General features: G+C 43.7%; 1 protein-coding gene, 1 long non-coding RNA gene, 2 other non-coding genes and 2 pseudogenes across 7 annotated transcripts; 3 read left to right on the top strand and 3 right to left on the bottom strand.

Moving 5' to 3' along the window:
- Positions 1-108,436: 108,436 nt before the first annotated feature.
- Positions 108,437-108,542, bottom strand: LOC118603279. The gene has a single exon (XR_004951158.1). It is a non-coding gene; the product is annotated as a U6 spliceosomal RNA (small nuclear RNA).
- A 63,838-nt stretch (positions 108,543-172,380) lies between these two features.
- On the bottom strand, positions 172,381-172,494 carry LOC118603745 (annotated as a pseudogene).
- A 4,497-nt stretch (positions 172,495-176,991) lies between these two features.
- On the top strand, positions 176,992-485,988 carry GALNT18 (polypeptide N-acetylgalactosaminyltransferase 18). 3 transcript variants are annotated; one of them, XM_016135450.2, is made up of 11 exons: positions 176,994-177,699; positions 331,767-331,959; positions 348,102-348,268; positions 397,200-397,383; positions 398,859-399,056; positions 403,210-403,324; positions 431,472-431,657; positions 441,608-441,745; positions 446,801-446,896; positions 473,702-473,866; positions 485,565-485,988. In XM_016135450.2, the coding sequence occupies exons 1-11, from the start codon at positions 177,465-177,467 to the stop codon at positions 485,709-485,711; spliced, it is 1,824 nt and encodes a 607-aa protein (XP_015990936.1). In that variant the 5' UTR covers positions 176,994-177,464; the 3' UTR covers positions 485,712-485,988. The 3 variants fall into 3 exon arrangements, with proteins under 3 accessions (XP_015990935.1, XP_015990937.1, XP_015990936.1); XM_016135449.2 differs by lacking the exon at positions 485,565-485,988 and having other exon boundaries at positions 176,992-177,699; positions 473,702-481,192; XM_016135451.2 differs by lacking the exons at positions 473,702-473,866; positions 485,565-485,988 and adding an exon at positions 447,430-455,860 and having other exon boundaries at positions 176,993-177,699.
- LOC118603332 lies at positions 268,527-268,645 on the top strand. The gene has a single exon (XR_004951201.1). It is a non-coding gene; the product is annotated as a 5S ribosomal RNA (ribosomal RNA).
- On the top strand, positions 466,425-466,542 carry LOC118603532 (annotated as a pseudogene).
- Positions 485,953-493,353, bottom strand: LOC107505350. 2 transcript variants are annotated; one of them, XR_001595693.2, is made up of 5 exons: positions 492,971-493,353; positions 492,014-492,072; positions 489,950-490,034; positions 487,866-488,078; positions 485,953-487,066 (listed from the first exon to the last, which is right to left on the bottom strand). It is a non-coding gene; the product is annotated as an uncharacterized LOC107505350 (long non-coding RNA). The 2 variants fall into 2 exon arrangements; XR_001595694.2 differs by having other exon boundaries at positions 487,889-488,078.
- Positions 493,354-529,756: the final 36,403 nt, after the last annotated feature.

The raw sequence follows: 529,756 nt of genomic DNA, 5'->3' as shown, positions 1-529,756 counted from the left end.
AGTAACCACAATAAACAATTAGGAGTGTAAGTTTCTGGACCTTTGTAGAAAGTTGTTTTTAGTGATCTTTTAAATTCTAGGGCAGTGGTCTCCAAAGTTTTTTGACCTGGTACTTATTTAATAAAGCACTAATATATGTTGATTCAGTTATTTATAAATTTAATACATGTCCTACTAATATTGGCTAATATCCCAAGACATAATAACGGAAGGCAAAGTCATCATTAGGAATAGTGAACGCAAATCCATATTTCAAATACTTTCTTGACAGTTTCATAAAAATCTGTTTTACTGTCACACTGGTCAGACTTTAAGCTTTTAAAGATGTCTGACTGAAGTGTTAAATCAAGAGGAGGAAAAGTGTTCACTTCGCCATTTTCTTGTTTTCTTGAATTTATAAGAAGTATAATATTGCGGTTAAGGGTACTGACTAGAGACCGACTGTCAGAGGTGAATTGGGCCTCTGCCATTGACTAGCAACGTACTTAAGCTCTCCATATCCTAGTTTCCTCATGTTTAAAATGAGAATAAAACAGTATCATCCTTTTTATGAAGGTTAAATGAAAAACAAGAGAGGAAACACTTAGGACAGTGCCTGGTGTGTAGTAAACGCTATGTAAGCATTTGATATTGTTAACATTATATTTGTACTGTAGTTTTTTTGTTTTGTTTTGTTTTGTTTTGTTTTGCAGGAATCTTTTAAAGCTACTTTTCTATTTAGTGAGGGCAAGTTAGTTAAATCCAGATAACGTAATCTGTAAATCTACCTTGCTGAACCCTCAGTGACCCCTTTTGCTGTGAAAGCTCCCCTTCCCTTCAAGTGACCTTAGTAAAGTATTGGCCTAGAGGCCAACAGACATGCATGCTGATGTCAACCCTCACATAAAATGTTAGTAAATCTTATTTTTTTGATAAAAAGTAAATAAATGTGTGTGTGTGTGTGTGTACTCCAGTATTTTCTTCTCACACTTCAGTGGGTTTGCATTCTAATATTTTTCTCTTACACCTCAGTGGATTTCTAGGGTAGTCCCTGTGATGTATTCACCCACCCTGGAGTCCCCTGAGCTAGGAGGTGCACCACTGAGAATAGATCTGCAGTTTTGGAGCGCTGACAGCTAAGGTAGCAAGACCTGAGCTAGGCTGAGCCTTGGGATGAGAAAACAAACACAGGGGCAGGAAAGGACAGGCAGAGAAAAGAAAGCCTGGCAAGAACCCATGAGTGGAATTTAAGCTCTAGGCATAATCCCGCTCTGAAAGCAAACCAGTGAGGCTACAGAATTTTGGATGCAATGTATTCCTGCAGCTGATATCTGTGTAGCAATTGTACACCAAGCACCTATTGGCACCCAGCACTGTGCCACAGGCCTGAGGGTAAGTGTTCACACTGGTACCAGGAGTTTATAGTCTGATTGAGATGACTAACACCAACATAGAACTTCAATAAGAATTATTTATTCATATCTATTAATATGTAAATACACATACACTTTATGAATAAATTGCATAGCATGAAATGCCATAATTTACAGAAGAACAACTTAGTCCTACTTGAATCTTCAGGGAAATGGCATCCTGGAGAAGGAGATGGTGCTTGGGATAAGTATTGAAAGAACAAACTTCCCTTCATTAATGTTAAAAAATTAACAATGAAAAACTTCTTTTAACTATTTATTAAAGATGCTATTCTTAATGGCCTTGGATTTGTATGGAGAATGGAATATAAATTCCATGAGGAAGTTTGTCTGTTTTTGTTCACTGTTGTGAGCCTGTTGCCTATAATAATACTTGGCACATAGTGAGTTCTCATTTGTCAAATAAATTAATGTACGATTAGAGAAATTGTGTTTGCAAAGGAGGCTTCAAGGTCTCTCTTTGAATCATAGAATGAGTATGGGGACTACAGACCAAATTTAGTCCAAACTCTACAACTAAAATACTAAGGCCCACATTGTTTAAGCAATCTACTCAAGGCAATCCAGGAAGCCAGGTCTAGAACCAGAGTTAGAACTCCTATTTCCTAATTCCTAGCCTAGTGCTTTCTTCACTGCCCGGTGGCACCTCCCCAGAAGTACCAGATGGCCAAAACTCATCTTTCACTGTTCAGACCTTCTCAAGAGCCAGAAAAAAAATCTGATTCCAGAAGGTTGATTGAAATGAAGATAGTTAGAGATTTTCCTCTCCAGCTGCTGTGCCTTTTTCTGGCTCCCCTGGAAACCAATGGTTTCGGTTGCTATAGGTCCTTCTTCTTAGGAATGAGAAAGAAGAAACAAAGTAGAATTAAATCTACAGGTATGATTTAAGTTACATAATATAAACACATTCTCTAACTACTTTCATTATTTCCCAAGCAAACTAACCACGCTAAGAAGATCAATCTGTGTAGTCGAGTGTTCAACAGAAATATGACCTGAAAATCTCAGAGTCCTTTATTGTTCTTTAAGGCACATTTTGAATACACATTTATTCATAAACATAATAAGCACATGTGTTCATATTATATATGACTATATATGAAATGCATAATCTATAAACTATTGCCTTTTATATAAAACAAAATTATAACTCTCTCAAATGATCCAGAATTTTAGGTTTTAGGCATAAAATCTGGCCTTTACATAACACTCTTTAGTCTCCGTATAAACGTTACTGTCTCAGAGTAAACTCTAGTACCCTTCCTAAATAGAGACTTCCTAAACCTTACTAAGTATTGTCCCTTTTAAAACTTAAATTCATATCTAATAGTTTAAATTTTCAGGTGTTAGTTGTCAGTTCTACTTTCTAAATATATCTCGAAACTGCCCAATTTTCTCCAACTCAACTACCACAAATTAGGCCAACAACTATTATCTCTCAAACTAATGAAATAGCTTCTTAATTCTGTTCCCTCCCTCCAATACCTTTCCTACACGGCAGGTAGTATAATCTTTTTAAGAAAGAATCATGTAATGTTTCTAACATTTTTAAAATTAAATTTATCGAGTGACATTGGTTAATAAAATTATATAGATTTCAAGTCTACAATTCAATAATGTCATATGTATATTGCATTGTGTGCTCACCACCCAAAGTTAATTTCCTTCTGTCACCATAAATTTGACCCCTTCCCTCTGGTAACCACTAAACAAACTCTTGTCTGTGTCCATGAGTCTCTTTATCTTGTTCGTTTGTTGCTTTCAGTTTTATATTCCACATATGAGATAAATCATATTGTTCTCAGCTTTTTCTGTCAGACTTGTTTCACTTAGCATGACAATCTCAAGATCCATCCATGTTATTGCAAATGGCAGTATTTCATCTTTTTTATTGGTTGAGTAGTATTCCATTGTATATATGTACCACAACTCCTTTATCCAATCGTCCATTGAAGGGCACTTTAGTTTTTTCCATGTAAAAAGAATCATGTAATTATTTTTGGTTACAATCTTTCTATACTTCCCATAGCTCATGAGGCAAAGACCAGAAACTCTAATTTGGCCAACAGCCCCTCATGATCTGGCCCCTACCTGCTCACCAGCTTCCTCTTGGACACTCTCCTCCTAGATCTTTGCATTTCAGCCACTTTCTTTCAGCTCCTGAGAGGAGTCAGCTCTTCCCTTTCCTAGAGTCTTTGTAGATGCTTCGACTTCGTGGAATGCTCTCTGACATGGCACTTGCACCACCCTGCACACCTCCTTCACCCAGTTATTTCCTACTTACTCCTCACAGTTCAATCAGCATATCCTGAAAGGAAGCCTTTGTCTCTCTTTGGACAAAGTCAGGTGCCTTGTCATTATCTTTTCTAAGTAATTCATTTTCCTTTTAAGAACTTAACATAACTATAATTAAATAATTGTTATTTGTTGTTCAATACTTGTCTACTCCCATAGAATATAAGTTCTATAAGAACAATCTTATTCATCACAGTCACAACATTGGCAGAAATAAATATCTCTTAAGTAAATAAATAAAATGAGAATAATTCTCAAAAATCGAAGATATGTGCTGCAAAAGAAAAAAATTCAACTATGAAAGGTTCACATTTTTAAGTAAACATAATATAAACATATACTCAGTAACAAGACTAGACATTGCTCTAAATTAAAATACACACACACACACACACACTTACACCCACATTCTGTACCTCTTGAAAAAAAAAAGATAAAGGGAAAAAATTTACATCTCCAATGAGATATCTTGCTAGAGCAAGAAGGAAGAAAAACATGTCCTAGATCAGATGACTGGGTAGTTGAGGGCTTGGTCACCAATTGAGGGAGACATGGTCTCACTCTAGCCAGGTACACTGGGGCTCAACTCCTCTGGAGAGACCTGCATGCTCTTTCTTAAGGAGAGGAAGACAAGGACTGTGAACGTGGCTGACACCAGAGAGGAAGAGAGGCAGATAAATTTTCCTAGGATACACCAAGCTTTTGGGAACAGGGACAGGTAAAAGCCTGAGTTTCTCTCCAGATTAGGTACATAGGTCAGAAAGAGATGCCTTCAAAAGCTGAACTTCAACCAAAGGCCTAGGATTCTGCCCTAGATCAGTGCTGTGCTATAGAGAAGGTGGCCACAGGCTTTAGGCAAAAGTAATGTGTGGGGTCTTTGGTGGTTGTCTACCTAGGAGTAAAGCTAAGGAAGTATATGAACACCCCTTCCTCATCTCCTAGTAGTTGGTCAAGGAGCTGAATGGACTAGAGAGAACCTTTAGACCCAATTTCCTCTTATGCTCTTAGTTTCCTGGTGTTTATAGCATCATACTTAGGCTTGTGAAGACCTACTTTATTCTACTGAATGTATTTCAATAAAGGTTAATTATTAATTCATATCTATATTGTAAGCTATCATTACATATTAATTGTCTTTAGGCCAACAGGGATTAGACAATAGAAAAGTATATGGATAATTATTGACTAGGAATTCATATTAAAGGAAAATACAAGCACCATTTTATATATTTGAAATCATTTTATTGAATCTGTGATAGAAGCGGGGTCATCTGGTTGGATAGGTTTGTGACTTAAATTTGGTTAACAGTGAATACTCATCCTGATTGTGTTAACATCTGCACAACTAGATTGGTTACAGTAAAGTTTCTTGACCAGAAAATAGATATTCATAGAAATATGATATAAAGCTTGAGAACTTATTTTCGAATTAAAAATTTATTAAGGAATGTCCAAAACAACTGATTTATAACAGAACATCCCATGTTTCCCTGTGTGCACCATTTTGTGCATTTCTGTGAATGAGCAGTGGAGCTGGTGGGAACTGAAGAGCCCTCTCTAGTGGTTCAATGCAGGAAGATGAATGAAGAGGGAAATAAGAGGCCCAGTTCTTGGGCGAAACCACAAGATGCCCTTTGGGGACTTGCAAAATGATTGGGAAGAATCTGGGTGAGGCTGGATTTTAGAGAAAGTAGAGGGAGGAAGAGGAAAAAGGATGAACCAAGAAATATATTGCTCTGGAGCATGTAGATTTTTATTTGTTTTGCTTTATTTAATTTATTTTTTGCTTTAAATTGATATTCCCTAGTGAGTATGGGTGGCACGTAGGTGCTTTATGCATGTTTATTGTCTTGAAATGAATAGAACGGCAGAAAAAGTTTTTATCTAGAATGTTTAAAAATATATTTAAAATAATAGTTCCTATTCATTCAACTACATGTTGCACACTATGCTACCTGCTTCATATTTAATCCTCATACTAACTGCAGGTGAATGGTTTTAAGTTCCTGGTACCAAGGCTTAGAATGGTTAAGTCACTTGTCTAAGTCACAACCAGAAAGTGTCAGGGCCAACAGTCAAGCCAAGAAATGCCTGATTCCATAGCCTGTGTTCCACCTTCTCATATGGCTCTGCCTTTCTGAATTACTGAGTCATCAGAACTAAGATAATTTTCCAGAGTGATATCAATCAGATTTCCTGTAGAATTATTACTTATATGTCGATTCTCTGTTAATGTGTAAACTCCCAGGGTAGAGAGAGCTATTTAATTCTTCATTTAGTCCCTACCGCTTAGCACAATGACTGGTACACAATAATAATAGCAGTCACTGAATATTAGGTGCTAAGCAAAGTTCAAAGTGCTTTATATATGTTAGCTTAATCCGCATTATAACTTCATAAGATAGACACTATTATTATCTTTGTTCTACAAATGAAGAAATGGAGCCACAAAGAGGTTAAGTAATTTGGCCAAGATATCATAGAGACTTTTAGTGCTCACCTATCTTGGATCTCCTCTCTTTCTAAGCATGAGGAAGATCATTTTCCTGCCCTCTTGGAGTTAGATGGCCTTGTGACTAGTAATGGTCAATAAGCTATAAAAAGAATTGATACGTGTCACTTGTCTTATGTCACTTCTCTGCTGAAGCATTTAACTGCTGATATGAGACCTTTCAGTGCTCAAAGAGCTGAAGTGCAAATGCAGCTACAAGATACTAGAATGTCCATCACCCTGGATCACTGAGTGATTATATGAGCACAATTCCCTCTCCTTTATGAAGGAAATGTAGCATGAGTGAGAAATAAATTCTTATGTTTTAAGCCAGTTAGCTTTCAGCTTTGATTTCTTACCATATGCTTTAGACTGAATATTTTATTCCCTGAAATTCCTGTATTGAAACCTAATCCCTAATGCGATGGTATTTGGAGGTGGAGCTTTTGGGAGATGATATGGTCATGAATGTGGAGGCCTCAAGAATAGCATTAATGCCCTTTTAAAAGAGACACCGGAGAGCTCTTACCCCTTCTGCCATGTGAGGACACAGCAAGAAGATGGCTGTCTATGAATCAGGAAGCAGACACTCACTGGGCACCAAATCTGCTGGTACCTTGATGTTGGAGCCTCTAGAACTCGGAGAAATAAATGTTAGTTGTTTATAAGCCACCCACTCTATGGTATTTTTATTATAGAAGCCCAAATGGACTGGGATATCATAGCAAACAATTTATGTCGACTACTACACAGAATCAGAACTCTAGTAAGTGATGGAGCGGAGATTTAAACCCAGGCATCTCTGGCTCTGAAGCCCGTGCTTTGAATTACTACCTCGTAAGTAAATGTCAGTTGATTAAATGAATGAATAAATGGTAAGAGGGCTTAGTTATTCGCTTATGAATAGTGATCAGGATCCAGCTTTGGTGGTAGTGGAATGCTTTCCTTTTTCTAAGAATATCATCTCATTTTCATCTTGAAACGCTGGACAATCTTGATATTTATAGTGAGATGAATATATCTAATCAGCACAACATTCATCTTGACCTTATCTTTTGAAGGTATTCAGCTAAATTAGAGTTTTCGGATATCATTAAAATCGAAACATTTGGTTGTTTTGATTTAGTCATTTTTGATTCTGTGTATTTAAAATAACAGTACTAACAGTACTAGCAAGCAAATGAAACTTTAATCACCCTTATGACCTCATTTAACCTTAATTATCTCCTAAAGACCCTACCCAGATACAGCCACATTGGGGATTGGAGCTTCAATGCGTTAATTTTAGTGGAGGACACAATTCAGTTCATAAAAAATGTCACTGAGGAGCCACAGTCTAATGGCCAAAGAGAATGGGACATGATACAAGTTTAACAGGTTTCTAAAATTTAATAGTTTGTTTTCTTGGTGGAATCCGCACATACTTTCTACTTTCTGATGACAATTATGTCAGGTAATCAAGTTTTCCTCTTGGTCTTTCTACCAGGGAGCCCAGACCCCTGGCTCTATCCTAGTAACTAAAGCGGCCCATATGATTAGAATAGTTATAATCCTACCCTTTATTCCTTGATTGTTTCCCCATTACTGTATTTGTCTCTTTTTATCAGCCAATTCACATATTTTCCCAGATTATGTAAAGTAGAAATTAAAGAAATAGACAATGATTCCAATAGCAATGGGTTTAGGTTTCCTTTTTTACACACTAACAGTTTATAGCAGTAATTATATACATATATATATATACACATATATATGTGTATATATATATATATATTTTTTTTTTTTTCTCACTGGAGCATATTGTACTTAGTAACAAAGAAACCACAGCTGAATAATGTTTTCTTCCTACAGGGGCTTAATATTTTTCCCATATACTATACATTACTCTGTGACTGAGGATTTTATCTTTTCTAATATTTGAATAACCATAATAACTGGTTAAGTTTTATCAAACTTAAGACATTCATATCCTTTGAGTGAGAAACCCATAATATGAGTATAATTAATTTGCTGAAAGAGAGTGTTGAACTAAGTTAGTTGCAAGGTCCTGAAAATGCTGGATTATAATGAAAATATCTCCTTAACTATGACCGCAGTGGTTAAAATTTAATGCTGCATTAACGGTGAAGTATGACTCTTCTAATGATCTCTGCTCCTACTTGTGGAAGCTAAGGAAGGATTTATGCTACAAACAGGACTTTGTATTCATGGAAATTGCAGCTTAGTTTTTAAATATCCTTAGCACATAAAAAAGCTGTTTGCTCTGTTTTATGTTTTCATATATTTATTAGTTTGTAATGATAATCATGACCTCCAGAGGCTGGACATTTTCTGGGAGCTAATGATCTGTTGTGGTTAGAGCCACAAAGCTTCATGTTGAGACCGTTAATCAGCCTACCAGTCTTTAGCTCATGGGCAACACCTTCCACCATCAGTCATCATGACTCAGGTCCTGCAAGCCATAGCGTGAGGTTTGGAAAGCTTACCCTATGGGCCAGCTTCGCTGAATATCACAGCACACTGCTAATCATACCCATATAAACCAGTGTCAAAACGTCACACCACAGAGGACGTACTTTTTATGATTGTCACTCTTCTAAGGCCTTGAGCATATATCTCAAAAGATCAGAATATGAGACAGGTCATCATTCATCTCCTTTTTAAGCCATTAGTCAAGCAGTATTAAAAATATTTCAAAATATTTTCATGTAATCGAATACTATTAAATAAGCATTTTTAATAATTTAAAAACTAGGATGGGTTTTATAAACGAGAATATCATAAATGAGCCAATATTCTATTGTTTTGTTTACAACTGTATTATGATTAACTGAACTGTAGGGACAGGTTATTTGTCCTACATCTCTCTCCCTGGAAGATCTCAGAACATTGAAGCTGAGAAAACTAGAGAACTTTTCCTTTGAAGGCTGCTCCCCCTGGTTCTAACTCAACTCCCAGGGGCCTCTTTAGAGCTCTCATCATCCACAACTTCTCTGTGGCATGTTGACCACTTCCTCCTGCTGGGCAGTGCTGTTTATTCATCCAACAAGATTTTTTTCAGCACCTGCAGTGCACCAGGCACTAGTTCCTCTACTTAGCTTCTGTGCCCTCTTTCTTTCTTAGTTCTCACACCTAATTACTCCTCTCCACCTTTCCTGTTTCTACTCTGTCTATCCATCTTTATGTTATCCAGGGTTCTCTTTTGTCCTTATGAATTTTTTTTTTTGCATTTTTTTGAGGTACACTTGACATAACACAAAAACCACCCATTTTAAGTGTGTAGCTTGACGAATTTGGGTAAATGCACACAGTTGTGAAATCAACATTATAAAAAAGTTTTAGAACACTTCCATCACCCTAAAACACTCTTTCCTGCCCCATCTCTGGCTCCAGGCAACCACTGATTTGCTTTCTGATACTATTGCTTTGGCTTTTTAAGTATTTCATATTAATGGAATTATCGAGTATGCTCTCGTTCACTTACCATGTTTTTGAGATTCCTCCCCGTTATTGAGTTTATCTGTACTTCCTTCCTTTTTATTGCTCAGTAGTATTCCATTATATGGATATACCACCTACTGTTTTATAGGTCTTAAAACTTTTTACCCAACCTGTGTCTCAGACTCAGTTAATAAAATGGTCACAATACTGGAAACTTACTTAGAAAAGAAAATGGCATTTATTAGGTTCTCCGTTCCCTCATATTATTTTATTTAATTGTCCACTCATGGGCGGTACAAATGTCTTACCATAAGGGTCTCAAATCAAGACGGTTTTGGGTAGAATATGACTTCCTGTCTGCCAGTGCGCAGGAAAGGTGGCGCGCTCCAAGTCAGTCTTCCCCGGGCCTGGTAGCTGGAGGAGAGGTGGGGGAAACCTGGGTACACATGGGGCAGCGTGGGAGAGGGGATTGCTGCGAGGTAGGAGGAAGGGGTGTAGGGGCAGGAACCAGTGGAAGAGGACAGCAGAGTGAGGAGGAGAATGGCGAGAGCCGGGGATCGAGCTTGGCGTCTGGGCGCGGGGCCTGGAAGAGGGCGTGGCAAGGGGGCGTTTGCGCCCCTGGCGCCCCAGCGTCCCTTCGCCGGCCGAGCGCGGGGACGCTGCCAGGGTCTCCTTCCACCGCGAGACTGAGGGCCAGAGCGGAGGCCGCAGCCTCCTGACACACGCGGCCCGAGTGGAGTCAGACTCCAGAAAATCGTTCGGGAGCCTGGGCTCTCCTTTCTTCCCCAGAGCGGATCCGTGTAGACGGGAGAGAGACGAGTCCCTGGGTGTCCGACCCACCTGTGCCTCTCGGCCCCTTCCTCTGGGATGATCGAGCTGGGGCCTTCGGACGGCTCCAAAGAGCAGAAAATCCAAGTTGTGCGCTGCGATTCCTTGCCCTGCGCGGGAGGAAGGTATGGGAGACATGGGAGACCAACGCGCTGATGTAGTAACTTTTTGATATGCGATTAGCAATGAAGGGAGATATGTTCTATACTAAGTGTGGCAGAAGTTCATTGTCTAGAAAACTTATTTATTAAAATATTAAGAGGAAGAGGGACAGCCGCATCTACTCCTAGGTCACTTCTTTAAATACACAGAAAATATTTGAATTTTAAAAACGTCCTTCGGCGGAAGTGCGACTGAGCCGGGAATCATGATAATCCACACTGTTATCGCTATGGCTCCTCTGTTTCTCTAAGAGTCAGTTAACTTTCTGGGCTTCCCTCATTTTGTCAACTGTAAAATGAATGATCCTCGAGATCATTCAGCACTGTATACTATAAAAGGCAGTCTGGTATAGCCAACAGCCTGGTATAACTGAACGGCTTCAGTTTGTGTATCCTTAATCACACAGATGGCAGCTGCAAACCTTCCTTCCTTTCGGCAGCCAACAGTTGCTACGGCCAAAAGAATTCAAGGTGCTCGGGATACCGTGGTAGATGGACAAACCCTGTGTTCAGGAGTTCCTAGGCAGCAGGTACTGTGAAGCCCACCTTTCCATTCAGAGTCCTCGGAGTCTGGAGAATACTAGATGTGTAGTACCTGGGGATGTGGGCAGAGGAAGGAAAAGGAGGCTGTGTTTGGAGAAGCAGGGAGGGCTGTCAGACTGGGAAGAGGGAGCAGAGTATACAAGAGCGAGGCTGGTATGGCAGGAGTGTCAATGGGACCAGTAATGCGGGAGTGTCAATGGGACCAGTAATGCAAGCATATGAAATACTGCTGTTAACAGAGCACAGACCTGAACAGCTAGCTATTCTGGCACCAGCTCAAGACTCATCTTTCTGAGGGTCCCCTATGCCTAACCAGGTGCTCTAATAACCTTATCAAAAAGCCTATGAAAGGGAGGGGACAAGGCATGGACAAGAGTATGTGGACTCTTTCAGGGATATATTTTATTCATTTGTTTCTCCAGAAGTCCCTCGCTGAGAGCCTTGCACATAGCCGTTTCTCATTTGTGTTTTTTAATTACAGAATCTCACAATGAAAAGCATGGTGAACTCTCCCCTCCCACCTCCTGCCCATGCAAAACAAACAAACAAACAAACAAAAACAAAAAAACAAAAAAACAACCCTCCGATAACAACCATAGAAACCCTTCTCTTGTTCATATGATCCTTGGTGCCTGACGTTCTTTTAAGGGTAGACAACAGCTTTCATTCTGTATTTAGGCCATTCCTGCAATATTGTGTTCCATTCTGGGCTATGCTTTTGAAGAGGGACTTTATTGAACTGCAACATGTCCAAGAGAGGGTGAGCAAGATAGGAGCCTATAAATCATGTCATATGAGGAGCAGTTGGGCGTATTTGAACTGCAGGAACATAGTACTCAGTGGGGAGGTGACAGCTGCCTTCAAACAAAGTGAAAGGCTGACAGGAGGAGAAAGACTCGTTTTATCTTTCTTAAGTGAGGAGAAATTGTGGGGGGCTAATTTTGGCTAACTCAACTGAGAACCTTTTAATAATTAGAATAGTCCAGAAATAGAATGGGCTGCCCCAGGGGGCCTTGATTTACAATCAGAAGAGATGTTGACTTAGAGGCTGCATTCTGTGTGTGAGATTATCTAGGGGAATTGGTACAAAGGGTGAAAATCAGGGGAAAAAGACTTCTAAAGTTACTTACAGATATTTGATTCTGTGTTAAATTCTGTTTAAGAATATCTGACCTCAACAGATTCACTAGAGATCTTTCCTTATTTCAAAGGCCTGGAAGTGGTGGATTGGGGAGTGTGAATGGTTGGGATTCAGGTGGGAAGACTAAAGAATTGTAAATAGGAAGGTAGTAGGCAAGGTGAGAAAGAACCAGGAAAGGGGACACTCTTAAAGGCTACCTTAGCCCACTTCACAGGTTTTCATTTGTTTATTTTTTTTCCTTGGGTCAGTTCTGTTTACCTTTGCATGCAGAGGTGCCATGTGGCTTGGTGAGCATGTTGGTGCATAGCTTTTTCTCTCTCTCCTTTCTACTAGGTCCTTTCTGTAAACCACACTCTATTTGCTTGTCAACTCTGATGAGTCTGAGTAGCAGATTTAAAGATGAAATGACAAGAAGTTTAAATTAACCAGTGGAATATAGACTTAGATTCTATTTTTATTTCTTCCCTGTTATTGTGTAGGTTGGTGGTAGAGGTTTGATTCACATACCCAATGTGCTTCTCTTGCCTTGTCTTTTAGTTAGTTTTGTCAGCCTTATTTGATTTTTTCATTGGAGCCCAGCTTTATAGTCTGGGTTTATCTTCACATAATGCAGTATAACAAAGACAAAGCCGTCCTGCCTGTAGCCACTCCCTAATGGTCCCGATATGTCACTCCTCAATTTAAATCAGAGCTGCAACTGGCATCCCGTATAACACCCTTCTTCATTCATTGATGAGTAGTGAAAACATTTTGAAAGTATAAATTATGATTATGGGTAATATGCAGTTCTTAGGGAGAAATTTACGTAGATATTTACTAGTACCTTATGAGTAGAACATGGCTTGTTGGTTTTATGATATGTTATTAGATGGATACAGCTGATTATTGTAAATTGGGACCTTTTTTTGGTGACTTGACGTGTCTGTAGTTTTAAAATGGCTTTCCTCTTAGATGCATGGTCCCCAGATCCGGTTTTAGAATTGATCCTCTGCTTTCTTTCTCGAAACATCACATACCACTTTGATATGCTTTATCGAATGGAAATATTCTCTTCTTTAAACTTTACTAATTTGGCAAATGACAACAGAAACTTTTTTTCTGCTTAAAAATAAAAATTACAGTCTGCACTTTGTTTGGTGAGCAAGTGCTTAGGAAAGTAACCTAAAGTACATGAAATCGCTACCAGTTACAGCTGAATCATCTTACAGTGTTGCTACACATATCTAGTACTACTTATATTGCAATCAAGTTATTGTGTACTATGTGTAATATTACTAAAAGAATATTACAGATTTACTTTTAGATACAACCATATTTTGTTTGACTACTTATTATGTACTTGTTCCTATAGTGGCTTGTTTTTTTTTTTTTTCTTTTTAATAAAGGCTCTGTATCTTCTCCAACTAACCTCTTTGAGATTTGACCATAGATAACACTTAACATAGGTCTGTGTGCATGTGATAACCACGTAAATGTTTATTATGTGGATGAATGCACCAGTGTAAAAACTCCATTGGCTATAAATGAAAAATTCAGAACGAGTCTCATCAAAGAAAAGATAAGGCTAGAAAATTAAATAGGAAAAATTAAATAAGAAATGAAAGGTTCCCATGAATCATTAAACTATGCTTCAGCTGTGTAAAGAAAATGACTATATTATATTCATAAAATGTGATTTTTTTAAAAAAATATGTTTAAGTTTTCCAATTCCATGACTTGTAATGAGAATAAAACTTCTAAAAACAAATATTCTAAATGTGACAAAAAAGTCTAGGCAATATCAAACCCATCAAAGATTATATTTATTAGAATCAAATCTTCTTTCTTTCATCTTCATTCTTTTCAGTTATTGACAAGAAAGGAAAGAAGAGAAAAATGTATTTAAAAAGTCTTAGCTAAGTTTCATTGTCAAACATAACTTATAAAAAGTCTTAAAGAAACCTCATCTCTCCCCCAGAAAAGTGAAACCAAGATGAGGTCAAAAGAGCTATGTAAATATTTATAAATGTTTGCCTGTCAAGATGAAGACAGTGAACACCAGGGAGCTATACTTCTAGAGTTAATTGCAATGACGATCTTAAAACTGCTTTTAATGTTTTGATGATAGGATCACAGCAAAGTCCAAAAAGCAGAAAAAGGCCCACTGGGAAATCTTTGTTGGCCTTGTATTAGGAGTTGCCATCCCTGAAATAAACAGCTGTTCTCATAACATAGAGCTTCCTTTGTCATCCAGTCCATCTGTGCTGGAATTGAAAACATGTAACTTAGAAGATAAATTTTGGGCAGAGAGCATGAAAGATAAGAGGGCTTCTTAAACCCTGAAAATATGGGCAGCAGTTTTGATCACAGTCAAGAGAGTTTTCTAACCCAGAAGACTTTAAAAAAAATGGGACTTGTCCTCAGTAGTCACAGTGGTCACTATAGTTATTTGTCTTTAGCAATTCTGAACATGTCAAGGATAGGCGTGGGAAAAGGAGTGACCATTTTGTGATTCTGCAGAAATTAGACAAAAATCTTTAAGTGGAGAAACAGTTCAAGAGCACAGCCACCTCAGTCAGGGCAACTTAAAATCCTCTAAGAGAATCTGAAGCCATGTGAACACATAAGTGAAACTCACTCAGACAGATTTCTGTAGTTCTTCAGCCCTGGCTACCTCCTTACTCTTCAGAAGGAGAGAAAGTAGAATAACCTCTGGATTGCGTTTGACTCAAAGAAGCAGGTCACGGCTAAAAGGAGCTGGAAGTATATTTTGTAACATGCTGCACGCTAGTGATGGAGTTCATACAACTCCTAAAAATTTCTGGGACACTGTGGACCTTATAGAAGACAATAATGAAGTCTCAGGTATCATGACTACCTTAGTGATTATAGCCAGACAGAAAAGTGCATTTGCATTAAGTTGCAAAATCAGATGCAAAAAAAAAACAGATAAAATATATTCAGACAAAATTAAATTCATCCTTTTTCTTAAAAAGTGAGCATGATACTAATATTTCTAAAGAGCCTTTAGTGAAAATAATAACCAACCGTTACCTTTGGCATGTAGTTCTTCTAAGGACATTGAAGCTATTTCCTTACTTCGTTTCCTTCATTCACTTGATCTAATTGATCTTTGTCCCCACCATCACCCTGAGATCTTGAGGTCTCTTTTCAAATGCATCAATAGCATCCATCTTGTAAAATTATAACTTGAAAAATTCTTATAACTTGAACTGTTAGCAACATTTAACACAATTAGTCCCTTGTCCTTTCTTGACCATGTTTTTCTCATAGTTTTAGGAAGACCACACTTTTATTGGCTTCTTCCCACTTTTGGCTACTTCATCTCAATCCCCTTCCTCACCTCTTCCTTTTTTTCTGACTTCTTTTCTAAATATTGGAATATCTCCAGGCTTAGTTTTTGATCTCTTCTATGCTTTTTCTTATTCACTAAGACATCTCATTCAGTTCTATGGCTTCGAATACCATCTATGGGCTGATCATTCTCCTTAATTCCAGACTTGTATTTTCCAACTGCCTACTTATAATAGTCCCTGGGATCTAATAGGCATCTTGACCTCAGCATGTTCAAAACAGAGCTCTTGATTTCTCCCTGCCACAGTCTTCCCTATCCTTTTTCCAAGCCAAAAAGTAGTCAACTTTGATTCTTTTTTTCCTCACCTTTCACATTTTATCTGTCACAATGGATCATCAGTCTCTCTAAGGCACTATCATTTCTCAATGGGATAACTACAAGAGTTTCCTTCCTTTCACACTTGCCCTACCTACATTTTTCATATAGAAGCCAGAGTTATTACTTAGTAACTTAAATTAGGTTAGATCACTCCCTTGATTAAATCCTTCCATCAGCTTTCTATGATTTTTAAAATAAAATTATTATTATTATTATTTTTTACATAACTTACAAAGTCCTATGTGATCTGCCCACTGCCTAGCTCTCTGATCTTCTTTTGTTCTCTTTTCTCCTTTGCCCATTCTGTTCCAGCTGCACTGGCCCACTTTGGATTCTTCCAACACAATAAGGCACTTTCTCCTGATTTTCACATGACCTTAGGAAGTCTAAATGGCATCTCCTCAGACAGGATTTCCTGACCACTCTTTCTAAATGAGCCTGAACCCTGTCACATCACCTTAATTTTTCTGCATAACACTTATATCTACTGGACATTTTTCTTGTTTATTTGGTATTGTCTCAACTAGAAAGTAATCAGAACTCTTGCTTTCTTTATTCTCATTTCCCTTGCATAATATTCATGGGCCATCCACAGTACATTGGATATGTGAGTCTGAGACACAATAGAAGAGGTTGAAGATGTTGTCAGCTGAAACCTTATGGAATACTTCCCCAATATCTGCTGAATTTTTCTTCCAAGTATTTTTCTGTTTCACACTTTCCTTTCATCATCAAAGAGATGGAGTAGGCCCAACGTTGTCATTATCCCTCTCCAGTATTCTTCAGTTTCCCAGCTGGTTCCCCTGCCTTCCATCCATCTCCTCTGATCTATTTTGCACCCCATTTTCCAAAACACAAGTCTGATGTGTCATTACCATGTTTAAAACTCTTCAAAAGCTCCCAATAAGCCTCAAGATAAAGTCATTTGCCTAAAACAGCGTATAAGAGGAGCCTTCACGCTCCATGCTCTTCTTCATGCTGTGTTCCCCAGGAATACCCGGCTGCTTGCAGTACCTTGCTTTCCCTCATTTCCATGTCTTTGCTCTTGCTTTCTACTCTGCCTTGGAACATCTGTCACTTTTTTTCTGAACCGTAGTTTCCTAAAAATCATAATTCTTCACAGGAGCAGCATGAAAGTCAAATGATATCATATACAGATAATCAAGTACAATCCTTGGTATATAGCATGTGCTTAACAAATTGTACCTATTTTTATTATCAATGCTAATATTAACAACAACAATAAATAATAATGTCATGGAGCTAGTATAGGAATTCTGGTAAGTTCTTGCCCTGTTTGCCTTGGGTGAATGTAAACAGATCTGCTTAAAAATTCAAACTATCAGCTCCTCTGCCCTGCTTGGAAATCATGTCATTGACATAACTCCCACACCAGGAATCTCAAATCTGCAGGGCCAAGATAAGCACTTGTTTCTCATCAGGCTTTGGTACTCTCCGCCCACCCCTTCCCCCACCAGCTGTACATATAGGTGAATAGTCAGTTGGGATTGCTCTGCATTCCCATGTTTTGGGATTAGAAATCAAGGATTTGAAGTTTTTCTCCAATCTTTGCCATGGACTTGCTAAACAGCTTGGTTTCAGGGACATGCTGGAGCCTCCTAGTGGTGGCCTCTGGGCATGGGATTAGTCATAACAACTAGATGAAAGGGCCCTACCAATGTACTTTGGTCCCAATTATCTTGTTATCACTGCGAAGGGTTTAGGCAGCTATCTAGCATCTTGTAAACTGAGGCAAGAAGAAGGGCAATGACATGTTCTGACCTTCCAGAGTGGGATGGGAATGATAAGAAAGAGTTTTGGTGTGAGTGGGATGGTTTAGCCTGGAGTGCTCCACAGGAACAAAAAGCAGGATTGCTGTGTATAATGACAACCTTTGACTGGATCGGAATGGGACCCAGGTGATCCAGGTCTCCTGGTAATTTTTGTGTTTCGAAGGTTTAGTTGCTCTGAGTTCTGTGAATGTCAAATAGTTATAGGCAGTTTGAGACTTCAAAAATTATAGGCAGTTAGAGACTTCAAAAATTAAGCCAATAAATACCTACTGAGCACCTACCATATGCTACATACTGTATTAAGTGTTGTGGCAAATTCTAAGATGAATTATGGTCCATGCACTCCAGGAACTCATAATCTTCATGGTGGGGCATGTAGACCAATGGAGTAGAAAGTGATAAAGATTTAAGACAAATAAAAATAAAATATAAAACGAGTTCAGAGGAGGGAGAGAGATCCAACAGCCACTGAAAGATCTGGAGTAAATTTTTAGTCTAGAACTGCCAGAAGTTTTGTTTGGTGCACAAATGAGGTTGGAAAGGTAGACTGAAGCTAGATCCTAGGGATGTCCTCATCCTCTGTGTAAGGAGTTTGGACCTTATTCTTTAGGCAATGAGCATTGCAGCAGCAGTGCAACCCGATAGGCTGACAGTTTTAGGAAGAGCTGGCAGTAGATGTAAGATGGACAGGAAGAAGGAGAGGATGAAATATGGAGAGACATTAGGCAATTATTAAGATAATTTAGGCAGGTGGAATAGAGGAGTGGGTGCCGGAGCCAGCCGGCTAAAGTCGATCAGTACCTGAAAGAGGGGGGTGAAGCCTAAGAAAAAAAGAAGATAGGAAAGTGCTTTGGGAGGGCATACAGTCAATGCTGCAGCCCCGAGTTAATTTAGCACCGCCTTTATATAAGTTTTTGGATACAATAGCAAAGCACAGGGTACAATATAGTAAAGCACAGGGAACAATAGTAAGGTACAGAGTACAATAGTAAAGTACAGAGTACAATGGCAAAGCACAATGTACATTTCCATAGGAATGCTGACATTTACATAAGTTCCTATTCTTTTCTGGGCTGTAAAACATTCCACTATCTTAAGAAGATTTCTTTAGGAGTCAAATCTCCCCTCCAGGGTCAGTAATGTTTAACTCCACACCCTGCTTCCTAGAATCTTTGTTTAAGCAGTCTCAGCAGCAGCAGCTGCTTCATGGCTATCAGCTACGTGACTTCTTCAGTGTCTCTTAATGGCTCCCGACAAGTGGGCAACCTAAATAGATGTTTTGTACTAGAATTGACACAACTTGGCAATTGATTATAAAAAGGGGCAAGGAACAGAGATGCATCAAAAATGCTATGGGACGAGGGTAAAAATGGCATAGATGATAGAGGCTTTGTTCATCCCTCTTGCAACCTCATCAATGGGGTGACAAAAAAATGGAGCAAACAGCAAGCAGAGTTGCTTGGAATCTAAATGAACAGAAGCACTACAGCAGGGAAGAGAAATAAGAAATCACCCTGCAATAGTAGAAGGTAGGAGGGGGCGAAGATGTGAGGCTGCCAGTCCAGTCCGAGCAGCCGAGTGGGGCAGAGGCTATGGAAGCAAAAGCTGGCAGCTGCAGATGCCTCTTAAAGGGGAATGTCTGCAAGTGGACTTTTACAGTGATGGACCTGCTCCCTCTGAGCACCAGCTCTGGGTCGACTGCACTGGGGGCACCAGGGACTTACAGGGGGACACTGAATTGTCGGAGTGAGGGCCAGAGGAGAGGCGCTCTCCCTGACAGAAGTGCTGGTAGTATCCATTGCTCCTCTGTTGAGCTCTCCTTGCTCCCAGTGTGTGGACTCAGCACCTCCATAGCTGAGATGTCGTCAAACTGGATAACAGGTTGCTCTGCTCAGAGGATTCCCTGAAATGCTGTCTCCCCCAACTCATGGCCCCACCTGAGCCACATCCAGATATGTCCTCTGTGAGTCTGGTGCTCCTTGCTGAGCAAAGCCAAGATTCACACTAGTGGCAACTGACCTCAGATTCTGGTGTGGCCTCTTGAAGCCACTATAAGCGCAGTATCTTGGATTGCTTGCTGAATCTTAACAGGTGGCTTCAGAGTGGCACAGGCCGGGGCTGAACTTGGCCTGCAGCTGAACCCCTCTTAGGTCTGTGCCAAGCCACGCTAATAAGACTGGGAGACTTAGGAGCTTTGTTTAGTACATAGAAACACACAGAAAGGCAGCCAAAATGGGAAGACAAAGAAACAGAGACCATATGAGAGAACAAAACAGAGATCCAGGAATGATGGAGTCAAACCATCTAACAGATGCAATGTGGAAAACACTGGTTATTAAGATGTTCAATGAACTTAGGGAAAATGTAATTGAATTTAGCGAGAACTTTAACAAAGAGATAAATAATGTAGAAATGGAAATAGAAATTTTAAAAGGGAACCAGTCAGAAATGAGGAACACATTATCTGAGATAAAGAGTATATTAGAGGGAATCAACAGAGTGGATAAAGAAGAAGATCAAACCACTGATACAGAGGACGGGGAAGCCAAGGACACTCAATCAGAATGGCAAGTAAAAAGAAGCCAAGACTATAATAATAATTTAAGGAGCCCATGGGAAACAATTAAATGTAAAAATATTCATGTTATAGGGTTACCTGAAAGAAAACGAGAAATTTAAGAGCTATTCAAAGACATGATGGAAAACTTCCCTAACCTGGTGAAGGAAATAGACAGGCAATCCCAGGAAGCTCAGAGAGTCCCAAAAAAGATGAATCCAAAGAGGCCCACATTAAAACACATCATAATTAAAATGCCAGATGTTAAATACAATGAGAGAATCTCAAAAGCGGCAAGAGAAAAGCAGTTAGTTATCTACAAGAGAGCACCCATAAGACTGGCAGCTGATTTCTCAAAAGAAACTATGCAAGACAGCAGGCACAAAATATTCAATGTGATGAAAACCCAGGATATGCAACCAAGAATACTTTATCCAGCAAAGCTATCATTTACAGTTGAAAGACAGATAAAGAACTTCCCAGACAAAAATAAGCTAAAGAAATTTATCATCATCAAGCCAGTATTACAGGAAATGTTGGAGAGACTTCTTTAAGAAGATAAGAACATGTATCAAAAATATGAATAAAGAATAGCAATAACTACATTCCTATCAACAAGTACTTCAAATGGAAAAGAATTAAGTGCTCCAACCAAATGAGTGGCTGAATGGATAAGAAAACAAGACCTCTACATACACTACCTAAGAGACTCACTTCAGATTAAAAGACACACACAGACTTAAAGGAAGGGGATGGAAAAAGACATTGCCTTGATGGACCTGGAGGGTATTGTGTTGAATGAAATAAGTCAGATAGAGAAAGAGAAATATCGTATGATATCACATGTGGAATCTAAAGAACAAAATAAACAACAACAACAACAAAAATGGTAATAAACTCAGATATAGAGAACATTTTGAGGGCTACTAGATGGTAGGGGGGTTAGGGGAACAGCAAAAAAATGCAAAGGGATTAAGAAGTACAAATGGATAGTTACAAAATAGACATGGAGATATAAAGTATAGCATAAGGAAAATAGTTAATGATGTTGTAATAAATATGTAAGGAGGAAGAGGGGTGCTAGATTTAGTGGGGTAATCACTTTGTGAGTTATGTAGATCTCTAAACACTATGCTGTATAGCCGAAACTAATATATTATTGTATGCCAACTGTAATTGAAAAAAAAGGTCATTGAATTATCTATTATATTTCAACAAAACTGGAAAAAAAATGCTATGAAGCTTCCAAGCATGTGTGGTTGAAGAGATTGTGGAACCAATAGTGGGTACAGTAGGCAAATCATATTTGGAAAGAAATGGGAGTTCAGTTTTGGACAAGAGAAGTTTGAGGTGGAAATTCTGGATTGGAGTATAGGAGGGGAAATGGCTCGGGAAATTTAGAATACAGGATCATTTGCATTGAGGAGAAAACAGAATTCTGTAAGATTTTAGAGAAAGGAGGGTGATCTCTACAAGGAAGGGTGAGAAGCAGTGTGAAAGTGACTGTGCTCTAGAGTCAGACAGACCTGAGTTTGAATCCTTGCTGTGCCACATACTCTGTGTGACCTTGGGAAATTTACGTAACCTTACTAAGCCTCAGTTTCTTCATCTATAAAGTGCAATGGGACATACCATTTTTCTCAGAGGAGATGTGAGGATTAAGTAAATATAAAATACTTAGAATGATCCTTGGCACATGCTTAATTAAAACTAGTTATTTTTTAAAGAAAAAATTATCACCACCAGTAATGGAAATGATTTTGGACAGAAACTTGGGGACACTGACATTTTTGGGGGGTGTTGGAGGAAGAGGACTCAGAGAAGAAGATAGAAAGAAACAATAGAAGAGAATCAACAGACTATAGCTTTGCAGCATCAGGAGAGAGTTTCAGAAGGACTTGGTGGCCACTGTTATTATTTGAAGTGAGAAGTTACTGTGGATGAGAATAGAGAAAATACCATTAAATTTGGAAGGGAACTATATAAGCGAAATATTTGCTAGGGCTTCCATAACGAAGTACTGCAAATTGAGTGGCTTAAACAATAGAAATATATTATCTCACAATTCTGGAGCCTAGAAGATAAGGTGTTGACAACATTGGTTCCTTCTGAGGGTATGAAGAAGAATCTGTTTCATGCCTCTTCCCTAGCTTCTGGTGGTTGGCTGACAGTGTTGGCATTCCTTGGCTTGTAGTCATAGCACCCTAATCTATCTTTGTCATTACGCACATTGTTCTCCCCGTGTGCATATCTATGTCCTGATTTCCTCTTTTTATAAGGTCACAAGTCATATTTTGATTAGGGGCCCACCTAGTTAGTTAATTAAGACTTCATCATAACTAATTATACCTGCAACAACCTTATTTCTAAATAAGATCATTTACTGAGGTACTAGGGGGTAAGACCTCAACATAAGAGTTTGGTAGGGACACAGTTCAACTCGTAACAGAGAAGGTGGCCTTCGGAAGAACAGTTTTAGTAGAAGTCAGATTATGCACAGAACAAGAAGAGTAAGAAAGTAGAACTCTGAGATAGAAGGGAAACAGAAGAGCATGGGAAAAATGGAAGTGTATTAACTACCAGGGCAGAAAAGATGTTTGTATTGAGGACAAAGCAAAATAGATGGCTGAGCAATCATCTGTGTCCATATCTAAGTCTAGAAGGTGGCGTTTTCTACCAGGCCCCACACTCTTTTCTTTTGTTTTTGTCTGAAGTATTTGGAGAATTGGTTTCTCTCTCAAGTTTGCTCATGAAAAAAATTGATAAAAAATTGTCACAGAGAGAAAGAAAGCAAGTACATGCAAGCAATCCTGATTCATATTATATTATAGAAATATTATGAGAGAGGGAAAAAGGGAGTCTGCCTTTGGTTACAACCAGAGCATATGTACTTGTAGAATTTCAGGATTTCTTTTAAAATATATATTTTTTTCCCCAAAGAAGATATATAGCTTAGAATGAAGAAAATTTTCTTTGAGAAAAAGCTCTAAAGATAGTAATAATCTTAATTAAATATTCTTCCATATTCAGAAGGGAACAAAATTATAAATGTACATACAACTTTCTCAACCATATGTTTTTTTTTTTTAATGATATTAGTAAATCTCTAGGGATAATAGTAAATCTTATTCCTAATTAGGTAGTATTTTATTAAACTGAATGAAATCTCATTAGTTGGAATACCATTTTCAAGAATTAAATAGCATTTGTAGTCTCAGATAAAAAGGGTTTGCTTTCTTCCATGGAAATTATTGGTGCTAGTCAAAAACCGGTAGGGTGAAGGAAACAGTGAGTCTGCTTATTAAATAGAGACAATTCAAATTCTCCAAGATTTTTCCAAGCATGAATATAGGATGAGAGTTTATGCCAAGATAGCTATTTTAAGTAAAAATTAGAATAATTTAAACTTTGTAAAAATCTAATTTCTGTAATTGAGTAACCAGTACAAATGATTTACATTTACAGATTCAGCCTTCATTAACCTCTAAGGGTATAGTATGAAACAGTGACATGAGAACTGGGGCTGGGGGCGGAAAGACCAGAACTCAAACCCTAGTTCTATTATTGAGAAAAGAGGGAGAGCAAAAAGTGTGTAAAACTGGAAATGATAGGGAGTAAAATAATAATAAGGAGTCTTACATACCCTCTATGGCAATACGTTTGACAACAGAAATAACCGTTAATTACCCAGAAAATATATAAATCCCCAAAAGGAATAAGCTGAAGTGGAAAATATGAATTTGCCAATTACCATACATGATTTTGACAAAGTGATTAAAAAGCTATAATTAAAGAAGACAGCAGGACTAGACAGATTCACAACACAGGTTTTTTTTCTTCTTATTTTTAAAGACTAGATGGTTCAAGTGTTTAGTTTTGATTTTTTATTTTTCAATTAGAGTTGACATTTCATATTATTTTATATTAGTTTCAGGAGTACAGTATAGTAGTTAGATAATTTGATAGTTCAGATATTTTACAAACAATGATCACATATTACATCATATATTTACATCATATAGATGTAAAATTTCTAAATAAAATATCAGCAAATAGACTCTAGTAATGTATCTAAGAGAAGTAAAACAAATATAATTTATTCCAAGAATGGAAATATAGTTCCATAGTGGAAATTGATCAACATAATTTGTTAATCAACAAATTAAAGGAAAATATAAAAATCAATGTGTCAATTAAAAAGACATTATTAAATTTAGCAACTATTCCTAATAAAAACTCAATAAAAGAAATATTACCAAAAATGTTTATATATTATAAAAATAAACAGGTACAGATGGAAATGTTAACAAGTATTTAATTAATAATAAAGTTATAAAACAGGAAGAAAATTAACAAGAAAGGCAGAGGATTTATATGAAGCAAATAATCCATTAGAATTTTTGTTTTACAGAAGAACATAAAACAAGATATAAACATATAGAAATACCACGTGTTTGGATGGGAAGATTTAATATAAAATTGTAAATTCTTCCAAATAAATAAATAAATTTAATGCAATTTTTATTAGGATTCCGGTGGGTTTAAGGTGGGGAGGATATGATAAAAATGATATTAAAGTTTACATAGACGAATAAATGCTCAAAGATGACCCAGAAAAACATGATAAAAACAAAAACTAGCTAGAAAGGCTTTACAAGATGTTAGAACATACTATAAATTAAATATTATATGGGTATACAAATAGATAACTAGATCAGTGGAACAGAATAAAGACTCTGAAAATAGATCTTGGAATATATAACCCTCTTCTATATTAGAAAGCTGGTAGTTTAGTTTAGTGGGAAAAGGATGTGTTCTATAAAAAATGGTCCTAGCAAAACTGGCTATTCATTTGGGAGAAAAACTTGGACTCCTATCTTATGTATATTCAAAATAAATTAAAGATATATATAAAAACTAAATGTAAAATAATTAAACAATATCTTGCACAATAATGTGGGAAACTATAGTGCTAGGTTTTCTAAGAATTGGGAATGATGAGACACCCTCTTAGCCAGAAATTTAATCATACTTAACTAAAAAAAATTCACACTCCTGTATGACAAAGATATCATAGGCAAAGTCAATAAATAAATGACTGAAAAAATTATGTTAATTCAAGTGACAGGTATAAGATTTGTAAAGAAAATATATCAAGAATTCTTACAAATGGCAAGCAGAAGATAAACTACCCAACCAAAAATGGCCAAGTCATGTAAACAGGTGTTTTGTGGAAGAGAAAATACAGTTTCAACAAACATATGAAAAGGTGCCCAAGTTTATTACAAATTAGATAAATACAAATTAAAGTAATACTGAGCTTATTACCTCTACCAGATAGGTGGAAAGAAGCAATAATGCCAACTGCTGGCGAGATACAGAGAAAGGGTACTTGCATACCTTGCTAAAGGAAATGTGAATTATTTTGGGTTTTTGGAAAGTAATCCGGCAACTTTTTAAAAAATAAAAAAACATTTTCCCGTCAACCTAGTAATCTCTCTTGTGGGCTTTTTTTTTTTTTTTTTTTTTTTTTTTTTTTACAAATAAACCCATTTAGATTTGAAAGGATTTCTGTAAGATATTGTTAAGTAAGTAAGACTAGATGCTTAGAGATTTATATAATATGGTTCGATTTTTATAAAACAAAATGAAAAGCCTCCACCATATGAATTAGTATGTGAGATATATGGAGACATATATGAAAGGATACATGCTAAGTTATCAACATGGGTTTTCTGTGGTCTTGGGAGGAGAAGGGCAGTTAGTAAACTAATATAGTTGCTTCGACAATTTTTTCTACAACATATTTCTTTCGTTTTTCTAATTAAAATTTTTATTTTACCGAAAATTTTTTTTTATTAAGGTCCAATTTTTCCATATACGTTTTTTGACAAACACTCAACTAATTGGCATTTTTTTTCCCTATCTAGCTTGATTGATCATAACTTTATGTATTGTGAGTTTTTCTTCTGGCCATTATTTTTAGCAAGGACAATTCTTCTGGGTCAAACTACCAGAGCAAAATTTTGTGAAGAAGATTCTGCCTTTTTTATATGATACTTTGAATTCAAATTTTGCTGTGTTTAGTATCACCTATAGATATGATTCCTTTCGTCATTTTTAGATCAGTAGTAAATTTTAGTGTTTAAAGCTTTTGTCATTGCAAGTTTTACTTTGTATAGATTATTTATGCAAGTAATATTTATTATGAATTGGATGTCATTGTGATTTTATATCTCTTGGCCCAGGGAACAAAGCAAATATGCAGAAAAAGATGTCAGATGAAAATATCTTTAAGGTCAGAAGTTAGGGTCAAAATGCTCTTATTTGTGCCTGATGCAGACTAAGTGTTTGGTAATTACTAATGATTATTATTTCTTGCTGGTGTTAATATTTTATTTAGCCATCCTACTCTCTGCAAAACTTCGTGTTTGGGATTTAAGGAGACAACAATTTGTGTAGAGCCAGGGTCAGAGGTCAGCAAGGTAACCTTATTAAGCAAGGCAGGCCAAGTGGAAGATTTGATAGAGATTGGTTGTGTCAAACTGGAGAAGGCCTGCCTGCATTAAAGGGACATTTAGTGCTCAGCTCTAGCTAACTGCTGTCCTGAAGAAATGTGGGCCATGTGTTGCTATATCTTCAGATTTTTCAACAATCTGAAAACCCACACTTTCAAGGTGAAATCTGATATTTAAACATTGGTGGGTAATTTGAATTTTTTGAAACATGGTGTGGGCAAACATTTTGTAGTTTCAGCAAAAAACATCTGCAGACTGTGTACTACTTTTTGACCTCTGGCTCAGTTCAGTCCATGGCTGTCCTTATGTTTCCAGTGCTGGAAAATGTCACCTGAGAGGAAAATGCCATCTCCTGTCTGCAAAATTTTTCTTGCCAAGGAAATTCAGCTGTAATTCTAGGATTGAACAAGTCAGGTGTACCCTTGGTTCAAAACTGAAGGAGAGAGATGAACCGAAGTGTGCTGAGTGGTGCGGGGTGGATTTGTCTAGATATATCCCATGTAGTCCTCCATTTATTTTAGTGCATCCCCTTGAAATAGCAGCATGGGATGTTGGCTGTACAGCAGCAGGTGGCAGCATTAGAACAAAGATAGGCTCCGTTAGGGCCTATGATACGCTAAATTCATTCCTTGTTTGTTTTTATGAATAAGAAGGAACAGAATATCCCAGATCAGTTTCAGAGGGAAGAAAATTATTTGCCATATACTTTCAACTTAAACATTATTTCAGCCCCTACTCTGTGCCAGCCACTGTGCTGTGCAGTTTTTCAACACTTTCTGTTTAATCTTCACAACCTGTGATGTAGGCAGCTCTTTCTTTCATTTTAAAGATGAGGAAATTGAGTTTTAGAAGGCTAAAGGAATCTGTCTTAGGTTGAACTGTTTCTAAGAGGCACAATTGGGTCTGGAACTACTAGATCTTTGACTCTTTTCATGGAATCACACCTGTCACTACCAGCCTCGTAGTCGTGTGGCTGTCTCAATTCTGTTAACATTTTGCCTGATTAATGTTCTTGAGAAACTTGGACTATATTCTGGGACAGAGAAAGCCAGCATGTTAGAGGACATTTGCCCCAGATGCTGGCCAGGTCGTTGTGCCCCAGAGCTGATGATTGAGAGAAGATGGATGTAATTAGGGAGAAATACCAGGTTTATGGTCTGTAGAATGGATGTGGATGTTCGATGTTTTTCTTTTATATATATATATATATATATATATATATATATATATATATATATATATATATATAAATTCCTCTGACAAGAACAGATTGGCTTTTTCCTTATTTCTTATTGTTTAAAGATAAGTTATCTGAGAAGTGTAATGCTTCTTGTGATAAATGTGAGGGGCTGGTCATCATTTCAGCCATTTAATAATTAAAACTGCAGGATGTTTGCATGACAGACCTGCCCTTGGCTATTTCATACTGTGTCAGACTGTGTTTGATTACAAATGATTAATCTCATGATTTTGTACAAATGATTTAAATCTGTTAAACAATTTGCTAAAGAAATTAGATCAATCAGCAAAGTTCATAATGTCTTCCAGCTAAGGCAGCGTTGCTTAGAGAGCAGATCCAAGACTATTTTTCTCTTCCTACGTCACCTTGTGTAAGAACTCATTTTTCCTCTGCAAAGCAGGACATGGACTGGATGACATCAGAGGTTCCTTCTTGCTGTCCTAGTCTGTGGTTTTCCGGAGTCCCCATGGATCTATATGTGCAGAGGTGCTCCAGAAGTGAGCACAGAGATTAGATAAGTTCCAGCAACTAATACAGTTATTTTCACTTGAAGTGCCATTTTACTTCCATCTTTCCCCACTCTGAATGCACCTTATATAGTACTAATACAAGAACAAATCTTTTGTTGTGGCTTTATGTTCACTGTCTCGGCTACTCCAAAATGGTCAGCCAGCCTTTGGATGATATTAAAATAGTTCACATTTATTGGTACTTTTAAAATATTTATATGAATTCCATCATATAAATCCTCACAACGCTGAGAAAAATATTATTATTTTCATCATTTTATACATCAGGAAATCGAGGCACAGATATGTTTAGTAATTTACCCCAAGGTCACCCATCTATGAAGGAGTAGAGCTAAGAATGGATGGACTCAGACACTCTGACCCCAGAGTCCTTGCCTTTAATTTTCATAGTGAGCTCTTAATCAACATGAGGAGAAGCCTGAAGATGACCAGGACTGAAAGAAGAATAAATCTGAATGGCTTCCTCTCATTAGTAGGACTCTTGGCAGCAGGACAGAACTGAGAGCTCTGTGTCCTCAGCACTGGCCTCCTACTATCTCTCATCATATCACTGGAACATGCTAGACTCAATTGGGCCCATTGCCTGTAGATCACTGAGCCTGCTACCCTTAGCCATTGGCCGGAGCTATTACTCTCATTTTAGGTCCTAGACCCTTCATCTTTCAGGCTTCTTCAAAGCTACCATTGATGAAATTTTTTGGCCTCTGCCAAAGGATCTGATGTAGAAAATCTCTATGGAGGCGCAGAATGCCATAGTGGTTAAGAGGGCAGGCTCTTGTAGCAGATGCCTGGGTTTGGATACTGATTCTGTTAATTACAGCCTGGGTGAACTTAAGTGATTTATTTAGCCTCATATCCTCACTGATAAAATGGGGATGATGATATTACTTATCTTGTGCAATTATTTTGTTGAGGGTTATTAACACATGCATACTTTTAGACCAACACTTGATGGATACTTAATACATGTTGGGTGCTATTATACAGTGTCAGTGGGGTGGGATAGAGTACTATAATGGTTACTGCCTAGGAGTGTACCTCTTTCAGAAAAAGGACTGAACTAGATCCAGTCTATAGTAATAAATTTATAAAATTTCAATAACTTACCATTGATATTATGATAGAAATATAGAGATCGATGTGTATGTAATTGTAGGAATTTTGCAATTTGATAGAAAACATGCATAACATATAATAAATATTTATTGAATGAATGAATGAAATGTGAGATGAGGCCCTGGCACTGCAGGAGGGAGTGGAGCACAGACTGGTAGAGAAATGCCTGGGCAACTGTGATAAAAGTCAGAGTGGTTAATTGTCCAGTTGTGAATTCTGATCCAGTCCGAGACAACAGGTAGAGAAGTGAGAAGGCAGTGGGCATCTCAAGACTCTCACCATGACCGCTGGTGGTGGAGATGCTGGGGCTAAGGCAGGGCTGAGCTGGAGGAAGCAGGTCTGGGAGCGAAGGCAGAGAAGACCACGGAGAAGGGAGCAGAGCCACTGCCAGTTGGGCTTCATTCTCAGTAAAGAACTGAAGGGAGAGCCAGGGACCAGGACAGAATCCTGCCAGGCAGATGAAAAGACTCTTCTATGGGAATTAGAGATGGCTTCTGGCTTTGTGCTCACCTCGGGAGGTTCCATCACTCATGGGATCTTCAGAGACAGGCCTGTGGGCAGCAGAAGTACTGCAGACCCTGATGGCAGTGTGACCCAAGCTTACTTCCCTACACCTAGGACAGGTCTTCATTGGTGGCAGCTGGGAGGTGCCAGACACCTAAGTTGAGAAAGAGTGCCAAGGACTGGCCTCCAGCTTACATGTTCCAAGGCATGAGAATAACACCCAAGCCTGATGAAAATGGGCACTTTCTTTCTGAACCTGAAACTTGCATCGTGAACCTCCTACCTCTTGTAATTTTAAAGTGGAGTTGATTAATGGCTTCTCAGAAGGAATGAAAAGATTTGTATTACATTTGTTTTGCCATTAAGAAGTTAGATGGTTATAATCTTTTTGAAGGGCAATATTGCAATATTTTCAAAATTTAAAGGATATTAATTGTCATGCTGTTTTTGTGGCAGTAAAAAAGTGAAAATGATCTAAATGCTATCAACAGAGGGCAGGTTAAATAAATAATAGCACTTCTGTACTCTGGAATAAAATGTATCAGTCAAAGGTAATGAAGTAAACACACATTTACAGATAAAGAAAGGTGACCATATTATATTATATGAAAAAAGCTTGTTTTAGGAGAATGAATCAGTATTATCTTGTATGTGTAAAAAATTAAATTCATATAATACATGTGTTTGAGTAACACATGGAACATTTGAAAAGACACAAAGCAAATGAACAAGTGGTTAATTCCAGAAAAAGGGATTAATGGGAGATGAGAAGGAACAGGGAATTTCACTTGATACTTAAATGACTTCTGTACTATTTGCTTGTATTGTTTTGTTTTACAAGTATTTATTGCATGTTATTTTAAAAACAGTGTAAAAAATCTCAAAATAAAAGCTTACTTCCTGGGTATTTGAGATTTTATATTTTCTTGGCTGTCTTCGGGTTTGGAATAAGTTGCTTGTTTTGATAAAATGATATTATGTGACTTTTAAAAGACCTCTAGAGCCTGTGGAGAGGTTGGCAGTGAGATTGGAGTCATCGAAAGGCAAGAGGGGCAGTCCTACAGGAGAGCCTAGGGGTTGTGCATATGAGAGAATCTTCCTAGGTGCATCCCGCTCTGGGATTTGAAGGCCATTCATTGGCCACGCAGGCTATCAGATGGACACTTTTTGGGCACTAGGCATTATACTTAGCACTATGTTGGACCTCTCACTGAGCATAGTTCAGAGCACTTCAAGGGGCATTCTGCTGAGCATGCCACAGAACTTCAGGCTGAGGTCACCTGCAGCTTTGTCCAGGCTGCAGCATATTATACCTTATTGGGCTCAGGGCAGTCACTACATGGAGCCCCTTAATGGGGAAAGCACTAGGTACTGGATAGAGTTCTATGTATGCCACTGCATTGGACACTCCATAGAACTCTTACTAGATTCTACACAGAATGGGACTTTCTGCATCATAGTTGGCCTCATAAAGAATTCTGAGCTGATCCCCAGGAAGCACATCTTATCGGGCACTTCCATGACCCAATAATGGGTATGGATGGACAGCTGATGAGTTTGATTCTTGCATCCCAGGCTCTTTCAGTGGACACCTTCTAGGAACAGAGCCTACACTACAGAGGAAAATGAGTTAGAAGCCTACCAGGGCAACCATGTCCTGTCTGCTAAGGCTCCCTGAGCTGACTGGTGATAAAGAAGATAGACCAGAAACTGGTGAAAAGCAATGAAACAGTGGAGCCCATTTATACTTGCCACCTCCTTCTTACTTCCAGAAAGACTACAAGGGTTTGAAAGGGTCAGTTTGCTCTGGGAAACTGCCAATAAACAGAAGCCACTGTCAGTAGTTACAGATACTTCTGAGAGTGGTATGGAGTGAGGGTAAACATTTCCCAAAGAGCCTGAAAGGAGAATGGAACTCTGAGATAAAGTCTGTGCCCAGATTTACTGCTGCTTAGTGGCACACCCTTGCTTGGGGTTATGTCCTGAGGCCTTGGTAAATCCCCGTTTTCATGTTGCTTATAATTGCCCACATAAAAGACAGTACAACCAAATCAAATACCTCAAGTGACCCCTCGCACCCTTCATTAGAGTTTCTAGACACCCAGTGCTGAAAACAAAGCCCAGCTGGATGGCTGGCTAGGTGCCCTCATTAGCTAAGAGATTATTCTATATTTTTCAGCCACAGAGGTTCAGAGTTGCTCCTAAGCAATAAAAAATAAAAATAAAAAATAAAAAAGACATTTTATGGACCTGTAGAGTAATTTGAGAATGATCAAACAGAATTCTGTGTCTTTTGAATTCAAGGGACTCACAACAGGGGTGGCCTTCACCCCTCATTCATGCTCACGGAGACATTTTGGACCATCTGTGGCATCTCTTTCTATAGTGATTAAGAATATCTGTGCTGGGAATCTCTTACTGTCAACTAAGGAGAGATACACACACCTTTATCCAGATGCACTTGAATCAGGAAGAAATGTTGGCTCATCATGCTGCTTCACTTAACTCAAATACCACTGTCCCCGAAGTTGCTGAAGGAATGCTCCTGAAATTCTCCTCTTCCCCAGACCTTGGCAACCTCCAGGTTTCTGTCTCAATAGATTTACTATTCCGGATATTTCATGTAAATGGAGTCATATGGTATGTAACCTTTTGCATCTGGCTTTTTTCACTTAGCATAAAGTTTTTGAGGTTCATCTGCATTGTCCTCATAGCTTTTTAGGGACACTTTGTGGTAGGAAAAGAATTTGGTGGTGTTTGGTGTCAGATAGATAGATCTGGATTTTAGTTTTGGCTCAGCCACTTAATAGCCATGGGTCTTTGGACAGTTATTTACCCTTCTGGAGTATCAGTCATTCACAAAATGAGAAAAATTCCTACCTCACACATAATTGTGAGGATTAATAGAGAATATATATAAAATCAATCGGTTTAATATCTGGAACATAGTAGGTACTCCCTAGTTGTTAGAGGGGAAAAAATAAGTAACTGTGAGAGTGTGCGATGTACAGCATGCTAATTTCTTTGCCTCCTCTTTCATACCCCTTCTATGCACATAGCAGAAGCCCTTTTCTCTGAATTCCTATAACTTCTCTTCCCCTATCTAAACAATTTACGTTATGGTGAACATACACTTTCTTGTCCCTTTGTCAAGTAGATTCTTTTTTCTATGTGTGTGTCTTATCTCCCCAACTAGACTGCATATTTTCTTGAGGTCAGAATCTATTTTCATCTTCTCGGAAACATATGTTCCAGATTCTCCAGTCCACTTTTAAATACTTTCATGTAGTCCTCATAAACCACTGGGATATCACAGAAAATCCAGTAGTTCGGCATCCACACCACGACTCCCAAACTGCCCTCGCATGCAGAAGTGGCACAAAATTCTTCTTCAGCCTGGGTTTGGACAACATATCCCTTTCAATGTTTGGTGAAAGTGTCAGACACCTATAAATGCCACATCTGTCCCTTACCACTCATGTAGAAATGGAATGGGCAGCAGGCGAGCCCCCATCCTGGTTGTAATCAAAAGGTGCAAGTTGACGTTCTCTGGAAGGTGCTTCTTCAGAAGCATTTGCTGCAGAAGCTGAAGTCCAAATTCAAATTAATTCACCTTCTCATGGAAGCATCCGCTATTAGAGTAGGTTCTGAAAAGCTGTGTGTTACCAGGGAATGAGGTCAGGTATGGGCAGGAAAATGCTTTTCAGAGTTTCAGCATAATTTAGACTCACAGCTGAATTTACACTTTGAGTTTTTCTACAAATATAGTAATAACATTCACAGCACCTATTTAATGTTTTTGACCCTATTTTTTTTTTTTAAATAAGAAGTTTGTACTTAGAGAAGGAATGGAAACAGAAACCAAGAGTCAGAAACATGTATGAAGGTGACAAATTTTTAGACTAGTTGTTCATAACCATTTTTTGAGTCACAGAGCCCTTTGAGGATGTGATAAAAGCTATAGACCCTCTCCAACAAAAAGGTGCACATATGCACAGACACTCAAAATTCTGCATATAATTTTGGGGGGATTTTCAGACCCCTTTGAAGCCCATCTAGGGCCTCTAGGTTAAGACTTCTATAGGAGAGCCACCTGTGTTAGACACTAAGGACACAGAGGTGAACAAGACATGGTTCTCACCCTCAAAGGGCTTGTACTCCAGTGAGGAGAGCAACCACATACCCAGGCAGCGATACCTTGGCTAGTCAGTTGTAGAAACCTACTGATTCTCTCTGAGCTATCTCTCCTTTGGCTTCCTACTGCCCTTATCCTGGTTTTGTCTCTAATTTCCAGGCAGGTAGCAGTAGCTTTCAAGCTGGTGGTCTGTTGTTAATCTCCACATCCTTCGCATGGATGAGCAGTGAGCCTCCTAAAGCTCATTCATCTGAGGAAGGGTTGGATCACTCCTCTCTTGAGAAGCCAGCCATGCTGCTTTTCTGACCCCTCTAGAATAAAGACCCAACTCCTACCACAGCACTCAAGGCCTTATGGTGGGGTGTCATACATTTCAGGTTCATGTCCTAGCCTGCCCCATATGAACCCTGCTCTTTATCAATATTGGATCTCATTGTTTCCTAAATAAAGCTTGCATTAAAATTTTTTTAAAATGTATTTTTCAATTACAAAATCTTACATTTTCAAGCTTTTCTGGCTGTCTCATTCTGTACCCCTCTCCTAGAATGCCATTTCCCTTATTATCCATCTGTTAAGTCCTTCTTATCCTCAAAGAACCAGATCAAATATCTCCTCTGAGAAACTCTCCCTAATTCACCAAGTCAGAATTAATGAAGGTTTTTTTAAACCTGTATTTAGCAGTTGGTCTATCCTGCCTTATAAGAGTGTTGTTGCCCATGTCAAATTCTTTCAATGGATTATGATTTTTTTTTTTTTTTTTTGAGTCACAGCTAGTATCAGACTTATTGCTGGGGTTTGGAGTCCCTTCCAGATGGCCGGCACACTAGAAATTGCGTGTGTGTGTGTGTGTGTGTGTGTGTGTGTGTGTGTGTGTGTGTCTTCTTTAGTGGAGCCAGAAAGCCACCTCTGACTCCCCGAGGCTGCATTCCTTAAAGGGGTGGCAGTGGAATCGTTTGAAGGGTCTGCCTGAGAAAGGCAAAGCCTCTTGGAGTCACTAAAAATACATTTTGTTAAAAGAGAAGGTATGGTGTGATCGAGGAAAAGGGGCATGCATGTGAGGGTTCAAAATAATAAAAAATAAATTAAAATAAAAACCTGCTCAGTTCTTGAAGACAAGTCTCAAGAGGGAAGAGGGTAGGATTCTGGGTCCAAGAATGGGGAACCCCAGAACCAATCCCAGACAAGCTCATTCCTAAGCTGGGCTTCAAACAGACATGCTGCATGAGGACTGAGTTGACATGGGAACAGAGGAACAGAAGACCCACTTCTGCCACCGAGCTCTATTCTGCTTTTCAAGGGAGGGGCACTTTACCAGCATGGATAGCACTTGCCCTTTTGGAGGTTCTCCTCTGCCAAGCCTCCAGTCTCCCCCCATGCCCAGAGGATAGAGCTTTCTTCCATCATGGCTTCCACAGCCATGCAGTGCCAGGAGATGGGAAAAGATTAGCATGAGGGGCCTGCAGGGCCCTTAAAGTTAGCTTCTGGTGGAGAGAGCACATCTTAAAATGCAGAACTGCTACTGGAGCTGAGGACTTGAAGCTGCTTTTGTGGTTTGAAGGCAACTCTTTAACAGGAATTTCTGCCCAACCGGCTCCCCTGAAGTTGGAACAGTGAGGTAAAGCCAAGGTGGTCCGGACTTCTCTTAAACTCTAGGGACTGCTAGGCACTTTATCAGGAGGATATTGTTGTGCAATTTATGTTATTGTTCAACCCCAAACAGGATGGAGGACTCTCTTGCTACATCTGAATATCCAGGCTTGTCCACAGTGGGGCACAATGAACGCTCACAAAATTGAAATCCAACTGCTGCTTAGCTGGCTCTGAATACTGATTCTGCTATGCAAACGTTTCTTCCCATCCTCCGCAATACCAAATGCCACCGTTTTGGTCCCTCTCCAAGGTCTCTGTCTCTAAGCTCTTAATTAGAAAAAGGAAGCAGTAATTATTAAAGTTATTAAAATATGGAATATTGCAGAGGAGCGGATTAGAAGTCTTCATGCTAATCCAAACAAATAGTGCTAATGTTACTTTGATTCTAGCAAACCCAAATCCACAGAGGAAGATAAAAGCTAGGGCTTGTTTTCTAAGTGGAAGTTTTAGCTTATTCACTAAGTCAGGATTCATCAAGCATTCACTAGCATCTATAAAGAAGAAGCAAGAGGAAATGAAAGCAAGAAAGATGTGAACACTATAGAAAAGATGAGGTGGGTAGGGAGAAGACCTGTGCCAAGAGAGTCAACCCAGTAGCTATACCACAAGCTCACATGACAAGCTCCTTTCTCTGCTGAGGACTACGGGATACAAGGAGTGTCTTTTCTACCTTATGACTTCAGCAGCTGCATTCATGAAAATGACTGCTCAAATCCTCTGATCCAAACACGTCTATAGGTCCAATTGACTATTGGACATAGCCACTTACCAGAAAGAAGGATATACACTTCAATCAGCATGGTCCCTGGAGCTCCAACAGAATTACATGTTGGACATGTCTTCATCTGGGAACCTACCTTGGCCCGAAAATTCCCCATGTGCACCTCAGATTTAACACATGCCAGGTTGAGCTGAAACCTTATGCCCCGCACCCCATGTCAGTCAATGGAGTCACCACCCACGAAGTCCTCCAGGTCAAACACCTGAGAGACCTCCTAGGTGCTCCTCCTCATCTCTCTGCCAATGTCTTTTGGTTGCTAAGAACTGATGATGTAACCTTAAAAATGTCTCTTATATTCTTTACTTTCTCTTTACCTTAGCACCGCTGCTCTAGTTCAGATCTTTATCATCTTTTTCTTTGCTGTTTCTCCAATTTCTTCTCCTACCACTTTTCTAACATTCCATGTTTCAGTCAATCCAGACTTTTCACCATTCCTGTCTCCATACCTTTGCGCATATCATTCCTTTCGCTCCCTTGACTACCTATCAAACTCTTCTCCAAGGCCCAGCCTAAAGGTCAACCTTCTCTGGCTGTCCAGTGTTGATTCTTACAGGGTTTTTTTAGGGCCTTGTGCCATCAGATCCCTGGTACATAGTACTGCCGCCGTGGGCACATCTGCCTCCCCAAGGGTTAGGGACTCTGCATTCCATAATTACCTATCCCAGATGCCTTGCAAAGTGCTTGTGTGCATACTGTAGCAAACAGTACATCTTTAGTGACAGAATGCTGGTTCTGGAGAGTGATTAATTCTGTAGGCACATAGGCACATGCTACTGTGAAGGGCAAAACCTCTAGTTTGGAAGCAAGAAGCTTGGGAGATGCCGCAAAGGGCTATTATGTGTGATCTAGTGATCTGATGGATTATAACGTGATGTCTAAGGAGGCAAGACGCATGGGACCGAAGGGAAGGAGAGGATAATGATGAAGTTGCATTTGAGTCTGTCAGTTGTTTAGGACTTTACTGTATTTCATAAAATGATCTTGGTAGTGCTAAAAAATCATTTAGAATAACTACCTCTATTGCACCCTTTATCTGTCTAGATACTATGTTTTGCCTGTTTTATGTTTAAACCTAACAGCTGTACATGTTAAGTGTATTTACTCTTATTTTATAGATGAAGAAACTGAGGCTTAGGCAGGTTAAGTAATTCACTCATGGTCAACTTTTCTTTCATCAGAAATATTACTTTGGTACCAAATACAGACAAGAAAATAGCCCCAAAAGAAGTGGACCAAATGAGGAAAGGAAGAGGAGAAAAATGCCCAAGTGACCCACAAATGACTAACAACATTTCCTTTTGCTCCTTCAATGTGCTTTTCAAACACATTATTTTGTTTACTCCTCATAGCAATACTGGGATATATACTACTACTCCCATTTTCTAGTTGAGGAAACTGAGGCTCAAGAAGCTTTAGGGAGTTTACTAAGTTGGGCTCATAAAAGGCAGAGCCAGAATTGAAACACAAGTGTTTATTTTCCCAAACCCACTTTTCGTTCTACCACACCAGGTGTGCGCATACCTTAGCTCCCAGCACAGCACATGGCAACAAATAATGTTTGAATGTATGAACAGTAATCAGAATGACCAAGTTTTATTGCACTGAGAATGTGACAGGTTCTCTACAAAATGCTCTGAATAAATTATCTCTTAATTCTCATTACAACCCCATGATGCAGGAACTGTTGCTAGTCCCACTTTACAGACAAGGAAACTGAGATATTAAGTTGCTTGCTTAAGTGACAGAGCTAGAATTTAAACCCGGTTCCGATGTCTGCTGAGGCTTTGCTCTTGAAAGTAGATAACACACTGTTCTGTGTCTATTAATCATGGATCATCTTCCATTTATCTCCCCTTTCAGAGAAGGCCAGTGCTGTCTTCCTTTATGGCTAGGCTCAGTTGGGTGCAATCTTACCTGGCAGGCCTCCTCAAAGTCTTTCCTCTGGATTTAGAAAAGAGGTAAAAGCAGCCCCCTTGGAAGACTGAGGAGAAAGGTAGCTGGTGGCTGGCTTTTCGTTAGTCAATATTAATTAATATTACCTCTTGAAAGCCCTGGGGCTAAGTGATGGATATTTCCTTGTATTTCATTTGAATTGTTTGCTGAACAGAATTCTGAGATGAAACTATGCGAGCAGTGATCCATGCAGAAACTGCAGGTATTACTTTCATTCTGTTAATGGGTTTTACTAGCTGAAGATAATCCTTTTAGGGCTTTTATCGCTGTCTTTAGAAAAGGTCCTGGAAAGGAATTTGGAGAGCTGATGCTGAATGTGGTAAGGACTATGTCCCAGACTCCCCAGGTCATGGGACCTCTTGATTTTGATCAACTGCCACCCCACCCCACCTTCATTTTTTAGCTTTTCATGGCCGAACAGGTTCTTGAACTTTCAATCTTCTTGTTTGCCTAGCATTTATTGGTTAGTTTTCTCATCCGCCAAATTGGGCTGGGATGGGGTGATGATGATGATGATGATGATGATGATGATGATAATAGCTGCTCTAATCCTGACATCCGTTGGGTCTCTTACCTTAAGATCAGATTGGCTTCAGCCCCCACTCTGCCTCAGTGGATATCCAACAAACTCTCTGAGATATTAGTGCATTCCCTGGGTGAGGTGGGGGTTCTCAATATTCTGGTCACCTTGTGCTCTAAGCTCCTGTGTTTGCAGAATCAGTTTAGTCTCACACAGGTGTCCCTGCCTGCTTCTGAGAGACAAGTCATTTTACTTAATTCTGCCATGTAGTAGCACTGGCATCTGTCTTTTTAAGTAAGTGTGGCAGCTCAAATAGTCAAATCAGTCAAAAATTGATATGTACCAAATAGTTTATAATCTCACGTTGCCTTTTACCTGCCTGGATTTTGAGCCTGCTGGTCCTCTCTTCAAAATAACAAATTACATCATTTATTGAGGCCTTATGTGTTAAGCACTGGACCAATTGCTTACCTATATTATCACATTTAATCTTCAAAACGGTTTGACAAGATAAGAGTTTTTATTCCTATTTTGCTGATGAGGAAACAGTAACTCAAATCTCATTGCCAAGAAGTATAGGAACTGGGATCGGAAATTGTGTGATTCCAAAGTCTTAACCTTTGCCACCCCTATACTGTTCTGAGGGCTGAAAGTTTGTTGCACCTTGGCTTAGCTCCTGGGGCAGGAGAGGGGTTGAGACAGATGCTCTCGTTTAGTTCCATCTCTTCATATGTCTGAGTATTCTGGTAAGTGCCGGCTCATGTTGTTTGTCAATAGCATATGAGGCCTTTTTCTTCGGTGAGAAAACAGAGCTTTTGATCCCTTTCTATCTTGTCTCCTATCCTCTCCCCAAGTTCTCTCCACCAGAATGTACCCTTCTAAAAGCCCACAGGTCTCCGAAGCACACCCTCTTGGGCTGACTGTTGCTATACGATGATTATTGTGACAGTAGTGTAACCCTCACATCAGCTCCAAACCACAATTTTAGCATGTGGTGTGTTTGAATGTATGTAGTGTATTTTATACCAATGAGCACAATCTCTACCTCTTACTCTTGACAATATATGCCTGATATATCTAAAAAGGTGTCTCTCAGGTCAAATGTTAGTCTTTTTCAAAAAGGTCTTTTCCCACTATCCAAAACAAAGGTGAACCCCTCTCTTGCTCCAGTTACTCTATCACAATTAATTATTCCTTTAAATCATATATTTATCTCAAATTGAAATCATTGGTATGACTCTATTTATATGAAATATCCAGAAAAGGCAAATTTATACAGATAGAAAGTAGATTCATGGTGCCCTGGGACTGGGAGTGAGAACTGGGATTAACCATAAGTGGGCATTAGAGATCTTACTGTGGTGATGAAAATGTTCTAAAACTGATTTATGGTGATTGTCGTATCACTCAGTAATTCTACTAAAAGTCACTGATTTGCACACTTAAAATGGGTGAATTTTATGATATGTAAAATATACTTCAATAAAGCTATTAGGAAAAAGAAATTACCTTGTTACGTTTGTTCACTTTATTACTGTCTTGCCCTTTGACTAGCGTATAAGCTGCCGAGAGCAGCATCCTGTCTATCTCATTCACCACTGTATCCTCAGCATCTAGGTAAGTACCTGGCCCATAGTAAGAGCTCAGCAAATATTCAGGGAATGAGTGAATAAACAAGCCAGCAATTTCTACCATTTTAAAGTACTCAGTGCAAGCCTGTGCAAGGAGAGAGACACAAAATGGAATCACTAATGAACCTCAAATCTGCAAGTCACATGCCAAGGATAAAAAAGACTGACAAAATCTTTGTTATCAATGGGGGTGCTAGATTGTCTGCTGTTAACTCCACATCTTCTCTGCTTTTACATTGTCTTCATCATTACATCATCATACAGAGAAGTCTACAAACATATTTCCGGGAATTCCTCTCCAGGATGGTTCTGTTTTAGATTTTGTAAACTCTTGTGTGAGTAGAAGAGTGGCAAAGCAGGGGAAGCCATTATTCCATGGCCAATTGTGACGGATGGGAAGGGGGCAAAGAAGAGTTTTCTGTAATCTTTCAGATGTGAACCACCCACTGCAAGTTGCTGAGATTGTAGCTTCTCTGCAATTCCTGAGGCTTGCAGCACCTCCTGGCAATCTCCTGTGTCATTTGCTTTGAGCTGTGGACAGCAGAGATTTTCAGCAGCCACTTCCCTGCTCTGGTCACTTTTTAAAAAATATTTTTATTAATTTCATGAATTCTAGCAGCTGCTTACCTGATCTAAGCTTCTCAAGCCCTTCTAATGGTTGTACATGTGTCTAATTCCCTATATTAAAACCTTCCTTATTTGGAAAACCTGGAGTCTCTTTTTCTGATTGAACTCTAACTGATACAATGGGTATCGAATATAATCTTAAAAAACTAATAGTTGTATGATGGTGGGAGAAGAGAAGGATGAGAGATTTTGCATCCTTTTTTAGACTTCAGTTGGCCACAGGAGGCACATTCATTATTAATCACTGGGCAACTTGGCTCTTGAATGAGAGAGTCTCCTTTCCTCTTATCTTGACCTCTGTCTGTCTTCTCTTTCTCCTACCCTCTGTGTTGTGGTTGTTGTGAGTACTTTCTTTCCTTGTAACTCTTCTCGGCAACTCTCAGAAGCCACCAACATACCTTTCCCCAGAGCACTGCTTTATGAAACTTGGCCAGCTTTCTTGCTTTTGCAGTCTTGATAAAATTATTCGGTTGCCTGGTTACACCAAGGGAGCATAGCCAACAATGGGCAAGATTCGATTCTCCAAAGCAAGACACATCCAGCCTACTCACCAACCTTCTCAAACATTGTACCAGACACTTAAGGAGGCGAGAACTTAGATTTGCTGCCTTCGAATAAAAGAAATCAGGCCGAGAAAATCTTTTGATAATTATTCTGCCAGAATGTACTGTTTTGGTTCAATTCAAACCTGAGCTACCATGTTTCTGAACCCTCAGTAGAAACTGATCTGGGAGGGCCCTCAGGTTTTTCACTGCTTGTATCCTGTCCTCACTCAGCTTCTTAGAAATCTCCTAGCCATACCTGACTAGGGCACAGCTTACATCAGTAGCCTGATGCCCATCACTAGGGGGGCCTGGAGTTAAGTTGCATACCTTAACATCAGACTTGATGTTTGAGTGGTAAGGATGATCTCTGCTTGTTCGAGGCCATGCAGTCTTGGTACTTCCTGATTCAGTATTAGACTTTGCCAGACTGGCCATTTATCTCGGCCTCTGTCTTATAGTAACTTGGATATTATGCTTTGTATTATAATCTCTCTCTATGACTGGGGTCAGATTTAAACTCCGTTTCTGAGGCTGGGACTTACACCCAATTCAATGTCTTCCCTCCACATTGGTGTGGTGATAGAGGGGAGCAGAAATCTTCTTCCTAAAACTCCCCTTCCCAAGTTACTGGCTGAAGTCCTGCTAGGAATGGATGGATCACTAGAATTACCATCACCAGGCTGTATGCCTCTCCCCCGATATTGAATTCTTTTGTTTCAGTACTTCATCACCCCTTCTCCTATCTTTTCTACCCATTACACCCCACCGATAATCTTGCCTTACCTAAGTCAGTGCAGAACAAATTATACTTGTCATACCCTGGGTCTTTGATCATATAGTTGCCTTTGCTGGAATCAGTCTCTTCAGTTGAGATGGCTGAGATTCAACAAGCATTCAGTGATCCTTACTAAGTGCTGGAGGATAGATAATAAGTAAGCCCTACCCCAGGTACTCACGGTATTGCTACAATGGCCCTTTTCTGTCTAATGGCTGGCCCACATTACAGAGAGCCTACCGTGCATTGCATCTAAATCTCCCTACCAGTATGGTAGAATTTCACACAGCTGGAGGGAAGACTGAAGGCAATGTAGAATTAAATCTTCTTGTTAGCTCAGGCAAAAGCAACACCTAGGGTCTGAATTCTCCAGGTAATAATATTTCATTTGTCTGGGGAAAATCTATGAAGCCTGAAATGCTTTTCTATTCACAAAGATGAAGGGAGTTTTTCAGATTTCTGGAGAGTCCTAGTCTGATAGAAATAATAATGCAAAATGATAATATAAGATCAATCATAGGTGTACTGATAACTTAGGGAGAGCCTTGAAGGCTGTGAGTTTTTAATGGTTTGTTGCTTTAGGCAAAACTAGTGCCTAACCTAACAGTGATGGCAATAAGAATGATAATGCTGGAAAGAAATCCAGATGAAAGGCATTCTCTGTGTTTCTGAAATGTGCTAGTTACTGTGGAAATGTAATCATTAAGTACTAGGAGGATTTTCTGCTACAAATCTCAAAGACCCTGGGCATGGATAGGATAGTTCATTTCATGTAATGGATATGGAAAATATTTTTTAACCATCTCTAGCTTCATTCCTCCTTTTCTTTTTTTTCTATGAAAAGCTATAAGCTTTTCATGCTATAAGCTGCCTTTCTTTAAAGAATTATGAAGATCTCCTTCAGATGCAGTCAAATTTTATTGCCAAAAGGCAGAGGATAAATGGGGAGGGGTGTAGTGGTAAATACAACTCTGTATTCATTAAAACTTGCATTCCATAAAAATGGATTTTACTCTTTATAAACATTATTACACCAGCACTGGAAATGGGTGAAAGTGGGGGTATGTATTTGAAGATGCCACCACATGGAAACAAAACAAGGAGTTGATATGTCCAGTCCTTGTTCTCTGGTACTGAACTCCCTTAGTTTCCCTACAGGGACTGATCAGCATAATGATGGGTTAGAGTGCCACTGATGGACATATGCACAAAGTCTTCTGGATCCCTCTGAAGGAAGGCATGCTAATTTGGACTGAGTCTGTCATCATTAAGCTTAAACAGTAGCAGAAAATACTGGGTTCAGTGGACTCAGTTATTTTAAACCAGTAATATGTCATCAACATATCTTGCAGACAGTAACTTTCAGCCCCATATGTCCCCATAGGCATTGCTAAGATGTTTTATTAGTAGTAATCCTCTGATTCATCTTCACTCTGAATTCCAATTTCATACTTAAGGTCTGTCGGCAGCAAGGAGGGTCTTCCCCATGGAATATCTTCTATGCACCTAATAATCCAAGACTGTCTGTAAATTAACAATATAATTCTCAGACCAGAGATGTGAAGGGCTAGAATCTGTTCAGATAGGACGTTAGAGACCAGGACTAAAAGGAATCTATTCAATTATTGTAAGAAAATCTATCACTTTGGAAAAAATTACTGATATTTTCCTAGTTACATACCCTCAGTTCCAAGAAGCTAAAAGAACTTCTTAAATACAAAATAGTCACATTCTTTAGAGAAACTCAATTACTATTTCGAATTTTATTATTATCCTGTCCAATCTTTCATTATTTATCGATGAATGCTTTTGGCAGCAGGAACAATAGTTATCATGCAAGAATTTAGATTTTAAACTAAAGAATACATATGAGTCTGGAAAACAGCTTAAGAATCTCCTATTGGAGACCTCAAGATGCTATTTTCTGTGTGGGGGTGCGGCATTTTCCTAGAGTCTTCTGAGATGGAAGTCACCCAGTTGAGCCTAAGACCTGCTTGAATGGTACCCCTGTTGACTTGCTCTAAAACACAGAACAAACTCTTAGTTGTGAGGAAGAGATTCTAAAAAGGCACTAAATCCATCCAACAGAAAAGAAGAATGTTCTAACAGCAAACCTACTTTCAGATTCAGTACAGAAAATCCTGTGCTTCTTGTCCATCTCCTTGCTTGTGACCTGTTCTGTATGGCTGCATGTCTCCTGTGTCTTCCGTCAGGAATGAGAATCTGGCCATGCACTGGTCCCATTCTGCTCCTTCTATTTTGCTCCTGATTTTGGTTTTGGCATTCTGATTTAAGCTCTCATAACTATTCTCCTGCTTTTTTCTCTGATCTCCTGCCCTTTACAGCACATGATCATCCAGAGTTTCCAGTACCCCAAGCATTTAAAAATTCTTTCACTTAATTCAGGCCCCTAGAGCCCACAGCGTATTAGGAAGAGCCTTGAGCTGGGAGTCAGAAGATCTGTGTTCTGGTTTTGGCTCTGCCATTTACTACTAAGTTTCTCAGCCTCTTTGGGACTTGGTTTCCCCATATCAGACTTTAAAGAAGTAAGGGTGGGTGAGTGGATACAACTTTCCTAGTCTCAGAATTCTGGTATTTGGTGAGCAGGAGTGAATTCTGAACTTATTAGAGGAAGAATCTTATAAGAAATCAAAAGGCATAGAGAGAAGGTGAGGGTGAGCCAGTGTGGGGCTGGAACTTTGCCATACTCCAACACTGAGTAAATTTGCAGCAACACAGGAGAGTGGAGAATCTCCCTCTAACTCCCCCCCCGCCAAGTGAGAAGTCACCTCCCTGACTTACCACACAGGGCCGTAACTCACTCAAAATTGTATTGAGGTTATAAACTGCATAGAGCTTCCCTTGAAGAATTTATGAGGGGTCTGAAAACTGCATATTTGCTCTAGAGACATTTATTGTTTGTTTATGTGTGCATGTTTAATTTGCAGTAAAACCAGGAGGCACTACTATACAAATAAAGAACTCATCCACCCTCAAGTGCTATCTTGGAAGAAGGAGGGTGGGAGAGGGGGAATTCAGGGAAAATTGATCAGTTTGGCCTGTCAGCGGAAGGGTTTTTAGTTGTTGCCTCATCGCTAAGAGTTGTCCTGTTATGCTTGTGGGATGGGTGACTTTGTTCCTGGGGATTTATGGATGTCTCCTTATGTCCAATATTCCCTTTTCAGAGTTCTCTGCCACCTGAATCTTCTCCTGGGGTAAGCAATGGGAGCTCACAGAACTGGAATCCTAAGGAGACTTCAGGTCCTGATGGTTATCTGATAACAGAAACTGGGGAAATGGGAGTTTGAGTGAAACAAGTACTACCCTGGTAAGATAAGGAAGCCTGTAGTTGATGCCCTAGAGGTCTATATGGAGTCCAGGTCAAGGAGTGAGGTAAGGGAGTCAGCCCAGGGGAAGAGGGGACACCACTGAAATTTGCTAAGAGTCTTATATGCCAGGCTTGGTGCAAATGTTTTAAATATGAACTTTTTCAATGTGCTTGGAAACTCCGGGAGGTTTAAATTATTATCTTCATTTGACATATGGGGAAACTGAGGCACAGAATAAGTGGTAGAATAAATCTCTCTGACTCTAAAATCATTGCTTTGAGCCAATATGACATACAGCCTTATTGTGATTTGTCTTATAAGAAAACCAGCTTCTTTATGGACCGGGAAGGAAGAGTCGACTTTTCTCCCTAGGGAGGGCTTCTGCATTTGGAAATGCTGATTTGGAAAGCTAGATCTTTGGGAGGCATGTGGAGTCTTCATATCTTCATTATCAGGAAGCCTTGATGCTTAGAGAATGGTGCGCTATAACCCTCTTTACAAAAGGGGATGGTGCTCACACTCAGTTTTATTAGTCAAAAGCCTGAAGGGGATTGTGAACCTTTTGTGTAATGGTGTTGGGCATCTGTGTCCCACACTCAGTTGCATTTCAGTAGGAAAATGTGCCTCTACCTGAGAATATAAGCTTTGTGACATCAAGGACCATCTTTAATTTTCATCCTTGTTTTCCTAGCATCTAGCACAATATCTACCACACACTTACTCAATTAATATTGCAGAATGTATTACTGAATGAAAGAAGAAAGGCTAGGTACATAGCTCTTTGGAAAGCTGGGGATTTCCTGTGCCATGAATGGCTCAATGGTTGATTCCCTAATCTTTGATGCTGGAACTGGAGAGGTCACATATTATAGATCACTTGCCACACTAGAATTTCTTGTATCAAATTGCATTGTAGGCAATCTGAGCCTTTCTTTGGGGTCTCCTGGAGTAATCCCTTTCATGGTGGCTAAAGCAGGGGGCACAAACCTCCAAGATGTGCCCTTCACCTTCAGGCTCTATGTCCCTCACTGGTTCATTTCTGCAGCAAACCTGTGTAGAGCTCCTGCCTGTTGTCTCTGATGCAGTTTAATTAGGAGGGCATTTGGAAGAACTGGGGTCCCTGGATGGAGTGGCTTACTCTTATGGGTATCCCAGGAAGGCTGAGCAGAAGAAGAATTAACCAACTTAATTCTCAGAGAGATCCTGCTGCCTAGGGTTCCATGAGGCTGTGGGTGATGATTTATTCTAATGACTGCTCACCATCATGGGTCTGAATGATAGTACTTATCAAGGAGGCATTTTCTTCCTGATCATCCACGTTCCTATAGGTTGCTCTTTCAAGCCACCTAAGGTTGCCTTCTCAACCAAAATGTATCTCCTCAATATACAACAATGGTAGCATCCCCCTTGGTAACCTGTAGTCTCAGTGGTCTCCAGCATCAACAGTGTCGAAGTTCTCCTATCTGCCTGTTCTCTGCTCTGGGAACCCTACAATCCTCTGGTGACAGAGGTAGTTCGCACCTACAAGGTTGACAGGTTCACGTACCCTCTTTGGGTTGCCTTTGCATCATGGCTTCCCCAGACAGCCCTAGTTGCTAAAATAAATGAGCAAGAATGGACACAGAAATATGCTGTGCAGATGCCTTGGAGGTTTTACAGGGAAATAGTGTCCAAGAGAAACTACTGAGCCAGAGAAGTTCTTTGCCTGAAAGTCTGAGCAGGAGGTTGTTTGCCTTATGCTATGCCCATTCACAAAGAGCTATCTACTCTGTGAGCAAATGTTGGTTCTCTGCTTCTCTAGCCTTGTCATATTAGTGACACTGTCAATATTATGGTTTCTTTTTAAAAAGTTGTGGTAAAATACACATAAATAAAGTTTATCATCTTAACCATTTCAAGTGTACATTTTAGTAGTGTTAACTACATTCACACTATTGTGCAACCAATCTCCAGAATACTTTTCATCTTGAAACACTGAAACTATATGCTTTAAACAACTCTCCATGGCCACATCTTCTCAGCCCCTGGCAACCACCATCTACTTTCTGTGCTTATGAATTTAACTACTTTAGGTACCTTATGTAAGAGGAATCATAGAGCATCTGTGCTTTTGTGACTGGCTTATTTCTCTTTGCACAATGTTCTCAAGGTTCATGTATTTTGTAGTATGTACCAGAACTTAGTTTTTTAAAAAAAGGTGAGGTGATACTCTATTTGTTTATCAATTCATCTGCTGATAGACATGCGAGTCGTTCACCTTTTGGCTATTGTGAATAATACTACTCTGAATATGAGTGTACAACTATCTTTTTTAGATTCTGTTTTCAATTCTTTTGGGCATATACTCAGGAATAGAATTGCTGGATCATATGGTAATTCTGTTTTCCTTAGCAGCCACACCAATTTACATTCCCACTAACATTATACAAGAGTTCCAGTTTCTCCACATCTTCGACAACACTTGTTATTTTTTATTTTATTATTATTTTTTGATAGTAGTCATCCTAATGGATATGAGGTGGTACCTCATTGTGGTTTTGATTTACATTCCCCTAATTAGTCATGTTAAGCACCTTTTCATGTGTCCCCATTGTAGTTTGACTTCACTTATTTCATGGCTCCATCAGTGGCCACTGTAACTTAATGAAGCAGAGCCTTCCTGGTTACAACTGGAATCAGTCCCTCCACCCAGACTCACCTGCTTATCTTTTAGGAGGCCAGGGACCTTCTGCACCTTTTCCTTCTGGCATTATGCAGAGGTGGGGTTTACTTGCCCTTGGTGTCACTTCAAACCTCCGTCTGGTCCCTTCACTATATGCCCTTTGTCTGAATGCAACTCAGTGTGCCCAGGGGAGAGCTGGGAAAATTTTTCTTGAATCCCAGTCAGCTACGGACCCGCATCTAGGAGGAATCTCCACTCCTCCTGGGAGACTCTTAGGGAGCTGAGAACAAAATTGCATTGACTGAGAATTGGAGTTTCCTTACAATGCTTTAGGGCAGCAGCTTTGGCTGAATGAATAATTAGATTCTCTGCAGGCCAGTTGGAGCCCAGGTCAGACCCAACTTGGAAAGACTTAATGGCTTGAGTTAGAATCCCAGAGGACTGAATTCTTGTCAACACCCTATTAGGTTTTATTACTGCACATTTCACTCTGCCACATAACTCTTTCTCTCCTAGTGTCTGGATCTACCTCTGCTTCTAGGAGGGGCTGGGCACTGTCTAGTGGGATCAATCTATCTCTACTGCTTTTGCAGAGCACTGCTGCTCTTACTACCTTTTGTTTTTGGCTGCTAGCCCATTAATTCATTAGTCAATCAATGAAACAAAATTTGTTGAATATCAACTTGTGCCGTATCTCATGTATTACTAAAAGTTTCTTGGATTACAAGTATCATAATTCAGTTCAAGCAATTTTACATAACAAACAGAAATCTGTCATAAAGATGGAGGGATGTTCCATAGAACCCAAGGACAGGAATGCAACCAGGCCTCAGGCAGGAACTGGAAAAATCATCAGCAGTACTGAAAACCATCATAGACCCAGATGTACTCTCTTCTGGTCCCTAGTCACTGCTCGAACATCTGTTTCATTCTTATTTCTTGGAAGATTGACTTTCTTTGTTCATGTGATAGGTGCGAGAGGCTGCTCAGAGCTCCCAACCCATCTATGCAAAAGATCGGCTGGTGCTAATGTAGTCTTTCAGTCTATCAGTCTCAGTTCCAACAGGAGAGAGAATCTGATTCATTGAGTTTGAATTAGGTATCCACCATTTGTCCAATAAACTGTGACCAAGGGACCAGGACTGTAAAGTACAAACCCTCAGAGGATCACTGGGAATGACAGGTCAGTTTACGTGGTCACTGAATCGAAAGGTCTCTACTATGTCTGCCAGATTTGGGGATTAGACGAATGAGTACAGCATAGCCCCTGCCTTCAAGTAGCCCACAGTCAAGGGGAGACAAATAAGTATAAATACAATGAAAGAGAGTGGTAGTTGTTAAGTGGAGATGGATGATTTTGTTCCCCTGGGGACATTTGGGAATAACTGGAGACATTTTTGGCTGTCACAACTAGGGGAGTGGGGCTGCTACTGGCATTCATGGATTGAAGACAGGGATACTGCCAAACATCCTACAATACACAGGACGGCTGCCACAATAAAGACTTATCTGGCCTTAGATATCAATGTGCAGAGGTTGAGAAACTCTGAAATAAAATAAATGTATAATATCCAAAAATGGACTTAAATTTGTGGCTATGGTCTGACTACCTTTCTTTAAAACCCCTTCATTGTTTCTCTTTTGAACCTAAGATACTTAAGAATGGGGTCTCACTCTTATTACCTTGACTTTTCAGAATTCTTGAGATATATATGAAGATTAGATAACTCCTCTCATATCTCCCCCAACATAGACACACACTCACCCCACACATTCATACACACAACTTCTAGCCTGTTCTTTTGTGGAAAGGCATTATTTTTATTCTCATCCCTGAGCACAGGGCCAGATTCTGGAGGAGGGCTGTATGGGGGATTGCAGTTATTCTCAGGAAACCATGAGCATAGCCAAGGTACACCTGGGGCCAGGACCCAGTTTCATAACTTTTAGCCTAATTGGTAATGGTTTTTATTTGACAGTGGAAAAAGCCTGGAATATCTACTTAGGAGAACCAGGTTAGGCTATTATCAATAGAGTTCTTTGACCATTGTCTTCGCTAGCCATCATTTTCTGATCTGGAAAGTGGGAAAACATCTACTTCCTCAGATTAAAATACCTAAAGAGGTAGTGAATGCGAAAGTGGTCTGCAAATCTAATGGTCTAGATAGAAATTACCACTAATATTAGAGCTGGCTTTTGACAACACACTTTCAAGGTTTTCACTAAGTGCAAGAGATGGTAGCCTGAAAACTCACTCCAGAGAATGATGTTCTGCTGACTCTGAGCACACTTAAGGAAGAGGAGAGAACTCTAGTCCCAGGGACCTTAATTAAGTAGACACTCTATGGAGTATAATATTTCCCCCTTTTTACTGCAAAGTACTTACTTTTGAAAATTAAGAAGAATGTTTAGGAAAGGGATCTCTTAAATAGCATGTGAATGAGGGCAGCTGTGGAGACCTTGGAAATGAAGGAAATCTGTGGAGTTCTATTTTTAAAGTACACAGGGCCATGACTACATTTCATTAACAAAACAGGCCAGGACCCACATGGGCAGGGTGAAGACTCGTGCTTCCCCTTGGGAAATGTCTGTCAGAAGCATTCATTTTATTCTACAGATGTGTCTTCGGAAGTAAAAGAGGATTTCGCACAAATGAAAACAAAGTATATTTCTGACAGACAGGTAAATGCCCCTTTGCAAAGGCAGTAATAACATGTTTGTCAGAGGGGAGAGGAATCTCAAACTTATTTTTGAAACAGATTCAATTGCTCCTTTAATCCCAAATAACCACTCTATAACTGTATGAAACAGAGCAGCCAAAGGATAATTACTGAAATGGGGAAGAGGCAAACCCACCACTTTCTATCTTGAAAGGATTTAGCCTGCCTTTCAAATGTAAGAGCTGCTCACAGCTAGCACAGTGCCCCCTCGGCTTTTCCCTGCTTCAGACAAGCTTGGAAACCAGCCATCTATCACATGCCCAGGAGAACGGAAAGTACTCTTTTGTAATCACCACTATTCTTCCCAAAGTACGCAGATTGAAACATCAAAAATTCATAGAATAATATATGTCGAAGATGGAACAGATTTACTGGGGTCATGGATTCTGTCTCCAGTAGTCCAGACAGCAGAAATAATGATCATCCTTGACCCAGACAGCATCTTGCACTTGCCTCACAGCTGAGGCAGCAAGAGTGCTTGCACATCATTTTTAGATGGAGGATGTTTATTCTTCCACAGCTTATCTCTGATGATTATTCAGGCTGTACTTACACAAATACTTTGCTTTTGCTCTCCGGATATTTCTTTTAGGGTTTTGAGACTCATGGCTGTGCTGAAACAAGTCCAGGTCAATACTAAAACCATGTGAGTATACGGGAGGTTTAGGTCATGGTTAGGGTAATAAGTAAAGGCCAAGAGCAAGAAATTGCTAGGAGATTTTGACAGTTATACCAGCAACATCCCCAAAGTCATGGTCTAGATTTTTGGATTAGGATCAGTGACACTACAATCACTTTCAAGTGTGCTTTGACCACCCCTGTAGATTCCTGAAGTCTAGGCTGCTCCTGGGGGGTACAGAGATGAATTGAGCTAGAGAAGGGACAAAATGATTTAGTCCAGGAATTCACAGTTCAGTAAGGCCTATAGACATGGAGTATTAAAATAATTGAAAGTATAGTGACAGAAAGCTGCATGATGCGTTATGGAACACTGGGAAGGGGCATCTGATCCAGGCTTAACGCTCAGTGTGAGGAAGAAATGTTTTAGGAAAAGGATGGAGTGAATATAAAGGTGATAATGGATGTACATATGGCCAAAACATCTGGCTCCCTTTTGTGTAGCTTCATACCTTGGGATAAATACAAGCATGATGCTCCTAGTTTGAAGTGTTGCATAAAATTGCTTTAAAAGTGGATTGCTCTTTACCAATTTGGGTAATGTAAAAAATACTAGCTATAATTAAGTGTCCCAAACCCATTTTTCTTGTGTGGTGGAAAAATGGTTAGCCTATCTATTGAAAACCGCATTAAGATACATTAAGGTACTCTGTGGTGTGTACACACACACACACACACACACACACACACACTATTCTATTGGTTAAATTTCTTCCTGGAAAATGTCCTCTTTGGATCAACTCACCCAGTAGAATCAATATAGTGGTCAGCATGAATTAGGAGCCTGCAATTTTATAGTGCCTTCTATTCAGCCTCATCTCTTTCATCTTTCTTTCTCAGCTCCTTCTGTGGGCTTAGGCCCACTCCATTAATTAGCCAATCCTGTCAGCTGGGATGAAATCTGTGTTGTTTCAGTTCCACTCTGGATGAAGTTTATTAGTAATTTTCCATTCTAGGGTGATTGGTGTCTGGAGAGTACGTAAGCCATAGCATTTCTTGCCCCAACCCTCTAAACATTTGTCTAGTGAGAACCTTTCATTTTGATTCCTGTTTACTATCTGTGCAGTAGGGTGTCAAACAGCAAGTAAAAGGATTTAGAAGTTGTGTTTTCATGACAGTTCTAAGCTGCCCCACTCCATATCCACACCTCTTCTCTCTTTGCCTATTTGTTGTCCAACCTCTTATATGACTGTAATATCTTTTCCTTCTACCCTATTTTGTCCAGTATTTGGCCAAAGATGTCTTCTCCTGGCTTTAGGTTAGTCTTCTCCTGATCGATTCAAGCATGGCTTGGATGGAATTAGCATATTGGCCTTTTCTCCAGGACTCTCACTCATGAAATACTCTATGAGCTGCCCCATATTGATTGAGCTCTTGTGAATTACACGTGTCTATGCGTGCGTGCGTGTGTGTGTGTTTGTGTGTGTGTTGCTTTGACTCGAGCCATTAAAAGATCGTGGTTAAAAGACACTCAGGCTCCCAACTCAGCCTGGAGCTCTGATATGAGCACCAGCCCAGTTAGCTAAGTTGATGAGAACATATTGATTGAGTCCTTGTCAGTTCCTTTACCTTGGGAATTGGATAGATCTGTTTCTTGGGTCACAACTTGCTGCTACTGCTACCAGGGTGTCAAGGGTTACTTGGCATCAAAGCTTCCTCTCATCTATTTTCTCAGTTTTCCAACAAGATTCTCTTTGAGTTCTGTGTTTTGGATAATCCAGATATCTCAACTAGATCAACCACCATAGCCAGGTCACTTTTGCTGTGTCTAGCCAAACTAGTCCCAGTTTTGTCTGCCTCTGCTCTGCTTGTGTTGCCAGTATTCCTCACTCTGCCCCTGCTAGAGAGATGGCACTAGTAGAAGAATGGTCAGGCTGAGATCATAAAGGGATCATAAAGGATAACAGTGTCCCTTTCTAGATTCATACTCATAATTCTATCAATAATAGTAGCGCAAAGCTGAGAAGATGCCTCAGGAAAAGAATCAGAGCTGCAGGTGGAGAGGAAATCTGAAAATAAAAGATTGCAAAATATTTTCTTAAAAGCCCCGATTTACAGAGACAATCACTCTTTAACATTTACTGAAATGTCAGTGTTCTCTAAAGCTCTCAAATACCCATCCTAGTGATTAAGAAATCAATAATTAACATGCAAATCTGAAAGCTCTAGGCAAATTGAATATTAATTACTGACTTCATAAGTGGAGGCTGCTCAGTGGTATGAAAATAGTTCAGGATAATTAGGATTTAACAACCTTCAGACATAAAGAAAATAAATACAGGGTTCTTGATGAATGACTTTATTTTTATTTCATTATTGTGTTATAAACATTCTTGCTTTTTCAAAGACCAGGAGAGACAGAAAAAGGATGGTTTTGAATATTTATTATATATCATGGTGACAACTCCCTTCCTCTTCCTCCACTAAAATTTTTTGGGAATTGCCAGATAGAAGGTGAGTTTTATAGTCTAAGATCGCAAGGTGACCTGTGTCAGTTGCGAACCAAGACTGTACCACAAGACTAAAAATGAGTGAGATAAATGGTGAAAATAAGTGACTATTTCAGATCACCTTATTGCTCTATAATGTCTATATTAAATGTTCACCTGGGTACCATTTGCTTCCTTCTCAGCTTCTGATCTCATAATATAGTCACTGTATTTCCAGGATCTTTTCACTTTACCTCTTCTTGGTCTGGTATCTTGACTTTCTTTCTTGGGTTCACCTGCTCTTAGTTTCTGGCACTCCTGATAAGGTCCTCATTTCCAGATATCTGGCCCCTATGTGGTTATTTCCTGACATCTTCCCTGGGCAATCTATATCTAAGTTTATGCCCCTATTGTATCTAGTATTTGCTGATTATTACTATTTCAAATTTAATTTTTTTATGGCCTGCACTGCTGATATTTCATTTTATTTTTTAATTTTTTATTAAGTTTATTGGGTAACATTGGTTAATACAATTATATAATTTCAAGTGAACATTATAATTTGACATCTGTATATACTATTGTGTGATTACCACCCAAAGTCCAGTTTCCTTCAGCTACCATATATTTGATCCTCTTTACTCACTTCATCCTCCCCCTAATTCCCTATATTTGACCCCCTTTTAACCATCTACCTACCCCTTCTTCCCCCACTCCCTACCCTCAGGTAACCACTAGTCTATAGTCCATGTCCATGAATCTCTGTTTGTCCTGTTCATTTGTTGCTTTTAGGTTTATATCCCACATATAAATGATATCATGTGATATTCAACTTTTTCTGTCTGGCTTATTTCGCTTAGCATGATTATCTGTAGGCCCATCCATGTTGTTGCAAATGGCAGTATTTCATCTCTTTTTATGATTAATATTCCATTGTATATATGTACCACAACTTCTTTAGCAAATCATCTATCATAGGACACTTCAGTTGCTTCTGTGTCCTTGCCACTGTGAATAAAGCTGCTATGAACATTAGTGTGCAAACATTTTTTCGGATATGGGTTTTCAGGTCTTTGGGGTAAATACACAGTAGAGGGATTGTTAGATCATATGGTAGATCAATTCTTAGGTTTTTGAAAAACCTCCATACTGTTTTCCATAGTGGCTGTACCAATTTTCAGTCCCACCAGCAGTGTATGAGGGTTTCTTTTTCTCCACATCCTCTCCAGCATTTGTTATTACTTGTCCTGCTGATTATAGCTGTTCTAACAGGTGTGAGATGATATCTCTTGTGGTTTTGATTTGCATTTCCCTAATAGCTAGCCATGTTGAGCATCTTTTTATATATTTGTTGGTCATTTGTATGTCCTCTAGGGAGAAGTGTCTGTTCAGGTCCTCTGCCCATTTTTTGATTGGATCTTTTTGTTGTTGTTGTTGTTATTGACCTGTATGAGTTCTTTTTGGATATTAGGCCCTTATCAGAGGTGTTGCTTGCAAATATATCTTCCCATTCTGATGGTTGTCTCTTTACCTTGTTGATAGTTTCTATTGCTGAGCAAAAGCATTTTAGTTTGATGTAGTCCCATTCATTTATTTTAGCTTTTATTTCCCTTGTCTTTCAGGTCAAATTCATAAAATCCTCCTTAAGTCCAAGGTCCTTGAGTTTAGTTCCTGTTTTCTTCATGCATTTTGTTGTTTCAGGTCTTATATTCAGGTCCTTAATCCATTTTGAGTTAATTTTGGTGTGAGGTAATAGACAACAGTATAGTTTCATTCTTTTGCAGGTGACCTTCCAGTTTTCCCAGAACCATTATTTGAAGAGGCTTTCCTTTCTCCACTGTAAGTTTTTGGCTTTTTCATTGACAATTATTTGCCAATATAAATATGAGCTTACTTTTGGACTCTTGATTCTGTTCCACTGGCCCATGTGTCTGTTTTGCTGCCAATACCATGCAGTTTTGATTACTGTTGCTTTGTAGTATAATTTGTAGTTGTGCAGGGTGATGCATCCAGCCTTGTCTTTTTTCTCAGGATGGCTTTGGCAATTCTGGGTCTCTTGTGCTTCCATGGAAATCTGATGATGTTTTTGTTCTATTTCTTTAAAAAATACCAATGAGATTTTGATGGGGATTGCATTAAATCTGTATAATGCTTTAGGTAATATGGTCATTTTAACTATGTTGATTCTTCCAATCCAAGAATACATAATATCTTAATAGAGTCTTTAGTTTTCATTATATAGGTCCTTCACTTGTTTCATTAAATTTATTCCTAAGTATTTTATTCTTTTTGTTGCAATTGCAAAAGGAATTATTTTTCCCACTTCTTTTTCAGACACTTCATTATTAGAGCGTAGGAATGCTATGGATTTTTGAACATTGATTTTGTATGCAGAGACTTTACTGTATTTGCTTATTGTTTCCAGTAGTGCTTTTGTGGACTCTTTAGGGTTTTCTATATAGAGAATAATGTCATCTGCGAATGGTGACAGTTTGACTTCTTTGTTTTCTTTTTGGATGCCTTTTATATCTTTCTCTTGTCTGATTGTACTCGCTAGGCCTCCAATGTTATATTGAATAACAGTGGCGATAGTGGACAGCCTTGCCTTGTTCCTGAGGGGAGGTTTTTAGTTTTTCACCATTAAGTATAATGTTGGCTGAGGGTTTGTCACAGATGGCCTTTATTATGTTAAGATACTTTCCTTCTATACCAATTTTGTTAAGTGTTTTAATCATAAATGGATGCTGTATCTTGTCAAAGACTTTTTGTGCATCTATCGATATGATCATATGATTCTTATTTTTTAATGTGTTATATGATGTATCACATTAATCAATTTGCGTATGTTGAACCATCCTTGTGCCCCTGGGATGAAGCCCACTTGATCATGGTGTGTAATCTTTTTAATATGTTACTGTATTCAGTTCGCTAGTATCTTATTTAGGATTTTTGCATATATGTTCATGAGAGATATTGGTCTGTAGTTTTCTTTTTTTGTGTTATCCTTACCAGATTTTGGTATCAGAGTAATATTGGCCTCATAAAATGAATTGGGAAGTATTGCTTCCTCTTCAATTTTTTGGAAGAGTTTGAGGAGAATAGGTAGTAAATCTGAATGTTTGGTAGAATTCACTGGTGAAGCCATCCGGTCCTGGACTTTTACTTTTTGGTAGGTTTTTGATAATTGTTTCAATTTCCATACTGCTGATTCGTCTATTTAGATTTTCCAGTTTTTCTAGGAAGGTTGTATTTTTCTAAATACTGGTCCATTTCTTCTAGGTTATTAAATTTGGTGTTATATACTTTTTATAGTATTTTTGTATGATCCTTTGTATTTCTGCGATATCAGTCATAATTTCGTACCTGATTTTGTTTATTTGTGTGTTTTTTTTTCTTATTTCTTTAGTGAGTCTAGCCAGGGCTTTGTCAATTTTATTAACCTTCTCAAAGAACCAGTTCTTTGTAGCATTTATTTTTTCTATTGGCTTTTTTTGTTTGGTTTCAATTTTATTTATTTCTCCTCTAATTTTGATTATTTCTTTCCTTCTATTGACTTTAAGCTTTGTTTGTTCTTTTCTAATTTTTTAAGATGAAGCATTAGGTTGTTTATTTGGGCTCATTCTTGTTTTCGGAGATAGGCCTGTAATGATCTGAACTTTCCTCTTATGATCGCTTTTGCCATGTCCCAAAAAGTTTTGATATATTGTACTATCATTATCATTCATTTCTATGTATCTCTTGGTCTCTCTTTTTATTTCTTCTCTGACCCAGTTATTTTTCAGTAGTATGTTGTTTAATCTCCATGTATTTGTGGTTCTTCCTGCTTTCTTTTTGCGATTGATCTCTAGTTTCAAAGCATTATGATCAGAGAATAGGGTTGGTATGATTTCAACCCTCTTATATTTGTCAAGGCTATCTCTGTGTCCCAGTATGTGGTCACTTCTTGAGAATGTTCCACGTGCACTAGAGAAGAATGTATAAGCAGCTGTTTGGGGATGGTAGGCTCTGTAAATGTCAATTATGTCCATTTGGTCTAATGTGTCATTTAAAATGTTATTTCCTTATCTATTTTCTATTTGGATGATCTGTCTATATCCAACTGTGGGGTATTTAGGTCCCTACTATGATAGTGTTTTGGTCTGTTTCTCCCTTTAGTTCTGTTAGTAATTGCTTTACTGGGAGCATAGATATTAATAAGTGTTATGTCTTCTTGGTGCATGATTCTCTTTATCATTATGAAGTGTCCCTCGGTATCTTTCTTTACCTTTTTTATTTTGAGGTCTATTACATCTGATATTAATACCACTACTCCTGCTTTTCTTTGCATGCCATTTGCTTGAAATATCATTTTCTACCCTTTCACTTTGAGTCTATATTTGTCTTTGGAGATGAGATGTATCTCCTGGAGGTAGCATTTGGTTGGGTTTTGTTTTTTGATCTATTCTGCAACTCTGTGCCTTTTTATAGGTGAGTTCAGCCCATTCACATTTAGGGTGATTATTGAAATACGAGGTCTTCTTATAGCCATTTTATCTTTTGCTTTCTGGTAGCTCAGTGTTTCCATTGCTTCCTTGTCTTTGTGTTTCTGTTTTCTTTATTTTGGTTGGCTTGTGTGAGTTTTGCCTCTGGTTCTTCTTGTTTTATGGTATATACTTCAGTTCTGAATCTTCGATGCGTGGTTATCATTATGAATATGTAAAGGATAGTTATATATATATGTGTATACATATACATATACATATACATATACATATACATACATATAATCCATTTTCTTCTGTGTATGCCTTATCTTCATTTCTCTTTGTGAATTTGGATCTTTAAATCCTCCCTTTTTCAGTCATTGTTATCTCGATTTTTCCCTATGTTTGCTGAACATTCATTACTATCTTGTTATAACAATTCTCTTCTTATTATTTAAGCTTAAGCTTATAATGCCCTGTTCTTAGTTAGAGTTGCACTCCTCTGCTTCTATTTGTCTGATAGTCACTTTACTCCTAAATCTGTTTTTTTGTTTTTTTTTGTTTTTTTTTTTTTAGGTGAGCTGAACCCTTTCAGTATTTCCTGTAGTACAGGCCTCATAGCAGAGAATTCTCATAATTTTTGTGTCTGGAAAGGTCTTAATTTCTCCTTAATATCTAAAGGAGAGCTTAGCTGGATGCATTATTCTAGGCTGGTAGTTCCTTTCACTTAATAGTTTGTAAGGTCTGCGCTGAGAAGCCGAGGATAATCTAATGGGTTTTCCTTTATAAGTTATTGTTTTCTTCTCCCTGGCTGCCCTGAAAATTCTTTGTTGTTCATTTTTGATAATTTTTATACAATGTGCCTTTTTGGGTTGAAGTAATTGGGTGTTCTGTTGACTTCTTAAATTCCAAATTCCAGCTTATTCCTTGGATCTGGGAAATTCTCATCCACTATTTGTCTGAAAATGCTTTCTAGTCCCTGCTCCCTTTCCTTGCCATCGATAATGCCTATTTTTCTTATGTTTTCTCTCCTGAAAGTATCAACTAGTTCTTGAATTTCTCTTTCATTATTTTTCATTCTTCAGTTTGTCTCTTCTTCCTTCTGATATATTTCTGTCTTCAATATCACTGATCTTTTCCTCCATTTGGTTGACTCTATTTCTCAAGCTTGCTATTTCATTTTTCAACTCTTGCAATGTGTTCTTCATCTCCAGAAGTTCTATTTGGTTCTTTTTGAGGGTTTCAATCTCCTTGCTCTGCTCATCTAGTTGTTTTTTCAATTTCTGAAATTGTTAATGTGGTTTGTTTCAGAATTCACTGAATTTTTTCTTAAGTACCATCCTGAATTCTCTGTCATTTAAATTACATATTTCTATGTCTGTAAGCTTATTTTCTGGGGATTTTTCTCTTTCTTTCTGAGATGCTTTGCCACCTTGGCTGTTCATGGTGTTTAATGGGCTATTTCTCTGCCTGGGCTTTAATGGAAATGTATTCTACTTTTTTTCCAGAAATAAGATTTATTGTATAAAGGTCTCTCTTTAGCGTGCTGCAAAGAAGGCACTTTTCTTTTGGTTTCCAGTAGGTGGCGTCGAAGCCTCTTAGATCCCTACTTTATATAAAGCCTTAAAAATGCCTTTTTATTTTCTGATAGATATTTAATCACACTCACTACCTTCAATTTCAGCACCTGTCAGTGTTAGCAACAGTTTCAGTAGCATTTGCTCAGATTCCCCTGGGGTTCCACAGTGTTCTGTCTCGAAGGGTATGGTGGGAAGTAGCCTCTGGTTTGGGAGTTAGGAACTGTAGCTCCACTTTGGTTTTGCAACTGCAGCTGGTAAGTTCAACTGTTGTTTTTCTGCTGTCTTGCTTTTCTTCCTTCTGCCTTCTGCTTCACTGCTGCTGGCCGTGGGGAGCTGACAGCTTTGCCAGGCATGGCTGTTCAGGGAACTCACCACTCCTTTTCCCCTCCCCCTCTTCCTGTTTAAGAAATATTTGGCAACCTCAGGGGCATAAAAAGATTTCTTTATGTTATCTTCTAGAAGATGTATTGCTTTGCCTTTTACATTTAGATATATAATGCATTCAGAATTGATTTTTTATATGGTGTGTGGTATGATGAGATATTATGTAAACATAAATTTCTCTCTATATTATTATATATTTTTTCTCTATCTTTATCTATCTCGGTCTCTATCTATATCTCTATATCTGTGATGACTTTTGATGTGTTAATTTGACTTGCCTGAAATATTGTTTTCAAGAATTGTCTTTCTAGTATGTTTCCAATTAGGGTAGGCTACAAAAGACATTGTCTTGTGAAAGTTGGAACACAGAAGGGAGGCAATGGCCATTTTGTAGTATTCTTTCAGTTATATTCTCCTAGTTATTTAATTTTATGTAAAACTAAAAAAAAAACTTTTAGAAAACCATAGATCTTGAAGATTTTCTTCTATGTTTTATTTTAAAAGTTTTATAGTTTTACATTTTACTTTTCAATTTGTGATCCATTCAGAATTGTTTTTTATATAAGGTGTGAAGTTTAAGTGGAAGTGTTGTGTTGTGTTTGTTTGTTTGTTTGTTTTGCCTTTGGATATCCAGTGGTTCCAGCATGAATTGTTGAAAGACCATTCTTTCTACACTGAAATGTTTTTAACTTTGTCAGAATCAATTGATTATATTTCTGTGGGTCTATTTCTGGGTTTTTATTTTGTTCCATTGATCTATGTGTTTTTTCCTCTATCAATACTACATAGTCTTGATTACTGTCACTACATAGTAAATATTAAAATTGGGTAGAGTGGTTCTTTGTCCTTTATTCATCTGTTTCAAAAATATTTCATCCATTCAAGTTTCTTTGTCCTTCCATATAAATTTTAGAATGACCTCGTCTGCGTGCTCAAAAATCTTGCTGGGATTTTGATAGGAATTGCATTAAACATATATATCATCTTGTGGAGAATTGACCTCTTCACTATGTTGATCTTTAAAATAAGTGAGCACAGTAGCTCCATTCATTTATATCTCTTTTTTGAAGTTTTGTAGTCTTCAGCATACACATCCTATACATGTTTTATATTTAAGTATTTTATTTTACTTATTAATGATTGTAAATGATATTTCACTTTTAATTTCATGTTCAATGCTTTCATTTCTAGTATAGAAATACAATTGATTTTTTGATCGTTCATTTATTTTGCATTTTAGATTCTACATGTAAGTGAAATAATGTGATGTTTGTCTTTCTCTGTCTGACTTATTTCAATTAGCATAATACCCCATAGGTCCATCCTTGTTGCAAATGGTAAGATTTCATTATTTTTTTATGGTGAGTAACATTCCATTGTATATATGTACCGTATCTGTTTTATTCAATCTTAGATTGATTGACACTTAGGTTCCTTCCATATCTTGGCTATTGTATCTGAAATGTCCTTCTTTATCACTTCTTTGTTTCAAACTTTATTTTCTCTGATATAAGCATTGCTACTCAAGGTTTCTTTTCATTTCTATTTGCATGAAATATCTTTTTTAATCCCTTTACTTTCAGTCTGTGTATGTCTTTCGATCTGAAGTGGGTGCCTTGTAGACAGCATATGTATGAGTCTTGTTTTCTTCTCCATTCAGCCACCCTATGTCTTTTGAATGGAACATTTAATCCATTTACATTTAAAGTTGTTATTGTACTTATTGATAGGTATGTAGGTATTACCATTTTATTATTCAATTTTTAATATTTTTTTCCTTTTTTCTTCTTAAAGAAGCTCCTTTAATTCTTGTAATACCAGTTGGGTGGTGATGAACTCCTTTAGCTTTTTCTTGCTTAGGAGAAATACAATTCATTTTTGTATTTTTGTCTTGTATCCTGTGACCTTGCTAAACTTATTTATTAGTTCTAGGGTATTTTTTTGTAGATTATTTGATATTTTTCTATACAAACCATCATGACATCTGAAAATAAGGAAATGTTTATTTTTTTCTTTCCAGTCTATGTACTTTTATTGATCTTTCCTTTTTTATCTTCTTTTCTTCTTTGTTCTGGATAGGACTTACAGTGCTTTGTTGAGTAAGAATGGTGAGCGAAGGAGTGATGCCAGCAAGAAGGTAGAATAGGAGCTTCCAGCTCTAGTCTCCTTACAAAAACACTGGTTTAACAATCATCAACAGTAAAACACACAAACAAACAAACAAACAAACAAACATCTTAATGAAAACTTCAGAATCCAAGTTCGAGGTTACAGCACTCTTGTGCAGCACAGAAATGAGATAAAATACATTGAAAAAGGTAGGAAGTATAGTTTTATTATACCCATCTTAATTCTCCCCCAAGCCAGCACAGTGCGGCATTGAGAGATCTCCTCAGGCCCTAAGTTCTCTTATGGAAGAAAGAGAGAGCAAAGCGAGTGTCCAACTTCCTCAGCCCATTGAGGTGCTGCCCAAAAGTCCCACCTCTTTCATACCTCACCCTAAACATGGAAAGAATCAAAACAAAGAAAAGGAATGGGGTGGGGACTCTCAACAACCAGCATGCACAGATCTCAGTAGCTGGCCTGTAGCCTCTGGTAGTGAACTCACCTGTGGTAAACCCTGGCACCTAGCCTTCCCAGAATTTTTGCCCAGGCTGAATGGTGAAAGGTGTTCCCTGGCAAAGACAGTCTGTAAAGACTAAATGATGTGACCACTTCTTCAAACGTGCAGACACCAATGGAAGGCTACAAAGATCATAAAGAATCAGGGAAACATGATACCACAAGATAAGTCAAAAGGAATTAAAAAAGAAACAAAATAAGCTCCTATCTGAAAGAGATGGATATCTATGAGCTGCCTGACAATAAATTCAAAATAATTATCTTTAAAAAAACTCAGTGACCTACAAGAAAACACCTATAGACAACTAAATTAAATCAAGAGAACAATACACGAACAAAATGAGAACTTCAATAAAGTGATAGAAATCATAAAAGGGAACCAAATAAAAATTCTGGAGCTGAAGAACACAATGACTGCACTGAAAAATTTAGTAGAGAACTTCAATAACAGATTTAATTAAGCTCGACAATGCATCAGGAAACTGGAAGACAGGTCATTCACAATTATTTAGTCAGAGGAGCAAAAAGGAAAAAGAAAGAAAAAGAGCAAAGGAAGCCTACAGGACATATGGAACATCAAAAACTGAGCAAATATATGCATTGCATAAGTCTTAGAAGATAAAAAGAAATGAGCAGAAAGCTTATTTAAAGAAATATGACTGAAAACTTCTCAAATCTGAGGAGGGAAATGGACATTCAGAGTCATAAAGCCCAAAGAACAAATCGAAACTAAAATCTAAAGTCTACATTGAAAGGCACTATAATTAAATCATTAAAAGTCAAAGAAAAAGATAGAATTTGTGTGTGTGGGGGGGGGCAGAGAACAAGACAAAAGTGACTCATCACATACAGGGGAACCCCCATTAGGCTATTGGTATATTTCTCATCTCGCAATCCTGGTAAAGAGTACAAGGATACATTCAAAGTGCCAAAGGAAAATAAAACTGCAAACGGGGAATATTATCGCTGACAAAGCTGTCCTTTAAAAATGAAGTAGAAATAGATTATTTCCTGGACAAACAAAAACCGAGGGAGTTCATCATCTCTAGACCTGCCTTATATGAAATGTTAAAGGGAGTTCTTCAAGTTGAAATGAAAATGTGCTAAAAGGTAACAAGAAAATATATGAAAGTATAAATCACATTGGTAAAGGTAAAAAGTTGTTAATGGATACACAATATAGATAAATATAGAATAATGTAATATTGTAATGGTGGTGCATAAATCACTTTGATCCCCAGGATAAAAGTTAAAGGCAAAAGTATTAAAAATAATGATAACCATAAAATTTGTTAATGGATACACAATATAAAAGAAGTAAATTCTGACATTAGTAACATAAAGTGTGTGTAGTGGGGAAGGAAAAGTGTAGAATTTTTGTATGTGATTGAAGTTAAGTTGTTATTAGTTTAAAATAGAATGCTATAACTAGAAGAAGTTTTATGTGAGTCTCATGGTAACCACAAAGAAAAAACCTATAATAGATACAGAAATGATAGAGAAAATAATCAAAGTATATCACTATATATACATTAAACATCAAATGACAACATAAAATGTATATAAAAACATCAAATCACAAAAGAAGACAGAGAGAGAGGAAGAGAAGAACAAAAGAACTATAAAACAAACACCAAACTCATAGAAAAAGAATGATTTGTGGTTACCAGAGGTGGAGATGGGGGGAAGGGAAATTGGAGGAAGGTAATCAAAAGATAAAACATCCAGTTATAAGATAAATAAGTAGTAGGGATGTAATGTACAATATGGTTACTATAGTTAACATTGCTGTATGCTATATAGCAAAGTCGTTAAGAGAGTATATTCTAAGAGTTCTCAATATAAGAAGGAATTTTTTCTTCTTAAATTTAGCTAAGAAGGTAAAAGACCTGTATGTTGAAAACTACAAGACATTAATAAAAGAAATTGAAGAAGACAGAAATAAATGGAAAGATATTTCATGCTCATGGATTGGAAGAACTGATATCGTTAAAATGTTCATACTGCCCAAAGCAATATATAGATTTAATGTAGTCTTTATCTATTTTTCATAGAAATAAAACAAACAGCTTAAATTTGTTTAGAATCACAAAATACCCTGGATAGCCAGAGCATCTTGAGAAAAGAAGAACAGAGCTAGAGGCGTCACACTCCCTGATTTTAAACCATATTACAAAGATATAACAATTAAAACAGTGTGGTGTTGGCATAACAACAGACATATAGATCAATGGAACAGAATAGAGAGCCTAGAATTAAGTCTACACATATACAGTCAATTAATTAATGACAAAGGAGCCAAGAATATACAATAGGGAAAGGACAGATGCTTTAATGAATGGTGCTGGGAAAATTAAACAGCCACATGCAAAATGATGAAACTGGACCACCATCTTACACCATACACAAAAATTAACTCAAAATGAATTAAAGATGAATGTAAGACCTGAAGAATTCCTAGAAGAAAAGATGCAGGAATCTTCTTGACATAGGTCTTGGGAATGATTTTTTAAATCTGACAGCAAAAGCAAAAGCAATAAAAGGAAAAAATAAACAAGTGGAACTTTGTCAAACTAAAAGCTCTGCACAGCAAAGGAAACCCTTAACAAAATGAAAAGGCAACCAACTGAATGGGAGAAAATAATTGCAAATTATATATCTAATAAGGGGCTAATATTCAAAATATACAAAGGACTCATACAACTCAATAGCAAACAAAACAAAAAACCCACACAGTTCTATTAAAAACAGGCAGAATATCTGAATAGACACTTCTCCAACAAAGACATAACAGAACAGATTGGTGGTTGTAAGAGGCAGGGGTGAGTGTGGGAGGTCGGAGAAGTGGGTGAATTTTTTATTTTAGTTTAAATAAATTAAATAATTTTTTTAAAAAACAAAAATATGAAATACTCTTGAAAGCAATGAAAGAAAAATAAATCAATTGGGACATATTCTTTCTTTATAATCAAAAGATATAATATTATTAAGTTGTCAATTCTTCTTAAATTGATCCAAAGAGTCAGTGAATCCCAATAAAAATCTCAGCAAGCTATTTTGTAGATATTGACAAACTTATTTAAAACATTGAGTAGTCAAGACAGTACTGATAAAGAACAAGTTGGTGAACTCATACTTCCCAATTTCAAGATTTATTATAAAATTGCAATAATCAAGAGAGCATGATATTTTAAAATGAATAGCCACATAGATAAATGGCACAAATAGAATTATGCAAATACGGACAACTTGACCTTAGTCAAAAGAATAGACTCATCAACACAGAAAAAATAGTCTTTTTAGTCTTTAGTCATCACAACAAATGATGAAGGTACAAATGGACAACCATAAGGAAATAAATGAACAAAGATATAAACTTTGCACCTTAGACATAGATTAATTCAAAATCTTTCATTGCCTTAAATATAAAATGCAAAACTATAAAAATTATAGTGGGAAACTTATTTCTAGATTCTTGTGAAGCTAAGCATGGTGTCACCATATGGTGCAGCAGTTGTGTCCCAGTGTATTCATCCAATTGGTATGAAAATATACTACTTAAAAAACTCTAAGAACTCATATAAAGCATATTTAATAACAATGAGCAAAACCTGGAAGGAACCAAGATGTCTTAATAGATGAATGACAGCAAAGTGTGGCACAGTAGATAGAGATACATGAGGTACACCTTGGCTGTAGGCACAGGGTAAGGAAACAGAAGTTCAAACAGAGGGACAGTAAATGAAAACATTGGTTGTCTAGCTGGGCTGGAGGCGCACAGAATGTAGACAAGCATGAGCTGGTATAGGCTGAAGCATGAGGTTAGACACACTCGAGGGATGGAATGGGATGCAGTTATATGGTGTCTGGAATCAGCTACAGGCACAGGAGATAGAGACACTCAAGGAAAGATATGTGCTACAGGCCTAGGGGAGGGTGACACTAGTTGCTTGACATGGGTTTTAGGAATAGGAAATAGAAACTCATGTGGGTTGGCATGAGCTGCAGGAACAATGAAAACAAACAAACGTCGTTCTGCTGCATCCCAGGAGGAGGTGCCAAGAATAAACAGTAGGGAAGGGATAGTTTCTTCAATAAATGATCTTGGGAACACTAGATATCCACTTGCAAAAGAATGAAATTGAACTCTTATCTTATACCATACATAAAAATCAACTCAAAATGGATTAAAGACCTGAAATTGTAAAACTCCTAGAAGGAAACTTAGGGAAAAACCTCCTTGACATTGGCCTTAGCAATGATTTCTTGTTTATGCATTGAACACATAGGTAACTGAAATAGGAAAATAGGATTACATCAAACTGAAAGATTTCTGTAGAACAAAGGAAACAATCAGCAAAATGAAAAGGCATCCTATGGAATGAGAGAAAATATTTGCAAACCACATATCCAACAAAGAGTTAAGGAAATTCTGCAATTTGATGGCAAAAAAAAAAAAAAAAGAAGTAAACAGATTAAAAAATGGGGGCGGGGGACTGAATGGACATTTCTCCAAAGCAGACATACGAATGGTCGACAGGTATATGAAAATGTGCTCAACATCACTAACCATCAAGAAAATGCAAATCAAAATCACAATGAGATATCACTTCATACTTGTTAGGAAGGCTATTATTAAAAAAAAAAAAAGCATTGCAAAGATGTGAAGAAAAGGAGACCATTGTGAATTGTTGGTTGGAATTTAAATTGGTGTAGCCACTATACAAAATGATATGAAGGTTCCTCAAAAAATTAGAAAGGAATACCATATAATCCAGCAATCCTACTTTTGTGTATATATTCAAAGGAACTCTGATCAGAAGCTCAGATATATCTGAACTCCCATGTTCACTGCAGAATTATTTACAATAGCCACGACATGGAAGCAACTTAAATGTCCATCAGTGGATGAATGGATAAAGAAAATGTGGTTTATATATAAATGAAATATTCAGGCTCAAAAAAGAAGAAAATCTTGTTATTTGCAACATGCGTAAATCTGGAGGACATTGTGCTAAGTGAAATAAGCTAGACACAGGGCAAACACTACATGATACCTCTTATGTAGGGAACCTAAAATAGTCAGATTCACAGGAGCAAAGAGCAGCATGGTAGTGTTATGGTTTTATAATCTTCAGATTGTAAAAACTGAGGGGAGGGTGACATATGGGGGTCGTATTAGTCAAAGAGTACAAAGTTGCAGATATTTAAGATGAATAAGATCTAGAGATCAACTGGATAGTTGAATGTCTATAGTTAACAATACTGTATTGTATACTAAAACATTTGCTAAAGAAGTAGATCTTAAGTATTCTTATCATCCACACACAAAAATAAAGAGGACAATAGGAAACTTTTGCAGGTGGTGGATGTGTTGATGGCATAGAGTGTGGTGATGTTTTCATGGATATATACTTATTTCCAAACTGATCAAGTTGTATACACTAAATATGTATAGCTTTTTATATGTCAATTATACCACAATAAAGAGTTTGTTGTTGTTGTTGTTTTAAGAATGGTGAAAGTGGACATCCTTGCCTTCTTCCCAATCTTAGGGAGAAAGCATTCAGTCTTTCACCATCTAGTATAAGTGGGTTAGTAGATTCTAGGCACTGTTTTGAGTGCTGAGTATAAAGAGGACTGAGTGTCTGGGTTTGCTGAACCACAAAATTATTGCAGCCCCAACTTTCTCCTCTTCCTGACACTGTGCCCAGGGAGGATTCTTATGTGTGACTAATCAGGGTTTTAACACTAGAGTCACAGAACTCACCAAGCCTTCATTAATAGAGGAAATAACAGGAGGCCACCCTGTCTGCACATTCAGGTGAGGGGCTGGACATTTCGGCCTTCTTTTGACCCTGTAGACAGAAGATACACAACAGGGAAAAGGCTGATATCACTTTGGTTCAACTTGACTGTCTCTTTGAACAAGTGAGTCTTCGATCCATGAGGTGAGCAGAGAGTGGGGCATAGGATGTTGAGTCTTACAGACTCATAACCTCCTGTGTACACTGGCCAGGACAATTAGCCCGATACTCTTCACAGCCAAAGAAAGGAATGAAGGAAAGTAACAGACATGAGAACCTGAAGAACTTGTTCTTTTGTGCACCTTATGTTTTCTAATTGTTAGTACAACTGAGCAAGCCAGTATTAAAAAAAAAAATCATTCCGTTCTTTAAAAAAAAATAACTTTAAACCATGAGGCAACCATTTCGGGGGAAAGGTGGTAAGTAACTTGTCCAAGGCTACACAGCTAAGGAGCATCAGAGTCAAGACTCAGACTCAACTTTGAATACCTAAAAGCCTTTTTACCATTTCAGGCTGCCTAAATTAACTCTAGTGGGATGTATTGTGAGCTGGAAGCTAAACTAGAATAGGCTTTATTCCGTTTTTCCTATTCTTCAGATTGTAAAAACACATCTTAAGAATTTGGGAAGAGCAGTGTCTCCCTGTGAGTCGGGGAGCCTGCTGAATCAGTCACTGGGGCAGAGACAACAGTCCCATCACATCTGCCCGAAACACACACCTGTTCTGTGTTTGAAGGGAAAAGTGTTGCAGGAGAAGGAGAGGGTGCTGTGTGGCCCCCTCTCACAGTTTTCTTACCCGATGAATGATTTAGGGAGACACATCTCAGAGAGGCCCACTTTAATTACAAGCATGAAAGAGGAGCTTCTGAAAGTGGCTCTCCTGGATTATTTATGAAGATGGAGAGGAAAGAAGCTTGGAAATAAGGAACAGGGTGATGAAAGGGCAAGGAGAAAGAGATTGGAGAGGAGAGAGGTGAAAAGAAAGAGGCCAGGATTGATGCTGCCGTTGGGTATGGGGTGGGGGGTATCAATAAGATATGGGGAGAAGGCAACTGGGAAGTGCAGAGTGAATGGCATAGGCTGCTTTCTGTCATCTTCACAAACCACTGCAGCTGGAATCTCAGCTTCTGCTGAGAAAAGAGACATTTTTGTTGGTGCTGGTGTTCAAGTTGACCTCAGCTGGTAATGAAGTGCCTTTTTACTTGCCCTTACGGTTCTAACATTGGAAAATTCTACAAGGTGAAACCAACACCACTTTTGTCCATGATGTGTAAAATATATCTATCCTGTGGGATTTTGTCCTTCTTGAGTGACCTTCCACATACATCCTCCGGGACCTTCTGCTCATCACTTTCTCTTCTTTTTTTAAAAAAATTATCTTAGCTGTCCCCTCTCTTCAGATACCTTCTCTCTCAACTTAAAAACAAAATTTCCTTTTCTTTAATCTTGCTTAACCTCTTTAAGCCTCAGTTTGCTTAAATGTCAAAACGGAGCTAGAGCCGCCTCCCTCGCAGGACTTTGGTGAAGTGGAATAAGGTGGTATTGGGTAGCATGGCCAGCGTGCAGGAGGTTTCAATTAGTGGGTGTGTCTTTCTTTCCTTTCTTTTCGGTCTTCTTTCTAAAATTGTGCTGTTCGATATGAAAGCCATTAGCCACAGGCGGCTACTGACACTTGAAACGTGGCTAGTCCAATTTGAGATGGGCCGCCTTCGTGAGAAGCATGGTCTCATCCTACCCTTCACTTGTTCTTAAAACTCTTGCTTTGGGCTTACGTTCGAATTCAGTTTCTTTTTTCCATGTCCATCATCTTGATTCGTAATACGTATATCTCTTCCTGAGACATTTCCAACGTGAATTTTATATGTGCCACGTAGCACACACACATATTTTTAAAATAACAACTTTATTGAGATATAATTCACATGCCATAAACTTCATCCCTTTAAAGTATGCAACTCCACGGTTTTGAGAGTATTCAGAGAGTTGTGCAGACCTCTCCATGATCTAACCGCAGAACATTTTCATCACCTCCCAAAGAAACCTTGTACCCGTTCCAGTTACTTCCCATCCCTGCTCCCTTCAGCCCCTGGCAACCACTACTCTGCCTCCTGTCTCTATGGATTTGCCCACTCTGGATATTTCATATAAACGGAATCATACAATATGTGGCCTTTTCACATGACATATTTCATATGAGACCACCACAATTATAATCTCCACATCTGGCGATGATCCACGAAGTGTATTTTGTGTGATGCAGTGACAAGCAAGTGCATGAAAACTTAATTATATTCATATATGTGTACCCTTATGACCACTTTGGAAAACAGGTATCGTCTCCATTGCACAGGTGAGGAACCTAAAGCACAGAGAGGTTACATAGCTGGACTAGGGAACATATCTATTAAATGTCTATTAAATGGAAGAGCTGGGACTTACATCCAGATTGCTTATTTTTTTTCCTCATCTCCAGTGTTAAGGTATGTAGGGATCCTTTTCATTTTTCCCTCTCCTCTGAACCAAGGAGAGTATCTGACACTCATGAATATGTTTGTGAAATGGGTGAATGATCCAGGCAATTAGTCGACTGAGATATCAGGTGCTAAGAAGAGGGGCGTGGCCTCTGAACCCCAGGTATTAGCCTGCCAGGCTTCGGGCTGGCTGATGCTGTGGCTGATGCTGAGCAGTAACATAGGCCTAGCAGGCCTTGTCATCCGTGTTATGTAGTCGGTCCTTCCTGCCTGCCTTGGGGACGGTCTGCTGTCAATCCTGGCTGTCCTCCTCACTGGGCCATTAGTGTGCCACTGGGGTGCAGCAGCGAAATCTCCCAGGGCCCTCCTTGGGGCTGCATACTCCAGGAGGACAACTTTCTACAAATCAGGATAGATGGAAATAGAAACCCAGTGGTGACTTGGGTCACCTAGAGTAATTTAAAATATGAATTGATTTCTCAGCTGGAGACAGTGTCGATGTCCTGCTTCTCATTTGTGCTTCATTGTGCATATTACCTCATGTGGAAAATTAACAGGAAAATTAACTCCTTCACTGGAGGAATGGGCAAGGCTCCTCTTTAGAATACAAAATCTTAGTGTAAGGAGGCTGACTACAGGGTCAGGGCAGGAGGGAGATCCATATCCTAGGTACCTGGGAAAATCTCCAGCCTGCAAATGGGCCTCATCAACCTTAAGGCCACCAGAAAGAAAGCACTAATATCTGTGGCTTTATGGTAACTGTGCTGTGACAGCCAGGTGGGAAGGTGAATTAGACAAAAATAAACAGATTAATAAGACACCACTGGCAAGGGTGTCCCCTTTTCCCCTGAATTCTGGAAACCGCTTATTTGCCTTTTGTTTCTGGTCATCTATTCCTCATTGCTCATAGTATCATCTTCAGGTTTGCTACTTGCTTAAACCTCTAGTGCCAAGGCCCTCTGGTCTATTCCCGTTGACAGTCCCCTCCGCCCCTGTTCCCCCAGCTTGTCTTGTACATCTCCTTTTTACTCTCTCTATTCCAGACACACTGACTTTTAGTCTTTCTTTGTTTCATTCAGCCTCAGGATCCTTGTACACAGTTTCCTCTGCTTTGCGTACATGTCCCTTACTTTTTCTCTGAGCTAAACTTCATTCAATTTAAATGTCACTTCCTCGGGGAAGCATTTTCTGAATTCACACCTCTCACCTCAAACCATTATATGGTCTTAATCTCCTATATTTCTCTATTAACAGCATTTGTCAAAACTGCAATTATATAATTAGTCTGTAATTAGTTGTTTAATGATTGCCTTTCCTGCTACACTGTTAGCTCTGAGAGAGCAGAGACTGCCAGTCGCATTCACCTTTGTATCTCCAGTGTCAAGCACATTGCCTTGGATAGAGTAAGTCCTCAAAAATGTATTGGATGAATGAATAGCTTTTTTTTTTTTTTTTTTTTTTTTTTTTTTTGCTTTGGCCGGTGGTTCTTTCTGAGATTTAAACTTGGCATTTCCAGGAGAAACTAATTACTAAGTACATTCCGTTCTGAGAATCACATTATAACCCATATAGAAGCCAAAGTACCGCACAGTCTAATCTTGGTGCCGTGTCACATGCAAAAAAGCACAAGTTTAACACCCAAATAAATGTTCCTTCCATTTCTGGCTCATTCTTCTCTCCATGCTCAGACCCCTAATTTCTACATTTTATTAGGCAGATTAACTTAACTCTCTGGCTCCTTGATTGAGCTGAGTATGCAATGATAGTCGTTACCCACCAGGAACTTGCAGATTGATGAGTTAGGAGGCTCCTGCTATAGTTCAGGCAAGAGATTGTGTTAACTTAGAAACCAATAAGCTGGACACATGTTAGATATATTTTAGAAGGTAAAATTGATAAGGGGTATCAAGGACATTAGTGTTGACATGTCACATCGGCCACACTCCAGATAGTTAGACCGAGTTGTTTGTGGTAATTTCCTTATTGTATTTTGGGGGGATTAATTTTAAAATAGTCATGTGATTGTCATGTGATTCAGTTCTGTCTGTTTTGAGACATGAGACGTCCAGTCGGGGTTTTGGGGGAAAAATAATTTCCCTCTTAAAGAGAGAACCACAAAGGGCAGCAATCACTCCTTTGCTGGATGTGAACCCAGAACTTGTTCTCTAGCTATGGCCTCTGACTCCTTGTATCTCCTTTCCTGCTACAAGATTGGAAGGGGCAGCCACAGGAAGGCAGAGATGTGGAAAAAACCTGAGCCCTTGCTGACATCATTGAGTTGCCGGTTGTGGGGCACTGGAGTCCACCCTCCCTGGAATTCTGGATATGTAGGATAATGAACTTTTCCCAGTCTTTAAGCCATTTGGTTAGGTTTTCTATTATTTGTATCAGAAATCATTTTGAATGATACAGGGAGTTCAGTGGGTACAAAGGTGTCTTTGTCTTGGAAGGAGGCTTTCTGGCAAGAGGGACAGTGGGTTGCAGCATCATGTCTCTTAGTTACCTTCTAGGGCTGAGCCTCCCAGTTTCCCTTCTGACCTGCTCAGGATGGAGCTGAAGCACCTGGTGGGGCCTCAATACATCTAGTTGAGAAGGGATGGAAAATGACCCAGATCAAACAGCGAATAGTGAATTCCTCTTTGGGGCTTTTAATCTGCACTGAAATGGGAAGGTAGTTATTTACTGATTTATTTTTAATCAGCTTATGTTCTACTCTTTTTCTTCTTAGGTAATATATTTTGAGGGATTCCCTCCCTCCAAATAGTGTATTATAGTAATAGAAATCAACATGTAGGAAAGGACAAAAAAAAATCCTATATTATCCCATAAGCAACACAAATTATTTTCTTTGCCTACGCTTCCTGAAAATTCTTGTTCATATTCATGCAGAAATGTACAAAATGGTAATCATAGCCCAGGCATTATTAATTTTTTATTGAAGTATGACATTCATACTGCAAAGTGCCCATATTACACAGCTTGATGATCTTTCACATGTGTTCACCTTTGTAACTTCCTCCCAGTTCAAGATATAAAACACTTGATTGGATATCATTTTGTAGTTTGATTTTTTAATTTAATGTCATAACAGAATTATGTTACCCTGCTGTTAATCCTAAGAATTTTTTAGTATGCTACATGGTATTCATACTGCTGACTATTAAAGGCTTTAAAAATTCAATCAGATGGCTGCATCACAGATATCTGAGCCAACCCACATCATCGGATGTTAAGATTGTTTAAAATTCTTCTAAATCATAAATAATGCTTCAGCGATCGGTACAGTAGAGGTCAGAACCTGGCAACCTATAGGCTGGATTCTGCCCACATACCCATTTTTTTAGATTTGCATGGTGTTGACACACGGTGTTTTTTGTTTGTTTGTTTTTTGTTTTTTGTTTTTAAGAATAATTGAGTTTTATTATAATCTTTTAAAACCTAAGAGCTCACTTGGGAAATCTGGATTTCTTGCTTACTTGATTAAGCCAAAGATCTGGTCACAAGGGCCAAATATCCAGCAGTGGAATCATGTGGGGACATGAAGGGACTGCCCTCTTGGGAAGAAGCATGTGCTCCCCAGTTTGCCATAGTCCCTATGGCCCCAATTTTTCCTTCTGTTAGGCCAGTTCACTAAATGACAGTACCTACCTGGGTCCAGCAGGCACTTGAGTTTGCTATCCTTGGAATATGGCTCCTTCTTCCTGATGCTTATAAAAATGTCATTTATGTATGAAGTTGCTGATAACCATGGGCAAATCATAAATAGAAACACATTCAGAAGAACATAATGAAGAAGAGTATGACTGTTGTGTCCATAGTACCCTAGTAGCAATCACTACTCATGGCTTTGGCCCAGTCATATCCTCTATGGGCCTCGGTTTTCTCCGGCGTCAAGTAAGAACAATGTTGTCCATTTCATGGAGCAATTGCAAAGATCGAATAGAGCTTATCACACAGTAAGCAATCAATAAATGGTTGTTAAGTAAAATAATATATCAAAAATTGTTCCTTACAATTAAATATATTCAATTCTAATTCTTAAATAGCAGCATTTATTTTCATAAAAATAAGATTTAATTTTCTCTGAATTTACAGTTCATTCAAAAGGCCTTGAGAGACACCAATAAAGTTTTCATAACAATGACAATATAATAATAAGTCGATAGGATTTAATAATGTTGTGTCTAAGTATCTAAAGAGTGACCTTCATATAATGATTTAATCAAGATGGTAAGTTAAAACTGTACTACATTGCTTCACCACGCTAAGGAGGTTAAAGTGGGAGAAAGTTGGTCTTTAACATCATTATTTGAGCTGATGTTTCTTTAAGAGGATCACGGTTACTAGCTACTCCATTTGGCCTTAACCAGTTGATTTTAACAGATCCAGAGATTCTTTGGGAAGAGTTTCTAGTAACATACAGAGGCTTGCCTCCACATCTTTGACAGCATAAATTATTGACCTCTGGAGAAGAGACCTTTCCTAAAAGATGATTTGTCTTTCTCTTATTCATGGTCCCACCACCTACTGCAAGACTAGGAGTCATACTTACCTTTTCTTCCTCCTTCACATCCAGTCCATTAGTAAGTCTGTCAATTCTCCTTCCTAAATACAGTTCAGTTCAATTTACTTCTCGCCAAACATCACCTTTACTTTAGCCACAATGCAATCTCTATATAGCAAATAGGGTGATCTTTTAAGTACTTAGTGCATATCGCATTGCCCTGCTTCTTAATATTCTTTTATGACCCCTATTTCACTTCGAATAAAATCCAAACTCTTTATTGTAGCACACAAGGCTTTGTACTATGTACCTAACTTTTTTCCAACTTCATTTCATATAGCATTCCTCCTACCCCACTCCCCTATCTCATTAAACTCCAGCAATATTGATCATCTTTCACATCAAATTCTTACCTAGCTCAGAGGCTTTGCATATACCTTACCTTTGCCTGTAATCCTGGCTCCTACTCCATATCCTTCATCTCTCTTCATAAGATTGGCTTCTTCAGGTCTCTGGTTAAAAGTCACCTTTTGACCTTAAGGGAGCCCTTCATTATTCTTTTTTGCAGCATCCTATGCCTTCCTACCTCTCATGCACTCTGTAATGATTTCGTTTCCCTATTAGTAGTTTGTTTCCCCGCACTAATGTAAGTTTCACAAGAACTGAGACTGTGCGTCTCTCATTTACCAGTTATATCCCCAGCTGATAGCACATTGCTGGGAATATAGTAGTCATCAATAAGTATTAATTGAACAAAAGAAAGAATGAATGGATGTAACTGCTGTGAGAATTCAAAGTAGTCTCAGGAAGGTTCTTCCAGAATGCTCTAGAAAGAGCTTGTACGTAAATGGCTGGATCACTGTCATGTGGTATGTGTTTGGTATTGCTCACAAAGGGAAGTATTTCAAAGGATCTAGAAAAATAGAGAGCCAGAGACCAAGATATTGTCAGCTTATCTCCAGCACTGTCCTGGGTTCCAGACTAATTATCACTTACATTTTTTTTCTGAAAATTAATGGCTCAGCATTTGGTTTATTAGTCAGTGTTCTGTAAGTTTGGTTAGCATGCATCAGAGTTCTTGAACTTGATCAGTTCTGAGAGAGTTGACAAATCTAATCAACTGAGGATCTGATTCACTTTGGTCTCTCAATGGCACTCAGCTCTGGTGACTGGCACATCGTTTGGCCCTGACCCAGCTCTCACTCTACTCAAGGTATTCAGCTCTGGTCCTGCCCATTCTCTCACTCCTTGCTGACCTTGGGCCTTCCTCCTCTTAGCTCCTACTATCTCCCTCTTCCCATCGTATGCCTTGATATCATAAACTCAATGGACAGATTTCAAACTTAAGAACCATTAAGTCAGGATACATTTTCATATCAATAAACTGAAATTAACTTATGTTTAGGTTTGATCACATCATGGACAACATTATGCCAACATAGTTGGCTGCCCCTACTAGTGAAGTATGATATTACAACTCAGCTCTATTACATGTTATTAAGTGTCCAGGTGAAAAAGTAGGAAGAGAGCAACATTCTAGGAGCTATGAAGTGAGACTTGAGGACTGCTCATATGTAGAAGAATACTGAGTTCTGGAGAATAGGAATAAGACATAATTAATACAATGAGAAGATCTGCAAAAGAAAAGTAAATATCTAAATATAGGGGTTATTTGTGTTAGGGTCAAGGCCAGCTAGTGTCCTTTTATTGTTCTGGAAAACATGGAAGAATATTTTACAATTCCTGGTCTTTATTTTCAGCTCCCTAGTCTGGGTTTAGTTATTACTTTAAGACTACAGAGATCTTCTCCTGGGAGCTTTTTCTGTGATCTGATAACTTGTAGTTCCTGAGAATGAGAGTGCTCAGAATCCCATCTCAGACTAGTCTGGCTCTGATTGTTGCTAGCTACTTTACTATCCAGGCCTACACTAATGTGCAATCTTAGAAAAGTTGTGAATTTTAACATGTTTATTATCTATAAACTTATTCTATCTTGTCTGCACCATACACATCTCTCAGAACCTCTATCTCTTGCTCTTCCCTTAAGCCCACTACTCTCATATTTGTAAAAGGAAAACAATAGGAATAGGGTTATAACAATAATGATAATGGTATCAGTCAAGATTCACTCAAGAAAAAGAAATTATGAAGACCTGAGTTCATATCCCAGCTTCAGCACTTATTAACTATGCTTCAGTTTCCTTTTAAAAATATTAAAATCACAAGGTTATTGTAAGGATTCCATAAAAGTATGCAGAATGCCTTATATATTGTTTGCACCCATGACTTTTCCCTTTCTCAAGTATATTAATATAATTTAAAGTTATCTGGAGAGGCAAGGTTTAAAACCAAGGAATGCTGCGTTACTGTCATAATTTCAGGCACTAAGTGGCATAGATATTTTTGGATTCCAGCTCCTCAATGTGCTCCTGACATTATAACATGAAGATGACTTCTTACTCTGCCTACACGTAATGGCAATATGACAAACCTTCTTGGTCCTTGGCTCTTGCCTATATAATTGATCTTGTTCAAAGACATGATGGAAAAGAGATTATTTGATTAGGCTTTGTTCAGTTTTATTAAATATTTCTCGAATCCATTCCTTCCTCTCCAGTTCCTCACCACTGTCATAGTTCAAAAACTCATCATTTCCTACATGCATCACTGCATCATCCCTCTAATGGGTTTCCCTGCTACGGGGCTCTTCCTCTCTTGTTCATCCTTCACACAGCAGGCAGAGTGATCTTTCAAAAACGTGCATATGAGCCTGTCAGCCCTTTATGTAAGATCCTTCAATGGCAGTGCGCTTTTTAACCACAGTCGTTCTCAGCCTCTGGTGTCATAACACACTGGTTTGTCACATTAGTTATAGGCAGATTCGGTCATTCATCCAGTCAACAAATATTTATTGAGCATCTATTATGTGTCAGTTATTGTTGTAGGTGTTTGAGGGGTACATCAGTAAAAAAGAAAAAAAAAGACAAAAATCTCTGTATGTTGCCAGAAACTTCTTAATAATAAGAGTTAAAGTCCTGAAGATTGTGAATGATTTATCTGCCTGAATATATAGTGGATACATGTTTATTTCTATAGTAACATTGCCCTAAATCACTATCATGGTGAGGTACTCCTTGATAGGGAGTAGAAGGGAAGATTTATAGCCAGTAGTCAGGGAATTGTGTAGAAATCTGTGTATGCCTTTGGCAGTGTGCATCTGAACAGTATCATCATTTGTTTATAGAAAAAATGTTAAGTGTTGCTACTTGTCTATAAGATATGGTATAAAGCTTTTAGCCTTCATTATTTGGCCTCTGTTTATCTCCTTACCTTGTGCTGTACACTTGCTGGTCCATACCCTTTAAAACTGTTTTATATTGAATTAATTTCAAATAGAAGGGTTTGGAAATAGAGAACTGAAATGTGTAAATAATTTTCTTATCATGCTAGATGTCATATCCTTTGGGAGAAGGGGCTAAGTCCACATAGTAAACTGAAAATGAGGATTGAAAGAATAATTTGGTGGGACCATCAGATTCTGGCTAATAGATTATGTTTCTAGTATTTTAGAAAGGTACATCATGGCATTTGATGAAAATAGATACAGTTTTATAATCTGAAAATATTTATTGGGTGTGTTATTTTTCAATCACAAGTATAGAAAATGCTTTGGAGAATGGGATATTTCTGAAGGATAAGAAAGAAAAAAACTTTGTGTAGGAAGTAGTTTAATTTTGTCCATGTGAGAGAGGGGAATGGACAAAAATGAACTGGAGAAGAAGACTTTTACTATCTATAAGACATAAAAAACTCTCAAGAGATACAAATAGGAGTCGAAGCCTGACAGATTTCCTGCAAATGTCAGAATTGCTCCCCATTTCAACGTGGACATCCAAGTGATTCATATTGTTTACAGCCTTAACTCTGAACCACATGCCCAGTTTATCTCATGCTCAGAGTAGAGGTTTTCTCCTAATTCTTTCAACTCCTGATGTTGGGACTTGTCTTCCCATTTATAACATCAAAAGTGATGTTCTACACAGCTTGTGGCAGCTTGAAGGAGAAAGTAAGATATCAAAAAAGCTGCTCTTTTTAGGTTTTTATAGAAAGATATGAAAGAGAAAACTTTAAGATAACATAGATATGGCTTGTTGAAAATGATTGGGCTAAGAGTCCACAGATGGTGTTGGATAGATTTTCCTACATTGTTTTTTTCTAGGACATTAAGTACGACTAGTTGGTGGTTCACTGAGGCATGATTCACTAAGAAGTGTGGGAGAATTGAACATCAAAGATACCCTTAGAATGCATTTCAGTGTCTTGAAGCAGGAAACAGAAATAGAGACTCAAACCCATGAGTCATTCAGGGGGATATAAGTAAGAAGAGTATAGTAAGCAGGTCAAGGGGATAGAGGCTGTCATTTTCTGCTCTTGGGGTAACTCTGGGGTATTATGCCATAAGGGTCTCAGAGATGGGGCATATTAGAGAGCTGGGCCCCTTCCCTACCCCTTTCTGCCCCCACAAACAGGACTGGGTAATTCTCTCTCCAAAAGGGCCACCATACAGTTATTTTGGCCCTTGCAGCCAAGGCTTGGGTGCCTGTCCTCTCTCTAGAAGTGGGTGAAATGCAGTGAGGAGCTATTCTGGGGTGACCCTTATTTTGTAAATAACTTTACTTATTAGCATCTCACTTGTTTATGATGGGGCGGTGCACACGTTTATGGTTATGTAACTGCCAAACATGGCCGGGCCACCTGTTTGTTGGCATCCTAATTGTCTCTAATCACAGAGAAATGAATTGCAGTGAAAAGAGTAATGAGGAATGGAGCACCCTGGCAGCTAGCCAAGGCTTCCACACTATCCGCTGTAAAGCCAGAGAATCTGCCACCAAAGCCGGGCACTGGAGGTCAGATTGGAGGCAGAGAAGCTAGAAGCCAGGTGCTAACCTGCTGAAAGAGGGCTGTGGGGGAGAGGGGAGGGTATTGATACCCATGGAGAAGAGAGCACTCAAGTGGAGGAGAGAGGAGGAGAGATTCCAGCCCTTTCTCTTCTTTGTGACTGCCGTTTATTCTTCTTTTTGTCTTCTTTTTCTTTTTGTACTCTTCTATCTTCTGATCCCCCAACAGCCCCCAATGCCACCTTGGCAGTGATCTTGAGGGCACAGGGAAGTAAAGAGAAGGTAGAGCTGGGCACAAAGAGGAGGGAAGTTAATAAAAGGATCTGCATGGATTTAAATGAAGAAGAACAAAAACATCTCAAAGAACAGTTATTCTCCACCCCGCCTCAAATTTGCTGTTGTAACTGCCACATGGTGACAGGGCTGCATGGTGGTCGTGGCTGCCTCTGCCACTGCTGCTGCTGGTGTAGTTATTTCAATGATGGGGGTACCAATGATGAGTGACAACAGGCATGGAAACCCTAAAGCTTTAAAGCTTTAAATCAAGATTACCTTCTATGAATGAAATTAGGAATAGAAATGTCATTGAATGAGACCAGCGCTCTGTAGACACATGTCAAGAGTTCATAAAATGAGCAGTTAATAAAAGGCAACCAGTAAAAAGGAGTTTAGGAGAACCAAATCTATCAAGCTTCAATCAAGCTGGCGAATCTCACATATTCATGTGCATGAATTTGGCTGTACTTGAAATCTAATTGCGAGTTGATGCTTGAAGAGGGTGGTCTGCAATGAGCTTGTAGAGGAAGTCACTTATGGCCAGATTTATCACTGAGTTTCCAGCATTGTCCGGAAAAGAGGGTCTGAAAAATCAAGAAGACAGAGTATTCTTGACTTAAAGAAGCACTCTTATTGTAGGCAGAAATGTTTCACAGGTGCTCTTCAGGACTATTCTGTTTCCATCAATGGACTGACTCATGAATTTATTCCATAAATATTTATTGGGCACCAACCGTATGACAGACACTTTGCTAATCCCTGGGATTAAAGAAGTGAACAAAACAGAACCCTTATCATCATTGAGCTTCTCGTTGTGCAGAAAATACAGAGAGTTATGCAAGAAAGTCCCGAGGAGAGAGCAAGAATGGTGCGTTCTGGGCACTGAGACAGGGAGAATGACAGGAGATGACACTGGTGAGGAAAGTGGGGCCCAGGTTGGGTAGAGCTCTCTGCTAAGGAGCCAGGTAGGACCTTTGCTCTCTGCTAAGGAGCTTGAGCCCTATTCTGAGGGCAACTGTGTTAATCAGAACGTTTTTTGGTTGTAAGTGAAAGAAATTCACCTTGGATAATCTGTCGTCAAAAGGGAAATTTACTGACCTGGGATCCAAGGAAGAGATGAACACCATATGCTGATAGGGGGATCTGAGATGAGGTTTAACTGAGGACACTAAGGTATCAGGAGCTTGGACATGGCGAGGGCTTTCCCTGCCGCTCTCACGTTGCTGGCTTCTGCCTCTCTTCCTACACACTTTCTCCAAATGGTAGAGATGATGGACACCTAGAGCTTCTGAATATTACTGTATAGCCTCCTCCGCTGGAGAAGGATTTACTTTCCTTTCTCCTATCCCAGGTCACAATTTCTAGAGAGGAGGCTTATGACTCACTTGGGTCAAGTGTCCACCAAGGATCAATCAAGTGTGTCTAGAAGGTGAAGTAAATGAAGGAACTTGGAAGCTACCCTAGGAACTATGTAAATTTTGTAGGGTGAGGAGGGGTACTAGATATCCCATGGGTATTCACTTATAGCCATCAGTGCCCACCAAGCAACCTTTGCACTGCTGAAGCAGGTTTCCAAGTTACCCTGATTCTGGAACAGATGCAAATACTAGCGTTAGGTCACTGGGAAATGCTATCATATTTGGGAAATAATTGTTTAATAAGTCATATACGTATGACTGGTGTCTTAGAGTAGTGTCTGGCACATAGTAATACTAAGTGTTGGTGATTCTTATTGTGATAATGATGATGATCATCATCTATCTTCTTTGAGTATATGGGAATAATTCGGTTCTGGACCCAGACAGCTAACAATCCAGTGTTATGGTGACCCCATCAAGGCAGGACAACCTAACCACCACCTAGTATACTCTTCAGCTCATCTCCCTATAGGTTCACTCCTATAGTGATAACAATTTTAGGATCCTGTTCCTAGGAAGCAATGACAAGTCTCCTATGGGAACCACAGTTTCCTTCTGCCATTCACTACCAAACACATGGTGCGCACTCAATAAACAGTTGATAAAAGTAAATGATAAATTAATCTGGCTAGACAGTTCTTCTTATCGTTTGTGTGCCTCCATTTGAATAAGCTAGGGTTTTCCGCTAAACTTTTTGTTACCAACAGAATCTCTGTGGATCCTCTAATAATAACCTTGATAGGCAAAGCTCCAAACAAACATTAATTAAGTCTCCTAACACCCTTGTAAATCAGTGAGCCATATGGAAATTTTTTTCAAAAAGGATAATTTTAAGGAGCAAGGAATTTAAAAATGATTGTTTACTTTATCATGACAGAGGAATAATTTCCATACACACAAAAATGAATATTCAGAGCCATAGGTAAGACAGAAATGCTTGACTAATTTCTGATGAGCCATAATCGACTAGGTTAAATTTTGATCTGAGAGCAAAGATGTATGTATTCTCTGCTTTATATCCCCAATTCATATGCCTTATCCTAGATCTGCATAGTCTATAGAACTTTCCATGATGATAGAAATGTTCTGTATCTGCAGTGTCCAATATGATAGCCATTAGTGGCTAGTATGACTGAGAACTAAAATTTTAATTTACTTAATTTAATATAACTTAAATACCACATGAGGCTAGCAGTCACCGTATTGGAATGTACAAACTTAGACCACAGTTCATGGGTTTAGAAACCTTGTTATTTGGAAGGAGATATACAAGAAATGTTAATATAGTGTTAATCAGATCATGTTCTATATACAGGGTGCAGGAATTGTCATAATGGTGAAATCATACATTAACTCAGTCATCATAGGTCATTCGTTCATTCATTCATTCATTCATTCAAAAATCGTACATTGAACACCTATTATGGGCCAGGCTCTGCACTAACTGGAGGACTAGTCATTGTCCTGGCTTAGACTTGAGGGAGTAGAAATAGGTAGATTAAAAGACAGGTACAGAAGCTTGTGATATGTTGTTTACATTGGGGACAGGCATATGAGCTATGGGAATATGGAGGAGAGGCAACTAATTCAGCCTGGGAGTGTGGAGTTGAGTGGGCAGGTCACAGAATAATTCCTAAAAAGATGAAGTAGATTCTTAAAGGACCAGTAAGGATTCTTCCAAGCGATGAGGATGAGGAGTAGAGGAGCAAGGCCTTCCCAAGCAGAGGAATGGGCACAGGCAAGGGTAAAATAGTCCTAGGGAGTGTGGACCCTTGGGGAACTTCAAGATGTGTGAGATGTGGGAATATAGGGTACATGAGGTGAGTTGTCAGCTATGACCCTAGGAAGAGGGGGCAATACAAAGGAGTCTGATAAAGGAATTCGGATTTTACCCTAAAAGTAGTGGGCATTCGAAGGACTTTAAGCAGGGAAGCCACAAGATCAGATTTGTGTTTTAGAAAGACCCCTTTGACAGCAGTGTGGAGAATGATTTAAAGGGAATGAGAATTGAGATAGGAGCCCCTGGGGAAGACAAGTTTTCTTCCATGAGAGATCCTCAATTTGCATCTAAAGTAGTAAGTACACTTGGCCATATGTAAAAGTAACTGGTCTTTTGGGAGAAACTGGTCTCCTGTGAGGAACAGTGGGGACGTTTGAGGTGCACTGTGTTGGAAGGTCTGAAGTTGTCTTCAGTGAGGGCAAAGAGCCTGGTGTGGCACCAAGGGCACTATCCTTGGAGAGAGACATATGTTTACTTGAGCAGCCTGAGTGTACGAGGGTGGATAACCTGAGCTCAGTGAGACTTGAGGTGAGAGAGCTGACTGGATTAATCTGCTGCTTTCCTTCGTATCTTTCCTTTGTATGCATGAACTTTTTTCTGAGATGCCTGTGATATTAGTCAGTTCTGCTTGCTATAACAAAATACCATAGCCTGGGTGACTTAAACAACAGATATTTGCTTCTCACAGTTCTGGAGGCTGCAAAGTCCATGACCAAGGTGCCAGCCAACTTGGTTCTTAGTGAGAGCTCTCTTCCTGGTTTGTAGATGAACACCTTCTCATTATGTCCTCATGTGTTCTTTTCTCACTGTGTGAAACGATACTTCTCCTTTTTATTTTCTTATAGGCCACTGTTTACATCATGATATCGCTACCTTCATAACTTATTCTAATCCTAATTACCTCCCAAGGACCCCATTTGTAAATCATCATGTTGTGGGGGGACGGGCGGGGGTAGGACTTTAACATACACATTTGTTTGTTACAAACATTCAGTCCATAATACCTGGATTGGGCAAATGACCAGGTTTGAGACTTGTTATACACAGTCGGGCTTACCAAAGTACATGAAGAATTTGCCTCCACTTGGTATCTCAAGAGCATTTATAAAACCCGAGCAGGAGCAGAGGGACTTCTGATTCCAGATGTTGCATAGTTGATACCCTGCTCTCTGCTGACCTTGGGAAAGGACCCAGACCCAGATCCAACCTCGTAGGATGGACTTGGAAAAGATTTATTCATCCCTCCTGTGGTTACCTTTCTTATCACTCATCTCTCAGTCAGAAAGCAAGAGTCTGTATTCCCTGAATATGCACAACTGACTGGCCAAAGAGATTGGGTGGTTGGCAGAGGACAGCTTGGGTTGAGACTGTTAAACAATTCTGAGCTGCTTACATCTACTTGTCTTTCTGACAGTGGTGGCCCCCAGGGATAAAGTCAGGGCCAAGAAGAGATTATAATAAGAAAGTTTGGGGGTTACTATGAGAACAGGCTTTTAACTTTCCAACCATAAGATGGAGGTCTTAAAAAGTAGTGGGTTTTCCCACATTATCGAAGATGTGAAGGTAGAGGCTTGATGACAGTTTGGCAAAGATGCTGTAGGGGTACAAAAGCAACAAATGAGGAATTAGGTTGAGAAAACAACAAATAAAAGAGACTGTGAATCAGAACATTACATAAATCCTCTGCCGCATCATCTAAGTAAACAGACCATTACAACATTATACTCAGTGGGGGAAGTTTAGGGTGTCTTGGGAACACATAGGAAGTTCAGGGTGTCTTGGGAGCACATATGTTACCCTGACTTCAGGAAGGCTGAGAAGACCACCCAGAGGAAATGATGTTTAAGCAGAAACGTGAAGGATAAATAGGAGTTAGCTAGAGGAAAGGGGAAGAGCAAAGACCACTCCACTTTGTAATTCTTTTTTACTTTAGCTTTTAAATCTTGATAATTATTTTATTTTATTATATTTTTAAATAAAATTTATCGAGGTGACATTGGCTACTAAAATTGTATAGGTTTTAAGTGTACAGTTCAATAATACATCATCTGTATTGCATCGTGTGCTCACCACCCAAAGTCGAATCTTCTGTCACCATATATCTGAACGCTTTACCCTTATCTACCTCCCCCCTCCCCTTTCTCTCCGGTAACCACTAAACTATTGTCTGTGTCTATGAATTTTTATTTGTTCATCTTATTCATTTGTTGCTTTCAGTTTTATATCCTTCATATGAGTGGAATTGTATGGTTCTCAGCTTTCCTTGTCTGACTTATTTCACTGAGCATGATTATCTCAGGATCCATCCATGTTGTCACGAATGGCAATATTTCATCTTTTCTTATAGCTGAGTAATTCTCCACTTTGTAATTCTTACAAAGAATTATCTGGCTCAAAATGTCAATAGTGCAAGGTTAAGAAACCTTGGTCTAGAGCCAATTCTGAATTTCTGTCTTGTGAGATATGGCAGGCCTCTTGGTATTATAAGCTGTTTGAATGAGTTTTGTTTTGTTTTTCGTTTTTTTGTTTTTTTTTTTGTTTGTTCGTTTTTGGTTTTTTTTGCTCCTCATTTAAAATATATTCTTTATTCATTAAAGGTAATAAATTTTGACAGTATCTAAGACACGGTAGTGTAGAAAAGAGAGTAGGGCAATTCCTTGCAATCCTGAATTCTTTGTAGTCCTGGTAAGTCCTGGAAAGGCAGTGGTGCAAGTGTGGACGATGCAGCGAAACGTAGCCATGGCCGATAAACCACAGACATCCTGCTTCTCCCACCTCTTGGCACCCTCTTGGGGATGATGGTACTTAGTGATGACTCATCGCAAAGCTCCTTCTCACTTTTTCCTGTGATACCTGTGATACAGACTGTCAGAGCTCTGAAAGGCACAGACTGAGCATGTGCTGTTTATGGGGGAAAGGAATGGAGAATGAGAAACAGACTTATGGGAGGCATTAAAGACCTCTGGGCATTTTGGGGAAAAAATAGAATCTTGACCTGGTTTCCACGGCCAAATTCCAAGAATATGCTTACAAGTTTGGACTTTTTCTCAAGAGTAATGTACTCATAAATGTTCAGTTAAATGGGAGAATTGAAGCTCAATTTTATGATTAACTAAACCTGACTTTTTTTGTCATAATCTTTTATACTGCTCACTAGCAGATTTTATGGTCATGACTATAACCTCTTCTCTGAGGTTATTTGAGAACATCCTGCTTTAATGTGCTAGAGAGACAGCATAGTATAAAAAAATTAGCATGGATTTTAGAGACAGATTATGAATCTCAACAACCTGGGTCACTTTTACAACATCCCTGAGTGTGTTTAGTCATTTGTAATTTAGTGCCTAATATGTAATATCAGCAGATGCTCAGTTGATATTCCTTTTTTTTTTTTAAGGCATAGCCTTTCCTTCTCTTTTCTATGCTGCTTTGTCTTAGGTCCTGTGAAAATTTGTTACATATGATGGCTGCAAATTATATTTAAAATACGGAAGAAAAAACACTCAGCAATATGGCTTAGAGTATCGAGAAGTGTGTTATACCTTACAAAACAGGAATTCCAAGCTGACTCCAGAAAGAATATACTGTTTGTCAGTTTTCAACACCCACTTCCTTTTAAAGATTTGTGTAAGAGTGAATGGAAGACATGTTTAAACAATCACATATTTGACCAACCCTGATGATTGTCAGTTAAGCAAACTTTTTATTTCGAATAATTTTGATTTAACAAATTGTAGCATAGGTTTTTTTCCATGCTTAATTCAGAGCTACCTCAATAAAATGTTGTAGACTCTTTGAGCTGGAAGACCTTAACGATGATCTGTACTAAATGCAAGTGACAATGCTGTGGGCTGTTTTCAGGGTTGTTAGTTGCCCCATACACTGGTCTGATAAGGAAACTCAGACTTAATGATACCTGCCCAGTGCAGCTAGAATGTTACATTGAGAGTTGAGTATATTTACCAAGCTGCCATATTTTTCTCTTGAACTACTAGAAAAGAGCCTAAAGTCAAAGCAAAGGAATATCCTGGTGGGGCCCACACATGGCAGGAGATGGGTCATGTGGAGCAACACAGAGAGGGCAGTGGGAATAGGGGGTGCATAGCTCAGAGCTATAGGTGGTCTCTTGAAACAGGCTCAGAAAAGAGGTAATTGAGGGTCCATACAGCAGCTGCTGAAACTTGTCACTCAGCAGCACCACAATATCTTGACAAAGCATCACTAATTAGAATTTAAAAATGCATGGGATTGTGTGGGAGAGTGTTTTTAAAAGGAATAGAATCAACTTAGTGGCACCGTTGAGGCTCTTACAGCCAAACACCAGATGCAAGAATTTTTCAAGGAAACCACAAGGCTCTCTTCTTTCCTGGAGCAGAAAGTTCAGTATTTAGGTTGGTTAGGGAAAAAGCTATTTTAGGACACATTGCCAAAGCCTGAGCAAGGAGGTGTCAGAAAGCTGTGTCAGAAGCCATGCAGACCCAGCACTGGGACCAGTTTGGACAAGTGGCCCTCTGATTCTATCCAGATCTGTTTGCCTGACTCACAGGTCGTCCTGCTGTCCCAAATCAAATATCTGATGTGCTGTAGGGCCCAGGGGACTTGTGTGTCCAGTGAGTCACTACTCTTTTTTTTTTTCTAACCCTGCTGTGTTGGGCTAGATTAGTTTTTCTTGACCATATTGCAGACATGAGACCAACCTCTCTGTGCCCCTCCTTTCTTGGGGAGGAGGCTCAGCCAGATTCCCTTTACCTGAGCTCAATTTTTTTCCATTAAAAAAGTATATGTATGGAAATATAGTTTCTGTCTAAAGTGCTATGAAGACAAATGTACTATTAATCAGTATACGTTATATATGTATAGAAGATGACCACGTCCTAATCCCTGGATTTTACATGGCAAAAAGAATTTTGCAGATATGATTCATTTAAGGATCTTGAAGTAAAGAGATTATCTTGGATTATCTGGGTGAGCCCAATGTGATGATAGAATTCTTACAAGAGGGACACAGGAGGAGTCAAAATCAGAAAAAGAAGATGTGGTGACAGAGCCAGAGGTCAGAATGATACACTTTGAAAAAGGAAGAAATGACTCCAATCTGAGAAATGTAGGCAGCATCTAGAAACTGGAAGGGGCAAGGAAATGGACTCTCCTCTTAAGCCTCCAGAAGACCTTCATAACTATAACATAATTTTTATTGTTTTAAGCACTAAGTTTCTGGCAATTTGTTATAGCAGCAATAGGAAACTAATACTACATGTACATGTATTATATACATATACATATATGTGTATATGCATATATACTCTAAGTTAAAAAAATCAAGGAATATAAAACTTGCATTTTTTTTTTTTTACATATTATATATAGTATAGAGTAAAAATAGCAATAACTTATACTTGGAGTACTTGCTATGACATGATTGTGATCTCTGGAGCCAGCTCTGCCATGCTTAGCATTGTGAACTGGGCAACACTGAAACTTTTTGCATCACTGAACCTTTTTGCATCTCTTAAATGGAAGTATGAGCCTACCTAATAGGGTTGAAATGAGGGTTAAATGAGGTAATATATGTAAAGTACTTATAAGAGTACCTGGCACACAATAAACACCACATTAGATAATAGTATCATCCTGAGTTTTCAGATGAAGAAACTGTGGCTGACTTTCCCACGGTTACGTGGTTCAGAGGTGGCACTGCTGTGGTCAGAACCCAGCCAGTCGAGCTGCAGTATGGTTTCCACACCACACTTTCAGTAGAAGGAAAGTATCTGTTACAGACTGAACGTTTGTGTTCTCTCAAAATTCATATGTTGAAGCTCCAACCCCCAGTGTAGCTGTATTTGATGATGGGCCTTCAAGGTTAATTAAGGGTAAATGAGGTCATAATGCGGGGGCCCTAACCATATAGGAATAGTGTCCACAGAGGTCACTCTACTTGCAACTGCCCCCCATTCCCACCTCTACCCTATGCATACACTGAGGAAAAGGCTAGTGAGGATATAGCAAGAAGATGGCTATCTACAAGCCAGAGAGAGAAATGTTACCAGAAACCAAATTTGCCTGTACCTGGATTTTTGATTTCCAAACTCCAGAACTAAAACTGTTGTTTAAGTCACTTAGTCCATGGTATTTTGTTTCGGCGGCTTGAGCAGACTTATATTATTTCCCCCCAGGTCCCAATTCCCATTCCACAACCATATACTCCTGTTAACTATTTGGTATAAATCTTTTCACACACACACACACACACACACACACACACACACACTGAAACTTACACAAAAGCAATATTTAATAATTTTTAAAGTAAAATGCCATCATACAATATATGTGGTTTCGTAATTTAGTTATTTATTTAATATATCATGAAAACCTTTTAAATTAAATTTATTTTAATTATAGAAAAATACACAGATACATTCTTTTTAAAAAGAACATTATGAATAAAGCTAAAGTCTCCTTTGGCTACCATTTGTAATCCTGGTCGTCTCCCTTGTGCTTTGAGATAACTACTGTTTGAGTTCAGTACATATCCTTCCACGTCTTTGTTTAAATACCTTTCACACATGCACATGTACCCATAGTAAATATATAGTGTTTGTTATTTGTGTCCATGTTCTTACATAATGTGCGTCACACTGTTAAAATTGTTTTGAAACCTGGCATTGTATTTCTAAGATCTTTCTATACCTATGAACATAGATTGCTTTATTCTTTTTAATTTCTGGATTGCATTCTGTCCCATGAATGTAGTGAATATATTTTCCCATTTCATTATTGATGGACCTTTAGGTCATTTTCAATTTCGTGCTATTATAATGCTTCAATTGGTTTCCTTATCCAGTCTTCTTGCTCGCATGTGAAAATGGTCCCTGGGGTAGAGACCTAGAAGAGAAAATGCTGGGTCATAGGATATGCACATTAACTCTTTTAATAGACTGCCAGAGAACCCCTCAAAGTGATTATCCTCGTTATATTTTTTTCCAACAGTATATAAGAGTACACGTTACTCTTCAGTACACAAAATCAAATTAAAAAACACTTGATTTTATCAGTGTTTTAAATTTTGCATATAATGAGTAAAAATAGAATCTAGTTTTAGTTTGCTCTTAGAAAAGTAAGTCAATTTAGATAGTTGAACAACTTTTCAAACTGGCTATTTGAATTTCCTCTTTTGTGAATTCCCTGTTATATTCTTTCCCTGATTTTATTGTGGTGTTTACATTTTTTTGTGTGATTTGTAGGAGTCCTCATGGATATCTTTATGTCTAAATACATGCAGGTCTACTTTATTTTTTTAATGGTTGCATAGTATTTAACCATCGGGGTCAGCAAACCATGAGGCCAAATCTGGCCCTCCATATATTTTTGTTAAGAAAGTTTATTTTTAGGCATAGCCATGTCCATTCTTTTACATACAGTCTATGGCTGATTTTGTGCTACAGCAACAGAGCTGAGTAGTTGTGACATGGGCTGTACAGCCCACAAAGGCTAAAATATTTTTTATCTATCTCTTTATAGAAAAAGTTTGCCCTGATATAGATAAATTATAATTTATTTCACATTTCCTTTTTTTGATGCATATATGTTGTTTTGCACTTACCATTATTATAAGTTATCTTTAATTAATATCTTCCTCTGAAGAAGTGAACATTTCCTTGGGCTGGACTCCTAGAAGAGAAATTGCTGACTTATCAGAAGGCTGTGTTTAGTGAAAATTGCTTCTTTGAACTAGTTATATGTCTGAATTGGGGATCATTTTACAGAAGTATAGTTATTTCCTAGGAATAATGATAGCTTCTGATTATTTAGTACCTGATAGATATCAGGCACTGTACTATGCACCTTACATATATTATCTCATTTAATCCTCCCGGTAACCCTGAAATTGGCATTAATGACTGCCTTTTACATATGAAGAAATTGAGGTTCAGTGAAGTGGAGCTTGTCCAAGGTTATAGAACTGGGGCATGGTAGAACCAGAATTTGAACCCATTTCTCTTGACTTCAAAACTCCTGTAATTTTCTACTATATAGTGGTGTCTCTCAGTGAAAAACTAGGTGATGCACTCAACTGGCATAACATTGTATTACAAATAGCAATTTTGCATATTAGTTTATTAAATAAACAGGTAGCAACATTTTAAATTAATGCGGTATGTTTCTGTAGACAGATGGGTCAAATTAAAGTAATTTTATCGACTCCTAAAAACTGTTGGCTTTCTCAAGCAAGGTAAACAGTTTCTTTGTAATCCCTGGGTACACTTCAGGGAGCTTTTTTTTTAATTTTTAATTTTTAATTTTTAAATTTTTATTTTTTAAGCTTTTCCCTGCTCTGAAGCTCTACTGTCACATCCTTGGCATAATAGTAACAGAGATGCCACACACTGTCCATTGCCAAGAACGCATCTAATGTTTACAATAAAGAAAGGAGAGGCCAGGTTGTGACCTTTCCTGGCATTTAAATATTGCTATACTTGGTCTGTGCTCTTTTGCATGCTGCAAACCTTAATACTAACAACTAATGCTCAACACTTACTATATACTGGAGGTTTTACCCATTATCTTATTTAATTTTCACCACGACGCTGGTAGACCAGTACCCCTTCTGTTCCTGTGAGAGATAGAGGGAATGAGGAAATAGAGGCCTAGACAGAGGCATATACTGAGTAGGTAGAAAAGCTAGGATTAAAATTCACATTTTTTTTTTCTGACACATTTAATCACATGCTATACTTTTTCCCTCAGTTGGGAAGTGTTTCATAGGAGGAGCCCTTGCTGGGACTCTATATATGTGTATTTTGGCTTCAGTCTTTGAGTTGGGAGGATTCACCCTCTTAGGCACACAGTGCATCAGACTTGTGCGTGCTAAATGGTCATCTCTTAACATCTGGAGGGTAGGCTTTCCTCTCTTTACTGTCTGACGCCATGAATCAACATGTCTGCCTTAGACATATTGATTTTTCAGGAAAGCCTCCCCAAGCATTAGAAAGTGAGATCTAATGGCTGATCATTTTGCTTTTATCATTGTCTTTCTCCTGTCAATGAAGGAGTCTCTTTCACCCCAAATTGCTGCCAAGCATCCATGTCAGAACCAGATCAATTTGTCTGTGCCACTCTGTTGGGATTGTTGTCATTTTTTTTTTTTTAATTTTAGCTGCCTCCCAGACCATCTTGTTCGCAATATAAGCTCCAAATGGCCTGGAACTCGTCTTTTATGGCTGCTGCCAGATTAAACATTTAGAACATAATATACTCAGCTTCAAAAACAATTGTGCAGCCTTCCAACCAAGCAACATATTGATTTTAATTTAGGCAATTGCACACGTTTTCAGGTCTTAGGAGGGGCTCTAGGCTTCAGACTGCCAATGGCTCATAGTCCTTGTCCCTACTCCTCCACTTGGGGCTGGAAGAGCTTGGAGGTCAAGGGTAGGAAGCATAGTCTTCCTTCAGTGTACAATGTTTTCTCTTTTGGACCTGAGAACATCTCAGCCTTAGTTCTAAACCTGCTATGAAGGAGAAAGGCAACAAGAAACACAGGAATAGTAAGGGCAGAACTGGTTCAGACTCCTACCTTACCGTGGAATGGCACATGACCTTGGGCAAGTCATTTCAACCCCTGGACCTCAGGCTTCTCACCAATAAAATGGGGCAATGAGGATATTTAACTCACAGAGCAGATTCTCAATAAAAGTTTAATGAAAAAGTAGACTAATCTGTAAAACATGTAATGCTTTTTTGCTGTTGTTAAGTGACTAACCATGCAGAATATGTTAATGCCCAAGGCTTTTTTCTCACCCCAAGGAGGCATTGATTCAACAGCCACTGCATGGAAACAATGGGGCTGGTGCATTTTGCATTTTGGTAAAGATAGTGGCATCCTACATACAAGGCCAATGGCACACAGCTTCATGACAGCCAATTCCAGGAGCTCAGTCATTAATACCAGTCCCTAGTGCAGCTTCCACTTATTCTTCAACATACATTTGCAGAGTTCTCACCTTGCTGGGTGCTACAATGTAATTGTGAATAAGTCAAAGAGTTTGCCTTTAAGTAACTCACTATTTAGGGTGGAAAACAGACACACATAATGGTAATTTTAATGCACTGCTCTAGTGGCTGTTCCTAAAAGCTCTGGGCCAAGGCTGAGGAAGGTCATTCTAGGTCTCCTTATTGTCTCAGGGGGACTCACAGTAGTAGAGCTGCTAGGAACCAAAACTCAAATACAGCAGCTTAAACACATTATCAGGTTGTTTTGTGACTTGTAAAAGGAGTCTTGAGGTCAGGGGCTCCAGCTGTCACAACATGCCAGCCAGAAGAGAAAGGGTCAAGTGACAGAAAGTTTCACTCTTTGCAGTTAGCCCTCTTTAAAATGGTTTCCCCAAAGCCCTGGATACTTACCTCTTTTTGAGACCAAAAAGTACATTTATCTGTTAGCTGGACAGTTACAAGTACATTTATCTGTTAGCTGGACAGTTTGCTGCCCCCCACGGAATAGGAAGGAAGAGTGGTTACTGCATAGAAAACCAGTGGTCATTGCACCATCCACCCAATGGAATATTAGCTTTTCCCACCACCTTGAGATTTCTTATATCCATTTAAAAATAAATATAGATGAGGGACATGTCAGACTGAACCAATGACAAAGTTTTGTGGTACCATGGTCTTCAATGCATGATCAGTGTTGTTTTGTATTCCTAGTATGAGTGGAGACTAATAGGGTGAAGGGTAGAGATGAGATGGAGTGGCTAAGCTGATTAGAGGCTGACTCAGAAGGAAGTGGTTTCCTTGAGGGAAATACTTTGGGAGTGGAGCACATGGAAAGCTGTGTCTCCTGCAATCAGAGGAGCCACTTTTCCCGTCCGCAGCTGAAATGGGGAAAACTAGAGGGAACACTAGGAGGTAGTTGGTATTCAGGGCTATTTCTTTGGGTAAGATGTCCTGGCTTGAATCTATAGCAGCAGTCAAAGGAGTTTTCCTATTCAGCAAACTGCCTGAGAGGACCAAAACCGCTGGAATGAGTTTTAACTCTCAGAAATGAGCCTGGAAGTTATGCTATCAGTCTCTTATCTTCCTAAATTGACCTGTCATGATGGTATGAAGCAATTGTGTCTTTCATATCAGAATAACTTTATGCTTAAAAAAAGCTTCTAACTCTGGTTGCAGAGAAATTAAATTAGAATAATGAATAGAGTTTGATAAGTGAAAATCTAACTTTGCCTACTTTTAGAGAAATAGCTGAATGTCAGCCAAAAATGAATGTTTCAGTGCCTTGGAGAGTTTGATAAATGATAGATACCAATAACTCATTTTGTGGAGAGATGCTCAGAGGTATTGGGATGCATAGGCAATGGGGCCTGTGCATTACATTCATCCTTACCCTTCTCCCCTATTATACTCACACAGAGCTATTGCCCACATGGCCATTATGGAAGTCTACAGGTCCAAGTGCCTGTCTTCCATCCCCACTGATACCCCAAACTTAGCATGTCCCAGATCATACCTCCCTCTAAACTCTGTTTTCCATCCAAATTAGACCTCTGGATGACATTCTCAACTCCACCCTATACACCCAATTCTGATCAGACACAGAGTCCCACTAATTCAAATGTCAGAATTTTTCTTAAGTCTATTTTCTCCTTTCCATCCTTAGTACAATGGTATGGTTCAGACTTTTCTTTTTCCTGTTCTACTATCAACTTTCCAATAGCCACTTCCTTCTCAACTCTGATGTTCCGACTCTGCATAAAATTCTTCAGTTGCCCCCTTTGCCCTGCATAACTTCCCTTCTCCTTAAGTATGGCTTATTCCAGTAACCTATAACAGAGATAGTGGAGTGTGACAGTTACAAGTACATTTATCCAGAGCCAAGCTGCCTTGGTATATATCCTGGCTCTGCCAATTGCTATGTGATTTTGGGCAGTTACTTATATTGCCTGTGACTTGATTTTCTTATCTGTAGAATGGAGATGATGCTCTTATCTTGTTAGGTTGCTATGAGAATCAAGTAAATAAAATAATAAAATTAAAATACAATACAATAAAATAAAATAAAATAAATAAAATAAAATAAAATAAAATAAATGTGAACATACACACAAATGGTGCCAACACTTAGTAAGCACTGTATAAATAAGCATCTGCTGTTGTGACTTCTTTCCCATACACTGTGCTCCACAACACCGTGTGGTTTCCTTTCTCAGTCAGGCTATCCCTTATCTTTGTGCAGCTAGCCTTCTTTCACCTTGACCCCTCTGCCTTGAAAGTCCTCCTCACCTGCATCTGGCTGATGCAGCTATCCTCTCTGAGTTCTGGAATTGCTTCCAACCTCCCGTGATACCTCAGGCACAGCCTTGCATTCACATTTTTACCTTTGTCTACAGTGGTCCATTTACAAACCTATTTCTCCCACTAGCTCATGGAGGGGAGGGGTTACATTGTCGTTGTCTTTTTTTTTTCTTTTTTTAAATTTCCTGTCCCTAGCTCAGTGATTGGTATTTAGAAGAAATGCAATAAAAGTTTGTGGACTGGAAGATATTATACTGCTCATAAAAACCTACCGTCAGAGCTATCTTTCTAAACATAGATCAGATGACAACTTTTCTCTACTCAGAAATGTTTATTCTGAAACCATGAGGACTATATTTAGAATAAAGCACACGACTGGCAGTCCACTTCCTCGTAGGGCCAGAGAGAACCTGGCTAGAAAGGTGTTTAACCCAGGTGACCTAGGGCAGTGTAGCCAGAGAGAGAACAGAAATCGTGAGGTGAAGAAGCAAAGTCCCAGCTAGGTGACTGTCATTTTTTGTTAGCCACTTCTTGAGGAAACAACTGCCTTAGCTTCTCTTGACACAAGCCAGTTCTGCATACTCAATCCCATCTATCTATTGGGAACCTTTTGGTGGAGCATCAGAACTTTCTTCTCCTAGTCAGGCAACAATAGTGATCTTAGGTGATAGAGCTGCCTGTTGTGGTCCCCAAGAGGCCATTAAAAACCACCATAAGGCAGTGACTCCCAGCCCTGGCTGTACAATAGAATCACCTGGGCAGCATCTGGACCTCACCATGTCTAGGTAATACCCCCAATAATTGAATCAGAATGCCTGGTGATGGGACTCAGGGGTCATTAATGTTTAAAATTTCTAGGTAATCCCAGTAGGCCACCAGGTAGAGAACCACTACTATAGGAGTGGGAGTGGTGCTGGGCTGGGTTGAAGAAAGAACTAAATTTGTTAACATGTTTTTTATTCTGGGCCTGATGTGCTTCCTTCGTAAAACACATTTACAGATTAAGCTACCTTCCCAAATCTAGTCTGTAATAGGAAAATTGTTGTTTATTCTCTAGCTTTTATTTGTGTCTTTGGTTTGTATGTTTTTCAGGGTAATATGAGCTGGTCATTACTATTGTGACCTAGAGCATAAGTTCCATCTTAGATGATGGATCAGACAGGTTTTCTGTTGCAAGCAAAAAAAATCAATTTTGGTTAAGCAGAAAAGGGATTTTTAAAGAAAGTTTTGATAACATAAAAAACACACAAATATATAGAACTTAAATTAGCAATTTTAGCTATTTTTAAATTTACAATTCAGTGGCATTAATTACGTTCACAATGTTGAGCCATTTTTACCACCAACTCTAAAACTTTTCATCATGCCAAACAGAAACTGCATACCCATTAAGCAATAACTCTCCATTCTGCCCTTCCCTCAACCCTTGGTAACCTGCTTTTATGAATATGCTTATTCTAGGTATTTTATATAAGTGGAATTATGAAATGTTTGTAGGTTTTTTTTTTTTTTTGGTCTGAGTTATTTCACTTAGCATAATATCCTCAAGTTTCATTCATGTTGCAGCATGCATCAGTACTTTATTCCTTTTAATGGCTGAATAATATTTTATTGTGTGACTATATCACATTTTATTTACCCAAGAAAAGAAATTTTTAAAGGATATTGAGTAGGTTCTGTAGAAGAAAGCTCGAAGCCTATATAGCTAATGTGGAGCTTCAGATTCTACAGGGGCTTTGATTCTGAATTAATACCTGGGTATTGAATTGAAGTCACCACTCTACTGTGTGTGTAGTCTTGAGTAAATTACTCTGAGCCATTCCCTCATATGCAAAATAGGAATGAAGAATCTTGTTTAATCATTTGAGATAATTTATGTAAATTTCTCAGCATAAATTATGACACAAATAAAAAAGTACTCATGAATGTTATTTATTGTTGTGGCTTATAAAAATCATTGTTTATGCCTCTTCCTAGTACAAAATCAGACAAGCAGAACTTTTTCTAAATCACCTTATGTTAAGGATAAAAATAAAACTAAGTTGCTTTTTTGTACATGTGTGGTTGCTTGGAACTTCTGAGGAAAGGAAGAAGGCTCCCTTCCTGACTAAGATAAACATTACCCCGGTCAATCCAGCCTTATATCCTCTTTAGTTGGGGGCAGCTTTAGGCCTTTCCTTTCCAAGTACAAGCCCACACCATAGAAACACAAAAGGGTCAGGTGGGTGAAGGAGATGCCTGATGAAAGGGAATGAGATACAGTTTCTTTTGCACATGAAGTCCTATTGATGCTAACTGGACTCCCCTACAATGGCAACCAGTTATAGACTTGAAGGATATTACGGTCCTTTAGAAGTAAATGGACCCAGATTCAAACCTTGACTCTGTTGTTTACAGGTCAAGTTTCCCACTTTATAGTGAAGAGGAATTCTCCACTCAAATGGCTAACTTGTAATCAGCTCTTTGTTCTGCTTCTGTAGACACGTTTGCCGCATAAGCCAAAGGGCAGGGTGACCTTGAGATCAACTATAGACTCACTCTCCCCTTTGCTTGTTCTGTCTAGAAAACAGATGTATTGCTTTTGCTTGTTCTATCTAGATAACAGATATACCCCTTCTGCTTGTTTAGCCCATAGCAACTCCCACGCTCTGTAATCACCTGAGGAATGCGTGGAGAAGCCCTGCAAAAGTAAGGTTACCCCTAAGCTCGTCAGAGCACTAGTTCTTCTGGGACTGCTGGCATAATAAACCTGAATTCTCTAACTCTCTGAGTGGTGCTTGGTTTTTCACCGGTCTGATTTTTCTGCAACATTTCTAGAGGCCCCAGCGAGATTCCAACCATGCCGGCCCTTTGAGCCACCGGACTGGTGGCTCAGCTGGGCCAGGCCAGAGGGGCTTCGAGACGAACGAGAAGGCACACCCCTGATGGTATTCCACGTTCTCTTTTGGACTGGCACTCTGATTCTGTGGATGGCTGAGCCCCGACCGCACTCAAAGGAGGGAAAGACCACTCACCAGGAATGGCCACAGGATAAGGTAAGGCCCTAGGGCTCAAAACCCCAGTCAGGTCCCATCTTTGGATGGAAGAGGAGCTTGATCACCTCCTAAAGTCTTCAGTTAGAAGACACAGGGTCTTCTCAATGGGAGAAGACATCACGATCTTCCCAGGGAGGGAGGACAAAGATGAGGGTCTTCCAAAAGCGGGGAGGCAATATTTTAATCTCTGGTGTGCGAATGTGTGAGTAAACAAGTGGCCTGCCCGGTTTGACTCAGTCAGGTACGAATTTGTGGCTCCATAGCTGGGTACCCATAAGGTCCCCTAAAGGCTATGGAATCTGAGTGGACTTATCTGCGATTCTGTGGTGCATGGCATACGGTCCAGGGTGGCATTGGACTAGTTTCTGATCGTAAGTCACAAAGCTGAGTCCACTATGGCTAAGAATCACCTAAGCTCCTTTGGGACGCAGCCAGACAAGCACCTGAGTGGTCTCCTCTTTGGAGGAGGCACGCACCCTTATATGTCTTTGCACCACCGACACAAGGTGGGATACACAGGGAGGGGGGACATTTGATTACTGATTCAGCCTGAGAATTGTCCATCTCCAAATGGCTCTTTTGACATAGGGGCCCTCAAATTATTTTCTTGAAATTTTGAGATCTATTTTCCCCCTTCATTAGGAAGCTTCCTAAGGCAGTTTGGGTGGAGATTCCTCTAAGCCAACTGTCTTAAATTGTATGTTGAAAAATTTTAAGAAAGGTTTCTCAGGGGATTATGGGGTCAAACTGACCCCAGGAAAACTTCATACTCTTTGTGAGCTTGAATGGCCTGCCTTTGGGGTGGGATGGCCTTCGGAAGGGACCCTGGACTTCCCCACTGTGAGAGCTATGTATCGGGTAGTGACAGGGACCTCTGGACATCCAGACCAGTTTTCATACATAGACCCATAGTTATAAATCACTACTGTAGTGCCCCCTTGGGCCTGGTTCTGCGCAAATAGGCAGAGACAGAGTAGGTATTTGTGGCCCGACCAATTCGGGGACAGGACAGAGAAGAGCCAGCAAGAGTCATCCACCAAGGGGACCCTGAGGAAGAACCTCTCTTCCCACCACTGTACATCTCAACAGCTCCACCAGTCCCTGCACAGCCACTCTACTCCCAACTACCGGACAGCCCTCCACCATCGGCGCCTTCGCCGCCCCAACAGCCTGAATGGCTCCCAAGCCCCAGTACACGGCATCTTCGCCACACATTCAGCCCAGCAGCCTGTGGCCTTTTAGATGCCTCTCCGAGAGACGTGAGGCCCTTTTGAGATTAGCAAAGATAGCACACTCTAGTCGGGCTGCCTTGTCCTCTACTATCAACCTTTCAACACACCAACCTCCTCAGCTGGACGCAGCACACCCCATCCTATTTGGAGAAACCCAGGTGATGATTGATTTGCTCGAATTCGCCTTCTAAACTCATCACCCTCCTGGGAGGACTGTCATCAATTGCTTCTAACTCTCTTCAACACCGAAGAATGTTGCCGAGTTTTGTCAGAACATGGGGGTGGCTCTAAGGACAAGCACCGTACGGGCCTTGGGGGCTGTACCTGACACTAGGCCCAATTGGAACTTCAATGTCCTGAACGGAAGAGAGTCTCTTGACAGGTACCGACAGACCATACTGCAGGGGGTGAAAGCTGGGGCCAGAAAGCCAACGAACATGTCCAATACAGCGGAAGGACTCCAAAAGTAAGATGAGTCACCCACAGAATTCTATAAGAGACTATGCAAGTCATTCCAAGTATATATCCCTTTACACTCTGAAGCATGAGAAAACCAGCACATGGTCAACGCAGCTTTCCTGGCTCAATGTTACACTGATATCCGCTGCAATCTTCAGAAATTAGAGGGCTTTGCTGGGATGAACAATATCCAACTACTGGAGGCTGCAAACAAGATATTCGTGAACCACGACTGGGAGGCCCAAAAAATGGCTAATAAGCAGATGAAACAAACGGTGTCCCTGCTGGCAGCTGCGTTAAGGAACCCAGGCTCTGTACAACAGACTGAACACCGACAGAGGGGAGAGACCAAAAGGAGACCTCCACTACGCTGCGACCAATGCGCATACTGCAAAGAGACTGGCCATTGGAGAAACGAGCACCTCCACTGAGGGAGGATATCTGAAGGGTCAAAAAGTTCAGTCGATCCCGTAAAGGAAAATACCAGCCGGAGCCAGTTGTCCAAGACCTTACTGGCCTGGCTGGAGCAGAGTCAGATTAGGGGTGACTGGACTCCCTGATCCTGGGTCCCTGGGAGCCTATGGTCGCAATAGAAGTAGGGGACCAATCAATGACCTTTATGATAGACATTGGGGCTGAACACTCTGTGGTGACAGACTGAACAGCAGCTATCACCGGGGCCACGGGATACTGAGCTGCCCGCTCGTTCTGCAAAGCCCACTCATGTCGGTTAGGGGGCCACCTAGTGACTCATGAGTTCCTGTACCTACCAGAGTGTCCCATCCCCCTTTTGGGTAGAGACTTATTAACAAAGCTTGGAGAACAGGTCACCTTTGCCCCTGGGGAGCCCACCAATCTCACACTGGGGAGCCAACCTTCTCTAATGATGGCTGTGACCGTACCCAGGGAAGATGAATGGCGCTTCTATTTTTCAAAAAGAAAACAAACAAATCCAACCAGCCTGCTAGAAAAATTCCCTGCTGTCTGGGGAGAAAAGGGGCCCCCAGGTCTAGCCAAAAATCATGCACCTACTGTGGTAGACCAGGAGCCACTCCTGTCATACAAAGGCAATATCCAGTGCCCCAGGAAACACACTTGGGAATTCGAGACCACATCCAGCATTTGCACGACACCGGTATTCTAGCTGAGTGTCAGTCACCTTGAAACACTCGGCTCTTACCAGTCAAGAAGCCTGGAGGGAATGACTACCACCCCATCCAGGACCTCTGCGCTGTCACCAATGCTGTGGTCACCATCCATCCAGTGGTCCTGAACTCATATACCCTCCTGAGTCTCTTAACTGCCCAAGCAAGCTAGTTCACCTGCCTCGATCTCAAAGATGCCTTCTTCTGCCTCCTGTTATCACTGGGCAGCCAGCCTTTGCTTGCCTTTGAGTGGGAAGACCCACACACTGGGAGAAAGACAAAACCGACTTGGACTCAACTGCCACAGGGCTTCAAAACCTCACTCACCCTGTTTGGCAAAGCACTGGCCACAGATCTTGCTGCCTTCTCCGGCGAGACTTTGAACTGCACTCTACTCCAGTATGTAGATGACCTGTTGCTGGCTAAGCCCCACCCAAGAAGACTGCTAGAAAGGTACTAGAGCCTTGTTGGCCCTACTCTCTACTATAGGATACAAAGTATCATAGAGGAAGGCTCAATCTGCAAACAGGAGGTCAGATACCTTGGGTTCATCATCTCGGAAGGATATCAGGCACTTGGACACGAAAGGAAACTGGCCATCTGTTCGGTACCTTGGCCGAACATTAAGAAAGGGGTCCATGAATTCCTAGGGGCTGCTGGATTCTGCTAGATCTGGATACCAGGTTTCTCTGAAATTGTCAAGCCACTATACAAGACCCCCTGAAATGAGGCTTCAGACAAGAAAAGGTCTTCAGAGAAATAGAGACTTTTGACCAGTGCCCTAGCATTAGGACTACCGGACATAACACGGGACTTTAACCTCTTTGTACATGAGCGGAATCATACTGCACTGGGGGTCCTCACACAAACAGTCTGGCCGTGGCAGCGCCTGACTGCATATCTGTCCAAATGGCTAGATCTGGTGGCCGTGGGATGGCCACCATGCCTCCGTGCCTTAGTTGCCATGGTAATCCTGATCAGAGAAGCGGACAAGCTCATGCTGGGACAGAATATAAAGGTAAAAAGATCCCCCTTGCTGTTACTGCATTAATGAATAATCGGGGACACAAGTGGCTGACCAATGCCAGGATAACTCATTATCAGGGACTGCTTTGTAAAAATCCACGTGTCTGCCTCAAGACTGTGCAGATGTTGAACCCTGCTATTTTTCTGCCCACTGAGGAGGGACCTCCAGACCATGATTGTGACGAGGTCACGGATGAAGTTTACCCAAGCAGGCCATACCTGACTGATGTTCCTCTTTAGAACCCAAAACTGGTGTTGTTCACCGATGGGAGCAGCTTCATCCATGAAGAACAGTGCAAAACCAGCTACACAATAACAGCTCCAGATGAGGTCATCAGAGCTGAGGATCTGCCACAGAGTTGGTCGGCATAGTAGGCCAAGCTATGGGCACTCATCCAGGTGCTGGGGCAGGCTGAAGGGAAAAGGGCCAACACCTCTAATGGCTCAAGGTACGCCTTTGCTGCTGTGCATGTACACGGAGCCATTTATAAAGAGAGGGGACTACTGACAGCGGGAGGAAAAGAAATCGAGAACAAAGAAGAAATCCTTCAACTGTTAGAGGCAGTCTGGAAGCCTTCTCGGGTGGCAGTCATTCACTGCAAAGGCCACCAGAGTGGAACCAACCCTGTCAGTAGGGGAAACCAACTGGCAGACCGAGCAGCTAAGGAAGCTGCCAACCAATCAAGTGCCACGACAGGTCCTGAGCCAGTCTTCAAGGTTCCTGGCACCAGAATTGCCTCTGTCCCCGGAATACACCAAGGAAGAAGAACAATGGGCCTTAAGTGAAGGGGGAACCAAGAGAAAGGAGGGCTGGTGGGAGCTTCCAGATACCCGAGCTCCCAACCCTGTGTGCCCAGATCAGTGCTAGATGTGTAACTTGTGTGTGAAACAATGTCAGCCAAAGGCCAAAATCCAATCCAGGGGTGCAAACGATTGGGACTCTGCACTTTGAAGACCTAGTAGTGGACTTTACTGAGGTCAAGCTCTGCCAAGGCCACTGATACTTGCCTGTGTTAGTTCGCACCTACTCCAGATGGTCTGAAGCTTTCCCTACACGCACGGAATGGGCACGAGAAATAGCTAGAGCCTTGTTGAGGGAAATTGTTTCAAGTAACACAGGCCACTCCCTTTAAGAAACCTCTATGGTTTTCACAGAAACCCAACATAAAGACTACATTGTTACTAAACAAGAATTCAGGTTACTGCCAGGAGACGCACAATGACTGCTTAAGCATCTTTCCTCAGGAATCCTGCTCCGAACCCTCCTAAGAAGAATGCCTGCTCTTACCAGGATATGAAGAGCTCACCGAATGGGTCTTTATAGATACTAAGAGAAATTTTTTACATTGGAAAAATTAAACCTCTGGAGCATCTCAGGATAATTCGTGTGGACCCCTCCAACTCCTCACAGGGGCAGTTCTAGCAGGGACACTTTTAACCTGGGAATCTGAATGCAGCAGAAAGTCGAATGATTGCCTTTTCACTGTTGAGATGAGTTGTTGCCTTGGAATCCCAGGTATATTCTTTCTTTGTGGCAATTCATTTCTCTATCTCCTGGCTAACTGGACAAAGACCCTGGTTTACTTGGCCCCTGAAATAAACATTGCTCTAACACACACAAGAACCAAATGAGTGAATCAATTCTTTCCCCTTCTTATAGGCCTTGGCATGACCGCAGGGGGAGGCACTGGCACAGCTGGCCTAACCTCCTCCCTGTCTTCTTACCAAAGCGTATCTAAAGACCTGTTTGACAGCTTGGAAGACATATCCAAAAGCATTTTCACTTTTCAAAGCCAATTAAATTCCTTAGCAGGAGTAGACTTATGAAACCATAGGAGATTTGATCTTCTAAATAGCCAGAAAAGGAGGGTTATGCTTATTTTTAGAAGAAGAATGTTGTTTTTTATGTTAATCGATCTGGTTTAGTTAGAGATGCAGCCAAGAGGCTTACAGAAAGAGCCTCAAAAATCTGCCAACAATTGAACGAGTCATGGGGGTCTTGGTTCAAAATATGGATTTGGGGATCCTGCCTTCTCCCACTTGCAAGTCCTCTCCTCATGCTCTTCATAGCTCTCTTATTTGGTCCCTGTATCCTGAACTGTCTTGTTAAGTTTGTCTCCTCATGCCTAGCATCCGTAAAGTTACAAATGGCTGTGACATCCAAACCACCCTTATACCATCCCCAAGGCTAGGAAGATCAGGAGGCTGATGCCCTATAAGAATTTAAAGGGCATCAAAAGGAGGGATTAAAGAGGAATTTTTCACTCAAAGAAGCAGCTCTTTGTTCTGCTTCTGTAGACATGCTTGCCACATATGCCAAAGGGCAGAGTGACCTCGAGATCATTTGAAGACACCTTCCCATTTGCTTGTTCTGTCTAGATAACAGATGTATTGCCTTTGCTTGTTCTGTCTAGATAACAGATGTATCCCTTTTGCTTGTGTAGTCTATTGCAACTCCTGCTCTCTGTAACCACCTGAGGAACAGCGTGGATAGCCTCTATAAGAGTAAGGTTACCCCTGAGCTCAGGGCCCAGATCATCAGAGGGCTAGCTCTTCTGGGACTGCTGGTGTAATAAACCTGAGTTCTCCAACTCTCCAAGTGGTTCTTGGTTTCTTGCCAGTCTGATTTTTCTGCAACAACAGGGCTGAGAGAAGTCACACATGGGAGCGCACAGGGTGTATAGCACCCAGGAGATCTAATATCTGAGAGTGCTATGGACAGGGATGCCAAGATGGAGCCCCAGAAGTAGATGGAATGTTGGGCTGAGGAGTCTTGTTGTTTATTAGTCTGTCACTCCCTCTGGCCCCTCTGCATGAGTCGGCTCAGAGATTTTAGCCCTGGGGAGCCTTTGGTGTGATCTTTCAGTATCATCCAAAGGAACATGACAATTTTCCATCCATTACGATTGAGATCCAGTAATTTTAGGTAGAGCCTCAGGCCAACTTAGGCACCTTGAAATGTAGTTCTACCCTCTGATTCCCCAAAGTGTTTTATTTAGTTGTAAAACTGATTTTGTGTGTGTGTGTGTGAGTGTAAACCTTGTTAGAACAAAATAATCTTCACTCACGATTCAGATGCCCTGAGAAACCAAACTTGTTCAACTTTATTCTTGTCACTGAACGATAAGGCCATGGAAGTGCTGGCAGTACAATTATAAGGTATTTTTTGAGACCAACTATGGGTACTCCTAATAGTGGCTGATAAGACCGCATTGCAATAGTGACTGCAATGATGGTTCTCTCTCACACATGCATATCATTGAACCTCGTCACTTAATTTATTCTTTTTAAAAACCTTTTGTGTCTGGCATGTGACGGGAGGCTAGCTTTCTTTTTACAGATGTGAACTGGAACTCAGGCATCAATTGCTAACAGATGGTCGGTCCATCTGGGGACAGAATACACACTTCTGACTGTTGGTCCAGTGGTTTACTTATTCCCCTCATTATGAGGTGGGAAATGTGGGAAATCCAGATTTTATTGACATGGTGGTTTGTGATGTGGTTCAGGAAGGTCACTTAACCTCCCTCTGCCCAGAAAGGGGGCAAATATGTGATCTTTCTCTCTCTTCCCAAATTTCCAAAGAGGAAGCAACTCAGCCAGAGCAGGAGCCTGAACCTGTTTTGTAGGCAGTGGGGTGTACAGGTGTCTCATTGCCTGTGCCCCAGGGTAGCAGTAAATTGATATTTGCTGATCTCTAAGCCTCTAGCAGAGATGTGGAGGGAGGGCTGGGAAAGTGACATTTTTGTAAATAACCACACCTGGTTCTAAGAGCAGGAGGATTGGTATGTCCCTGTAGCCTCATCAATTACCATCAACCTTTGCAAAGGGAACCCTGGAGAGAGAATCTCTTCACGCTCATGATTATTTATAGACACTTCATCCTGTCCACACTCTAGGGGGAATATGGTTTGCTCAGTATCAGCATCCTTCCAAATATGTTTATATTCTTCCAGGCCAAGTAGAATGCATCCCTCAGCCCTATTACTATATGGAGCAGAGGGAATGCCCAACATTGGGACATACTGAAGATATGGAAGGAAGACATGGCAGGATGTCTGAATTTCTCAGTTAGATTCATGTTTCTCCCAAATAGTCACTTTGCTGCTAAAGAAGGCGATTCAGCATACTAGTTAAATAAACATTCTTTGCAAGCAAATAAACCTGGATTTAAATCCTGGCTCTCCCATTACAAGCTGTGTGGCTTTGATTATTTTACTTAAAGCTTCCGCCGCCATTTCCTCACCTGTAAAATAGGATGATAATGCCTTCTCTCAGAGTCATCGTGAGGTCTGAATGAAAAATGCTGAGCAGTGCTGGACACAGCAGGTGATAGGGAGGTATATGGTGCTTATCCTTTTAAAAAAAAATTAAATATGGAATGCCTCACAAATTTTTGTGCCATCGTTGCCCAGGGGCCATGCTAATCTTCTCTGTATGTATGCCGCTGAAGCTAGCACTAGTTCCTATTCTTATAAGATACTCCTGATTACTGTGTGTGTGTGTGTGTGTGTGTGTGTGTGTGTGTGTGTGTGTGTGCATGTGTGTGTGTGTATGATTTTGATAGAAACCCATGGTCAGGACAGGTCAGGGGACATCTTGATGGGAAATGGGACTGAGCTACCTGAGTTTCTGTGAGTTTCTGAGGTACGTTACTGTAATGCCAGCAGTATGCCCACTGCCTGATTGTGGATTGGCAGAATGCCTTAGACCAGTTTTTAGGAAAAGCTATTTTAGCCCAGGAAGGTGGCCTGAGCTGCCAGTGTCCAGTGTTAAGGCTTGGCAGCCTCTCCAAATGGAGAGTTCTGTTTGCATGCCACACTCTAGAGTATTTGTTTAACAGCTAATCCAGCTCCAGCAAAAGTGAAGCTGCATAAAGTGACAAAAAGAAAAGATACATTTTGGGTGAGTTAACGGCAGTTAATTTTCCAGTCAATATTCAAATTTCCACAGTTGTCTCTGCATTTTTTTCCTATTGAATCAGGATCTAAATAAGATTCACGCATTGCAAGTGGTTGATATTTCTCTTCGTCTCCTCAATTGAGATTCCTCAACTCCTTTTATTATCTTGTACTTAAGTTGTTGAAGAAAACCAGTCATTTCCTATTTTCTAGATAGGACTGCATCCCTGTGATATTATCTCCTTTGCTCCTTTGTCTCTGGTATTTCCTATAAAATGGCAGCAAGATTAGTGGCCATTTATTGGCAAGACTATATTGTAGGTGTTGTCCTATATTGTAGGTGCTTCCATCAGCTGGCACATATTGACTGGTTGTCTCTTTTTGTGGTGTAACGACTGTTGATAATCATTGCTGAGATGCATGATTTCATTTATGTGTTTGCAAAAGGGTGGCATTCTAATTTTATCATTCATTCCTCATTTATTACATGGACTATTTCTATAGAAATTGTCAACTATCTGATTACTTTATGATATAAATTCATCAGGAAATACATGTTAAATGCTTGATTATTTTCCTATACTTACCAGCATTCAGAATAGTGGCGTGGGTCCATTACATCCTCCAGAGGTGACCAATAATATTTTTTGTTTTATGGTATCATCAGGAACACATAAATTTAAACATACTCCACGTGTTTCAATCCATTGCAGTTATTGTTCTCTTTGATGCTCAGATTTTCCCATCTCTGACCAGTGGGAGCCTCTTTCCTGAATTCTGAGTTGCTTCCCCAGTTCTGATAAGACCATGTCTCCAGTGGTCATTGATAGTTCGCTTACTTTCTGGAACGGAAAGATATCCAAGCTTGGAAATAGAAATATTTCTTTTGTTTTTAAACTTCTATTTATTTACTTTTTAACATTTTATTTTTTAATCCCCCCCCACCTTCCCAGAAATATTTCTTAAAGAGAAATAGATTGTGAATTTATACTGATATTTTCAATTCAAATTTAGGATTGTAAGATTTTACTTAACTTCTTTGATTTTATTTTGAATCTTATCCTTTTGTGTTGAAAATCGTTGTTCTTAATGACAATAACATAATTACACATTTGCTTTATCATATCTATCTTTTAGAAAAACAATACCAAAATATGATTATTATTATTGTTTGCAGTTCTTAGGTATATCTCACTAGAGATGCACAATTGAATTACTGTATTCTCAAAGCATTTAAAATATATCTCTACATCACTAAGCTATCAATTGTATGCATGGTTAGACCCATTTATTTTATTTTGCCCTTGACTTAAAGAATTTCTTTTTCCTTTATGATTTAATGTTGTTTATAATCACCTAAAACACTTTCATGGTTCTAAAGTCAAATATAAAAGACAAGGTATTATTCAGTGAAGTCCCATTTCTATCCAAATTCATCTCCCTTTTTTCTTCTTTCCCTTTAGCCAATGATTTCCTTTACTTTATGCTTTGTTCTTGCAAAAATTTTTACATAAGTAAAACCATACATGAATATATGTTTATATATATCCATCTCTCTGTGTGTATGCAATGTGTATATATACACATTCTCTGAGATAAATGGTAACTTATTATGTATATTTTAGTCTATCTTTTTTCCCCACTTAGCATTATATTCTGGAGATCATTCTATAGGAATACATAGAGATATTCCGCATTCATTTCTATAGCTGCATAGTATTTCACTTTTTGAATGTAGCACATTGAATTCAGTTAGTCCTCTTTTGATGCACATTTTGGTTTGTGTTTGGTGCTATTACATAAACATATGTTCATGTTTTTGTGTTTCTGTCAGTATTTATTTAGGATAGATTTCTAAAAGTAGACTTCCTGGGTCAAAGGGCCAGAGTGCACATGTGATTTTGCTAGATATTGCCAAATTCCCCTTTATAAGATTTGTACCTGTGTACATTCCTTCCAGCAATGATAGGAATGCTTGTTTTTCCAAAGCCTTGCCAAAAGAGTATTTGTCAATCATTTTAATTTTTGCAACTCTAATAGCTGAAAAATAGCATATTAGTATATTTTTAATTTGACTTTTTTTATGATGTGCACGATAAAAGTTTTTTCATATAGATAAGAGGCATTTGTATTTAGCTTTCCGTGTGTTATCTATACATATCTCTAGCCTTTTTAAAAATAGGATTATTGTTCTTTCATTCTTTTCAAAGTTTTTTTTTAATATATTAGAAATATTAACCTTTTCTCTATGATAAAAGGTGAAAGATTTCTCCCAGTTTGTTATTTGTTTCTTTACTTTCCTTATGGTATTTTATTGCTATGTAAGTTAAAAAAGTTTTTTCCTTATTTCTATGTAATAAAATTCATTAATTTTTTCCCTTATGGCTTCTACATATTGAGTCAGAGGTAAGAAAGTTCTCCCTCACTCTTGGATTACAGAATAATTCCGACTTGTTTTTCTATACTTGTATGGATTAATTTAAAACATTTAACTTTCTCACCCACTTGGAATTTATCTTGGTATATGGTGTGGAAGATGAATAAAGTTTTATCATTCTACTTATGGCTATTCAGTTAGCCCTGTGTCTTTGGTTAAAAAAAATATATATATTATTTCTCCTACTAATTTGAGATTCTGCTTTTACAATAAACTAAATTTCCAAATGCACTAAGATCTATTTCTGGATTTTCTATTTTGTTGCTTTGGTCTATGCATGTAGCACAACCACACTTTTAATTAGGGACATTTTAATATATTTTAATATCGATAGGGCTATCCTTTTCTCACTTCCATTTTGCTCAGACTATTTTTTTTTCAGGCTGTTTCTATCTTGTCTATTCTTTCTTCTGTTCTTCCAAATAAATTTTATAATAAATTTATCTAACTCTTGAAAGAAATGTAGTAAATTTTTTATTGGATTTTATTAAATTTATGAATTATATTAAATTTTGTGAATTAACTTAGGGAGACTTGAAATAAAGTCTTCCTATCCAGAAATATGGTATATCTTTCCATTTGAACAAGGTTATTTATTTTATTTTTTTAATTGTTGTGTAGTTTTTCGTCATATAAGTTTTGGATATTTCTTGTTAAATTTATGCCTAGGTATTTCATTTTACTTGACTTTCACAAAGTCTGTTTTCTCTTCCAATATAAACTGACTTTTGTTTGTATGTATGAAGATTTGATATTTGTATATTGATTTTATAACCTACCTCTTTACTATAATTTTTTTGCAGAAGTTTTCTATTGATTCCTTTGGGTTTTCTAGATCCATACTTAAATAATTCTTAGCTTTATTAATATATTACAGCTAATATTAATGGATTTTAGAATATTAAATCCACTTGATCATGATTATGATGAATATTTTGAATATGATGAATATTTTAATGTGCTGTTAGATTCTATTTGCTAGTTATTTATTGATATTTATAAGTGTGATTGGTCTATACTTATCTTTTGTTGGTGCAATTATTTTATTTTCAGGTTGAGATTGATGTTATTCTCATTTCATAAAGTAATTTTTAGAAATAGAATTTCCCTAAGAACAATCTGGAACTGGTGCATTTTTGTGGGAAAAATTTTTCTACCTCTTCTATTTATTCTGTGGTATTTTATGTTTAGACTTTCTGTCTTTACTTGGGTTGACTTTGACAAATTGTATTTGTCTAAAAAATTATCCACTTCATCTACTTTTCCAAATTTATTTGTAAATAATTGTACAAAGGAGATTTGTATCATTTTTTAAAAAATTGCTGTGTTTTGGTGGCAGTTTCCTTCTTGTCCTTTCTAATTTTATGTATATTGTTCCCCCCTTTATTTTCTCAGTTATTAGTAAATGGTTTAAAAAATTTTTTTCAAATAATTAACTTTTGGATGTATTTATTACTTCTTTTTTTTCTTGTTTCTAATGCATATTTTTTGGAGGTATAATTTACTTACTATAAAATGCATTACAAGGTACAGTCTGATGACTTTGACAAATTAAAATACCAGTTCAACAAAACACTAATCAAGATAGAAAACAATTCCATCACTCTAAGAAGTTTCTTCTTCCTTTCCAGACAACCTCCTACCCCATTCCAGAGATAACAATGTTCTATGTCTCACTAGTTTAATTTTGCCAGTTCTCAAACATCGTATAAATGAGATCATGCAATATATACTATTTTGTGTCTGCCTTTTTGTACTAAATATGTGTTTTGAGGTGCATGCATGTTCTTAAGTGTATCAGTAATACATTTCTTTTAATTTCTGAGTAGTAGTCCATATTAGTTATACCCCAGTTTATGCATTCATTTATTGATGGATTTGGTTTACTCTGGTTTGGAGCTATAAAGAATAAAGCTGCTACAAATATTTTTGCACAAGTCTGTTTGTGGACACATGGTTTCATTTTACTTGGGGATGAATACCTAGAAGTGAAATAGTTGGCTTATAATGTAGGTGTATGGTAAACTTTATGAGACACAGGCAATGCCACGTCTGTGTATTTATCTGAAGAAGATGAAAACACTCAAAAAGGTATCTTCACCCCCACATTCACTGCAGCATTATTTGCAATAGCCAAAACACAGAAGCAACCTAAATGTCCATCCATGGATGAATGGATAAAAAAAAAAAAGGAATATTATTCAGCCATAAAGAAGAAGGAAATCTTACCATTTGTGACAATATGAACGGACCTTGAGGGAATTATGCTAAATGAAAGTTGGGCAGGGAAAGGTAAATCCCATATTTCACTTATCCGTGAAATTTAAAACAAACAAACAAACAAACAAATCCCAAACTCATAGATACAGAGAACAGACTGGTGGTAGGGGATAAAATAAGTAAAAGTGGTCAAAAAGTACAAACTTCCAGTTAAAACATAAATAAGTCCCGGGAATGTAATATACATCATGGTGACTATAGTTAATAAGACTGCATTGTATATTTGCAAGCTGCTAAGAGAGTAGATCTTAAATGTTCTCATCACAAGAAAAAAGATTATAACCATGCATGGTGACGTATGTTAATTATATGAATAATTATGTTGTACATTAATATAATGTTATTATATGTCAATTCTATCTCAATTCTTTAAGTGAAGCCAAAAATTAAAAAATAAAAGAAACAGGCAATTATTTTCTAAAGCGTTGTACCATTTAACGATCTACAAACAATGTATGACTATTCCAGCTGCCCTATATCCTCATTGACAGATGGTATTCATCTTTAAGATTTTAGTCATTCTTATAGTTCTGGGCACTGGAAGTCAAGATCAAGGTGTCAGCATATTTAGTTTCTTCGTGGCTTGCAGTTGGCTGCCTTCACAGCGTGTCTTTACATGGTCTTTCCTCTGTGCGTGGGCATCCCTGGTGTCTCCTTATGTGTCCGATTTTCTTCTTCATATAAGAATACCAGTTAGATTGGATTAAGGCTCACTATAACAGCTTTATTTTCACTTAATCACCTCTTTAAAGGCCCTATCTCCAGATAGTCACTTTCCGAGGTACTAGGGGTTAGGGCTTTAACAAATAAATCTTGGGGGCACATAATTCAGCTCATAACAGGACTGTATTGGATCTCTAGATTAATGTTGAGATAAATGACATTAACAATATTGAGCCTTCCAATCCAAGAGCATGTTATATCTCTCCATATACCTAGGACTTCTTTAATTTCCTAGAGATGTTTTCTAGTGTTCAGTGTAGAAGGCTTGCATATAGTTTGTTAAATTTACCTCTAGATGTTTTCTTGTTTTTGAAATGCTATTGTAAATGGCATTTTTTAAATTAATTTTCCAATTGTTTGTGTCTAGCACTTAGAAATGCAGTTACCTTTGGTATATTGACCTCGTATCATGGAATCTGATTAAAATCCCTTATTAATTAGTAGTTTTTTGGATAGATATCTTGTACATATGATCATTTAACTTTTCTTTTCCAATCCTTATGCTTTTTTCTTGCTCTTTTGCATCGGTTGGGAATCTTGAGTGTAATGAGGAATAGAAGTGGAAAGAATGGACAGCCTTGACTTATTACTGATCTTAGAGGAAAGTGTTCCAGGTTTTACCACTAAGTATGAGATTAGTTTTAGGTTTTTTGTAGACACTCTTTAACAACTTGGTAGTTATAAAAATGTGCCTTTCAGATTTGTAAGTGTGGAAAGCTTCAAGACTGAGAGCCCCAGCAGCTACACTCTGAAATCCATCACGTTGTTTGTGCTGAGACCACACTTCCCAAAGATTTCTTCCATCAATACCTGGGAGAAATGGAATTCCTATGGTGGAGGGCTTTGGCTTGAGGACTCTGAATGGCTTTGCCTCTCTAAAGGCTGTACTGGAGTTTCAGATGCTTCTATACCACCTGCCTTCTACCCCCACCTCTTTCACCTGATCAGATTTGTATCATGATCTGACAAGTCTATCATTCTCTTCCAGACCTTCTCATTTCTCCTCACAGACATTTTCTCTAATAAGTTTCTTGCATGTCTAGTCTTGTCTTGGTGTCTGCTTCTCAGAAGACCCATACTAATCCGGAGATTGACGAATTCCTTTTCTATTCCTAGTTTGCTGAGAAGTGTTTTTTTATTTTCTTAATCATGAACACGTATTAAATTTTGTGACAGGCTTTTCTACATTTACTGAAATGACTGTATGATTTTTCTCTTTTTCACTGTCAATATGGTTACATTGATTTCTTTTGGAAAGTTAAGCCAACCTTGCATTCCTGAGATAAGCCCTAGTTGGTCATGTAGTTTTATCCTTTCTATATACTGTTTTAACTTATTGGCAATATTTTCAAGGGTTTTGTATCTATGGGTGATATTGATCTGTAATATCAAGCTTTTAAATAAAATTTTAGTACCAAGTTTATTCTGGTCTCATAAAATGAGTTTAGAAATGTTTCCTCCTCCTCTCTTTTTAAAGATTTCTGTAAGAATGGCATTATTTTTAAAAAATGTGTTGATAGAATTCACCAGGGCAGCCATCTGTGCCTGGGGTTTCTTTGTTTTATTCTCTGCATTTTTAGTCTTTATTCCTGGCATACTTCATCGTCTGTGGGGACATTATTCTGCTCATTATTCTTTATTTTTTCTTAAAATAACTTTGTGTGGGATTCAAACACAATCCTTTTTGTTGTTTATGCTTAAAGGATATTAGTTTTCCTATTCATGTTGGAAGGGAGAGTGGGCCAGTATTGTTTTCCTAGCTTTATAGTTCTAGAGTTAACTGTTCTGTTGTTATTACCAAGTGTTCAAATATAACTTATATATTCTAACATCTGCTGTCTCAGTTAACCTCACCAGTTTTTTTTTTTTCAAGAACTTTTCTTTCCTTTTCTCCTGATGCTTTGTCCAACACAAATTAGATTTTACTCCCAATAATTTCTATTCGGTGCAGGCCTTTGTCCCGGAAGGGAGCTCTTATTAGTTCTAAGAGTTCCTAGAACGCAGACTGCTCCAGCATTCTCTGATCTTGGGCTCATAAACTGAAGCCTGCAAGGCCCCTGCTGGTTATGGATGTTTTTCTGAGTGTGTTCTCTTTCCTGAGGCACATTTATTGGCAATTTGGGGTTCTCTGGCTTTCAAGTTCAAAATAAATCTTTTGCCTTTTCTTTGCTTGCTGATGCCACATAGTCTGGGTGATTGTGTGTGTGTGTGTGTGTGTGTGTGTGTGTGTGTGTGTGTTTCAACTGCCCATATTTGAGGGCTAATATGAATTCCTTATTTTGCCATAGATGTTGTCTGCAGGACTTTGACTTTGCTACTCTACCTCTCTGTCTGTTCTGTGGAGTGATTCAAAAGGATAAAAATTATACCGCCATTGCTGCCATCCTCCTAAAGTCTCTGAATGTCTCTGAAAATTTTATGATGGAGGTGGGGGTGAAGATGTCCAGTTATGTGACCATCTTAGGAGCTTAGGTAGTACGTACAAACCACTAAGAGTTTTATTTGATTTTGAAAGTGTTAGGACTCTTATGAAAAGCTACAAAAGACCTTTAGAATTGATGGCGATAGGTCCAGAACACTAGCAATAATACTTGTGAAATAAAAATAGGAAGAAAAATAAGATGCTTCCCATTGAGCTCTACTTGGTACCAGGTATTTTGTGAAGTCTTTTATATGAATTTTCTCAGTTAAGCCTCTCAACAACCTTATAAGGCAGGTACTGTTATTGCCCCTACTTTATCACTTTTATCATAAGGCGGGTAGTATCACTTTTATTTCACAGTTTTGAAAATGAGGCATAGAGTGGTTTGTAAATTTTCCACAGTCACACAAACCTCTCAGACATCAAAGCTGATACTTGTAGCCATTCTACCATACCACCTCCCACCTCTTTGTGCATGGAGAAAGGGACTCCAAGGGTCAGAGGATCACTCTAAAGTATGTACCTGAACTCTTGCTTGAGTCATGGGGATGGCACCCTGTGCCTAGTCTTAATGACTTGTCCTAAAGGTACAATGTAACACTCTCCCCTCCCCACCAAAAAGAAAAACTTTTAAAAGAGTATCATAAAAAAGTGGCGACTCAATAAACCAATGGTAGTAAGAGAAGGCCCTCCTTAATCAAGCATAGCAGCCAAAGCAGATGTGTCAATAATGGCAAAGTCAGTAATAGAAGCTTCAGTGGAAGCCACCAAATGACAGGTAAGAGATTAACCTTGTCAGAGCATCAGGAAAGCTTTGACTGCTCTGAATTAAAAAGTATGAGTCGGCCTTCCCTGCTGAAGGAAGGTAGAGGGTTCAGGTCTTTGGCTTCCAAGTGATTCTCTTGAGAAACTAAAGTCATTGGTGGTAATTGCCACCCAGAGGCAATATGGACTAAGCATGGTGGTTTTAAAGCAAGATACCTGGGTTCACATTTTGGTTTTGTCACTTCTGGCTATGGGACATTTAGCAAGTTACTTTACTTCTTTTTGCCTGGATTGTAAAATGGGATAATAGTAACACCTGCTTCATCGTGGTGCTGGTGGGATTAAATGAGTCAATACATGTAAAGCACTTAGAATGATTCCTTGTACCCTGTAAATCTCTGTATATGTTTCTTCCAATTACAATCTATCCTCCTTATTCGCAGGTTCTGTATTTGAAAATTTGCCTACTAATTAAAATTTATTTGTAATACCGAATCAATGTCGATGCTACTTTCATGTCATTTGTGAACATGTGCAGAGTGGAGAAGAATTAGAGAAGAATTTGTACACGCGCCCCGCTGTGGTTAAGTTGTTGCTTTGCCTTCTTGTTTCAACTCTCATACTACAAACAAGTGTTCTCTCCACAGTCTGTTTAGTGCCACATTTTCTTTTGCATTTTTGTGCTTTTTTTTTTGGTGATTTCACTGCCTAAAATGCCCCCCAAGTGTAGTGCTAAAGTGCTGTCTGCTGTTCCTAAGCATAAAAAGGCTGTCAAATGCCTTACAGAGAAAATATGCAAGAATGGCAGCATCACACATACCTCGCCACCACTCCACATCGCAAGCTCACAAAGCCAGAACGCAGCTGTCACTAGGGCCCTGTAACATCCTGGTGAGCTGGCACCACAACACTGTGACACACCTGCAACAGTGCATGGCCAGAACGTTACACCACGACAACATGGGACTTGGCACTAACACAGCTCCACACTGTGAGGCTATAACCATCACCACACCATAACACTGAGATTATAATGTGACTACCTGAATATCATCACATGCATATCGTAATATTGCAATGCCTTGACAATATACCAGCATCTTGCACAGCTCTAACTCCACGGAATCTATTTGGGCTAACTTCCTTGATAAGTCTCAGATCAGAGTCCAGATTCTTTGGGGGTCTTTAAGTCCAGCCCAGAAGCATCACTGATGTAAATAACTGAAGGAATTTCCTCTGGTTCCCCCTCCCTGTGTTGTTGGTTGACATACCTGCCTTCTCCATTGGATATGAGGAGAGCAGAGATCACTTTTTCCTCACCTTTGTAAATAAGGAGTGTAAATAAGGAAAAGGCTGTTTGGTGAGTATGGCATTGAGTTAAAGAAATTCAACGACATCAGGGGGATATTGTGTAAATCACAATCACAAGTCCAGAAGATACCTCAGACTAGAATCAATGTTTCCCAGAGATTACTCATCCTTATATTCATTTTTGCCATATTTGTATATTACCAATTATTAGCTCAATATCTTTTCTCCCCTGGCTTTATTGAAATATAATAGACAATTAGTTGCTCATATTTACATTGTATAATTCAATAAGTTTTTTTCAATTATAGTTGGCATATAATAATATATTAGTTTTAACTGTACAGCATAGTGATTAGAGATCTATATAATTCACAAAGTGATCACCCCACTAAATCTAGTACCTCTCCTCCTCCTTACATATTTATTACAATATTATTAACTATTTCCTTATGCTATATTTTATATCTACATGCCTATTTTGTAACTATTTGTATTTCTTAACTTATTTGCCCTTTTCGCTGTGCACCCCAGGCTCATCCTATCTAGTAGCTCTCAAAATATTATCTGTATTTATGAGTTTATTTCCATTTGTTGTTGTTGTTATTTTGTTCTTTAGATTACATATGTACATGAAATCATGCGATATTTTTCTTTATCTGACTTATTTCATTCAGCACAATGCCCTCCAGGTCCATCAAGGCAATATGTTTTTCCATTCCCTTCCTTTTAGTCTGTGAGTGTCTTTTAATCTGAAGTGAATCTCTTGTAGGCAGCATATGTACGGGTCTTGTTTTCTTATCCATTCAACCGCTCTATCTTTTGGTTGGAGCACTTAATTCTTATCCATTTGAGGAATTTTTGAATAGAAATGTAGTTATTACCATTCTTTATTCATGTTTCTGATATGTATTTTTTCTTCTTCTTAAAAAAGTCCCTCCAACATTTCCTGTAATACTGGCTTGGTGATGATAAATTCCTTTGGCTTATTTTGGTCTGGGAAGCTCTTTATCTGTTCTTCAACTCTAAATGGTAGCTTTGCTAGATAAAATATTCTTGGTTGTAGATCCTGAGTTTTCATCACATTGTATATTTTGTGTCAGGCCCTTCTGTCCTGAATAGTTTCTTTTGAGAAATCAGCTGCCAGTCTTATGAGTGCTCCCTTGTAGGTAACTAACTACTTTTCTCTTGCTGCTTTTAATATTCTGTCTTTGTATTTAAGCTTTGGCATTTTAATTATGATGTGCCTTGGTGTGGGCCTCTTTGGGTTCCTCTTCCTTGGGACTCTCTGAACTTCCTTGAGTTGTATGTCTATTTCCTTCACCAGGTTAGGGAATTTTTCCATCCTTATTTCTTCAAATAGCTTTTCAACTTCTATTTTTCCTTCAGGTACCCTTGTAACATGGACATTTTTTCATTTAATTGTGTCCCACAGGCTCCTTAAATTATTATTATAGTCTCGGCTTCTTTTTTCTTGCTGTTCTTTATCCTCTGTTGGTTCTTCTAATGTGCTCTTCATCTCAGATAATGTGTTCATTTCTGACTGGTTCCCTTTTATTTAATTTCTATTTCCATTTTTTTATCTCTTTGTTAAAGTTCTTACTGAATTAATCTACACTACATCTAAATTCGTTGAACATCTTTATAACCAGTATTTTGAACTCTGCATCTGTTAGATTGCTTGATTCCGTTATTCCTGGATCTCTATTCTGTTCTCTCATATGATTTCTGCTTCTTTGTCTTTCCATTTTGGCTTTCTGTGTCTGTTTCTATGTACTATGCAAAGCTCCTAAGTCTCTGTGTCTTATTAGAGTGGCTTTGTGTGGCAGGTGTCCAGTGATACAGTCCTGAGAGGAGTTCAGCTGCAGGCCAAGTTTAGCCCAAGCCTGTGTCCCTCTGGGGCCACCTCTTAAGATTCAGCAAGCAATCTGCAGATCTTGTGCTTATAGTTGCCTCAAGAAACCACACCAGAAACCAAGGCCATCTGCCACCAGTGTGAGTCTTGGCTCTGCTCAGCAAAGAGCGTTGGCCTCACGGAGGATACACCTAGATGTGGCTTGGGTGAGGCAACGAGTTGGGGGAGGTGGAGTTTCAAAGAATCCTCTGAGTGGAGTGACCTTTGTTATCCTCTTTGATGATGTCTCAGCGATGGTGGCACTACCTCCACACACTAGGAGTGAGGAGGGCTCCACAGAGGAACAATGGATATTGCCAGCACTTCTGTTGAGGAGACAGCCTTGCCTCTGGCCCCCTCTCCAACAATTCAGTGTCTCCCTGTAAGTCCCTGCTGCCCTCTTGTGCGGCCAACCTGATGCTGATGCTCAGAGAAGGTCCATCATTGCAAAGGTCCACTCTTGGACACAGCCCCTTTAAGAGGCGTTTGCAGCTGCAGGCTGCCACAGCCTCTGTCCCACTCAGCCGCTCGGACAGGCAGCCTCACGTTTTCGCCCCCTCCTATCTTCTACCGCTGCAGGGTGATTTCTTATTTCTATGTCGTCTAGTTGTAGGGCTTTTGTTCATCGAGATCCCAAGCGACTCTGCTTGCCTTTTGTTCCGTGTTTCTGTCATAACTTTGATGTGGTCGCAAGAGAAGCGAACAAAGCCTCCATCATCTATGCCATTTTTTTTGTCACTCTATTAGCTCAATATTTCAAAATGTACTCATTAAAAACATACAAATTACATTCTTTAAAAAGAAAACAAACATCCCAAAGAATTGATAGCCCCCTCACCCCATCTCCTTGTGGGTGTTATCCCAATGTTGGTTGACTTCTGTTCCCTGCTGCATTTCGGGTGCTTCAGGTGACCAGGTGAAGCCTGAAACAATCTTGCCTCCTCAAGAACAGAGGGATCCATGGATTTGGTGTTATCAGTCTAAGCCAAGTTGGGTGATTTGGGGCTGTGTGTGACCAAGGCCGAGGGAGTGGTTGCCTCGGGGAGACTAGGAGATTTAAATCAGCCTTCTTAGGGCCTTCCTAGGAGAAGATGCTGGGACTCTTGCAATTTGCTTGGCAGGGGCTATAATCCTGAACTATTCTTTGTTTCCAATACCACCCTAGCTAACATTTATTGAGCTCTTACACTATAGTGTCCTATCTTCTGTTTAACTCTCATAGCAATTGTATGAGATTCCTACTTTTCACTATCTCCAGTTTGACACTTGGGAAACTGAGACTCAGAATGGTTATAACTTGCACAAGATCACACAGCTTGTAAGAAGTGGAGCTGAGTTCAACCACGCGCCGGCAGCTCAGTGCTCCAAAGTCTGGGCTCCTGACCATTATTATACTCAACTCCCTCTATTTTCCCTAACTCGTATCCCATTGTCCAGGAGACACAAGTAGGGCGTAGATCACTATATTTGGGCTGATGTCCAGCTTACCCTCTTTGCTTGGATGAAGCCATTCTCTGAGGGTTTGGAGAAGCTAGTTGGTGAACCTTGGAGCATCTGGGAGCTGGTAGTCAGCTGAGCTGTGGCGCTCTGTACCTGAATATGTCTGGGGACCCAGCCAGAGCTGTACCATGAGGTGCTAGAGGGACACAGTGGGACCTGCTCTCAGGCATATAAAGTGAATAACATGAGAGGTAAGATGTGGCTAATTCTGTTGCCAGCATTTTGCTTAATTAAATGACACTCCCAGAGATGTATAGTAGTAATTACTTTTTCTCTGTCATGTTACCCTTTTCTCTTGCTAATTCGCTCCTGGAATCTACCTATAATTCAAAGCCTTCCATGGCTGGCTATTTCTCAATCTACAACACTTTTCATCTTGCTGACTTGCTGAGACTTCATCCTGGTTTGGAGTACAGAGAGTTTGGCTCCTGAATGTAGAGGTTTCCCATTGAGATGGTGAGCACAGATATTTACCCTAAAATATAAGCTCATTAATTTTACATAGGAATCAAATCTAATTGCACACATGTTCACGGAAGCCCTATTTACAATAGCCAAAGGGTGGAAATCACCCAAATGTATATCAATGGATGAGTGGATAGACAAAATATGGTAGCTCAATACAATGGAATATTTTTGGCCACAAAAGAGAATGAAATACTGCTGCATGCTACAATGTAGATGAACCTCAAAAAGACTATGCTAAGTTTAAGAAGCCAAACTCAAAATATCACATGATTCCATTTATATGAATATCTAAAATAGGTAAATCCATAGAGCGAGGTGCAAAGTGGTGGTTGCCAAGGGCTTTGGGAAAAGGGGAACAGGGAACAACTGTTTTATGGGTATAGGGTTTCCTGCTGGGGTGATGAAAATGTTTTGGAACTAGGTAGAGGTAGTGGTTACACAACATTGTGAATGTACTACATGCCACTGAATTGTTCACTTTCAAACGGTTAATTTTCTGTTGTGTGAATCTCACCTCAGTAAAATGAGACCAATTTTTTTTTTTAAGTGCTGTAGAGGAGGTATGTGGTTAAAGAATCATATGATTATTAGAAAAGGTTTGAAGTCATGTCAGCCTAGTCCTTCAGAGGAAGCATCATATGTATTTTTCATTCTTTACACATTCCCAAAGAATAACACACTTCCCGTACTGACAGGATTGCAGCATGTGTTAGCCAGGGGATGTCCCAGGAAGGCATTATGGGTGACATAACGGTGATAGGGAAGGGAAAAGAGCCACAGCAGGGGAATTAGATTCCTGTTCAAGATACACTGGGCCATTTCTTCTGCCTGGGATATGGGAATGAGGAGACCTTTTTAAAATTCAGTTTCTCTATAACCTATAACCAAAATTGATCAGATGATATATAATTAAACAGAAATATTTTTAGATAAATAGAAAATATTCTATTCATGAATTTTTTTCTTAAAGTTTATTATTTTACTTAATTGTAAAAGCAACATAATACTTATTATAGATCGGGAAGAATATAAAAGCATAAAGAAAAAGGGGGGAAATCACCTCTTATCCCACCTTGTAGAAGTAGCTACTTTTGACAGTTTAATATATCTTTTCCAGTATTTTATCTTTGCTCTATATTCATATAGCTAAAATCATATGATATACACAAAATGTTAACCTACTTTTTATTCCTTACTGTTTTATAATAAGCATTCTTTTGACTTATTAAAACCACTTTGTAAACATCGTTGTGTTGGCTGCACAATATTCCACTATGAGGAGGTCTGGATTCTTTATCCAGTCCCCTATCTTTAGACATTTTGGTTGCCGTCTGAGAGCTAAATACTGAACACTCCCCCAATACAACAGATGTCATGCCATGGGTGGAGTGACCCAGAGGTCCCATGGGACTGACTGTGTGACTGGGGATACACAAACCTTCAGCAGAGTTGACAGAGTATAGTCTTGGGAAAGTGAGAGTGGTGTGTGATTATAATTTTGCTAGTAGGAAACAAACTCATAGCAATAAATACCCTGTTTGGAGGACAAACAGAAGGGTGATGTCGGCATGCAGCCTGAAGAAGAAAGAACCTAAAGCTGACAGATACGTTCAGGCAACTGCCCAGTGAGGAAGGGGTCCTGGCCCAAAGGTTTATATTTTTTATGTCTTCAGAAAACATTTCCTGAACAGTCTCTATATGGCAGGCGATGGGGACACTGTCGGGATAAGACACCCTCCTTGCCTAAAAGCATGATATGTAGTGGGGCAAACAGACTGTCGAGTGATTGTGAAGAGCAGTGCGGTCAGTGCCATGAGAGGCCTGTGCATGCCGGGAGCACAGAGCAGTGTGCTGGGTCCAGCCTCGGTATCAGGGGTGGGAGGTGGGAACGGGGAGGCTTCCCGTAGAAGGTGACTCCCACGCCCACGCTCATAGATGGACTGGAATTAATCTTCTGAGTACGCCTGAGGATTTCCCCAGTGGCCACCCCTCTTCTGATTCCACACCCACCATGTAGCCATTTGAGAACAGTTTGGCTTCCAATATCCATAGAGCAAAATTTCACTGTGCAGGTCTGTGTGATCCATGCACTTCTCATTGCCACAGCAATGTTAGCATCTGTTCTTCGGTTTGATTCCTATGAGTCTGTCCCAGGAAATAGTCCTGCCCTTTATTCTGACCTGGTGAGATTTCTGAGCCTACAGGCAAAAAATGCCAGAGCCTAAGGCATGGTGAATTCACCAGCATGACGGAAGTCCTCCAAGAAGGCCTCTCTATACACACCTTTTCCTTCGTAACTATAATTGTAACAGCTCGCTCTCAAGGGGTTGTGCAGAATAAGCCTAGCTCAGACATGATGCTTGGGAGTCTAATTCTTGTCTTTCTCCCTCGCAGACTCTCCTGCTTCTATTTGGAGGTAGCTGATGAGTGGAGATGAGTCACATAGTTCACTAACACCTTCCAGTTAGTTCTCCCAGTTCATTACCCAAGCCATCAGTCAATGCGACTAATTGTTACTTTTTGAGATAAATGTTTAAATTATCATCTCCTGTGACAAGCTTCTTTAAAAGCTCAAGGATTTGTTGGGGGTGGTAGGGGAAGATAATACGTATGCATAGAGCAGCCAGAAAATAATACTGGAAGCTATTTGACTGTGAAGGCTCCCTGTTCTAGGCTCGAGCTGGAATGAACCAGCACAACCTGGCAGGGTGTTTATGGTTAGTGTGGGAGTTGATTGCTTATATGGTACCACTTCTCAAGGCCCAGTACAAAGGCTGACTTCTTTCTGGACTCCCCCCTGCTCCCTACTCCTGCTAGCACTGGCAACCTCCCTTCACTTTATATCTGCGTGGAGAACAGAGGCTCTCCTTTCCTGGACCTTTGTAGCTCAGTGTTAACACCTAAAAACGGTCCTATTGAAAAGCCTGATGCAGGCTTTACCTGGGAACAATAAAAAGCCCTGCTCCCTTTCCTCTTGTGAGCTGAGAGCTCAGTAAGCTTGACTAAGCTTGGTTTCTTAGATGGTGGGGGCAAAGTCACCAAAGAATGAGAGGCGGTTGCGTTAGGCTGTAGTTAACATAATTCCCATAGGCCTGGATGAAGCTTTTGGGAACTTCCACAGATGTCCAAGGTGGTCTTAGAATTAAACTTGGACCTTTGGATAGCCAAGGGTCAAATCTCATAGACAAGGTTCCAGATGGACAGAGCTAAGCCCACAGCCCTGGGATGTCAGAGCTGTCCTGCACAAATCTACAGTCACTCATTCCTTTCATTTCCCTTTCCCTGCCTGCTCTTTCTTTCACCTTCTTTCCAAGATCTTCTCTGAAACCGTTTCAGCAGTCAGAGTCCTGGAGTTGCCATGGTTACACAGAAGAGGAGGAGTTAATACCGATGCACTTGCTCTAATTGGAGTTTGGTGGCGGTCACCCTTGGCTGCACACAGCCTCTCAGCCCTGACAGGGCCACACAGATCCTCAGAGTTCAAGAACCTTGACATACCCCATGTGCACAATGGACTTGCCCTACTAGTGCTGCACCTGCCCCTAGGTCTATGGGATGCTTGCTAGCTTGTCAACTGGCTGAAAACATCACTCTGAGCTCCATACTTAGGTTTGCATCTGGGTATAAATACCCTTTTTGAGGGATGAAAAAAACAAGTGATAGTACATCGACCAACCAATCACCACCACCCCCGCACCGCCAACCATTACTTCAAAGGAATGTGAAAAGGAAAAGCCAATTCTAGCATCATTTCTCAATCTAATGCTCACACTCATCTTCTCTCCCCTCCCACTCCAAGTGCTGTTTCAGTTTCCTTTAGAGGTTCTGAGGTCTGTCATATGCCCCTGCTGTGAACAAAAGGGGAGGCCCCGATCTAGTTTAAGAGTCAAGAGCAGAGATTCTGGGGCTAGATACTTGTGTTCGAATCCTGGCTCAGCAGAATCCTAGCTGCTCGATATTGGGCTGGTTATTATCTTATCCGTGCCTCAGTTTCCCCACATGTAAAATGAAGATGATAATATTATCAACCTTATAGGGTTGCTGTGAGGATTAAATGCGTTACTATACACAAAGCACTTCAAATATAGTGGTGGAAAGTTGGTAAGCGCTATGTGAGTGTTTGCAGTTAGAAGGTTCTCAGTGATCACTGGGTTTCTGGCCAGGGCCGAGCCACCATGCTTCAGACAGGATTCTGCTTTATACCTGGGTCTCTTTCACTTGTGCTTTGAGCAAGGGGTCTATCATTTGCAATAAAAGATGACAGTTATTACAAAGGATTTGCTTAGTGGGTCATTGATATTTGACCTAAAATAACTATAGGATTATAAAATGAAATCTGACTTAGAGAAGGGGTCTCAGTAAAGTAAGCTGAGGGACAATGGGTCTCAGCTGAAAGACAAGGGAACCAATTTATTTCTTGTAGTAGCAACCAAAGTCTTTGAGCCTACCCCTGTGCATTCCTGACTCTTGACCTTGTCTCTTTCCCAGTTTCTAGGTGCAGGCACGTGTCAAGCACAAATTGTTCCCTGTGTCCTCTGTGTGCAGGTTACAGCATTAAGCCTACCTTTGACCTTCAAAAATAGAAATAGTGCCACTGCGGGACTGGGTTGGCTGCTCCGCCACATTAGAACCGAAATCTTTGAAACTGTTGTTGATGTACCTGGAGTTTGTAAAGTGTCCAGGACACTCAGAGAATTTCTGGCCAGTATTTATGAGCTTATTGAGAGAGAGACACACTCTTTGGTAAAATCCTCGACTACCAACAAAGATGCCCCTTGACAGTATATTGGCATATGTGCGGAGGGGGTCTCCCAATGCTCTGAAGGCCCAGCAGTGCTTCTCTTCTTTGCCAGTGTACAGTTCTTATTTGCTGAATTATGTCTTTGCTTCTCCTTTCAATGGCACTTACTGAGAGCTTTCATGTCTTATATCACTTTATCCTTAAAACTAAATCAGACATGGGTACCATTAATATCCCTCATGAACAGATTCACAGCTAAAGTTCAAAGATGCAAAGTGTCTTGTTCAAGGTCACACAACTGGTAACTGCCAGAGCTGGAATTCAAATCTGTTCTGTGTTTCTAATCCCAAGAGGCTGTGCTTTTGCCCGCTGTGTGTGGTGCCTCAATATGTGGTGAGTGGACAGAAAGGTCATAGACTTTGGTGTCAGGTAGTCCTGGCTCTGGCTCATGAGCTGTGTAAACTTGGACAGCCCATTTAGTCTCTTTAACAACAACGACAGCAGCAGCAACAGTAATGATAATAGCTAACACTTGCTAGGAGCCAGATGTGCTTTACTGTATTAATTTGTTTTCTTGCAATAACCCTGTGGGGGAGATACTATTATTTTGCCAGGGAGATAATAACAGCAATCTCAGTGTGCGCCCATGAAGATTAAATGAGATACTATTTATTTCAGTACTTCACCTGGCAGAGAATAAGGGCTAAATATTAGGTAACATGGTTAACTACAGCTCTGAGAAAGACATACAGGGCAGTCTTTTTTGCCAGCATATTCCATTTGTGAGAAGAGAGCTAATCCTGAGCTGGATTAGATATCCATGTTCTCTTTGATTTTCTCTGCTAAATGTAATACTCTGTTTCATGAAGATGCTGGTCCTATTACCTTCTCTAGCACAGCCCAGGCACTTCAAAATATCAGTTTAATGAATGAGCCAAAGGGTCATCAGTCACCTGTAGTTAATTTCATTATCGTATATTCTAGAACAGAAGAAGCTATTTTCTCATAAACAGAGAAAGCTCATCTCAGAGAAAAGGCATAGTGGCTACTCTTGAACCTCTGGTGAATTTGTGTGGTGTTTGGGAGGCATTCTGCCTTTTATTACCAGAAAAAGAAGACACCTGCCCGGCTCACCACCATCCTACTCCCCAAAGATGATGTCTTTTTCTCCACACAATTCCTAGGATTTTGTTTCTGGTAATAGGAGGCAAGGGGGCTGTCACTGCCTCACCTGGAAAGATACTTGGCGTCCCAGTAAATGAGCATCTCCTCCGCAGAGCCTTGTCTGGACAGAGGTGTCCCTGTGAGCCCAGGAGACTGGTCCTCCAGGCATCATGCCGCACCATCTAACATGTCCACTCAAGGTTTTTTAAAGGCCCATTTCCACCCTGGCGAGAATATTGTTTTCTTTTTACTTAACCTGAGCATCTCCTCCTCCGGAGTGTAAACTCTTTTCTTTTGGTCCTGTGCTCTGAGCAGAGAGGGGCCAACTGGTTACAAATTTCGATATAATAACCCTTCAGATCCTCAAAGGCTGTTATTAAATCTCTCCCTGGCTCCCTGTTCTCTGACTAAATAATTTCTGCTCCTTTCACCTTTCTTCACGGGCCCAGGTTTTTCACTCTGTGTAGCATTGTTCCGAGCCCCTCCATCTTCACTGTGTGAAGCCGAGGGGTCAGCCTAATGTTAGAGGCTGCTGCTGGCTGAGGGATAAGGGCAAAAGGGGTGGCCCATGCCACTCTTTGTTGCCCCTGGGGCACACACACACAGCCTCAGCTTCTCTCCTTGCTGCTGCCACCCACGGATGAAAAGAAGAAAGATGCTTTCCACCAGGGCACAGCCTTGGCTCCAGATTTCCTCCCCTTTCCCTTCTTTCCAGCTCTGCCCTTCTCCATGCTGACCGCAGCCTTCCAGCACCCTCCCCTGGGTTCAGATGTATAAGAGAAGACAAGTAGAGAGGTGAAACAGACAAGCAGCAAAAACAAATAACAGCAACAGCTAACATTGTCTACTAGCTGTCAGCTCAGTTAGAGAGCCTATTAGGCACCTGTCTGAGAGCACACCTAGGAGTCAATACAGCCAGAATTAAAAGCTAGGCAGTGGGACTTCAGACATAGTGCCTTTAATACATACTATCTCACTTTACTTATTTTGCAGAAAGTGAATCAGGAATGGGAAAAGAGCCCATAATGGGTACACCAGGAGCAGGTTACTACTGTGGACAACTGGGGCTAAAGAAAGGGACTCTGAGAAACAGAGAGGTAGGAGGAGAACCAGAGGGAGCATCTCAGGAAGGAGGATAATCAGTATCAAGTACACAGAAGCGTCAAATATAATTTTTCCATCTTTGTATTCCATTCAGGCCCAAGGTAAGTTGTCCCTATGGGACCCATTTTCTGGCCTCTGGAAGAGGCCTGTTTGTGTTCCAGGCCTGTTCTCTGACTGCACGGATGCCACTGACCCTCATCTTCGTAAGGGCTCTCCCCAAGCTACACCAGCCCCAAGACTCCAAACCCTTCCCCTATCTACCTCCTGGTTCCTGAATGGGCTCTCAGGGGCCAGGCCCAGGGGGAGCACCCTGAGAAGGTCTAAGTCCTCTACCTCCTCCCTGTGCATGGGTCTGGACCCAGCTCTCCTGCTCTCCAGTTCACAGGGTCCGGTCTCTGACTCTACTGCCCACACACTCTTGCTTCCTAATTTCTCTTCCTCCCTCCCTTCCTGCCCTGCCATAACCTGGGTAGAAAAGGGGTCTTAGCTCCTTTCTTTGTTTTCCACCACAACCAGCTGGGCTGTGACTGGCTGAAATGTGACCCTCTAAGAGATACTCAGGACCTAATCCCTGCGACCTGTGTACGTTGCTGTATTTGGCAAAAAAAAAAAAAAAAAAAAGTCTTTACAGGCATGATTAAGTTAAGGATTTTGATGTGGGGAGATTATCCTGGATTATCTGGGTAGGTACTAAGTGTAATCGCATGTATCCCTATAAGAGCAAGGCAGAGAGAAATCTGACACCGTCTGGTGTCTAAGGCTGAGAAGAAGGGAGGGAAATGTGAAGATGAAACAAAGAGAGATTTGAAATTGCTGGCCTCGAAGATCGAAGCGATGTGTCCATAGGCCAAGGAATGCCAGCAGGCACCAGGAGCTGGAAGTGGCACAGAACGGATTCTTTCCTAGACCCTCTGGAGCAAGCATGGCCCTTTGATTTGGGCCCCATGATACCGACTTCAAAATTCTGACCTCCAGAACTGTAAGAGAATAAATTTCTGCGCTTTCAAGCCACCAAGTTTGTGATCATTTGTTACAGCAGCCACAAGAAAACAAATACACATTTGCAGGTTAAAGCCTACTGCCATTTAAAATTGTGTGGACCCCATATTTGCAATTAGTGCTTAAGGGATAGGACAGGAGTGGGGGTATCATTTAAAATTCAAATTTATAGTTTTAGGGAGGCACTATTTTGCTATCATTCCTTCATCCTCCTCTGTCTCCTTCCTTTCATGCTCAAAGCAGTACCTAAGGCCAGAAGCTTCTCTTACGGGCTATGAGAGGAACTCGAACTCGTTCATTTGTGCCTTTGCAGGGGCTTGCATTTTAAAAAGAGTGCTGTCCCCCTGTCCCTCCTCAAAGTGCAGTCTTTAATCTTGTGCCTTGCCTAGTCTTTGCAGGTCCCTGAGAACTGGCCATGGCATTGACCCTTAAAATGCTAGACAGGAAATAGAGAATAATGAAAGGCAGGGCGGGTGAGGGGATGAGGCTACTTACCTCGAGTGGTCAGGAAAGGCTTTCTGAGGACGTGGCTTTTATGCTGAAAATATAGATTATTCCAGGGAGAAAGAGTAATACGAGCAAAGGTGTCAAGGTAGGAAAAAAATCAGACGTGTTCTAGAAGAGAAAGGAAGCCGGTGCATCTAAAGAGTATAGTAAGTTGGTCATAAGAGCTTTGTCAGCAACCCTGAGAGTCTGGATTTTTTTTTTTTTTTTCAGTAAAATGCAAAGCTGGCTAATTCGTTGGTGCAAAATCCCAGACTCTTCAGTTTCTGACTTAATAATACTATCTTTTTCCATCACACAGATGAAGAAACCAGGACACAGAAAAATTAAGTCGAATAACTTGTTTAAATTCACACAACTAATAAGTAGAGTCTGGATGGAAACACAGTTCTAGATGAATTCTGACTCCGTGCCCTTAACCCTCACAAGCCAGGATCTCCAGCGGGCTTCACTGTGATGTACAGCTCAGCGTGGCTGTAAGTAGCGATGGGCCTCAGTGGGCCTCTCGGAATGCAGTCTCCAATGATGCAAAGCTTAATTGTCGTGTAGAGAACTGATCACTCATGGTGTGGTAAGGAAGGATGGTTTTCATTCTGGGGTTGGACCCATTGGGCCCATGGCTTTGACTTCTAATAGTCAGAAATGCCTTTGTAATGTAATGTGCCCTAGAATGTTAATGATTCAGAAACTGCTGGCTGATGATAGAGAGGAGAGAGAAGGTGAGAGAAGAGAGAGAAAAGATGCAGAGGGAGGGAGAGGAGTGAGAGGGAGGGAGGGAGAGGAGAGAGAGAGAGAGAGAGAGAGAGAGAGAGAGAGAGAGAGAAGAGATTTAGAGATTCAGTCAACCCCTTGCATGGGATCTATTTTCAAAATGGTCTTCTCATCCTCTTTCTACCACTCTCGTTGCTCAATAAATGTTGCTATTACTGTATTAGTCCCCTAAAATAGCGGAATTATGAGGGAACTCCCAGAAGAGAAAGAAAGCTAAGAGGATGGAGGAAGGAAGGGCATGGCTAGGGGGGCTTGCCTCATGGGATGGGTGGGGCCAGTCCTGCAGGGTCTGGGCTGAGCCTTGGAGCCGCTGGTGGGGCATACCCTGGAGTGGAGGGGTCCAGGGGCTCCTGCAGCTGACCTCCTTGGAAATTGTTCACTTTAATGGAATTCCAGGTTTTATGGCTCCCTCTGTGCTACCAGGTACAAACATATAAGAGGAGATCCTTTAAACATGGGAGAGAGTTACCCCAGCTTTGGAGGTGAGGGTAGAAGGAAAGAGGCAGGGGAAAGGTGAAGCCCTTTATTCATCTCTATTCCTATTGTTTGGCACAGTACCAGCGCACAAATGACCCTTAAAAAGTGTTGCATTACAGTGGTAGATGGAATGAAATAATTATAACTCAGCTTGCTGCCTGTCCTCTGGGTGACCTTGGTTAAGCTATATTGCCTTTTTGAGTTGTTTACTCATTTGCCAAGTGAGTATGAGAGTAGCAGCCAGCCACCAGAGTTTGTCTTGGGGAGAAAATGTAGCGAATGCACCATGTGAACTCTAAAGCCCTAAACAATTCTAAGGCACGAAAAAATCTCCCAGGTTGTTGCGTCTGTTGTTTCTTTTCAAATATGCCAAGGTATTACATTTTTGGAATAGTTAAAAGCACAGTTCTCTCCCACTGATATATTTCTGCATAATAATAAGAATATACATATTCTACTCCATAGGATTCAAGAAAACTATTTTCATTTTGAATGGGAAGAGAAAAATGCCGTCCATAAACCTACCCCCACCCCCGCTATTACTCTGTACCAAAAAAATAAATAAATAAATTGTAGCTCTCCACTGCTTTAAGACAGAAGTCAGCAACATTATATTTGTGCATCATAAAGACTCCCTCTTTGGTTCCAGTCCCAACAATGAAACTTTGTCTTTCTCTAGAGCTAGTTGTCCTGAAGAGCAGTTTCTCCAAAAAGATCCCAGAATCTATTGTGATCCTTTGCTCTTGAGTTTCTGCAGGCCACTCACAGGGCCTCAGCTCTGCCTCTGGGCTGGCAGTTGGCTGGCATCTCTAAGCTAGGCATCTCTGAGTCCTCGGATCTCCTAGCTCTCTCCCCTGAACTCAGACGGTTACAAGTGATACATGTGGGGACATGTTTATCCGTGAATGGTACCTTCTAATGGAAATGCCTAGCAATGCCAATGTGACAGCAACTCTCCTTCTAGGAGAAGGGACTCATCAGCAGCCATTTTCTCACAATGAATACAAAATCTGTTCACACTGACAGTGCACTTAAAGCAAAAGCCTGCCCAGTGAGGACAGCATTGTAGGAGCTTCCACCTGCCTCCCCAGTCTCAGGCCCTACCTGAATCACCTTGGTGTGAATCAGTTATCTGGGACTCATCTTGGGAATGCATCCCATTCTTGCTTCTCAGAAAGATCTGGAGGATCTCTTTGCTAGGTGCCCTTTACTCCTGAGGTCTCACAAATAGACTCAGATACTGGCTGGAGGTGAAGGCAAAGCCAGAACTTGGGGACTTAGTGCCTTCTAGATCCCAAACCAAGAGACTGCTGAACAGGGGAGCTGTAACAGAAGGCTTACCTCCCGTGCCCCCAAACGTCCTTGTTTCCCTCATACTCCCATGTGGGAGGACAATAGAAATTACTTGTACAACTAGATATTAAACACAGTCGTTTGAGGCTAAATAACACTTAACCTTGGGCAACGTGTTGAGGGAGATGTTATTTCTTTGCTGTGAGTGGGAGAGCTGGTCTCTGAGAGCAGAGCTGTGACAGAAGAATCTAGCTCAAGGTGCTGGAGAAGCAGAGTGAAGAAGAAATTTCCAACCCCCAAGTGTTAATGCCCAAGGTGTTAGAGAAAGGATGTTCTCCATGCTTCTAGGGTGATTCTAGAGGAAGATAACAGGGTGGAAACAAAGTTTGGAAAGACTAACTATGTATAGGTAAATATTTATAGCAGATAGCCAGGTTCCAATCCTGGCTCTGCCACTTATGCGATTTGTGATCTTGTGCATAAAGAGTAAGGGGACCACATTGAAACAACTAGCTCTATAGAATCTAGTTTTACATCGCCACAAATCCTTCAGCACCTTGAAGTGCTCCTGAAGCGTGTTTGGTGGTGGTTGTCTCACCCCACCAGAAATGGGAACAGGGCTGAACCTGTCACGAACCCCTGCCCAGATGTTGTGATGGGTCAAATTGTTGGCCAGGCATTGCCCCCACAATGGTTGCTTCTGGCATCTGGAGAGCCCTGCAGAGCCTTAGAGATCTTTACTTTCTGAGACACTGTTCTAGTTCATTCTGCCACCCCTTTTGAGGCAGCCATAGTGGCAGAGTGAGACCCCTAGTTCTATCAGGTTGGTCAGTGCCGCCTCCTCTCCCAACAGTTCCGGGCTGCAGAAGTACCACCACCAGCACCGCTGGGCCCCTGCTCACCTGTCATGTGGGAAAGGTTACAAATGCGAACATGGCCTGGGCCTGGGGGGGTGACTGGCGATAGGAAGAGTGAAATCTGGCCCAGGATTTGGTACATGATAATGATCCTCTGAAAAAAAAGCTTAATTAAACCTTGAAAGGGGATGATTCCTTTATTCTCTTGATCTGAATGTGCTGGATTTGGGATGCTCCTGGATTTCTGGCTGCCTGCTCTATTTCTACTTCTCTTTTCCTGCCAGCGTTGTTTGTATCACATTCTAGAAGTCTTTTCTAGGGTTGAAATCCTGATGAAAATGGACCACTGACCAGACCAGCTTGCCACTCAGAGCTCCTCATAGATAGATTCAGTCCTTAGACACAATCATGAGGATCTGCCATGCACTGAATAACTGCGATTTCAAGTCACCACCTCCAGCTGGGTTTTATCATAAGAATAACAATATTTACTGAATTGACATAGTGGGTATTCGATACATGATTTTTGAAAAAGAATAATTAGAATGAAAGTATGTAGCCTGATACCAAGTAGATGATCAAGATATATTAGTAGAATCTGAATTCCATCAGTTTCCTTATCTGTGAAAATGAGAATAATGTTAATAGCACTTACTTTGCATAGAGTCATGGTTAGAATCAAGTGAGACAATCTGTGCAAAGAGCCCAGCAGAGTGCCTTTCATACACTGAGTATTAAATATCCGTTCCCTGTTATTACTATTACCAACCGTGCAGGCTTGGGGATTTAAGTAATGTGGTTAATTTGAAAAAAAAAAAGAAAAGAGAAATGACTGCCCTCCAAGGGATACTCAGCTCTCCATACTATAGCAGTCCTGGGAGTGTTAGGTGTGTGGAGATTGGATGGAGAAGCAAGGAGAGGGGCAGAGATAATGCAAAGAACATTTTGGCCTGCTGGTTACTTTCCAAGGTGATAGGGTTCTAAATCAGTTCCAAATGATGCTTGATGCTTTTTTTTTTCCCCTAGAAAAAAAAAGCAGTTAGAGGGTACAGGAAGGTTAGTGTGACCAACTATACACATGCTTTCCTTGGAACCCTGGAAGCATTTCAGATGACAAGTCTGATTTCCATCTGCAAACACAGGACTCAGAGCATTCATGACACATGGCTTTGTTTTTAGACACAGCTATTCACCTTGGAAGGCAAGTACAGACCAAGGCAAGGCTGAGCAGAGGGAGTATCTGCTTAAAACTGCATCACAATAATTGAGCAGATTTGATGATCATCAGACTAAACCTGGTACATGTTTGATGTCAGCTGGGACCTCCCTAACCCTTAAGCTCTGGAGAAAGTGGATGTAAATCCCATTCCATGGCTGTGGAAAGTCCAGCTCCTCTCTAAGATTTCCGTAATTCTCTGTGGCTTGATGTCTGCAGCATGTTTACTCTGATGTGGAACTCATCTCTCTTCTAAATTCACACACACACACAAACAAACTCATACATGGAGTTGTGTAACCACCAGACTTTACTGAACATCTGGATAGCTTAAAATGGAATATTAGACAATCACATTCCTAGAATGTTCCTTAGCTATTCCCTCAACTAGGAGTATTGCTTCCCACTCTTTCTCTCCCCTCTTTGCTTTCTCTAGTGACTAGTCTCTCCTCTCCATCTCAACTCTAGCCACCTTTGCATATCCATCTGGGAGGGACTGTCACTGAACAGGACCCACCCTCCTCACGTGGCAGATATGCTTTAAGTTGTCCCTCTCCCACTACATATTCAAACCAAAAGGATTTCTCAACCTGTTTGTTGACAGACAAGAGAATGTGCTCCATGCACAGGAAAACACTTCCTCCTGACCTGAGTAAGACAAAAGGTCAGAACCATCTGCCTGGAGCCACAGGCTTCCCTTTCCAGCCTGGAGAATAGACTGGCTAGGCTGGCTCTGTCCTCTGGGTGGACATTGTTTTTGGAACCAGATTTAAGCTCTCACAGTCTGCACACAGGGCTGCGTCTGTCATTAAGCATGTTCACTTGCTGCTTTGGACAAATAAACCTGCGGACAGGTGGTGAAGCACAATATTAGAGGCTGAAAGCTTCATCTAGAGGCCAACGCTCATGCTGACCAGACCCAGCTCTCTAGAACAGAGCTGGCACCGCCTAACGAATCGTAGCATTGCTATTTGTTTTTGCTCTGTCCTTCAATGTTACAAGAGCAAATGAAATACATCCAGTCATTTCTATTTCCTCCCGACGAGCAGGGAGCCACAGAGCTTTCTTTCTCCAGCATTTGCTGAAGGCACGCTCTGAGAAGTGCCCTGCAGGTGTCCTCGCGATAGCCTTGTGGGGAGAAAGGACCTCGCTTCACAGAGGAAGATACAGGCAAGGGGTTCTAATGGGGCTCCAGAGCCCGCTCACTTCACCCTTCATGGCAATGATGGCCCACCCTTCCTGGGAGAAGGGCGAGGAAGCTGACGTTTACTAGGCGCAAGCTCCGTACCTGGCGCTCTCACGTATATGTCGCCCGTTTCAGTTCTCATTGCACAGTTCCGATATATTGTTATTAATCACACTTTTAGAGGAGGAAACCAAGTCTCAGAGAATCATCAGAGGTCCTATAATTATTCTGGCTACAGCTGTCCTTGTCGTCATCCACAGAGCATGATCCCGACACGTGTGGATGCCATTGGGAACCTCACCGAGCTTTCCGTCCAGCTCTGCTGGCTCATTATCTCTGGGCCTCTCTAGCCGCTGGCTTTCATAACCAGCTACTGTGTGCAGGCCTGCAGACACTGGCGGCCTGGCCTGGCAGGGTGGAAATTCCCTCTCCAAACAGATAGTAACTTCTGGAGATGGCCTGCTGCCCCATGCCCTGTGACCAAGTTGTCTAGAACAAGTAAGCTGAGCAGGAGGTGGCTGCCGGAGCATTGGCCTATAGCTTCCCTCACCGACCCCCTCTGCTTGCCTGGCCTTGTGCCAGGACACAAGTTCGTGGCCAGTTCCTATATCACAGGGTTCAGTGGGCCTGGGGAATGGTGTTGACTCTCAGCCTTTACTCTGGGGCTTTGATCTAATTCAAATGTATCTTGGTCAAGCAAGGAAAGTATCCATTTATACAGACTAGGGTACAAACAGCACTGCCAGCCCATTCTCAGAATGCAGTGCTTGAGTACTCTATTAGGGTTCTACAGAGAAATAGAATCAATAGGAGGTCACGCACACTCACACACACACACACATACATACATATATAGAGAGAGGGAAGATTTATTTATTTTAAGGAATTGACTCACTGACCATGGGGGCTGGCATGTCTGAAATCTGTAGGGCAGGTTGGTAGGCCGTAGACTCAGGGAAGAGTTGATGTTATAGTCATGATTCTGAATTCTTCATAGCAGCAGTCTGGAAACTCAGACTGGATTTCCAAATCACAGTCTGGAGGAGAGCTCCTTTTTGGGAAACCTCATTCTGCTCTTAAGGCCTTCAGTTGATTGAATGAGGCCTACCCACATTGTGGAGGGTAACCAGCTTTGTTCGAAATCTACTGGTTTAAATTTTAATCACATCTACAAATACCTTCACAGCAACATCTACACTGGTGTTTGACCAAACAGCTGGGCACCATAGCCTAGCCAGTTGACACATACAATTAACCATCACAAGTACTCATTCATGAATAATAGCAGCAAGTCCAGAAGTCCAGTCCAGGCCCCTCCACAGCCTCTTGTGAGGCATTGGGGGTGGACTCACACAGAAGCTCTGTTAGTAGCCACACACATGAGTCACTATAAATATCAGTAGCAGCTCTCCCCAGCATTATACTTAGGGGAGGGTACTTAAATGAACTGATCGGGACCCTTTGGGTTAAAGCTTTAACAATTCCCAGGCACGAGGAGGTGGATTTTGCTATGATGGACCTGTGTACCTAGAAAATGCCCCTGGCCGAGCACCATAACATTGAAGAATTAAGCAATTGAGTCTTACCAGCAGAAAGCAGACGTAGGTCATCTACTTTGGAGGTGATGACCAGAGCACCTTCTGGAGTCCTCTGCTCTATCTGCCACCTCAGACAGCAATTCATGGCACGATGTTAAGTTATGGGGTCTTCTTGTTTTCAGAGGCTTAACCCCAGAAGGATGAGGGGAGGAGAGGGAGAGAGAGAGAGAGAGAGAGAGAGAGAGAGAGAGAGAGAGAGAGAGAGAGAGAGAGAGAGAGAGAGAGAGAGAGATTCTGATGCTTCAGCTTCTGGTTCTAATTGTAGCAAGGTGCCCTACCAGAAAGTCTTTTCTCCTTTTTCCATAAAAGAAGCTGGCTGCTGCTTCTGGTACAGACAGTGCTAAAAAGTTACATTTCTTGATAGAGGTGACCTGAAGGGGCCGATCATCAGGAACAGTAATACAATCAGCAAGCCCTACCTCCGTCATCTCAGCTGTGGGGCCCAGGGAAAGTGCACAAATGGAGGACCACATACCATATGCTTAAATATTTAAAAGTTATAAACCGTGCAAACATAATGTTAAATAAAACATGTTCTATCCTCCTACCCAGTCAAGTATACCTTAATAGGCACCTGGAAAGCTGGTTTGGAATTAGAATCCTGAGCCTCCTCTGAGTTCTGAGAATATGTTGTTGTAGGGGGAGCCGACGTGAGGCCCCAGCCTCTCTTTCTTCCTATTCCTGGCTCTGACCACCCTGCAAGGGCAATTGCATTCACCCGGTAGATGACCCAGCATGGCTATCTAAGCTCCATCTATAAGCCCTGCAAGCAGCTCTTCTTGGCCACCCCTCAAGCCTAGGGATGTACACACTGTTACAGTAGTCTGACTTTGGGAGAATGGGTCCAGGGAAGAGGCCTGCTTAAATTTGGAAAGCAGACTCAGGCTGTCTGGGCAAAGAATTCAGGGTACCTAGAGTACTTCTGAGTGCAGAGTATAGGACAAGCTGAGGATAGGCTTTGCTTCATGGAGAGGGGCATGGCCAGTGGAGATCCAAAGCAGGGTTCTCTAAAGTATGAGGGTGAGGGCAGGGATCCCTCTTACCTAAGAGCAGTCCTGTACATTGGAATAATCCCATAGGTGCGAAATTAGAACTACCTTCTTGCTCTGGGTACCAACTATTGTGTGATTTGATACTTAATCTCTTTGGATGATTATTACCTACCTTTTCATCCTTCTCTTTTCTTTTTTCTTTTATCTCTAATTTTCAAGATTTACCCAAGTTTATCCTCTACATCACAGATTAATTTTTCTTTTCGTGAGTCAGTTTTGCTAATCACTCCCATATAGGGGCATTTGACACTTTTTGCTGTCTTTTTCTGATTCTTTTGTTTTAGAATTCCATCCAGTCCCTTTTGCATCCCAGATTTCACCTTAGCCCAGTTTTCCATTTGAGATTCTTTTGGTCTGCTTTACTGAGACCAGGTCTTCTTTCATGGTATTGAAACAACCAAGGGGTTTTAAATGATTTATTCTATTTCTTGTGGTAAATAATTTTTCAAAGATACAATTTTGTCTATTTCTTTATTGTCTTCATACTGTATTTTTTGTTGTTGTCGTTCATGTGTTAGAAGAAATTAAGCTAGATTTTCATTTTGCCAACAGATGGCCCTAATTTCTCTAGGGTCCTGGCCTCTCCTCCTCGCATATCTTGAGCTGCTGAGTGACCTGAGGAGCGTGGCCTCAACTCCAGCATCAGGTTCAGTCCTTCACACGCTGCCTTTAGGCAGAGGCATGGTCTCTTGTTGTGAGGTCCCTGTTCTCTGCCTAACTGTGTGGGCCTGAGTTCAGTTCTTCTTGTCTGCATGGAGTATGTGAAAAGCCCTAAGCTCTGGCATGATGGACTTCTAGGGGGTCTGTCTTCTATTCCCATTTATGGCTTTCTAAGGTGCAATACCCTCTACTCTCCACATTATTGTATTCTTGGAGTTTTCATTTCTGAACACTGCTAGAAAATAGGGCTAGGAGAAGGGAAGGGAACAAACAGATTAGCACAAATTTGCTTGTCTCCGAAAATAAGTTATTGACCAGTAAGTTGGGTATCTCTCTTGTATTTGGTAAATACTTGCATGCCCAAGCCAAGGGAAGATGGTGGGGTATGGGGGTGGCATATAAAGCTTTTTTACTGACTTTTCTCCTCTCTGTTCTCTGCCTTGGATTCAGAGGGCAGAGATATTTAGTCATTATTTACATATCTCAGTCTGACCTTAACAAAAATGAACTAAATGTTTGCTTTTTAAATCAGCTCTGTACATTGGAGAAATCTTCACCTAGATTCTGGCCATGATCTCTTTTTAACCTTAGTTTCTGCCTTATTCAGAGATTATTTAGTTGCAAGTGGCAGAACCATGCAAGCAAATATAATGAAAAAGTGGAATTAATTGAAAGGACATAGGAGTTGCTCAAAATCGAAGGGTGGGAAATGAAGTTAAGCCCCATGAGGGGCTGGCAAGTCAAAATGCTCTGATCTAAACTGTAGGATGTGCTTAGCATGATTTGGCCAAGAGTCAGAATAAACGCTCCCCGTGCTGGTAGCAGTAGGAAGATCAGGAATCCTGTTTAACCCTTCCAAGACCAGAAACACCTCCGCCTTCATCTATTCAATGCTTATACTTTTAACTCAGCTGTCCTGTTCTTCTCATTGTGGTGCAGACTGTGGTAGAAGGATGCTGGCTGCCGAATTAAAGCTGGCCTCAGTGGGTCAGGTCTGAAGCCTGGTGGCTGTGGCAAGGACCTGCCCTCCAGCAGGAGTTCGGGCTCCGTCTTTCTCCAGCCACAGCACATTTTGAGAAGTGGTGAGCTCAATGCCCGGTGAAAGGGCTCCCCTTTCTCTTCTCTGCCTTGGGTTCAGAGGGCAGAGTATTAACTATGTCACCCAGCCTCTGCTATAATGTTTGGAGGCTGCACCCAGCCTCTGCTATAATGTTTGGTGGCCCAGTCCTCACAGGTTCCAATGTCCCCCGCCTTATAGATTATTAGGGAAAAAAGGCAAAACCCTGCCCTCTGCTTGTGGGAAGTAATTCACGGAACATAATAGGATCTCAGGTTTATCCTCCCTTAAATCTCTATGATAGATGCTGGTGTGGAACCCTCTTCAACTGCTATGGTTCCTCAAGGATTTTAATTGGGAAGGCTCCATGTTTTAAGCCTTTATATTAGAGTGTTTGATAATTGGCCTTTTCAGTATAACTCATGGCCCAAAAATAGGGCTTAAAGCAGTGCCTGCAAGGCTAGATGCAGATTGGCTTTAGTGCCTACTGACCTACAATCTCTGTTCTCTTTCTTATTAGGGTGCTAAGACTAATGTGTACTTTTTACCTGTCTTTACTGTATGGCAACTTTTTTGGGGGACCTTTATGCCTATCACTGCCACTCGATTGTGATTAGGGGCACCTGACTTTACCCCAGAGATATTTCTACTTCTAAATATTGAACAGAATGGGTTAAAGGTATGGGTTTCTTCCCTCCCAGAACTCTGAGTCCAAAATGCAAATTTTCCTACTTTCTCGCCAGGGCTCTGTACACCCTAAACAAGTAAAAGGGTCCCATTGTGTGTTTTCCCCAAGGCTGGCACATAAATAAGAGACGTCCCAAGAGCAGATTGGGGTGAATGTTAACTCTTTCTTCTTCACCAAAGGAAAAGGTTACTAAACTCAGATGGGGCACTCCGGGGTAACCTGAACCAGGAAGTGAGCATCACCAGTAGCTAAGGCAGTCACTTCTCTTTCCCTCCTTTTCCTTCCCCCTGGCTACTCTTCTCTGCTTCTCTCAGTAGATCTGTTTCATCCTCCCATTTCTGTAGAGTGCCCTTCTCTGTCCCATTTAAATATGATGCAAACATGGCTGCCCTTGTTCCAGTTTTATAGATTTTGATCTCTAGAGAGATCAAGTGGAGCTCCTGTGTTGCAATTTTAAAGTCTGGGAAGAAATAATTATATTGGTCCATTTGGATCAGGCGTTCATCAGTGGACCGATCCGCTCTAGCCAGGGCATGGGGCCACAAGTCTACTGCCCAAATAGTAGAGGCCATGGAAGTCTCTCTGGGAGTCGAGACTGCAGGGCAGGGAAATGGGGAAATGTCCACTACACTTTCCATCACTTTATTGTGTTTCTTTCTGGTATTTTTATGAAAGGAAGAAGAGCGTTCACCAAATGCTGTGCGCTAACCTGAGAAATGAGTCACCTGTGACAACCTCCCGTGGCATCTGGACGCCATCCAGAATGTCTGTCGTCTGACTCCATGGGACAGAGACTACCGAACATTTGAGGGTATGGAGGTTTTGTATGTAGAAATCCACTGAACTTCGATCAGCTTTAATGTTTTTCTGATTCAGTGGTGAATAATTTCAATACATGATGATTCTTAATTTGAACTCAGTAATTCAGAGGGGGCAGAAAACAGCAAGAATGAAATGAAGTGTGGACTGTGGGGTTGAGGATGTAGCATATGAGGTTGTAATAAAATTCCACTGTTCCCTTTATTTTAAAATTTATCTGGGTCACCATGAAACTAAGATAGTGTATTTTCTGCCACCCTGAGTCCCCTGGCAGAGCTGTGCCCTCCACTCTGCTTTTCACGGTACTTTGTTCATGTCTCAATTTACCATTTATCACATTGCATGGTGATTATTTGCTGATGAGTCTGTTTTCCTGGTTAGACCAGGCTCCTCTAGGGAAGAATCTACATGGTTTCCCTTTGTATTTCTAGCATGCATTGAACTTGAACACAGTAAAGTTTCAATAAATATTTGTCGAATGAACCAGACCCAGGACTAGATGAGCCCAGGCAAGCCTTGGGTATTTGTACAGTATCCAAGTTAAAGAATTCCCTGTCTTTCTGCTTCTTACTATGTGGACTCCATCCAAGTGTGGGGCTCCCTCCTGCCTTCCTGCCTCCTTTCACACTTTCTTTCAGATTAGAGGACTTAGCCGAAGCCAGCCCATTTGGTTGGAGCCTTGACCTTCTGTCTAGCTGTTGCAGCCCCTTCCTGAAATACTGGACCCAGAATCATATTCTTTCCAGCACTGCTTGGGTCCAACCTGAACAGACAAATCTCTGACACTGTGACGTACCCCTATACATGATGTGACACAGCTTCCTTCTCTTCTGTTTTCCTCTATAGATCAGATTAGACACTAATCCCTACACTTCCTTTTCTGTCTTTTGCTCCAGCGTGGACCATATTTAAACTCCATCAGCACTGGCTAGGGCAGCCCCTCCTTCTGCCTCCACCAATTGGACATCACTCCCTCTTCTTCATGCTATTGGCTGATCCCTGCTTTACCTATTCTATGCCCACCATCAGCTGCATGCACATGCCATGGTACATAAAGACCCTATCTACAATGGGTCACTATTCAGAGGGCTCAGTGTGAACCTTTCAGAACTTTTATTTGCATTGCTAGGAAGGAAAGAAGAATTTTCCTGTTGGGCTAGCTGGAGCACTCAGTTTCCTCGTTTGGATAGTTGCCATGGCCACAATGTCAAACAGACCCTTCCTGGAGCTAAGGTTGGGTTATGTTGACCCTTTGTAAAATCAAAGCAAATTTGTGCTTGACTGGCTGACTTAGCATGGAGCTGAGCCCTGCCTGGTTTCTTAAGTCAGCACAGGGGAGATCTAAGACTTGAAATGAAGCCACCCAACAGATAGGGAGCAGAAACTCCAGGCAGATAGCTTTTGTCACTCAGGGAAGCTTCGGTATGGCAAAAAAAAAAAAAAAAAAAAAAAAAAGCAGGTGTCTGTGGACACCACAGTGACCGTAGTAATTGCATTAGTTTCTAGGGCTCCCATAACAAAGTGCCACGACCTGAATGACTTAAAATAACAAAAATTTATTGCCTCCTAGTTCTGGAAGCTAAATCCAAAATCTGTGTGCCAGCAGAGCCATGATCTCTCTGATATCTGTAGGGGAGAATTCTGCCTTGCCTCTTCCCGGCTTCTGGGGGTTTGCCCGCAATCCTTGCCGTTCCTTGGCTTGCAGCACTCCAGTCCCTACCTCTGTCATCATACGGTATTCTTCCTTCACGTGTCTGCATCTCTGTGTCTCGTCTCCTCTACTTCTAAGGACACCAATCATGTTGGATTAAGGGCCCACCCTACTCCTGTATGAACCTCATTTTAACTAATTACATTTGCAATGATCCTATTTCCAAATCAGGTCACAGTCTGAGATCCTGGGGGTTAGGACTTCAACATATATTTTTGAGGGGTGCAATTTTATTTATAACAATAATGTTGCAGAGGGTGTCAGAATCAAAGTTTGAGATTTCATTAAGTGGGTGGGATTAATTAGTAGAGAATTTAAGATAAACATTAATCAGGAATCCTGGTAGACTGTTGGATGGTTTGGGGCCCAAAGTGAGGTTTAGATTCCATTATGATGATGACATTCTTGCCAGGGACACAGGAATGCCTGGATGCTGACCCTTATTCCCACTAGACCCTTAACCCAAGTGGTACCCCCAAGAACAGTGGCCAAGTAGGAAACAAAACACTGGGCCAGCACCTCGATGCTAGTGCCTATTAGTAAAATATGGCACATTAATTGTCCAGGTTCTGATTAATCAGGTTACAATATCTTCTCTCTTAGAGAGAGCTAGTAATGTGAAAGGCAGAGAAAGGCCTGTGGTGCACAGGATTGGCATGAGATAGTTGGAGAGCAGGCAGTGGAACTCCAGCTACGAGTTTGAAGGACTTCATTTTACTGGAGCATAGATCAGGGAAAAAGGTTCTAGGTGGTGATAATCCATTTCTCTGAACTGGTGTACCACATGAGGACTCGATCTGGGCATATGATAGGTACATAGGCGTTCAGCACATGTGTGATGAATCTGAATGCATAACTCGAGGGAGACAAAGCCTGAATCCCAGAAGCAGGCTATAAACTGGTGAGATCTCTCCTTCAGCCTCTGGTCAGCATTGATAGACACATGGATGGATCCAAATGCAACCTGTGGTGGTTATGGGGAGATAGCAGAGAAGTGAAGCACAGATATGAAAACTTGAAATTGACAGAACCTGATCTTCCCGTCAACTTGTCCCTTCTGTTGAGCATTCATTATATATGGTCCTTAGTTTTCAGCAGTTCTTCAGTCCTTGTGTGTCTTTCTACAGCCATCATAATCATTTGGCAAAACTTCAAGCCTGGATAAACTCAGCCGGCCACCTGTATGGATTTAAATAACTAAATTTTGCCGGAGAAAAATCACATAATCAACTGAGAAGATTCCTTCTAAATTATTAATCTCAATCCACTGCCCAGAATTTCGATATCTAATAAACTTGCTGTTCCACACTTAATGATATTTTGTATTTTCACCTCTCATTTCAAATCTCTTATTTATTCCTGCATCCCTCATTCTTATTTAATTATTCTGAGTCAATTGTATCTAAATGAAAAGTTAAAACCATCAGACAAGAACTATCCTAGTGTGCATCTGTGTTCATTGGCATTTTCTTCCTCTGCCCTCCTGTAACAAAGGGGAAAGTGCGCTGCTCCCATCAGAGCTGAGATCCTCCTGGAGCTGGAGCTTCTATGGGCCCTGGGTCCTCTCTTACTTTCTCAAGGTTTTACTCCTCCAGTTACCTCCTATCCCTCTTAAGCAACCTGTCCTCTTCTTTTCTATGGGACTATTACTCATTTTTCTACATCCCTTCACAGCTTACTGTCTCAAAAAGACTTGTTTGCATACTTTTCTCCACTGTTTCGCCTTTGATTACTTTTCAGAACTCTCAAATTGCATCTCTTCCCTTATCAGTTCACCAAAACGTCTCATACCAAGGTTACCAGGAATTTCCATGTTGTCAAGAACAATGGATGATTTGTGTTCTTGTGTTATTCAGTCTCTCAGTTGCATTAGACCCAGGCGACTACTTCCTTTTTTGATGTTACCCCACTGGTTTTCGTCCTACCTCTGATATCTGTGACAATTTCTTCTCAGCCTCATTATAGACTCTCTTCTCCTACCTATGACCACATATTGGCGTTTACCAGGGCTTGTTCCCTCTCCGCATTCTCTTTGTATATCTATTTTCGTGACCTAAAATACCATCTACATGTTGATGATGTCCAAATTTGTAACTCTATTTCAGCTCTCATTTGTGCTCCATACATGTGTATCCAACCGTTTACTTAAAATTTCTACCTGGATACATCAGAGGCACTCACAGCCTAAACAAAGCTCTTAATTCTCTCCCCCCTGTACTTCAAACAAACCTGTTCTTATCATGGTCTGCTAATCCATTTGAGCAAATGGTGAGGCTATCCACCCGTTTGCTCGAACCAAAAATGTAGGTGTTGTCCTTTATTTCTTCATCTTTTTTCAAGAAATAAATCCTATCATTTCTACCTTCTATACATCTTAAATCTATATATTATCTCCCTTTATTCTTCACCAGTCAAAGCCTTTGACATCTTTCTTAGGACTGCTGCAATAACCCCTTTAATAGTCACCCTACATTTTTTTTTAAAGCTGCCTTCAAATCTTTTTTTACAAAATGATCAAGAGGAATCTGTTAAGAACAAATCAAGTCACACCTTTCCCTTGCTTTAAAAACCCTTACTCATCTTTACATTTTCAAATATTGAGCCGTACTTTACATACAATAAAATGTGCAAATCTTACATGATACATTCAATGAATTTTCATAATTATAAACACCCAAATAGTTACCAAAAAGTCTGATCCTGTATAAGCAGTTTTTTTTGTTTGTTTGTTTTTGTTTTTTTACTTGCTTAGTAGTATTCTATTGTATGGGCATACAACAATTTGTTTATCCATTCTTTTATTGATGATAATTGAATTGTTTCTAGTCTCGAGCCATTATGAATAATGCTGCTGTGAACTTTCTTGTACACGTCTTTATGTAGATACATATTTTAATTTTCTGGGGTAGATACTCAGTAGTGGCTGGGCTGTATGGTAAAACTATATTTAATTTTTAAAGAAATTGCCCAATTTTTTCCCAAAGTGGCTATATTTTCATTACATTTAACATAAAACTTTAAGTTCTTTCATGGCCCTCCCCACCCCAACCCCCGCCCAGACCCTGTTTCACTCTAGCCATCACTTACTCTACTTAGTTCTTCAAACACATGAAGCTCATTCTCACCTCCAGGCTTCGTCTCACTGATGATTATTTTTGAGTGTATTTACCTTTTTTTTCTCCCTTCCCCACCAGACTGTGTTCTCCTTGAAGGGAGAGCTATGTCTGCTTTCTTCACCAGCTCCTAGTTCAGCACCTGGCATGCCATAGGTGCACAGCAATAGTTTGCAAAATGAACAAACACCTATTAACTGGGCTTTAGATTGCCTTGGAAATGGAGGACCCTCGATTAGGCAAGGATATCCTCCAGAACTGTTACTACTCACTTTGAGAAGTTAGTTCCAGGGAAAGAACATGAGATTTCTTTTTAGGAAATCTGAAAGCATTTAAAATAAATACGCCTATTCATGTGTATAATTGTGCAGAGCACTTCCCAAAAGCTCTCATTCATACTTCAGCAAAGTAGCATAATGAGTCAGAGTGATGAGAAAAGACAAACTGTCTTGAAACTCGATGTCTTGGGAGAATCAGAGCCAACACCCCAAGCATGGCTTCCCTATAAGGAGAGATGCTGATATAAAGGGCCAGAGTAGGTTTATTATCAGAAACAGACACCGGGCCTGAACCTGGGAGATGCCTGTCAGGTGTCTCATTTCCAAGAAATGAAGTCCTTTTCATATTACTGTAGAAAAAGTGTTAACTTGGCTAAAAAAAGTTAACCTCTGTTTCTTGGCTCCCCAAATACACATGACTCCTTTAAAGATTTATGCTCATGACTCTTTTACTCACAAACAGCCTTATAGAAGATGAGGATGAGGTTGAATATAAACAACTGAGGCAAAGCCAGTGGTGCCTCTTACATAAAAGGCAGCCTGGAAGGTTGGGTCAGTGACTAATACAAAAGAAGAGAGAAGTGGAGCAACCGATCAATAAGAAATGTTTTATTTGTTTCAGAGAAAGTATGCTTCAAAGATAGCTGCTCTTTCCAAAAAGAAAGACTTATCCCAGTTATTCTAAATGGACCAGGGAAGAAACTGACCTCCCTGGAAACCAAACTGTATCAGGAAGGATTCTGAGGTTAAAAATAATAGAAATGGAATCTGACTACTTAAATAAGAAAATGGGAGTTATTGGAAGGACAGTGAAAAGCCTTAAGATTGAAGAACAAGCTGAACAATCCAACCTCTGAAAAGTCAGTAACTAGGGGAGCCCAGAATTCTCAACTGCAGAAACTGATTATCATTTTTTTTTTTTTCAGGACACTATGATACAATGATTTAAATTCAAATTCCTGCATGGGCAAAACTGACTGACTCATATTGTGGGCCATGGGCCTGCTTCAGTGGGTAGGGTTGGAAGCCTGAGATTCTTAGTCCCACTAGAGCCACAAGACATAGAGAAAAAACTGTTTCACAAGGGAATCGATGTAGGACAGACAAAACAAGTGATTCAATATTCTGGTAGTGGAAGAGGATTCAGTAACCAGATTAATGAATTCATTCATTATTAACCTTATCAACACATCTACAATTCAGTCACGTGTTACACGGATGAAATAAAATACACTGCTTACCCTTAAAGAAGTTACTAAGTAATGTTGAGAGACAATTAAAAAGACACGTGAAAATGTTCAAGTTATAGCTCCTTTGGCCGAGAAAACAAAACTCATTCAAAGTTAATAAAGTAAAGAATAGTGTTTGTTGCAAGGATACAGTATTCTCACAGAACCAAGGGACATGAAATCAAGTTCAGATGAGCATCAAGGGACATTAAGAGGAACATAAGCAGCTCACTACTACTTCCATTTTCCTCTCTCGGACCACAAGCTCTTCTCTCTGCTTCTTATCAGCTCCGTTTTCCTTTCTCCTCAGAACAACTTTCCCCTTTTACACATCAACTTGTAAATGGTTGCCATTACTTTCAATTCACAGGATCTTTTCACCACCAACTGTTAATAATCTTATGTCTTATATCAAGTTCTCAAGATAGGATTTGTTCAGCCCTGTTCTTCTCTTGTTGCAAGGCCACACAAAGTCAGATCTCTAGCCAACTAATATATTGGCTACTTTTGGATCAGGTGGTCATCACTAGTTGAATTCAGCCCTAGTTGTGCATGTGCATTTTTTTTTTTTTGGTGGGGCTGGTTCTATGGAATGTTTCTTTTGCAGCAATACCATTTCACCAAGTTGAAGAGGATGCATGACTGATATCGATATTGACAGCCATATTGTGTCCATGCTTTGGAAACTTAGCAGAGAGAATGGGAGAAATAGAATGGAAGCTTGCTTGGTCAAGTGGTAGAACAGAGGGCAGGTGGGGTGAGCATCTACTGCTTCGCCAAACATCCTTTCAGTTTTTAACTTGCAATGGTATCTCATTTTACCACATTTCCATCTCTTCTTTTAATCTATGACATTTCTTCTATTTGCATCTAAGCTTTGCATCTATCCCAGAAATTTGCTACTTTGTTTTTATTTTTACTTAGTTAAAAATATTTTCTAATTCCTTTTTCAATTTCTTTTTTGTCAAATGAGTTATTTATAATCCTATTGTTAATTTTTAAACATTTAGATTTTCCCAGATGTCTTTACGTTAATGATTTCTAGTTTAATTCCATTGTGATCAGAAAACACACTTTATATAGTTTCAACCCTTTTACAGTTATAGACTTTTCTATAGTTCATTTATTTGGGTAAATGTTACATGTGTACTCGGAAAGAATATGTATTCTGCTGTTGTTGATTGGAACATTTCGATGTGTCAGCTAGGTCCAGTTTGGTCATGTCTTTTGTATCTTTAATGACCTTTCAAGTTGTTCAGTTACTGAAAAGGTGTACAGATATTTAACTACAATTGTGGATTTGTGTAATTCTCTCTTCAGTTCTATCAGGTTTGCTTCAGTCTTTTGAGACTCTGTTAAGCTTACACACATTTAAGCCTGTTATGTCCTCTTAATGGATTCACTGATTTATTATTAGAAATATGTCTCATTATCTTGTTATATTTCTTGGCCTGAATCCTTTTCTCCCTAATAATGTAGCCACTCCAACTTTCTTTTGATTATTGCTTTCGTTGTATATCTTTTTGTGGCCTTTTACTTTTTACTTAACTAGTGTCTATATTCTTAACGTGAGTTTCTTATAGATAGCATAAAATCATTTCTTTCTATTTTTATCCAACTCACAATCTCTGCTTTTAATTACAGTGTTTAGCTTGTTTACGTTAATTAATGATATGACTGGGTTTAAATCTACTGTATTACTATTTTCTATTTTCTTATCTGTTTTTCATTTCTTCTTTTTCTCTTTTTCTGTATTCTTTTTATGATACCATTTGATCTCTTTGTTGGTTTATTAGCTGTACCTCTACTTTGTTTTGCTATTGGTTGCTTTAAAGTTTATAATATATATCTTTAACTTACCACAGTCCACCTTCAAATAATATTATATGATTTTATACATAGGGTAAGAACCTTTTCCCATCGTTTGTTCTATTGTCGTTATATTTTACTTCTATATATGTTATAAATCCCATTTTTACTCCTATACATGCTATAAATATTTTGTTTTCAATAGCCAATTTTATTTTAAAGAGATTAAGCAATGTAAAAATGTCTTCTATATTAGTCTATGTATTTTTCATTACTAGTACTCCTGATTCTTTCGCATAGATCCAAATTTACATTTATATTATGTTCCTTATGCCTGAATAAATTCCCTTAGAATTTCTTATAGTGTAGTTCTATTGGTAATAAATTTTCTCAGATGTTGTTTATGTGAAAAAGTGTTATTTATTTCATTTTTGTTTTTGAAGATAGTTTTGCTGGGCATAAAAATCTAGTTGACAGCTTTTATTATTTTATGATTTGCACAGTTTCTTACATGAAATATTCCGTTTTGGCTGTTTATAAGAATTTCTTTTTATCAGTTGTTTCTAGCAATTTGATTATTAAGTGGTTTGTTGTATTTTTAAATGTTTGTACTCCTTGGAACCTTTGAGCTTTTTGGATCTGCAAATTTATAGTTTTTATCAAATTTAGAAAGTTTTCAGCTGTTATTTTTTAAAACATTTTTTTTTGTCCCCCTCTCTCTTTCCAGGTTTCCAATTACACATTTGTTAAACTACTTGATATGGTCCCACAGGTCACTGAGATACTCCTCATGTTTTCAATCTTTTAATTGCCTGTGCCTCATTTTGGGTAGTTTCTACTGCTATATATATTTTTTTCTTCACATCTAATCTATTGTTAATCTCATCCAATGCATATTTTTTGCTTTTTAAGATTTGGTTTTGTTAGAAGTTCCATTTATATATTTTATTTATCTTCTAATTCTCTCTCTATCATAATCATGTTTTCCTTTATCTTCCAGGACAAAGCAGTTTTTAATAGCCATTTTAATATTCTTGCTTGCTATTTTCATCATATTACTCACTTTTGGGTCTGTTGATAGTGATTGATTTTTCTCTGAAAATGGGTAATATTTTTCTGTTTCTCTTCATGTTTGGTAACTTTTCCCTATATTTTCAAATTTATTACTCTAGTAATGATTTATCATTAACAAAATCGATTTCTGTTTTAAGAAATTTTTCCAGCTTTATTGAAGTATGACAAATCAAAATTGTATACGTTTAGGTTGTACAAAATGGTTTCTTCAAGGTATACAATATGATTGTGTGTATATATACATCACAATAATTTCACTATATATATATATATGTTTAGGTTGTACAAAATGGTTTCTTCAAGGTATACAATATGATTGTGTGTATATATACATCACAATAATAATTTCACTATATATATATATACACATATATATATACGTTTAGGTTGTACAAAATGGTTTCTTCAAGGTATACAATATGATTGTGTGTATATATACATCACAATAATTTCACTATATATATATATACACACATATATGTATATACGTTTAGGTTGTACAAAATGGTTTCTTCAAGGTATACAATATGATTGTGTGTATATATACATCACAATAATTTCATTATATATATATTATTATTGAAATTATTGTGATGTATTCATCTCATAACTGAAAGTTGTACCCTTTGCATGTCTCATAATTTTTTATTGGATGCCAGGACATTGTTGATTTTATGTGATGAGTATTGTATTTCATTATTTTTTTGAAAAAGTAGTGTTAGGTGTAACTTTTTCTGTCATACAGTTACATTTCTTGTGATTAGTTAGAGCTTTGTTCAAGCAGATCCAGGGCAGCCTTTTATGTTGGATTAATTTAGGCAATACCATTCTGAAAACTCTAGTAATGTTTCCTGTATTATAAGGTCTTTCTGCTTTAATTGGTGGCAACTTGAACAGTTCTCAGCCCTGGGTAAGCTCGGACAGTTGTTCCGAGCCTACTCCTTTCTGTTTTTTTTTTTTTTTTTTTTTTCCACCAGCCTCAGGCAGTTTCATCTTATGTGCAGATCATTACTCAGCCAAAACTCAAAGGACCCTTTCTGCAGTTCTCTGGGGCCCTTTCTCTCTGAGCAGCTCTTTTCTCTCTGATATACTCTCCAGCAAATTCTAGTCATAGTGGCCTTTCTGTACACCAATTTCTGTCTTCCAAACTCATCAAGATCACCAGGCTGCTTGGAATCTTTGCTCTTGCATTGCAGTCTGGAAATTGCCTTCAGGCAGTATTCCAGGGCAATTATAGGGCTTACCACATTTGTTTCTCTTCTCACAGAGATTATGGTCCTGTGTTGCCTTTTGTCTAGTGTCTAAAAATTGGTTGTTTTATATATTTACTCGGTTTTATAATTGTTTAAAGTGAGATGATAAATCCAATTTCTGGTACTCCATCATGCCTGAAAGTGAATGTCCTGTATGTTACTTTTAATTAAAAAATAACTTCCAGTAAGTAACATGTGTGTGTATTTTAAAACATTAACTATACCTGAAAGACTTATAATAAAACCCAATATTCCCCTGTCCTTTGTTTTCCCACCTCAGCTCCACTATGTGGAAATAACCTCTTTTTTAACTAAATAATTTTTTTTCAATAATTTATTCCATATTTCTAAATAATGTACCTCTATTGCTATTTATCATTTAACTTATTTTTGATATTATCTATTGACTTCCTGTTATGGTAGTAAAAGAATTAGCTTTTTTATATCATTTCACAATTTCCCATCTACCATCTCTGCAATAAAGTTGGATCACAATTTTTACATAATAAGTAATCAGCTTTCTATTATTATGACTATGTAAATATTGCTTATTTCAGAGCCTAGTATAGTACTATAAGTCCATTTTTTTTACATTAATTTTTTATTATTCTTCAAATTTATAATTGGTTAATTTAAAAATACATTCATATTTTGTTATTCATGTGTTCTTAATCTTTTCTAAATGCTCTATTTTTAAAGCTATTACATGGAGTTCCCCCTCTCTTTTTGTTGGAGGGGACCCTTCTGGAGTCCTCTGTGATGCTAGGAAGTTACACATGTGTTACACTGAGGTCTCCCAATACCATTTTCCTAACATATCATTTGATTTTTTCCTGTCATCATCTTTCTTGGTTTACTCCCTCTTTTTCTTGTTGGAGTATATCCTTAAGTAACTTTCTAATAACTGGAGATAATTTTGGAGTCAGAAAATGCCCAAACTATCCACTGTTAAATTTTTGGGGCAGTTTACCTGTGTGTAAATTTTAAGTTACAAAAAATTTTCAATAGAATTTTGCAAGCCTTGGCCCATGGTCTTCTGCTATCTGGTGTTGCTAAGGAAAAGTCTGAAGCCATCATAATTCTTATTCCTTCTTTGCAATTAAAAAAAATTTAAATATCTTATAATTTTATTTGTCCCTGGTACCTGAATTTCATGTTCATTAACTTTTAATATGTTTTTTTTTATGTACTATGATAGACAGCCTGTGTGTCCTTTCAATATATAAACTTGTCTTTGAGAAAGTAATAATACCCTCCTACTTCATTCCCCCTCATTTTCTCTGTTCTTTCTTTCTATACCTCCCATAATTTGTACAATACAACTTTTGGATTTATCTTCTATATATTTTTTTCTATTTATATTTTTCCTATCCATAGGTCATTTTTGTCTTTTTACTCCATTTTCCTTCATATTTTTTGGACTTTATTTTCCAAGTATTCGATTCAAGTTTTTAATTTTGGCAATTAAATATGTTAATTTCTAAGAGCTCTTTCTTAGTCTCTGAATGTTTTCTTAGTTTCCTACTGTTTAGTGTGTGTGTGTGTGTGTGTGTGTGTGTGTGTGTGTTTATATATTATATATGTAACTGAGGATAATAATCAGGGGGAAATCTGTCTTGCATTATCTCTGTTACATAAGGTGTTTTTTTCTGTTTGTTTTGATGTCTTACTTTTGTGTTCGAGGTTATTTTCAATTATTTGGTGGATCTTGCTTGTCTGTTCTTATTAAAAAGTAAGATACAAAAATGTGAATGTGTTTGAGTAAGATTATGTGCGTGAGTGGGTGGTGGTGGTGCTTTTCAGCTGATGGGCTTCATTTTAGGATACCGGGAGAAGTAGTTGGTCCTTTTACTGTTGCTCCCCAAATGCCAGATAAGAGACTTTCCAAAAGCCACTTAAGGAAGTACCTGACTACAACATTCTGCCTGCAGGGATCTGGACATGATGGAGACAGAGAAGGACGTGGTCCGATAACTTCATTTTATAGACTTTCCATTAATCTTTTTGTCATTACTCTTGCCTCATATTTTTGAGGTGCCCTTGGACCCTGAGTTTCTCCTGTTAATTTTGCCAGAGAAGAAAACTCATATCTTCTTGTCTGGGGAAGAAGTGAGTCGGCTGAGTACTAGATACCTTGATTAAGTGATCTGGTTCCACTGAATTTCAAGTCTTTCTAGGTTTTTAGGGAGAAAATTGCTGATTTTTTCATGCCCCTCGTCTGGCTTCTTTTATCCTGCTGAATTAATAACTAGTCCAACAACATTCGGTCTTCTAAAAATGTATTGAAATCTCTCACATAGTGATGTCCCTTTTCTCATTCTCTATGTGGTTTTTAAGAATTATTCTTTCCATCACATTAGTGGGAGCAAAAAATGAAGAAAAAAAAACATGCTAGCAAACTGCCATCTTTAACCAGAATTCTAGCTTATGTAATTTTTATTGATATTGCTATAATGAACACTTTTTTTTTTTGCTTGTAGCATTTTTTCCTCTATTTGCATTTATGGATTAGTGTAGGATCAAAAGCACAAGTAAGAAATTAGATTTAAATAGTTAGCAGGACACTTTATCTCACATTTCTGAAGCTGAGAAGAGCTGTGGAGAGAATTTGAGGCTAATGGGAAGGGAGATGAAGAGCTTCGTGTCATATGTTTTCATCTTTTTCTTTTTTAATGAGTTTATTTGTAGAGTGACAGGACTGTGAATGTCTTGGACATTTTAAGTGAATGGGGAAGTCTAAGGAACTTTCCTTCGAGAAGTAAGGAGCCAAACCAGAAGCTTATTCTACTTCATTTCTTTGCCTGAGACAGGTCTTGTTGGCATCCTAGAAAACTTAACTCCCCAAGGCAATGAACTCTCCATTGAGAAGCCAAAATATTAGCCCTGAGAGCCAGACATCTTCCAGAGATTGTGCCTGGGTATGTCAGATCCCAGATCCCAGCCCCAATGGGCCATGTATCTGTGGAGATCCCAGAGAATGAAGAAGCAGCTTGCAAGGATTTCCCAGCAGATAAGAACTGCTCCACAGGTTCTCTCTATCTAAGTAGCACCAGCTTCCTGCACATGGCTTCCCCCCAAATGAAAAGACCCTCCCTTCAGTTGGTTAACTCTGGGTCCCGGGCCTCAGCCCACTGAACTGTGATCTCTAGCAGGAGAATCCTTGTTCATTCTTAGCTGTACCTGGTCTCTCAGTGTGTGGGACCAAGCAAGCAAAAAATGGCCTTGGGTTCCCAGATCAGAGTAGAAACTGAATAACCTGACTCATTTCACTCTAGTCTCTCCTTTGGACTATGACCTCTTCTAAAACTTTTATTTCTTACATTTCCCCCAACAAGGCCTCATATAGCAATGTGAGCACAGTAGTGGCACTAAGAAAATGTTTATTAGCCAAAAGTTAATCCAAAGAGGAGGATGGTAAATGACAGCCCCCTTTATTTGCACCTTTCACATTTTCAAAGCCCTGAAACAAGTTTCACTGAGCTAAAATCAAGGTGTTGGCTGTGTTCCTTTTGCAGCAATAGGGAAAGATCCATTTCCTTCCCTTTCCCAGATTCTAGAGGCCTCCTGTATTCCTTTGCTTGTGGTCTCGCCCCTGTTCAAACCTAATAATGGCTGATCAAATCATTCTCACAATGCCTTCTCTCTAGTTCTGGCTCTACTGACTTCTCCTTCCTCATTTAAGGAAATTTGTGCTTACATTGGGCCTACTTGGATAACCCAGTATATTCTCTTTAAGGTCAGCTGATTAACAGCCTGAATTCCATCTGCAACCTTAATTCTCCCTTTCACACAACATAATACGTTCACAGGTTCTGGGTATTAGGATGTAGACATCTTTGGGGACTTATTCTGCTTACTGCAGATAGTAAGAGATCTTACCCTGGAACAACAATAACTTGTAACTTCAGGTATCATGCATCCAGGTATCAAATGAGTATAATAGACCATAAATGCAGAGAACAGGAAGAAAGTGCTTCTCTGGGCTTGAGTTAGTGATCAAAGAATGCTTATATTAGGCGAGGAAACAGAATAAGCAGTGTTTCAGGGATAAGAATGAACACAGAGAGTCGTAAGAGATTAAGTAGAGGTGACCTGATAAAAACAGAGTTTTGAGTGGATGAATATGGTGCTTGGCTATCCGTGGGCCTCATTTGATCATCATAGGTCTTGTCCTCTGTTTTATAGAAAGAAAAACTGAGGTGAAGAGAATCTGAATGCCTTATGAAGAAGTTATTTGGCAAAAATCTTGGCCAGAAGGTAAAGGGGTTTTTCATGGTTTTGGAGAGAGGAGGAGGCTCTAACCTTCGTCACTGCCCCTGTGTGTTCTTAGTAAACCAGAATTTCTGGAATTATTCCAGAAAAAATTCTTAAAATTAGTTCTTTTTGCCTTTGCTCTTGATTGTCTTCTCTTATAGGATGTGCAGTTTTCAGAGCCCACTGCTCCATGCCCCTTTTCACTTGCAATGGGATGGAAAGTGGAAGGTTGGTTTTGGAGCACGGGTTGGGATAAAAGGCATAGGGTTTCTCTTGGAATATTTTGGAAAGTTTTCTGCTCCAATGTTATGTTGCCAATCAAGTCACATTGGGTCATCAACTCTGGGCCTTTGGCTAAAGCTTCTTCTCCATTTTTAGCTGCTCTTTTGGAAAATGTGTGACAGCACAGATAGAGGAAAAGCACAGTGGGGAGAGGCAGAAGAGCTGGTTCTAGCTCTTGGTTGCTAGCTAGCTCCGGGACTGTAAGCAAGTCACTTTTCCTAGTGTTAGTCTTCCCGCCTGTCAAATGGGTTAATCTGACATAGCAAGCCTCTGAGTTCTGACAGTCTGTATTCATGATTCTAGGACTCAGCATCGGTGAAGGCCAAAAGTGGATCTGGATATATTATTCATTTGTCTACCTCTCCATTTCCCTAACTTTACAATTTACTTTTATTACCTGCTTCAGGTCTCTGTCTCACCTTGGTATGCCAAACTTTTAATTGGAAAGAACTTTTCACATAAACTTTCTGTAATATGTGTTATCAGGTATTACTCATTCATTAACCCCCTCCATCCCCATCCATTCATGCAACAGGTTAGTGCCCATTTGTGCAAGGAAAGCCAAATACACTCTTCTAAGCTTTCTTGTTAGGTGGGAAAAATGGGCAATCCATGCGTATCAAATCATGGATCTCAGAGAATGTCTGAGTCGGAAGGACATTTAGAAACCATCAAGTTCAATAATCTTATTTTTACAAACAAGGAAACAAAAGCCTAAAGAGATAATGCGATTTGCCTAAGGTCACATGGCTAGTCGATATCAGAACTGGGAATAGAATGAATTTTCCAGTCTTCCAGGCCCATTCTGACTTCTCCCTCCATTATCTACAGCATTCTATTAACTGATTGGGGGAAAAAAAAACTGTAATGAGCCTTAAATTATTTTTTCCTTGAGCACAACGAATTTTTAATGATGGATGTGCCCATGTTTGTGATGGGAAACAACACAGCCTCAGTGGAATTACTGGGCCATGGCTGATTGTTTCAGCAAAGGCATTTTATAATAGAAAGAAAAAGAAGATGAAGGAGGAGAGAACACTGCCCTTTCTTGTTCTCACAGTCTTTTGTCTCTCTATTAGGGTGTGTTTGTTTCCCAAACGTGAGCCTGGTAAGGTGCATAGCCCAAACAATCCCAACTGTCTACCTTAATTCCTTAGTGCTGCATTTGGCATCTGTTACCTAAGCTCTTGTGGCCAAGATGGATACATAGACCTTGGCTGAGTTCTGGCTATAAGACGAGGTCTTGGATACAAGGGCCCCATCCTCTTTATGATCCAGTGGGGACAAGTTAGTGCCTGCCTTATTTGTCTTTAAACCAAGCCACCTGTGCCACACCGCACGGGGCCAAAAAAACTGAGAGACCAGTCTCACAACGACAAGCAGGACCATTGCCTTTGACTTCTCTCTTCACTCCTGCTCTTACTTTTACTCTTTACTCCATTTTGGTTTCTGTAGTTTTGTCTCCTATTAGGGCTAACCCCATTGAGTCAACCGTTTAACTTAACAACAGAATTTATTGGGTTCAATTCTTGGTTCTCCCTGGGTCATGGATTACATTGGTCCTCTGACTTTTCCCACTCCTGGCCCCTTGGATTAAATTCCAACCCAATTTTATTGGATCTAGTCTTTACTTTAGGAATCACTGTGCTGGGCTCATCTCTGTTGGCTGGCTTTAGACAAGGGGTAACTTGATATCCAAGCCACTGTGTCTATGCTTAGAACTCACTCAGCTCTCTCCTTCAGCTCACTGCCTGGATCTGCCACTTTCATATTCTCCTACTCATTTCCCTGCCCTTATGCTTTACTTTCAGAACCTGCTTTGGACCCCTTTCTCCCCCTGATTTGGCAGCCCCTTTGGATTCTCGATTCATGTGCCGTAGCTTGTCACCAGCTCTGGACTCTGTCTCAGCATCACTGGTGCCACTAGGTAAGAGACCCTCCTTCTAGTCTCCTTTAGAGTCTTTACTGGCAGGGCAAAATCACAGCCCCTCCATTCCCATGCCTCAGCTCCACCACCAAGAGAGGAATATTCGGAAGTGACCACTGCTTTTTTCTATGGTGGTTTTAGCTGAACATTTTGGATCTCTTGCATATCTGGAATTTGAAATTAACCACAGACTCCTAAAGTTTAAAAAAGCTTAAATATCTAGTCCAGAATTTCTCAAATTGCAATTGACCTACATCAGAGTCACTTTATTAAAAATATGGATTCTAAGCCATCGCCCTAGACCAGCTGACTTGGGGAAGATTATTAGATTGATGATTAGGCACAACAAAATTTGATAACTACCAATCTAATCTATCTTCAAGATTTAAGTTGGTATGTCACATAAGCTATCTGTAGCAGTGAAAGGACCCTTTGTTCTGGTCTAGGCGGGCCTTGAAAAAGGAAGGTTCCTGAAGTCACCACACTATCAGAGAAACATTAATATTACATGTATCTACTATTTTCAAAGAAACTATCAATGAATTTACTGGAAACCTTCTTTGCATAGAACTCTAACTAGGCACAATAGCAGACACTAGTTGACTGGAACATTCAGACTAGCTGTGACTTTAAAGTTAGGACACATATTTTAATTTAGTCTCAGAAAAACAAAGACAGTGTGGAGACAGCTTGCAACAAGTCTCACCTTGTCAGAGTGGAGCTGTCAACTTTGGCACGTAAGTCTGTTTTGATGGCTGTGATAAGTGAAAGCATGTGTGCTGAAGAAAAAGTGGGTCACCATTTTGAGATCTAAAAGGTGACATAAAATTTTATGTGAAAGTAAATCTCTATGGGAGTTACCTATCTTCAACATTGTTGATTGCCATGGCGGAAGAAAAGAAACAACTCCAAAGAGCACGGCACTGGCGGTTAAATGCTCTGGTTTGAGAGTGACATACAGAACTTCCACTTAGGTCACATGGGTCAAAACCAGTCACATGGCTCAATCCAACCACAAAGGGCCAGGAATGAGTGTGTGCGTGTGCGAGAGAGAGAGAGAGAGAGAGAGAGAGAGAGAGAGAGAGAGAGAGAATATGAATGGTAATTCAAGGGTTAATGTAGATAAAGACTCATTCTGAAAGGAAATGTGAACTTGAGGAAATTTTCCATGAAGGCTTGCCATGCATTCCAAGTGAAAAATAGATGCAGTAAAGACATTATATTTGCTTTGATTACCCAGGGGATGCTGGGCAATATAAAGTGTTTTTGAAGAGAACAGCAACTGATGATGAAACATGGTATTTCTAATATGCTGAGGAAGCCAAGCAGAAATCACCAACTTTGCTGAGACTTGGGAGAAATACTTATGTCAAGATCACAAGTGAGGAGGACGTGAACTGATTTCACTCAGGTCAAGGGCATCGTACAGGGAACATTTATCCCACAGGATTAAGTAGTTCCACTGAGTTAAACAAACATTAGCCATTACTCGCTCTGTTCCAAGCACGGTGGTAGGTGTCAGGACTCCAAAGATGAACAGCACACAGTCAAAAGGAAAAATGGTGAGACCGCACTTAGAGGTAGGAAAGTAGCAGAAGATCCAGGACTCTGAGACTATTAATATGTGTGTGTGTTGAAAGAGGGATGAAGGCTGGTGAAGGAAAAGAGTATCTAGAATGATGCCTAAGTTTCTCTTTTTGTAAGGTTTCTCACTGAGCACCATATACAGTAAGATATGTAGCATTTATGGACTCAAGGATTGTATTCTTAGTCATTCATTGTGACCACCCCCAAACACACACACACACACACACACACACACACACACACACACACCCCATTTCCTTAGTCCCAGGAGGGACAGTATCTCTTCTTTCCTACCATTCTTCCCCTTCAAAACCACTAACTCTTCACTCTTACCTTCTACACTGCAGCCTGAATAACCTCTCTAGAACACAGATACTATCTCATCCTCCCCCTGACTTGACTCCTTTATTGCCTCCTAAGTTTCTCCAGGAAAGTTAGGCATAATATGAGGTTGCCCCAAATCTGGGCCCTTCCAGTATTTCTACCCTCATTGCTCTTCGCTTTCTCCCTTGCCCTTCGTCTCCCCACAGCTATGCTCCAAATGCAAGATACTGCAGCTCTCTTGGTACCTAATCCTCCTTCACATCTCTGTGCTTTTGCATATGCTCTTTGTCTGGCTGGTCCCCCTTAGCTACCTGGTGAATTCCTGCTCCTGCTTCTCTGATCATTCTTTCCTCATGATCATGGCCAGTGCCTGACTTTGGTTTGTTCTGATCACACTGCTTACAATTATTTGTTTACTTGGAGGAAACTGTAGAGTTTAGTGCTAATAGCTCTGGTTCTGTATAGATCATATGAATTTGCCCTGCTTCAATATTTGCTGCTATAAATTATTTGGACTCTCTGAATACCAGTTTCTTCTTCTGTAAAATAAGAATAAACTAATAAGACAATATTTTATGCATAGATTTATTCTCAAGATTAAGATAATACAAGTGAAGATGTTAGCTACTATGATCATGGTTATAATTATGAATATTATTTTAATATTCCCCCTACCAGATTATGAACTCCCTGAACACAGGTGTCTTATTTTATGCAATTTTGCATAGTTAGTTCTTAGTTTAGTTACAGGCAAATAAGAGGTCCTACATATATTTTTGAATAAACAATTAGAAAAATGTTACACTGTGTACAATGAGGGATCAGTTTGAGTAGGCAGGGAAATCTCACATAAGTCAGGATTTTCAACTAACATGTTTGAAAAACAGAAACTTTTTTTTTTGGCTTAGGTGCATTTTATTGGTTTTCTTTGAAAAATAAAAACTTTTTTCCCCTCAAAGGGTGTACTTCATCTATTTGGAAACTTCATCGATGTAAACGTGCTGGTTTTTTGATGGTCCCAGAGCAAAAGACCATACATCTTTTCACACTAGAGAAGAGCATGGAGATTGGAGAGCATGGTTTGCCGTCAGTCCCACCGGGTCATGTCCCAGCTCTGCTATTTTTTAGTTACAGGACCTTATAGAAGTGACCTGAGCCTTGTGAGCATCAGTGTCTGTAGCTGTAGAGTGATCGTAAACCTATCAATCTCGCTGGATTGTTTCGATCAGAACTGGTGCATTCTAATCCATAGCTTACCATAGCTCTAACACTTAGTAGGTGTTCATTAAATGTTAGTTATTTTATCTTGCATTGCCAGGTGAATTATTTCTTTAATAAGCTTGTGAGTAATTTGGAGATAGGGATTCAAGGTCTATATAAATCAAGGTGGCAAGGACACCCATTCAATGAAGCTCAACTAGGATTCAGGGAAATCTAATGAAATGTAATTATAGAATCACTCTCTGTCTGTCTCTTTGTCTCTGTCTCTGTCTCTCATTCTCTCTGTCTCTGCCTCTCTTTCCTTGCATATGGCCCATCATGGATGTCCTAAAATGGTGGTCTTATCACCCAACTACGCACCACTACCCCCTTTTACTCCCTATTGCTAACAGATTTACTCCCTACTGGTAACAGAGATGCCCATCTCTTATTCAATCAGATTTGCCAGAAGGGGGTCCGAGGGTGGTAGGAGGAGCAGGGTGGCAGAAAGTGCCTGCCAAGGCTGAGATTACCTCCAGGGAGAGAGTGTGGCTGCCTCTGGTAAAGTGTCCTATCCTCTCAGGCTTTGCATCCTTTCAGTGTTTAGCGAAGGAAAGGAACGAGGAGGGGAAGAGGGGGTTTTGTGGCAGAGCAAAGGTGGCTGCCATGTTGATTAATTTTACTTTTTCCCTTTGGCTATTGGACATACTGTATTCTTGTTATTTTATTCATTTTGTTATTGTTTTTGTCTGTTTTTAACTCCTTCTTTGGTGCCACCAGGAACATTGGCTCAGTTTTGATGGGATCCAAGGAAGTCTTGTCATTTGCTTCATTGTGAGCATCCTCAATGCTGGTCTTCTCAGGCTCAATCCCTTGAAAGTCGTCATTAAAATAAGCCCTCAGGCTTATTTAATTACTTGTTGATCAAATAATTACAAAGAAAATGAAGTTGTAGGTGTTAGCAACATTTAAGACAAAGAGGGTCTCCTTTCCTTCTTATGACTCTCAATGATAGGCCCCTCACTCCTCTTACCCCATTACTGACCATGTAAATTACACCTTAATGTGTCTGTTGACCCCGAATCTACATAAATGATCTGTGATCTGAGGCACACTCAGGTTAGGAGGCAGTGGTGAGAGTGAGGTCTCCACTTGGGAGCCTGTGAGGCCTGGGGTTAACATGGAGAGGAAAGGAGCCGAAGTGCCAGGGATAGGAACACCAAGAAGAAAGGGAGCTTGTGCTGGGCTGCAAGATCATTAGACAGGAAGGGCTGGGACAGGGGCTGGTAGTGGTCCTTTGAGCCGGATGGGGTGACTCTACCTTAAAAACCCATTCTTAAGGGTAAGCATTCTGTGCTGCTTTGTTTGCTTGCTTTCTCATATGTCTCTGTGGAGGATTTATGGTTTCTTATGTTCTTTCTTTTTCCTTTTTCTTTCTTATATCAGCCCAATGGCACAGAGACTGAAAAATCTTCAAGCCTAGGATTGACTGGAATTAGATCCTGCTGTGCCCATTAGGTGCTGGGCTGCTCTTCAGGGAGTTTGGAAAGTTCCAGAGAAAGTCCTGCCTATTAGCCAGCACCCCTATGCCACCTTCTGCATGTAGATCCTTTGTAGTGGAGACAGAAATCTCTGTTCTCAGTAAACAACAGAGCAAAACTCTTGTTGGGCCCTTCCAGCTGCTGAGAATTCCCTCTATCGTTTTTGAGTGTGCTGCATTGCTTTAGTGTCTAGCAAAGCACAAATTGTAAACACACCATTAGATGTGAAGGCTGCCCTGAGATGGTGGCTGGAGGAGAACGGGTGCTGAAGAAAAGAGGATTTTGGCTGAAAATGAGCTGCTGAATAATTTATCGTGAATTGAAAAGTCAATACCTTAAGTGGGGCGTGGTAAGGCTTGGAAACTCAGAGTAAACACTGTGAGGATGTAATTTTTTGAGAGAACATTATCAAAGGAATGTCTCTTTGGAAGGAACAGGAGGCAGAGAGACTCTGACCAGGGCCTGGGGTGGGGATGGGGCACAAAAGGAGAAGTAGAAGAGAGCCTACCTTCAAGGCCTCTGCATCTTAACTGGAGAAGAGGCGAGGCTGAAGAGGAGCTGGAGAATGGTTGAGAACAAAATGAGTGATGCCAAGTAGGAGTTCCAAGAAGATCTGAACAATGGGCACAGGAAAGCTTCCTGGATGAGAGAGGGCTCAGGCTCGGAAGGGAGGATTTGATGAAGGAAGAGGAGATAAAGGGAATTTTATCAGCCAAGTTGGTAAGGTGCAGCAGAGGGAAGCTGAAGAAGCCAGTGGTAGTGCAGGTTGAAGAATGCCATGTGGAAGAATGGAAATTTGAAATGGGAACCCCTGCAGATGTTTTTTTGGCAGGAAATTGACATTCATTCATTTATTCATTCACCAAATAGTCAGCATATAATTGAATAGGTGTGTTCCAGATTCTGCTGAGTGCTGTGCATGCCTTGGTGAGCACAAGGCAGGCATGACTCCTGACCTCACAGGATTTACATTCTAGTGAAGAAGGCAGATAACTAAAAAATAATCACATGTGTTATGCTAAGTGTTCTATATGCACCATCTCAATCTTCACTGTGAGATTAAGAGTTGGGTGAAATAATTATCTCCATATTACAGATAAAAAAATTGAGGCTTAGACAAGATAAGTAATTTGCCCAAGGCAATCCAGCTAGTAAATGGTAGGGCTACAAATCTATAATGCTATTATGCTATTATGCAGTTATGATTTGGGACTAAATGTTTGGGGAGGTAGATGGGGCTGTGGGTCAATGTTGGACACACGACTTTGTTCAGGGAGTCAGGGAGGCTTTTTAGTGGAAGGGGTTAAGATGAAAACTGTAAGATGAACTGGGGTGATATGGTGAGGTGAGAGGCCTAGACGTGTGAAGGAAGAAGATAGGCCAAGTCTGGCAGGACTTTGAATGCGTGTCAGGGAGGCTAACCTTCATGCTGAGGGCAATGAGAAGCCACTGACGGGTTCTAAGAGAGAATAGATGTGTGTGTGTGTGACAGAATCAATTTTGAGTTTTTAGGCGATCACTCTGGCTGCTTTGTGGGGAATGGATCGGTGGGGCCAGGAGTGCAAGCGGCTGGAACAGTGAGGGAGTTGTGAAGCAGGAAATAAGTGAACCAATAAATGTGTCAAACCCTTGAATACTTTATTCATAGGAGAGGCCCTTGGTTCCTCTCACAAATTCCTTTTTTCCTCATTTACATCCAATTCTAATAATTCAGCTGTTTGTTTTCCCAGTTTACAGCAGATTAAGAGTAACAGTTTAGAAAGAATTTGAGAGTGCAGTGAGTATAAAGAACTGGCAAGTGAAAAGTGGCAGTTTGATTCTAAGAAAAGACACACGTTAAAAATGTTACCATAAACAAACCTAAATTACTCAGCCATTTGGTATTATTCAATGGAAAGGCAAAAAGTGGCATCCTCTTGATAGATTTTAGTGATTAATTTGAGTCAACAACAAAATGTGATGTTAAATAACCTTTCTTTAAAAAGTCAGGAAAAAGATTCCTTCAGATTCCCAGAAACTCTTGCAAGTTGTTGGTGGAACATCCCAAGATGGCTACAAAGCGTGGAGCTCGGTCTTCCCGCTCCAGTCTCTGAGGCCAGCTCTGAGTCTTCCACTGTGTGAGGGTGGCCATCCTAGGATTACTGGAGTGGAAAGACTGGGGATTGGTCAAAGGCTACAGCTTCTCATTCGTGAACCCAGTACATGGGCTGAGGCAAGATGATTCAGTGACCATGATGGCAATGGGACTCCTTCAAAAGCTCCACCAGAACGTTTTCTAGACAACTGGAGCATTTTAGGGATTTAGAATGGTTGCAGCTGATAGGGAACTTCCTCAGAGAAGCAAAGCGTATAAACCAGCAGTCTCCAAACTTTTTGGCACCAGGGATTGGTGCTCCCATGAAAATCTAATGCCCGATAATCTGAGGTGGAGCTGATGCTAGTGCTGGGGAGCCACGACAAAACCAGATGAAGCTTCGCTAGCTCACCCATTGCTCACCTCCTGCTGTACAGACCAGTTCCTAACAGGCCACAGAACACTGATATAAATGATCCTTCAGCACTTGGACTTACAGATTTTTACCAGCATGGACATGGCTCTGACCCCTTATGGGGCCCCTGGGCTCCACCACTGAAGGCCTCAGCCTAGGTTAAGTGTGGGAAGCTCCCTTAGATTTGCTTTTCTCCAGTCTTCAGACTGAGACTCTCCAGCACCCCAGTACTCAGATATTCGGACACTGATCCCTTATCCCTGAGGCAGATGATACTCAACCTTTCACAGTTGGTGGTGTCAGAAGTACGGCCAGGACGCTGGGTCAGTGAAAGACTCTGGCACAACTTCTTCTATTCAGGTGACTTATTTTGTTGTTGTTGTTGTTGTCATTGTTGTTGTCATTGTTGTTTGTATAATAGACTTAAAACACTGTTATTTGAGTATAATCTAGAAGGCTACAGTAGGAAAAAATACTGTCTGAAGAGTGGGGAGGCCCTTCAGGCCTCCATTCTGTAAGGACTTAGATTCCCAATCACCTCCTCCAACTATCCCGGACTCTTGGCCTCCACTAAGTTACTCCAGACATTTGGGTTCCATCTGGGAGGCCCATTAGGGGAAAAAACCTTCAGTAGAAGATAGTGGGGTTGGTTAAAGAGGCCAGCTCTGGACCTCAACTTTTTACTAAGTGATAACATCCTGGCTGGGAACTATGACCATTGGAAACATGACAGACAGTTGAAGCTGTGATGACTCTTGTACAACTTTTGCTAGCTTGAGTTTTAGGTATATATTTTGTTGCTATAAATGCAATTTTTTCATTGTTTCCAAATTGTTTTTTTGAAACAATTGATTTTTATTTATTGATCATATATCTAACAACTTGTTAAAGTACTTTATTAATGTTAATAAATTGGCATTTATTTGGAGTTCTCTATGTGTATAATCATCTCAGGATACTGACAGTTTGATTTTATCTTTTCTTAAAGAGAAAAAGAAACACATGTTAGTGTATTTTAGGGAGATTCATTTCCAAACTGATTGAAATATAAAGGAACAAATCATGATTCAATTTTCTGGAGTTCTTGTATGTCAGATTTATTATTCTCTGAGACTATCAAATAATACATAACTTAAGTAGGAATGTTATTCATTAATTTATTAAATATTTAGTACCCTGATAGGCTTTGAGGATATTGTGAATAAAACTCAGAAATTCATCTCTGCCTTCCTGGAGCCAACAGACTAACATTGTATATAGTTGATAGTCCAGGTGAAACATAGAGACAGTTTAGTTAAAGTCATGGTAGATGACATGGAGAGTCGTAAATGGATTTGTGACGTAATTTGTAGTTAAAACCAATTCCACTTGGTCATGGATTGGGGAGCAAAGGAAAGGGAATTGTCAAGAATAACTTTTGGATGTCTGTTTTGCACAGCTAAATGGATGTTATCAGCCACTGAGAGGGGGAATATTGAAAGGTAGGAAGGAAAGGATGCTCATGAGTTTGTTTTTGTCATTTTGATATTGAGATGCTTTTAAGTCATTTAAGGAGTGTTGACAGGCAATTGGATATACTTATCTGGAGCCTGTAGGAGAGACCTGGCTGGAATCATCTGTCTATAGAGAGTAATTAATGGTTTGGGTATAGATGAAATTGGCTAGAGTTGGGGAAATCAGAGAAAGAAGAGGAGAGAGGCTTGGATGGAATCTAGAGGAGTTACAACGTTTAATGGTCAGATTAAAAAAAAAGATAGGTTGGCAGTAGGGAGAGGCAAGAGGAAATCCAGGAAAGTGTGTTGTCCTAGAAGCTAAGGAAATTGAATTTTTTAAGAAAGAAGAGAAATTTAAGTGTCAAAAGCTACTGAAAAGTGAGATGAGGACTGAGAAATGAATGTCATTGGATTTAACCATGTTGTAATCATCGGCAACATTATCACAAGCTATTTTGGAGATGATTATTATGGTTGAACAGGGAGTGGGAAGTGAGATTTTTTGACAGTTTATTGGAAAATAAAATGAATTTGCACTGTTGAATTTTGGTATCAGAATACATCACAAATAAGAATCTTACTTGTTAAGGCTTCAGAAATAAGCTTTGTGAGTGAGCACCTTAAAAGGTTGGGCCTATCCCTTCAACATTGCAGTGACCCTGCAATGAAGTTAGAGTGGGATGGCAATGAATTTGCTGTGCCTGTCCAACTATTTGGGAACACGGGGTCCTAAGCACTTTATTCTAGAGTCTGTCATGCTTGCGAATGCCTGGATAAAGGAGCCCATGCGCAGTGGAGAATTGCTAGCAAATACCTAGACACTTTCGATTTGGGCCCTGTCAGAGAGTGATTGTTTTGGTATCTGTAAATACATCTTGCCACATCAGCCTATCTATTGGCACCTGCTGAGGCTGTTTTTTCTGGAATCGAACATTTGAGTACTTTCGACTTTTGTACATCTACATTTGTCTTGGAATTAAGTTTAGAGAAGTTCTTCGATGACGAATTATACCATTCTCTGAGGAGGGCCTCTGGGCCTGCTGCAAATGCAAGCTGTCCCCATCTCTGGTCTCTGGCTCTGTCACAGGAAGCAGATTGTTGACTATCTCCCAGCTGCTTCTTGCCACTTGCAATTTGTGCTCTCTACAGAAATCACTCTGTTCTGAACAAGTCAGTCACCTCTCTGTTGTGAGAAGGTTGTGTTTGCTGAATATTTTATTTACCATCTGTCTGGCAGCAAAGCACAGAACATACTTAAGGGCCAATAATGCCCCAGACCATCATATACCAATGCTGAAAAGGTCACTGCTTATCCTCCTGGGTGGCTGGCAATAGGAATCCCTCACACAGGTCCGTGCTCTTCCTCTGAGGCTTTGTGCTGTGAAGCAGCTGAAGGAGCTTTCTGTCCTTTACCGAGGCATCAAGGTAGCCTCCAGGGAGTGCACCATCCCAGCTCCTCTTCTTCCTGCCTTCCCAAAGCCCACACATGAGTTTCCAGGGAAGCACCTTTCATGGGTATGAGGAAATCTGTGACTATACTTCTGCTACAGTTAGGGGCTCAATAAATGTGACTTCCCTTTCCTCCACTTCAGCAACCAGATTCTCTCTTTCAGAGTGGGAATTTAGTAGCTCTTTTCCTTGCTCAGGGAACAATACCCAATTAGGGTTCAAAAGTGCTTCTGTTTGCACCAATCCTCTTTGTAGATGCAAATACCTGAAGAGGTCTTTCACTTTTGCATCTTAATCAGTCAGTAATTCTTTCACTGAAGATAGATATTCCTCAACAGATACTCAGGAGGGTTGTGGTATTTGTAAAGAGTACTGGTCGTGGGTTAGAAGCCATCTACTACTTTTACTCATTAATGTCTGACCTTTGATACAGTTTCTCCATCTAAAAATGGGTATTATAATATTAATTTCCTTATGGGCTTGCTGTGAAGATCAAGACATGTGTGAACAACAGTACTAGTATAGCCTACCTGCCCTAGAGATATAAGTGGTCTAACAAGACACATCACTGTTCTGTGTAGTTCTACTTGGTTTTACTTATATTACTTGTATAGAAAACTGATACTTATCCCTTTAATAAAACATTAAAAATATACATTTAGTCCCTGGGTTACAGAATGGTTAGGTTCTTGAATATATGCAATAGAGTATCCATAATTATGAATTGGCAATCAAATAGCATGCTTGATTATTTAAATGAAAATATTAAATACTATTAAAACTAACATTGTGCGAATGTTTACCCCAGACTGCTTACCCTTTGCAAATTATTTCATCTTCTAACAACTCTATGAGGTACATATTACATTTTATAAATGAGAAAATTGAGATACTATGACTTGTCCACTTTTACAGAACTAGTAAATGGCAGATCCAGAATTCAAACCCAAGTCTGGTTACCTGTGGGTAACCATTATGTTCTACTGCTTTCCTAATCAACATATATCCTACCGAACATCCTTTTAAAAAACAGAAAGTCAAAACATTTATGAAATTTTTTCTACATCTCCACTAGAAGACAATGCTATAAAAATGTTATTTATGGAAAATATACAAAACTAAGAAATGACTCTGAGTGAGTAAAAGAAAGAGGCGGTGTTTGATAACATTCCTGCCCTCACTGTACGATGAAACTGGTCATATACCTTGAAGATTCCATTTATTTTTTCAATAGGAAACACATACGACTATCATAGTACCTCAAGAGCCGTGTATATGTGTTCATGCATGTGTGCTGTCTGTCTGTCTGTGTGTGTGTGTACTTGTTGCATTTGGCAAAAATCTTACTCCTATGGTATTGCCCTCTTCTCTATGGGCATAAATTATAAAGGTTAGACATTTTTCTGATGACAAAGAATGGTCATTATGAATGCAAAGGTTGAATTGCATTTGGTGTGATGTGATCAAAGCATACTAATGCATGAGGCTGGGCTGGCCATTTGTTTACTGGGTATAATAGTTATCCCTAGCTTACAGATGAAGAAATTGGCTTAAAGTAGTTACGAGACTAGCTGAGGTCACGAAACAAGAGAGAAACCAATGTGAAGCAGATTTCGGCTCAACCAAACGAATATTTTTTTTTAATTAAAAAATAATAATTCAAACTTCAGAAGTATTACATTAAGAAATATTCATTATAAAAATTCGGACATTACAGATGAATTTGTTAAGAAGTTTAGAAGTTGTCTACTACCCTTAATTATGGTTCTTTTTCCAAAGAAAGTTTATGGTGAACAGTTTCACATGTATTGCTTCTCAGACTTTTTTTCGTATATATGACTAACCTGGGGATTTTATTCAAATGTAGATTTGATTCAGTAGATGTGGGATGGGCCTGATATCCTGTGTTTCTAATAAGCACTTGACTGATACAGATGCTACTGGTCCATGGACCATACTTTGAATACAAGATCATAGGGTATGTGCATTTTTAATTTCATCATCAATGCCAAATTGCATTCCAAAGTGATTGTACCAATTATACTTTCACCAGCAGGATATGCGAGTACTCATTTCTCTCACATTCTCTCTGATACTCAAAAATGATCACATTAAATTCTTCAATCTGATAAGGTGAAATATGATATACACATTTTAAAGATGTATTTCCTGATGGTTAACAAGTTTAGCCATCCTTTCATATACTTATTGGATATTTATGCTTTCTCTTTAGCTAATCGCTTCCTCATATTCCCGACCTATTTTTCCATTTGGGTATCTTTGCCTCTTCATTTTATTGGTTTATATGACTTTTTTTTTTTTTTTTTTTTTTTTTTTAGGTGAGACAACCCTTGGTTGACCTCACAGACTGCAAGAAAGGACCTTGTCAGGTTACAATCCCTTATTTATTTTTTTTACACCTACAGCACCTTCCTAGGTGGTCTCCCATCCAAGTACTAACCAGGCCCGACCCTGCTTAACTTTCGAGATCAGACGGGATCGGGCTTGTTCAGGGTAGCATGGCTGTAGACCTGGTTTATATGATTTTTAAAATATATTCTGGATATCAATCTTTGGACTGTTAAATGTCTTGCAAATGTTTTTCTGATCTAAAGAACAAATTCTCGTTCAGCAGAGCTGTCAGGTGATTGAATGGAAGCAGAATCATTCAAAAGTTACATAACACCTTGTTGGGAGAGAGTTGGTGTTTCTATTAACCACTGGTATCTTTCTCTTTCATATTAATATAATACATTGAATTAGTGTTTATTATACTGCATTACAATTTTTTACTTGTTTGCCTTCTGCACTTCTTGAAGACAGGGGCTCAGTTCTCTGAGTCATCTCAGCAGTACCAGTACCTAGCACTGGGTCTAGCACAGAGCGGGTACTCAAATATTTTGCGGACAGATGGTTAAGTGGGTCTAGTTGCAGGATTCCTGTCAGGATCTGCCTTCCAGTTCAGCTAAGAGTTGCTTTGAGCCCTTCAATAAGATGAAAGAAGAGGACCCCAGAGTCTGTTTCTAAGATCTTTTGCTTGTAGTTTGAGGATAATTTGGGCGGGGGGGGGGGCGGTGGCTGTGTCTTCTCTCCTTTCATTTATCTTTCAGATACTTTGGTGCTCAGAGATAGTAATAATAACAAGAACTAATACTTACATAGTGCCTTTAATATGCTTTATGCACATGACTTCATCTAATTCTCACAACATCTTTTACATGGTAGGTATTATTATTATCTCCATTTTATAGATGAAAAAAATTGAGGCACAGAGAGGTGAAGTAATTTGCTCAAGATCACACAGCTAGTAAATGGCAGATCCGGAATATAAACCCAGCTGTCTGGCTCCCTAGTCTGTGCTCGAGAGACAACATATTAAAAACACTAGGACTGACACAATGTGGGTACTAAACAAACATTCCTTTTTTTCCTTTTCTTCCCCCAGAAATGTGCCTTTTCTGTCAATGACATCCCAGCCCTGTGGCTTGGTAGAATCCAGTTCCTTTATCTCCTTTATCTCTAAACCTTACATCCATCCCTGCTGGAAGCCCCAACAATCATTTTTTTCCTAGAGACTTGGCAAACTCACTTCCCACGCAGTCAGGTCAGAGATTGGGGCTGTCCACCTAAAGGGCCCATTTTTCCTGCATAGCCCCCAAATCCTGATTGGCACCTCTGGGCTCAAGGCTTTGCATGGTGCTGCCATCTGGTGGGTATAGATGACCCACTAACATTACTTTCAGATGAGTGGACCTTTGCCATTGGCCAAGATAGACCCATTGTTCCTTTTTCAACCTCCAGGTCAGGGTACCTCGCTTAAAATGTATTTATCTAGTAGTTAAACTCCATAAATGACTGAATTTTCCAACCCCAGTATCAAAGATAACTCTGAACGAAGGCTTAATGGGATAACAGTGTGACTGTCCTTGTGGATAAGAAGTCCTACTCATCTCCCCTTTGAATTACATGAGGAGGGCAGCTGCCTACCTAATATAAAAGATGGATGAAAGCCAAAGTTTGTACCGGGAAGATCCTATTAAAGATCTCCATCCCTTTTTGTATATTCTTCAAGGTACTCACTTTCCTCTTGCAGTAGGAGTAGAAGGAGACCCCAGGCTCAAATATTAGGCATGAGTTTAAGAAATACATTGTACTGGATTCTCTGCTGGGCCTGCTCACAGCCATTATCTGATGAACTTCACAGTGATCTTCTTAGGCAGAATTTATTTAAAACAAAGGTGAAGAAACACTTGGGAATTAGATAAATGACCTAACTTGAGAATCAGAAACATCTTTCCAGTTCAAGAATAATTTTTAGCAACTTTTTAGGCTCTTAAAAGAGACCCATATTGAGACTATGAGACTCAGGTTATATTCACATGTCTGGAGCAAACTGGCCAGGGCCCAGGGCAACTGGTCATTAGACAAAACCTCAGGGGCTCAATAATTACTTCTTGGATTGAATGTAATTGAACTGAGGGCCAAAGATATAAATCTCTGCTCAGGTATTATTTACAGGAGTGATACATGAAGGCTAACTCTTTTTTGGCCCATGACTATAAAACTTTGTGGGTAAAGTCTTCGTACTCCCTTCCAATGTACTTGTTTATAACCAAGGGATTAGGAGTCTTAAGTGGAAATCTGAGGGTACTCAGGCCAATGGTCCCTGAAACTAGCTTTGCATTTTGAACATCCTATCAAACTATGCAGATCACTGTACTACTGATGGTGAAGACAGACATTATGAATAGAAAACCAGTGTGCTGGAGCCCACTTAGGCAAGCTGAGTACCTTGCTGCCTATAGATTTAGTGCCTATTCATACATAAGGGAGAGAGCACTGATGATATTGGTTGATGGAGAAACCAAGCATTGCCGAATGGCAGGATGAAGTTCATGGAATTGAGTTCTGGCCTGGAAGGGGAGGGGCCATATCCTGGAAGAAAACTCACCTGGTCCTGAGCACCCACTATATGTCCTGTATTAACTAAAGCCCTTTCTGGTGCATTCTCTCATTTAATCTTTACAACCAGTCTTTCAGTAAGTCTTGTTTACATTTGACACATGGGGAAATTGAGCCCCAGTAACATTTTGAAATTTGTCCAAGCTCACTTAACTAATAAGTGGTGGATCTGGGTTTAAAGTCCCGGAGCCTGGCTGTACCTCTAGTGAATATTCTTTGAAATGATCAACTTGACCCTGTGACCTTGCAGAGAAGGGAGCCAGTTTTGCTTTCTTCTTTTGTTGCATTCATCCCCTCCACAGTTACAAATTATCTTAGAGAATCAGCTGGACAAAAATTTAATGTCACACAATCCACTTTGTTTTCTTCTTGAACCTTATTTTTAAATGTGGGGCTTTTTTTCCCCATTAAGAATGTGAAAAATGAGTACTGCTCTTCTCCGTCTAGCCCTATGGTGGTTTGGGAAAATTCTGGAAAGAGCTGAACTTCCAGGGTTCTTCCTGGGAGAGGGTGCAGAACAGAAGGAAGACTTAGATCTTTGTTATTAGCTGTACTCAGGGCTGTTGCTTATGAATCATCTAGCCAGAGGAAAGTCCAGACCCTTCATTTGTGAGCTGATTATACTTCCAAAAGAGAGGAAAGGGATAGGCAGATTTTACTCCCTTGTGGATAGAGATTTCTATACCTTGACTTTTTTTCATAAATAGTGCGATCTTATTCAGAAGTGGTATTCCCTTCCAGCTATGGGTAAAGAGAAATATTCTGGGATCTCTAGTTGATGTCTATTTCACAGCACATTTTAGAGGGTTTTATAAGCAAAGCACTGGTTGAAGTGCCTCTGGCTGATAGCCATGAAGTACTCCTTTTGGGGTTTTGTGCTCTCCCTCTTTTGTGAGGCCTTTTCTTTGAATCCAGAAGACACTGCTTGAGGGAACCACCTTCAGTGGCTGATTGGGGTGCTGGTCCACAAGGTGGGCATATAGCAGACTGCCTCCCTGACTCTCCAGGCCTGGGAAATGCATCCCACAGATAGAGAAGAAAATAGAAATCTGTGTTTTAAAGTCTTTGTTTAAAGGACTTCTATTTAGATGCTGATAAGTGAGTTAGTTCAGCAGAAGGGGACAATATGAATATTTATTTGCTCTAATAAACAAAATAATCCCAACCATTGGAGTACAACTTTGCGCCTTTGCTGTCAGCCACAGTTCCTCCTCCCTAACATCGCAAAAAGCATTCATAGGGACTGTACAGTTCACAGAGAGTTTAATGCTCCCCCCCCCCCCCACCCAGCTCCAACTTCCACAGGGATATTTCTGTGCAGGGTTTCCTTATGCATTGAGATGAGACTGGTGCCCCATGGATGACAACCAGGGTTACAGGACACGGCTTTGTCCTGGGAATAAACAGACTTTAAAAAAAAAAAAAAAAAACCTCGATAGGGGCAAAGATATTCCAGGGGGATGGTGGTGGTGGTGGTGGTGGTCCAAAATCTTCTAGGAGATTCCTAGGAGGGTTGGCTCCTTTGACAGTTGCCAAGAAGTTTGGAGACCTGGGGAGCAGGGACAAGGTGGAGGTCAAAGTGAGGTCAAGGAAGAAGTGGGCACTCAAGAGCCTGTCCAAAAGCAAGGTAGGACAGGCGATATGGCTCACACTTCCTCGGCCTCTCTGCATCCTAACAACAACAAAAAGGGTCGAGCAGTCTACTGGTGCGACCCGCACGAAAAGACCCCAGGCTGGGGCGGGCGAGGGGTGCTGAGCCACGCGAACCCCTAAGACCAGAGGTTCCTGTGCTAGAGCAAGAGGTGGATTCCCCTAGGAGTAGAATCGGCCGATCTAGAGGCTGGGACTGGCGGAGGGTCCTCTCTGAGAGCTTTGGTTCTGGAGCAGCCAGCGCGGGCACGGCTGGAGACTCAGGCGAGTCCCTGGAGGGCGGGAGCCAGGCACCCGCCAGCAGGTGGGGCCCGGAGGGCCGGACTCCGCCCCTCGCGCCCTCCGTGTTGGTCCGTGAACGCCCAGCACCGGCCCCTCTCCTGAGCCGGAGCGCGATTGGTGGCAGCGCTTGTCGCTCGGAGGGGGCCGGGCCGCTGTTCTCCGTGTATCTCGCTGCCGCCGCTGCTGCCGCCGCGGTCCTTTTAGCAGCGCCAGCGGGTCGGACCGCCTAGACAACCAGTGCCTGGCGATGGGAAGCAGAGCGGCCACACACTCGAGCTGTGGCAAAGTTTCCCAGACGCGCCTATCGGAGTGCCGGGCTACCGGCCTCCTGTGAGTGCTCCAAGAAGCGCTGGGAGATTTTTTAATTTGGAAAAAAATCCACCTCATTTCCTTTGTCAAGCTCTCTCTCCCAGCGGCCAGCGGCGGGAGCTCCAAACTTGGGCACTGGGGCTCCGTAGCTAGCGGACCCGGCTTTGGAGATCCTTGGGACTCAGGTGCTCGGGCGCCTAGCGGTCCGGGGCGGGCTAGGGGGTGTGAGCGCCGAGCAGTCCGGGGCGCGCGGCGAGGAGGAGCCCCCGGGAGCTCTATATGGAGGAGGGCGCTCAGAATGGTGTGCACCAGGAAGACCAAAACTTTGGTGTCCACTTGCGTGATCCTAAGCGGCATGACTAACATCATATGTCTGCTCTACGTGGGCTGGGTCACCAACTACATCGCCAGCGTCTATGTGCGGGGGCAGGAGCCGGCGCCCGACAAGAAGCTGGAAGAAGACAAAGGGGACACCCTGAAGATTATTGAACGGCTGGACCACCTAGAAAATGTCATTAAGCAGCATATTCAAGGTACGGGCGTATTGGGAAACTTGTGCTGCCTACGAGGTCCGGGAGTGCCCAGCGCAGCGCGGGGTGCGCAGGGGTTGGTGCGTATCTATGGAGCGACTGCAGGGCTCTGAGGCCGCAGATGCTTTGGGGGTTGCGTGTATGCTCTTGCCTGAGTGCGGGACCCTCAAGCCTGCGGCCGTACGCGCTTCTCCAAGACACACGTGTGTGTGCGGAGCTACACGCGCGGATGTGTGCAGCTTGCTGGCGGTGTGGGGGCGCGCTGCGCACGTGTTCAAATGTACGTATGACTCCGGGCTGGTTGCTCGAGGGCTCTCGAGATCGCACACAGGTCCGGCTCAGAAGTGCATGTACGTGTGAATGTGTGTGTGTGTGTGTGTGTGTGTGTGTGTGTGTGTGTGTACTAGGGAGCGCGCGCGAGCAATCGAGCTCATTTGATCACTCTAAGGGCCCAGGATAAGATGCCCGTGTGGCTCCAGCCATTGGCGTTTAGAACCCACAAGCTGCGGGACGAGCCGGAGCTAGGAAGATAGCATAGCCTCAGCCCCAGCCCCAGCCCCAGACCCGCTGTGAGCAGTCTGTGGGGGAAAATGCAGGGCGTTCCGTGGCTGGTGGAGCTGCTTAGCGGTCCCTACCTCCACCACAGCCCACGGCTCTAAGACCCTTTCCAGGAGCAGGTGCGGATACAGGGAAGAAGCATTGGAGCCTGGAGCTCTATCCACTGCGGTGGCGCCTCCGCCCAGGATCTGGAGAACCCGCCCGGGGCTGCGCCTTGCTCGCCGGGCGTTTGCGGAGGGGTGAAGGCCGTTCCCTCCAGTAGCTCCACTCCCAGGTCTAGGGAGAGACGAGCGGAGCTTACCCGACCGGGTGGGTCTGGACTCCAAAGCTGTGTCAGGAGGTTGTGCTCCAGGCTAGGGCTGTGGTCAAGGGGAGGTTGAGGGTCGCGGCGCTCCATCGAGGCAATCCAGGTCCAATGAGCTGTCAGAGGCAAGGGTTGGAGAGCTTCAGGAGCCGAGGGTGCACACACGCGTCTCTGTCTATCACGTTCACACTTTTCTTTTATTCATCTCCCACTGCCCGCTGCTTTCTACCAGGCATCCCAGGCATGTGAGCTTCTTACGGGCAGAGCCAGCTGAGCCTAGTTCACCTGTAAACCTACCCGGCCTGCCAGGCTTTGGTTCCAGCACTCTGCAGCCCTTGGTAAATACAGGGTTAGTGGAAGGCTTTCACCCTATCAGGAGCACTCTCTTTTTGTTTACATGTGGATGTCTGGATCCAACTCTTACACCTACTGTCCCTTACAGGGTGGGGACAGCTGCTCTGTCCACATTTGGTGTTTCCCCATTGGTCCAAAATAGTTTCTTCCCAGGGGAGGTTCAGGTGAGTGTACCAGAGGTATACCTATCTATCATTGTGCTTCCTGACTGTTGACTTCAAAGCAAGTTCATAGCTCTGACGCTCCCCCCAGAAAAAGAGGTAATTGACAGCTTCTCCTTCACATGTTTGCCTCCAAACTGGCACTGGGTTTGACAGACCAATTTCTTTCTCTGGTGGTGCCTGTTGCTGCTTTCTTACTTGTCCTTTATTTTATTTTATTTTTTATTTTTTTATTTTTTATCCTATGGGTCCAGATTGAAAATTGATCAATACAAGTACAGTGTTTGCCTCAGGGTGATTCAGAATGTTCTCAGGGAGACACAGGGCCATACCTTACTTTGACATTTCTAGTTTGCCCACAGATGTTGAGAGATTTTCATTCACAGATTCTCTCTGCATGTATATGTGTTCCTGGAAAATGATTCTCCTGTGCTTCCCAGTCTGGTCAGGGAGGAGGTGAGCAGGGTACTACCTTGGGAAACAATGAGAAGACACTGTTAACTCATGAGGTCATCACAGAATGGGGCCCCTACCATGTTGAATGTGGACCACATGGTTTATAAGGCTCTACATGAAAATGATTGCGATGTTGAAATTGAAAGGAGCCTTTGCGATTATTCTCCCAGGAAACCTTATAATTATGCATCGTTTGGAACTTTCAATTATATACCTGAAAAAAAAAGAAAAGAATGGGAAAAGAAGAGGGAGCAGGATCCATAATACATGTGTTGGTACAGTTCTCTTGTAAGAGTGCACTGAGTATATTATGACTCCAGTGGAAAATCAGAAATGACCAGACTCACAGGACAGAAAGGCCAACATCACAACCCATAGGCAGGCGGGGAAAGGATGACTTGGAGAAAACTGGACATGAGGCAGATGGAGGACAGTGGTTACTTGGTTGGTTGTGCCACAATGGTGTAATGATGACAAGTGACAGCTACCCCTGATAGTGCTGGAGCCATCCCTGAGCTGGGATTTAAAGAATTTAAAGGGAAATTTAGGAATTTACCTTATTTAGATAAGGGGCCTACAAAGTTTGGGGCTGGCCAAGTAGGACACTTTGAAGGCAGAGGGTAGGAAAACAGGATCAGACTCTTGAGCTTGATGATAATGTGTATTTCACTATCAAGTCCCTCTAGCCACTAGAACCTTTTGAACAATCCAATTTACTCAGCTGAGCTGACGGTGAATAAGGGATAATAATAATAATAGCTAAAAATTATACAGCACCTCTTACATGCCAGGCACTATTCTAAGTGCTTTACATATATTGACTTATTTAATCCTCACATCCCTATGAGGCAGGTGATATTAGCTCCATTTTCTAGATGAAGAGGTTGTAACTTGTCTAGTGTCACACCACTGGTATTTGGTAGTACAGGATTTAAATCCAGCTAATGTGGCTTCAGAACCATGTACTATACTGTCTCCTAAGAGGGCCAGTGGGTCACAGGCAGAACAGTGCTCCTTTGGAGTCACTTGGGGGGCAGGGAGTGAGGGACCTCGGAGGGTGGCCCAAGGGTGATGGTGTCAGAGCCTTCCCACTTGGAGATTCCATCATAGATAAACTTAGAACACTGTGGGTTTTGTTTTGTTTCATGTTGAGAGGCAGAAGTTACTTTCACTTAAAAAGTGATTGTCGAACAGCCAGGAGAGTTTCTGGCATTCTACAGAAAGTAGGTGTTGGGTGGATATGTGGATGAATGAATGAGTACACAGCAAGGACAGCAGTGAATTGCTAAGTCATTAATAAAAGCATTTCCATTCTCAAATGAGTATGTTTTGCTTTGGAACCTTGCTCAGGCTTCTTTTTGCTTTGGAAGAAAAGTTGTCCCAGAAGTTGCAAATGTCACAAAATGTTCTGCAGGATGTTCCATAGGATTTGCAATTAGAAGAGGCTTTGGAGCATCACCCTTGAGGTCTGTTCTAGTCATGACTGAACAGTTTATTTTCCTCTTGGGGGTTGCAGTGATATTTCATTTTAATTTGTTTTCTGATTGAACGATTTAATTAGATAGTGTTTGGGAATCTCTTGGGAATGTAAATTGCAGTTTTGAGAAATTTTTTTTTTAACCAAGATAGATGATAAATGAGAGGGTGGATAACTCCAGGTTTTAAAAATAGCATCCTGACGGGTTGGAAACACAAAATAAGTGTTAGGACCAGGTTCAGTCCCAGGAAGAGAAAGATTGGATTGCTTGAGGTGGTGAGGTGGGTTAAGTAGAAGCCTAAGTATTGGAGAACTTAGGAAATGGAAATGTTGATTTACTTCCTATTTTGGAAGTCCAAGAGAAACAAAAGCAGCGTTCTCCTTTTGTCAATTAAGATATTTTTTGAGTCTCTAATAGAATATGGCAGTATTAAATGAAACATTTAAAAAATATATCGAATTGTCTCTAATTCATTCTACCCCAACAACTATTTTACATTTCAGCTTTCCCTTCTAGCTTTCTCCATCTGTCTCCATATCTAAAAACGAAGGTGTAGTCATGGTTTACATGTACTTTTTTATTCAGCTTTTTTCAATTTGCTTTTTGTTAGAAACAAATTAATTGAAAAATTGGTGAAAGAAGAGAATAAAGCAAGATATTACACACATGCATTAAATATTTTAATATTGTTCAAAATGTACATTCATTTACCAGCCTTTTGATGTAAGGCCAAAGCTTTGTCTTTGGGTTGGGTCTGCCAGTTGACTTTCTGATCATCTTCCCTGCATACACTGCTCCCATAAGGTGCTGTTTATGAAGTCTGATTCCTCATTTTGTTTTCTTTGAAATTCATTGTGAACTTAAAGTTGCTTGTGAAGCAATCTCACTGTCGTAGTATACATTTTTATGACTTTTATCTGGTCTTTTGCAGTCATTTTGCTCACATGTAATTTGACTACCATTTAAGTGACTGGCTTTATAAAGTCTTTCCAAAGCATTTAAATTAATTTTCTCAGAAATAACAATTTTCATCTTTTTAGTAGTCATATTCTATTGGTTTGTATAATACATAATTAAATTATGCTATTATAGGGGCAAGTACCAAAAGTATGAACACATTTGGAACAAAACCCACTGGACTGGTGGTAAGCATGCAACTCAGTTGCTAGTAGTTTTGAGTGGGCAGTAGGAGAGAGAAGCTGACCCAGGGGGATGAAAGCCTCTTAGGGTTTGTTTCACAGGGGGAATGGAAAGCATGGCTTATCTGGAGACGTGATTCTGTGGAGGGTTTTAAAAGAGAACGTCTACTTTATTTTTAATGACTGCCTAATATTCCATCATTGATATACCACATCATTGATTTAAGCACATCTCTATTTTTGGACATTTGCTTTTCTATTAATGCAGAAATAAGCTCACTGTTTTCTTCATTTGAATTACTTTTAAGAATTTATTTCCGTAAGTGGGATTACTAATGACTCGAAGAATATAAACATTATTAAGAAAGATTATTTTGCAAAAGGGAAGCCTTTCTACACAGCTGCCAGCAATGTATTATTATACTGGTTTTGTGGAGCCTGGCCAGTACTGGCTGTTATCTTTCAACGTTTTTGGGGAAGATATTATCACTGTCAAATGTTCTATTCTTTTGATTTCTACTCCTTTGATTACTGTAGAACTTAATATCCTCCCCCGCCCCCATGTCTCACTTCGCCCTGCACTGGTGTCCTTTTGCTGGTTTTCCTCTTGGGCTATCAGTGTTTGCGATTTGTGTATTATATATTCATTTATTTTTTACATACATCATAAATAAAGCCTGTATTCTATATTAATAGGTAGTTTTTGCTTTACATAGATGCTTTAGGGCAGTAGTTCTCAACCTCTGTTTCCAGGAGCCTCAAGCTTCTAGCAGGTTCTATCTGGGGCCTGAGAAGTGCAAGCGGTGAGTGAGGTCTCTTGGGCTCCTCCTGCACCCACCCCCTCCCTCACTGCAACCAGTATATAGCTCCCCTTTCGTCTGTCTTACATTTGGTGAACTGTAAAATATTTCATTTTAAGGATCTGCTTTTTAAAAAAAATTGTTGAAATCACTGTTTGGGGAGAAAAGACAAGATCGGACTGTTACATTTTTGTGAGGGATGTTAGTAGTGTAGAGAATTCAAGAGAATAAACAAATCTAAAAGGAAATGGAATTCCCAGGTGGCCTTCTTATAACAGCTCTTTACCCTTTTGAATACCATGATTAATTATGTATTAAAATTGTATGACTAATTTCTAAATCCATTATCTTATTTTGTTGAGTCAGGATCATCCCAACAATGAGAGAAATGGATTAGTAACTGCTTTTTGTTTCCTAAAAGTTTATTGGGCACATTATGTGTGTATTAATGTATATCGAGTCAGTAACAGCTGGTTGTTCATGGTGATTACAAACCATATGTCCTTAAAACTCAGAAAATGTCCTAGGCCTAGAGGTTGGGAGATAGTTTTGCTCCCTAAAGCCTTTAGATGTCACCCAGAATTGGCTAGTATCCTCCTCATCTGATCTCTGACTTGGCAGGGTTGTGAAGAAGAGAATATGATGTTTGATGAATGCTTGCAGTTTATTTGAGGAAAGAGTGTCATTTAAACAGTAAAGCTATTTGTCCTTCTGAATGAACTGTGGCATGTGAAATTATATTAGTAACAGTGATTGATATTTTGGGAGAGTTCAATAGCAGGATGTAGAAGTTGAGCCAATTACCTTTATTAATAGCTCAGGACCACATCTTTATGGACTAGAAAAACCTTGCCAAAGAATACAACTTTTTCCCATGACCAAAGAATTTTCATTTTTATCCAGAAGTGTGTAGGCAGTAAAATAAATGAGTTCCACATTCTTTCCCACTCACTTGACATAAATTGTTATTTGCCCTTGATAAGTAGGTTGATATAGAATCTCAAGGAGAATTCAGAATGAAATGTCGGAGAGCCACAGTCTGGTTTTCTGGTTTGTGAGGGCCTCGAAGGTCAGCTTCAGTTGCTTGGGTTAGGCCGGTCTGTGTCTTTCCAAAGGTAATAAATAATGGAATTCAGAGCCACATACTGGAGCATCTTCATTACCATCCTCTGGGATTTTTGACTTCACTTAACTTGAAAAGCCAAATGGGCTATTTCCTTGATCTGGGGCTTGAGGGTCTCTTTAGGATTGTTGCCCTTTTTCACTGCTTGGGTTTTATCCAAGAGTGTGGGACAGACAGGCTGCCCTGTGGAGAAGCATATAGGAGGGCAATCCAACCTTAGCTGATGTTGCACAGCAGTTCATTTGGGGAAATACTAAGCTGAACGTGAGTGATGAAGGTCGCCAGAAGTCAGCAAGGGTGGGATTTTTTTTTTTTTTTATGGTGACATTGGTTAATGAAATCCAGTAAGTTTCAGCTGTACACTTTAATAATAAGGCATATATATATATGTGTGTGTGTGTGTATATATATATATATATTTTTTTTTTTTACACTGTGTGTTCACCTCACATAGTTAGATTTCTTTCTGTCGCCACATTTTCGACCCCCTTTACCCCGTCTATCTCCCCATTCTTCCCTCACCCCTTGCCCTCTGGTAATCACTAGTCTATAGTTCATGTCCATGAGTCTCTGTTTGTTTGTGCTGTTCATTTGTTGCTTTTAGGTTTATATCTCACATGTAAGTAATATCATGTGATTTTCAACATTTTCCATCTGGTTTATTTCACTTAGCATATAAGCTCGAGGTCCATCCATGTTGTTGCAAATGGCAGTATTTCCTCTTTTCTTATGGGTGAGTAATATTCTATTGTATATATGTACCACAACTTCTTTAGCCAATCATCTATCGTAGGACACTTTGGTTGCTTCCATGTCCTGGCCACTGTGAATAATGCTACTATGAACATCGGTGTGCAAATCAATTTTTGGATATGGGTTTTCAGGTCTTTGGAGTAAATACCCAGTAAAAGGATTGCTGCATCATATGGTAGGTCAATTCTTAGTTTTTTGAGGGGCCTCCATACTATTTTCCATAGTGACTGTACCAATTTGCAGTCTCACCAGCATGAGACTGCAAATTGTGCATGAGGGTTCCTTTTTTTCCACATCCTCTCCAGCATTTGTTATTACTTGTCTTGTTGATTATAGCTATTCTAACAGGTGTGAGATGGTATCTCATTGTGGTTTTGATTTGCATTTTTAAAATAGCTAGTGATGTTGAACATCTTTTCAAATATTTGTTGGCCATTTGTACTCTAGGGAGAAGTGCCTATTCAGGTCCTCTGCCCATTTTTTGATTGGATCGTTTGTTTGTTTTTGTTGCTGTTATTTAGTCCTTTGAGTTCTTTGTATATTTTGGATGTTAGACCCTTTTTGGAGGCATTGCTTGCAAAAATATTTTCCCATTCAGATGGTTGTCTTTTTACTTTGTTGAAGATTTCTTTAGCTGAGCAGAAGCTTTTTAGTTTGATGTAATCCCATTCATTTATTTTAGCTTTTACTTCCCTTGCCTTTGAGGTCAAATTCATAAAATTTTCTTCAAGTCCAAGGTCCTTGAGTTTAGTTCTTATATTTTCTTCTATGCATTTTATCATTTCAGGTCTTACATTCAGGTCCTTACTCCATTTTGAGTTAATTTTGATGTGTGATGATAGACAACAGTCTAGTTTCATTCTTTTGCAGGTGGCTTTCCAGTTTTCCCAGCACCATTCATTAAAAAGGCTTTCCTTTCTCCACTGTATGCTTTTTGCTTTTTTGTCGATAATTATTTGTCCATATAAATATGGGTTTACTTCTGGACTCTCGATTCTAGGGTGGGATTTTTGGGGAAAGAAGATTATTCTAGGGTGGGATTTTGGGGAAAGAAGAAGCTGGAGAACTGGAAGTTCATAAATGGTGGATGGGCACTGTGGTAGGGAGCAAGGGGCAGTGTGGGTTAGGTCTGCTAGCTGATAACCCAGATTCAATGAATGGTGAGTTGTGCTTTTTATGCTGGCCTTGACTGTCTAGGGCTGAGAGTTCTGCTTTGAATTTGTCAGAGATTTTAGTATCTCATAGCACCTGTCATAATCATCTTAGTCATCCAGTCTCACTTTGCTTTTAGGGTCACAGTCGGCGCCATTCCACGATGCAGTGCTTGAGCACAGGAGTTCTTGGTGTTTTCTCCTTCTCACACACATGCCTTCACATGCAGGGCGCACGCCCCGGGGCAGGGCCAGGATGATGCATGTCCCAGCATATTGCATTCATTTTCACTCCATTTCTTTTTCTCCTACTCCAGAAAGCATATTAGTATGCAAGAGAATTTATAACCTTGAAATCCCTTCAATTTATTAAACTTAATCATTCATAAGCTTTGGTACTTAAATTATAGTTAATAACAAATTACTGAAGAACTATTCTAACATAGAGTATATAGTGGTAGTGAATGGGAACAAGTATTGTTCTGGAATCTTCTGTGTGGGCCTGTTACTCTTTCTGGACCCAGTTGAGTGCAGCCGACTGGAACTTTAAGCAAGAAGATACCTGATTACATGAACACTGTGCTTTGGTAGTTTTTCTGGCTATACAATTATGGATAAAAATATGTTGGTAGAATGGATCATCTTAGTGGCTATGCAGTTCTGAGATGTCGTTCTCTTTCACTGTCTGACATCCTATTTCAGTTTTGAAAGGTTTTTGAGGGATAAAACTGCCCTTAATGATGCTAGCTGAAAGCCCTAAGTATCCAGCCCCAATGAGACAGTGACAGCTTTCCTGTATGATGCCACTGCTAAAATGGTATTAGAGCCAGACAACCTACTTCTCTGGGTTGTGTTTTGTTACCACTGCCCTATAAGAGCTCCCAAAGGTACAGTGTTTGGGAAGATCCAGGGACGTGGCATCTGCAACCCTCTCCTTGGGATAGATGAAAATAATGAAAAATGGTGCCTGAAAAAGAGGCTTGGGGCAAGTCTTTGACATGAATAGGTTCATTCCACCAATGTCCAGAGTTTACATCTCAGAGTGGAGTACCCTGTTTAAAATTGTTGAGTGTTACAAGCTCTGGTGTCTTGTTTGGCTTCACCAGTCTGACTTGTCCATCCTTCTTTGTCCTCTGGGAACTTAGAGCTAAAGACCATTGAGATCCAAGAGGAGAAGGAAGGTAATTCAGGGACCCGGGCAGGACAGGATTTGAAACTTGGGCTAATAAGTGTCATGTTAGTGGCATCTGGGGATCTAGGAGAATAGTACCCAAATTGCTTGAACCAATGAATATGAGAGTAAGGAAGCTAAGAAGAGATTTGAAGCTACAGAGGTGACAAATGAGAATCCTAAGCAAGTGCTTGATTTAAGAGCAACAGGCATTTAAGGAATTGAAGATTGATTTTATCGGGGGAATGGAGGAAGGGCTAGTGTGAGTCAAGGACAGGGCTAGATACTGTCCATGCATGATTGCTTTTTATCTTCACACCATAGTGAGGAAAGTTTCAGAGGTGAGAACATGTAGAGGTGGAGACTTAGATCGCCCAAGGCCATAAAGCTGATCCATGGTAGAGCCGAGAAGGGAAATTGTCTCCAACATCTATGTTCTTTCTAGAATAGAAAAAAACATGACACTCTCAGAGAGGACCAGGAGATCATCTCATCAAAGATTGTGTTCCAGTCTAAGCTCAGAGGCCTCAGGTCACATGAGGGACCGATAGGAGATGTAGCTGGGCAGGTGCCTTGGTGTGTTCATGTGTAAGCGAGGAGCCTCAAGTTTGGGGTGCCAGAGGGAGAGGTCCTTGCTCTGAAAGGCAGAAAAACGTGCCACAATGAAGGCTGTAGAGAGCCTTTTTTTCTCAAATCATTGTGGATCCACTTAATTATTATGGGGCTCCTAGGAACTTGTCCTTGTAGGAATAATGGAGTGTGCCAGCTGTTGGCTAAAGCTCATTCAGATTACACAAGTGACTTTTGAGCTCCTACAACGTGCCAGGCACTGTGCTGAGTGTATTCCTGTGCATTGGCATAGTCATGTGTCTTCGAGGGTGACCAACTCAACTCAAATGGGATGTTTGGCCAGGACTTTCAGTATTTTAAAACTGAAAGTCCTGGGTCCAAGGAGGCTCCTCAGCCCTGGGCAGACTGGGATAGTTGATCATCCTCGTCTTCTCGGTGAGTTCTGTTTAGTAGTGACTTCTAGAATCAGGGCAGAGTCAGCCTGCTGATTGCAACACATCTGTGTCTTCTGCTCTCTGCTCTTGAATGTCGATTTTGTCCAAGAGTTATAAAGAGGACAGCGAGTGTCCCAGCATCCTCCGTCCTATCCTTCCTTTCTCCCCAGCCCTCGCAAGCTGCCTCGTCTGCCCTTTGTTATTCGTCCTGCCTTGGCACTCTATTTTTTAGCTGTCTGAGCCTCTCAAGATTTGGAAAGGAAAAAACAATTGCTGTAAATGAAAGCTCTAATAAAGTGGTTTGGGCACAAAACATCAGCAGCTGTTTATTTGCCCAAAACAGTAGGAGTTTGTATTAATAACCTTGTGAGTTATATGCCGGGAAGTTAAAAGTAAGCAAAAATCTTACTCAAGACCCACAAATGTGACTTTATTCCTTTATTGAACTAATCTCTCTTCCTATGTGTGCTGGTAACATTTTCAACTATATCGTGGAAGATCCTTTTTGATCTTGTGTTACAGCTTTATTTAGCTGTGCCTTGGTTAAGGTCCCAGAGCAGAGGGGTTTTCTGGTTTCTCTTTATTGCAGTTATGATGATTGGTGTTTATGTGGTTCCTGCCTCAAAGGATCTTGGCAAATGGGACAGGCTTTGTCTAATTAATCATTATAATATTTCCCTGATGAGAGAGAAGGAGCCATGGAGGGGTGGGAGGGTATGTGAGAGGCTTTAGATCTGCCTCTCAGTTCACAGGCTTGGAGAGAGTCTTTTAACGTTTTTGTTTCTTCCACTTCTAAATCTCAGTTTAATAATAAATTGATCTTATGATTTGCTTTATTTTCTAAAAGAGTATATAGAGTAAAATATAACATGCAGGAATTTTGACATAGACCCTCTGAGTCTATAATTGAGCAAGGCTTTAAAAAAAAAATTAGAATCTGGGGAGTTATGTTGGAAGGGAAATTCTTTGGAAAGTAGACAGAAGACATTTATTTTTATTAATGATTCAAAAATTGGAAAAAAGAACCAGTGAGGAAGAATTGTAGAAATAGGGCTCGACTTGTCTGAAAAGACATGGGAAGGGAAGAGAATTAATATATGTTGAGCACCTATTATGTGCTAAATGCTTTACATGTGTTACACCATTTTAGCCTTGTAAGCAATCTTTTGGAATGGTGTTGTTACCCCCATTTTAAGGATGAGGAAATCGAGGCTTCAGTGTCTGTCATTAACTTGTCCAAGGTTATGCAGTTATTAGGAGACACAAGTTCATTAGCTCTGTCAAGTCCCTGAGTAAGGGGCTAAGGACCCTCTTGTTTTTCTGTCCCAGTGGAGCTGCTTAACAGGAAACAGGCTCATCCATTTCTCCTAGCAGAAAGTTTTCAGATGAGACTGGAGAAGGATTCACGAGAGTATCGAGGCCCTGAGATGGGTTACAGAGACACTGGTTTGTTAGTCTCCTTCTGCGGATAAACGGGAGGACGCCTGTGCCAGGAGCTGAGCAGGACTGAGTGCTCTGGAAGGCCGAGAGGGGCTCTAGACGTGGCCCTTTGCAGTCGGCAGTGTCGCCTTTTTCAGGAGGGGATTTAGTGTGACCAAGATGATGTCCTCCACTCATTCAGATCACAGCTTCATTGGAGGATTCTCCAGGCTTGGGACAGGGTCAGGTCAGGAACCAGAGAGTGGACTGCTGCACACAAAGGAAAGAGCAGACATGCCCACATCTGCCAGGAACTTTCCATTTTATTGAGGAAACAGATAGCTCAGGGTGAGGTGTGTCACACAATGGACCCTTAGCTCTGAGGGCAGATGTAAGACATACACCCAAGGCTCGAATTGTTTAATGGGACCTTGGGGCCTCATGAGATATTTGGGAGAAACTGAAGACCTGCTTCTCAGTTCCCGTTCTCCTCTATTTTGGCCAGGAGTTTGATAGTGGCCTGGGATGTATTCCTGCCTAGTTAGTCACGTGCTCAGATTTTTTCCTTTCTCACCAGCATTTGTTGAACACCTAGGAAGTGCTGGTAATATATCAGTAGAACAAACATAAAAATACGAAAGGGTTTCAGGGGTAGTCAATGAGGTAGTCAGGGGCTCAACTAGAAGCAAAGACTTGCAGAAAGTTAGGTGTGAACCATATTGGGGGAAGAGAGTTCCAGGTGGAGGGAACAGCCAGTGCAAAGCCCCGAGGGCGGGAATGTGCCCCGTGTGTGTGAGGAGCAATAGTGTGGCTAGTGTGGCTAGAGCAGAGTGAGTGTGGGAGAAAGGGCTGAGGGAGGGAGAGGGGCCAGGTCAGAGAGGGGCCAGCTGGGGAGTAGGTTGTGCAGGCCTTGGAGGCCACTGTGTGAAAAATGCTCTGGGAGGAATGAGGAGCCACTGGAGGTGGTGAGCAGAGGAGCCCAGCTTTTAAAGGCATCAATCCAGGCTGTTCTGTGGCTGCTTCCCGAGTACCTCTCTTGGTCTTGACACTGTGCCAGATGTAGCGGGAGATGACAAAATATATAGAACAATGGTCCTTTTCTTTATAAAGCTCATAATCAGGCTGGGAAGAACATAAGAAACAGTTGAGGATCATTTGCAAGCTAACGTAATGAGGGTTAAAAACGAATTCTAGAGGAGTGTGTTGTCAGAAGAGACTTCAGGGAGGACTTGGGATTTATGACACATCTTTGAAGAATGAGGAGGATTTAAAGGAGTGGAGTAGGGAAGATTAGTGGAGGGAAAGTACGAATATCAAGTAAAACCAACAGTTACCTTGAAGAAGGAATTCTGAGTCTCTCATTTAGTGTGCAGGCAGACAGTGACCGGAGTCAGCGTTGCCATTTACATGTTGAGTTTCCTTGAGCAAATCTCTTCCTTTTCCCGTGCCTCAGTTTCCCTAACTATAGAAATGAGGACAATCACTCCTTAAACACTGCAGGATTGTTGTGCTGATTAAATGGGATGAGGTGCAGGAAAGTACCTTCACCTACATGTGGTAGGCATGTGGGGGGCACATCCTTTTATTAAATCTTCCTTTTTTCCCTCTTTCTTTCATTCACGCTATCTTTGCTTCTTGGAGCTTGCATAGAAAACATTGTCAGGAATATATTTTCTGGTTGTAACACCTAGAATTGAAGCCCATTTAATGCAGTTACACATGATGTGTGGGTTAGGACTACCCCAGTAAAATCCAGCCTGAGCAGATCATAAATTAGAGAGGAGCCCATTCTAATGCTTTTCAGCTGAGACGTGTTTCTCCATATGATCTGACTACTCCTAAACCTACCAGCCTGGGGACCAGCCCCTGTTTGTAGAGAAATATTTGTACTGTAAGACCCTCTTGGCATTGCAGTGGGCAGTAGACAATGTCAAGAATGTGCTATTTGTTGAATCGTTGGATGTTGGGAGAGTTATGCAAGGTGTCTAGTTACCTGGTCTGAGAGTCTCATTTCTCCAAATCCTCAGTGGAGGGAGAGTCTCCTTGAGGAGACACTTGTGTTTTCCTCCATTTCGACCTCTCAACAGAATTGGAGCTGCATCAGTCTGTCTTCCTGCCAAGGTGAATTTGATTTAACTCAAAGCAATGTGACTTATAATTTCAATTGCAGGCAAGAAGGTGTGATTTAAGACAATTGTCAGGAAGATTCAATTTAATCTTTTCTTTCTTCCCCCTCTACAAAATGTGCATTTTGTTGCATGATATAATTTTAATATATATTCTTTACAACTCAGAGATAGATGTAGTTTCACATTGGGAAAGTAAACTCCACATTTTTTCAGTACTTATCTATTTAAAGTCCTTTTGAAAAAGATTCCTTTTAGTGACAGCAGAGATCTGAAGTATGGGTTTTGCTTTTTCACTAGAGAACATTGTAGTAAATCATTATGAAACTTCTGAGCAATAACCTATTTCTTGATTAGCAGCAGTTATTTTAGTCACTTATTACTAGGGTGATAATTGCTTTAACAAAATAATAAAAATAATTATTTTATTTACCTAAAACTGAACAGTTGTACATTTTGAATGTTTTCAACAACAGTCAGTTGTTTTTAGCAAAATAGGCATAAGTATTTTTGACTTTGTAATTATTTTAGAAGTACAGAAAGAATGCACAGATTTTTGTAAATCAAAAATTAAATTTCCTGTTTCATCTTGGTTCATATTAGAAATTTACAGCTCAATGCAGTCCTTCCCTTTTTCCTCATATATTACCAAAGAAGAGTGAGCTTTCTCAAGCCATATCTCAGTTGTGAAGGCTCTAGTCTGAAGGATCTTAGAATCAGAGCATGCCGGAGCCAGAAGTAAATCAGCATCCTCACCCTCAAACTGTTTGCTGAGGGATCCAAAGCCTAGCACAACTTGGTGACTTTTCCTGAGGGCCCTCGCCTGGGCTCCGCAGACCCTAGGATGGGGATCTAGGATCTCAAATCAAGTCTAGAAAGCTTCCCTCACATCCACTTACTTCTCTCAACCTCAGAAGGAACTTACATGTGGGAAGATAAATCCTTAGTTGTTATATTCTCAGATGCTTAAGGGACAAGATGGGTAGATTTTCAGATGGGCAGATTTCCTTAGACGGGGTCCCAGGGAACGAGGCAAGAGGAGCTCTCAATCCCCTTTCTTTGGCCTATATGGGTCCCTGGGGCCTGCACCCTACTGGTTGCAGTCACCTTCAGGATTGGGGATGTGGCATTATTGAGCAGGACTGACTTCAGATCCAAGCAGTGCATGGGAGCTCCCAGCTTTCAAATCCCAGCAGTGGTGGAGATAGAGGAGGAGAAGAGATTTTACATTAAGAAGGAAAGAGAGAAAATTGACATTTACCAGGAACCAAGTAGATGTTTGGCACTATTTAATCCACTTCATAGTTTTTAATCCTTAAAATAAGTTTGTGAGATCATTAGCCCCATTTTACAGATGATAAAGTTGTACTATACTGTAATTATTCATCTGGTTTTCCTAGCTACACTGTGGGTTCCTTGGGTATGGAGACAGGGTCCTATTTTTTTCATTTTCACACAGTGGCAGGCATGTAATTGGGGCTAAGTAGGAATTTGTTGAGTGACTGAATGAATAAATAAGCAGGCCTGCCTAAAACCACGTAGTAAGAGGATTCATATCCAGGTCTCTGGCTTCAAAGCTGTCTGGGAGACCAGGGAACTGAAGAGCTGGTTCTTATCTCTCCAAGCTTAGGGGTAGCTTGCAGAAGAAGGTCTTCCTTCTGGGTCAAGAACAGGAAAATGCATGATCCTGGGGTCTCTTTCATGGAACCTCATAGCTTACACTGTTGCTTCAAGGTTTAATCACAGGGAAGCTGCAGTTTGTGTGTGTGTGTGTGTGTGTGTGTGTGTGTGTGTGTGTGTGTGTGTAAATGTGCTTTCCTGCACTGAGTTCCCCCAGGAATCAGCTGGTGAGAGAAGCCTGAAGCCTTCAAGAGACCCTCGATGTCTTTATTTTAATAAAGCTGTCGCTTGTGGTCTCTTTCAAATGAAAGCAAGCTTGTGGATACAGAAGAGGGGGGAAAAAAACCTGCACCAAAAGCAGAGAATAATGCCAGAAAAGATTCATCTGAACAGGGAGGCTGTGCTTCTAAAGGAGGGACAGAGTAGAGGTCATTTATATGGTACCTGGAGAGTCAATAGGAAGGAAAAAGCATAGTTTAATTTCCAAGAAAGAGTAAAGAATTCCTCAGGGCCCCTGCAGCTAAGGGAGAGATATTCTTTGGCTTCCCAGTGAATGTGGCAATGATTGGGGCCTGTGAGACCCTCAGAGTGGATCTTCCCATCTCAAGTGTCTTCAGGGTGGCAGTGGTGAGTTGGGACTTGCTCTTTCATACTCAGGAGAGAGGCAGGAACTGTCTGCAAGAGGGAGGAAGGGCTCTCAGAGAGGCAGCTCTGCAGTCAGGAGAGGGTTTCCTTCCTTCCCTACTGAAATTTCTTGGGTACCACTGGCAGGAGATGGGCATAGGAAGAAGTTTCTTCTCTGACTCTGCCCATGGGGATAGAGCAGCCTCTCAGCAGGAGCCACAGATTATTACAGTTTTTCTTTTCCTATTATTATCTTATATTTTCGGTTTGAAAAGAGTCATTTAAACAGTAGGTTGGAAGAGGACATAGTAGACATAGGGGAAAAATTGAAAGCTTCATTTAAAAATGACTATTCTATTCTTTTTTTTTGCTTCAGCAGACAGATGGCTGCCTCACCTTTTGCCCATGGCCAGGAGCAATAGCCCAATGGGTCAGTGAGGAGAGTAGCGATTTTATTTTTCTTTTCATTTCAAACAGATTGTGTAGCCCTTGGGGTGTGGGGGACTGGTGGAATGAAACTCTGGGCTGGGAAACTAATTATGCCTCCCTGCATGGCTGAGCTAGTTAATACCAAACTGTCATTGAGGATGATTCTTCCCTGGGGCAGAAAAGCTTCCCAAATTCCTTATCTCTTTCTCTTTGCTTGGAGAGAGGAGGCTTTTTGGTTTTTGCCAGTTTGAGGAAACAGGCACAAAATCCAGGAAGTTTCTCGACGCTCCAAAATGGTGCTTGGGGTTTCGGTTACAAACGTGGCTTTCTCATACACAGCAGCCCTGCCTCCTCCAGCTCCATGAGGTGCTGAGTTTTGGAGTCAGAAAAACTTGGCTCCAATTCTGGTGCTGCCATTCGGTGGTGTGATGTTGCCATTGGCTGCCCAGAGTATCTAGGACTAGAAACAGATTGCTTGTCCACCCTACTCTCCCCCCACCCAACCCCCACCAGCAGCATGGGCTCAACAGTGTGTCACCAGAATAGTAAGCGTGCCTCGCTTTACTGATCCGAGTGCATGGCATGGTCAGCATGGTGTCTCCAATGGAGACCACACATGACAATGGATAATCGGATATTCAGTAATGCTTTAAAATCGATTTTTTAACCTATTACACCAATACGCATCTTTGAAAAATGATTACATAAACATGAGTGACATATTTATTCAACCTATAGATAATAAAGTTGTCATGTTTTGCAGTAACTCTGATCTGGTACTTTTCTTTCTGTCTTTCCCCCAATCTGGGGATCTGTGGCCACAGTCCATGCAGCCTCCAGCTAGTCAGGCATCTCAAATAGCAGTGGGTCTAATAAAATCTATTTTGAGAGAAGAGGAGTTTTAAATATTGGTGGAAGCATTTAAAAATATAGCCCTGTGACAACATGAAGATCATGAATATTCAGCTTGTGCACAATCTCAAGCAATTAGGCAGATGTATATTTCCAGGGAGTGTGTGCTACCCTGATGGCTGAGGGTATTGGGGCTGTCATTTCATAACCAGATTGGTGACTTTGGAGTCTGATTTTAGGGAAATTTGGGGATGAAGTCTCAGACACAGTACTATTTCCTTCCCCATCATTGCTGGCCGCATCTCCCTTGCCTTTATCCACATACCTAGACTTTAGCAGAGAACTTCCCAAGTCACCGGAGAGAGAAAACTCTAGGTTCTGAGTGCTGAAATGGCGATCGATTGAGAGTCGAATCAAAGCAGCCTGCTTCCAGCCTTAGAGGATGGCTATTATGTAGCAAGGCTTAGTCTTGGCTGTTGGATGTTTTTTGTTTACAGCCCATTTCTCTTCATGTTGAATTCCCATTAGAATTAATTGATTGTCTTTGGAGAAGTACCAAACACAAATTGAGATGGTTGATGGGAAGACACAGCTTAGAACTGACCCCTTTCAAAGAGACTATGTTAGCCAAGAATTTCTTCTAATTTTTCAGGAGAACCAGAGTTTTGATATCTGTATATCCCCAGCTTTTCTGGGACAACTCAATTTTAAATATTCTGATCCCCCTAGAAATCATCTAAACGAATCGTAAATTCTTGTATTTCCGAAGTTTACTGCTCACATTGATTCCCTTACCTGGAAGCAGTGCAAAGCCCTTGCCAGACCACATGCCCCTTATTTTTAATTTAGAAAATATGGTCACAATTAAGTAAGCAGAGCACTGGTAAACAGAGCCAGCTCTTCCCTAAGTGATTCTTTTTTCAGTGCAAGTCACATGAGGTTAGAAGCAGCATTTCAGTAATGGCGGTGGAAGGAACTCTGTGGATCCTCTCCCCAGTAAAACAAACATAACTGGTGAAAATTATTTAAAAAAAAAAAAAAAACCCAACCCTTTAAAGTCTCTGAAAGCTGTTCCTACCCCCAGCTTCTGAGTAGTGGTCCAGAGATTCTACCCAGGGGAGGGGCAGATTATAAAAACAGAGTTCTGTAGTTCTCCCTAAAGGGACTGACTTTATTTGGAACAAAGTGCGAGAAACCTCAGGCAATTGGTGAGCATTTAAAGGGGGGCTGGCAGCCCCATAAAACCAACAAGAGATATAGTGGGCCAGCTAGATTAGCTAGAAGTTTAACATGAAAACTAGAGAAAGACATCTCAGAAGAACCCTCTGGGGGTCAAAGCAAGCCCCAAAGACTGGCCTCAAAGACAACCCCTACAAAGAATCGGGAATTTAAGTGGATCAGGCTGTGGAGCAATTTATGCCTCAAGGCACTGTAAAAAATAGTAGAGCAGGCAGGAAGCAATTAGTGGAAGCTAACAGCTGAGTGAGATACCATTAGGGCAGTCCAGCCAGAAACCTAAAAGGGCAATAGGTGAGAGACAGTTAAAAAATAAATAAATAAATAAAAGCCCTTCTAAAAACACTGTGATCCTAGGGGCCTGGATAGGGGGTGTCAGGGACATTGTATGCATTGCCAAAGCAACACCCTCCAAGAATTGACATCAGAGACTGCACACTGGCGGAAGGGGGTGGGGCAGTATATTTCACTTAACTAGTCCACTTAAGTCACTAAACATAAACAAGCAAACAATAACAAGTTCTGAGGGGGTATGTGTGTGTGTGGGTGTGGGTGTGATTATATCCAGAGTGGTTAAAATATATTTTCTAAAATGTCTGATTTTCAACAAATATTTAAGAGACATCGAAGACAGAGGAACATAAAGAGAAAAAAAGAAGATAACAGAAATTATCTTTGAGGGTACCTAGATGTTGCACTTACCAGATACCAACTGCAGAAGTAGTTATTCTAAATTTGTTCAAAGAACTAAAGGAAACTTTGCTGAAAGAATCAGAGGAAAATATGATTCTTATTACTGAGATTGATCATGCCTGATCAATAGGAAATAGCAATAAAGAGATAGAAATTAAAAAGAGAACCCAGTGGAAATTCTAGACTTGAAAAGTATAAAAAATGAAATAAAAAAAAATTCACCAGAGCCATTTAAAATTAGATTTAAGTTGACAGAAGAACACATAGGCAAACTTGAAGATAGATCAATAGAGATTATGAAATCTGAAGAAAAGATAGACAGTGATTTAAAAAGGAATTCTATAAAACAGTATATACCATATTGTATTGCTGGGCCTATAACATATAGAAATATAATATTTGATAATATTACAAAGAAGGCACAAGAATAGGCAGGAGAGACTAGAGCTATATAGGAATAAAATTTCTGTATTTCACTAGAATTAAGTTAATGGACTTGGATACATTAAGATGTAGACTGTAAACTCGATAGAAGCCACTAAGAAGGTAACTCAAGAAATGTAGTTAAAAAGCATTAAAGAAATTATAATGTTGTACAAGAACATATTCACTTTCTGTGTGGAAAGCGGTGAAAGAGGAAGAGAGGAACAAAAAAGTAGATAAGACATACAGAAAACAAAAAATAAACTTGAAGATGTAAATCCAACTATATCAATAATAATATTAAATGTGAGTGGATTAAACTGCCCAATCAAAATGTAGAGATTGTCAGATTGTCTATAAAGACATCCTTTTGATTCCAACATACAAATCACTTGAAAGGGAAAAGATAGAAAAAGATACAGCCATAAGAAAGATGGAGTGGCTATATTAATATCAGGCAAAGTAGACTTTAAAACAAAAGGCATGTTACTAGAGGAAAAAGAGGGACATTTTTAATGATAAAAGGATCATCCATCAACAACATATAGCAATTATAAACAAGTATGCACCTAATGGCAGTATTTTGCTTCAAAATACATGAAGCAAAAAAGGAAAGAAATGAAAGGAGAAATAGACGATTTGACATAATAGTTGGAGGCTTCAATATCTCCTTTAAATAATGAATAGAACAATTAAGCAGAAGTACAACAAGGATGTAGAAGACTTGAATAAAGCTATAAACCAACAAAACCTAACAGATAGCTATAAAACACTCTACTGAACAAAAGTAAAATACACATTTTTCTCAAGCACACATGGAACATTCTCTACAATAGACCATATGCTAAGTCATAAAACAAGCCTCAATAAATTTATAAGGATTGAATTCCTACAAAGTCCATTTTCTAACCACATGGAATGAAATGAGGAATAAATAAGAGAAGGAAATCTGGGTAATTCACAAATAATGTGGAAATTAAACAATGCACTCTAAAATAATGGATCAAAGAATAAATCAAAAGGGAAATTAGAAGTTATACCCTACCTCACCCCATACATAAAAACTAACTCAAAGTGGATCATAGACCTAAATGTAAGAGCTGAAATGGTAACATTCTTAGAAGAAAATAGTCATAAATCTTTATCACCTTGGGTTAGGCAAAGGCACCTTGGATATGTCAACAAAAGCACAAGTGATCAAGGAAAAAAAAATAGGTAAATTGAACCTAATCAATATTAAAAGTTTTGTGCATCAAAGAACACTATCAAGTGAGTGAAACGATAATCCACCCAACTGGAAAAAATATTTAGAAATCATATATCTTTTAAGGGATTCATATTCGAAATATGTAAAAACCTATAACTCAATTTAAAAAAGTGATAAATAACCTAATATAAAAAAAAAAATGGGCAAATTGACTAAACAGACAGTTCCCCAAAGAAGTATACAAATGTTTAATAAGCTGATGAAAAGATGCTCAACATCATTAATCATTCAGGATATGCAAATCAAAACCACAATGAGATATGATTTCATACCCAGTAGGATGGCTTTCATCGAAAAGACAAATAATAATGGGTTTTGGTGAGGACTGGAATCCTCATATATTGCTGGGGGAAAGTAAAATGAGTTTGGTAATTCTTTAAAATTTTAAACATAAAGTTACCATGCGACCCAGTAATTTTACTCCTAGGTGTATGCCCAAGGTAACTGAAAACATATGTGCCCACAAAAACTTGTTCATGAATGTTTACAGTGGTATTATTCATGATAAGCAAAAAATTCATGATAAGCAAAAAAACCTCAAATGTCCATCAAGTGATGAATCGATAAACAAATATGGTATATCTATGCAATGAAATATTGTTTAGCCAGAAAAGGGAATGAAATACTCATACACATTACAGCATGGATGAACTTTGAAAATATTATGCTCAGTATAAGAAGCCAGATTCATTGATTTATATGAATAGGCAAATCTATAGAGACAGAAAGTAGATTAGTGTTTGCCTAGGGCTGGAGGTAGAGCTAGAAAATGGGGAGTGACTGCTAATGGGTACAGGGTTTCTTTTGGGAGTGATGAATATATTCTAAAATTAGAGGGTGGTGATGGATGCACACAGCTCTGTGGATATGCTAAAAACGAATTGTTTCCTTTAAGTGGGCCAATGAAATGGTATGCGAATTATATATTAATAAAACTGCTAAAATTACATAGAAGAGGTTATTAATGTTAAGAACTGATTTAGGCTAGTGGTTTTCCAGCTTCAGTGGTTGGAGGAGAGCCTCTCTTCATTTAAGATTTGCTTTTGGAGTGAGGTCCATCTGGAGGGGAACCGCAGATACCAGTGAACTGTGGCCGTCTTTAAGAACTGCTGTCTCTTCTCTCTTACATACAGATGTACACACACAGAGTCTGGTGCAGAGTGAAAACTACTTTTGGTTATAAAAAGGGGTATTTAGTTTGTTTGTCTTTTAGAGAGGAGCTGAGAAGCAACACAAGGGCATTCCTTATTTAAAATTCTACCCCTCCCAAAAATACAAACACGAAGTCCAGTTCTTTGAAGAACCACAGGCAGCACAGGTAAATCATGTTCCAGTGAGCATGGGGCTCATCTTTGAAGTTTTATCTACGGAATTTGAGAGTACAATTGACAGAGTCTGGAAATTTTTAGATGGTAAAAAACACTTAAAGAAGCCTCTGGAGATTGTATAAAACATCAAGTATAGTCCAGTTACATAAATATCTCACTGGTATTTTGAGATATTGCATGTGGAGAAAAGGGAACAAATCCCTTGCACACCTTTCAGCCCTTTTGTTAGCATCTGAAAGGACAAGCTTCATGGTGCCTTTCAGAAATTTGGAAAATCGAGGAAGGGATTTGGTATGGACTTTTTATGCCATAGGTATTTTAACTCATGAATTGACACAGCTGGAAGGATCCCTTGAGACTCTCTAGTCCAGGGGCCACAAATTCACATGCCAGGCAGGTAACTTAATGGTGATAAGGATTCGTTATCATACAACAAGGAGCAGTTGGGACCACAGTGAAGTGGACACCGTACATCCTGTCTAGAGGAGGCTGCAGTGGAGAAATTTAAAAGAAAGCGTGGGCGACCCCCATGTTGGACAGACTCTTAGCATTTTATCTACAAGAAAGGTGACCAGAGGCCTTGAGAAGGAAGCGGCTTCAAAGAGTACCGTGCCGCCTTTTCACACTTTGGAGCTATGACAAAGATTCCCAGGATGGGGCTCAGGCTCCCTTGCGGATTCGCTCCTGTCCTGCTTTTGGTGTTTCAAAGAGTTGAGACTCCCAAATGTGCTTTGGGCAGTGGTAGAATTTTTACATGAAGAATGTTCTCATTGTTTCTCACTATTTCTGGTTTCTCAAGAAGGAATTGTGGCATATATTCTTTTCCTGAATTTAATGATGTTTTGAGCTTGTGCCAGACTCCAGATGTGTATTGTGGGCCCCTGAGGGGAGGGGCGCGGTTCCCCCAGGGAACTATGGTAAGAACACTGGGGAGGGAGCTTTGGGAACACTGGGCTCTGGAAAGTGGAAGACAGTAGTAGAAAGGATTAATGGCTAGGAATTATCTAGAAAACTGTTATTTCCTTGTAGGAACTCCTTGTCAATATGTTTTTGTCTGGTGGACAATGTGTGGGAAACATCTTTGATTTTTTTTTTTGTAACCGCATGAAATTTCTTAGCATCTTACTTCCGGGAATAGATTAAAGCTTTTCTGTCTCTTTAGAGTCATTAAATAGAAAAATGTCTGTTGGAGATGAATTGATGGCGATCCTAAGGACTCACTTAGAGAAATAGGAGTCTCCTTAACTGGTTGAAAAGTTTGTTCTGATCTGTGCTGAACAGACATGAGTAGGTAATGTTTATCGAGTATTTATTGTGTGCCAGGTGTCATGCCAAGTAGTATGTATAGATTATTACTTTATCTTCATAACAACGGCCCGAAATAGGCACTTTTATTATCTTCATTTTCTAATATTGAAATCGAGGCAACAGTATGATCAGACAATAGAGTCCGAACCCTTGACAATTGTGTTACATTAAAATGAGGACCTTTAAATCCTTGTAGCATCTAATGACAGCTGAATGTTGGCTTTCAGGATTATAGGTGTGTTTTCAAAGACTCCGGCCTTGTAACCGGTGTACTTTGGTCCTGTCAAAGAGTATGGAGGCCCATCTGTATGGCTGGGCTAGATGGATATCTATTCAGCATGAAGGCAATGTACTTCCATCACTGTCTTTGCCTCCTTTGACCATCCCACATTCACTCAGAAGAGAGCATTTCTATAAAATTGTTTTAAAATGACAGCAGTATTTACTGGGGGACTGCTTTCCTTGTAGACAGAATGACAATGGTTGAAAATGTAAGGGAGGAAGAGAAAATTTAAACCGTCAAGGCCTCCTTCACCACTTGCCTATAAAGTAGAAAAGAGTGTTTGGAATAATTTTCAGCTGCAAATGAGGAACCTGAGAAAGACAGATGAGAGGGAACTCAGTAAGTCAACCATGGGCAAAGTAACGTGCTGGTTGCTTTATATGTGTGATCTCAGTCAGTCCTCATAACAACCTTGTTGAACAGACAGTAATACTCCTGTTACAGCAATGAGGAAGTAGAGGTTTCAGAAGCAAGTTGGGGCAGGGGTGGTAACATCCCGCTAGAATATACCCAGTGCACTGGTGCAGCATAACAGCCAGGGGCCTTCTGATTGGTTGGCACCTACTTTGAGCAGGAAGTTAACTGCAGTACCAACTTTCAAACTTTGGTGGCTTTAGCCAGTACAAATGTATCCCTCACTTATCTGGTGACCAGTGTAGAAGTCTCTGGTGAGAAACACAGGAAGAGAAAGAACATGGAGAACCTTCTGGGGAGGTTGTCATGGGCAAGGGCTAGAAGTGGAGTGCATAATTTCCACCATGTTTTATTAGGGAGAACTCAGTCATGTGGTGCCCCCTAACTGCAGGGGAAGCTGGGAAATGCAGTTTAGCTGATTGCCCAGAAGGGAAAGGAAATGGGTTTTAGTGAACACATAGCAGCCTTTGCCACATGACCATGCTCTACTGGTTCTTGTATCTTTGAGCTTTGCTCTAGGTTAAGTCACAAAGCTAGCATGTGGAAGAGCCAGGAAGAGGACCCAGGTCTGTATAACCCCAGATTGGATATTCTGCAGTCTCTCTCACTTTCCTCCAATGGCTGGATCCAACTCTGTGGCCCTGAACACTGGGTGTTCCATGTGACCTTGTGGACCCTGCTTTCTTGGGCCACATCCATTCTATGAAATGTAGATGTCCTCTCTGTGCCCAGCACTAGGCTATTTGGGCTGTGGATCTGAGAGTAGGTTGTTGGGAATTTCTGTGAGAAGCCAACTCAGGATTAGGCTTTTGAATTCCTGGCTTATATGGTGCTTGGTGGCTCTGCTTGGAGTGATGGATGATGGACAAACTGTGTCACTCTCCCTAGCCGAGCTCAGGCTGTCATTAGCATTCAACAAGGCTGTGAGTCTTGTACAAATCAGTTGTTTAAGGCTTTTAAAAAAAATGCTGAATGCCTCTCTTGGTTGAAGCTCCTATGAGTGTGGAGCTAGCAGTTTCCCACGCTTATTGAGCAGCAAAAGGGGAGCCATGGTATAGCATTTTCCTTTGGGGTCATATTTAGAAGCCGTTTTTAGCAATGTGGCTAACTATGAAGATGCTCTTGGAATGTAGATATTTGCTATCTTTGGCAAAGAGCATTGCTTGCTATTTTTTAGAGCTCCAGACCTTGCTTATTTAGAGGAACAAGAAGGATCTATTGGTTTTATAAATGTGCTTCTCCCCTGGGGAAAAAAAAATACTGGATTTAACCACCTCTTCCTATACTGTTGCATTGGTCCATGCCAGGAGACTCAAGTTGCAGAGGGACTGCAGGCCCTCTTCTCCCTCCAAGCCTTCCCTCCACTCCTATGGGGATTCTAAGGGATGGGCACACAGCTAAAGAGTAAGTTCCAAACATTTCATCCCATTATTCAGGGCTTCAGCATCATGTCGTTTTTTCTTATCATTTGGGAAGGTGATTCCATGCATGCAGTCCTCCCCAAGATAAAGGCTTGGTGAGAAACAGGGCTTGTAGGTAAAAAGTTCTAACGGGCACGGATTGTTGGATGGTAATTAAGTGGGCCGTGGGAATGTTCATAGTTCCAGGTATTAGAAACAAATAACATCTGATTTCGTCAAAAGGGAGAGTGAAAAAGTACAAATCACAAGTCACTCTCAGTAAATCTTGGAGCCGGGGTTTGAAATTGAGAGCGGAACCTGCTTACTTGAGTTCATAGGGTGTTTGCAGTATTCTACTTTGGGTAGAGAAAACAATTAAATTTCCCCAGAGCTGACCCAGATGAATTTCCTTTTGCTTCATGACATCCATTAGATTTTGGGGAAGAAGATGGAGTTGGGCAGGATGCTGAATGATAAGGGAAAAAGGTTATTGCTGAGCCTAGCATCTGCCTGCTCCAGAAGGAGAATTCACAACCAGTAGGCAGAGGTAAGGACTGACTCACTCGGCAGGAATCAAGGCTTAACATTTATACAATTGTTCCTTCCTTCCTTCCATCTACCCATGCATGCATCCATTGGTTTGGTCAACAGACAGTGCCAGATTCTGTGCTAGGTGCCCAGAGGGATACAAATGTGGAGATGTTGTTCCTGCCTAGAGGTGTATAGGTCAATATGGGGATAAAGAGATGGACAGAGATAATCCAGCCCCTGGGTGGAATGTGATAAGTGCCATAAGAAAGAGATGAACAAGAATGTGTGATGAAGGTCAGCAGAGGGCGGACTCAACTTCCAGGTGAGCAGATGTGAGAGAAGGTTTGGGGATGTTTTCATGGAGACAGAGGTATCTGAACTGATTACTGAAAGATGGGTTGGGTTTTAACTACAAAAAGTTGGGGAAAGAGTTAGGAGCTTCAAGGTTTAAGGATCTGTATGTATAAAGGTGTGAAATGTCTATTTTGTAATTAATTAGTAGAGACATGCCACTCTTAATGAATTATCGAAAAGGCTTTCTTTACCCTTCTCTCCCCCTCTTTTACTTCAAATTTCTACATTTTGGGTTCATATTAATTTGGGGTATCATGATTAGGTCTTTGAAATGGGAGTATTGGGGACTAGAGTTGGGGTGTGGCTTCACCTTGCCTTCACCAGCCATGGACTTTTCCTTCTCTTTCATTTTGAGCACCTATTGGGGAAGGTCGAGGAGAAAAAATTGCCCGCTACTTTTCCTTGTTGTACTTTGGCTTTGATGTTGATGACTGGCTTTACTCCATTGGGCTATAACTTCTGAAACAGAGTTTGTGAGGACATTAGCTTTTAAACATCAGTCTCAGCTTTTCTCACTTTAGAGTATTTCCCCTGCTTGACTGTAGGTGGTCTTGTAAAGCTGTGTCTGGAGTTCCTTTTCACAGACTGGGCTGAGCTATAGGGAGCTTGTGCCTAGATCCAGGCTTAGGTATGATTGCTGCTCTTTCCCATCTCCCAGAGAAGATGGCCACCTCTCACTGATTTGGTGCATAACTCATTCTTCAGTGGCAAGCCTGCTTTGCTGACAGGATCAGACTACATGACATAGTGACTTGGACATCATGGTGCTTCCATCCAGTGTTCATCCCTCTGGAATGTTGTCCCCTTCAAGTCTCAACCTCCCTCCAAATTTTCTCATCCTTGAGGGAATAAGCCAAGGGAGGTTGGTATTCAGAAATATGAACAACCCATATGGCATTTGGCAGCATCTACTCAGAACAAATCCTGGTTAGTATTAGAGCAGGGTGCTAGAAACCTCCTACTGTGTGACAGAGGGTAACTGTTTAGCTGCTGGTTCTTGAGGGAGGTTGAAATACTGAAGGAGGAGCCAGGGTAGTGGGTGGTAGTGGTATCTGTCTGTGAAGTGGCTTAAGACAGTAGCTTTTTACCAAATAGTTAGAAATTATTTCAGTATTTTAAGAACTGACGTGGTGGGACCAGTATATACTAGCTAAATGTCAACCCTGGAACAAATATTTTCAACCTTATCCTGAGTATTTATAGCCCAAGCAATGAGATCCTGGTTGGCTTCTGCTTGTCTATAGGGAAGATCTCAGCGTTGGGACCTGGAGGAGGCTAAGCCTGAGTCTTATGGGTGCTTGGCCCTGAAAAAGTAGAATTTCCTATCTTATAACAATAGCTTAAACCTGTTATTCTCGAATGTTTTGATTACAGTACTACTTTATGCTCTTAAAAATTATTGAGGACTCCAGCAAGCTTTTTGTTCATGTAGGTTACATTTATCGATATTTACCATTAGAAATTTAAACTGAGAAAATTTTAAAAATAATTATTTATTAATTTACTTACCAATGACAATAATAAACCTGATTGTATGGCACCATAAATAACATATTTTTTAATGAAAAAGAACTATAGGTTCCAAAACAAAACATACTTTATTGAGAAGAGCTACATTATTTTGTATTTTCACAAATCTCTTTAATGTTTGACTTGATAGAAGAAAGCTGGATTCTCATATCTGCTTCTGCATTCACTCTGCTGCAATATGTTATTTTAGTTGAAGTATATGAAGAACATTCTTTATCACATGGATATGTAGATGGAAAAGGAAGGCATATTTTAATAGTGTTTTCAGATAATTGTGGATATTCTTCTTTAATACTATACCCAAACTGTACAAATGGTAGGTTTTTAAAGGCTAGTTGCCATGTGGAATCTGAAACTATATCAGTAAACTTTTTACATTAAAATCCACTGATCTGTCTTGTACTTTTATGCTTATATCTTTTAACTAAGGATGATTTTGTAACACTTTGCACTGCTCAATTGGAAAAGATAGGTTTATGGGATTTTCTAAATGTTGATGCATGTTATTATACAGTAGAAAAATTACTTTCATTAATATTACCATTAATATCATCAGAAATCTTTAAGTATCAGGAAGCTGCCAAGCTCATGGTGGTAGATGCAAGTTTTCCAAAATTTCAATTTTTGATTAAGTGTTTAGATTTTATCATTGGGATAAATACTATCAGTAATTTTTCTGAATTGACACTCTCACTTCTTTCATTTTTGAAAAGAGTCTGCTAAATTCCCAACTTGGAATAATTATGATTTGTCAGTTGGTCTTTCAAGTAAAAACAATGTTCTATGAAAACAGTGGCCAGCTCAGCTTGAAACCCAAACACTCATACAAATGTTTTTTCTTGAGACCATTGTACTTTAATATGCAGAAGAAGTGCTTTATATGTGTTTATGCTTACAGATATTGCCGAATAATTGGAATAATTGGCAGTATGGGTCATTGGTTTTGGTTGGTTGTGCTCCATACTCTCCAGGAATCTCAAGGAGCAAACCAGTTTCTGGATGTTTTACTATAGGCTTCCTTTGTGTTCTAGTATGTTCAGATGTGCTCCTTTGCACTCTGCTCGCCCTGTTCGCAGGCCACTTGAATCGTCCTGGAGAACAGGAACTGCTCTCTCTCATGGCATCTGCCATCAGCTTTCTGTCGGTAACCTGATGTCTCCAAAGTTCCTGCTTACTTTGATTTACTTTTTTAATTGTAAAATACAACTTGTCCCCTTGTGTTTGAGTTTTCTTTTTTTTTTTTTTCTTCCCTGGACATAACTTCTGGGCCTTTACTGGCACAGTACTGTGCCCATCCTTGAGCTTCCTGTCCCTAACTGTTGGCAGGACAGTTTGCTTTAATTTTATTGCCTCTGGCCACTTGTCCTGCCTTTTGGAACCAGTTCCTGGAATTCAGGGGCCACTTCTACTTCCCCTTTTTGCTTCTCTCTGGATGACCTCTTTTCTCCTCCCTGCCTGGTCATACTCTTTAAAGCTTACACTGTCTCAAGCCAGCCAGCCCTCAGAAGAATTTTGTTCATCTCTGCTTCATTGAGTGTGACCTTGTGCTTTTATTTTGTTGAGAGCTGTTGACTTGCCCAAGACCAAAATTCACTTATTTGGGTCTTAGATTGGTGTTGAGACGATATACTCCTTGGAGACAAGACTGTGTCTTGGGCAACTTCATCTCTCCCTCCTAGTCCAGCTAATGCCTGGCACATTGTAAGAATTCAACTACCTCTGGCTAATGATGTGTAAATTTCCAGTTTGGTTTTTGCTTTACTAAGGGAGCAGCAGATTTCAGCATTTTCCATGGCTACACATGTGGTCAGGATGTTGGGAGTGTCTTGGTGTGTGACTTCTGAAGGTCTGCATTTGAACAAGTGATGTCGCATAGGACCTCTGGATTTTGTTGTTCTGCCTTTGGGGAATGAGGTGTAAATGTGTCCTTTGCTGGTGCCAAGTGGAGAGGACTTTAGTACCTACAACCTTTTTCATTTATTGATTAAACCCAGCTTCCTTATGTTTTTCAGCCAGAAACAGAACTAGCAACCTTTTTACCCTCTGAATTTTATTTTGGCCTATAGTACGCATTCATTCATTCATTCAAAATATGCTAACTGAGCACTTACTGGGCACTGTGTGAGATGCTCTGGAGGATGCAGAGGCATCAAGTCAGTCATCATTTATTAGAGAATATGATATATGTGCAAACAGAATGAAGACCAGTAGCGGAAATGAAGAGCCCAAAAGGTGATCCTGTGGAGAATGGAAGGACAGGGGCAGAGGTGGTTATATCTTCCCTGACTAGTGATGGAGTGGGCAACCCATATATCAGCCCTGGATCTGTGATGCTTTGGAAAAATCTCCTCATATAGTGACAAATTGAGTGTAACTTCTCAATAGAGAACTGGAAAGTACCATGTTTTTGCTGGCCCTCACAGCTTCCACAGAAGAGCACGTGGACATCCTTTCTGAAATGTGTGTGGACAGGACTTAAAGAGAGGCCAGCCAGTGCCTTTCAGTTTGAGACATAAAATGACATGGGATAAGATGGCTCCGGGATATCTGAGACCTTTCCTGCCACAGGTTGATGGTGGCTGCATCAGGGGTGTGAAGTAGTGGACATGCTGTGTGCCTGGGATAAGGGCGGGGAAAGCAGTGGGGGTATAGGGGACAGAGGAGTGTCTATTCTCCACTCAGCAGTCAGATCAGGTCTTATAAAAACACCCTCTTCTCAAAGCTCTGTAATAGTTCTTCATTATATGAAAAATAAATTGCACCTCCTTTAACGGGGCCTGCAAAGCTGTATTAATGAGTTTCTGCTAGGTTTTGCTGTAGTAACATCTCAAAGGCTTTCAACCCCAAAGGTGCATTTCTCGTTCATGTTGTCAGCCCTGCTTCACATGACTTTTTCATTCTAGGACCCAAACTGAGAAGCAGTAAAGGCTCAACATCATAATGTCTCTTAAAGCTTCACCTCAAAGTGGCGTACATCACTTCTGTTTGTCTATATTCCACCGACCCAGACAACCACTCACTGTGGGGTGGACGTGTAGTCCCCACTGGATAAGCACTGCAAATCACAGGGCAATACATGGGCATGTTTAACCCCCTTGCAGGAGAGTAGCAAATACTTGGGAGCAATAACGAAACACCTGCAATGGCCCTTTGCTCCATGGCCCTGCCTACCTCCCTATCCTCCTTTCCCACCACTTTCTCAAGCTTCTCATTCTGCTCTAGCCCCATCAGCCTTGTGCAATTCCTCAAGCACACCAGCCTCAAACAATACTCAGGGCCTCTGCCCTACTGTGTTTTCTGCTCAGAATACACGGCTCCTTGTCACTTCATTCGGCCCTTTGCCGAAATCTCACCCCAGAGAGGCTTTTTCCGACAACTGTCCTCTTCGTTTTCCTTTGTACACATATGAACACCTGAGATTATCTGAGATATCTATTCATTTGTCGTCTTTCTCCTCCAGTAGACTTAACTGGCATAGGGGCAGGGTCTTGCCCCCATTCTTCTCGACATCTCATGTACCCAACGTCTGACATTTGGTGGGCTTTTGGTAAACACGTGTAGAATGAATGGCTGCTCACCTGTAAGACTATCAAGTTAGTCCCAAGGCAGACAGGCTCCTAGCATATTGGGGCTGAGGGTAGCCACCCCTCTGGGAATAAGTACAAACCTCCAGCCAGTCTGGATACTTCTGTCCTGCAGAACATGAAGCAGCCACGTGCGTTCTTTTTAGGCACCTATATGGGGATGTCTCACTTCATCTGCTAGCCGAGGCAGGAGGGGTCGCTGGATCCAGCAGTTATAAAGTACCCAAGCAGCAACGTCCCCTATTGAATTAACAAAGACCTGCACCCTTCGGTGCACCCCTGCTCTGTGTGACTGCATAGATGGCCCGGGCTCACATCTGGGTTGGTGTGTGTATGGAGGAGAGGACAGCTAGGTGGGAGGAGAGGTCAGCGGGGGTCACAGCTGCCTCTGTCTCAGCTTGGATCAGTGTTCAGATCCAAAGTAGCAGGGAAGTCAGCAGCTATTACAGGTGGGCAAGGGAAGCAGAAAATCCTGGCAGGCATCCCCAGAAGGCAGGAATTACCCATGACCAGCACCTGGCTCCATTTAGAAACCCTTTGTACCCAGATGAAAAATGAATTTGTCACATCAGTCAGAGCCAGTGGGACTCAGAAATTCTCTGAATCCAGGAATCAGCCAGAAAGCCAGGCCTCCCTGGGTTCTGCCTTTTGTCCTGGCCTGTCCCTCTGCTCTGTTCTTATATTCTCATTCAGCACCAGTGTGCACTGTGCTCTTCAACCCCTGGCCCCCAGCTCTGCCTCACCTCTCAGGCTTCAGGGCACCTCTGTCCTGTTTCTTTGAACAACTTAGGAAAGATGAGTTTTTTTCTGGCTGCTGCAGCTGGAGCTCAGCAAGCCTGCTTCTCTTGGGACACCAGCACATAGACTAAAGTCATGCAGCTCGTACATTGTCCTCATCCAACGTAGTGTCTCGCTTTCTCCAAGGGCCGCAGGAAGCTGCAGAGCAGGCTTCAGGGAGGCATGTGGAGAAGGACACAATTCTGGAAGTCCTTTCGCTAGGACGCCCTTGTGCTGGAGGAAGGTAGAGGTCACAGAATCCCCAGTGTGGTCTTTTCAATATGGTTGTTTCACCCAGAGTAGGATGAAAATAGCCCCTGATCCTATGGGTGGAGATTGCCCTTAGAGATGCTTATCAGCAGGCAGAGGGTCACTCACCCTCTGTCCTCATCTTTGCTGAGCCCAGGAGTGAGTTAGGTCCCCATTAGGCAAGGGGGAGAGACGGCCCTGATATGGGGTGAGGATAAATGGGGGCAGGGCTAACGGTCACTGAAACGTGCTGGTGTGGCTGCCCGGGCTGTCTTGACCAGTATCTGTTTGGATCTCTTGGGTGTTTTGTTCTGCTTGGGCAGTGCCCGTCCTATGCGATTATTAAATATTTTTCATATTACTCTTGTGTGGAGGTTTCATTAATCTGTAACCTCTAGTGGCTGAACTCTGGCCGTAGAATATAGGCATTTGAATTTGAAAAATAAGTAAGTGTTCAGTAGCAGAATGGTGAGGGGAGAGAGTCCCAGGTGAGGGAACACCCTAGGCAAAGGCCCAGGGGCATGAGAAAGCCTGGGCTATCTAGGGGTTAATATCTCGGGGACGGTTTTATGAAAGCCTTTGGTAAGGAGAACTGAGAGGCCTCAGGGTGGGTAAAGGAGCAGGACGGCAGCTTCCTCAGCCTTTAGGATCAGTAACATGAGATTTACCCTGGGCCTGCCAAGGGACTTTCACAAAGGTCTTTCCCTGCATCCTGGGAACAGACTGGAAAACCCGAACCCAAACACAGAATGTGATATGCTGAAGGTTGCAAGGTGATCTAAGTGGTGAAGCCAGAATTATTCAATTGTTGAATGTAGGCCTCTGTCTCACAGAGGTATCTCCTTCCTGGCTATCTATCGTCTGTCTTTCTTTCCATCCGTCCGTCCGTCCATCCATCCATCCATCCTCTGTCTGTCTTCCTTTCTCTCTAATCCGCTTAATCTCCCCTTTGCTTTCTTGTCCAAAGCTGAGCGATGCAGAACTTTCCACCTTCCAAACTCCCTCCATTCTGGCTCACCTTCTATTACTGAAGGAAGCTCATCACACTGAGGGTGTGGAGAGCATCTTTTGTTGAGTTCTCAGGTCCTATGAAGCCATTTTACTGGTGAAGTTACTGAGTCCCAGCTCCGCTGTGGGCTGTGTACACCAGGGTGTTAAAGGTGCATCCCGACAACCTCCCTCCCGCAGTGCTCCCAGGACTCTCTCCTCACTGAAACAGGGTTAAATGTGGGAATTAATTCCTGAGCATTCCAGGGCTTAGCACATTGATTTATAAAATCGTCTATTGGCATGGTCTCAGAACACACAGGAGCGCGCTTAATAGTTTACTTAGAAAGAGGCAGATTATCAATTAATTTTAATTACATCTGCTTTTTCATTGCCCCTCCCACATTGGAGCTCTGGGTGTCAGTTCCAAAGCCCTCACCTAATCTTCCTGGTTTCTGATTATGCCCTATGAGGCCACAGGGTACCTTGACCGTGATCCAGGGACTGTGGGCCTGATGGGTAGGAGTGGGGTTAGAGATCTCAATTCAACCCCCACTTTCTCCAGAGCAGCTCTGTTCTATCTGTATTATATATTGGGGTTCACAGAGGAGTTTATTCGGATACACATCTCATGACTAAAACAGGTTTGGAAATCATTGGAGTGAGCAAGCCATATAGTCTGGCCATGTAGCCTGCTGCCTGTCACCTCTAAGCCCTTGTCTAGCCTGGAGAGATGGTGACAGCTGGACCTCGACTCGGCCCTCACTGGAGCCAGCTTTGGGCAGACCAGGGTGGCCCCGTGCCATGGCAATGGAGCAGGATGCTTCCTCTGTTGTCACCACCACTTTGCCAAACATATGCCCAGACTCACATTTTCCTCCAGTGAGATTGTGTCTGTCCACAGCCAGTTCCCAGCCACCCCTGCATGTCTCCTGGGATGGCAGTAGCTGGGAAACTCAGGCTGCCCTCCCGACTGGGTACAGCTCTGGAAGTGGCCTGCCCCTTCCCCAGCTCTCAGTGGTACTGGCCTCACCTCCCTCCCTCCCTCCCTCCCTCCCTCCCTCCCTCCCTCCCTTCCTTCCTTCCTTCCTTCCTTCCTTCCTTGAGGCCTAGGGCAGAGAGAGGCCATCCCATCCTTTTTGGATCTCTAGGGAGACAGCTGGTCCAAGCCTCATGTTCTTTGCTGTTGACATAGCCCTTTCAATTTCTAAGAAGGCACAAAGCCAGAAGGCTAATTTTAGGAAGCAGCTGGTGGGGAAAGGTTGGTAGAGATTGTACTTTCCTTGCTTCTCCCCATCGCTGCCTTGGTTTCTGCAGTAGGAGTCTGGGAGGAAGGCAGTGGCAGCAAGGACACCGCAGCGCCCATTTGTCGTGCACCCAGAAGGCCCAGGCCTGCCTGCAACACCCGGCGCTGATTCCCCCTCACCCCCTGGCTCTGGGAGGTGGAGTCTCTTCCTGAGAGGCCTTGTTTCTTTTTCTCTTTCTTCTTCCTCTAAAATCAAAGCAATAAATCCGTCCTGGCGAAGGAAAGGATACAAGGGAAACCTCTTCCTAATTGGCTCAAGGCCACTGCACACATTACCAGGTGCACTAAAGCTGCAATTTACTTTTTAATTAAAGTTCTTTCTACCTCCAGGAAAGCTGAAGATGGGGCCAGTGTCCTCTCACTTGAAAAGGGTGTTGTGGGGAGCAGTTACAAGAAGAAAGCAAGGAGATCGTTAGACTTACTGAGTTTGATTTTTTTTTTCCTTTTTATTCCTTTCGCTTCCTCCTCACAGGTGTGTCTCTTTTCTTAGCCCATGACCTAGTGGGGCATTCTTGGTTCACCACCTCCGGGTCCCTGATTCTATGGCGCCAGGGTGTCATCGGCCTGCGCAGAGTTTCGGCACATTCCCGGGCGCATCTCGGCGTCTCCTCCATGCCTGGCTGTGGCCTGTGCACCTGTGGCCTCTGCTTTGCCTCAAGTCAACGCTGGCAAGAAAGCCATACCTCAGGCAATCTCACATGAGACATTCACAGCACCTTTGCTTTCAGGAATGTTAGAAAGGCCACAGGGAGGTCATATCCTGAGGTCAAGGCCTTAATCATTCCTTCTCCTCCCAAACTGCCAGAGTTTTTCCTCTCATTACATAGGGTAGTTTTCTACTTCTTGGAAGCCCTGGCCGCCCCACGACCACCCAAGTCCTGTCTTCTCGTTTATTTATGCACTTCTCAAACCAAGACTCTTCTGACAAAGATATTTTCTCCCTCAGGGGAACAGTTGAGAACTTGTGTGCATCCCCTTTCTACTAAGATTAAGGTTCTATATGCCTACCCCAAAGTGTTCAGCTCCTCTGGCTTCTAGGTGTGGAGCTCAGCCTTCTGTGGGCTTCACTTAGATCCCCTGGGTCGAAGAGGAGAGAGGGAGCAATATCCCTTACCAGTGATACTATTTCTAACAAAACGGAGCTGGAAGGGGCAGGGTCTTAGCACTTTGGGGGGATGTGAGTGGCTTCTTTTTCTGGCACTCTGGTTTTAACTCCTAATATGCCAGGTGGTTTCCAGAGAGTGGGCAGGGAAAGTTCGGAGGGTGCTTGCCCAGGGGCAGGGCTGGATGAGCAGGGCTGCCACCCCTGGAGGCCAGGGGTGGTGTATGGTTCAGTGGTTCATGCAGTGGTCTTTATGAGGAACTGGTGGGTGTGAAGTTCAAAGGTGATAGTAGTAATCACAATAATGACTAGCCTTACTGTCGTCTTGATACGGGCCGAACACCTGCCGAGTACGGCACATACATCATTTCATTTAATTCTCACCATGACCCTGTGAAGTAAGTATAATCATCCCATTTTACAGGAAACTGAGCTCTGGTCACACAGTCAGTGCTCCAGATACATGGTCTTACATCAAGGGGACAGTCTATAAGGCTGCAAAGATAGTTTGGCAACTGTTGCAGTCTGAGCTTTAGTCTCTGACCACAGAAAGGATAGCCCTAACACCCAGCCAGTGGCAGGCTAGGGGCTTTCCCCGGAGTGGTGGTGAAGGTTTGCCCTCAGCTAGCCACTCCACCCTCTTCTATTTCTGGAACTAATGGCATACATTTGCACTGTGACAACTTGGACTCAGGCTGTGGCCAAAGGAGAGAGATTGGCTCTGTGTAAAAGCAAATTTTTTTGTACCATGTACTAACCCAGCTAAGAGAGCAGGCCCAGACCCCACCTTAAGCTTCTGAGTTGGGCAGACATGGGGTTGAATCCTAGCCCCACCTCCTTAAGTTGTACAACCCAAACCAAAATAATTTAACCTCTTGGAGCCTCAGTTTCTCGACCTATAAAACGGGATAAGCTCTCTTCATGTGGTCATTATGAGACTTAAAAGAAGGCCGCACATATAGAGTCCCTGGCATAATATAGAAAATGTGCCTGCACATTGTGGGTGTCCATATCAGCGAATGCTCATACCTCCTTCTCCTCTCTCCCCTCCTCAGCCACACTGTCTGTCCTCTCTTCTAACTCCATCTGGTTAAAGCAGCATCTTGTGGTTGATCTCTTTGGGGAAATTTACTGGAACGATATGGTGTTCTATCATTTAGATTTTTCTCTTAATTATTTAAAACCCAAGTCATTAAGCCAGGACGAAGCTCTGCATGGAACCACAGCCTGGTGACAACAATGGGGGACCTGACCAAAGACCGCATCCCAGAATCAGTGCTCTGAAACCTGGTTAGATGCAGTCATGGCAAGAGGATCATGCCGGCTGCAGAAGGGCAGCAACGTATTCATGCCTGGGCTTCAATGCATGCCAGGCTGCCTCGTCTTCTGGAAATAAATGGAAGATAGGTAGCCAGGTGGTTCAACAGAAGTGCCTGAAACCCTGACTCTGTCTCTCTCTGGATGACCCTGGGTTAGTTGCGGTACCTGCCTCTCTGAACCAGTTTCCCCTTCTGTGAAATGTGGGTCAGGCCACCTCTTTCTAGTATCATTGTGACAGGCACATTGTAAGTTTTCAATAAATGTAGATATAACTTTCAATATTCGAGACTGGTATCACATTTCCTCCTCAGACATGTGACCATATGATAATGTTTTTGCTCTAGAATGTTTGATGACTTACAAGTGGAATCTGTTACTTAGCTGAGTGGCTCACTTTCCCTCCTCTCCTTTTCCCCTTCTATTTCTTCCCCTCATCTTTCCTCCCTTCCATCATTCATAGAACCTGCTGTTTCCCAGACACACTGTGCTGGGTGCTAGGGAGGAGATGAGGATCGATGAAACAGTTTACGCCCTCAGGAAACTCATAGCCTCATATAGACAATAACAGGGCATCAATTCCAAGGCATGCGAACTACAATTTTTGCCTAAAAGTAACTTTGGATCGTCTTATTAAATGAGGAAACCGAGTCTTCAGAAGAAGAATAGATGAGACCCAGGGTCTGCCAACTCAAATCTAGCCTCTTCACCCACCCCTGTTTAGGTTGGAGAGGCAAGAGGAAGGGTCTTGCCTTGGATGATCAGGAAAAGCTTTAGTGGAACAAGCCCGTGACCTGGGCCTTGAAGATTGTTCAGAATTTTGGAAGACAAAGTTGTGGGGTAGGAAGGGCATGCCAGGAGGAAAAACAGCTTGAGCAAAGGAGTAGCAGCCTAAAGACAGAGGCTGATCCAGGGATGGTGAGTGGCTCTGGAGTAGGGAAAAGGTGACTTGGGTACCCCATAGAGGCTATGAGTGACCATCCGGTGGCTCACAGATGCAGTGGATTGGCTTCTACCCACTGAATCCCTTCCAAGAATTAATTGTATTCGTGGTAATGAGCTTGGAACCTGGACACCAGGCTGGCTTAAATAAACTCTTAAATGTTGGATTTATGATGCATTTTACATAATAGTAGCGGTAACTACACTGAGCACATGCTAGATAAATGAACCCAAATACTTAAACCTGGTCCAAGAATGCCAGTGAAAAACACCTCATGATAAATCATGGCTATTAATTTGCATGCTTTGGGTCTGCCAGGTTGGTGCAAACAATTTTTTAGCCTCCTGGGAGTGTTGAGCAGCAAGCCTTTATGAACACTCAGAGTAATTTATACGAAAGCTTCTGCTCCTCCTTGCTTTCCTAACACGACTACTTTGCTGGAAGAAATATCGAATTGGCTCCTCTGTTTTGTATGGCTCTCCTGGTCATCCGGCGGAAGGAATTCCCCTTTGATATCAGCCCCTGCCTGTACCCAGGGTGCCTTTGGTTTCCTTTTAGCCATCTTGGAAAGTGTTTGGTGCTGGTGGGTAGACTTTTAATGAAACAGACTTCGACCCTAAATAAACCTCACGTGATAGATATCCCAATGGCCATGATGCTGTGGGTTCACTTAAGTGGGTAAAAGGCCAATCCAGAAGCCAGGATTGATGCCTCCTCCTAGAAGATATATCATGTGGGATTAGCTAGAATTTGGGTGTGCCTAGGAATTGAGGGAGGATCTTGTGTTTTTAGATTTTTAAGGTAATGCAGGATTATACAAAAGTTCAGGACTATCTATCTCAATCGGGTCTTTAAGTCCAGACCAAAGGGAAGGCTTGTTCATCCTGTACCTAGCCTTCAGGCTCTCTTTACTCACCCAGTCTGAGAGAAGAGATTTGATCGGCTTTCTGGTCCTAGCAGAGCCTGGGGTTCATTTGCAGCCTTTAGAAGCCGTTTGCCTTCTCCGGTCCCTTCTGTAAAATGGGAGTCCAGTTTTTTTGTCTGACCCAGGTGGCAATTGTCCTATGGGGAGTTCATTTCGCCAGCTGATACCATAGGTAACCACTGGGAAAGGTGGCCTCCCTGTCAGTCACTCGCTGGTGGAGCATGTTCAGTGGTCGCCCTCTCCCACGAGGGGAGGGAAGCCACACCCCCAGTAATTAATTTGCTTAGATTCTCATCTGCTGTTGAAAGTCCCTTGGAGAGCTCGGCTCAGGGGCCTGGGTTTGAATCCCAGCTCAACCTGGGACTAGCTGGAGACTTGGGAGCCAGCCTAATCTCCCAGAGCTCTTTCTTCTAAGATGAGATCTTGGTAGGACACACCATCCCTTAACATTGTCATGAGCACCAAATGCAACGGTGTACGGAAATCCCCAGCACAACGGTGTATGGAAATCCCTATCACGACGGTGTACGGAAATCCCCAGCACAGCCCCTCAGACACAGTGGGGTTAGCACACGAGCCTCCTGAAATGTGAAGGCTTGAGGTCAGCTTCACAAAGCTGGTGTCTGCATTCATGCCGGGGTATCTTCCTAATGGGTTTATTGAGGCAATGACTAGGATAAAGGATAGGAAACAGGACACTCTCTTCAGTTACACAAAATTCTTGGTGGTGAGAAAATCTGTCCTTGCCAACATCTTTCCCCTTAGAATCTAAAGATTTGTTCACAGCAGCCCCTTGTTCTCTGTCGGCCTTTGCCGACCCTGCCAAGCATGTCTCCCCAGGCAGGCCGAGGTTGCTGGGGCAGTGCAGAGGCCAACAGTGCTCCTGCCTCCCTCATTTGCTTCCTCTTCACAGAGCTTCAGATTCAGCATCTATAAAGTGGGATAATAAAACCTGGTCTGGCACGGCGGCAGTGATCCTTTAATAATGTTATCTACAAGCGAGTTTCTGATACTAAGTTGTGCTCGGTTAATTGTGACTTTTCATCTTGGCCTGGCCCTTCAGGTGGGCACACCTGCCTTAGCATAAGACTGGAACATCTTTTAATCTAGTGTTCTCAGCCTGGTCATGAAGAGCTCTGTGAGAGATGCTGTGGCACAGGAAGGGCGGGCTGTGGAGCCAGGCCTATCTGAATCATGTCCAGTGTGTACTACTTGCTTGCCCTGGGACACCTTAATTAGTATCTCTGAGACCCAGGCATGACACCTGAAGAACGGCTAAGAAAAAGCCCTGCTTCACGGGGCCGCTGTAAGAGTTAAAAAAAAGTGACTAGAGTGTGGTAGAGTTGTTGCTCAATAAATGGTAGCATCCTCTCCTCTTTGTCAAATGTACACGCATAGGGAGTTGTTTTAAGAATTCTTTTCAATATTTTTGGCTTCTGGCCTTGGCAATTCAAAATGGCAGCCCGTGCCCCAGTCAGGGTTGTTGCTATCATCGTGTTTTTTCTTCTTTCCCAGCAGCAGAAACTAGTGCCTGCTTCCGTACCCCTGACAGCTGGCAGGGAGGTGAGGGTCACATGGGGGCCGTCTGTTCCTCGCCCTCTGGCAGCAGGGCGCTGGCTGGCCATATTTAATGTTCAGAGCTCCTGCTGTCCCATCCCTCAGGCTCAGGCCTCACGGCCCGATGCTGTCAGTGAAGGAGTGGGCAGGAAAACTGAAGCCAGAACCCCTGTCTCACATACACACGGCACCTGCCAGGTTTCGCAGAAGGGATTGGAGAAAAGCTTGGGTTCTGGACCCATCCCTGAGCTCACATCCCAAGCTTGGTGACTATGGACAAGTCACCTAACCTCTCTGTGTCTCAGTTTACTTATCAGGGGTAACAATAGTAACTCCCTCATTTGATTTTTTGTGAAGACTGGGTTATGCAGGCAAAGTGCTTCTATCTGATGCCTGGAATATGGTCAACAGTTAATAAATGTTAGCTATTTTATTATGTTATTCATAGAATTTTCCTTGATCCATATGAGCCACCCAAGGAGCAAGCAGGCCACATATTGTGTATTCCTTTTCTAAATAAGGAAACTGAGGCTGAGATGTTACATGGTCAAGGATCTTGCAAGAAGGAGTGGCTGAGCCTGGCTCCCTGTAACACACTGCATGACAATAGTGTCCGCACTGCTACTTGATGGTGTCCAAACACTGCTCTACAGGCCCGTTTGCATGGGAAAATAGAGACTCCTGGGCCTTGTCTCAGATGTGTTGAATCAGAAGCTCCAGGGGTAGAGCCTGGAAATCTGTATTTGCAAAACGCCTTCCAGGGGATTCTTATTGATGCCCAGTCAGTGTTGGGGTTGAGGTCCCCACCTCGGCACACAGCTCACCGTGTCGTCCCGGGGCAGAGCGACAGGGCAGGGACCCCAGAATGAATAGCACCTTCATAGCCTGTAGCCCAGGCAGACATCGTCCACAACCGGTTAAATAGGAGCTTGTGGAGATGCAGGTGAAGGAAATGGTCACTTTAACGCACACAATTTTTTTTCGGGTCATTGGATTTCTTCTAGATTGAATAACCTCATTACGTATTATGGGCTCCGTGGAGAAAGTCTATTTGAACTGAATTGAACCATTCTTTGTCAAGATATTATGTTTGGCCTGTACATAGTTAATTGACGAGAGGTTGCCAAAGCCAACACAACCCACTGCAAAGGGCCCTTGGGAACTGGGTTCATCTGAAAACTATGTGCCACCCCGCCCTCCACAGCACATTCTCACTGCCCAGGGAGAGGCACCTGTCACCAGAGAAACATGACATTCCCTTGGCATTTCCTCTGACTTTGATCTGACTTAGTCGTTGAGAGAACTGGAGCCTTGGGGGGCTCCTGGAAATACAGGGGCCCAGATTCAGTGGGTGGCATTAATTTGGAAGAGCTACATTTATCACCACATAACTTTGTTTCCCAGCATACTGAGGAAAGGCATTGCAGACTCATAGGTCCATTTTTCTGTCACACAGAGTGAGGAATTGATTCTCCAAAGACACGCCCTTGGGACTTTTCCATTTTGTGTCCTCAAGTTATTATGTTGGTGGTGGCTAAATACCTGGGCCAAGGATCAGTCTGCCTGGGTTCAAATCCTGACTCTGACACTCACTAGCCATCTGCTCTTGGGCAAACGACTAAATTTGTTTTAAGCCTCAATTCTCTCATCTGCAAAATGGCAGTCTCCACAGAGGACAACAGCCTGGTGTGTTCAAGAAACCTAAGGTGTGAGGTTGGGAGGCCAGATGAGGCTGGAGTTGCAGGCGGGGGTAGATCGGGGAAGTCCCAGTGGGCTGAGCTGCAAAGAGAGGCAAGCAGACGTGGGCAATGTCAGGCCAGTCAGGGCCTGTAGAAAGGGAGGTGACATACAGATCAGCAGTGTTAAAAGGTTGCTCCGCCCGCAGTGTGGAGAATAGAGCGGGGGGAGGGCAAGAACGCAGCCGGAAGGCTGCTGCAGTTGTTTATGGTAGAAAGTCCAACATGTTAAATCTCATACTGTGTGCTTGGCCTCGTGGTAAGCTCTTTGGGACGGGGTGCTCTCTCCAAGTCCCAGTTCAAGGCTCACTCTTACTTTGACTCTCAGTCCAGCTGAGCTCACTCACATCTCCTCTGCTCACAGAGGAATCTAGGCCCTCTCTGTGTTTCTCAAGCCAAAAAAAGACCACGCTGCATTTTCCATCAAGCAGGCCCTTATTTTCTGAGCAGCCTACTCTGCTCATGTACTTCTTATATAAATCTCACCGAAACAGAGTTTCCCTCTTTCCTGATCATTTCCTGTCTCCATAGACCAGCTTCTGTCTGTTTAAATTAATCTCTTTTGGATCTTTCAGCAACCTCAAGCCCTGTTCTCTGGACTCCACTTCTCAACTCTGCCCTGCTCACCTACTTATCAGCAACTTGAACATAGGCCACAGTCACCCCTGGTTCTGCTCTGGTGTCTAGAGCACTCCCTGCCCCATGGTTGGTCTGGTGGAAGAATGAATTCTTGTCCCATTGAGTATCGTTCAGTCCTTTCAGGAAGCAGAATTTACCTGGGCAGATAAGAAGGGCCCTTGGTGTCATGATTGTCAAGACTCTGCCCTGTTCCCCTGGGCTCAGAATATGAGTCAACTCACAGGGGCTTTGGGAAACCAAGAGGCTCTCCATCCCTTAGGTAGAAGCCCCTATAAGCATCTTGAGATCAGAGTTTCTTAAAAGAATTCAGAGAGAATGTGAGACAGAAAGCAGGGTGGATGAGAAATAGAATTCTGATCAACAAATACTGCAGCAAAGTTATACACCCTGAGATGTTTTCCAGGGCACAATGGCCATGTAAGGGGATCTGACTCTCACTGCGAAAGACCCTTTTCCAGTTGGGATGTTGGGGTGGGTGGTGGTCTTATCCAGACCTTCTAACAGAAGATAGTCCACAAGTGGAAATCTAAAACTTTGGACTTACTTCCACAGTAGTATCTCTGAACTTACTTTTTTCTTTAGCTTTCCAAAGTTCAACCACCTTATAGAACTAGAGGCAGCTGTTTTATAGCTCTTGGTTGAGTTGCTTTGAATCTACCTCATATTCTTGCTTGTCAGTCTGTCATCATTGGCTGCCCTCTAGGTGTTAGTAAATCCTTAACTACAGTGACAGGGAAGTGGGTGACCATGGAATGCACAGGAAGTTGGGGGTTGGAAAATCCCACAGTGCATTAGAGCTGGAAAGGTGCTTAGAGATCTCTTGGTTAATGGTTTTGAAATGCATTTGTCATAGAATTTCTGGCCAAACAAAACCTTACCTGGAAACCTAATAAGTTCAACAGATCAAACTCATCTGGCTAAAGCAGGACGTGAGGGCCTACTGGCCACAGGCTTCTTTTCACTTTAGCTGTCTGCTGAGACCTCTCCGAGGAATCCAGGGTTCAGTTTGAAAACCACTGATCAGTTCAGACATGGAGAGCGACTTGCACAGGTCACCCAAGACCTTGGAAATTCATGATTTGAGGGGGTCATATAGCCCAGCAACTTCGCCTGAACTGGAGTCCAGCACTCCATCTGCTGCCTCAGCACTGTCTCCTATATATTGAGCTCTGTGTCTCAGGCAGTGAGTATCCATTCGCCTTTGGTGTAGAGCCTCTCTGGGAGAGGAAAAGAGGGAATATTCACTCTGAGATTCCCCAGTGGTATCATTGGAATATTAGGTCTTCTTTTCTTTCTCCCAGGGAGAGTCATTGTCAGGAATGAGTCATGAATTAAGAGCACTGCTGGGAAGATTTACTCCTTAAGGAGGCTTCAATGTAAATGGATGGAAAGTGAGTCACGGTGAAGATGGAACCAGGCCTGGGTTTTGTTAGGTGGCGGATAGGAGCCATAGGATATGGATGCAAAGAGCCTAAAGACTCCCAGTAGCCTGCTTGCTACTTCAATATTGCAGGGTGATTAGTCAGGTGTTGCTAAGTTTGGTCGCATAACAAATAGCTCCCAAATCTCAGTGGTTTAGAAAACAAAGGCATATTTTCTTCTTGTGTTGCATGTGGGCTGTGGTTCTGCTCCACATCCTTTTCTCATTCTGCGACATGCCCATTTTATCGTAGCTGAGAAGAACAAGAGGCTGAGCCAAATTGCATAGTTACATTTAAAACTTCTACTCAGACTTGGCATATTTCATGTCTGCTCACATTCCATTGGCAAACACAAGTCATGTGGCAGAGCCTCACAGTGGTGTGGGGACTTTGTAAGTCACAGGGCAAGGGGAAGGAGGTCGAATAATTCTCTTAAAGGGTGAGAGCAGTGAGTAATTACCAGTGAATTAGGTTCACCACATCGGGTGTTTGTGGGGGATTGGTGGAAGACATACAAGGTATTTATCTCCGTAGGACATTGTCTTTGGAGATAGACTCTTTTAGAGCTCTGGATTCTAGCTCCTGAAATAGCTAAGAAGGTCTATGCCAAGTCTATCAGAACTCCAGTTCCCATGCAATGCCATATATCCCTTTTGAGGGAATTCTATTTTCCTTTTGTTTTTCCCAGAAGAGCATAAGGGCCATAGTTGGCTTGTAGAGGCAATGATGGATGTTCCCAAATGGGGCTGGCCAGCTTTGGTGCCCAGGGAAGCTCAAGGAGCACCAGATTTTGACATGGCTTTGTTATGTTTTACAGGGAATTGGAGGGTGGGAGGCCTAGAGTGGTCATTTCCACTACTCTCCCATGTCCCTTTCCAGGAATTGTCTGCATTCTGTACTTTATGGTATTTCTTTGACAGGTAAAAAAATCAAAACCGAAGTAATTTGAGGTATTGGGTCTCCAAACAAATCCACCTTCCCAATGTAAATCAATGGATGCTTACTTTAATGGAGGTGTTAGTATTTTTCATTGTATCGATTACTAATAAGTCAAGAATTAGGAAGTCACTCTGCAGTAGAATCATTGGCGATTAGGATCTGGGTTATTTGGGAAATTGCTGCTGCCAACCTTTTTAACAGTGTCATTGACTCCTGGCTCAGCAGAAAGCATCACACCAAGCACCTGCAGGTCCCAGGTGGCCTCTGATCAGACAGAGAGTGCTAAAGACCTCCTTTCCTCAGTGGCTGCTCCCAAGTCTGTCTTTTGCAGGAAATCCCACGATGAAGAGCACTCAGAGCTCTTAGGCCTGCTTGTTCTTCCACAATTTCTGAGACCGGTGTCAACAGGAAACTGGTCTCCAGGCTGTTGGGTGAGAAAAACAAGAATTCAAACAAAAAGGGGCCTGAGAAGGAGCCAAGAACCTGCTCCCATTTTTGCATTCAAATGACCTCTGGTATTGTAGAACTATTCAAAAAGGCGAGGCACACGATCAAAAGTGAGTCTGCACCCACTCTGCAGAAACACAAACCTGCTCTAGGCCAGGTCAGAGACTTGGAAGGTCGGGGAGTTCAGAGCAGTCTGTTCAGGAAGACCTTTTGCTCCTCTGTAGCAGAGCAAGTTGTTTTTCCTTCAAACTTTTGATTTTGAAAGGTTTCAAACTTATAAAGAAGTTGCAAGATTAGTACCGGGGACATCCATATACCCTTCACCTAGTTTCACCATTTGTAAGATTTTACCACATTTCACATTAGCCTTATCTCTCTTTCTGCGTATACCTATTACCTCCGTGAACTATTTGAGAATTAGTTATAGCCTCTGTGCCCTCTAAATAACTTCAGCATGTGTCTGCTATGAAGAAAGACTTTCTCCTACAGAACCACAATATACTTATCACACTCAAGAAAATTAACCTTGATACAACACTATTATGTACAATCCTTATTCATATTTCCCTGCTGGACCCAAGGATGTTCTTTATAGCAAGGGCCAGCTGTAGGGGCCAAATCCTGCCCACTGCCTGTTTTCATAAAATTTTCTTGGAACACAGCCATGTTCAGTCATTTACATGTTGTTTATGGCTGCTTTTGTTCTATAGCTGCAGAATTGAGTAGTTGGAATAGAGACTGTATGTCCCACAAGACTTGAAATATTTTATTATCTGACCCTTTAAGAAAAAGCATGCTAATCCATGTATTAGAATTTGTGAAATCCAGGAGCCAATCAAGTCTCATACTTCGCATATATTTTTAACTTTTTGAAAATGTGTTTATGATTCCTAACTTATGAATGTTCTTTACATGCAATGACAAGAGACTCCCTGTTGGAGTGTGAGCAGACATCAAGTATGCCAAGTCTGAACAGAAGTTTGAATTGTGACTGTGTGATTTGGCCCAGCCTCTTGCTCGTCTCGGTGACAGTAAAACAGGCATGTTGTGGAATGATAAAACACATAGAGCAGAACTGCGGCCTGATATCCTGTGACTTCATGACCTGCTGCCTCCGTCCTCGTCTCCTGTCGCTTCCCCGGAAGGCTCTGGCTCAGTGGAGCTGCTTGATGTAGTGGCATGAAGTAGTCATGCCCCGTATATCTTTGTTCCTGCAGTTTCCTTTGCCTGGGATTCCCCTCCATACTTTGTCTTTGATGGTTTTGAGCAAGCACCATCCTTGGAAGGCTCCCGAGCCTTTCTTACTTCCCATTCCCAAGACCCCTTTACCCACCAGCTGGCTTTCTAAGCTCCCAAGGCCCGCTGGATTTCCCACTATCAGAGCACTTATCATATGAGTGCAGTGATTCGTGTTCTGTTGGGCTCACCCACGAGCTAGTGGAGGCTTTGAGGACAGGGACCAAGTCTTAGCCATCTATATCTCCTTGGTACTAATAGAAGGACTTAACATGCTCAGTAATTGTTGAATGAATGAATAGATTCTTAATTGGCTCAAGGGCTTCCCTTTTATTTCCAGGGCCACCTCATGGTATTTCTGGCCCTCTCTTCCTCCCGCCTTTTCCCTCCCAGTGCCTGCGGTTGGGATACTTACCCTTATGGTGGTGATTGCAAAGTGGCTTTAGATCTTTCTAACTTGCGGACTGAAATTACAAGAGATGGTGAATACTGAGGCCACAAGCCTGCCAGCTTCCTGCTTCCCCACCACTGCTCCTTTGCAGTCAGGAGTCCCATTTCAGCCCTCACCACATCTGCTCCAGGCTGTGGCAGTCGTTGGTGATTGCTTAGAGTTGGGGTTCCCCAGCCACTGCTCTGTGACAATTAGCATTATTAGGGGACAAAGGAAGCATTGAATGTACTGAGCAACATCTCACTCAATCCTCGTGGATACCTGGGAAGAAGGCGTTGTCCTCATGCCCCAGAGGAGGAAACTGAGGCACAGAGAAGTCAATGATACGGTTAGGAAGTGTCAGAGCTGGAACAGACTGGGAGCTGTGTGACTCCAAAGCCACCTCCCTATGTCCTGCAGCTTACCATCTCCTTTGGGAGGAGTGGTATGTACCCGGCACTCTAAGTTTGATCTCTAGAAAATTATTATTTTAGGCATTGTTAGAATTTGGCATTAGGACCTAGATCAGGGCTGTCCAATAGAACTTTCTGAAATGATGGAAATGTTCTAGAACTGCTCTGCTTTGTTCAGTACAGTATCCAGTAACCACATGCTACTTAAGAATACTTGAAATGTGGCTAGTGTGACTTATTAATTTTGATTAACATATTTAAATTTAACCACATGTGGTTAGTGCTTCATGTTTTGGACAGTGCAGACTTGGGTAAATGTTGGCTGAGTCCATTCTGGGTAAATGTTCTGTGTGAGTTGGCTTCCTGGAGACGTCTCCTTGGGTTAGTATGGTTGCCATAGAAAAATTGGCATTAAATTCCTAACAACTTGATTAGCAACATATTTATTCTGGAATGGGGACTGCCTGCATTGCCACCACTCTGATGATTGGTGACAGTTTTCAGGTTTGCATTTTAGACAAATGACTCTTTCAAACTTCACACAAAGCAGAGGAAATACATGGGGCTATGAGGAAGGAAAGAAGGGAGACATGGAAAAGAGGACCCAAGGGACCTAAGTGGTGGAACTGTTAAGTATTTACTCTATTTCTGCCCCACCAAATGCTTGTCTGTGATCTTTCTGGGGATCTGAGAATGCAGGGCTCCATTTGGGTTCCCGGCTAGAGTGGACAGCAAGCAGAATGTAGACCCCCAGGAATAACGTCTGTCCTAGACCTAGAGTGGGGTCCTGGCAGAGAGTCAGGTGTGCTGCCTCTTAAGCTGGGCTGTCCACCTGGAGGCAGCTGAGCACAGTGGTCTTTGGAGCCACGCACCCTGGCGTTAAAACTCACAAGGATCTGTGGCCTTCGGTGAGTTATTTCACCTCTCAGTGCTCTAGTTTCTCCAACTATAGAATGGGGTTAATGTTGGTGTCTATAGCATGGGGCTACTGTGAAGGTTAAACAAGCTAACATATATTTAGCACATGCCTCCCTCGCAGTCGGCATCCAGTAGGTCTTTGCTGGTTTTAGGGTGGTGGCACAAGCCATGATTCTTCCAATGTCAGATCAGCATAATGCTTTATATTCTACACTCTGCTTTTCCTTTTCTTTATTAGTCTTTCCTTTTTTCCCCACTGCACTGACAATTTCTTGCTTTCAGAACTCAAAATGCTTTTAGGAGCTTTGCAAGAATTTGCTCCCAAATCCTGGGAAAAGATGTCTGTTTTCTCATCTCATTTCATCTCCCTGTCTCTGGATATTTATAGTTTTGGATAGAAAAGAGTTGCTTTGATTTCTCAGAATAGTTTCCACAAAAGCATCATGTTGGGAGGCAGGGCTGGGTAGAGAGAGTGTCGGATTTGGCATCTGAAGGCCTGGGTTTGAATCTCACTTATTAGCTATGTGACCCCTCACACCTGGCCACAAGCTATGTAAATATTCTGGGCCTCAGTTTCCTCACTTGTTAAATAGGGATGGAGAGAGAGTCAAATAAGATAATACCTACGAGTGTGCCCAGCCCACTGCCTGCACATAGGAGACACAGTAAGTGTCAATTGAACCTGAGCATTTAAATCCTTCTTCGACTTAGATGTTCAGACTCACAAGTTGGAAGCTACTTGGGGCCCTTTCTGGTAGGGTTCACACTGGAAGCGGTCCAAAGGCGTTCTTTAGTTAGGCAGTTAAAGGCAGCAGAGCCCGTCTTCCCAGCTCTCGGCTGTTCTTCTACCAGGGGGCCCTGTTTAGACTACTGGAACCAAGCTTCTGGAAAGCACAGACTGCAGGCTGAGCTGAAGTGGCACTGTGGGAGCAAGGTCAGGAAGAGCCAAGTTCCCTGACCCAGGGAGGCATGACACCAACAGCCGCACACCACTTTGAGGAGGACCATTTTGGACAGTCATTGTCCACAGGCACCTCTGCTGGGTCGGGTGGTGCTCAGGGAGGTGGCTCCTGAGCTAAGGGAAGGTCTTATTTTCAAGGGAAAGGATAAAGGAGGAAAAAGGGAGGGAAAGACCCAGCACACAGAGGAAACGGGCAGTTTCTGCATCTTCATCTGTGAATCAGAGGACTGCAGGGGACTGCAGGGGACTACAGGGAACTGAATATAGCCTCAGCCAGAGTGATGCGAGGAGAAGGCCCAGGCCCCAAACGAGGCACACTGAGATCAAGTTTGTTTTGCCACTTTCCTCCACATGATCCAGGTTAAATATCCTTCCTCAGCCTCGAGGTGCCCATCATTAAAATGGGAATTAAAGGCACAGCACTTAGTATTTGGATGAACTTAATATGTTATTGATTCTTCTTCTCCATGGAATTTCATAATAAATAATTCAGTGTTTGCTCATCTACCAACTTATTTTGCTATTTGCAGAAATCCATATGGGGCCATGCATGGAGCTTTGAAATCATGCTCTGTGCCACAGGGTTGATGTGGGACAGAGGCCAGCTGGGTGGGGACAGTGGTAGCGGGTGTTTCCAGGATAACTCCTGAGGCTCCAGTTCTATCTCCTAGAAGACGTAGCATCTAGGGGGTTGACCCCCCACACCTTTATTAAAGAGAAGGGTTTAAAAGTATGGTCGATGGGGACACTCAGATGGCCTGGCCAGAGCCCTGCCTTGCACTTAGCACTGTGGGACAGACGATAGGCAGGTCGCTCCACCCCTGTGCACCGTGGCTTCCACATCAGGACACAGAGGCAAATAGCAAAGCTCCAAACTAGAGCTTAAATAGATGGTGGGCGGAGACTGCTGCTGTTACTCATCCCCCTCCCCTGATCTGACTTCCCCTTCCCACAGAGGCGCCTCCCCTGTGTTGGCTCGGTCCAGCAGCCACTCGCTCCTCTGCTGCCTGGGAGCCCAGGATTTCAGGAGGCAGTGGCTGTTTCCTGGGAAAAAACACACCTGCGGCCCTTGGAAGGCTTTGAGGAAGACCCTTGGGCACTGTCCTGCACTAAATTTTATCAATTTCTAACTCCCACTGCCAAGTTAGACCAGAAGGTTTTCCCTCATGATTTAATGAAGAAACCAACCTTTACTGAACATCTGGTTTTGGCCTGACTCTGCTAGGCGTTTTCACATTTGCTTTCTCATTTAATCCTTACCACAGTCCAGTGAAGTGGGTATTATTATACCCATTTGGCAGACTGAGAAACTGTTGGGAAGCTTAAGTGATTTACCCTAGGTCAGCTGGCTTATAAACGGTCCTGCAGGGGTTTGAATCCAGAACTGTATGATTCCTGTCCCTACAATGTGGTGCTCTATTTGTAGGAAAAGTTTTGATTTTTGGCCCCAGAATATGGAGTCGTCTGGGTGGGGTTGCAGGTGGAGTGCAGAGGAAGCCCTCTCCAGGGCTCCTGCTCAGAGAACATGATGGCTAACATGGACTCCAGATTTCCCTTCCCTCTTCACCTCCCTAAAGGAGGCACCCAGCAGCTTCTGAGGCTGATGTGTCTTCATAGATTTTTAATAAAGATGATAAATGAGCTAAGAATTGATAAGAAAAGGCAAATGGTATTTGGGTTATGCATTGTTGTAGTAAAATGCATTTTTCACTGCATAAAAATAAGTGACTTTTTTTTTTATTATTAAAACTCCATAGCAGAAAGAAAATTTAAATAAAATGCGTTTTTTATGGCAGAAGTATCAAGCAAGGGTCCTCTGCAGGACAAGATCCTTGGGCAGCTGAGCCATAAGCTTGTCAGCTCCCCGATGGCAGAGTTGTGGAACGTTATGCCAACGACACCTTTCTCCCTGCAAGAAGGCTAGAAGAGGGATTCCCTCAGAAAGGCCAGGAATGTGGCCCAGGTCCTAGCAAGTTCTATTTAAGCTCTAGTTTAGAGATTTGCTATTTTCCTGGTAAACTCCTACTCATCCTTTTAAAAAATCAACCCAATAATCACCTTAAAGAAGCCTTCTCCGATGAGCCCTGACCCAATTTTCTCCTCTAGCTCGCCTCTGTTCCTTGAATGTGTATGTGTGGGTGACATTGTGAAAGAAGGGGGGAGATTAGTCTCTCCATCTACTGTCTGTATCACGCTATAATTGTCTGCTTATTTTCCATTAGAGGGGAAAGTAGATGGAGAGACTAACCTCCCCCCTTCTTTCACAATGTCACCCACACATATACAGGAATTTCTGGAGTTCTGCTCCCTGGAGTCCCAGTCAGGTTTGAAGTCCCAGGTAAAGGGTCCTGTCAGCTCCTGCAAGGTAGGCAGGCAAGCAGAACTGCAATTGGCTGCTTGACTGGGGTCAGTGCTCTGCATGGTGAGTTGGCCTTTGTTTCCTGGACCACCACACCTGACATGGAGCCTGCAGCCTGAGGAGAGGGTCAGGAGCTGGGTTGTGGGGTACGGCCCCTTCCAGCTGAACTCCCTGCTGGTTCTGAAGGCAATTTCTCCCATGGGTGGGGCCCAGAAGGCTTGCAGTGGTCTAATGTCCCTAGGAAGACCTGCTTATTCTAGGCCTTAAAGCTTTGGGCACCAATTGGTGCATTGCCTTCCACATCAAGGTTATTTTTCTTCCTGAATCTGCCTTAAGCGAGTTTCTCTTTGGCGATTGGAAAAGATCCTGTCGCAACTATTTCGTTCCATTCCATGGCTCGCAGCCCGTCCCAGCCCATCCTGTGCCGTGCCATTTCGTTCCATCCCATTCCTCTCTGTGCTTTAAGCAGTCGTGAGGGTATACTTGGTTCCAGGTCCTATTTTAAGTACTGAAGGCACGGAGATGATCGAGACTCAGTCCCTGATATTACGAAGCTTCCCCTCTAATGGAAAATAAGCAGACAATTATAGCGTGATACAGATAGTAGATGGAGAGACTAACCTCCCCCCTTCTTTCACAGTGTCACCCACACATACACATTCAAGGAACAGAGGCGAGCTAGAGGAGAAAATTGGGTCAGGGCTCATCGGAGAAGGCTTCTTTAAGGTGATTATTGGGTTGATTTTTTAAAAGGATGAGTAGGAGTTTACAGGAAAATAGCTCTAAACTAGAGCTTAAATAGAACTTGCTAGGACCTGGGCCACATTCCTGGCATTTAATGTGTTATAACTCATTTACTCCTCATAATGGCCCTTGAGGGAGGTCCCCTTATTATCACCTACATTTTCCAAATGAGGAAACAGAGGCACAAAGTGTTCCAGTTTAGTAAGTGGTAGAGCTGGGGTTCAAACCTAGGCTTTAACCATCATGCTTCATGGCAGCTCTGTCAGAGCTGAGAGAACATTCCAGACACAGAGGTGAGAACTAGTACTGTCCTTGATCACGGGGACAGGAAGCGGGGGCTCCAGTAGCCACTCTTCCTGCAGTGCAGACCTCATTTTCTCTATGAAGTCAGTCTCTTCGAGCCAAGCTCTCCACCCTCTTTGTCACAGTGGAGCGGCAGGAACCTTTGCTACCTTTCTTCCACCTCCTGTGTGCTTTCCTGCCAGGGAAGCTGAGTGAATCCAGCAGCTTTTTCAACTGCTGGGGCTCCAAGCCAGGAAATTCTGAGCCTGGGCTGGACTTTTCTGTTTGTGCTGTTTGTGGAGAAGTCTGATAAAATCTGCACGGCTCCCGCCATGATGCAGGGCTGCTCCCGCCCCTACTTACCTCAGGCCTGAGGCACACCCAGGCTCCACCTACAGGGAAAAGTGCTGCTTCCACCCAGAGCCTCACCCCGTCTGACACTTCAGACATATATGAATCACAGAAGCTGCGGCACTTGCAAGCTCTCAATAGTAGGACTTAGCCATTCTTTTGTCACTTGTCTTTTTCCTAGAGAAAATCAGGAGTCTCATTGCGTCTGTTACAAGGTGTGGTCTTTTCACAATTGTATCGTGCCACCAACTATAAGACTCATCGTTGATTTAATAATAGCTTTTCAAAGTAAAAAGAACACTACCACATTAAATGCATAGGCTGTAAGATTTTTCCCCATTTTAGAAACACTGAAATATAAAAAAGGAAACGAGCATCTTAGAATCCAGAGAATATGGTATTTTCTAAAAATTTTGTGGCTGTGTGAGGCAATCTGCTTGGGGAGTTTGTCCAGTGAAGAATGGGGTGGCACTGGTTGGCAGCGGCGGTGGGGGGCGGGGGGTGGAGGGCCACATCCATCTGTCCCTCCTTTGGCTTCATCCAGTGTCAATCATGCAGGCCCACTTTGGGGATGATTCAAGTAGCTCAAAAATATGCACAGCTGAATGAATTCTTCAGTTGGGTTTAACAAATAATCAGCTCCTACTTCAAGCTGGAAAGTGTCAAACTCAGTGGTGGCACAAGGACCCTCTACGATCACCAGGAACCTTGGCGCATCTTGATGGAGGGTGAGTTGTAATTGGAGGCTGCCTGCGGAGTAAAGGGACTAGAATTCTCATCTAGGCAAACTCAGATACATTGCTTTGCCTCCCTGGGTTCCAGATTCTTCTTCTATATAGTGAGGATGCAAAACATTAGGTATAGCAGCCAACAGTTACTGAGTGCTTAGCATGTGCCATCCATTATCCTAGTATTTTCTAAATATTAGCTCATTTAATCCTCACAGCAACTCTATGAGGTAGATACTGTTATTGTCTCCCTTTTTCAGATGAGGAAATAGAGGCACCGGGCAGTTCAGTAATTTTCCCAGTCACACAGCTAGTAAGTGGCAGAGGATAAGGGTTGAATTTAGGCTCTCCGGTTAAAGTGTCCATGCTATAGAATCATGAGGTTACTAGGTTAAAGCAATAATTATTGCATTTTAAAAAGCTATAACTATGTTAAAAAGCGAACCTTTGAGACTCTCCTATTTGCAGGGACCTGGAGGTACACCTCTGTGGCATCCTGGGATGCCTTGAGACAGCGTGCAAACAGCTAGACTGGGCCATCTTCAACGGCCATCTAATGCCAACATCCTGTGATTGTCAGGGAGAGATACTAAGTCTGGCACTGGGGCCTCACAGAGACCTGTTGGCCTCCAGAGCAGAATAATGATATGGAACCTCTTCTATCTAATATTCTCGAAATATCTTTTCAACATTTACTTGTTGGGACCAGGGAGAAACAGATTTTCTAGTAATAAAATATGTACACTTTTTTTTTAATGTTCTTTAGGCTATGACATGCACTGAACATAGTTTTTGAACTTATTTGGGACGAGTTTACTACATCATCTCTGAGGAAATTTGGAAATCTAACCTGAAGCAGTCCTTCACCAGAAGTATTGTTTTAGAAGAATAATCAATGAAAAAACAAAAAGCATTGTTTTTTGGGCAGCAGGATTTTATATACCCTGGTGCACATTTTAGAAAGTATGCACTGAGAAACTGTAAATTTGTAAATAAATGCAAATATGTATATAAGTGAAAAAAAAATAACAGTAACTTACACGGATATGTCATGAAATATTTGTTCCCTGCAAATAGTACTATGTTCTCCTTTACTCCTTTGGAGTTTCAGTTGACTGCTGCCGCCGAGTTCAAACTGCTGGCAGCTGGCATCGCTCAAGGTTGATGGCATGGTCTGCACTCGTATGGCGCAACTTCCATATCAAATTGCAAAAATACTCAGTGGAGGTAGCAAGCTGGAGCCAGGGATAAGTCTTATTCTTGTATTAAAAATTGTTTTTCTCTGCACAGAAGTGAAACTGACTCATTTTCCACCAGTTATGTCTGTTCCATAATTTCCCGTGGAAACCAGAGTTAACTGGTGCCATATTGCTGATTTTCTCCAGTGACATTTTTGCAATCCCTATAGGTGGCAATCCAAGCAACTGTTAGGCCTGCCATGTAGGGGGTGCAGGGTGTGTACTGCACAATTTTAGGGGCAAGCAACAATGTGAATGATGTCCTGTAGTTTTATCACCTGCACATACAGCCCACTTAGCTTTGACAGTTGACTTCTTAACTACGCGATGGAGTTTCAGCTTTGTCACATACATTTACCCCGACTGCACAAGAGCGGGAATCCTGGCTTCATCTCTACCTCTATCTCACTGTGTGTCCTTGGACAACTAATGCCACTCCCTTCCCTGGGTCCCATTTTCTTCCTTTAAACTTAAAGTGTTTACACAAAATGACCTCTTAGGTTTAATAAACTCCATGGTCTTGGTTTGCTTTATCCTTGAACTTAGCACTGATGGTCCGCTGATTTCTGGTGTTGGCTTATGTCTGATCTAGGTTACAGGGCTGCAAGAAAATGAGAGAAAGAAAACTAGGTTAATACTCAGGTGATCCTGCTCTGCATTCTCCCAGGCTTTGGTCTTTTCTGTTCTATGCTGAAATTCTTTGGGGAAGAGTCCATATCCTTGAGAAAGAGTTCACTTGGTCCAGTATTGGTGCCTCCCTCAGGCTCTTCCACCTGACCATGGGGCCTATGCCTTGATCTCAGCAAGCACTGCCTGAGGCATATCCTTGCAAGGAGCTGTGACAGGTGCCTTGCTGCTCTAGTAATTCTGTTAAGAAAATGAAGTAAGTCTGACTGAACGTGTCCTTGGTAGTTTCCTAGCGAGGCCGTAACAAAGTACCACAGAGTGGGTGGTCTAAAACAATACAGATTTATTTTTTCACAGCTCTGGAAGCTAGCAGACCAAAACCGAGGTATTAGTAGCGCCACACCCACTGGTATCATTCTAGGGAAGAATCTTCCGAAGGTTCTTGGGGAAGAATCTTTCCTTGTTTCTTCCTAGCTGCTGGCTGTCAGGAGTCCTTGGTGTCTTTTGGCCTGTAGTTGTGTCACTCCAATCTCTGCCTCCATCCTCACATGGTGTTCTTACCCATATGTATCTTCATCTCTGCTTTCGCTTCTTATGAGGACATCAGGCATTGAAGTAAGGCCTACCCTGATCCAGTATGACCTCATCTTAACTCATTTCATCTGCCAAGACCCTATTTCCAAATAAGGTCACATTCTGAGGTTCTAAATAGACACGAATTTTGTGGGGATATTATTCAATCCAGTAGGGTGGGCCCTCTGGTCTCCTGGAGCTCAAATCATTGCTTGTGTAATTCTCTTCACGGGTACCAGCACAGGACCATAGTCTAGAAGCTAGAACTTTAGAAGCTAGAACTGCAGGATGCTTGGTGCCTATCTCTTGACTTCTCACCTGTCCTCCAGAACTTGCTAAAGACTACTGAAGAAGAGCCTGGTCATTCACTGGTGAGTTCTCATAGTGCCCTGGACTTATCCAGGGCAGGAGATGTGCTTTGCTTAGATAGGAAAGTGCCCTTTTGCATATTCTTCAACCTCCTTGGGTTTCTCTTCGTTTATTCATCCAATAAATAGATATCGAGATCCTTCTGTGTTCCAGGCATGTGCTAGCCCTGGGGATACTGTGCGATTGCAGTGTGTTGTTTTTGTGGTGTCATAGACTCTAAAGTAGACAAACAGATGGGGAAAGAAATGTCAAACAGTGACAAGCCCTATGAAAGAGAAAGTCATGGGTGGTAGAGAAAAAATAGATAGGGAAGGGAGGGAAATTCTCCCATGCCCATGATTATTCAATGCTTACCAGCATATTAGATTCTAGAACACTGGTTTCACAACCCAGTGGCTCCCAGCTCCAGGCACAGCTGTGGAGGCAGCCAAACCTGTACCCATGCAAGCTTGGGGACCCGTGACTCCCTGACAGCCGCCCAGGGCCTCCACTCTGTCCCAGATGCCACCACCATTAGTTGGTGCTAAGGCAGGATCTGTTCTGAACATGCTTCTGACAAAAGGAGTGATCCTACATGAGGCTGCCTGGTGCTTTTAAACCTTTCAAGCCCAGGAAGGCAGCATGGTGAGGAGGAAAGAGGCTGGCTCCTGGTGACAAATCAGCATGCTGTATGATCTTTTACAAGTAATTTAACTTCCCTGAGCTTTGGTCTCCCCTCTAGAAAATGGGAATACTGTTGCTCACCTCATAGAATTATAGTGAAGAGTCAGCGAGGTTAAACGGATCACGTAGCTGATGCTCACAAGTATCAGCTCAATCTATTCACTTGTAAATAAAGACCCCACAAGACAGGCACATTTTATGGACCAGGGAAACTTCTGAAATCTTTCTTTGGAACACAGCGGGTGCTGAATGAAAGTTTGAGGACGGATGGGGCACTGGAGCTAAGGGCTCCCTGCCTTTGGAAGGCCTCCGCAGCCCCGTGCTCTGAATGTGGGAGCCCTCTCCTCCCTCTGGCACCAAGTGCCCTCTCCCCTGTTCCCCTCTTCCTCATAGGACTTCCAGGCCTCTCAGAGGTTGGGCAAGTTCTGCCTGAATGTATTCGGAGGTGCAGAAGCTGCCCCTGAATGTCTTTGCCAGGAACAACACTAAATCTGTTGCAAATTACGAGGTGCAGGAATTACTTTGCAGAGAATAATTGGATTTTTCCAAAACAAACAAAGCAGGTTTATGTCAGAAACCAGTGCTCAGATGAGTCTTGTCACTGGAGATGCCAGCTAGACCCGTGTTTTCACATGCTGACACGTGCCCACTCCTGGGGTGATGCTATCACAGTCTGACTCAGAAAGTACTGGAGCGTGGATTAAGCTGGGTTTGGGGAAGATAAGAACTCTGTTCCTGACAAATGTTTACACCGTGTCAGGAAAATGTTCATGAGTTGAATTTGATAGAAGACGCCCCTACAGCCTGCTGGCTGCCAGAGAGGGGCTGGGTTCTTGGCTTCTTGATTGGCGTGGATGGTGGCCGTGGGCAGGGGTGAGTAGCTCTTCCCTTTGCCTTTCCCAGCAGCCAGAGTTCCCCTGAGGGTCCTTAGCAGGATTCATCATTTGGAGTCTGAGTTCAAATCTTGCTGGTTTCTTAGGATCTTTCAGTCTGTGCAATGGCAATAATGATATACACTTTATTGGGTAGATGATAGGTTGTAATGTGACTGTGATTGCAAAGAGCCTAGGAAAGTACCTGCAGGAGTAAGTTTAAAGACTGTGGATTTTCTGACCAGCAGGCTGCTCAGGACCAGCCTCGGTTGCTTATCCACTCCTTGCCTGCTCCTTCTATAACCCAGACCCCTCTACTAGGGGACCACAGGCTCGGACAAGCGCTGTTGGCAACAGGGACCTGCAGGCCATCCCATGGGACACTAGTTCCATGCCAGGCTCTATGGACTGGAGTTCTGTGGATTAATACATTCGAAAATCTTTCTTTACGATTGACCTAAATATATTAACCACATTAAAGACTCTATGACACCTTATCGTAAGAAAGCCGTGTTCTCTTCTAGGGTATCCCAAGTGAATTTGATCACAGAAGTCTCCCAACCTTTTTTTTTTCTTCTTCTTCTTCACATAATACCTGTTAATAGCCACAGATTATGTCTTTCATGGAAGGCACTTTGGAAAACATTGGAGACACGGATTATAAGTGCTTCTTGAGGTATTTTAGACCATGGCCCCTGTGAGGCTACTTCTGCCCCCTCACCCCCATCCACCACTGACCCTCACATCTCTGTGGCACCCTAGCCTCACAGCGACTGTGCTTCCTTCGGAACCCAGCTGCTCTTGGAAAAGAGACAGGGCTGAAGGGGCAGTCGAGGTGGTGTTTTGGAGTAGGTTGGGACAGAGGGGAGGAAGCCAATTGGGGAGATAGCTAAGACAGACATAGGGCAGGAATGGGAGCTGCTGGAGCCACAGCTCTAGACATATTACTATCATGGTGAGTGTGTAGCTGCTACCACTCAGGGTACTGTCAAAAGGCAGAGAGATGAACCTGAGCTGACGGGGATAGTGGTGGTGTCAGTGAAGGGATTGTAAGGCAGAGGAATCCACTCACCTGAGCCCTACCCAGCCAGATCCTTCTGCGATTTTGAAGTGCTGAGTAGGGGGCAACAGTGCAGAGGGAGAACAGTAGTCAATGTATAATTACAAAGTATCAGGCAGGCAGCCACTATCTTGTGTGGCAAATTCTCCAGTGTTCCCTTAGGGATGTGCCCATGCATTTTCTAGGAGTTAAATGGATTTCTGGGTACTGCATTTGTGGACTTGCAATCAGGGACATGGTAGGCGACCTTGGCATCCAGCAGTGACAGATTATAGCTGAGCAGAAAGTGAAATTTAAAAGGAGGACTGATAGAGGGGCTCAGGAGGGGGCAGCTACTTACCAGGGCCTCCTGTGGGCGGAACCCTGGGGACAGTGAGGAGAGCCTGCTGTTCCTTAGCCCTCTGCATTCCTCCCTTCTACTAAGGGCCTTCCATGGGTCTCTCCCATTTCTCCTTCCAGTGACTTTCAAAGGCATTTCCTCTGAGCTGTCCCCTCCTATTTCCTGTAGATCCCTCTAGCCTGTGGGATTCTGCAAGGGGCAGGCAGGGAGGGTGTGATGAAGGCCCTGGATGCATCCATGCCCTGGGGCTGTGCAGGTGAGCTTTAGTGGGGTGGTGTTTTGATTCCAGTAGTGGCGGGCCCTGGATACTAGGTCAGGAAGGCAAAGTATTCATAGATGGGGTCAACCTTAAGTCCAGGAGGCAGGCAAGAAGGTCTGCTCAAGACCTCAGGGCCAGCCCTGGCTGAGACATAGGAGAAAGATGGGAATAAGTGTGATAAAGAAAGGGGAACCAGGCAGAACTTCGGGGTGGCTCTCAATTTTGAGAATCTATTAGAATCCCTTGGAGGGCTTGTTAAAATCTAGATTTCTAATCTCCATCCCATAGAGTTTGTGGTTAAGTAGGTATGAAGTAGGGCGCTGGAATTTGCATATCTAGTAGCTGATGCTGTTGGTCTTGGGCCAACAGCTGACCTAGACTACAGTAATATAATAGGCAAAGCACAGAGCCGTGACTGGGAGATAAACCCAGGTGCTTGGCACTATGCCAGCCTTTGGGGTTGCTAGTGGTGGGCACAGCAGCCTGCCTGCCCAGAAGGGCCATTGGTTGTGAAGCTGTGGCACCTGGAAAACTGCTGCTTTCAGTCTGGAGTGGCTCAGGAATGTGGGTGGGACATCGAGGAGTGGCGGAGGCCTGGCGATGAGGTGAAGCTGGCACTTGGTTCTTCAATCAAGAGGCTCCTGTCCTTTCTGAGAAAAGCCCACACGATCTTGTGGAAGCTAGAATGCTGGGTCCAACTTAGGCCAAAGGCAATTTCTCTAAGTCAGGGGGAGCGGTCTCTGGGAATTACTCTGTCTCATCTCCCTCCAGCTCTGTCCAAAACAAGATCCCGCCTTTTGAACTGGAACTGGGCTCCAGGCTGGGTCTAAAATGCTTCCTCATATTTAACCCCAACTATGAGGCTCTCTGAGGTTAAGTAGCTTGGCCATGGTCTCACATCCATTAGGAGGCTGGACTGGGATTTGAACACGGCAATGCCCATACCCTGTTCTCATTTCTTCAATTGTCATTTATGCACACCTGCTCTCCATTGGTCCCTGCGCTGGGTGCACAAGAATGCTGGGGTGGATCAAACTAGCACTTGCCCTCAAGAAGCTTCTAGCCTCTTTGGGATGTTGGAAGCATAAACATAACAAATACAGCGTATTGAACATCTGAATAAGAGTTATGGGAGCCAGAGAAGACATGACTAACTTTTTTGGGGACCTAGGCATCTTGTCACAGTTTGGCCTTAACAAGGGAGTGAGGCAGATGGCCATAACCCACTTGACATAGCTCAGTGCCTCTGACCAGAGTGCAGAGGCTCCACTTCCTACTTCCTAGGAGAAGCCATGAACCTCCAGAGGTTTTGCTGGCTGCTTTCTCCTTTTCCTTCTTTTTAGTGACTGTATTTGTAAATATGTCATTTTCCTTTTTAGAAATTCTTATTTTAGTCCAGGAAATGAGCCGTCACAGCAACTATGTCCACCAACTTTTCCAAAGCCTTCAGCCTGCTTCGTCCCCACCAGAGATGGAAAGAAGGGGGAGGGGAGAGCTGTAATTCTCCCTGCACCCCCAGGCAAGGCCAATGCACCTTTAATTCTAAGGAAGCCTAAAGAGGTCAAATGTCTTGGAAATTTCTAGGCTTTGGAAATCTGTGGGCTTGCTGGCCTCAGTGATGACCTCAGACCCTGGTGGCTCTAATGGTGGAAATCAAGGCATGGGGTTGGAAGAGAACAGGCTTAGGCAGTGACCCTGAAGCCAGCTTCCCCTTTTTCTCCAGGATGGGGTGGGGAGCACTTTGTCCTCTGACAGACCTCTTGCATAAGAAAAAAGGATCAAGTTGGCCCACATATAAATAGACAGCAACTTTATTTAGTTTACTTTTCCTCAGAGAGAAGTATATAGTGTTGAGCTGACCCACTTTTTAAAAAAAGTTTATTGTTCTTCATATAAATAAAATGAACTCATTATAAAACATTTGGAAAAGATTTTTGATGTATTTCCTTTCTGGCTTCTCTTTTTTTCTTTTTTATTTTATATAGAGTTTTGTTTTTATGTCTAAGTAGGGTTGCCCACTAAAATGTGACTGCTTCAGAAAAATGTTCCTTCACCCCCCGGAAAGATTAAATACCCCATTATGCCTTGTCACTATATGCTGCTGTTCACTCCCTCCCTGGAGCTTATTGCAATTAATAACAATTAAATCTATATTCAGATAGCTATTTGCTTATTTTTCTGACTCCACTAGACCTATAGTGTTCAAGATGGTGGCCACTAGCCACATGCATGTGGCTATTTAATTTAAATTAAGTCAAATAAAATAAAATAAAATAAATCAGCTCTTGGTTGCACTAGCTACATTTCAAGCACTCAAGAGCCACACGCGGCCTGTGGCTACTGTCTTGCACAGCATAAGTACAGAACATTTCTGTTCCAGAAGATTCTCTTAGACAGCACTGTTCTAGGTCATTCATCCCCATGTACACAGGACTCTCATGACCCTTCTCTGTCTTGTGTTCGTATCCCATGTACCTGGAATCTGAAAATCTAGTGGAATTTTAGAAATGCTTTATTTCTAAATTATAGTGAGTAAGTGAGTGGGGGTGGGGCAAGTAGCGGGGAGAGAAAAGGAAGGAGAAAGATGAAAGAAAGGCTTTCAGGAGAGCTGTGTGGGGGTGTGACAAGAGAATGGCTTGGAAATTGCTTGGTTCTGGGCCCCACGTGGCCCAAGGGTTGGTCAAGGTTCCCCAACTGAGGGTCTCATAAATGAACAGGTCTATTTGGAAAGCTGTGAGAGTAGGACCGTCTTGAGGTCTCCATGTCTTCCTCTGAGAGATCCTAAGCCTGTAGGCCATGGGGGAATGGGTATTATCAATATGCTCATCAGGTGACTAGAGCCCAAGTTGGTTTAGAAACTTCTATGTGGTCTAGACTCAAGACAGTGCACTCTGTGGTCCCACCTGGGCTGGGATCACCTCTGCTAATCCCCACCATTGTCTGTCCAGGGGCTGAGAACTGAGCACTCCCTTCTTCTGTGTCTTTCCTATGGGATGCATTGGCTTGTAACCCTGTAATGCTGGTCGATGCCCTGCTTCCCAGAGCTGCCACGAGTCCTGTCTGGTGGGCGAAGCCTGCCTTTTCAGTGGTGTCTGCCACTGCATTATGTGAGTCTTCCTCTTCCTTAGCTAACCCAGATCAGGACTGGCTGGCAAGTCAGCCCTTAACTTTACATCCCCACTATGCTTCAGGATAGATTGCATAAGGAAGTAGGCAAGTCCACAAGGATAGTTATGTGGGCTAGGCTTAACCTAGAGGGTGAGGGCAGAGGAGGGTCAGTGCTTAGGGTCCCAGCTCAGTCACTAGGTTTATATCCAGAACAGTTTAAAGAAGCTAGTCACCTGGAAACCACCATGTAAAATAAACTCTACCTGTAAGCAGCGTGGAGAAGAAACTGGGAATAACAGGAAAGAGTTGTAGGCCAGGAAAGCTGGCTAATAGATATCCAATTGAAAGGTCAGGAGAGGTAGAAAAGTGGAAAAGAAAACTCAAGAGCCAAAGCTGCCTTTGCCAGTGTCAAGTTCTGGCTAAGGCCTGGGGTCACATGTTCCATTTAGATGGAAGCAGACCCTTAAAGAAGCCCAAGCACATGGGGCAGAGTAGTCCTACATGAGCTGTTTGACACTGATGTGAAGGAAGATACCTAAAAAAAAGCAAACCAAGCCCATTTAGGTCATCTGCTATATCAATTAGAATTAGGTTCAGCAGTAAGATGACAGAAACCCCAGTGTAACAGTGGCTTCAGCAGGATAGAAATTTGTTTTTCTCTCACATTTAAGAAATCTGGAGTTAAGCAGCCTAGGGCTGGTCTGGTTATTCTAGTATCAAAAGCCCAGATATTTTTTAGCTAATTGCTGTCATCCTCAGCATGGGCCTTCCGATTTTTGGTCCAAAATGGCTGCTCTAGCTCCAGACATTATATGTGCATTCCAGCCAGCAGGAAAAAGAAAGGAGGAGAAGGACACGTCTTTTCCCGTTAAGGAAAATTCCTAGAAGTTACACATATCACTTCTTCCTACATCCTATTGTCCAGAATATATTCACATGGCCATATCTAGCTTTAAGGGAAGTTGGGAAATATAGTTTTTTGTTTGTTTGTTTTTGTTTTTCTGGCTAGTTATGTGCCCAGGCATAATTTGGGTGTTCTAAGTCTCTGCCACAACAGCTAATACAAAGTACATTAGTATGAGTGAAAGTATAGATGAAGCATCCATTGTCTACCAGGAAAGCATCTATCATGATCACTAAAATGATTTTGTATTTGTGTTGAATCTTCTGCTCTCAGAGATCTATTTATTGAATTTACAGTTACTGCCTTGGATAGGAGATTTTAGCATGCAAAAGTAGAGTTGGGAAAAGTGATAAGTTGTAAATGTGTTTACTCTTGTGTGCCTGACACTAATTGCGATTCAAAACTTGTTTGGATGTGCAGAGCCATTATTGATGGAGGTGAGTGATGGTTTTTGCAAATGGCTAGGAGGCCTTCAGAGGCCCTCCTCCTAACAAATTGGGAGGTCCCTCACTCTGGGGCCCCAGAAGGTCCAGATATCAGTGCGAGGAGAGGCTGTGAAGAGGTTCCTGCGAGCAGAGCAGCAGGGACCAGAGGGCTAGCTGGACAGTCTTTGTCAACACAAAGGATCAGTTTTGTCTTAGCTCTTGGTGCCTTCCCCAATGAATGTTGGAGAATTGCTTCCTTGTGGCCTGGGATATCAGGGTCTGCCTCCCCTCCTTGGACCCCTGCCTCCTGCAGTCCCGTGAGGGTGTGCTGCACGGTGCACAGTGACTGAGGGTAAGAACAAGGTTAATTGGAAATGTCAGCTTGTGTTCTCTCTTGCAGCTGAGCTGTTTAAACCCTTGGAAACTGTATATGCTGGCTGTATTTGGGTAACCATTGAGTAGATGCTCACAGTGTCACACAGCATTTTGTAATGCGGGCAAATTCAGAGAATCTGGGGTGGGAGAAATGGAAAAGGCCTGTCCTCACATCTCAGCACCATGGGGATGGGCTGTTCTGGAATTCCCATCCAAGGACTGTAGAACTCAGTCAGAAGAAAGGAGTCCTAGAGTCCTGGCTTGGTCACCTTCCTGCTGAGTGACTCAGAGCTGTTCCAGGCAGAGGGAAGAGCACATGCAGATGCCTGCAAGTGCGAGCAGACATGTTATGTCCCAGGAATGGCAGACGGAGCTTGTGGGGCAAGTTGAGTGGCTGGAAGGGCTGTGAAGGCCTCAAATGCCATCCCAAGGAATTTGATTTTCTCTGGAGGACAGTAGAGATCCTCCACTGAATGGGTTGTGGATTGGGGAAGGATAGAATCTGATCTATGTCTATACTGCTCACCCTTGTTGCAGTGTGGAAGATGGACTACAGGGGAGTGTATGGACACAGGGAGACTGCTGAGGACCCTAAGAATCATGATAGCAGGGGCTAGAGGGCTAATTTGGATGAGCCGGCCTTTGTGTTATATGCAGCAGCTTTGTCCTCGCTCTGTTTTTCCAAAAGGGCATTGGTGAGCAGTTTCCCTGCAGCCCGGGCTGACAGTGGTTGCTTTCCTTAGTTTGTGGAGGGGGAGGCATGCATGGCAACTTCACAGAGGCCTGAGTTGTGGACACTGCTGGAGGCTGGGTAAGAGCCTTGGGCTTTTAGGCTGAGCAGCCCTTGCTGGGGAGAGACGCCCTGAGTGCCCTGTCCCCTGGGCCTCATTATATGCAGTGGGTTTTGAGTGCTTTTTGTATCACTTACTGTCTGGGGCCTTGCCTAAGTCTAAAATTACACAAAGTAGGCCAGGAACGCCTCTGTGCCTGCCTCCCACCCTTCACTTGAATCCAGGAAAATCTCACCCAGAACTAGAAGACAATGGAGGACCTGAGTCCTGCCCACTGGAAGACAAAGGGGCTCACATAGGACCTCATTCCAGCTGGGTGGGTGACAGTTATTGTGTACCTATTATGTGACATAGAGCTAAATACTTTCTGCATATTTTCTCATTTAATCCTCTGAACAGCTCTACAATGCAGGTATGATTATTCTCATCTTTTATATTAATCAGTTTAAAATAGAAGGCAAACTACCTATGTGTTTGAAAATGTCTGGTCAGGCCGTTTGCCTCCCAATAAGGCATCAGATGAAAATGACAAGGGCTAAAAATGATTCCTTATCTATTATCTATCTATCTATCTATCTATCTATCTATCTATCTGTCTGTCTGTCTGTCTGTCTGTCTGTCTGTCTGTCTGTCTCTCTGTCTGTTTATCCATCCATCCATCCATCCATCCATCCATCCATCCATCCATCCATCTATCCACCCACTCACCCACCTATCTGATCTAAAATTTTACTAAGTGCCTGTTCTATGTCAGGTCCTCCAGGAATCCATAAGATGGAGAGATGAAGAGCTGGGATGAAATCAGTAACATTCAGGATATCTACTGTAGTAGATATTATGGGCTGTTTGGGGAGCAGATGTGTTTATGTAGCTTGAGGTCAGAGAATTTGGGGAGGTTGGGCAGTAGCTAGTTGGCTGGTTCTAGGTTGTAAAGGGCCTTGAAGCCTAAGTCAAGATTTGTGTTCCAGAGGAGGACAGATCTGGGAAAGAACAAAAGGCAGAAGCAGCAGGACCTGGTGCCTGAGACAGCAGGAGAGGGGGAATCTACGAGGTCCCTCAGGTTCTAGCTGGGGTGACAGGGTAGTGACAGAGCTGATGCTAATCAACCCAGTAGGTATGGCCAGGCCTGCTCCCTGTAAATACCATCTTCAAAATATGCTGTGGTCCAGGAGTAGCTAAGCAACGGACTTTCTCAGAGCTCGTAAGTCTCCTCAGGGATATCAGGGCTCAGTGTGAGTCAAAGACACCTGGGAAGGGAGTCTACACTGGCAGCCTGGTGGAGAGGCTGTGGAGAGGGAGCCCGGAAGCTGGGGGCCTCCCTAAGGTGTCCTGGCTCCTGGAGCAGTTAACTTTGTTCTTTCCTGGGGTGCCGTGATGTGCACCCCCCTTCTTTGCCAGTTAGTTTGTGCTTTGTGCAGAGGGGATTGTCATATAAATGTAAAAATTCCCAGTCCCTGGAGGTCTGGGCCTTCTTTTGGGTGCTGAAGCTCTATAGGCAGCTTAGAGAGAGACGTAATTTCAAATGGCAGACCCCAGGCAGCCCTGCCCCTCACAGCCTTCTGTCCCTTCCCCTGGCTTGGCTGTCCCCTGAGTGGTGAACTGACCTTTACACATGTACTCTAGCTGCTGAAACCGCTTTTGACTGGAAAACACTTTCCAGCTGAGGCTTTTTAATTCTGTGGTGACTGTCAGTTGCGGGTGGCGTGGAGGACCACCTGCCGCAAGGTGACTTTTCTGAGCAGTGTTCCTGAGGAGCTGGGATTTCAAGGGATGTGGGGTGGATTCACTGTGTGTACAGTGGCCTGCACATGTCACACGTGTGGTGGCATGCATATATCCAGATGGCTGCACATGGATGCACAGTCGGAATTTTCCAGCCCAGGGGTGTGGCTCCATGGGGCACAAGCAATCCAAGAGTTCTGTGCCTGTCAGCACCTCCACTGACAATGTAAGAAGGGGCTCCTTTTCTGCAAGTCTTGACCTACTGGCAGAATATCTGCATTTTTCTCCTTCCTTTTGTCCTTGGCTGGTTTTAGTTGTTTTTCCATCCCATGGCATTTTAACTTTATTAAAGGATGTTCAGAAGAAGTAGAAGCAGGGTTTTGGAAAGAGCATAAGCCTTACCAGTCGTGCAGACCTGACTTTGAATCTTGGCTCATGACCTTGGCTCTTAACCTTGAGCAAGTTGCTTTAACCCTCTGAGTCCCATTTTTATATCTGTAAAATGGGAATTAATGTAATAATCTCCACTGCCTCTGGTTAGGTAGTCATAAAGATTATATAGCAATAATGATTTGGTACTCTAGATACAATTCCAGTTATTTGGGTAGGGTTTGGGAAGGCATGATAGCCAAGAACATGGGCTCTGAAATCAGATAGCATAGGGTTCTTATCCAAGCTTTGCCCCTTATGAACTGTATGATCTAATACAAGCTTTTCAGCTTCTCTGAATCTCAGTTTCTTCATCTGTAACATGAGCATAGTAATCAACTTCTCCCCTAGCACCAGACCACTATTTCGGAAAGTGTGAACGAGGGGTGAGGTGGCTGAGAAAAATGGAGATTCCTATTTGGAAGTGTGGCCCAGAGTTAGCACCACAGGTGATTCTCAGTGGATACACACCTAAGTTTGAAAACCCTAACCCTAGACTTTTCACTTCCTGTTTGCAGAAACCACAGCCATTTGCCTTCACATTGTGCCCAGTGCCTAGCATAGCTCCTGGCACACGCTGCATACTCACCAAGTTTTCGGTTGAATAAAGTCATGATTATATGACTTGATGCAGCCAAAACACATAGTGTAGTGCCTGACACAGAGCAAGACCCTAGTAGATGTCCAAGTGTTTCATTATTATTAATAGGGAAGGCGAGTCTCAGAAAAGGACTTAGTGCTTCTGACTCACTGGGCACATTTGCTCCCTACCTGCATATACTGAGATTGGGTCCCCTCAGTTTCCATTACAATGTGCCTGCTTTCATTGAGGTTGACAGTTGAGAGCTAGGCCTAATTTGGACCCTCCTGACCAGAGGAGACTGGGCCTCCCACATCCATGGGGGTCTTGGTGTCCTGGTTGGCTTCATTTGCCTCTGCAGGGGATATTAAAGCCTGAGGACATCCCAGGCTGATGGGGAAGAATTCTATTCATTCCGGGGTCCAAGGCATCAATTTTTATTAGCTTTGTAGACAATCCTGACAGAAGACTGGGCTGGTTTTTTATTGTTCCAGCTTCCTTAGCTTAGACCTGGAGAGAGGAAACGTGATTTAGAAAATGCCTTTCCTGTCTGAGGAAGAGCAGGTGTTCCCAGAAGCCATCAGAGCCCAGAGCACCAGGGGAAGGAAATGGGAACAATGCTGCTGCACTTGGCCACTGCCGCATGGCCGAGGCCCCGGTCGCATTCCCAGGCCATGAGGGGTGGGAGTCGGTGATCTCACACAGGTCCCTCACTCTACAGATGAACAAGCCTGGGCCCTAGGGGGGGATGGCATTTGTGCCAGGTCAGTGGGCAGCTGGGGAGGAGCTGAGGCTCAGACACCAGTGCGCTGGATGCCGAAGCCAGGCCCTTTGCCAGGGCCGCACTGCACTGTCTCCTTCCTGACAGCTCCAATCCCCGGGCTGGGAAAGGCTCCGGCAACACTCATGAGTGACCACACTGTGCAGAGGCAAGCCCTCGGTGGCAGGTGACTAGGACAGAGTAGCTGCTATGGTCTGAGTGTTTAAGTTCCCTAGATTCTTTTGTTGAAATCCTAACCTTCTGGACGAGAGTATTAAATAGGTGAGGCCTTTGGTGAACAAGTCGGAGGATGGAACCCTCATGAATGGGATTAGTGCCCTTTATAAAAGAGACTCCAGAGGAATCTCTAGCCCCTTTCACTTTATGAAGTCAGAGAGGAGGTATTAGCTATGAACCAGGAAGTGGGCCTTGAGCAGAACATGACTACACTGGCATCTTGATCTTGACCACACTGCTTCCATTACTGTGAGAAATAAATTTCTGTTCTTTATAAGCCACCCAGTCTGTGGTATGTTGTTATAGCAGTCCAAATAGACTAAGACAGTGGCAGAGAAGGGACATCCATGGCCTCAATCTAAGGGTATGACCAACTCCTGCCTGTAGGGATGCCCAGAATCCCCACTGAGCCCCTTTGTGCTGTACCTTGCGCCTGTTTCAGCCAGCCAGGGCAGTGGACTCAGGACTAGGGGCTGAGGTGGCCCCCTTAGGAGATCCCTAGTAGACTATAAAGCTGCGGTGGCAGGCCCCCAGGCCACAGGTTTCATTTTCCCTCAGGCCCATTACGCGGGTTCTGCCCCTGAGGACCCGCACTTGTCACAGATCAGCAAGGATGGAATTAGTTCAACAACTTCCTGAAATGGAGACCCTGGAAGCATCCAAGACCTGGTAGCCATTTAGGCAGAGCTCGTTGTTCTTTAAATGGCAGAAGCGGAGAGACCTGGAAAGTTGATGCCTCCTTAATAATGGGAACTAACATTGATGGAGCTTTGCCATGTACTAGGCCCTTCCCACGTACTTTATGTACACTAACACATTTAATGAGCAAAACAACTTACGTGGAAGGTCACATCACTTACTCTCCTTCCATGTTGAAGGTGGGAAAGTGGGTGCTCAGAGAGGTGAAGAGAGTTGACCAAAGTCACACAGCTAGAAGGTGGTAGAGGTAGGATTTGAACCCAAGCAGCTTAACTCTTAACCTCTTTACTCCACATTCTCTTCTCAATCCCCTGGTCCTTCCTCTCTGAGCTTGGCTTGATTGCTTTCTGTAACTGGGGTGCGGTAGGAGTTATTCCTTGGCATATGAAAAACAAGTAGCATGTGGTGATTTCCTCATTCATGTGTTCATTCACTCATTCATTCATTCCTTGAAGAATTGTTAAGTGTATACCAGCACTGTGCTCTCTGCCGGGATGACTAGGATGAGGTCCCTGCCCACAAAGAGTTCATGATATGGAGGGGAGACAGATATATGGACACTTTCAGGCATATGGAAGGAGAAGAGCTAAGGAAAGGAGGCCTAGATTGCTATGGTAGCACAGAGGTGGCCATGTTTTGCTCTATCTGCTAGGGTGCTGAGGGTGAGGGAAGCCTCTGATAGGAGGCGGTCGTGAGCGAGATGAGCTGTTTCCCCAGTGGTGAGGTGTGGGTGGGTGTCAGTTCAGGAAGGGCCTTGTATGTCAGGCTAATGGATGAAGACGTGATCTTGCAAGCCTTGGCGAGAAGGAGAAGAATTTTAAGTAGGGCGTGACATGATGATATCTGTGGTTTAGAAAGACCTCTCTGGTGGTGGGTGGTGTGGAATGGATAAGACTAAAGGCCAGGAGTCCAACTCGGAGAGGACTGAAAGAGTGCAGGTAAGAATGGCTCTAAAGGGGAACTAGCACCATAATGGTGGCATTGGAGATGGGCTTCGAGGAAGGTTTGGTGACTACTTAGGTATGGGAAGGTGAGAGAGATGGAGGAGTTGAGGATGATTCTGAGTCTGAAGCACATGTGGAAATGCAGGCAATTATTCAAGTGGAGGCAGGCTGCCCTGTTTGGGAGGGAGATCGTAAGTGCAGAGTGTGACAATGAGAACCATAGGCAGCCACAGTATCACCCCATTAATCTTAGCCAGTGGGGAACACTGTGTGTGGTCTTCGGACTGGATGTAAGGCAAGTAAGGAAGCCTGTTGTTTGCTCTTGTTTTATCGGAAGCATCTACATGTGATCACATTTCTGTTTTCCAGAGTGACTACCACTATTGAAAAGAGACTCTAATAGTATACAAACATTTTAGCAAATCTGATGCATTTTATAGGGTTAATATAGACTGGGGAGATTTTCCAACCCCTGACCCCTTCTGGCAGTTCAGAGTCTGAGTAGACAGCATTGCCACCATCGGCTCTCTGCCATTTACAAGTTTCTGTTTGGGCCCTCAAAGACCTGCTTTCTGACACAGGTTTCTGCTGAGTTAATGTGTCTTCATGATCAGAGAGAGTCACATAGAGGTGCTGTCGGATCTTTCAGTGCTTGTTGAGGGCACCTTTTTGAAGTGTACATCTTAGAGATGGTGGGAAAGTCGTTACGCTTCATGGCAAAGTTGCATAGCAGGCCAAGGGAAGCCCATGGAAGGCAAGATCAGGAATCGTTTTTCAAGGTCAAGGATGCTCTGATTGTTGGAACCCCTCAGTGCAGTCTCAGAACAGCTAATGTGATTACCTCGATCCCAAGCTTTCTAATGAAACTTGGTAATTAAAAAGGGTGCGACAGCAACTCATATCAGCAAGTCATTACTTTCAGCTCTAGAGACACTTCAGTATTCAAACAATGCATGTGGACAAAACAGACCCAAACTACCCAGAAGCCCTGGGCACACCATTGTTCTAGCACCAGGGATGTAGGAGTCACAGGTTTCCATAGCAACGAGGCAGAAAAACAATATCTTGCACCTTCTAGGGCCCTTCGCCAAGGTTATAAGGATACTATCTATGCGTGGGAGATGACAGAACCGACTCCGTCTTTTAAATATTGACTGGAAGTGAGAAAGGGTTTTTGAAAATATAAAATATATTTAGAATAATTTAATTCAATTATTTCGGTTTTAGGTAAAGGAAACTGAGACCCAGAGAAATTAAGCCCGTTGTCCAGGGTCGTCCAGCTAGGGAGGGGCCGTGCTGCAGATGTCATCCTGGCTTTCCAGTCCCCAGCCCAGTGCCCTTTTCCACTTTTCCTTGGGGTCGGTACTGGGAATACAGGTGTCCCTCGCCCCTGCCAGGCGCTCTGTCTCAAAGCCATATATCACATTTGTGCAAAGCCATTCTGGTCTTCCGTTCACTTCCTTTATAGTCTGAGAGACTTTTCTGTATTGCTGATCGATCTTCTTTTGGCAGCATTTTCCAACATTTTGGTGCTAAAGTTTTATTTTGTTTTGCTTCCTAAGACCCAGATATTGCTTTCTTTCCAGGCTTCGGGCAAAGTTTTTAATGATCAGAATGATCAGTAAGTAAACTTAAGTAGTTGAAATGGATCCATTAGCTTATTAGTGGGGTCCAGAGGACCCGGAACCTTCTGCAGCCTCCTCTGTGGCCAGCTTCTCTCTGTTTTCCCAGCAATGCAGTGTTGTAGCTGTTTGATGCTTTCACGATTGAAGCTCAGTCCTCCAGGGGCCTTCTGAGGGGAGGGTGTGAGGCTTCTCCTTGGCGAAGGCCTGTGTCTCCATCTGGTTTGCCTAAGGATTTTCCTGCAAAAGGTTGTGAGCAGTGAGAATGTATCAGGACAGCTCTCTGGAGAGGTGGCCAGGCTGAGGGACAGCTACTTCAGGAGAGGCCTCTGGGCTTGGCTCTAGTAGCTCTAGGCTTCCAGGGAAAGTTCTGGAAGGAGGGTGTGGTCTAAGCATCTCTCTCTGGGAGGCATGCCCCGGGGGGTGGGGTGGGGATGAAGGGAGGAACAAGGAAGAAAAGAGCATGGCTCCACTGCTAGCTTAGCCATACACAGGCAGCAGGAGCATAGGGGTTGGAAGTGGGCTTTGATCAGTCTGAGCCCTTGACAGGGAGCCTTAGGTGTCAGATCTGAGCATAGAACCACATGCTTCAGATAAGTTTGTCCTCAGCACTGGGCCCCACGCAGATCAGGTGTGCATTTCTTTTTTGAATGACAGAATTCATTCATTTTGTATGTTTGGAGCACCTGCTCCCCACCAGGCACTGTTCTAGCCAGGGGATATAGCAGAGAACAAGACAGTTAAAGCTTTGCTCTCAGGAAGCCTATATCCTGGGGCCGAGTGAACAGGGAGGCCCAGGGCCCTCAGAGCTCTGACAGCTGGAGGATGGGGGGATGGGGAGCCTGCTAAAGAAGGAGCCCCAGCATTTATTGTAACCTCTGACCTGAGGGCTGAAGTGAGAGATATGGCAGTGCTGTTTAATGGTGAGGATACCAAGAAATTAAAGACGGAGACAGCAGGAGTAAGGAGGGGAGATCTGTGCAGCCACAAAGTGTGGGCAGGGGCCAGGCCCCTTCCATGTGGTTCTGCTGTAATCCTTCCAAAGACCCAGTGAGGCCCTCTTTATTATCTCCATTTATAAATTCTCTGAAAGGGTGAGTAGCCTGCCCGAGGCATGCATGTTGGCAATGAGGGTTTTCCCCAGGCCCGCTGGATTTTGTTCCATCGGAAAGAGGAGCTGTGTGCGGTCCGGTCCCAAGAGGAGGCCCTCAGTTTCCAGGGCCCTGGGATTTATGCCATAAACTGTTTGCCCCAGTTGCTGATACTGGAAGGCCTTGGCGACAGCCTAGTCTCTCCCACCCTGCAGGCTCAGGCCTAACAAAGCTGGTGTTGGTCCAGGAAGTTGGCTGGTGTCACAGAAGGAGGACAGGTGCCTCAGGGGCGTCAGCTGAAATGCACATGCTGCTGCCGTGGAAAGGACTCCAGGCCTTTGTCATCCAGTGACCTTCCCAGCTCTACCCATGGCCCTGGGGACGATGGTGGTGGGGTGGGCTGCTTGTTGAACTGACCTTGGGCCCAGAGCCATAGCGGTCAAGCTAACACACCAGGTTTGAATTCCATCTCCACTGCTCGCTTTTTTTTTCAGCCCTGAATTGGCCACCCAGACCCCCAAGCCTTAATTTTATCATCAGCAAAACAAAGTTGGTCGTAACAACCGCACAAGGCTGTCATAAGAATGAGCATAACTAAGATTGGCGAAGCATGCAGCAATGTCTGGCATCTAGTAAAGGCTCAATAATCAGTAGCTATCCTGATTGTTATTATATTATATTCGTGTCAGGTTAAACTCAGTTGTGGGGCTGGGGCTGGGCTGTTAGTCACAGTTTGTTTCCATGATCGAGTTATATTTCCCAAGCATGCGCAGGGCAGGGAGATTTATGACAAATAGAGCTGTTAGGTTTTATAGTGGAGGATTCCAAATTTTCGTCATCAGAACACTCTGAACCCTGTTAAATATTCAGGTTTGGGGTTATAATCTCCCCCAGAGATTTTGACACATGGATCTGGAGTGAGCTCCTAAATCTGTACTTTTAAGAAGATCCTGAGGTGATTCTGTTGCAGGATGAAGTTCTGGGCAGCACAGGTTTCTAAGCTATTTCCTCCAACACTGGCCAGCCTAGTGGCTGGCTCTCTTCCACTGCGGCCACGGCCACGCTATTTCTGTCTAATCACTGGGAGCTGTCACCTCAAATCAGACTCCTTTTCTCCGGGCAGCCCTGGAGACATGCAGACAAATCTTTTCTCCTCTCTCCCTGTCTAGACATCATGCAGACCTACAAAATCTTTTCTCCTTATAAAACATGATCACCTGTCTCCCAGTGACCACATTTTCTAAACTCTCTCCTAAGAAACATGATTAGATAAGAGATTATTATTATTTTTTTCTGATGTGGGACTACATCTTTAAAGTATTACAAAGGTACAACAATATATTTGCCTTTTTAAGTATATTGAATGGATCCCTAGCGAACGCACTATAGGTTAGCATAGTGGTTAAAAATACAGACTATGGTGTGGTGCTCAATTGCTTGGGTTTGATTTACAGCTCTCCTCTGCCCATTATTAGCTGTGTGGCCTTGGGCAGGTTATGTAACCTCTCTGTGTCTCTGTGTTCGCATCTTTGTAACAGGACTATCAGTAGTGCCTATCCCATAGAGCTGTTATGAGAATTGGCTGAGTTAATATTGATAAAGCACTTACAGACCATAGTGAACCTTCATCATAGAGAGCAAAATGTAACTGTACGAGACAGTCTGGACAAATCCAGGGAGCATGGGCATCACACATGTTCGAGAAAATAAAATAAGAAACTAGATAATGGTGCTGACTGCCTTCGACCAAGCCCTGTTATTTCCTGACATACAATTCTGCTTTGAAGCACCACTTTGCAACACTTGTCGCTGTTTTTCCAAAGTGGAATGAACAAGCCACAATAGTGGTAGGATAAGCCATATTTGTGACCACCACACGTGAAGCCGAATGTTATTTTGTTTAAACCCCATTAGCAAACTCTGTATGGCCTTCTCTTTGCAGAATCACTCTAGCTGGGATCCAACTGGCATGAAAGGATCAGGGGACTTTTTTCTTTGTCTCAGTTTTTATTTCTAAGATATGGAGTTGCCAAACGTCTTGATTTCCTTGACTATAGAGCTATAGAGGAAGAGTATGATGTAACACAGGGAGGAATCAGCAGTGTCTGTCAGACCTTTAGTGATGATGAGAAACAAGGGAAGGGAAGCCCCACCCTTCTCTCCTTACCTCCTCCTGCCAGGTCAGTGCCTGCCTTTGCCTCCCTTGGGAGGCAGGATAGCAACTGGCTTAGCACTTGGGCCTTAGGGTGGACAGACCTGGCTGAGGTGGACAGACCTGGATGGGCAGCCTGGCCTGATAACCTGTGTGCTGTGTGATCTTGGGAATTTTGCTTAGCAGTCTAATCTCCTCTGCAAAATAAAGATAATAATAGTACCTACATCACTGAGTTGTTGCATCAAATTCAATAAGGTGCTTGGAACTCCAAAAATGAAAGCTTTTGTTAGTATTATTGCTGAGTGGTCTTTTCCATGTGCCCAAGGTTTTGATAATTTAGGTGATTCCCAATACAGGCCCCTTAAAAGTGTGTGGTCAGGGACAGCTAGAGAGAGAACACAGCTTGGAAGACAGTACACTTGGGCCAACCCATGAATTACTGTGTATGTGTTTGGACAGGAAGTGGATAGGGGACTTGGAGTTCCTTGTGTAGGGACTACCCTCCACATGGTAAAGGCTCTTCTTAGGATTTTTTGTGACAACTCTGGGTACTCCAGAAGCAGTTGCAGGAAGTGAGGGGATGGGCAGAAAAACACGTCTGAGCAAGTAGCCCCCAGGGAGCAGGGCACGGCACAGCATGGCAGACGGTCCCCAAGGTAGATGCAGAGGAAAGATGTGGGCCTGGCCGAAAATGCACTCACTGCACAGGCTGGGTGGGCCTGGGTCACTGAGATGGCAGAGAAAGTCTGGAACATACCTGCCTGCAGGCAGCACCCTCGCTTGTGAGGAGGAAGGCACTGCATGCCAGTCAGGCAGGTGGACCTCACACAGGCTGTGGGCCTCAGAAGGCCTGCCCTAGCTGGGCATAACTATTAGGCAGGATTCTGCTCCCTGGGAAGAAGTGGCCTGAACCGAGGGCCCAGAATTGGGAACTGGAAGTCAACCCTAGAATACTGAAACCTGGCCCCGAGGGACAACGGAGACAGTACAGAAAAATAACAGGAGATTGCACCTAGAGCTTTACTACGTGTCCTAAATCACATTATTTCAGACACTTTTCACAATGAAGAAAATATTATTATCACTGTATTACTGATGAGTAAACAGAAGCTCATTTAAGTTAACTAACTCGTCCAGAGCTGCTCAGGGCAGAACCAGGAATCACCAGATCTGCTCGCTCAGAATTTTATGCTGTTATCCAGGCACTAGAGTACTTAGGTCTCCAGTGGCCAGGGGCCAGCATCTGCCTCACCAACGGTTTTTCATACCTGTTCTTTTGTGTCATATAAAAAGCACTGAGCTGTGGGCCAAGAGCCATGTAGACACTCCATGGGACTTTACAAAGGACCTGATGGAGTTCCTTGTCCCATATCCTCAATTTAAAGATAAGGAAATGGAGGTTCAAAGAGGTTAACAACCTTGCCTGGGGTCACTCAGAAGGTAGCAGCAGAGCCAGGACCCGAACCAGGTCTGTTGGCTTCTTGCCCCCACTGTCTCCAATGCATTGAGCTGTCCCCATCCTGAGCTGAAGAAGATATGGGCAGACTCATTATCTGCCAGGCTACATAAGGAACAGCAACAGCATTAAACATTAAAGGCCACCAGCATGTCTCATAGGACAGGTGGCAGGAGTAATTTGTGTCTGTAGTTGCATCTGTAAACACAGCATGAGGAACACATCAAGAGACTGGCAAAGATTACACAGGTTCTGTTTGTCTGCTAATTAAACAAGGGAAATGCTAGTGGAAAAGAATATGGATTAGAGAAAGATGGACTTTTTCAAGTCATGCAGTGTGCAGGAGAGGCAGCAGTCCCATGTCTTGGACAGAGTTAGACCTACATGTCGGTGGGCTGGCGTGTTGGTGGCTTTGGCTTATCTGTCCAGCCTTGTGTACTATGCCATGTCATACTTATCTTTGCATCAACAGCACCCAGCACAGGGTTTGGCATAGAGCAAATATTCAGCAGATGTTTGTGGAATGATTGACTGACTGAATATTGAAAACCATTACTCGAAGTAAAGGTAAGACCAAATGGCTGGTCAGTAGCTCTTCCCTCCTTTCATATTACACCTACCGTGGCCTCCAGGCCTCCAGGTTTGACTACAGAGGGCTCTGGGTAGTCCTATGGTTGTCTTCTGCCTCTTTGAACATTAGCCTTGGGAGCCATCTGCTTGGGGATAGGGATCGCCGGAGTTTGTTAGTGCTGACTAGCTGTGTTCAAGGGCCTGGACCAACTGGCTGTGGTCAGAGGCCTAGATGCCAGAGTCAGGTTGCCCCAGTTTAAGTCTTCACTTCATCACTTTGCAGCTGTGTGACCTTGGGCAAGCTGTTTGACCTCTCTAAGCCTCCATTTCCTTATCTGTAAAATAGCGGTAATAGCATAGGGAATGCTGAAGACCGAATGAGACAACGTGTAGTTCTGGCTTCTAGTAAGGCTCAGTCTGTGTTAGGTCTTTGTGCTGTCATTCCTTGAGGGGCCATAGGAGTGACCGATCCCTTCCTTATCCCTCTGCCAGGTGGGCGGTGAGTGAGCAAGCCCTGGCTATGTGTCCATGCTGCCTTTGTTTAGGAACACAAAGGAGAGCAGGAGATAATGAGGCAGAGAGGAGAGGAATCTGTTAGAAATGGCGCTAGGAGAAAATACCAGATACACAGATGTGCATTCGGTTGAGCCCACGGTTGGATAACGGTTCCATTTTGTTTCCTTCATCCGTAACTTAGTTATTGAAAGTGCAGGAGAAAAAGCCAGAATACGCTGCTCCAATTGTACAAATGAGGTTTATAAATATCTCTTGTGGCGAGCAGGCAGCGTGGAGCCATCAGAGTGCCCACAGTGAGTCCTGCCTTAGTGCTGTGGGGGCTCAGCTTTGCCATCTGGAGATGTTTCATGTGTCTGCTGCTGAGTGACTCGCCTCACTTACGGTGGCTCCTCAGGGAGACCTGCATCCCTCAGCTTTGAGGATAAGGAGCACTGTGGCATCCGAATGGACTTAGAGGATATCGGCATCACTGGGTATAGCAGAGATGGCAGGATTTAGAACAGGAAAGACCTGAGATAGAGTCCTGCTCCATCATTTGCCAGCGGTGTGACTGTTGGCAAGTTAGCCAGGCTTCATTTTTTCCTCTGTACAATGCAGGTAGTGATACATGACTGATAGGTTGCTGTGAGGATGGAGTTTGTTCCTGGGAGCAGCTCAGCAGAAGTTCTTGCCAGCTTTGGCAAGATAAACAGGTATTTCTGAAGCCAGACAGTTGCAGTATTTTCAGGGGTCTGGATATTACTGAAAAGCTGGCTATTACCAGGGATAGAGAGGGGACCAGGGTGACATGCTATTCACTCCGATGGGGAAGATGTGTGCAGGCCCAAGTTTGGCCCCTGAACAGACTCCAAACTTTGAACCATCTGACCTTCCAAAGCATGAGTCTCGTTGTTATTATTATCATCATCATCACTATTATTATTAAACACTCTCATTGCCATCCACTTAGTCACCTGGCATTTCGGTTTTCATCAGTGACATATACTATCTACAGATGACCTGCTGTTGAGTTCTTGCCCTGGCCTTGCTGAGAGTTGGCTGAGAGAGGTGTTAGCAGTTCAGCTTTCCCGCTGCTCTGATCTCAAACACACATCAGGCCCCCAGAAAGCCCTTGTTCTGTACCTTAAATGCAGCCCTGGCATTGACCGAGGACCAGCATTGGGAAGCCTTCTGTGCTCCGTGTAGGGTTGCGGCCACAGACAGCATCATTGTGTTCTTCATGATGATCTGAGCTCAGGTCTTGAGCAGTGTGGCTCTCTTCATAACTGACGAGCTTTCTTTTTGAGTTTAAGCATGCCATTGGATTTCCTTCTAAGCTTCAGTTCAGTTTACAAGCATTGATTGAGCACCTACCATGTGGTTATAATTGTGCTTCTGGGGGAGAGCAAAGATACAGCACAGTGACTGGGAAGGACCGGAAGCCCGACTCACTTATGTGTGAATGCCTCTTCACTGTTCATTAGTTTGAATCGTTACCCAAAGCCTCTGAACACTGGTTTCCCACTTGTAAAATGAGACTGATTATCTACATGGTTTTTAGAATAGAGAAAATGCTCTATCGCAGATACTCAATAAATCATCTTTTCCTTCTGCTCCTCTCTCCTCTTGCCTCCGTTCCTGCTCCATACTTTCCCTCTCTCCCCTTCTTTCTTAACTCTCAAGTAGTTTACCATTGAGTTTTGGGGCTGGGCAGAGACCTAGGCTAAACATTTCAAATGACTTGGGAGTAGTACAGAGAACTCTGTAAAACAGAGATGGACGCCCAACGATGGCTTCCTTCTGTCAGCCTTAGAAGTTTAGGGAAAAGTTGTGTCATGTGCATGTGTCAAGATGCACACACAGAACTGAATGTGTACCCACACTCACACATGCGTGTGCATTCATACTTACAAACACACACACGTCCATACCTATTAGAAGGGACCTGGTATGAAGCAGGACTTAAGCCAGTTCTTCACATGCAGAGACCTTAACGAAGAGATAAGGACAGAATTAAGGATACAGGTAAAGCATGGTGAGGTTCCCAGTGACTCATAATGGGAGGAAGCTCTGCCACACCTAGGTTTTGATGGGACAAAGGGAGAAACTATGTCATCGGAATAGGAAAAAGCCTGAGCCTCAGAAGTGATGCTGCCTGGAGGGAGTTATAGTCATGGGGACATGGCTACTGCCTGAGATGTGGCCCTGAAGTATTGCAGGAGGGGAAGAAATTTGACCACTCTTCTCTGATGTGCTGATGCCTCCCGCTGGCTGAGCCCTACCGAGGGAGGAGGTATGATGCCATGGGTGGGAGTCTCCTTCCTGGGCATGGAGCCTCGCAGAGAAGGATGAGAGTAGAATCTCGGGAGGTGTGCAAATGGAGAGTCAGCAGCAGGGATATGATTGCATTTATGTGTACTCATGCACGGGCATGCACAGGCTGACCAGAGTTTCTTCATATAGGACCGTTGGGTTGGGAGGCCCTTGGATGGTCAGGGCAGGGGTGGTGAAGATGGATGACTTCCAAGCCTCTCCCACATGTCCACAGTGCTGGGTGGGGCTCTCAGAGCCCCTTGGACAGGGTTTTCTCAAAAACCATATACTGTGATGCCGCAGTTGCTTATAAGAAACCATAATTGGGTTTTAGCCTCCCTGGTCTTTGCTGAAGGCAGCTATGGGTTTAAACATATTTGAGATAAATCTCTGTGTAGTGTTTTTCTCTTTCTGTTCTAGTGTTGTGCTTAAGAGGCCTGAGAAGAACAGTGAAGGCCCCAGACAAGGGGCTGTGTCTGGCCAGAGGCATAGGCCCAGCTGGGGGTGGACACAGGCATACCAGTGCTATCCTCAGTGAGTGGCTTGTCCCTGCCCTCACCTCCTCAAGGCCCCAGAGGTCCTCTTGGGCCCTCTCCCACTTGGCCTCACCTCTCTGGCTCTGCCCCCTGCGACACCACTAGTCTTATCAGGGCTTTGTCAGGATCTGGGCACTGATGGCTCCAGGCTGAGCTTCCAGCCAGCAACCAGCAGATGGTAGGTCTAAAGTGTTGGTTGACAAGAGCTCCTGTGCTCTCCATTGGCTGGCACAGCTGACCATGGTGGCCTTGACATATGACAACTAAGGGACCCCAGAGGCAGTTTAATTCAGGTGGTGAGCAGCATAGAATAGTGGTTGTGAGCTTGGTTTCATATCCTGGCTCTGTGTGGACTTGGAGGTCTCTACAACGATATGGTAAAGTGGCTATCTCTCCTTTTTATCAGTAGGATGCCTGCAGCACACCTGTTTTGAGCAGGTTGGCTTCCAGAAAGGTTAACAGCCAAATGCACCCAGGATAACAAAGCTATTGAGACTTTTTCAGGAGCCTTTTTCAAATGAAAATTGCCCATTTTCATGCTCAGTATGTCTTCCCAGAGTGGTGTTGGATTTGGGTTCAGGTGACATTGCCAGATTTTGCTGAGAGAGCCCATGCCTTGAAGGGCCTTGTCAGCAGCCCAGAGAAGAGAACTGTCTTCCTGTTTCCTGTGGGGGGAGGGCATTTGTCCACTTCATGTTAAAACCGCCTTACGTCGTTGAGTGTACATTAAAGGTGGCACGAAGCTAGTTCCCCTCCCTGCCTATTTTAGGCCTGAAAGTTACTTTCTCCAGTCTTCTCTCTGGCTGGCCTGGTTTTTCTGGGAGTGGCCCTGCAAGTCTGTGCATGTGAATGAGTCTGTGTTGGGCAGGCCTGGCTTACCAGCTCTGAAGAATGACAAAGGCCTTGTCTCCAAAAAAAGCTGCTCATGTTGAATTTAGGTAGCTCTGTGGTACCTCAGCCATCTCCCAGCTGCCCTGCCCAAGATTCCTGTGGTTCCAAGGACTAGACTCTGAAGAATTTCTGGAAAGTACAGGAATATTTCTATAGAAGAATCCATACTGAGTATGAAAACCAAAGAGAGCTACATGTACACACTCATACATAGGCACACACCCATATGCAGTCACACATACATACACACAGTTAAGCATATAAAAACTTTCACATTTATACATACATGTACACATACCTGTACACACCTGTATACAGGTGTTCTCTCTCTCTCTCTCTCTCTCTCTCTCTCTTCTCTCTCTCTCTCATCTCTCTCTCTCTCACTCTCTCTCTCATATGTGCAAGATTTATTTGCTCAGCACAAAGTGGGGACAAAGCTGATGACCCTGTGCCCTAGGCACCTAGCCAGTTTGGGGATAGGAGGCATATATCCTGGAGCCAGAGATACTCAGAGTGTGGGTAGGGCTGGTGCCTTCCAGAGCAGCCGGCTCTTCAAGGAATCCCAGGCTGGCGTGACTCATTGGTTCATGGGTTGGAAGCATCTTCCACACATCGAATCACATCTCTTGATAAGCTCTTGAGTGTCTGCTTACCTCCCCTAAAGGGCCAGTACCTATGAACATTGAGACTGGACTACACACACTGGGTTTGCATAATATGATCAAATTCCTCTTTTCTCCACTTGTTGGCAGTTGTTCTATCTTTAAAGGAGGTACTTTGCCAGAGAGGCAATGTAGTGCTGAGAACACAGGCTCTTTAGTAAGATCAAATCACATTTGCCTCTAGGCTAGCTGAGTGATGCGAATCAAAGCCCTGAGCCCCAGTTTTCTTATTTGTAAAGTGAGGATATTCTTTTAGGGCTGTTGCAAGGTTTAAGTAAGTTATAAAAAGCCACTAGCAATATAACTGGGATACGATAGATGCTCAATAAATGGGGAGTCACTTCTCCTGTCTTTGTTTACATTCTTTTGGCGGAAGGGGACTGGATCCATTCAGACACAGGCAACTCTCCATGCTGCCTGTGCTGGCTCTGCCAGCTCTAATGACAAGGGGATAAGATTCTGGCCTGCTCCTTCTTGATCTGGCCTGCTCCTTCTTGATCTAGTGTATTAGTTTCTCCAGAGAAAGAGAACTAACAGGATGTGTGTATGTATATATGTATATGTGTGTGTGTGTTTATTTGTTTGTTTGTTTATTATAAGGAATTGGCCCTATGATTATGGAGGCTGACGAGTTCCAAAGTCTGCAGTCAGCAAGCTAGAAACCCAGGATAACCAGTGGTATAGTTCTGGTCTGAAAGCTGGCAGGCTTGAGACCCAAGAATACTTCAATCCCAGTCCATAGGTGGGAAGAGACTGATGTCCCAGCTCAGCAGTTGGGCAGGAGGAGTTCCGTGTAACTTGCAGGAGTGCCAGCCTTTCAGGAGTGCCAGCCTTTTTGTTTATTTCAGCCCTTAGACTGATTGAATGAGGGCCACACACATTGAGGGCCATCTGCTTTAATTCATATGTTAATCGCATCCAGAAACACCCTCATAGACACACCCAGAATCATGTTTTACCAAATATCTGGGCACTGCATGGCCAAGTCAAGTTGATACAAAAGTTACCATCACGACTGGTATTTGGCGACCTCAAGCATCAGTAGGTGTCCTGGTGCAGCACAGGGGCAGGTGCCAGTCTTACGACCTCCTGGAGCCTTTGGTCATTGTACTACAGCAAAGGCTGTCTTCTGGAGTTTGGGTGGGCCCATCAGCCATCCAGCCATATGTATAACAAAGAGTCTTGGCCAAGACCCACACCAGCCCTGTGGGCCTCTCTTGATGGCAGAAACATTAAGGCTTTGCCCGTCAACTTTTGAAATGACTCTCATTATCTTCCATATTATCTTTGAACCTCCCCTATCCCCGACCTCGTACCTTTCCTCCCACATCCTATTTGCATTCAAGTCCTGCCAGGTCCTTCCTTTTTAGTATTTCCTTCTCAGACCCATTACTTTTCCTACCCACTGCCATCACCCAGGTACCAGCTACTGTCACCTCTTGCTACTTTCCCGTGTCTTCCTCCCCAGTGGTTTTCTTGTCCTCAGGCCTGCCCTCACAGAACCTGTCATCCACATTCTTGCCAGAGGAAATTCCTAGAGATCCAACTACCTCATTCTCTGATTAATTCCCTTATCAGCTTCTCGCTGCCTTGTAGAATTTGCAAGCTGATGCCATAAGGGCCAAATCAGCTCACACCTAAAAACAAAAAGAATTTGAATGCCTCTGAAGTGTGTGAGCCTTCCAGTTTGCCCCAGTCCTCACCACTCCTTATTATCTTAGACCATCCCACTTCACTCCTCTGTTACTTGTCCAGTCTTTGATGTCAGAGTCCCAAGCTCTTCAGCATAACATTTGAGTTCCTTCACAATTTGATTTTGGCTAACTTCCCAGATTGATTTTTAGGCATTTCTACCTAAGTATCACATGCTCTAGTTGTACCTGTCTCCAAACAGTACAGTATTCTTCCTCATTGTCATGCCTTTATCCATGCCGTTCAGTTTGCTTGGATAGCCTTCTCCTAGAACCCCCGGCTAGTTCCTGATTATCCCATAAGGCTCTATTCATATGCCACCTACTCTCTAGTCTTTTTATAATATTCTCTAAGTCTCACTTTCCTCTTCTTTAACAAGAAGTAATCATAGGACCTGCCTCATGGGGATTAAATGAGAGAACCCATGCAAAATGCTTAGCAGTGTCTGGATATAGGAAGTACCCAGTAAATATCCAGCCATCTGCCTTCCTGGCTTCTAGAGATGTTAATGGTTTTGGCGATGGCAATGATAGGGACTCTGTCATCTGTCTTTGGCCAGGTTGCCTGCATTTGACAGGCTCTACTCACAGTTAAAGCAAATAGAGAGTTACTGGTGTCCATCAGGCAGTAAAGAGGAAACAGCCCACTGCAGACGCCTGGCTTGATGGGGTGGTGAAAGATTAGGGGGAGGAATTTATTGTGCCCAGAAGGCTCTGTTTGAGAAAGCGGAACACAGAAAATGATATTTGATTTTATAGATACTTCTAGATTTAAGGTTTAATAATATATATGTGTATATGTTTAATCTTAAAGGAATTTAAATATTTCATGGGCCATTACTCATGGCCTGGCACTCTCACTGGTGAACTGTGGTGGCAGAAGCAGTGCTTTGTGGCATCTGTTTACAGTTTTGTTGAATGAAGCTCATGTGGACATTTATTTAGGAAAAAAGTAAATGTTCTATGTGATTCCTATGTTAATTGCAGAATCACATAGGAATAATAATTATTGTTCCTGTTTGGTACTGGAATGAGTTGGCTATATCACACTAGAGAGTTGCAAGGCAAACAAATTATCTGCAGTCATAAAAAGAAACCTCCCAACCCAGCAGCAGACCCAATAGATGACATTTAATCTAAAAATGCCTCAGTGAAATACAGGTTTTGTGCTAAGTTTTCTTTTTCCTTATGCAGAGAAGAGCCATAACGGAAACAGAAACAGATGCTTCTTGGCTCCATCCTTAGACCGGGGTTAAGGCATCTCCAAGATAATTAAGACTTTTGGAAGGATCCTAATGCAGGGAGTACAGCTGTAGACTGAAACATTCTTGGCTGCAAATACGAAGGTCATTGGCAATCTGGTGCCAAGACTTGAGAGATCCATTTCTAAAAGGGGAAATATAATGCCTGTGTTGAACCCCATACCGGAGGAAGTGTCTACATCAAACGAGAATTGCTATACTGTAGGTGAAATGCTGTCACAGACATTGAATAAGCTAGCCAGCTTAGGGTGAGGTGTGTCATAGACTGTGTTGCTGTTGAGTGAAATGTAGTGCTCCTGGGTGAGGGTTATACTTCCCGCTGCCCCTGGACACTGGGCTTGGCTGTGCGACCTATTTTAGCCAAGAGAATGTGAATACAAATGACATGTGTCACATCCAGGTGGAAGATTTAAGAGCCAATGTGTACTTCAGTTTGTTCTCTTTCTTCTCTGCTGTGAACATAGCATCAATGATACAGGTGCTCCATTAGCCTGGATTCTAGTATTAGAATGACAATGATGACACAGGAACGGGTCTCCTGATTGATCCTTGATGGATAAGTAGCATAAGCAAGAAGTAAACCTTTGTCGTGTAAGCCACTTGATATTTGAGTATTTTGTTACTACAGTATAACCCAAATCTATCCTGATGAATACACTGTATTTTTAAAAGGAAGGACAATATGGCATTTATTACTTCTGTGAATAGCTAGATATGATTTTTGTAGCAGAAGAAGAGTGAGGGAAAGAAGTACCCATGAATGCCAAAAATGAACCAAGGGTTGAGTTTTTAAAGGAACATCAAGGAACTCAGGAATCCACTTTTAAGAGTGCAAATTAATCACAAAGTCATGCTGTACACTGTCACACAGGTGGTTCCTCACCAATGGAAATGGTCAGTTCATAACCAGTCCCATGGATTGTGGGAAAATGCTACATAGGGAAGCCGCCATATTTTGGCTTCCCATCCTTCACCATATCTAATTGCTTGCTCTTCCCTGATTAAATTTTGCCTTGATGGCTTTGTACATCCTTGATACCCTGTCTGGAGTGCCATTGTTCTCGTCCGCTCTGCCACCAGCCTGTCAGCACTGCCTCCAATCCTTTCCCAAAACCTTCCCCTGTTCCAGGTAGATGGGAATGTTTTTCATATTTTCCAACTACTAACTGGACATCTCCATCAGTTTGTCTTAGAGCTACCTCACATGTGATATGTTCAACAACAGATCATCAGCTTTTCCTAAGCCTTTTTCCTCTTTCTGCTTTCCTCATACCTGTGAATGACTCAACCACACATTTAGTGATCCGATCTATAACATAACATTTTGTGCCGTCTCTCATTTTTTCCTGTCTCATCTCTCATCCAACCAAGTCTTATTGAGATGTTTTGTGAACTCTCTGGTTCTCATTTAATTCCGGACCTTATTATCTGGCACTGGTTTTAATCTAACGACCTTCTCATTCACTGTGCTCTCTGCTTCTCATCATCCTTTGCTCTACCACTTCTAGGGTGATATTTGTAAAATACAGATCTGTTGGAAACTTTTGATCATTCTGTTGTCTTGAGTATTAGGTTAAAACCTGATGGCATGGCGTTCTGGGCCATTTGAAATCTGCTTCCATTTGCTTTTTCCCACCACTCCTCTCATTGCCTATTGTCTAGCATAGGAGTCCCCAACTTCCAGGCCGCAGGCCAGTACTGGTCCATGGCCTGTCAGAAAGTGGGCCACGCAGCAGGAGGTGAGCGGCAGACGAGCGAGTAAAACTTCATCTGTATTTGCAGCAGCTCCTCAGCACTAGCATCACTGCCTCAGCTCCGCCTCAGATCAGATCATAGGAGTACCAGTCCCTGGTGCCAAAAAGGTTGGGGACCTCTGGTCTAGCAACACCAGAATATATTCTTGTATGTACACTTTATTTTTCCTTGTATCTCTCTGAATTTGCATACTATTTCCTCTGCATATAATTCTCTTTTCTCTCCCCTTCAACCTTCTCTGATAACACTGGACTTAACCTTCATGATCCAGTTCAAATTTCACATCCTCTGAAAAGCCTTCCTAGAAACTCCAGGTAGAAGCTCTGTCTCCTTTCCTGGTGTTTATGCCTCTCTTGAAACGTTTCCACTCTCTGTACCAGCTGTGACCTGAGAGTGTCACAGATAAGTGTCAGGAAGGCAGAGACTGGATCCTATTTATTTATGTATTCCCTTTGTTTAGTAGACAGTGGCTTGGAATGGTTCTCAATATATATTTATTAGACAGGAGACTGTGTAAATCAGTTATAGTTGCTACGGAGCTTTGCTAGGTGCTGCTCCATGTATCTTCCCATTTGGAGGCTTGGGACATGCCATTTTCCTGGAAGAGAGAGAGAGAAAAAAAAAAGCAAGGTTCTTCTGTGCAGTGCCTCCTAAAGTTCCTGCTAGGGCATAGTTGACACCATGCCCCATTGGTCAAAGCAAGTTACATGCAATGTTAATGGAGAACCATTCTCCCATAGGATGAAAGGTTATTGCAAAACAATGGCAATGGATAAAAATGTACAGTATTTTTACTGAGAAGAGGCAGCTAATAAATGGAGATTATAATACATTCTACTGAACTGTGCTTGTAAAATTAAATGGACACATGCCACTGAAAAGAATCTTAAAAGTCTTTTTGTTTAGTTTCCTCATTGTTGGACATTTGCTATTTTGGACCACCCAGCATCTGGCCCACTTCTTGTATTTGGAGGAATTTCCTACTTTTAAGTCTTATTGGGAGCACAGACTGATTGGAAAAGCCTCCTACTAGAGAAGTGATTTCTCAGCCTCTTTTGAATTTAGGCCTGGGTCTGCGGCTAGGTAGGCCTATATCAGTCAGATGTTTCTTCTCAGGCTTTGAGTCAAGAGCACTAGCTGAGGTGCCAGGAGCCTTGAGGATGGTCCTCTTCTGAAGCAAGACTCAGGGTGATGTACCTGGTGACACAACTGAGAGCCTGGCTCACTAGCTCTCCTGGCAATTCCATGAGCTTCCCAATCTCCTTTTGTTAATCGTTTCTGTTTACGTCAGCCGGCACTGTTGCTATTACTTGCATCCGAGCATCCTGGTTCATCAACCGGCTTTCCCAGGGAGGCAATGTATGAGGTTGTTAAGAGGGTCAGCTTTGAAACCAGACTTCTGGGTTTGAAGACCTCCAGCTTCCTACTACCTCTGTGATTAAGGCAAGTTCCTTAACTAGTATGAGCCTCAATTTCCTCATTTGTAAAATGAGGATGATGATAAGACCTACCCCACAAGGTTGTGGGAGTAAAGGAAATAATACACATGGAAGGGGTCTCAGACCTATTAAGATTATTGATATTCATGAGAAGGCTAAATGACATTCTCTAGTTCATAAAGTATACTGGTTACAAAACTGCAAAAGCAGACCTCCTGGCTCCTATCAGGATTCTAGCATGTTCCAAACTTTCCTGTAGCGATCTTGAGGAGTTTAGTGTATGGTATGGATCAATTGGTAGGTCTTCTATTTGCCTTTTGAGCCCAGCAGTGGTAGGACATCTGGGGCAGGGCTGTGGGCGTGCCTCTTATCTGTGCCGTGCACTGGGATCTAGGGTCAAGAACAACTGCAAAAATTCAAAAGAGACTCTCATCCCCATCTCCCCTTTGGTGGGAGGACCCTCCAGCCTGGCTCCATCCCTGTCCTCATCCATGTGCCCTTATTGGCCAGTGGAAGTCGTATTAGAAGACTGGCAGGGATGCAGGTCAGCTGTGAGGGCTTCAGGGAAGGGCAGCCCTCTCTTGGCAGTGCAGCAGTGAGCATAGTTTTCAGGGCAGGGACAATGTATGTCCAATCTGGTGATTATCCTCTGGAATGAAGACAAGCTGAGGTGGGAGAGGAGCACCTCAGAGGGACGATTCCTATGAGACAGGAAGCTTGGGCCTCGCTTCTCGCATCAGGGAGTGAGCAGCATCTCTCCCCAGCAGTAGCTTATGTGGCGCTAGGGTTTTCCCCACTTTTAAACCACCTGTGTCCCTGCTTTTTGGTTTTTGTCTTTTCTGGGACCTTAAGAAAGTATTCTTGATGGTGGACTCTCAGGCCAGCCGGTCCCGGGCCTCCTATAACAGGGTTTATGGTGCAGGAGGGACATCAATACTGCAGAAGCAAGTGCAGCCGCCTGGGTGGCTCTGGCTGCCCTGGGACCCCATGGAGAAATGTCTGGGCCTCCCTAGCTAAGGTAGTGCGGGTTGGTCCTCCCAGAGGGTTTGTCTGGGCCAGTTCAGTTCCCTCCGTTTAAGCTGCTGTCAGAAGCCACCATAATTGTAGTATGATTATGTTTAGGAAGAAGGCGGCTTTGAATAATTCTTTGGATTATGTCCACTGGAACCTTCTCTGGCATTTTCTAATTGTGAATTATGCCTGGACAGTTCAGGGGTAAAGTAGGAGCTCATGAAAGTGGCTGCCCATCTGAGATGCAATCAGACATCCCCTTGGTTGTCTACGGCCATGCCACCCTGAATGAGCCCGATCTTGTCTGATCTTGGAAGCTAAGCAGGGTTGGGCCTGGTTAGTACTTGGATGGGAGACCACCTAAGAAGACCAGGTGCTGTAGACGTAAAAGAAAAAAAAAAAGAAATCCCCTTGGCCTCTCAGAACACCCCTTTTGCCTTTCTGGTGAGGTCAGTAGAGTCCCTGAGAACTGACTGGCGAGTTAGCCTGAAGGGAGTGAGGGGGCCATGGACGTGGATCAAAGGGCCAGGGGATGAAGAGCGAGTCCAACCAGCGGCCCAAGGCTAGACTGAGGCCACCACATGGAGCTGGATCTGAAAGTTGTCAGAGCTCAGGACAGACTTTTTCTCCAAGTTTCCATATTTCATATAATTTTAAAATATTTGCTCGTTTGTTACCCCTATTAGTATCCAAACAATTGTGATCTTTAAGGCTCATAGAGAACTTATAGCTCAGTAGTGGGGGTGTCAGCCCATGTGGGACCCATTATGGGACACAAAAGTGAGCCAGGGGGCAGTGGGCCTTGTGTTTAGGGTAAGGGGTTATGGGATTCTTGGAGCCTCCAGAGCCTCGTCCTGGTAGCCAGGACACAAGGCCATGGAGAGCCCGCCTTGATGGCTGTGGACGGGCAGCCAGCCTCGGACTTACTCTCTGTGTGGGTGCCCAGTGTGCTTCCCATATCCCCTCCTGGAAAATGGGCTGGTTTCCCCACATGCTGGGATCACCGCTGGTGGAAAGCCCCTGCTGCTTTGGGGGTACTGCGGCTGAGAGGGCTGCCTTGGCCCAGTCATGGCCCCTACCCAGGCTATTCTACATGAAATGACTGCCAGTGTGGCACACCTTCTCCCCAACTCATGACCACTCTGTGAGGTCACCCCATCTCTAAAATGCCCCTCAGGGTCAGCTTAGGCTTCCCCTGGGACTGCATCACAGCCTGGCTTGTTCTTCTGCCCAGCCCTGCTTCCCTCTCCCTCCACCTATGGATCTGGAGGGCTCTTGCTCATGACCCTCCTGCACACACATCTCCATCTCAGGATTTGCCTCCTGGGACCCAACCTGAGACTTCTCCTTTCAAGCCAAAGAGGCCCTTAGGTCATCTGTGAGGCTGTTCAGGTTTTCTCAGTGGCAGCAAAAGAGTAGCAAAGAGATCTTTTCAGGGATGCCTTAAATATCTGGTCAGAGAGCGATGGGCCATTTCCAGGTTGCCTTAGTGGCTGGCTGTCAGGGCTGGGAGGGGATATACTCCCACTAGCTTAGCAGCTAAGAGAACAAACCTAGATGCCAGATTGCCCAAGTTCGAATCTTGCTCTTCCATTCGCTCCTTGTGTGATCTAAGGCAGGTTATTTAACCCCTCTGTGCCTCAGTTTTTTCATCAGTAAAATTAAGAAGATAATTATATCTCCCTATAGTGTTCTAGTAAGGGTTAAAAGGGAGAATTTTTGCAAAGCCTTTAGAGCAAACAATGGCTACAGGTCATGTAGTGAGCACAAAGGAGTAAAACATGACCCAAGAACACAGTCCCAGGAGCTCTTTCAGGGGGCTCACCTCGTGGGAGGAAGGACAGGATGGTGTGCTTCTCGATCCTTGTGGCGCCTTACTCTTGGATGTCTTTTTTTTTTTTTTTTTTGGTAGCTCTTGTCTAGTACTTGGCTGGCAGACCTGTCTCAGGTTCTCTCCTTGGATATAAAGCCTACTGCTGGCAGGTACTGGGGACAGTTGCTTGACCACTTACACAGTGGGCAGGGACCATCTTACCCACAAACTCCAGATGCCTCTAGGAAGGAGAGCAGAGGTGAGTGGGTCCCCAGGCTCTATCTAGATGGTCCCAGGGAGACTGAGTCTCCAGATTTTCTTGATTGTACTTTGATAGATGGATTACCGTGCCTCCTTCCTGTGGTTTCTCCTACAGACAGGGAGAGATGTGATGGAGGCACATGGAAATGGGTGAGTGCATGGAATGTGGTGAGACCAACCGTGAGAGGTCCCCCAAGGGGAAGACGGGGAGTGAAAAGAAGATGCAGATCAGGCTTGGCCCATACAGCCCTCTGTGAATCAGAGAATGGTTTTCTGGCCTGAGAGAGTCCCCTTCGTCCCTCTGCATTTAATCTCCACCTTTCTCAATGCTGCCCTGGGTCTCAGGAGGCTGAACTCTGTGGACTGTATCAAACAGGCTTCTGTGCTCCTGACTCCCAGGTGCGTGTGGCCAGCGGGCAGCACCAGTAGACTTGAGGGTGAGAAGCTGGATGTTTCCTCTCCAAACCTCCACCTGGCAGTGTTTCTGTTGGCAGTGGCTACATCCGTCCCCTCACCCCACAGTCACATCCCCTACTGCTTCCTACAAGGACTCTTTCTCCTAACCTATCAGGTTCAAGGTGGTAAAACTCCCCTTCATGCTAGCCCAAGCTGCTTCTATCGCTGTTGACTTCCTTCAGCCCCACTCACCTTTATAAATAGTTCCTTGTTAAACCTTCTTGGCTAGTTTCCTGCTGGGGCCCTGAGTGGTACACACCCCTCTGGGCTGACTCGGCCCTATAGGCCCTTGGCTTGGCCAACAGGTATAGTCTGGATTGCAGCCTCCTCTCCATCCTCAGGTGCCCACACGCAGGGCACAATCTACACAATTGTGAGTGGCAGCACTGGGCAGGAGCCTCCTTGTTCTCTACGTGGAGCATCCTCTTCATTGCCAATAGCAGAAGATCTGAGTTTGGCTTCATCAGGGAAGCTAGCAGGATCTTTCAGCTGCTACATCAATGTCCTTAGAGAGGGAATGGGACAGAAGAAGCCTGGCAGTGCTGGTACAGCCAAAGCCAGGCCAGTGGGCACTGGGATGTTCTGAGGGACATGGGCCTGGGACCTCTTCTGGTTTTCCTGGTATGTGTTTACAGTAGCCAATGGGTCCAGGGCTCTTTCCTTGTCCTGAATGACTCACACTCAGCTCTTGGGCAATTGATATACTGGATGGGGCTTATTTCTCAAACTGGAATCCTTTTCTATTGAAAAAACAAAGACTGCAGTGCCCCTAAATCAGTCTTATTCTATGTTCCTGTGTTTTCAAGAAGTTATTTCTCTGTGTCCTCAACTTTGTGGGAAGACCAAGAGCTGTTCTCCATATTTCAGTTCGGACACCAGGATCTAGATTATTCTGGGCTTTAGCCCCCAGATTTTTGAGTGGAAAACCAACCTTTGTAATCAAGACACCCAAAGACATGTTGTCTCTATTAGGAAGGATTCAGGACAGTAGAAAACCCTGGAAATCCCAGATCCAATTAATAATTCCATAAGACAATTCATTAGAATGCACAAGTTCCTAACTAAACAAAACCATAATCGAAGCTGTCAGAATTGCTCCATGGTTGTGTTAGCATTTTCTCATTCACACATCATTTCCTCTACAATTTAGTTAGATAACAAACATTACTTATCCCGTCATTGGCTTTTTCAGCCATGAAATGCAATTGGTGTCTGTACTGGGCAGAGGTGGAGAAAGGGCTCTTGACTGGTTGGTGAGAGGGGTTCCAGCTTGGGCATAGGCAGGGCCTTGTACAACCAAGCCCGGAGTTAACCTGGAGCCTGGCATCATGTTGGAGGGTGACCCTTCTGCCAGCATCTGTGGGGCTCTTGGGGATTGCTAGAGGAAGACAGCCCTTCAGAGCAGAGTCATTTAACCAGGCCAGAGTAGGCACAGGGCATGGACAAACCTGCTTCTTCCAAGATGCCTTGAGCCTACCATTATTACATCACCCCTTTAGCTGAAGCTGGTAGTAATGGGAAAATGCAGATTCTTTTTCTTAGGAAGCTCCTTTTGGAGGGTTATCAGTGTTCTCACCCTGGTTAGAATAGTGTCAAGCATTCTTCTGAGTAGGTTTTGAAGCTCAAGGGCTGAGGGCAGGAATCACAGGATGAGAAGAGGGGACTCCGGACGGTTAGTGGGGGTAGGCCACTGTAACTGCCAACCTCATCCAGGTGCCAGCCCTCATGAGGAGACAGAGAAGGGACCGATTGCTTCTTTCTAAGTATTTTTTAGAACAAGCCAGATCCATGCAGCCCAGAGCAGGTTTCCAAAGCTATATGTGAGGGTCCATTTGGTGATTAGATATCTGAGGATAACTAAAATACCACAAATCCTCATTTTATTGATTAAACTAAGTCTGTATGTTTGCACATATGAGTGTATATATTCCTATACACACTTTTTTCTGCTTTTTATTTCTTCTAGGAGGGGAAGAAGCATTCTCACATAGCAATGAACATATCCAGTAGTGCTAACAGGGTTGGGAACCCCAGTAGGTTGGGTGGGTAGAGGCCACACATCTCAAGTCTCACTTAGGATGTCTGATTGTCCCTAGACCACTGTGACTTCCATGTAGCCTGTTTTATAGAGCCGACATTGTCTGGGCATGTTGTGACTTTATCAGCCAACATCAGCCATAGCCTTGATGTCGCTCCACATCTATATGCTGCAATGGCAGCTACTGTTTATAAATGGACTACTATGTGCCAGTGCATGCCTGGGGCTCACTCATTTATAGACTTCATGGCGTCCTCACAGGGTGAGTCTCGTTACTGGTAGAAAATGGAGACTTGGAGGAGTTAGGTGATTTTTCTACCGCTACTTAGTGCAGAGCTAAGAATTTAAGTCCCAGCCTCTTTTGCTCCAGCAGTCCGGGGATGGGGTTATTTGGGGGAAAGTCCCCTTTTCAGAGTATGTAAGATGTCGGCTTTTCAGTGATTAGATTAAGTTCAAGGGCTCGGCTCCTTTTCCTTACACTTTCGTCCCTTGCAACTGGGTTCACTGAGCAGCTCTGTGGCCATCCTGGGGCTGAATAGGGACTGGAAGGAAGCCGTAGTGAGAATCCTTCTCAGCACCATCCCTGCTCGGACTCGGGACGCAGCCCCCTGCACTGGACTGTTTCCTGGCCTGCCCAGCTCTTCAGGGCATCGCCCTGTCTTTATCTTCCTGATGATTGTGGCTGTGGTTCCTGAGTCCCTAAGCACCTGCCGCTGTTGCCATTCCTCCCAGAAGCTGCAGCCCTTCTGTGTATTTGGCCCCACATCGACGCGCCTGGCCAGGGCTCTGGCCTTGGAAAAGAACTCTGGCCCTCCGGCTCTGTTGGGGCACCTTGTCGATGGTGCTTCCCTCCCACCCGAGGGAGCCAGCTCTGTTCCCACTCTCACCCTCCCTCCTGTGCCCCAGCCACTGGGCCTTTTGCTGTTCTTCCATCACATCACGCACTCTGCTCCCCCAGAGTCTCTGCACCTGCCGATCCCTCTAGCTGGAAGGTCCTTCCTTCCTGATACCCATGTGGCTTCCTCCCTCCCTCTATTCCTTCAAGTGTTTACTCAGGTATCACCTTGTCAAAGTGGCCTTCCCCTGACCACCTTTATCAAATAGCCCACTGTCCCTGTCACTTTTCGTCTCCTTTACCTTGCTTTATTTTCTCAGTGAAACTTTTTGCCATCTGAAATGTTCTCTGTTTGCTTATATTTTTTTGTCTCTCTGCCTGCTAGAATGTCAGGTCCGTGAGGGCAGGGGCTATGTTGGTTTTATTCACTGTATCTGAGGAGCAGGTTGCCTATGGAAAGAGCAAAGGACTTGGGGACAGGCAGAAACCAGGATTCTAAACTGTCTCTGCCACCTATAGGTATGTGACCTTGTATATCCCAACCTTTCTGCACCCAGTTTATTTGTCTGCAGAATACAAAATCTAACTTCGTGGACTACGTGAAGATTCATATTAATAGCTAAAATTTACTTCATGCTTATCATGCATGTACCAAGCATTTTGCAAGGATGACCTTGTTTTATTCTCGTGACATTCTAAGAAAGGTGCCGTTATTGTTCTTAGTGTACAGATGGGATGCCTGAGCCACAGAGTGGTGAAGTGACTTGCCCACAGCTGGCAAGTGGTAGGTGCAGAACCTGAACCCAGGATCTGGATCTAGACCTGGCCCTTACAACTATGTGATGCCTCCAATTAGACAACATGTGCTTGGTGCACATGAGGCCCCTGATACATTATAGCTCTTTTGCCTTTTCCCACAGCTAAATTATTTTCTGGGTTCAGACCTCCTCCCTTTGGATTCCTGGTCCCTTATCTTTACCACGAGCAACCAGACCATGGCTTTCTCTCACCCCTGGGGTCCTCTTGGGTTCTTGGTTCCAGCCTGCCCTGGTCTAGTTGCTCCTTCCTCTATGGCCACTCAGTCCTGGCTGTCAGGGTTCTGTCAGCCTCTCCCGTGTCCTCCAGACCCCTACTGGCATCCAGGATGGGAGCAGCTGGGAGACAGGTTAGAACTCAGGCCCGGAGCGGGAAGTCTGTTAGAACTTCTGACAGCCTCCTGGATTTTTCCATTTATATGGCAAGAGTAGGAGGGGGACATAGGACCAGTGGTTTGTGGTCATAGCCACATTAGTGATAAGTAGTGGGAAATATGAAATTTCATATCTAGAAAACAGATTCTCAGTGTGATTGTTCTTTTTATCCACACTCAGAAATGCCAGGATTGGTGACTTTTGGGTCACTATGAAGATCTGCCACCCATTGTCGTTGCAAAAGCAGTGCTCAGGGAAGCTCCTTCCTAGGGGACAGTTTTAGGGTGCTGCCATTCCACATGGGGAGCCTTAGTCTGCAAGTCAGAGGCGATTCGCTTGAAGGATCAGCCTGGGCAGCCAACTGCAAGTGTGAGCTCTGGAGTTCCAGAAACCTAACCCTGGTTCAAGCCGGGCTCCAACACTTACTCCTGGAGTAACCTTGGATAAGCGACTTCAGATCTCTGAGCGCCTTTCCCTATCTGTAACGTGGGGATCACGGAGTGGGTTTGGGTCCAAGATTCTCTTTAAGCGAGGGTGTTTTTGACGACTCTCTTTCCTGTTCTGATCCCTCCTCTATGATCACAAGGGGTCTCACAGGGAGAGGCCCCCTCACCCGCAGTGTCCCCCCTCCCCATGGAAAGCCCGTGCTGGGGCCAGCACTCAGCGTCTAAGCTGCCCACTGGCCCTGTTTTCCATCTTTGACCCATTCAAGCTCTATACTTCTTTTCTGGAAGTCTTGCCAGAATGGGTCAAATGGGACCCTGTGAGTACCTAAAAACACATTTCAGCCTCACTTACAACAGAGGAACAACAACCTTTAAAGCTCTACAAAACATAAATTGTGTTCCCTTTGAGCAGTCTCAGAAGAAATGTCATTGGAGATATAAACTATTTTACTGTGACCTATGTTAATGTCCCAGGAAATAAACTGAGTTCCCATTCTATAAAACCCTCTTTTCCTTTGTATTGAACAAAACATTAGATTATTTGAGAAGCAAGAGCTGGAGGCTTGGCAGGGAAGACAAAGTGCACTGGTAATACAGAGGTGGGAGGCAGACTTTACATTATGCGGGACTGTGTGTTACCAGTTTCATCACCCAAGTCCTCTTTGACATGTGCCAGTCACTAGCCTCTTGTAGGATATGGGGCCACAACCTGAATCTTTGAAAGAGGCAGACTCTGGACAACGGAGGGTTTAAAAAGCCAGAGTCAGATTTTTTTACTCAGATGATTTCATCAGGAGTTGCTTAGAATGGAGCGAGGGCCAGCAACATTTAAATCTGTGATGTGCCAAGCATGCTGCTAATTCCTTGTAGGTATTCCTTCCAACCTCATGAGGGGGATTCTGATTCCCATATTACAGAAGAGGAAATTGAGGTTCAGAAACACAAAGCGCCTTCCCTAGGAAGTAAGCATTGGAGTCTGGACCTGAACTTGGGTCCAAGTGTCTGTGATTTCAAAGTGGGACCAGGAATTCTGGATAAGAGCCATTTGCCCTGCCAAGCTGTCTTTTTCTTCTCCAGTGTATATCTGTGGTCCAGAGGGGAGGGGTGCCTATTGCTCTGGGGTCCGTCTGCTGGGAAATCTGCATGAAGTTCCATTAACACTTACTATCCATTGCCTTTTCTGTATTCATACCATGGATGTGGTAAACAGACACATGCACACACATATATACCCACACACCACACGCACAGACATATACATCCACGTACCACACACATAGACACACACATACACCCACTGGAGCCTCCTGATATAAGGGATTAGCTTTATTCAGGGACTTTGTTGAGAGACATTCTCTTTCTAGACAGCACCCTGTGTCCTGGTTGCTTTGACAGATGGGCTAAGAGGGTAGCCAAGCATGATAACACTACTGGCTTAAGGCACAGAATGAGCCCAGGCCTCAGGGAATGCCAAACCTTTCACAGCACCTTCTAGACACAGTCTCTACACAGACTGCCAATTGGGATGAAGAATCTGTCACCTAAATTATATTGGATGAGGTCCGAGCTGGACTGAGTTAGCCTGAAGAAATGGCTAATTTGCTGTCACCAAACTGTGCACAGAAAGAACCCACGTCTGCGTGTATGTGTTTACTTGTGCATCCCCTCACACAGACCCACTGCACCTCTCTCATCCCAAATTCCTTGTCCCACTTTAAATGAGGAATTTCTACAACCCTGAATGCTTCTGTCCATCTTTAAGTGAATCCCAGAGAGAAGGCCTGTGAATCACAAAGAGCCATGAACTACTCCCACAAAGAAAAACACACTGTCCGCTGGCAGATCTGGGTCAGTGGAGTCTGACAGCTGTGAGATGGGGGGGTCAAAGGTCCCCGAACACAAGACAGACTGTCCTACACACTGTGCGTGGGGTCACATGCCTCTTGGACCTAGGGCTGGATTAACCCTTCACTCCTGCCCCAGAGATGGGGCTTACTCTGATCCTATGGGGTCAGGAGGTTTCAGATGGAAAAATCGACTTCTTCTTTGGTGACTTTAATGAGGAAGGTTACTAAGAACCCACGGTTGCTAGGTTCCTGGGAAGATTTTAAAGCAATATTCTTAACCTGGACTTCATGGAGGGCTTTAGGGAATCTGTGAACATGCAAAAATTGTGGGAATAATTCTGTGTACATAGATGCATACGTATGTGTATGTGTACGTATGCATATGTATACATATGTGGGGGATATGTGTATACATGTGTATACATATATATGTGTGTACGCATTTTCTGAGGAGATTGTCCAAATCTTCTCAGGTATTCCAAGGAGTGTGGGACCCAGAAGAAGAGAAGAACCGCTTCATTTGCATAACTAGGGCCCAGCAAAGTCTCCCCAGGGTTAGGGAGGGCCTGCTCTGAGGATCACATATATGGGGTTCTACTCTGTCCGCTGCAGGGGACTGGCTCAGTTGTGCTTCAGTGGTGGCTGTGAAGGACAAAGGAGTCTCTGGATGGAACTTTGTACAGACCAGTTTGTAAGGTTTGAGACCTGCTGGCAGGGGTAGCATTGAGGAGTGCTCCCACATAACATTGGATAGCTGGTCGCCACAGTTTTTAGCAGATTTCCTGGCTTTCAGGATTTCGGGATTCGGCTCCCAAATGCCATCCATGGACACTTTGATGCCATTACTTTCAGCAAGAAACCTCATTCCGTCCAAGAGGAGGGCAGCCTGTTTTCAGAATTCCCAGGAGAGCAGGCCCTCAGCCGTAGCCTGTCTCTTCTCTGTGTCACCTGGCTGACCCTGTGCCTCTGGCAGGGGTCAAGTGGAAGGCTATACTAGCTGCATGCCCACCCAAGAGGAAAGGGTGCCAGCTTGGTCTGTAGGAACTGTACTGAACCAGGCTTCCCCAAATACCCGATTCACCTATCGAGCTGTGGCGGGTATCGGGAGGCTTTGCTTGGGGTAGGAGGGCCTGCAGCCTGAAGGGTGACTCTTTACCTGAGGATGGAGCTCAGTGGGTACATGTGCAGGGCTGGGCTCTGAGACTGTCCACTGTCATAGAAACCTGTCTAAATGAAATGAGTTGCAATGTGCTCAGCCCTGAGATTTGCCCTAAGGCCACAGAGATGTCCATTTTCTGAAAAAAGATCACAGCCTAGAAGAGACAGATGGGTCAACAGATCCTGCTAGATGATATGAAAAGTGGACAATAGCTGGAGAACTCCTAATGAGCAGGCACTTTCATTTCTGTGTTTCTTGCGCTGAGCCCTGAGAGTCAGATCCAGAAATTGCATCCCTGAATGGATCACTGAATGGATACATGCCTTCTACACAGTTAATGCTCCAGGGACTTTCTGTGTCCCCAGTTCCTGGCTGGTATAAGGCCTGATGATTAGTTATGCTCCTGGAAGGTTTGCAAAATGAGTGAATAGAGGTAGGAACATGGAGAGACTTCATCAAAGAGGAGTCACAGAATAGGGAGCTTTCATTACCATTTTATATTTAATGCTTCTAACCTCCCCATCTCATTAGGCTTCTGGGAGAGCATATGAAGACAATAGATGTCAAAGTATTTTGTGAACTTTAGTGCTGGGTCAAAGGCTGGCTGTCACTAAAGGTGATTTTTCTAGCATGGGAATTTCCAGTGCCTTGTTTGTTTTTGGGTACTTCAGATACATCAGTATTGTCTGCAACTTGGTCATAATATTATTTTGGGTCAGGAGCTAGATTTATTGAACTTCCCATGCCATGATGGATACAGGCTAGGCACTTGATTGGGATTCACAGAGCCATGGTGAAGGCTCTGGAGGGTTCAGATGCTGTAACCAAGAACCTAAAGGGTGTGCTGGTAGACCTTGCCCTCAGGAGGCTATCCAGAGGACTTGAACATCTAGGCTCTGTTTTATATGACAGTACCTTCCGAGTGGTGCTGGGGTGGCCCCAAGCATAGCCAAAGAATGAGATTGCCCTCCAGCCGTCATAAATAGGATGTTTCGCTTTTTGCAGAGGATGGAGCAGCCCAGGTGTTGACCACAGGCCAGCAAAGGTCTTGAATTCAAATATGCAAGCATGTGGCTGAAGGTCCATGGCTAGTTGTTTGCTCTCCGACATCGGTTGGCCACAGAGGACCTAGGCCTCTTACTTCTGATAAGATGTGCCAAGGGTGGTAGGGCAACAGAACGGAAGCAAAAATAATTGGTGTAACTCCTGGTTTTCTCTCAGTTGTTCAGTAGCTACTCACTAAGCAGTTACCACGCATAACACATTGTGGTGGGCCGGGAGCTAGGGAAGAAATAACATGAATTCTGTTCTTGGAATTTTTAGCCAGGGGTAGATTAAGATACATAGAATCCTCAGAATTATAATGCTCCCTTCCTCTCTCCCCCATACATAATTCAAAATAAAAATATATTAAATGATAAATATTTATGAGGAATACCAGTCAATTCTATTTTTTTATGACTATTACTTAAATGCTTAAAAAGGTTTTTTTTAGATATAAAATTCTTTCAAATATATTTTGGTGCTCGAACCCTGTTGATGTCCTTCCTGAACACATGCCCAGTATGTGTTCAGATACCCAGCCCTGATTGCAGCTTTATAGGGAGATAAGACACACAAAAACAATAACATGTAACAGGTACCCTAAATGTCACAGACTAAGAGAACTCAGACAAGGGAAGGTTACTTTTGCAACAAATGCTTGTGGAAGAGCAAACAACTGTCCTTGGCCTTCAAAGCTAAGTAAGGTTTATAAATTCCATAGTGGAGATCAGGGTGTTCAGAGGAATTGGAATGAGCAAAGAAAAAACATGGGGGTTATATGAGAAGAAGAGGAAAGCTTAATTTGGTGGGATTTTGAAAAGGAGTCATGGGAGATAAGATACAAGGTGTGGCCAGATCCTACAAGGCCTTGAATGCCAGGACAAGGAGTTTGGATTGCATTAAGTAGTTCTTGGGAGTCACTGAAGGGTTCTGAGCCTCTACAATTGTAAACCAGTTTTCACCTTCAGGATATTCAAAACCACCCTTGTATTGCAGTTAAGAGTATCCACAGTGATGAAGCGATGCCAGAGTAATTGAGTATTGGTAATTGCTTTCAGTGTGCTTTGGTGTAATGCATTTTTTAAATGAAGTTCTATCTTGTAAGTGCATTTATAGGGCAAAAAGTGCCAACGGCTTCATTATCATTAACCAATGCCAAATGGGATTCATAGAGATAGTGAAGTGAATGAAGACCATGCCTCTGTCCTCTGATTACTATTCAATTCTGTTGGGGAGGGAATCACAATAATTGCAGTGATTAAAAAACAACAACAATTTGGGAAAGAAGATATTCTCACAGCCCCAAAGTACACCCCACACATTACTTGCTAAGTACAAAAGAACAAAGTAATTTTACAATGAAGAAATATGGCAGAAACCACCTTAATCAAGTGATCACACTTAGCATTACCAATAATGGGACAAATGTGTCTTTTGATGGAGTACAGTGGGAAGGACACAGTATCACTTATATGGTATTCTTGCCAAAAATCTTTGACCTGAATATAATAAAGAGAAATTAGTCAGACACGTTCCAATAGTAGGATGTTCTTCAAATGAAATTGCATAGACTCTAAAACTGTTAATCTTTTGAAAGAAAAAACAAAACAAAACAGTGTTTGTGTGTAGGGGGACCGTTCTAGATTAAAGGAGACTGAAAAGATGTGACAACCAAATGCAGTGACTGGATCATGAATTGGAAAAATGAATGAAGAGCTATAAAAGACAATATTAGAAAAATTGGAAAAATTTGAATATGGAATATACAGTAGATAATGGTTTATTATATTAACGTTAAATTTCTTAGGTATGATAGTGCTATTACATGAATATACAAGAATGCCTGGTACTGAGGTGATGCTTAATGATATATTTAGCGGTACAGGGACAGAGAGAGAGAGAGAGAAAGAGAGTGAGCACGAGGGAGCGCATGCAGGCATGCCTAAATGTGGTAAAATGTTAACAGCTGATGAATCTAGGTGGTGGCTATACAGATGTTCATTGTGCTACTCTTAAATTTTCCATAGATTTGAAATTTTTTGAATTACAGCCTTAAAACAAAGCAACAGCAACTCCTTGTGCAGCAATATAGCTTAGAACTGTGATCTCAAATTGTCATGAGGTAAACTTTATTGTGTTTACCTCATGTACATACTCCTTGCTTAATTAATGAGATGTGGGCTATGCTTATTGCAAAGTGAATCATGGTAGTTAATCCTATTTTCTCATTAATTTCCATTGCAGAAATGGAGAATAATCTCTAATCGACCGAAGTGAAAATGTTTGCTAAGAAAAGGGCTTTGCATGAACTGCTATTCCAGGTGTGTTTGTACAAGTTTCAGGGCTCTGTAGAAATTTTCTCGATTTCATGCGTTGCTTCCCTTAGTATTTTCTTCACTTTACTCTTGCTAAGATAATCATTCTGCCTTGGTTGGATGTCTCTAGTATCTAATAATGTTCAGCCTTCAGAACATTATCTTACATTCGTCCGCTCTTCACAGTGTCTAAGAGAGCTTGGCTGCTATGCCATCATTTGCCAATAGGTGTCACTGATCAACAACTTTAATATTCTCTGAAGTCTAAGGCTTCATAATCTAGAAAAGGTATCAAACTTACCTTGTCAATTCTGTGAACTGAAATCCAATTAAGATTTTTATTTAAAACCAAAGAACACTTTTAGAAAAACTGCAGTTCTGGGTAACGTTGCGCCCACAGTTAACACTAGGAGATGAGCGTAGCTGCTGGATAGGACATGGTTCTTCTGCCCACAGTGTCGTGGGGCAGATAGAAATTCAAGATCCAGCCCATAGAGAAACTAGTAGAATTAGGAGGATGGTTTATTGTTTTTTTGTTGTTGTTATTTTTTTGTGTGTATCAACAACAGAATCATTACTTATTATTACTCTGCTGTTAGTTACTGCTACTTTTATTGCTGTTAACTATTTATTCCATGCCAGATACTATAGTAGGTGCTTAACAATTATATGTGTAATTCTCAGAAAAATTCTATGAGGTGAATGTTGTTCTTTACATTTTACATGTATAAAAACTTGTAAAACAAACAAACAAACAAGCAAATATCAAAGAGGCTAAGTGATTTGCCTTGGCCACATAGTTAGAGACAAATGCAAAATCAGGATTTAAACCCTGCTAGTCTAACGGTAAAGTCCATGCTCTTTTCAAACTTTGGAGACCCCAATGTATCTACCCTCCTAGGGAAACTGGCATTTTTACTGTTGATTTCTAAGCGGGATGGGAAGGCTTTTTCTCTTATTAAAGAAAGTTTAGGCAGTAACAGCAGATAGGGGACACACTTGGAGCAAGTCCTTGAAGTGGTTATCTCCTTGATACTTGCAGATAATAAATAGGATCTGGGTATGGAAGTTAGATTTGTTCCAATTAATGTACAACAGTTCAAATCCCAATTCTGTTCTCCTGGATCACAATTTTGTCCTCCAATACTCTCATTAGGCTATAAAAGCTGAACCCCTCCTTTGAACCTGAAGTATCTCAAACACACCTTTGCTACTCTTTCATCAGTCCCATCATGATCTCATTCCTACCCTCTTCCCAGCAGACACTATTCTAGAAATATCCTTGTAATCTCTGCTTATTCCATACCTGCCTTATTAGCAGTTGCTGATGAAAGTGTGACTATGATCAGGGCTGGAACCAGGAGGATTGGTTAAAGGTCCATTTAAGAAGTAGTTGGACTGTCCAGTCTCCTCTTTTACTCCATGGAGTCAGTTAGATAAATGCTGCCCCCCACCACCAACTTTGACAAGAGACTGGAGAGTTATTCTTTTAGGAAAGTAAAAAAGAGGTTTTGGGCTGAGAGATATCTAATGCAAAGTGGTATGCCATACCAAAAACAGCAGGATTAAGTGGAAGGCCATCTCACACTGAATATGGAAAGACACTGTCCTCACGTGGTTTCTAGAACAGGGATAGCAAGATTTTTACACTATAGTCAGGTGATAAGAAGATTTTTCTCTGGGAAACTGATTTGCCTTTAAAAACAACAACAACAACAACAACAACAAAACAAAACAACAACAACAACAAAACAAAATACCAAGATATTGATAATGGGTATTTTCCCTAAAAATGGCCCAGCCAGATTACTCTACTGTGAGACTCATAGTCACAAAGCCCTCCCACATAGAGTTTCCAATCACTGTTTGAGTCCTCCAACCTTAAATAAGAAGAGATGGTTGAGAATCACCAGACATCCAAAATAATGGCAAAAAAACAAAACTTAAGACAGAGATGTAAAACCAAAGAGAAAAAGCAACCTAAAGCAAACAGACAATTCAGGGAAATAGAATTTTTTAAATTGTTAAATATCCTCAGAGGAATAAGAGTAGAAATTGCATTCAGGAAGAATATACTTTTTAAGAAGCTAGATCTCAGTCAGAACTCTTGGGAATTAACAAAAATGAAATAGTGATTTTGTTGGAAGCTAAAATTGAGATTATCATTTAGAGAGTAGAGATAAGATAGATGACAAAGTTATGGAAAGTAAGAGAAAAGGCAGTAAATAAAGCGCTAGTCCTGGAGATGTAGTATCCAGTATCCACAGGTGCTCCAGACAGAAAGAAGGGGCAGACAAGAAGGGAGAAAAATTGACAAAAGAGTAACTCAAGAAAATTCCCCATAACTGAAGCACATGTCAGGGTTGAAAGGGCTCACTGCATGCTTCTCATAATGAATGAAAATGAGCTTATATCAAGGCTTATAAAGGTGAATTTTCAAAATACTGTGAACAAAATGAAGTTCCTATAAGCTCCCATACAGAAAAGACAAAAGATTAAGAATCATAATGGCCTCAGATTACTCAAAAACAACATTGGAAACTAGGAGAAGATAGAACAATGACTTTAACATTCTGAGGGAAAATGGTTTCCAACTTGAAATTCTATACCCACATAAACTATTAGGTGTGGATATGAAATAAAGTCACTTTAAGATGGTCATGTGGATGGGGAGCACGGCATAGGGAATGCAGTTAGCGTTCGTGTAATGGCTAGGTGGAGAGCCAGAGGAGAGAAGTAGCAATTAGGGGGATCGTCTTATAAACTATATCAATGTCTAACCAATGTACTGTATACTTGAAACTAATAAAATAAAGTTAAAAAAAAAAAAAGAAGAAATGCACAGCTGGAGATGGATGAGGAGGGGAGGCAGTATATGGTTATGAAAGTTTAACTTTTATCTTCTATTAGATAAATCAATAGATACTTTAAAGTGAAAAAATAGGAAGAAGTAATATAAGCATGTTATATAGAAATAGGCAGCAAAAACTAAGAGAAAAAGCCAGAAGAGTTCAAAGCAGTAGCCTCAGGAGAATGGGATATGTTGGGAGCTATGAGTACAGCAGAATGCTCCTAGAGGAAGGATACTTTTCACAACGTTTGTAAAAGTAACTGACCCTTTAATCTTTGTCCATATAAAGCTTGGATAAATATGAGAACTAAAAAGTAGGGGCAAGAGGAAGAAGTTGAAGCAGAGGAAGTGAAGGAGGAAAAGAAAAAATACAAAAAGGGAAGAGCATTGGGGCTGGCGGGTTGGAGACTAATTCAGTCCAAGGTTTTTCTCTGAGCTTCAGCTTCCTCATTTATAAGATGGGGGAAATGCGTTTTCTTTGGTGGGGTTTTATGAGAATTAAATATTCCTGGTAGAAAGTAGTCGCAAAGGAATGTTTATTACAAGGATTTTACATTTTGTTTTGAGTGAATGAGAGACCCAGATAGGTAGAAATACTCTATACTGAAAAATTTATTGGTCTGCTCACTCATTATCCATCAACTACCAGTGTCCCTGTTATGGTCCTAAATAACGATGCCGAGGCAGCCCTGAGTCACAGGTCTCTTTTACCTCTGTTTTTCCGTGTTTTTAGGTGTTCAGTGCATGGGAACAGCCTCTGCCAAGGAGAGGCTTTCTCGGAGGTATCCTTTCCATTGGAAGCATCTCTGAGGGGTTTTGTCCTGCACTTTTCCTTGTTCTCTCTTCCTACTGTGGAAGATGTAGAAGCAAAGGTATGGTCTGGGAAGGGATGAAGGATTGTCTGACTGCCTGAGAGAGGACCAGCAGGTCATTTTAGTGACCCACTCTCCAACGCCCTCTGTAGCAAGAAGTCTCTAAGGACTCCAGGGCATCCCTGCCAGGGTACCAGCCTGGCCTGCTGCGGGTCTTCTGAGTATTTCCTTGCCCACCGACTAAACATTTTGTCCATCTGGTATCTGGAAGCAATGTTGTCTTGAGAGTTTCTTCACATGCCTTCACTTTTTGAACAACACAATTCTTTCTCCTGGTTCATTTTTAATTAATATAAGACAAATGCCCCACTTTCTACCAGAAAATAACGATGACAGGAATCAATAGTGCCAGTTGATGCATGGTCAGCCCTCCTCCAGGGAGCCTGAGCCTGAGACAGGAATACTCTTCAGTGTAATATGGTGAGGGGAAAGGTAATGGAAATTTTAGAGAAAACAGTCTCAGTGTAGTGTTGGGGACTGAAGCCAGACTCTATGGCATTTATGAGGGAGGAGGTGGTGAGGCAGTGGAAGCCGTAATATGCAACCCAGGATGGTGGCAGCTCGAATTACTTGTAGTGTTGCCTAAAGCTCTCTGTGTAGCAGGATTATAAAGTTGCTTCTGAGTGAATCAGGTAGGAGCGCTATGATTTATTACCAATGTCTGATATGGGTATAGGAGTGGGCATAGAATATTGGCATGCCTGGCATGTATGTGACATCTTTATCAGAGATTAGCTGTCCTTGGCATGACCTGCTCTTTCCTCTCTTTCTGTTTTTACTTAGGCTTGATATTCACGATATCTCACAAGCAGCCCATGGCTAATTGTAGCAGACACTGGATGTAAGCGGCCAGTTTGGCCTTAGTGGTCTATATTGCTAAATATCAGCCCTACTGTTACTTGTGTTCTTTATTCAGCCTGTAGTGTTCCTTCCTTGTGTTGATCTAGTGAAGAACCCCACTCTTTCTTCAAGCCATCTTTAAATGTCATGTCCTTAATGTAGCACTTCTTACAGACTTTGCTCCTTTATATATGTTCCCATGATACGTGGTGTATATCTGGATTATAGCGTGCGCATGCTTTATTATTGTGTTGTTTATAGGCCTGTTTCTTCCTTTAGCCTAGAAGCTACTTGTGGGCATCAGAAGTGCCAGATTCATTTCTGAGTCATCAAAGACAAGCAGAATGCCTGGTACATGATTGGTACTTGGTAAATTGCGTCTTCCCTATCTTAATGTAGGCTTTCATTAAATGTTTGATGACCTGGTTTATTTATGATCATTTTCCTTTTTCTTTTTAATAAGGAAAATGTAAATATGTTTGAAGGTGAATAAAAAATGCCTGGTACTCAACAGAACTTCGGTGAATCAGGATTGGGCCCAAGACTGTCCAGTTCAGATGGGCAGAATGACCTAGAAAAGAGACCACTGGTCTGTAGGTTTTTCTAAGGCCTCATTGCAATACTCCCTGCCCTTCCCCTGATGGCTTTAAGCCTCCTTTTGCTAGGTGTATGGTGACTGTTGAGGGGCTGATGTCATCATTCATTTGCTCAACACTTAAACTTACTGAGCACCTACTATTTGCGGGCAGTGGGGTCACATGCCCCAGCCTTCAGAAAAGAAAACTATGTAAAGACAGAACTTCATGATATAAAAGGAAACCTTTTTATCATTTGCCTTTATGTTCTCAGTGTCTGTGAAAACAGGCCAGATGATAGAAGAACCCAATACAAATGATGTTTTTTAAAAGATAATGTCAAAATAGTAAAACAGGCAAATGAATGTGTACTGTGAGAATGGCACTGCAGTTGCCCGTGGAGTGGTGGTGGCAGCGAGGACTGCGAGTTTCTGGGGTGCTGGTGATGATCTTGCTCTGCGTGATGGCTATATGGAGGTGCTCAGCTTATGAAAGTTCATCAGACTATGTTAGGTGCGCTTTTCTGTATGTACATCAGACATCAACAAAGAGAGGAAAGAAGATGCCTCGAAAGAAGTTGTAACTATAGAAGGTAGTGAAGCTTTCTCATAATCCTCCCCACCCACAGGGAATACTGTTGTATTATAATAGTTTTGGTTTAAAATGAGGAAATCCTTCCTAACTGTCAAAATTACCCACAGATGAACTCAGCTTTTGGGTTGGGGGCAGCAGCTTTATTTTATTGGTTGCTGAACCCGTGGTGCCTGGTGCAGGGCCTGGTCTGAGCAGGTCGATACCACGTCTTCGTGAAACGATGGGATAGATGAAAGCCTGCAGCCAGTAGCGTCAGTGCAAGGCTTCAAGTGGAGGTTTCACTGGAAATTGCAACAGAGATGAGCACCTGATTGGATTCATTTCGATAATGTTGATAGCAATAGCTATTCTTTATCAAGCAGCTCCAGTGCCAACCAGGTCCTTCGCATATGTCCTCCCCTGGCTTCCTAGCAGCCCGACTTCACCTGAAAGAAACTGAGGCTCAGAGAGGTGAAACTAAGTTATCCAAGGCAACTCAGCGAATAAGTGGGGCAAACTGACATTTGAAATTTGGCTTTTCTTACTCCAAAGCCTCACTCTTTGTCCTGAAGCACCTGAGATACCTTCAATGTCTGAGTGCAGTCCTGGCTTTCTACGGTTTAAGAATCCATCTACTTCCTTAGGGGTGGCTGCTGGGAAGACCAACCTGTTTGCTTCTCTCCTAAAGACAGAGGTGAGGCTGTCAGTATGTGAGGACCGGGTTCCCCTCTTCTCTCTGTGTTCGCCTGGCCTGCGTATTGTATACATTTTAACCAGAGCCAACGTGGTGATCGTGGATTAGACCAAAATCTCAAGAGTGTGTGAGTATGCTTCCATCTCAAATGCTTTGCCTCTTGGGCTGGAAAGTATACTTCTTTCAGAGAGAGTTAAGGACTGAACCTGTTAGGAAATTCAGCCGTGATTTTCTCTGAGGATATGCTGCACCCCTCATGACTGGCAACTTATTACAAATGTCACAACTTATCTGCAGCTGGAGGGATAATTTAGCAAACTCTGTGTCTGCCGAATGAGGATGTTTGCATTTCACACCAAGCATCCTGTCATGTGCTAACAGACGCGATCAGAGAAGGAGGTCTCAATCAGATAAACACATGATTAACCTTGAAAACAGACACATAAACACGATCACAATGGATGAATTATACTGTGGCCGTTGCTGCTGTGGTCACCAGCCCACATCTGGTTTCTGTGCTCAGGCTGTTCCTATAAATGCCTCCTTCCTCGTTCCTTTCCTGGCTCTCTCTACCTGTTTTCCTTTACTTAGAGGCCAGGAGAGCATGTCAGAGGTTTCCTGTCTGTGCTCCCAAGCAGTCCTTCACCAGAGCAGCTCAGGGACCTGGGCCTCTCAAAGCCCACACATGCTCCTGCCTGCCCATCTGCTTACCCAATGGGATGACCAAGGAATGCCCCAGGCAAACACAGGGACCTTTTACCCTAGCCTTTGGATCCAACGCAGACAGTTCACAGGAGACAGGAGAGTCAGGTACTGTTAGTTTAAGCTTGTTTGCAAGGGACCTCAGAGCACATAAATCCTGCAAGCCTCACCTCACCTTAGAGAGACACCTTATTTATGCAGTCTGAGCCTAGCTTTATGAGCTGCTAAGCCAAGCTCAGGGGGAAAGCACTTTATCCTTAGGCCCTACATGAAGAACTGTGGGTGTGTTCTTGCAGACTTCCTGCTTTGGGCCAGACAGGCATTTGGCAACACAAGAGCCTCCTCTTGGCTCTTTCCAGCTGAGAGCCTCAAGACCTCTACAGAGGATCTGACGAGGACCTACAGTGTATGCGGGCAGCAAGGCAGCGTGTGCAAGGGAGCAAGGTCAAGATCTCAGGCCTTCCTGAGCTTCATTTGCTTCTACCCTCCCCAGACTAGAGAGCCAGCAAGTGGATAAAGGACAGGCATCTTAGCAACTTGGAGTCCAGGGTTTAGAAACACAGCTTTTCCACCCCCTGAGAATTTGGAAATTATGATGGCTAATACTGATAACAGGGGCCAACATTTCTACCAGGCCTCTGGGTCTCAAGGCATTTTTCCCTGTGTTATCTCACAAACTCAGACAAGGCATAAATAGGCCTTTTCAAATTTAGGAATGAGATATAAGTGGTTTCACTTTGGGCTGTCTCTGCGAAAGACTCATTATTATATAATATAGGCAGATTGTGTCTTGGAATAGTTTGTTCATGAAAGAGTAACATTTTAAAGAATACTGTGCTTCAGAAACTCAATGAATCATCTCTGATGTCTTAATAAAGAAAGAGTGAATAATAGAGTCATATTAGCTTTTACCACTTTACCAAGTGGATATTTTCACCATTTAACATGAGGCTGGTCAAATTCAAGATTCTGCAAGATTGAAACATCTCCTTCCCTTGGTTACTTATTCATTCTCATCGATGTCTTGGTTAAATAGTTTAGGGCTGGAAAAATAATAACACTGAATTTTTTCTAACATAGACTGTCAGAGTGCTGTGCATACCAGAGTACAAGACCAATGTTTCTTGAATAATTGAGTGAAGGAAAGAATTCTGACTTCTACCTTCTGAATACGGAATTGTTATCAAGTCTTGGAGAAATAGGACATTCTGGGCCCAACTGGACAGTCTTTTTTTTTTTTTTTGTCTTTGTGCATGGTAATGGGAGACAAGTCCTTTCAGAGGTGCTGCCCAGGCCGAGCCTTTGTCTCTGAGTTCAGCCTCCTTTGAGCTGCTTTTCTGTCCAGTTTCCAGGCTGAGGTTGGTGTTGAACAGAGGCCTGTGTGCTATTCAGCTAACAAATCTGTATTTCGTGCATCCCTACTGTGTGCCGGGCTAATGTCTAGGCACCTCTCTATGGGATGAGCAGACAGGAATGGAACTACCAAGTATGGGGAGAATTGAGCACTGTGCTCAGCACCTTACCTTCTCCATTTCTATGGAAAAAGTAAGAAAAGGAGATCCCTGGTTCCTTACTTGATGAGATGCACATTCCAGAAAAAGGAGTGGGCAGAGGTGGAGTAAAGAGGTCATGCTTGCTGATCCCTACTCGGGGCTTTGAAAAGTTTCTCAGCCTTAGCACTATTGACATCTTGGACTGGTTTGCTCCTTGTTGCAGAGGCTTTCTGTCCATTGTGGGATGGTTCCTAGTGTTACCGGCATCCCTGGCTTCTGGCCTCTACCCACTGATGCTAGTAGTGTGTCTCTCTCCACCCCTGCCAAAAATGTCTCCATACCTTGTCACAGTTCTGGGTATTTGTCCTATATTAACTCATTTAAACCTCAATAATCCGTGAGATTGGCATTACTGCCATCATTTTATATGTGATGAAATGAAACCTTGCAGAGGTTAAGACACATTTCTAAAGCCACACGTGGCAGAGATGATGACATTGGGATTTGAAGCCCATTTCTTTCCACCAGTGTCAGGGACTCCTGGGAAGCCAGCGTCTTGCAAATTCTTGTGGTGAATGCCTCTGTCCAAATTTCCATTTTTTTGGAACTGTGCACTATGACTTTTTTTCCTGTAGACCTTATCACTTTCTTTGAGATCCTATTAGTGGCCGCCCATGACGCGTTTTTGTAGAAGAGCATGAAATGAGAACAAATGTGTTGAAGATGCCAAGTTTCAACAACACTTGGCCTCTCTTTTGGCTTTTGCTCCCTTTCTTTTGATCTTTGTCTGTCCCTGTATCTCTAGGTCTGAGTCTCAATCTCTTTGATAATTAGAGCCTTTGAGTCCTTTGGGTTTAGGGGCTGTTGAGAGCTAACTGCTGCTATGGCTGGGAGGGCTCCATCTCTTTCCATACACATTTCCCACTCCCTGTAAACCTTCTAACTCAACAATTTATGTGTTGTGTTCGTACTAAATTGGGCAGCAGAGATCTGGGTCTTTCTGGGAGTCACACTCAGGACCATGGGTCAGACCAGAGCTTGGGTCACCAGGAAATAAGGCATGGCTGTGGGGACCACGCGAAGCACGGGAAACATAGGACAGGCTGTGTGGTGGATTGTACTTCTTGGAGGGCAAGGCTAGAATTCCTGGAGGTCTGGGCTGGAGTAGGGCAGAAAGAAGGAAGAGCAAGAGGAAGTACACAATCCAGGAAGGAGAGCTTCCCCCAGAAGGTAGACAAAATAGAGTGATACAGAGCTGCCCCCAGAAGGTAGGTGAAATAGAGTGATACAGGCATAGCTTCAGGAGGGACATGCGGATGGGGCAGTATCTGTTCCGGGCTGGGGTCCTGAGCCCACAGGTGCGGGAGGAAGTTGACTGGCTGCATCCAGGGGTGAGAGGGCAGATGAGGAGGCCAGAACTGTGAGGAAAGGCTTTATTTCTAATTAAATTACAAAGCAGAGAGCAGGGCAGTGACATAAGTGAAGATTTGGTCAGGCTGACAGCTCATAGACTTGACACCCTGCCAGACTGGTGGAATGCTGACTGCACTTGGAGGCTTCGTGGGCCAGAGGAGGGGATGTAGTATTTGGAGAGAGACTTGGGCTTAAATTTGGGGTCCCATAAATGAATATAATCATACAGCCATAAATCTGTGCATCATAGCACCTGCCTTGCAGAGGCACCATACGGACTAGAGGTAACACATGGAAATTGCTGGCATGAAATAGGAGCTCTAGAAATGGTAACTGTCAACGGCATCCTCTGACTTAGCCAAGAGCACAATTTACTTCCTGTTTTTGTGAAATATTATTTATGATGCTGTCAAAATTTGAAAGATATGGGAAATTATTAAGAGGAAAGTAACAATTTACTCAAGAAAACATTTTGGCATCTTTCCATTCAATCTTCTTTGAGTGTAACTCCAATTACTGCTATTAACAAGTGCTACTACTATAATAGAATCTCTCTCAACTCATCCCTAATTAACCAACTTATGAATTCACCAATGTTCTCCATTCTTTTCCTTCTGTAGAACCCACTGACTGAGGGCCATGGCCTGCTGGGCACTCACAGATCACAGGGACCCCTGGTATTCCTATGAGCAACTGCCCCCTCTGTTGGGGTGAATGCTTGTCAAGGGTCAGACAGCTACATTCATTCCTCATTCTTCTCATGCTGGCTGAACTTGTTATTGTAATAATATAATTTAATTAAATAGTAAGTGCCCCAGTGAAATATGGTGAAAAGAGAGTTGTTTGTTATGAAAACCAAGTTGCATGTATTGAACGACTTGATAAGTCAATCGATAGCAATGAAGGCTGTCAAATTAGTTGTGGGCAGGGCAGCTGATAAAGATGAGAAGAAATTTGTACATCATCCTAGAGGAATTTTGTACTTAGATTGTTTCATATGGGAGATTAAATTCTTTCTCTGTTCTAAAGCCAAATTTGGAAATCACAGATGATATATAATGTGTATGAATTATTAAAAAAAAGAAAAAATAGATATAGAACTCTAACCTGGACCCAGCTCAAGTTAGCAGCCTTATCTCCACATTGAAAGATTAGCAAGAAATGTTTTAAGTTGAAATAGTGTTTGTTTAAGGTTCATATAATATGTATGTATGATTTTAGTGACCTCTGCTTTATTCGGCTTTTTTGATGAGCTGAGTAACTGGCCCTTATTATGTTAGATAAGAGAGTTGTTACTTGAAATACTGTGTTTCGGGTGCTTATTATATGCCAAGCCCTCTGCAAGACTCACAATATATAATTGTCTCATTTAATTCATACGAGAACTCTTTGGGCTACTATTTCATCTGGCAAAAATTTATCGATCAGCTGTTTTGTGCAGAACACTGTTCCAGATGCTGTAGGTATAGGTGAACAAGGTAGGTCAGGTCCCTGCTCTCATGGTGCTATATTCCAGTGTGTGTATGTGCTAGAGGAGGGGAGTAGAACATAAATAATAAACAACTGTTTTACATAATGCTAAGTGCAATAGAGAAAAAACCCCACAAAATTATGAGTGCCTGGTGAGGGAGCAGTTGAGGGTGCTAATATGGAGTGGCTTTGGGGAAGGCCTCTTTGCACAGGCTGAGACTTGAATGACATGAAGAGTCTGGTCCTAGGGTCACAGCAAGTGCAAAGGTCCGGAGGTATGAACTATCCTGGAAGAAGGAAAGCAAGTGTGGCTGGAGCATCGTGAGCGAGAGGAAGAGTGGGATGAGCAGGAGCAATGAGGCCCCTGTAGACCAGGATGAAGAATTTGGATGTTATACTAAGTGGGAAGTGAGCTATTGTTGAATTTTAAGTGAAGGAATGATGTGATCTGATTTATAATTTTAAATGTTCACTCTGGCTACTGTGGCTGATGGATAGCAGAGGGCAAGGCGACAGGCATAGAAATGGTTAGACTAGCCAGGGAGGCCAGTGCAGAGATCCAGGCCAGAAATGGTGAGCATGTAGTCCACGGCAATGGGAACAGCAGAGGCAGAGAGGTAAGAGTCAGAATAGCATGAAATCTGCTCAAGGAAACTCAGTGTCTCCCACAGCTCACTCCGCGAGGCCGCCCTTCCTCCTGGTGCAATTTTTTCTTCTTCCCTCCCTCTTTATAATAACCCTTCATCTACTCCTCTGCAGTGTCTATCAGAACCCACGAAGAGATAGTGAGCTGCCTGTTCTATAAAAAGTATAATTGATGAAGAGTAAGTGTCTTCCTGCACAAGGACAAGTGTCCTATTTTGTTTTCCTGGCATGCTCCATTATTGAAGTTGATAGCAAACTATTGCTGAGTAGGTTTGGGCTTGTGGCTAAACGCAGAAGCTGCTTGTTGGGTTCATTTGAATCAGGCAAGGGCTTATCCTCCCTGTAATTGGACCCAATTTGCAGAATGGTGCTCTCCAGAGTGTTGCTGATAGATAGGGGAGAGCCCAGGCTTTTTGGTGATTGGTGAATCAATCAATTTTCCAAGCAGATGATAAGAAAGGAAACTGACAAACTGTGAAGCACGACTCTGCATCCAGTTCATCCCACAAAGTGCCTGTGGCTGACTCTGAGGGTGGTAGTTAGTGCTGTGGGGGAGATGACCAGGCCGAACTGAGTCTTGCAGGGCAAAAAAGTAGCCCTGCGCATGGCCCCTTGGAGCCAGTCGTTCTCAGACAAGGTGGCCAGTGACAAATATAGACTGCAGAAAACACTCGCTGGGTCACATTGACTCCTAGACTGGAGGTACTTCTGAGACTGGAGCCCAGTTCCTAGGCTCAAGTGTCTAGCTTGTTTATGCTGCCCTTTCGCATCGTTATTTTTCTGCGGGGACTCGAATGTCATCTTCCTGTGTTCTGATCCTACCCCTGGGACTTAATTTCCTTTTCCCTTCTCTTATTCATGATGATGATCCTGATGATGACAGTATTTAACTTGTGATATTGTGATTTATAATAACAAATATATATTTGGTCTTTGACAGAGCTATTAAAACCCTCCGAATTTCCTAAGGGAAGAGAGCTATAATAGTGTCTTTTGTTATGTTAATGAGATGACTTTTGGGATGCCTGTGAGCACCCTAAGGATGGGGGCTTGACACCAGAGGAACCAATCTTGTGACTAGAGGGTTAGAACTTTCAGTCCCGCCCCCTACCCTCCTGGGAGGGGAGAGAGGCTGGAGATTGAGTCACTCACCAATGATCAATGATTTCATCGGTCTTGCCTAAATAATGAAACCTCCATAGAAACCCAAAAGGACTGGGCTCAGGGAGCTTCTGGGTTGCTGAACACATGAAGAAGGTTCAGGGAGACTAGAGAACTCAGAGAGCGTGGAAGCTCCACACCCCTGCCCACACACCTTGCCCTATACATCTCTTTACCTGACTGTTCCTGAGTTATGTCCTTTCATAATAAACCAGTGACCTAGTAAAATGTTTCTGAGTTCTATGAGCCACTCCACCAACTTAATCAAACCTGAAAAAGGCATCACTGGAACCTCCAGTTTATAACCACAGTCTGAAACACGGGTGAGAACCTGGACTTTCAATTGGCATTGAAATGGGGTGGAGTGGGAGGCAGTCTGGCAGGACTGAGCCCTTAATCGATGGTATCTGATGCTACCTTGGTGTAGAAAAACAAACATACACACATCATAAATATGTATTAAGCACATACACACATCATAAATATTTGGTAAGTACTTTCTATGTGCCAGGTACTGTGCTAAATTATTATATGCATGGCCTTATTCAATCCCTGTAGCAGCCCTTTGAGCTATTTTTATTAATCTCGTTTTATAGATGAGGAAACAGAGGCACAGGGAGGGTAAGTAACTCACCTCTGTGGGATCTGGACCTAGGCAGTCTGATACTAGAGCCAGGCTCTGAACCTTTATGACATGGCCCCTGATCTTCCGCCACAAGCTAGGATGTGAGCAAGTTAGAGAAGGATAGACTAGAAATTCCTATTCCCCTTGCAGTTATCAACTGAGAGTCCCAGTGCTGCTTGTTCCTCCTGTGATTTTTTTCCCCAAAAATAACCCTTGAGATGTAAATACCATAATTTTCATTTTGTAACCAACAGCAATATACTGAGTACCACTATGTGCGAGACACTGTCCTAAAAACTTCCAGCCTTACCCCTAATTCTCCTAACAGTTCTTCAGGGTGGCTAATATTATCCCCACTTACAGATGAGAAAGCTGAGGGTTTCAGAGGTTTGTTTCCCAAGCTTATGCAGCAAAGTTGAGCTCGTGTACAAAAACCTATATACGAAACGATGAGGTCTTACTGAATGAGGGGTTGTTTTCCTTGAGTAGTATCTGGCCTTAGGCTGTGAAGAGAAACCAAATAAAAAGATCCACCCAGCTGTGAGAAAGACACCGAGCTGAGGTCCAAGCGATTGGAAAGTCATGGGCATGGACTTGGCCTTGGCACCTTATAACACAGATGCATTACCAGCTGTGTGCTTTTATCTGTTGCTGGCTTGGGCTAGTTCTTTCCTCTGCTCGCAGCCTTCTTGGTTTCTATGGTGCAGTTGTTGTTTCTAAACTGGCAGTTGCCAGGAACTAGAGATAATTAGGAAAGTGACCTAGAAGGTAGCACCTGGTGCCCACTCATTTTCATATGCCAACTACCGGACATGACTCTGGCAGGACCTCTGTGCGAAAACGTTGGATAAAATGCTTGGTCCTAACAGCAGGATGCCTAGTGTTACTTAAACACCAGGATACAATTTGGAGTGATTTTCTTCTGCCCTCAAGGATCTTTTCTTTTCTTTCTTTTTTTTTTTTTATTAACTTATTAATTCTGGTTTACCCAATAAAACTCATCACACATTATTCATTTTAGAATTTAAAAATCAAATTTTGAGTCAATGCTAAATGAATCATAGGTACTCTTTCCTTCAATGAGAGATGAGCTTTTCATTACCAATTCTGTCAATTCGAATTGCCTGTAATGGGCAGGCTTTATTCCTTGGGTTCAACATAGTTGAAGATACCAAGTAAGATGCTCTCGTTGGTGGAGGGAAGCGAATGTCTCAGAGATCCCCTCTGTGCTTGCTTCTGTGGCTATGGTGTGGACTGCACCAGCAGAACCAGATTGGTCCATGCAATCTGCTGCCTCAGCGTTCTGCCATCAGCCTTCCCAGGGCTCAGCTTCTGGGGTGAAAGAGTGAAGTAGAATTTTGTTGAATGATTAACTTAGTATGCATCAGGAAATGCCCAGCAAGTGCTTTGAAGCATAGAGATCATCAGCAGACTCTGCACATAGCCATATGAAAATCAAGTCCATCGGGAGGTGTTAGATTTGCTTTGGGAAACGCAGAGAACTATCTCAGCAGGAAGAGCCCCCACAGCCTGCAGTTTACTCCTTTGAGTGAATCAATTGGCTTTTTAAAACTCAAGCTTTAATTGGTTATGCCCTGGGAGAGGTTTTCAGTACATCCCCCATCTGGCAAGACTAATTGTTCTTTGCATTCAGTGAATAGATTGGTGCTCTGAGCCTGAAAAGGGGGCCTGGAAGGTATTCATGCCTGTGAACGTCTCAGCTCATGGCACTTTGATGATAGTGAGGCTTTTCTGCCATCTGACTCTTGCAAATGATTCTTAAGATATGTTTTATATCTGAGCAGCTACCACAGAGCTTCTGGGACAATAGAGAGGTTCATATAAGAAAAGTGCTCTTATATGAACAGGACACCTGATGGACAACCACCTGGCTTCATGGAGCTGACTTCTGACCTCCTTGGCGATAATGGCCCCATGTGGGCCAAGGAGACAAGTGAGATGCACCAGAGATGACCGCCTCTCTCTGGACACTTACTGTGCTCCCAGATCTGCTTCTGTGAGTGCTTGTCTCTGCCTCAGTGAACACAGTTTTGCCCTGCCCTGAGTGAGTCTCATGGCCCAGTATCTGCCATAGCCTCCCTTTATGGACTGGGCTCTCAGGTCCAGTGAGTGTGGCTATGTCAGAGTGACAGTGCTGCTGGGTTGTCTTATCCAGTTTTGGATACACCAGACAGACCCTCCAATAGTCTATGTTGAGCTGTCTCAGTTTCCTTTGGGAGAACCAGCCCCAACACAGCATGATTTGGAGAGACCACAAGTCAAAGGCATCACAAAGCTTCTTGGCTGCATCTTCTGGTCAGGGCTGTCCCTGACACACAAGTCAGAGATGGTCCCTCAGAGGGCTTGCATTTCCTTAACTCTGTCATGCCATCAGCCACTTTGGAAAGAACAACACCTATCCCTGTGGGTACCTGGACCATGCTGAGCTCTTACATACTTGGTAACTCAGTACAGGGCAGAAATTGCATGTCCTGCCCCAGGACAGCTGCCCAGTCACTGAAGAGCTCCCGCAGCAGAGCTTGGGGGCCCTACCCTCCCAGAAGTCTACCCTGCCCACCTTTCTGTGGCCCAGGACGCCTGGGCTCCTGGCCCCCCTACCCCAACATGTAGCAAAAGGGCTGGAGAGAGGGCCTCAGGGGCTGGGCTCTATGTTGCCCCTGCACAGCCCGGGAGGCCAGTGACATTTGCTGAGCCAGTGATCAGCATAAGCAACTCCTAACAGCAAAGAGAAATTTGAAACCCTGTAGAGAAGAAATGTTTTAGGCTTTGGAGCAGAACTCATCTACATGATGCTCTAATTACAAACTGGAGACTGGCACACACTCCCACGTTCATCTGGCTGTGTGTCCTTGGAAGGGATACTCTTGCATGTCTACAAAAAAGGAACTGCATTGGCTTTCTGCCATTCCAGAATGGTTGTGCCCTCGGTGTTCCTATACCCTGGTCGCTGGGGCATCAGGCGTGCCTTGACCCATACTACATGATCCAGGCAGGAAAGGGGACTCTGCTGTCCCCCCTGGGCAGAGAATCATGAATAAGAACAGCTTCTGTGTTCCTAGGCAGCGGGGGCTAAGAAAGCACTTTACATGCGCCTCATTTGATACTTCCAGCCACCTAATGGGATGTATGTTATATCCCCTTCTGACAAATAAGGTAGTTAAGGATGGGAGGGGTTAGGAGGCCACATAATTGGCAAGCTTCAGGGCAGGGCCATAAAGACAGATCTGATTTCAGAGCCCCAAACATTACCTATCTTAATTTAACATTTCATGAATTTAGTAACAGCAAAGAGGGCAGAGCCTGTAGAATCACCAGATAGAGGTGTAGGGAGAGTTAGAAGAGAGTGGAAAGAAGGGGAAGAGGGTAGGGAAGAAAATGACATGCTCATTCATTCATTCACTCATTCACTCATTTCTTCATTATATAGGGTTTGATTCTGGTAGGTCCAATACTGGAATGAGTAAGACCAGCCTCTGTCCTGGAGAATCTCATGGAGTAACAGACAGCTGTGCTGAGTGAAACTGTGTGCAGTTTGCACCTGGTTCTGTAGGGCACAGTGAGTTCTTCCACGGAAGGCAAGGTGGGGTGTGCACAGAGGAGGAAGCATTGGACTTGGGCTTGAGGGGAGATCAGGCACTTGGAGTAGAGGGAAGCATACGAGCAAAGGCCTGGAGGTCAGGGGTCACATTGTTTAATTGAAGGATGACGGCTGGTCATTACTGGGGAAGGCAAGTGGTGGAAGGAAGAGTCTGACTTGGGAGGGGCTCTGTCCTAGCAGGTCATGTGATAAGGCATGGCAGGAACATTCCTTCCTTTCCTCATTCACTTATTCAGCTCTTATCAACTCTCTTTACAAACACATATCAGCAACTTAGCAGGTTACAGAGTCTTGGCTGGGTTGGAGGAGGGGTCTAAATTTGGACAAAGGCGTCCGGGACTGATCTCTGTCTTGAATTTGAGCGAGCTTTCAGAAGAGCATAGCCGCTGACACCGAAACCCTGCTGGAGTGCAGAGGGCAGGCAGGGTCCCCTTTGGACCATCAGGCGCATCTCCACGGAGGGAGTGGAGATTTACTGAGCGTCAGATGTCAGTATTGATGTAATAAAGATGGTCCAGTGTAAGTAATAAGCACTTTCCAGGTGAGGAAACAATTTCAATAAGTTGTCAACCTGTCTGGTACTATGAATTAATAACAAAATGATGAAGGAACCCACTTGGAGTTATTTCACTTCAGATCTGCTCCTCAGCTCTGCCCTTTCATGACAGGAGCACCGGTGTCCTGCGGTACCCAAGAAACTCGGAGTTTCATCTCATAAAAAAATTTTGTTTTTTTTTTGTTGTTCTTGTTGTTGTTTTCTATGATGGGGATAGACTTGATGGGGAATGTACTTCTAACCTTTAGAGGACATTATGACAGGCAGAGAATTTTAAGGAAATGTATACAGAGTAAAGAGGGCAAGAAGGGTAAGAGATACAAGGCACCTGAGATGGTCAAGGCATCTGATAAATGTGGCCAGGTGTCAGCTGGGACCCACTATCTTTCAAAGATCTACACATCATTCTAGATAATTCCACAGCCCCCGGGAATGCAGAGTCGTCCTTGTAGACGCCTGCTCACTGCCAGGGACTCCAAGCTGCCCCGCCTCTCGGGTTTTTGTCATCCCATGGACCACCTCTGAGATGTGCTCACTGTGTTCACAGTTGGGAAATCCCTCAGAGAATTCACAAAGGCCTCAGGTGCATTTTAGGCCTTCTCAAAGATTTTATAGGGCAGCAGCTTTAATTGTCTCCCAAAGCCTGGAAGTTCTTATAATATGCACCAGCCACTTTACCTCAAGGGATTTCACTGGCCACACGCACATTTCATCCCAGGCCCACTTCATTTTGTTGGCCTGGCACTCACTGTCCTGCCTTCTCTTTTTCAGGAGCAAATTCCCAGTCCTTCACCCTGGCCTGTGAAGGCTTCCTCCTGTCCTGTGACTCCTGGGCCACAGCTGGTGGCCTGGTCCTGGGGGAGAGGCTGTGTGTGCTCACCTTCCACCCAGTACTCATCAGATTGGTTCCCAAAGACTTCTCTCCTAGGCGGAATGTCAGCCTTAATGTAATAAACATTGGTTATTTCTGGCTCACCTTGACATTGGCATAGTGATTACATTTTACTGACGAGGAAACTGAGGCTTTAAAATATTGAATGAGGTATTTAACTCAGCAGCCCTGGCAAAGGAGTGAGAGGAGCTAGGACCAGGTCCAGGAGACGTGAGGGAAAAACCAAGCAGCCAAGGGCCTGTCCTCCCCATCCCTGGAATGCATTCTTGTAAGCCATATGACTGTGCACACGCCATCCTGTGTCCATTCTGTCATTTGAAGGCAGCAGAGAGACCTTGGGTGCTTTATTAACATTTCACTTGGCTATTTTTGAAAAGAAGCAAATTGCTCAGAATCGGCTTAGGTTCCCCGCGGTCAGCAGATGGCCTGTTGCGTTTTGCAGGAGCTTTTCCAAACGTCCTCAGAGATGACCAGTCAGATAGCCATCCCAATTACAGCATTCACCTGCTTTGTGACTTCATTTTTTAAAGAACTCTGAGCTTCTGGTTCCTTATTTGTAAAATGTAGATAATAATAGTTATTGCAGCGAGCTCTTGGGAAGACTAAATGAGGAAATATGTGGAGAGGCTCCGGCCCAGGGTAGATACTGTTCCTTGGGGTGATGGAGTGTTACACATTGGACCCAAACTGTCCAGTGACAGCTGCTTTGCTCTGGGCCTTCATTTCAACCTGCATTTGCCCACACACAGTTCACAGCTTCTCTTTTAGAGCCCCATTAATCATCTCTCCAAATACACACAGGAAGGAGCCTAAATACCAATTCGCCCACGGATATTGAGCTCATTGTTTATTGAAGAAATTTGGGTGCATCCTGAAGGCACAGCCCCCAACAACTTGCCCTTCTGCAGCTCATTAGTGTCTTAGAGGGTTGGTTTAGTGCCTTCTGCCTTTCAAAATCTTGCTTTGGTTGAGGGGAAATGTATGTGTTTCAGAAGGGCCTTGTTGAGTGACACTATGACCTTTCCTGATCCTTCTTCTGGCCTGGGCTTCCAAGAGCTCTGTGGGACAGGCCAGGAGCAGGCAGGGGCACATCCTCAGATCCATCCTGCCATGGGCTCCTCAAGAATGACTGGGCAATTTTGTCCTCAGAGAAGCAACCAGTGGACATTCTGTTCTCTTTAACTAAGATGTTTTAAGTATCTTGGCTGGCGACTGATTATATAAAGGTGACTGACCACACAGCTTCCAGCAATGGGGAAGATGAAAAGTCAACAGAGCTGCACAGTTCGGTGAAGGCTCTCCTAGGACTGAGTGCTAAGTGCCCTGAGAGACAAGAGGAGGGCCTCTCCCAGCCCAGAGGGTTGGGTCTGAATTTTAGAGGAAATTTTGGCCAAGCTAAGAACGGAGCTGGGAAAAGTAAGGCACTCTGGGCAAAGGGAGTAGCAGGAGCAGGGACAGGGGGCAGGGCATTCTCTCTTAGGTGTGGCGATAGGCACCAGATTAGACTGATGGGGACGTAGTCAAGATTTTGCACTGGCAAACCCATAAGCTTTTCATGGTTTACAGAAGAGAACTCTGAGCTAATGGAGTGAATCTGAGCAAAAGCATCTCAGATTTTAATGTGCATGTGAATGACCTGGGGTTTGGTAAATGCAGATTATGCTCAGGTAGTTCCAGTCTGGGGTTCAGGAGTCTGCATTTCTAACAAGCTCCTAGGTGAAGCTTATGCTGCTGATCTATGGACCACTCTCTGAAAAGCAAAGAATAGACCTGTGGCAGGCAGGCAAGCCCTGTGTGTTGGACCTTGGAGGGTTTTATTTCTTGCCTCCTATGACTGTAGACGAATGGTGAGTGGAAGTTTGGCTTTAGCTTATTCCATGAAGCAGCTGAGGAACTAGTGTTTTGGCCAGTGCACAGGCTCATCACCTTAGTATGTTGGGTTACAAGTTTGCTTTTATCATTTTCTTAAGGACATTTGCCTTCAGTAACCATGTTTCTGAATTCCCACTGGGACAGGGCAAGGACCTCTGGGGGGAAGACAGGCTGTCTTGTCTATGGGAATCCAGGCTGGTGTGGTGGTTCCCATGACTTTCACATGAACATAAAGGGCTGAGGTCTCACCCTTGGGGGAGGATGGGTCCCCTCTTTCAGTGAGTCCAGAGATGCCATCTCTCCTTACCCACCTCTGTGAATTTTCCCTCATTGCAGAGCAGTCCACGCCAGGCCTGCTGGCCAGAGTCCTCTCGTTCCCTTGCCCACTGGGCTGCGGGTTGTGATAGAGAGCTTTAATAAATGGGGCCCTGTGAGCAGTGTGTAGGCACAGCTCCGAGGTGGAGCATGTACCCAGCACAGGTGCACCATCTGCATGGAGGCCAGCGTAGCTGAGGGAGGCTGTCAGAGATCCCACCTGGCCCGCAGGCACAATCTGGCTGCACACGGGCCTCCCAGCAGCCAGGATAGAGCCAAATGCCTCTCCCCCTGTCACCCCCCACCCCCACCCATATACACACACTTTTTATGGCACAGTGCTCTTTCTCACCCAAAAGCCCTAGTGGGAAGTTGGTTCCATTCAGAGCAGTTCAGAAACTGCATGTTGAGCACCTGTTATGGGCCTGCACCCTGAGCAAACAAGGGTCCTTCTTAAGAAGTCACAGTCCAGTAAGGAAAACAGACAAGGATTGACAAGTGTAATTCAGCGTGGTTAGAGAGGAGCACAAGGACTTATGGGGAACTGGATAGGGGGTGGATGATTCTGTGGAATAGGGTGGATCATTTAAAGAGATGTATATAAGCTGTGCTTAGAAGGATCACTTCATCCAACAAGTACTTAGGCGGCCAGCACTGAGCTCTGCACTGGGGAATCGGCTGCGATAAGGTAGATAAGGCCTGGGCCTTGCAGGGACTCCTAGGGTAGGGGGGGCTCGCATGTCCTCAGCAGGTGCCGCAGGTGCTGTCTGTGCCCTGCCCACATCCCCTCGCCCTGCTCCTTCAGCGCGCACTGGTCCAACTTCCAACCACCAGCATTTACATTTCTTTCCTTGGGTGCTTTCACTTCCCACTGGTGTGCACTCTGCTGGGCCAGGCCAGAGTGGTGGCGGGGGATCAATGTCTCTGCCTCCCACCCCTCCCCATAGCAGTTGTCAACCAAAGACTGGCAGGAGCTGGTGTATAAATACCCCCAGGTGCCTCATCCTTGGGAAAACAACTCTGAGGTGTGGAATCTGCACTGTTTCCCCAGCAGGATTCAGCTCTCGGCACCCACAGTGCAGGCAGGATAAAGCACCCGTTGCTGGCTGCCTTTCCTTCCTTGTCTCATTTTTCTTCCTTACCAGGATTCTCTTCCCCTCCTACTCACTCTAATGCTTATCCCAGCGTTGGCTTTTCAGCACACCTACACTCAGACAGTAGAGAAGGAGGGATCTGTGTTTCGGAAGAGGCAACAGCACGAGCGAACGCACAGAGGTGTGGGAGCATGTGGGGTGCAGGGAACTGTGGGTGCTATGCCGTAGCTGGATGACAGGCGGCACGGACTGTCTTCTCTCATGGGAACTTGGGAAAGGCTTATCTCGTTGGTTTAAGGGGGCTGCTTCGGTTGACTCTAGCACCCTCTTGGTCCTGAGCTCCGTCTCCCAGCTCCTATGTATTGCTGCTCAGTCCCATTGCAGGATCCCTCTGGATCTTATCTGAGCAAATTCCATTAGATTGGAGGATCGGTGCTAAGGAACTGGGAGACGATTGATGAAAGTGTTTCGCAAAGCAAGTTTCATGGAACGTCAGTCCTGGGTTTTGCCCCCTCAAAGGATGGCTTCCCGGTCACATGAGTTTGCCCAGTGCTGCAATTAAACTTCATTCTTAGAGGTTCTCGGAGCGCATCAAAAGCCTGGGAAGTCTTAAGTCACAATTCTGTTTCACATAACCAATATTAAGTCATTTGACCATAGTCATTTGACCATGGAACCTTCTATTTCACAGCACTTAATAACTCTGCACAGAGGAAGGTTCTGCAGAGCGTGCTGCAGGAAGCGCTGACGTAGGATGAGAAGGCTCATCTGGAGAGTCAGGAAGACTCTGGAGGGCTGAAGCTGGCTTGCCAATGTCACTCTTCTGCTCTCAGAGAGTCCCAATAGGAGTGGTAGCCGGTGCATTCCACAATCAGATCACAAAACCAGCACCGAGACCAGGTAGTGACCAGAGATACCCAGAGCCTTTTATGCCAGAGACTAGAAGCAGATTTTTTAATAAATTCATAATGTGCATCATAGACAATTGCAGCTCGAGGCAGCTTGAGAGATGAGAGAAACCACTTCCTAGAGCTTATTCAAAGCATTAGACCAATGAAAGATGGACTAACAACTAAGAACGAACAGAGAATTTCCCAGACCATTATCAGAGGCAGGAACTAAAACCTGGAATGAAATAAGCTAAAAGCCCTCAAGTAACAGTGACTAAAGGTTAGTTATGGCATATGACAGAGAGACAGAGCTCTGCTCTTATTTTCATAGCCACCACCTCTGACCTCCTCTGGGAGGTTACATTTTAGACTGCAGGTATTGAGTCAAAGGAATCTTAAGCCCAAATAGGGAAGGTGACAAAACAGTAGTTTTCCATCTGGATCTTAAAACTCAAGAGATAGTTTTTGCTATCTCCGGTCTCTCTTCTCCAGTCTCCCAGTGGAGGGAGGGCGGGAAGATGCTCTCCTCTCCTCATCCTTTTCTTCCTCATTCCTGGATTACAGAGGTGAGCATCTAGGTAATTTACTTATCCGCAGTGCAACGTGAATTTAGAAACAGTGATATTAAACAGCTGTTTTAAATGAGTTCATGTCCCTGACCTGGGCCACACTGTGTGAGGCTCCTCCGAGGGTGAATCTGCCAAAGAAACGTTAGTCTGGCAGTCAGGGGCTGCAGCATGTGGGAGGGAATAGGGCTGGGGCCAAAGACCATAGATAAATAAATGTGTTGACTTTTTTCACGAGGCAGCAGAGGTCAGCTTTGTAAACTATAGGTTGTTGAGTTTAATGTCATCCCTAAGCAAGCCACTAAAACGAATCCTTTGTAAAATTATTTTTGAATTATCAAAGTACCTTTATATAGTTGAAAACCTTAAATAGGATCTATAATAAAATAAAATAAAATAGTTCTATACTTTACCAGAGTTATTTTCCTATAGGAGCTCTGTATAACCCTGTTAGCTGTTTCTTCTCATATTTGCCACCATATTTCTAAATAATATGCTTATACCACTATTTCCTGACTCGCCATATTAGACACTATATGTATTGATTTCCTGTTATTGTAGATGAAGGTTCAACTTTCTTATACTCTCTACTTCTCCCAAACACACACCTCCTTTCCCCTAAGCCCCAAACTTTGAGTTAAAACAATAGACAGTGTTTACATTACACTGGGGAAGTATTACTAACTGTTAAGTAGACATCCATGATGTAGATATTTGTTTTCCTGGTTGAATCAGGGTCCAGTTTGGAAAACAGAAATCACTAAGCATTTTAACAGGAAGGGAATGATTGAAGGACTAACTTGTTCAGGTAATGGAAGAGCTGGGTAGGCAAAAGGGGGAAGTTGAGGCAATGAGAAATCAGCAACAGCAGGAAGCTGCTGCCATGTCTACGGCAGGAGAGCCAAAAGCATGGGCAGTCTTTCCAGAGCCCAGGACGCAGAGTCACCTGACGGAAGCTAGACCCAAGGTGGGCCTGTCCAAGAGGAGTCAGAGCCATTGAGGAGGTGCCATCTCTGTGGGAAGTGCCACACAAGGCATAGAGCAAGGGAGAGAAATACCCTGGCTTCTCTCTTTGTCCTCCCCTCTATGTCTACTCAGTGCTATCCATTGGCCAAACACAGAAAGAAGACAGTTGAGAAATGCAGACTGCAGGAGTTGACCTCCCTCTCCCTTTCCTAACTCCCATGTTGCAGAACAGGTTGGAGAAGAGCAAGGAATGGCTATGAGGGCAAACAGGCAAATACCAGATGCACTAATATTAATATTTGTCCTTTTATGAAAAATAATTACATAAGTATTTAACACTGATTTTTTTCTACATACCTCTATTAAATCTTTTTTATACCTTTGATATTACTTCCAAATGTTGGACTATCTCAGATAATCCATCCATTTCATTTTGTTTCCTGGAGCGCTCAATCCTTCTGCTCCAGTCAGAGCTGTTTGCTTCAGGCCTGCCTTGGTGCTGCCATCCGAGGCTTCAAGCCGCCTTCATCTCAGGGAGTCACTGCTCCTGGACTGACTCCTCTGTGTTAATCCAATGGCTTCCTCTTTCTTGGTTTAATCCCTTTTTATAGGAGCATGTCTTCCGGTAGCTTCCCAAGAAAGAGGGCGTGGGGAGTAAATGTTTTGCCTTTGCATATCTGAAAATGTCTTTATTCTGTACTCACATTTGATTGACAGGTTAGCTGGCTTTAGAGCTCCAGGTTGAAAACATATTTTTCCTAGAATTTCGAAGGTACTGATTCATTGACTTCTAATGGCCACTGTTGCTTTTGAGATCTGGCGCCATTCAATTTTTTTGCTCCTTTTTATATGACCTGTTTTTTTTCTCTTTGGAAGCTTTTAGGATCATCTGTATATCCCCAAATTATCCTTGCAAATCGAGACAAACAACCCCAAATATAGATTTGTTTTGCTGAGAGCAGAAAGCCACCCTCTCTACAGTGAGGAAAATATCCAGGCTCAACAGGATTGAAGCTTTCATCTTAGATAGAACATGATGTCCCAAAGGGATCAGCCCCTAATTGTATGACTTTCTGGCAGAATTAGCCATCAACCGTGGACCATCAAATGAAGCCTCTCCTTGATGTTCTGACTTGTTGTATCTGGCACTTTGGATAAACAGGACCCCTGGGGTATAATTATAGAAGCATCGTTATTTTTGATATCACTATCCTTTTAAACATACTCAGTAGCCTATGGGGTAAAAATTCGACAGGATCAGGACTTTCTTTTTCATTAATAGGCAAGAATAAATCATATGATTAATTTAAACCAAACGCAGGCTCAGTCCACTCATTAAGAGGGCCTGGTGCTATATAATCAGCAAAACTTTAAGCTTAATTTGACGTTAATTCTTCTCCAAAGGCCCCACCATCCAAGGAGGAGGCGTGTGGTCCTGCTTCTCTCTTTCCTTCCTCCTCCTTCCTGGTTTGCTAGTTGTTCTATCTCTGTTCTAAAAAGGAAGAAGGAGGAAAGGTGTGGAGGCAGGTTGGATATTACTTGAGTGATACTGTCCTAAGAGGGTTTTGTGCCCTCTAGATTTGACAGACATAGAAGATGACTCTTGCATTATAATTTTTCTGAGTTCTCTGAAGACTCCCCTGCTGAGCCAGGTGACTGCAACTCCCTCGACAGAGGTAATACCTCAGCTTTAATTGGCTACTCCTAGTTTTCCCATAGTTTCTGCCATGGTCATACCACTAAAGCAGCTTATTGAAGAATTCTTTGCCTTGGCAGGCTGCCTTCTTGGGCAGAGTTCTGTTAAAATGAAAACAGTATGGTATTTCTACCTTGGGTTCCATATTTGTGTACCTGTTGTTGTCCTGCCATTGGTGAGGGTTTTAGTGGGTACTTAATTTTCTTAGGCATGAGCCATCAGTAATGAGAACACACTTTGGGGAACACATCAGTTCTATAGGTGGTTCCGTTGAAGCCTCTCCCACTAAGTTTAAGGTGAAAGGTCATCCAACCTTTCCCCTCGGGGGAGACCCCAACTCAGAAATCTTCTTTACAAATCCTCTCCTTAATCTTTAACAACCTAGCCCTTATCCCTTCTGTCTGGATGAATTCTAATCGACTCCCAATCACTCATTTTGACATTTCACAGGGGTTTGTCTAAGAACTCACTTCTACATCTGGTATCCATTGCATCTCTGTGCCTTAGTGACAATTTCCAGCTTGGCATTCTTTTTCTGTGGGCATCTTCAAGAATCTGCCTTCCCTTAATGCCCTGTCACACCATGCCAAAGTTGCTATAAGATAGCTACCTTGAATATCTAAGTGCCTCTGAGCAATGCCTCCTGAAATGCTTGGGGGTGGAGGGGTGGGCTGAAGATTTGATTCTTTCAGACAGTTTCCTGAAAATGGACAGTCCAATTAATGAGTTGATGGCTCAGCCTTGTCACTGGAGCTGTCGATAGCAGAGGACGAGTGCCAGGCAGTGCTTTACGAGCTAATAAAGGAGGATGCCACAGCACCTCCAGAGTCATAGGAAACACATTTTATTTGCTTATTTACTGACTTTAATTTTATAGGCTATGGGAGAAATTTCTCCCTTCTGAATGTGTCCAATTAGCTCAGTTTACCCAAGAGGAATCACATTCCCTGGCTCTGGGTATTCCTGAATAACCGCAGGAGAAAACACAGAAGGAGAACAGAAATATATATCCCTGGTCTAACAGTTCCAAGACCTAATAAGTCAGCTACTGTAAGAATAAGGGTCTGGAATCCCAGGGGACAGGACTCTGAGGGGCCACCTCTCCATGCTGTTATTGATGTTTAGGTGACTCCCAGTTCCACTGCTGCTCTTGAGAATCTTGACATCGAACTGGAGTTATCAGCTGGGTTGGAGGAAGACTAAACTAATTAATTTCTGATTTTCATGGACCTGACTGGCAGATATGAAAAAGGGAAAATATGATTCTTGAACTTATGTGTTAAGAGATCACAGCCTCCAGGGACAAGAAAAGAAGGCTGAACAGAGACGGCCCTTCCGAGTTCTCCATGCCCACTTTCTATCATGTGAGCCATCTCACAGGAAGAAAATTCTAGGGCTTAGAGAATTTTCTAAATGGGTCATGGAAACCATTTCTGTTCCTGGATTTGGTGTGTGCTGTTTCCTCTTGTGTACACACGGGACTTGGGATCTGCATGGCTTGGAAGTCTATGTAGTCAAGGCACCCATGTGGCAGATGAGTGTAGACTACAGCTGTGGCAGTCCAGAAGGCCCCTGGGGACTTGCTTCACTTTGAAGCTCCCTATAAGAGGGCCACTGAGAATGGGAGATTTGGACGAGCACTTTTCCAATTGTCTAATGTCATTCTGTCAAAAGCTAGGCATCTTCTGAAATACAATAAATTGATGTTGAGCAGACACAACTGTCTGCATGGCCCCTCTAAGGGCTGGCTAGCAGTACTGTTAAGTGCCATGCTCAGCTCAAACAACAGGATCCAGCAGTTTCTGGCCAAGTTTCAAAGTTTCAAAGACTTTATTTTAAAGTATGCTTTTGGATTTTAACATTCATTATGACTAAAAGGAACAAAACTCAATTTGGGGTCTTAGGAGCTGCAATTCTAAACTCTTAAGATTTCAGGAGCCATGCTCTCAGCTTCTTATCCTGCTGTTTTAATGAGGTTAATGATTATTTTTCCACTGAGCATCCACCTGTGACCTTCATAAAAAAAAAAATGAAATAAATGACTCACAAGGAGATTTAGAAGGATATCACCGTGGAAAGTGGATTTTAACAGGCTCTAGAAATACGATAATTATCAGCTATTTGTGATGTAGTGACTATAATATGATAATGAGATGTATTATGCAGGTAGAAAGCACCAAGAGAGAAATGACACAAAGTAGAATTATAAGAAAAAGAGAAAGGAGATCTTGTTTGGTTATTCTCTTTGTTGTGATAAAATTGAAATGGGATAAAGTTGAAATTTACATGTTGAAATTTATATGGTATTAGCAGTCCCTTTTTTTGTTTTTTTGAATCAGTGAGATACCGTCCCCTGAAAAGTAGATCAATACACATGTGCACATGCATGTGTGTGTGTGTGTGTGCGCGTGCATGCACGTGTGTGTGTATAATCCATGGTGAATTTAAGGTTTCTGAAGCCTTGCCTCTACTCCAATAACTCTTCCTATGGTTAGGAGCCTCCCATTTCTTGATTTTCAATGTTTATTGAATGAATGAATGAATGAATGAATGAATGAATCCATTTTTACTTAACTTTAAAGTCTAGTGTTTCTTCTTCCAAAATGTACCTTAAGTCCAACTCCTTTTCTCATGCTTGCTGTCTCCTTCGTCCTGGGTCTGACTCATTCTCATCTTGCAGATACCAGCTCAAATATGTCCCCAGAATGACGTGTGCTGATCACTCTATCTGAAGTAGTGCCTCCCCTCCAGCTTTCTCTTTATTATACTAAGTTCGTTCCCTTCACAACCATTGTCACAATCTACGATGACCTGCTTTCTGGTTTATTTTACTTAATGTCTGTCTCCATCAACAGAATGTAGGCTCCACTTGGCAGACTTGCCAGGCAAGTTCAGTTATAGCCATTGCACCAGGTGCTCAATTAGCATAACAAAGTTAATGACTTGGGAGTGAACTTGCTCTTCTCTTCCCCTATGCTCATACATAAGTTGGTTGTGCAAAAAGACAGCCCTGATTCTGCTGTCCCTGGAGACTTTCTTTAGAGATGGTACTCAGGATGCTGAAAGTGACGCTCACATATTTCACTCTACACCATCTGTGCACGCTGCCACCTTCAGGCCCGAAATGAGCCTTCTGGAATCCTTAGGCTTTCTAAATGCTAAATATATGGCATGATCAAATCTTGCATCTCTGGTGAATAACTAAGACACCTTTATGTTAAAATGCAGATTTTCCACTGAAAAGCAAATCTTTCCTTTCAAACCTTTGAATAAGACTGAGGTTTATATTTATAAAGTAAGTTATATGCAAGAGCATATTCTAGGCCCTGAGCACTTTCGTTTGATTGCTCAGTAAATGCATTTTCACTCTTGCCTCAGAGTATTTTGCACTGAGATAGTCCAATAAGTGACAGGAGCCCTATTGAGTTCTATTTAATTTTGTTCAATAATGTTCTGCATTGTTCTAGGGATTTTCTGGGCCTGTGTCTTTCAGAGATGGATTGAGAGTGTTCTGTTTAGGGCCAGGTGGGTTTTCAGGTTGTAATAGGGCCAAATAGGTTAAGATAAGGTGGGTGACATGGTGGGCACCTTTCCCCCTACTTACCATATCATCTTGTCTAAGACACCAGAGTTCTAGTTTCCTCATCTATAAAACGGGGATAGTAATTCCTACCTCCATGGGATTATTGGAAGATGAAATGATATAATGAACATGAAAATATTTAACACACTGTCCGGCACGTGATTAGCATGTTAATATAGAATAGCTGAATGCAATTTGCTTATACATTTTAATTACTAGTACTTCAGCTAGACTCAGTGTATGAGTGTGTGCCTTCACACCACTCTGTATATTCAGTGGGAGCTCAATAAGCACTTAACATGTCATTCGTTATAATTTTCCCATGTTAGAACTAATAACCATCAACAATCGAAGAATCTAGAAATAACTGCTAATACTTTAGTATTCTCTGCCTCTTTAAATAGACCCACCTTGAATTGACTTCAGTTGGACATACTGGGGGACAGAGAAAGGTAGCCCTGAGAAATGCATCAGGCCAAAGAGAAAACAAAGGAAAGATGGCCCCTGAGGCAACCCCACCCCCATGTGACCCTCTTACCCTTCCGCACTGAGCCAGAGTCTGATAGCAGGGCATTGGCACGGAGCCCTGAAGATCCCTCTCTCTGCCCCCGCTAGGCAGTGCAGAGCAGTGGGAAACATGACCGGCATCCCGACAGCAGAGCTCCTGTCCTCCCTTCCAATTTAGGTGCCGTCAGCTGCTCCTAGTGTGAGATGGATCACCTATTCCTTCCTGGATGCACACTCCAAAGAAACCTGCTTATCTGACAAGTAAACCCCGAATAATGCACAAGTTGCTTCCTGCAAGTGGCTTTCTACTGAAACTACTGTTGCTCTCCGTGTTGCTCAGCCTCGTCTCCTTCACTTTCTGCAACTCTGAGTGAGGCCTTTTATGACCCCTGGACAGTTGTATTGCTGACAGAGGGAGTCAGGCTACAAAACTGTTTTATTTGTCAAACAGACAAACGACTCAGTAAGGGCCAGAGAAGAGCAGGAGCCCAAGAAGCTAACAGGCAATTTCAAGTGGAGCCATAAGAAAAGTATTCCAGAATTTGGATCTTGCTGACTTTATTTTCTTGCTAGGTATCCCCAGGCAGGTTACTGAATTTCTCCGAGCTGCAGTTTCTTTGCTCAGTCTGGTCCTACAAGGGTTATTCTTTCATGAACCAAGCCCTGTCCTCCAGATGTTACAAATATCATCTTAATTAAGCTCAAAATTTCATGGCAGAACTGGTAGTTCAACAAAGTGAAAGGAAAGGGGGATTTGAAAGAGAACCAGGGAATCACAGCAAAAAAAAAAAAAAAAAAAAAAAAAAAAAAAACAAACCAAACCAAACAACAAAAAATCGCCTAGAGTTAATGTCATTACCCCTCTCCCCAACACCATTATATGCAGCCAGCCACCACCTGGTTGCTGTGGTTGCAGTTGTTGTTACTGCTGTTTTGGTCCAAGTGCATTTCCTAAAAGTCACTTATTTCTAAAGTGATCAAGGAAGTAAGAGAACAGGACTTTGGTTTATTCAAAGGACAAAATCCATTTGGAGGCTGTGAACCTTCGAAAAGCTCATAACTGGGGACCCTGCCCCAGGGACCTGATGCCCATGAATGTGCACTTCTCCAGCAGAGCTCAGGGAAGACAGGAAGACAGGGTCCTTAGGTCATTCCTGAGGTCAAAGTCTTTCTCTAATAGCTACTTGAGCCCTACCCCCAGGCCCTCTTAGAAAGGCTTGAGAGGAAGCTGGAAACACCACGAAGAGTCTACACTCATTCCCAACCAACCAACCCATACCCATCCATCAGCAAATCTGATCGACACCATCCCTGTCACCAGCTGTGAGAAATTCAGAAATTTGCTCCAAGACTCATAGGTTGTTGGTGGGGGAGCCAGGGGTCTAACCCTGGTCTGTTAAATTTGGAGTCCATGCTCTTGACCACTTGACTGTGCTCCCATATTAAGTGGGTGCTGAGAGTTATGGCTGAGTGGTGTGTAGGACCAGGGCCTGAGGATGCTGACGGGAGAATGCTGCCTGTCCCCTGGTGGTCCTGCTGCCTCCTCGCCTGCCTCTGAGGGCCCCTCTGGGCTCCGAAGGAGAATCCTGGGCCGCAGGCAAAGGGGAAGCCAGCAGATGGATACGGCGAGGCCTGTGTGCTGCTGCAAGGCATTAGAACCGCTTATTATGAGGGCTGGGTTTTCATTGCTGTCCCTGTGCCTTTCATCTGCTCCCTTCGAGGAGTCCCCACAAACAGTCCGGGACTATGGTTCGAGGCCTTTATTAGCTCTGCTCTATCTGAGACATTCACAAAGGCAAGAAAGCAGACGGGCTCCTTTGTGTTTATAGCAACTCAGACTTCTTTTCCTGGTTCCTGGGAGCCAAAAAATAATATCCTCAGAGTTGGCTTATATACAGTGATGCAGAGAGTGCTGCATTCCGCTGGCCCCATCTCAGGAGGAAGCAGTTGTGCCCAACATACTCTCCCTACCAAAACCTGGCTGCATCTATATGCCCATTATCTGTATGACTGCATCTGCCCAGCCAGCCAGCCTGCCCAATGTGGAATGGTGATACATTGATGATACACCTGTTCGCCTGTCCATCTCATACTAGTGTGTGAGGCTACTGATGGCAGGGAGCCAGTTAGCCCTCCTGCAGTGATTTGTAACCTTTCCCCATCACCTACACCTGCAGAATCTGCCACAGCCTGTCAGTAGTGGCTGCTCACTAGGCCAGGTGTTCTCGAAATGAAGAGGTGTATTGTGAATTTCGGGGATAATGTTTGAAAGTGCCCCCAGGCCTATGAATCCTGCCTACAGGTGACTCAGGGAAGTGGGTCTCAAAAAGGAGCCATAAGGTCCTCCACCCCCCAACCTGGCCTTGCTTTTATTCCCCAGCAACCTCCCAGCAGCCCAGCCTCAGCTACCCTGTTTCTCAAAGTGTATTCTGGGGAACACTGCATCAGAAACACTTGAAGAGTCAGTGGTGTGGAGCAAAGATGCAGAATCTTAAAACGAGACTTAACCATTTATAAGAACTGCATGGCAGGAAGGTAGGAGGATTGCTCTTACCAGCCAGACACAGGACCACCACTGCCTGGGTCCTTGGCAGGGCTTCTTTTCTATACCTGAGTGTATCCAAGAGCCCTCCATGATTTGTCTTGTGGAGGCAGGGCCTCTTGATGCTCAGGTAGGAAAATGAGATATCATGATGCTCAGATGAGGAAAACAGACCCCTCAGTTATCATTATTAAACTTCCGAAAGACTTTTTGTAAGAGGATAATGATAACATTACCATATCTGAGAGAAGGCATTCTATTTGTCCAATAAAACATTTATGGTATATATAAAGATTATAGTATTTGTTCAGGGGATAAAACATTTAGGGTTGCTTGTTATTTGAAATGTGAGATGATTTAAATTCATGCAAAAGTTCTGTTGATCAGGGAGGAGCTTATTCCTTGGGACTTATTATTATTCTGTCCCAGAACTTCTGCTCCAGTATCTCTGGGGATGGCCCATTTTGGAGTGAATCTATATTTTTACCAGACTTTCCAGGTGGATTCTTTTGTATGTTGAAGTTTAGAAACTTCCCCAGCCCAGCGAGTGGTTCTAGATCTTGGCTGCATATTAGAATCACCTAAGGAGATTAAAAAAACAAAACAAAACAAAACAAAAAAGATTCCTGGAACCCTCCTCCAGACATTTTGATTCAGTAGGGCTTGGGTATCAGTAGTTTTTGTCGTTTTGTTTTCTAGTGGGTTTTAATGTGCAGCTGGGGTCAGGAACCTGAGGTAAACTGTGGCTTCGGAGATGGTTCCTATCTGTGCCCTGCGCGTATGTGAGTGTGTGTGGGTGTGTCTCCTGGGTTGCCTCCAACATAAATGTCCAACCCTGAGGGACCTTTGTGCCTGGGAACTGGGCTCACTCCAGGACATGGAGTAACTGCCTTCTAATGCCTCCATCCAGCCATCGGATGGGCATGGTAGCCTCTGCCGTATCTGGAGGATCTTGCTGGGAGCCCAGAGAAGAGCCTCTGTTGCCTTGCCTGTCCCGTCTGGCTCTGGGTAAGGAAAGCCTCTCTGAAGGAGTGAGGGCGGCAGCTGCAGCTGGAGCCAGCCACTCCTAGCAACACCTGATGTACTGGGTGCTACAGGGCCATGAACCTGACTCTCTGCATTGACTTCTACATGACAGTGGAAGAGCCAGCAGAGCCCTTCTGCCCACCTTCCCTCTGTGGGCATATGCAGCTTATGTGGCTGACGAGCACATTCACGGAATTCTGTCTTCTCTCTATCAAGGGCCTCTTGCCTGCTGTAGCCCAGCTTAGGAAGATGATCTTTTTGAAACACACTGTCCTTGTTCAGAGATGATCAATTCATTTCCCATCTTTTATTAATCAAAGACACATGTAGCTGTTAAGCAAGGCTTCTCATTCCCAGTAGATAAGGTGTTTTTCCACACTGAGTCTTCTAGAAATTAACTTAAAGCCAAGGAATAGGGTCCTTTCATTGATCTGTGTGTCTTTATTGTGAAGCCTTTTTGAAACAGTTTGAAGACTTTGGGAATTCCCCAGGTCTCACCTCCTGGCCTGTCTCCCTCTCACTTCTGCCCCAGCCTTGCCTCTCTGTGTCATCCAGCAAGCCTCTGGACCTTTCTGATGGAAATTGTGACTTGTTCTCATTCTCTCTCCTGGGAAATGAGACACTTACTAGCTTGTGAGGTTCATATCATCTTCTTTAAAAGGTTTCTTATACAAAATCCTAATATATAAACAGACTAAATTAGAAACTTTTTGGTAAACAGGAAGAGAGAGACCTCAGATGTTGCTTACTGCCCAGTCAGAGTCCACCTTCCCTGAGGGACCTCCATGGACACTCTTGAACCCAGAGTCCTAGCTAAGTTATTTTCAATGAGGGGCATCTTCTCTCCTTCTGGGGGCGGGGGGGAATATATCAAAATCTTGAGACAGTAGGATTAGGTGGCATGAATTACTTTGAAAAAGATTATTCCAAAACAGCCATTGTCTTTACTTGCTTTCAGTTGTGACATTTAATTTTTTATTCATTTTCAAATTTCAAGTAATACGAAAGGAGTGTAGAGATTTTAACATTAATGAAAGGAAATCATTGATTTATAAAAGGTTACGATCCATTGATCTAGATCAGTGTTTTACAAAACATAGGTCACAACCCATTAGTAGGTCACGGAATCAATTACGTAGGTCAAGAATAGCTTTCTTTCTTAATAGAATATTGTAGCATAAAATAGAATATACCAGAGTTAGTTACATATAGTAAGGCTAAAGACTTTTGCAAAATGTGGTTACTCTTACGTATGTTTGCACGCACGTACTAGACAGACACAATGTGAAATGTAGTTTTCACTGTGTGTTGTGATCAAAAGAAGCCAAGAGCTGATCTGAATGGATGATTCCTGCCATTCTTTCAGGCTCAGACTTTATCTCACATCTTCATCTGGGAACTTTCCAACCCGCTGTGCTGAGCCGTGCACTGGTGAGCAAGGCAAGAAGACGAGGACTCCAGAAGGCAGGACTGCTGGGTGGAGTGAGCCCCTCCCTGTAGAGAGCCCAACACTCTTCAAACGTCCAACAATAATATTCCTCCTACTGGTCTGGTGTCTGGCAGGAGGCGTGGAGGTTAACATAAGGCTAACCTTGCTCGCTCCCATGGTCCAGAGAGCTAATTATGTTATGTCTTGTACAAGGCAAGTGATGTGGGTATGAGAGGGGGTGGGGCCTTGCCTTGATTACTCCCAATAGCAGAGAGGCTTTTTTTTTTTTTTTTTTTACCTCCAGGCCTGTCTGGTTCATGGAGGAGCTCTTAGGAACCTGCCTGAGCTGTGCATCCCAGCCTCACACTCAGTTTCTATGATTGCCAAGATGCCATGGCCACTAGGTCATGAGCCTCAGGAGCAGAGGGCATCCTGGAGGATCGGTACCCAAGCTGTGAGGAATCCTTGGTGTCTCCCTGCAGGGTGACAGCTCTCTAGGGTGGGAATCTCTGTTTCATAGCGTTGGGCAGCACAGTATGATAGAACAAACTGGCAGGAAAAGTCTCCATTGCCCACCCAACCCCCTAGCCTGGGGAGGATTTGTCTGGATGCAGAGGCCCTCATACTGTGGCACTGGACTCCCACAATATCCCTGTGGCTTCGCCGACTTTCCTTCCTCCCTTGACCTTGGCAGGAATGAGGTTGGGGCAGGCGGGAGGGCAGGGAACAGAGGAAGACCTTCCTCGGGCATACCAATGGGCTCTGGGTCTACTTTGTCTTCTTAGGAAGGGTAGAGGAGCCTTATGTGCTAAGGCTTTCTCATACCAGACACTGGTATGGAAGACAAGAAAGCAAGAGCAGCCACTTCAACAATTCCCCACTGTTTTCGCTCATGATTCTCTCCTAACACCTAGCACAGTAGCTGATCCATAACGATACTAACTGTCATCAACAATTATATAGCACATAGAATATAAAAGGCTTTTTTATTAACTTACTCAGTTCACAGTAACCCCACATGGAAGCAAGTATCATGATTATGTCCAATTTTCCACTTTAAGAAACTGAGGCGCAGAGAGGTTAAGTGACTTGCACCAGGTCTGCCAGGCTAGGCTACATCTCTGTGCAGTTGCATCTGGATGCATATTCTTTGAATAAGTGAGTTAACTTTCATTCATAACTTTAAATGTAGAGAGTTTAATTTTCCCCTCTCTGTGGGTACCCAGAAAAAGTAGGGCGAACCAGTGTGTCTTTTTCAGTGTGTTGGGGCTCTCCAGGGAGCATCTGTCTGAGCCATCTGCCCAGAGGAAAAGGCATTATAACTGGGCGTATAACCTTCCTGAAGAGAAAGACATTGCTCAGGAGCCCATGAGAGGCTATGCATCTGAGCCTCCTCTCTGGTCTGTAGCATAGAGGTGGGACCTCAGGGCTGCAGGGTCCTTGAGTAGATCTCTCATCTTCAGATCTGAGCCTGGAAGACTCAGGTCTTCCAGGAAGGCTGTCTTGCTCCCTTGTGATCCTTTCTGGGCATAAGAACAGGCTTCATCATGCACTTTGAAAATCCATTTTGTAAAGCATAACATTCATGATTATGGAGGTCCCTGGAGAAAGTTCAGACCCTGGGGATAATCCTGAGACCCACTGAAGTGGCCTTGCCTGACCTTGTGCATAAAGTGTGAATGTGGATAATTTCCAAAGCCCATGGCTGACAGAGATAGATAAGCAGTGGCCACTTATTTACCGTGTCTGGACATGTAGCGTTTCTTTGTCTGAAGCTTTTGCTTATTTTGTCTGTCTGAACGCTGGGCCCACCTCCTTCTTCTGCCTCATGTGCCCATGCAGCACAACTGGGTTGATAAATTAAGAATTTGCCAGATGGAAAGGACTAATTTTTTTCCCCTTTCAAAATTGTAGGCATGACAGTTTTTGTTTGTTTGTTTGTTTGTTTTGCACACATTCTGCCGGACACACGCTGCATTTATAATGCGGAATGTTGAGACATCATAAAGGTTTTTACATCTTTCATATGATAAATATTTTTACCGTCATGCTCGAGAAATAGATTTTGTTTGAAAATGGCCTATTTCTTTTGATGGCTTCTTTGACGTGAATTCAAAGCTTTTCCTGGTTCGGCAGGGATCGGCAGGGATCCGAGGTGGGGAGGGCCTGTTTCTTAACTTTTTCAAAGGACGAATCCACTTTTTTTCACCAAAATACAGCATGGCTGCCAGGCTGGGACATTTATGACTGAGGACAGTAATGAAAAGATGTCCGGTGGGCCAACGGCTGCTGGGAGTGATGGCATGCTCAGCCCGGGGCGGGGGCCCGCAGGCACCTGCGAGAGACTAAAGCCCCCCAGCACCCTGGCTCCTAGTTATCCTTTTCTGCTGAAAATTGCACTTAGATTCAGATGTGGCTATTTAACCAGAGTGGAGCCCATGACAATGACATTTCTTCATGCAAGTTTGTCTTTATGAGTGTTCTTCTCATCTTTGAAATGACACATTTTTAATGGTCTTTCTCCATGTGATGAGCAACCACTTGGAACTAGAGGAATCCGTTTTCAGGACAAGCCTTTGTGGGCTGCTGTGGACTTCTGTGACTCTGTGTATGTGTATGTGTGTACACACGCATGTGTACCCATGTGTGAGGATACAGATGGTGATAACTGAGAAAAACAGGAACTCTATCTTCTGGGAGCCTGGGTTAATAGTCCTTGGAATCTTGCAATTAATATCCTCTCCCTGCACACCTGCAAAGCACCTCTTACCTACCTACCAGCCTGACATATAGGTTGCAGGTGCTTCTGTACATCAGACCCAGGTACCAGCACTGGCAAAGGTCTCTGAGGGAGGATTTGCTGGTTTGCCCAGGGCTCAGGCTCTGGGATTTGGCTGCCTCAGAGGTATTGGAAATACTTGGTGGTAGAACAGGTTGCTTTTTCCTAGAGCCACTTTGCAGGAAACCTCCTGGGTGGTGGAAGGAGCACTGAACAGGGAATGAGGACATTTAGGGGTTTTGTCTGCTCTCCGAGTTCAAGAACCAGTTGCTACCTAGCTGTGTGACCTCAGGCAAGTCATTTTACCTCTCCGGAGCTTAATTTGTTTATTTATAAAATAAAAGAGTTGAACGGGAGGTATAACAGTTCCACTGAACATTCTGCTTATGCGAGCCAGAATCTATAATCCAAACCATCTTAGAATAATGGCATTTTAGGATACAAGATAGTCTTAGAGATCATCTCATCCCATCTTCTTTCACTTACTCATGAGAAAACTGAGGCCGAAAGAAAGGGAGGGACTTACCTAGGGCCATAGGAGTGAATGAGCTGCAGAGCCAGGACTAGAAGAAGACCTACATCTGTCTCCCAGTCACCTCATCAGCCTGGTTCTCAGAATGGGGCCCAACCAGCAGCCTCAGCATCCCTTGGGAATTTGTGAGAAATGCACATTCTCAGGCCACACTCCAGACCTGCTGAATCAGAACTCTGGGGATGGGATCCAGTGATGACATGTGAATTTACAAGCGCACCGGGTGAGTGATGCTTGCTAACATTTGGGAACCTGTAGTACAGCTTGCGGTTGCTCCTTTAAGACCGGAAGAAAGACATTAGAAATTAGTAAGCTTCTCTGAGAGGTTGAGAATGGAGAGAAAAGGATAGAGTAATATTACAGGGGAAAGGTACACACAATCTCCCTAGTTTGCAGGTTTCCCAAAGCAAGGGCTCTTGTGTAGCCCATCCTAGTACCTAAGAGGTACAGCTATTGCAGCCTGGCATCTGCAGTTGGTCTGGCCGCAGGCTGTCCTATTGCAAAAGGCCACTTTTCTTTCTCCCTGCTGAGCCCAGCTGTTCCCATCTGTGCATCTGTGCCAGAAGTGTGCCACTTTAACATCGAGGTTGGCCAGCTAGTTCATTCCAAGAAATTGATGTGTAGAAATACTGTGTTTTATGTGTGAACAGCGAGGTATATTTAGTTCAGGTGCTCAGCTCCATGCTGTCAGCTCTCAGGGGGGAAAAAATGATGGTATGTGCTTCAAAGTTCATTATATCTCCTAGGCAGAATTCTAGGTTTAAAGGGTTGTTTTAAAGTAGCACATAACGGTACCTATAAATCCTGGTTTCTAAGATACAGACATTTGTCACTCTCTAAAATGAGATTTTCACATGTTCTTTATATTGGTTGGCTTAGAGCATAAAAACTTGGACCTTTAGTAGCAGCTTTCATTCTGCACAATTCCTGATCAAAGTCCATTTCCATTTCCATGAGTGTGTGTGCACACTGAGCTCTGGTCGCCCTCACCTGCCCAGCTGTCTCAGTACTGAGCTCAGCCACCCCCAGGCCCAGAACCCACCCAGTGCAGGTGGGGGAGGACAGGGCAGTCCAGCCCTGCACAGGCGTGGGTGTGAGATTTGTCTGGCTGCAAGAAGGTGTCATGTCGTATCTGGAGTATGCTTGCAGAGTCAGAAGAATTTCTGTTCCTTGCCTGCTGTGTTAGCTTCTTCCTAGATCCCTGACTTACTCTCTAGTTCCTTGCTAGGACTTGCCACCCTTTCTGAACTCTGGCATGCCAGGCTGAGGCTGCCTTCCCTAACCCTTATCAGCTCCTGCCATGGAGCGGGGCCTGATTTCTCTATCCTTGGCCATGCCCAGCATCTTATTCTCAGTGACTTTAACATCAGAATCATAACTGCCTTTTGTCCTTCCCCGCTGGAGCTATATTAGGCCTCCTTTGGCCCTAGCTAGCTGGACTAGGGTTGTGTCTTATGAGGTCAATACCAGGGTCTCAATGAATGAGGCAGAGAGGTGTATCGAGCTAGAGCATCCTGGATGCAGAGGCTCTTGGTCAGCAGGCAAAGCCTAGCTAATACTTTCACTGAGCTTGCTAAGGGCCAGGCACTATTTGAGAGGTTGGCACAGATTAGCTCCTTTATTCCTCACTAGGTAGATGTTAACATCATCATTTACAAGTGAGGAAACTAAGACACAGAGGAGTTAAGACTCATCAGCCTGGTAGACAGAGTGGCCAGGATCCAAAGTCTGGGTTACCACTGCACCAGGGGTTAGCAAGCTACAGCCCACAGGCCACATCTGACCTGCTGCCGGCTCTGGAAAGTTTCCTTGGAACAGAGCCACAGCTACTCATTTATGTATAGAAGTCTCTCCCCTTATCCTCAGTCTCACTTTCCGTTTCAGTTACCTGTAGTCAACCGAGGTCCAAAAATATTAAATGAAAAATTCTAGGAATAAACAATTCATGTTTTAAATTGCACACTGTTCTAAGTAGCAGTGTGCAATTTAAATTGCACACTGTTCTAAGTAGCAGTGTGAAATCTGGTGTCATCTCACTTTATCCCACCTGGGACATGAATCATCCCTTTCTCTAGCACATCCATGCTGTATACACTTCCCGCCTGTTAGTCACTTAGTAGTCACCTCAGTTATTGGATCGACTATCATACTATCACAGTGCTTGTGTTCGAGTAAGTACACTTATTTTACTTGATAATGGCCCCAAAGCCATTCCCGTAACTTTTATTATAGTATATTGTTATGATTGTTCTATTTTATTATTAGTTATTGCTGATAATCTCTTATTGTGCCTAATTTATAAATTAAACTATCATAGGTATGTATGCAGGGAAAAACAGTATAGAGTTTGGTACTATCTGTGGTTTTAGGCATCCACTGGGATATTGGACCATATTCACCACAGATAAGGAAGTCTATTGTATTATCTGTGGTTGCCTTCTCAAGACAAAGGCAGAGTATTTATGACTAAGGCCATGTGACCTGCAAGCCTAAAATATTTACAACTGGTCCTTTACAGCAAAATGTTTGTCAAGCCCTGTTTTACATCATACTTCCATGAATTTGAATACAGATTGTTCTATGCATGTGCCAATGTGAATTTTTCCGGGGAGTGGTTTTCATCAGATTCTCAGATGAGAAACCCCAAAACAATAGAACCAAAGCTTTAGAGAGTTTTGAAAGCCAAGATTTGGGGTAGCCAAGTGCTGGCCCCCAGGACAAAGCATAGCCACAGGAGGCAGGGACAGAGGTCAGGAGCCAGTTGGAAACTGAGATGGTTCGATCAGAGCTAGTGGGGAAGAGTCAGAGAGACAGGAGAGCAACTGTCACAGTACCTGCCTTGCACCGTCTGGGGTTCTCCTTTGTTGTGCATTAGCTGGCATATGAAGGAGGCAGGGCCAGAGTAGCTTCAAGGTCAGAGCTGAGCCCCCTCGACAGATTATGGCCACCCGCTGCTCTCATGTGCACCTGCTTCTTTGGAGAACCTCGCTGGCAGCTCTGCCCTACTTATACTGGGTATAGCCCGCTGTCAGTTTCAGTGGAGTGTCAGGGAGGAGAGGACGGCTGTGCCGAGAGCAGTGCTGGAGTCTGCTTGGCTCTGCACAAGTGTTAACTCTCGTTCCTTTGCCTCACTGCAATCCTAAGAACCAAGTATTAGAATCTCCTTTTTATAGATGGCAAAACCCACAATGATCAAACTCTTTCTGGAGTAGGCAGAACAACCGCCCCCCAAAGTTATGTACATCCTAAACTCTGGAACCAATGACTATGTTACCTTACATGACCATAGGGAATTAAGGTTGCAGATGGAATTAAGGTTGTTAATCAGCTGCCCTTAAACTAAGGAGGTTGCCCTGGATTATCCAGGTGAGTCCGGAGTTAATACAGGGTCCTTACAAGTGGAAGAGGTGGTCAGAGTGATGCCACGTGAAAGGGAATCAACCCACTGTTGTTGGCATTGACCATGGAGTACGAAAGCTATGAGCCAAGGAATGCAGGTGGCTTTTAGAAGCTGGAAAGGAGGATTCGAGGATTCAAGGATCCAAGGAAATAGATTCTCCTTTAGAACATCCAGGAAAGAACGTATCCCTGTCAACACCTCGATTTTACCTCAGAAAGACCCTGTTAGACTCTTGACCTTCATAACTGCAAAAGAATACATTTGTATTGTTTTAAACCACTAAATTTGTGGTTACTTGTTATAGCAGCAACAAGAAACTGATTTACTTATTATGATTTTTATAGTTTGCTAAGAACGTTACTGATATCCACCCCCTCACTTAATCTTTGCAATGAGCTAAAGGTAAATGTTATTATCTCCCATTTACAGATTAAACAGATGAGCAAGCTGAGGTTCAGCTCTCTGAAATGCTCAATGAAGGTCACAGAGCTGGTCAAGGGCAGAGCTGACTCCAGAGCCCTTGCAGCAGGCAGCCTTTTGCAGTGCAGGCCCTGGGCCTGTCTTATAACAAGGCATCCTGAAGAAGCCTCTTTCCTCCCCAAAATACTCTTCAGGTGCAGGATGAAGCTCTCTCTCATTTGCCGTTGCCATGATGAATAAAGTCATCTTTGTGCAGGGGACTTTAATGCTGTTGGGCCTGAAACTGTCAAAGCTGCTTTCTTCTGATTACCTCCAAGCCCTCTCCTGTCAGACACCACTTGTTTCTCTTAGCAGTTCTGAGAATTTCTGGAAGAGGAAGAGTAATTGTGGAGCTGCAGGCAAAAGGCCTTCAGCTCATGCTCTACTGCACTTCTAGAAGCAGAGAAAAGGAGAGACCCTCAACTCAACAGAGCACTTTGCTTCTGTATTATTAGGGCTCTTAGCACATCAAGGGGTATTTAAAAAATCTGAAGATTTTCCCTTGGGTGCACAACTACAAGTGGAGTCATAACATCTTGCTTTGCTATGCATAAGAAAAGCACCACGATGATGTGCTAAAGTCCTCCTTTCTCTCCCAAATAAAACCCAAACACTGGCTCTTACAAATGAGAAGCGGGAAGCCCAGGTAATAGGGATTTTGGCAGAGCTGGAGGTGAGGGTCATCTGAAGCCTCCTGCCTCTCAGGCCAGCCTGCTTCCCACAGGCTCTCAGTGCCTCGCTTTGGCTGGGACCAGGTACAGGGGCTGGACATTTGCCCATGGCTGGGTGTCGGAAGAGAAGGAAGGGGAGATACACCGCAGAAGGCAAACTGGAGGCCGCCAGGGCTGGCCTGCAGTTCCCGTGAAATCCCTCCCTGTGTGGAGATATGAATTCCACCTCATCAGCCATGCTCTGATGAACAGGTTTTGATGCTCTGAAAATGCAGACTGGGCTCCTAAGTGGAGGCCCAAGCATCAGGCTTTTTAGTGGGGATTATGGTGACTTCTCATCAGCAGATAGCTAGCGGGCAGGAGTTTACTGAAAGTGACAATAGAAATGTACATTTACGAACATTCACTAAGCCCTTTTACTTTTAACCCAAAATAAAACATACAACAAGGCATCTCAAGAGTGGAAGAAAGTTTCGTAAGAATCATCGAATTGTATATTTGAAAAAGGTGAATTTTGTGGTATGTAAGTTATACCCCCAATAAAGCTGCTTAAAGAAATAAAAAGAGTGGAAGTAAAGGAAACATCCTCTAAGAATTCTTATTTGGGGTATTCAGTAATGCTCATTGGGGTATTCAATAATGCTCACTCCACTCCATTGTTTAATGCTTAGCCTTCGTCTCTCCAAAGCTGACTTCACGGCCACTCTCCATTACAGCCTGACAGTCTGTTCCCACTCCACAAGTGGAGAAAATGGAGGCCTGAGGTGCTGCAGGTCTTGTCCGGAGTGAATAGCAGGCTCAGGAGTGGAGAGAGAGAGAAAGGGTCCCCAGAATACCCTGGGAGGAAGACCAGGAGACAGGATCTTGTGTGTCTGTTTTCTTAGACACAGTGCCTGTGTTGGGCAGTTACCTGGATACAGGCCTGCCTGTCCCAGTTTCTCCCTGCCTCCTCATCCTGGGTTCTGGAACTTCTCCCCAAATACCTGAAGCCTCAGCTTTGAATATGGCCTGGGGGAAGAAACAGAAATAGCAGTCTCTATAGGACTCGCTGCAGGGCAGAAACTAGGCTCCCCTCTGCGCTCACCCTTGAAGCCATCTTAGCTGTCCTCTCCGCCTGAAAGAAGGATCTACAGTAAACTGAGTAAAACCACAAGAAACAAGAAGGCTCTACTGCTTTCCTGAGAAAATATTCCTAAAGGTTCCCAAACCAAGGGACCAGAAGGAGAGCTGCCACTTTCAGTGGTCCAGCTTGGGTGACAGGCTAGAGGGTCCTCAGGGATGTGAGCTGTGTCTCAGATGGTTCCGTCTGCCCCCTCAGTAGTCCTGCTATCCACCCCTGAGGTGGGAGCCCCAAAAGTGGTTTGAAGGTCAAACCACTTTGACCTTCAGCAGCAACTGGGCAATATGACCTCTCCCATTGCTATTTTAGAATTCTTCCTAAAATCCAAGGGGTCGAGGTGGGTGTTGTGGTGCGATCAAATTTAAGACCCACAGAGCCAATTGAGATTAATTATGAGCCATTATTAGCCGGCAGGCAACTGATTCTCCCCACTAGATAATCAGCCCCGAGTCTCTAGAAGGAATAGCTTAAAAAGCCCCAAAATCCCCTCTAGCAAATAAGCAGGTTTACAGAAGCAGAGGCTGGCATTAACACATCTTTACACAGGATAACTACACCCTTAACATTAGCATATCTTTGCACAGAATATCTCCTGGAACTACACCCTGTTTAACATTAAACAATGGAACCAGAAGTTGGCCATTTGAAAATTTTCCACCCTTAACAGTGGGCTCTGGCTTCTTGTTTAGGGAGAGGTCTGGACTACAGCCTCTCCTGTAGCTCCTCCAAAAGCCACCAGCACCTCAGAGTTTTCACTGAAGTGCATGTCAGGAGCTGGCAAAATCGCTTAGCTTCAAAAGATGGGGCTCTCCAGGAATGTGGGCCTGAAGAGGACGGGCAGTCAAAAGTGTACAGGGCTAGGCAGCATTCCAACGCCGTTTCACTCCAAAACCCATTTCCTTTCTGCTCCATCATATAGTCTCAGCACCACTAAGACCCTGGGGCAAAAGCGGTTGGATGAGCCTTCGTTTTGGCTGCTCACCGAAGCGGTCGGCCTCACACAGGTATCCTTCCTGTTTGCAGCTTCAGTGGCTTCCGGAGCATCAAAAGCCTTGGCAGGGTCTCCAGATGTGCTTCTCATGCCTGGCTGGTAAACTCGTGCGCGACGCTCGGAGCCGCGGCTTTCATGGCATTAATTGCTCAAAGCTTCGCACGCTGCTTTCCTGCCCCACTTCCCTCCTGTCTCTGTGAATTAACATAGAGGCTGTCAGGACGTATATCTGTAATTGTCGGCTCTCATTAGTGAGCTGGGTGTCAGGCACAGTGGGCATATCTCTGAGACCACATAGTGGCATTTCCCAGATGCCCCAGGTAAGCACCGGAAGAACTTTCAGGAGACCAGATCATGCACAGTGAGAGCCGGAGGTTGTCTACCAATGATCGCATGCCGTGGAACTGCCTGAGGAGCTTCTAAGAGCATACCGTTATTCTCGCATAACTCTGCTTAAGTGCACTAGGTAGGAAACTAATCTCCTGCAACTGGAGATGGCCCTAGCCATACCTTCACTGGCTCATGGTCCCACTTTCTGACACAGGATTGGTTCCCTTTCGAACCCCTCTGGAAGGTTTTATGAGTCCCTGGCAGGCAGGGGGGTTACTGACCCCACCATGATCTGCTGCTACTGTCCTGTTCCTTCATTTTACCAATCCTCATTGATCCTCTGTCAGGTGCAGGGCACTGCCTAAGCACTGGCGGGGTCCACAGAGAACAAAGCAAATCTCTGACCTTGTGGAGTTCACATTCTCTTTGGAGAGACAACAACCAGCAAGAGAAATAGAAAAAGTACTTCAGTGGGTAGGAGAGGAAATTCAGGGAGAGGGGATTAAAGGTTTAGGAAAGGCCCTGCTGAGAAAGTGACTTTTGAGTAAAGACGTGGGGGGGGGGGTTAGCCACCAGGGTGTAGGGACGTGGGAAGCACCAGAGGCACTGAGGTGGGCAGTGGTAGTGAGTGAGCTCTGGGGACTGTGAGGTCCCGCTCACCTGGGGCCTTGTAGACATTAGTAGGGACTCTGTCTTTTATGTCAAGGGAGACAGACGGCCATCAGAGGGTCCCTCCTAGCAAGGGGCAGAGCATAGTAGTGTTTCCTGCAACCTGCCCTTCTGGAGGCTTCTCTACTGCCATGCTGTGTGGCCCATGGTGAGTCAGAAAAGGTGGAAGAATGCCTCCCTGTCTGGTACACAGGTGTCACTTGGGACCCACGTGTGACTGTCTAGTGAAATGGTCGTGCACTTCTCCCTCTTGGCCTGTTTCTCCCTAGGACTCCGGACAGGCGCCGGGCTGGTATAGGATGGCCTGGGAGGACAAGCCTCCCTGCTGTACTCAGAGCCCTGCAAATGCTCTGGCTCAGCCACGGGCTGAGTTCACTGTACCCTGTTCAATGTCTGCCATGAGGGTGCTCACCTTTGGGGTACCCTCAGCCCCTGGGATATACACTTCTCCCAAGTCACTCATCAGCCGGTCAGACATGCCCAAGTAGGTCCGAACCCCTGCAGGGGGCCCCAGCCAGAATCTGCTCCTGGAAGGTGCTTCATCCCTGGGTGAGAAATGTCTGTGGGTCTGGATATGGACCCATCGCCAGAGGTGTCCAGACACCTCTGGGCCCCTGCAGAGGACCCAGCCCAGGCACTTCTCTGAGGCCTCTTTCTCACCTCAATGTGTCGAAGATGGCCCTCCTTTGCCAACAACCAAGTAGGTTGATTTCTTACTGGAGAGAGAAGGGAGTTGGTCTAGGACTGGTTAAAGATGGGCTACTTGTCTGTGGACAGGGAGCCCTTCATCTGGGGATGATAGCAGCAGCATCTTCCCCATCTGAACTCAAGAGATGTTGAGTAGGAAAGCACCTGGTTTGGACTGTGGGGCTTCGTGGGTCCTTAGCGACTAACATTTATTGAGCTAATGTTTATTATGTGCCAGACACTGTGCTAAGCTCCTTACATGGACCATTTCTTGAATGCGCAGAAAATTTCTATGAAGAAGGAACTACTATTGTCAACCCTGTTTTTCAGATGAGGAAACTGAGATATGGGATACCTTACCTAAGATGTCAAATGTAAGGTGTAGAGCAGGGGACATCATACTTGAAGGGCCAGATAGTATTTTCCACTCTTCAGGCCAGATGGTCTCTGTTGAACCTACTCAACTCTGCGCTTATAGCTCTAAAGCAGTCATAATAATATGCAAGCAAATGCACAAGACTGTTTTCCAATAAAACTTTATTTACAAAATAGGTGGTGGATCAGATTTGGCCCTTAGACCCTAGTTTTCCCCTCGTGGTGTAGAGGAAAGAATGTGGGATTTGGAGGTTAGATCTTTCTTTGCTGGCCCTAACAGCTGGATGACCTTGGATTAGTCCTTTAACCTTTTCATCTTTGGTTTCCTCTTGTATAATAACTAACCACTATTGGGTACTTATTAACTAATTTATTTTAAAATAATGGACTGAGTCCTTCATAAGAGCGTCATACTGTGCTGAGAACAAACTGGATCAGGGAACAAGACACATGCCATCTTACCCTAATGGAGTCCACACTCATGAGCACGCCAGAGATAACTATAGGTAAAGGCATCAGCCAGCATAGTGCTTGCTCTGGGAAGGAATTCAACAAAGAGTACTTCGTTCTTGCTGTCATGCCCTTGACTCTTCATTCTGGACCCCACTGCTTTCAGATTTGCTGTCGTCCATACCCACTGAGTAAAAAAGTAGAGGCATGTGGTAGAACCCAGGACTTTAAAATGGTTATAATGCATTATTATGCAACGCAGGTCTGATTGTGAATCATAATTTCTTTTCATTAACTGATCTCATTTTACTTGGTAATATCCGTTTAGGTATGTGAGAGCAGTAAAACTTGATTTCTGTTAAATATTATATGATTAAGTTGGCTCACTGATTTAGATTTTCACTACACCCTATTCCAAATGGATGTGTCATATATCTTTCTAGCGATAACGAGCATCTTTGAGATCATGCAAGCCCTGTACTTCCCTTTAAATATGCCTAGTAAGGGAGAACAGGTGCACTCTGAGTTCCAGGATGGAGCTTTGAGCAGCCACCGCACCTCTAAAAACTTTTGCTTTGTCATAGAAATGCACTCATAGTTTGCATTTTACTCCTTAAAGTATCCTAATCTTTTTAATGTATCTGAGTTTCCTTCTATATCTTTAGCATAACTGGTAACCAAGATGATATACACCTAACCCTGAAGCCCCTGAAACGCTAGCCCCTTGCCCGTCTCCAGCCTGTACCTTTAAGTTACCTGGAATAGGTGTGCCGTGCACCTACTGGCTCCATACAGTTAGCTGAGGAGACTTTGGCAAGTGTCCCAAGCCTGCCTCTCCTGTTCCTAACCTGCTTCTGCCTCCTTCTGGTCTCTGTCTCATCCCAGGTGCCTGGCTTCCTCTTTTACTTATATCACACTGATAAGCATGAAAGGCACCATCCTGTGGGCTTGGTATCTCTGTCCAATTTCTCTGATTTTTGACCTCAAGTAGTTTACCTGAATATCTTTCACTTCGAGTAGTCCTGAATTTCGAAGTCCTGACCCATCAGCCTATATCCTGGCAAGACATAACTGTTACCCCCATAAAAGAGAGATTTAAATGACCTACCAGGTTTCCCTTGCTATAGCAACACTAATTTCCATTTATTGTGTCCTTACTCTGAGACACTCTGATCTAAGTGCTTTATATACATTGTTTTACGTAATCCTCACAGATCTCAAGGGTGAATGAGTGGGTATTATTATTTCCTCATTAGAGGTGGGGAAATCGAAGCCTAGAGAAACTGAGTATTTGCTTGTGGTCATGTGGCCAATGAATGGTAGAACAAGGATTTATTTGAATCCATATCTATGTGAATTGAAAACCTCTGCTCTTATAGGTAATAATGCCCCTCCATTTTCTTGGAAAGTTTCAGGAACACCCTGAGCTCTTCTTGACCTGGTGTGGGGACTGCCCCCACAAAGTCTACCAGTGGTCCAATGGACAGTGCCCAGGGTGCATAGGGCTTTAGGGATGGTTCGACCATCCCCTATGCCATTGGTTTCTATTTTGATGGGTACAGTCTATAAGCATCAGGGGACAGTCTGGTCCAGGAGTCCTTGCAGCCAGGTGAGCGTCATGTAGTGGGGCCAGACGACTCATGGCAGGACCAATCAGTGGAGAGGGAGGTGGGCTGGCAAGAACTTGGCAGAGGAGCAGACCCCTAGCTAAGGAACCCAGGTAAATGCTCAGAACTGGCAGGAAGTAAAGGTACAATCTAGGGAAAGAAAAGCAAAAACCCCATTCAAGCCTCAGGGACAGCATCTCTGGTAGAGAGTGGAGAAGGAAAAGAGGGGGTTTTGACTTGAAGCCATGGGGCATCAGGGTCATGTCCTTTAGCTTCTCAGCAGACCCTAGTGGGTATATTTCTATGTACCTTGTGCCTAGTGATGGATGGATAGATGGATGGATGATGGATGGGTAGATGGATGGATGGATGGATGGATGGATGGATGGATGGATGGATAAATAAGTTTGGGGAAGCATGAAGATTTCAGTCTCTTCTCACTCAGCCCCCAAAGATGAGGCTAAGATTGTTTTACTCAAAGTGATGGTGAAGAAGGAGAGGGGTTGTCATGGCATATGCAGGGGTGCACTCTGACTCACTGTCTCCTTAACCCTTCTCTCTCCAGAGGCTCCTGCCAAGCCCGAGGAAGCCGAGGCTGAACCCTTCACGGACTCCTCCCTGTTCGCACACTGGGGCCAGGAGCTCAGCCCTGAAGGCCGGCGCATGGCCCTGAAGCAGTTCCAGTACTACGGCTACAACGCTTACCTCAGTGACCGCCTGCCCCTCGACCGGCCCCTGCCTGACCTCAGACCCAGTGGGTGAGCAGAGTCAGTGGCTGGGCCCTTGTTCACCTGCCCGTGGGGAGGCCCAGTCACCACAGTACTGGGGACGATGCCAGGACTGGGCACGTGGACTCCTGGGTCCCTTCCCTACTGCAGCCAGGGTTTCTTCCCTTGGCCAGCATTGAGCAAGTCACTCTCCCTCCTCCTCCTGAAGCCTCGGTTTCTCCATTTGCTAAGCAGGGGGAAGGCTTTCATCCATTTGAGATTCTGAGGACTAATAACCTAATTCACTCCTTAAGGGTACTAGAATCATCTGGCATTTCTGTTAATAAGTCATTTTAACCCAATTAGTTACATTTTTATGAACAATTATATTTTTTTCTGTAAATTAGTTTTTTAAAGTACATCCATCTTCTGGAGCTAACAAGTCATTACACCTGACAGAGAAGTCTGTCTTGACTTCTCTTTTTGTTATAGAAGATGTTCCTTTAAGGTTCAGTTAGAATTTTTATTACTTCTAATTATTAAAAATGTGGGCACATACCACAGCCGAGAAAAATCTCATTAACTTTCGTGAGCTCCCCCTACACTTTCTTTTCCTCTCTTTTTCTTATTTTAAAATTTTTCTTAAAGCTGCAAACCACCGTGAGCTTATATCTGGAGTTGCTGCTGGGTTTGCGGGCTATGTTCTTTTGGGTGGGGGAGAGTTCATTTTAGCTCTATAGACATTTATTGAGTACCTACTGTATGCCGTATAATTAGGTATGGTTTTTCCTGGCCCAGAGAGAATCTGGTTGGACTCTAGGAATGAAAGAGCAGCTGAGGATCTACAAGGGTAGAGAAGAGTATATGTTCACTTAAAAGATATTTATCAAGCATTTATCATGTGCCAGCATAGTCTAGCCACAGGGATAGAGCAGTGAACAAAACAGACAGGAATCCTTGCTCTCATGGAGCTTATACTCTAGTTGGGTGGGGATAGATAATAAATAAAACAGAGAAGCCAACTGTGTAGCATGTTAGATGTAGTACGAGCTGTGGAGAAATATAAGGTGGGAGAGGGAGATAGGAACAGACTGGAATAGGAGAAGGGGTTGAATTTTTAATGAGATGGTCAGAGAAGGCCTCACTAAGAAAGTGACATTTGAGCAAAGACCTAGAGATGAGGAAGCAAGTTATATGGATACCTTGTGGGAAAAGCTTTCTAGGCAGAGGGACCAGCAGGTGCAAAGGTCCTGAGATAGAAGTGTGCCTGGCATGTTTGAAGAAGAGGAAAAAAGCTCATGCGGCTGGAACAGAGCAAGCAAGAAGGCAATAGTTGGAGATGAGGTCAGAAGGGCAACAGGAAACAGATCAAGTAGGGCAGTGGTTCTCAAAATTGGCTGCCCATTTGATTCATCCAGGAGCTTTAAAATAATCCTGGTGCCAGGGCTACACCCAGGCCAATTAGATCAGAGTTTCCAGAGGTAGCATTCAGTATCCATATTGTTTAGAGTTATCAGGTGATTACAGTGGGCAGCAGAGGTTGAGAATTGCAGAGAAGGGCGTCATAAGCAGCTGAAAGATGTGTATTTTTGCTTTGTGTGGTGGGGTTCCATGGGAAGAGCTTGAGCAGATTAATACTGTGCTCTGATTGTCATTTTTAAAGGCCCCTCTGGCTGCGGTGTTGAAAACAGACCTAAGGGGCCAGGGTGAGAGCAGGAAGACCAATTTGAAGGAGCCTGCGGAAATCCGGGTGAGAGGTGGTCGTGGCATGACAGCAGCGGGGCAGGTGCTGAGATAAGGTTGGATTCTGAAAATATCCTGCAGGTGACTTCATTTAGATGCCACAGGGTCTCAGCCCTCTAGGTGTGCTGCAAAGAACATGCCTCGGGGTGAGGGAGAAGTAGATCTGATGTGGGAAGAACCTGGAGGCTCTGGAGAAAGGGTTCTCAAGAGGAATTAGGGCCCGGGACTCCTGCAGGGGATTTGGCCATGACCTTGGCCAGCACAGGAGCTGTGGACTTTGCAACCAGCTCTGACTCAAAACACAGGCCCAGCTCAATACACACTTGTTCCAAATTAAAGGGGAAATAAGAAGGAAGCCAGGGAGAGAGTGGATCTTACAGACTCTAGCATGGCTATAACAATGGCAGTTATTCGTACCAGAGCTTGACTTGTTGAGGATGCTCTCCCCGTTTGGACCACACCAACCTGCAATGAAGGTAGGGAAGGAACTGGTGTCTTCTTCCCATTTGGCATCCAAGAAACCAAGGAACAGAAGACCGAGGGTTATGTCTGAGGTTACACAATTGAATAAGTAGATAAGTTGAGACTTGAACCCATGGATCCAGATGCCAAACCTTGGCTTTTAACAGTAGCCACGGTTGTCTACACAAGGTTTGCTGAGAGCTGACCTGTACTGGAGCCCTGTCACCTTTCACTGAGAGAGCTGCCCTGCAGGCCATTCCTTTCTACTTCCTTGGGAGAGAAACAGGAAGCCAGAGGCTGGAGGGGACAAGGCTGTGTGGCCTTTCTCGGAAGGGCAGGGCTCCCCGGCAAGCACAGTCCCCTCTGGAGGAAGTCCATTTACAGAGGCAGCCTGGCCCGGACTTCCCGAGTTTGCTGAGAAAGGGTCTCTGAAGGACTCCAGGCAGGAAGATTCTGCTGTCTTCTCCTGAGCTGCTGGAAAGGAATAATAATCATAATAGAAAGACTTTCCCTCTACACAGAGCTTTACAGTTTATGGAGCTCCTACACCTCTCCTCTGGGGCAAGGCGACTTTTGTCAGCCACTTTTTATAGCTGGAAAATAGGATCTCTGAAAAGAGGGAGAGCCAAGCCTCCCCACCCCTCCACCAGGCTCTCTCAAAGGTTTTAACAACACCGGTTCTTTTTGTACAAGTACTTGGAGGCTCTGTCTACTCTACTTCAGCTCCTATGCCAGACACACACCCAAGACTGGAGAGCTGTTGGGAGGCTACTCAGAATAAGCATGTGTGTGGGTAAAACAGTGCCTCTCTTTGTCTGTTAATTTCTGTGAAAAACATTTCTTTCTTGTAACAAGATCATTGCTTGGCTTATTCTGTTTAACTCATTTTGGAAACATCTCGTCAATATCTTTTACTATCCTCCTATTTCAAATTACACTGGCAAACATTTATATAGCATGAGCCATGTTTCAGGGACATGTTTGGAACTTTAATTATACTAACTGTTTAACTCCTCACAGTAACCTTCTGGAAAAGGTACTTGTTTGGGGAAAAATGTACAGTTTTCCTTTATTCTTTTCCTTACTCTTGTGTTCACAATGCTTCATATGTGTGGGGTTTTTCCCACATCAACCAATGCTATGACGCCAGCTGGGTGTCCTACAATTCAATTCAGTGTGGATAGTGTCTTCCTGGAGTTAGCATCTGATTCTGCAAGTTAAGGGCTCAGTCCTTGTCACCAGCATCTGTATTTCTGACCAACTTGCTAAAAATTAGGATTCCCATGGCCGCTGCTTGGGTTCAACAATTTGCTAAAATGGCTCACAGAACTCAGGGAAACACTTACTTATGTTTACTAGTGTATTCGAGGATACGATAAAGGAGATAAACGAATAGCCAGATAAAGAGATACATAAGGTTCCAAGTGCAGGAGCTTCTGCCCCCAGGAAGTTGGGGCATGTCACCCCCCAGTATGTAGATGTGTTCTCCATCCCAGAAGCCTTCTAACTCCCATATGTTAGGGATGTTTATGGAGGCTCCATCGTGGGGGTATGATTGATTAAGTCATTTTCTAGCCCCTGTCCTCTTGCCAAAGGATGAGGAATAGGGCTGAAAGTCCCAAACTTCTAATCATGTCTTGGTCTTTCTGGTGACTAGCCCTCATTCAGGAACCTGCCAAGAGTCAACTCGTTAGATCAAAAAAAGCTCCTATCACCCAAAAGTTCCAAGAATTTTAGGACCTCTGTGTCAGGAATTGGGGTCAAAGACCAAATATTAGTGTGAACTAGGGATAGAAACATATATGTGTGTGTAATACGTTTCTTATTTCTTATTATTAGTCTCCATTTTACAGAAGAAGCAGCTGAGACACAGAGAGATTATATAATCTGCCAAGGCCACTAGTTGCAGAGCTCTGGGGTGTAACCCACGCAGTCTGGCAACAGGATTTGTGCTTCTAACCATCACTATGCTTTACTGACTTGAGCGTCAATTAGTGTGACTCTAGTGGACATGGTGGGAGGGGGCTGCTTGAACAGTATCTAGCACTGAGCCGATTCATTTGTCTGGGTCAGGAAGGTCTTTCTCCAAGTGTTGGAAACATTGTTTTAGTGAACATCAAACCTGTTGTCAGGGTGGAGAGGACGTCTCGGCTACGGCAAATGGGATTTGGAGCAAGTCGTGTCGGGAGTGAGGGAGCATCCGGAGGGGAAGCCCCATGCCGACCACGGTCTCCAGAAGAGGCGTGCCGGATGGATCTCACTTCAGCCCCAGCCCCTGTGCTTCTCCCTTCTGTCACCTCCAGTTTGCCCTTGGGGCCGCCTGCACCAGGAGGGGTCCTTGGATTCTGCACGTTGCTCTCTGAATGCTTGGCTTTGCTTTTTTGCTGGTTCTAACCCTGACATTATGCTTGGCTTTATTCCTGGGCCAGAAAGTGGGTGTTGCAGTCCTGCCCTTACCCTCCCTTCTGTTACTTCTGGCTGGGCCCTTATTTTGTCTCCTTCTTTCCTGGTGCTGAAAGATGTCATCTGATCCACCTTGTCACTTGGCTGAGAGAGGACTAAACTATGCCCAGTGCTTATATACAGGATGAGACATAACCAGAACGGAAAAAGTCCATCTCACTGGTCGCTAGGCTTCATTAATTTATTTGTCCAACAAACTTATTGGGCCCCTAGTGTGTGCTAGGCAACCAGTAAAGCACCAGGCAGGGAAACCTCAAGGAGCTTATACTGCAGTGGGGATCCAGGGTGGAAGGTGGTGGGAGAGCAAGGTGGGTGGTCAGAAAACTTGCTGACCATCTCCTGGCTTCTTTGGGAGGACTCATCCTTGCAGGTTTCTAGTAAAGTCAGAAGCTAGATTAGGTGGCCTGTGGAAGCCCCGTCCTGTGGCCTCTGTGGCGGGGGAGCTGGACTTGGAGAGCAGCGTCTGCAGAGAGCCTCCCTTTACAGATTCGACTGCCCTCCCCTGGGAAAGGAAGGACATGGGAACAAGAAGTGCGGCAGTGTTTTCAGCCTCTTGTGGGCAATTTGGTCAGGGCAGAGAGGAGACACTTCCTCTGGGCACCGGGATGCTTGGCTTCTGGAGAAGCCGACATGCCATCCATTCTCCCCGCATTGTTGTAATAAGAGTGGAGCAGGCCCCCGGCCATTCGGGTGGGAAAACCCAGGGAGTCGACTCGCTGGCTGCGTCCTCTGGCGATCCTCCTGCTCCTCAGCCTGCGACGGGCCTTTGCCAGACCTGGGCATGGGAGCGGGGCGGGTTACCTTCTTGCTTCCTGGGTCGGGAAAACACCAGGACCTCAGGACTGAAGGAGAGAAAAGCTGCATCTCCGCCTGGCTGGACTTTGCTCTGTTGCTCACGTGCCCAGATGCAGGCCCCAACGGTCCCGTGGTTCTCTCTCCGTGCTCCCTCCTGCTCCCAGCATCCGCCAAAATAGCCTCCCAGGAGCCAAAAGGGAAAAAGGAAAAAACAAGTCATGACTGACATGTGGACTGCATAAGCACATACATTTGTCAAAACGCATCAAACTATATACTTAAGATCTGTGCATTTTTTTGCATGTAAATTAAACATTTTTTTTTTTTTAAATGAGGATGTGAGAAAGAGATCAGGGAAGTCCTTTGCCTGAGAGACAGAGGGTGAGGATGGAGGCAACGTCTTTTGAGTTTTGAGAAGATGGGTTGTGGTTGTGAAAAAGAAAGATCATGGGAGTGGCGGTTAAAGCAAGCTTGTCAGCTAGGAGCAGGAAGATAAGGTTGGGCCTCCCACCCCAATGACAATCAGTCAGGCAGGTGGCATGTGGGTGCCCACCAGTTCCACAACACATGCCCCATTCTTTTCTACAGGCAGTGGTTGTTATTTACAAACAAGGCCCAGGGGCATGTGGGTGTGGGTAGAAGTGGGCCTCCCGGTATCAGGCTTCAGGGCTGTCATATTGCCATGACAACTCGCTGGCCTACCTCCTAGGTAGCTCAGGGAAGAGCCTCCGGCAGGTGCTGCTTCCTGCCTCTTGCTGGCAGATCCTCAGAGGCTCCTGAGTAATGATGTCACCTTTCTTTCCGGTATCCTCCGGGGTCCATGTCCCAGGGAGTAGGACTGACTGGTGGGTTAGGACATGAGGCTGAGGCATGAGGGCCATTGATCAAGGGAATAGACTATTTTCTGCAGCCCCAGGTGGGAGCAAGTGGGACAGAATCACACCCCACACACACCCCCACAGAGGAACCCTGGGCCCTGAGCTGAAGAGATCTTGTGTGAACTGAACACCCAGGTGGAAAGGAGCAGGACAGGATTATAGCAGAGAGAATGCAGCCCGGATCCAGGAGCTCAGTCCCTCTGGGAGCAGGTTAGGATCCATCCAAAGCGACTGTGGGTGTTTGCTGCCACCAGAGTGGGTGTGGCCACAGGTTCATGTTTGGGGTTTTTATGGTGCAGATGCTAGACACACACATCTGAGGTCTCTGAACTTTGGGGGCCAGCAGAGCCAGCTTTATTGGTGTGTATAGAAGACAGAAAAATGGCCTCCCAAGAATGTCCATGTCCTAATCCCTGGACCTGTGAGTATGGTATGTTACATGGCAAAGGTGAAGGCTGAAGATGGAATTAAGGTTGCTAATCAACTGACTTTATAAGAAAGAGGTTATCCTGGATTATCTCGACGGACCCAGTATAATCGCAAGGGCACTTAAAATAGGAAGAGAGAAGAGTCAGAGGTGGCAATGTGAGGACTGGACTAGCCACTGCTGGCTTTGAAATTAGAAAAGAGTCATAAGCCAAGGAATGTGGACAGCCTTTAGATACTGGAAAAGGCATGGAAACAGATTATCCCCTAAAACTTCCAGAAAGTAACAGTCCTGCCAACACCCTGATAGCCCAAGTGAGACCTGTGTCATGCTTCTCACTGCCAGAACTGTAAGATAATCAATTTGTGTTGTTTTAAGCCACCACCTTGGTAGGCATTTCTTACAGCAGCAACATTAGCATCAGGAAACGGACACAGCGTGCAGGATCTCAGGACGGCTGGAAGGACTCTGCCTTTGGCTTAGTGCTCTGCTGTCACTGTGTTAAAATTCTGAATAATTCTGAACAGGGGCCACCGTATTTTCTTTTGGCACGGGGCCCCGTAAATTATGTAGCTGGTCCTGGAGGAGAAGGGGATGGCGCCAGGTGGAGCAGCAGGGATCATGACCGCTGAGCCATGGGTGTTGTTACCCAGTCTACGAAGTCACCTCTTGCTCACACGCTGTGTGCCAGATGCTGTGCAGACTGCTTAATGTCTGTTTATTTTTGTTTTTCATTTAACTTTACCTTCACATCTCTCTGAGGTAGTTACGATTATTTCCACTTTATATGGGAGAATATTGAATATTTGCAAGGTTAAGAAACTTTTTAAAGTTTTCCCATGTGTTAGGTGGCAGAGCCATTAGTTTACCTGGGTCTTATGTCTCCAGGACACTACCTCAGCACCCTCGCCTCACCCTGCCCAGGTGAGCTTTTCTAGTGTGGGATCTTGGCTCTATGGAGATGACACAAAAGTCTGTGGAAGATGTGCGCTCCACAAGGGCAGCCTCAGGACAAAGGGGTAAAGTAAGGACCCTCAGTAATGATTCTGCTATAGCATTGAAAATGCTGACTGCACAAACACAGTTAGGGGAAAATACTTCTTAACTAAAATGGTCTGGAAAAAATACTTCTGGTTCTTAGTTGATGTCAAGCTTATTATGGGCCAGTAGTAGTATTATGTGGTTGTTCTTAAAGGTATTGTGACCTTGAGTCATATTAATAAAGGTATATAATGTCTCTAAAAGGGGAAGTGATCATTTTGTTCTACTTGGCTATTCAGATCACAACTGCAAAAATGGATTATAAGGGATTTGGAGAAAGTAGAGTATGTTTAGGGGAGAAAAACCTAAGAGAAAAACTGGGTAACATGACAAACAGATGAAGTTTATGCTTAGGTTCCAAGACCAGGTCTCTCATTTATAAGCTAGTTGACTTCCAGCAAGTTGCTTAGCCTCTCTGTGCTTTGGTTTTCTTGAGATGGTAACACAAAGATTAAATTGTAATATATGTAGAGCTCTTAGAACACCTCCTGACACATAGTAACAGCTATTGAACTTTTCATTACTTTTATTGTTTGGGTCTCTGATTTGTAAAAGAGAGAGCATGGAGAGACACCATCATGACTTTAACTACCTGAAAGACCACTATGTGGACAAGGAGCTGCCTGGGACAGGCCATCTGCCCTGGCACTAGATGAGAGGAGGGCTAGGCAGGACAGATCAGACTGAGGTCCCTGGAGAATGATTTCTCTCCAGCCTGAGTTCTGAGCATTAGAGGCCAAACCAGGCTCTGCTAGAGAAAAAGTATGCCCTGTCCTCCTTCGCTGACCCATGGGGCGTGCCTTCCCCTCCCCACATTCCTCGGCAGTCTTTGCCATGGGCCTGGCCTGCTCACCAACAAACCCCACCACATGGAGACACTCCATCCCTCATGGGGCTTTTCCACCACAGCCAGCTGACTTTGTTCCCTGAGTGGCTGTCCATGTAGCCCCAGGGATCCCATTTTCTCTGAAATTTTCGGATGTTTTAGGAACAAACAGTCTCCCTGCTTCCTCGTAGCTGTTTACATTTTAAATAATTTGTTTCCCTCTTATCCTACTTACAATTTACATTTAATATAGCAGATCCTTTCTCTAAATTGGTAGAGTCATCTGAAAAGACGTTTTGATGATCACATATACTTAGGAGTTTTCCCATAAGCAAACCCCATGCCAGATTCTGTTCCTAGATCAGCTGGCCCATTTCTCAACCCTTGCAGACTTTAAAACTCCCTGGTCTCAGATAACCATCATCTTGTCCACATCTGAGCCAGATGTGGTGTCTTGCTGGGTCCCTGAAGGCCCTGGCTCCACTAACTGTCCCCACCCTGCCACCGTTATCCCCTCCTTTCCCCCTCCGGCTTATCGGATGATCTGGTCTTATTGTTGCAGTCAGGCAGAGAGTAAATGTTCAACTCTGTGATTCATGTTCTATCAGGTCGTGGTAGAATTCCCACCCACAGAGCTTTCATGGGCCTGAATTCATTCTACTGTTCATCACTGGAGTATTTCTTCTTCTTCTTCTTCTTCTTTTTTTTCATTCAGCCAGACACACAGTGCTTTTCGGATTTCTATTCTGTGCTGGACATTGTGGGAGACACAGGGGATAACTGGTATGCAAAGCAGATGTGGTCTTGACCTCACATAGCTTATAGTCTAATGGAGACACTGCTGTTTGTTAAATAATTCCATAAAAACATGTTGCAATAGCACCTAAGTGGCATGAAAGAAAAACTGTGGGTGCTGTGAAGGCTAACAGGGGATCTGCAGTCCAGCAAGGGGGTCTTTCTTTACTAGATCATGTGTGTGTTCTCGGGGAGGAAGGAACTGAACTCATTCAGATGATTACAGATAATTAGGATTCTTTGTAGACTGATGCCTGCACACAATCACATAATTACACAATCGGAAGCCACAGATCTTGACTCTGATGGAGGGCAAACCGGTTCAGAACATCCTGGCCAGGCTCAAGTCTGCATCCTCTTTGCTCACTCAGCAGAGTGCTGTGTCTCTAACGGTGACTGTCCATGTCTGCGCTCACTCACCGATGTTCTCCTTCCTACCCCATCATTTCCGCTGGCCTGGTCTTCTGCTTTCTGCCTTCTTAGGGTGCCACACATTCAAATTCCCATGAGCAAGGGCTTGATAGCATGGCCGGTTCTTGATATTGCAAGGTCTGGCTATGCAGAGCTCCTGGGCTAGGCGGCCCTGTAGGCTGACAGCTGGCCCACTGAGAGAGGCTCAGGAATTCGTGTCTAGTCCCATCAGTTGTATACCAAATGGTGAGGCCATATGGCAGAAGACATAGCAACCTTTATACAAGAAGTATTAGGGGTTGTTTTTCTCAATGGGAGCAATGTAACAGGAAGACAATTTCAGTCTTCAGATGCCCTGTAGTATTTTATCATATTCATTCACATTATCCTACTAGATATATTATATCCTCTCCCTCTTTGTCAGAGTTGACAGCCTGTAGTAACTTTTCCATTTTGCCCCTCCCAGCAGACCTCTGGGTTATCACAACACCAGTGTCTCACCAAATACATCTCTGGGTGGGCCTGGGAAGGAAGATTCAGACCCTCGTTTAGCAGGAATTATGAGCACAGGCTTTGGAGACAAATGAGCCCAGGTTTAAGCCTTGAGAGATAATTTACCTCCTCAGCCCCATTTCCCTCATCTGTAAAATGGGGACAATGAAATGTACCATACAGGATTGTAGGGAGAAATAAAATGGGAGAAGAAAGTAAAAATATCTCTATGTGATTTATGGCAAATAGTAAGCATTCAGTAGATGGGAATTATTACTATTATTATTTCCAAATATTCTGTGTCGTGTCCCTGGGCAGTAGGGGTAGCAAGCACCATGCAGTCTCTGAGCTCCAAAGGTTGTGAAGATATAGATACCAGCCAGGGGGAGTGAAAATTTTGACTGTCCTCATGCCAGTGAGAATCTCCACATGGCCTCCATCCTCAAGTTTCATTAGGTCCAGCAGACTGGACTCTAGCAAGCCTGGGAGCTCATCTAACCTGGAAGTGTCTGGGAAAAGCCAGAAATGTACCAGGTGAGGTCAGAAGAGGGCCAAGCAAGTCCTGTGGGTGCAGGAGGATGGCAGAGGCTGGGGTGAGGGTGTTGATGGCCATGAAGGGCCATGCGGGCAGTGCTGACCCTGGAGCCAGGTGATTACCAGTACCCCCAATCCCCTGTGATGATTACGGCTGTAAGAGAGGGCCTCTCTGGGAGAAATCTGGAAGGAGAGAGGGGCTGGGGTCACTCAGGGGAGTGGGTTCCTGGGAGTGTTCCTGGTCCAGGTGGGTTCCTCCAGCACTCCCAGAATCCTGACATGGTTGGATGCAACTCCCTGTGTGCATTGGCAGACAGACCCCAGGTCACATTCTACTTCGATCATCATTCTGGAGAGATCTACCCCTCCCCCACCAGGTCGAGCAGCCTATACAAGTCACCGCTCTTTCAGATGGGGAGCGTGTAAATTTGCTGAAGTTAAGGAGGGGAGAATTCGAGATCCAGTGTGGAGGTGTCTGGCTGCTGCCCTGGATGGTACCTGGTGGCCACAAGCCTGGGTTGGTTTCATTTAATCTACTACCGCTTCCTTGCTTCTTGGAGGTAACAGCACTGAAGCTCTTGATATAAACTTGCTTCGTAAACAGCTCAAAACTGTGCTGGGGAGCTCTGCCGAGAGCCTCCCTACATAATTGCTCCCTTCTCCACATCACCTGCTATGAGCAGAGCTCGATAAAGTCAAGTGTATCATGACCATCAATTCTGGCTTATTAGACAACCATAGTGGTCCCCTCTCAGAATTGCCTCATTTTTATCTCTCAGAAATGCCTAGTTTTTATCTCTCGTGGAAAATGGCCCAACTTTGAACAAGACTAAAAGTAAAAAGAGAACTTTTATGGCTTAATTTAACAGGAGAATGTACCTCTTCTCAAAATGAGTAACTGATCAGTCTCGTATAGTCAGGCTTTCTTAAGGAAGGGAAGTAGGTAAAGTCCAGTCGCACCTGACGCTCATGTCCTCAGCCCCTCTCTTGGAGAGGCAAGCAGATAAGTGGGGTGCAGGGGAAGATGCCCAGAGCAGGCAGGAGGGCAGGCTTTGCGAGCAGAGGATGTGGTGGCCAAACCTTGGCGGATACAGATGCTGGGAGAGAACATCTCAGCAGTGTGACTGTGAGGGGCAAAGCCCTCAGGCAGGGGCCAGTGCTGCTTGATGGACAAAGCAAGTGGCCACATCTGGAGCGGAAGCACTGGGCTCAGATCTAGAACAGTCCTCTTACATAACAGCTCCTGGACGTGTGTTCCTTTAGAAGGCCTCAGGCTGCCCTTTGGCAGGCAGGTCGTCTGTCCTGAGTTCAGTGTCTGGCAGTGATGATGTTGGGGGTGACGGTAGGTGTGTGACTCTCTTACCTGACATGCTGTTCTTTCTCCCTCTGTTTGCCTTTCCCCTCAGCTGTGTAAGTTCTGCTTTAATGTTAAGATGAAGATAGGAACCATGATTGTGTGTGTCAATAAGTGTGTGCGTTGGGGACTTTTAAAGGTTGACTGAATGCCTGCCGTTTGCCAGGCACTGTGTTTGGCAGTGGCTGTGTAGCCGTACTCTAAAGAAGCTGTGGTCTAGTCATGGGGTGACCAACTGTTTCACTTTGCCTATGGCTTTCAGCGCTGAAACTGGGGGTAGGCCTAGGCAAACCGAGATGAGCTGGTCACCCTGTCTAGTTACAGTAGTGGAAAGGGGATGTTTCTCGTGGCATTTGGTCATGACTAGGTGCTGGTTGGGAGAGAAGGAAAGTTTGCAAACTATTTATTCAATGAGATGTCTTCTGTTTACCACATGTGAGTTAGAAGATACTGAATTTTATAGAGAGAAGACACCTACGTGATCATTTTTTCTGCTTCCCCTATTCTATGACAAGACAGCCAGAGAGGTGAAGTGGCTTGCCCATGGTCACACAGCAAATTGGGGTGGAGCTGGGGAGGCACCTGGGTGGCTTCATCCACCTCTCCATCCAGTGCTCTTTTGCCTAAAAACTATTCTGCCCTGTTTTTCTCTTCCTGCCTGCCCTTTACCTGTCTGCTCCCCTAGACCCACATTTAGGTTAGGTATGGAGAAGCTGAAAGGTGGGGGAGGGTGCTGCGGGGTGCAGAGAGGGGCCACCGGCAGTGTGGCTCATGCTGGGAAGACTCTGAGTAGTTCCCAGGAGAGAAGGAAGGAAAGAAGGATTTAAGGAGGTCAGGATTTTTGGCCTGGAGTGCTCGCTTACAGTGCAGGGCCACTGACGACTGCTGGAGAGTGAATGTGAGGAACTGGGGCCATAGTTCAGAGGGGGAAGGGCAGGACAGGAAGGACCCACTGTGGGGGAGGACCTGACTCTCCTTCAGAGGGAGGACATTGTAAGAAAAAGGAACAGGATGAGATCAGTGGCCTGCATGTGAAATTTAGACCTTATAGAAAATAAATCTGTTAGTTTTGTTTAATTCGAGAAACCTCCTATGTGACAGACCCTGGTTTAAGGCTGGGAGATAGGACAGTAGCAAATAAAGTCCCTGCTCTCAGGGAGGGTCGTTACAGTAGACGGAGACAGACAGTCAGCACACAAATATGATGCACTATTGTGTTCTGTCACGTTCAGAAGGGCTGTCACGTAAAAACCTCATGTTCAAAAGAGTCTTTCATATGAAAATAGTGATCAGCAGAGTTTAGCTTGTAAAATGAATGTAACGTGTCCATCCTGCTTGGGGAAAGACCATCGGGAGGCCACTCACAGACACCGACGGCTCAAACTGTCAGGACAGGCACGGACATTACTGAGAGAAGTTCGACTTGGTCTTCTTGGAATGGGAGGACGGGGTGGTTATGCTGAGAAGGAAGAAGGGATGAAAGTAGGGGACGGCAGTTCACCCCTAACTCTGGAGACTACCTGGAGCTCTAGCTAGCAAGGGTCTCAGAACTCGGAGGAAGCCTCTGGAGAAGCGCAGAGAGGCACAGGGTCACAGCCTTCTCCCCTGGGGAGAAGGTGAACTGTACCGATATAGTGACCTTATTGGGAGCTGTTTATTACACTTCTATAAAAGAAAATAGAGGCCACGGGCTAGTTCTTTGATCAGATACAGATTCTTTTCAAAATGCAGGAAACAACTAGGATGTGTGATAATACTTGTTTCAGTTTCTGTGCCTAAGGAAAGACCAGCTGCTGGTCTTGATAGCCATTAAAAAAAAAAAAGCACTAGCCGAAAGACTTATTTGACTGTTAACCACAAACCTTTTCATTGCTGTTATACAAATTGTATTCACAACAACCACAAATAAAAATTGGACAGCTTGTAATGAACTTAAGGGGTCATTCAGTGAAGTCCCTCCCTCCCCCTCCCCCGCCCCCACCCGGTCTCCTGCCCCTTCATTGCAGTTGAATGAGCTGCTCCCCTTCCTGGGCTCTTCTCCAGTCACCACACTGTTCCCTTGGCCCCACGGGGGCTTTGCAAGGCTCACCTTTGAGTGCCCTTCAAGTTTCTGACTAAACCTGTCCTCCTCGTAGAGCCCTTCTCGGACCACTTCTTCTAAAACAGCTTCCAGTGCGCCACACTGTCCTCCTACCCTGTTACTTTTCTTTTTTTAAAGTCTCAGCACATTCCCTGACAGCCTGCCACTTGTTTGTTTCCGTGTTTATCTGTTTCCTTTGTCAGAGCCTAAGCTCCGTGAGGACAGGTATTTCGTCCACGTCCTCCTGTTTCCACGTCCTCAGGGCAGTACCTGCCTCATGGAAGAGCTCAATAAATATTTATTCCATTAAATAACAAGAATGAAAGACTTCTACACCAATTTGTTAACCTGATGGTTTTATTAAAATTCTAAGTATGAAGAGGATTTGGGAAAAGGCTGGAGTCTTTCCCTTCCTCCACCCCTCTTTGGTGAGAAAGGAGAGCTGGAAATAGAATGGGAAAAGTTTCTGTAAATTTCTGGTAACCATAGAGATGGTGATTTTAGTTTATTAATCTCCTGCTCTTAAGCAGGCTGGGGTCCCACGGTGATGTCTCCAAATTGCTCATTGCTGGTTATCCCGCAGCCGCCCTCATTAAGGAAGAGCAGGCCCATTCCTACCCTGCAGCACTTTAATTACTGACGAACAGACGCCTGTGCTATTTTGCTTATTATTGCATGTTCTAACCTGGCTGTGCCTCCCTCTTTGGAGCATTGCAACACAGTCACCAGCCCCGAACCCCAGGAGCCTACAACGGCCAGTGGTGGGATTGGGCAGCCTTCTCTCTGAGCCCGGAGACAGGGACGGGGCTGTAACTGCTGCTCTGCCCCTTCCTTCACCTCTCCAGAAGATGATAGCTCAGTGCCTTCTGGAGAAGCATTTAGTTTCGGTGAGAGAAGAGCCCCAGCATGGTTTCCTGCCCACTACGGCAGTGCTTGCAGGCGAGGGAATTGGACATATCCTTGCAAACCATGGACTTCTTACTGTTTGGCTTCTTTCTGGAGTCTGATTTCAACGTTCCATGTTCTTCTTCTCATGGAGAATGACACGCAGCCTTTCATGATTTTGCCTCTTGTCGCTTGGGTGAGAGGTATCCAAATGGCTTCAGGGTTTCTGTGGAGCTAGGGCGGAATGGGACAGTTAAAGGCAGTCTCTGTCGTGATTATTTCCTCCTGAGGAAAGAACCCTGTTTTGGATACCGGAGGCCCAGAACTGAGGTTCTGTCTGGGCAGCTGACTCATGGTGGGGTTTCGGCCTCTCTGAACTTTAGTGTTGTCGTGTGTGAAATGAAACTGAATTTGCCTTCCATCCCTCATTCATTCAGGATGAGATTCTGACTCCAGCTTCGACTGGATCCCTGTGATTAATGAGGGGTAGTGGGGGCCCCAGACAATATGCCTTTTGGAGTGAGGCAGAGTGAATTCTGGAAGTAGAAGTCTCTGGAAGGAGACATATATCCCGCCTGAGGCAGATCATCTAAGGTCTGGTCTCACCTAGGCGTTGGCTGCCATTTTGGAAAAACTAAGACTTTCCTTTGGTTGCATTTTCTATTCTACTGAGTCTAGAGATGTTGAGTCATTTTTCTAGTAAAACCTCAGTGACTGCCTGCTGGGGACCAGGCATTGCACTAGGTGCTAAGGATGGAACTATTCAGCTGGGATAGTCATGGGCAAAATCAGACTCTGGTGTGGGGCAAACAGTTTCAGTGATTGTGAGTTTGTCTGCTGCACACTAAGGGCTTGGCTTATGTGTGTCAAAGAAGAGGCTCTGGGAAGAATCTGGACTCGTGAGCTCTCCAGGAAAGCTAGAACCAAGATATAGGGCGGGCCAGCATCTTGGGTGATCCCAGCCGACTCACTGACAGATCTGAGAGCCTGGCTGTTCTCCTTTCCAGGTGCCGCAACCTCTCATTCCCTGACAGCCTGCCGGAGGTGAGCATCGTGTTCATCTTCGTCAACGAAGCGCTCTCCGTGCTGCTGCGCTCCATCCACTCAGCCATCGAGCGCACGCCTCCACACCTGCTCAAGGAGATCATCCTGGTGGACGACAACAGCAGCAACGGTGAGCGCCCGAGCTCCCCACCCTGGGTCCGACATCCTAGCAGAGGGTTCAGCCTCCTTTTGGGGTTATGGTTGTCTCGAGGTTCCCCTTGGCTGCTCCTTCTCTGGGATGTTGCCTCAATGACGAGAGATTCATGGTGGTCGCTGCCCTGGAAGGTTTCCTTCATAGGTGTATCCTCTTTGCATCCCACGGGGGCCTGGTCCTCGAGCTTTGTCTTACTGACCTTCCATTCTTCCCCCCAACATTCTAGCATGATAAGAAACCCTGATCTCCGCCCTGGCCACATACACAGTGACCACTTCTGGCGACTCTTTTCTGTGAAGTACCATTTCATTTAGTAGTATTGCTTGGCTTTTGCCCAGAAGATCGTTCACTGGTTTTGTCTTCGTAGTGGTGGTAGAGGGCGTAGTGGTGTTAATGGTGAGGCTGGTAGCGGACCTATAACCCATCGACAGCAGCAGAGCTGTTGGATGTCCAGCCTCTTCGCTGGACCCCCTGCTTTCTATTCCATCTGGCCCTAACAAAGCCCCGGGTGGCCTGAAAATGCTCACTGAAGCCTTCACATCACCATCTCCCCTTCCCTAGCCGCTGCCGGCTACCTCTTTCCTTTGGTGTGTATTCCATGCCCTCTGATTCCCCCCACATTACCACCTCCATGATACTCTCCAAACTTGGAGACCATGCAGTGAGGCACTTTGAAAACCATCGCTCTTGATAGGACCATTAATATGAATGCGCTTTAGATAATGTATGATTTTCGAAAATAGACTGCTAGGTCATGGGAGCATTGTCACTGGGCTTGTGTTATCTTTAGCACTTTCTCCGGTGTCAGGTAGTAAATTTCCCAGTGAATCAGTTGCTTTAACGAGAAGTTCAGATGATCAATTCATGTTTTGTTATCAATTAAAGCTGAAACATATCAAATAATTGAAATATTTTTCATCTCAAGAAGCAAATTTTTTTTTTTTTACCACACAGTAAGTAGTGTAAGAGCCGCTCTGCGAAGCAGGTTTTAGAGTTTCCTGAAGGGCCGTGCTTATGAATCACTTGACTCTCATTGTTCCATGGAGATGAAGGAAGGAAAAGGCAGCAAAGAGGCGGCACCGTAACTGCGATTGTCCGCTGTGAGGGAGGCAGGACCGGAACTGGCTTCCATGCCTCCAGCAGCCACGTGCCATCAACTTGCTTGGGTCCGAGCAATGGATGCCTAGGAAAGCGCCCATTCCCAAACAGCTAATACCACGACGGCCTGCATATGCGCCCTACATCACTCCACCCAGGCCTGCCACCCCCCCTCACCTTTTAAACTGTAAGGAGTCAAGGAGTAGAAGAGCCATCCTTCCATGCGTGATGACACTCCCCAGGCAAGAGGCATCCCCTGGCCCCATTCTGCTGCATTGCCTCACATCACAAAAGAGAAAAGAGAATGAAGCACCAAAAAGAAGGAAATCTTACAGCTTTTCATTTCTTCCCCATGGTGTGAGCCTTACGGTGGCCTTAAAGTTGCCATTGGTCTTTAATCCTTATGGAAAGAAAGGGGGAAGGCTGATGCCGAGTTTGAGAAATTTAGATAAGGAAAGCGAGAGAGATAGAGAAGATTTCAAATGTGAATTTAAAGAGTTTGGAGTTTTATATTGTAAATGGCAATAACTGTTGAAAGGTTTTGGTGGGAGGAATGGTGCAGTAAGAGCTGGGCAACAGAGATTTGGCTGCAATTCATGGTGTTGGTTAAGGGAAAAGTGCCATCTAGAAGAAGGGACCTGGATGAGATGGCAATTACAGCGGTACGATCAGGAAGTCAAGGGGCCTAGAGTAATGGCGGGTATGCGGATCAAGGGCAAGATATTGGCCTAAGAGAGTTTGGAAGAAAGCGTTGTTGGATTTCATGAGCAGCTGGGCCAAAGGAAGGCTAGTAAAGGAGTCTGATACCAGCTAGAGCGCCCCTGTGTGGAATGGGACAGGGAGGTGACCAGTCAAGAGGGGAGGAAGAAACACTTGAGACTGTGGCTCTTGGAGAAGTGAGCCATCTCTAGCCCTCGCAGAGGGCTGAAGGCCCTTCAGACTGGCCCGGCCTGACTTGTGGGAGGGTGGCTGCGGCCGTACCCTGGGCAGGCTCCGCTTGGGACTTGCTCTTCCCGGGTTTCATCTTGCTCAGCACAGGACTTTCATTTATTTCACATCAGGCCAACTCAGCTCAGTTCAACTAATGTCTACGAACGGCGTGAAGAGAATGACAGCTCAGATCTAGCCCCTGACATCCGGGAGTCAACCAAATAAATGTCACATGGGTATGAAACAGAATAAGGCTCGGTTTCCAGTCTCAGTTGTACAATTTCCTGGTTGTAGGTCTTTCACTTTGGGTTTTTTTTTTTTTTCCCCTTAATGAGCCATGAGGGCGCATCAGGCCCTGCCCTGCCCTATCTGTCCCACAGAGTCACTGAGGGTAATATGGTAATGGGAATGAAAGTGCCACCTATGCTGCAAGGTGTGAAGGGTGCCCTAAGGGTGAGTTAAAATGACAATAAAAATAACAGCAACAGCAACGGCCATAGCTGGCGCGTAGCCATGGTTTAAAGGCAGCCTTTGCTTTCCTCTCTTTCCTACAGCCGTGCGCCCTGGCGGGAGGAGCACAGAATTTGGCATCAGGCCAGTTTTTTCAGTCCCAGCTCTTTCCAGCCTCTTCCTTAGCTGTGAGTTCTTAACCTCTGTGAACTCTATTTTTCTTATCTGTATAAAGTTGGGAAGTATAGTTCCTACCTCAGGGATTCTCAGGAGGCTTGGATGAGATAACGCGGGATGCTGATGTGCAGAACTGTAAACGAAGCAGGAGCACAGAGCTTTCAGAATGTCTCCTTGCTAAGCCTTTCTTCCCAGGCGGCTGTCACAGGTTCTGTGTGACGACCCTGGTGCCTTGTCTCCCCGTCACCCCTTCTGCAGGCACTTTTGCTTTGGGAGTAGGTCTCTGCTTCCACAAGCACAGGAAAGGAGCAGTGGATTACTCTTTCTTCATCCAAGCCTCTCTAGACCTTTAGTGTGCTCGTGCTTGCTCCCCTTCTCTCTCTCTCTCTCTCTCTCTCTCTCTCTCTCTCTCTCTCTCTCTCTCTCTCTCTCTAATTAAGAGAGCTGAAGCCTGTCCAGATGGTCCTTGTGTGGGAGTCTGAATCTCTGCTCTCCGCATCTTTAGCAATTTCCTGAATAAGTTCCACTCTTTCAGGGACTGACTCCTGTGTAGGATGCTAACACGGCTACAGTGATCTCAAACTTTAACGTTTGAGCTTGATTAGAAATGTGGACATTTAGAATGAGCTTATTTCTGTCTCGGGACATTTGCACTTACTAGCCTCACCACGTAGAATGCTCTTACCCCCTGATATCTGCATGATGTGGTCCTTTACCTCTTGAGGACTTTGTTCAGTTGCCGCCTTGTTACCCTGTTTAAAATGGGAGCCCTTACCCCATCACTCCTCGTCCCTTCCTTGCTTCTTTTTTGTAGAGCACCTGTCACCATCTGATATACTATACTCACTTGATTACTCTCCCTTATTTATTTGTACATTTCCCCTCCACCAGTGTGGAAGTTCCATGAAAATAGGAAGATTTGTTTTGTTCATTACTGTATCATCAACACCTAGAATAGTGTCTGGTACTTGTAGGTGTTCAATAAATATTGATTTAATGAAAAGAATGAATGAATTTTGATTCTGCAGGTCTAGGGCAATGCCTGGCATCTGCATTTTAATAAGCTTCCGAGAGCATTCTGATGCAGTGGAGTGTTGTGCCCCATCTGTATTGCAGCTGAGGAGCCTGGGATAGCGGGCACTCAAGCTCCCCCAGAGCTAGACTCAGGCAGCAGGCACTGCGGGATAGAGCGTATCTTGCTGGAGTGGGGCCCTGGGACCTCGTTGCTGATCCTAGGGAGATGGCATGAATGGTGGGTAGACTGCAGAGCAGGAGGAGGAGCTTCTCTTGCTATTACCCCAGTCAGGCAGGCCTGGACTCGGGGACTATGCACGGTCAGATGGCCAACCCTGAACATTCTCCTGCCATGTCACCCAACCTATGCAGGCATTCCCAGCAATGGCAGCTGTGCCCTGCCCACCCTGCCCGCCCTGCAGCTGTGAGGCAGTGCTTCCCCTCCCTGGCTGCTCCTCCTTGCTATCTCGAGGAAATGGTGGGAACACAGCTCTGGGCCTCTGGTTTTAATTACCATGCTTTCCAGTGACTCCCATTGGGCCAATGTCTTTAGCCGGGGCTGAGCAACTCAACCTTTACAGACCTTCAGAGAGGGGGAACCACTAGGATTTGCAGCTGATAGTCATCTCTGCCTTTGATTCTTGGCGTTCATTTACCTGGTAGTTCATTCATTCATTCATTCCCTCAGTAGGTTGTCAATGGCCATGGACTTTGTGCCAAGTACTTTGGCACATGGCTGAGCTACTACCCCCATCGTCATTGAGATCATTCATGTGAAACGGGTGTTTCAGTACCTCGCACAGAACAAGTGATCAATGAAATGAGCCCTTTCAGGCTCCCTCACCAGGTGTCCCCAGAGTCACTGCACCCCACAGTGTAGCCGTTCCCACTTCTAAAAGTTTTTTCTTTGTTGTACTCGGTTTCTCTGTTTCTTTTTTTAAACTCATTTCCTCTTTTGGTAAACTTAAAAATCACATACCCTTTTCTCATGCTACTTGAATTTCGAAATGATCTGAATTTTGTCACTCAAAGCGATGGCAATTCAAATATTCTTTTAAGAATCCCGTCCCCTGGAGACTTCGATTTGTTCCTGGACAGCAGTGACTTGCTGCATAGCGCATAAAGAAGCGAGGACTTTTAGACTTTACAAAAAGGATTCAACGGGCGTCATGACAGTAATGTCAACTGACACATAATGGGGATGCCCTCGGGGTGTGACCAGACCACCCAAAGCCACAGACACATCAGCCACAACTGCAGGAGCCAGTCTTCCTGCTGCCCACGCTGTATATGGACATGGTAGACCATGGTGAGGCAGCCCAGGTTTCGTTACAGTGGCTCCAGAGCCTTTTTCCTCCTTAGCTCTTTCCTAAGAATGACTGTTCCCCCACACTCCCGCCCTCTTTGTGCGGTTCCAAGCTTCAGGGTCCACTCAGGCGCCGCTGCTCCCAGAAAGTCTTCCATTGCTCTGCACTGCTCCCCCAGCAGCTGGATCAGGCAGTGCACGCATGTGCCCTAGCTTCCTTCCCTTCGCAGTGTCTGCGCTGGTTATTTACTCATTACATCACAGGGAGCCGTTCAGTACAGACTAGGGGAGGTGACCAGTGTGAGAGGGGCGTGGTGCTGGGCCTCTCAATGTCCCATCGACGACCAGTTCAGTGTTCGGTCACTCAGTACATTTTGTCGACCAGAGAACAGAGAAATAGGTGTGAAAACCATCTCTACTTCATAGATTGGGATGCTGTCTCAAATGAGTTAAAAGAAAATTTCAGAAATATTTTTTTTGACTGACCAGAGCCCAAGATCACATAGCCAGGAAGTGGTGGGTGGGCCTCTGGCCCTGGAACCCATGCGTCTGCTATTTACCACACTTCCGGGAGCCTGGAGGACATGTGGACATAACCAGATGTCCTATCTAGGTATTTCCTGACAGCCAGCCACTCCATTGCTTCTTGGGGAGGGCGGATCGGAACCAGGATGACCCCCACACACATTTAAAAAGTGAGCCTGTGTCCTGGAGTTCCAGCGTGCGGTAGCCTCCCCCACACCCCTCTTGGGTATAGGTCCTGGATCTCTGAGTGCAGGGCAGCAGGCAGGCTTGGCCAGAAGGTGTTCCCCAGGCTGGCTCCAGGCCCCTGGCTAAAACACTGCCTAGTAAGCTGGCTCTGCCCATGGCTGTAGTTTGACCCCCCGTTTCTCCAGACATGGACCTTGGGCAGCAGTGACTCCCAGTACTCCCAATCAGAGTCCAGCTCAATGAGCTCTTAGTATGTACCAGAGACTATTCTAAGTACCCTAGAGGAGTTATTTAGGTGGTGGTTCCATAGCATAGTGGTTAGCATGTCTGCTTTACACATGGAAGGTCCTGGGTTCACGCCCCAGGTAGAGCCACGGACCATACCCTGGATGCGCCAGGCCCCAGGTGCACACCGCGAGCATGTGGGAGGAGACACCCCGCCTTCAGAGATCCAGTTCTTAATGGGAAAGGGCAACATCCATACATAGGTCAGAGGTAGAAGCGGGAGGGTGAATTAAAAAGAGGGGAAAAAATTATTTAGTGCTCTGTGATAATGGTAGGAACAATTGTTAATGTCATTTTCTGTAACAAGGACGCAGGCATAGAGGAGTTAGGAACTTGCCCGAAGTCACACAGAGGTGAGATCTGAATTAGGCTGTCTGGTTTCAGAGTCTATGCCCTTGACTATTAAACAAGGCTGCCTCTTGTACACCATGGGTCTCTGGCTCCAAAAGACTTATTTGAATTTTGTCCTCATTTTCTTTCTTCCATCCACTATGGAGAGAGAGAGAGAGAGAGATGTTGGGTACCAGAACCAGGGAATAAGTGGGCAAAGAAGGAATTTAAGAGAAGATTGTGGCTGTCTCCTCAGCTGGAGCTTTGCTCGGGGTTCAGTAAGGAGAGATGTGTTGCACGGAGGCTTCTTGGCTCATGTTAGGGTAGAGAGGAAATCAAAAAGTTGGCAGCCACGCTCTCGTGAGTGGGCGACAGCTTTAAAATGGAGATGTTGGTATGCCTCTGTGTGTGCACATGTGTGTGCCTGTGTGTGCACATGTGTTTACATTTGCACAAATGCATGCCTGTGAACATATGTGAGAGTGAATACGAACCTGTGAGTGTGCATTTCTGCAGTGCGAGCATGTGTAAACAATGTGTGCAAGCAGGTACGTACCTGGTATCTTAGTCCATTCAGGCTGCTATAACAAAATACCGTAGGCTGGGTGACTTGAACAGCAAACATTTACTTCTCGGGTTCGGGAAGCTGAGAAGCCCGAGACCAAGGGGCAAGCAGGTTTGGTGTCTGATGAGAGCCTGCTTCCTGGCTTGTGGACAGCTGCCTTCTCCCTGCGTCCTCACATGGCCTTTCCTTGGTGCTTGGGCATGGAGAGAGTGAACAAGCTCTGCAGTCTCTTCCTCTTCTCATAAGGGCACTAATCCCATAACGGGGGTGTGACCTTCCCGAACTCAGTTAACCCTAATTACCTCCAAAAGGCCTCACCTCCAAATACCATCGCGTTGGGGATTAGGACTTAACATGAATTCGAGGGCACACGCATTCGGTCCAAAGCTCTGGGCTCACATGTGCTTATGTGAACCGCGGTGTGCAAGTCTCCGCTAGTAGTGGCTCAGCCTCTTCCACCACTACCTAGGGCCACCCTCACAATCTTAATCAGTGGCAAGTAATCGTACAACTGTGAGTCATTGTTGTTTTTAATCGTTGGTAAGAAAATCATAGTGCGGTGACGAAATAGAATCAGAGCTCCCACATTGCTTGCCGCCAGCTGCCGTGTCCGTCCTCGCCACACGCACTCACCTCACCCTCCCTGCAAAGCCCCCATCATCCCTTGGCTCAGAGCCTGCCTAATCATTGCTTAATGTTTCAAAGATGCTGCCCTACACAAGATATACTCATTCCAGGCTACAAGAAATACCAACAGCTTTGCATGCAGCTGGAATAATTGCAAAAATAAAAGAAGCAGAGGAAAAGAATGGTCCGACCGTATTGTGCTTTATGGAGCTTAAAGAACCCCATATTGCTAATCTAATTATAACCAAAGCTCAGATGGCTTAAAGGTGTTTATATAGCCAGGCACATGGGCTGTCAGCCTGCTCAGCTGAAGGCTACTTGTCACTGCCCACCCTTATGCCTTTGACCAATGTGACTAGAGTGGCTCACCCACTGGGCTGGGAGTGTGTACCTAGCAACTCTAAGATGGAGACAGCTGGTGCTGAATTCCGCGGGAGTCCTAGAGACACTCAACCTGGTTCCTTACTGCCTGTGGCTGCCTCTAACTGCCAAATCCATAATTTATCACCAGCCCGAGAGTTACTCTTGGCCACAGACACAGATTCATGTTCTCAAGTGTTGTCCGGCAGCTCTCTCCTGAGGAAATGTTGGTATGATCCAAGCTTCTGCCTGCTCTGAGTAGCAAATGCCTCCTCCTCCCAGCCAGCTTGAGTCCTGACCCTAGAACTGGGCCCTGCATTCATGTGACGATGGGGGTAGAAGGGAATCAGATCAATATCTCCGACAGATTCAATTGTTTCAGTTTCTCAGCAAACCTCAAGCTGTTCTGCAGGTTGTACCTTTCACCAGGGCATCCAGACAAGGCACGAGTAGGGGGAGAAAATCTAGCCCACATTCCCCATTTGCTACACTGTGAATCCTGGTCTGAGTCTGTCTCAGAAGTGCCTTTTTCTAATTGGGATTTCAAGAAGGGGTGCCTTTCTATAACATGCATCAAAGTGCGATGTGCTAGTTGCCCAGACAGCCCTGGCCTCTGCAGAGAAAAGCGGAAGTCTCTTCTTCACCAGTGGGCAGCTTGGCCTTAACAAAGCTGCTGCAACCAGGGTGTGTGTTCCCTGAACCTGCTGCCCTTCATTCCCGGCTTTCCTTAACCATCTCTGAGTTGGTCCTATAGTTGGCCTTCTGCCTCTGTTCTCCACAAACCGTCAATTTCCTGCTAAGAAGGAACCTTGCTCTGACACTTCCCTCACCTCTTAAGCTAGGTCCTGGCTCCCCATGTAGACCCGGCCAACCCTCTTTCTTGAGAGGCTCCATGGACCCTGCTTCCTGTACTTCTACGCTGCGTTCCCTGCTCTGTTGTTCTCCTTGCCTTCCTGCATCCTGGGAGCTGGAACCTTCCACTGATAGGCCCCTCCATCTAAAAAGAGCATTCTTACTTAGTGATGCCTGGGTGTGTCCAGATGCTGGGGACACTGCCTCTTTGTGGATCTGCCCCAAAATGCAATCAGTTTCTCCAGTTCTAGTCCTGCATATTGCCAGCCTCCTCCCTGTCCTCACCGGACACTCTACTGAGATTCCAGCAGCCTCACGCCACACAGCCAAGCTTGCCTGAGTCTAGCAATGTCATGGGTAGTTCATCACCCCTTTTGGGCTCACTACAGATAAAGAAAACTGATTTCGGAAACTGGGTGCTCCCCAACATACTTCCCTGCTAACCAAGAATATCCCCTGGGAGGGCAAAGGCCCTGTCTTCTCCTTAGCTCATAAGCTCCCTGTAAGCAGTCTGACCAATGGGCTTTGGACTATTTTGCTTTACAGACTAGCCAGGGTGACCTGTATTTGATTAACAAAGCTGCAGGAACCAGGTACAAAAGGCCTCATCCTCTGGTCAGCTGTGTGACCATCTGTCGAAGGGGAAATTCCTGGAGCTGGAGCTTTGACGGGGGTATGGGGAGGGGATCAGGAGAGATGCCTCCCGCCCTCAGGTGGGAGTCAAGCTGTCCCTGGAAAAGGCGCGGGACACCCCGCCCCAGCCCGCAGTGCAGCCAGCAAGAGAGGCCTCCTTGTCCACTCTTGGCCCTCAGCCTATCTTGCTCAGCAGGTTGAAAAGACAAACTAGTGCAGATGGTGTAAGTAGAGCCGAACGCAGGGCACTGCTGGTAAGCTGAGATGCTCCCTCTGCTTTCCCAAATATTGGAAACTGCTCACATCCCAACAAATCAAATACTTCCTACTGATATCAAATATTTGGAATATGGAATGCCTCTGGTAGGATTGATTTCTGCCCCAAACCGTGCAGCAGCAACAGAGGTATCCTCTAGCGGTTCCAGGGCCCAAGTGCTTAGTAGCAAAAAGGGGTGCATGTGGACAAGAGTTGGAGCCTGAAGCCACCCCAACTGCCATCCAGATCTGTCCCACAAATTAACTTTCGTTGCTCTCGGGACACCAGCACCTCCCTGGTTTGATGTCAGGGTGGGCAGTTGGGCTGGAGATAGTGTCGGGGCTGAGGAAGCCAGCGCAGATGACTGGGGCCTGTGGGTCCACCTGTATTGCATATCAGCAGAAACCTGCCTTCACTGTGGTGGCTAGGAGGGGCAGGTTTTAATTTTTTATTTTACCAAGTCCCTAATCTACTCTTAGGGGCCTTAAATTAGGGAACAACTCCATCTTTCCCCCTCCCCTTTTTTTTTTTTTTCCCCAGGGACTGCCTCCCCTGTCTGATCAGGCTCACAGGGCTTTACACTTCTTCTGCTCCGCCAGTCATTCACATGCATTAATTCAACAAATCAAGTACCAGGTTCTAAGCTGTATGCTGGGGAAGCAGTGGTTCCTGCCTCTGATGAGCTTTAGTAGGAGGATAATGGCAAGCAAGCTGACAGACTCTATGGCCCTCGTTTGACAAGGATGTAGAAATGAGCTATCTCGATTTTAGTTTTTTTTTTTTTTTTTTTTTTTTGAAGCTTGTATCTCAGGAGCTCAAGTTGTAAGTAGAATTTTAGGGAGAGAGGCTCTTGAACAGAAAGAAATGGTAGGGGTCAGATCGGTGAGCAGGAAAGCTGTGGACTTGGATGCCATTCTTGGTCACATCCCTGCATCCTGAGACCTTGTGAGCAACTTGCATCAGGCATCCTGTGCCAGGCTAGTAGTGAGGGAGTGGAGTGACCAGCACTCTTGGCCAGCATGGGAAAGCTGATCAGGCTGAGAGGAGGCAGATAGTGGGAGAGTGAGTTAGAGCAGAGTCAGTCCCATCTCATCTCACAGGACCTCTCCCAGGGCAGGAGGTAGGGGAGGAGGTGGTGGGGCGAGGCCAGGAGCTCAGGCCTCCACATGAACCAACTTATGGTGTGGGGGGCTGTGATTTGGATGTGCCACAGCTCACTGGGGCTCACCCTGGCTCGCCTCATTCCCTCCCTGTGTCTTCTCCTCTTCTTGCACTGCCTGTGACCTGCAACCTTGATGGATGGTCTTGAAGTGTGTTTGTGGTCCTTGTGGTTGATGCCGTGGCGGTTGCCACCTGGGAGTGAATAACCACAGCATTTCAAAGCCATTTCAAAGTCATTTCGAGACCCAGGGAAAAGTCCTAGGTCTTGGGTTTCTCTCATCTGGAGAAAGGAGTGTGAATTGTAGCTATATAAAGTCAAATCTTTAAACCCTTCCTCACCTGGTGAATTGATGCGGTGACAGAAATGAATTAGAAATTCGATGAGGGCTCAGCGTTTACATGGGTTCCAAGCCAAATGGAAACTAAAAAGAGTATCTCCGGCAGGGTTAATGGTGAAGGCGAGGCTTCCAGCATGCTTTGGCAGAGTGTCTTGGGTCTCCGAGGGGAATTGATCAATGGATCCTGCCAGTGAGATCAGGAGGTGGAGAGAGGGTTCTCTACTCAGACAGTGGAAAGGAATTAACTTGTTACCAATCAACACTCATTGATACAACAGAAAATTCCAGCAACGCAGGACAGATTTTAGTGCCAGGCCATGCAGTGGCGACATCGACTCCCTACATTTGCCCTTAGGGGCTTACGCACCGAAGAAGGGAATATTTTCACCAGCATTGAAAGAAGTTGCTGCTAAGACCCATGGCCTGAGTGAGCCTGGAAGCGTGTCTTTGTTGTCAAATTTCATTTGGCTTAAACATGAAAACTAATGCAGAGAATCAAAGAAAACAAAGTTGTTTGCCAAGTGCTCCTGACCAGGGCTGCTCAGGCATGAGGCTGAGATATTGGTTTAAGTGATTGTATTTTCTCTAAAAAGAACATTCAAGGTTGTTGTTTAATCTTTCCGGAGTGAGTTCCTGTCATCTTAGGTGCCCAGCTGCTGCCCTCTGGACCTGTGTACTCCATATTCCTGTGATATATTAGTCCGGCAGTAGGCGAGGTTGCTGTTCATTGAATTCCTGAATTCTGCATGGCAGGAAAAACAAATCCCATCTTCCCATTCCCCAATTATTGGGCTCATACATTATGCCAGGTATATCCATTAGGGAGGGAGGGAGGGAGGGAGGAGGAGGAGAAGGAGGAGGAGGAGGAGGAGGAGGAGGAGGAGAGAGAGAGAGAGAGATGAGCAGATAGATGAATAGACGGATGGGTAGGTGAGTGGGTGGATGGGTAAATGGATGGGTAAAGGGATAGGAAGGTGGATGGATGCACAGATTTAATATCTTCATTCCATGGCATAGGTATTTTATGCTCATTTTAGAGATGAAGGAATTGAATGTCAGAGGACACAGGGTCACCAAAGTTCTCACTGCAAGATGGTAGCAGAGCTGGTGCTTGAGTCCACATTTCCCAACTCTAAATTCAGTGTATCCCTCTACTTTTTTCGCCCATTGCTCACAAGGCTTTATTTTTTTAACTGCCTGCCTCATATCTAGAGATGGACTCACTTGGGCTTGGATGAACTGCTCATACAAGCAGATGGCTACGAGATCTATTTATTTTATTCAACAAATATTTATTGATCACTGTGTAGGCACAATTCCACGATAGAGCCTCAAGACTCCTGGCCCCTGGTGTACACTCACTTCTTGTTATTCAATCAAACACTAATCTGGGTACTGCTGTGAAGGGACTTTGCTTATGTAATTAAGATGCAGTCAGTTGGATGGGCCTGACCTAATCACATGAATCCTTTAAAAGCAGTTTCCTCTGGCTGGTTGCAGAAAGGGAAATCACAGAGATGCACTCTGGTGGCCTGAAAGAAAGCAGAAGTCCATGGTGTGAATTGCTTGTGGGGCCACGCGGCAGGGCACTGCAGGTGGCCTCTAGTTACTGAGGGAGGCCCCAGCTAGAAATCCTAAACAGACATCCAGCCACACCATACCTGAACTTATGACCTATAGAAACTGTGAGTTAATAGATTTGTGTTGTTTTAATCTTCTGAATTTGTGACATTTTGTTATATAGCAGCAGAGTACTAATACAGTCACTAATGCCAGCCACTGTCCTGACCACTGGGGGTGTGAGACTGGCAGGGTCCCTGCTCTCACAGGGCTCACAGCCTGGCGTGAAGTAGGCAAGAAAGAATCAAGTTATTAAAGACCGTGATAAGTGCTGTAAAATTCATAAATAGGATGATACAAAATAAGTCAAATCTGGAGGAGGACATGCTTTAGGTTAGATGACTACAGATGACCCCTCTGAGTTAAGCACTAAAGGAACAAAGTGGAGTCAGCCCTGTGAAGAGCCATGACAAAGTGTCCCAGGCAGAGGGAAGAGAACAGGCCAAGACCCTGAGGTGGGAGACAGCCTGACATGTTCTCAGTCACAAGAAAGCAAATGTGGCTGGAGGGTTAGGTAAGGAAGGGGGAGGATGGCTTGAGATAACATTGAAAATTTAGACAGGGCCTGGGCATGTAGGACCTTAAAAATATTACTCAGTGCAATGGGCAACATTGGTGAGTTTTAAGTGGGGGAGAGGTGTAATCTGATTGACATTTTTGGAAGATCTCTCTGGCTACTTGGTGGTGAATAGTTCGGATATGGGTAAGAATGGAAGCAGGGAATCATTTGGAAGGCTCTTGGAATACTTCAGGTGAGAAATGTTGGTGGTTTGGACTGTGACGGCTGGAGAGAGAGAGAGAAACAGATGAACCGAGATATCTTTAGATTTTCTGGTGAATGTGATACAGGGAGGAAAGGAAAGGAAAGAATAGAAGATGAAGTTCAGGTTTCTGGCTTGAGCGATGGGATGAATGACAGTGCCATTTAACAAAATGGGAGGGACGAGAACAGATTTGGGGAGTAAGATCGGAGTTAAGTTTTAAAGCTGCTGAATGTGAGATGCATGTGAGACATTTGAGGGGAGAGTTTGAGTAGACACTTGGACAGCAAGGCACAGCTGAGCAGGGGTGGCACCCAGGCTCAAGGAGGTCAGGGCCAGCTGGCCTGGTTTGATCATCCCCCTGGAAGAGTGGCAGAATGCCCGGGTCTATAAAGCAAGGCTAAGAAGACCCAGGGCCTGGACCGCTGGAGTCGTCACCTTTTCTGGAGCCCCCTGCTCTCATGCTGAGCCCCGGGTACAGCCACACACCCAGTGTGAGGCATTCCGGAATGGAGTGGGTCTGGTGTGAAGCCGACGTCTCAGCAAGTTACTTCAATTGTTCTGGGCTAGTAGTAAGGTGCATTAAGCACCAAATTATATAAACCTGAAATTGCGGTCTAATGTCGTTAAGGGGCCTGAGGGAGCTCAGGAAGAATGAGTGTGAATGAGGAATCGTCTGTAAGATTATCAAATCCCTGATTAAAATCACCTCCCAGGATCAAATGGCCTCTAGAGACAGTGGAGAGCACCTCTGAATCCTAATGGGGCATCCACAGCTCTGGAAGGATTTTTGGCCAGGCTGCCATGTCCTTCTCCAGGGCTGCTCGGTGCAGGAGGGGCTGGTGTGGAGAGAGCTCCCACAGGGATCTGACCGTTCATTGGGCTCAGGGATGGAGGAGGTCCCTACAGAAGGCCTACGCCACATGTGGTAGGTTGGGCCCGTCTTCTCCACTTTGCCTTGGAGGGGCTGTTCCACCAGGAGCAGTCCCTGAGACACAGACTCAACAGCAATCAGTTTATTTAGGAAGTTCAAGATATACCATTACGGCAGGGACTGAAGAAAGGGAAGCAGCCAATAGAGCATGTTATCAGATCAGGCACCTTTGTGGGCAGGTGGAGCTTAATCCTGCAGGGAAACAAGGGGAAATGGTGTAAAACGCATGCCCTTAGACCTGAGAGGTGATGGAGCTGGGGTATTTGTGTACCAGCTCCCTTTAGTGGTTGATGGAGGGCTGCTCTCAGGGGATGTTAATTTCTAACACTTCAGCCTTCCAAGTGCCAGGATGGAGCACTGTTCTGTGGATTTGAATAAAGCCCTCGGGCAAGCTCAGTGGTAGAAAGAGGAGCACTTTGAAAGGATGAGGCTCCAAGGAAACAGGTGGGCCATCCACAGCATCTGTCACAAGAGCCATGAGCCATATGTTTTGGATACTTTTAAAAACCACTTTTCTGTAAGCCTTGTGATATTGACTCTGTCCAACTACTCACAGGCCAAGCTGCAAGGCATGCCAGAAGTTCTGGAACAGGCTGAAGCCGTCTCTCGGGTCAAGCAAGACCAGCGTTTGGGTATCTCCTGCCCTGTGAGATGCACCTGCTGGCCCTTAGGCAGAGCCTACAGTGCCCTAAGTCGTGGGGCTCCATTTCATCTTGTGTCCTTGTCGGGCAGGTCCATCGGAGGGACAGAGCACCTGCAGGAAGCTTGGTTTGGGGTTATAGAGACTTACTTGGGCAGGTGTAGGCATCAGAGAGCCACCACTTCAGTGGTTTTGAGGGACAATCCCAGCCAGGTCTGAGAGAGCAGGGTAAGGTGCAGTCTCTGGGAAAACCGTTGCAAATTCTAGTGGGGGTTGGGCCCTAGCCAAGAAGGGTCTCAGATCAGAAAGGTCTGAATATGCTTCAGGGGAGAGGGAGGAAGCCGAAGCTTGACTGGTAACAGGCGTTGAGGGCGCTCCATTGGCACCGCAGCCTTGATCGGTGTTGCCGGAACTATTGGTGCCCCACCCAGATCCCTTTTACTGGCCAGTCCTCCTGTTCCCTAGGTTCTGTGAGTGTTGGTGGCCAGCAGCTCAGAGCTGCACCCTTCTCCTTGAAGTTGCCCTCTCTGTGAAGAGCAGCCTTGCCCAGAAATGCATGAGAATTATGCCCCTCCTCCAGGAATGGCACAGAATTAGTGCCTGATTAATGTGGGTGTCTAAAACCCACCCCTTGCCTCAAGATGGGATAACTCTGTGCTGCTGTTCACACTCCGGAGCTCCCTGTGGGAGCCGACTGAGCCTAGACTGCAGCCGAACTCAGATCTCTGCCCAGTTTCTTCCCCCTGCCCTAACCTGCTTCCTTCACTCCCTTCAAGGAAGTACTTGCGAGCCCGCCCTCAGTTAAACCACTTACCCGAGAATCCCCACCTCAGGTTCTGCTTCCAGAGAACCTGACCCAGGACTGCTGAGACGTGGGAGATGTGGCAGCAATGTCAGGTCAAGTGGCTAAGAAATGTGCTAGAGAAGGGTGAGCAGTCTCTCCAGTGTGCCTGGGACTGCAGGAATTTCTGTGCTAAACCAGGACCCTTGTGAGCAAATCAGAATGGTTGCTCACCCCTTTAATCAGTGTCTCAGTCAGATTTGAACTGAGTTCCTGTGTGAGGCCAGAGCTGTGCTCGACGCAGTGGGGACTAAAAGTGAAATACAAAAACATGTCTTCCATGAAATTCAACTAAGCGAAGGTTTATTTCTATAAGCCTTTCCCCCTGTTTCACTTTTAGTATATTCAAGAAAGAAGGAGCTCGACGTTGGGGCAAGGAAAAGGGGATAAGGCAACAAGAGTGGGTAATGAGGTTTTGGCCATGTGACCTTGGGAGAGATGAAGAAAACTGAGGTAAAACAAACAAACCAAAACTACAAGCCCTCAGGCACTTTTGAGAAGACTAGGCAAAGCCGACCAGAGGGCTCTGCCATTTCCAGCATGTCCACAGGGAGTTGTCATGGAGAGGACCAGCTCCATGATTCCTGTGTATGTTGGAGACGGTTTGAGAAATATTGGCTCAATGATGACAAACAGCTTGGGTTAAATAAGGGTCACTCGGGCCTTTTCCCCTGGAGCATCGAGTGCTGTTGCACTTCTGGAACACTAGTAAGACCGGAGGCAGGAGCCGCCAGCTCTGAGCCATAAAATTAGATAGTGATGCTTTAACTAGAATCCCAGACATAGGGGGAAATGCCGCTCGGTGTGCATGTTCTCTGCACCAAAGCAAAACGAACGTCCATGGGCGTCATGGAAAACTGCAGGGGAAAGAAATCTGGAAAAGGCTTTAGTGAACAAAGGTTGGTACACGAAAATTAATTATTCACTACTAGTGATTACTCATTTAAGGTGTGTAAAAATACCACTGATGGTCTCTATTTCATTAGTGGTGTTTCTTGTTTGAGTATAATGAAAGTGAGAATGTGAGTTAGGGCTTTCATAGGGTCACTTCTGAGCTCGCTTCTCCATCCTCCTGTTTTCCTTAGAAATCTTCAGTCCCTTGACGACAGAATGTGATAGCAGGGTCCTGGCAGGAAGCAGATGGCACTCTTAAATTGAAAATTCGAGGAGAGTTTAATAATAGAGACTATTTACAGAGGTGTGAGCAGGGTATAGGGAAACCATAAGGGATAGTGCAAGCCCCTGGAGCTGGAAACAGCAGGGATCTTTAGCACCCCATACCCGGAAGGGGCAGAAGATATACTGGAACCAGATGGAGTGGAACGGCCCCTGGCAGAAGCTCACCTCTTGGGGCTTAAGGGGACCCCACAGGGAGGTGCTGGGGGATAGACCCCTTCCCCTCTGATCTCCTGCTATCAAGGCGAGGTTGACACTTGATGCCTTCCCCACAGATCAGCTTCCTGGGGCACAGAAAGGTCAGAGAACAGTGAGGAGTGGATGAAGGATGCCAGGCACATCTCATATTGTCCTAGTCACCAGTGTTCCAGGACATAACCCTCACTATGTGGGACGGCTTGGAGTTTAACTTCTAGTTGCTCCAGTGGACTTTAAGGGTTAGCTGTGTACTTGTCGGTGTGTATTAGCTTCTGTTTGTCGGAGGGATAAGAGATGACGTCAAAGAAAGAGAGAAAATGCTCATCAGAAGTCAGCCCCATAGACTAACAGAGCCGGGGAACATCAGGACTTAGTCCAGTCCCCTTATTTTTCAAGTGGGGAACTGATACCCAGAGAGCGGAAGTGCCTTGTTCAAGGTCACAGTGATTTAGGGACAAAGCTAGAACCCAGGTCAGTGCTGTATAAAATGCAAGGTGTGGTGAGGTGATTGTCTTTAGGAACTAGGGCTGAGATCTGAGGTTCCTGTGTGGAGCTGCCTCAGGTGATGGGGAGTACAGAGCTAGGGTGCGGATGGGTGGAGAGGGAAAGGAGAACTCTCTGGAGCCAGGATCTACCCACGGAGCCTCACTGTGAGGGGCTGGACCTTGTCAAGCACGTAAAGGCCAGGCCACAGTGGAAATTGAGGCTAATGAGGCCCAGGGCTGTGGCCAGGCAGTATCCTGAGCTTGTTCCAGGCCTTGCCCTTTAGCCAGACCAGACTACATGGAAAGCAGGGGCTGCTCTGGCCCTAGGACCTGTTGAGCATGCCCTTGGGGAGGGCGGAGGTTACAGACTGCCTTTGGGGAGCCTGAGCCCCTGGAACCTGAGGACTAACTAAGCTCCCTTCCCTGCTGATGCTGAGCTCTCAGGAGAAGGGCATTCAGGCTCCCAGCCAATACCTGGGAGGGATGGGCAGGAGCCGGAGAGCTACTAGTCTTGCTGCCCATGCGTCAGCAAGGCAGTGAGGTCTGTTGGTAGCTTTTGGAAGAAGATGCTGGTTTCACCTGCAGCCTGTGGTATGAGGGCTATTTTTAATGAAAGATGTCTTCCCCCTAAAAATCCATACTGACACCTCAGTGCCTCACTACCAGGTCAAAAATGGCAGATGTGCTGATTAGGATGCAAATTTGTTTGTGGTACATAGCTTTCACCCATTTGAAGCCTGATTGTCTGAGTTCGTCTGTCTGCCTTGAGAACAGTCTAGGAATTTAACTTGTAACTGACCCAAAACAGGCAGTGCCTTTATAAAGCACTGCTCTGAGCCAGGCACTGCCACTTTTTTGGTTACATATACTCAGCCTTTATCCTCAAGGGGCTCATGATCAGTGGGTGAGGATGGGGACTTGAGAAGACTCGAAAACCAATTTTTGCCCAGTGGGGCTGTTAGCACATCAGATCAGTTCTAAAACATAGCAAAATTAGACCTTCTTCCTCTTGCCTAAAATGTGGACATGGGTATCTTGCCAGCTGCCTACACAGAGTATGAGGGGATGGGCTCTTTTCATTTATTCAAGAAACATTTGTTTAACTGGGGTATAGGAATCACATAGGTGAACCCAAAAGAGATGGCGACTCTCAGGAGAGTCCGACTTAGTGTGTATATATGCTTCCTCCCATCTGGAGCACCTCCTTCCAGAGCCTTCTCCACATAGATCTTGGGTCCTTTATGATCTTTCTGTTGAGGGGAACATTCCTTTAGGCCACATAGTAGATGAATATATAATTTTAGTTCTTCGTCTGATTCTCTGCAAACTTTCTGTGTATTTTTTTCTGGCCATCTAGGTTCTAAACTCCTTAATGAGAGGGCTGTATCCTAGACACAGTGTGTCCCATGGGATGTCCAGGACACACTTGTTCAAATTGTGAATGGCTGAGAGCGGGGCCTCCACTCAATGCATCTAATGAGCAATTGGGAGTTCTTACCTGGTCTGTTCTCTTCTCTGGAGCCAACTGTGGCTTCTAGCTTTTCACTTATGCTGCTCACATTCCGGGGGGGATTTTGTCCCTTTCCTTTAGCCTAGTAAACCTTTGTGTAGACATGTTCCTCTTTCCACTTTGCCCTCCTCCTACGTTTATTAAGTTCAGTGGCCAAATAAAGCCATGCCCTCTCCTTGTCCTGTGGTATTCTCCGACTGTGTCTGGATAATAGCGGTCACTGAGAATATCTCCTCTCCTGTCCCATAAATCATCTTGCGGCATTGGCGGCTACATCATGCAGCTGACTTTGAGCAAGCTCCACAGTACTCTTTCTGAATAATAATAAATGGAGCTGGAGCCCAGTGGCCTTTGATATTTATCTCTGGTTCTGCAGAGCAGAGACGTGTGTGCTTAAGGGACACAGGTTATGTCTCAGGGGTGGTGACTCTCTCAGGGGAAGGCAGTTCCCCTAATTGCCTCTTCATTGCAGAAGTTGCCTGGTCTGTTTCCTTAAGCGATAATTTACTGATCTGAGTGGAGAATGCTTTTAGCTATCCAGCTCCAGCCCATTGCTTGGTTTGTCAGAAAGCCACATGATTACAAGGGAAGAGGACTGCTGGCTGGATGCCAGCCCTTAACCCCATCCCCTGCAGTCCACAGCCAGCCCCACACATCGTCAGCCTTCACAATCCTTCCCTTGACAGCCTTGGCCTGAGCACCTTGCCTCAGCCCATTGCATGTGTAGAATTCTAGCCTGTTCCCAGTTCTCGGGTTTGAGAATCTGTTGGCTTGCATCCATGTAAGCTCAGCACTGAGCTTGCCTCGCTGCTTGACTCTGATTAAGAGTCTTTCCATTGCGATGCTGTGGCAGGCCATTCTAGGTAAGTCCCTCTCCTGATCTAACCTGGTCCAGGAAACCTCGCCTCAGCACCAGTCCCCCATGGATAAAACTCCTGGGGAGGACCTGAAGACCTGCACCTATGGTGACAAGGCCCTGGGCTTTACAAAAAGAAACTGTGGGGTGCTCACCTGCCAAGGAGGTGACTATGGACTGTGTCTGAGAATCTCAATGTCCTTTCTCCTCTGCTGGTTTTTATCTCAGATGTTCTCCATGAATTCTTGTTTGCATATTCGTTTTGAAAGTTGTCACCCTAGAATATGGCGTTGGTCATATTCTGAAATTATTTTGGTATCCTGCCCTGACTTTTATGATATTTTAACTATACGGCCCCCTCGTGTTCAATTTTGTCTTTATTGCACTACAGCGGCACCTGGAATCACCACCTCCTTTTGACATGGTTGAAAAAGCATGTAGATATTGGACCATTTTTGTAAGTGACTTTGGAGATAAAAATAGGCCTGGAAATACCAGTGTTTTGTGATGTTTACCAGCTTAGTATACTTAGTATTAAAAGTTAGCCCTGTGGAGACAGAATGTTTCAATCTTTACCTGCAGTTTAATGGTTGTCCCCAGATGCCAGTGTGGAAAATCAGAAAATGTACAGTATACCACTTAGCCCAGTTATGATAGACTCTTATGTCATGGAAGCTGCATGCATCATGATGATTATCTTTCTATTTAATGAAGGAGGTTTTTTTGTTCTTTACAATGAACACAGCAGCTACTCATCCAGCCTAGATGCTTGGCACATTGTAGGTACTCAATAAATAGTGGCAATTCTTTTAAAATTCAGGGACTTATTCATTTCTCTAATAGATATGATTTTTATTAAAATGACAACATAAAGAGTTGTTAACAGTAAGAAAGTTGCAATAGACAGACATACTATGGGGAAATGTTTTATCTACCCTCAGCTTATTGGGACTTTTAAATCTCTCTAATTGAAATCTCTGTGAGATGAGACACTAGGCTTCTGGTCCAGCAGGCTTGTTGATGGAAAGCACCACACCAAAGGAGCTAAAACTCAGGTTAGGACTAGCGCATCAGTAAAGCTGTCTGCACAGAGAAAGACAGATATGCAGGAGTCCAAGCCATGAGACGAAAGAGACACAAACCCACTAAGGAAGAAGTCATATTTCTTCCTTGCCAAATAGAACTCTTATCTATCACGATTTGATTAATTTTGCCTTTTTTTTTTTCTCTTAGGGAATATTAACTTTTCTCCCTGCTCTGATAGCTCCTAAGTATTGAAAAGACATTTTCCAGCTCATAGATTGGGTCAAAGGAGCCTTCAGAGGGCTTCCACTTGTGGTCTGCATTTAATGCTTCTCTCTCATATTTCTAAGGAAAAAAAATATCCTTTCCTGTTTGGCAGACCTGGGAGACTTGACTCCTAACAAAGAGCCCTTTTTTTTTTTTTTTTTTTTCCCCACGTGCTTCTCTCTGTACTGTGACTGGAAAAGAAAGAAACCCTAAACCAAAACATCATGTTCATAAGACCCCCTTCCCCCACCCCCCAAAAAATCTGCCTCACTCTCTCCACTTTCACCCCTTTCCTTCCAGAGTCTAGCCATCTTAAATTCACTTTGAAAAGGGTTTATTTAACTGGTCTCTGCTGAGGAGATAACCATAGTCTTAGTTTTGTCTTAAAAACAACTTAAATACATTGGAACAAAACCAAATAGGACTTTTAAGCATTTTGCAGTGATTTCCTTCCAGGTTTCCTTCATAGCCTAGAAAACTAAAACAAAGGAATGAAAGGAAGAGGAGACAGTCCCCTCCTAAATCCGCCTTGGCCTGACCACCTACGCCCCACGCGCCTCTTCCTGTTACCCAGCACAGAGCAGGAGGGAAATACAAGTGACAGCCGATACCTGCAGCCAAGGCCCATGACTGAGGGCGCAAAAGCAACAAGCAAGCAAGTCAGGCTTCTTCTGGTTCAAACCTTTCTATGAAACAGGAAGGTGTCTGGGCCACATGAAGTGCACTGGTGTGGGGAGGGTGGGGTAGGAAGGAGAAACAGCACGGACAAGTAGTTCTGCGGCTTAGGGTCTATTCCCCAGTTATAGGTGGGACCCTTTTTATCCCTTGCCTTCCAAAACAGGCCTTGGGCTCAGAGTAGAGTCAGGGGCTGCTGAGGGCTCAATTTAGGGCCTTGTTCAAGTTGAGGCCACTGTGGTAGTGAAGTCATGGCTGATGGAGTCGCCAGGGTGTGGTTAGGGTCTGAGTGAGTTTGGGTGTGGCGGAGATGGTTGTGGCCAAGGAGAGATCCAGATCAAGTTGAAGTCAGAGTTAGGTTGAGATTAGAGCTGAGATAAGGCAGAGTCACACTTAAATGGGAATACGGTTGTGGGTACTAGAGTTTGAGAACTGAGTTAGGTTTGAGTGGTGCCACAGTTCTGTAGGGTCAGATTCTCCTTAAATCTCTAACACCGGATGTTTGGTCCAGTCCCCTGGGGGCTGTTTGACCCTAACTCCCTCAGGGCCCAGGGTTCATGCCAACCTTGGAGTGTTTCAACTCCTAGTCCCGTCCCCGCTGCCTTCCCACACTTTATAGGCTTTTCCCTTAGGGAAGGCTCAAAAAATAAAAGCAGCTGAGTTGGATCCAGCTAATAGAGCAACCTGTCTTGCCCACGCAGACGGATGGTGCTGGTGGGGGCATGGGCACTGAAGCTACGGGGTCCCATGGGGAGCCCGGTGATTGATGCCACCCTCACTTCCTGGAGCAGAGATAATTGGCTCCGTGTTGTGCATGTATGCATTCCCCTTGACACTCGCTCCTTTTCAGAAGAAAAAACTACCCTGTAGGGAGCCCACGAGAAGTGTGACCGCTGTCCTCCTGCTGCCAGGCAAGTGGCAGGGCATTAGCTGATCATTCGCCTGGAGTCTTGGGGCACAGGCTCCTTGGAATAGCCAGGCTGCCTGGAAGTGACTCTGAATGTTGTTTCCTGGATCCTGCCGACTGCACACCCTCCCTGGGAGCCGGGACCAGGAGTCCCCACCCTTCTTTCTCCACCATCCACAGTCACTGGACTGAAAGAAAGATACCCTCTTCAGCAGCATGCGAGCATCATGCCCACCAGACCACAGACTGTCAGCATCCTGTCCCACACTTGGCGTGGGTGAGGGTGGGCACAACAGTCAGCAGAGTCCACAGCACAGCTGAGAAGTGATCACGGGCACCACTCAGAGTGAGCTGCTGACAACCCCAGGTGCTGGACGCTAGCTCCGGATCAAAGCCTTTTTCTGCCTTGGCAGAGGGCAGGGAAGGAGAAGGGATAGCCCTGGATTTAAGACCCCACTTGGGGACTCCCAGGTAGAGGAATTCCAGGGTGAGAAAAATATGATCTAATCTCTCAGAGACAAGGGGTGACATGTGAGGGCAATTAAAAGACTCTAGTACTCAGCTTCCAGAAGGGAAGACCTGGATTGTCCAAAGCTGCTACACAGACGGAAAGGGCTGGCTCACAGCAGAGTTTGCCAGGGCAAAACTTGGGACCAGTGGGTAGAAATGACAGCAAGGTAGATGTCTTCTCTACTTGAGGAAGTACTTTCTTTTAACCAGAGTCATTCAACAGGAGAATGAGCTGCTTTGTGAAGTTCAGAGTTCCCCATGACAGGAGACAGCCAAGCAGTGCAGACACTACATGTCAGAAATATGGTGTCCAGGATTCACGTTGTGGTGAAGGATTGGATAAACTCACCATTGAAAGCCCTCCGTGTGGGACGGACTGAGAAGGATGCCTCAGGTTTAAGGTCAAGTGCTTGATTACAGCTACTACTTGGCTTTCTGCATATTTCTCCACTGTCCAGGCTCCTGCTTCTCGCCCTATGTCCTATCATCTCCCACACCATATTTGAGCATTATGATTCTTTCTGCCCTAAAGAGAGAAGGATTCCTTCTAAATGACCACCGCTCTTTCCTGGTTCTAAGGATCACTTTCCTCAGGGGAATGCGTAGGGCAAGGAAGTGTCAAGCACCCACCTCCCAGAGCTGTGCTAACTCCAAAGAGAAATAAGCATGGCAGCATCCCAAAGGACCACAGGATACCCGAGGCCCCTTGTCAGATGCCAGAGGCACTACCACAGGCTTTCATATCTTCCTGTTTCCCTCCCTCGGCTTTTGTTCCTGCCTGCAGCTGCAAAACAGGTGCATCAGGTTGTCACACTGCAGGCTTGGAACAGGACTGACAGTTCTCCAAAGAGTTTTTAGGATGCTGGCATACGAATGAATAGGAAGACTAGGCCCTGAGACAATGCTGTGTGAAATCCTTCTCAGCAAGAGCTGCGGCTGATGTCCTCTCTCACATAACTCCGCACACCGAGCAGAGGCCCATGGGCCCCTTGACTAAAGGAGCTCATTATTTTGCTTCCCACTGCTGCCATGTTCCACTCAGCATGGCAGCCGATCAGAGGAAGCCGCCTACCATCAAAGCCTGGTTCAATAAGATACAAGAGGTTTATGATTCAAGACAAACTGTCATCACGGATTAAAACATGTCTGCACCGCAATGACAATAGTTATTTTTTCTGAGAATATTTAATGTGTTGCTTACATTTTATAGGTGAGAGAGAAAGAAATCTAATTCCACCAGGCTGAATCATTTGAAGGCACTCCGTGTTCTATAAACACACCGAAAGGTAGTGTTCCCAAGGAGATATAAAATAAACCATGATTGCGTGGTTCTCCTGTTTCCTTACTATTTTTTTCGAGCCTGTTCAGTCTAATTCTCCTTTATGTAAAGAAGTCAGCACTAGCCACCTGTGATTACTTTTAATTTACTCAATATGTAAACTCATTGCATATCTTCTGGCTTTGATACATGCTATTCCTCTAACAAAAAGGATATTCTCACCTTTTTCCAGCTGGCAAACGTCTCTCCATCCCTTAAAGCCCAGCTGAGATGCCACCTCTTCTGTAAAGCCCTCCTTACTCTCCCACCAAGGAGTTAGTTGTTAGGAGTCCCCTGAGCTATGTGTACTCACCTCTGTTGTTGCACTCACCAGTTGGAATGGAGTGTATTTATCTGTTGTCGTATCTGTCTCCCACTGGGCTGGAAACTCCTTGAGACCAAGGGCTGCGTCACTTCAGTGCTTAGGACAGTGCCTGGCGTATAGGAGGTCCTCAATAAAAGTTCACTAAATGTGTTTTTCTACTATATGCAAAGCAACCTGACTCCTTTCTTGTTTACCACTTTAAATAGTGATATTAAACATGTAAAAGCCAGATATTTGATCAAGATAACAGAAAGAGCTATCCACTAGTAGAGGGCCCCAGTATTCTTATTCCTAGAAGGTGTGTTTTATGCCCAGAATGTCAAAGGGAAGCCTGGAGTGGTCCCCACACAGCCTCCTCCTACATCACAAGAGGCAGCACAGTTGGGACTGGGGCCTGAGCCTCTAGAAAAAAATGCTGGGAGCAGCCACGTTGAGCAGGCCGCTCAGCACCCAAATCCTGCAGGGAGCGCGCACTGTGCCCCAAATCCTCACTTTGCGCCCCCCCTCCTCCCTGGCCCCAACCCCAGAAGCAGGAAGCATCACATTTGTCTGCCATGTGCAGGAGGTTGGTCTGAGTTTGTGTGTTTACTTGTTTGTTTCTCATTTAGGAAAGATTAGTTTTCTATACTCTAAACTCCTAGGCCTGGAATCTCCAAGGTCAAACACATGATCTCTCGACTCTCTTCTGGATCACAGAGGATCTAACACTGCCCTTTTCCCTGACTGTAAGGAGTTTGGAGACCTGTGGTGGGTCAGATATCCTTTTAGAGAACCAGACCAGTCCACCCAATTGTTTACTTCCCATTAACTTAATTTCAGGAATTTAAGGGTGTGTGGGTGTGGATATGGGTGTTCTCTGGCTCCAGGGAGGAGTGTGGGTGGCTCTCTAATCCTGCAAATGGTCCCTTAAGTGTTTTGATAGAAGCAGTAGAAAAAATTCATCTGATGTGGGTGAGCTTCATGGACCCCTCTGCTAGAAACAGGAGGGCACCATTCGTTTTTTTCAGAAAGCCTTTCCGGATCACATTCTTCTGCTAAGTTCAGTACAAAGCACTGGAGCTATAACTGAGTGAGCAGCGGGCACAGCTTTCAAGCAGCTTTCTGTCTAACAGAGGAAATGAACTAGGAAGCACTGAGCTTCAGGGGAAGGGCATCCATCCTAGTCTTTGCAGGCTCAGCAAGGAAGGGAGGACTTTCTGAGACTTGAAAGTAGGAGTCAGATAGACAAAAGTGAAGAAGGAACTTCATATTACTGTGAACACTTTAAGTGGCCTGAAAGCTTTGGTTTGTGCAAATTCGGGGGCCCTCCTGGTCATCTCCAAGGTGAACACAGCTGCCCGCTTCCAGTCTGTCTTCCCATTTTGCAGAAAACACCCCAATGCTGGAAGGATCTTGCTAAAGCAAGCTCCTATTACATCGTGCCCCTGTTCAAAACTGTTCCATGGCTCCCTATTATGTGACAACTTAAAGCCAGGCAGCTGAGCCCAGTATTTTGCATCCTCCTGGATTGGACTGCAGCTGTCCCCTCTGGCCTCAGCTTACTACGGCTTTCCTGTGTCCCATATCCAAAAACTGCCCGCATTTCTGCCCCAGTCTGCCTTCAGGCCATCAAAGAGCAGAGTGAGTAGTCCCACTCTCAGCACTGGAGCCAACTCTGTCTCGAGTTTGGGGAAGTGTAAAGCTCTTTAGATAAGTAATTCAGTGATGTACACTCACAACATGGTTCCAATACGAAAAGGCTGACAAGAAATAGAGTAAGAACCTGACACCTATTCCAACCATGACTATCCAGCCACTCTGAGTCAAATCAGGATTAGCCAGGTGGTAGCACATATTTTCCTAGTGACATCAAAACAAGAGTTGGGAAGCATATTTAAGAATGGAAATGAACACAAAACACACCTTCTAGGAATAAGAATACGGGGGGCCCTCTATTAGGTACCAAATATGGTGAATCCCCAGTCGGCTTCCAGGTATCCAACATCATGGGCCTCACCAGAACTCCTTCTCTTCCTCCCCTCTCATTGCATCTTAATGGAGCAAGTATTGCCAACTCGTTTGTTGGATATTGGCCTTTGTGACTGAGTTCCTGCTTTTTCCATATGACCAAGCCCCTGACCCCCAGTCCAGGTAGATAGGCCATGTTCTTTGCTGGAGAGTTCTCTGTCTTAGTTTTCAACGGTTGGCTGTCAACCTCCTGAAATGGAATCGATGCCATATCTACCCTAGGTACCATCTGCCACCTCGATTGTGCATCTCTGAAACTGACCACTGGCTGGGACCTCCAGCCTTTCACCTGCTGCCAGACTTCCCTGAGGCTACATATGTCTGGTCCATCTTTTTCCTCCTCTCTGCTTCTGGGACCTTCCTCGCCTGTCCAAGGCCAATCAGCATATCTCACCTCAACTTCTGTCTCATATGAGCTGCCTCAGGACCAAACACATACATTTTGGCCGCTACTTCCTGTCTTGTTCACTTGAGTTTGGGGCACAGGTACACAGCTTTCAATTTTATGTCTGTCAAATTCTATCTTGTTACATTTGACACATTATTCCTCCTTGTGAAGGGCTTTTTCGTTTTGTTGTTTTCGTTTTTGTTTTTTATTACCATTCCCCCCACCATCTTATTAGTAACAAATTTTTGATGGGTATACTTTCTCTATCTTTATCCAAACTGTCAAGAAGAAAATTTATCTAGGATGGAACTCAAAACAGAGCTTTTTGCCTGCTGCTAGAAACCCCCTTTATGCTGATGTGGAGCCATAAACGAATCCCTTTGGACCTAGTCATTCAATTAGTGGCTATTTTGCTTGATTATATAAGCATCTCGTGCAAATTATATAAGCATCCAGTTCAGTTATTTCAAAGTGGTGGTTTTCTGGCAAATTGTATACGTTTGGTCAGCACAATATTTTTAAAATTTAAATTCATATTAAAAATCAGGAGATTTCTCACCAGGATATCCAGATTTCTGGCTTCTCTTGAAAAATACTTAGTAACGATCAGCTGGAATTGAGTGGTAGATGCCTTTGTTAGATAGATGTGCTCTCTGTGGGTTACTATAATCCCTGATTACTTTATTCACTTATGTTTTGAGTTTACAACATTTCCAAAAGATATAAAGAGAGATTTGCTCTAATGATCATTGTGTTAGCTATCTAGGGGTGTTTAAAAAATTAAACCGTAGCAGATTTAAACAACAAATATTTATTGTCTCACATGATCTTTGAGGATTGGGAATCCAGGAGTGTCTTAGCTAAATGGTCCTGGAGTATGAGGCTATAGTCAAGAGGTTGACTGGGGTTGCAATCATCTGAATGTCTGACTGAGGCAGAGGACCTGCACAGACCTTTCATCATGACACGGCAGCTAGCTTCCTCCAGAGCAAGTGATCTGAGAGAGAGTGGCTAAGCTGTGATGTTTCTTATGACCTAGTCACAGAAGTGACACACTTCCACTCCGGCCATATTCTATTCATTAGGAGCTGGTCCCTAAGTCTAGTCCACACCCAGGGGAAAGGAATTGAGTTCCATTTCCTAAAAAGAAATATCAAAGGCCTTGTACATATAAGTGCTTAATAAATGTTACTACTACTACTACTACTATTACTACTACTACTACTACTACTATTAATAATAATACTTATTGAGTATTTAGTACCTTCTTCAAAAAGCTTTACATGCATTAACTCTTTAACTTCACAACAACTCCATAGGTAGTTTTTATTTTTATTCCCATTCTACAACTTTGAGCATACGCCCAGTGAGGTAGAAGAAATAGGCCAAGTTCACACCCTAGTAAGTGAGGAGATGGGATTCAAATTCTGCTAGTGTAGTTACAAAAATCTGTCTACTTAACCATTATACTACACTCGTTCTCAAAGTTTTGTATTGTTATGGCTTTAGTCATTATTGTTATTGTGATTTACATTTACATGTTTCCCCGACCTGCAGCACTAATAAGCCTTAATGAAAGAAATGTGATCCATTTACTGATTTGTTCTGATAAAACTATGCTAGGTCCTAGAAATCACCATTTTGTGATGTAGGCACTCAAAACCCACCCCTTTCCGGTCTTGCTCCTTGCCCTTCGGACAAAGACAAACCTCTTAAATACGACTTACAGGGCCTCTTTGGGGGGCTGCCCCTCCCTCCCTCTCACTCTTCCCACTCCTCTCCACCCTGGCGCCCTCTGCCCCGGCTTCAGGGGCTTCAGCCAGTCTTAGCACCATCCTCTTCCATTTTCAGGATATTCGCCTGTGCTGGCTTTATGTACCTCGGTTATCTTCCTTCCTCTTCTGAAAAAGAACTCTTGTCTGTGCCTGGTGTTACATCCTTTTCTGCTTATAGTGTGAATAATCCTTTCTGTTTTCTTGGGTTGAAACCTCAATACGGAGAAAAATTCCCTTTTTTCTCCATATTGGTGCTGTGATATTATCTCCAGCAAATCTCAGTGCCCTGAGTTGTGCTCTTTTCGGCCAGCGGACTGGAATGTCCTGGGAACAGTCAGGTATTTTCTTTATGTTCATTTTGATCAGAGTAGATAAATACCTAGGAATGAAGCCCGACTCTCTGGGTTCAAATCCCGATTCTGCCATCGATAAGCTGGCAACACTTCGATGCCTCTGAACTTCAGTTTTTTCATCTTTCAAATAAGAAGAATAGTTTGAAATAAGCTTTCCTCTAAGCTTGTGGTGAGGAATAAATGAATCAGTTGTGGAAAGTGCTTAGAAAGTGCTTACCGGACCACAGTCGGTGTTTCCTGTGGGGATTGTTTATTCCTTCCTCCACTTCAACCATCTGCCCAGTGTGCTCGGGCAGAGCGAGCATAGGTGGTAATGCCCAGGTCAGGACTCCACCTCATGATGTCCAAGATTTCGAGAGAGATGGCAGTGGGCTTGGAAGGAACTTGCTTTGAAGAAAGACATATACGAAGGAAGGAAGGAAGGAAGGAAGGAAGGAAGGAAGGAAGGAAGGAAGGAAGGAAGGAAGGAAGGAAGGAAGGACGGGAGGGAGGGAGGGATGGACGGACGGACATAAACAGATTTGCATCCAGCCTTATGCTGCTTATTAAGTATTCAGTCTTGGACATGTTGGTTAACACCTCAGTTTTCTCGTCTATAAAATGCAAATACCAATAGCTCCTCTCAGGGTGGTTTTGAAGATTAAATAATGCCTATAATGTGTGGAGCTCTTTAGTGTGGGAACATAGCAGTTATTTAATAAATGTTAATTTCCTTCCTCTTCCCTTCAAATCGAGCATTGTTCTCATGGGCATGGAGGCAGTGACTGCAGACGGAAAGCTGAGGAGCTGCGCTTTCCCCTGGAATCTCACACAGTGCACCGCTCGCCCGATCACAGGCCCCTCTCTGCTCACCTTCTTAATTCAGCTCTCATAGATCCCAATCGACTGTGATTTTGAATCTCTTTTCTATTTTCCCTACATGACCTTTTAAAAATCTGAGCCCTCTCAAGAGTTCCCCAGAGTCTTTTTCTGTGTTTCTTCCTGTGGCCTTCCTGATTTGGATCATCACTGGTTATACAAGCAGAACTTTGGTCCCGAAGACCTTCTTCCAAAGCCTGCAGTCCATGAAATCTTAACTTTCTTTCCCATCTACCCTGACATGTGTCCTAAAACCTAGGCTTTGGATATAACTGTCTTGTGCCTTCTAACAGGCACTGTGAGAAGATTCACACGTTTCCCCAAGGTTTCCCAGCATCCCACTGCGCCAGCTCTTCATGGTTGCTAGGAATTGATAAGCCCAGCAAAGCGAAAGGGGTTTTTAACACACACACACACACACACACGCGTGTGCACGCGCGCACACACGCACACGTACACATATATATTTGTACATATATATACACATATATATTTATTGCTCCTCTACCATGTATCAAACACTATTTCATCACTAGAAATCAATAAAGAGAAAAAGCCCATGCCTAGATAGATCCCGCATTTCAGTTGCAGACACAGACAACAACATCAAAATAACCAAATGAGGAGTAATACGATTTTCAGGTAGTTTAAAATACTTTCAGAAAAATAAGACAGGGTAGGTGACAGAACATGTAGGGATGGAGGGGAGTGGGTTTGAGAAATGGGTTGATGAGATGGTCAGGGAAAGCCTTTCTTGAGGTTGTGATGTTCGAGCAGAAACTGAACCCAGGGAGTTAGCCCTGAAAAGACTAGGAGATCTGTGAGGTGGGAAATACATTGCAAAGGTCCGGGGCTGAGGAGAGAAAGGGTTTTAATCAGGGCCCATACAGGCCTAGAAGAACCATGGACGGCCGCTGGAGAATTCCTATGCCCTCCTGAAATAGCCCAAAGGGTGTCTGTGTGTTTGCATGTCTGCACTCGTGTGTGTGTGCATGCACGCGTGCATATATGTGTGCACGCACGCACAACTGCGTGTACACTTTTTTAGGGGAAAAGATCCATAGGCTTCATCAGACTCTCCGGAGACCTTTAAGATGCACAAAGGGTGAATAACCTTGGCATCATTCCTTCTAGCCTTGAAGGGTGGGGGAGGGAATTGTTAGCTCAGCAAGTTGTCAAACATCCTGCTTTGAATGGAATAGAAGCTTTCCCTTTGCCCCTTCCTCTTTGCCTCACCATCAGTCCTACAAGCTGAGCCCAAAACAGCCTCCTTCTTGATCCATCCGGTCATAGCGCCAATGGCAGATTAGAGGTCCAGAGCTCTTGCTTCTGTTTTTCTCCCCTTTTGGCCTCACCAAACACTTCCACCCTTGAGTTAGGTGGTGCTAGGCAGGAGGTCATCCTTCCCACCCCACCAACAATGTCCCCCAGACTTGTCTCAAGCAAATCTTTGCAATATCTGTGGGATCATTGCCTCACCTGGCGTCCAGCCTTGAGTTCTCTTTGGTCATTACCCATACTGTCCATATTGCTAAGTTGACTTATGTAGAGAGAAGGTTTGTTTTCAAATCCCACCTCAATAGTTTCCTCAACTGACTCATGGGCCCTTCCCACACGGGACCACAGTGCTTTCTCCACCAGCCCTGCTGTTCTCCATAGTAACCCGTTCACACATTTCCCCTCTGGTATCACTTAATCTCTAAGCAAACTCCCTCTTCCTCTCCTCACAGACAGTTTCCTTTCTTAATCCAGTGTTTGTGGATTCCAGGCCAGAACCAAGAAAGCACTCGCTGTGAACACACACCCCTGGCAGACCCAGCTGATGATCTCTCAAAGTCAATGGCAAAAAAGCAATAGCAGTACCGCTTAGCTAGCCAAGTTCCTTAGTGTCCTGCCCAGACTTTAAAGATGTGCCTCTCCTTCTATGTGAGGTTGTCCAGCCCCAGGTGGGTTAACAAGAAGGAAGTAGCTGTGGCTGGTAAGGCTCAGCCATGCCCAGGAAGGTGGCGCCTCCCCCACCTGACGCTGCCCCCGCAGCCATAAATGGCAATGCTGTCCTTGTACTTACTCGCTAGTGCTGGGAACTCTCTCTTTAGGTGGTTGCCATTCTCATTGGGGTAGGGTCAGCATGCTCTGCCTACAGAAGATCTAGCTTTTACCTCATATTTCCCATGTTCCAGAGCCTTCTCAACCCCCTGCTTGTCTTGTTTCTCCACTCAGAGTTTGGTTCCCTCTCCTCACATCGGCTTCTCCTAATTTCTCCTTTTCTGTGTATCATTCCCTCTGCCCTGTCAGAAGATGGTTTTTCAGGTTCCTTCCTTTTCTCATATGTGGTGACCACTTACACTTGCCACACATCCAGCCAGCTCTTGTTTTTGGTGGAAAGATCCAAAGCTCTCTGAGCTTCCTGAAGTTGCCTCCTCCCCTTCCTTCTAGTATCTGGGCCCCAGGTTGTCCATCTTATGGCATCATTTTGAAGATTAAATGAGATAATGTAGATGAATCACCCAACACACAGTAAATGCTCAAATAGGCTAAGTTCCCTTCTCCTTTCCTTCTTTCTGCTTCCACAGAGCCATCTCTTCTGCTGGCCAGACATAATCACTATGATTAGGCTTTCGTCTGTAGCTCTCTTGGCTAGCAGCATCATAAACCAGTCACAGAGACACAGAGGCCCCATGCATGCTCAAAATTCTGACTGTAGGACCTTGCCAGGCCTGGTTGGCAGGGACTAGATCTTATCTGAGGGTGAGATCTGGCCCTGTGTCCTCCACATTTTTGCTGAATGAGTGAATGAAGGATTTGAGAAAGATAGGAAAAAAAAAAAAAAGATCCCGAAGCTGGAGACCTGTGTAAGCTGATGCTTTCGGGCTGATTCTGTGTGCTTGGTTCTCTTCAGAGGACTGGGTACCCAGTCAGAGCCTGCTCTAGGGCCAGGCTGGCCTCGAACTCGGGTGACCTGTGAGTTGTTTCCATGGTGAGAGCATCAGGTCTGGCCCCTTTAACCTTAGATGTTCTGGGGGAGTTAGGGACCCATCAGATGCCAGGCAAATTCAGGATGTGATTAGGAAGGACTTCAGTGGTTCTGGCCGAGGCCAGGCATAGCCTCTTTGCTTCATTCCAGTTTATGTCCAGCATTCTGGCTCAAGCAATGGTCCTTGTTAAAGACCCTGAATAGGTCTGATTGGGGCTTGGAGTTGAGTGAGGAACTCATAACTTAATATTATTTTGGGGGGGGTGGGGGGCGGGGAACAAAAACAAAAGCCTCACTTGCTTGACTTTCTGGAATCAGGCAGTTCCTTTTGCTGCTATAGTACGAATTTAACAAATTGATGAAAAGTCTTCCCTGGCATTTTAGCTCATCTTTCAGAGACATTTAGGTGTGGGGACTGACTCCAAATAAAACTTTCTTAAGACTTGCTGATATTTTTTGGCACAGCCCGCAAGGCCCTTCGCAGCTGCCCGCCACTCACGTGTCCAGTGTCTCTCCCTTCACGTAATCCACACTCCCCACACTTGGCCGTAAGCCACACTCGGCGTGCCTGCGACTTACCGCTTCCTAAACACGCCGTGCGCCTTCATGCCATTCAGACTTGATGCATCCTATGTTTTTCCAGCTGGGACACCTTTGTTCCGTCCCCTTTATCTTCCTAGCAAAGCCCTCATGTCCGTCCGTTTGAGACAATCTCAAATGTTATCCTGTAAAGCTTGTCCCACCTTGCAATAGATTGTCACAGCACCTGCGACAACCACTTTTAGCACATATTTCAATGTGCTAAAATTATCCGTTTAATTATTTCTTCCCACCACACTCTGAGCTTCTTGAGGGTGGAACTCTGGCTTACTCCGCATCCTAGCGCCGAGCGCTGGGCCTGCCAACTGCCGAGTGCTCAGAACACATGAATGAAAGGAACTCGATGGGGCCATGAAATGAGGAAGAGTAAAGTTTTCTATATCTGGGGCATGTCTCTCAGGGAAAAATTATTTATTTGGTTTTCTGAAGTCTCACTAGAGGAATATCATGGTACATGTTGCTGAAATAAAGGGGTCTGAAACAAATCAATAATTCAAAATGTCCTGGCAAAAAACAATATGCCGGTAGTCTGCTAGCTGCAAAGGTTGCAGATTTTAGAGGGCAGCTCCTCAGCGAGGTTATTCACCTCCTCGTCCTGAGTGTCCGGGCCAGCCGGTGATATGCCTGTACCTGCTTTGTGTCAGGCATTCTGATAGCCTCTCTAGGGCCCCAGGCTTTGCCTTTGGTAACTGTAAAGGAAGAGGAATGCACATCCGGGATGCCTTGCAGGGCAGTGCTAGCTGCTCTGCACTCAACCCCATTTCTGCTCAGTCTCATGGTCAAGGCTAGGTATCTCCAGGCCAAGAGGGCATGGAGGGTGCCCTGAGCCCAGGACCTTTTAGCAGAGCAGTCAGTGCTGTGCCACATCTCTGCCACTTAGGTGTGCACAGCTGACTTCGCATTGCCCTCATCTGCATCTCTTTACCTGGGGGCTTCCTCCAGAGCCATGGAAGGTTTCCTCTGCCATGCACAAAACAGGCCTCATGTGCTGGGAATTAACACGCCTCAGGAGAAGCCCTCAACAGTGACTTCTGAGAATTGACATACGAATACTCTAGGACCTTCTTCCTAGCCTCCTTTTGCTCATTTGGAAAATGGGCCCAAGAGCATAAAAGGCCCCTGCCTCATGGAAGTAGAGAACAGAGATAGAGCAGGCTTCTTTTATTTTAATCTGCTTTAAATTACAACGTGAGACTGATGAGGCATCCTGAAGTGCCTAGCACAGAGCCTGTGCAAATGATCATTAAATGTACCCTCCCACTCTTAGTCCCAAAGGTAGAAAATGTGTTAAGAGGACAGACTCTGTGGCCAAATTGCCAAATTTAGAATGTCAGCTCTACCACTTGGTAAGTATTTGAACTTGGACAAGTCGCTTAAACTCTTTGTGCCTCAGTTTCATCGTCTGTGAAATGGGTTACTAGTAGTACTTAGCTAATAGAGTCCTTATGAGGATTAAATGACTTCATGAAAACAAAGCTCTTAGCAGTGCATTGTGCATAGAAATTGCCCTATGAGGGGTCGTTAAGTAAATGGATGACAGGTTGGGATGGGAAGGGGGTCGAGGATTAAATATGGAATAGCCAAATGCTTAGTGGGCCTTGAGGAGGAGTGATGGTGTCCTGTGCCCGGGAAAGTCCCAGAGCAATTTGCTGCAGGCCTGGCTTTTCCAAATAATGTAGGAGTCCCTGCTCCCAGCCTAAGCACCTTTCTGTGAAAGGGAAGAAGGGAACAAAAGGCTTCAGACTAACGAACAAATAATAGTACCACTTATTAAGCATTGTACCAGGCGTTATCTCACAGAACTCTATAGCAACCCTAAGAAGTAAATAACATTATTCCCATCTCAAAAATGAGGCAGCTGAGGCTCAGAGAGGTTGAGTTTTGTGCCCAAAGTCACAAAGCTGATAATTGGCCACCCTAGGAATTACACTGAGGTCTTTCTCTTCCCTGAGCCCTTCTCTTTCTGAGACCTTTCAATAAAGGAAGAAAAACTTGAAGGCTAAGAGCAGAGCACTTGGGTTCTGCTGGTCACCCACGGGATCCTTCCCTTTGAGAATAGATTGCTTGAAGGTGTTGTGTGAGCTGAGGAAAAGAGCCTCAGACCTCCCAGTCTGACAGGCACCGACAGCAATCTGATCTGTAAATATGTGTGCGAGGCCCTTGGTCTCCTGAGGCGTGGTGAATCAGCCAGGCTGAGGCTGCTGCTGGCCACACAGCCTGAGCAGCAGTGACTTGCAGAAGTACAGAGCTGACTTATAGTCTGTGGGAGCCTTAGGTCTTCCCAGGAGGACACTCAGGGCTATGCTGGCAGGACTTGGACCACAAGACTGATATTAGTCCCCACTGGTCGTCTAGCATCCTGTGTCTGTGTTCCCAGGAGAGGAAAATCCGCTAGCCTTTCTTCCAGTTGGAGACCTGCAGATAAAGGAAACCTTCCCAAAGAACCTGAGTTGGGTTAGATGAGGAAAAGAAGGATGTTTCAGACAAAGAAGCAGTTAGTGCAAAAGCACTGTGGTACCACCGAGCTTGGTGTGTTTGGGAATGTGACTTGAGCACGATATAGAAGAGGAGGCTGAGAAGTAAGCGAGGACCAGGACCTTTGACTGTAATGGTCGGGGCTGGGGGTGGGGTGGGACATGAAGGATGCTCTTACTCTGATATTTATAGGTAAGCTTAGAATCCTAGGATCTCAGGATCATGGGAGTTAGTGTCTGAGATCTCAGAATCTTGACATTTTGGACTCAGAATGATAAATTCTTGGGCTCTCAGTCAGGAGATTTCAAATCATCAAGTTTCTGAGCTAGGCAGCACTCTAAACTCTCCAGGTCTTGCACAAAATAAATTGGCATCAAAATTTCAGCTGCTTCCTGGCTTAACTACCAAAGGGAACTGTCTTTCTCGAGTGCCAGCCTATAGGGGTAGGAGGATCTGGGCCTGGGACTCTTGGAGTCCCCTTCACCTGATGGGACACTGAGTGGATTTGTTTTTAGCTTGGAATTAACCTGCCGTTAAATGCTGATGCCTGCATTTCCCCAGGCTTTGAGTTCTTGGTCACACCCTCCCTAGAAGCTCACAGGGAGTTTACCTGTCTAGTATTCCTGAGCTGGAGGGGTTGGGGCTGGTGCAACGTCCCCTCTGCCTGGACGCAGCTGACATTAATCACCCACCATAGCATTTTTAATAAGGCCTGAGGTTCCTGGCCACCAGCGTAGCGGGAGTTATTTTATGCCCTGTAAGTAATTTCACAGCGCTTGGGCTGCAGTCCCACCTTCACTTTATAAGAGTTTCCTCCTCACACAGCCCCACGGAGCACAAAGGCAGGCTGGCCCCTTTCTGAGCTCGTTTAGTCCATGAAGACAACTGATTTCTATTAGTCCATTATTCTCATTTTCCTTTTCTGAATTACTTACTCGGTGGAGCAGAGAGCCTGGAGCTCTGGCTCAGGGGGAAGGAGAGCTGGAGTCTCTTTCTGGCTGTGCCGATTTCCAGCTCTGTGACCTTGGGCAAGTCCGGGCATGTCAGGAGTGAAGAAGATGTGAGCATTCAAAATCCACTACCGGAAGCTGAAGAACTCGGTTGGAGAGACCCATACCCAGGCAGGCCCATGGTGAACTCCCAGATTGAATCCGGCAGCCTTTTATCCTGGGCCCCATATTGGCTTTCTCGGCATGATTGTATGGTTAATAACAAAGGTAACAAGCACTCTAGGAAACCCTCACCCAATTTAGGCCCTCTTCCCCCATTTCTTGGTTTTGCTTGCTCAGGGATTTGTGTCCCAGAGAAACTGGATTTTGTGTGTGAATACTCCATATCAGCCTTCTAGTCAAAAAGAAGCTGAGTTTGACGGTCTAATCCCTTCCCTTGGGTTCTAAGCATACATAGTTGTAAAAAGAGGACATTTTCTTCCTGAAATGAATCAGTGATTATAGAATCCTCTTGGGGCCTGAGACACGTGGCTCCTTTGGCAGGCCGTGGGTCAGAGAGACAAAGAGCAAAGTCTTTAGAGTCAAGCGGATCTAAGTTAGAATCCCTACTCATTTCTTACTGTCTATGTCACTTGGGGTATGTCATTTAAAGTCTGAACCCTGAGTTTTCTCCTTTGTCATTGAAAATAATAACATGTGGGATTGAGAACATGGACTCGATTCAGGGCGCCTGGTTTGCATCTTAGCCCTACCCCTTCTGGCTCTGTGATACTGAGCAAATCCCTCCATCTCTCTGTGCTCCGTTATCTTAGTCTATGGCATAGGGATAATAATACTACCTACCTGCAGTAATAATTATGGAAGTTGAGAGGATTGAAAGAGCAATATATAAAGTGAATTTAGAATAGTGCCTCGTATGTGATAAACTCTAAATAAATAAGCATTATCTATAAATGGCATTGTTTCCAGGGTGGTAGTAAGATTTCAATAAGATGAGAATTTAGAATAATGTACAGTACTTTGCATGTGCTTAATTCATAATTGCTGAATGAATGAAGAGTGGTCTGGGTTGACGTAAAGCACTGAGCACAGAGCCCAATATATAGTAAGTGAGGGAAGTGTCCACAGAAACACAGCCTTTCCACCCTGGGCATTAGAACCAGTGTTTTGGGGCTGACTATCGCCCACTGATCGTGCACACCCCTTCCCAACTCCACACACCTCTCCGCAACTCAGAGTCAGTGACATCGGGTTAGTAGCTTGAAATCAGCTATGGTGGGAGTATTTACCCCATAGACACTGGCAATATAAATCACCATCTTATTGTTGTTGGGGATGGGGGGGGAAAGAGAGGGAGGGAAGGAGAGAGATATTGATTAACACCCAACATATTGCTGACTGGCCAGGGGACTATCTTTGCATTATCTCCCACAATCATCTTCAGAAACTAGTCCTGACCATTTGTTGCAGGATACAGGATCTTTGGGAAAATAAGTCATTTTATAACAGGTAAGAGGGCATTAGTGGATGTTGATAACCTGGCTCTGGAGACTCCACTAAGTGAGGAGTGCATATTTCTTGTGGGTTTTGGTGGTCACCAATGCCTGGCTATGACACAAAAGAGTAGACCCAGAAACAGATGGCTGGGGCTATTACGTGGCAATTTGGGGGGTTTTCTATAACTTGCCAAGACTAAATTAATGCTTGGAGCTTCCCAGGAAGATTGTGACACTCTGCTTGGACCCTGTAGCCATATTCACATGCCATCTGTGGAGCTCCCAGGTAGAGCCTTTCCTCAAATCCTGAGTAAGGAGAACAATTTAAGGCCATTCCAAATCTACTTCAGTATCAAGTGACTTTGAAGAAGTGCTGCTATTAAAGGAGCAGGACAGGAGTGCAGCTGTTAAGTGTATTGGACAGAAGAATAAACCTCGTGGAAGGCATTTGTAAACTGCCCAGTATTTGAAAGCCTGTCTGACCTTAAAGAGAGAGGAATGCGCAAAACAAGGCTGCCCCCCAGGCTCAGGGCTCAGGTTAGTCTATTCTTCTGGGATCCCAGCTGTCCAAGTCCATCTGAGTCCAGACGGGCCCCCTCTCGCCCCCCGCCCCCTCCCTACACACACATTCTTCAGGGGTATGGGGGTCTGGTGGCATCTATATTTATTTATTTATCAGCTCCTCACTGGAGTGGATGATCAGCCAGTTTTGACAACCATTTCATCCTAACAAATAATCTCTCTTTTAATGTGTGTTGACATATCATTTGTGTTTCGATGGCTCTAAATGGCTTTAGAGGAAAGCCAGTTAATCTGATCTGAGGAAGACCAGCTACTGTTCAGTCTTAGAGGAATAAACAGAAATGTGCTGTTTTTAATCTTTAAATTAGTGCCATTGGAGACTTGTAATCATTCTCAGGGGGGTGTTCACACTCCCTTCCCAGGGAACTGGGTCGGGGGGTGGGGGGGCGGGGTGGCAACAGGCTGGGCTCTGTGGGGACAGCACTGAGCCAGAGGAGAGCAAGGCTGACCTGAAACTATACAGATAGGCAGAGGGGACAAAAGGTAGTGTGCCCTGTGTTGGGGGGCAGCTGGGTGCCCTGTGTTGGGGAGCAGCTGGGGAACTAAAGGGAGACAGTCCAAGGCATCAGCTCCAAAGATGGCCATATGGAGAAATGAAAAGAGACTGCAAGGTGAAGGATCTGCAACTGAGCACTGCAAGACAGAGCCCATGGAGCTTAGGGGAAGAAGGACAAACACTATCTGGCCAGGTGATGGAGAGCCTTTTTCAGACAGACTTTGAGGCCTGGAACCTCACGTAATTCCAGAGGAGATTCCCTCCCACCCAGTTACAGAGCCAATCTTCATTTATTTCAGTTGTCACCAGGCTTGGCTGCCCATCAGAATCCTACAGGGAGATTCTCTGAAGTTCAGAGTCTCTGTCCGCTCCCCCCGCCAAATCTACCAGTTAGATTCTGTATGGGGCAGTGCCCCAGAACCTGTGTTTTTAACCAACTGGTTTTTATGCAGGCCAGCTTTTTATCCTAGGGAGGTAATATGCAGTGTAGAGGTAAAGAGTATGGACTCTGGGGGCAGCCCGAATGGGTTTAAATCCTGACTCTACTACTTCCTACCTGGGTCACATTGTACCTTAATCTCTGCATCTTCAAAATAGAATGATAATAATGGTAACTATATATAGGGTTGTCAAAAGGCTTAAATGAGATAATATATGCAAAGTGCTTAGAATAACCCCAGTACATTACTTTTATTATTTCCTTTATTACACATTACTAGCCAGTTAAGGCAGAGATGTAGGGATAGAAGGGCATGAGCTATTGTGCATACATGTATGTAGGTCAAGGGTGAAAATTCACATGTTTTGGAGGACCAGGCAAGAGTGAAACAACTAGAGGGGACCGCAGTGACTTGGAGAATGTATGACTATCTTCGTTGGGTTCTCCCAGAAGCGGACCTTGAGACAGGAGTTGAGGCCAACTCATTTGTCTGGGAGTCACCCCCAGGAAGCAGTGATAAAGATGTGGGGACGTGAGACAGGGCAGAGAAGAAAGCTGACACCGTGAACATCACCAAAGACTGCTATGGCCCCCTGGGGCCCACTCCCCCTGGGAACCACCAGGAGGCTGTGCAAAACCTGCCTCAGCATTGCCCCACCTGAGGGGAAAGGAAGCTGGGATATATTGGTCTCTTGATGCTGCTGTAACAGAGGACCACCAACTAGGTGGCTTCAACGATGGAAATTATCTCAGTTCTGGAAGCCAGGAGTCCAAGATCAAGGTGTTCCTTGGCTTGCAGATGCATCAACTCCAGTCTATGCCTTTGTCATCACGTGACATTCTCCCTATGTGTCTGTCTTCATATGGCCATCTTCCTATTGGATTAGAGGTTCCCCTACTCCAATATGACGTCGTCTTAGCTAATTACTATTGCAACAGCCCTATTTCCAGATAAGGCCACATCCTGAGGTACTGGGGGTTGAGACTTCAACACATGAATTTTTTTTGGGGGGGTGGGGGCATTGGATAACAAAAGTTAACCCATATCGTGGGGTCTCCCCCCCCCCCAATTCCTACCCCTAATTGATAGAGGACCATCTGCAGAGGTAACTCCAGAGAGCTTCTGTGGTCAGAGAAACCCTCAGGCAAAGAGAAGAGAGGGAAGCCAGCAGTGTGAGTGGGGAGTCTAGTGCCTAGGGAGCATCATAGGCAGGAGCATTAAACCCTGTGCAGGCCCTTCCGAGCTTGGCCCCGTTGTAGCTGCTCAGATGGCACAGCCCTGAAGCTGGCCAGCCAGCAGCATCTGTTACAGACCCCTTCTAAAGGGGCAGCTTCTACTCTGCTCTGGCCAGCTATCGCCAAGCCGGACAAGAAACATGGCTCTGAGCAGATACAGCTCCAGGGCTCCAGTTTGAAAACTCATGCTCAGATTTCCAGAATAGGGCCTCCGTCACTAATTACAGTAGACTCCCCTTATGCACAGAGTTTTGCTTTCCATGGTTTCAGTTACTTGCAGTTAGTCATGGTCCAAAAATATTAAATGAAAAATTCCAGAAATAAACGTATGTTTCAAATTGCACACTGTTCCGAGAAGTGTAGTGTGATGAAACCTCGAGCCATCTTGCTCTGTCCCACGCAGTAGGCGAATCATCCATTTGTCCAGCTTCTCCACACTCTGTAATGCTACCCAACCATTAGTCACTTCGTAGCTATCTTGGTTATCAGATCAGTTTTTTTAAAAAGAGAGAGACCACACTCATGTAAACTTTATTATAGTGTAGTGTTATAATTGCTCTATTTTATTATTGTTGTTAATCTCTTCCTATGCCTAATTTATCAGTTAAATTTTATTATAGGTATGTATGTATAGGAAAAAAACGTAGTATATGTAGGGTTTGGTACTGTTTACTATTTCAGGTGTCCACTGAAGGTCTTGGAACAGTCCCCTGCAGATAAGGGGGACTTCTGTAAGAGCTATGCAGTTTCTCCAACTCAGTCCTATTGACGTTTTGAACGGGGTAATTATTTATCGTGCAGGGCTGTCCTGAGCATTGCAGGATGTTTAGCAGCATCTCTGCCAAGAAGCACCCTCCCAGCTACGCACCACGTACTGCTTCTCAGACCCAGGAGGCCTGTTATTTAAGAGGCCTCGGGGTCTGGAAACGCCGAATCCGTTTCTGAGATTCTTTTTCAAAAACCTCTCCTTCTCCCTCTCCTCCCCTCTCCTTCCCTTTTCCTTTTCCCCTTACCCTCTTTCTCTCCCTCTCTCCACTGCCCCCTCTTTCTTCCTCCCTTCTTCTCTCTCTCTTCCTCTTTTCCTCACCCCTCCCCCGACTCAGTGGAGTACATCACACACCTTTTAAACATCCAATAGAATGGAAGTTTCATAAGGACTGTCTTGTTCACAGTTGTTGCCACAGCAGCTAGATCAATCAATACCTGGTATGTAATGAATGTTCGATGTTTATTGAATGAATGAATGAATGAATGAATGAATGAATGATGGGTGGCTTGTCCCTTCACTCCTACTTCCCCCAAGCCTAGAGCAGGCGTGGGAAAGATCGCCTGAGTCTCCAGGGAATGACCAGGCGCTGGACCTGGTTCCCCATGGCAAGGGCAGGCTGGCCATTTTGCAAGGGCACTTGTGCAGCGGCTTTCCGAAGTGCAAAGCTCGTCGGGCATCAATTTCCTGATTCTTTATTTTCCTTTACACAAAAGATAAAGAGTATCTCATTAGGTGTTTTAATCAGATTAAGAGCCATTGGTATCAGACTTCTGCTCAGCCTGCTGTTTCTTTTGGGGTGATCTCGTAGAGTTAATTGCTTTCTATGAGAAAGGGACATATGTAGAGAAGGAAGAAAGGCCTCAGTGTGACCAGGCCAGTGAATCTCGCATTTTTACTTGGCATCTAAGACTGAAGGAGGAAAAGAGTAGGCAAGCAGCCCGCACTTAGCTAGCTCTGGGGGGAGAGCACCACATGGAGATGATGGAAAGTGGCCTGTGACCTCCTAAGAGTCGAATGGTGTTTCATCAGCAGGGCTCCTGAGCATGCTGATTTACAGAGGTCATCCAGATACCAGCAGAGCAGGGATTTGTGGACAGCAGGAGAGGGCTGGAGGAGCAGCAAAAGCAGGATAACACCTGGCCCCTTGCAGGGTGCAAATTGTATTTCTCTGTTAATGCTGAGTATCTACAGCTCCACCATTGAGTCTAAATTTGGCAAAGTCACAGAGAGCAGACTCCCCACGTCCCCTTTCCCCAACGCATTAAAACAAACATGAAATATGGCTTTCCCCTTCTTTTCACAATTATACTCCAGTCATGCTCTACCAAGACACTTTATTAAAAGTTATTTATAGTTATTTCGAAAAATAATTAAAGATAGCTTATGTAGGCAAAAGAAGGGTGAAAGACAAGGCAGTTTTTAGGCTAGAACTTTAGTGAAAGTAGAGAAGCAAAAATGCTGATAGACTCATCTGATTAGTCATTATATTTGTCTCCAAGCTTTCTGGAAGCTTTGACAAACAGTTAAATACGATGGGTTTTGTGTTCATGTTTAGGTATAAAGGAAAGCACAGTTCTTTATGTTTTTTCAGTTAAGTTCTGAGAGGTATTTATCATATATATTATGTATAATATATAACAGTTGATATCTTAGACAATGGTTTTCCAGCAAATGCAAAAGTGCTTTTGAGATAGTTCTTTCTTGCTCTAACAATTGACAAAGGTTAAAGGAAAACATGAAACCCTTATTAGGTAAATGTACTTTGCAAAGACTGAGCCAGTTTATCCAGGGTATTTTAGGCCTTTTAAAATTTTTTAATAGCAGTTGTTTGGTTAGGGCTAGGGAAGCCTCTCTTCTAATCAGTAGCCAATATTTGGGATGCAGTTGGCTAAGAACGTGATTTTTCTCTAGCTGATCCACCAGAAACCTTTATTCTAGTTCACTGTTAACAGAGCTCAGAGGTACAAAAGGGCAAGCAGCTCCTACAAGAAACAAAGGCTTTTCATCTCTTGCTGCCACCTTCTAAGCTGGCTCTTCTGTGTCTGACTTCATTTCCTGTGCATCAGGAGTTCACAATCTTATTTTAACCCTAGCATCATACCAGAACAATAGATCCTGTTTTGTTCGCCTCTGTGTATAACAAACCACCCCAGAAGTTAGAGGCTTAAAACAGCAACTATTCATTGGTTCATTATTCTGCAGTTATGCTGGGATCACAATTCTGCAGTAAAAGCAGCTTGTCTCTGCTCTACAAGGTGTCAACTGGGCTCCTCGCCACCTCCTCCCCACCCTCTCCCTCACCCCCCACCCCCGTTTGTAATTAGCTGGTGGCTAAAGGATCTGAAGTGGTCTCATTCACTGTCTGGGGCCTCAGTGGGATAGCCTGAATGACTGGAGACTCTAGGCCTCTCATCCACAAGAAGGCTGGCTCGGGCTTCCTTACTAAGATCAGCAAGAGAAGCAGAAGCTGCAAGGCCTCCTGAGCCCTGGGCCTGGGACATGCAGGGTGTCCCTCCTGCTGTACACTGTTGTCATATGGTCAGCCCAGATTCAGTGTGTGAGGTAGCAACACACACTGCAAATTCAGAGAGGTGGAAGTCATGAGGGAATTATTTGGTGGCAGTCGTCCACAACCATGTCCCATCAATACCACAGTAACAGTGGTCCCCATAGGCAGTGATTCTCACTAGAAGGGTAAGGAGGGAGGGGAGGGGAACATGGCCTCCCTGGGGGTGTGGAGGGATGGTCATTTGGTACTAGCCCAATTCTCACTCCCAGTTCTGGATACTCACCACTTAACTACCAAATATGAGGCTTAATGGGCTCTCTAACTTTTTCAAAAAAATGTTTGTGAGGGGTGGACTTCAAAGTGATGAAACAATAAATGTTTTAAGAGGCTTCCTGGCAACCTCACTTGAAGACCTTGTAAGCATGGAGTGCGCTGAGTTATGCCACTTTTTGGCCAACTTCCTGACATTGGTGAGACAGTGGCATCCCCAGGCCTCCCCAGTCAGCTGTGTAATCCGAGATCACAGGGTCGTTTTTCTGTAAGCTAAAGTGAGCTATACAGCGTGTTGGTGGCAGCCCAAAAGTCAGCTGAATTTTCTCCAAGCCAGAATGAGAACACCTGACAGCCCCCACTAGCCCTGGACCTTGAGGAGGGTCAGACTGTTTAAAAGAATGACAATAAAGTTCATATATGCATCATTTGCAGAACCTGGAAAACTGGAAAGCCTAGATAACATATACTGAATAACAGAATCTGAGAAAAAAACATTTTGACTTTGGAGATACAGTGCAAATCTTTAAAAAGGCTGAATTAAAGAGGAGTAAATGTAAGCTCCTGTGTTCGGGCTCAGAGCACACATGTGCATGCATGCATACACACACACATGCATGCATGCACCTACCCACACATGTACCCATGAAGAAATGGGATGAACAAGGCCCGACTTAGCAGCATTGTGTGAAAAGAACCTGCAGGTAGGTGTGTGTTTCCAGTAAGCTCAATTGAGTCAAAAGTAAGCAAAGTTAATGTGACCTAAACTATGTGAATTAGGGCAAACATTCTGGAATAAGGAAAATGATTAATTCTTTTTATTCTGTGTAGCCTATTTTACTCCAGAAGTATTAGGCCAATTTCTAGTTCAAAGGTGTTCGAGAAAAACGAACATATTTCCAGAGTTCAAGACGGTAAAAGAGCTTGACCTCCTGAGATATGAGGAAATGTAAGGAGGAACTAAAGACATTTAGACCTAGAGAAATCCTCAGCATGGGCTGAAGGATGGTCTTCAACTCTAAATGCTTGTCATGTGGAAGAAGGACTTGATCTGCCCTCTATGGCCACAAAATAAGGCTTGGACTACTGAGTGGATGGTTGAGGGACCCTGGCATTTGGAAGGCAAAAGCAAAAAAAGAACATCTCATAGTTGGAGAGGTCCAGTGAGGAATGACTGTATAGAGGCCTCTGCCACCGCAGGGGCTGGATGATCACTCATCGGGGTAGACAGAGGGGACTCAAGCCTGAGATGGGTAATTGATTCAAAACTGACTTTAGAATCCTGCCAACTAACTCTGAGGTCTTGGGATTTGTAGGGACTTACCCAAAGTCACAGAGCAAGTTAGTAGCTGTACAAAACCAGAGTCTCCTGCCTCCCTTTCAGTATTTCTTCCTTGGATGCCCAGTTTCCTCGCCTCCTCGATGATGACTCAAAAAGCAGCCTGGGGACCACATCTTACCCATCCAGCCAGCCTATTTGTTTGTCCAACATCATGTGTAAAAAGATTTGAAATCTCTGTCCACAGGAGGGCATGCCAAATCTGGCAGTGGCCACCGTGCCTCATTGTCTTCCCTGGTATGAAGCCCTTGTACACGTTTATATCTCCTGCTTGGTCCCCATGGCCTTGCTGCTTGCAGACTTCCAGTCTAGGGAAGGGCAGAGCAGGAAACTTCTAACTTAGGAGCAGGGCAGAGCAGGAAGAGGTGGTCCTGGGCAAAGGCATATGATGAGAGCTTTGTCAGCCAGCGATGGAGCCTCAGATTTCTGGGGATGGTCAGCTCTCGCCTCCCTGACAACTCCCAATGTGAAGGAAACTGTGAGGAGGGAGGGAGGGAAAGAAGAAAAAGAGCTAACTTTTTTTTTTATCATCTACTATGTAACGTATTTTTCACACACTAATTTTATTTAATCCTCATAACAACCATATTAGTCTCCTAGGACTGCAGAGTACAAAGTACCACAAACTGGGTGCCTTAGAACAACAGAAACTTATTGACCCCATTCTGGAGTACAAAATCAAGGTGTCAGTACTCTAAAGGTGGTAGGGGAAGGGCCTGTCACAGGCCTCTCTCCTAGCTTCCGATAACCTCAGGTGTTCCTTGGCTGGTAGGTGACCATCTTTTTGTCTCTTCTCTTGTCTTCCTTCTGTACATGTCTCACTTTGTATCAATAAGTCATACTGGATTAAGGCCTAATGAATTTATCTTAATTTGGTCAAATCTGCAGACTCTATTTTCAAATCAGGTCATATTCTGAGGTACTGGGGGGTTAGACTTCTACATATCTTTTTGGGTGGATTACAATTCAATCCATAATAGTCCACGTCCTAGTCACCCAAAATTCATGTCCTTTCCACATGCAGCATAAATTCACCCCATCCAAACACCCTCATGGACATTAAGAACTGGTTTAGTAACAAGCCCAGGATTAATACATGGAAAGCAGACTTAAAACGCACAGTCGTTGACTCCAGCCACTGCCCTCTTTCCACTACACCATGCTGCTGCCATGGGACATGCCTACCATGTGCCAGGCACTGTGCCAGATGCCTCATGTCCTTTTATCGCACTTAGCGGGCTGCTTATCTAATGAGGCCCCAGACTGGGCACCAAGGGGCATGGACCTCCTACTGTCCCCTGATAAGGACGAGGCCCAGCCCAGGAGGGTCTGTCCCAGGGCCTGGGTATGGGCAGGCCAAGAAGATGGGAGGAAGGTGGTTGAGGGGCAGATGCTGGAGAATACAGGACAAGAGTAGAAATCGAGTTCTGAGGAGGAGCCATGGTTACAGGTGGAAGATCGGGCCCACTCAGGTCATCATTTTGGGGAAGGGAACTGCCATAGCTTGTTGCCTGAGCTGCTGTGGAAAGCTCAATGAGCGTGGCGGTTGTGTTCTCACAAGCGGAAGGGAGAGGGGGCCCTGTCCTGTTGCTGCAGGCTCCACTTATGGCTGTGAAGAAGCAGGGGAATAAGGTGCCTAGCCAGGCCCAGCAACAGCAGGCAACAAACCAATGGCCACCGCTCACAGGGCACAAGTCCTGGTCATATGCTTCCTGGAAAGATGGAGATCCAGGAGGAGTGAGTCCTGGGCTATAATCTTCACAGATGGGACTTTCCTTGGAGATTAGGAGAGAACTGGTGGAGGGCACTGGGGATAAAGGAGGCCGCTGAGCTAATGAGAAGAATGTGGCTTTTGCAGTCATAAGACCCGGCTCGAAACCAGACTCTGCCACTTACAAACCGCATGATGTTGAACAAATTGATAAATCCTTCTGAGCCCCGGTTTCCCATGGGCTTCTTGTGAAGATTAAGCAGATGACGTGTGTGAGGCGTGGGATCCTGTGCAAGTTGCTGGGCTCAGGTTTAATAAATATTGTTTTTGACTCTTATTTTTCACTTCCAAGTTGAGCTGCGCTGGCCATCTGGGGTGGGGCAGGGCAGGGCAGCGGGGGGGGGGGAGGGGCACCAAGGAAGACCTGGGGAGGGGAGTGGACCCCCCAGCCTCCCTCTGGGGGTCATTTTGCCCTGAAAGGGTGAATGTTTTGAATGTCCCCTGTCCCCATTGTGCTAACGATACATTTTCTCCCCCACAGAGGAACTGAAGGAGAAGCTGACAGAGTATGTGGATAAGGTGAATGGCCAGAAGCCGGGCTTCATCAAAGTGGTGCGTCACAGCAAGCAGGAAGGGCTCATCCGCTCCAGGGTCAGCGGCTGGAGGGTGGCCACTGCCCCTGTGGTGGCGCTCTTTGATGCCCATGTGGAATTCAATGTGGGCTGGTAAGTGCCCATAGGAGAGGAGGATGAGTCCCAATGTGGTCCAGGGGCTTTGGCTCAAATAGATGCAAAATATGCCAGGATCTCAGTCATGGTTGTGGAAAGCAGGGGATTCTGGGAACAAGTGAGAGCCAGGTGTGTGAGCGACCTGGACAATAGGACTGGCCTTTTTAGGGTAGGGAAGGGCCCAGGGTCAATAGGTCAACACACAGGGTCTAAAAGGTATGGTGACATCAAGTATGACTCCAGCCCTAAGAGACACAGGTTCCCTGGGCTCACAAAAATGTCAGGCGAGAGGTAGCACAGGATCTCAGACTCTCCCCACTGGGAGAACTAGGTCTTAGAAAACCTTTCTTTCTCTGGTCAGGGCTGCTCAGGTGCTGCGTGGGGCAAGAGAACAGATAGGAGGCTTCAGTGGCTACAGCCGAGCGGAATGGAGCACCTGATGGCATCCCTGAAGGCCAGAGGGTGTGCTATGGCCCACTGTGTGCGGCTTTGCAGAGAGCCTGGGCAGGGGAGGCCCAAACTCTGGGGATGACTGAGTGTACCACTCTACTCACCACTATGCCTGCTGGCACCGGGGTCTGCTCTCCTTCCCAGGCTCCAGGTGCCATCCTCCGCCTCTGCAGAGTGGGGGGAAGAACGCCCTTTAGCAGGAAGGAGCAGCCAGGCATGCACGCAGCATGACTGGATTTGGGCATATTTTTATATAATAAGCCGAATTAAGACTACAGTGCAGCCATTTTTTATAGTAAAAGTTCCTGCTTGCCATTTGTGACTATTTAAAAAGCATTTTCATTGGATTTATGGCCACAAGAGGAGAGGGACACCTACTATTTCAAGCTGATTCGAATAAACAATTATGCAACAAATGCATTATTAATGAGAAGCTTATCATTCCTGTCTACAAACACTTTAATCACCTGGTGCCCATAATGGCCTCCGGGCTCCCTGGAAGCCAGACCCCCCACCTCTCCCTGAGCAGTGGGAATACCTGGGGTGGGGGCGGTGCAGCTGGAAGGGCTGAAGCAGCATGAAGTCCTTTTGTTCTCGCCTCCACGTCTCTGTCTCTGCCGTCCTCATCTGCCTTCTTCTCCTTGTTAACGCTCTGAATTTAAGCAAAAGCAAAGCCCAAGTTGAAAGCTTCCCATGGAATCTCAGATCTGTTTCTTTCTTCTTTCTTAAGTCTTGATTCCCTGCCCCCCATTGGAAAAGGGGAAAGTGAGCAGAAACAAGGATCTAAGGCACTTAGAATTTCTCAGCTCAGCCCAGGAGAAGCTGGAGTGGTCAAGCCTTTTGCCAGCCCAGAGTATGGGAGAGGAGAGGTCATTAGGGCCTTCTCCCCAAGAGGCAGATCACCAAACCCCTGGAAGAGGTGGTCCTCCCTCTTTCTGCAGGGGAGGGAGCATTAGGAGTTGCCAGTCTGATGTCTCTCCGCCATGGAAGCAGTAACCCCTCTCTCCCTTCTTGCTGCTCAGGGCCGAACCTGTGCTCACCCGAATAAAAGAGAACCGGAAACGGGTCATCTCACCATCCTTTGACAACATCAAATATGACAACTTTGAGATAGAAGAGTACCCACTGGCCGCCCAGGGCTTTGACTGGGAGCTGTGGTGCCGCTACCTAAACCCGCCCAAGGCCTGGTGGAAGCTAGAGAACTCCACGGCCCCGATCAGGTAAAGCATCCTCACCTTGTCTTTCAGGCAAGGGCTTCCCTCCCAGCCCAACCCTTATTCCCCAAACTCCAGCCTCATTATGAGATGTTGGGGTGGGATGAGGGGATGGTGAAGGGAAGAAATTACAAATGACCTTTGGTCACTGCTCACAGGCTCTGATGATTCCTTTGAAAAGCGCTATGGCCCTCGGAATCCATTCAGAGGCTCAGGATTGCTCATTCTGACACATCATTGTGGGACACCTGACAGATGCCGACCACTCTGCTGGGTCCTGGGGATCCAGAGTGGTTAAGACTTGATTCCTGACCCCAAAAGCCTGGATTCTAATGAAGACAAACAAAATAACTAGAAAAAAATAATTGAAACAAATTATTCCACCACGCTGATGGAAACCCACAGGGAAAGTGGGGAGAATCGTTTTCAAAGAGTATAGCATTTGTACCTGTTTCTAAGGGCAAGTAGGAGATTACGAGGTCGGTACAGGGGCACTCATATTCAAAGGAACGGAGTGAGTTCATGGGCATAGAGGAAGTTCAAAGGGGCTGGAAGATGGCCCCAGGCCATGAGACTGGAGGAATGGAGAGGCAGCAGATTCTATGGCACCTTGTATGCCTTGCTAATGATGTTTGAACTTATCCTGTAAGATTCAGACAAAAAAAAAACGTTTCAAAATGCATTGGAAAGATCCCAGACTATTTCGGCCTTTGCTGCCACCTTCATAGACGATGGAACGACTCCTCTGTGCAGCCTCTGTTCTGTGTGTCAGGACTCCTGAAATAGCCGTCTCCACCGTCCTCATTTCTGTCTGGTTAATCACAGATCAGGTGCCTTTATGTCGCCTGCAAAGTCTTGCCTGTTAAACAGACAGCACCAGAAGGTGGCCTAGGGGACAGTTCCTAGAATGAAAGAGATTAGAAACTGATGTTGCTTTGAATTACATGAGGGAGAAAGATTATGAAAAATTTAATTGAAAGTGGGCAATTATTATCTAAGATCACATTTTCCTTGCCAGAAGGGGAAAAAAAAAAAACTATATTCATATTTAAAACAAGATAGAAGAGAATTTCACCTGGCTTTCCTATGATTATCTTTGTTACTTATCTGTTAGGCCCCTGCCACAGTTTTATGTTGTTCAATATTTGTTTGGAGGACACTGTGTGCAAGGGCCTTTTGCACACATGGTCTCATTTGCTCCTCGTCATAACCTGTTGGAATGCTATTGGAGAGAAATACACCATCACACAATAAGCATTCTTGCAGAGGGGTGCGCTGATAACAACTGCTTCTGTTCTGCTCATCTCTAAATGTATCAACCTTGTCTTAGTAAACCTGCATTCTGCGCCCCTTGCAGAGAATATCACCTCAACATCAAATTTTCCACCACTGAATTTTCATCAAAAACTTGGCTGAGAGAAATCATGCTAATGGAAGATTTTTGGGAGAATATTCCTGGTTCTATCCCTAGATAAAGACAGCCCCAAAGAAAGTTGCAACTTAGACAAATTTATCTTGCCCATCTCAGCTCCCGTTTCCTTAGAGCTATACTGTAGTGCTTTGTCCACACATGACATAAGCTATACAAAAAGCCCAGAGACATCTTTTATTGCATTCTAAAGGGATCTCGTTGAGGTGGTTGTTCACTACATCCCGAAGTGACCTTTTAAAAAAGACTGACATGAGAAATTTGTTTCAAATGCACTGCTAGTCAAAGAAAGCCCTGAGGAACTAATGTGGCATTTCCACATGGGAACTGTGAATCTTATTTTTAAGACCACGTATGTTCTTTTTCACCTCAGCCACCAGGAAGCTCAGCATGTACTTTGTGGGTCCACTTTAAGAACTGTGAAAGAGGACCTAATGCTGCACGTGCATTCTAACTGTAGCCCCCGATTTTCTTGTGAACTTTTGGCCTTTTTAGACATTTATCTACTTTATTTTTCAGTGTATATTACATTTTCTTGTAATCTATTTCTAATTTGTGGGAGGAGGATGAGACAAGGCATAAATCAATCCCTTTCAGGCTAATTGGGTCAACTCAATACCCTAGCCGGTCGATATGTAATAGACTGGCCCATGCTTGTCCCAGAGTAACTGTTTTGGATTCTGTCTGTTCCTGACTGGGCCTGGCCGTGTAGGGAATACCCCTTCCTGCATGTCCAGGGCTCCCTGCCATGCTCAGCATTTCAGGAATGCTGAAGAAAAGACTGGAGCCCCACTCTGCCCACCTGCTGGGCTGTTTTTACATCACCACAATTTAGCAAGGAGATTCCCTGGGCTTCTTCAGTGTGTAAGTGCATTTTTTTTTTTTTTACCCCTTTTATCCCATCTACCTCTCCCCTCGCCCTCCCCAGCTACCCTCTTGTAACTACTAGTCTATTGTTCATGTCCATAAGTCAAGAGCATCTTTTTAAATGATCTTTCGAATACCAATTATGTCCCAGAGATTTTCAGGTGCTTTGCATTATTTAATCCTTGTGAGGTTATAGCTGATTCTAATTCATAAATACAGGACCAGAGGCTCAGAGAGGCTAGGAAACTTCTCTCAGAGGCACAGCCAGAACAGGGATTTTTTCCCATAGCAGCCACCTCTGAGGCTATAGAGTCAGGCTTTCCCAACCAGAGCAGGAGCTCAGACTGCTTTAGAAGGAGTGGGTTGAGGTGGATGCACCACCTGATGTCTATGGAAGGTGAATACATTCTGAGTAAAGTGCTGCGGTTTAAAAGGAGGCATCCCGGCAAGGACCCTGGGGCACCAGTCTCTGCCTGAGCAGCCTCCTGCGTCAGCATTCTTCAGAGAAATGACCTGCAGAATAGCTGGTTCTCCACTTTGATGAGTTTCCAGTTTCAAAGATGGGTTTATTTGCATGTGACTATCAGTTTTCTCATCACTGAGGAGTCTTCATTTCTCCTTTATCTTTCTTCTTCCCTCAAATCCTCAGCCACCAGCTGATAAAATGCTACACAAGGGCTAGAAATGGTAAGGGCGTGCAGTGAAACAATTCACAGTCATTCGTGTAAGAATGCTCCCAGCAGAGAAGCAGCCCACACACACTCATGCTGATTCACCTAATGTGGATCTCTCCTTGGGAAGTCCTGTGCTGGCATCTGCACATAGCCGGTGAGCCCCGCACTCGCACACTCACTAAGGAAAGGCCTTGCAGCTGCTGGGCCCACTAGCTGTGGATGTGTTGCTCCAGCCTGACTCCGGCGGAATTCCAGACCCAGGTCCTTCTCGGATATCTCCTCCTAGTGTCCCATGGGCACCTTAACATTAGTTTTCCCAGCAGGAATGCTTCTTGCTTCTGAAGCCGGCTCCTTCTCTATACCCTGTGTTGCTGTGTGGCCCCCACCCCACCATCACCTGAGCCACAGAGCCAGCTGGCAACCAGGTCCCTCCCTCTCTCTCACCTTTATAGTTCATCTGTTTCCAAGTTCTGCTGAATTTACATAACATGGCTTAAACAATTCCTGTGTTCATTCCTGATACTCTGGTCCAAGTTCTCACCATTTCTCACCTAAACATTGCAATAAGCTCCCATCTGGATTCCTCAATTTTCTCCTAGTCTCCTCTAGTATGCCTGAGTATTCTTAAAAACACGGATCTGTTCATACTGCTATCTGCTTAAAGTTCCTCACTGACATTCTTTCACCTAAAGATAAAGTCCAAATTTTTTACTATGCTATCTGAAGCCCCAGCTAATCTTTCTGTATGGACCAAGGTGGGCATGTAGACCCCAAGTTGCAGAAGGTTGAGAAAGTTGGCATGGATACCCAGGTACAGACAGAGATTGACTATGCCGTTCAGAGTTCAGAAGTAAGAACAGCTAGAGATACAGACATTCAATCTAGGCTGGCAGGCCGAGCTCCACTTCTCTGGACTAACACAAAAGAAAGCTCTATTGGAAATGACAGCCAATCCCAGGACAGGAGCTGGTTGCTGCAGCCCTAATGAAATAGCTTCCCTGAATAGCTGGCGAGGGTAAACCTGGGAGGGCCACTCGGACAACGAGGTCTGCTCCAGCTCTGGCAGCAAACAAAGGAAGAGGACCAGATCCTTCTGATAGAAAAGCACCACTGGGCTCACTCGCTCCTCTGGCAGCCCCATGAGACAGTCCTCTGCTAACCACTGGCCCATCTCCCCATACCCCTGCAGGAGCCCAGCCCTCATTGGCTGCTTCATTGTGGACAGGCAGTACTTCCAAGAGATCGGCTTACTGGACGAAGGCATGGAGGTCTACGGAGGCGAGAATGTCGAGCTCGGGATCAGGGTGAGCAGAGTTTCTTACCCACAGGTCTTGGTTTGGCTCCCCAAAGGGTGTATGAGCCTAGGGGGAGGAGAAATGGGGCTCAAGGATGGGGCTCACAGTCTAATTTTGAATATCTGTGTGTGATCAGGGCTGATGGGGATGGGACAGAGACACAGGATGGGACCCACAGAATTTTCAGGAAGGAAAGGACTTCAGAAACTGCTTTGGTTAGGGGTAGGGACATGGGAGAGTTGAGCTCCCAACTCAAGGGAACAGCCCCGTTGTTAAAAATCGAACTTAGGCTACTCAGGTTGAACAAAAGTGTGCTCCAGGAAGAGACTGCAGGCATCGAGGACTGGCTGGACTAGAGTGAATCTCAGAGTCACCTCCGCTTGAGATCTCTCACTGTGATATTCTCTGTCTCCTCCACAGAGGCCCACAAAACTTTCCTAAAGACTTTGTCAAGACAAGGCTTCAGGGAAGTAAACTCACTGGGTATAAATAGCAAAACACAGCCAAGCTCACTCCATGCTGGTTTCTGACTCTACCACATGCTGGTCAGACCCTCGGGCCCGTTCATGCTTCATACCCCTCTCAGGAGGTAGCCCCCATTCCAACCCGAAGTAGGGGCCCTTTGCAGCTCCCAACATACAGTATAAATCCACAATAGGCACCATTTAGTCTCTCATCCTACAAAAACATTTCCTAGCCTCTGGCCCTTTCTCTGGGTCCATAAAAAAATAACTCCAAAACAGACCCCTCCCCCACATCTGATGGGACATATAGGTCTCCCGGTGGTTAGCAAGAATGTGATGATGGGTACAATGATAGACCTCATCCTAAGAGGAAGCCCACCCCCTATCCAGTTTGTGGTCCTATCCTTATGAAAAACCTAACCTTCGAGCTGCGGCTCCTTCCTGCAGTGGCCCCCACTGTCCTCTCCCTGGGGATCTCTTAGCAGCCTGACACATTCACGCAGTGTTGCCAGCCCTTGGAGAAAACCTTCGTAGCTGCTGGTGTTCATGGCAATCAAGATGTTCCTCCTCATGGCCAGCCCTCCACGCAAACAACACCAACACCTACCTGGTTCCTGGCGACCTCATGCTCATCCCTTTGGCCTTAGTCTCTGTATCTGGCATTTCCAGTTCCTGATATTTGGTTCCCACTCAAGGACTCCAGCTTGGATATACCTTCCTGTCACCTCTGACCTCGTTAGCTGTCCCACTTGGCAGTCAGCTGGCCCTGCACAATCCTCGTCCCATTCTAAGGAGAGACTCAGCACCTCCAATGAGCATCTCACAACACCTGCAATAGCCTGACAGGCACTATGTCGGCCTGACTCATCTCCCAGACGTAATACTAGGGCTTTGATAACTGGCAGCAGGAGCAGCTTTTCCGAAGCTGAGCTTAGAAAACACTTCCAGACACCCGTATTCACTGAAACCTAGAGAAATTGCTTTGGTGGCAGTCAAATGCTTGGGCTTATTGGGAGCTAATATATTCATAGAGAACAGTGCCTGCATAATCGCCCTCATTTCTCCAGCTCTCCCCACACTGGTCATTTATTCACCATTTGTGTCCTAACCATCTCATTTCAGCACTACTCCTGGATAAATGCTCTCCCCCAAACATAATATTTTTTACTAGGAGCTGCTACCAGGAATTGGCTGAGAGGGCAGGACCGCCTCTAGTCACTTACGCTCTCTGGGTAAAAATGTCCAGGAAGGGAGAAAGGAATTAGATTTGTGAACTCTGCTTTCAACCTGTATGTGAGTCAGTCACGGAGTAGTGGGAGATTTCTGGCTTTTCCTTGCCTAGATTTTAAAGCAGTTCTGGAGTGTGGGCCTGGGTAAGGTTTTCAAATACTTGTTTAAAATCTTTGAGTGGTTTCGTGTTCGGGGTGTAAAATACAGTGTAAAATGTTGCCTGGTTTCTTTTCCCACCCCCTCCATCTCTTCTCTCCCACTTGATGGAGATGAATGTCGTTGGAGTTGAAGGAAATTTGGCTTTTAAAGCAGAGACCCGACAACCTGTTGTCTGGCAGAGCTAAGAACCGAAGGAGGGGCTAGTTCATTTGAATTCCACTTCCCTTCTTAAGGGATACAGGACTACTGAGCATCCCTAAAATAGATTTTCACATTTTACATGGTTGTCAGTGTTTTTCTTTTACGTTTTGTGAGTTAACATCTCAGTGCCTCACTTTACTCATCTAGGATCTCCCCTCGATTACTCCCTCGGATTGTGTGCAAAAATGAGAAACGTTTTTCTCACCTCATTTATTCAGAGACAACTTATCCAAAGTCCTTACCCATTTGGAATGCAGAAATAGAGTACTTTGCACAGTTATTCAAAGCTGCTTTGTGCCAGAGGTTATGCGAGGCACATCTACAAACACCCTAAAAAGTAGCTGCTGTTACAATACCGCTTTTCTTTCAGATGAGGAAATTATGAAATTAAGAGCTTACATATATATACTCAAAGTCTTACAACTATAAGATGTAGAGAAAGGATCTTTATGATTTGAAAGACCAGATAGATATACCACAGTGATCTAGGGATAAAAGTCCCTAGAGCATCTAAAAAAAATCATTGCGATGTTCGTACGGTATTGTCCTTCTACTTTATTCAAAATCGTATCTACTGAGTCTTTAAGCCTTATTCTTGTTTTGCTCTTAGTTCCAGTATGCTTTTTTAAAAAAAAAAAAAATTATGATTCTAAGTCCACAATTCAGTGGAAAAGGGAAGAGAGCTGCTGTGGCTATGCAGAATGAAAAGAGTAAGGAATAAGAACTGAAACTGAATAAAATATAAAAAGATTGTATAGATGATGGCTAAAAAACTGCTGGAATATATAAGAAAGCATTCGGGAACTTGCAAAGAATTAATAAATTGTTAGAGAGACTGTTATGGGCTGAATTAAGTTCCCTCAAAAATATGAAGTCCTGACCATTTGTACCTGTGAATATGGTCTTATTTGGAAATAGGATCTTTACACATGTAATCAGGTTAAGAGGAGGTCATATTGGTTTAAGGTGGGCTCTGCTGCAATATGACTGGTGTCCTTATGAGAGAAGGAAAATTTGGACACAGACACAAAAGGAAGGTGACCACATGAAGACAGAGGTAGAGATTGGAGTTTTGATGCCACAAGCCGAGGAACACCTGGAGCTACCAGAAGCTGAAAGAAGGATCCTTCTTTCAAGAAGAGGTTTTGGAGGGAGCATGGCCAATACCTGACTTTAGACTTCCAACCTCCAGAACTGTAAGAAAATACATATCTGTTGTTTGAGTTGATCCAAGTTGTAGTACTTTGCTAAAACAGTCCGAGGACTCTAATACAGAGACCAAAAACTAAGTGAAAGTAGAAATCTAGAGAAAGCCTGAGTCTCTTATATTTAAAGAACCTGGTGATTTTAAGCTTATAATTTCTCAATTTCGTAGAGTGCAGTGGATAGGATACAAAGCCTAAGGCTTACCCAAGATGAAAAGTCTAATAAAATACCCCCCACACCTCCCATAAAGCTGGGACTCCAAAAGCCAATTATCTCAGTATAAAGATGAGCTAGAAATATTCCCATCCTCACCTCCTGTGTCAGGTTGAAGGTTTCTTGTGCTGGGAAGAGAGGAAAAATTCTCTTTAGTGAACCTTGGATTTATAACTTAAAATCAAAATACTTTATGGTCCAGAAAAGCTCAAGAATAGTATTTAACTTAAAGTCGCTGCGTTCTTCGGCAACTGGGAAGGTATATACAAATCCTCCCTCGAGTAGGACCCTTTGAGTCAGGCCACACGTTTCCTACAGCTAGAGTTCCAAGGAATACGAGTTCACTTTTTTAAAAAATCACAAAAAGACAAGGGGGAAAAAAGCACCAAGAGCAAACACCAGCAAAACAACGAATAGTCAACCGTGATCCGTAGTCTTCAAGAATCGAATCTATCAGGCACAGGATAACTAATATAATGTAATATAGTATCGTATAGAATAATATATATTAAATATATATATTATAAATATATCCTGTGTCTGATAGATTCAATACTAATATACAGTATATATTATATTTAACAACTATAAGATACAAATTTCAAGGGATTAATATCAGAAAGACCGTGTTCTCTGACCACAATGGAATTAAATTAAAAATGCATAACCAAAAATTATAGACAAAAGCCATGTTTTTGGAAATTGTAAGAATGAGCTAAAAATATACATAGTTATAAAAATATCAAAAGAAAACCTGCAAATGAAAATAATAAAAAAAATAAAAACTAATTAATAAAATAAATGTACTAATATCAGGAAGGACTAATAAAGCCAAACTTGGTTCTTTGAGAGGGCATCAAATTGACAAACTTCTGGCAGGCGCGAGAGAGAGGCACCAATAAACAATATAAGGAATGGAAAAAGGGACACAGCTATGGTTGATACAGGGACTAAACAGGTAAATGTATAGTATGAATAAGTTTATCCAAGATTTGAAAATTTCGTTGAACAGATCTTTAAAAAATGTAGCTTATGAAAATTGACACAGGAAGAAATCTATAAACCAAAATTGCCCTATAGCCATTAAAGAAGGTAAATCACTAGTTGAAAATATTCTCACAATTAAAATCCTAAGACCAAGTGGTTTTACCATGAAGCACTGCTAAACTTTCAAGGAACAAAATATTCCAAACTTGACAAATTATTTGAACATAGAGTGCAGGATAGATACTATGTAACCAAAAGTACAATAGCTTGAAACTCTTCTAGGACCAAACATCCAGGCAGATCCCGGGTTTATAGTATAATTATTGATGATATTAATAATAGTCCCAAATTGTAAAGAAAAGTCTAAATTGTATTCTGTGTACTCTGTTCAATAAGATAAAAGGTGCATACACATATCTAAAGATTTCTTTAGGAAATCTAAAACTTGTTAAACTTCTGATATTGAAAGAGACAACTCAGTTATGTGGAATTTACATAGGAAAACTGATCTGGAAGCCTAGCCTGTTTATTATTCCTTGAAATTAAACTATTTAATATAAGTAACAGCTGTCTCCACCCTTCTGAAATGAAACCCATAGAAGTAGGCAGGGAAGGGAAAGAATGCTACTTTGACTCCACCAGTGCCCTACCCACATTGTCCAGAGAAGGTAATCAGATGAAAGGGACCCCGCCTCTCCATCTCGCCCTAGCTGTAGGTGGCTCTAGACTGGATTGAGTTCTTTGGAATGTATCACAGACAAGAGCGTCTACCAGACAGGTCTCTCTCTGTTGGACACCCACTTGGGCATATCTGCGAGTCACTGACTCTTTGGATGTCTAAGCTTTACTCGCTTGGGGTTTCTTATTGCCATTTTAGAGTCTCTGTCTTGAAACATTTATTATCTGTCTCTTTAAAATATGGTCTGCTGTTATAATGCCTCTGAAACACTTTTTTCATCCTCCAGGCTGACTGACCTTTTATAGTTTGCTCCTAAGGCTGGATAATTACCTTTATTCTGGGTCGCTCAGATTATCCAAGCCCCTAGCTCCAGCCTTGCATCTTTTAACTGCTCTTGCCTAGCCTCACCACATGGTTTGATTGGGTGTAGGATGTCTCCCTGTGAATGAGTCTGCCCTTTCTCCCATGCAGCTGAGCAGCATCTAGGACAGGAGGCAGTCCAGCTGACTTGCTCCACTTTTTGGCTGTGGGGTCACCAAGGAATCGTTAAAGATTCTCTTTATCTGGGTATACTTATTTAATAGTTTAATGAAGCAGAAATTTGCATTTGAAATTTCTTAGTACTTGAGACAGTGACTTTATTCTAAAGGCACATCTTGCTATTGTCTTAATCTACCATTTTCCATCCCCTCCCTTAATTTTTCTTTCTCTACCATGGAGGGTTCAGGATCTCTACATGCTCTGGGAAAATATCAGCAGCTATTCCACAGGCCATGAAGGATGAAGGAAGCAAAGAAGTTATAGATATTGTGGGAGGAGCAGACTTTACAAATTACATAGTCACTGGGTATCAAAAATTTTAGTCCCTGGACTAGATTCCTCTGTGGCTTCTGTATCAACTAAGTAACAACGGCAGTGCCTTTCATGTGTATTTTCAAAATTCTTTCCCTACAGTTACCTTATTAAATGTACACAGCAATCAAGTGTTATAGGCAAGCCAGATGTTATTACCTTAATCACGTTATAAGATTAAAAGTGTTTAAGTGAGCCAAAAAAGTTAATTCATTCTCATACTTTATTATCTCATTATTATAATCATTATTTTAACAATAAAGATAATGAGAAATCAATTTAAATACTTTATACACTATAAAGTGCTCTATCATACTGTATAAAACATATGATTATATCTATTATACATGTAGATATATATGTTACATAAATATACTACCATACAGCTTATATAGTGTTTTATTTTTTTAAACATGACTTAACATATAATTATAGTCCTACTGAACTTTTTATTTTGATAATACTTAAGAATCTATATTGTAAGCAAAGAAATCTGGCTCAGGCTAACTGAAAGAGAAAAAGAATTTATCGGAAGGCCATAGGAAATCTCAAAGAATTACCAAGAAGCCTGGAGAAGCAGATTCAGAAAACAAGCAGAAACCAAGAGAGATTAGACAGCAGAAATCATAGCCAAAGCCCAGTGGTAAGAACAGTCTATTTAAGATCATACTCCTGACCCCACTGCCATGACTAGATGTCCTACCACTGGATGCTGGGCACCATTTCTTGGATCTTGGTGACATTCACCAAGATTCATAAGTCCTGAGTAAAAGCAAAATGTTGGCTAGGACCTAGGTTATATGCCCATGCCTTAGCTTCTAGGGACAGAGACAGGTCATATATGCCTCCATCAACTTACAGAGACCCAAGAATTACACACGACATGATCCCTAATATAGGAGGGAGATTCAGAACCTGGGTTCAAATGTCCTGTACAATAAGTAATATAATATCTAAGGTATTATGCTCTATAGTCTAGATACTTTTTCATAAATGAGACATAAAAAAACTATTATGAACAATTTCAAACATATGTAGAAATAGAATAGTATAATGAATCCCCTTGCCTCCATCACCAAGCTTCAGCATTGTCAACCCATGAGCAATTTGGTTTTAATCTCTACCCCCACTCAATTCTCCCCCAACTCCAATTATTTTGAAGCAAATCCCAGACATCGTATCATCAAAAAGTATTTCAGTATTCATCTAAAATAGATAAAGACTTAAAAAAATGACTTCATTATTATTTTAAATCCTAAAAGTATTGAAAAGAATTCCCCTCAGTATTCAAATTTCCATAATTCTCTCATAGTTTTTTGTTTCATTATACAGTTTGTTTACTCAAGTCCAGATCCAACTGGTTAATTATCTTTCAAGCATTATTAATTAATCTATTGTATTTCTCCTCCATCCCTTTTTTGCCCTTATAAGTTATTTTTAAAGAAATCAGGCCATTTGTCCTGTAGAGACTCCTACAGTCTCGATTTTCCTGATTGCATTCCCCTAATGCCATTTAACATGTCTTTCTGTCCTGTATATTTCTTCTAAATTGGTAGCTAGGTCTAAGATGTAGGTTCAATTTTGTAGCAAGAATATTTATTTCATAGGCAATATTCATGTACTTCCATCATGATGTACTAGTGTCTAGCTGCCTACCCATTTGTGATGTCAGCAGTCATTGCTGATTATTGCCTAGATCCAATAAGTCATTAGGGGGGTGCAAAATAATGACATTTTTATTTTATTTTTCTTTCCTCATTTATTAGCTAGAGTAACTTTTATAGAGACATTTACAATCATCCATTTTTTGGTTGCTCAGAAGTACAAGAAATTTCATTTGGAAAAGTCAGAATAAATAACTCTATAATAGCTTACAAAATAATGAATTGATTCTCTACCACCTTCCAAAGGGATCATTTCATTTTTAGTATCATTATGGGTTTATGAATTTAGGTATATGAGATGTATTTCAACTCACTACCATTAATATCTTTATCGTTTTGCAAATTTTTCACCTTTGGCCATTGAGAGCCTGTTGACATTAGTTCCTGAGTCCCTTTGCCTCTTTAGTGGCCTTCCTACCATCAGGAATGTTCTGGGCTCATCTATACATTCCTGTTCCAGATCTGTAATCAGCCATTTCCCTAAGGAGCCCAACTTTCTTTAAGGGAGCAGTGGTATTTCAAAACTCAATTTGGGCACTAGGGGTGCTCATCGCTACCGGGTTGGTCCATGTTTCTGGGTCTTTTCAGTAGTTAGGGCAAGAAATTATTGTTATTATCATTATAGAGATAAAGTACTTGAGGCATTTGTGATGATCTCTCTGACTCAAATTTAGGACTACGGGGTTTTTACTTAACCTTATCAGTCTTTCATTAATATTTCCTTTCTCCAGTGACAAAAATTCTGGTTCTTAATGACACCAACATAATTACTTGTTTATTTTATCCCCTAGTATGCACACCACTGTCTCAGAGTATTAATAACAACACTACCACCAACAATACGATTATTAGAAACAGTTTAATATTTTTCACATTTCTTTTTGTCTTTAGGTTAAATTCAACTAGAGATGTACTGTCAAATTACCATGATTTAAAGTCATCCAGAATAGTTCCTCTCTGTGTGATTTTGCTACCAATCTAATAAACGGGTCTATTTGTTTCATTTTGCTTTTGACTTTCAGGAATAATTTTTTTATAATTATTAAATACTACATAACTCCAAAATGAAATCTACAAAAGAAAGTAAATCCAGAAAAATCTACCTTCTATCACTGCCCTCTTCATCCTGTTTCCTCGCTACCTCTAAAAAATATTCTGTTCTTTCTTTTGTTTGTTTTACTTTATACTTTAAAAAACTAGTCATGCACTGACCGCATAATGATATTTTAGTCAATGCTGGACTACATATATGACAGTGGTCCCATAAAATTATTATGGAGCTAGAAATTTTCTATTGCCTAGTGATGTCGTCGCAGTTATAATGTCATAGCCAATGTATTTTTGGTGATGCCAGTGTTAACAAACCTACTGTGCTGTTAGTCGTATACAAGTATAGCACATACAATTATGTACAGTACATAATACTTGGTAACGATAATAAGCAACTTTGTTGCTGGTTTATATATTTGCTATACTGTACTTTTTATCATTATCTTTGTATATATGCTTTCTACTTAGTAAAAAACATTTGCTATAAAACAGCATGCCATGCTACACTGGCAGCAGCATCATATGTCTCGTGGTTGCTGTGTCTCCTGACTTCATTTTCTCTTGTGCTCAATTTAATCTCATGTTTTGTACAGTACCACGCTGCACAGGTTTATAGCTGAGGAGCAGTAAGCTATGCCTACAGCCTAGGTGTGTAGTAGGCTGTACCATCTAGGTTTGTGTAAGTGTGCTCTATGATGTGCCCATCTATAAAATGACACATTTCTCAGAACGTATCCCCATTGTTAAGTGGCCCATGGTTGTATAAGGAAATATGTATATACATACACATTTCCTCTTTCTTAGATAAATGGTAGTATACTGTCTATACATTTCACTACCTTGTTTTTTCATAATATATATTTATTTTTCTGAAGATTACTTTATAATAGTATATAAAGATGCTTCTCCATGCTTTTTTATGGCTGCATAGTGCTCCAGTGCATGTCCATTCCCTAGTTTACACTACCAATTTTCTTTTGAGGGCACAGTGCTATAAATAATAGTCTTGTGCATCTACTTTTTCATATTTTAACTAGGTTAAAATTTGAATAGGTTCTTAGAAGTGGATTATGAGGTCAAAAGGCAAATAAATGTGTGATTTTGCTAGACATCATCAAATATCCCTCCAGAGGGATAGTACTTTTCCCACCAAGAATGATGAAGATGCCTGCTTCCTCACAGGCAACCAACAAAGTATGTTGTGGAATATTTGGGTTTTTGCCAATCTGACAGATGAAAAATCGCATTCAGAATAGTTTTAATTTGCATATCTCTTATTAAGAGCTAGGTTGAACAGCTTTTCATGTGATTAAGACGATTTGCATTTCTTTTTTCATGAGCTTTTCATATCTTTGGCCCATTTTCCTATAGGACTGTTAATCTTTTCTCTATTTTTAGAATCTCTTTAACATTAGGCATGGTAATTCTTTGCCCATCATACACATTGCAAATATTTTCTCCTACTTTGTTGCTTGCCTTTTGATTTCGCTTCTGGTGATGTGTTTTCATGTTTTTTCCCTCCATGTAAAGGCTTTTTTTTTTTTTAATACAAGCAAATCTATCAGTCTTTTTCCTTCCTGCTTCCAGCTTCCAGAGTTTAGTCATAGAAAAATTTACTGTCAGTATAGAGAAATTCACTTGTTTCCTTCCAATACTTGTATGACTGTATTTTTTATATTTTAATCTCAGAATCTGATGTATAGTGTGAGGAATAAACCCAATGTCTTATTTTTCCATATGGCCATCCAGTTATTCTAACACCTTTTACTTAAAACAACATCTTTTCCTCGCTGGTCTGTAATACTAATTTTATCAAATTCTAAATCAGATATATTTGAGTCTGTTTCTGGATTTTCTATTCTGGTTCCATTGATCCGTTGATGTATTCATGTACATATTACACAACTTAATTATACAGCCTTTATGTTATATTTGTAAGTCCAAACTTACAAATGTTTTTAAGTTATTTTTTGGTTGCAAGTTAGATTCTGGCTTGCCCACTATGTGTTGATCTTGAATTCAAAGGAAGAAAAGATCTGTGAGAGACACGAATATCATCTTTACTCCTTTTTTCTTGATTAGACTTTAAAATACTTGATTTCAGGATTTATAGCTACTTAATTTTCATACTGATGCTTGGAACACAGTATGTGTTCAATGAACAAGTTTTGAATTTGAAGGCCAGTCAAATATAAGAGAATACATTCTGTATATCTCATAAGATCAGAAAAATAAACAGTGGAGTAGAAGCTGTAATGGATGTAGTTATCAATTCAGTGTACGAAACAAATATTAAGACCATTAAAAAAAAAAGGGATGCCTAATGGGATAGTGAGTTCCTTAAAATAGGACATGTTCGAGGCATGACCACCTCTCTGTATTACTGGAAAGATAGATGAGATTTATAAAAGTTAATAGTAATATAGCAATAATTGTATGTTAGCTACTGTTTTTAGTGCTTTTACATGTATTAACTCACTTAATCCATGCAACAACCTTATGATTCGGGTACTTTTATTATCCCCATTTAAAGGTAGATATACAGAAGCACAGAGAGGTGATGTAACTTGCCCTATGCCCAGGGACTGGTAAATGGTAAAGCTGAGATATGAACCCAGGAAGGATGGTTTCAGAAGACATAGGTAGGCATAGTGTAGTGGCCTTCAGTAAGACGAAATGTCTCATGATTTTCTGTGGATTCATTCATTTATTTATTTATTCATTTATTCTTCAAACATCCACTTGCCAGGTGCTGGAAAACTAGAGGTGAATGACATAGACCCTGCCTTTTGGTGGCTATCAGTCTAGCTGGAGAGACAACCACACCGCCATCTCCTACGTCCTAGTCTAATAGAACATTGTAGAAGATGTCATGAGCTTAAACAGGATGTTTTGACCGCTTCTTCCACGTTAATTTCAGGGACTCCTGTGTTCTTCGATCCACCACTTATCACTGTGTCATGTTGCTTATCCATTTCTACTTTCAAGGTTTAAAATCATCCATGGCATACAAGTTTAATTTCAGGGGCCAACCTTAGCCAACATTGCTTTGGAAAATGACCACAGTTCCATTTCAGTGCTTGATGATTCAGCCCAAATCCTTTGTAGGCGCTGGGGCCTGGGTCAGATAATAAAACATGATGTTTTCACTTGAGGTCGCAGGAGACTTCAAAACTGGCGGGGGTGACAGAGACAAGAGCTGAGCCAAAAGCCAGAGTCCAGACAGTCAGAAAGGAGGTAGATTGAGGAGCTGCCAAATGAGAGGAGCCAGAGACAGACAGGAAGTCAGAAACCTGGATGCAGGGAGCCAGGGGCATAGAGGAGGAAAAGAAAGCAAAGAAAAGTCTGTAGCAACTGCCTAAAACAGGCATTCACATCATTTGAGACTTTTTCAAAATATATCTAGGGTTCAAGGGCTAGATATTTTGCTAAAATTACCAGTGAAAGAGGTCCCAGCAGGTTAATGTGTGCTCGTGGAGCCTGCTGTGAACTGAAACACACGACATTATGCTTCTCCCCAGAGGCCTTGGACTTGGAGGTCTAAGTAATCTCAGCTCACTGCTAACATCATGGCTGTTCTCACCCAGCCATGAGGAAGATAATTAAAAAACACTGGCTACTACAGTTTCAGGTAAAGCAACTAGACTCTGCCAGCACAGTGAGAGGGGACGGTGAGAGAGACTTGAGAAGGAAGAGAAGGGGTATGGGCTGCCATTTCTGCTCATCTGAGAAAGTCTCAGGAAACCACCAGATGCAACACAGAAAGGCTGCAAGCAGATTCTCTTGCCTCTCGTCCCTGGAGACAGAGAAAATTAAACACCTTAAATTGGATTTTAGTCTCTGGTTGATTCTAAACATCATGGTTAGTCTAAGCCAGCTGGAGCCAGAGTTTAGAATAACCCGAAAGCTTGGAATAACACATAAGTGTGTGCATGTGTGTGTATGTGTGTGTGGTGTGCATGTGGTGTGCATGTGGTGTGCGTAGTGTGGGTGAATGGGTGGGGACAGTGAGCCATGCCACTATTTTGGAATCTGCTTTGTCATTGTCCTTTAGCTGCTGTTATAGGGTGAAGCCTGCAAAGGCTGACAACCATACAATAGAATGAGTGTTCATCTACGCAGTCTTTCGAGGCCAAGGATTTCAAAATACACCAAACGCAGTTTTTGAGTTTCTGGGCTTTTGTACTTTCTAATGGAATTTTCCCATTGGCTCAAAGCTTTAGCTAAGGGGTCACCATGTATTTCCTTGGCACTGTGTCGGATGTTGATAATGGCTTCAGTGGTCATTGAAAGTCAAGACCTAGCCTTTGCCGGCTCCTCTAAATGAGTGAGTAAAGCTCCAACAAAGACGGCATTGAGATTTCGAGCCCAGATGATAGAATATTTGGGGGTCGCATTGGCTGAGAAAGGAGTGTTTGGGATAGAGAGTTAGTTTAGGAGCAGGAGGAAACGGAACAAGTTTGATATTAGAAATAGAAATAGAAATAACCAGAGAACTTACATTATCCATCCATCTGTTCATTTATACGGGGAACATTTATGCCGCTCATGGTATGCACTTGTCATTCGGGTACAGGGAAATTTAGTACCTGGATCAGGACTTCGAGAGGAAGCCAGAACTACATAACTAAAGGTAAAAAGAAGACTCGGATGTGAGACTGAAGGTAAAAGGTTGGAGGAGCCCAGTGAGGATAAACGTTTGAACTGAAAAGAGATTTTAGAATTGAACGTGGGCTTAGGAAGTGGAGGTTGGAGGAAGGGTGGTGCCCCTAGTTACAGAGAAGAATTGGCTGGACAGGTAAGAGCTAGAATGTTGGAAAATCACAGATGTCAGGGGAAGGCAGCGTTCGGGAGTGCAATAGCCAAGCTAAGATAAATAGTAATGATAATAGCTACCATTAGCTATATTGTGCTTAGTGCATTTACTTATTTAATACTAGACACTTCTAAGCACTGAGTGTACAGCGATGGACCAGATACTCTAAGTTGTGCCCTCAGAAAGTTTACATTCTAGTGAGTTTTACGCTATACGTCATTTACTCCTCCCAAGAACCATGAGAGGCTAGAATTATTATCCTCACTTTACATATATGAGCACTGAGTTCCATAGAGTTTGAGTCACTGCCCAGGTCTCGCAGAGAAAGAGTGATGGAGCTTGGATTTGAACACAGATCTATCTGATGCCAAATGCTCTAAATCCCCACCCTGTACTATGAGAATGTGAACAGTGAAAGGGCATAAGGATGCACCGGGAAGAAGACCTTTGAGGAGACAGATGGAATCAAGGGGAGTCAGATATAAAACAGAGTCAAAGGTCTAGGGAAGGAGTAGACAGGGATCAAAAGGAGACAGGGAATTTAGAGATTTTATTTAACTCTGTATGGAGGGAAAGAGATTCCTTGAAAACTAGTGGCCTAGTGTCTGCTAGTCAGAGGCCAAGTGCCAGAACCCTGGGAAAGTATAGACCTGACCCTGATAAAGGTTGAAATTTTTGTTTCCTTCTAGGTGGTCAGCTATAGCTAGCCCTGTTCTTTGGAATGTGTGCCACTAAGCGTGGTTTCCGTGGACCATGGGGCCTGAAATTCCCAGAGCCCTTGAGGTCTAAGCATCCTGAGACCTATGAACCTAAACCTCCAGGATTTGGGGATCTTTCCTGCTTGTGATCTCCATGTATGAGGGAAGCTTTGTACCCCAAGCAGCCCAGAACCAATTATTCTGGCATGCCAGCAGCCAAAGGCATTAAGAGGAAGGCGTTTTTGCCATGGTATATTATCTGTAGCACAGCAGCCATGAAGTGACTTGACAATTACAAACCAGACGCAGTTTAACAGCACGTTGTAAAAGTTTTATGGTTAGTAAAGATAAGTGCAAAATTAATCCCTAAAGAACAAAGCAATTTAAAAAGTACAAAATGAAGTAGTTAGCTAGAAATGGTGAGGAGCAGAAGAGGGAGAGCACCCATGGACAATTTTACTCTGGAAAGGTCTTCACACTTAGTGTTTAAAATTGTGTTCAGTGAGGGAGCTGTAGAAAAGTAAGATTAATTAGCTGTGGGGAAGAGGTAACAATTGATAAAGAGTTTCGAGAATCAAACTGAAGAAATTTTTGTCTTCTAAAAAGTTGGAACCAAGGGGAAAATAGCTATAAAGGCCATTATTAGGACAATTCATGAAATTTGATTACAGGCTATGAATTAGATAATAGTCATGCATCAATGTTTAATTTCCTGATTTGAGGATAAAAGCAAAAGCCAAAGTTTACACTTGGGAGGCAGCAATGTATGTTAAAGCTCCGGAGAGCCATCCTCCCCCTCCCTCTCCGTCCCCTCCCCTGCCCCTCCCCCTTGTCTCCCCCTCCTCTCCCCCTCCCCTCCTCTCCCCCTCCCCTCCTCTCCCCCTCCCCTCCCCCTTCCCCTCCTCTCTCTCTCCCTCTCCCCCTCCCTCTCTCCCGTTTTGGAAAGTCCAAGGGACAGGTCCCCAGTCTCTCCTTCCTCGGTGGAGTGCACAGCAGTGGTGTGGCACTGAATCCTGGGTGCTCACTTTATTCATTATGCCTGCTTCAGATCTTGCTCATCAGTTAGTGAGGGTCTTGATGACTTGGATAATTTTCACTGCACTGGAATCGTAGTCATGTAAAGAAATCGTGGAGTAGGGGAGAGAAAATATTAGTAACAGTGTGATTTCAAGAAAGATACTTATTTTGGTTCTCAATATTTCTAAAATCAGGTTTGCCTTATAATTTTGGTATATATAAATATATAAATAAATTACAATTTATTATCCAGAACACTTTTGAGAGTAAAAAGAGGTACTACCGATAATTATACTGGAACAACAGGTGTAAACCAATATTGTCAAGGGCAAACCAGGACATATGGTCATCAACTTATAATTTTATGTGTGCATTTAATACAGTTCATTCATTTGAAGTTATTCATTAGGTGCCTACCATATGTAATTTTGGGCCTACAATGATTAATATGGAGCATACAATTGCTTAAAAAATAAACATAGCCCCTTTCCTCTTAGAGATAATAATGTAATGGGACAGACAGCTGATAAAAGAGAACAAAAAAATAGATGTGTAGTTACAAATTGCATTATGTGCTTTATTAGTCAACTTGGGCTGCTATAACAAAATACCATAGACTAGGTGGCTTCAACAAAAATTTATTTTCTCACAGCTCTGGAGGCTGGAAGTCTGAGATTAGAGTGCCAGCATGATTTGGGTTCTGGTGAGAGAACTCTTCCTGGCTTGCAGATGACCATCTTCCTGCCGTGTCCTTAAATGGTAGAGAGAGTGCTCTAGTTTCTCTTCCTTTTCTTATAAGGATGCCGGTTCCATCTGATCAGGGCTCTACCCTTATAACCTTAATCACCTCCTTATAAAGGCTTTATCTCCAATACAGTCAAACGGGGCATGGGAGTTAGAGATTCAACGTATGAATTGGGAAGAGCTCAATTTAGTCCATAGCAAGTGTTATAATTGAAAACATAAAACATAAGTTCCAGAAAGTCAGGGATTTCGTATATTTTGTTTAATGACAGAATTTCCATCTCATACAATAGTACCCATCACATAGTAAATGCTCAATAAATAATTGTTGATTTGAATTAAAGCAGAGAAGGAACATGATCTGATTTATCATTTTAAAGATGGATTGGAGGTCAACAAGAGTTAAAGTGAAGAAACTTGTTAGGAAGCTATTGATAGAGTTATCCACACAAAGATAATGGTGGCTTGGATCAGGATGTTGGGCATGCAGACTAAGAGATGCTATTAAATTTAAGCTATGTTGAGGAGGTAGAACTGACTGCATTTGCTGATGTATTATTCGATGTAGAAAGGGAGGAAAGGGACATAATTATGGATGAATTACTTAATTATTTGTATAGATTTCAGGCCTGAGCTATTAGGTAGATGAGGATGAAAACTAAAGGACAGATGGGAAGGCAGGGAAGAAAATAAAGCATGTGGTTTTGGACAACGTAGGCTGTGAGGACTAAGAGACACACGGTGGGAGGTGACATTTAGGCAGTTAGATATATAAACCTCGAGCTCAGAGGAATGTAGTATTTCCTCCTGCCTGAAAAGCTCTTACTGTAGCAATGGGGAATCTTATCATCGATGGAGTCCTACAGTGCTCATAATTATACCTCATACTTAGTAAGCTCTAAACTTGTACCGGGTGTTAGGTCGGCAGGGGCCTACCTGGAGGCTTCCCAGCTTGACATCGGAATCCGGACAAGGGCCCACCCTAAAGTCCTGGTGCCACCACCCCCCTAATCCCCTAATCCACCACCACCCTAATCCAGATGCTCAACTGACATTCCCCATTCTATACCCTACCCCCACATAACCCTATAATAACTACGCTGTCCCTTCCCAGGGCACGACTTCTCTGGCCCCTCCCCTCTCTGGACCAGAGAACCTCGCCCACCCCGGAGCGCTCTCCCAAAAAAGGGTTGCTTTTAAAGCTTCTCTTGGCCGTGTCACGCATTTACCTTACACCGGGTGTTGAAATACATCCTCTACGTGCATTACCTCATTTAATTCACAAAACAACTATTTTTGCATGTGTCACTTTTTCTCTATTCCACAGACAAACTGAATGTTGGAAGGTGAAATGGATTGTCTAAAGTCACCAACCCATGCAATTGGGAAATGTAGGATTTGATACCAAGACTGTTTAACCCCAGAGTCTGTGCTCTGAACTGCAATGATCTCCTGTCTCCCAAGAGGCAGAAGTCTTAGATACATTTCCTACTCTGCTTTTAAATTATCATGTGACCTTGACCTTCAGTTTGCTCACCTGGGAAATGATGGGAGGTGATCTGTTTTACTATACTCCAATGCTGATCTCTTTTGTGAATCACGTTTTTAATGTGAGTTTTCTGTAGATACCTTTCAGAGATGATACCCAAGCTGACAATTCATTTAGATGTGTATGAAAAGGTTAAATCTCTTTAAGCGAAGACCCAGTGTACCAGCTTTCTTAATCTGAATTCCAACGGGATAAGAGGAACGCTCCTTAGAACAAATATCATTTCTGAGTGAGAGAATGTTCAGCATCTCAGATTCATGTTTATCATCTGAATGATGACCGCAGGTCTCACAGAGCTGAAGTTTTGGGTAATGCTTTTGGGCCAGACACATAGCTTCCTCTAATGTCTGAGCCAGGATCTGCCTAACTACCAAACTCCCCCACCCATGCTGTCTCAGTGACACGTGGGCCACCGATCAGATGCCTCGCTGCTGTGCTGGGTGTGGCAGACTGTTTTATTTCCTCTGGTAATTCCTGTTTGCCTTGCATTGCAGAAAGGACCATCCTGACTTATCATGGACAATACTTTTTGGACATTGGTCCAAAGAGTTACCTTTTCGGTCACTGTCATCCTTTTCAGGAGGGATCTGGTATGGACAGACAATTTGAATTTGATTGGGACATGCTAATGAGCCATTCATGTGTAGAATTTGTTTCTGATTAGATTAAGCTTCTGAGAGAGTAAAGAAACAGCCACTGATTAAAGACATAAAAAAGGAAACACTTTAAATGAGTAAGTGGTTCATCTTCATATAGCAGAGTATAAATTAAACATAGTCCAGGGGATCAGCTCTGAATACCAGCTGGATAGAGTGAGCTTTCCTGAATACATCCATAAGGATAAGGCTCTCAGAGCAATTCAGAGGGACTTAACTCACCAGCGAGGGCTCTGAATACTCCCAAGGAAATGAATGGGCCAAGCTATCTGATAAAAATGACTCTCAGACCAGGGAATGGAATAGATTTTTTTTTTTTTTTTTTTTTGATATCAGAAAATTGCTCCCTGAGTTCCTGTGACAATCAAGCTCATAATCATTCTCTGGCAGCACCAGTGATGGTACAGGGGCCAGGGATCTGAGTTAAAGCAAAGATGTGATTAAAGTAGATAGCACACGTGTCAGTGGAACCCTGATTTGAAACTCGGCCAATACTCCTGCCTCTGAGCTTGGGCTTCTATAATTTTTATCTTATAGAAATGCCTGGACTAGGACTAGCCAGCCTTTCCCAGGCTGGTGCAGTGGAAAACTGCAAGGGTCAGCCCGGTCTAGACTCTGTCACCCAATCAGGCAGGGCCTCACTGGCTTATTCCAAGATTAGTGAAGCTGCTGCAGAGCAGCTCTGTGGCTGTCTGAGGAACCCTGAGCTATGTGTGATCCCCAAGCCCTGACCTTTTCCTCTCCCGCCTTGCTGACTTCTTCCTTGATTTTCTGACCTCTGTTCTGGTTCTGAACTTGAACCAGACTCTAACCTGCAGCCTATTTTGCAAAGGTCCTAACACCATGCCTACCCCAGCAGCTCCATCTCCAGCCAATTAGTCCTTGGCTTTTCACCCAGTCCTAACCCCCTTTCCGGCTGCTAACGTCCCTAGGTAAATACAGATGGAGATTGCTGTGTATATTTTATAGGGTTCTCTGTTTTGAAGAGGGAGAATTATGTTACAAATGTTTTTGTTGTAAATAAATAAAATGTTTTCTTGTCCTTGCAAAAAAAAAAAAAAAAAAATCTTTTCTCCGTACCTTCGGCCCCAAGTGGGTTTCTGCTCTGAATAGACTCATCACCTGGATTTGGGAAGCTGTCACTTTCTGGACAGTCTCTCCCCATGCCTGGAACCTTCTGCTACAAAGTCACATGCAGTAGACTGAACTCCTGTTTATCAGTGCTGCAGGGCCCAAGCCTAAGCCTCCCTGGTCACCTTACCTCTATGCACTGGCGATTGTATTAATCAGGGAAATGATCACAGGCTACAATGAAAGTCCCTAAACCCTAGAGGCTTAACCCAGGACAAGTTTATTTCCTACCCACATCACAGTACTCTGAAGGGTGGGAAGCTGAGTCCAGGGCAGCTATTCTCCAGGTGGTGACTGATGGACTCAAGTTGCTTCTCTTGTGGGTTCTTCATCTTTGAATTGCAAGGTCATCCTGGCTTAAAGATCCAGCAAATTGGGAGAGAAAGGGGTAGTGATTCCCATACTGGATACTTAACCCATGTTGGCTAAGTATCCATTCCATTAGTCTGAGCTGCTCACATGGTCCCTCCTGACTGCAAGGAAGTCTGAGAGAAGTAGCAGAGCACACAGATATTGGGGAGCAACAGGAGTCTGCCATGCCCTTGGAGACTACCCTGTTCCTTCCTCTTCTTCCACAACCACAGCATGTCCAGGCCTGACTTCTTTCCTTTCTTCCTTTTGGTCTTGAGTCCAACCTAGCTTGAGTTTGGAGAATATTAATAGGGCCTTTGGCTGATATGAGATTTGAGGTAACCACGAATACACTCTCCTTGGTCAGAACCATTAAAAGATGCCTTCTAATCTCAATGATCACATTTGCCAAGAGATCGTCATGAAATCTCCCATAAGGAAATAAACTCCCATGGCCCCAGTCCTTATAGTCAGAGCATTAGGGTGTGAGAATCCCTGTATGTGATGGGCTAGTGTGCTGAGTTTGGTGCTATGGCTGCCCCTGCATTTCCTGTAGTATGCAGCTACTTCAGCAAAGCTCAAGTCCCTGAAAAAGAGCCTTTTAACTTTTTCTTCATGAAAAGCTTCCAGAGATTCCAGCTCAGCTGGTCTCTCCTTGGAATTCTACCAGATGACTCCTCCTGCTGCCTTCTGATAGTGATGAAGAATCCCTTTCAAATAGGGAAACTGCTTCAAGTGCTTCTTAGGGATGACCCAAAGTCAGACCCTTTCAGGACACCTTCCAAGAAAAAGCATTATTTTTCCAGGCAACAACTCCGTCCAGAAGACTCTCTGGCAGTGTTTATTATAAAAAGAAAGCTTGGGAAACTGTAACCCCAGGGAGTGATTTTCTGTGGGGTCTGATGGAAGAATAAACATTGTCAGACTTTAAAAATGTTTCTTTATACTTTATACTTTAAAATAAAATATCTACCCTTGGAAACCTGAAAGAGCACCAAGCAAAATATAGTGAGGATAATTTAGAACCAAGCTCCAACTCTCAATCCTTCATTCATTCAATAAGTTTTTATCAAACATTTTCCGTGTACTAGGCCCTCTTTAAGCACTGGAGATTCCTTAATGAGGGCAAGGTGGCCATGGGCCTTCTCTCACAGTCTGGTGGTGCAGGCCTATAAACAGGAAAAGAGCTCCTCTCATTGGTAATCAGGGAGTTGCAAAGTAAAACTACAGGGAGAGTGAATTTCATACCCAGCAGATTGGCAAAAATTAAAACGTTGGACAGTGCCAAATGTTGGTGAGATTACGAAGCAATAGGAGTGCTCATCTGTGCTGGTGGGAGAGGAACTTGGGAACTGACTTTGGAAGAATTTCACTTTTCCTAAGCAAGTTGACTCTGTGTCTAACCTATGCATCAGAAATTCCACTGTGATGTAAATACACTGAGAGGCACCTGCTCTTGGGCACCAGGAGACTCATGTAAGATTGTTCCAAGTAGCACTATTCATAATACTGGGAACAACGAGACTGTCATCCAACAGGAGAATGCCTAACTGAACTGCTGCATGTTTATACACTGGAACCTGATGGTGATGAAAACAAATGAAGCAAGAAGCAAGTTGCAGAATGCAGACAATATGCTTCCATTTATATAGCATTCAAAAGCAGGTAAAACTAAAATGAAACAGGTAGTTTAGGTTGATGGCAAGGAAATTATTGACAAAATTCAGGATAATGCATGACCTTTCGGGGTAAGGAGGAGAACACAGAGATTTCAGAGTTCTTGCCAATGTCCTGTTTCTTAAGCAGGGGGTAAGGAAACAGTCGTCTCTTGTATTTTATGTCTTTAAACTGTACATATGTATTTTACACACACACACACACACACACAGCTGTTATAAGTGCTGTGCAAGTGGAAGTATGGGTGCTATGGGAATGCGTAGTAGACGCATTTAACCAAATCTAGGGCAGCCAGGGAAAGTAGGTAGGAATTAGCCAGGCAAATAAATGTAGGTGGTAAAGGGAGGAAGGGAGGTAAATTCCAGTAAAGGGAATGCCATGAGTTGGAGGCAGAGAGCCAACGACATGATTCACTCTAAGTACTAAGAGAGGTTGGTGTAACTGGGCAGTTGAGGCTGAAGATAAAGCTGCAGCGAAAAGGAGGGGTCAGATCTCGGAGGTCTTGCAAATCATGTTAAAGAGTGTGATCTTTCCCTGGGGACTAAAGGTTGCAGGTGTGGGCAAGAGATGCATTTTGGAAGGAGGTTAATTGCAGGTTTTACATCGTCCCCATCCCAGCCGCTCCTCTACCTCCCACTTTTGACCCTGGCTTGCTGATGACCCCTGGCTTTTGTCTTAGCCTTGCCCAGATTTGACCTCTCTTCCCTTCCTATTCTCATGCAGGGCCAGGCCTAAGGCGAGATGAGTGAGGGGCCTCGGGCACAGAGTGCAGGACTCCCAGAGAATGAGTGTCCTTCCCAGCCCTGATTGATGTCTTGTCTGACCCTATACCCACTCTGTGAATGACTTTCTGGTCTGCTAAATATTCACAGGCCTCAGCCTCAGCCTCCTTCCTTGTCTTCCTCCCTCCAGCCTTCCTGGTTTGGCTTTCTCCTTTTGTCTTGACATTTCACAGCGAAGTTAGGTGAGACAGCTACACATAAAATGATGATTAACAACATGAGCCAAGAAATAAGGACCACATGAGTAGTACACATTATATATTTCAGGAGCTTGAAGGAATTGGGCCAGGCTGGTTTTGGATGGATAAAGAACAGAAAGGAAGCTTTCTGGGCTAAGGGAACAGTGAGAACATTTTGCCAAGAGGAGAGAGCCCATTAAAAGTCAAAAGGATATAAAAGTTGGAAAGGATCTAAGCTGTGGACTGTGGCTATGAAGTATAAGGCTGAGGTACCACCACCCCTAACCCCTTACCCACAATAACATTACTAGTAAATCTGTCATGCTTTTTCATTGAGCCTGAAGAGAGCCTTGGAACCCTTCTCATCACAGGGCTTCAGAAGGACATTAACAAGCCAATGGTAACACAGGGTGTTGCTATTTCTGCCAGCGACTGCAGAGTGACCACAAGTCTCTGAGTGGGAGAAATGGTCACAGCATATCCTGTTGCTCCCTACTTTACAGCTGTGCCAGTTGTGTCTCAAATGATTCTAAGAAAACTTAGAATCACAGAACGAAAGAAGTAGAAGGTGTCTAAGACATCACTGAGTCCAGTTCCTCCATCTGGCAGCTGGGAGGTACTAAGACTTTGACTTTTTTATGTAAATAGCAAACATAGAACATAAACTCGATCTTCTGACTCTGACCAGTAACTCCCAGTCCTGGGAAGGGAAAGGAACCTGACTTTCCCTAAAAACCTACTATGTGTTTGTCTTTCCGAGTGGGACCTTTTTATACAGCATCTCTTTTTGACCTTCCAAGCTATCATTATTCCCAATAAAAAGACAACTGACAACCAAAGACAGGTCTAAATTAAAGGCCGAAGTGAGATAGAGGCAGGATTTAAAACCCCTCCACTGTCTCCCAAGACCTGCGTGCTTTCTTGGAGTTCCCAGGTGGATGCTTCAAGCCTTTTCAGAAACAAGCTCAGGATTAGGGCTCTCTGAGAAAGACTGTGGCAAGAGGGACTTTACTTTGCCTGGGTAACATGTTTACAATCTGCTTCAGGTTCTTGGTTGCATCTGGGGGCAGGCCCAGCAGCTACTCTGTAGGCAGGCGCAAGCCTTGGCGAGGTTGAGGGCTCCCTCTGTTCCGTTCAAGGTTCCACAAGAGGAAGCCGCCTGCTATCGCCCATGCTCATTTGATGACTTCCCAGGTTTTACGATGTTAATTTAAGCTCTGCAGCCAAAGTAACTCTTTTCAGCTGCAGCAGTACACACTTAAATGCGAGAACTTTGCTGAAAAACCACTTGGGTTTGAAGGAAGTCATTGTGTTCAGTAAAATCTGGCCACATTTTATGTTTATGGCCTTTATTAGGGGATCTTGCTGAGTGAGTTAAAACCTCCTCTCTACATAGTTAAAGTCTAGGACTCTCAGGTTGCTGGAATCATTCATTCAGATAACAGTTATCAAATATCTACAGGATGCCTGCTACTAGTATATACAGTGTGATCTCTGTCTTCCTGGAGCTTATAGTCTAGTGGTGGGGGTGGGGGAACAGACATTAAAAGAATGAATATATCAATAGAAGTATTATGAATACCTGTCATTATGTAAGAAAAAGGATGGGGCACTAAAAGTATTTAGGGGGAATCTAATTTAGACTGAGTGGGTCAAAGAAGATAATATTTGAGCTGGGACACAAGTGGGTGGGGAGATGTTATTCTAGAAAGATGGTCTAGCAGGTGCAAAGGCACATTGACAGGAAAGAACTTGGTATGGTCAAGAAACATGTTGACCAGTGCCTACCTGGAAGCCATGAGGTCCAGGCCTGGGCTGACATGCCATCAGGTGTCCTCGGTGCTTATAAGACTAGCACGTGCTTCACTTTGTTACAAAGAGCCTGAGTCACACGCATTCTATGTAAAAATTAACTTCTGCCTCTTGTCAGTTACTTTCTGTGCCCTGTGACCTCACCTCTCTTCTTGGGTACTGACCATTGGTCTTCATTTCTCAGCCACGGCTTTGGTACCCACCTCACTGGCCCTCTCTCCTCTTGGCATCTCCATCCCCTAGAACTTGCAGCGCTAAGCCATCATTCCGTCCTACACCTTTGCCCTCCATCAGTGGCCTTGCTTCTCTGGCACACAATCCCTGCAGTCTACAGCTTCCATCTGGTTTGGGTCTTCCTACATCATGCCAACTATGACATGTGTCCCAAGTCCAGCTTCCTCTCTCTCACTCCCCATCCCCTGCTTCTCCCAAGGCTCCATGGAAGTTTCCTGATGTCATCCTCCATGTAGTCCAAATGCCAGTGATGTCCTTTCCTATCCTTTATCTGCCATTCATGAGAGGGCCTCTGAAGTCAGCTGTGTGTAAGACTTTTGCAAATTTCTCTATGTCAAGCCATTAGTCATCAGAGCCACTCATTGCCTGGGGATGGGAGAGTGCAGGCTTGCTCTTGTTTATTTCAGTATTATTGGGTAGGGTCCAGAAGTGGTGGGGTAAACGTGCCGAAGACATATCTTCTGCTGAAATGCCCAGAAGCTGCCAGGACTCAAAGGCTGTATCCAAGGCAGATGCTGTCACGCTGCCCGTGATTGGGCTCCTTTCCACAGAAGCGAGGAGAGCGGGGGTGCCCTGTAGGTTCACACGTGCTCCCAGGCTTTGAGGAGGAGCACTCTGGAAGGCAGCCCATCATCATCTGATGGGCTTCTGCCAGACGTGTGAATCCTCTGCTCCCTGCTGGTGGATGTACAGGAGGAGCCAAATAGTAACAGTCGTAATGGTGATTATTAAGTAATAATAATGGGTACAGACTAAGAGCTTATAAGTTAACAGATATCTGCACTTCATCCCCCTTTTCCACTGGGTGAAACTGAGGCTTGAGAAAGGTAACCTGACAAAAGTGACAGCCGCTGGTGGTGAAGATAAAAACATGGGAATCTAGTTCCTCTCCCTCACCCTCCAGCTCCAAAGCTGTGTCTTAAAACACTATGTGCTACTCCCATGGGGCCAACCTCCCCTGGAAACGCATGATCTGTCCTGGGCACCATTTAACCCATGTCCACAGAAGAATATGGTGAAGATCTGCAGAACATTTTGAAAGAGGAGAGGAACTAAATAGCAAGTGCGAGAGTGCTGTGATTGGTAAAGACAGAGCAGGGACCACGTAGCATTATTCGAAGAGGGTACGGTGATGTGCTGCTGAATGAGTCAGGGGAAGCAAGGTGGGGGCGGGATTTGTAATTGCATGTGTAGAAGTCCAAGGGTGAGAGGAAAACCTGGTAGAAAGAAGGAAGTAAAAACATTTTAGCACAGCTGCAAGCAGAAAGTGTAGGGGGAAGCAAGCAAGAGATTGGAGGGGTAGGCAGGGGCCAGGCCCTGAGGAGAGCATGATGCAGGAGGCACATGATCGGATTTACCTTTCCAAAAGGTTCCTCCTGGCTGCTGGGTGGAGAAGAGCCTGGAGGAACAAGGCAGGAGGGAATCGGCTGTATGGAAGCTGTTGCAGAGTCCAGATGAGACATGGCTTGGTCTGCATGAGAGTAGTGGCAGCCGGGTGGGGAGAGGAGAAGATTCTTCCAGAGCTCCAGTTCATACCCTTCCTTTCACTGTGTGGCTAAAGGCATGATAGGAAGTGCTGCCACCACCCTTCTGATTACAACTCGCAGAATCACCCACTCTAAGGTGAAATGGGAAACTGACTTTTTGAGAAATAGGCCTCATAATAAAAGAGCTTTGTTATGAATCATGTTCTATGTTTTGTTGCTGAAATATGTCAAGTAATAGCCTCCGGTTCCAGTTGCAAAAAGAATAATTACCCCGACTCTTTGTGTTGTCAATAACGTATTCACAGTATTCACAGGCTTCCATTGAAAATCTGAGCAAAGTGAATTGGAAATCAGCACGATTCCCAGAATGTATGGGTCATGGAAATGAAGGTGCACAGCCTGGAGCCTTCCATGGCTCCCACTCCGGATCGTCGGGACCACCCCTGTTTGTGGGAACTACTCTCAAAGCAGGGTCACCCTGGGAGAGCATGGGGTCTTCTCTTAGTTTTTGTGGTTGTCAGACAGATCCTTTTGTCTTCAGCTGTGTGGTCTTGGGCAAGGGACAGCCTTTAGTCTCAGTTTCTTTACTTGGAATTAGAGACAATAATAACTACCTCACAGGGGATTCAGAAGAGTCTGCTGTATAATTTGTTTAATAAAAGCTCAGATTGATTGTTTACTATGTGCCAGACATTTTTCTAAGCATTTCGCATATAATAACTTTAATCTTCTCAACAATTTCATGAGATCAGTACTTTTGCAATCTTTATTTGAGATGAGGAAACTGAAACACGATGAAATCAAGTGACTTATTCAAGGTCACATAGCTAGTAAGAAACAGCCAGGATTTGAACCCAAGTAATCTCATCCCAAACCCTTTGCTTATAACTGCCATACTATACTGCCTTCCCACATGCACAGTCCAGGGCCTAGCACATAAAGGATGCTCAGTTGGAATAGTTATTTCCTTTCCATTGACCCTAAATAATATGCTAAGTGCAAGACAGGCTTAGAAAATGGTAAATCAGTAAGCTACCTTTCAACTCTAACAGCCTATAGGGACTAACTGGTGTGAAATAGACTGGGGGAAATTAAGCTAAATCCCAAACTGACCTTATGCTGGACGGAGACCTGTGGTTGTTGATGGGTACATGTTATGAGTGTGAACATTATTCACCAAATTGCCCAGTTCACAATACCTGAAAAGTGACCACTGCTCTTCACCAAGAGATCTTGATTGCTTTCCCTCAGAAGCCTCATTCATCAGCTCTGACCAGGTGTTTCAGATTCATTCCACATTTATTAAGTATCAGCCATTTATTGATTGATTAACTGATTAAGCCTCAACTTTTATTCATTTTTTCAACAAGTTCTTACAAAGTACTTATACATACCAGGCCTTGTCTTAGGTGCTGGAGTTGAGAAATGACTGAGATATGGGTTCTGCCCTCCAAGTACATAAGGGGAGGGAGGAGGCTGACCAATAAGCAGGTAAGTTGTGATATCAAGAGCTTTCAGGATCAAGGGAGGAAGCAATTGGCTCTACCCCAAGAATTGAGAAGAGACCCCACAACAGAGGCCTCATATGGCCATGGTCTTGAGAGAGGTTTTTTTTTTTTTTCAGCTGGAGAAGGAGTGGGGAGAGCATTCTAACATTACAAACGGAATAGGCAAAAGCCTGAAGGCACGAGAGAATATACCCATTCCAGAACATTGAAAGATCAGAGTGGCTGGAACGATTGTATTAAGAGCTCCAAAATGCTGTCCCTTGATGCTCAGAATGCAGGTTCATTTAAAAAATGTTTTTCAAAATCAAATTGCATCCACTTCAAGCTCCTACTCCCCAAGATCGTCGAGAAGTTTAACATCTCCCTCCTTTGCAGCTCCCTCTCCCTTGGATTCCATCAGAACTCAAGGTCCAGGAAGGATGGGGTAGGAGAAAGGTGCCCATTCTCTCCCTTTGGTGGTCACTAATCCTACCTAGGCCCTATCAAGGGTTTTGCTGACTTCTTCAGGGGCAAGAACCCACATCTTTGGTCCCAAGATGTCTGGTCTCTTCTTTGGAGAGGTGAAAGGGATGCAGGGAGAAGGTGGTAAATTCACAGCAACAAGAAACAAGACACGAACTTAGGACTCAATAACGTCCTTCGATGGGAGTAGAAATAAGGTACAGCTCTCTCCATTTGCAGACAGTGGTCCAGAGAGACAAGGTGAAGAGAGCTGGATTTGTCCGTGCTCATGTTGAGTGGTCCCCTGTGGCCTGGTTTGGAGGCACAGAGTCGGGTCTGGGCGCTGACGAGTCACTGTGTCTTTTGCAGGTGTGGCAGTGTGGTGGGAGCGTGGAAGTCCTGCCCTGCTCGCGGATTGCCCACATTGAGCGCGCCCACAAGCCCTACACTGAAGATCTCACTGCCCACGTCCGCAGAAATGCCCTCAGGGTGGCCGAAGTCTGGATGGATGAATTTAAAAGCCATGTCTACATGGCATGGAACATACCCCAAGAGGTAGAGAGCCCCCATGGGGATGGGTTTCTTGGGGTTTGGTGGGGAAAAAAACAAGCAAACAAAAAAACAAATATAAGACTAAATTCTTCCTCCCATGGGTCAACCAGAGTCTTGTTCACCAAACTAGAGCAGACCCTCAACCCAAACCCACTACATGTTGAAGAAAGGGGACTGATGACGAGGCACTAAGCTTTGACGTGTCCCCATCCCCATTCCTGGTCAGCATGCTGGAGGAGGACTTCTCTCAGTCCTTAGTGTCTTTGTTTTAAATGAGAAAGTTTACGCAGGTAGCTCCAAGGTTACTTCATGCTCCCAGATCCTCAGCTTCTCTAATACTAGGTGTTCCATTGTCCTGCTTTACCAAAATTCAAAAAATGCACCTTAATCTCCCTGTAGATTGGATTCAAGCTTCTCCTTCGACCCTTCGTTCAGAGAAATAAGGAACATCCATGTGCCTTCGGGATTCCTTGAGCCACATGGATGGAGATGGGTTACACTCCCACAGGGACCCTCAGGAGAAGTGAACTGTCCTGGACATTTTTAATATGTTTCATATCCTCACAGAGCCCCAACATTGCCTACCACTGCCCTCAGTCCCTCAAGTCATCTATGTTTAAGAAGTGTAAGAGAGAAAGTAATGTTTCTCTAGTAAATTTGTTCAGCCTTGCCATATGTCTTGTGGAAATTACCTTGAACTGCTGAGTTGGAAGAAATGCCAGTCATAGGATCCCAATCTTCTAGCATGTCTGCCTGGAGATCATTGCTTATGTTGCAGTCTATGTGAGACAGAGCTGTTGACTACATGACCTCCTTCTTTCCTCCCAAGACCATGGCTTCCCCTTGGAAGTCCTTTAGAATGCCTCAGCCCTTTCTTCCTTATAGGGAAATGATTGATCTTTGCCTAAAGTTTTCATATGAAGGCCCTGTTCCCTGATTGCTCCCCAAAACTGATGTTCTATGGCTCAGTGATTGAGAAAGTAGGCCGGGCTCTGGGCAGGAGCTTTTAGGCACCCCCCACCACCACCACCACCGCCAGGGGGGAGGGGCTTGGGTTGGGTTGCATGCTCCCACCACCAGTAAGATTTCAGCAGTCAGGAGGAAGAATGAGAAGCCAATGAGTACCAGTTGGAGAATGCCCAACCCTAATGAACCAGTCCCAGGATTACAGTGGGAGTGTTTCTAAGGAAACAGTGTGCCTTCTGGACCCATCTGTGGCTGTGGGCGTTGGATCACAGTATTCTGGGCAGCATGCTGAGCCATGCTGTGGCTGTCCTCTGATAGAAAAATGTTAAGAACATATACTCCCATTTCTCTCTGACCCAAAAGCTGCAAACCTAGCCCTCTCCCCCAACTGCAGCCACTAGATGTTGGAAATCCAATGAGAACTGAGTGAGTTAAAAATAATTGGAAAATGATGAAACTCGGTGTCTGTCCGGGACTCCTCAGGAGGGTAGCTCAAACCAAGTGAAAGGGGTGGGGAGCAGTAGTGGTGTACACAAGAAAGGCGGGTGAGAGGTGAAAGTGTCCAGGATAGAGCCTTAGGTGGAGAAGGAAGAGGTCAGTGTCTCCTAAAAAAAAAAAAAAAAATCTCTTGACTCCCTGTTCCTTTCTATGTCCAGACTCCCTCTTCTACTTATTACAAAGCTTCTGGAAAGAGTCAATACTTTTTCACCTCCCATTCACTTCTCAAGTTACATCCCAATACTATATCGAAGCCGCTTTTGGAAAAGTCATCATGGTTCTAATTTAATGGACATTTTAAAGTCTCTAACCTACAGGATCCCACCTTTTCTTATAACTCCGTACTCCCTTGGCTCTATGATTCCACACCCCGGAATGTCCTCATCCCTCTCCAATCGGTCCTAACTCCTTTCAGGCTGCTCTCACCTCCACCGGACATGTAAGTGCTCCCCATAGATCCAACTGTGGCCCGCCACTCTCATATTACACCATTTCCCTGGAAAGTCCCCTCTCCTCTTGGATTCTACAACCACCTCTCTGTTGGCGACTTCCTGATTATGATCTCTAGCCCCCGACTTCTGCCTTTAGCTTCAGACTTAAAGCTGACAGCTTCTTCTGGATGTTCCCATAGGCACTTCAGACTGAATCTGACCAAAAGTGAGGACATCTCCCCTGACCCCCAAATGTGCTCCTGTTCTTATACTCCTTCTCAGTTCATGATACTACCATATGCCCAGACAGATGAGCTTGAAACCGAGCATCTTATTTTAATCCTCCTCTCTCTCAAGCCCAGTCCCAGTCCCTCCCCAAGCTCTCCTCGCCATTCCTACCTCCTCTCATGTCTAAGGTCAGGCCTTGTCTCTTCTTCTGCAACAGTCTCCATGCACCTGGTTTTCTCAGCTCAAGTCTATTCCCTCAAATCCATTCTCCACACTACCAAAATGTATCTTTAAAAAACTCTCAGCGACCCTGTCATTGCTCTACTTAAAATTTTCAAATGATTCTCCACTGTGTGCAAGATGAGGCATAAAGTCCAGCATTTGGCATGGATCTAAGTTTTCTTCTCTGCCCACCTCTTCCACCTTTTGGAGCATCTATGAATTGCCTGGATTGTGGGAATGAACTTCCCATAGCCCCCTGTCCATCCCATGCTGTTTCTTACCTCTGTGTGTTGCTAAATTTGTTCTCTCTGCTTGGAATTCCCTACCCTAGACCTCTTCCCCAGCCTCCACCCTTACCAGTTCGCCCCCATCGTTTTACACTCAACTCCAGTGATCTCTCCTCTGGGAAGCCAGCCCCGGCTGGGGAGAATGCCCCCGTTCACATGCATGTCTCGGTCATTGCATCACCACTCTGTAAAAGAATGTTTTGTTTTCTGAAGTCTTTTTCCCTCATTAGACCAGTGGCTCCCAAATCTGGCTGGACTCAAAAATCGCTTGAGCTCCAGCTCCAGAAATTATGACTTAATTGGTTTGGAAGGGGACCAGGGATCCTTTTGCGGAAAACTCCTAGGAAGTTCTGTGTCCGTCCAGGGCTGAGAAACACTGCACTGGACCATGGGCTCCCTGAAGATAAATCGTGTTATTCATTTTTGTGCCGTCATACCAAGCATAAGTCGTGGTGAGCGGCACATGGTCGGAGCTCAGTAAAACATCTCTAATGCATATAACAAATGAATCTGCTGGCCGTGTGTACAAAATCCCTTTCTCCCTTGGTCAGTGCCTCTTAAAGGCAAATCTGCATCAGAATCACTTGGAGAGCTTTAAAGAGATAATGATGCTGAGTCCCATCCTCAGAGATTCTGATGGGTAGTTGTGTAGTATTGCCAAAATCTGTAAAAAGCTCTCCGGATGCTGGTTTTAGGCAATCAAGGTAACACTTGTTTAGCTTATCCTGATCACCTTTCTAGACTCATCTTCAGCATCACCTATGCCAGAAAGCCTCTCTTGACTTCTCACATCTTCTTCCCCACTAACTCAGCCACCTCACACCAGGAGATGGAACAAGGGCCCCTCCCCTATTGCCCCTTAGCCTTCTCTCTTCCCTCCATGCCTCACGCTGTGTGTGCAGAGAGTCTGTTTTCTCGTTAGATTGTCTAGACTCTCAAGCAGACCGTGACTTCGTCCTGTTTGTTTGCACAGTGCTTAGGACAGGGCCTGACATGTACTAGGTACTCAGTAAAAATGAGTTGAAAAGAAAGAAGAGAGAGGAAGTGTGGATGCTACATGCCTCCATGTTTCCCCAGGAGTTTTCCCAGCTGCCCTTGATATGGCGACATCCCAATACTGTACCTTCTGCTCAGTCAAAGGCGCATGTCATTTCTATTTACTTAACTCTTCGTCTGCAGCATCCCAAATGCAAATGTGGACTTGGAACCTTACAACCCTGCCCAGTGGCTGCCTTGAGAATTAAATAAGTTAACAGATATAAAGACTTTTATTAACGCTAGGCAAAAAGAAAGCACCAGGTAACTGTTAGCTCTTGTTGAATATTGCTTATGCTCTCTGCATCCGTGCCCCAGGTTTGAAATGCCCTTGATGGGCAGTCATCCTCCCTTGCTGCCTTCTATGTTGAGTCCTTCCGGGCGGTTGCACTGAAGAGAGCTGACTCACCTGTTCCCTTACCCCATTTGGTCCCAAGCTTTAGGAAGGCCAGAGAAGCCTCCAGCTCTTGGATCCTACTACTTTAATTGAAGATCATTATGCTTATCAACAAGCAGAAAGTCAGTCTGCACCAAAGCATCGATATTTTCTCACACGGGGTTCGTTAACTCTAGACCCGCTCCTGCTTCCTCTTGCCTGAAGACAGGCTGAATGCCAGGGATGATGCAGTATGGTGCTTAGGTCATGGCCCTTCTTTAGGTTCAGCTATAAGAAATTATGCGGCTGTACTCACAGGCAGGAATGCCAGGCAGCTTTTTTTATTATTAAGTTTATTGGGGTAACATTGGTTAATACAATTATATGATTTTCAGGTGTACATTATAATTTGACATCTGTATATTCTATTGTATACTTATCGCCCTAAGTCCAGTTTCCTTCAGCTACCATATATTTGATCCACTTTACCCACTTCATCCTCCCCCTATCCCCCTATATTTGACCCCCTTTAACTGCCTACCTCCTCCCTCCTCCCCCGCCCCTGCCCTCTGGTAACCACTAGTCTGTGGTTCACTGATATCATGTGATTTTCAACATTTTCCATCTGGCTTATTTAGCTTAGCATGATTAGCTCGAGGTCCATCCATGTTGTCACAAGTGGCAGTATTTCATCTCTTTTTATGCCTGAGTAATATTCCATTGTATATACGTACCACAGCTTCTTTAGCAAATCATCTATCATGAGACACTTCAGTTGCTTCCATGTCCTGGGCACTGTGAACAGTGCTGCAATGAACATCGGTGTACAAATAACTTTTCGTGTATAATTTTGAAGTCTTTGGGGTAAATACCCAGTAGAGGGATTGCTGGATTATATGGTAGATCAATTCTTAGTTTTTTGAAGAACTTCCATACTGTTTTCCATAGTGGCTGTACCAATTTGCAGTCCCACCAGCAGTGTATGAGGGTTCCTTTTTCTCCACATCCTCTCCAACATTTGTTATTACTTGTCCCGTTGATTATAGCTATTCTAACAGGTGTGAGATGATATCTCATTGTGGTTTTGATTTGCATTTCCCTAATAGCTAGCTATGTTGAGCATCTTTTCATATATTTGTTGGCCATCTGTATGTCCTCTAGGGAGAAGTGTCTGTTCAGGTCCTCTGCCCATTTTTTGATTGGATCTTTTTGTTGTTGTTGTTGTTGTTGACCTGTATGAGTTCTTTTTGGATCTTAGGCCCTTATCAGAGGTGTTGCTTGCAAATATATTTTCCCATTCTGATGGTTGTCTCTTTACCTTGTTGACGGTTTCTTTTGCTGTGTAGAAACTTTTTAGTTTGATGTAGTCTCATTCATTTATTTTAGCTTTTACTTTCCTTGCCTTTGAGGTCAAATTCATAAAATCCTCTTTAAGTCCAAGGTCCTTGAGTTTAGTTCCTATGTTTTCTTCTATGCATTTTATTTTTTCAGGTCTTATATTCAGGTCCTTCATCAATTTTGACTTAATTTTGGTGTGTGGTGATAGACAACAGTCCAGTTTCATTCATTTGCAAGCGGCTTTCCAGTTTTCCCGGTACTATTTATTTAAAAGGCTTTCCTTTCGCCACTGTATGTTTTTGGCTTTTTCATTGCAAATTATTTGCCCATGTAAATATTGGTTTACTTCTGGACTCTCAATTCTGTTCCACCGGTCCATGTGTCTGTTTTGCTACCAATACCATGCCATTTGGATTACTGTCGCTTTGTAGTATAATTTGCAGTTGGGCAGGGTGATGCCTCCATCCTCGTTCTTTTTTCTCAGGATGGCCTTGGCAATTCAGGGTCTTTTGTGTTCCATACAAATCTGATGATTTTTTGTTCTATTTCTTTAAAAAATGCCAATGGGATTTTGATGGGGATTACATTAAATCTGTATAATGCTTTAGGTAATATGGTCGTTTTAACTATGTTGATTCTTCCAATCCAAGAACACACAATATCTTTCCATTTTTTTTTGTATCTTCTTCGATTTCTTTTAATAGAGTCTTGTAGTTTTCATTATATAGGTCCTTCACATGTTTTGTTAAATTTATTACTAGGTATTTAATTCCTTTTGGTGCAATTGTAAAAAGAATTATTTTTTCTACTTCTTTTTCTGACACTTCATTATTCGAGTATAGGACTGTTATGGATTTTTGAACATTGATTTTGTATCCAGAGACTTTACTGTATTTGCTTATTGTTTCTAGTAGTGTTCTTGCGGAGTATTTAGGGTTTTCTATATAGAGAATCATGCCATCTGCAAACAGTGACAGTTTGACTTCTTCGTATCCTATTTAGATGCCTTTTATATCTTTCTCTTGTCTGATTGTACTCTCTAGGCCTCCAATGTCATATTGAATAACAGTGGCAATAGTGGACAGCCTTGCCTTGTTCCTGATCTTAGAGGGAAGGTTTTTAGTTTTTCACCATTAAGTATAATGTTGGCTAAGGGTTTGTCATTTATGGCCTTTATTATGTTAAGGTACTTCCCTTCTATACCAATTTTGTTAAATGTTTTGATCATAAATAGTGATGTATCTTGTCAAAGGATTTTTCTGCATCTATTGATATGATCATATGATTCTTGTTTTTTAATTTGTTTATTTGGTGTATCACATTAATTGATTTGTGTACATTGAACCATCTCTGTGCCTCTGGGATGGAGCCCACTTGATCATGGCGTATAATCTTTTTAATATATTGCTTTATTTGTTTCGCTAGTGTCTTATTTAGGATTTCTGCATCTGTGTTCATGGAAGATATTGGTCTGTAGTTTTCTTTTTTTGTGTTATCTTTACCAGGTTTTAGTATTGGGGCAATATTGGCCTCATAAAATGAGCTGGGGAGTATTGCCTCCTCTTTGATTTTTTGGAAGAGTTTGAAGAGAATAGGTATTAAATCCTCTTTGAATGTTTGGTAGAATTCACTAGTGAAGCCATCTGTTCCCAGACTTTTACTTTTTGGTAGGTTTTTGATGATGGTTTCAATTTCCATACTGCTGATCCATCTATTTAGATTTTCCAGATCTTCTTGATTCGGCCTAGGAAGATTGTATTTTTCTAAGTACTAGTCCATTTCTTATAGGTTATTAAATTTGGTGTTATATACTGGACAGTTTTGTGTATGCTAACGATATTATTTCCTAGGGCTACCAAAACAAGTTACTATAAATTGAGTGACTTAAAACAACAGAAATTTATTCTCTCTCAGTCCAGAGGCTGGAAGCCCAAAATCAAGGTGCTGGCAGAGTTTTGCTCCCTCTGAAGGCTCTAGGGGAGGATCTTTCCTTCCCTCTTCCAGCTTCTGGAAGCTCCCGATGTTCCTGGACTTGTAGATAGTACTCCAAACTCTGCCTCTGTCTCTGTGTCTCTCTGTGTCCAAACCTCCCTCTCCTTTCTCTTATAAAGATTTAGGTTCACCCTAAATCCAGAATTCTTTCATCTCAAATTCTCTAATTCTGTCTACAAAGACTCGATTGCCAAATAAGGTTACATTTAGAGGTTTAGGTAAACACAAATTTAGGGGACCACACAATTTAACCTACTCCGTTAAATATTTAGCAAAGGGAGAAGATACATTTATTGTTTTCTAATAATAAGGGCCAAAGTGACCTTCTCTGAGAAAATTTGCTTATTTATCAATGTCTGTCCCCCCTCTGAAAAAGAGGTTGGTGCAATTTACAGTAAACACACAATATAGAAGTGCTGAACCGTTAAAAACGGAAAGGCACAAGTCAATTAACAGACAGGAAGAAGACAGGATCATGATATCCAAAAATATAAGCTGAACAAAGCTCTGATTCTTGAGTCTCTTCGAAGTTAAAGTACAGATGGAGCCCTGATGGATTATGTCCCTCCCACCTTCAAATAGATCATAAGGAGAGAGACAAACTTTCCCTTGATCCCAAGTGAAAAAAAGAAAGTTTTTCTATGGGAACTCAGACCTTTAAGAAAACACAGAGACTGTCTTGAGACAAATTCTTCTAGTGACTCCCAGTAAAAGCTGAGACACAGTGTTAATTTGTCATCAGATAAAGGCAATTATAGCATAAAGGGGGAAGGCCTGGGTCCAGGCAAATAGCTTTGTGGTATAAGGATAAAGTGCAGAGAAGTTTAAAGGGCTAATACTTAACAGATCCCTTGGGGTGGGGGTGGGGAGTGAACGGGTTACGTTTATTGCCAGTTGCTCTGTTCACCACTTCATAAATATTTTCTCATCTCAAGCTCAATATAGTTCAGGTGTAGTGCTGGGCCAGGGGCACAGAAGTCAGTCAAACATGTTTCCTGATCATAACGGAGCCGGAGTCCAGCAGAGAAAGGCCAACTAGCAGTTGCCGGGAGGGCTATAGGAAGGAGCAGAGAGTGGTCAAATCATAGATGGGGTCATCAAGAAGTACTCAAAAGATAAGTCTTCACTGAAATTGCTCCCTAAGCGTCTGGAACTTAAACCTCTAGGCTGCAGCAGGTTTTAATTTTTATATTACCTGAACTCTATTGGGCAAAAATAAATGTATTTCTTCTATATCTATGTTTTGTTTTTACTCAAGCCCCCATTGTCTGATATCGAAAACTTCTGATCATATCCAGATACATGCAGCAGCCACTCTTGTGATTTTTATCAAGACATTTCAGACTTAAACTTTGTCAATTTTACTATCCTCCCAACCCAGGTAACTTGACCTTGGAGCTGATACTAGAACCAGGAGTTTCCATGGCCAGCAGTGTCAGTGGGAGAGCTGTACTTCCCTTTTGCCCCTGCCTCCACTCTGGGCTGCTGTCTGATGAGATATATCCTGGTCTCTATCTGATCCCCAGCTAGAGGGACCCCTCACCATTCTCTGCTGTGGCATCGCTCTTTCTCAGCTGATTCTGTGCCCTGTTCGGCAGCTGGTGTGCAGGCCCAGGGCCTCTCAATTCTCTCCACTCTGCTCTGGGACCACAAGAAACATGGTGCCTCCTCTTTCCCTCTCACTCAAGGACACATTCATGTCTCCATTACTACTGCCTGCCCGCTGCCCCTTGCTGGCTCTTGGGCCACCTCTCTGATAACCAGTGACGTGAGGGACACATGTATTCTGTCTGCCAAGACCTCCGGGCTTAAAGAGAGAGTTTACTCTTCCAGGGACTTGGTCTGAGGAGGCAGAAGGGCAGGCCCCTGCCGATGTACAGGGCAAGGTTAAAAGTGCAAACTCCAGACCCTGGTTGATTGGGCTCAACTGTCAGCTCCTTTTGTTAGCTGTAGAACTTGGGCAAGTCACCAAAGAGGTCACTGAACCTCTCTTTGTCTCAACTCATCTGTAAAATGAGGGTTATGTAATGCTACTTCATAGGTTTAAATGGGACAGTATACATGAATATGAATAAATCTAAGTAAGTAAATATAAACATACATGTCTCTGTCTCATAGAGAACAGAGCCTAGCACATTTTTATAGAGGCCTTCGCTGTCGTGATTGTTAGGAATTGCATTAAAATTAGAATTATTCCATCTTTGACTCTTCTCTTCCACCTTCCTCTCCACCCCCAACTCAGAATCTCAGCTTACCTCCTGAGGTAGGGAAAACCTTATGCAAACTATATTCTTCCCACTTCTTTTCCCTATACCCAGACTGCAGGATTTTGTTTAAAAATTAAGGGTTTGCCATCTTCATTTTCAATAGCCTTTGATGACAATCCCCATCAATGCTGACCGTGTGTTTCACAGTCCAAGTGGGAACAGTTATGGGGTTAAGGTGCCTGTGGGGAAATGCATGAGTTAGGTTCCCAGGTCATCCCTTCACTAGACGGGCTCCAGGAACCCTGGCGGGGAGGTACGGGGTGAAGCTGTGCCCCGGGAGTGGCTGCAGCTCTGCATTTTCATCCCCGTACAGGACTCAGGGATCGACATCGGGGACATCACTGCAAGGAAGGCTCTGAGGAAACAGCTGCAGTGCAAGACCTTCCGGTGGTACCTGGTCAGCGTGTACCCAGAGATGAGGATGTACTCGGACATCATTGCCTACGGGGTGGTAAGGAGCCAGCCCCTCGGGATGTCATTCAGTCACAGACAGAGAGCGAGATCAAAGAGAGTCAGCGGAAAGGCAGGAAGGAGCCCCTCAGCCTCCCACGTGGATGCTGCGGTAGACCTGTGGCAAGGGGCTAGTGTCCAGAGCTGCGTGTGACGCAGCCTTGCTTTCATAGCCCTGAGCCCTCTATTTCCTTAAGAGAGAAGCTTGGTCTCTCCTTTACAGTCCTAAGCAATGCAGCTCTAGCCCCAAACCTGCATATTTCACTTAACAAAACAAAAACCTGAAGTTAGGTTGAGACGGTAAGGCAGATAACAAACACCCGCTGTTCCCCAAGCGTGGGCGCTGGAGCTGCTGTCAGCCAGCCTGCTTGCCTCCCCACCCAAGGGGATTCTGCCTTCCCCTCATGTACAGAGCATCCTGGGAAGGACTTCTGGGAAATATAACCTCCTCAAGTTTGCTGTATCTTGAGAGATGTTTTAGTACCACTTGCTGATTGGCCTAGAGCATTTCCTTTTAATGAGGCAGCAACATTGAGAGGCAGAGCACAGGGGTAAGATCCACATGGACCTGGTTCCAGTCTTGACCAGAACACTTCCTGGGCAAACATCCTAATGTCTCTGGGCCTCAGTTTCCTCATATGGCAAATGGGGGGAAATAATACTGTCCTCACAGGGTAGAAGAAAGTCTAAGATATATAAATATATTTTCTACCTAAGGTTAAAATTCTTCGAATGTGATAAACTCTCCCATTTTTCCAGTATCCGCAGGACTATAAATTCTTATGGTATTTTAAATGACGCCTAATTGATTTTTGGATACCTCACCTGTGTTTTGCTGAACATGTAAAATTTTTCTGCTGAAAGTTAAGCCCTCAAAACTACCCATCCCTAGGGTGACCTAGTTTACCCCCCATGTTACGACGATGGGAAAACAGAGAGGCAACGTGACTCTCCTATGTTCACACTGGTAATCAGCAGTGACACCGAGTCCAAAACATCAGCTGCTGCTATCACTTCAACTCCTCCCTTTGAGAGTGTTCCCTCAGGCCAGCTCAACATCCCAGGTTCGAAAGTTGAAGGAAACACTGAGGCCTCTTCCTTTGATGACCTGTGGTCAGAACTGAGTTTAAGGCAGAAATGTAAGGAGCACAGCACCCCTGGGAGGGGAAGAATCCTTGCGGAAGGGTTGGCCGCAGAGTTTTCTGTGAGCCTTTCAACTTTAACATCCTAGGATTCTAAAGCGGACAGCTGAGATCCTGGGAACTCTCCCCACCCCCTCTCCAAAGGCCAGCATGTAGGAGGGGGTCATGCCCTGCCACAAGAGTCCCCCTGGCATGGTTGACATGTCCTGAGAGAAATGCCCAGGGTTCTCTTGCCTCTCCGCTTCTCAGGCTGGTATACATTGGTTGTCAAAAACTCCTCTGCTGGTGCTGCCCAGCTATTACCTGAGACTCTATGTCCTGCCATCACCATGGAAACACACCGGACTTGTGAGGTGCCCATCAGCCCCATCCATCTCCCAAGAACCATCCTGAGGACACAGCTCTTGCTGGTGCCACCACACTCTGACCACACCAAGTTGTGTGTGCTGCTTGGCCATTGTTGGACCCAGTCAAAAAAGAATAATTAGGCTGCTGTGGCTCCAGAGAAACTATTGGCCAAAGCCACTGTGAGCCAGGGCAAGCTTCTAGGTTCACATTCTCACCAAGCTGTCAGCTGTAGCCAAACAGTATTAGCCAAACTCAGCCAGAGATGCAGGAAGAGCAATAACAGTGCAGGTGTGTGCATGCGGCCATAGCGATTCTGGGTCTCGGCCAAAGGCACTGTTGTCTTCCATGCAAAAGGGTGCACTCTTACGAACACGTACAGCAGGCTCACCACAGAGCCCTCGCACCGCCACACCCAGAAGCCTTAGGTTGGTCAAACAGCAAGTGGCATATACAAGGTCGTGATCTAGATCTGTTCGAGTCTGCAACTGGGACTGTTACACTCTGTTGCACTGAAAAGCCATCTGCTCGTCGTCCCAGAGGCCTGAGCTGTGTTGGCCATCCCTTGGGTGGGCGGCGGTCTCCAACCCACTGCACGTTCACCTGCCAGCCACTGTTCAGGGCCGACCGGCCTCCCACCCGTTCCTGCCTCCGCTACAGGCTGGGCTCTGACGTGAGCAGAGACACGTTCCCTTGTCAAGGAGCATAATGAACTCTTATTCAGGGCAATAGGGAAAAAGATGGGCAAAGAGAGGCAGCGGCAAGAGCCAGAGGGTTTGCTGGGACTGAAACGCTCTTTCTTGTGATTATTTTTTATTCTGAAATGGAGAGACTGGGTGTCTTCTCAGGGGTAGAGTTTCTTTTTTCCTTTCCCTTCCCAACCCATATCTAAACTACCTTGCTCAGGTCAAACAACCATTTAGGACTGTCAGTCAGGCCAGGGTCGAGTCTATATAAGCCAGTCCATTAATTCACTCTTAGGTCCCATTATGACTCCTGCAGGCTGAAGAGCCTGTGGACCCTGTCGTGTGGCCATGGGTTTCCCCTGGGTCATTGAGTTCCACGTCAGGGAGATGGAGTGGCTTTGGATTAATTCCAGCTCTGGTGCTAACAGTAGAAATGGAGCAGCATCTGGAAGCAGGCATGCCTGGCTTCTGAGTATTAGCTTTGCTACTTAATCGCTGTATAACCGCAACAATTTGCAAAACCTTAAAGGTTAGAGTCATACCATTTCATGGGGCACCTTTCAGTCTTGGGATTGTTGCCATTTACGTGATGGAAAGAGCTTTGGCTTTAGAGACAAATAAACTCCAGTTCTACCACTTGTCCAACTATGATGCCATTCATTTGTTTATTTTATTCATTCATTCATTCCGCATGCATTTACTGTCTGCTATGTGCCAGAGCTGGCCCATGAGAAAGACCGAGACCTAGTCTGATGACTAATAGAGGAGATAGGCAAGTGAAGAAGCAACAAGAATACAGTATGTTAAGTGCTGCAAAAAGAAAAATGGAGGTGTTAGTGAATCATAGAACAGTGGCCTCGCACCCAACTTGGGTCAGGAAAGGCTTGCAGAGTGATAGAGAAGCTGAGAACCAAAGGAAGAAGAAGATTTAGTCGGGCAAAGAGAAGACCTACACAGAGCATCCGCACAGTGGGGATAGGGGAGGCAGAGTTCCTTACTGTAGCACACTTCCTTCACCCTTAAAGAGTTGACATTACCGACTGGCTGGGTTATGTTGAGGATTAAGTGGGATAACACCTAGAAAGCACTTCAGTGGCACCTGGCACATAGATGCAGTCACAAAAGCTAGTTTCCCTGAATGGCTTTAAGGAAGATTACAGCAGTAATAGTAGCATCTAAAAGTTATTGCACATTTGCTATTTGCCAGACCCTGAGTTAAGCACGTGTATTTTTTCCCTTCATCCTCATAAGAGCCCTGTGAGGTTGGCACTGTTATCTCTACATGATAGAGAATAAAACAGATAAGGAGCTATGTTGCTTTGTCCAAGACCACACAGCTGGAGTCAAGATTCCATCCCAGCCTGTCTCTTCCACCTGCTTAATGGGGGAGATGACACAGCCAAAGCGGACTTCATCCAAAGCACCAGCCACCCCCTCACTCAGAGGCTGGCTTTGCGATCCCAGGGAGAACCAAGTCTGACATCAGGGGTCTCTGGATCTTTCTCTTTGCAGGAGCAGTTAGCAGGCCTCACTAATGGGTTACAGTGCTCGGCTTCACATGTGACCCCCACTCTTCCACAGGCTGCAGGAGAAATCTAGAGTATTTGCATGTTTACCTCCCACATGGGCCAGCCAAGTAGTTGGTTTATCATAGAGGATTTGCTGCATAGATGCTGCTGGGGCCCTGTCTAGGGAACTAACACATGTTCATCTTTCTTCAGAACTTCTAAACCACAAGTTTGAGATTTAGTTGCTATCACTCAGTGAAGGAAAGGAAGCTCAAGAGAAAAGAATGTGATCCTGTACCTTATCCCCTATCAAGAACAGGGTACGCATAGAGCACATATGTACCTCTGTTCCATTTCACACCTTTAATTGGTCTCTTGCATTCCTGCGGCAATCAATCAGGACTTCCAAAGCTCAGGCCCTGCCTGTCTCCGGCCTTCTCCAATAAATGACCCACCTGTGGCCCATTGTCCAGGTCTCCCTCTGGAGTCTGATCTCCAGCTTTCTAGTCTAAACAAAGTGCTTCGCTTGCTAAGAAGAAATACATAAGCTAGTTTGAGTTAAGGTGGGTAAAGATACCACAAACTCTCTTATGAACACAGGAACCAAAGTACAGCTGGACATGGCACTCGAGCTGGGAGGCCACTAAAACCATAGCAGGGGCAGGATGATCCCTGGTCTCTAATTCTATTGGCCACGTGCTTTATCTACTCCTTCCTCACAGCTGCATTTCTCTGCTTGCCCATGGCCCAACAGATCTCCCACACCCAATCTAAATGGCCTCACAATTCTAGTGGCCAGCACATTTGTTCTATTAGTTGCCATGTGCCTATAGGTGAGGGTGAGTTACCTCTCTCTTCTCCTACGCTGGCCCTCTTCTCTCTTATTCACCTGCCAGACCACCCACTCTGGAGAAGCCTCATCAGCAGCTGGGCCTCAGCTGGGACCTGGCCAACCACTGCTGGACCCACAGGAGGCAGAGGGGCCTCGCCCCAGGCCCCAAAACAGCTAACATGTCATCCACTTCTCCCAACCCTCGAGAACAAAGACTTCTTTCCTGGGACGCCTGAAGGCCCTTGTGCCACCCAGCACCTTCTTGTGTGTGCATATTTTATTTTTACCTAGACTGTCTCAGCTCCCCAAACCCAGCTTGCTGTTTAACGTGTTAATGCTTCTCCTTTAAAGGGTCTGCTCTTCCCTCAGCACCTTTATGCAAAGCAAAAGCTGGTGCTTGTTGGTTTCCATAGTATTCAAGGGGCCTTGGGCCGATTATGGAAATGAAGCTTGTCTCAGTGGAAGGCTTGTTTCTCCTGATTTAATGCGTTTGTTTCTCTGTTCTTTTCTCTTCGGTGTGGCTGCCTCTCCCCTGGTGTTCAGTTGCAGAACTCCCTGAAGACCGATTTGTGTCTTGATCAGGGTCCGGACACAGAGAACGTTCCCATTGTGTACATCTGCCACGGGATGACACCCCAGGTGAGTGCTCTGAGAGCTCCCCACACCAGGGGTGTGCACATGTGTGTCTGGTGTGGGGAGGGATAGCTAAACTCTGCATGGCGACTCTGTGCCCAGGAGTCTGGGACCTTTCATTACGAAGTATCCCAATGAGCAAAAGAGGAGAGTCATATCTGTCTTCCTCGGAAAGAGCCTGGGGGAGCAGATGCTGGCATGCCAGGATCCTCTGGCTGGGAAGCAGGGAAGGTGATAAATTTCTAACGAGGAATGCCTGCCTCCTTTGGAGAGAGACCATGGTTAAATCAGTCCTGGTTCTGACAGTCATGCCTTTCCGTAACAGGAGGAAACCCTGGGTTCCCCCAAGCTCCCAGACACCTCGGGGTCCCTTCAGAGTGCTATTTCATAGCCTTCAGCCTCTACCCTTTAGTAGATAACAGCCAGGGCCAAAATTTATAGCCTTGGGACTCTTCTGGCTCCTGTGACCTTCTCCTGGTAGAGCATGAAGGATAGTTTCTGGGAAAATATATTATCCTAAAAATATTCTTCATTCGTAGCCTGGGCTTCAGATACCCAAAGAGGATGTCAAGGACACAGGCCAGAGAAATGGTTTATTCAACGAAGTACAGTTGGACAGTCACTGACCAAGAACGTCATAACTGACATAGTTGTTCTGACTTAACAACATTTTCAGAGTTTACTTAACTCCAAAAGTACACAGTGGTTTAAAAAAAAAAAAAAAGATATTTTAGTTTAGAAGATAGGTATATCTGTGCAATTACAAACTAGTGTTTAAAAGAGTTGTTACCTGCCTAAACACAAGAGTGAAGGATACCATGATGTGTGTGTCACCCAGTGTACTATGTGTTACCTGGTGTACTGTGCTGAGACTTCCTGAAATTGTCCACTGTAATCTCCACCACCTTGTTCATTTTGTGACTGATCTGCTGTGACATCGCTGACTGGTCAGTCAGAGGTCAGCGGATCACACGATCCCCACACCGCACAGAAGAGCAACTCCTTCTTCGATGGTGTGACATTTCTAATGGTGACTATTTTTATGTAAACCTTCTATTGACATGTAACATATGTACATAAAATAGATAAATTATAAATATACAGATTAATGGATTTTCAAAACAAACGTCCTTGTGTAACCAGTACCCAGATCAAGAAAAAGAGCATTGTTGCCTGATTTTGAATTCTATTTAAATAGGATCACAGGGTGTATGCTTTCTCATTTTGGCTTTTTCTTTCTTCATTATATTTGTAAAGTACACCCATGCTGTTACACGAAGCTGTAATTTGCTCATTTTATTACTATGTATTTATTCATTTTATGAATATACCATATTCACTACATGTTCTACTGTTGATGGACACTTGGGCTATTGCCAGTTCAGGAGTATTACAAATACTACTGCTGCGAACATCTCTGTTCATGTCTTTTGTTGCACACATACAATCATTTCTTTTGTATTTATACCTCGGAGTCGAATCACTGAGTCATAGGGTTGACATATGTTCACTTTTCGCAGACACTGCCTATATTTGTCTGCTAGGGCTGCTGTAACGAAATGCCACAGGCTGGGTGTCTTAAACAGAAATTTATTTTCCCATAGTTCTGGAGACTAGAAAGTCTAAGTCAAAATGCCAGATGATTTGGTTTCCAGTGAGAGCTCTCTTTCTGGCTTGTAGATGGTCACCTTCTAGCTGTGTCCTCACAAGAAGAGAGAGAATGAGCAAGCTCTCTGATGTTGCTTCTTCAAAGGACATTAATCCTATTAGATCAGGGCTCTACCCTTATGACTTTATTTAACCTTAACTGGAATATTTGCAAAATTCTCAGCCTAGCCATATTGTAAAAAATGAGAAAGCTCGTTCTGAAGAGAACACTAGGAGTGTGACAACAGCCATTTAACTAAGAGATTAGGGATGGATGGGACTCATGAACTTATTCAGACATCTCAGCAGCAGAAGGCAGAAAAAGAAATGCCAGTTAAAACTAAAGAGAAAGTAGGACAGGATGAAGGAAGGCTATTGTACTTCTTGGATGCTACATGATGGGACCATAGCTCTATTCAGTTGTGAACAGGCACTGTTACTCGGGAAAAGGTAAGAGTGGTGCTGAAGATGATTCAGAGATCGACAGGGCTGCCACTCCTACCACAGGCAGGGGTAAGGCTGCTTCCTCAAAGGGTGGGCCTGCCTCTCTGGTTTCAGTTGGCCAGGATGACCCTGCCCAGTGCCTCAAGGGTGGGGCCAAAGCAGCAAGCAACTTGGGCAGGACCACCTTAGAGAGCTAAAGAGGCAGGCAGCCCTGCGGAGCCATGGGGGTTATGCCACCACCTCACTAGGCCTGGAGGGCAGAGCATTAAACCAAAGAGAACTATTCTTGAGCTTTAAGATCTTATGGGATTTGCCTTGCTGGGTTTGGGACTAGCTAGGGACCCATCAACACAATCTTCCTCAAAGTTTCTCCCTTTTGGAATGAGATTATTTATCCTCTGCCTGCCCCACCATCATGTTTTGGAAGCACATAACTTGTCTGATTTCACGGATTCTTAGCTGAAAGGAAATTTGCCTCTGAATGAATCATACCTCGAGTCTCACACATAACTGATTTAGATGATGTATGGACCTCACACGTTAGAGTTGATGCTGGAATGAGTTAAGACTTTGGGGATGTTAGGATGAAATGAATGTATTTTGCATGGGAGAAGGAAATGAATTTGAGGACTGGGGGATCAGGGGCAGAATACTATGGACTCAATCGTATCACCCTAAAATTCATATGTTGAAGTATTTGATAATCCTGATCGTACTTGGAGCAAGGAAGTTATTAAGGATATATATAAAGTCATAAAGGTAGAGCCCTGATCCCATAGTATTGGTGTCATTATAAGAAGAGACACCAGACAGCTCCATCACTCTCTCTGCCACGTGAGGACACAACAAGAAGGTGATCTTTAGCAAGCGAGGAGGAGGAGAGCTCTTACAGGAAAATGAATGGGCCGGCACCTTGATCTTGGACTTCACTGAATTGTGTGAAAATAAATTTCTATTGTTTAAGCCACCCAGCCTGTGGTATGACAGCCAGACCCAACTAATATAGTGTCAAACAGTTTTCCAAATTAGTCGTATCAATTTTCACTCCCACCAGCTATATATTAGAGTTCTGGTTGTTCCACATCCTTGCCAACATTTGGTATTATCTGTCTGTTTAAATTATAGACATCGTGGTGGGTTTACAGAGGTATTACATTGTGGTTTTAATTTGCATTACTCTGATTATTAATTCAGTTGGGCACCTAAATTTTCAGCTCAGAATATTCCCACATTGTTCCTGAATGTGGACCGAGGTGGCCAGGTCACAAGTAGTTTGGTCTTTTTGTAAATTCCCTCTCTGCTTTTTAATACTTATGATCCAGGAGACAATGGGAGAATTTGCTTTTAATAAATCTATATGGCAACCTACAGGGTTGGTGCTTCTCTGGACCACTGGACAAATGTTGGCTGTTTCCTCTGTGGCATAGTTGGTGTTGTCCTGAGCAGAGCCTGCCAGTCGGCCAGCTGCAAATGTTCAAAATAAGACAGTCCGTATTGTACTTAGGAACATAGATACGGGAGCCAGATCACCTGAGTCCAAATGTCAGCTTCGACACTTTCTAGTTATTTTAATCTGGACCTATTTTCTTATTTGTAAAATATGGATTAATAATATCATAAGGGTTGTTTGAGGATTTAGTACATGTAAAGTATTTAAAATACTGCCTGGCATATAGTAAGTGCTCAATAAATGTTAGCTATTAGTATTGCTATAGTAATAATATTATTATTACTACTCATTAAGCCTCACTCAGCCTAAATACCCTCAAGGTTCTAGCTCCAACTCACACTGGACTGACTTTCCTTGATCATGTGTGCCATGTTCCTTGGGTTTCTTCCCTGGTCAAAGCCTACCCACAGACTATTGCAGCATCACTGAGTTGCTATGGCAGCAAAAACACAGTGGAGTAGGGAAATGGGTAATGAACTCTTGTCCCGATGTGGGCATCGGCAAGCCTGAGTCCTAGGCTTGATCTTTCCACACACATATTTGTGATATCACCTTAACTGTCTTTGGGCCTTTATTTTGTTTTACTCTTTTATTGAGGCATAATTTTATACTAAAGCACAAAGAGTACAATTCAGTGAGTTTCTACATTAGTAGACACTGTAGATTTACCACCCAGATGAAGCCCGTCATCCAGCTGGGCTTCCTTGGAACTTCCTGCTCTCGGTCAATAGCTCTACCCAAAGGTAATGACAATTCTGATCTCTAGCACTATTGATTAGTACTGTCTGGGCCTATCGTCTTATCTGCAGATGAGAAAGCTGCACTGGCCATCTCCAGGCCCAACTCTGCCAGCTCTGAAAATCTTCTTACTTCAAATTCTTTTGTTCTGAAATTGGCCTGGGGATCTATGAGTTTGCACAGTGATTGCCAGGAATACTGAGAACAAGCCTTCCCTTGACACTTTGTAAATCCACTTTTGATATGAGCTACTGCAGATCTTAAGGACTTGGTTCCTCTCCCCATTCCCCAAAGCCGTGGCACCCTATGTAAGTGAGCTATACTGGGAACAGGGGGTCCCAGTTGTCCTCTCCCACCAGGCCCACAGCTGAGGTGCGCAGCTTTTAGTGCACAAAGGCAAGAAGACTTGAGACCATCCTCAGGTCAGACACATTTCCCAGAACAGGGTAGTTTAGGGACTCTGCTGTGACAGGAATTTGTTGCTCTGGCCTGCCCAGTGAGCTGGGAAAGCCAGAGTGGACTGAGTCATCCTGGAGATGGGCTGTGTGTTCTTGGCCAGAGTTCATCTATCTCCCATATTATTTCCTAGGATGGCTGTAACAAGGACCACAGGGCGGTTTAAACAATTGAAATTGATTGTCTCATTGTGCTGGAGGCTAGAAGTCCAAGATCAAGGCATCAATAGAGTCATGCTCCTCCTGAGGGCGCTAGGGAAGGATCCGTTCCAGGCATCTCTCCTAGCTTCTGGCAATTCCTTGGCTTGTGGCAGCATCACTCCAACTTCACGTGGCGTTCTCCAGGTGTGCATGTCTCTGTCCAGATTCCCCCTTTTTATAAGGCTGCCAGTCTTATTGGATTAGGGGCTCACTCCACTCCAGTATGACATCATCCTAACTTAGCTAATGCCATCTGCAACAACCCTATTTCCGAATAAGATCACATTTTGAGGTACTAGGGGGTTAGGACTTTGACGTATGAATTTTCGAGGTACACAATTCAATGCACAAACACCCTCAAAGGGGAAGAATGTGACTAGAGATCTGACTTTCATGTCTTGGCTGAAAAGTGCTTCGTGTGACTTCCTCTCACATTTCTTTACCCAGGGCTAGTCACATGGCCCTGCCTAACTACAGAGGATGTGGGAAGTTAAGGTTTTCTGTATGCCCAGGAAGCCTGGTCTCTGCCACATGACCTTAGATATTTTCTGAATCAATTCCACCTGTGACAAATAAGAAACCAAGAAAATGGCTTCTGGTGATGTGAACTTGCCTGAGTCACACCAGCAAAGACAGGACCAGGAAGGATGCCTGTGTTTTGACTTCCAGTTTCTCCCTCATTTTCATTCGTTCATTCATTCATTCATCAAACATATGATAGCTTGTCTTCTAGGAAGTCCTTATATTTTAGAAAGTTTCATTTCCCCTGAAAAACAAATTTGGTCTAGTAATAAGAATGGTTTTTGTAGAGCAACTTATCACATGGCCCAGCAGGACCTACCCAAAGACATTTGGGACCCAAAGATACCTCGGACTAGAAAGTGGGGCTGTGTTCTCATCTGTGTTTAAACTCTTTGAGAGATTCTGCTTAAATTTTGTTTTAAAAGTTCACTCTGATATAGTAGTGATATACACAGGTCTCAGGGAAGGCCCTGCGTAGGAGAAAGCATAGTACAACTAATCAAATTAGTGAGGGGAAGCATGCTAATTAATTAATGAATAAACGTAACCATTTTATTTAAATTAGCAGCAGATTTCAAGCAATCCTCAAAATAACTGAGAATATTAGCCCTAATTAGTGTAACAGCCTGGAAAATTTCTTCCGCTAAGGAAAATACAACAGTACTGTCTCCCCACAGACTCTTTATTTAGTCAATCACTCATTTACTTTCCCATTCATTCATTTTCTCATTCAAGAAACATGCATTGAGTATTATTTTATGCCAAGAATTGTAACAGACAAAGGTAGCTTTGCTCAAGCCCCTGACCTGGGGGAGTCCTAGTCTGGAGAGGGAAGCAGACACTTAGATAATTACAATTCATATGTTGCAACCTACTTGCAAACCATCTTCTCATTCGCCCATGCAAAGGAGAGACGGGACAAGACAGTGTCTGGGGACTCTTCCTATTCTTGCCGCCTAAATCTTCTGGACTGTAAAAGACGCAGGGGGCGAAAATGTGCTTTTCCTGTGAGAAGATAAATTCTTGGCTGTGGAAGGAAGGTGAAAGAGACTTTAATTCCTTCTAAAGTTGTTGAAATAGTGAAACTGCCACTTTTATGCTTCAGGAAGTGCTTTTTGACTCAGGGTATAAAGATTCGGTGAAATAAGTATTCCATTTTTACCCAAGATGAATTCCATGTTAGATCAGATAGTATATTTAATAAAAGTAAGGAATGTATGGAATCGTAGATGGACTTTGGTACCTTTGCTTTTTGGAATTTGCAGGAGGGGGTTTCTTTTTCATTTTTTAAAGTTTTACTTGGCTGTACATACATGCACACATAAAGAGAGAGAGGGAGGAGGGAGGGGGGAGAGAGAGAGAGGGAGCAAGAGAGAAATGAATGAACAAATGTGCTTGTTTCTCTGCTACTTCTCTAGAAACTGCCATTCCCACACGGGGTCATAGTGAAGCCATCACCCCTTCTGTTTGGCAGTCCTCCTAGTGGCAATGCACGGATCGTTAGAGGTCTCTCACGGATTGTGCTTGAATCCCCAGATCTTTCAAGTAACATCTCAGAGACAATTCAGAAAGTTTTATACTTTGTGGGCCAAGAATTAAATCATCAGCCGCCTCTCTGTGAACTTCGGGAGATTTATTCACTTCCCTGTGATTTTTATTTATAAATAAATCAGAGTGCCAGGCACTGAGTGGCTGTGAGGTTTTGGAGAACTTCCCTGAGTTTACTTCTTGGCTCCGATGGGATGGAATTGTGCCCTCTGTGACTCCTTGTGTGTGGTTGTGGTGCCCAGGTGCCTCCTGACAGATGTTAGTGCAGGACTCTGACTAGGTTGCAGTTGAAGGGGACCCTCAACCAGCCCTGAAAATTTGGCTGGTCTCCTTTAGCTCCGCATTTATTCTGGGCCTAATCCGCATAGGGTAATTTGGATCTTTTGATTTATGGGCCTCTGAGTTGTAGCCTAACATAATTCCAGGGCCCTTGTTCCCTTAGGATGCAGAGTGAGTGGTGCCTCAGGGGTGATGCAGGGAGCTGTTTCTGCACACCCTCTGGGCAGCCACTGCTCAGCCCCTCCCTGTGGCACTTCCACTCACAGCGCTAGGGTGGTCATTTGAGGGGGCAGTCTTTGCTCCCCAGAATCCAGGGCAGTGACAATGCATTCACTGTTTAGGGTCAGGGAAGGCTGGGATCTAGTCCCACTTCTACCCATACTACATATGTGATTGCGGCAAGTGACTTAATCTCTCTAGCGCCCAGTTATGTCTTAATCTGTAAAATTGGGACAACAATATACACTTGACTGAAGTATTGTGAGGGCTCTGATGGTCTGTATGTGACAACACTTAGCCCAGTGCTTAGAACATGATTATAGGTATTATTATGTCATACCCAAAGGCAGCCTCTCTAAGGGCGAAGAAGGGGGATACTCGAGGCTGGGACAAGTAGAGAAAACCACCTCTAGCAGTTGCCCCCAGAAACAGGATTTAGTGGCTCTCGTCATTCTTGCTGCCGCTTGAAGCATCTATGAAGACAAGGTACCTACCTGCGTCCCAGGGCTCAGGAACTCACTCCTCTCTGTGTCTGCCCGTCGGTGACTGATAAGTGAATAGACTGTTTTGTTAATGCAGCCTGTAGTCTCACTCCTCCCCTACAGCCCTACTAAAAGGACAGAACTTGCCTGTGCTGAGCCCCAGTGGGGGCTGCTTGGGTGTGAATCCCTGCCCCGCCACTCATTAGCTGTAAGAAAAGTATAGGACAAGACACTTAATTTCTCTTTACCTTAAATATCTATAAACAAACCATAGTTCATTGTAAATGCTACTTAACTATTATATTATTTTTTGTTTACTAATATACATTATATAATATATTTGTGTATATATATATAATTACTATGTCGTTCTCCCTAAACAACTACCATATGTCAGTTCATCTTAAAACTGTGTTGCCAGCTTCTTCCCACTTTAAAGATGTTGACCCAAAGACATAAAGGTATATTCAAGTCCCACCCCTAATAAAGGGTAAGTGCAGGCCTATCATGCCTAGAACAAGGTGGTAGGTGTAAGATGGTAAGTGTAAGATGGTTGGTACCTAAGAGCATCCTCCGCCCAGGTGAGGAAGGAGCTCAAGGCTGAGAAGTGCAGGCTAACGGCCAGTGCCGCTTCCTCTCCTACCACTGCCTCCTCTAGATTCTGGCTGCTTCCACAAGGCTAGCCCAGGTGACCCTCACGGAGCTCCCTCTCCATCACAGTCACCCATTGGACCTGCCTGTGGTCATCAGCCTAGAGTTGATCCGCTCTGGATGAGGTGAGCACCCAGCCAACTTCCCACCCTGCTTTTGGAAAGCGCCCAATTTCCATTGCCCTTTTGGTAGCTACACACAGAGCAGGGCTGGTGGCCCTGATGCATCAGCTCAGTGTGGGGGTATGTTAGGCACGCAGAAGTTGGAGCCGCAGTGGGAGCCTTCTCTTTCACCGAGTGATGGTGAACTCTGGGCCGCTCCTGTAGCTTTGGCGGGGAAAAAAAAAAAAAAAAGGAGCCACTTGATTTCTTATTCATTCCACATGATATGTTCTTCACTTCATGTCCAAACTGCACAATTAGAGTGGTAAACAGTGAGTTTTGCACGACTTTTCTTAAGCTTCCACAGGCTGGGAAGAAGCCGTCACTAGCAGCACCACAGTAGACCAACACTGAGGGAAGTGCTTCCTGCTCGCTACCCAGAGAAAGGCTGAGCCTCTCGCCCTCCACCCGACATTCTTTTGAGAGCCTTGCTCCTCAAGCTTCTCTGGACATGGGAACTGAGCCAGTGTCAGAGGAGCTGAATTTAGATCTTGCTCGACGTGGCTCTGTTCTCTCTGACAATTCACTTTACCTCTGTGGGTCTCAGCTTCCTGATCAGTAAAATGGGGCGGATGCTGAATTTTAATAAAGTAACAATCCTGTACGTGCCTAGCACCAAGTCTGGTATAGAACTGGGCTCAGTGATGTTGATTTCTTTTTCTAATTAGGGCAGTCCTTTAACATCTTTTGAGAGTTTGCTAGTCTACCTAAAGATAAGAATACTAACAACAGCTTGCATTCATTCATTTATTTATTTTACTGTTCCTAAGCATCTTTCTAAATGCTTTGTTTATGTAATCTCAGTTAATACTCAGCAGCCCTGAAAAGTAAATACTGCACTTCCCCACCTGTACAAGGAAAAAAACTGGCCTCAAGGCAGTTATATAACTTGCTCAGGGCCATACTGCTACCAAGTGGGGCACTTGGTTCCCTAACTGCTGAGCCCAGGCTCGGAGCTGTGACTCAGGACTGCCCCCCTGGTTCCATTAAGTGTGTGGCCTCTGCTCTCAGGATATTCTCAGGACAGAGACAGGACAATAAGCCAGCAAAGAGTGGTGTGATGAAGGCTTGGTACCTAGGAAGTGCCCGGGCCTGGATGAATAAAGGCCGCAGTGAGAGGACAGGGGAAGGAGTGGCTGACGTAGCCAACCACCAGGCATGCTCTTCTTCCTAGGATCTAAAGGAAAACTAAGTCTGGTTTGCAATTTTCCCCTGAATGGTCTAATGGCAGGTTCCCGAGACTGGACAGAAGAGATTTGAAAATACTACCCCATCGGCACCACCCTTCCCAACCACTCTGGGCTGCAACATGGGACACGGGCAGGTCAGCTCTCTCTTGACTCGTGAGAACTCTTTGCACGTGCTTGCCTTTGGGGTTTCCCCTTTCTCCCAAGGAACTGGAGCAATCATCTCCCTATTGGAAGACATCTAGTCTCAGCAGTCCAGGGCCAAAGCATCAGATCCAAAGGCTCCCACTCCACCCCCTCCCCGCCCCCCACTTGTTATCTGTCAGGTCTCAGCCTAAGGCCACTTCTTGCCTAACCACCCTATCTAAGGTGGTCACTTATGATTCTCAGATCTCTGCATCTGTCTGATTCCTGTATCACAGCTCCTGCATTATATGTATAAACGTAATTATAATCACAGTTGCCGATTATACGTGGATTCATTTACTTGTTTATGGTCTCCCTCCACCACTAAATCTTAAGTTCCTTGAGAGCAGGCACTTTGTTCTCCAGTATATCCCCTGTTTCTGGCATGCTACGTGGCTGGGAATAGGCACTCATGCACCCCTGGTTAGTAAATGGATCTGTTCGTAAAGTTGGTGAGTTTCTGCCTAAATGAAGGTAGTCTTCTTAACAAAAACCTCATAGCAGCTTGCTCAGGCACACCGGCTTTGCCACCTGCCAGCTTTAACCTGACGCCTGATTCTCCTTCTGTAAAATGAAGTTAAAACCACTCGATAGAGATTTCGTGACGATTAAATGGAGAAACACAGGGAGCTCAGTACTATGCCTGGCACACGATAAGTCTTCAACTGATATATTGCAGTTGCTCTCATTTTTATTAGTTGTGTTAGTTATTATTATTCAAGACAAGATCTGGCAAGATCTATGTCTCTTCTTTTAGACTCAGTATCTTTTCATGGAGACCCAGGGACGGGAGCTTGAGAGATGTGCCCTCCCCCACTGGAATGGAAGGCAGATCCTGGTCATTTTTCTTGATGAGGACCAGTTGCTATTGGCACAGGTTGGACAGGAATGGGGGACACCTCTTTCCATCAAGGCCTCTCCTGCCACCAAGGCTTTCAGGCACACATAAGCCGGCCTGCCTTTCCATTTGTCTCAACTCCCAGGCAAGAGATGCTCCCTAGACCCCAAGGATTCTACTGGCAAGGCTGCATTGACTGACATTCCCCCTATAGCTTTCCATAACTCACTTCCCCACCCAAGGAGGTCTTCAAGAACTGCATCCAGGAAAGCCCAAGATAAGAGCAACAAGGCAGAGACAGAGCATAAGTTGCACGCATTTCATCCGAGGAGAGATGGCTCCTGAAGAGCAAAGGTACCGTGCCCCTCCTCCCACACAAGGCACTTCCTCTTTCATCCATTTGGAGCTGGAAGTGGAGAGGTCTCATAGACCATGTGAGTGCTCAGCTGCCCTTTGCTCAAAGTACAGGCCCTCAAGAAGTAGACTACATCCCTTGCTGCTCCTTCGCTACTGTTTTTTAGCAGGGCGTCAGGGTCGTTTTGGGTAGGGCAGTTCTTCATAGTGTGGGACTGTTGTACTCAGTGTGGGATGTTCAGCATTCCTTGACCGTGACCAGCAGTAGTGTCATTGTGGGATCCAAACATGTATTTCCAACAGTGCCCTGGAGGAGGTGGTATCCCCTAGCTGAGAATACGACAAAGGAAGAGCATAAGAAATGGGCTCTGGGATTTGGGAATGGCTGATGGCATTGAGTGAGCATGTCTAAATGGTGTTTATATCAGGGAAGCTTAAGGATATACTTGTTTATTTCAAGAAAGTTCCTAAGTGGATGTGTTCCGAATACCTCACGGGCATAAATGGATTATTATATCTGATTTTCCCAACTAAATCCATTGTCATCACACTGCCTTTGTCCCAACTGCTTTTACTGAATCTCTTTCTTGCTGCACATTAGTCCTGCCAGCACAGAGCTTTAAGTGGAGTCCTTGAGGTTAACACTTTGTTAATATACTGGAAATTTTAGCGGAGCTGGGCCCTCTAAATCAATCACCAGAACAGCTTTATTTTTTTCTTGCTCAGAAATACACTATTAAATGCAGGAACACGTGTGGGAGGGAAGGTTGGCTCGGGTGAAGGACACGCTTAAAAAGAAAATTTTATAACATTTTTTTCTGCAGCAAAAAGGACTTGCTGGTATTAATTCTTGTAGAACACATTTACGTCTCTGCAGTATCTTTAGCTCCTCAGAATATTCTAGGCTGTTTAGAAGTCACTCAGTCATATTTGCCTGAGGCATAATAGGTGCTTAAATAAATTAAATGTGTGTTGAATAAAGGAATGATTAAATTCACGGAAAATTAAAGCCTTTTAAGTGATGGTCACAAAATGGACTGAGCCTTCTCAGTCTCTCTTGGGGAGGTTCTTGGGTGGCAGTTTTGCCCTGGCACCTAAACCTGGAAGAAGAGGACAGTCGATGCCATGAGCACGGTTCATCCCCCACGATGCACGTGGCGATCGCGGAACGTCTGGGGGACGTGGTAGTGAGAGCACCTCCATCCAGAGAGGTGGGTGAGGAGGTGGAGTCGGTGAGCTTAGATTCTCCTTCCCCTAGAGTTCGCTGTGAAGGGCCACCTATTAGTGGCGTTGAGAGAAAGTGTATATTATCATTTGCTTTTTAAGGAAAGTAATAAGGGAGCATGTTTGAGGCTGAGATAAAGAAGTCGGTAGAGAAAGAGGTCATATATATGGAGAGAATGAAGCAACATTCTAGGGGTAGGGACAGGATAAAGACAGAGAGGATGAGATCCAAGGCCAGGGACGTTGGTCCTGGACCACAGGAGAGGAACTTCTGCCTCTGAGGGCCAAGGGCGGGAAGGAGGGCGTTCAGGAGGAACAGGTTGCAGACTGTCTTGCAAGTGAAGCTTGTTAGAGAGTAGAGAAGCTTTGGAAACCCTGCTGAGGAGAAGTGACTTGGAGGCTGAGCAAGCACCTAGAGAAGGAATACTGGGTAGTGTGGAGGGGCCTGGTTGAAGTTGATGACCAGAAGTTTAGGGTTGGTCTAACTTGCCCAGTTCTGTGAGTTTTCTTGGACATCCAGGGGACCCACGTGAAGAAGGTAAATGAGGCAATGGAGGTGAGATTTAAAGGGCGTCAAGGAAGAAGGAATCAGGAATTACAGACTTGAAAGTGCTGGCAAAGGGATGGTTGAAGGAATTTGGGTGCAGCTCTCTCTAAGGATGTGGAGAGGCCAGGAGGAGATGAAAATGTGGGTGCTGCAAGGAGAGGAAGCACTCAGCTCGGTTTGTATCCCTGATGGCAGAATCAGGAGATTCAACAGGATGCAAGAATGGCAGTGTCCTCCAGGAAGAGCCATGTTGGTAGGTACAGGAAAAGTCCCTGATTGGAAAGGTCTGTCCTTCAAAGATACTGAGAGTTTGATAGGCAATTTCAGAAGAGTCAAAGGAAGAGTTAGGAAGACAAACAAGGGAAGGTCAACCAGAAGTTTAAAGAAGACCAGAAAGCCTCATAAAGACAACAAAAATTAAATTCTATAACACACTTCAGCCCCATGGGAACTGAGTGGATGGGGGGAATAGGATGGCAGAATCAGGTCGGGGGAACCACATCTCCTTGTTCTGCATCCACTGCAGTCACCTTGGTTCCCAACTTTTGTGCTCAGGACAAAGCGACCACTTTCAAAGTTCACTTTGTCATAACGACAACTGAACTGCATCCCAAACACATCATATTGCATTCAGTTTGGGATTAGAAGGGCTTTGTGGAGACTCCACTCTGCCAAAGGAAGGGATCAGAGTCCCAGCTGCCAAGGAAAAAAAAAGAAAGACTTGGTCATGGTGACCTTGCGAGGTCAGGGAAGACTTCCTGGAGGAGGAGCTATACCCGGACTTTAAAGGAAGCACAGGATGTGTGGAGTAAAAGCAGAGCAGAGGAGAGCTTCAGGAATGGGGGCGCGCATGGAAGGGGTGGAATCGAACCTTCCTCTCTTTCTTTAGTAAGAAGAGTGTATTGTACCGGTCGAGAGCTGGATGACCCGAATTCGGTTCCCAGGTCTGCCACTTGCTACCCATTCGTTTACCTCTGTATAATTCTGTTTTCTCACTTAAAAATGGAGATAAGACTACCCACTTGTCCAGGATTATTTTGAGGATTAAATGAGCGTATTCGTAAAACACTTAGCTCAGAAAATGGGAAATATTATCATTATTATCATTAGTTATTTTCTTTAATCAGGAGGGGAAGAAAGGAACAGCGATATGCCAAGTGCCTATACTCTGTGCCGTATATTTTACAAACACACCTGTGAAATGAGCTACCTGCATAAGTACACTCTTGCTACATCCCAAACTATCCCAATATTTAGTGACTTAAGACATACTATTTAGCTTCAGATTCTGAGGGTAGGTAATCTGGGCTGTGCTGTGCTGTGTTGGGCTGTCCTTTTCTCCTGCGAGTCTCAGCTGGGCTCATTCAGGCATCCGTGGCCAACTGCTGGTAAGCTTGTTGAGTTGGCTTCTGGAGGTTGGCCGACTGCCGGCTGCTGTGAGGGAGCTTCTGGAGCACGTGTGTTTCATCATCCAGCAGGCTAGCTCAGGCCACTTCACGTGATGGTGGTGCCCAGGGTTCCCTAGAGCAGCAAAAGGGCAAGTGCTTACTGCATGAGTGCTTTTCAGGTCTCCGCTTGTGTCAGTTAGCTATGGAAATTTTCTCACCGGCCAAAGTAATTCATATGGCCAAGCGCAGACTCAAAGGGTAAAGAAATAGACTCCATCTTTGAAAGGAGGAGCTACGATGTTACACTGCGAAGTGGTTAGCATTCAAGGATGGGGAAAATCTGTGGCAGTTTTTATAACCTATCATAACACCTGTCATGTTCACTTCGTGTTTCATTTATTCATTCATTCAATTTTTCACTCAAAAATATGTGTTGAGCACCTATCTTGTGGTATGGCAAGGAAAGGAATCTCTAAAAAAGAATGGCCATAATTTTCTAATGCTTCCTTTGTCACAGTGCAATCCATCTGGCATTGCTATCTGAGGTCTGTAACATCCAGCAAAAACATGAGCTGGACCTTTTTTCTCCAGTAAAGCAGGTTATATTCTTCCTAGGTAAGAGGGAAATGGAGATGGAGATGGTTTTGGAACAAACAAAATAGATTCATATTTACAAATTGAAATCAGACACAAATATTTCATCCACATGAAGACCATTTTTCTGGGCTAACTTCTCCCTGCTGGATCTTAACCTGTAGGTTTTATCACCTCTGTCTTTCTGATCACCAAACTATCTGGTGAGTCCAGTCCCCATTGGTCATATGTTAAAGTCTCTGTTAAACACACACACACACACACACACACACACACACACACACACACACCCTCTTCCTGGGACTATTTTAAGCTCTTCTTAATTCAGTGTAGGATAACAGTCATGATGTGCCACAGGGGACTGAGCCCCCTCATTGCTCATGGGAACCAGGTAAGGGTTAGACCTGGCATGGACTGTGTCCTGGGGATAAATATTGAGAGCACTGCAGAGAGGATCCTGTTCCATCCAGGCTCTTAACCCACAGAGTTTTGTGGAGGAGGTTGGTGTCAAAGATATTGGTTCACACTTGGGCAGAGAGAAGCTTAGAGGAGTTTTAGAGTAAAAGATATACAGCAGGTACAAGGGAGGGCGTTTCAATGGTTTCTGAACTCAAGATCACTGTCCCTAGAATAGTTTGTTAACACATTTATTTAATCAACAAATATGTTTTGAGTATATGTTATCTGTCAAGCAGTGGGTTAGATAGTAGGGATATAATTGTGAGCAAGACAAGCATGGTCTCTGCCCTCAGGGAACTTAGAACCTAGTAGCAAGTAACCAGCGTTAAAAGAGCATTACTGATAACTAATGCTAACCAGCACTAAGTCCATATAATTTCCCAACAACCCCACGCTGCTGGTACTGTTATTTCCTGCTTTGACAGAGGAGTAAATTGAGAGCATGAATGGCCAATTAAACTGTTTATAATCATACAACGAATGAACAATGAGCGGGGGAACTTGACTGAGGCAGTTTGGATCCAGAGTCAGTGTTTCTTGAACTGACCCCCTTTGACGCTACCCTGACTAGTTAGTTCCTTTAGCGTATGTTTTTCAAGTCCCTTGTACATTTCCTTAAGAGCCAAGCGTCACACTTTGTGATTCTGTTTTTGCGTGATTATTTGGTGAGGGAGCATAGCAAAACGGTGTGTCAGTCAGTGCAGGCTCCCTTGTGCTCCAGTAACAGATGACCTCAAAATCCGAGTGGTTTACAATGACAAACATTTCTCAGTCATGCTACACATCCTAGTCTCTTCTGACCTTATCTTTCTTTTGCAGTGCCTTATCAAAACCAGCCAGTAGTAACAAAGCGACAAGCTCATTTGCCATGGTATCAGTTTACTAAGTTATTGCAAGCAACACATTTGCCAAATGTTTCTTTATTGCATAAAATAAGGTCACCATCTTTTTAGCTTCCAGAGATGGTTCCTCACTGAACACTTTCTGGCCCCAGAGTCAGTGTCCCATATTTTTAGGTTTGACACTACCCGATCTAGTATCAATGTCTTTATCATTCAGCTTAGGCTGAGATCCCTAAAGCACAGTGGCTTAAAATAAGAAATCCTTGTTTCTTGCTCATGCTTTATGGTCATTATGGTTAAGCTTTAGCGTTATGTCATCTCACCTGTTTCAAAGGCCAAAGAAGAAACCCCCATCTGGACACTACCAGTCCAGTGGCAGAAAGCATAACAGGATGTGGTAGATCATATGATTGCTCTTAAAGCTTCTAAGTGGAAATGACACATGTCTCTCCCACTCACATTTTACTCGTTAAAGACATGTGGCCAAGTCGGACACTAAAGACGAGGAGATGTATAACAGGCCTCATAGAACAGAGTTGTGAATCAACCTGTTACAGTAGTTAAGGAACCTGTCACAAGTTAATGCAGTTGGAAGACTGTTGTGTTTTGGAAAAGAGGATTGTCAGGGCACATTTTCCTCAGTGTACTTGATATGTTCCACCTTAGCTGTTTGTCAATAGACACAGCTTGTGACAGACAAGCAGACATAGCTATAAAGGGCTTTGAGCAGTACCTTCCAAAATAGGGGCCCAAATGGGACCCAATAGCCAGACAGCGGACATTTAAGGTTCCTTGAAGATAAAGAACTTCCTGATCAATGACCAAACTGTATTTATTCATTTCAAGAAAGGAGGTTGTTATCTACACCCAAGAAGAACTAAAACAAATTTGGATAGTTTAAGCTAAAAACAAAGAGCAGATGATATTAGAGAAAACCTGGGGTGATTCTTTTTACAGACTCAAAGGGAGGGTTGACTGGGGAAGTCGGGAACAGGAGCAGCTCCATCAGCCTCATCAGTAAAAGTACATGGATCTTCTCCAGCTAAACATGTCCTGACTACAGGACTAAGCCTCATCTTAGCCTCATCTCGGTGTCTCTTCATTTCATGTTTTAAACTAATGGGGGGAGAGAGCCATCTTGGCCCTTTAACAGCTCCACTCTCACCAATGGGCAGGTAGAGTCACAGAATACAGACTTATTAGGGGCCATTCTCTCAGGAGATGGATCATTATTAGACCTGCAGTGACACCTCCTTCTGCTCCTTCACGGCTTCCTGCCCTAATCCCTGGTTCTGCACCCTTTCACCTTGTTCTGACAGCAGCGCACATCCTGTACACATCCTTCTTCCTCATGACAGACCTAGTTCTTTTCTGACCCACTGCCCTGGCCCACAGGGCGATTGGACTTCGTTTGTGATCTCTCCTTTGTCAGTGTATTTCTGCCTGAAGTGACCACATTTGAAAGGAAAGACTTTCATTGGGCCAGACTAGGTCATATGCTTATCCTGGAACTAACCCCTAGGCCAGCCTGTAAAACATGTCTACCCTTATGGCCAAAGTGAGACAAGATGCTGTTACAAGAAAGCAAATAAAACTCTTAAGCATCAAGAATCCTGGAGCCATCTTTTCCTGTTTGTCTCTGTTCTCTCACTGGGTAATTCTGCTCAACCCTCGATTTCCATGTGGGAAGTCCAGGGTGACCCCTGTCACCTGGCTCTCTCCTGGGCAGAGAAGTTCACAGGGAAACACTGGTCCCAGGGGATACCAGGAACTCAGAATGACACAGGTAGAGAAGACACAGCAAGGCAGGGGAGTAGGCTGCAAACAGCTCCATAGTCGGCAACAGGAAAATGGCTGACACCTGTGCTGTGGGCACCTAGACAGCTATGAAAGGAAGTCAGACTTCCCTAGCCCAGCGAGAGCATCAGGCAGCTCCTTCCAGGCTGCCCAGTTTTGGCCCTTTGGTTCAAAGCTCTGCCTTTTCTTCTGCCACCCTGCAGGCCCGCAACTGAACTCTCCCAGGCAGACCTGCAGAAGTGATCTGAGTCACCTCTAGGTCAGGCTCTCTTTCTACACCCCTTGAATGTTTCTCACTCCAAAGACTTTGAGAACCCCTCAGATGTGCTAATAAATAGAAGGACAGTTGAACTGAAACCAAAAGGGTGCTGTCCAAACTCTTCAGCCCCCAAGCTGCTTTTCCAGCCTTATCTTCTTCCCACTCCCCACCCCCCACCCCCCATAATCTGCTCTAAGCCTGGCCATGAGGCTGTTCCCTTCACCTTCCAGCATGGCCATCTCCCCATCAGGCCGAGAGTTCCTCAAAGGAGGGTGTGTCTGGCTCCTGTCTGCGCCCAATGCCCAGCTCAGAGGAGCATATGCTGAATTAAATTGGATCAACTACTGACCATGGCTTGAGTGCCAGTTATAAACCTCTCCCTCCAAACCTAGGAGATTCATGTGCTTAGCCTCATCTGTTCCTCCTCCACCAGGGAAACAGGCTCACAAGGTGGAGCCCTGAGCTAGAGACCTAGCTTTCCACATTTCTGCTCCTTCACAGTTGCAGCAAGCAGGATGTTTATCAATGTGTCTGTTCCCAATAGCTACCTGGTTCTGTGGTTAGTGAAAATAAGATCATTTTGGAAATGACTCCCATTCGTTCCTGATTTAGCATCAATGCCCTGCAGCCCTCAGCATGATGACTAACCTTTGTGTCAAGGGGTTAATGAGCAGTAGCCAAACCCTCAAATCAGCCCTCCCTCTCTGCAGAGCGGCTGGTAGTAGCTCGTTTTTGGTAAAGAGAACAAAGAGCCCATTTCTAGCACATATTATGAGTGTCACTACCACCACTTTACAATGAAATTTAATAAAGCAAGGTTCTTCTCTCCCACCACACCCACAGCCTGCTCGCTGTTTCCATGAGTCCCGACCCACAGGCCTTCTGGCCAGTCAGACATGGGGCAGGGCCACAGATATGAGGGTAGTTGAGACAGGGCAGCTGGACGAGCAGTCCTTACTGGGTTTTCTCCTTCTATCCCAAAGATACTTCTGTCCCTGTCTGCCTGTTCTTGCCCCACAGTCCCTGTGAGCCAACCAGGGGCTATCCATATTTCAAACCTCAATCTATGGCCATGCCACCCTGAACGAGCCCGATCCCATCTGATTTTGGAAGCTAAGCAGGGTCAGGCCTGGTTAGTACTTGGATGGGAGACCACCTAGGAAGACCAGGTGCTTAGGCGTAAAATATAAAAAATGAGGGATTGTAAGCCGACAAGATCTTTGCAATATGTGAGGTCAACCAATGGTTGCCTTGCCTAAGAAAAATAAAAAATAAAAATAAATAATAAATGTCAAGCCTCACAACTGCATTTTACAGGTCAGGAAACTGAGGCTCAGAGTGGCTTCCCAGCCAGGAAGTAAAAGTGAAGACCCACCTGACCTGGAAGCCCATGTTCTCTCTATCCCAGCAGGCTACCTGTCTCCTAGACTGATGGTTCTCAAATGTTCACCTCCATCAGACTTACCTGGAGGGCTTGTTAAAACACAGATTCCTGATTCAGAGTTCCTGAATCAGTCGGTCTGGGATTGAGTACAAAAGTGTGCATTTCCACCAAGTTCCCACATGACTCTGGGCCCATATCTGAGAGCCATTGGCCTAAATATTGGTGCTTCCCAAGCTCTTGGCTACCCTCATCAAATACATAAGAACAATGCCCTTGCATATAGGGATCCAGCTGGCCCGCCACAATAAGGAGGAGGCTTGGAATCCAGGAGGTTGTTGGTACGGCCTCTCCATTTCCTCCTGAGGCTGCGCAGTCTCCTTCATACAGCTGGTTTCCAAGCTTGGCCGCACATTGGAATCACCTGCCTATGACTAGGTCCCACCCCCTAAGATTGTGATTGATGGGTTTAAGGCTTTTCAGACGATTGTAACATGAAGCCAAGCTGGAGACCACTGCCTTATCCTGATTGCATTTAGGACTGTGTCCTTTTGGTTCCTCTCTCCATTTCATTTGCCTGTCGATCTTTCTTCTCTTCCAAGGTCCAACACACATCCCCTCCTCCAGAAAGCCCACTCTAATGCAGTGGTCCAGCCCACAGGTTGGCCCTCCCCTTCAGTGATCTTTGCCGACCTCCCTCCATTCTGACACTTTGTAACCACCCATTATGTGTCATTTTCAACCCCTAGACTGTGTCTCTATCTCTAAGGTGCCTCACTCTTCAAAGGCCCCAATCTATATGCTGGCATTATTGCCAAGGAAACATCACTTAATGGAGGAAATAAAGCTGCTCAAAATCCACATGCCCGTTGTTTGAAAGGAAACTGGTACCTCGGTTGTGCCTTGAAATATTTATATTATTAAGTAATTTAACCAGCCCCATTTTGCTCCACATTCCTGATTTGCCGGGAGGCCCTCCACCCCTCTCCCTCTGCCCATCCCATAATTCTTTCATCTCATCTCTGCTCAGCTTGGGAATGGCTCCAGAATTTCCATAAAGGTTAGGTAGTTATGGAAGTCTGGATAGAAGAGGAGATTGAATGATTGAAAAATATGTAAATTGGTCATTAAAGACTGTAAGGCAGTGGAAGTTGGAGACAGGAAGCTAAAGCTGCTCATCAAGTGTTTACGAACTCTGATTGGTGGAGTATAAGCTAACGCATGGTAACTAAGCCTTAATGGCCCTTCCTGGACAGGTACCTCATGTTTTAGGGCAGTGGTTGTCACACTTTTTGGTAAATTCTTTGTAATCTTTTATTTGAACAAAATATTATGTGAAAGCTAAATATAAGAAAGAGAAAAGAAGATCATCCTTGATTGAGTTGGGAGAGGACCCTAGAACCCCAGCCACCAGCCCTGGTCCTCTCAGACATGACTCCCCTCAGGAGCCCCAGAATCCCTTCTAGGAGCTCCAGGGACTCAGTGTGAACAATCTGGTGGAAATGACCCTGGTGGTTCTGCTGCTGGTTCTGAGGGATGAATTCAGGACAGTTCTCCAGGGCCAAGCGAGCCCCTGTGCTTCAGCCAGCCCAAGCTGGTTCGGGACAGGGTTAGAGGTGGTGCCCCAGCCCCAGCCCAGGCTGATGGGAGGCCCTGCCAAGGCCTGGGGAAGGCTGTCTGGGCTACTTGACCTGGAGAGTGGGATGAAGGCCCTGAATTATCAAGAACTCAGCCTTCCCTGGAACCTCCCCCTTGGCAGGGAGGGGAGAGGGCGGCTGATTAACGGTGTACCCTGGTGAGGTTTTTAAAATCATCTTAGCCTCACTTTTTTCTATCCTTAAACATGGAAGATGACCACAGATATGGAAGTACCTAGCAGAGGGTCTGGTGTATAGGGATACAAAAATATGTTTGTTTTCTTTTCCACCTTTCCTTCTTGAAGCAGTTTCATCCCCAGTAGCAGTTTCTGTCTAAGAAGTGATGTTTGATTTATGTGAGGGGCAGATTTTGTGGAAGTCCATACCTCACTCTCTGAGAGAGGTAGGGCCCACCTCCAGGCCTGCCAGGAAGAGAAGGGATCCTGAGGGCGTCTGGAAGGGGATCTACCTGTATCCTGCAATGCAGGGGCCCTTGCTTGTCTCAGAAATGAAGTGATGGAGCCAGGGGAACCTTCAGCCCTGGGGGTCTTTCCCCGGCCTTGGCTCTGTGGCCTTGAAAGCAGGAGTGTGTACCCAGGGGCACTGTGGGCTCCCTAGCTGGCAGTCCAGCTTAGCTATGAGTCATTACTCCTGCCCCCAGCCTCAGGGAGAACATGCTACTGGTGTGACACCTGAGATAGGATGTGTTTGTTCTTTCACGCTGCCAGTGATTTTTTTCTTTCTCTTGCAAGCATCAGAATGAAACACCTGAGCTGGGGTTTGTAGCTCTGCCTAACTATGTGGGTTTGGGTAGAGAATGAGCTGAATCAATCATTTGCAGTTGAAGAGGATCTGTGTGGTCTGAGATGTCATTTCTATGCCCAGGGAGTTTGTAAAACATCCACAGACCGGATAACAGCTTGCCCTCCATCTGTAACGTGAATTACAGGAGTGATGTTGCTGTCTTTATACTTTGTACCAACTCATGTTATGGGCCTGTAAGTAAAGCCCCGTCCAGCCCTCTGCTACTTCCTTAGTCCAGGCCGCCTCATGGCTCAAAGGGATAACAATGGAAGCCTCCAAGCCAGCTTCCCTGCCTTTCCCCCTCCAGCCTGGCCCCTGCATCTGGAGTAACCCGAGGGAGGTACGCGAATGAGGTGAGAGGTTTCGGGTGCAGCTCTAGAGTCAGACTGCCTCAGTTTGAATCTCAGCAATTGCTCTCCAAACTATGCAACTCTGGACAAGTTTCTTAATTTCTCTGTGCTTCGGTTTCCTCATCTACAAGATGGGGACAATAGTAGCACCTGTCTCCATAGAGTTATTAGAATTCAGTGAGAAGAAGCATGTAAATCATTTCTCGTCTGGCAAATAGTAAGAGCTAAAAATATTTCAGCTTTTATTATTAGCAGTCTAAGGCAGGGGTGTCAAGGCACTACTGACATTTTGGGCTGGATAATTCTTGGCTGTAGCGGGCTGTCATGTGCATTTGACATGTTGAGTAGCATCCCTGACCTCCACCCACTAAATACCAGTAGCACAGCAGCCTTGTCCCCTGCCCCCATAATGACAAATGAAAACGTCTACAGACATTGTCAAATATTTACTGATTGGCAAAACTCTCCCTTTGAGAAACACAGTTCTAAGTCGTTTCATCCCTGAACCTTCCAGGCTCCTTATTCCTCAGAAAGTATAGCTGTGCTTTTTGGGCCTGTAGGCACTAAAGTGGGGCATCTTGTATTGAACTGTTTTCCCTCTTTTGTGTTCAGGCCGTTTATTCATTCTGTCCACTACTGGCTGGGCTTCTGAGATGTCCAAGTGATGCCTCGAAAGAATCCTCTTTGCTAAATCTCCCTGTGATCTGCCGGTTTTGCAATTACACCACTGAGGGTGCACTTTGCTGTTGGCTTTTTCAATAACAAACAACTGTCTGTTTCTATTATGATTTTCCCAGACTCTGGAGTAATAAACAGCTCTGATGACCACTGGATCAGACAGTAAGGTGCACACATCTCTCAAGCATCTCCCTCAAACACTTCAGAGCAGCTAAGTGGGTAAAACTAATGTCAGCTATTACCTGGGCAGCCGCTTTTGTCTATAGAGCCTGCCCTGGAGACAAGTGCCACACCCTGAGGACAGGGATAAAGGAAGGAAGTGCCTGGCTCCCTGACTGTTCTGCCTTGCACCACATTCCTGAGCCTCAGGAAATCTGGGTCCCGGCACACCCACACTCAGTCCTGAGGAGAGCTCACGGTGCATTCTGCCCAATGGCAGAAAGAGCTCTGTGCCTTTGGGAGGAAGCCCAGGTGGCAGACAAAGGCCCTACACTTTTGCGTATTCAGGGAAGGCTTTCTGGAGGTGCTAAGTTTTTGTTTCTGTTTTCAAGGTAGCAAGAATCAGGGTAGGCAAGTGGGAGAAGCAGAGACAGTTCTTAGATTAGCATGATAAGGACCATTATTTTCAACTTGGCTTTTGGATCATCCAGGACAGAACCCAACTTAGAGGTTATTTACTGGAAGGATGGATGGGTGGGTGGATGGATGGATGAGATACCTAATCATATCTATTTAATTTACTAAATCTTACCAGTTATCAAATTCCCTCACCTCCAATAAACTGGAAGCTGTAGCAGATCACCAGATTTCCTCAGTGGCCAACTGGAAATCTAGGCCACACAACAGACGAGAACTGCACGTCTTGCCCTGCTTAGGTGCTGAATAGGCTCCCTTTGCCTCCGTGCTCTGGTCACATTTCCACACTGAAGTAGGGTACTTGACATTTGGCCTCTGCTGAAAACTTTGGTCGCTATGATCCCTCACCTCTGATTTGGGAAGAATCAGATACTTTTAGTAGTTTTGATGTCTATTTCCATGGATTTGCCAAAAAGATAACATGTAAGCTTACCTTAGAGAGCAGATCCTTGCTGCGATGAGTGTCTTCCATTTATCCTTCCAGACCCATGCTCTGTCCTTTTCCTTCCACCCTGTGAAGCTGACTTTATGAGATGCTATAATGGGTTCACAGCTTCCGGTTGGGTTCTGCCAAAGGGCTGGTCCAGCGGAAGAATGGAGTCGTGAGGGGAGGGTGAAGTGTGAAGTTGGGCATTCGTTCCCACCACTCACCATTACCATCAACCCTTTACCTGAGTCTTCTTGCAAGTCCATCTTCTCTACATAACTTTTCTCTCACAGATCCTGGTAACTGCTATCTACTCTCGTCCCTTGAGCCTAGGAGTGGTAACAACTCCCTGTTACTGTCCTTGGGGAACTATATCATCCCCGTGGTGCCCTTGCACTCCACCCACGCCATTGAGAATTGTGCCTTTATTATACCTTCCGTGGATTCCCCTATGTTGAGTGTACCACCTCTTTCCTTGTGGGGTCTTCACTGATATCCTGGCCTGAGGCTCTTCTTAGGACTGAAGTGACCCTGCTGTCTCTCCACCCCGCTCCTTGGACTTCCAAACATCAGGAAGAACATGCTTCTGAAGGCCCACCCTCGCTTACTCTGCTTCCCTGCACTGCCCTTCCCGCCCCTCGGCCCCTTTTATGCCCCTGCACTCACATTTGACAAGTCCTTGTCAACCACCTTCTTTTACTAAAGCAGGAAATACTTCATTTTGCCATTAGGAATGAATTGAAAATATTTACCAGTGAGAATTTTTGAATAGATGAAGATAATGAGGCCCTACCCTGAGTTCTAACCTAAAGCAAAGAAATGTGGTATTTTGATTTGCCCAGAGGCCTAATCATTGGTGGAGGTGTTAATTCCTTTAGAAATGTGAAGAAAAGAGCACAGAACCTTATGACTGCCCACTCAGAGCCCTCATTGTAAACCACAGCTGGGGAAATGATTAAAAACTTTGAAGGCCCAGGGTCATGTGGCTTTCCTCTATATCAGGACCAGCCTCCATTTCTGTTAAAAAAAAAAAAAAAAAAAGAAAGAAAGAAAAGCATGACTGGAACACAGCCATTCGTTTATGTACTGTCTATGGCTGTGTTCATGGTACAAGGGCAGAGCTGGGTTGATGGAGAGAGTCTGGCCCTCTGTGAAGACAACAGTTGAAACAGCAATGACTGCTCTTTTTTGAAAGCCCTGCTTACAGTGTTGGCTCTTGACTGGCCTCTGGGAACTCGGATTTCAGGAGGGTTCCCACCGTGTGCCTAAACCAATTATATAAACAATATGGTTTATGCTAAATACCTGCTTTCCTTCTGGAAATCAGGAATTCTGGTACATAGCAGGCAGAGGCTGCCTACATGACGAGCCCCCAGTAAAACCCCTGGGTGCTTAGCCTCTAACACACTTCCCTGGTAGACAGCACTTCACACACGTCTCAGCTTCTTGCTGGGGGGATCCTGTGCATCCTCTGTGACCCCTTAGAGAGGACCCTTGGAAGCTTGTGCTGGTTTCTCCAGACTGCCCTGTGTACCTGTTCACTTTGCTGGTTTGATTTGTATCCTTTCACTATAATAAATCATAGCCATGAGTACAACTATATGCTGCATCCTGTGAGTCCTAGAGAATCATGGAATTTGGCATGGTCTTGGAGACCTCCCAACACATCTGCAAAGCCAAAAATATTTGCTATCTGGCCCTTTAAGAAAAAATTTGCCAGGGGCGTCTCCATAGTGTAGTGGTTAGCACTACCCCAGGTGCGCCAGGCCCTGGGTGCACGCCGTGAGCGTGTAAGAGGAGACACCCCACCTTCAGAGATCCAGTTCTTAAAGGGAAATGGCAACATCCATAGGTCAGGGGTGGAAGTTGGCGGGGGCGGGGGCGGGGGCAGGAATTAAAGGCGGGGGGGAATTTGCCAACTCTTGTTCTACCCAGTCTTAGTATGAATAGAAGTTACCTGTTACATCTCTCTCGTCCCACGAGGCTGAGTACTCTGAAGGCATGGCCCAGGTCTTTTGCTCTTTAGCTACTGGTCACACATAGCATCTTGCATGAAGTAATTACAAAGGGAGGAAGTCAGCAAGCCTGTAAATAATGGATTCAAGAAGTATTTTTTTAAACTGTGGATGGTGAAATCAATTTAAAAGGTTTTGACTGATGATTTTCAATGAAAGAATAGAATAGAAAATAGAGTGCATTGCATATAAGAAGGCTAAATTTCATTTCTTGGAAAATTTGTTTCAGTTATACATGTGGACCAAAGGCTATACCAGATCATGATGTAAGATGGTTTCTTCTTATCCATTGCAGTAGGAAATATTTGAAAGCCACTGGATTGTGATCTCTTTGCCGGCTGCTCGGGCAGAAGCCCCACTTCGCCTCCCTATCTCTCCGGTCACTTAACCTCTTTCTTCCCCCACCCCTAGAATGTGTACTACACGAGCAGTCAGCAGATCCACGTGGGCGTCCTGAGCCCTACGGTTGATGACGATGACAATCGGTGCCTGGTGGACGTCAACAGTCGGCCTCGGCTCATCGAATGCAGTTATGCCAAAGCCAAGAGAATGAAGCTTAATTGGCAGTTCTCTCAGGTAACAGCCCAGAGCCCCCAGGAAGAGCAAGAGCACAGAAAATGGGGAGAGGGGCCACATGGGAGGAGAGGCAGAGGACAGGGACCCTGTGGCAACAAGGAGGCTGTGACTCCAGGCCAGTTCTCGAGATTTATTGAACACTTACTACATGTCAGGGGTTTCACATAAATTGGCTCCCCGACTCCTAATATTGGCTCCGAAGGAGGTTGTTATTGTTACTGTCATTGTTGTTTTCTCATTTAATTTTTGGATATAAGGAAACAGGCTCGGAGCAGGGAAACATCTGCACAGAGTCCCACAGTAAGGGATGGGGCTGGGATTTAAACTGGGGTACCTCTGACTTTAAAACCCTCACATTTCACCTACACAAACCTCTTCTCAGGAGATGAAGCCCCAGTTTCCCAGGGATAGACACTGCCGGGCCATGTCTGGTCTGTGACCACCGTTACCTTCATCCCAATAGGGGATCCTCTAGGGGGTGAGGTTTCCACACAGGGCAGTGTCTTGGGACTATTTTGTGAAGGGAAGTCTGTTTCAACTTCCTGGGAGAGGAGCAGGGGGCAAGGACCTGGGCTGTCCTGGGATAGCCCCTGGAGGTCATGGCCCAGCCGGGTACCTGCCATCCTGGGGACTTTGTGTTCCCTGGATATGAGTGTTCTCGAACTAAAGTAAGCTTCCTGGCCCCTTCAGAGGCCTTGCTCCTCCAACCAGAATCGCCAGGGAAACAGGTCCATAGGTCTTGGCCTCTCTGTGTCCAGCCTCATGCAGTTTGACCTTAGTAAGCAAAGCAACTCCGTCTCAAAGATGACAAAACAAGATTAAATCCTCTGACCAAGACCACACAGCCTAAGAGCAATGAGCTGGAGTTCCAACAGGCTGGCCGAATGTGAACCCAAGCTGCTCAAATATCCCAGTCCCGTAGGCAGGCCCACTGCTTCCTCTCCAGCCTTCGCGGACGCAGTCTTCCCACATGAGCCCCGGATTGTAGGCTGCAGTGACGCAGCTCCATCTCCTGTGTAGATCGCTATGGCTTGGTGCCCCTTGCTGGCCTTCATCTCACCTCTCCATCCCTGACTGGGATAGCGAAGAAAACGCTCTGCTAAATGGGTGTCCTTGAGGTATACACACTCCCAAATCCAGCCCCTTGTTTCCCTCATCTTGGCATGTTGGTATGTGGAGCCCTGGAGACTGAATAGCCTTCAGCTACTTACATTTCTATCTAATTAAAACTCTTGGGGTGCTTTGGGAGTCATATCTGTGATCCTTCTACCAAGGGAACTGTTCAGAAATAATACTTTGAAATCCCTATTTGCAAAGCCAGGGCAGCCACTCTTACTCGATATTTTAAAATTAAGATATATAAATTTTTTTTTTAATGTGAAATGATCAATATCAAGCGACCCAGAATCTGTCCCCCAAACCCACATTGGTTAGGAGCTGCAAGGCCAGAGGAAACTGGGAGCCTCTTAAATGATTAGAGTCATGCGCTTTGGGCTCATTTTCTTGCAATGGGTTTTAATCTTTGCAAATTACATGGGGATCCTACCAACCAGAATGTTCTGGTGCAGAAGTTGGGCTGAAAGGAGCTTTTACTGGTGCATTTCAAATCTTTACGGTTTCACATTCTGCATTATTTACTCTCCTGAGGGCTGCTTTTAAACTCCACAGACACTCAGGCTGAATTAATTTCAAAATAATCTATTGTGATTTTCCCAGGTTCTTCTATAAAGAAGATATGCATTTGCATATCTTAGTGTTTCATCTCATACCCTGATATTCTGTTTAACAAATAAAATGCCTTTCCTCTAACTCTTGCTAGCTCTTCTGAATTTCCAATGCTTCAGGATGAATCAGGATAGTGTTAGAATCTGACACTGAGAAACCACACTTGACGAAAACATCTCTTGGCAACGCTGATGCACAGGGCTCTGATGAGCAATTTTCCGATAATGAACATTTCTTTCCTTCAGTCATTCATCAAACATTTATGGAGCACAGGGGCTGGGCAGGAGGAATGCAGATATAAATCAGACATGGCCTCTGCCCTGGAGGAGCTCATGGGCATGTAAACAACAACAACAAAAAAAACAGGACGATGAGGGCAGAAATGAAGGGGGTATGGTGTCCTGGGAGCCCAGGATGACGGGCTCCGTCTGTAGATCTCGGGGAATATTCGAGGCTTTTTTGATCTGACTGGATCTTGAAAGTTGTAGGACAGTTCCCAGGTGTGGAAATGGAGAAGAGAATTCCATGCAGAGGCTCAGCCTGGGAAAAGGCAAGAAAATGCAGAACACAGTTGAGGAATAGAAATCTGATGTTGGTGTGGGTAGAGTTTAGAATTTTCAATGGGGCAGATCAGACTGAAGAGTCAGTTTGAGCAGATAATGGTGGTCATTGAGAGCCATGCCAGGAAGTTTGGACTTTACCTTAAAGGCAAAGGGAGGAACTAGGGGAGATTCTTAGGCAGTGGATTGCCATGATGGTGTCTGAGTCCCTCCAGCAGCAGAGGTCAAGGTGGACTGGAAGAAAAGAGGCTACAGACAGAGAAGCGAGTTAGGGAGCTGTGCCATTGTCCCTGTCAGAGAAGGGATGTGGGGCCAGGCAGCTGTTGGAGAGGACTTTGAGAGACATGTCAGTAGTCTATTGGAAGTAGTGATGGATTAAATGGAGGTTGTCGTGAGAGGGGATTATTAATCCAAGACCACCCCAGGCTCTGAGTTTGAAGAACAGCCAGAGTTGTCCCTCTCAAGCAACACCTGTGTTGATGTGTTTCTCACATCAACATGCAATGAAAAGTCATTAACATTAGTGTGGTAGTTGTTGCCTTCGATGGTTTTCTAGCTTGTGACTCCTCCAGGTTTAAAGAACTTTCTAAAATGACTACCTACTGCGACTATAAATTCATATGCAGGAGTATAGTCCTTTCAGTCTTCAGAGGGGACCTTGCATACTGAGATTTCGGGGGTTCTGGGATTTGGTGATGTGGCATTAGTGAAGAGGCATTTAGTCAGTCACACCTGGACCAGTGGAAGGAAAGAGAGGAAACAGATATCAGATCATGTAAAGGAGAACTTTGTGTCAAGATACCTATCAAGCAAAGCAGTGGGCTGTCTCCCAGTGGTAACGAGACACACCCCCTCTTCATTTTCATCATTACTTTGCGTGGATAAGCAAATGACATGTGTCCTCTAAGGTCCAACTTCCTTGGCTAAAGGAATGGGGACTTTGTGACCAGAAGGACATCAACAGTGCCTAAGCTCTGCCATCAGGTATCAGAAGGACTGTCCCATGCAAGAGAGAACAGGCTTGTCCTGTGTAGCCCTGAGGGACCAGTGGGAAGAATCGGGGACAATTTTAGAGCAGCTTTCTCATAGTCAGAGCTGTCCAGACATGAGGTTGGTAGTTGAGAGAAGAGATAGGCTCAGGGGACTACTCAGCAGGCCATCTGAGGCCCTGTAGCTCTAAAAAGAGTTGGTCAGACTTGATGGTTTTAAGGGCTTGCCAATCCTGAAATTCTGTAATTCTAAACTAAAGTTCGACAACAACCCTGAGAAAGGCTTTTTCTACCCAGAAGTCCCACTGGGCCTGCCTTAATAAAAAGCACCATTAATTTGAAAATGAGCTGAGCTCCATGCGTGAGGGTCATCTTCGTCTCACTTTATGGAACTGTTTTCTATTTCTCTTTATGCCCCACTCTTCCATCGACCAACAGACTGGAGGGCAGAACCATGACTTACACGTTCAGTATCTCCAGCACCCAGCGGAAAGCCTGAGACAGAGAAGACATCCAGCCTGCTGTTGGCTGAATGAAGGAGTCCTTTATTAAAATTCGCAAAGATTAATTAAAGGTCTCCTGTGTTCCAGGTCTTAAGCTAGGTTTCTGAGAAACCCAATGGTGAGCAAAACCCAACCCTTGATGACTCTCCATGCACGCTGAAAAGAAAAAAAAAAAAAATAGTCTTATAGTATTTCAAGGACATAGCAATGTAAAAGTCAAAAGACTTTGCATAGTTGGAAAATTCCTAGTTCCTACAGGAGCACTTTTAGGTGGTAGTGCATCCCAACTGCATACACAGACATGCGCTAAATGGGGTACACAAAGTTCCAGAGTAAACACATGCTTCTTCCCATAACTTCTGATACATGGGAGAGAGGTGGAAATGTTTTATACTAAAACAAGTATGAGTGTGGTGTGGAATGGAATACAAATTTGTATGAATATTTTTGAAAACAGGAGGCTTCAATGAATTGTCAGGCTATTCAGACTGCATTTCATGCTGCCAGCAGATGCTGGGGGTGCCATCACTTCCGCTGGCTGTCGGGGTTCTTTGGTGGAAACTGGCAAAGTCTAATGAGGACTCCCAGGTTACAGAGATCAGTGTTCCCACTGGCGGGCCATCCCACACCTCAGCCCTGTGCTTGCCTCGTTCTCAATGCAGCATCCATGCGTTTTCCAAGTGAGGAACAGCCAGGATAACAACAGAGATGTATGTTAATGCCCAGAGAAAGGAGATGTTCGAGAGTAAGAGGAGCCTGCCTGGAAGAGAGCTGAGCGCAGAGCCAAGCCTGTCCGTCTAGGGACAATTGGCTCTGATTTGCGGAGTCTGATTTGATAATTTGATGCAAGATGAGTAACCCACTCAAAACAGAACCTATTTGCAGAGCACATTTCCTAGGGAGCACCACTAATTCTGCCAAACAATTTCCCAACACGCAAGGAGGAGGAGCCCTTGACTTTCTCCCACTCCGATCCCCAAGTGCTGAGAAGAAGAGGCTATAATCGAGTATTTCTTTATGGCTTTAGAGTAAAACAGCTTTCTATTCCCAAGTCATATGAAGGCACAAATGTGAAATTGTCCAGCTTCGAGGGACTGACAGAGCTTTGTTTAGGCCCCAAATGTTTTCTTAGTTATTTTTAGTTTATGGCGGTCAGCACTTTTCTGTTCGCCCTGCTCATCCCACAGAGGTCCGGAGCCAAGGCCAGGTGCGATGGCTCAGCTCCCCACTACTCAGACCTGGAGGAAACTTGGAGATGTATTTATCTTACATTTATGTGGTGTTTACTGTGTGCCAGCTAGTATTGTAACTGCTTTATAAGTATTACTTAATCCCATGACAGTGCCATTAGGTACTTTAATTATCCCCATTCTACAGATAAGGAAACTGGGGCACAGAGAGATTGAGTAATTTTTCCCAGGTCAAATCTGGGAATTCTGTCAAATGTGGGCTTTATTCATGCTTTAAATCGCCATACTGTGGTGCCTTTGTCTCACCTCTGGAAAGCCAGTGAATGGCTGCAGTGGGAGTTTAGGGCTGGGTCTTCCTGCCAAGCCAGTCGCAGGTGCGTTTGATCCAGCTGGATTCCCGCCTCCTCAGCAAACCAGCCGTCCTCCTGTCTCCACAATCTCCCGTCACCTTTCCTTTTGCACTTGACATTGCTATTGCGCCATCTTCAGTCCAAAGGACCTTCACGGCAAATCCCAGGCAGATCTCACTCAGGTACACGTGAGTCTCCTCAAAGAAAGACAAACACCAAAAGCACTTATTGAATAAATGGAGTATTGAATATTCGTAATACGGAAAGACCACGTTCCTCAGCAAAAGGACTTAATCTCAGGTTTCTGTAACTAGCACTGACATCCCACCCATGCTTTGAAGTATTTGATTACTAATTATTAACTACTTAACCTGGAAACTCCCGAGCCTACTGTGCTTAAAGCCAAAGGCCCACTGGGCCACTTGCCCATTGAAAATTAATTAAAAAGGAGAGTGGATTGGGAGCTCTGAAATAAACAGAAGTTTCAATCCAAGATTCAGTCTACACACAACGTCCTCGTGAGCACTTTGATTGTGAACCAGAGACCAGCTTGAGCTCAGCCCAGGTGCTCCAGACACTGCACCTCAGGGAGGCGAGTGCAGGCCAACAGCCAGGCCCCACCCTGAGGCAGGGCGGTGGCCATTGGTGCTCCCCAAAGTGTGGTCCTTGGACCAGCACCGTCACCAGCAGCAGCACCTGGAAATTCGAAGAGGCACATTTTCAGCCCTATCGGAGACTTACTAAATAAGAAAGCAGGGCCCAGTGCTCTGTGGTTTAACAAGCTCCCTAAGGACTCTGTCTAATCATCTACCTACATCTCTAGGAAGAGCCAGGTTACTTAGTCTGGTGCTGACTGTTCCACGCCCAGCTACCACAGACACACTTGGGGAAACTGAGGTAGAGAGGAAGTGCATGGTTGTGTAATCTGGGTTAGTTCCTCAGTGCCTCAGCCCAAGGGACCCATGGGCACGGACCCACATACCACTGTGCACATGGTCAGTGCTCCAGGTGGAGACAAAATCAGAGTGCCTTCAGTGCTCCAGCACCTTTTGCAAACAAGAAGACTGAAGCCCAGGGTGGCTCAGCCACTTACCCAGGGTCATGGCCAGAGAGGCAGAGGCAGGGCTGGGAGCAGAGTCCCATGTTCTTGGCTTCTGCTCATACTGCCTCTTATGCCCTTTCTCGTCACCACTCAAGAGGCCCAGAGGAGAAGGAATTAAGTTGGAGGCTGGGCACCCAGCTCCAGGAATTATTATTAGCCTTCCTAATTCTATACATTCGGCTTTCGATTTTTTTTAACAGTTTCCATATTTAATTTGGTCTCCGTTCCAATTAAGCTCTCTGTGTGCTACAGCATCTCTCCTGCCAGGTTTAATTGGCCTTATTTAAGTTCTTTAATTAAAAGTATTGTGTGTTTCCAGATCCTGTAGTTGTAAGTATTACACAAATAATTGAGATGACCAAACCAGTAAACCAGGTGACTATGCCCTCCACAGGGGGCGGAGCTGGCCAGAGGCTCTGCATCAAGCCACATCCCCCAGAGCCTGGACCTGGCCCAGAGGCTGCTGAGGACAAAAGCCTGCTAACAGGTGTCCCTGCTTCTTTCCTTCCTCCAACACTCTGTGCTCAATACAGAGGTCAGAGTGACCTGCTTAACACACCAGTTCGACTCTGCAACTCCTGGCCCCGTCACCAGGCTAAAGGCCAGAGGCTGTTCGGTGGCCATGAGTCTCCACATTACTGCCCCACCCTCACCTCTTCGGCCTCTCTCCACCTGCTCCCATGTCCACTCGGAGCTGTTCCCCAAACACACCAGGCCTCTGCTGGTGCAGGAGCTTTGCTCAGGGGCCCAGGGCTTTCCCCAAGTATCCCCTGGGCTACCTTCTCTCTTCCTTCACATCTTTGCTCTGTTCTCACCTTCTCAATGAAGATCACCTTGCAATTGCAGCCTGCCTCCTGCTTGCCACCGTTCCTGAACCCTCTTACCCTATTTGTCTAAGTTTATTCAGGCTGCCATAACAAAATTAATTAATTAATTAATTTAAAAAACATAGACAGGGTGGCTTAAACAACATGCATTTATTTCTCACAGTTTTGAGACTGGAAAGTCCAAGATCAAGATGCCAGCAGATTCAGTGTCTGGTGAGAGGCCTTGTCTTGTCTTACACATGACCACCTACCTTCTCACTGTGTCCTTACATGGCAAAGAGGGAGAGAGAGCATCCTTCTTGTGTCTCCATATAAAGGCCCTAATCCCAATCACGAGGGCTTCACTCTCATGAACTAAATACCTCTCAAATGCCCCACCTCCAAATACCATCATGTTGGGGATCAGGGCTTCGACATGGATTTTCGGGGGACACAAACATACAGTCCATAACACTGCTCTATGTTTTTGTGTACAGCTTTATCACCTTCTAACACACTGTAGAATTTATTGTTTGCTCCTGATCCTAGAATAGTCTTCACAAAGACAAAGATTCTTTCCTGCTTAGTCACTGATGTTCCTGGCATACAATAGGCATTCGTTAAATATTTGATGGTTGCATGGAGAGATGAATGAATCCTGTCTCTGCAGAGAGCCCTCAAAAGAACAAGACCAAACTGGCTCCCCAGAGCCCCCTGAAGGTCAGGATGACCTTCCTCCCTGGTCAAGGCAGCCCCAGCTAATGGGGAACCAACAGCTCTCAGTCTAATCCACTCCCTTGAGACAGGCGTGGGACAGAATAAATGGTGGGTGGGCCTGGTCACTTATCCCAGTGGGAAACAGTGAAGAGGGCCCAACTCCTGGGCTCCCAGCCTGGCTCTACCACTCACTGACCATGTGATTCTGGGCAAGTCTCCCAAGTTCTCTGAGCCTCAGTCTCCAATTCTATAAAATGGAGATAATTAGCATCTCTGCGCCTCAGGGCTCTTGCAAGGAATACATGACATTGGGTGTGTAAAGCATTTAACACAATGCCGGGCACATGGTAAGTTTTAACCCTTATTACTTTTATCTCATGTAAAGAGCCTGCAGGTAGAGTTACAGATAGTAGCAACACCAGGCTGCTCCTGAGGGTGCTGGGCTCACCAGGAAGGGACTGAATGGAGGGAAGGAAGGCTCCTTTGCAATGGTGAATGGAATCCGTGGCGAATGGAATTTGCCCAGAGAGAGGGCAAAACCCCAGAGTTTGCTCAGTGAAAGGCTGAGGTCTGAGGAGGAAGACAGGAGGGAGAAAGCTCCAGTGACGGTGCTAGATCTAGCACCGAAGGGTCGCCTGGCTCTTCGCCTCGTGCCCCAGATGTGTTCTCAAGATGCGCACCAGGGCTCCGCTTGGTGAGGCCTCCACGGTGGCCTTGCTACTCTGTTCTAGAAGGTTCTCCTTTCGGAGCCTTTGGGGAGGGAGCTCTCCTTGGCCTCACACTCCGTCCTATCTGATCGGCCCAGATACTCTCACTGAGGCTACGTCTCCTCCACACCCCGCCCCTGCTCTTGGCTTCACTCCATGTCTTCCACATCCTTCCCGGAGGCCACACTGGTTGTTTCTGCCCCAGGGTCACCACATGTCCTGTCTCCAGGGTGCTGAGGGCATGGTTGGGCCAGGGTAGGGCCTGGGAAATGTCATAGTTGAGTCCCAGAAGGAACGCTTTACTTCTTAGAAACCTCTGTCCTCACGTTCCTCTATTGGCCTTGGCAAGGTGCCCCCACAGAAGGCTTAGAACGTGCCCAAGTGGCTGGTGGGAAAGGAGGGGGCTGTGGCCTCCTCTGTTTTGGACCGTTGTGTCTGTGTGTGCTCCGGTGGTCCAGGCACTGCTGAAGCGGCCTCGTTGTTGGCAAGGCTTGGCATGGCCCCCTACGGATATGCTGAGGAGTCGAAACCTTCAGCAAAGTGGATGGGAAACTTGTCTGACCCCCCGTCTGCTTGCTGTGTACTTTTTCTGGAGCCCCCGCCCTAATACTCTGAACAGCCTCACATCCGTTTGTTGTTTTGTAGCTGATAAAGGGCTTTCCCATCTGTGCTTCTGCTTGTCCTCCACTAATCAGGACAGAAATTATCATCAAGCCCTAGAGATAATGGAAGCCAGAAGGGTGGGGTGTCTCCCCCAAAGCCACATGGCTGACAACCAGAAAAGAAGCATCGTAGCTCAGCACTCACCCCTTTCCATCTTATCGCTCAAAACGCTAGCAGACCTTGTGAATAAGAGCCAGCTGGTTTCCTTCTAGCCCTGCCTGAGCTTTGCTCCCAGCAGTGGGGTAGGACATACCACCGGGCTGAGAGGGATATTGGAGGGTCAGGAGAAGCTGGCTGCAGGCCTGCTAAAGAAGCACCAGTCTCATGGCCCAACCTGTGTATGGGCCACAGAAGTGTTCAGGTCTGGAGGCTGCAAGGTTTTACACAAAAGCCAGGCAGAACAGTGGGCTGGCCTTGCTTGGAGCAAGTGTTAAAAGCGATGCCTCTGGGTCCAAAAGTCCAACCTTCGAGAGACAGGATGGGGACCCAAGATGCACCACAGCTTCTGAGAGGACAACTTGAGGCTGTCCTCCACAGTCATCCTAGCACGGTTCACGAGTGCGGTGTGGCCACCAAAGTGCCTATTCCTTGGCTATGCTGAAAGACCTATTGTGCAGTGGAAATGAGGTGGTGGCCCTGTGTTGTATGATCACTTCTGAGTGATGCAAATAGAAAAATTGTACAAAATTGTTCCACAAGGAACAGGAAATGTTTAACCTGAAAAAGCATAGAACTGGGGAACATAGGCCTCCCTTCCCCTACTGGGAAGGAAGAGAGAGATGGAGCCTACCCAAGCATGGGAACCTGAGGGGATGGTCTGTGTCCCCTTGCTGGATGCCCTGAGACAAGGATCTTAGTGCAGTAGGAAGAGAAGGCTCCTAGGCAGGGCTGCTTCTCGGGAAAGAAAACACTGGTTAGGAGGGCTGAGTGTTTTGTTCCTGCAGGTGGCCATGCAGACTTAAAGGGCCCCATGCCCATAGCACAGAGGCCATTCATGTTGCAGATGAGAACGAGGGGGTCGGCCTTCAAAGTCTCTTTCCACATAGGGACTCCAGGGTCCTTTCTGAGCCCTCATGCCATGGCCACTGTTCCTCGGCCCTCTCAGGGCCTGAGCTTGCCGGTTCCTCTCTGGCTGCAGCTGTGGTCCCCCAATGAGCTCGCTGTATCAGCTTCCCCTTTGTTCTGTCGTCGCCATGCTCTTGGGGGTACTGATTCACTGCTGTCTTTGGGGGAAGTGCCGGCTGGAGATACAGGAGAAGAGACCTGCTTTACTCACTCGAATGCTTCTGAAGGGGTTTGAGGTGCACTGGGCCTTCCCTCACACACCCGACATCGAGAATTCTGTACCCCCCTCCCCAGCACACACGCAGACACACTCCTGACCCCTTTTGCCATCCAGCTTCTCACTCCATGCCTCCTTCACCCACTATTCAAAGTCCTTCCTGGGGAGCTGGATTTTTTTGTTTTAATTTTTTTGACTGAAGAATAACACATACATACCAAAATATGCAAACATACATACAAAAATAAACACTCAATTCAATGATCTAAAACAATGCACACGCCTATGTAAATACCACCCAGTCGAGCGCATCTTCGGTGTAACTCAGAGACGCTTAGATACTGATGTCCAGGCACACAGCCAGCTGTCCTAGAGTGTCCAAGTCCTGTAAGGATCTCACTAGAGACAAAAATGGAGGGTTTCTTCTGCTGTTGTAGGGCAGCTTGGGAAAGCAGAACATCCTTTCCTTCCTTCCCTTGAGGAGTCTTTGGGGTATAAACTGAGTATATGTGGCTACAGAACATTTTAGAACATCAGTAACGTGTAGGAAACTGCATATCCAGGGCTGAGGGAGCCCAGTGGTCTAATAGACAGTATCCAGGAAACTAAGTCTGGCTGAGACCAGCACTGATGACAACAGAGGTCTACTCGGGGACATGGACCCTAAAAGCAGGAAGTCCTAGTCCTGGTGATGCTCAAATTTAGGCCAATTATGGGATGGTCCCAAGGAACTAGGCTTTTCAGAGCGGGACCCCAGCCCATGATTATGGGGAGCAAGACCCAGCCCATAGGGTAGGAACTATAGGAGCAAACCAGCATGTCACACCTCAGCCAGGTGGATGGACATCGTCTCTGTCCTAGCAAAACTAGGGCCCTGTGAAGAAAACTGAAGAAAACCGAGGTTCAGTCCCAGGGAGGAGACCAACATGTCAGAGATGGGGAGTCTGCCGCTTCACGGGAATGCTGGCCCCAGGCCTCCAGTAGTTTTGCTGGATCCAAGGCACCTGGACACTCAGCCCCCACCAGCCACTAGGCCTAGGGCTCCGCAAATCCCACTGTGTTGCCTGTATGCCCTCTGACCCCACTCTCTTCCCTGGCTTCTAGGGAGGCCCCATCCAGAACCGCAAGTCCAAGCGCTGTCTGGAGCTGCAGGAGAACAGCGACTCAGAGTTTGGCTTCCAGCTGGTGCTGCAGAAGTGCTCAGGCCAGCACTGGAGCATCACGAACGTCCTGAGGAGCCTGGCGTCCTGACCCCGCCGGGAGCAGCCCCCACCCATCCCTTTGCTACTGTGTAGCACCTGCTGCAATGTCGCCTGCTGTCCATGTGGGGTTGTTGGAAGTCTGGGAACCAGGTTAGTGGGCCCCTCCCCCCAAAAAAGCTTTTTATTTCCTATTCAATTTTCATGGAGTTTCTAGAAAGATACTGAGTGGTGGGTGAAAGTATATCCAACTATTTTGCAACTGTAAATAGGGGACAAATGGAAAATATTTATAACTGTCAATAAAATACTATTGATTAAGAAAAAAAGGTTTTGCAGTCATTTGGTGCTCGGTGGAGAATCATGCCTGGCTCCTCTGAGCTTGCAGTTCTTTTAGCCAAAGATGCATCCCTGTTTGCCCTGCCTGCTCCACGGCCCCAAGAAAGGAGGTTTTGGGGCCCCGCAAACAATGGGAGCTCACGCAAGCTGCCAGCTTTCTTTATTAGGCTCAGGATGGCAAGAAGGACACTTACACCCGCCTTGCCCACAGCAAGCGCCTCCTCTGGAAGACAGCCCCAGCTCTTCATTCCTGGAGAAATCAGGATTGCTCACTGGCTGCTGGAACATCATCTGCTAGGCTTCAGGCTACACTGCCCTCTCCTAAGGTCACCTCCTTCACCTCCCAAAGCTGTCCACTGCTCAGCCCCTCAGTGGTAACACTTGCCTACAGCAAATGCCCCACCCAGTTGCTGAGCCCAGGCGGCTCCTTCCATGAATCTTGGTGCAGCAGTTTCCTGGAGCTGCTGCAACAGAGTACCACAAACTTGTGGCTTAAACAACAAATTCATTCTGTCATGATTCTGGAAGCTAGGAATCCGAAATTAAGGTGCTGGCAGGGAGAGTTCCTTCTGAGAGCGGTAACGGAGAATCTATTTCAGGCTCCTGGTAGCCTCAGGCACTCCCTGGCTTATAGAAGGTCGCCTTCTTCCCGTGTCTTCACGTCAGCTTCCCTCTCGGTGTATTTTCAGATTTTATAAGGATACCAGACATATTGGATTAGGGCCCACCCTAATGACCTCATTTGAACTTGGTTACCTTTATAAAGACTGTTTTTCAAATACAGTCACATTCTGAGGCACTGGAGTTGAGGACTTTCACACATCTTTTTCGAGGGACACAACCCATAATGTGGCTCAGTCGATTATGGCTCCAAGTCACCCCTCTGGGCCCAGCCTGGGGAAACTGGTGGCCCTCAGAGTGGAACTGTCTTTCTTGCAGCCTTTGAGCCAATCCGGTCTCTCCAACAGCTTCCTGCTGAATGTTCTTGACCAGGTCCAAGAATCTGTCCTTTTGTGAGGCTCCTATGTTTAGTTTGAAGGACTCCTCACCCCAGCACCACCTCCAGCCCTGTAGCTCACAGGAAAGCAATAATGAGTGACAGGTGCTACTATGACTGAGGCAGGAGAGGAAGCCCTTTCTGAAGAGGTTTCAGCCCCACTCACCCCTTCAGGTTCTCTGGGACCCCTTTCCAAGGGGCCTCCAGGCCCAACAGTCACCATTTTTTAGCAGTAATTTATAGTTGAAAAAATGATGAATATAGAGAAGCCTCCTGCACCTATGGGACCCTAGGGATGAGGGGCCTCCTGTCTTGGTCACCATTGCACACTGAGAACCCCATCTAACACAGGATTCACTCTGGAGGGGCCACTGGGGGATTTCCAGGGCACCGTCATAGACATACTGTTCTCTGGAAGCCAGGCTTGTAACCCCTTCCCCCATACTTTCTCTCTACCTACCTAAACTATACTCATCTCTAGGCTCATTCAAATCAACATCTTCCTATAGCTGGAACCCATCCCATATTTCTAAAGTCACTCTCTGCTCTGTTCTCACTCTACCCACCTCCTTCTTCCCCTCTAAAATATACCAATTCCTGTTCTTCACAATCACCCACACATACTGCCCTTCCCTACTGTTCCCAGAGTCTGGTTCCCAGACCAGCAGCATTAGCGTCACTGGGGAACTTATTAGAAATGCAATTCTCAAGCCTCACCCAGACCTCCTGAATCAGAAACGTTCGTTTAATATGTCCACCAGGCGATGCCGATTCCCTGCTAAAGTCAGAGCCACTGCCTGGCACGCACGCCCTCCCTCCTGCCCCTGCCCAGACATCCATCCTCGACGCCCCCCATCCATGCCGCTCCACCTGTTCACAGCTTCACTCCACACCTCCATCCAGAGTGCGCTGTGCCCTCCACACATGCACCTTCACTGCCACGCCGTATCCCTGGTATGAAGCAGATGGACCAAGAGCTGGGGCTGTGGAGCCAGACAGCCCAAGTTCAAGTCCCAGCCCCACCATTTACCAGCTGGATGATCTCGCATAGCTACTCGACCTCTTCGTGCATCCATTTTCTCCCTTTAAAAAGTGAGGATACAAATAGTATCTCTTATGTGGAGTTATTGTGAAAACTAAATGAGCGAATTTATGTAAAACATTTAGAACAGTGATGGGTACATAAGAAGTGCTATGAAGTCTTGGCTACTATTATTTCATCTATTGACATCCTAACACCCAGCTGCTGTCACGAAAATATACCAACCTGTACCCACATTTCACCATGCCTGTTGATGTCCCTAGCCCACCCCACCTGTACTAACAGCTAATCGTGTCTCTACCACCTGCCTGGAGGCACTTGTCCTCATAACACATCACCATCTACACTTGTACCCCTACAAACCACACATCCTTGCCCTCCTATCAGAGGCACCCTGATATCAACCACTCCCAACAACATCTGAGAAGCAAACCCAAGAATGGCACCCTCCCCCGTAAGCTAACCTGGAGGGAATTAAAACAGGACGGGGAGTGGAGGGGACAACTCCCTCCTGGGACACCAACTCACTGTCTCCCTGAGCCCAGATGCCCTGGCCCTGGTGGAGAAGAGGCTCTGAGATGGCCTTGAGGGCCCCGACCCCCTAGTAGCAGCCAGCCCAGGCTCCGCTGTAAGTTCTCGCCACCCCCCGAAGCGGGCTGCTTTTTCTTGCTGTTGCTGTACACTCATTAGTAGCTGTTTAGGGGCTCTCAAACACCCTGGAGTGAGATCATTATTTTTTTTAATGATTTTCACGTTAAACAGCTTGGTTTCCTGTTTTCATTGCCTTCTCTGATATTAGAAAAGCCTCTTTAGCCTGTGCTGTAAGATTCCCTGGACAGCCAGCCATGCTGCCTGGTGCACAACTCAGCCCAGCCCTCACCAGTCGCTGCCTGTGGTCCCGCCTGTTAGGAGCAGTGAAGGAGGAAGACGGGCTCTTCCGGCCCCACTGGAAGATGGACACGACCGTTTGCAGACACAGTGACATGCGCCTTCAGTGACCTGACCATATCCTGACAGGCCACGAAGGTCATCCGCCAACATTCATAGTCCTACAGTCCCTGCAGCTTTCTCATCTCTACCTGAAGCCTCTCTCTGTCCATAGGCACATACATGCTCAAACTGGCAGTGCTGGAGAATCTAGCTCTCAGAAGTAGCCTCCAGTCAGTGAAGCGCAGGCCTCCAAACCCTCCAGTGGAATAAATGTGAGGTCTGAGCTTCCAGTCTCTCAAAGGGTCTCCAGTGAGTCTGAGCTGCAGTGGCCCACTTTGACGTACCCGCCACTGGCTTCCCCTGATCCCGTCTCATCTCCCTGACTCCCTCCCTTGCGCTGCCCCAGCACCTCCAGAATGCTTGTCTCTAGGGCTGCTCCTGGGAAAAGCAGTTCACCCCCTCTTCCTGTGCAAAGGCCCCACGTCCTTGAACATCAGTGCCACCTGGGTACCAGCGACACCCGACTCCATGTCTATACCCTAGAGTCTAAGGCCTAGGCCTGTCCTCCAAGCTCCCACTGCTCTTGCACAGCTGACAGGCCCTGGGAAGTTGGGTGGCTGTCCCTGACAATGTTGACCCATGTGCTGAAAAATGACCTATCACTCCTCCTCCCAGGCCTGTCCTAGTGACCAGCAGCACCGCCCGCCGCCCTCCACCAGAGGCCTCCTCTCATCCCTGAGCACTCCCGCTCCTCAGCCTCCCACCCGTACCTTGTCAGTCCACCATGGCGCCGATGCTTCCTAACAGCTCTGTCATCTTCCCTGGGCCTTATCGCTCACGTGCACCTGCCTCCCCACCCCCAGTTTCCCCCACTCCCCGCTTCGTCTGTCCATGCACTACAGTAGTTACAGGGCCAGGCTGTGGATGTGAGGAGGCCACCTGACTTCTTGGCTGTCACAGCCCCTGGATGTCTGTAGCTCACCCTCTGGGGATGTTGGTGTCCCACGTCTTTTTCCTTTCTTCAAGTTTTCCTTGCGAGAGGTTGGGATGGTAGTTTCCTAGAGCATCTGTAATAAAGTGTCACAAACTGGATGACTTATGACTTAAACAACAGAAATGTGTAGTCTCACAGTTCTGGAGCCCAGAAGTCCAAGAACAAGGTGTCCTTCCATAGTGTTTTGCTAACGTGATTGGCCAGAAAGGGACTAGGGAGGCAGTAGCCCTGATATGGGTGTGTGTGGCCACACCCGGGGGCCAGACTTTAAAGACCATTACTACGTCATCCCCTGTCTCTCTGTTCAACCTCCTTATTGCGGTACCCAGAGGAGGGGAGAATCTGTGGCCAGGGGTATGTGGTGTGGGACCCTGAGCTCAGAACTCCCCCTCCCACCAGATTAGTTTAACTCTCTGGTGTTATTGTCTTGAAATTCTTAATAATTACTGAACAAGGGGCCCTGTGTTTTTATTTTGTACCAGGCCCAGCAAATTATATACCACATATATATCCTGCATGTGACACAGAATTTTTGTGGGAAATGACCAGAATCCTGCCCACAGCACGGAACTTCTCGCAAGAGGAGTGGCTCCTAGCGAGAGAGGCAACCAGGCTAAGTGGACTAGATTCTGTGCCCCCTCCCCCAGTATTCTCCCCATCCCTCCCCTTTCCTCTTCGAGATGCTGTAGCTTCCACTGCTGCCACCCTCACGACAGCCTCCAGGGGGTGCTGTGCTCCCTTCATGCTCTTTCTGAAGTGTGGCTCCAAGCCTACCCCCGGGTTCCTTGGTAAGGCTCCCTGGGATTTCCTAAAGGGATTAAACTAAGAAAAGGAGACTCCAAGGAAATGGTCCCCACACCAAGGAAACAACCCAAGAGTTATCCTCCCAACACTTTCTGCTTCTTTAAGATGTTCACAGGCCTGGGCCATCTTCGTTCAGTTCAGGGGCCTTCATGACCCCGCCCCAGACTAGGGCAAAAAAGACCTTGTTTACTCAGGGCGTGAGTCAGGAACTCATCCGGAAACAGATGGTGCTCTAGGGGGTTAACTGAAAAGAGTCTAATGAGGGTAACAGCAGTGTGGGCAGGGTAAGATGACGGGCCGAAGACGGCAAGAGCGGAAGCTCTTCCTGTTCCTCCAGCTAACAACAGAGGGAGGGGTGCTCCAAACCCCACTCACAGCTGTTGCCATGGAAGCGGGTTGCCCAAAAGGATCCCCAGCCAAAGCAGGAGGAACTCCTGACTATAGAATCCACAGCCCAGCAGGGAGGGAACCTTTGGGGTGCAGGATAAATCTCGGGGAAAGTATCTCCACTCTGCCTTCCTCCTGCTGTCAGACATTCTACCAAAAGTGCCCATTGGCCAAACCAGCTGAAGGCAGAGGGCAGAGCAGCTGCTAATGCAGTCCCCAGAGCAGGCCGGAGAAGAGCCAGAGAGGACCTCAGCCTCACCCTGGTCTGGATGCCCCAGGCCACCTAACTGCCGCTCCCATCTCCCCAGCTAGCATCCCTCTCCCAGCCCCAAAAGAGCCTAGAATGAGCCTTGATCTTGTGGCACTGGACTACGAAACAGATTTCGTCCATTTGAGTGCATTTGGTTGGTCATGGCTGCCTGCAGTGATGTGTTGGGAAAGATTCTGAGGCTCCGGCTTCCATAGGCAAGAGAACCAGAGCAGATGAGCAAGAGAGAGTGAAGCACGCCCGTGTGTGAGCCTTTTGGCCTTTCCATCCTGCCCTTCCACCTCACTCCACTATTCTGCTCCAAAATTGCTCTCCCAGATGGGACTGACCTCTCCATGAACCTCTGCCTCCGGGGTTCGGGCTCTGGAGCCCCTCCTTGGCTGGGGTGTTACTGCCGAGAGTCTACCTACTCACCAGCGCTGCCGCGTAGGCCCAAGCTCCTGGTCACTGCTGTCACCTGCCCAAACCAAGTGGACCCTCTAACTGTACTGTGGTGTTAGTTGTTGCTGTAGGTACATTTCCCTCAACCCTTCCCTCTGGCCCCCACCCCATCCCTGCCAGGGGAGGGGCTTAAGTTCAGCATGTCTGCTCACCTGTTGTGCTCACCTGGGGGAAATTGTGTCTGGGGGAAATTCAGAAGTCCAGGTAGGTCCTAAAAATAATCATAGTAACAACAAACATTTGATTACTTCTATGGCCAGGCACTAAGGTAAGTACTTTCTTTTTATTTTCTCATTTAATATTCATTGTAACTTATCAAGTAGCACTATTATTATCACACTTATTTAACAGTTAAAACTGAGGCACAGAAAAGCCAAATCACTCTATAAGGACAGATAACAAGTAAGAGGCAGAAGTTGGATTTGAACCCAAGGAAGCTGACTGCTAAGCCCGCTCTCCTAACCTCTTCTACATGCTCCTGCTTCCTTTAGGGGACCTGAGAACCCCACAGAAACCTTCTGCTCCAAGCGCTCCTTGATACCAGAGTGCCCCCCATGAGGCTCTGTCTGGACCACAGGAGCAAATATCACTAACACCTGTAGGAGCACCATACCTGGCCTGGATCCCTTACTAGTGCTCTGCCAACTTACTCGAATTCAAGGTACCCTACAAGGCAGCATCATTATAGATAAAGAAACCAAGGCGTAGAGGTTAAATATCTCTCCCAAAGTCATTCAGCTAGCAAGCGGTAGTAGTCAGAATTTGAACTCAGTCCCCTGCTGCCAGTCTGTGGCATCGACCACTAGGCAATACCACCTTCCGGCTGCGTGCCTGCCTCTGTGTGACACAGAATCCCCAGGCCATTCCACGAGCCCCAGGAGCCCGTCCCGCTGGGCTCCACAGGCGGCCGTGGCTGTAAACACTGGCCCCTGTTTCAATTCCCTGGTGAGCCTGACCTTCCAAACGTGACCACAGTGAGAACGTGATTAATGAGCCAATTATTTCTGTGGAAGACATTGTGCAAAATAAATAGCCCATTTCCCTTCAATTTACTGTTTTAATAAATAAATAGTGCTCCATGCTCTGGGTTTGTTTATTGCTGCTCATACCTGAAAGTTTGTGATGAATCTTCATGTTGTTCATTTCTGAAATTAATCAGTTCTGCCCGATGACTTTGAAATATAGGACCACATTTGTCCTTTGATGTTAACAGCAAGATAGTCAGGCGGGGCCATGGGGAAAGGCGGGGCCGCGGGGAACGGCAGGCCTCGGGGAAGGGCGAGCAGAGGGTGGGATGCTGGGTGGTCACAGAGGCCCACGCATGAGAACTGAGGTCAGGAAGGCTCCAGATGTAGCTTCCTGATTGATGGTTCAAAGAAAACCACCAGGAGAAACAAGGGCATAGGAGGGGCAGAAATTTCTCTTTCATCTGCTTCAAACCTGGGCATATTGGCCAGACTAGGGACATCAAACAAGATCAGTCTGCCCAGACTCCACCCCTTGGGCCAAACTCAAAAAGGCATTCGCTTCCTCTCCAGCGGTCATGAGTGACTGCACAGTCATGGCTTCCGCTGGCTATCTTTTGTAGTGTTTCCTGGCGCTCACCATCTGAAAGGATGTCTTAGGAATGGTCAGGGTTTAATGTGATCAGAAGTAAAAGAAATTCAACAGTCGAATGTTTATGATGTGCATTTACTTTCTACACACTTTGAATGCATCTCGTTAAGTTTCCCAATAGTCCACGTACCCATTTTACAGATGAAGAAAGGAAAGGTTCAGCTGGGATCAATAACTTGCCCAAGGTCTCAGAGCCGGAAAATGAAAGTAAAATCATTCGGATTCATTCTAGGTCTTCAGACCCCTGAACCAGTGTTAGTTTTTCATGTAGATGTATAGTGTGTGGTGTGTGTGTGTGTGTGTGTGTGTGTGTGTGTGTGTGTGTGTGTGTGTATGTGTGGTCTGCCAGAGGAAACCACAGAAAAGAGGTGGCAATTATAACCTGGGTTTTGTTGGATGAATAGGAAAAGGCAAGAGAGAGCGATGTCAGCAAGAAAAAAGAGTCAGGTCTTAATTAGAGTAATGGTATAGGAAAGAGAGGAGCTAAAAAATAATTATCAAATCCAATGAATGACTGGATATGAGGCTAAGAGGGAGAAAGAAGTATAACTAAAACATGGTCACAGCCCTTCATCTGGTATCTCTTGGGAATGAAGGGATCTGTCTCACATGTGCTCCCAGGTCTTCCTTTGGTCTTCACCTCCCTGATCGCCAGGAAACCAGCCCACTCCACCAGCAAGGAGCGGGATAAACAGGCCGGCTCCCCTTGATGCTCCAGCATCCTCCTCCCAAGGCCAGCAGACCTCTCCGAAGGGTGAAAGGTAGCAAAGGGGAATCACACATGTAGGAGCAGGCTATATTTTCCATTTATGTGTGCTTTATAAAACGTCCTTATAGTTCAAGGAGAAACACACAAACATAAGTTAGCCCATTTTAGAGTCTCCCCTCATGGGCAGAGATCAGCCCAGCACCTTGGTCTCCAGGCCTCACGGCTGCCCCTGAGAGAGTGTCCCCTTCTTCAGTCTGTGTGATGAAACATGTGGATCTCCTCCCCACACCAAGATGTCTAGCATTTAGAAGAATTCCCCCCTACACCCTGTAGATTGCTGCAGCCCGCTCGCCTGTCTCCCTCAACTGGCCCTAACTCCCTAACCAATGTTTCTCAGCACATGATCCACCCCACATCCACCCCGATCTAAATCACTGCTATGTTTGTATATAAATTTCAGACTTGGGGCCCCTCACTGCAGATCTACTGGGTCAGGTTACCACTTACTAGTTCCTTGAGATTCAAGTTAAAACATTTCCTCTGAAAGTGGCCCCTGAGCCTCCAGGGCTAGGCTAGTGGCCCTTCTGCACTTCGCTGTGATGGACTGTCTACCTGTCCCTATGCTCCACCTGACGGTGGGCTCCGTGAGAGCCATGCCTCTGCTTCCTTCATCGGTGCTGCCAGTCCCCCTCCAGGGTCTAGAAGAGAGCAGGCAAATCAAAGGAAGGGAGGAAGAAAAAGAAAGGGAGGGAATATGCTTGGCTGCCTCCTCTCCAATGGGCAGGGACTTAAACCAATTCTACCTGCCACAGACTCAGTATCTGAGCTTCAGGGTAACCCTGAGTTTCAGCCTTGACCCTCAGACATGGAATCAAGTAGGTTCAGGGTGGATCATCCACTCAGACTCCTGGTTAACAATTCATTCCCACTGGGATTGCAGGCCAGACCCCCCGTGCATGTGCATACGTTAAGTATGTTGTGAAATGAGTTTACATGTCTGCGAACATATGTTTCGTACATGCACGCATAGCCATATTTGGTGCGTGTGGGCATACAAGTTTGTTTTTTTGACTTTGGTGTGACTGGGCCTGTCTTTATTCCCTTTTATATCAAAGTTCTTTGGAGTGTCTCCACAGATCTCTTGAAACCATCTATGTACCTGTGCTGTCTCTCCCACTTGGCTCTGAGAACCCTGAGGGTAGTGGCATTGATTTGTCCTTGTGTCCCTCGTTCCTAGCACAGAGTCTGGCACGCACACATGTGTTGCTTCATTCATCTAGTCAATACATCTGTATCAATCATCTCCTAGGCTCTGTCTACTGGTGACACAACAGAATAAAAACAGACAGAGTCACTACCCTCATAGAGCTTACGGTCTCGTGGAAAGGATGAATATTAATCAATAATTAAACAAAAATGTAAAATCGAAACTATGGCATTTAGAAGCAGGCACAGAATTCTGACAGTATAAAAGGCGATTAAGCTAGTCATGAAAATAGGAGAGAGAGATGCCGGGGAGTGACGTTTGAGTTGATGTGTGTGTGGAGAAGGATGAGCTGGAAGATAGAGGAATGGCCTTCCATTCTGGGGAAACCACACATGGGGAGGCAGGCGAGAAGGCCTGCAAGAAAGTTCACGCAGGGGAGCTGAACGAACGAAGGGGCGAAGGATGCGGGTGGAAGGCAGCGGTACCCTGCCACGCAGGTTAAAGATGAGGCCTTTATCCTCAGAGCGAGGGAGGCTACATGCCGGTGACATAATCAGAGTTGTGTTTGGCCGCTAGTGGAGCTGACTGGAAGAAGGCAAACCTTTCTGTGAGTATATCAGGTAGGAGGTGGGAATGATGGTGTCTGGACTAGGGTCATGGCCATGAAGATGGCGATAAGAATAAATTCCAGAGATATGTAGCAGGTAAAGCAGGCAGAATAAAGTGGCTTGAATAAGGGGCGTGAAGAAGAGAGAAGAGTTCTTCACCATTCACTGAGATGGAGCACACTTCAAGGGGACCAGTTTGGGAAGCAAGATCCTGAACTCAATCTTAAACCTATTGAGTTTGAGGGCCCTTCAAGCTCTCCAGAATGAGATGTCAGAAGAATCTGACAATCTGACAATAGTAGGATATGTGGGTGTGGAGTGTGCACATGGCAGGGGATTAATAGTGTGTCCTAAATTGATGTTCCTAGCTTCTCTCCACCATTTCTTTTCATCACGTGATAATGATGGTTCTTAGAAAATTTAGAAATAGACATGACTCACCTTGGATAGAGGCTTCAGAATGAGAAAGCTCTCTAAACCTGAGTCATTACCAACTGCCTGGTGTACAGTTTTACAGCTCACATGGGATTCTAAGTCATTTGAACTTCACGATAACCTGGGATTATTGCCTCTATTTGAGGTTGCATAGTGTGTCCTGAGAACTCATGTATTGGATCAAGTGTAAACTACTTTCTTATTATCATCTGCCTTCTGGAAGAATTGAAACTGCAAAAAGCACATAAATTCAATCCCTTTTACATATATCCTTGAATGCAAATTGAAAAAAGAGAGGAAGGCGCTACAAAGACACATAAGAAAAAGTCTCCACCCTTGAAATCATAGTCCAGAGAACAAGAGTTCTGGTTGATAATAATATATGAAACAATGTAGGAAATGCTACGTAAACCCCTTTTAAAATTTCTCTGGTTATAAAATAGCAAATGTCTAGTGTAACTAAGTACATAATATAGAACTTACAAAGGAAAAGAGAAAAAGTATGTAAGATCTACCCGGAGACAGCCATGTCATATCTTGCTTAATTTTGGTATATGCCTATATTGGACTTTTCAGTTACTTAAGTTAACAAATTGCTTTTTACACTTACATTGCTTTTAGTTGGAGTTTCTGTAATTTGCAACCAAAAGAATCTTGACTAATAACGTTATTTTGAGAATTGAATCAACTAAAGTATACAAAGTGCTTAACACAGCACCTGGCATATAGTAAACACTCCATAAAACATTAGCTGCTATTACTGTTATTCTTCTTGTTTGATCTATTGGATTTGTGGTGCCAGACACATTGAGTGCTGTTTACATGAAATACTAAAGCGCTTCCCAGGAGGAAACTGGAAACTAAACCCAAGGGAAGAAGAACATGATACATAAGACTGATTCAGGAAGAAAGGCTTAATCAACAGGACAAGGGGCAATTCTGAGGACAGCCTGGTGTTTGCCAGTCAGAATTGTCTCAAGGTTCAGCTCCACCCTCAGTCCAGGTGCATGCTCTGTGGAGGGGTGGGTGGGACAGAACAGGGAAGGCTGGAAACTTTCTGACCCCACCTTGTGTGCTCCCTTTAGTTTGGCCGCTAACAACATTCTGCACAGGAAGGGGAAAGAGAATGTCTTTCTTGCCTTGCAGTAGAACACAGGATACTTTGTCACTTTGAGACATCCCATGCTGAAAGGTGAGGTATGGCCAGTTTGCTCTGGGGGCCCAACATACCAAATAAATAAGCTTAGTCTCTTTAGGACATGATTTATAAGCATTTAATACATGTAGGCTCTCAGAGACAAAAGGTAATAAAATACAGGTTCTCCATTAGGAGTTAATTATCTGAAGAAAAAAGTATGTATGGATCTATGTATGAAAGGATGAATGAATGGATGTATGGACGGATGGATGTATAAACAGATGGATGGACGGATGATTCATCAGAGTATACCAATAGTATCTATGGTTTGCTCATAAGAACCTAATGGATCTTCATAAAATTTTAACCACAATTTTGAGCTCACATGTCCCATCTGTTACCTTATTGAGTTAACTAATATCTCTGAGACATGCTGAGAATTGTCATTTGAGTTAGAACTAAACATGTTTGAGCTGACACCTTTATAATTTTTTATCTCCCATGCTGGTCTGCACAGGAGCAAAAGCTATAATGAAACCAGCTCAAATGTTAGAAGCCTTTGTTAGAAATGTACTGACAGACCCCTTCTCTCCCTATGGAGATAGCCCTTGTCTAGGTCATCCTTGAAACTTGGCCCCAGCACCTCATTGCAGGCGGTGGAGAAACAGACGTGAGATCTAGCTTATCTGAATCACCATTCGCATGTTCTCCCCAGTTCTCTCCTGAACCACCAGCAAGAGCATTCAGGTCTTAGGTCTTGTTGACTTTCTCAGCTCTGCATGTTGCCCTGATATAAAGCAATCTACCCTCTATGAAAGGCCGAAGCTTCATCCCTTAATTCCTTGTATAAACCCCTTGTTTCAACCCTGGGTCTGAACAGTTGAATCTTCAAAGCTTTGACGACTCTGAGGATAGCTAAATTCTTTTGCAGTTTCACAGGGATAATAGTGTGGGTAGTAGTTAAGCATGTGGATCAGAAAAAACTTTTAAGAGAACAGTACATACAACTAGATGGCAATACTTTTGACGCTCTGTTGTAAGGAGCATACAAACAAAGGATTGTTGTATCTTCTTGGAGAACTGGCCTCTGTATCAAACAAAAGATTGTTGTATCTTCTTGGAGAGCTGTGTAATGCCCCTCTCTATCCCTGATAACTCCTTGGTATGAATCTGCTGAATGAAATTAGTACAGCTACTCCTGCTTTCTTTTGATTAGTGTTAGCATGACACATCTTTCTCTATCCATTTACTTTTAATCTGTCTTTATATTTAAAGTGGTTTCTTGTATCTTGTTTTTTGATATACTTTAACAATCTTTTCCTTGGTTCATTTAGTGATTTTTGATTTGCTTGGATTAATAGCTACCGTACTTGTTACTGTGTTCTGTTTGCTGCCCTTATTCTTTGTTAATCAATTACAGTTCAGGTTTTTCTACCCAGGGACATGTTCCCAAGAGGGTTTCAGCTCCTCAGAGGTTTCACTTCCTATAAATTGTAGTTCTTTGTATTCACTTAGTCTCTCCAGTTTGAATGGCAGCAATTTTTCCTGGGACCTCACTCTTCTTATGGATAGAGTTGTTGAGTTTTCAGTTTGTTTAGCTTTTTACTAGTTAGGACAGAGCGGCTTCTTACATGCTAGACCAGAAAACAGAGGATTTTTTTGTTTTTTTTTTCCCAGCAATACTCCTAAAATCCTAGAGGAAGTAGACAATTTTCTAGCAAATACAAATTACTTAAATTGACCCCCAAATAAATCGAAATTTGGAATGACCATGGGGAAAAAATTGGAAGAGTTCAAAAGACCTGGGCCACGGTCCCTGCAGTAAGAAGGGGAGTTCAGCTTGTCCTCTCATCTGTCCAACTGGTGACTACACACCTTCTGCTATACACCTGCCTGGAGAGTCAAGCCCTCTGAGAGGCAGACATGACTGATTTTGATCCCCCTCATTTCCTGCCTGCAGTGATGTGTCCCAGAGTCTCTTAGGGGAGGTGTTGGGAAAATAGCTCAGCCATGCTGCCTCCAGGATGCCCTTGGCTCATGGAATCTCTGTCTCATTGTCACGCCAAGCAAGGGGAGTAAAAACTACTCCTCTTCTATCCTTCTCTGCCTACTGTCTCCCTCCAGTCTCGATCTCCACCTTCCTGTGAATGTAGGCAAGTCTGATGCCCCAGTGGCCTGGTAGGAATCCACTCAGAGGCTGAGGTAACAGCCATCCTTTTTCTAGGACCCCACCATTTCCTTGGAGTTCCATTCACTAAGCTGGGGGCAAGGTATAGAGCACTTCTTTTCTCCTCCCCCAAAGAAAAGGAAAAAGCCACCCAGCACTCTGCCCTATGTTAACAGTTCACAGCCCCAAAGACCATTATCTCCTGCTTGTGTAGACATGGCGTCCTGCGGGGCTGCACCAGGCGGCCCCACTTAGAAACGTGGGAATATATAGCACCTGTTGATTTAGAATTTGGGATTTTATTTCTAATTCCAAGAAAATAGATGAAGTCTCATTCAACATCTTATTGTAAAAAAAAAAAAAAAAAAAAAGTAGATCCTCAACCCTAGTGACACTGAGCTATGAGTGCTCTAGGAATCTGGCATCTTGGTTCAGACCCACAAACTTCAGGACGCAGAGTGAATATGTACGTCAGTTGAGGAGATGTCTGAGCTACTCTGTATTCCCCTGGACACCTATCATAGCCCCACCACTGCAGCTGGTCTGCGTGTGTCTCCTCTGGGGCCTCACGAAGACTGACTCAACCAGGCTCCCCATCCCTGCAGGCGCCTTGCCTCACACAGACAGCCAAAGTTGGCCTGGGTTTCAGGGCATCCCAGTGTCTCTGTCCTTTGCTGGTCCTTGTGAATTGTGGCTTCGGGAAGCTGGGAGGCAGCTGCTCTATGTACTAGCTATGACCCTTGAGTTCTGGACACCAGCTGTCTCTGGTACCCACCTGCTGTTCCCAAAGCAGAAGGCTACACATGAGGTGATATCACCAGCAGATGTGGACAGGGCCCACCAGGTGCTCAGGCAGCTCTGTTAGGGGGAGGCCCTATCAGACTGGAGGTTTCTCGTCTGTCATCGTGGCTGTGCTGATGGTGCATCTTCAAATTGCAGCTCCCCTAAATGAAGAGATGGTCACTTAGCTGCAATACACAAACCCAATTTGGGAACCCAAATGACATGGCTCCAGTCTCCGTGGCAGGAATTACGGCTCTTGAATCAGGCACAAGCTGCAGAATAAGTGAAATTGTCAGCACAGAGAAATGTGTTTGAAAACATGACGTGATCTATGGTTAAAGCCTGTGGATTCTGCATCCATCTCAGAAATATTCTACTTCCAGAGCAATTTCTTCACTAACTAGCTATATCTTGAACGGACCATATGTCTTTTTCATTACTGTGGCAGCCCTGCCTCCACTGGCAGCAGTTCCCAGCTGCTAAGCTCCTGATAACCCATCCAAAAGCCCAAAGCTGTCCAGGTCCTGGGGCCATAATTCACAGAGACACTTTAGGCCCACTGTCTGTGCCCGTCCTGGTCCCCGATGCTCCAGAGTCCTTCCTGGGGGCAAAAAGCTGGGCCACGGACCTGGCCTAGAGGTCCTTAGTATGGCAGGTATAGTCACAGCCACCACCCCTGCAATAGTCACCACTATGTGCCAGGTCCAGAAAGCTGATCCAGAAGCAGGTGAGGCTGGTCCATGCCCAAGTATGAAATGCTCTACAAGGAGCCCCATATTTGCAATAATGCCATTCCGTTTTAAAGAGACATGAGATAAGACTTTCTTTGTAACATCTTTGAAGTGGGCCAGAGACATAGCTAAGCCAAAGGCCCTTAAAGAGGGCAAGACCTAGGTAAAAGGTTATGTCGGAGCTGATGCCGATTCTGTAACAATGGACTTTGGAGAAGGCATTTTATAAGCAAGACATCTAATAAAAAAAAATAGTAGCCAACCCATAGGAGCCTGTGTGCCAGGCACTTAACTACTAATTTACATGTATTAGCTCATTTAAGTCTCAAGAAACCTACAGTCTCAGTGCTATTATTATGATGCCTATTTTACTGATGAGAGAACTGAGACCCATATGACCAATGCAAAGAATCTCATACTCACCAGAGTTGCCATACTTTGTAGTAAGAAAGGCATCTAGAAAACGGGCATATCAGAATTCTGCAGTGAAACTCAGGAGGATGTGGCCTCCAGATCATAGCAGGATGCCAGACGAGGAAACATAGGAAAATTCGGAATGAAATGTGACTGTTTCTGAAATGCATTGCTTTCAGTCGCAGTATTCTCTCTGTCTCCTCGCAGGAGGCTCTACAGCCAGTCCAAGCAGCATCTCCAACCTTGGCTGCACATTTAGAATCACTTGGGGAGATTTTGAAATTGCGATGACCAGACCAGTGGTCAGAATCTCTGGGGGTGGGACACAGGCATCACCATTATCTGAAGCCCCCACTGACTTAAGGGAAAACTCGATTCCTTCCATGGAAAGCTTTACGACTTGAAGTAAAGGTGGCTGTGGTAGAATGTAAGTAGCTAATCATAAGTCACCTCCTCCAGAGCATGAACCACCTGGGAAAGGAAGGCCATTGAGAAATCTGGGGCTGCCAATGGGGGTCACAGAGCACACGACCCATCAAGCCTGGTGGGATTTAAGCATGTCTTGAAAACCTCGAAGGGAGTATTTGCAGACAGGAAGCTACAGGTGTTTGACCCACAGAAAGATGAAGCAGTGTGGAAGGAAGACCACAGGTGCTGCTGACGAGGTAAATATCTCTGTGGGTAGAACAGAAATCCTGCCAAGAGCCACTAGAGCAGCCAGCTCCTTGGTGCCAGGTGTCAGATGGCAATATTCTCCGTATATATATTTACACACACACACACACACACACACGCACACACGCACACACTCACACACGCACACACACACACAACCCTAGAAGGTTCGTAATTTTATCCCCGAGCGTAGCAAGCACATCGGGCACATTCCCGCCCCAGGGCCTTTGCACTTGCTGCTTCCTCTACCTGCAACGCCGTTCCTCCAGATGTCTGCCTGGCTTGCTCCCTTCTTTCTTTTGGGTTGTTGCTCAGATGTTATTTTCTCTGGGTGGTACTCCTTGACCATCCTATAAATTGCATTCTCCATCTCCCTAGCATCATATCTCCTTTCCCTGTTATATATAACTTCACAGCATTTATCATATGCCAATGTACTATATATTTTACTTATTTGTTAGCTTATCGTTCATGTCCCCTAAACAACATATAAACTCCAAGAAAACAGAGGTTTTTATCTGTGTTGTTTCCTGCTTTATCCCCTGTATCTAAATCAATGCCTGGAGTATGACAGATGCTCAATAGGTATTTGTTATATGAATTAATGATTCTCTTTTACAGGAAAAGAAGCAAAGTCTCAGAGGGGGTAGTTAGAATCAGAGCTAGTGAGTGTCAAGAAGGATTTTAAACCCAGGAATTTCTGCTTCAAAGCATTTTTATGTTCTGCTCTGACAGACTTCAGGTGTGCGCAATGTGGCCATGGGGCTGTTATTATCAAACAATGCAGCCATGAGGAGAAAACTCGCTGTCCAACACCAGGCATCGAGGAGCTGACTGCTCTAGTGGCTGTGCTCTACCTCTTCTGAGCAACGACAAAAAAGTAAACTACTTATAACTCCGTTGGTGGCCTTTATGAGCTAATCCAGGCCCAGACAAGAGCCAAACTGTCCTACACGTTAATGACTAGGGTCACTCTTCGGTAAAGTGATGAGGTCAAAACTTCCCACCAAGGAAAATGTCCTTTCCTCAAATGAATCTGTAATAGGTTGCCTCCATAAAAAAGTAATGCTCCCAGTGGAGATGTGCACTTCACAGATGAGCCCGCGAGGAAATCAGCCTTGCTCCTTGTAGTGGGGACATGGAAAGAGATTGTGGCACCATTTTATAGTCACCTCGACCCCTCCCTCCCAGGGACAGCAGAATCAACATCGTCAGCAGCCTAAAGGAAGTTTAAGGCATCCAGTTTAGAAGGCCTAAAGGATTTGAGGTGTGGAACTTCATCTACTTCTGAGGAACCAAAGATGAGGACAAACCCCAATGGACTTAACAGGGCACCAGATGGAACCAAGAAAGAGCTCTGAAGTATTTCCGGCTGCTTCTCTAGGGTCCTTCCTCTGTACACACAGAGGAATGATCATGGTAAGTTACCAACTCTTCTCCTCCCCAGGATTGCTCTTCAGAAACCTACCTGGCCCATCAATAAAACTTTCCTAGGCCTCCATCATGATTCAGTCTGACAAGGCTGGTGAGCCATGAGGTGCCAACAGAGGAGACATAACTGTGCTCCAACCATCCTGTGGCAATTTGAGGATAAAAGGGCTGGAAGGGCATTGTTCCCCTGCTTTATTTGTATTAGTGCATTAAGCTCCAGTAACAAGCAATCCCAGATCTCAGTGTCTTAACCCAGAATTGGGGTAAGGGCCTAGACCTCCAAGCAGTGTCAAGATCAAGCTCTTTTCAACATGGGCTCCACCTAACTGGAGTCTTTTGCTTCCAGCTAGGTGGAGGGGAAAAAAGAGAAAGCATGGATGAATGTACATAGAGTTATATGGCCAGGACTAAAAGTGGCATATATCTGTCTACATCTCATTGGCTAGAACCCATTCTGAGACAACATACAACTATAAGGGAAACTGAAATGTAATATTTCTATGTTCCCACGCTAGCATTGTTTCTGCCAAAACTTATTTATGACTATTGGGTAAAATCATTGCTAGTTAAAGCCAGCAAAAGAGTAACCCAGTGTCCGCACGGGCAGAAACAACCCTATTGTAGGCCATCTTCTCTCTGTCCGCCATGTGTTAGCACATAGCACTCTTCCAAATATGCACGACGAATTAAAAAATCCCAGGCTCCGAAATCATGGTGAACATGGATGTTATCGCACCTGAGGTCTGTCCTGATTGTATTTAAACAAAATAAACCCAGTTTATTTTTTTTGTGTGGGAGCTTTGGCTCAAGTGCCAATGTGAGATCATCTAAAGATACTCCTCTCAGATGTAATATTCCATTAGCCCTTGGTCCAGAAAACTCTTGACTAGCAACATAGCTCAAACCAGGACAAGTAAGAGAGTATATTCCAGAGAAGGAAGGTAGCATTTGACTAATTCCAAATTTATGGTAGTAATTAGTCAACATCCTCAGAAAGTCAAAAATGTAGGTCAGAGCCTTTTTGATATTGAAGCTGTCTATCTCTGTCTGATTCCAGCTTAATCCAATCCAGCTCATCTTCACTATTGAAAATGATGCCTTCAGCACTTAGTGGGAACCTCTTGTCCTAGAAAGACCCTACTCCAGAGACTAGCTCCCCACTACTTCCCTGCCCCTCCCCCGGGCCGATGCCAAGAAATCCTCCAACCTGATCACATGTAGCCACCAGATTCTGGCTGTAACTAATAGAAGCGGTCTCATAAAGCTTAATCATAGTGGCATCTCTGAGAGCTCTTGAGCCATACAAGCTGTGTCTCAGGATCATCTATCAGAGGAGAAAAAGAAAACAAATGTGTTCAGTGCCTTCTCTCTCCCATTGGTCAACATTTCATTGCACGGAACACTGACTCCCTTGCATTTCTGTGTTCCGTCTCATGGGTACAGAGTGGGGTTACACAGTGACATTAACAGGGAAGTCCCAGAGTAGAAGGCAAGTGGTTACACATCTGAGGTGAGAAACTGTCAGGTTGTACCTGTGGGAATTTGGTACAACGAAGCCCACGCAGAGCTGGCTGTTGCAACAGCAGCTGCAACAGGAGGAAGAGGGTACTGAGAAGTGTTGTAAAAGTGGTTTTGATCCACAGGACCTCAACCAATGTTATATATTGTTGTTATCAGTATTGGTACAAGTTAGGCACAGACACCAATCCTTGGACATGGGCCTCTAAGCTGGAGTCTGGTGCTCTGAATTTTGAACTTTGGTCAAAGTTTAGTCACTCCCCACAGGGCTTACATCTCTGACTTAGACAGGACCCAGACAGAGAAAAGCTGACTTTTACAGGCTTACCTGAGCTGACTCACACCCCAACTTCGAGGGTCAACTCCAATTGGAAACTCTGGATGCACTAAGGGGCTGGTGCTCCTGATTGTTGCTGTATGTACCCCCTCCAGAGACCAAGAGAGATTTTCCAGTAAGATGAGCTCTGCCCTGCACTTTGACAAGCTGTGTCAGACTTCCAGGAATTGTGCTTTGTATATAACTTGGTCTGAAGCAGCATAGTTAAGAAATGCAATTAGCTGCTAAAAGCACTGATGGCAAGTCATATTGTCCGATCTCCGGGAGTCCATCAGTCAAAAAGCAGACGGAAGTATCCTTGAGCCCACAATGCTTATGGCTCTGTTTCTTGATAAAGTTGGCTCATTTGTCCCCATTGTGGGCACAGCACAAAAGTTTGACTCTAAAAAGATGAGCCTAAAATGGTAAGTAATGATATTATTGCTCACCCTTAAAGGACTCCATGTTTGTCTTTGTTTGTTTTGGGTGGTAGCTGGTGAGGAGAGATGAGAAGCAAGGGGAGGGGAGAAGTGAAATTTGCTATGAGGAGAAGCACACCGGACTTAGACTGAGAACACTTTTGGTCTAAATTCCAGCTGTGCCTCTTCCATGCTGTGTGACCTCACTGAGCTTGTTTTCTCAATTGTAAAATAAAGCAGAAATATTTATCTGAATGTGAGGAGGCATAAGTTAAAAACCCTAGTACCTTGCTTGACACTAAGTACTTCCTTTGCAAGTGGATTCTGACCCCAGTTGAAACAATGTGTGTGTGTGTGTGTGTGTGTGTCTGTGTGTGTCTGTGTCTGTGTGTTTGCGTGTGTGCGTGTGTGTTATCCTTCCCAGAGGGTGGGAAGACACCACCACATACCTGTGCCTTTGAGTCCTCGAGGCAGACACAATTGGAATGACCCTTTGGGGTCATGGTAACAGGATGTGGGCATCACTCATCTGCAGCCAGACCCAGAACTTGGGCTCAGGCTCTGCTGCCAGAGATTAAGCAGTGAATCCCATAACCCTCTGTTCATAGAAACAAGCCTGCTGATCAGCAGCTGTCGTTCCTGGCTTGACTGAGGCCAAATGTGTGCTGTCAGTGGGAAATGTGGATGTAGTAGTTAGAATTCTGGCTCTGGAATCTACCTTGAAATCCTGGCCCTGTCCCTACTAGGTAAATTATTTAACCTCTTTGTGCCTTGGTTTTCTCATATATAAAGTGGAAAGAATGATTATAGATTTCACATAGTGTGGTATTGAGGTTTAAATGAAATAATATATGTAAAATGCATAAGAGTGCCAGCATTTAAAAGGCCCTCAAAAACATTGGCTATTATTATTGCTAATAATGATTGAGTCAGCTTATGGAGATAACTATGACCTGGACAGTATGTTAGATGCATAAACCCTCACACTTATCCTGTGATCTCTGTGATGTTACTATCTCATTGAAGAAACTGAGATGTAGAGAGTGACTTTCCCAAAAACATCCAGCTGATTTCTTTGGGAAGTTTTTCATGAAAAAGAATTTTTCCCCTCATCTTTGTCCCTGTCACATACTGATTCCACTTTTCCATAAGGATCCATTTACCACTTTGTCTTTCCCTAAGGGATTAGCAGACTATAACCCTTAGGCCACACTTGGTTCTTTTAAATAAAGTTTTATTATAACACAGTCAAACCCATTTGTTTTCATATTGTCTATGGCTGCTTTCACACTACAATGACAGAGATGAGTGATTGCAATGAGACCATTTGGTTCACAAAGCTAAAATTATTTACTGGCTGGCCCTTGATAGAAAAAGTTTGCCAGCCTCTTCATTAGACTGTAAACTTCTTGAAATAGGACTCATGTCTTCCATCTCTATACTCCCTCATCTTGGCACATGATGGGTATCCCCTAAAAATGTGCCAACTGAGAGGATGAGCAAACATGTGGCAGACTTGAATGGATACCAATTCTGAAAGAACAACCCATTCAGGAGCCCAGGTGACACGGTCTGAGTCCCACCTAGATCCTGGAAAGTCCCTCAGCTATGCGATGCTGCAGACTGCGTTAGTGTTCCCCACAGGTGACCCCGAGACAGAATCAGTAGCAGGTCTTCGCAGCATCAGCACCACTTGCAGCCCCCAAAACGAGAGGATCAGCATCTTCTTGGAAGGAAGTCTTAAATCGTCACTTGTGAAATGGAGATGGTTTGGAGAGCCATACCCCACTCCTTTTGCCCACTGCCTCCTGCCCTGGGGCTTTGGTGCTGTGCCTTTCCTTGTAACCTCCTACGCTTTACATTAGGATTTGCCTTCCTGACAGAGGCGAGCTGCTCCACACTGACTACTTCCACCTCTTGTTGGAAAACAAAAACAACTACAAAGAAATTAGCTGCCGTTTATTGAGTTCCCATTCTGTTCTAGGCACTATGCCATATACTTTATACATAATCAACACCAGTTCTTAGAACAGCCTTGAGAGACAAGGTGGGCTTTATCATCCCCATTTAAACATGAGGAAACTGAAGCTCTGGAAGGGTGAACCTCCTGCCCAAGGTCACATAACCAGTACGTTATACTATTTCCTGTTTTCTCATGTCCCTAATCTACTTTCTTAGGGGCCCATAACCCTACAATTGGAACAGTTTTGGCACTCCATTATATGGTATTTAAATCAAGTTATTTTAGTTGCATTCACCTGACCCAGCCTAGTTCAAGACAGATAAGGATGTCATTTTTTAGCGATGCATTTGCTGTTCACTTACTTGCACTGATCAGGTTCCATGCAGGATACTTAGGACACAGAGGTAGACAGAGCACAGCTTTACCTCTCAAGGACCTCACAGTCTAATAATGGAGAGGCAAACAGGAAACCAGCAACTAGCACAACAGGTAAGCAACTGGGTAGAGAGGAGTGAGCAGGGTCTCTAAGTGGGAGGGGTTCCGAGTGGGCGTGTCACCAGTGGGCGGGGCTCTCGCCTCCACCCCGCCCTGTTCAAGTTAACAATTGATAATCTCCATATTGTGAGGTTCCGTGCAAGCCTTTCCTTGAACAATTTTTCTTGCTAAGTTTAAAAACTCCACTCTAAGGGATGAACAAAGCAGGAAGAACCAAGTACTGATGCCATCGTCATCTGAAATACCGGTTTTTTCAAAAAAATCACGTTCTCTCAGAAGTTCACAGGCACCAGCTCTTAAATACATTCCTGGAGCGTTTTTCATTTCAGAGGACAATTAACCTTTGCAATTAGCTTCAGCAACAGGAACTTAATATCAACTATTTGGTCGCTTAGCAACAAGGAAGAAGCCACCAGCGGGATTGCAGTATCTTTGTTACTCTAGTCTCCAGGGAGACAGGCTGAGGAAACGCTGAGTTGGATTTCCAGACTGCAGAGCTCTTTACCGTAAAGTCCTGACCACCGAAGGCCCTGCTGTCAGTGACCTACAGGGCTGGGTGAGCTGGGGAGTGAGAACTCAGCCTCTCAGCATTGACTGAGGAAGGAAAATGCGCAAGCCTCTAGTGCCTCATTTGCCTCAGAAGAGCCTCTGAGAATGGCCAGGCAAGGAGGTGTTGATCTGCTTCATCCTTTAGATCTGTGTGTCCTGGGAAAGCTAGGGCCTGCTGAATACCTACTGCCGGTCACTTGTCTTCTTTTTAATTTCTACATGCCCCCGCATCCCTTGTCCCCATTTTAAATGGGAAGACTAAGGCTCCAATTAAATCACTTTCCCCAGTGTGCTCAGTAGTAAGTGGTGAAGACAGTTTGCTCCCCAAACTCATGATCTTTCTATTTCCTAACAATGGCCTGCCAGGTTGTGCTTCTTTTCTGGGCTTTGGTTTCCATATTAGACCAGTTTAGTCTCTCTTGGGACACAGAGGTAGACTGAGCACAGCTTGATGTGTCTGCATCTCCCATCCCAAACTCACACCAACTCAGAAGCCAGTGCAGGCTTCTGAGGCATTTGCTTGGACCTCTCTGTTCCCTCACTTCACTTAACCATGTTTCCCAGAAAGAACAGTCCTAATTCTTTCTCAGATTCTGAACCAAGAAGTGGTAAGACTATGTGGTGAAAATAACAAGAACTTTCTAATCAGCAAACTTGGGATCAGATCCTGGCTCCAGTATTTACCATCTAAGTCACTTGAGGGGCATAACCTCTCCTTCTACACTTTCTCTTGTCTATAAAGTGGAGATAATAACAACTACCTCAAGAAATCTTGTGAGGACCTAGTGAAAAGCCTAGGTTGTATTAGGTGCTCAAGAAGCAAAGATACAAAACAAAATCACAACCAGACTTCATAATACCTCCACCCTCCTTGGTTCCTACGGGGAGTTATAAGACTTTGGTCTCTACCTCATTCCTCTCAGAAGGTCTTCCCACTGTAAATGACCCAGGCAAATTTTAGATCAAGTGACTGCTGAAGACCTCTTGGTATGTGTACTTATAAACCCAAATAAATACCTTGAAGAAAATGTCCGCCTTTTCCATTGAAACGAAAGGAATTCGAGGCAGACAGATATGGTTTGATTCTGACTCGATCACATAACAGCTCTGTGACATGGGCGAACTCCCTCTCTCAGCTCCATGTCATCCTAAATTGTAACACGTAGAGGAAAGTAACACTTTCCCAATAGGGTTCTAGTGAGAACTAAATCCAAAAACCAATATAAAAGAGTTCATCCAGGGCCTGGCTTGAGGCTCACATAAGTTACTCAGGCAATATATGTTGTGTCTGAATCCATTTGACAAACACGGCCCTTATCAGTTCCTGTTGTGACAGTCCTTTGAAATTCTTATTGGTTTATTTTTACCAAATTAGTCATATCTACACTATTTCAGCATCAGCTTTAGGAAACAGCATGCCTGCTTCTATTTTCAAACAAATACACACAAAAAAAGGAATTGCAGTCCCATTTCCTTTGGCACTCTGAAAGGGCTGTATATGCGTGAAATGGCAGCTTGAATTTTAGAAATGCTCTTTGGAATTTCCAGACTGCCTGTCATCCTCAGAACTCTTGCATGATGATCAGCTTGCCCTCTTTCAAACACTTCACTGGCCTCTCAGGATGTGCATAAATCTGCAAAACAAACCTCACCAAATTAAACAGAGAGTTACCATATGACCCAGCAATTCCACTCCTAGATATACCCAAGAGAATTGAAAAAAATATGTCCACACAAAACTTCTGTATGAATGTTCATGGCAGCATTATTCATAACAGCCCAAAGTGGAAAAAAATAACCCAAATGTCTATCAGTTGATGAATAGGTAAACAAAGTGTGGTATATACATATTATTAGTTTCATATTACTGCTGTAACAAATTACCAGATACTAGATGGCTTAAAACAACACAAATCTGTTCTTTTACAGTTCTGGAGACCAGAAGTCCTTAATCTTTTACTGACTAGAGCCAAAGTTTGACAAGCTGCTTCCTTCTGGAGGCTCTGAAGGGTGAATCTATTTCTTTGCCTTTTTCAGCTTCTAGTGGCCCCTTCCACTATGGAAGTGCAACATTTTTATCTCTGCTTTTATTGTCACGTTGCCTGGATAATCTGAGATAATCTTCCCATCCCCCAAATCCTTACCTAATCACATCTGCAAAGTCCTCTTGGCCATGGAAGGTAACATTTCAGGGATTAGGAGTGAAAACTTTGGGAGTTGTTATTCAGCCTACCATACAATAAAATATTATCCGGCCATAAAAATGAATAATGTACTGATACGTGCTACAACTTGGATGAACCTTGAAACATCACGCTAAGAAGGGACACAAAAGGCTACATAATGTGTGATTCCATTTTTATGAAATGTCCAGAATAAGCAAATTCATAGCGACAGAGAGTTGGTTAGTGATTGCTAGGGCCTGGAGTGAGGGGTCAGTGGGAAGTGACTGTTAATGAGTACATGGTTTCTTTTTAGGGTGATAAAAATATTCTGAAATCAGATAGTGGTTGGTGACGGTGACACAACTTTATGGGTATACTAAAAACGACTAAATTGTATACTTTAAAAGGATGAATTTATGATATGTGTATTATATCTCAATTAAAACAAATTAGAAGATTATGCATCAACATTACCCATAAATGATAAAAATGCAAATATTATTTTTAAATCAAATTGTGGTTGGAATCAGTTTGATGTAAATAAGTGCTTTCCACCAAATCGTTCAATCCACTTGTGTGCCCCATCGGAGACAGTATAGCGTAGGGGTTGAGGATGGACTCTGGAATCAGGCTGCATGAGTTCAAGCCCTGGCTTTGCCCTTACTAGCTGTGTTACCTTTTCTTAGCCTGGGTTTCCCCACCTGCAAAGCAGGGATAATAAAAATACTTGTCTTTCAAAGATGTGAGGATCCAATACGATAATTCATGTAACGTGCAGTATGTAGTAAGTGCTCAATACCTTTCGGCTGTTGCTTTTATTACCCTCATCCCTTCTGCTTGGCCTATCAGTGGAGATAAGGAATATGATGCTGATCAACCCTAAGGGGACCCAGTGAACCTCTTTAAGTTTCAGATTGTCTAGAGACTTAGAAGAAAGTAATCAGGAAGCTTCAAAGGGTAAAATTTATCTAGTCTGGGACACTTAGTATTCATACATGCATTTATTCATTCACTTGCTCATTCCTTTATGCTTTTTATCATTCTTTTGTTTAACAAACCTTGAGAAAATATGATACACATGTCTAGTACTGTGCTGGAGACATGCTCCATAGAACTCATGATCACTGGGGAAGACAGACAGATAAAAATAAATGCAATAAGATATACCAGGCACTGTGTTGAAAGTTTATACAGACCCCAGAGTGGACAAGCGAATGGGGTGAGTGGATGAGAGAAGGAACAAAGTAAGAGGTGGTTAGTTCTAAAGTGGCAGGGAGGGGCAAGGAAAAACTTCACAGAGGAAGTCTAGATATATTGTTCAGTATTCTTGTGTGAGTGAGTGTGTGTGCATGTGTGTGAGTGAGTGAGTGTGTGTGTGTGTGTGTGTGTGTGTGTGGTGTGCATGTCGTGTGAGTGAGTGAGTGTGTGTGTGTGTGTGTGTGTGTGGTGTGCATGTCGTGTGAGTAGTAGGTGACAGATAGGATAGGAGGAGATATGCTGCAGTGTGGACTTTTCATGAAATGTTAGCAGTTCCTGCCTGTAGAAGTAAGGTGTGTGATGACGTAGGTAACCAAAGTACTTGAAACAGGGAAGCAAAGAGTGAGCCGATTAGCTTTGTCTTTTAAGGAAGATCTCTCGGGCTGTAGTATGGCAGAGAAAAATAATTGTGGTGAAAGAAGAGGCCGGAAGCAGTGGTTAGGACACAGCAGCAGTGGTCCAGGCATTGGACGACAGGGACCTAAACCTGGGCAAGGAAGGAGAAAGGGGAGAGAGAGTCTACCATCCCTATTGAACACCCAGTTTACATAATGAACACCAATATCCATCTGTGTGTACCGATATATAGGCAAACATACATCCCTCTAAGGCATTGGCATTCTGTAGCTATAGGAGTGAACCCGGTGGAGAGTGTGATGATTAATTTTATATGTCAACTTGTCTAGACTGCATCGTCCAGTGATTCAATCAAACACCTAGCTTACTAGGTGTTGCTGCTGAAAGTATTTTGTAGTTGTGGTATTTTTTAAAGCTCTTCAGGTGATTATAATGTGTAGCTAGGGCTGAGCACCTCTACTCTAGAGTTTTTCTATTCGAGGTTTGGCCTGTGGGCCAGCAACATTAATGTCACCTGGGAGCTTGGAAATGAAGACTGTCAGGCCCCACCCCAGACCTAGTGAATCTCAATCTCCTTTACAAGATTCCTCAGGAGATTTGGAGGCACATTTAAGTTTGAAAAGCACCATGGAAAATAAAATTGACCTTCGCCCAAGGAGAGCCATTTTGGGCTCCTGTTCCATGACTGCAGCTCTGGATCCTACTGAGCAGTGCCCAGACTCTAGGTCCAAATGGCTCAATATTCAGTGTATAGTACCCCTCATCTGAGGCTCCCGCCACCACCCTCAGCCAGGCCTTAGGGCCACTCAGGCTCACAAATAATTATTCTTCAGAATAGAATGGCTCACAGCACCTAATGCAAGCATTCCTGATGCTGTGCCCATTTATATCCTCTTTGTTGGGTAGGCCTTCAGCTAATAGCAAATACCCTAACTGGGCACTTACTAAATGACAAGTACTTTACAAACACCAATCAGTTTAATTATCTCTTGCCACACACACACACACACACACACACACACACACACACACAATAAGATAGGATTTATTAGCTTCATTTTGCCAATACAGACACTGAGTCTCAGAGAGGTTAAAGCTCAGAGCCCGTGGTCCCACAGCAGGTCAGTGGCAAAGCTGCAATGGAAACCCAAGGTGTCTAATCCCAAAACTCAGGACCCATTCACAGCACTGTCCATATTATGCCTTGCTTCATAAATAAAACAATGATGGGACTTCAAAAACTAGACTCAAAAATCCCTATGTTCTCAAAAATTAAAAAAAAAAAATGTAAATACCATTCCCTGAGATCAGTAACCAGGGGAAAGGATTTTACATAAGCAAAAATGCCTTTGGGAATAGAGCCTGATGCATTAATGTAATGGTTATTCCTCCCGCCTGGGCTCTAACTATATTTTTATTAGAATGCTTTACATATTCTTTAGCTTCTTTAAAATGCTAAAATGACTCTGAGTCCCCACATGTGCCAAAAATCTAGGCAGTGTGTTTATAAGAAGTGAAAGCCCCCACAAAATAACTCCTGGAGGTCTGAATTAGGGGTTTGTATTGCAAAGAGGTGAAAATCCACATCTCCCCCAGGAATGCAACTGACATAAAATTCAAACCAAACTAAATTTATGAAGGGAAGTCTTAGGCTTGAAGGCTCATCCTGTGGCCTGAATATTTATGATCAAGAGCTATTCTAAGATCCGTGCCAGGCTCCTCTGTAGCTGAGGTTAAGGTTGCCTGGGGTCCAGGCTCTGGAGAGTTTGGTGGCTCCATCTGAGGCCAAGGTCAGAGGTTAGCTGGTGATGAGGGTTAGGATCCATGGCCAGGATTTAAACTCAGTCAGTGATTGTATCTCTAACGACGGTTAAAACCTGTTATGAGATAAGGTTTAGAAAATTACTCTCTCCAAACTCACCAATTTGCAGGGTCACACGGTCACTTGTTTGTGGTTCCTTGTTGTGATGGTCATAATTTACTTTCAAATATTTCAGCATAAAGAGGAATTCAATTTTCAGAGCTGTTGCCCTCATTGAGAATCCACAGACCAGGGGTCATCAGCTAACATGCGCACTCAAGAGGAAGCCCATGTGTCAGAAGCGACTGTATAAGCACTTCTGTTATTTGCATCTCAATGAACAGCTGAGACTCTGAAAATTAGCATATTGCACATGAAAAATGAATTTTATTGGTGAAAATAGTGGCCTGTTGACTAGCAAGATGAACATCAGAAATAAACTTTCGCTAGTCGAATGTGAGGTGACTAAAAATAATTTGTAAACAATACTCAACTTCGCCTCAATAGAATGACAAGAATCCAGGGAGGCCTGTGCCCGTGGCTTCTGAGGCATGGGTTCTGGGTCTGGCCATCGGTTTAGGAGGTTTTCTGGTTGTCTGATGTTGACAAGACTTACAAAACCTCACATCTGGAATTTGGTTGTGTCTGTCTCACCCTGTCATGCAAGATGTGGTTAGATGTAAAAAGACAGAGAGAGAGAGCTGAGACTTACCACCTCAGATTCCTCTGGCAGCTTCTTCAGGTTGCCTGGGATCTGCTTCCCACTTTCTGAGTCTCTGCAGGAGGAAAAACCTCAAGGTATCTTTTTCCTTCAACAAATGCAACATCCTTGTTTGCGTCTAATTTGTTTTTAATTCTTTTCCTTCGGAGTCAGAGCCAGATCAGCTCCAGAAAGGATTTCAGTACAGCTCCTGGCAAGGGGTAATCTGATGAAAAGTGATTATGTTCTTATTGGCAAAGCAATTTATTGCCGACCAAATTCTTGTTGCCAGATGAATAAAGTAAGTGTTAATTCTACTCACTCGGGGATCTAAACAACTTTTCAAAGTTACCTGTGAGAACCAACAGACATTAGGTGGGCACAGAGTCTGGTCCACTGAGACCAGAGCAAGGTGGGTGCACCTCTCAGACATGAGATCGACCCGTGCTTGCCCACTGATTTCCCATTTTGTCCCTAGAATACTGGGAAGGTCGGAGATGAAGGTGCACTCAATTTTATACGACCCAACTCTCTCTTCATCAAAAAAGAACACTGTGACCCAGTCAGTTTCTGTGACTAACCCAGGGTCACACTATGGAGCTGGCAGGAGGCCTCTGGCCACTCCCAAACTGCTCCTCAATTCAGTTCAACAAGCATGTGTCCAGAGCCTGCTCTGAGAGTGAATAAGTTCCCTGCCCTCAGTGAGCTCACAAGACATTGATGCAAATAAGTCTGATAAAGAGAAGAAAGCAGAACACACAGTGCAGTGTGTCATGCAGGAGGCTGAGCCTTCTTTAGCCTTGGAAGTAGCATGGAAGCTTCATGAAGAAGGTGACCTTGGAGCTGGGCCTTAAGAGATGAGTAGGATTTTGAGAGGAGGGGAGAGGGATAGAGGGATGACAGAATCTGGAAACTCCCAAAGTGTGGAGAGTAAGCAGGGCCAGCAACCAGGTCAGCTGTAGAAGCATCTCTGCCGGGCCCCAGGGGAAAGTTCGGAGACCCCAGGAGGGCTCCGCAGGTGTGGCCTTGCATGAAATAAGCACCCCAACTCCATCTCTGTGTCTGGATGGATCCCTAAAGGTGGTTGGCTGAGGGTGGCTGGCAGCCAGACTAACTTCCTCTTCAGAGTCCTCTCCTGCCTCCTTCATCTCTTCTCCTGCCTTCTAGAATCCTAGAGTCTCTGGGGTACCACCTGGGTTCTCCTTGCAAAAGCCAATCTTTCAGCCTCTCCACCTCCCCTCATCCCAAGAGCAACCTAAGCAACCTCACTGAGCATGTGTACAGAGCACTTTTCCCTCAAGTTGTCTCATTTACCCTTCCCCAAGATCCATTAATATCCACCCTTCCACCACAGCTTAGGTAAAAAAAAAAAAAAAAAAAAAAAAAAAAAAAAAACAATGCGAGTCCCAATAACTTACCCCCGGTCCTCTCCCTGGCGGAGTGTGGCACCCACTCCCCGGACCCCTTCCTAACAGAGAGGCTCTCAGCACAGACTCTGGAGCTGATTCCACAGCCCTGAACCCCGACTTACCCTCACCAGCTCTGTGACTTGGGCAAATGAGTCGACTTCTCTCTGCCTCAATTTCTTCATCTGGAAAACTATTGTAATAATAATGGCATTTATCTCATAGAGTTGCTGTAAGTCTTACAGAATACAGAATAGTGCCTGGCACATTATAAGTACACCATAAACATTAGCTACTATTAGTATCAACCCTGGGCCAGGATTGCAGCAGATTCTTCCCAGTTAGGTTGGGCATCCCTAGGTATCCTCAGGGGAGTTGCTCAACCTCTCTGTGCCCATCCACAAGACTGGCCTTCAGAACCATTATGATTCTTCCTGAGTTTCTCATCTTTCTCCTGTCCTTAGACCCCCTCTATTTCTCCTTCTATCTTTAACAATTCCTCCCCACAAGCCCCTCTCCCCACACCCACACCTAGTCTGACAGGCTATCCCAAGAGTCTATGTGAGAAGCCAACTCTGCCTTTGTTTTCAAAAGCTGTCCTTTACAATGGTAGTTTTTGAATGTTTAATACAAAAAAAGAAAAAAGAAAAAAGTTAGTTGTCTCCTTTAAGAGCCCAGTTTTGAATTTTAAAAAAGTTCTCCAGTGAGAAGCAGCTTTGAATCTGCTTCCTAGCAGCAGCAAGGGGATTATCAGCAAAGAACCACATTGCATACTTAATTGTAAAACCATTCCCAAGGCCCGAGCCGGGTCCGGGCTGAGTGGCAGATTTGGACCCTCATAGCTACTACTTCCAAGTTCTACAGAAGACATCATGGTACAATAAAGAGGATCTTGGCAGGAGTGCCGCTCACTGGCATTCAAGAACAACAGAAGTGACCTACCATATTGGTGCTTGCTTTGACCTGTGGCCTCTTGGAACTGTAGTCTTTGGACACCTGCTTGGAGGGCCATCAGCTTTCCCTAGGCCGTTTCCATCTATGGGCTGGTATAGTGTTTGGTGACGTGCTGGTGTGAAAGTAGCAGAAGTGCCTGGTGCACAATAGGGACTCAGAAAACGTCCGATGAGTGCATCACCCAGAGGACGATGGTCCACGCATTTCCAGTCATGAAGTTAATATGCTGGACTCTCGAGGGGTTACTGGTGGAGCTTGACTGGTTGAGGGTCTAAGCCACTTAAATGTTCTCCCTTCTAGCTGTGCAAGAAGGAACGTTGGGATTCTGAAAAGCTTCAATTCCCTGATATACATTAGGAGGAGCTGCTGAGCTGTTTAAGCTTTGACTATCTCTATTTGGAAGTCTAGAGATAAAGTTTTCTGAAGAATGTTCCTTCTTGCAAGGGCAGATTTCCCTAAAATGTTCAGGAACTTCCTAAATCAATAGAAATAAATTGCATAAAACAGCTGGCTCTTACCCCGCACCATCAGAAAAAGTGGCAAGTATTATAGAAACTCAAGTCACTCGCACACGTCATCTCAAAGTAACATTCTTCTAAGCCACTCAGTTCAGTAGCCCCTAAAGGGGAGAAGATGGATCTAACATGGACCCCATCTTTTGCCTAAGTCACTCTCACCAGCCTTCTTTCCAGGTTACCTGTCCCTGGTCCTTCATCCAATCATCTTCCAGATTGTCACTAGAAATATCCTTCTAAATCACAAATCTGGTCATGTCAGACTCCTTAATGCCCTCAATGGCTCCTCATTGTCTTCGAGGTAGAATAAAGATTCCTCAGCTTGGCATCTAAAGCTTTTCAAAATGTGGTCCCCATTAAGGCCTGAAATGCAGCCAGGACTCACCAATAAAGCTGTTAAAATATTGAAATACCTCTGTGACCCTTTGCCATTCATCAGCCAACCCCCTTGCCCATGTGGCTTCTGGCCAGAGCCCTGTTGCAAAAGAAGGTGCCTGTGAAGGCATTGGGCACTGGTTCCCCAGCAGGCATTGCTGAGACCCCTGACGTGGACCAGCATTCCTTAGAAATGCCCTCGTGATGCAGGAGAAGGCAAAGTTCCCCAAGTGACAGGGAGACCAAGCCCTGCACAGAGAGAAGAGGGTCCTTTGGCAGAGAGTGAAGAAAGAACTCAACACATATGCCAAATTCAGAGTCAAAGGGAAAGTTTATTAGAAAGGGGGTGCCACTCCACAGACAGAGCGTGATCTCCTCTCAGAGACAGAGAGGGACCAAGAGAGGATTGGAAAGTTAGTAAGCAGTGAGGGCCAAGTATTCAGGGAATTCAGTTTATATAGCATTTAGCTCCTGTGAGTTATTGTTTAAAAGACTTTGTTAACCCATTTCCTTTGATAGGCCATACAGTGAGGAAGGGGAAGGTGTATAGCCTGAAAAGGTAAAAATGTGTAGAGTGAAAGACATGTTTGCAGTTCCTAACCTTTAATTCATAGGTTTCCCAAAGTTTTAGCCATAGGGAATGACTCTGCTGGTTCCTGTTTCCCCTTCACAGGTATGGGGAATGGATTGTTAGCAATGCCAGTAGAAATCTTCCTTTGTTCTGCACCCTCAAATTATCAGTTTTTTTGGTGCAATATCACACAATTCTGACTTAAAAAGACACTGGTGCAAAGTGAGAATGCCAACCGAACTATTTTTGAAAATCACTGGAGTACTGCTCTATCTTGTCCAGGTGTTTCAGTTGAGACTCTTCAGGTTGTAAAAATCCTAATTTTAACAACCTTAAGGGTAATCCTAATTCTAATGCAAAATCGCTTAAAGCATAAAAGGAATTTATTGGCTTTCAAAGTTGAAAGTCCTAGGGTTAAGTCTGGCTTTAGGTAGAACTGGGTTCAGGATTCAAAGGTTATCACTGGGACTCAAATTTTTTCCTTTTCTAAGTTCTGTCTTCTACCATATTGACTTCATCTTAGGCTCCACGTGGTGGCAAGATGCTGTCCAGAATCCTGTCCTCTCAGCTCCAAGTCTAACTGGCAAGAATGAAAGATTCTCTTCTGGAAGCCCCAAAAAGCATCTCATCACATCTCATGGACTCTAATTAGGCCATATAGTATGCCCTGAACTAAACCCTGAGGACAGCAGAAGAATGTTATAATCTCATTGCTAGAGACCTAGATCATCTAGGAATCCAAGGATCTTTCATTCCTAAACCAAGAGTTGGTGCCTCACCCAAAGCACAGGGATGAGAGTATATGAAAGAAAAGAAAACTGGATATGGGAACCACAAAGCCAGGCAGCAAATCCAGCTGGTGCCCACTATACCAGGACATTCATTTATAGCCCCAAGGACACCAAAACATTCTTCAGAGGGTGCTTGCTGTGTCAGAATAAAGCAAGAGGAATATTAGGAAGTAGGCTGGGTTATTTCTACTAAGAACCAGGAGTTGTTCTCTCCCCATCCCCACTGCTAGGAGAAGACCTTTGTCTAGGGTAGAGCTGGGCATAAGATAAAACACTTCCTCTCTGGAAGGTAGTTCTTGTGCTGCCTTTCCGTTGGCATCTTCTGGCTTTACTTAGAGGGATAATATCGCCATTCTATCCCAGAGCTGTAGTAAGTCCTGCCCACCTCACACAGGTTTTTTTGACTTCAACTCAACCACATCGATTTATAAATAAAATATATCCCCATGGTTGCTTCAGCTTTTCTTAGAGCTGCCCTGCCTCAGCTCTGTTCGGCAGGCTAATGATGGAAGAGGGCAGACACTTCTATGCTTGCTCTATAGGTGGTGTGATGAAGAAAAGAGGGGACAAACAACGTCCCCAGGTTCCCACAGCTGGACAGAGGCAAGCTCCAAGCTCCCCAATGATGAACCCCCAGCTGCCCAGCACTTTTTACATAAACGAAACTGCTTGAGGTCTGTAAGTGGGTAACAATCCAGTCTCTCTTACCACTTAAACGTACCAGAAGTCTACCTTCTACCCTTATAGTGGAGGCAAAGAGACCTTTATCTTAGTCACTCCCAGGCAATATCCTGCTACTTTGTCCTATGTGTGGCCCCTGAGCTGTCCTCAGAGTCACTGCCCTAGTTACTAACAGGCTGGAGGGACAATTCCTCTTGGCTGTGGGACAAGGGGTGGGGAAATTACATGGCAATCTGGCCCTGAAGACTGACATAGCTCCTATCTAGATGCAATCAGTGCTCAGATAAGACAGGATGGATGGCAAACAATGCTTGGACCGACAGGTGCCATTGTTAATGTGCTCTAAATCAATGGCTTCCAAATTTAAAACGTTCTATATCTGTCAGATGTCTCCCACCAGGCCCTGGCAGAGCAGATATGCCAGATACAGACTGGTATGAGGATAAGGCCATGGAGGAGGGGAGACTATCAGCCTTGGATGGGGGGAAGAGGGAATTGCATTACCCACCAAAGCCAATAGCAAGTCTCCTCCAACCACAGAGGCTCCAGAGGCTCCCCAAATAACTCAGAGAATGGGGAGCAGGAAGTTCAGACATTGACATTCCATAGGTGGAGAATAGAGGGGCACATTCTCAGAGTTTCCCAGAAAGTTGAGTGCTGTCGTTGGCTTGGACCTGGGCCTGAAGCATCCTGGCCTCCCTCCCTCACATGGAGGAAACCAGTCCCCCTATTTCCTGGCATCCTTTGTGGTCCATGGGCATAGCAGATACTGTTAATGCCCTCATCTCATTTCCCTCCAGCCCACCTGAATTCACCTGCAATTGTGAAGACAATTGCCCTCACCTCCAGCACCCAGTCTCTCTTCTCTGCCTTGCTGGCCTCTCTGAGTCACCTGTGAAGTTCAGGGAAGTTAATGCCTGAGTCTGAAGGATAGCAGAGTGGATAAGCACCCCAGCCTCCCCATCTTCCGTTGGCACAATTCTCAGGCAAAGGCCAGCCACATGTTTTTCAGAAGATCCCCAAGGGATTGATCCTGGCTGCCCATGATGGTGATTTGTTCCTTCGTATTCACTTTAATGGCCCTTTGCTTTTCATCTCTAACTTGTCTTACTCCCTCCTTGTGCTTCCTGGGATCACCTCCCAAATAAATATCCATGGATTTTTCCCTCAAGGAATGCTCCTCTCTGTGTCTGCTCTGTACCACCCTCTCGTCCTCTGAACTTCCCACAGAATCACAGGGCTTTGAGAGTGGAGGGCACAAATAAAACCCACACCTGGCTCTTAACCCTGCCCTGGTTGACTACGAATCCCAGAGCATTGCCGCGCTCCCTCCTGCCCTCGCTCTCACGTTTGTCCTGGGCTTACCAGTTGACAGCCCAGCCACAAACTGGAAGGGGGTTTCTCTTAATCTTCCTGGACCTAGAGAAGCCCCAGCATCCATACAGGCACAAGCCAAGTAACATGGTAGAAAGAGCAAGGAGGGGGCGCTTGGCTTCCAGCTTTGGCATTAGCTGTGTGGCCTTGGGGAAGACACGTAACCTCTCCAAATCTCGGTTTCCCCATCTCCATAATTAGCCATGTATCCAATCCCATCTCAGGGGGGTGTGGCTATGATCAAAGAGGGAAATATATGTGACACTTTTGTAAACTATAACTTTTTCACAGCTGAAATTCAGCTTGTACCCTCCAAAACAGCTCTATCTGTTGTTCATGGTTGTTGTTTTGTCTGAGTGGTTGGGGCTTGTGCTATGTCTATTATTAAGTATTTCAAATATCACTTCTGACTAACATTACAATTGCATGTACATTTTGTATCCCTGTGACAGCAGCTTGCCAGGCTCCCTGGGTAGTAGAATCCCGGCTCATCTGTAAGGACAGTCCTGGGGAGGGCCTCTGAGCTCTCCCCTAATCTGACCACGCCAAGAAAGAATGTGCCGATGTGTTGTAACGCATCCCCCAGACAGATCGATGCCATTTCAAATGTGCAAACACAGAGCACATTGTGCAACTACGCCACAAGGCTGGCTTTGAGGCCCAGACTGTTGCTAAGGAGTCCAGTATTTCATCCAGCTTAATTAAGCGTGTTTAAAGGGCTACATGCTCTCTCTCCCATCCATCCACAAAAAGGCCCTCAGCAGAACTCAGTTAATTATTCAGAGGGTTGTATGAGCGGGTGCTCTCTCCCTGGTAGAGAACAGCTGACCTGGGCTCAGTTATATGTGATTCAAACCCCGAATAATACTGAGAGGTTGTGGAGGACAACCTGGAACAAGCTAGCAGGAGCTCAGGGTTGAGCACAAGAGAAATATATTAACAAGACCAAATGTGGCTTAATATATGAAATGGAATAAGAAGATGAGCAAAGTCCTTAATTAACATCTGTTTGCATATTCATTGTCAACTGTGGGTTGTTGAAACAACCACCCATCACGGAAATCCATAGCGACTGTCAGATAATGATAAGCCTTTCCAGTTCTGAATTTTGCTTTGAAGTAGAGAAGGCTGAAAATCTGCCCTGTATGATACTCATAATCATAAGTAGACTCCAACTTAATTAAACTAACCACATTTAAACACACCCCACTCTATCCCCTACTCCCACCGCACCTACCCTCGGCCCCAGCCTCCTGGCAATTATCAGCCCAGCTCTGAATTGTGGGAGCATTAACTATCCTTCTGGTTATACTCATGACGACTGTGGTCGTTGGTACCAGGGCCTTGGATTCATACACTCATGGGGAGCCTACAGGGAAGGGCAGGAATATTAGATTTGTGTGCTATCGTCAGGTCGAGAGGCAAGCTTCAACTTAGTGGTGTTTTGGTGTGCAAGGGAGGAAGCTAGGACCAAGAGCACAGTTTCAGGAGGAGAGAGAATTAACATTTATCGAGTACTTCCTGTATGCAACCCCTTAGTTATACCTGTAACTCTGAGAAGTTCTGCAGGTACAACTTATTCCAACAGCGGACACTTCATACGAAATCTGTCTCAGGGGGACATTGAGTGTCACTTCTCTCCCTTTTCTCTTTCCTACAGTCCCATCAGTCCTCTTACCCTGCAGCTGAAGCCCAGGCTCCTATATTATTGTACACTAAGAGGAGGAAAGAGAAAGCTAAGGGAGCAGCTTTTACTCTTAAGCATAACTCTACTATGATACCACTATAGAGATGCCATCTCTTATCTCTATAAGGTGGGCAGGAAGAAGAGAAAGGAGAATAAGAGGATCCTATGCTATCGCTAGTGCCCTCGGCCTCATCGCCTATGTGCTCTCATCTATTTCTTACAATCACCGCATCATGGTCCAGTCCCTTCCTTCACTTGTGGAAACCAAAGCTCAGAAATATTGAGTGAATTCGTAATACAGGAAGTGAGTCTTGGAGACTAAAACCAAGATTTGTCTCACACTGTAACCCTTTCTCCTAAACCACTGCCCATGGCCTGGCTTAGTCAGAGTCCAGAATCCATTATTCTGTTTCTCAAAAGGTACGATGAAATCTGGTTTAATTCTGACATTCTAGATGGAACGAAGAATTTGGTCGCTAAGTAAGGAGAGCATTGCTGGCAGAGCTCAGACATGAATGATGCTTGCAGCTAGACAAAGTCATCCAGGGGCCCAGCCTGAAGCCAGAAATCAGCAAGGGGCCCAGAGTTCTGGGGAAGCCGAATGAAGAGGAGACTCCAGCCGTGTCCGCTGGAGTTCAGGGTAGGGTTCTGCAGCCGGTTGAATTACCTGGGTGGACCCTAAACCCAATGACTAGTGTCCTTTTATGAGCAGAGAAAGGAAGATAAAGCACACAGAGAAGGCGATGTGACAACAGAGGTAGAGATTAGAGCAACGTATCTGCAAGCCACAGAGCACCAAGGACTGCCAGCAGCACCAGAAGCTAGGAGCGAGATGCCCCCCTCAGACCTCCCAGGAGGAACCAAGCCCTGTTAACATCTGGATTTTGGACTTCTGGCCTCCACTCTGAGAGGATCAATTCTATTGTTTTAAGCCAGCAGTTTGTGGTAATTTAGTACAGCAGTCCTAGCAAACCGACACAGACTCAATTCCTGTAAAGACTTAGGGACAAACCAGAAAACATCAGCTGTAGGTGTTTCTCATAGTTGTAGACTGTGGCTGGTCCTGGGTCTGAGGTGAGAAGCCAGAGTCCCTTCCAAGGAACTGTGTACTAATGATGGAAGCTCAAAACACTCCTCCCTCCACTTGAGGGAGTAGCTCAGGCTTCAAATGCCCTCCTGCTCCTGGTCCTGGTCAGAGCTGGTTCAGGGTCTGAAAGATGAAGAGTTTTGGTGCTGCTGCTGAATAGGGCTGGGAGCAGCAGCAGGCCCCAGGTGCTAGGTCAAGGATTTATGTGGTGCCCTGTGGTGAGGTGTGTGGTCTGAAAAGTGTCTGGGGAAGGGGAGACAGGCTTATCTGACTCTGTCTTTATGAATTGACTGTATATTTGAAAGAAAAAATGCAAAGCCAGCTAACTATCATCTCGCTGTCTGCAGGTTGGGTTCAGTTTTTCTACCCCAGAGCTTGAGGGTTCTCTTCATTTTCTCCTCTCCACACTGCATCCACGAGGCACCCGGGCACAGGAGGGAGGGAGAGCCCGGCGCCGGCCCTCCAGAAGCCCTCCTGAGGGGCCCAGGACAGGGGACAGTGCCAAACCTTGACAGGAATTTCCACTTGCAGCATCTTGGTGCCTGAAAAGCAAAGTAACAGATGCACATGAGAGTCTCAGAGAAAGCTATGATCCAGAGGCCAGACACCAAGTCCAAGTTCTCAAACTAAAGAATCAAAATCAAGGTGTTGTGGTATGATCAAATCTAAGACCCACGGGGCCAATTGAGATGAATTGTGAGCCTTTATTAGCCGGCCGGCGACTGACTAACTCTCTACCACGCAGGGTTAGAAGAGATCAGTCCAGAGCCTCCAGAAGGGATAGCTTAAACAGTCCCCAAACCCCCTCTAGGAAGCAAACAGGTTTACAGAAGCAGAGGCTGGCCATTAACACATCTTTACACAGGATAACTACACCCTTAACATTAGCATATCTTTGCACAGAATATCTCCTAGAACTACACCTTGTTTAACATTCAACAATGGAAGCAGAAGTTGGCCATTTGAAAATTTTCCACCCTTAACAAAGGCGCAGAGCCAAGAATTTGGAATTGGACAAAAATGAGGTTTGGAGAGAAAGCAAGGCAGGGCTGAGCAAGGGGAGTCCAGGGTACCCATCCTGCTGCTGTCATCCGTAGGGCTGTGGCTCCCCTTTGAGGGATGTCGGGACCTATCGCATGGCTGGGGGGTAAGTGGAAGCCAGTTTAAAGGGCTCAAGGTAATGCTGACGTCAACCAGGGAGTCCCATGCTCAGCTAGAAAGGTCAAGCCATCACACTGTTGAGTCCCTCAGCTCAGAGGGTCAAATTCTCCCCTCGCTCTAAAGAAGCCCCTAAAGTCCAACTGGGAATGACATCTGTCTTCAAGTCCAGGCCTGGGATGGAGAGGCGAAGAGCAGAGGCTGGCAGAATGGGTAGCAGTAAACATTCCAGAAACTTTCCTTAAAGTGCGAACCCTGTGGACTCAGAGCTTGAGGCCCTGCCCAGCGCAGAGATGCTCAAAGGTATCCATCACAGGGCCCAGGACGATACCGCAAAGACATCAGATACTGGGAAAAGTTTTCCCAAAGAACTCAGACTTGGTTTGGCTGTCTGGCTCTCCTTGCCCTGTGTGTCGCCTCTGCAGAAACTCCTAACTTAGTTCTGGGCCCTGAAGCCCCCTCACCCCACCCCCACCCCCACTCCTCCACCCCCATGGACCAAACCCCTGGGCAAAGCAAGGGGGCAAAGCCCTCTAATGTAGGTTCACTGTCGTGAACAAGAGGCAAAGAACTGGATCAGGCCTCGCGCAGAGCATGAGGGCATAGCGTCAAGAGCCAAGCGGAGCGCCAGAGATGACGAAGACTGAGAGTGGGCTGCTTCGGCAGATCTCGACATTGCTGTGACCCCTCTGAGGATATCCTCATGGACTCACCACAAGGGGAAGCAACCGAATCCTTTCGCCCCAGGGAGCTGACTCACTCTGCAGCCTCATTAGAGTTTCCAATGCAAATTTAGGTAGAGCAGAAAAAATACATACATTAGTTACAGAATCACATTAATATGTAGAAAAGGTGCAATGCAAATTGGAAAGTGACATTTGAAAACTCTTTGATAAATGGCCGTGCAGAGCTTACGATTCCATTTGGAAGCTTGGTGTCAGAGGTGACGTGAAGTGATGTGGTGTCTACAGAGAACCCCTGCTTTGCAGGGTCTGCCCACACGCGGCTCAGAAACTGCTTTCGAAATTACATTGACATGCAGGCGTGACCTTTACCCACCAAAATGGCTAAGTTTTTTCACCTCTAAAGTGTATTATCTAAACCTGGCCGTGATAGGCAGAAGCAGACCCTCACACAGTAGCGCTGGAGGGAGGGTAAGGTAGCACCTCCTTCCTGCATGGTAATTCTGCAGAATGTACCAAAAGCCTTGAAATTGTTCACATTTCCTGACCTAGTCTTTCACAACTTAGAAATGAGTCTAAAATTATGGTTGAGGGTTTGTATACACACCCCACCCCACTCCAATTTAGCTAAAAGAATGTTCACTAATACTTTATCTCAGGGGAAGGAGAACACAAGTAAAATAAAATAAAATGAAATAAAGTAAATAGAATGAAACTCCAACTCTAAGCTTCCAGAGAGACAGCAAATCATCTCAAGGGTATTTGGCTATCTGATTTAGAAAACTCCTGACCTTTGGGCTATGAAAGGAAATGCCTTGGGCTAGTCCATGTGTGGGAGATATAGACAATAAAGGAACAAAGTTACCTAGCTAACAAAGTAACAGAATCCACAGAATCCAAGGGCAGGCCAAGGGAAAGGAGTTTTTCGAAAGTGAGATAACCAAGCTGAGAGAAGATGGGAGAAAAGTTTGGGGAGGGAGAGCAGGGCCAAGCAATCTGGTGGCAGGGTCCTGGACCGAGCAGAGAGAGGCAATAAAAAGACCTCGAGGGAAGAATAAGGATATCTAATATTCCTTTTTCCACGTTAAAATGCCATTTTACCCAAACTCTTTACTTCAGGTCATTATACGATAGACTTGTGCTAACTGTCCTGTGGGAAATGAAGGAGGAGGAGCCAGCCAGCTCAGGGTCGAAATGAACAAAAAAAGCTAGAACAGCTAAGAAGAGTGATGGAAGATAGTGAGCGGGGCCTACACACAGCGATAAGAGCAAGAGTTTAAAACCAGAGCAGTGAGCGTCGGCCCTCGCCCCTTCCTCCTTACCCAGGATCCTCAGAAACGGCAGCCAGGAAGATGCCGGGAGGCGGACGCGGCCAGGCAAATCTAGAAGAAACCACATCAAAGCGTTCTCAGGGAGCTCTCCGTGTGATGGGATTACACTTTCTGTTTTGTATTTTCTTCCTTGCTGATATTTTTTTTTCCAAAAAATAATTTAACAACAAATATGTATCTCTTGTGACATTAGAACTAAAAAAAAAAAAAAGAAAAAGAAAGGTAGTCAATGTGACTGCAGCAGGACCTGCACACTCTGTAGGAGCCAGCTGCTTTGCTACAGACCATTTTTTCTTTTCAAAACACACAGCCATTGGAGTCTGGCTCCTCTCAGAAGCCTGCACAGGACGTTTATTTGAGCCACTTGCTAGGCCAGGCCCCTGAGCAGAGGCCCTCTTTTTTTCTTTCAGACTCTGCCAACGAGGCTTCTAGAACCCCAAGGAACACTCAGTCGAGAAGACAGCCAGGGCAGAGTCGTCGTTGCAAGGGTCCTTGCTACTCTCTTCTTTTCTAGATCCAGTATTCAAATGTCTTTAAAAAAATTCACAAGTATAAAGTGGACCCTTTTAGAAAAGAAAATGGCCATGCCCGCCAGCTACCCACTAAGCTCCAGTTTCGATCCTTTTAGAAAACTGGAATTGCCAATATTTCCCAGTTCCAGCCATGGCTGTCTGTGCTCATTTATGATGAAAACCCCATTCCACTCTCTGTGCTCTCTCTGGCCTCGTGAATCTTGGCAGAGGGCTGCTCTCCTCTGGTGATGACTCCCATATTAATTTAAGTCTTTTCAAGACATACTTGCTAATTAAAATGTGAAACAGTTTTTATCCCTTTAATTAAGATACAAGATGGGAAGCATAATTTAATTCGGTCCATTGAAATATCAGTATTATTAGCTCCATAACTTGCTTCCATTAAAGATGACTATGTTAAATAATTTTTTTTTTTTATTCCCACTCGCTGGAGCTTTGGCATGTGCACTGACTGAGTCCTGCATCCATCATAGAAGTTTGGTGACTGCGATCCCATCGTAAAGGAGCCGTGCGGAAATCAGAGCCACTGAGAACATCATCTTTAGGACTCTGTTTTAGATTGGTTTCCCTTGAAAGCAGATCTTAAGAGACATTTGAGTACAAGCCACTTGTACAGAAAATACTTTTAGGGGAGTGAGATAGAGAAGAGAGTCAACTTGGGTGAACAAATGAGCAGGTTACTGCTGTGGAGAACTGAGGGTAACCTCACTAGGAACTGCTGATAGTGCGGAATACACCTAAGGGATGTCCCACCTGAGAGACGAGGAAACTGGAGTGTTTACATCGTTGCCTAGGAGCCGCTCCTAGGAGCGTCAGCCCCCTAGTATGTCAAACCCCTGCCTCAGGCAGAGAGCTGCAGAGGGAAGCCATCAGTCTTGAGTGCTGAGTGGTGAGAGAAGACAGACAGGGCTTCGGGATCCTCTGTTGCACACCCACAGCCCTGCCTTTGCCATTGCAGAAAGAGACAAGAAGGCATTCAGGGAGGGTGTCAGTCACTGACTTATTAGTAAGTTCTGTCCATGGTCCAAGGGGAAAAATCATGGATTGACAGTCAGGGTCCTTACTTAGAAGTCTCTAGGAAAGTCTAAGAGCAAAAAGAGAAGTGTCGAACTCTCTAACCCAAAGTCAGAGGCAAATGTGGGGAGACAGGAAGAGCACAGCCAAGTGCCCAGAAATGGGAATGAGGTACAGTTCTAAGGTCATTTCAGCTAGTTCAATCCAAAGGGAACTTTCTTACCTAGCACTGGAGTCCTGACCAGTGTCTGTGCCGTGGAGAGCTAGGTGTGGGGTACTG

This window comes from Rousettus aegyptiacus, unplaced genomic scaffold (assembly GCF_014176215.1).
Source record: "Rousettus aegyptiacus isolate mRouAeg1 unplaced genomic scaffold, mRouAeg1.p scaffold_m13_p_5, whole genome shotgun sequence".
NCBI lineage: Eukaryota > Metazoa > Chordata > Mammalia > Chiroptera > Pteropodidae > Rousettus > Rousettus aegyptiacus.
The sequence above is the reverse complement of the archived record's forward strand: the minus strand, read 5'-3'. Positions and strand labels throughout refer to the sequence as shown.

What these genes read in the sequence shown, in the direction of transcription:
- GALNT18 (XM_016135449.2), top strand. Translation starts at nt 177,465, where the DNA reads ATGGTGTGCACCAGGAAGACCAAAACTTTGGTGTCCACTTGCGTGATC. An exon ending in CATTAAGCAGCATATTCAAG is followed by an intron (nt 177,700 to 331,766) that starts GTACGGGCGTAT and finishes TTCTCTCTCCAG; the next exon opens with AGGCTCCTGCCAAGCCCGAG. An exon ending in CATGGAACATACCCCAAGAG is followed by an intron (nt 431,658 to 441,607) that starts GTAGAGAGCCCC and finishes ATCCCCGTACAG; the next exon opens with GACTCAGGGATCGACATCGG.